At 45.1% G+C, this 476,339-nt stretch overlaps 1 protein-coding gene, 1 long non-coding RNA gene and 1 pseudogene across 3 annotated transcripts; 2 read left to right on the forward strand and 1 right to left on the reverse strand.

Moving 5' to 3' along the window:
• Window positions 1-25,614: 25,614 nt before the first annotated feature.
• On the reverse strand, window positions 25,615-277,453 carry MYO10 (myosin X). 2 transcript variants are annotated; one of them, XM_062212206.1, is made up of 41 exons: window positions 277,083-277,453; window positions 225,185-225,283; window positions 176,534-176,692; window positions 158,060-158,247; window positions 143,064-143,198; window positions 141,625-141,749; window positions 141,161-141,174; window positions 140,959-141,043; window positions 138,549-138,652; window positions 124,178-124,307; window positions 122,056-122,174; window positions 121,420-121,566; window positions 121,149-121,249; window positions 120,973-121,039; window positions 120,362-120,454; window positions 119,875-119,943; window positions 119,606-119,688; window positions 109,293-109,401; window positions 105,737-105,817; window positions 68,044-68,168; window positions 67,831-67,945; window positions 61,773-61,879; window positions 60,790-60,999; window positions 60,389-60,428; window positions 58,834-59,718; window positions 57,961-58,084; window positions 53,484-53,727; window positions 48,732-48,827; window positions 44,697-44,790; window positions 43,928-43,983; window positions 41,264-41,406; window positions 40,848-41,042; window positions 39,523-39,680; window positions 37,872-37,995; window positions 36,689-36,986; window positions 35,368-35,575; window positions 33,784-33,920; window positions 32,332-32,452; window positions 31,473-31,925; window positions 28,439-28,630; window positions 25,615-27,125 (listed from the first exon to the last, which is right to left on the reverse strand). In XM_062212206.1, the coding sequence occupies exons 1-41, from the start codon at window positions 277,101-277,103 to the stop codon at window positions 27,024-27,026; spliced, it is 6,156 nt and encodes a 2,051-aa protein (XP_062068190.1). In that variant the 5' UTR covers window positions 277,104-277,453; the 3' UTR covers window positions 25,615-27,023. The 2 variants fall into 2 exon arrangements, with proteins under 2 accessions (XP_062068190.1, XP_062068191.1); XM_062212207.1 differs by lacking the exons at window positions 158,060-158,247; window positions 225,185-225,283; window positions 277,083-277,453 and having other exon boundaries at window positions 176,534-176,615.
• On the forward strand, window positions 146,374-146,812 carry LOC133774575 (transcription factor BTF3-like; annotated as a pseudogene).
• Window positions 277,454-277,687: 234 nt separating the features above from the next.
• LOC133774348 (uncharacterized) lies at window positions 277,688-470,079 on the forward strand. The gene is made up of 5 exons (XR_009868059.1): window positions 277,688-278,161; window positions 280,451-280,570; window positions 413,310-413,428; window positions 466,591-466,785; window positions 468,118-470,079. It is a non-coding gene; the product is annotated as an uncharacterized LOC133774348 (long non-coding RNA).
• The last annotated feature ends 6,260 nt before the right edge of the window (window positions 470,080-476,339 follow it).

Consider the following 476,339-nt stretch of genomic DNA (forward strand, 5'->3'; position numbering starts at 1 on the left):
CCCTTAGCCTCAAGGGAGTCCCGGCCGCAGCGAAATAAACGGCGACATTTTCCTTTTATGTTCCTTTCCAGACCCGGGCCACCGCTCGCCCATTCTGCAGCCCCTGAGCGCACTCTCCGGGCGCCCCCTCCCCGGGGCAGCGCAATCCGCCTCTGAAACACCCCCCCCCCCAGCCGACCCCCCTGTGCCAGTGTGGGGACCGCCCGCACGAATGACCACAGCAGAGGTCTAGGGCTCCCGGGGAATAAAGCGCTGGTGCACGCGTGCTAGGCTGAGAAAGGAAAAAAATGTAATAAAAGAATGGGGTCGTTTAAGCAGTGCGGCGGCCTCTGCCTGCGGTCTGGTGGTCGGGCTCGGCCGTGCGCCGCGCCCGGGTGAGCGGAAGACTGGAGAGCTGCTGGGGCCTTTGCTCAGCTCCGGCAAGGTTCGCTGAGTTTGCGGTTCTTTCCGGCTTCAACAAGCAGGTGTGCTGAGACACCCCCCCCCCCCCCCCCCCGTGATTCCGGTCGAGTGTGAAGGCAAGGGGAAAGGCTGCTGGTTTAGGCCCAGTTTTCACTATTTGCATTTTAAATTTATCTCTTCCTTAATCCCCCCGTTCTTGTTTTAGTCTAAAGCGCCCCTCCCCCTAATGCTCAGAATTGCCAATACGAATCCAGACAGATCCTACCCTCTCCCAGGGCGCCACCAGCCTCCAGCCCCTCTCACGGAAAGGATGGGCGTCAGTCCCAAGCAATTACAGCCCTGTTGTGCTCACCTGGGTGGTCGTAATACAGGGGACCTTCAAGGAATTGGTGGGAAACTGGCACCCCATCTACTGTGTGTGTGTGTGCAGATCCATCGATCTCTGCTCCGCCGTTGCAGATGGGTGCACCGACCTGTACGTGTGCCATACTTCAAAGGGGTTTATTCCCCGAGTGTGTGCAAGCGTTCGGTGAGCACCTACTAGGTGCCCAGTGCATTGCCAACCTCTCTGATTAGAGCTTCCGTCAGCAGCTCACCATCCCAAAGGGAGACTGTGAGGATTGTGCTGATCTCCACGGACTGCTACGAGGTTCCTTACTCATCCTGTGGACCCAGTTAGGAGGGGAATGGAGGAATCAGGTTTCAAGGGACCTTGGGGATAGTGAGCATCTCCCTGAACTGCAGGCTGGGGTGGGTAGAGGAGAGGGCAGATGGGGAGGGGCAGTGATTTCTGTCGGGGTTTAGCGTGAGAAGGTTTGGAGTTGCAGGCAGTGGTGCCCAGTTCTCTGTGTCTATTTGCCAGTGGCCTTGGGTGACCGCTGATGCTACAGCACTGGATTCTGACAGGAAGGCAGTGCCGACCACCTGGCATGTCCAACTTGCCTTTCAGGAGTGTAACTGACTACCCCAAGGAGAGCAGCCTGGGAGGAAATGAAGCAATTCAGGTCTTTTCACCCCACAAAAGATGGTATTTTCCCTCCCCCGTTGACCCTTGCAGGGGAGCTTTGAAAAGATAAATGCAGCTTTCTTGTGTAATTTGGCCTTGGTATGGCACTTGATACAATCCAGGAGTTGCAATCATCTGAAATCCGCCACTTGACTGTGCTGTGCCACAGCCGGCACAGAGGTCAAAGGCCAAGGAGGTGAGGACCCGGGTGCCCTCATGTCCAAGGTTGCTTTGCTTCCAGAAATATGTTTGCAAAGTTCTTCACCTGAATTCCAATGACTCTGGTCCCGATCTGCTATTGAAAGCTGTTGGCAACTGAGACACAGAAGCTAAGCTCCTGTTGCTATGTGTGGTTTGCAACACTTATTATCTCTCTTTAATGATAACTCTCCCTACACACAGCCAAACATTGTGCAGCTTTTCCTTTCTGTCTTTTAAAATCACTATGAGAAAACGCTACCAGAAACTGTGCGTAAAAGGCTGGACTAATTGCTCTCATCTGTCTCTTTCACCTCTGACCTCTTAGAATTACTGACAAATTGTGTGGCAGAAGTGGACCCTGGCATAGACACACAGATGGGTGCCACTGGATGTTTTGTTCTGCGTCCAATTATCTTTGTGATGCTTTAGTAATTTATTCAGCACTAAGACTTCAATAAGATAATGCCAACCAGGGATGTAACAAAGCCTGTCACCTAATTTCAGGAACATGCCATGATTAAAACTCCTGTGGGTCGTTTAAGATTCTCTTCTGAGTCATGCATTGCTCCATGTTGGGAACAGAGTGATTAACACTAAAGGGCTACACAATTTGACAATACAGACTGAGAAAAACAAGCAAATTGGTACTGTGTCTGAGGAAAAAAGTTCAAAAAATGCAAATGTAATTGTAGCCACCAAATCAGATGGTTTTGAAAATAACACAGCTCTAGGCTGGCACTTGGTGCAGCAGCTAAGACACTGAAACACCTGTATCCTATACTGGAGTAGCTGATGCAGCTTCCTGCCAATGTACACCCTGTGTGGCAGCAGATAATGGCTCAAATAACGGGGTCCCTACTGCCCATATGAAAGATGAGTTCTAGGCTCTGGACTTCAGCCTGGCCCAGCTGGAGTATTTGGGGAGTGAACCAGAGGATAGGAGATTTCTTTCTGTATGTCTCTGTCTCTCTGCCCTATTTTTTTTTTTTTTCAAGATTTATTCATTGGAGAGGTAGAGTTTGAGAGAGAAGGAGAGACAGAGATCTTCCACCCGCTGGTTCAGTCCCCAAATGGTCTCAACAGCCAGGAATGGGCCAGGCCTAATTCAGGAGCTGGGAGCTTCTTCCAGGTCTCTCACATGGATGGCAGGGGCTCAAGGACTGGGGCCACCTTCTGCTGCTTTTCCCAGGTCATTGGCAGGGCGCTGGATTGGAAGTAGAACAGCCGGGACGGGAACCGGTGCCTGTATGGGATGCCAGCAGGTTTACCTGCTACGCCACAACGATGGCCCAGATGGGGTTCTTGTTGATAATTTTATTAAAGTAATTCTACTCTCCTTTTTCCATTATCCTTCATTCCTTATTCCTAACTTTCCGTCATTTTCTTGTCACTGAACAAGAGAACCTAGATCGTTCACTCTAAGCACAGATAAAGGAGCACACCACCCCGCAGCAGCCGTAAGAGAACAAAAGGAAGCGTAGCCTGTGTTGCAGCCTCAACTCAGTTTCCAAGATGTGGGCTCAAACAGTGACTGCAGAGGCCTAAGTCAGCCAGATTGCTGCCTGGGCCATAAAGACCCCGTGCAGTTAGTCTCCCCTCCATACCCCGTAACAGGATCTTTCGAGAAAACATCAGTCACAAGCAAGGAAACACCTACTATACCTTTTTGTGTGTGTGTGTGACAGGCAGAGTGGACAGTGAGAGAGACAGAGAGAAAGGTCTTCCTTTGCCATTGGTTCACCCTCCAATGGCCGGTGCGGCCGGCGCACCACACTGATCCGAAGCCAGGAGCCAGGTGCTTCTCCTGGTCTCCCATGCGGGTGCAGGGCCCACGGACTTGGGCCATCCTCCACTGCACTCCCGGGCCACAGCAGAGAGCTGGCCTGGAAGAGGGGCAACCGGGACAGAATCCGGCGCCCCAACTGGGACTAGAACCCGGAGTGCCGGCGCTGCAGGCGTAGGATTAGCCTATTGAGCCGCGGCACCGGCCAACACCTACTATACCTTTAAGAAGGAATGAGCTTTATGTCTCAGAGCCATTGCTGGAAAATTGATGGAGGACCCCATTGTTTGCCTCTCCCTGCATGTGACTGTATCCACATCAAGTGTGGGAATGTCATGAACCTCCTTAATCAGTAATCCAATCTGTTAATTGCCAGGTGACACCAATCTGTTCTTACCAGATGTACCTCGATTTTTCAGTTTGATTGATAACCACACATAAATCTGTATTGTTTAAACCTGACTCAATGCATGCACTCGCCTTGTTAAGAAAAATAGAATTTGTAACCTAACTGGGGCTTGCGGAACAGCCAACTCAGGCAGCTGGCTGATTGTTTTTAGTTTCCTTCAGTGGTTCTTTGACTAATGATAAAACTTATTCTCAAAGAAAGAAAAAGTATATTATCACAAAAATTAAAAAGAAAAATAAGAAAGGAATCAGGAGGAAGGGTGGGAGTGAGGAAGGGAGACAGGAGGATTTTTTTTAAAAAGATCAATTTTGTTTTATTTGAAAGAGTTACAGAGAGAGGTAGAGTCAGAGATCTTCCATCCGCTGGTTCACTCCCCAGATGGCCACATTGGCCGGAGCTGCGCTGATCCAAAGCCAGGAGCCAGGAGCTTATTCTGGGTCTCCCACATGGGTGCAGGCGCCCAAGGACTGCTATTGCAGGCCATAGCAGAGAGCTGGATCGCAAGAGGAGCAGCCGGGACTAGAATCGGTGCCCATATGGGATGCTGGTGCTTCAGGCCAGGGCTTTAACCTGCTGCACCACTGCGTTGGCCCCTGTCTTCATACTTTTTTTTTTTTTTAAAGATTTATTTATCTTATTTGAAAAGCAGAGCTACAAAGAGGCAGAGAGGGAGAGAAGTCTTCCGTTTGCTGGTTCACTCCTCAAGTGGCCACAACTGCCAGAGCTGAGCTGATCTGAAGCCAGGAGCCAGGAGCTTCCTGCGGGTCCCCCATGCAGGTGCAGGGGCCCAAACACCTGGACCATCCTCTGCCACCCTCCCAGGCACATTAGTAGAGAGCTGGATAGGAAGCGGAGCAGCAGGGACTTAAACAGGCGCCCATATGGGATGCCAGCACTGCAGGCAATGGCTTTACCCGCTATGCTATAGTGCCCGCCCGTTTCTAGTTTAAATAATCAATTTGACAAGCTGAACAAACTTTAACTTTGGTATTTCAACAAAACTCTGATTATTTCATTTAACAAAGGCCTAGCCTAGTGCCCAACTCAGAGGATGAATTCACTATTTCCATTTTGGCTGAATGTCCAGTGTGCATGTAAGAATTAGAATATTGAAACTAGATTTGATGCTATAACTAGTACTCAAACAGTATGTTTCACTTTGTGTTTCTATGTGGGTGCAAACTGTTGAAATCTTTATACTAAATTGATCTTCTGTATATAAAGAGAATTGAAAATGAATCTTGATGCGAATGGAAGGGGAGAGGGAGCGGGAGAGGGGAGGGTTGCGGGTGGGAGGGAAGTTATGGGAGGGGGAAGCCATTGTAATCCATAAGCTGTACACTGGAAATTTATATTCATTAAATAAAAGTTAAAAAAAAAAAAAGAAACTAGAGTAGTGTACATTTGACAAGCATCGTGTAATGGAGGTACTTACCAAGCATGAACAACTTCACACCAAGATGGTGGCCACCCAGACCCTGTTGGAATATCTGGTTTGGGTAGGCTGGGGTTGTTTTGTTTTGTTTTGTTTTGTTTTGTTTTGTTTTGTTTTGTTTTAAGACTGCAAAGTGGTTAGCTAAAAAGAATCATGGTCATACCCTGTATTAGTCTGTTTTCTGCTACTAGAACAGAGAGACTGGGTAATTTTTAAAGAACAGAGATTTATTTGGGCCATGGTTCTAGAGGCTGGGAAGTCCAAAGGGATGGTTCTGGCGCCTGGTGTGGGCCACCTTGTTGCGACAGCCCAGGGCAGAAGGCAGGAGGACAGGAAGGCACGCCAGGGAGAGGGAGTGTGGCAGCTTAGATCTCGCCTCCTCTCTCCAGAAGGCCACTAATCCCATTGTGGGGCTCCATCCACATGACCTCCTTAAGGCCCCACCCCCAAATCCATCAACATATGAATGTGGGGATTGAGTTTGCAATACATGAACTTGGATGGACACACTCAAACTACAGCACACTGCATTAGTGTATCCCCAGAGGATGCCCATCTGTTCATCCACAAGCACACACATCTGCTCAGCAAGGATGACTGCGATGCTTAGAGCCCATCAGTCACACCTGAGCCAGCAGACTAAACACTGCTCTAGTCTCTGCTTTCCCCATCATGGCCCTGGTTCTGCTTTATTACACTGTTGTGTCATTCATTCATCACTTCGTTATTCACTGATCATTAAACATTACATGCTGGTTAGGACTTATAGTAAAATGAACGGGGCTGCCTATTTCCCCTATAGTGCTTAGGGTATGGGCACAGAATAAAGAACCTGAAGAAGGAAGCCAGGTGACAGGAATGGGGGAGCATGGTGTGCGAGTCCTAGAGGCAGGAGAGAAGCCCTCTGGCCCTTGGAGGAATCCACGGTGAGTTCCAAGCAGGAGGACAGGGTGGGATGAGCAGGAGACCAGTCACAAAGGCCCTGCCCCCCAGCAGATGCTAGAAATGCCTGCTTTGTCCTGAGAGCAATGGGAAGCCATTAGTGGGCTTGCAGCCAGAAGCTGCAGGGACCAGGCTTGTGTTTTAGAAAGATATGTTCAGACCATGGATTAAAAAGAGCCTGGCAAAGGGAAAACACCTTAGGGGCTTTTTCCTTGTCATTTGCTAAGGTGGGAGGGAGTGAAGGTAGCCGATTTGGGAGGGAGGCCCTTTCACAAGGGATATTTTCAGAAATGTGAGGTAGGTAGGTAGATGCCAACACGTGGAGCTCAGAGGCCAGCAGGGATCCTGAACAAAAGACAGAGCAGGAAAATGGAAAAGCCAGGACTTATCAGAGAACTTATCAGAGAGCACAATCAGGGTAAGTTCCAAGTGCCCGCCAGCTCAGAGGCCGAGTGGTGCTGAGTACATGATAAGGCTCTTGGAGAACAGACAGAAAAGAGTTTTAAGGATCACAGAGGCTCAGACACAGCTGTGAGCTGGAGAGAGTTCCTGATGTTTATGGGTTTCTCTGATGCTTACAGTGGTGTCTTTTTTTTTCCAAGGTCCCAGGAACTCCAGCTTGACTTCCATTATCCAAGCAAGAGTGCCTTGTGATTGTCCCCAAATCCAGGTCTCCAAATCAGGCCTCCAGTCTCCAGGGGTGTTTTCTATGCTAAATTTAGATTACTGAGACATAGTGGAATGGCTACGAAAGTCACAACACAAATCCAGCCCTCCAAAGTATGTATTTGGTTTATCACCTGCTTTTAATACAGTTGAAATTAGACACGAAATCTGGTGTGCCTTTAGCCATGATCCTGGTGACAGGCCCTGAGGTCATAAGGTATCATTTATGTCCTGTTAGATGCAGAAATAGGTAAACCATGGTTACTACACAGCCAGTGGTGTTCACGGGGACCTATAAGAATTGCAAGACTCAAAGACATATTAAGATTATATTTCCCGGCACCGCGGCTCAATAGGGTAATCCTCTGCCTTGCGGCGCCGGCACACTGGGTTCTAGTCCCAGTCGGGGCGTGGGATTCTGTCCCGGTTGCCCCTCTTCCAGGCCAGCTCTCTGCTGTGGCCCTGGAGTGCAGTGAAGGGTGGCCCAAGTACTTGGGCCCTGCACCCCATGGGAGACCAGGATAAGCACCTATCTTCGGATCAGCGCGGTGCACCGGCCACAGCACGCCGGCCGCAACAGCCATTGGAGGGTGAACCAACGGCAAAGGGAAGACCTTTCTCTCTGTCTCTCTCTCTCTCTCTCTCACTGTCCACTCTGCCTGTCAAAAAAAAAATTATATTTATAGCCGGCGCCGCGGCTCAGTAGGCTAATCCTCCGCCTTGCGGCGCCGGCACACCGGGTTCTAGTCCCGGTCGGGGCACCGATCCTGTCCCGGTTGCCCCTCTTCCAGGCCAGCTCTCTGCTGTGGCCCGGGAAGGCAGTGGAGGATGGCCCAAGTGCTTGGGCCCTGCACCCCATGGGAGACCAGGAGAAGCACCTGGCTCCTGCCATCGGATCAGCGCGGTGTGCCGGCCGCAGCGCGCCAACCGCGGCGGCCATTGGAGGGTGAACCAACGGCAAAAAGGAAGACCTTTCTCTCTGTCTCTCTCTCTCACTGTCCACTCTGCCTGTCAAAAAAATAAAATAAAAAAATAAAAAATAAAAAAAATTATATTTATTATAGTTCACTTGTAGGTTGATTCTTTGAAAACTGATGATTTCTGTCTAGTGCTGAACCATTTTTACCACACATCTGACACTAACATGTGTTTTTTCCATAGCCATAATCTAGGAGTCCGACAGTTCAATACAATGCTGGCTCTAAACACCTAGAATTAGCATAAGACCCTACTGATTGTGGGCTGGGTCCCACAAGGTGCCAATTGCAAGTCCCAGGTCTCCCGTACTTGTGATTCACTGGTTATAAATCTGGTGCTCTCATGATCCCTTCTTAGGCTGGCTAGTTTGCTAGGGCAGCTCGCAAAACTCAGGGAAAACAGTTCACTTACCACTGCTACTTTATCACAGAAGATGCAAATGAACATCCAGAAGAGGTGCACAGGGCAAGATCCAGATGGTCTATAGGTGTTTCTGTCCCTTGGCAAGCTGGTGTGCACCATCTTTTTGGCATGGGGATGCATTTGCTCACCAACCCATCAGCTCCTTGAACCCCTACATTTAGAAGTTTTATAGATGTTCCATTATGTAGACATGACTGATCAACTCCTTGGCCACTGGTAACTGACTCAATGATCTGCCTCTCCAGAGATTTGGGTTCCTCTGGCCACCAGCCCACATCCTAAAGCTGTGTAGTGGTCCACAGAAGAATCGCTTCCTTAGCATAATGTCAGGTGTTACTGCAAAGGGCCTATTATGAATAACAAAGATGCTTCATTCACTCGCATCAGGACATTCCAGTAGGTCTGGTTAGTAGGTCTGTGCCAGAACTAGGGACAAAGATCAAATATGTATTTCTTATTATGCCACAAAATCATACTACCATGTATACCCTCATTCCTGCCCTGGGTTTAGAGTACTTAAACCAGGTACTGTGGTGTCCCAGGTAGAACGTTCCTCAACAAGGGTCATGGAAGGGGACCCTGGGCTGCTTGGTTGTAATCCTGCTATCCCAGGCTAGAAACAGCAGAGACATTGTGGTTCTGAATGATGCTTCATTTTTTGTCCTGGAGCAACCAAACATCCATCAGGTTTGTCCGCAGACCTGGTGGGTGCCTGCTGTTTGGTATGGTTATTAACAGTGCTTCCCTTTCTTTCTCAAAGACGTCCCAATGTGGATAATACGTGGTGGAGCCTCCCTATCTGTCTCCAACAATTGCTGAGGACCCTTCCTTTCAAATGCTCCCATCCCCATGCAGCCTCTGTTCTCCAGTCTCAGGGTCACCATCCCTGTTCCAGCTTCATTGCTTGGTGCTTATCTGAACTGCAGGAACCTGGTATCTCTTCTCCCAGTGCACCTTGTTCACTTCTCGAAAACACTGCTTTCAACATGCAACATGGTCTTCGCCCATTTTCTGTTGCTATAATTAAGTGTCACAAACTGAGTAATTTATAAAGAATTAAGGTTTATTTGGCGTACAGTTCTGAGAGCCAGGAAGTTCAAAATTGGGTGACTGTATCTGGTAAAGTCCTTCTTGCTGGTGAGGACTCTCTGGAAGCCATGATGAGACTGAATGTTCTAGCTCAGGTCTCTCCTCTTTCATTATTATTATTAGATAACATAATAATAATTGAAAGAGAGAAAAATTCACAAATAGAGCTCTTATTCACTGGTTCACCCTCCAGATGCCTTTGATGCCTAGAGCTAAGCCAAGAACTCTGTCCAGATCTACTACATGAATACAGAGACCCAACCACGTAAGGTATTGCCTGCTACCATTCAGGATCCACATTAGCAAGAGGATGGGATCAGGAGCTGAGACTTGTGCCTAGCGCGGCAGTGTGGGATATGGGCATTTTGACTGGTGTCCTATTCTCTAGGCCAAACACCCACCTCTCTCATCTTCTAATAAACCCACAACCCCACTGGATTTGGGTGCCCAGTGGCTTAATTTAACCTAATTACCTCCCAAAGGCTCTACCTCCAAATACTATAGTCAGACTCATATAAGTTCTCACTCTCTGAATACTTCAGAATGGGGATTGGATTTCAACATGAGTTTTGTTGGAGGCATTCAAACCACAGCAAACACCCACTCCATGCACATATAACGATCTCCACCCTTGTAAATGGCTAACCCTAAGTAATTAAGTGCTGTCTTCTAAAGCTCTGGCTTATTTGGCCAATCTCTTTCTCAAACCTGTATTTCTCACTGTTTCCTAATCTGAACACTTAGTTCTTCCCTGTGTCCACACACTCATGCAAACACATCCATGTTTGTGTTGATGTGCAAAACCTTTTCTTTTCTTTTAATGTCTTCAAACCCAACTCTCCTTCTATATGCAATTCAGCTTGCTTCTCTTCCATAAAAGCCCTTTTCTTTAAAGATTGATGGATTTGAAAGAGTTACATAAGAAGAGAGAGAGAGAGATCTCTTCCATCTGCTGGGTCACTCCCCAGATAGCCAGGAGTTTCATCTGGGTCTCCCATGTGGGTGGCAGGAGCCCAAGTTTTTGGGCCATCTCTGACTCTTTTTTCCCATGCCATTAACAGGGAGCTGGATGGAAAGTGGAATAACTGGGATATAAACCAGTGCCCATGTGGGATGCCAGCATCACCGCCTGTGGCTTTATCCACTATGCCACAATGCCAGCCCCTCTTCCATAAACTCTTGATCAAGTAGGAAGAGCAGGGGTTTCATAGTCATGAAGATCTGAACTTGATCCTGGATATACCACTAACATCACTGGGTTTTACTGATGTGAAGACATATTCTTATTCCATGTCTTAACTACTTGAACACAGAATATACCTTAAAGTCTTAAGCATCTTAGATTTAACCAAATATAGTAGCTCTGTAACAATGTTATAACATAGTCTCTCTTGAATCTTTATTTCGTTGCCTTTCAAACAAGAACAACACTTAACTCTCCAAGACTACTGTGAGAATTACTTGAAATAATTGCAGTCAAGGCTCATTGGGAGACTATCTCTACGGGAATCTGGATTCTGTATCCACCCATTCTGTAATGATTGCCATTGTCTCCTGAGAAGACCTGCATCACATGGAAAATGTGCTGCAACAGATACCAAGGTTTGCTTTGACAGCAGAATTTCACAAAAATTCTCTGCATTGTGAAAAGTCAGAGAGAGAAACCAATTTCACTCACAGTAGTTTAACCAGAACACCCTACAAAAATCTCTGTTCAGAGGAAATAGCTAAAGGAGACGTTTCTCCAGGGGCAATGAGTCAAAGAGATTTTCACTAGGAACATATCATCTGCATGGAGAAAGATGTAAGTTTTGTTCTGATTTTATTCTTTTTTTAAAGATTTATTTTATTTATTTGAAAGACAGAGTTACAGAGAGAGGTAGAGAGAGAGAGAGAGAGAGAGAGAGAGGTCTTCCATTTGTTGGTTCACTCCCCAGATGGCCACAATGATCAGGGCTGGGCCAGGCCAAAGCCAGGAGCCAGGAGCTTCTTCTGAGTCTCCCACATGGGTGCAGGGGCCCAAGGACTTGGGCCATCTTCTATTGCTATCCCAGGCCATAGTAGAGAGCTGGATCGGAAGTGGAGCAGCCCACATGGGATGCCAGCACTTCAGGCCAGGGCTTATAACCCGCTGCACCACAGCACTGGCCCCATCTTATTTTATTCTTTAGTGGTAAATCTTTAAACATTGATTTTATGTAAAAGGTCCACAGAGAGGTCTCATAAAAACTGAGTCCTAGGTGGAAGTTTGGGTGACATCCAATTGGATGACTGCCTGCCTTGTGAGAGTTTGCCCACTCCAAGAAGGCCTTGGCAGCCAGCTACATCAGAGCCAGTAAGCTCAGCCTCCCCAAAAAAATCTCAAACCCAGATTATTGAGGGCAGTGTTGACCTCTTGCTCTTGGAATTTATGAGGGTGTGTGTTCAGTAAAGGGGGAGTTGGAACGAGGTCTGGGGGAGGGGCAATAGAGACCCCTGTGGTGCTGGATTTGAATTGGAAGTATCAGTAAGCAGGAGAACATGAACTGATGTAGTCCAGTTCTGTCCACTTAGGAAACCTGGAATCAATGAGTCCCTGGCAACAAGAGTCAGGCATCTTTTTTTTTTTTTTTTTTGACAGGCAGAGTGGACAGTGAGAGAGACAGAGAGAAAGGTCTTCCTTTGCTGTTGGTTCACCCTCCAATGGCCCCCGCGGCCGGCACGCTGCGGCCGGCGCACCGCACTGATCCAAAGCCAGTAGCCAGGTGCTTCTCCTGGTCTCCCATGCAGGTGTAGGGCCCAAGCACTTGGGCCATCCTCCACTGCACTCCCAGGCCACAGCAGAGAGCTGGCCTGGAAGAGGGGCAACCAGGATAGAATCTGGCACCCCGACCGGGACTAGAACCCGGTGTTCCGGCGCCACAAGGCGGAGGATTAGTCTATTGAGCCGCAGCGCCGCCAAGAATCAGGCATCTTTAGAGAACTGTACAATAGTAATGCTGAGTGAGGAATGTATGGTGCACCAGAAAGCAAAAAGACACAGTCACGTGCTATTGACTAGGTCATGTCAGAAGGACACAGAATGCAGCTTGAAAGGTATCTTATTAACCAAGTCTGGAAAATTTTGAGGATCAAAAACAATAATCTTAGCCCATAACTACTGTTATGGAACTAGTAAAATCATATGACTCCACTGTGATGTTCAAAGGAGAAAGGAAATCTCTTTCCAAAAGATTATATCATAGGTGGATTAGATTTTAGATTTAGAAAAGCACCATTTTGTGACGCTCCTTGTAATTATTAATGAAGGCAATAATCATCAATGAATAATATGACTCTGGGAAAAGAGGCTCACCCAGTCCCACAGAAAACTTACTAATTACAAAGGCAAGGCTTCGTCCTTGCCCTAGAGAAGTCCGTGAGCCTCCACCATTTGCGCATCCCATCACGCTTGGCATTGCCAGTGGTGAAACAGTCTGAGCTCACAGGCTCCCTACTCCGATGCTAGAAGAGGAAAGCCACGTTGGAGACATTTGACCTGAGTCAAACCCTGACAAAGCAGAGGAGTGCAGGACGTGGGACATTCTGAAGGTCAACAGGCCAGGGTCTTCAGAGAGATGAGTGTCAGGAGCAGGGAGAGTCTGAGAGACTACAGAGCTGAAACAGCCAAATCACCATGTGAAATTTGGGCTTTTGGTTAAAAAAAAATATAGCCAACAAGGACATTGTGGAGGGTAGTTATAGAGAACGTCCTTGGTTTGAGTGATGCAGGATGCGACATTTAGGAGTCAAATGCCATGATGTCAGCCTCCTGTTTTCAGCAAAAGAGAAGTGTACGTGTGTTCGTGTCTATGTGTAGAGAAAAGAGAGAGAGAGAGAGGAAGAGGAAGCAGGTGTGGCTAGATGTTGGTGAATCTATATGAAGGGTATCCGGTTTGTTCATTGTATTATCCTTTCAACTTTTTTGTGGGTTTGAACATACTTAAAACAAAATTTTAAAAACCCTGTTTTTCAGAAGACTGTCAGAAAAGACAAGAAATAGAGATATTTCTTAGAATCTCCTCCTTTTTCTTCTTCCTTCGAGACTGTTACCCTCAGTGGCAATGAGTTCTTTCCAGAAACTCTTGCTTGATTTTAAACCATTGTGACACTGTTGAGCAGGGAGTCCAATGATGGCTGAAAGACCTGGTAGCCACAAGAAAGTGACACTTTAAAAAATGTAATCATAACCTCTACTCTACCACCAATGGCTCTGCTCCCAGCCTGTGTGTACTGATGGTCCTCTTCCCCACTTGCTGCTGTGTGATTGTTCAAACCTGGTAAATGGCACTCTTAGGATTGTTGGTTACTATCCTCACTCTGTCTTTTATGACCTTGTCTAAATATGATCAGAGTCGGCAGACTTGGAGGGCTTCCATGGCCTTGGCGGCTCATGGCGACAGCCTGGGGTGGTTGCTGGCGCCATAGACTAGAGTGTCGGTTTGTTGGGTCAACAGCGGGAGCCACTGTGCACTTGCTCCTCATGTCGGATCTCTGTCCTTAATGTGCTGTACATTTTGATTTAATGCTATAACTAGTACTCAAACAGTATGTTTCACTTTGTGTTTCTATGTGGGTGCAAACTGTTGAAATCTTTATACTAAATTGATCTTCTGTATATAAAGAGAATTGAAAATGAATCTTGATGTATATGGAAGGGGAGAGGGAGCAGGAGAGGGGAGAGTTGCGGGTAGGAGGGAAGTTGTGGGAGGGGGAAGCCATTGTAATCCATAGGCTGTACACTGGAAATTTATATTCATTAAATAAAAGTTAAAAATAAAAAAAAAAGAAAAAAAAATGTTTCCAGAGAACTGGAGGTTATCTCTTAAATTCAAACTTCTTATATTGAGCTTCAACTATGTACAAGGTCCTGTGAAGGGAGTGATAGTAAGATGAACAGCAATATAGTCTCTGCTTTCAAGGGGTATAAATTCTAATCCATAAAAACTGGCTTACTTTTCAGCAGTTATTAGGAGCTTTACAAAACACTAGCTTTAGGGATCTAATATGATTGAATAAGATACAGGGCCAATTGAAGAGTCTTTTGTCTTTTGGGAAAAATAGGCAAATACAATAATTCCAATATATTACATAATATTTATGGAAAGACCTTTATCATGCTCTAAAAAGTATGACTGAGCATCCAGGGACAGCTTCAGAACAAAGAGTATCTCTAAGCCATGGTTTGAAAAGTAGGTAAGAAGGTTTCCCAGACAAATTGGTAGGCGCATGAAGCCAAACACACAGATCATGCATGGCATATCTGGAAACTGACAACTAGTGAAATATGAGCGCAACATAGGATACCTGTAGAAGGACTACAAAGTTGGAGCTGGGAATTTAACTGGGACTTGTAAGCAAAGAGCTTTCATGCTATATGAGGAGTTCAAGCTATATCCTGTACTTGATGGGGAATAAACAAGAGTTCTTGGGGGGCTGGCGCTATGGCGCAGCGGGTTAAAGCCCTGGCCTGGGGCACCAGCATCCCATTTGGGCGCCGGTTCTAGTCCCGGCTACTCCACTTCCGATCCAGCTCTCTGCTGTGGCCTGAGATAGCAGTGGAAGATGGCCCAAGTCCTTGGGCTCCTGCACCCATGTGGGATACCTGGAGGAGGCTCCTGGCTCCTGGCTTTGGATCGGCGCAGCTCTGGCCATTTTGGCCATCTGGGGAGTGAACCAGTGGATGGAAGACCTCTCTCTCTCTCTGTCTCTACCTCTCTTTATAACTCTGTCTTTCAAGTAGATAAAATAAATCTTTAAAAAAAAAAAAAAAGAGTCCTTGGAGGTCAGGGACATGATCAGATGGTTTTCTTAGAAGGAAAACTTGGTGGTGGAGCATCAGGTTGTTTAGAAGATGAGGCAAGGAGATTGGTTAACAGATTTTGTAACAATCTTAGTGAGAGATGTTGAGCACCTTACCAAGATAAGAGAAAGAAGAGACACAGAATGGTGGGAATAGGACACACTTCGTAGACTGCAACAATACGGCAAGGTGACTGAATAAATGCCTGAGTGAGAGAGAGGTCTTGTCAGAGGTAACTCCTGTATTAGGATCCTTCAGAGAAGCAAGAAGCAATAGGCTGTGCGTGTGCGCATGAATGTGGAAACAGAGAGACAGAGGTTTATTAAGGAACTGGTTCACTCAGCTGTGGTTGTGAGTGGATCCAAAACCTGCAGAGTAGCTGTCAGGCTGGGAACTCAGCAGGAGTTGACATTTCAGCTTGAGTCCTAAGGCAATCTAGAGAATGACTTCCTTTCCTTTCAAGGGAGCTCAGTTTTTTTCTCTTAAGGCCTTCAACTGAGTGGATGAGGTTCACGCACATTACAGATGGTCATCTGCTTTACTCGAAGTCTACTGATTTAAATGTTAGCCACAACTCAATAATCCCTCCGTGATGCATTTGGGATTTTGAGAGGTGACCTCTGGGTTCGTCTGCAGACCCAGCGCACCTTCTCTCAACTGTATCTGGACCAGCCTCCATGTTTCACCACCCTGGTAATTCTTCAGAACAGGGCGCCCTGACGATGATTTTGTCATCAGCTATAATGTTACTAAAACCTTGCCCAGCTGTCACCAAAAAGCAAGTATTCCTCCAAGTTCAGTTACACAAGAAGGACTCTTTGACGAAGGCTTGGGAGAGGTAGGACTTCGAACACTTGCTGTGGTGTGGCAGAGTCCCACCCTCGAAGGACACGATCTTTTCTTCAGTCGGTGGGCCTGGGTCAAAACCATGGCTCTCTGCTGTGGAAACTGGATGAGGGATTGTGACTTTTTATTGGAGAGCTGACTCTTCACCTCCTGGTCATCCATCCTTGATTTAATTACACAGATTGAGCAATCTCTCCTCGGCTGCCTGGCCATTTGGCCCCTGGGGATGCAGTAACTCAACAGGATTTCAAGTTAACTCTCTGTTTTTTTTTTGTTTTTTTTTTTTTTTTTTTTTTTTTTTTCCTTTTTTGGCTGGGGAAAGCGTTTTCTAGTATTTGGGGAAAAGTCTTCATGAATATTTGTTGGCCAGAGGGGCAGACTGTGGCAGTGACAGCTGACTGTCCACCAAAACGTCATTCTCCACTTAGTATAGCGTTGTTACTGAACAGGCAGTTGCGCGCCAGGAGCTATACTGCCCAGCATCCCTTGCAAATAATGAATGCGGGGTGACCACTTCTTGCTAGTGAATGAGCAGGTGATGTCACTTTTAGGCCAAGGAGGTCCAGAAGTGTAGGTCCTTCTCCAGTCGACTGTTCTCTTTCTGCCAGTTGTTTGTTTACATCCAGAGAGGCCCTGGAAGCTAAGTACTGAAGCAGAGTGTCTGTCGGCCTAACCATCACCCCCACATTATACCAACGTTGTATTGATACTTAAGCAAGGTACTTAGGCAGTTGAAATGTAGGAGTTTGCTATGCAACTCGAGTTACCCTAAGACACACAATTTACAAATCCTATATAAAATCTAAATACATTTATTTCTGTCTGAATAGACTTTTACCAAACGTGAAAGGCATGTTTGTGAAGGTCTGCACCACAGTATAGATCACGTGACTTATATAAAATTCATTCTGAGGGCCCAGGACTTCCGCATTATTCTTCATACCCCAAAAAATAAAGTCCTCAGCTTGTGATATTTGACAATTATTGCCTTTAAACAATTTTTTAATGTATTTGAGGAGCAGAGAGACATAAAGCAGTCCTATCCACAAAACACCACAATGGCTTGGACTAGACTGGGCCAAAGCTGCAGCCAGGAATCAATCCAGGTTTTCCATGTAGGCGGCAAGGATTCAACCACTTAAGCCATCACTGCTGCTCTCCAGGGTTTGCATTAGCAACAAGCTGGAGTTGGGAGCTGGAGCTGAGTATTGAACATAGGTGTTCCGATACGAAACGAAGGTGCCTTCATCGGTATCTTGACCACTAAGGTTGATTTTTTGTCTTTATGGCGATACGAGTTCAGTAGAAACTGTAATTTGAATTGTGAATTTGGATATTTTCCCAAGCCAGGACGTGCTATGAATCCCATGGTTCTCTCGCGTGACACTGGGCTGCAGCAGGGAGTACAGCTCCAGTCACCGCTGTGGTCACCGGGGAAACCATCAACACTGCATGTGCCATGCTGCTCGGCTGAGGTATGGCGGGTTAGGAGTAGGAAATGCACTTTTGACTTACGATATTCTCAACTTTTGGCAGTTCATCAGGATGTAACCCCATCAGAAGTCAAGAAGTAAGTGTGTAATCAAAGACACTGTTGATATTAATCAACCCATACACGTCTTCTCTGTCCAGAGCTGCTTCATACAACAGCACATTGTATGAACTCCTCAGGTTTCCTTGGCTTTGTGTCTCCCAGGCTCTCAGCAGCTGGGGCTGCCTCAGCACTAAGATGTCCCAGAGCAGCCTTCGTTTCCATCCCATAATACTGCCCTGCTGTGTGCCTGAACCTCTGGATCCTCTGCCCCCGACTCAGAGGAAATGCTACCCCACACAAGCATTTTCCATTGCTGCTACAACTAAGCACCACAATACTGTGGTTTAAAACAACAGAAGTGTATTTTCTTTTTTTTTTAAAAAATTATTTATTTATTTGAGCAATAGAGTTACAGAGAGACAGATCTTCCATCCGATGGTTCACTCCCCAAATGGCCACATTGGCCAGAGCTGCACTGATCCAAAGCCAGGAGCCAGGAGCTTCTTACAGGTCTCCCATGTGGGTGCAGGGGCCCAAGGACTTGGGCCATCTTCTACTGCTTTCCCAAACCATAGCAGAGAGCTGGATCGGAAGAGGAGCAGCTGAGACTAGAACTGGCGCCCATATTGAATGCTGGCACCGCAGGTGGAGGATTAACCTACTGCACCACAGCGCCAGCCCCAGAAATGTATTTTCTTACAGCTTCGGAAGTCAAATATCTGACATGAGTGACAGAGGTCTAGAATCAATGCATCAGCAAGGCTGGGTCCTTCTGAGGGCTCTGACCCCTCCCAGCTTCAGGGCTGCTGGCACTCCTTGGCCTGTGCTCCCTGTCAGGCATCCCTACACCCTCCTGCCGAAGTCCTCACATCGCCTCCTGCCTCCCGCTTATAAAGGACACTTGAGATTACACAGACCCATTTGGATCATCTACAATAATTTCCCCATTTCTCATCTTAACTTGATCACACCTGTAAAGTCCATTTTGACAGATAACATTTGCAGGTTCTGGGGAACAGGGTGCAGATAGCTTGGGGTGGGGGTCATTGTCAGCTTATCAGAGGGTTGTATTGATTTCTGAAACGGCTTTTAAAAAAAGAAATTTGAAAGGCAGAGCAACAGGGAGAGAGAGAGAGAGACAGGGAGAGAGAATCTTCCTCTGTTGGTTCACTCTCCAGCCACAATGGCTAGGGCCGGGCCAGGCAGAAGCCAGGAACCTGGAACTCCATCTGGGTCTCCCACATGGGTGGCAGGGATCCACATTCTTGGGCCATCTTCTATGCTTTCTTGGACACATTAGCAAGGAGCTGGATCAAAAGCGCAAAGTAACCAGGACTCAAATCATGTATTCTGATATGGGATGCAGCCATCCCAAATGGCTGCCTAATCCACTGCACCATACCACCTGCCCCAAGGCAGTGAAATTCAATCAATAGAAAAACCAATGGGATTGAACCAGGAGGATAAATCTCTTTCTCCTTCCTTTGGAGGACTGCTCTGAGCTGGGGTTTCCCTGGGCAGCCTGAGCAGGGCCACTTCCGACGGCCACAGGTGCTCCTGCAGAGAGGCTGGCCAGGGCTCATCATGGCTCCTGGTGAAGCCGGGCCAGCATGGTTATGCATCAGCTTCCCTCCTTCACTCCCTGTGCCCCAGGACTGCTCTTTCCAAAGTGTCAGCCATGTGGAATTTCAGCTGGGGTGGCCCTAAATCCAAAGTCACAATTTCTCCTTTTGTTTAATTCAGAGATCCTTATTTAGGAACACAGTAGTGTTCAGACAAAGTTCTAGTTCACAAGGTGACAGTGATCTAAGAAAAGATTTCTGCTGTCACAGATCTTCCATTCTACCTGGGGAAGACCTGCGGTGAGCTAACAATGCTTCGTGGTAAGTGCTATTGGAAACAGAGGCGATAAAGACCAGCCAGCTTGTGTTTGGTGGTGAGGAAGGGCCCTTCTGTAGATAATATTGGGCTGAGGTCTGAATGACAGAAGCCATTTGTACAGCAGCAGCAGGGGAGGAAGAGGTGCTCCTAAAGGCAGGCCTCAATTCGCAAGCACTGTGCTTCTCACCTGGATGGTGCTTGGGAGACAGCGTGCTCTAGTTGATAGCAGCAGCCATTTACTTTTAAAAAATTCATGATTCTACCGGTAACAGGAGTTGCGTGAATACAAAATAAACATTTCCAGCAGAAGCTCTCTTTGAACAAGCAGATGGGACTCCCTCTTTGTCACGAGGGGATGTATTTTGTTTTGCTTTGGAAGTTGGATTGTGATTTTCAGCAAGTGTGGTAGATGAGAAAAATGGCCACATTCTCCAACCTCTCGTTGAACGACTGCAGAAACTCCCATCAAAGTATGGATCTACTTCCCCACCTCTGGAGTAGGTCTGGCCATATGTCTTGCTTTGGCCAATAATATGTGGCAGAATCCACAATGTGTCCATTTCAAATCCAAGAATCAAGAAACCTCACCTGACCATTTAAGTTTTCTTGAAACTTTGCCAAATGCCGTGGACACCAGGCAATGCTGGCTAACCAGGGGATGAGGACAACAGACGGCAGAACTGAGCTGTTTCATCGGTGACCCTAAACATGAGAAAGCCAAGGCAAGATCAACAGATTTGACCTATCTGAACTGCCAAGCCATGTGCTGTTTAGCGAGTCAGTTTCTGTGTAGGTGCTACGCAGCAGGGCAAATTATTACAGCAAGTTACAAAAACTGCTTCTACATCTCAGTATCCTGACTGTAAAACAGATTTGCTAGCACCTACGTGTGGCTACTGTGAAGACAAATGAGAGAATCGCGGTAATGTAGTTGGCACCGAATTTGAAACGTTGTGTGCCAAGCAAACGGTAACTAGTGCCACTGACCACACTGGAGAGAGAAGACCAAAAGAAGAACACAAAGAAAGGAGAGTGGAAGAGCGAGCTACTTTAGAAACATACATTCTGCTCCTTTGTCTCACACGTTTTTTTCATTCATGTTTTTTTTCATGTTCCACTTGGTATGGGATCAGGCAGGAAGCTAGATTGGAGTCAGGAGCTGGAAGCCACACCTTCCCTGCCCTATATAATCCTATCTGCCTGTCAGTCAAATAACCCCTTTCCCAGGATGTATCTCCCCTCACCAGAGACCTGGGGGAGGTGCCATGGAGCCACTCCCCTTCCAACCTCATAAGAAACTGGCACCTGGGAGGGGCTGGTTCTCTCTACACAGGCAAGACAGATGCCGAGGCACTGTCTGTACTTCCCTCCCCGGCCACTCTGTTCTTGAACAATGCCCACACACGTGTGTTTACCTCACCTTTCAAGTAAACTTTATCACTTTGTGTGGCCACAGGGATTTAGACCCCACCTCTCCCACAACACTCTGCTCTGTCTGTGCTCATGTTACTGCCAACTGAGCTCTAAGCAACTTAATACAGTTCTGTTTCTTTAGGAAGCCACACTGAGGTAGTTTTTATTTTGTCTTAAACCCAAACAGCAAGATATTATAAAATTAATAGGGGGGGGGGGCAGTGCTGTGGTGTAGCAGGTAAAGCTGCCGCCTACAGTACTGGCATCCCATATGGGCGCCGGTTTGGGTCCTGGCTGCTTCACTTCCAATCCAGCTCTCTGCTATGGCCCCTACACCCCTGTGGGAGGCCCAGAGGAAGCTCCTGACTTCAGATCAGCACTGTTGTGGCCAACTGGGGAGTGAACCAGCGGATGGAAGACCCCCCCCCCCCCCCCTTCCTCTCCTTCTCTATGTAACTTGACTTTCAGCTCCTGACTTCAGTTCCCTGCTCCTGCAGACCTGGGATTTAGCAGGTAATGGCTCAAGTAACTGGATTTACCCACATGGAGGATCGGGATTGAGTTTTTTCGCCCAGCTTTGGCCTGGCCCAGTCCTGACAAGTGGGGCATGAAACAGTGGAAGGGAGCTTTCTCTGAAATAAATAGAACTTTAAAGTTAACTCAGTTATGTTCTGATTAGTGTTGAGACTTAAGGTTATCTTATCTCTAACCAAGAACCTATTATGGTCCTCAATGCCAAGTCACTCAGTAACTGATAGAGAACCATTCTCCCAAGAGGTCAGATTTATAGGAACTACTGGTCGTCTTTTCGGGCACACCACCCGGGAACTGACGACAACTATAACCTAGCAGACAGTTCCCAACAGGTAGATGTCTGGATGCCTGTTTATGTCTCAAACTACTTATCAACTGCAATCCTGTTATTACTTGGAGGGAAAATAGAAGTCCCTGGGGAAAATGAAGACAGGAAGATTCCACACTTGGCAAACATCTTTACTCGTTTTTCCATGCAAAGTGCCTAAGAGTTTATAAGGGCCTCTTTCTATTTCATTCAGGTTTTTCTTCTGAACAAGCAAGTGCCAAGTTTCATGTGTATGTGCTGGAACAAAGGCCATCTCCCCTCCACTACGGGTCATGTCAGCAGCGGGCAGGCCTGGGCTCCACACCGTGCAGGAGCGTACCGTCGCATCTTGTTCCAGCCTGCATTCAGGGATGCCGCCCTACTGCTTGAAATTAGCCGTGGTGGAAATATTTACATCTCAAAAATCAGCAACGGGCACTGTGGCACAGCTGCTGCCTGTGATGCTGGCATCCCTAATGGGAGCCGGTTCCTGTCCCAGTTGTTCCGCTTCCAATCCAGCTCCCTGCTAATGCTCTGGGAAAAGCAGAAGAAGATGGCCCAAGAATTTGGGCCCCTGCCACCCATGTGGAAGACCCAGGTAAAGCTCCTGGCTCCTAGCTTCAGCTGGACCCAGCTCTGGCCATTGTGGCCATCTGGTGAGTGAACTAGTGGGTGAAAGATGTCTCTCCCTTTCTCTCTGTAACTCTGAATTTTGAATAAATAAATACATATTTTTAAAAAATCAGCAGATTCTGCAAGGCGAGGCTTTTCCCACTGGAAAGCCAGCTGCTAAGCATGAGCAGTTGTCTCTGCCAGTGCTCCAAGTGGTTAGGAATTACTCCTTGAGTACCTATTGAATTCGGGGCATTCCCTGGCAGCATCCGTCCCCTTCGTCACTACTGGGCAACACCATACTCCAAATTGGGACAGCACGGAAGCAGTGGGGCTGACATGAGTGGGGTGGAGAGTGACTGAGAATCAAGTTTGGAAAGATGAGCAGGGGGCAGAAAACTCAGGGCTGTAGCGTACAGATTCAGCTTTGGTGAAGGTATGGCTCTGTGTAGGACGGCATGTATTTCCATTTGCGGTGTCTTTCCCTGGCCATCCTTGTCCCCAGGATCTGTCTGCTTTGGGCATCTACCCTCCTGACTCTTGACCTCTGTGGTGCTACCTGCCTGGTTATTTAGCATCTTCCTGTGCATGGGTCTGACCTCCGTAGTGACCTTGTCACTGTTCACGGACAAACTGAGCCCTGACAATGTGTCAGGCAGGCAGAAGGCTGGGGTCCGCAGGGCATGTGGAGGAAGAGTCTGTCTGCTGATGGAACAAGCAGAAATGCGAGGGGAATCTGAGCCAGTTTGGCCAGAGGTAGCAACACAGGGAGGCAGGAAATTCACTCAAAAGAGTAGACGGGCCGGCTGGCACCGCAACTCAATAGGCTAATCCTCCGCCTGTGGCGCTGGCACCCCGGGTTCTAGTCCCAGTCGGGGCACTGGATTCTGTCCCGGTTGCTCCTCTTCCAGTCCAGCTTTCTGCTGTGGCCCGGGAGTGCAGAGGAGGATGGCCCAAGTCCTTGGGCCCTGCACCCGCATGGGAGACCAGGAGAAGCACCTGGCTCCTGGCTTTGGATCAACGCAGTGCACAGCCATTGGGGGGTAAACCAACGGAAAAAGGAAGACCTTTCTCTCTCTCTCTCTCTCACTGTCCACTCTGCCTATCAAAAACAAAAAGAGTAAACGGGGTAGGGAAGGGGGACTTGGAGCAACAATCCCCAAAGGGGAAAGAAAATCTTCACACACCGTGAATTAACATTCTAACCAGAGCTGGCAGTGGACTATAAAGGAAACCCTATACTTTTAAGTGCCTACAACAGGGGTCAGCAGATTCTTTCTGTAAAGGACCAGAGTAACTCCTTTTAGCTTTCTGAGAGGCCTCTGTTACAACAAATCAACTCTGCTGCTATAGGAAAAATGGCCCCCAAACAACGCACAGACACGTGGAGCTAACTCTGCTCTAAACAACTTGTGTTACAAAAAACAGGTGGCAGGTGGATTTGGGCTATGGGCTGTAGTTGGCCAACCCCTTTCCTAAAAGGATGAAAGTATGTACATACTTTGAAATCGGCAATGCCAGAGTTAGAATGTACAGCTCCCGTATTTCTATCTTGTCACCACATCGCTCTGTTCCTTTGCATGTTAACAGCAGTCAATGTACAGGGTACTTTTATGCATATTTATTTTGTCCTCTATTTCTTAAAAAAATATATATTTATTTGAAAGGCTGAGTTAGAGAAAGAGCATCAGAGACAGAGAAGCTTACATCTGCTGCTTTACTCCCCAAATGGCCGCAACGGCTGGGATTGGGCCAGGCCAAAGCCAGGAGCCAGGAGCTTCATCTGGGTCTTCCATGTGGATGCAGGGGCCCAGGCATTTGGGGCCATCTTCCATTGCTTTCTCACAGCAGGGAGCCAGATTAGATTAGTCCGTTATCCCTTATTACAGTGTAAGCTTTTGGGAGAAAGGGTTTCCATGGTCTCACAGGTACAAATACTTCTAGCATGTATCACAGATCTCAGTGTGACATACATATATATAACGCAGCTTTCACATGGGATATTCTGACCTAACAGTGCTATCTGAATAAAAAGCCTTAAAACTAAAAAAGATTAGTTTGTGTTCTTAGATTTCTAGATTATTTTTAAAGAAAATTAGGTGGCCTATATATATATTTTTCCCAACAAAGCTGCCCAGCATACTCTAAAATTGTTGAAAATAAGGCAAGTCTATAGGTAGTAATGTGGGATGGTAGCTAAAATACTATTTTCGGGGAAAAATGCAAGGTACACAACAGTTTGTGTTTTTTTTTTTTTTTTTTTAAAGGAACTGGGACAGGGAAAACATACATGAGTTGGTGCTTAGACTGTTTAAAATATTTCTGGAAGACCATTCAAGGAATTAGCAAAAATAACTGCTTCTGGGGAAGGAAAATGGGCAATTTGGGGGCTATGACTGAGAAGAAAAGTGACTTTTTATTTCTAGTCTTTGAATTTTTAAAAAATGTCCTATGTGTATTCTCTTGTTCCAAAAGAATTAAAACATGGCTAGATTATCAAAATTTGTGGTAGGGGCTGGAGATGTGGTGTAGCGGGTAACCCTGCTACCTGCTGTGCTGGCATCCCAAATGGGTGCTGGTTCTAGCTCAGGCTGCCCCACTTCCAATCCAGCTCTCTGCTATATCCTGGAAAAACAGCAGAAGATGGCCCAAGTCGTTGGGCCCCTGCACCCATGTGGGAGGACCCAGAGGAAGCTCCTGGCTTCAGATCGGTGCAGCTCCAGCTGTTGTGGCCAATTGGAGAGTGGACTAGCAGATGGAAGACCTCTCTCTTTCTGCCTCTCCTCTCTCTGTGTAACTATGACTTTCAAATAAATAAGTAAAATTTTTTAAAAAAAAGTTTGTGGTAATGCCATCTTTCACATTTTTATTTATTAGAAATGCAGAGATATAGAGACAACAGAGACAGAGAATCTTCTATCTACTGGTTCACTCCCCAAATGTCCACAATGACACAAGCTGGGCCAGGCTGAAGCCAGGAATTGGGAACTCCATCTGGATCTCACAAACAAGACACAAAGACCCAACTACTCGAGCCATAACTCGCTGTGTCTCAGTAATACAGTGTAACAACTGTGTATGTGGCATTTATACCGTATTAGGGATTATAAGTAAGCTAAAGATGATTTAACTTGTATGGGAGGACATACATAGGTTCGATGCAAACACTAGGCCATTTCCCCTAAAGGACTTGAGCACCTGTGGATTCTGATGTCTCTCTTGGGGGTCCTGGAACCAGTCCCTGTGGATACCATGGAAACACAAAGTGTAGGCACCCTGAAACTAAAGGCACCGAAAACCCAAAATAACTCTGGACCCAGTCACGTAGAGCCGCCTCGGACAGAAGCAATGCACAGCATGTAGCTAATATCTTTTATTGTCAGACTTGCTGTGAGCCAACAAACAACAAATATGCACAGTTGTCCACAGATATAAGGCAGATTTCTTTTTTTCTTGGTGGGTAGACTTAGTTGGCCCAAGTCTTTATAACTTTTCCATATAAAAATAAACGTCCAAGACCAGATTATTTTTCTTCTGGTCATAAATGCTGATTTATTTACAGGTGCCTTATTCAGATCACCAGTATAAACTTGGGATAAAATATGTGTGTATTTTATTAAAGCCTCAGCATTTAATGTCAGGGTCCACTGAAGATTCGCTCACGTTACCTCTTTCCGGAATGCAGCATGTGTCCCTTGCATTCATCACGGTTACAGCTGTCATCTATCCAGAGTGATATATGCTAACCTTTAAAGAAATACTTTTCTTTTTTAACTTAAATCTTTTAAAAATGAAGGAGTCCTAAATGACTTCATATCATTCTAAAAACAGCACTGGAGTCAGCGGTTTAAGAGTGGTTCATAAATACAGTTATCTTGCAGCCTGCAGACCTGTGTGTAATACAGCAGACACAGACTGCAGACTTTGCTACATGTAGAACAAAACTGAATCAAAACATGTTTTGTGGAATACAGCACAGACAGGGGAAATCCAGGATTCTGGGTTGTTAATAAAACCACCTTATAAAGTAACAACTGGAGACTAAGACTCTTAACTATTACAATATACAGACCGACTGTTTACACCATTGCACGTCCTTTTTCCCTTTGCTTTTAATGCTCATGAAACAGTGATTAAAGGGACTGAGTTTATGAACACATGCATGCACACGCAAGCGCATGCACTGAAAAGATGAGACAGAGAACAAAGGTAACACAAGTCCGTGAGGAAGGCTGCCAGCAGCACTCCAGCTACAACACACGTCCCCTTGCCTCTCCGCCCCGCTCCCCACTCCCTCACCTTTGCTCAGAGCCAGGGAAATCGGGCGGGGAGGTTAGTGCACAAGTGATGGATGAATGCCCCCACCCCCACCCCAGCTCTGTCTCTCTGAGGCGGGAGGGGGAGCCTTTCCCTTCAGTAGCACAGTTAAGGTCGATCAGGGTTGGTTCCACAAGTTAAGGCACTTCCGACTGCTTTGGCCGCAGCAAGAGAACTCCCTCCTCTTCTTTAAGGCATGTGTCGTCTACGAGTAGTAAAGCTTTGGAAATTGTGCAGACTGTTAAGGTGGACAGCTTAATACATGATCACTGCAGCTGGCAGGGCCACAGGACCCTCAGCGGAGGGGCTTCCAGAAAGGCCGGGCAGCTCTGCTGTGGGCTGGGCTCAGCACGCGCAGGAGCCAGCGGAGGCCGGAGGGCGGCACGGTCGTTCGAGTAGCAGACAGGTGGGCTCAGCGCTGTCCTCACCTGGAGCTGCCCTGGCTGCTCACGGAGCGTGTGGTGCTGTAGCGCTTCTTCACGATCATGCTGATGTACGCTTTCATGAGCTTGGCCACGTCCACCACCTGCCAGGGAGCAGAATCCACACACGGTCACGAGCCTCCCCTGGCTCAGGGCCCCCGCCCGGTCACATAGGCCGTCTCCGGCCCGCCCTCCCTGTGGGGGTCAGTGGCGGCACCCGATGCTGGTCTCTGCACAACGCTGAGCTGTTTTCAGCTCTTCCTAGTCATGGAGATGGGGAGCTGTGGCTGGCCCAGCAGGCACTGCCCTGGGGCGGCTCCTCGGAGAAATCACAATTCTATTGTTCAGATTTCACACTCCGGAATCGTTAGGGTGGGGATTACTGCGTCCATGTGTGAGGACAGCGCTCACAACCGTGGCCCTGAAGACTGGATGCTCTAGTTCTAGTCAGCCCCTCACCACGCAGCTGCACAATAAGGACTGTCAGGGCGGCCGGAGCTGCAGCCAGCTCCCAAGACTTCACAGTAGCCACCTCTGAGCCAGGACCTCCCCTCAGCTCCTTCCTGGGACAGGTTAACTGTCTCGCTCCATGGCCCAGGCCTCCTTAGAGCTGGCTAGGGTCTCTGCTGAACACACCCGCACTCGCTCCCATCCCCTTGATCTTTCTTCTCACTGTCAGGCCATCACACACACTCAAGATCGCACAGTGGTTTCCTGCTGTCTGTGGGACTGCACGAAACCCTGCAGCCTGGCGCTGAGCACCATCTTCCGCACCACATCCTTGGTCTGCTCCCTGCTCGCACCCTTCGTGCCGTCTCCTCCCCGCCTCTCCAGTGGGTGAGGGGCACCGCGCCATTCACCCCCACTTGCCACTCTCACTGCCAGCAGCTCCCTCTGCGGAAGCCTCAGCGGTTTCTTGCATTAGCACAGTTGTTAAACTTGAGAGCCGACAGCAACATCTCTTTTGAGGCTGTGTGTGGGGTTTTGTGACCCTGATTGGCTGCGTCTGGGACGGCCGTGCCCCTCGGTTCTCTCTGCTCTGTGTACGGCACCAGAGCCGAGTCTCCTGGCTGTGGTTCTCTGCCGTCACTGGACAGTCATTTCCACAGTGTTTATCGCCAAATCATATACTTCTTCTTGGCCCCCTGGATCACCTCCCTGTCTCTCCCTTCCTCCATGGGTGAGGCTCCAGATAACTGGAACCACATCTCTCTGCACCAAGGTGTATGGAAGGGATGAAGGTGGCACGTTTGGGCCTTCGAGAAATTGGCAGCTAGGGAGGAACCCCCATACTCTATATTCATATACTTTAAAGAGAAATGTTCAAGTAAAATGTCCTGCTCAAAGGCATCAGGAAATGGACATCTATCTTGTGAAGCCCACCCGTGGATACACTGCCTTGGTTTTGGCCTCTTACCTCGCTGGTTTCAAAGAGCAGCTCCCTCTCATCCACCACGATCTTGTAGGTATTTGCCAGTGGTGCTCCAAAGGAGAGGATGTGTTCATACTGGAAGACCTCCAGCGGCCTCCCCTCCCCACGCTTGTAGACAGAGACGGCGTCTGCACTCACTCCCAGCCAGAGTTCCTGGGGGAAGCCGCCTTCCTTGCACTGTGAACAGGAGTCAGCATTAGGGTCCAATCAAGAAGCAGTTAGAAACGCAAAGCCCAAGGGCCGGCGCTGTGGAGTCGCAGGTTAAGCCTTTGCCTGCAATGCCTGCGTCCCGGATGGGCGCCAGTTCAAGATCTGGCTGCTTCCACTTCTGACCCAGCTCCCTGCTAATGTGCCTGGGAAAGCAGCAGAAGATAGGAGACCCACAAGAAGCTCTGGGCTACTGATTTCAGCCTGGCTCATCTCCAGCCATTGTGGCCATTTGGAGAATGAACCAGCGATGGAAGATCGATCTCTCTCTCTCTCTCTCTATAACTCTGATTTCACATACATAAAAAAATTAATCTTTTTTTTTTTTTTTTGACAGGCAGAGTGGACAGTGAGAGAGAGAGAGAGAGAGAGAGAAAGGTCTTCTTTTTTCCATTGGTTCACCCCCCAATGGCTGCTGCAGCCGGCACGCTGTGGCCGGCACACCGTGCTGATCCGAAGCCAGGAGCCAGGTGCTTCTCCTGGTCTCCCAGGAGGGTGCAGGGCCCAAGGACTTGGGCCATCCTTCACTGCCTTCCCGGGCCACAGCAGAGAGCTGGACAGGAAGAGGAGCAACTGGGACAGAACCGGTGCCCCGACCGGGACTAGAACCTGGGGTGCCGGCACCACAGGCAGAGGATTAGCCAATTGAGCCGCGGTGCTGGCCAAAAAATTAATCTTTTTAAGAAACATAAAGCACAGAAGCTGTAGGGCAGCCTTTGAGTCTAGAACTCTGCACTGAATATTGACTATACTCAATGAGCTCCGGGGAACTGAAATTTGAGAAACGGTGCCTCTTTGCTATCTTAATGGGTTTTCAACTGGTTAAGCAATCTCCTGCGTTTGGGAAAATCTAATCAGTAAGGTCTAACATTTTGCTGTGACTTCTGCTTCTTGACATCATTTCTTTTTTTTTTTTTTTTTGACAGGCAGAGTGGATAGTGAGAGAGAGAGAGACAGAGAGAAAGGTCTTCCTTTTTGCCGTTGGTTCACCCTCCAATGGCCACTGCAGCCAGCGCATCACACTGATCTGAAGCCAGGAGCCAGGCGCTTCTCCTGGTCTCCCATGCGGGTGCAGGGCCCAAGTACTTGGGCCATCCTCCACTGCCTTCCCGGGCCATAGCAGAGAGCTGGCCTGTAAGAGGGGCAACCGGGATAGAATCCGGAGCCCCAACCGGGACTAGAACCCGGTGTGCTGGCGCCACAGGCGGAGGATTAGCCTGTTAAGCCACGGCGCCAGCCCTTGACATCATTTCTACTTATGACTTGAATTAGCTCCATGGAGCAGCTGGATAATGCCTGCACTGGCTGAAGAATGTGACAAGGATCTCCCAGCCACCCAAGATGCCCACATCAGGTCTGCTATTCTGTCTCTGGTTCTAGCTCCAATCCTGCCTGGGATGGTTATTCTTCAAACACAAAACCTAGAATCATGGAAGAAACGGCTCCCCATCACTCTTGGCTCCTTTTCCCAGGGACAGTGTGGCTTGTGTATGTACGGTGCAAACAGGGGTCTACGGGCTTAATCACAGGGCAATGGTAGAACACAGGTGCCTACGTGTAGGCGATAACAACACAGGAGGTGTGAGGGATACTGCTACATCCAACACACCTCACTCATATGAGACAAATGGAACTGAACCAACTCACCCCCCAAACAGCATCTACCAAAACAGCCATTTAGGGCTCTTAGAATAAATCTTTATATTTTTACAGAGCTACAGTTTTAAAATCATCACAGAACACACTGAATTACCATGATCCTAAGAAAACAGAAGCCTTTCCAGCCCAGGGGCTGTCAAACTTCTCTGTTAAGGGCCAGGGAGTAAATGTTTTAGGCTTTGCAGGTCATCTCGATCACTGTGCCACTTGTGCACATAAGCAGCCACAGAAAATACATGAAGGAATGAACGTGGCTATGTTCCCTTAAAAGTTTATTTACATAACGGCAGGGGGGTAGCACTTGACCCCCAGAGCCTACGGTTTGTCCAAGTGTCCTGTGGACCAATAGGAAGACTTCCCTTCAATAAATGTCTACTTTAAAGAGAGGAGGAAAAAGAGTCAAATGACTTCTGGGTTGATGTTAATGGCTAACTTCTGACTAGCAAGTAGAAATTCTTACCCTCACGGGAAAAAAAACAAAGTAAAATGCAAGTATGGCCAAAGATCCTAATTTGTGTGTATAGCTCTAAATTTTTTAAGAAATGTAGACTTTTTTTTTTTTTTTTTTTAATTTGACAGGTAGAGTTATAGACAGTGAGAGAGAGAGAGACAGAGAGAAAGGTCTTCCTTCCAGTTGGTTCACTCCCCAAATGGCTGTCATGGCCAGTGCTGTGCCGATCCAAAGTCAAGAGCCAGGTGCCTCCTCCTGGTCTCCTGTGCAGGTGCAGGGGCCCGTGCACTTGGGCCATCCTCCACTGCCTTCCCGGGCCACAGCAGAGAGCTGGACTGGAAGAGGAGCAACCGGGACTAGAACCGCAGGCATAGGATTAAACAAGTGAGGCACGGCGCCAGCCCCCAAGAAATGTAGACTTTTAACAGCATATTTTGATGACATCTATAGCTTCCATAAGAAAGGACAGAAGTTACTTACGAACAGATGCCCTCTAAATTTTGTCTTCATTTCTAATATGACAGAAGCATGTCCTGCAGAGGGGGAGGGAAGCTTTGGGGCAGGTGGGAGATATCAGTGCTACAAGAGCAGCATGTCCCGTCTCACCCCCAACAGGAACCTGGTCACGATGTGCGTTCCCAAATGCAGCCTGCCCCCAGGCAGCACCCTGCCTGCCCATAGCACACGGCGGCTCGTTCTCACCTCCACGTCGAACAGCGTGGACCCGTAGCCAGGCCACTCCTTGATCAGGGCCATGTACTTGGCCATGGCCTGTTCCTGGTTCATTCCCTGAAATTTCTTCCACTTGTCGAGGATGCTGGCGCGGGCGGAGCAGACTTCCTCTTCCACCCACATGTCCAGCATCTGCTCCTCCTCGGCCTTCTGCTTGACGACCGACCCCGTGCGGAAGCTCCGCCGCAGCGTCCCCTCCAGGAAGCTCGTCCGCCTCTTCTCCAGCCGCTCACACGGCGTGAAGCTTTTGGTGGACTGGCTGATGCGGGCCTTGAGTCTCTGTAGGGAATACACTTCCTCGAGAGGTGGGACGGTGGCATGCAGCGAATAATCCCCCTGCAGGTACTGGAGCCGCAGGGCAGCCAGGACCTGGAGGTTTTCTTCGGGGGCTGGATGGTGGCCATGGATGACCGCTTCATGGGCCTGCAAAGAAGTGGGCAGCAGATTCACGGCCAAGGCCCACACAGCTCTGCCCTCACTCCATCAGGAGCTCGCTCAAATGTCACCTCTCCTGACTGTCCTATTTCAAATTGTACCCCCCACCCCCACTACCACTGCTTTAAATTTCTCCCTAGCACGGATAGCATCTAAGTGATGCCATGGACTTTACGCCTCATGGTCTCTCTCTCTCCCTGTAGCTAGAACAGTTCCTGGCTAGACGCTCACATACAACGTGCACAAGTTCCACCCTGCAGCTGAAGGAGCTGCTGGCCTCGCCTGTGCCAGGAGATGCACTGTCATGCACACCAGCAGGCCTCTCACACGGTGGACTAGTGGGTTTCAGCCCTGCTTGCCGGCCAAGGAATCTGTTTCTGAAAGTTCCTTTTACCTGTTCAAACATAAATGCAAACTCCACGCTGTCTTTTGGCACGTTGTCTGTGTCCAAGAAGCAGTAAAGTTTGAAGTAAAACTTCCATGGCAGATCCCCTGCATCCGACGTGGCAGCCAGCCTAAGGACAAAAGTCACAGGAGACTCAGAAGACAGAACCAGAAGTGGGTGACCCACGGGGGCTACAGGGAGGGAGACGTTCTGTACAGGTGGGGAAGGCAGAGGCCCAGGACACGAAGAGGGAGGCATGTCAGAGTTCCTTAGCAATTTTACTTAACCAGAGGTAGAAAACACACTTCTACCCAGGTTTCACTTCAAGACAATGAGCATCCTTCAGTGACATCTGTGCTAACTATGGGGCCAGAAGGTTAAGCCTCTGCCTGCAGGGCCAGCATCCCATTTGGGCACTGGTTCGAGTCCTGGCTGCTCCACTTCCTATCCAGTTCCCTGCTGATGTGCCTGGGAAAGCAGAGGAGAATGGCCCAAGTGCTTGGGCTGCAGCCACATGGGAGACCTGGAAGAAGTTCCTGGCTTCAGCCTGGTCCAGCCCTGGCTGTTGTAGCCATTTGGGGAGGGAACCAGCAGATGGAAAATCTCTCTCTCTCTCTCTCTCTCAATCACTGCCTTTCAAATAAATAAATAAATCTTAAAAAAAAAAAAAAAAAACAAACTAGTATTTTCTGAGGGCTCTTAGTTAAGTATTACACTGAATCCACAGAAAGAAACAAAAGCTATTTCTTCATTTCCTTTACCAAGACTCAAACACATTACAATGCCTATAAAAACTGATATTAATATTCTTGCATTGGAGCTGTGTTTATACTGAACTCATCATGCTGGTTTGGGAGTACGAAATCTCCGATCAAGAATCATAGGTCTATTTTATAGTAGAGATAAAATGTAGTTGGGCAAAGTTTATAAGCTTGCTTAAGTCCATCAGCCCAATCTCAAAAGCCAATGACAAATGAGAATCTAAGAATCAGAGAACTCTAAGATCATGGGTACAACAGGGGCCTGATAAAAAGCCTGGGGAAGAGGACCACGGGCACGTCCATCACATTTGAGAAATCAAGAAACACAGTGAGTGTTTGGGCCTCTGCACCCACTTGGGAGACCTGGAAGAAGCTCCTGGCTCCTGGTCTGGCCTTGCCCAGCCCTGGCCATTGTGGCCATCTGGGAAGTGAATCAGTGAATGGAAAATCAATCTCTCTCTCTCTCTTTCTCCCCCTTTCTCTCTGTAACTCTGACTTTCAAATAAATAAGTAAATCTTAAAAACAAAAACAAAAAAACACAGCAAAGAGAGAGCTGAAACACCAATATGCTTCAATGCAGGTAAAATAAAACCGACAGCAACGCACCACAAAGCCACACACAGAGGGAATGCAAAGCCCCAGCTCTGCTCTTGGGTTTCTTTATGCCCCCTTCTGGCACTTCGGGGAGATGGAACTTACTTTTCAAACTTGGCTAAAACATCAGCCACGATGGTTCTGCTTTCAATGGCTTTGTCAACGTGGCCATTGTACTCAAACAGGGCAAACATGTTCCTGCTGTCTTCCATGGCCAGGCCTCGGATCAGCTTCTCCACCACCTGCAAGACACACACGAGGTCTTCAGCTGCACAGGTTGTTGTCCCCACATGCAGTTCCAAACCACATGCCTTCACCCAAACCTGGAAGGAAATGCTGAGGCAAGCGCAGTGGGTGTGTGTGTGTGTGTGTGTCCAGGCAGCCTCTTAAAACTGTCATGCTGGTTACCCCAGAGTTTCAAAGGTGCTGTTTTTCGCTTCTTTTAGAATTAACTGCATCTCTTCTTTGCCACAGACCACAGGGTATACTGCCCCTCAGGATGAGGCAGATGTTGGGCTGATTTCTTGCAAACCCATGCTACTGAATGGGGCTATATCTCAATGAACCACGTCTAAGTCAAAAATGCACAGTATCTACCTAAGCTGCTGGACATCCTAGCTTAGCACTGCAGCACTCTGGAGAGCATCATTTGTCTCTCCTCCTGATGACATGGCTGCCTGGTAGCTGCGGCTCCTGCCGCTGTCCAGTGTCACAGCAGAGGATGGGCCTGCACACCCCTAGCCTGAAAAAAGACCCAAAATTCACAATTTGAAGCATAGTAGCAACTAAATGCATCTCACTTTCGCTCCATCATAAAGGTTAAAAATCCCAAATAGAGGGGCCGGCACTGTGGTGCAGTGGGTTAATGCCCTGGCCTGAAGCGCCGGCATCCAATATGGGCGCTGGTTTGAGACCCGGCTGCTCCACTTCCAATCCAGCTCTGCTATGACTTGGGAAAGCAGTAGAAGATGGCCCAAGTCCTTGGGCCCCTGAACCCACGTGGGAGACCCAGAAGAAGTTCCTGGTTCCTAGCTTTGGATCGGCACAGCTCCGGCCATTGCAGCCAATTGGGGAGTGAACCATTGGATGAAGACCTCTCTCTCTTTCTCTGCCTCCCCTCTCGCTGTGTAACTCTGACTTTGAAATAAATAAATAAATAAATAAATGTCTTTTTAAAAAAAAAATCCCAAATAGAAACCCTTCATAGGAAAAGTGGATGAAACGCTTAAAGCCTATTGTTTATCTGATGAATTCAATCCCAAGAAACACAAGTGACTTCAAACAGCGTTTCTTCTACACAAGAAGCCTTGTGGGGTTTTATTGCGCTACTTCTTTGAGCCTGCTCGTTTCATAACACTAAGTTTAAATTTCCAAAAGCAAACACATCCACCTGACCCCACACAGCATGCTGTGACACCACACACCTCGGTCACAGTGGGCAGCCCCGAGAGTCCACCACACTCTCAGGTGCTTCTCCAATCAGAGGCTCAAGTTTAACTCAGTTCCCACTCATCTTTCACATCAGTTATTTTTGTCTCCAGATACATGTGGTTGGTTGTGGGTTCTCCCTTTATGTCCTTGTTTACCGAGAGCTGTGCACGAGAGCCAGTCTAGTTATGCACAACCTCCCTGCGTTCTGTGCACCAGTGGTCTGCACCAAACACAAGGGGAAGCGGCGGTCACCCTCACCTCCCCGGCCGTGGTGTGCGAGGTGATGGTGATCTTGCAGGAGCCTCCTCCATGGCAGTACACCGTGGACGTCATTTCCTGCCTGTGGATCAGGGCTTCGATTTCATCTCGGGAAGGCACAAACTCTCTGCATTTGGTTTTCTTAAGGGATTCGTAAATGAAGAGGGCGTATTTTTCCATTTCGGTTCCTGGAAACTGTTCCCGTATCCTAGGAGACAAACAGGGACTATTAATTGCTAGAGGGAGGCTGGTTGGCTGTTGGGAGCTGGGCTGGGGGTGGCAGGTTCTGCAGATGGAGGTGGTGAACGGCCCCCCAGTGGAGAACGGAGACTGCTGTCAAGGTTCAGTCTAAGCAGAAGCAGAGTCTGTCGGGAGCAATTCTGCCGGCTTACTTCCTTAAAGGAATCACATTGCCAATGAAGACGGTTTTGCCATAATCAGTCAACTAAAAATGAGTAGCTTTTAGCTGCTCATCACATATACAAAGCAACAGCGTGAGACAAGAGCTATGTTAATTTGCCTCACTGTAACAACCATTTTACTTGCTAAATATATCCCACAACGTCATGTTGTAAACCTCTGCTATGTACAATAAAATTTATTAAAAATACAAGCAAAACCTGAAACTTTTAAATATTAAAAACAATCTAAATCAGATTGTTTTCACCTATTCGATTTTTTTTTTTTTTTTTTTTTTTTGACAGGCAGAGTGGACAGTGGGAGAGAGACAGAGAGAAAGGTCTTCCTTTTTCCATTGGTTCACCCTCCAATGGCTGCTGTGGCTGGTGTGCTGTGGCTGGTGCACGGCGCTGATCTGAAGCCAGGAGCCAGGTGCTTCTCCTGGTCTCCCATGCAGGTGCAGGGCCCAAGCACTTGGGCCATCCTCCACTGCACTCCTGGGCCACAGTGGAGAGCAGGACTGGAAGAGGGGCAACTAACTGGGACAGAATCTGGTGCCCCGACCGGGACTAGAACCTGGGGTGCCGGCGCCACAGGCAGAGGATTAGCCTAGTGAGCCGCGGCGCTGGCCACCTATTCGATCTTCAACAAATATCCAAGTTGGGTCTTTTTTCAGTTTACACAGAGAAGTGGTAATTAAAATTACTGAATGTTGCACCCATTAGGACACTTTGCCAAAAAGGGACGTGGTCCATGAAACAGCGCATTGGCCCAAGGAGCAGCAGGAGGTCTGCGTTCTGCAGGCCTGGGCGAGGGACCTACATGAGAAGTCTGTTCAAGGTGCCCTGATCCCAGCGGGGCCCCAGGCACCTCCCTAGGGAACAGCTCTGCCCAGCTCCTCCCACGTGCCCCCTGGCTTCACCTCTTCAGATGGAACTTGAGATACTTGAGAATCCCTCGACTGGGCAGGAAGGTGCAGCTCAGGCAGGTCAGGATCTGCCAGCTGTACAGGTTGCCCACGCTGCTGGGATGGGGCACCTTGGTGGTCTGTTTGATGAGCTGGCAGTACAGCTCGTCTCGCAGGGGGCGGAGGTCATGCCCTGTCTGCAGGATGCCCTGGATGATCGGGATGGGGTCAGACATGGATTCCAGTTGCTGCAGGGAATTGAATATCTTGATGGCTTCATCCTGAAGGGTCGTGTAGCCTTTGTCTTTGAGTACTAGGAGAAGCAGAAAGTGGCTAAGTCACGAGAGGGGCTCAGAGCAGGTAAAATCTGAGCAGCAGGCAGGGGCAGTGCTCAGCACATCCCTATGCAGCTGAAGCAGCTAGACAATGCTGCAAAAACAGACGTGGGTCAGTGACAGTCTTGTTTATATAAGTGAATTTTTTAATATATAAAATGTTTACATAAAAGCTCCTTTGTTGCCAGTTTCCATACTTAGAACACAAAATTTTTAGGATCTAGTTCTTTGGCACAGGTGCTCTTTGACACGATAATGTTAAATCCAAGTAAACACAACAATAGGGTTAAATTCCAACAAACTCATTGCTGAGTTGAAAACATCTTAAGTTGAAGGTGCATTTGCTATTCTGACCATACCAGCCCAGCTTCAGCTGCCTTAAACATGCTCAGGACACTCACATTAGCTAGCCTACCACTGGGCAATGTCATCTAACACCAAGGCTCGTCTGTGATAAGGTGGTGAGCGTCTCCTGTCACTTATTGAGTACTACCCTGAAAGTGAAAAACGGAAAGGTTGCTTGGCTTCTCTTAGCTTCCACGTCACCAGGAGGCTGAGAACATCTACGTTACAGCCTTGGAAGCTGAGGACTGCCTGGGTACTGAAGGCCGCTCTGAGTTCATGGAGAGTACTGTCTCTGCTGCCTCCCTCTTACAACTCTTCATTTACAACAGTCCTTGCCATTTCTACGACCAAACTCGGAACCCTCAGTTTAGTAAGGAATCTGCACATTTCACCTTTTTTTCCCCCATTCATGACAAGTAAGAGGCTGAGCTAAAAGCAACACTGTTAGCTAAGAGCTAGAGTTAAAAGGCAGACCCAAGTCCCAGCCTCCGGGCCTGCAGGTGGAACTGTGGACTCACGGTTGAGGTTGATGTCCCCGTAGGGAAGGGGCAGCAGTGGGGAGTGCAGCGGGTGATGGGTGTATCGCAGGATGGGGTTGCGTTTGTAAATCTGCTCCACCACATCCGAGTTCAGGCAGTTCTCCTGGCATCACAAGAAAGAAAGAAACTCAGAAAACCAACTCTATTTCCCTACATATGAATAAGCTCGAAAAGCTTCAAACACCGCCAAGGGTAGTGAGGCCCATGGTGGTGGGAACCTTCTGCTGATGATTTAGAGCACAAAGTTCTGTGTCTGAAAGCCAATCACAAAAACACATTCTCCTTACACAGCTCATTCTCTTGGTTTCTTGTGCATATATTTTCTCTTGTTATTTAAACATCTCCCCCCAGCAGAGCATACATAAAGTATTAACTTAAATTTCTCTTGCAAACGAGGCAGTCATACCTCACATAGCCAAATCACATCATCTCTAATTCACTGTACAAATCCATGTTCCTGGTTCTGCAGCTTCTAAATTCATTCATTTTTATTTATTCGAATGCCAGAGTGACAGAGACAGAAAGAGAGATCATCCATCTGCTGGCTTACTCCCCAATTGCCCACAACAGCCAGGGCTAAGCCAGGTTGAAACCAAAGCCATGAACTTCACATGGGTGGCAGGGACTCAAGTACTTGGGCCATCTTCTGCTGCCTCTCAGGCACGTGATTAGGAAGCAGAGGCAAGTCTAGACCCCAGCTACTCTGAGATGCAGATGTCCCACGTGCTGGCTTACCTCACTGTCCCGTAATGCCGGCCCCCGTCCCTGCTATTTCGTACTCCCTCTACTCCTGAAAACTACCCAGTTACTTCGTTCCTGGAAGGACCCTTCCATGTGCCCACTTCCCCACCAGTGTGGAACAAAAGAAACCCTTGTCACAGAATTTCATGACAATGCTAATCTGAGATACAAAAAAGCCAGTAACGTTTAGAGATTCAGGTAAAAGGAAAAGCTGGAGGAGAGAAAAAGACTCCTTCGGTCACAGTCATTTCCTCTCCACTATAAAATGTTTTCAGCAACATCCAATATAAAGCCAGAAAAAAACAAACAAACAAAAAAAAACAACACTTAAAAATTACTTAAATCACTGTCTAGAGGCCGGCACTGTGGTGTAGCCCTTGCCTGCAGTGCCAGCATCCCATGTGGGTACCGGTTGGAGTCCCGGCTGCTCCACTTCCAATCCAGTTCTCTGCTAATGTGCCTTAAAGTTCATGTCAGAAACCCAGAAGAAACACTTAGCTCCTGCCTGCAGCCTGGCCCAGCCCCAGTTGTTTCTGCTTTTTATCTATCTATCTATCTATCTATCTATCTATCTATCTATCTATCTATCTATCTACTTGTTTGAAAAAGAGAGACATTAATGTGATCAGTGTTAGCCCAGAGACTGGGCTTTTGGACATCTGGAGGTACCTGATAGTGACCCCCTAAGTGTTGTAGGCCATCAGGGCTCTCTGTGAACCCACCTGTATGGTCTAGAACTCACACTTATGTTCCCTAAAAGCAGATGCACCTGAGCACAAAATTAACCAAGCGCTAGTTTTGATGATGGAAAACAAGCTGCTGTTGACTGATGCGGAGGTCCCGAGGTGCCAGGAGCAGACTCTGAGAGCTCCTCTCGGCTCCACCTTACCTTGATGTCTTGGATCAGCTGCTGGGTGGGGGTGTCGATTGGGGCCTTGGTGTCGGTGACGTTCTGAATGGCGCTGGACCACCGGGTGGCCTCGTTGAGCAGCTTGGTGTAGAGCCTGTAACAGTGCTTGCGTCCGTACACAGTGATGTTCCAGTAGCCTGCAATAGTGGCAGTGCATACAAGTCAACCTTACCCTCTGGGACCAAGGTGACGTGCCTGCACCAGAGTCCCAGAAACTCAGCACCTCTGACCTGAGCTCTTTTTAATTAATCAGTCATTTAATTCAATGAACACTTGATAAAGTCGTATGTGTCCTGGGTCCTGTACTAGCTATCCAGTGATGAACCAAAAATATATGGTCCTTGCACTGTGATATTTATACTTGGGAGGGGCAAACATTCCAATGATAAACTCATAATTAAATACGTAACTTGCAACATTTGCTCCTAAAGAAGGCATGGTTGTGTAAACTAGTGACTGTCTAGTGAAAACTCCCTTGGGGGCTTCTGACTCCTCACCTCCTGTTTCCTCCCTCTCTTTCCCGGGCCTCTCCCTTCAGAAGAAAACACTCATGCCAAGTGGTCTACATGCTCAGAGACAGGCTGTGTGCACCATCACCCAAATTTAACATGAATGGAGCAACTATGTTAAAATGAAGAAATCAAAATAACCAGTGTTGGAGAGGTGTCTGGCTTAACACTTAAAAGATGCTGCACATTCCACATCGGAGAGCCCAGGTGGGATATCCAGCTCTGGCTCCTGACTCCAGCTTCCTGCAGATGCACACCCTGGGAGCAGCGGTGACTGCTCAAGGGATTGGTCTCTGTCACTGACGCAGGAGACCTGGACCAAGCTCCCGGCTCCCAGCTCAAGCCCAGACCGGAGAGTGTGGGCAGTTGGAGAGTGAACAGGCACAAGGGAGCACTCTCTACTTACATCTAAAATAAGGTAAGCTAAATAATAAAAATAAACAGTCTTCTAGAAACGCTTTTAAAATACCAAAAGAGCCTCTCTGCTCCTGTTATCCGCTTTTCCTGCTACAAGGCCAAGTTCACTCATGGTCAGGCTCTATGTTTTGCAGGTTGCACATGACCCTCCTGGGGTAACGAGGAAACACGATCCTACCCACACACAGCTTCCCGCAGGACGATCTGCGCCTGTTCCCACTTTCTCGCCCTTGCTGAGAATCTCTCCCCATTACTGTAAATCAAGTCCCCTTTGTTAGAGGTTAAACACTCAGTATTCACACAGCTGACCACAGACAGCCCCGGAAGATGGACCCACGAGACACATCCACCCTTTGTTTGACGCGTCGGTGTGGCTACCTGTCTCTTTGAATATCTTCTCGTCCGGGGGCACGACCGAGCAGAGGCTCGTGAGGACCAGGGTGCCCAGCTTCAGGGCATTCTTTTCCGAGCTCTTGTAGTAGTCCAGCGAGTTGTGGGTGAGGACGAACCACCGCTTCTTCAGTTTCAGGGAACACATCTTCGGGCTGTTCTTGACCTCCTTGTGCAACCACCCTGGGGAGGGGGATGAAAGGGAACATGAAAAACCACGGAGAAACCCCAAACGCCACACCATCATCTACAGGATGCTACACTACCAACAGGTGGTGTTTCTACCTCTGTGTTAGAAAGTATTTTAAAAATGTGATCTTAAAAACAAAATCCCTCCAGAGTCAAAATGACTTGGAGCAAGGGCACGGGAAGAGGCTGGCGGGAGCGCGGGCGGCGGCGGTTACCTCGCACTATGAACTCCTGGCCCTCCACGCGGGTGTCGCCCTTGGATCTCTGCAGCAGCGTGATCCAGTGGTGCATCTCCTCGGGCGTGTCGGCGTTGCAGTGCAGCACCCGGTTGGCCGTGATGATCACGAACGAGTTGGGTCTAAGCGACAGGGCGGGAAGAAAGCAAACCTCTTAGCTCTGCTGGCGGCATCCCCTCTGTCTGCACCAAGAATATAAAGGCTTCTTCCTGGCTGGGGGTCACGGGGCTGCACGGGGCAATGAGATCTGCATTTTATGTTACGGCAAACTTTGTGCATTTCTGCAGGATTTAGTGCGTGCGTCATTAACCTTTAAACTTGGAGGAACACATTCACTTGGAGGCTCCTGGAGGGGAAAACATTTCTTCATGCAAAACTTTCCAGAAGAAACCCAGTTCCGGGAAGGCTAAATAAGGTGACTGTAGAGGAAAAATTTTTTTTGATGCCTCTCCAAAGTCAATTTCTTCCTGCCTCTGGATAGTGCCTTGCATAGTATCTCTGTGGGTCACGAATGACAGGCCAGACCCCAGTAAAAGGAGTGCAGGGGTCAACAGGTGCCAAGTGTGACATCTTATATGCTGGGTGATGCCTGGTACAAAAAAACAAAAACAAAAACAAAAAAAAAACAACCCACGAGGGTTTATGTTTTCAAAGCAATCTAACAAGGATGCATTTCCCAGTCACAGATAACACGATAATGGCCATTCACTGTTTCCCTCACTTCTTTTTGTCTGGCAACGCCCACAGTCAGGCCCCTGCTTGTACTAATTCCTCCATCTAAGCCAGCAAATGAGAACTGACTCTTGCAAGTCTTCAAATGCTCACTCTCATCAAATACTAGCAAAATTCAAGAAAAAGACTAACTGGACTGCAGCGTGCAAGGAAAGCTATGCAAAAAGGTTGCACTTGAGGTGCCTCTTAAAAAATTTAAAAAATAGGGGCCAGTGCTGTGGCGTAGCGGGTAAAGCTGCTGCCCACAGTGCCGGCATCCCATATGGGTGCCGGTTGGAGTCTCGGCTGCTCTGCTTCTGAACCAGCTCTCTGCTGTGGCCTGGGAAAGCAGCAGAAGATGGCCCAAGTCGTTGGGCCCCTGCCCCTGCGTGGGAGACCTGGAGGCAGCTCCTGGCTCTTCGCTTCGGATCAGCAGAGCTCTGGCCATTGCAGCCAACTGGGGAGTAAACCAGTGGATGGAAGACCTCTCTCTCTCTTTCTCTCTCTCTGCCTCATCTCTCTGTGTGTAACTCTGATTTTCAAACAAATAAATAAATCTTTTTTTTTTTTAATTTTTTTATTTTTGACAGGCAGAGTGGACAGTGAGAGAGACAGAGAGAAAGGTCTTCCTTTTGCTGTTGGTTCACTCTCCAATGGCCGCCGCGGTAGGCACGCTGCAGCCGGTGCACCGCGCCGATCCGATGGCAGGAGCCAGGTGCTTATCCTGGTCTCCCATGGGGTGCAGGGCCCAAGCACTTGGGCCATCCTCCACTGCACTCCCTGGCCACAGCAGAGAGCTGGCCTGGAAGAGGGGCAACCGGGACAGGATCGGTGCCCCGACCGAGACTAGAACCTGGTGTGCCGGAGCCTCAAGGTGGAGGATTAGCCTAGTGAGCCGCAGCGCCGGCCACAAATAAATAAATCTTTAAAAATTTAAAAAAAAAAAATCTTTCTGTAGGTGGGAAAGAAAACAGGTAGGCACTTGGGAAGACACTAACAGTGGAGCAAGGGTGCCAAGCTCTGAGCACAGATCTGGGCCTGCCCAGGCTGATGGACCGAAGGTGTTGGGAGGAAGAAAAAGCTACAGAGAAGGTAGAATGGGAACTCAAGCATCAGAATGAGAAACTCTTTTATTTCATTGCTGAAATAACGTGTTTTTGTTTGAGATCCCAAGCCAGTGTCAGATGGAGCAGCTGGATTACTGGAAAAAAACAAAACAAAATAAAACAAAACAAAACAGGATCCCTGGCTTGGAAAAGCCTTGGTCCATGGGCGGGCAATGGAGACCCCAGAACTAGAATTCTGCCCACTAAATACTATTCTTGTCATCAGTGTCAACATGTGTCTTCACTTTCTGGCTATCTGACTGAGGGCAGAAGTCACCTTTGTTTCCGATTCTACGGCAACTTTTCTTGGTTGGCTACAGGCCGGAAACAGAATTTACAAGCAGTAAAGAGACAGAGGTGACAAGGACACAGCTTGCTGGGTCCACAGAGCTCACAGATGATTTTGTCTTCAAAAAGAGCACCGGCGGGAAAGGGGCAATGTCAGGCCGAGTAGATGTCTGTGCTTTGCTTTAAGAACGCTCTGCAAGGCCAGTCTATCAAAATCCTTTTCAAGTTCACGTTCAGCTTAGAAGGGAACTGCATCCTCCCTAGGTTCCAACACTGTTTGCCCAAGCAGCTGTTTTCTTCCTGTGTGAATCCAAGCTGGTCCCTGCACCCCAATGAAGATTACTCCTCTCTGGCTTTCCTTTTGGATTGGCTGTCTGAAGCAGGTTTCCACATCTGCCCCAGTGATCTGAAGATAGCAGGGAAGACGCCAAGATGATGTCCGGGTATCAGGGAGGACGTAGCCCAGGGCGATTTCACAGGCCAAGGGAGAGGGGCATGGCCAGGAGGCTCAGCCACCTGGGGCCCTGTGTGAGCTTACCTATCAGGGCTGTCGGAAGCACACACGGAATCGATCAGCCCCACATCCAGCGTGCCCTGGGAAGGAAGAGAAGGCACAGCAGGTGAGAAACATTGTCCAGAGGGGTGCACGTGACAGTCAGAGCCCTGGATCCCAGCTCCCTGAGGCAGTCTGGATTGTGACAGAACTGCAAATTAACCGTTACCCAAGACAGAGTCCCTCCATGTGGTGGACAGAGACAGCTCTGAGACAGGGCAGAATCTAGCCACGGTTTAGTTAATGATTCACTCCTGTTCTCACAGTGTGTTCAGTGAAGGGCGCTCATGAACCTCTTTCAGATCGTACACATTCTCTGACTTCAACCGTGGTCTTTTATTAAGTTAAAACTTTAAAGTGTTTCTTATCTACAAATAAAATGATTTCTAACCTAGGATTCTGTGATTTTTGGATAAGTCTGGGATAGAGTGAAGACACAACACATAGAATTAGGATTTCACCAAGCCCTATGAAAGAAAAGTGCCATGTCTTCCACAACTTCATGCAGATGGGGCTCTGTTGTTGTTGTTCCTTTAAAGGTTTGAGGCAAGAGAATCTGCAGGCATTCCTATTACTATAGGTAACATAAGCTATACTTGTGTTGTGCATGATTTTTAACTCAAAAGGTCCTGTTTTTCTGTTTAATCATTATACTGTTACCTTAAAAAGAGAGAGAGAAATTGTCTGCAAAGTCCCAGTCCTGCCTTCTCCCCACTGCCCTGACTTCCTTCCCCGGCCTCTTTGGCCCACGTACCACGGCATTCTGTGGGTTGGCCTGCTCGTCGTGCATCTCCCGGATCTCCTGGTCGGTGGACGCGTGGACCTGACTCAGCACGCTGAACCACTGGCTGTGGGAAGAGAGCAAGAGTTACGGTGTGGTCAGCCTCTGCACCTGCCCAGGGGGGCGCCCCTTCCACGTTCCACCGCCTGTTTGAATCACCAAGGAGCAAAGCTAAGGAAAAAGCCAGAATGCTTTCAGTACCACATGTCCCACCTTAAGACAATGGTTCCCTCCAGGGCCCAGAGACCTCCACACACACTTGATGAAGAAATTGGCAGCCAATAAAGAAATCCTCCACTCAATTCAGAATACTTAAACCAAGGCTCTGTATTTAAGACATAATTTATAGATCTAGGGAACATATATAGGTGGCTTTTTAAATTTTATTTATCTTAAAGGGAAAGAGAGAGAGAGAGAGAGAGAGACTTCCATCTGCTGTTTCATTCCCCAAATGCCTGCAACAGCCAGAGCTGGGCAGGCTGAAGCCAGGACCAGGAACTCAATGTGGCTCAACTACCAAAGACTTCATCTACTACCCTCCAGGGGTGTGCATGACCAGGAAGCTGGAACTGGAAGCACAGCTGGGACTTGAACCAGGTACTCTTATGTGGGATGCAGGCGTCCAAAGTGCCATCTGAACCACTGCGCCGAACAACTGCTCCCTTTTTGTTTTTTAAAAATAAAAGTTCAGGGTGGGAGTTGAGCCTAGTGGTTAAGACATTCACATCCCGGGGCTGGCACTGTGGCATAGCGGATAAAGCCGCAGCCTGCAGTGCCAGCATCTCATATGGGTGCCGGTTCAAGTCCCAACTGCTCCACTTCTGATCCAGCTCTCTGCTATGGCCTAGGAAAGCAGTAGAAGATGGCCCACATCCTTGGGCCCCTGTACCTACATGGGAGACTTGGAAGAAGCTCCTGGATCCTGGCTGCAGATCGGCTCTAGCTGTTGCAGCCAACTGAGGAGTGAACCAGTGGATGGAAGATCTTTCTCTCTGCCTCTCCTTCTCTCTCTGTGTAACTTTGACTTTCAAGTAAATAAATAAATCTTTTTTTTTAAAAAAAAGACATTCACATCCCGTATCAGAGCACCTGGGCTCGATTCCCAGCTCCTGACTCCAGCTTCCTGCTAATGCAGATCCTGGGAGGCCACAGTGATGGCTCAAGTCATTCAGTTCCTGCCACTCACAAGAGAGACTTGGACTGAGTTCTTTGCTACCGGCTTTGGTCCCAGCCCAACTCACTGTGAGCGTGTGGGTAGTGAACCAGCGAATGGGTGTTCTCTGTCTCTCTCTGCCTCGGGCTTTTTGTTTTTGCAATTTCAAGGAAAGGCAACCAATACTACCAGTGTGCCACCCCCAAACAGCTACTCGATGTCTGTTTCTCTCTTCATTCCCGGAATGGGTTTCCAACCATCTGACAGGATTTCTCCCCAAGTAAAGAAAACCACAGGAGAGCTGGAAGTCAAAAGCAATTGCTTGAAACAGAAAGCAGACAATTACTTAGACTAGAAGACTCCTCTCCCTTCATTCCAAAGTAGTTTTCTTACTTCCAGCTTCATCAGGATCAGAAAATATGTCAATTCCAGCAAAATCAAGCAGAACAAGTCTGGATGTGACTTTGAACAACACAGGTGTGAGGAAAATGACCATGAAGAGCCGCCCATCCATCCACAGCGTTTATTCAGCAATCAGCAAACGAGAGAGAAGCAGGAGCATCCCTCACCTGTTGGGGGCTGATCACAACACAGATCTACACACCCCACTAAGTAACGCAGAGGAGGAAGTACTTGGTATGCAATGAGACATGTAAGTGAAAAAGTAATACCAGGGCATTCCAGAAAGCTTGTGGAAAGTGGAATTAAGAGCTTAGTTTACTTTAATGCAAAACGGAATTAAAAGTTTTAAGTTTATTTGGGCACGTGAAGTACCAATAGGAGAGCACTAAAACCTATCTCCTGGAATTTATGAAGGAGAAAAATGTGACTCAGAACTAGAAAACATTCAATTTAAGTAAATGCTTCGGGAAACCAATAGACCAAGGGGAACACTATCTGAATTGCTCCATGAACCCTGATCAGCCAAAAGGCAAAACTGCAGTCATTGCTTTACATAGCTCAAGAAATATCTGAAATCAGACAATGAAAAAATATGCATTCAAGATATGGGCCATGCAGAATCACATTCAAAGAAAAGCAAAATTTGCTGTAGTTTTGATCTCTATGGTTAACGCTTAAATTTTCAAATTTCTTTTCCTGAATCAAGTATAACTTAGGATATGAAAAGGACTTGGTAAAAATATGTTCCACTGGTTGGGGGAAAAGTTTTTGGCTAAAATATTCCGAATGTTAAATTTAGCAGGTCGTTTGGCATAAAACAGACAGGACAGCTGCCCAGCACTGGGTCTATAATTCATCTGAAAAGCTGTGGGCATTCCCTTGACCACACAAAACCGCCTGTGGTCACTAGGAGTCCCAGACGGAATGATGGGGCAGTAATTCTAGGTCTGCTTGTTTTTCCAGTGTGTGTTATAATTTATGGGTTCAAACAGGGTTTTAGTTTGTTCCCAGGGGAAGAGCTATTTTCTGATGTCTTTACCCCGAACACTGCTCCCATGGTGTCGTATCAACTCAGAAGCACTCAGAGGGCCAGGCGTAGCTAGAGGTCCTGAGAACTCAATAGAAGGTTCTAACCGAAGGATACGGGCACTGGATTTTACTCATAAACTGCAACAGGTTCTCTAGTGTTGCTGGGGGTAGAAGACAGGAACCTACGTCACACAGACTCATGGAGCAGCAGCGACCAGCAGGATGGAGGCTCCACAGTGTCACAGCCACTATGGGACCTGTGATGCGTCACACACCACACAGCGAATACCTCAGCTTTGTGTCCCATCGCCTCAGCACCTCAACATAGAAAGCCAAGGTCCAGAAAAGTCAGACAGCTTGCTCGGCTGACAAGGGACATCACTGTGTTCTGACCTCAGTCCAACACAAGCTCCCTAGGGAAGCTCAGGGCCCCTGCTGAAGGACTTGAGCGTGCCGTTGGCTCTATCCGTCTTCTGAAGCTCATTTTCCTACTCTACAAAGCATGGATCAATTCCACAGCACTGACATGAGAATTAAATGAATTAATGTATGTGAAACATTTAGAACAGCACAGGAAATACAGTTATGTTCTCTCTCTTCCACTGAATAATTTAATGCCAAGAGCTTCAAAACCCTCCAAGTGGCTGGCGCTGCGGTGTAATAAGTTAAGCCTCTGCCTGTGGCACTGGCATCCCATGGGACATCAGTTTGTATCCCAGCTGCTTGTCTGATCCAGCTCTCTGCTAATAGCCTGGGAAAGTAATAGAAGATGGCCCAAGTGCTTGGGACCCTACACCCACATGGGAGACTTGGAAAAAGCTCCTGGCTCCTGATCAGCCAAGCTTGGCCGTGGTAGCCATTTGGGGAGTAAACCAGCAGATGGAGGACCTGTCTACTCTGCTTCTCAAATAAATAAGTAAATCTTAAAACAAAACAAAACAAAAAACAAAAAAAAAAAACAACCTTTAAGTGCCATGACACTATCATTTATTTCAACAATCACCAGTTAATGCTCCCTGCTCTTCTGATCCCCATGCAAAACATAAGCTGTTCCCTTTCAAAGCTGTGAAGCCTCTAGAGGGTAGGCTTAGAGCTCTGAGTAGCAGTGCAGTTCACACACGCTGCTGGTGACAGTTATCAGCCGTGGCCCAGGTCACAAGGGGTCTCTCTAGTGACATCTGCGGTGAGAAATCCCGAACCCTGTGCTGGACATGAACACGTCCACCCTGGGAGAAACTCTTCAAGGGACAAAAACATAAACCTTTTATGACTCTCAGTTCTCCAACCACTGTAATGGAAAAACCCAACTGGAAGACCAATTAAAACCTTCCCAAAGGCAGCAGACAATGAAGGTTCTGTGCCGAGCTCATGAGCCTGCAGGAGGACGGATGTGGTTAGGACAAAGTCCGCAGCGCAGACCTCACCTGGCGTCCTCCGGGGACTCCGCGATCAGGTGGAAGGTCCTGTCGGCCATAATGATATCGATCCCGTTCTCCTTGCTGGTGTTGTCTATGATCTCCCTGTCAAGAAAGCGAACACAGCAAATGGACATCAGGGGTGCAGAATTCTGCACGAGAACTGAGAAAAGGAAGCTGACATCTGAGGTGGGAACCGGTCATGTTCTGTATGCACTTGTTCCCCTCATCCTTGGGGGATGTATTCCAAGATGCCTGAAAGCCGGATAACAATGAACTCTAGGTATGCTCTGTTGTCTTCCTGTACAGGTTGAGTACCTCCTATCTGAAATGCTTGAGAATGGAAGTGTCCTGGATTCTGAATTTTTTTTAATTTTGGAATATCTGAATATAGGCAATAAGGTAACATGGGGAAGGAATCCAAGTCTAGACATGAGCTTCATTTGTATTTAATAGACACCTTATATGCAGAGCCTGAAGATGACTTCATATGGTATTTCTGGTGTGGCTATGCTTGGACTGTGATCTGTCACATGAGGGCAAGTGTGGAATTTTCCAATTGTAGTATCATGTTTGTGCTCAAAAAGTTTGATTTGGGAGTACTTCAGATTTCAGATGGAATATATATATACTTATGTTATATACACATATATACTTATGATATATATACATATTTATATACTTATAAAATTCAACCTATAAATTAGGCATAGTAAAAGGTTAACAACATAAATAATAAAATAGAACAACTGTAACAATACACTGCAATAAAAGTTGTGTGAATGGAGTCTTTCTGTCTCACACACACACACAAACATGGAATTCTCTGTATTTTCAGCCTGTAGGGAACTAAAGCTGCAGAAAGTGAAATCACAGATCACAGAAGACTACAGCGCTTCCCTCAGTTTTTTTTTTTTTTTTTTTTAAATGATGGAAGCAGGGGCCAGTGCTGTGGTATAGTGGGTAAAGCCTCCACCCACAGTGCCAACATCCCATATGGGCACCAGTTCATGTCCCAGCTGCTCCAATTCCAATCCAGCTCCCTGCTAATGCACCTGGGAAAGCAGCAGAATTCGGCCCAAGTGCATGGGCCCCTGTACCCACGTGGGAGACCTGAAGAAACTCCTGGCTCTTGGTTTCAGACCACCCCAGCTCTAGCCATTGCGGCCACTGGGGGAGTGAATCAGTGGATGGAAGATCTCTCTGTAAATCTTTTTTTTTTTTTTAAAGAAAAAATAATGGAAGGGATAGGCTTCAGGATTAATGGTTAAGCTTCCAGTTGGGTTTGAGTCTCGGGTCCACTCCCAATTCCAGTTCCCTGCTAATGCAGGACCTGGAAGGCAGCAAGTGATGGCTCAAGTAGTTGGGCCCCTGCTACCCACATGGGAGACCTGAACTGAGTTCTCTGTTCCCAGCTTTGGCCTGCCCCAGCCATGGCTTTGCCTGCAATAAAGGATGAACCATTGGATTGGGGTTGTCCGTATCTCAAATAAAAATAAAAATGAGGGAAGACTGCTGTGACCTCCAGGGGGAGCCAGGCTCCTCTGTGCTTCTAAGACAGCGGAATGCTGGTGTGGCCAGAGGCAGGCTCTCCCTTGACTTCTCTAGGGAGGGACCTCTCATACTGCACATCTCCCCACCCCCTGCTCAGGCCCTGCAAACTCTGGGGCAGCAGCCCCTACTCCTGCATGCAACTTCCGTTAGTTCCTTCTCTGATGTACAATGGAGGCAACACAGTCTGGGGCGAGTTCTTTCCCAAATTTGTTTTAGCTGCTATGGTTCAATGTGTTCTCTTTCCCCTAGTCTCCCCAAGGTGGTGTGCTGCAAACTTAATCCCCAAAGCAACATGGTTTGGAAGGTAGTATCTGTAACAAGTGATTAGGTCCCCAGGGCTTTGAATGGATTGGTGCTGGTTAGAAAAGGACTTGAAGCTGCACCTCGCACTTCCGGCTCACTCTTGCCCTTCTGTCTCTGGATGACACGGAAAGAACGCCCTGGCCAGTTACATCCACATGATCTTGGACTTTCCTGTCTCTAGAACTACGAGCCAGAGAAAGTTCTGTTCATTGCAAATGACCAGCCTGAGTGTCCAGTGGCCTGGGCTGGTGTCTCTGCAGCGTGACTTCCATCAGGGCCTCACTGGGTGGGGCAGGCTTTGCTCTGTCAGGGCCTCAACACCACCCTGATCTCGCCCTCACACTGCTTACACCACCAGCGGAGGGGAGATCTCTGCCTGTCTCTCAGAAACATTTTTAAAAAACAGGGAGAAAAGAGAGAAATGGGCACCACTAATGAGAGCCTCTCATGGAGAAAGAAAACCTGAATGATCGTCCTTTTGCTCCAACTACCAACTCACAGGATGCAAATGAGGAGGAACAGGTTGAACAACGCACAGATAGGCAATCAGGGAATGCTGGGAACTACAGGGTAAATGCAGCTGATTCTTCAATTATAGACAGCAAGAGAAGATGGAGGGAAAATGTATAAATTAAGAGAGGCTTAGGTTTAGACAAAGTCTAGACCTTATGTGGATTCTGACTTGAAGAAAGAAACTTTAAGGCCAAACAAACCTATGTTAACAACTGGGGAAATCTGAACAATGCCTGGAGTTCGAATATCAAGGCGATAATATTGCTTTTTGCAAATGCTGTCATGGTATTGTGATAATGTACTCAAATGTATACTAAAATATTTACGGGAGAAATGATATGATGTCTGGGATTGGCTTTCACACAGTGTAATGGGGGACAGGTGTTGTGGCACAGCGCATTAAGCCACCACTTGGGATGCCTGTATCCCCTATCGGAGAGCCCGGGATCGATTCCTGCCTTACTTCTAATCCAGCTTTCTGCTAATACCCTTGGGAGGCGGCAGACGATGGCCTGAGTGTTTGGGGTCCTACCATCCAAGTCTGAGACTAAGATGGAGCTCCTGGCCTGGCCCCGGCTGTTGTGGCCATTTGGGGAGTGAACCAATGGAAGGAAGGTATCTGTCTCTCTCCCTCCCTCTCTCTGTTACTCTGCCTTTCAAACAAAGAAACTTAAATAAATAAGTAAGTAAGTAAATAAAAGAATGTAACTGGTCAGGGGGTGGGGGAGCAGGGTGGAGGAAGCTGCAGATGGAGGGCTCTTGGCCATGCAGGGTGGATACCACTGACAGTTGGGTAATGAGTACATGGGTAGCCTTTAGTCTTCTACTTTTCCGGTAGATGAGTAACAGATTTCAAAACATAAAATGAAAAAAAATCTGAATATGGTGAAACACTGACCATGCTCTCTAGACTGTGAGAGGTGTGCCTGCAGAGCTAACACTCAGTGTTAACTAATTCTGACAAAGCACCTGGAGAAGACAGCTTCATTAAGCAGCACAGAGCAAACTGCCACAGACACAGAGAGGTCCCCTTAGTATCTGCAGGATCACAGTTCTTAGTATCTGCAGGTGCACGTTAATCTCTTACACAAAGCATCATAGGATTTCTATTTAACCACATAACCTCCTTACACCCTCCTGTATATGTTAAATCATCTCCTGATGCTATAAATAAACACTTACCATAATGTAGGTGCTATATAAGCCGCTGTTTTGTAACCCTATTGGTTAGGGAACAAGGACACAAATAAAAAGTCTGCAACTGGCCACTGCAGACATGACTTTTTCTCCCACAGATTTCCTACCCGTGGAGGTGGAAGCCACGGAGAATGAGGGCTCACTGTACCTCAGTTTCCTCTGGTGAAATTCATCGCCACGCGATTCTCTCTCTCAGCCTCCTGGCATTTGTGCACCCATTCCATGGCATGAATAGAAGGCAGGGCTCAGAGAAGACAGTGGGAGATAACATAGCTGGGCCACACCTGTTGCTGCAGAATTCAGACTCAAATTCCCACAAACGTACTCTCCCTCCTAATGTACCCTACCAAGGCAACCTAGAAAAATCCAGGATTCTGCTATGGGCATTTCATGATCCATCCTTATAAAGTCAAGCACAAAAAAGCATTTTCTCTCCTCATTTAACTTTCCACTGAATAATTTTCCAAAGTTGCTGATGCTGCCTGATGAGAAACACTATTTTCTTTCCAAGTCGCATGACTTGGGGAGTTAATTTGATCTCTCAAAGCTTATTTCACCAGCCTTCTAAATATTTGTGGTTGTTCCATTTTGAGTGGAACATGGCTACAGGTTATCCCAAAATAAGTTTGTATGCTCATATCCAGTTACCCAAGAAAACCAGCTGTCTCTAACCTCAGCAATTTTCTGACAATACTTAAAACTTTTAAACAAAACTAATAGGCCCTGGATAGGCCAAAGCTTTGGCTCTATGTTGGGGTGGCATACCAGGGAGTTGTGTGGGACTCAAAGATGGGCTCTGTTCCCCTCGTTGCTGGGAACAGGATGGCTGGAGTAATCAACACAGGTGGAAGGCCAGTCAGTCTGCTCCCAATGTAGCTAATTTGTCCACAGCACTGAGGAAGAATCGAAAGTGCTACACAGGATTCCCCATCGATTGTTCTCTGTGCACATCCTCCTCTTGACACACACTATTACATTCCCAATGGGCTAGTCCATCCTCACAATAAGAGCCACATGTTGGAGCAAATTATTCACAGATCAATCCTGCTTCCCAGTTTCCTAATCATGCAATTCATTGAGGTGCATTCTTGGGACTCGCTGAATACCTCCTGCAGGCACTGCTGCAGGAAGCTGTGGAATCCAGCAGCCCAGACCACCACCCCGCAGGCCTGCGCCTGGGCTTTGTCAACGTACTTGGCCGTGCGGACGTCCACGGTTCCCTTGAGCTTCTCCTCGCTGTCGTTCTCGAAGTACATCAGCTTGGACTGGCGGAGGACAAACCAACGCTTCTTCCAGTTTCTCCGGGACAGGGTGGAGGAGCCTCCGCCCTTTTTGTGAAGCCAGCCTTGCTTGAGGGCCTCCTGCTTGGAGCGGAACCACAGGAACGTTTCATCCTTCAGGACGCACCAGCGGCGCTTCCACGAGTTCATTAAGCCACCTAGGGCGTAAGGAAAGCCACTGGAATCAGGTGCAACAGCATGTGTAACAGGTTTTTTTTTTTAAGGATTTGTTTATTTATTTATTTGAAGGCAGAGTTACAGAGAGAGCGGTCTTCCACCAGCTGGTTCATTCCTCAAATGGCTGCAACTGCTGGAGCTGGGGTGATCCAGGAGCCAGGAGCTTCTGGTACAGGGATCCAAGCACCTGGGTTACCTTTCACTGCTTTCCCAGGCCATAGGAGCTGTATTGGAAGTGGAGCAGCTGGGACTCAAACTGGCACCCAGTGCCAAAGGCGGAGGCTTAGCTTACTATGCCACAGCGCCACCCTGTAGCTGGTCTTAGGTTTCTCCTGTCTTTAACCCTGCCCAGCTGACATGCACTCAGAGGCCTTGGACAGAGACTACAACAGCTCAGCTGAACTGTCCAGGAGTGTCATCCCTTCCTTATCTTCAAAGCAACTCTTATTCAAAGAGCTGAGAACTCTCTAAGAGGAGCTCACAGAAAGGCCAGTAATAGGCTGACTCTCCAACCCCAGGAGCGAACCACTTCCACGTGGACAGGTCGTGTATAGCTCCAAGTGCCCCAGAGATGATATTATTTTAAAGTGGGGTCCTAAGCTTACACATTTATTTCCTCATTTGGTTAATGTTGGAACAAAATTGTCAGTGATTCCGGAGTTCAGTAATAAAACCCAACTTAGACAGGAAAAGAAAATATAGCTTTTTGGATAAACATATCTTTTCAAAGAAAAGCATCATCACCCAATTTTTTTTTGAATAGTCACAGTTGTCCCTCAGTATCTAGAGGGGATTGGTTCCAGGGCTTCTATGGATTAAAAAAAAAAATCCACAGAGGGGCAGGCATAGTGATGCAGTGGGTTAAGCCATCGCTTGGGACATTCTCAACCCATATCAGTGTTGGTTTGAGTCCCAGCTACTCCGCGTCCTATACAGCTTCTTTGTGATGTGTTTAGGATGGCAGCAGATGATGACCCAAGTACTTGGGCTCCTGCCACCCACATGGGAGACTCAGATGGGAGTTCCAGGATCCTGGCTTCAGCTGGCCCGACTCTGGTTGTTACAGGCATTTTGTGGAATGAATCAACGGATGGAAGATCTCTCTCTCTCTCTCTCTGTCACTCTGCCTTTCAAATAAATAAGTGAATAAGTAAATGAGTGAATGAGTAAATTTTTTTTTAATCTACAGAGGCTCAAGTCCCTAATATAAAATGGCATAATATTTGCAAATAAAAAATGCACATTTTTCTGTGTGCTTTATATCATCTCTAGATTACATGAGATACCCAATAGAAATGCTATGTAAACAGTTGTTATACTATATTGTCTAGGAAATAATGATAAGGAAATAAATCTATATATATTTAGCAAAGACACATTTTCTTCCTCAGGATTTCTGATGGTTGTTGGTTGAAGCCATGGAGGCAGAAGCAGTGGATACAGAAGCCACCACATAAAGCAACAGACTGAGACTACGAAAGAGACAGAGGAGCCCAACACAGAATCATTGGGCTTAAAAAGAAAGGACAGAACTTAACTATAATTCATCTAGTAGAAAACTGCTTTTGGTTGAGAGATATACATGTCAACTTTCATAGGTTAAAAAAATTTCTATATTCTCCAGAAACATATACCTTTGTATTCTAGATTCCCCAAGGAGACCCAAATCTGTTTCATTTAATACAGCAGAGAAAATACTCTGCTTTAATAGCTTCTTATAAAATTGTCCACATGGGTTTTTTTAATCAACCAATAATAAATATGGGGACATTTAAACATATCTCTAATAAATATAAATAATTTCTTTTTATAGATTGGAAAATAAATTTCAAATAGACCTTTTTTGGTAATTTCTTTAGTGACTGCATCACTGATTATAGACCTAAGCCTTAATTGGAAAAAATGAAGCAACGACACCTCTGGTTTGTGTTTAGCTTGCAGTGGATGGACGGTGCACCTGCTTTGTTCAACTTGATATTCTCATTTCTCGCATCTAACACACTCCTTGTTCACAGAGCTGAGACATCTTTTGTGAACAGGCCAAGCTCTGGAGCTTTTCCATAACAAACAGCCAATTCGCCAAGGACTACCAGAATGGAACACAGTTATTGGTTATTTTTCTAATTTGTGACTTTACACTGGGTTTCTCAAAACAAGCTCAGAGGAAAATTCTAGCACAAAGTTATTTCACTAATATATCATCTTTAAGTGATACAGCCTATTCCTATTTCAAAGATTAGAACAGAACTCACGGCCTGCTATTCTTTGGTTAATAACAGCACTCTCAGGCCTCTCTCTGAACTCTGGGTGGCTCTCTTAATACTTCTTAATTTTGAGAATTTGTTCAATGCCATTAATTTCCTAATTGCAAGCATCTTTAGTAGGCTATTAGGCTGGTAAAAACTCATTAATACTCCTAAAATATAAGCCAGTGATCGATTTTCTCTCTCTCTCTCTCTCTTTTTTTTTCCACTTTATTTGAAAGGCGGGGGGGGGGGGGGGGGGCGCATGAGCTCCAGAGATGTCTCCCAGAGATTTTCTGGTTCACTTCTCAACAGCCAGGGCTGGGCCAGGCCAAAGTCAGGGGCCAATAACTCCACCCAGGTCTCCCATATGGGTGGCAGAGGCCCAGCACCAAGGACTATCAGCCACTGCTTTCCCAGGCACAGTGACAGGGATTTGGACTGAAGGCAAGAGTAGTTTTCAGAACATCTGAACTGACACTCAGATACGGGATGCTGGTATCACAAGTGGCAGCTTAATCTGCCGTGCCACAATGCCATCCCTTACAGTTCTGACTTTTTATGACTGTTTTTCCCCTTTGACAAGTATTCCAATGCTGGCTATGTCACTTGGTAAGAATCCCTCAATCGTTTTTTATTGCAACACTCCTGTAAAAGTGTCTACCAACCAGTGACTTCAGGCTATAGAAGGGTTTCCCAAAACCAAAGCTACAGGACTTTTCATAAGCCCCTTGGGTACCTGAGGCAAGAATGGCAGAATTTGGGGCTTGGAGTTATGATGCAGGGGGTTAAGCCACTGCCTGTGATGGTTGTTAAGGGCAGTGGTTTGTGTTCCAGCTGCTCTACTTCCAATCTAACTCCCTGATAATGCACCTGGGAAAGCAGTGGAAGATGGTTCAAGTGCCTGGGCCCCTGCCACCCATGTGGGAGACCCATAGGAAGCTCTTAGCTCCTGGCTTCAGCCTGGCTCAGCCCTGGCAGTTACAGTCACTTAGGGAGTGAACCAGCAGATGGAAGATCTCTTTCTCTCTGTAATTCTTCCCTTCAAATAAATAAATAAAAATCTTTAAGAAGAAAAGAATGGCAGAATTTGAAAGGCGAATGTCTGGTGTTCTTACTAGACTCCTGTTTTAGAAGTGGAGGCAGATGGGGAAGATGACATCAAATGAAAAGAAAAATGTAAGCGCAGAACCAAAAAAAATTAGGAAAGACGAAAAGACAAGAAAAAAGAAGGATGCTAACAAAAGAAGAGAGAAGTCAAGTGAAATCAGCACACAGCCAGCTCCAGAGGAAGCAGGGAAAAAGAACAGGGAAAAATGTCTCAAGGAGAGAAGGAGAGGAAAAGAAAAAGGGAATGCAGAAAGGTGACACTGGAGAAGAAAGTGGAGGGCAGGGTCAGTGACGAAAGACGGCTGGAAGATGAGGAATACGGGAGGGGGAGTGGGGAGACAGGATGGGGAAAGGGCTGTCAGGGGAGATGCCAGTCCCTGCTAACCCACCCCCGCCTCCTGCTCTGGACTCTCTCCCCAACCAGTCTAGAGCCAGGATGGTTCTCTTTTTGACGATCTGCCTAAAAAACCTCCACACAAGCGCTGGTGACGGTTACAGCTGCTCATTATCCTTGTCACTGACTTAGGGTGAGAAAGCTGCTGTGTACCATCCGAATGGGCGCCTCCTCCTGCCCACAGAGCAGCACACGCAGGGTCATTTGAGCGAGAAAGAGAAGACAGAAAGCATGAGACAGGGATGAGCAGGAGGGGGGCAACAGAGTAGACAGAGGGGCTTTGTGCTGCCACTTGCACCAGTGCAGGGGGGGTCATGCCACCCACTGGGCCTGGTGTCCTCTGCTCACCCACAAGGCCCTCCACCAGTTCAGGGATGGGCAGAGTGACCTTCTCAGTCCCCGCCAATTAGCTCAGGGGAAACAGTGTTCCATGGCTGGACCCCTCGCCCAGGCCCTGCAGGCCATACCTTTCATGTAGAGAAAGCTGTGGAAGTACGGTAGGGTGACACAGCTGTACACAGAGTCCCGCCGGTATGAGAGCTCGTCGTCCGTGTCAAACCTGGAGTCGAAATCCTCCTCGCTATCTTCAAACTGGACAAGGACAGAAAGCAGTGAAGACGCCGGCACCATCAACACTGGACACAGGAAGCGACGCTCCCCATCCACAACATCACAGGGGAACGTGGCAATCACGAGAAGTCAGAACTACAAAAGGCTAACTCTTGATACCTAAACCTGAGACATACCTTAATCTGAAGGTTATTTTACCATCCTGAAAGGGTGCAATTTTAATCAAACCACGCACGCAAGAGTTAATCCCCCTTCAATTACTATGCTAAAAATATTTTCAAGTTTCAGCAAGTCAACAGAGCATTTAATGCAGGACCAAAATGAGGAAAACCCACAAATAACCAGAAGGAGTATGGTGTTTAAACCCTAAGGATTCTTCCTCCTCACACTCAGTACAAGAAATAACACCATGTGGTGCGGATTATGAAGCTACTGTAAGGAAAGTTCTCCAGCATGCTGCAGGAAACCTCGTTCCAGAGTAGGGAGTGTCTCATTTCCCAGCACAAAGCAAAGCAACCCTAAAGGCCCCATTGAAATGCCACTTCTCCCAACCAGAGGCCAAAGTCTGGGTTTTGTGTTCCATGTGCCACAGGCACATCAGAGTTCCATCTGCTAATGCAAACCAGAACTAGGAAGGGGCTGAGACCGTTTTGAGGTCATGACTGGACAACTGTGTCAGCCGTGGAGGGTTACGCCTCAGTTCCATGATGACGCAACAGCACTTCCACTGCACGGTGGACACAGCCCAGGCAGGTGGTGCAGGTACTCACCGAGGACTGCGCCCCCTCAGAGCTGAACCGGTAGGCACCGGAGCTGTTGTAGGTCCCCACGGAGCAGCGGTAGTCTGGGGACCACTGGCTGCCGCAGGAGTTTGAGAAGGTCACGCTGCTGCCGGAGGTGATGGCGCCGTCCTCGTAGTCGTCCTGGTCGTAGTCGTAGTCGCCGTCTGGGGAGGGCAGGTCCCCCGCGTTCTGGGGCATGCAGTAGGTGGACTCGCCACTGGAGGAGTTGTGCAGGCTGACCGAGTCCTGCACGGACGGGGCGAGCAGCACCGTGCTGTCCGCGCTGGGGCTGGTGGGGACCACTGTGTCGTTCATGTAGGGGTCCTCCTCGGACGAGTCGTCGCTGGTGCGGATGCCGCTGGTGCGCTGGTCAGAGTGGCCGTGCTCGCTGGGGTTAGGGGAGTCCTTGAAGGCGTCGTCGTCGGCCTCAAAGCCCTCGTCGACCTCCTCCTCCGGGTAGGGCTGGCTGAAGTTGAAGCTGGGCTTCTCGCCGCTCGCGCTCTCGGCCAGCTCACTGAGCTCGCCCGAGAACTCGCTGCCCACGGACAGGGAGCGCTCGATGTTGCGGACACACTCGTCGATCTCGTCGAAGTTGAGGGACTCGAGGAACTCCTGGGCCGCGCGGCAGGCCTCGTCCTCCAGCCTCCGGAGCTCCTCGTCCCGCAACTGCTGCAGCTTCTGCAGGGAGGCCTCGGTCAGCGACAGCTCCTGCTGCTCCTTCATGCGCTGCAGGTCCTCGATCTCCTTCTCCAGGCGCAGGATCTCCTCCACCTGCTTGTTTTCCTTCTGCTTCTCCAGCTCCTGGCTCAGCTCTGCTTCCTTCTGGCTCTGCTGCAAGGCCGCCAGCTCTTGCTGCTCCCTTGCTTCCTCCTCCTGCACGTGAGGGGAGAAGGGAGTCAGGATGACTGCAGGAGGCACAACACCGCTCGCTCTGCAGCCACAATGAAATGGGTTTCTCACAGGCTTGGGTGCGTCCCCCCTGAAACTCAGCCCCAAGACCTAAGGATGCCACTGTATTTGAAGACAGGATTGTTAAAGAAGTTATTAAATTAAGAAGAGGCTGTTAGGGCAGGTCCCACCTGATCCCATCTCACTGGTGTCCGCATTAAAAAAAGGATCAGGATGGAGAGGGACGACCGTGTGGGCACACAGTGAGAAGCTGGCCATCGGCAAGCCAAGAGAGCCCTTGGAGGAGGCCAAACCTACTAATAACCCTGATCTTGGACAGCAGCCTCCAGAACTATGGGGAAAAGCAAGCTCCGCTGTTCAATCCACCAGGCCTGGTACTGTCTCAGCAGCCCCAAGCAAACGAACGCAGCGGTTACACTGGTTTAGAGGAATCACACTTCTGTGATTCCCACTAAAGCCCTAAGACACCCACTAATCTTCACCCCACTGTAATGGGTTAGAAATTACACCATAAACGTTTCCTCCCAAGTTGTCCTTCTGGGATTTTTAGATTTGAAACCTGGAGTCACAGCTCTTAAAGGTTGGGAAAGAAGTGGACAAATGAGGGGGGCAAGCCGTCTGCTACGCGAGTCACCTGCTGGGCGCGGAGCTCTGCTTCTCGTCGTGCTCTTTCTCTAAAAACAGAAGAGAAACAGAAATGTAAAAATTGACAGCAATAAACCAAGAGCCACTTTTTGGTGAGATTTAACTTAAAAAAAAAAAAAAAAGCTTTGCTAAAGGCAACTTAGAAATCACAGAGGACAGAGCCTCTTCCTTGGGCAATCCACTTATTTCGTGCAGGAATAAAAATACACACAGAACTGGGTCTGCAGCGCTGCCAGGGAATTTCATATTCCCGCGGCCAAGAAGTCTCCATTTGTTTCCAACAGGAGGCTGTGCAGCGCCCGCTGGGAGTTCCTGCTGCACGCGCAGATGCGGAGCACAAAACCCAGAATGGATTCCTTTGTTTCACGCAGGCAAGGCAGGCCCCCATACCTCTCCTCTGCCTCCCGCCTCCTCTTTTCTTCTTGCTCCCGCTTGGCGGCCAGCAGCTGTCGGTAAACTCGACGGGCGCTCCGGCCTCGGAACTGCTTCTGGAAGACGATGGCTGCGTGCCTCAGGTGCAGGAAGCGCCTCCTCAGCAGGCAGGCTCTGCAGTTCTTCTGGATGGTCACGACGCAGTCGAGGACCTTTCTGTACTGCTTTCTGCCAAGGGGAGGAGAGGAGGGAAGAGCCTCAGCCCCCAGCCGCCCAGCTCCCCGGCCTGGGGCTATTCAAATGAGTCTGCTTGGAGGGACCGGACAAAGGCACAGGGCCCAGTTCTGGAATGACTCTCATTATGGAGACTTAAGGGAACAAGGGGGCCCCTTGGGTCAAAACAAAACACAAGAAAAACAAAAGAATAGCAACAAACCAGAGGGCAGTAAGACCCTATCACTATCCTGGCTAAGCAAACAATCCAGATGCAGACTTTGAACACTTGTGGCAGCAAGTGTTGGGTAAACAGGACCCCAAGGGATCTGATATAGTCCCCTGTTCATATGAAACAGCCGCCACCCCATCCCAGCAGGCCGGCTTTGTGCTGCAGAACGCGGTATAATGTGTGGAGTTTGAATTAAAATGCACATGAAAAGCAGCTGCCTCCCTCCGCAAACAGGAGCAGAATGGGCCTGGGGGCACAAAATGAGAACCCCAGAATAAACAGCTGGGAGCTGAGGAGGCTACAAGTGGACAATCTGAATTCCTCGGTAGGGCCCTTGACTGTCACTGCTCTGATGGAGACCTCCAAGCAGGAGGAACACCCTCCTCCCACTTCGCCCAGGTCAAGCTAGGGCTGGGCTTCCACACAGCGACTTGGAATGCCTGACCCCGGACTGCTGTTCATAGCAGCTCTGGCTACCTCCCTGCAGACACGAAGTCAGTCGGTGGGGGGAGCACTCCTCTGGGAGCTCCAGGCCTCTGCCCCTCAGGCTTCTTACCGTGCCAAGTAGCCCAAGATGTGGGCCCGGATCACCACGGCTGCGTGAGTAACTTCCTCCTCCCGCTGTCTCTCCAGTTTCTGCTCCAAGGATTCTCGAAGGAACACCTGCCCAGGAGGAGGAGGACATCTCTATGTCAGATCTTTTGGGAGTAAGGTTCTTCCCCCTCTCCTTTTGTTCGCTCCAAAGTCACATGGCCATGCTTTCCAGAACAGTCCGGCCTGTTAAGGACTAATATGTTCATTAAATCCAATAAAGACACAGGACAAAAAGGAAAAGCAACAAAAAGGATATATAAGAAACAAGTCTCGTGGTTGTTGTTAGATTCAACAGGCAAAAAATGACTGCCAAATTGCTATCAAAGTGTCTAAACACTGATCTCATGTAGACTGGGACAAACAGCACTGGTCCTCCATTGATACAGAAAAGACAAAGAAGGGAGGCAGAGGTGGGAGGGCACTCAGGAAATTTCTAGAATGTTCTTTTGCTATCATGTGGAAACTTCTCTTCATATCTACCAGGTGATTGAGATCAGAACATTCTGGCTTCAAAGATGTAACTGCACATAAACATGCTGACGTTAAGATGTAGTTCTGGAGCCAGCGCTGTGGCAAAGCCAGCGCCTGCAGTGCTGGCATCCCATATGGGTGCCGGTTCAAGTCCCACCTGTTCCACTTCTGATCCAGCTCTCTGCTATGGTCTGGGAAAGCAGTAGAAGATGACCCGACTCCTTGGGTTCCCGCACGCACATGGGAGACCTGGAAGAATACCTGGCTCCTGGCTTTGTGTGGGTCAGCTCCAGCCATAGCGGCCATGTGGGGAGTGAACCAGTGGATGGAAGACCTCTCTCTCTCTCTCTCTCTCTCTCTCTGCCTCTCTGTAACTCTGCCTTTCAAATAAATAAATAAATATTTTTTTTTAAAAAGACAAAAATAGCCAGCGCCACGGCGCCGGATTCTGTCCCGGTTGCCTCTCTTCCAGGCCAGCTCTCTGCTTTGGCCCAGGAGTGCAGTGGAGGATGGCCCAAGTCCTTGGGCCTTGCACCCCATGGGAGACCAGGAGAAGCACCTGGCTCCTGGCTTCAGATCAGCGTGGTGCGCTGGCCGCTGCGGCCATTGGAGGGTGAACCAACGGCAAAGGAAGACCTTTCTCTCTGTCTCTCTCTCACTGTCCACTCTGCCTGTCAAAAAATAAAATAATAATAATAATATATATATATATGTAATTCTGAAAACTGAGTTTGAACTGAGAATTAATTTATGTCAGCTGCCTCTCAGTTTGGCTATCTCAAGCATACCAAAATTGGGACTAAACAAATTGCAGCAACTTGCTGGCCTGTAACTGAGAAAGAACCTGAATTCTACACTTGTCAGCTAAGGTAGGTATCTGTGATTGGCTCTATGAATCAGAATTCCTAAGTTTTTAAAAGATATGAAAATATGAGGACCCTCCTTATATCAAGACAGCTTCTTTTTTTTTTTTTTTTTTTTTTGGCGGTTTTCTTTCTCCTTTTATTTTATTGATTTGAAAGGTGGTTACAGAGAGAGAGAGAGAGAGAGAGAGAGAGGCCGTCCATCTGCTGGTTCACTCCCCAGATGGCCACAACGACTAGGGCCGAGCCAGGTCCGAAGCCAGGAGCCTCTCCCGGTCTCCCACGCAGGTGCAGGGGCCCAAGGACTTGGGCCATCCTCTGATCAAGACAGCTTCTAATGTTGCCATTTCAGATTTGATACGTGCATACGTTTAATTAGTCCCTATTTAAAAATATCAAATAGTTTTATGCTTTTCCACTAATGGTCAAGATGGGGCATTTTGGTTCTTCCACGATTTTTTATTTAATTCTCCTGAGTCATCCTGGCCTATAGTGATGCACTGTGCTCTCCCATCATCCATCTTTCCAGACTATTTCCCCTGTCTCCTTCCTGACACTGGGAAAAAAAAAAAAAAAAAAGCAAATAAAGAGTCTGACCACCTTGTGACTCACGGGAGCCACACCTCTTCCTGACCTGGGCTTTTCAACATCTGTGGGACACTGAGAACCTTCCATACGATCTTCTCCCTATCGTCCCAATGACTGCTCTGCTGCCGCGTGGAGAGATGTGTCTTCAGCACACACACAGAATGTTAACGCAAAAGACGGATGCTGTCAGTATCAGGGTTGTTTGCGGGCGGGGAACGGTTACAGCTGTTCAGAAACACGGACTCTGCGCTCGCCCAAATCGTCTAGCAGAGGCACTGCTCGTCAAGCTTGGGCTTTAAGAAGTATTCAGAGAGTCCTCCTTGGTTTCTTTTTCAGCATTGAAGATGCTAATCATTTGCTTCTGCTCTTGTCAGTGTTTGTAAGGAAGAATGTGGTGGTGACATTAATGGAACCAGGGTCAAGCCCAATGAGCGGTGCACCTATTAACCAATGAGCAGAAACACGTCTCTTCCAGCACCAGAAACCTACAGAACGTGGCTGGAGCTGGAATCAGAGAAATGCCTGCTGTCGTCTGTGCCCGTCTGCTCAGCCTGCTGAATTCCTCTCCTGCGTCCTTACCCACATTCTCCTTCACTAACAAAAGGGCAAATGAATCGAGCACAATGCTTTCAGAGACCTGACCTAACTTCTTCAGGAACATCCACCCTGAATTCAAGCAACAACATGGTGGGTTCCGGGAGCCCTGTGTCACCCTGCCATGCTTCCAGGGCTAGCCCAGGATCAAGTCAGCCTGACCCAGCGACAAGGAACAGAGGTATCACCGAGTCTGTCGCTGCCAGGCTCCACAGGCAGCTGAGGACAGGGCAGAGCCCAACCAGGTGAACACATCCATGGGGCTCTTTGTCACCTTTCTCTTTGATCCTATAGTATGATGTCTCAATAAAAATAGAAATATGTCCTACAGGCTTGTTAGTCACAAAATAGAGCAAGAAAGGTCTGGCAGTGTAGTCCCAGGGGTCAAGAGAGGGAAACGGGGGCAGGTGCTGTGGTACAGAGGGCTCGACTGCTGCTCAGGACACCCACGTCCTATGGTAGAGAGACGGTTCAGGCCCTGACTACTCCACTGCCAATCCAGCTTCCCGACAATGGGCCTTGGAAGGTAGTCAATGCTGGTCCAAGTGTTTGAGTCCCTGTCACTCACTTGGGAGACTCAACTGGGGTTCCAGGCTTCTGGTTTTGGCCTGATCCAATCTGACTGTTTCAGGAATGAACCACCAGATGGAAGATCTCTTTAGAAACTTAAAAAAAAAAAAAAAAAAAAAAAAACGTGCAAAGGCCTTCTTTCTGGTGGCAACACTCACAGAAACAAATCCTAGTGAATAATTAAATCAAACCTTGGTAAAGGTCAAAGCTGTCTAGAGGACACCCATTCAAATGCTTTAATGTTCACAACTTACTTCCTAATGTTTCTGCCAACTGATAAGCTCCCCATCCAATGTCCACTTCCAACTTTCCACCAATTAAAATTTAACTCCACTTGGGAGCAGGTGGTTGGCACAGTGGTTAAGACACCCACAGTGCGCATGAAGCCTCCAGTCCTGCCTCCAGCTCCTGGCTAACGTATACTCTGGGGAGCAATGACTAAACAGTGGGGTTTCTGACACCCAGGAGGGACACCTGGAGAAGTTCCTGCCTCTTGGCTTTAGTTGTCTGGCTGCTGCAGGCATTTGGGGAGTGCATCAGTAGATGGGAACTTTCTGTGTCTGCCTGTGTTTTTCAAATAAATAAAGGCCTAAATTCTTTTTTAAATTTAGCTCCTCCCCATAAGGATCACCTTTTCTTGAATATTTCCCTGATCACTTCTTTTTAAAATTAAATTTATTTTCTTATTTGAAAGGCAGAACATCATAGAGACGGAGATCTTCTATCTGCTGGTTCACTCCCAAAGTGGCCACAACAGCGAGGGCTGGGCCAAGCTGAAGCCGGAAACTCTATCCCGGTCTCCCACGTGGATGGCAGGGGCCCAAGCACTTGGTTCATCATCCACTGCTTTCCAGGGGCATTAGCAGAGTGACCAGGACTCCCATATAGGATGTGGCTACTGCAAGTGACGGCTTTACTCACTGTGCCACTAAGCCTGTCCTTCCTTGATCACTTCAATCCACAGGGATCTCCCTACTGGAGAGGCTAGAGCATTACTCATCAAAGAGATGATGTCAGATGATTTAATTCTTCAGTTGCATGTGGGTGTCTTGTCTTCCAGCACCAGAATAAACTGAGGATGAAGCCCTCTTCTCTGTATCCCTCACGCTACAGTATCCCCAGCCCTCCTGTGCCTGGTTTTCGTAACGTAAACTGATGGTGAGGTTGGAATGGTACTTTGGAGCTCAGAAAAGACTGCCAATGGCTGAGTGAGTCACAGTAATATTTGCATGAGGCCTTGAGATAGATAGAAGCGGGTATTTGTTTATACAGAATACAATTCCTTTTTGATTGAATGAAAAAAACAAACAGGGCAAACTACATTGCACTCCTATAAGCTCCACTTGAGCCATTTTTTTTTTTGCAGAAAGCTTCCCTTGAGTGAATAAAAGGAGGACGTGCGTGTGCGACCTCTTACAGTTTCTCAGCACTAATGGGTCCTGGCTGAGGCACCTCTGCCCAGGTGCACTGTGTGGTACATGCTTCCTCCTGACTGTGGATGGAACCTGTGACTTCTAGCAAGGGATGGGACTGCCCCCCGCTGAGGGGATGTCCCTGCTGTGATGATACTCTGTCCGACTCCCACTGGGCAGGGAAGTGAGCTGCAAGGTGTGAGGGATCAGAGAATCTGGCAAGAAACTCTGGGAGCCTCCGGGAACAGGCCTTGGCTGACACTAGGAAAGAAAACGGGAACCTCGTTCCTACAAACACAAGGAGCTGAAGCCTGTGAACAAGCAAGTAAGCTCGGGAAAGTGTATGAGGTCCCAAAATGAATGAAGCTCCAGGAGGAAGGGACTGCAGGCTGGGAAACCCCAATCCAAGGGCCCAGCCAAGCCACACTCCTTATGATGCAGCGAGATAATGAATATTGCTGGCCCACGAAGTCTGCAGTAATGTAACACAGCTAACCCGATACCCTGTCCATTGTCCTGCCCTGTGAGTAGTGATCTCTCAAACTCTCGCCAGTTAACCCCTCCTCTGGGGTCAGCCGGTCATGTCTGTTTCTAGCAAAGTGGCCTTAAGGGCATCGATCAGCCACAATGGAAGAAGTACTCACTCTTGATCTTGCTCTTTCTCTCTACCCTCCCCCTTTCTTTCTCCCTTCCTTCTACCCTCTCTCTTTTTTAAGAAGACAGAAATTCCTTTTAAAAACACATTAGGGAACTTCAAACTCCTTCTGTGGCATCACACTGCTAAGTGCGGGGCAAGAAGATAAGGCATGGTGACTGGTCCCCATTTTGGAAAACACATAGGTTCTCAAAGGCCAGCCCCCACTCCGCCTCTGCTCCCCAGTCACTCTGTGATGGGACAGTGACAGTGCAGGCAGGTGCAGAACCAGTGGAAAGCTGAATGAGCTCTCTGGCAGCCCCCCAACATGGAAATGCCTTAGAATGCGTGTCACGGCTCATGTTTGGTGTGCAGGCCATCTGCCCGCTGCTCGGCTCCTGTCTGGAATAAATAGTGAAGAGGCTTCTGCCATAGTTGCAGAGTCAATGGGGGAATTTTATTCCTTGCTCCCTGGGCTCAGTTTTGGGGACCTCACAGCATTTCAGACTGGCTTCCGGTCTCCTACACAATGGCCGATGCCGATGCACAGATAACCCACAGAATGTGAACTGTTGCAAGCTGGAGGAGTCTGGGGGCTCACTTCTTAGAGGCTGGGGCTGCCTCATTCTTCAACACTAGGTCATTCAAAACACACACACCCAACACACACCCACACATGCAAGCAATGAGGATGTCCCTCAATGAAACATTAATTCTTGCCCAAGCCGAGGATGTCACATTAAACAGTAACTGCTTGGAAGAAAAAGATGATGGTAGGCATGATGACACAAGTTTGCTGAAAAAACAAGTGATTCCTGGAGCACAACTCCTGGCGAGCGCCATCCGCCGCCTCTGCAGGTGGGTGGCAGGTGTTCCCTGTCACGGTACCTTGGTCTTCCCCAGCTGCCACTCGCTGTTGGAGGCGTCATAGCACTGCAGGAGAGCTGTGCACTTCCCTCGGACATCCTCGGGCAGAGCCAGGTTCCGCATCAGAACTTTATACCTGCATCACACAGACACATGGCATCACCTTTTGCTGCGGGTCCTTGCTTACCCCAACCCCTTGGGAAAGAAAGTAGATCTATTTCAGCCTCCTCTTGCCTTTTGTAAAAATCCTGGAAGGGTCTTCGGACCGCATACCCAGCTTTGCGGATCCTCACTGTCTCCAGCATCCCCGAGTAACGCAGCTGGTTCAGCACCACGGCCTGGTCAAACTGGTCTGGCATCTGAAACATGGACGTGTTGGAGAAGGCCAGTTGGGCTGGGAGAGCCAGAGAAGGCAGCCCTAGGAAGGCCTCCTTCACCGCTCTCTTAGCCGGTAGGCACACAAACGCTCACGCAGGTACCCACAAGAACTTTATGAGAACTCAGACGGAAGGAGCCCCTGTGGACCCTCACCTACCTCTCCATCAACCACGGGGCTATTATGCTAGACCCACCAGGCTCTTACTGCCTCCTTTTACGTGCTTTGAAGAAAGACCCCGATGTCACATTACCTCATTCATAAATAGCTCAGTATATCCCATATTTTAATGCTAAAACACCATGACAACTTAAAAGATACCAACTATTCATTAACATTAATTACCACATTTCAAATATCTGGTCGTCTCATAAATATCACAAACGTACCTTTGCTTTAAAATCCGTTTGCTTCCTAAACAACCTACATTGTCACACAGGTGTCATTTTATTATACTTTTTAAATTGCAATTTTAGGGCATTTAAAGACACTTTTAAATTATAGGAAGGAGTGACCAGCGAGGGTCAACAAACAACACACACATGGCACAGGAGGGGAGAGGAAGGAAGAGACAAAAATGAAAAAGAATTTAAAATTGTTCAATTCCTAGTCAAATACCCCAGAACACACAAGTGAAGAGACAAAGGCAATCATACCAGGACTCAGCACTCTGCAGAGTCCTCTCGTCTGTTCAGCTGCCAGCCGCCCTGCTGACAGGACAGTTTTTCAGTGCAGAGCAGAAAAGTGGGTCATTTCCATTTACGGCTTTCTGGACCCTGAGTCTTTTTCTCAACCCAACGACCCATACGCTTTAATTAATTTGTATTTTGTGTCCTACACAAGTGTGAATAAAAGGACCAAAAAACCGTGCCATAAGATGTAATTGTTAAAAAGTAAAAAAGAAAAAAAATGCAGAGTGGTTTAATTTGTGACCCTTAAAAATGTAGTCAGTCATTAACACAAAATTAGGCTTAATGCCATGTTATCCTGCACACTTTCAAAACAAGTAAAAAATCAATGCCAATTTCCCTTACAGCTCTTGATGAAGTCACTGCCACTCTAATTTCTCTTATATTTAATTTGCCATACAAAAACTTTGGTTAAACTGTCTTTATTGAGATGGTATTTTAAGTGAGGACAGATAACAAATTGGAGCAAACACTCAAAGCACAGTGGGTCTCTGGTTTTCAACCTTGATTATTTAAACTATCCTAAAGAAGAGTAAGAAAAGCACAGAAACCTGAGAACAGAATTGGGCTTGGTGGCTCTTACACTGTATATCTCTGGATTTAAAACAGGGGATGGGGAGGGGGTGACTGTTCTGAAGCCGGCTGGCTGCAAAGCTTCTGTTCTGTTGATTCAGGAATATAATCTGACCAGCGGCAACCCGCAAAGAGTGTGGAGCAAACATAAACGAACACAGAACATTCAACTTCGCTCAATTCACCGCATCACAGAAAGCTTCTCAATGTAATATTTAATCATCTGAGGCTCCAAGACTAGAAACCAAAACACTTCTCAAGCCTTGCTGACTGTCACTCCTCCCCCCTTGCTTCTCTTCTTGAATCTCTGTTTACAAAGTCTGCACAGCTCCTCAGTCTGGCACCCAAGTTAGGAAAACATTCTCCCGAGATTTTACCAAAACGCCCCCCGCCCCCCGCCTCACAAAGTGCAGGCACACTCACCATCTTCCCGTCTTCCTCTCCCGAAGGGCCATTCCACCTTTAGCGGGGGCTCCCGGGGCAAAAATGCATATGGAAAACGACTGTCATACTGGCCTCTTCCCCACAGCTCAAGACACGGAACAATAATGAACACCATTCCTGTGCTTTAAAAAGTGCCCGGTCACCATGACAACCCTTCCACTCTCCGGCTAATGAGTGTGGTGTGGCTGTAGGATTTGATACAGCCCAGGGAGGGAGGGGGAAGGGAGGAGGGCAGCTGGGAGCGGCCGCTGCTTGCAAACTCCCATTGCCATTGTGTTCCTACCCCTTCCCAGTAATTTAACCAGGGTGCGGGATCTATAGGCTGACTGTCGCCCTGGGCAACCCACCCTGCAATCACATCAGGATCACCAGGGGCTGCCGCTGGGTTTCCATGGGTGCTTTCTCTTTTCGGGGCAACTTCCTTTTCTGGTGAATTTAACTTTCAAAGATGTCACAGCTGGAAGCTGGACAAGGAATGACTTAAAGGTATTTTGCCTTTCAAAACGTCCCTAATGCACTCCCGGCTCCACTGGCAGCTCATTTTCCAGAACTTACTTCTGCCCAACAAAGACTGCCTGCAGGGTACTAACAGGGCAAGTTTTTTTGCAGACAACTAAATTGGACTTTGGAAGGAACAGCCTATAAGCCAGGTGAGGTATAGACAGACATCTGGGCTTGACTCATTTACTGAACATTCACTGAACACCTACTATGTGCAAGGCTTTTCGATTCATGATTTTGTTTCTAAGGATCTAGAAATTAAAGCAGGTGACAAGCATGCTAAACAGTACTACCTCGGCAGGGAAGAGCCTAGTATTAAACCATATTAAAGTTAAAAAAAATATTAAAGTTAGGTTCCTTAGGAACACAAGAGAAAAGAAAACATTGAGGGAGCATGGAAGTGTATGGATTCAAAGCAGAGTTTGGGTTCCTAAAACACTGCAAGGGTGGGTGGCAGGGTGGGTATTCTGGGAAGAATTACTATGTTCCTAATATTGTATTTATGAGATGCATTAAAAAAAAAACACACACTGCAAGGGAAGGAGCCACCCATGCAGCAAAAATAGCACCAACAAAGGCCTGAGGTGGGAAATGAACCTGGCACGTTCCATGCTAGTCTGGGACAGAGCAGGGGAGGTGGGCCGCGCCTGGACTAAAGTTGGGTGGCCACCACGTTCTAGACAGGGGGCTCTGCAGACGGCCCAGGTCAGCCCTGGGCTGTAAAAGCACCTCCTTGGCGCAAGAGCACAGCAAGCAAGACCATCACCAAGGGGATGAAGGGATCATTTTGACACCAAGCATCCCTGGAAATATTGTGCAGCCACTTAAAAATAAGATCAAATGAAAGCGCACGATTGCCTTTTGGGCCTTTTTTCTCACTGAGGGAGAAAAGCGAGCCACAGAACAAGTATACTTTTACAAAGGAGACAATGGAAGCAATGACCCTCTCCCCCCAAACCCTGCTCTGTGGACATGCACACGAATATATCCGCCAGCTACAGAGAACTGGGATAGGCATACCCCAGGGAGCTATGGGGCAGACAGAAATCATCACACAGACGAAAGGAAAACTGTCTACACGGTTACACGTTTTTGAAGACACTGATAAATAATATTTTTGCATGTAAAAGAAATCAGACACAGAATGAATTCTGTGGATCCTAAATTGGAAGATGGTGAAAGAGGGAGAGATGAACAGAGAGGCCAGGAGAGACGCTGCTGTGGGGGAACCTACAGTGGCAACCAACTGACAGATGCATAAACAAATGTACACAGTTGCTCCTGAGTATCTTGGAGGATTGCTCTCAGGATTTTCTGAGGCTTCTCCTCTGATGCTCCAGTGTCTCACATGAAATAATCTACCTAGGGCAGGAGTCGTGGGGCAGAGGGTTAATCTGCTGCCTGGGATGCCTGCATCCCATATCAGAGTACCTGGTTCCAATCCAGCTTCTCTGTGCTTCTGATCCAGCTTCCTGCTACTGCGCCTGGGAAGCAGTGGATGACAGCCCAAGTACTTGGGTTCCTGCCACCCACATACAACACTCCAATGGAGTCCTGGCTCCTGGCTTCAGCCTGGCCTGATGCTGGCTCTTCTGGGCATTTCAGGGAGTGAGCCAGCAAAGGGAAAGTCTCACTCTCCCTCACTCCCTGCCTTCCAAATAAATAAATCTTTAAAAAATAAAATGGTGTAGTGTTGGTATATAACCCAGGAACACTCTCCTCTATACTTTAAACAATCTTTAGGTTACTTGAAATACCTAATACAATGTTATTATGTGATATATGCTGTTGGTTATACTATATTGTTCCAGGAACAATGACAAGGGAAAAAAGTCTGTGTATGTTAAACAACATTTTTTTCCCTTGAATACTTTCAATCCCCAGTTGGTTGAATCCAAGGATGCAGAACCCACAGGGCCAGCTATACAATAAGGAATGGAGTAAAGATACATGCTATAATATGGCCAAGCCTTGACATTACAGCAAGTGAAAGAAGCGAGTTATCAAGGACTATATATTTCATGATCCCATTCATATGAAATGTTCAGGTTACAGAAATCTAAAGAAACAAAATAGGTCAGTGGTTGCTTAGGGCTGATCCAAGTAATGGAGGGAAATGGAGGGTTGGGGAGGGGTGGGTAGAGGAAAGTGGCCTGGAAAGCTAAAGAGTAAGAGTTTTTTGAGATGATGAAAATCTTCTACAATTCACTGTGGTGATGGATACACACATGTGTGACTGTTGACAAAAACCTCATTGGTTCAGGTGGGGGGGCAGGTTAAGCCACCCCTTGGGATACCCACATCTCCTACTGCTACTCTGTCCTTCCAACCCAGCATCCCACCATTGCATCCCAGGAATCAACAGATGATGATGCAGATTTTTGAGTCCCTGCCACCCCTGTGGGAAGCCCCGATGGAGTTGTGGGCTCCTGGCTTCAGCCTGGATTGTCAAAAGGCCCAGCTGTTGTGGGCATTTGGGGAGTGAACCAGCTGATGGAAGACCAATCTCTCTCTCTCTCTCTCTCTGCCTTTCAAGGAGATGAAAATAGATGTTCTTTTAAAAACCCATTGAACGGTGCATTTTTAAATTACTCAATTTCATTTTATGTGAATTATATATCAAAACAGGTGTTTCAAAAGAGCACATTAAACACCAAGCTGATACTGAGGCATGTCAGAAGGACAAGAAGAGGTGAATCCCAGAAGAAGTTTGTGTCCTGGAGATGAGATGAGATATATTTAGCTTGAAAGTATAGCTTGGGCAGTTTAATCCTGCCAAAATAAAACGGAAAACCTTTGTCTACAGTCTGAAGCAGTGAGTTGTCAGAACATCCAGATGAAAACAAATGATTGTCAAAAGAGCCTGCTTTACTTTCCACAAAAATCAGCTGCCTGCAAAAATCTCACCTCCTGCATATTACAATTTAAATAAAGGCCAAGAGAGGTGCTGACAATCAGGGACACAAAGCCCAGGGAGGTGCTTCACTGGGACAAGGCAGAAACACTCGCATTCATGCACTGCTTGCCCTACAGTTACCAGGCCTTCCCAATGCATCAGCACTGCAGCAGGACAACGACAGAAGCAAAGTGACACCTGCCAACAGCAAGAGGACACTAACTCTGTGCTAATTTAATTGCAGAAAACAATGAGTTAGTTTTCTGTGCACCATTGTAGTTCAAATGCTTTTTAGCATTTCTGAGGATTGCCCAAAAACCACCCTAGGAAGCCTGCTAAGAACTCAGGCCAAGGTAAGAATTGGCCTGCTCAGCCAGGCCACAAAATGGTGGCCAAGGCCAGCCAGGGCTTTAGGGAGAAGGTGCTGTCTCTTCTGCTCTCCGCAGACAGAAGTCACACTCCACGGGAGAAACTGTCAGGTGGAGCCCAAAGCCCGGCACCATGCTAAGGTGTGACCCTCTCCATACCCTGGTGTCTCCTGGAGAGAACAGTGCGCGCTCAGGAGGTGGGGCTGTCCCACCACTGACTCACATTTCCCTCTGCCTTCACTTGTCTTACATGAGTGCAGGGGCCCCAGGACTTGGGTCACCTTCCACTGCTTTCCCAGGTGCACTAGCAGGGAGCTGGATTGGAAGTGAAGCAGCTGGAACATGAACTGGCACTCATTTGGGATACCAGCAGCATCGTGGGCAGTGGCTTAACCCGTTGTGCCACAGTGCTGGCCCCAAAGAGCAATTTTTTTTTTTTTTTTGACAGGCAGAGTGGACAGTGAGAGAGAGAGACAGAGAGACAGAGAGAAAGGTCTTCCTTTGCTGTTGGTTCACCCTCCAATGGCTGCTGCGGCTGGCGCGCTGCGGCCGGCGCACCACGCTGATCCGAAGGCAGGAGCCAGGCGCTTATCCTGGTCTCCCGTGGGGTGCAGGGCCCAAGCACTTGGGCCATCCTCCACTGCACTCCCTGGCCACAGCAGAGAGCTGGCCTGGAACAGGGGCAACCCGGACAGAATCTGGCGCCCCTACTGGGACTAGAACCCAGTGTGCCGGCGCCGCTAGGTGGAGGATTAGCCTGTTGAGCCACGACGCCAGCAGACCAATTTTTTTTAAAACTTAGTTTGAAGGGGGAAAATAACTCTCTCTAGAAGTGCCATGCTGTGTCAAACTATAAATTTGCAGATCAACAACTACATAACTCACTGTAACATGCTTATCCCCCACCTCTGCCAAAGAGGAATCAAGGCAAGATAAAATGCACTGAAAATAAACAGTGAGTAAAAGAGAAAAGAGTAGTTGTACTGCCCCTTTTGTGTTGGCTGGCAGGAAGCTCAAAGCTAAATGTCATTCTCAACAACAATAATAGTCATTTACCACGTACTGTATTTTGTTTTAATGCTTGAATGACTTTTCTTAGAGTTAGGCATTTGTTTAAATGCCTCGATTCATTTAAGAAGCACATGTTATTTTTCAGTCTAAAATAATACCCAGAAAATGTTTTCAAATATTGGTAATTTCTTTAAAATGAAGAATTCTGGTGAAGCAATTTCAAATCCTTGCCTAGCGGGATTAAAGGTTGCTCTGTTGTTGATGTGCGTGAGGCACCCACAGTGGTTCTTCTAGACACACAGCATTTTAACACAGAAGCTCTAAGGAGAAGCTTAGATGGGTGATATTATTCCATTTTGCACATGAGTTAACCGACAGTGGGGCAAGGTGGAATTCCTTATCCAGATAGGTTCTAATATTTGCTTAAATCAACCAGGAAAGTAAGGCTCAAAGAGCTTTGTGTTCTTGAAAATTTGTACCTCTCATATATACGACAAATTCATTTTCTCAGTGACATGTGATGAAACTGGGGAATATTCCCACAGGGTATAACTCTCCAAGAAATAAAAGCTTCTCTAGTGAAAAGATTAAGACAATTCAGGCAGACATATGCTCCATACTGTGGAGTTCTCAGTGGTACTTTATTGTCTGGTCACACGGATATTTTCTGAAGAATTTTAGCCCTAGGAGGGGTCTTAGGGACCACCCTGTTGGGCTGACTTGGTCTAATATGGGTGATTTAAAAATCACAATTTTAGGGGCTGACATTGTGGTGTAGTGGTTTAGGCCACCATCTGCAACACTGGCATCCCATATGAGCACCAGTTCAAGCCCTAGCTGCTCCAGCAGGTGTCAACACCCAACAGTGGACAGAGGGACACACTAGCAGTGTGCTGAGACCCACCCACATGTGGCAACATATTTAATAATGCCTGCTTTTGCTTTAAAATAAATACCACAATACAGCTGGACAGTTCATCTAGGTGCTTCTGAAAACAGGTTATAATTTATTGGTAGTCTGGATCCTTTTGACAGAGGATAGGTAGGAAGCTAGTGAACAAGGGAGCTGAGAGGTTACCAGCAGTCCCCTTACTCTTCTCACACTGCCAAAATCCCACCCCCTTCCATGCCAATCTAACGTGGTGCAGGCTTGGCACACCTACTTCCTGTGATGCACCCACCTGTCACGCAGGAGATGCCATGATGATCACGTGTACACAGCCACATAAGGAGATGCCATGAAACCTTCCAGAGATCATCAGGTGCGCCCTACCCAAACTCTACCCTATTTCTATATTTAATTAGGGACTCACCCCCTGCCCATAAAGGGGAGGGCCCACCTGACCTGGGAGGGGAGGGTACAGCAGCAGCAGGTGCCCTCTCTCCTCACAGAGGAAGGCTGCCTGCATTAACTCCTGAATGTGTGCTGTCTCTTCACTCTCTACATAAATCCTGCTCTCACTTGTATATTTCTGCTTTGAGTTCATCTCTCAGGCTGGGACAAGAACCTGGAATGAATCCAGCTGGGGACCCCTGGACACCCTGTCTCTCACAACATTTTCCTCCTTCTGTGGAGGTAATTTTATTCAAAGTCTAAAGATTGTAGATGATCACGATATACTGGAGATTATTTTAATCAATGAAAATATGAATTAAAAACCTTGCAGAGACTGAGCAGCCATGGGGGAAACTGCATGGAACACACCAGAGCCCGGGCCCACAGCTGCAAGCTCCCCTGAGGTCCCACCTGCCTAGGATGCAGAATGGCACGGAGCTGAGCCCTGGAGTGGGCCACCCCGGAGGTCCTCAGAGCAGACAATCGGCTACAGAAAGCCAAACAAAGCCCTGTGCGCGTTACACCAACCGTCGTTTCACTGCCCTAGTTTAGTAGCTTCTTCTCAAAACACTTTTCCTATCTTGTAAGACTTAACCAGCCCATTCCAGCACCCACACATCGGTAGCCTGTTGCTCCCAGTGAGTGCTGTGACATTCAAAAATCAAGTAAAGAGTTATGGTTTGCAGTGAATCTTGTCCTACTTTACATGCAATACTTTAAACGTTACATACATGGAGTCTGCAGCCTGAGGACTTAAGACGTAGCCCGTGGCATAGGGGGGATTAGCCCCCAGCAGCATAAGAAATATAAAAAAGTTGCCATTTATTAAAAAGAGCCACTAAAGATCGTTCATTTTGATTAAAAACATATAATAGAGGCAGTGGGGAACAGGACATCTAATCTCACACAAAGGGTTTATTACATTCGGCATCCTTGCGTTTGCATAACTGTTACGGAATATACTTCTACTCTGTTCAACTTTGAACACAAACAAACCTTACCTTTTGATAATCCCTCCCCAAACTTGAAGAAGTTAGAGATTCTGTAGGAGTTCACCAAAAATCAGTTACCTTGTACTAATAAATTATTATTCGCAGCCTGACACTGATAGTAAATCTTACCCAAGTTTCCCAATCCTGCCTCTGACTCATTCACAAAGAGGACTCTGCAAACCATCTCAATCTTGATTTGCTCTCTTTGCTACATCACTCTCAAGAGCAGTGAATGGATAAATGCCATTCGAGAAGAAGTTTACCAGGCTTGGAACAGGGTTCAAAAGCATGGTTACTAAAGCAGCAACACAGTTTCCTTGCAGGCAATCAACACACTGCCAATTAAACTAGTAACAAAGACTCTTTGTACTTACAGCAGTCATTTCACTCCAGGCTGTTAAGAATTTTACACAGTTGGTGCCACTTGCTAATCATCACATTTTGAGAAGAGAGGCAGAAACGAATTTCCCCTGGAGGAGAGGCACCCCCACAGGTGAGGCGCAGGGTACATGACTTGCAGAAGTGGAGCTGTGAGTCAGGACTGGAGGTCAGATTACACAGCGTGGACATTTCTCACCAAGTACAGCCTTCAGGCCACACCTCTCTGGGGCTGAGTACAGTTACCACCCCAAGCCAGGAAACCCCGACTGTCACGCTGGGACGCGCTGTGCTCACTGCAGAAACCCACAAATGTGATGGGGAAGGATAAGCATGAGCACACACATACACACACACGCACGTGCACACACTCACAAAACCCCTCCAAGGCACAGCTTAGATCACATCATACCCCAGCTTGCAAATCTGCGGCAGACGCCAGACTGAAGGCTCCCACAACAGGGACCCAATCCACCTTCCCAGGCAATACACTCCAACACAAACCCTACATTTTCATCCAATTACAGATAATTCCAGTTGTTTCTTGACTAAAATACTCATTTCCTGTCTTCACCTCAGCTGAAGCCAGGTTCTTCCCCTCCAATGTTGCGTCTGAGCAACCTTTCAGTGTTTCTTCCAGGCTCTGGCCTCCACCACATTGCCACTGCCTGTGATCACCCAGAGCCCTCTGTAAACTGCATACCCACCCCACCTTCCTGCTCTATGCTGGGCAGTGTTTTTTGTTGCTTAAAAATCATTTCAATCTACACAACTGTAATCAACTGGTTTGTGACAAATGAGCCAATGAGGCCGGAGTAACTGGACAATGAAGTAAATCAGTCCACAATGATAAAATTGTGTGGTAGAAGACAAAGAGAAGCAACAACCTGGAAAACGCTATTGGCTGAAATTTGCGCAGCATTTTACAGTTCCAATGTATTTCTTTTGTTGTTGTTGTTGTTTTTTGACAGGCAGAGTGGACAGTGAGAGAGAGAGACAGAGAGAAAGGTCTTTCTTTGCCATTGGTTCACCCTCCAATGGCCGCCGTGGCCGGCGCACTGCGGCCGGTGCATCGCGCTGATCCGAAGGCAGGAGCCAGGTGCTTCTCCTGGTCTCCCATGGGGTGCAGGGCCCAAGCACTTGGGCCATCCTCCACTGCACTCCCGGGCCATAGCAGAGAGCTGGCCTGGAAGAGGGGCAACCGGGCCAGAATCCGCCGCCCCGACCGGGACTAGAACCTGGTGTGTCGGCGCCGCTAGGCGGAGGATTAGCCTGTTGAGCCACGGCACCGGCCACAGTTCCAATGTACTTCACATACAAGATGCCATCTGCTTATTTCTACCACCTAAAGGGTGGGCAGGGTGAGGTTAGTATTCATCATATAGACCAAAAGAATTGGGCCGGCGCCGTGGCTTAACAGGCTAATCCTCCGCCTTGTGGTGCCGGCACACCGGGTTCTAGTCCCGGTCGGGGCGCCGGATTCTGGCCCGGTTGCCCCTCTTCCAGGCCAGCTCTCTGCTATGGCCAGGGAGTGCAGTGGAGGATGGCCCAAGTCCTTGGGCCCTGCACCCCATGTGAGACCAGGAGAAGCACCTGGCTCCTGGCTTCGGATCAGCGCGATGCGCCGGCCGCAGCGGCCATTGAAGGGTGAACCAACGGCAAAAAGGAAGACCTGTCTCTCTGTCTCTCTCTCACTATCCACTCTGCCTGTCAAAAAAAATAAATAAATAAAAATAAAATAAAAATAGACCAAAAGAATGTGGGTGATCTGAGAATGGTAACAAAGCACTCAAAAAAGTCAGAGGAGCAACAGGCTCCGGAGCCAAGGCTTTTCTTGTAGAATCCCTGCAGATCCTGCTAAGACTCCCCTAGGACACAGGAGTGCTTCTCCTTATGGATAAGTCCAAGTCTAAAGTGACACCACGTGAGTGGCTGCCAACAACACCTGTGGATGGCAGATCGAGTTGAATCATGTCTTCTCCAGTGCATGCAACAGCAGTGGGAACACTACCAGTGGTGAAGGTACAAAGCAACACTGACAGCATCAGCGTTAGCAGCAGTAAATGAGCTCCAACACGCACTTACCGTGTGCCAGGCACTCTGCTAGCTTTTATTGAATGCTAGCAGCTCTATGAGGCAGGTATGATTACCAGGTGCACCATCTGAACCACAGAAAGGTTAATTAAAATGAAGGTCACAAAGCTCATGCCGGAGGGAGGCAGGACTGGAAACCAGACGGGGAGATGGCCAAGTCAGCACTTCTAACCACTAAGGACACTGCTCTTCCTGCAAGGTGCACATAATGGAGTTGCAGAGAGTTCCTGCCTCTCCCAAGCATTCACTGCTTAACAATGGCGTTTATTTCCTCTACATATTTCCTCTGCAATCCTGAATGAAGTTCATCACAATAGCTACCTTGGTTGCAGACCAAAATAGAAATCTCCTTCTGAGGATTAAAACCCAAAGGAGATAATACAGTTAAGTTACAGCAGGGACTGGCAAACTGTAGCCTGTGCACCACATCCGGCTTGCCACCTGTTTTTGTAAATAAAGTTTTATTGGAACAAAGCCACACATTGTCTCTGACCCTTTCACGCTACATTGGCAAAGCCTAAACTATTTACTATCTTGCTACTTACAGAAAAAAGTTTGCTGATTCCTGAGTTAGCGAACAAAAGCCCGGAAAACAGGGCACTGAACCAGGGCAAACAGAGCTGTGTTCTAAAGGTAATTACATTTCCGATTGCAAACACTCAGTGTGAAAAAAAAAAAAATGTGAAACGTCTCATTAATAATTTTGAAACTGACTACTTGAAATGATAATGTTGTGGATATTCTGGGTTAAAACTATATACATAGTATTAAACTGGCTTTGTGGAATTGACTTGTTTACTCTTTTAAATACAGCCACTGGAAAACTGAATTACAGACCTGGCTCACACTGTATTGTTACTAGTGCTTCTCTCCTTGAGGCTTTGAAAAGCCGAAGAATGAGGCTAAGATTAGAATTTACTTGTATTTGCTTGACACCCAGAGGTGTTTTATATAAACTATCAGACCACTTTAATGAAAGGCTTATATATTTAGAGACTAAAACATTATTTCTCACAAAACATCATTTCTTATTCAAAGACGGAAAACAATGCTCATGCAAAGGATGAGAAACAAGACAGCCCATGAACAGTTCTCCTGTGGCTAATGACTCTGAACAAATCAAGTGAACATGAAGAATGACCATTAATTTTAAATAAATTATGAAACATCTTTCAAGGTCAAGATAGTGATTCTCCAGTAACATATATGAATTTTATTTTTCCTTATTTATAAATTCCAGAGATTCCTAGGACATTAAGTTTGCTTTTTGGTTTTTGTTTTTTAAACAAATTGTTGAAGGCAGCATCTTCAGGACCTATGATAATGATGGAAAAACAAGCCATACTGGGGCAATATGTGATAAAGATAGACTGAATGGGCTAAAATGGGGGTGCATGCATTCTGACTTCTTCCCCCAAAACTGGTAAATAAACGCTTGGAAAGGTCACATCTAACAACTCTGGTTACATCTGCTAACAGACCTTTCTCTTGGTGTCCCTGGGACATTTACTCATTTGAATCTTAGCTGCCATTGTGCCTGTCACATACTTGTTTCCAGAACCCACAAATGGTCTGCAAAACCACACGTACTGAACATTTGGCTGAATGCTCCCTTGAGTTCTAAGAATAGAAGCCTGCCCTACTCCACAGCTTCTTTCTTCCATTCTTATTTCTTTCCTGTTTCCTGCCTCCCACACCCCCTGCACCTGCTGCTGAGACTTCCCTACCCCCCTCACAATGGCCCTGTGCTTAGGACGCTGCCCACCGCTGGGCTCCCTTCTCCCTTGTCTTGCACACTGGCTGCAAACTCCCTCACTCTGATCCTTCTGGGCAGGGCATTCTCAGAGACCCTCGGGCAGGCGGGTCCCAGGCTCCTCATCTCACAGTCCAACTCCCTCTGGAGATGAAGCATCTGTGGTGTTGGCACCTGCCGTCTGTGTGGGAAGAGACAAAGCACTGTGTTCCTAAAACAGGGAACCCGGCATCTCAGAAAGGGGAGCTGGCATTGCTCTTCAATGCTGAAAGGAAAGCTATGGTCTCCTTCCCCAGTTAAAATGAAACCAAAAATAACGGGACTACATATTTAAATATGGATTACCACGGACCAGGAATTTTCATTAGCTTAATCAAATCTCAAAGACCTCTTTTAAGGCCAACTGGAAAGATGGATGTTCTATTAAATCTGTGAAGACAAGGATACGAGAGGACCGTTTGCCAGTGAGCACCTGGACCTGTGCCCAGGTTCTGTGATTTTCTTTCCGGTAGGAAAACCCCACCTGAAACAGGTGTCAGTCCAGAATCAGACCCCAAAAGTGAAAACAAGCATTTAGGAATCTGTAATGCCTCCCTCATTTTTACTGTAGTCCACAACAAATTGGCAATATAAAACCAAAACCCTGCTTTTTTGTAAGTTTATAATACAGTTTCAGAAGCATTATTCTAGAAGGTACTGATGTTAACTTTGAGGAATGTTTGTATTACAATATTATTAACTCTGCATAAATCATTGGACTTCTTTCTTTTTTCTACCTATTATTTTTTATTTGACAGGCAGACAGAGAGAGCTCCTGCCTGCTGATCCACTCCCCAAATGTCTGCAATGGCCAGGGTTGGGCTGGACCAAAGCAAGGAATCAGGAACTCAATCCAGGACTCCCACATGGATGGCAGGGACCCAATTGCTTGTCTATCAGCTGCTGCCTTCCAGGGCTTACGAAAGCTGAACTAAGGAGTAGAGACGGGACTTTAACTCAGGCACTCTGATGAGTCATGGGCATCTTAACTGCTAAGCCAAATGTGTGCCCCAGAACTTTTTTCTCTATTGTTTAACATCAAATCTTGCTTGATAGATAAGGAAATTGTATTTGTTTAAATCCTTCCTCAAAACTGTCCCGAGCACAAAACGTCTATTCAGAAAAGCAGTGCCTACTGAAAGCTTTCCAAATGGTACACAAGACAAAATACAAACAGGTATGGATTTTTATCTTTCCACCTTATCCTCTCCACTCTTCATCTATACATTGATTCTCTAGTAGGCTCTGCCAGCCCCCCTGGTTAAAGGAACCAACTATATTCAGGCAGCTCTCCTGGGGATGGTATCATTCCTCCTCACCTTGAGAACATATTCACCTTGCCTAGACATTCACTACCCTAGCTTCCTGTAGAGCAGGGCTCAGCCACAGCAGGACCAGGGTGGTGTGGGACAAACCCGCAGCCGGGCTCCTCGGGCCTCGGAAGTATTTTCATTCCGAATAAAAGGAGGCGAGTCCTCTGGGCTCAGCCCCAATGCTTTTGAAGATTAATGTTTATTTGATGAGGACAAGCTCTTCAGAGATACATCCCATGGGCAAAAGAGATATTCAAACAAAAATGTGTGGAAGAAAACTGAGAGACAATGTTCTGTGAGGATGTGAGGGTTGCCATCTCCCAGCTATTTTGCAATCCTAAAGAAGAACCAAGAGACTCCCAGATGCCCCTGATGCAAAACTCCAGCACCGTGGAGCCTCTAAAGCAAATACTTTTTCTTAAATGCAATACGTATACACATGAATTAGCTACAATGCTGTTAGTGGAGTTTTTCTGTCTTATAACAGAGAGTGGTCTGCCCAGAGGTAGATGGCAGCAGGTGACATCCCTGGTACAGTCTATGGATGGAAGCGGGCTCCTGGAGGAAGGGAGGAGCTACCCCAGGGAAAGAGGGATCCGCTGAGGAAGGGGTTTGCTTTTAGTAAGACCATGGTCCCTGAAGATTCTTTGAAGTTGGTGTATGCTTTAAAGCTCCATTGCCGTTAACACTGTGAGCCTCAAAAAGGCCCAGAAAGCAAATCAGTGTAGGGCAGGGGAGGCAGTACCCACATGAACTGGTGCAGGATACCAAAGCTAGGTGGATATCACAGGGCAGGGGTCGAGTGCAAACCCAGCTCAGACCAGTCTGATGCAGAAGAAGCAGGGACCCAGGCTCCCCAGGCATGCCGAGAGTCATGAGGCAGGGTCTTCCTCTGCAGCAGGCATTTGCCCAGGCAACTTGGGATGGGGAGGGGTCTTGGGAATGTGGCATTGAAAATGCAGTGAGCACCCGAGAAAGGGAGAAAGATGGAGGGAAGCTAACTGTGGAGGGGGCGGCTGGGGCGGCTAACACAGAGGCCCCCAGTGCTTTGGGGGAATCACCCAGTGAGGTTTTGTGCCAGCATGGGATGGCTGATGTCAGGCTCAGAGCAGGGGTTGTGCAGAGCGAGGAGGCAGCCTCTGGGGCTGGCGCCTCGTGTGGATTAGAATCAATCAGGGCACGTCTCCTGCTACTGCCCTTCCACCCTTCAGAACGTGAGACACACAGGAGTGCATGCACCTGGGCATCATGTGGGACAAGGCTGGCAGCCTGCAGGGTTGCGGCGTTTCACAGAGGTCACAGCTGATGGCTGGTGGCTGCCCTGGCCCTGCCCCCCATTCCCGCAACCTGCACTGCTGGTCTATGCCTGTGTTCACTGGCGACCACACCAAGCTGAACAAGAGTGATTTGAGCACTCACACTCTTATGTGCATGCTATGCTGCAATTAGGGGAAAAAAAATTAAGGCTCACCAATGAACCAAGGTGAGGAAATGAGGAACTTGGAACTTCTAAAGGGAGTTCAAGGGGACTGGGGTCTACGTGTTTGAATTGGAACAAGTTCGTGCTCATGCTGAAGGATGAGAGGGAGGGCTGCAGAAGCAAAGCTTAAATTTGAACAAGTCACATAAATTTAAAATTAGGGGTTTACTGAATCAAGATGTTAAAAACACTGTGAAAGTCAATTGTAAAATATGTTGAGGGCCAGTGCCGCGGCTCAACAGGCTAATCCTCCGCCTTGCGGCGCTGGCACACCGGGTTCTAGTCCTGGTCGGGGCGCCGGATTCTGTCCTGGTCGCCCCTCTTCCAGGCCAGCTCTCTGCTATAGCCTGGGAGTGCAGTGGAGGATGGCCCAATTCCTTGGGCCCTGCACCCCATGGGAGACCAGGAGAAGCACCTGGCTCCTGCCATCGGATCAGCGCGGTGCGCCGGCCGCGGCGGCCATTGGAGGGTGAACCAACGGCAAAGGAAGACCTTTCTAGTTCTGTCTCTCTGTCTCTCTCTCTCACTGTCCACTCTGCCTGTCAAAAAAAAAAAAAAAAAAAAAAAAGGTGAAAGAGACTCTTGGAGAAGCCCAGAGAAAGAGGAGAGGAGAAAGTGGGCGGGCAAAGGAGGGAAACGGAAGGAGAGACTAACGATTTGTTCCAAATCAGACCAAAAGCCCTGGTGAAGATGAAGAAGGTTCAACCCTTCGCAGAAATCCCAGCTGTCAATCCTGTTTCAGGCAGGATCTGCTGCGCTGTATCTCATGGAGCACGCGCAGTGTTTTATCTCACTAAAACTAAACCTCAGCTGAGCTGTATTCCTCACTATTCTATTTGTCTGTCCACCCTGTCAAACAGGTCACAGTCCTCTATTCAGAACTGCTCGGAAAAATCATGCTGAGAAATACAAATTAGGAGGGCAGCTGCTTCTCTCCGAAGATGTTGGCAAGGAGGCCTGAATCACTCATTGAAATGCTAAGGGAGCTGTGAAACTCACTGAGTCACTTACACAGTCCCTATGGCGATGTCCCTGCTCCCTGCAAGCGGGATGCTGTGCGGGAGAAAGGCAGGCAGGAACTGAGGTGTGAGAGGTGGGGGACCTGCAGCTGCAGCTGTCCCACAGCGTCCAAAGCCAGGAAGGCAGATTTGTCACCCTGGGACCTGGGGTGTTCAGCCAGGCGGACATTTTTGTGCCGCCAGGTGGGCTGCACTGTAAGACCTAACACCAAGGCGGGCACTGATTGGCAAAGATAAAAAGGAGGGGGATGAGCGCCACAATCTTGGCTTCAAGGGGTTTGCAGAACAGCAACAACCACCACCTCAGTGCCCTGGAGCACGGACGTCATTCACCGCACTTAGTTTTTAAATAAATGTTTTTTAAGTTCAGATATAGAGAAAAAAAATAGAGACAAATAAACAAAGCCTTGAATTAGGTTTGAGGAATCTGAGCTGTCATAGAAAGTATGAAAACAGCAATTCAGAAAAGCTTGAGCCGAACACCAGCTCATCAAACAAACATCAAGTATCAGATGGAGTGCGGTATCATTAGATCCGCGTCAGAGCTGGAAGAGGCTGGAGACCCCAGCCCCATCCCATTGCACCACAGACACAGGGAGAAACAGGGAGGAAGGACTCCTCCACGTTACATGAAAACACACGGGAAGGCTTCAAAAACTCACAGAACAAAGAAGCAAAAAGATAACGCAAATTTCCCATGAACTTTCTGAAGCCCTGCCTATAGTTAAGAAGAGAGTTCCTGTTTTGATGACGGATATTTAGCTGATTTATGATTGTTCACGAGTAAATAGTGAGTTACCAGAAAGAAAGAAAACAAAGACAAATGAAGAATTTGACCTGCAAACTGCTCCACGCTGTCTGCTGTAAGTGGTAACGCATAGGCAACTCCTTAGCAAATTCTACTTTCCAGAAGGAACTGGGGCCTGGTGCGAAGAGATCCCGGGGAGCTCAAGTCCTAGGAGCCCTTGCTCTTGCTTAGTCATGTACTAAAGGGGTTGCCTGTAATTCATAACGGGAAATTAGCCAGCCGGAGAGCACAGCCAGTATCTGTTAAGTATAAATTCGAAACTCCACAGCATATTGCACTGACCAGCTGGAGTTGCTAGGAGACAAGAGGTCAGGTTATTTCCATCTTTGGGGCTCCTGCCGGACTCAGTGCCACAAGCACGCAGTGAATCTAGGCTGCAGCCTGGACGGCCCCTCCCAGCCTCAGAGCCAGGGGTGCACGCATGAGGCTTGCAGCACCCTGGCATCGTCCTGAGAATGAGTGTGGAATAGAACTCTGCGTGGAAGACTCCCTCGGCCTCAAAAATAGAAGGGAGAGAGAGGGGACACTTGCTCCTCATCCTGAGACACAGGAAACAAAGACTATATGGGGACTGCTGGTCCCACCCCTCACCTGTCCTTAGAATAACCTAATGGGTCCACATCCTTTACCCATCCACTTCACCTCCCCATCCTCCGATTTTTAAGGAACAGTTCTTAGGGTACAAACTTTCTTTCCACAATCTTTTCCTGCATGTACCCAAAATAAAGGCACAACCTTCACAAACTGCACTTGGGGATGTGCCCTTCAGTAAATGAGTTCAGATTAGAAATCTTGAGAGGAAACAAACCCCTGTTGCTGTTCTAGCCCTAGTCAGCATCCAATTCTCTACCAAAGCTCCATGGCACTTGTTTCCACTGTGATGCATACAGCAACCATCACATATTAGCCACCAAGACCACCAGTGCTGACTGGGTGCCAGGGTCCGAGTGAGAAGTGTTACAGACATGCTGACAGTTAGTCCTTGTATCCATTTGGCCTAGTGGTCCAGACTGGAGTGCCTGGGTTTGAGTCTCAGCTCCACTCCTGATTCCGGCTTCCTGCTAATGTGCATTCTGGGAAGGTGGTAGTGATGTCTCAAGTACTTGGGTCCCCGCCACCCATGGGGGAGATCTGGATGGAGTTACAGCCCTGGATTGGGCCTGGCCCAGCCCTGGCTGTTGCAGGCATTTGGGGAGTGAATCAGTGGATGGGAGATTCCTTCCTTCCTTCCTTCCTTCCTTCCTTCCTTCCTTCCTTTCCTTCCTTCCTTCCTTCTTTCCTCCTTCCCTCCCTCCCTCCTTTCCTTTCTTTCTTTCCTCTTTCTCTTTCTCTCCCCCCATTCACTTTTTCAAATAAATAAAATAAAAATTAAAAAAAAAAAAAAACTGTTTTAAATGAGTGACTTCACACAGAGCATGTGATGATCCTAGGGTGGCCAGGAAGCAGGGAAACTCGGGCCCTAAAACCAACTCTGTCATAGAGCAGCCTTCCAAGGGCACACTCCCAGTGGCAGAAGGACCTCCCCAAGGCCTGCCTACTAAACCCCATAAGCGGCTTCAGTCTCTACCCTTTCAGCACCATCAATTTATGACTTTGCGGTTTAAACATTTGCGTGAGTTTGGGAGCCAAATCATGTTCAAACTACACAGCAGTCACTAATCACTGCACTCCAGAAACATTTAAAGAGTAACTTGCTTTATCAACCCGTTAACGATTTATTGTCTAAGGACAGTTGCTTTATTCACTGGGCAAACAGCAGCAAAATCAAGTTGTTCTTTGGGAATTATGAAAGCCCTGGGCCATCAGCCCTGGAATAAGTGGAAAACAGGCCCAGGTTAATGAATTACTAGGGGTGTAAGTATAGGATAGAGCTTTAATTCTGCGAATTACAAGTCAAAACCGGGAGAGCAGGCCACAGAGGTGACTTGTTCAGAAACACTAGGATGACATCTCCCATGCTGTGAAGTCTCCCAGGTCTCTGCATTTTTACCCAAAAACGTTTGGGCTTCATGAACTATGACACGAGATCTATGGGAACAGAAAAGACTTACACGTCACCTGGTCATCTCTTCATTCCTTCCTATACTTTTGTACCCAGCCTCTCAATATATGGAGTCTAGGGGCCAGCGTTGTGGTGTAGCAGGTAAAGCCCCCGCCTGCAATGCTGGCATCTCACAGGGGTGCCAGTTGGTGTCCTGGCTGTTCCACTTCTGATCCAGTTGCCTGCTTTTGGCCTGGGAAAAGCAGCAGAAGATGGCCGAGGTTCCTGGGCCCTTGCTATCCACATGGGAGACTACGATGAAGCTCCTGGCTTTTGGCTTTGGCCTGGCCCAGCACTGGCCATTGGAGCTATCTGGGACCCAGCAGATGGAAGATCTTTCTTCCTATCTCTCCTTCTCTGTAACTCTGACTCTCAAAATAAATAAATCATATTTTAAAAAAATATGGAGTCTTTACTCATCCATTCCCATAGATAAGGGTCCCCTCTGAGGTTTTGCATTCCTGGGCAGCTTCTAGTTCTCATACCAGCCAGTAGAGCACAATCTTTTGTTTTTTAAAAACAGATTTACTTATTTATTTAAAAGGAATGGTTACAGAGAGAGGGAGAAAGAGAAACAGAGATCTTCCATCAGCTGGTTTACTCTCCAGGTCGTTGGGGCTGGGTCAGGCCAAAGCCAAGAGTCTGAAGCTGCATTCAGGTCTCCCAAATGGGCGGTAGGAGCCTGGGACTTGAGACACCCTCCACTTCCTTCCCAGGCACATTAGCAAGGAGCTGGATCGAAAGTGGAGCTGCAGGGACATGAAACTGAGCCCATATGGGATGCCGGTAAGATAAGTGGTGGCTTTAATCGCTATGCCACAATGCTGGACCCTTACAATCTGTTTTAGGTATGCGACTTCATGAAAACATTCACCAAAATGACCAGGACAAAGAACAAAAAAAAAACCTGTGCACCCAGCCAGTTGCTGAAGGCTCATTATCTTCCAAGCAGCCTTCTAAATCATTTCAATACTTTATAGCAACGTGTTGTAACAAGCAGAGTGGCTGCATTATGAGCAGGCCAGGTGAGTAATGGAGAACAAGTGGCAATTGTGTTGTAGTTAACTTTTTTTAATTGAGCATGAGAAGGGAAGGCTTTAACTCTAAATGCTGGCAGAGCCCTGAGCTTGTGTCAACCAAGATGTGCGTCTAGCACACCCCAGATAGCACCAGCGACTGAGTCAAAGTGGCCCATTTGCTGATGCAAAAGGGCTGCAAGCAACGGCTAGGTTAAGAGATGGTCAGTTACACAGGGTTTTACATCTTTTCCACCTTTTGCTTCCTTAGAGAGCTGGCCCTGACTACTGACAGGCTGGGTGAGAGCCCTGGAAATCAAAGTGGGATGACGTCATGACCAGGTCCAACCTGTCCTTCCACCTCCACAGAGGACCTCATTTCCCTAATTTGCAAGGTGCCTCTGATTAAAAGCCTGCAAGGACTGCAAGTGTGTGCACCTGTGGTCCAATGTAAACCGCCCAGCCCAAGCTTTACTGGAATCGATGTCATGCAATCAGTGGATCAAATATGCAGGCCAGCATTTCAGAGTCAATGCCAAAGAAAGGACAGAAAAAGAGGAAAGAAAAAAGAAAAGGTTGGCTGGCAATTTGTCAAGCCATAATTAACATAGTAGGGATGCCTGTTTTGGCTGAGATAATCCCATGGGATATGCTCCTTTAGCTTTGGACCCAGCAAAATTTGTCTTGGTCCTCTACTTACTATGTAATAACCTTCGTTAAACTTACGTTGTCCCATAAGAAAACAATGCCAGGGTATGCCTAAAAGATTTTGTATTTAAACCATGCTTATCAGATTAAAAGCTGAAATCTCAGTTACCAAAATTTACCATGCATATTCACACCCCATTTTCCTGATTATCTAAAGAGATCTTTTCAAAGGACTCACTACCTGCTCTCGGAAAGATGTGTTTACCACTGAATTTTGCACCACTATAAACATGGGAGAAAGGGCAAAGTGCTCTACTATGTTTAACAAGGCCACTTTAATTTCACAGAGGCAAACTTTGAGCATACCATAATATAATTCTGAAGCTAAACGGCCTTTCCTTTTACTGAAATGCTGACAAACGAAGCATCGGGAACACTTTGATGAGCCGCTTTATCCTTCTGGAGTGGCAGAAACTAGGGCAGCCATTCTTTTGAGAAAGTAGAGCACGGGACAGCCACACCACGGATGCCCGGGGTCCTGCTGCCCTTCCCCCAATTTTCTTTTCTTTTTTTTTTAGGGAAAGGGTTTATTGGGGAACACCCTACAGACCAGAGTCTTCCCCCTCATTTTCAACTCTTTAACACCACTTAGGAGGGAAGGGATCGACTGAGGAGGTACTTAACTCACGGACTCAGTCCATCTGGGAAGTGTTCAGTGATACACTATTTTCTGGTTTCATCATATGCTTTCTGATAAAACACAAAGTTAAAAGTGAAAGCTGCATACATAACTAATGTGCATGCTGATGCTGTTTTAAATGAGAGCCACTGAAAAATAAGAATAAAAACCAACACATAATCAGCATGGGCACTTCAACTCGGGACATTTTGGAAATTTCTGAAGACATTTTGGGGCTGAGGACTGGTACCGGCATCCAACAGGGTTCTGGTAAGCATCCTGCAGTGCACAAGACACAGCCCAGTAACAACTGTCCAGTCCAAAATGTCAGTCGTGCCCTTGATGAGAAACCCTTGCCTTCACCTGGCAAAAAAGAAAATGGTTCTGTTTGAAAAGTGGTGGCAGCAGCAGGGAGAGGAGGGGCAATGAAGTGGCGGACATACCAGACAGGTGAAACGGACCAACACAGAGCCAGGAAATCTAGAAACGCAGGGTAGAAAAAGCAGGTTCCCAAATCAAGGCGGCCAGAGCTTAAGGGAAGAGCTTCACCATGAGAGGTACTTACCCGACCGGAGCACAGGGCGCAGAACGTGAGAAGTGCGCCCTTGTGTAGGAGCCAGGCGGGTGAGGAGGTGAGGGCAGTGCCTGAGGCCATGCCTACCTCCAGAGGAGCCAGTCAGGAGCACGGTGTGGGGGTGGGGAGGCTTGGTCCCAGAGGTGCCAGGAAGGAGGGGTGGTTAGCGGAGTCCGGCCCTGGGAGAGGGGCGGGGAGGAGGAGGGCAGGGCAAGGAGAGACTGCAGCCTCAAGACAGTCACAGATAGAAGCCCAGTCAGGTTCCTATTCACCCCCCTTTCCTCTCCCTTTTTAATATGTGTCTCAGAGTGTATATCTGTATTTAGAGAGTTAAGAAAAAGTTTAAAAAACAGGATTAAACTTCCTCTCAGCAAAGACTGCAGCAGTCAGAACTTGCAGCAGAACTGCACAAGAATGTCAGTTTCTTCAAACAGTCACACAGCTTGGGACGTGTCATTAAATAGCAACACAAAAAGTAAAAGTAAAACCAACCAAACAAAAATCAGTCCTCACACTGACAGAATTATCTCACTACTTTGTTTTCCTTCTTTGTACTCCTGAGATCATCACGTTAATTTGAAATTGCATTTTACCTTTTGCAAATTTCTTGTTTATAGTTGTTTTCATTTTTCTTGATTTCAAGTCACTCTTTATATATTAAGGCCACACACCCTCATTTTGTACACTACAAAATTTCCCCTGTTTGTTGCTAGCCTCAGGAAAGGGCCATTTGCCTTATGTATATGCATACACCAAAGTCTTGACAAAGTGCATACTCCGACTTAGCAAATAAACTTAACAGTTACTATAAAGAAACAGCATCTGTACATACGAATAATATAGCAGCATTTCTAAATGAATAATAGAAAATCTGACTTTAAAGCATAGCCACCGACAGAATTCTATAGCCGTGAAAGCAGGCATAGGAATATTTCAAGATAAGTTGAAAAAGAAAGTACGTGCCCAAATTAGGAAACACTATGATCTTGATTTGGGGGGGGTGGGGGAGGCGCAACACAGATGCTGCTTGCAATACCTGCATCCCATTTCAATGCCAGTGCAAGACCCGGCTTCACCTCGTCCAATCCAGCCCCCTGCTGGACTGCCTGGGAAAGCAGCAGAAGATGGCCCAAGTGCTTGGGCGCCTGCCACCCATGTGGGAGATCAGGATGGAGTTCCTGGCTCCTGGCTTCAAGCTGGCCTAGATCAACCTGTTGTGGCCATATGGGGAATCAAACAGCAGGTACAACAGGTACAAGTTCTCTCTCCACCTCCCCCCCACACCTCTCACCTCCAGTTGCTCTGCCTTTCAAGAAATAACTAAATAAATCATTTTTAAAAATGTGCGTGTGGTGTGTGTATATACATTACAAAACGTAAAGAAGACTGTCCCTGGGTGAGGATATTGTGATTAATAGTAATTTTAAAAATATTTCATGTATTTTCAAAATGCTTTATAATCAATTATCTTGGCTTCATACTGGGGAGGGGTGGAGGCAAAAGCCAGTTGGCCATTGTGATGGGATTTTCATCCTTGTCACTATTCTTTGCAGAATGTTTTCTAGTGTCAAGGAAAGGGCTAGTGTGAGAAAGGAACAAGGAAACTCTGCCCAGGGTGGGAAAAGGGAGGACCTTCAGTGCAGCTCAGAGAAAACCTGGCAGACCCAAGAGTGCAGAATTCTGGGGGCTAGCCTGCAATCCCCACCCTAGACCCCATTCTCTGGTTTCTAGCCTCAAACCCAGCCCTATGCTCCAAAGTCATCCAGGGGGCTGGACAGCTGGGAAGCTGCTGGGGATCTGGGAAGGGGTTCTTTGTACAGCTGCTGGGTGAGCAGCCTGAATTTTAGATCAAAGTCACGAACAGGAATCACTTGTTGAGGGGCTGCCTGGGGAAATGCTAATGCAGGGTTACCCCTGCTAGGGGACAAAAACAATCTGTCTGCATGTGCTAGACAGACAGCTGGTGCTGGGAGGGGCTCAGACGCGGCAGCGGGGCTCCCACTCTGATTGGTGGAACCAGAGTGGAAACGCAGAGTTGGAGGGTCGCCCTGGGGTCCCCCCACCCCCTCCACGGACCCAGTGTTGGCAGCTGGCACCTCCCAGGTGGGAAGAAAGCAGGGCAGACTGGGGTCGCTCCAATTGCATCATCTTCCCACACGTATCCTTTAACAGCCACGGCTTTTGTCTGAAAGATGAAGTTTGGGTGTTTCTGGGTCCTGCCACTGGAGCCTTAGTTCTGCAGCTGGTGGGGGAGGTCCGCATATTTAAAGCAAACAGGAAGAGTCAGAAAACCTTGTCCTGTCCTCACAAGCACAGCTACCTTCCGTTATCAGATCCATTATTTTTAAAAAGAGATGCCCAAACCCAAGCATTCCAATATTTGGTTTCCACTTAGCCACCTTACCTATTTCAACAAAAACCAGCTCAGCCCAGCCACATTATTATTCATTTCTTTTAAATGTAAGTCAATTTAATATGAAAGGCCACCTTCAGGCCAAAAACACAGACACCCTTCAAGGCCAAGTTTAGCAACTGAATAGACACCCCCCTCCCCTCACTGCAATTCCTGTGAATCCTCTGTCTGCCAGGCAGAGATTAGCATTTCAGGCACTTTTCTTTAGCTCTTCCATGGGGGACCTCTCCTTCGGGGAACGAGAGAATCCCAACCAAGTGTGCCTCCTCAGGTTTCTCCAGACTGATTGCAAAATGCCCACATGGGTGTGCTTGTGTGAAACAAGCACATAATAGTCAACAGCTGGCCACTCAACGCCTACGCACTGCCATACTAGTGTACAAACCAGTTCACAATGCCATCTACAAAGAGAGTATTCTTGAGCAAATTTTTTTAAAAGTTCCTATAAAACACAAAGCAGAGAAAAGTTGTATGAGTACAGTGTACAAGCTTTGAAACAGGTAATCTGAGATAAGAAATCCAAACAAAAGACAGCACGCCACTCATTTCCGCTTCCCACTTATTATAACAAATTCTTTCATAGGAAGGCAAATGCTGTATCAGAAACACACAGCCTAGTCAATGCTTTATCTGATGAGTGGATCCCCTTCCTCATTTCCAGGAAGCATTAGTAGCTTATCCTCGCGCACACGCGTGAGCTCAAGATCAGCACTCGCCCATTTGCTGCAAACTAAAAACTGGGTGCTCGGAGAAACAGCACGCTCTGCTCAGCTCTGGTGTGATCTCTGCAGAATTTTAAACCATTGCAAGGCACACAGACGAGACAAAAACCGTACCTTGGGTTTCTCGTCCCCCTTCACTTTTTGTCCACCGTAAATGGCTGCATCTTTAGCAGTCCGCGCTAGGAGCTTCTAAGCTGACAGACACAAAAACAGGCTTTCTTTGGCTTGCTGGTGTTCCCGGCCTTTTATGTGGTGTCTTGGGCTGTGCCTGCTTAATTCATTCCTGATTCTACTCAAAGGAAGGCCAGCCTGGCCTGGTAATTGCTGAGGATACTTCTGACTGCAGGAGCAAACTAACTTGCATGCACCAACAGACACGGAAATGCATTTGAAGGCCCAAAGATTCTTGATTTTTAAAGACGATCTATTTTTTTTTTTTTTTAAATAATGCTCCAGGGCCAAATTGAGCAACTTAGTTGTGGCCTTGGAAAATCCATCCTGGGAACAGCACTCTTCACTCTTGCTGAGCCTCATCTATGGCTTTTTATTCTGGTCTTTCAGGCAGCACGGCTGAATGGTTACTGTGACAACCTGGTAAACAGGACTGAAGTGACCACGGAGGGGTGTGCTGTGATTGTTCCCTCTCTGGGGAAGAGTGGCTGCCTCCATGCTTCCTTGACTAACAGTGCATCCAAAGGTAAAACTGCCCTTTTGCAGGTCTCCTGCGTGAGATATTTTCCAGAGAGGAAAGAAGAGACTGCATTGCGAGCTGCAGGTGCACAGGTGCACAGGTGCAGGAGAGGCCAAAGCCCAGGACAGGAAGGATGGGCGCAGGTCACTGAGTGCTGCATGGGCACTGTCCAGTAAGACTGCACCGGGGATGGGACCAACCCCCAGGCTGTGAGACTCAGCGCAGTGAAGAACTGGCTATGCGGACAACTCTACAGAGTCCAGGCTCCCTGGCTGATGCCCCTGCCCTCCCATGCTTTCCTTTAGTATCTGCTGTATAAAACAGTGTCTTGGGCCAAGCAGACCTGAAACCAACGAGGGTTTACAGGTCACTAGTTACCAACTGAGAGTCTTGGGCAAGTTTGGTGTTGTGGTGCAGTAGATTCAGCCGCCATCTGCAACACCAGCATCCCACGTCGGTGCTGGTTGGTGTCGGGCTCTTCCACTTAGATTCAGCTCCCTGCTAATGAGCCTGGGAAAGCAGCTGAAGGTAGCCCAAATGCTTGGACCCCTGTGACCCACATGGGAGACCCACAGGAAGCTCCTAGCTCCTAGCTCTGGCCATTGCAGTCATTTGAAGGTGAAATCAGTAGACAGAAGAGTTCTCTCTGTCGCTTTCTCTGTAACTGTGCCTTTCAAATAAATGAATACATCTTTTAAAAAAAATTTCTAAAACAACAGTCTATTAATTTTTTCCCCATCTGAAAGGCAGACATATACACACAGTGATTTTTTTTTTTTTTTTTTTGACAGGCAGAGTGGAAAGAGAGAGAGAGACAGAGAGAAAGGTCTTCCTTTGCCGTTGGTTCACCCTCCAATGGCCACTCTGGCGGCACGCTGCGGCCGGCACACCACACTGATCTGAAGCCAGGAGCCAGGTGTTTCTTCTGGTCTCCCATGCGGTTGCAGGGCCCAAGGACTTGGGCCATCCTCCACTGCACTCCCTGGCCACGGCAGAGAGCTGGACTGGAAGAGTAGCAACTGGGACAGAATCTGGCGCCCTGACCGGGACTAGAACCCGGGGTGCTGGTGCTGCAGGCGGAGGATTAGCCTAGTGAGCCGCAGCGCTGGCCTCAGTGATCTTTCATCTGATGGTTCACTCCCCAAATGCCTGCAATAGCAAGGGGTGGGCCGGGCCAAAGTCCAGGACTCCATCTGCGCCTCTTCAATGGGTCTCAGAGATCCAAATATGTGGGCCATCATCTGCTGCCTCCAAGGCTATGCATGCGGGGGTTGCAAATGGCAAGTTAAGTATTGTGCCAAAACTTAGCCACTATTAATTTTTTAAAAGATTTATTTATTTGTTTGAAAGGCAGAGTTACAGAGAGAGAGAAGGAGACCCACAGAGAGAGATCTTCCATCTGCTGGCTCATTCCCCAAATGGCCACAATAGCAGGGGCTGAGCCAGGCCAAAGCCAGGAGCTACTGCTGGATCTCCCACGTGGGTGTAAGGGCCCAAGGACTCAGGCCATCTTCTGCTGCTTTCCCAGGCACATTAGCAGGGAGCTGGATCAGAAGAGGAGCAGCTGGGACTTGAACCGGTGCCCATATAGTATCCTGGTACTGCAGATGGCGACTTAACATGCTGTGCCACCGTGCCGGCCCCCACTGTTAATTTTTTTTTTTTTGACAGGCAGAATGGACAGTGAGAGAGAGACAGAGAGAAAGGTCTTCCTTTTGCTGTTGGTTCACCCTCCAATGGCCGCCGCGGTAGGTGCGCTGCGGCCGGCGCACCGCGCTGATCCGATGGCAGGAGCCAGGTGCTTCTCCTGGTCTCCCATGGGGTGCAGGGCCCAAGGAATTGGGCCATCCTCCACTGCACTCCCTGGCCACAGCAGAGAGCTGGCCTGGAAGAGGGGCAACCAGGACAGGATCGGTACCCCGACCGGGACTAGAACCCGGTGTGCCAGCGCCGCAAGGCGGAGGATTAGCCTAGTGAGCCACGGCGCCGGCCCTCCCCACTGTTAATTTTAAGAATTAGGGTCAACATTGTGGTGCAGCAGGTTAGGCCATCACCTGTAACGTCAACATCCCTTCTGGCTGCTCTAGTTCTGAGCTGCTCTGATTCTGAGTTTTGGCCTAGCCCAGCCTGGACTGTTGTGCCCGTCTGGGGAGTTAACTGATAGGAGATCTTTCCCTCTGTAACTGCATTTCAAATAAATGGATCCATCTATAAAGAAAAGAACTGATATAGGTATGTTCATTCTGTAACAATAACAAAGACAAAAAGGATGGGGAGCGTATCTATCACCAGCCAGCCAGGTACAGGAGCCCAGGAGGCAATGGGAGGAAATAGAAACAAGTCACAGGGCACACCCTGGGCTTCTCTCTTGCCTCCATTATTTCATGCAATAATACGTACATGACTTTATTTAATACTCATACTGGAGGTACTGTCAGTACACATGCTTCAAAGACAGGGGAATAATCCCCAGGTCATACAACAGCCTTGATGTGGTACAGCATCGTGTACTGACATTTGAATGAAAATTCTGGGACAGGCAGGTGTTACGGTGCAGCAGATTGGGCCACCACTCGGGAAAGCCATCTACCATTATCAAGCTGCTGCTTTGAGACCCACATACTTGACTTCTGATCCGGCTCTCTGCTACTGTGCCTGGGAGGCAATGGATGACGGCTCAAGTCCTTGAGTCCCTGCTACCCACATGGGAGACCCAGGATGGAATTTCTGGATCCTGGCTTCCCACCTGGCCCAGCTCTGGCTGTTGTGGGCATTTCAGGAGAGTGAAGCAGCAAATGGAGATGCTCTCTCTCTCTCTCTCTCACTCTGCCTTTCAAGTAGATTAAAACAATAAACACTAAAACAAAGAAAAAAGAAAATTTTGATAAAATTACACTGAGGTAGCTGCCTACTGAGGAACAAAATATATTTTCATGAGGACATTATTAATATTTGACATACTCACAGAAATGAGTATTTGATATTTTGATTTCAACCCGGAATGGATGCAGACCAGTGAGTGAAAGATGTGAAAATGCAGCTACCATTGAGTACAGATAAAACCTTTCCCATAAACAGTAAGGGCCTAAAAAAGAAAAAGCAACAGGCTGCCTCAGGTGCAGTCAGGAGTGAATTTTCCCTCTCCAAGGGTTACTTAGCAACAAGGAGCATGATCCCTTTGTGTGACATTGAAAGGGGATAAACTGGACGCATTTCATTGGCTCTTAAGGTAAATATGTTCCCATCTGGACAGGCCCGTAACTGCGATGTGCCTCAGACTTGCTGTGGTCCAAGGAGCCATCTCAACACAAGCTGATGCCTGCATGCAGGCAAATTTCATCACTGCTTTCCCTACCGTCTGCGCAAATTACGGACACTATGCGAAGTACTTCGTCCGTCGGTCCTGTCCCTGAGGTTACAACACTACACTTAACACATCTGTCCCTGAGACGGGAAAGCTGCAGCATCTGAAGAAAGGCCTGGAAACAAAGTGGCCAAGGGTGCATTTACGGTGGCGAAAGGTCTCAGTTTCACACTTTCTGTCAAATAACCAAGAGCTGCGTGATAAGAAACACTTTGGCCCAGAACAGCAGCTGCTGCGTGTGCTCCCCCAGGGACAGACACACAGTGGTACATTCTACTCTGCTGGAGTGGACTCAGCACAACAGGGCATCCTCCAAATGAAAGCTCTGTACTTCCAGGGAGTTATTCAAGATTTATTTATTTGTTTGAAAATTAGAGTGAAAGAGATTGATCTTCCATCTGCCAGTTCACCCCTCAAGTGACTGCATCCTGACAGCCAGCAGGATCAGGATAAAGGAGCCAAGAACTCTATCTGGGTCTCCCACAAGGATGGCAAAGACCCAAATACCTGAGCCATCGTCATCATCTACTGCATTTCCAAGTGCATTAAGCAGGACCTAGACCAAAGCGGAGCATCAGGGACTTGAACCGGCACACTGATATGGCATATGGGCATCCCAAGTGGCAGCTTACCTAATACCACAACACTGCACCCTAACTTCAGGAAGTTTGATCAGAATGTTAAAACCCAACGTTTAACCTGTCAGTTTAAACCTTTGTTATGTGGCGCATCCTGGCCTAATCACGGCAGATCACAAAGTCCCTAGGGGGAAACACCTCATTTAGAGATCTGAGTATTTGAGGATGAAGCATCAGCCCCAGAGGAAGCAAAGTTTGTGATTGAGTCTCTGCTGAGCAGTTCCAAAAGGCCTTGAACCTGAGGGGTCCTTGTCTGAGAAAGGTCAGCCAAGGGAGACAGGCAGAGTAGAGTACCAAGTTATCCTGGGAAGGCTGGTGCGTAGCCAGGATATTACAACAAAATTTAGCTACTACTACTATATCTCCAGAGTAACTTCCAACAATACAAATCAAGGATGAGCAAAAAGGAAAACTATGTCCAAAATAAAATAAATTAACTGGGATGAAACCTGTTGCAATAAAGGTCAAAGATGGTACATGAGTTGTTATTGTAGACAAGGTGAATACTCACTACCACAAGCATCTCTGTAATGGGCCTTTCTGGGCAATTCAACATTTACCAAGCACATATAACAGCCTGGACACTGAGCTATCAGCTGGGTCAAAAATGGGTAAGATTCCCCCTGTAGAGTAGGACTATACTACTGTAGAGTAGCTCTATACTTTTATTCACAAGAGAGGATTAGAGAGCAAAAGCTCAAAAAGAAACATAAAAGGTTGCTGGAAAAAAAAATATCTCAAGAAGACTAATGAGAAATGAGATGCATAAAAGGAGGCAAAAAGGACATGAGAGAAATATAATAGGGCCAAATTTTTTTTAAAAATTTTTTTCTTTTTCTTTCTTTCTTTTTTATTTATTTATTTTTGACAGGCAGAGTGGATAGTGAGAGAGAGAGAGCCGTTGGTTCACCCTCCAATGGCCGCTGCGGCCGGCACATCGCGCTGATCTGAAGGCAGGAGCCAGGTGCTTCTCCTGGTCTCCCATGCGGGTGCAGGGCCCAAGGACTTGAGCCATCCTCCACTGCCTTCCAGCGCCATGGCAGAGAGCTGGCTTGGAAGAGGGGCAACTGGGATAGAATCCGGCGCCCCAACCGGGACTAGAACCCGGTGTGCTGGCGTCGCAGGGCGGAGGATTAGCCTGTTAAGCCACCGCGCCGGCCGGGCCAAATTTTTTAAAAAGATTTTACTGCCGACACCGCAGCTCACATGGCTAATCCTCCGTCTGCGGCGCCGGCACACCGGGTTCTAGTCCCGGTCGGGGCGCCGGATTCTATCCCGGTTGCTTCTCTTCCAGTCCAGCTCTCTGCTGTGGCTCGGGAGTGCAGTGGAGGATGGCCCAAGTCCTTGGGCCCTGCACCCGCATGGGAGACCAGGAGGAAGCACCTGGCTCCTGGCTTCGGATTGGCACAGTGTGCCGGCTGCAGCGAGCCAGTCATAGCGGTCATTTGGGGGGATGAACCAACGGAAAAAGGAAGACCTTTCTCTCTGTCTCTCTCTCTTACTAACTCTGCCTGTCAACAACAACAAAAAAGATTTTATTTATTTTATTTGAAAGACAGTTACAGAGAGGGGGGAGAGAGACAGAAAGACGGACAGACAGAGAAAGAGTATCTTCCATTCACTGGTTCACTCCCCAAATGGCTACAATGGCTAGGGCTGGGCTGGGCCAAAGCCTGGTACCTAGAACTTGGGTCTCTCAGATGGGTGGCAGAGACCCAAGCTTTGGCTGCTTTCCCACTTTCTTAGCAGAGTAGCCGGGACTCTGGCTGGTACACACACGGGACACCACAGGCTGCTGTTTATTAACCCGCTGTACTACGCTACTGACCTCAGGACCAAAATTTAAAGTGAAAATGTGCTACATTACTATCAAAATTTCTCTTTTTTAAAAACAAATGTTTGATGTGTGTTTGAAAAAAAGGGGGTAGGAGGGAAAGAGAATGGCTGCTAGCCCCTAGATTACACCAAGCTGAATCCCTGGACTAAAAGTTTCACATCCATTAAGTCCATCCATCAAATTATCATGCCTGTAGAAACCAAAGGCTCCTGTTTCCACAGTGTCTCCTGGAGTTCTCACTTCCTGTGTGGTCCTGGCCAGGAAGGTGTCATCATGAGGGAGTCAGCATGATATGAAAGCAGCACATGAAAGATAGGGACACAGGTCACCTCCAGAGTCCTTGAAGTAGCCCTTTGTATGGCAAAGTTTAGGTGTCCTTGTGCCTCAAGGCAGGAGACAGATGGTGACTCAAAACCTTCTACCCCCAACTGGTCTTGGCTAACCCTGTCTCTCTAGGGTCATCCTCTCTCTTCAGATCTTACCTTCCAGAAAATACGACTGGACTGCAAGTCCAATAGAGCCTCAGTCTCCCCGCCCCTGGCCTCCTTCAGTGCAGACAACCCTGCCCATCACTCCTCTCCTTTTGCTTTAGATGAACCTTACTCCAAGAGGCCACCCCTGCTAAGTGACTTCCCTATCAGCCCCCACCCACAGAGAAACTAGGAGACCTGAGTCTTCGCCTTTTTGGAGGAGACCTGACAGAATCTTTCAGGGCAGTGTTATGTCAAGGCTCAAATGTGAAGCCGGGCGGGCTTTCAGGGCTGCGGTAAGCACCACTGAGGCACCTGCATCCGGTACCACGGCCCCTGTGTTCGAGTCCTGGCCCTGCTCTGCATTCCAGCTTCTTGCTGATGCACACCCTGGGAGACACAGGAATGGCTCAAGGTTTTGGGTCCCTGTATCCCACACAGGAGACCTGGATTGAGTTCCTTGTTCCTGACTTTGGCCTGGCAGCCCCTGCTGCTGCGGGCACTTGGGGAATGGACTCGAAGATGGGAACTCTCTCTCTCTCTGCCTTTCAAATAAATGAAAAATAAACCATACACTTAACAAAGGTAAGGCTGCTGCTGGAATTCCTAACACTTCCCTACTCAAACCCAGGTCCTCCCACACCCACAGTACATGTGGTGGGGAGCCAGCCAGGCTCTCCTGGATAGGTGGCCTGGACGGATTCTGCAGGAAGCGGCCCTGGCCTCTGCAGACAAGGAGTTCTCACACTAGGAGGAGCCTGCTGATATTTATCAGTCTGTTCCCTCCTGAAATCTGTCCTGAACCTCCTGAGGGCTTTTCTGAGGAATGTTAATGAGAGACTTTTCGGACTAGAATTTATTTGCTAAAATACCAGGCAGGGAGAGATCACAGGCTGTGGGCGCCCTTGGGGGGAGATTCTGATGTGGCCAAGCAGGTTTTTTCTGATGCAGAAATTCTCTGTTGCTTGGCTGGGGCACTCTGGGTCAGCTACTGCTACTGCCTAAGCAAATCACAACAGAAAAGAGCTAAAAGGCCATGTCGCCGGAGTAAAAACCGTCTAACAGAGAAGCCTGCCCTTTGTGAACTCTGAAAATCCGAAACGCGGTGGAAGATTCCCTCCAGAGCTCACGGAGGCCAGGGCGGGTGCTTTTTTATGGGCTTCATAACTTAGCACCAAGAGGAGTCCTCAAGGAGCTAGTGAAGTGCCTTCCACACAACACCCAAGCTTGGTAAAAGGCCATTTATAAAACAGAAAACAAGTCCATGCATTGTTAGAGTTGCACTGACATGTGTGGTCCTGCATTTATAACAGTCTCCCTCTGCACCTGCTTTTCAAAATGAAACACAAAATTCCCAAATAACAGCAACAACAACAACAAAAAGTAAAACAAACCCCAAATTAACAAGTAACTCATAAAACAAAGACACGCAAAGAATTTCTAGATTCTTTAGGGCCCAGCAGCCGATGGTGGGATGCAAACACTTGGAGGACAGCCTGTCCTGCAGGCCGTGGTGGGGGGCTAGAGCTTGGGGGACCCTCTGTGAAAATCTTGCCTTTGCTGCTAAAAGCACAAAAGCAGCTACTTTGATTTTTCTACAGTTCTCCAGGCCACAGATTTCATGGCTGCCGTTCTCAACTCTGGTCAGAAAACCTGCCCTCCCCACTTCCTTCCCCCAATTCTCTGGAGTCTGCCCAAATCCATGATCCTTGTGCTTAAATGATGCACAAAATACACACACGCCCACACTTAAAATGCAACCTCCCAAGCTCTCCTGATAAACAGAACGGAGAAGAAAATGTGGTGATAACAGAGACCCGTCTCCCCTGCTCCAGACACACTCATCTCTGGGGAGAGGGAAGGCAAGATTTTTCCCTGTGAAATTTCTAGAAGAATCTATCCTGGAACTACAGACATGTGTGAGAAGCTCCAAATAAGGGTTGCTTACATAAATTTCATAGAACATAATCAGCAGTAACAGTCTGGGTATTTTCAGTGGAACGACAGGCACACTACTGGAGCAACCCTAAGTTGCTCGTCTGTTCCCATCAGCATTTTGACACACGTTACACCGACACCTTTACTCTCAGACAAGTTGGCTCCAGTGTCTGAGCCTTCACTTCTGGAGGCCTTTAACAGGACCAGGACGTTTTCTCTGCCTCCCATGGCCCATCTTTAGTGTGTTGGTAATTATCATGTCTCCAGTCAGGAGATGTCAGGGGCCAGGAGCCAAGACACATGGGAACAGAAGGGGGAGTAGGCGCATTTTTTTAAATGCAGAAACCAAAACAATTAGGTACAACAAAATCTCAGCATGGAAATACAAACATGAAAATACGTAATTTCTTCAGTATTCTGGCGGCTCAAGTATTTTCAAGCAGGCCGAACTTCAAAAACTGTGAGTATTTGGCCGGCGCTGTGGCGCCAGCACACCAGTTTCTAGTCCCAGTTGCTCCTCTTCCAGTCCAGCTCTCTGTTATGGCCCGGGAGGGCAGTGGAGGATGGCCCAAGTGCTTGGGCCCTGCACCCACATGGGAGACCAGGAGGAAGCACCTGGATCCTGGCTTCGGATTGGCGTATTTCCGGCCGTAGCGGCCATTTGGGGGATGAACCAAAGGAAGGAAGACCTTTCTTTCTGTCTCTCTCTCTCACTGTCTAACTCTGCCTGTCAAAAAAAAGACAAAAACAAAAACAAACAAACAAACAAACAAACAAACAAAAAACTGTGAGTATTGGAAGGAAAAAAACTCCAGGCCATTCAAGAAAGCAAACAAGAACAGCAGGAGTGGGAGTTTCTGTCCTCACCCAACACTGCCAGGGCAGGTTCCGTGTCTTAGACTCTTAAGTCACTAATCATTGTTGAAGTGCATGCTTTTGCTTCACAGCATGAAATAAGGAAAAATCTTCCTTAAAGCATGGCTTACCAGGAGCTATATGATGCATCTGCGCACCCCAGACTGCAAATGCAGAAAAATACACTCGTGTGTTTGCAGGTGGAAAGACAGGATATATTACTCCTCTTGTGGCCAAAATTGGGAGGAATGCTGATGGAGCTCACATGTGTGTGCACCACAGCCATCACGGCCATCTGTATCGTCATGGGAACACTGCCCACTGGGGTCACAAAGCATGACAAGTGGAATATAAACTTGCTTACAAGAAATCTTACTATGCAGAAAGATGTTCTTTTTTCTTTTTTTTTTTTTTTTGGACAGGCAGGGTTAGACAGTGAGAGAGAGACAGAGAGAAAGGTCCGTTGGTTCAACCCCAAGTGGTCGCTACTGCCCGTGTGTTGCACCAATCCGAAGCCAGGAGCCAGGTGCTTCTCCTGGTCTCCCATGTGGGTGAGGGCCCAAGCACTTGGGCCATCCTCCACTGCACTCCTGAGCCACAGCAGAGAGCTGGACTGGAAAGAGGAGCAACCGGGACAGAATCCAGCGCCCCAAACGGGACTAGAATCTGGGGTGCTGGTGCCACAGGCGGAGGATAATCTAGTGAGCTGCGACGCCGGCCCAGAAAGATGTTCTAACTACTAATATCCGATACTGCTTATCACCATGTATTATTTATGTTGCCATTTTCTGAAACATTTGAATAAAAATTTGAAAGATGAGGAAAGGAGTTGCTTTTCCAACTGCCAGAACAGTGCACATAAAGTCATCATAGAGCCTCTACCTAAGACCCAGCCACTTTATGTGATATAAATGCCAACTTCCTACCATCACACTTCACTGTCAGGTAACAAACTGAACAGTTTACTCTTAGAGATACCTGATTTTGCTCCTACGAAAGACAGAGAACTCCATATTGTGGTTCTTACAAGTATACATCTTTAAACTATAAACAAGGAATCAGAGTACTTACTATGAAGCCAAAGGCAACTGGTCAATAGTATAAAAAAATAACATGCGGCACCAGCAAAGCTATCAAGATAGAATGTAAACCTACTGAGAAGCAGTTCAGATCAGGTTTCCCAGCTACACCCACGTGAGGATGGCATCTACCTACTTGACAGGAGGGAGCTCTCGAAATTACTAATGAGTGGGGATTTTCTCTACAGGATTGCTCCAGAGAGGCTGGTCTGCCACATCAAAATAACTTAATTTCATTAAAAACACTTCAAAAGGTAACAGCACATTTAGCTTTGGATTCAGCAACTGCTTGTATTTAATAGTACAACATTTTCTTTGTTACAGGGAGCATCTCCTTTTAAAATTCACATTATTTCTGATCACGTAACAACATTTACAAGCTAAAATCACATAGCCAAGACATTAGAACTTAGGACGATCTTTGCGGTGTCTTCTCATGAGTTAGGATCAACCAGCTGAAGGATATAAAACCCAGTGCTACAGTCTCTGCATGATGTTCAATGATGCAGCGAAAGAGTAGAAAGCTCAAAGAAATCAACCACAGCAAAAAACCCACACCAACTATTTTTTCGAAACACAGTGGGTCACATTGGAGCCAGCCTCAAGAATCTGAAACCAAAGGTTAAAAGAAAAAAAGAAAATACAAAAAAGGAAGGCTTCCCAAGGTTTCCTTTACGATCTTGAAAGCCGAACGGCATCATTCAAAAGCAGACTGAGGTTCAAGGGGCAAAGGGGGTTTTTCATTTATGGACTGGTTATACCAGCGTCTTGTCCACTTCTAACCATTTACGACAGCACTTTGGAGACCCCACATCTGTACAGAGCCACCCCAGGAGGCTGCTCCTTGGAAGACTCAATCGAGATTTCAGCCTGGGACTGTCATAAATCTTACCTTCTGCATGTTTGGCTTGATACAGCGAACAAAGAAAGGATTAGAAGAGCTTAGCGTTGCCATTAAGGAATGCAGTGAGTCCTATTAGGGAGGAAAAAGTACATGTTGATTTAGTCTTAGTGTGTCACTCTTTAAATTTCTCAGCATCAAAAGTACTTATCAGAAATAAGAATAAAAAGCAAAACAATATAAGTCAGGAATAGTAAAGAGCTTTTTCACTTTTAATTGTCAACCTAATATAAAACTGCAAGAGACATTATAATTCATTGTAACTGAGATTATTTCATAGTATAAAAACTCATTTTTATCTTCCTTTGAAATAGTGCCATTTCAAAAAATGTTTGGTCAACAAAGCAAAAGGAACCCTAGGATATCTCAATGCTTTGTACAGAAAAACTGTGAAGTATCTGATTTTCTATTGTAATTATTTTCCCTAATTCATTATTTCTGTCAAAATAGCCAATACCAATGCTCATGTCCTTTGAGCCACAATATCTCACTCTTGTCTTCTAATCACCAGGTTATAAACATCAGATCAATCTATACCACTATTTTCCTTAAAATTTTTTGTTATGAAGGATTTTTTAAAAATTATTATTATTATTCACCAAAGCAGATAATATATTTAATGAGTCTATATCACCAGCTTCAGCTCAAAGCTATTGCATTCCGCCTGATCTCTGTCTCTATACATACTACTTCTATCTCTCACTGAAATCCAAATCCAGGGCCAGTGCTGTGGCATAATGGGTAAAGCCATTGCCTGCTGCGCCAGCATCCCATATGGGCGGCAGTTTGAGTCCTGGCTGCTCCTCATCTGATCCAGCTCTCTGCTATGGCTTGGGAAAGCAGTAAAAGTTGGCCCAAGTGCCTGGGCCCCTGTACTCATGTGGTTGACCTATAAGAAGCTCCTGGCTCCTGGCTCCTGGCTTCGGATCGGCTCAGCTCTGGCAGTTGTGGCCATCTGGGGAGTGAACCAGCAGATGGAAGACCTCTCCCTCTCTCACTGCCTCTGCCTCTCTATAACTCTGCCTTTCAAATAAATAAATAAATATTAAAAAAAAAAGCCAAATCCCAGATACCATATTATCTTATCCATCAATATTCCAGCATGTATTATTAAAGGTCAAATACTTTAAATATTATGTAATTAGAATGTACAAGAATCTCACATTTCATGTTAAAATGTTCAACTCCCCCAGATTTCATAATTCAAAAACAGGAGAGGAAGGACAGGAGGCAAGGGGAGAGAAGGGGGGGGCGGAGAGAAGAGGAAAGGAGAGGAGAAAGGAGGGGAGGGGAGAGGAGAGGAGAAAGGAGGGGAGGAGAGTGGAGAGGAGGTAAGGGGAGAGAAGAGGATGAGGGAGGGAGATGAGAAAGGATAAGAGGGGCCAAGAGGGGCCGGGGAGGGGAGGGGAGAGGATAAGGGAGGAGAGGGGGGGAGGGGAAGGGAAGGGAGGGGAAGGGATGGAAAGGGAGAAGAGAGGAGACAGGACAGAGGAGAGAAGAGGAGAAGAGGGGGAGAGGAGAGGGAAGAAGGAAATATGGGCAGAAAGAGCTCCCAGTGACTGGCTCATTTCCCAAATGCCTACAATGGCCACACTGGGTCAGTTGAAGCCAGCAGCTGGGAACTCAATCCAAGTCTCCCACATGGGAAGCAGAAACCCAACTACTTAAGCCATTACCTGGTACCGCCCCAGGACGCGCATTAGCAGGAAGCTGGACTCAGAAGCAGAGCTGGGACTCAAACCCAGTTACTACAATGTAGGATGCAGGCATTCCAACTGGGGTCTTAATCACTAGGCCACACGCTCACCCTAGATTTCATAATTTTTAAGCATTTTGTTTTTCTGCATCAGAATCCAAGTGTGGTTTAATTATTGTAGTTGGTTGACATACATGTCTCTTAATCTACTTGTGTTCCCTCTATTTCTGTCTGCCTCGGTTTTCTTACAGTTTTGATGCTAAAGACAACTAGATTGTCTACAACACTACAACTCTCTGCTCAGAAATCTTGAGGATTTCTCAGTGGACAAAGCCTCTTCACATTGTCTGCCCTTCATATTCTGATAACAAACTAAATTCTCGGCTGGTGTCCTGTCCAGAAGACCCTTATCTGCTGATGCCTCCAGAGGAAGGTCTCACATCTCTGACTCTGGAATGCCCTCTGGATGTCCTTCTCCTGCTCTCATTCTACCTGGAAGTCCACCTGGCCCTTCCTGTTTCCTCCACTCCTTGTCCAAGTCAGGTCTCACTTATGCACACAACCTTCCCAGGCAGCTCCAGGAAAAACTGACCTAGAAAAAGAAAACTGAGCACCTTAGCTGGAAGACTAAGAGCACAGGTTTCAGAGACAGGGACCCCAGTTTCAAGTAAAATCCCTGAGTCAGTCCTCTGAGGGACTAAGCAATCTCCACTTCGCTACACTTCACTTTTCTTCTCTCTAAAGCAGGGACGTCATATGTACTTGTAGGGTTACGTGTAAAGAATGAACAAGACAACATGTGTGAAGTGTGATTAGCCTAATGACTGGCACATGGGAGGTACGCAGTAAACGGTGGCTATGAATATCATATCCCACAGGAGTCAAACCTGCCCTTTGCACGGCAGTGCCCAGTGTTGCTGTCGTGTTGGTCGTGTCCTGACTCATCTCCCCTGTCTTGTACTCATACAACAGGTGTCACACAGAACCCAGCCCTGTGCAGATGTAATCAACGTGCTGAACTGCATGCTGCCATTTCCTCTTCATGTTAACATTTTCCACTTGAGAGTAAAACAATTAAGTTGGGGAAATGGTCTTCGTTTGTCCTACCTCCAAACCCCATAAAATGCTTACATCTTAAAATGCAAATAGGAACATTCTTATGGTTGTATTTAAATATGCAAATGGTCATTATTCCTATTTGGGAAAAATACAGAAATACACCCCGCTTTCACATGAGCCTTGAAATACAAACCGGAGTAATCAAAAATAGGCAAAGAGACCTTCTTAAGAAGAACTTTTATTTCAAATGCTTGGAAAAATTAGCTATTTCACATTTAATAAAGAAAAGAATCTACATGTTTTCATATGAGAAACATATTTATAAAGTGCTATTTTAAAAGCATGATATAAAGGAAAATAAAATTAAATAGTCTCATGGAACTCATATATACCCAACACCTCTTTTCAATTTTTTTTTTTTTAAAGATTTTACTTATTTGAAAGGCAGAAATACAGGGAGAGAAGGAGAGAGAGAGAAAAATCTTCCATCAACTGGTTCACTCCCTAAGTGGTCACAATGGTCTGGGCTGGGCCAGGCCAAAGCAAGGAGCTGGGCGTTTCTTCTAGGTCTATCAATGTGGGTGCAGGGGCCCAAGCACTTGGGCCATTCTGCATTGCTTTCCCAGGCACTCTAGCAGGGAGCTGGATCAGAAGTGGGGCAACTGGGGACTTGAACCAGTGCCCACATGAGATGCCAGCACTGCAAGCAGAGGCTTAACCACAGCCCCAGCCCCCTCAATTCTTAAAACCACAGTAACAACCAACTCATCACAGCCAGCGGTGGAGACTGACCTTGAACTGGGAGCTGACTGTGGGCCGCCGATGTTTGCTTCCACATTTCAAGGTGTCCTGATTGTTGCGGCTTGAAACGTGTTCAAATAGGTCATAGATGAAGTCGAATCTGTGTGAAGGAACAGCAGGGAGATCGTGAGGCTCACATACCTGATTATTACGTGCTGGGTTACTGTAATTATGGAGCATTTTCCCACTGATAATTAGAAGTATTACACCAAGACCTGGCAGGGCTAAGACAGCTTCCAATTTCAACCCAACCACTGCCAAAGAGCTTTAGGCACTGAAAAAAATGAGCCAGCCTTCAGAGCACCGAGTCTTGCAGAGAAGAATGGGGTTGGCAGTGATCCAAGGGTGGCACCCCACTGAGGAACGCCACATTTTCTGGGGTGCCACCCGATCCCCTGGAGCTGCAGCTTCCTTGCGTGTAGAAGTGAGATACCTCTTTCACCCATTTCCCGAGGTTGCAAAGATCCAACCAATTAACCTACAGAAGGGAACTACTGAGGGACACCACCCTGGAGTAAGGCAGACCAGGGTCCAAAATCTGCCTCCACCATCTCCCAGCTGCATCCCTAGGGTGAGACGCTTCACCTCTTATTAGGCTCCAGTTTCTTTCATCTGGAAAATGGGGACAACTTTAGAAGTATTCCCTGATGCTCTGATGAGATGGACATGAGAAAATGTATGCAAGAGGCTGAGCTCAGGGTGTCTGGCACATTTTACGTGCTGCTGTTAGTTCTTATGAAAGAGTTCTATGACACTCATCACCAGTGTTACTAGAGAAAAGGCTTCCCAGTAACTTCTTATCTCCCATGCACGGAAGGTGTTACGGGCTATAAAGCAGGGCGGTTGGGTGGCTTCACTGTCACTAGGAAGGGCAGGGAGGCTGTTCTGGTATCTGCACTCCCAAGGCGACAGCACCAGTGCTTCTCCTGGGGGCTTCTCACTTTGTTCCAACCCTTTTTCATTTTGGTTCTTGGGTGCTTGTCAATGTTCACTCTTTGAAGCTCTCTAAAGGTGCTTTGAGCTCTCTCTCGGGAAAAGTTCTGGTTGCACTAACAAGTCACAGATGTCAACGGTGAAAGGGAAGGGAGCGACCAAACAGCCCGAGTCCCTGGGTCTGCAGAGGGAAACCTGGGGCAGAAAGGCCCAGTTCCTCACTCCCATCCTAGACCGCTTACCACAAGAACAGAGGCACCCAGCACACCCACCTTGCTTTTTTCACTAGAACAGACTCCCACTGAAGAGCCACACATCAACTTAAACTTAATAACTATACAACTGCTCCAACAGGCAATGTGCTATGTTACATTTAAAACATCCCTCATTTGAGGCTGGCACTGTGGTGTAGCGGGCTAAGCCTCCTCCTGCAGCACCAGAACCAGTATGGGTGCTAGTTTGGGTTCTGGCTGCTCCTCTTCCCATCCAGTTCTCTGCTATGGCCTGGGAAAGCAGCAGAAGATGGCCCAAGTACTTGGGCCCCTGCACCTGCGTGGGAGACCCAGATGAAGCTCCTTGCTCCTAATCGGCCCAACTCCAGCTGTTGCAGCCATTTGGGTAGTGAACCAGCAGATGGAAGACCTTTCTGTCTTTTCCTCTGTACTCTACTTCTCAAATAAATAAATCTTTCTTTAAAAAATAAACATCCCTGATTTTCAAAGGCCTGAAAATTGACCTAAATATAAAATGAGCTAACAATGTTGTAAACAGTAAATCTTCACACAGGAGCGTTAGAGCAACAAAGACCACACACATCAACTGCTGAGCTTCTACACTGACACTTCTGATTGGCTCCTATTTGTCCCAATTCCAAGTGACAGACTGGCCACTTGATATTTACATTTCTAAAAATATTACAGCTTTTTAACAGTTGTACTACTTCCTTCTTTAGATAATATTTGTGTTACAGATTCATATTGGACACAGGTATTTGAAAACTCTCAGATAAGCATTTTTTTCCAAACACTTTCTCACAAATTCTCCTAAAAACAGGAATGTTCCCGACATCTTCTACAAAAATAGTTAAACTAATCATTTGAAAAGTTTCTGCATGTTTTAGCTATTCATTTAATGGTGTGAATTTACAATTCATGACTGTGCAATAAATTTATAGTTCTGGCTAAATTAACACTTATTTTTTGACACCCCTTATATTTACTAGAGATATGTGGCTCCTATAACACCAAGGCAGAAATTAATTCAGCATATGGCTCCAGGCTTGCCATGAAGAAGCAGGTCAGCTGAGTAATAGCCTGATATCTTAGGCCAAGCAGACTTGATACCAACTAGGCTCTACAGGTCACTGGTTACCAACTGAGGGTCTCGGGCAAGTCACTTAGCCACACCAAACCTCAGTTTCCTCATCTTTATAATGTGGTCAATAATAGTACCGAACTCTTGGCTCTGGGTCACTTTAGTCCTTCATTAAGAGTCAGTCAATGCTGCTACCATTATTCTGAAGGACTTCTGAAAATTTACCTGCTAAAAAACTAGGATCTAGGGAACTCTAGTAAAACAGTTCCTGGAAATTGGGCCGAAACTATGAGTCGAGGGCAGGCAGCTGCAGTTCGAGATAAGGCGCCAGATAAAGGCATGGGAAGCACCCCAACCGCCCCTTATCTGTAGGTCCCGGCAGACAGCAAAAGTATGCAGGGTATTTACTGCACGCCCCCGCCCTGCTTGCTTGGGAAACTGCCCGAACTGCCCCCTTCCTTAGCCCCTTACCCAGTAACCATTAACATATCCAATGAAATTGTAACACGACTAAATATGCTAATGTTGTGGTTTAAAGCTTTAAATACCCTGGAAAACTGATGTTCGGGGCTGCTCTCTCTGCACTACACTAGAGGGTGCTATTGAGACAGCCCATTTGCAAATGAAATAAACTTCCTCTTGTTATTACAGCGGTTGTTGAAGTGGAGGTCGTGTTTCTGGGGTCCGGTCAATTTGTGGGACGCCTGCTTAAGGGGTCTTACATTTCTTGGGGGCTCGTCCGGGATTTGGAACCCCAGATCCACCCTCCATCTCCCAACCGGAGGTAAGTCTTTTCTGTTCCGTGTATTTTTGTGTGTTTTATTGTTTGTCTGTACGGGCGATAGAGCGTCCGGGCGATAGAGCGCCGAAAGAGTGGGAAGCTGGTAGTAGGCAAGGACAGACGTGTCCGGACCCCTGGCTTCAGCCGTGGGGGGACGCCCCCAACGGTGTATTGGGGGGAAGGGAAGGACTTTGTCTCCCTCCTCCCCCGGGAAAGGCTGATAGAGCGGCCGACCCCATCTGAAGTCTTGTTTCAGTTTTGTTTTGTCTGGGAAAGGCTGATAGAGCGGCCGACCCCATCTGCAGTTTTGTTTCGTCTGGGAAAGGCTGATAGAGCGGCCGACCCCATCTGAAGTCTTGTTTCAGTTTTGTTTCGTCTGGGAAAGGCTGATAGAGCGGCCGACCCCATCTGAAGTCTTGTTTCAGTTTTGTTTCGTCTGGGAAAGGCTGATAGAGCGGCCGACCCCATCTGCAGTTTTGTTTCGTCTGGGAAAGGCTGATAGAGCGGCCGACCCCATCTGAAGTCTTGTTTCAGTTTTGTTTCGTCTGGGAAAGGCTGATAGAGCGGCCGACCCCATCTGCAGTTTTGTTTCGTCTGGGAAAGGCTGATAGAGCGGCCGACCCCATCTGAAGTTTTGTTTCAGTTTTGTTTCGTCTGGGAAAGGCTGATAGAGCGGCCGACCCCATCTGAAGTTTTTGTTTCAGTTTTGTTCTGTTCTGTTGTCGCGCGCAGCGTCTCTGTTTATCTTGTGATTGTGTTCTGTGTTACGGTTTACTTGCCTTTTGCCATTAACATGGGACAGGGACTAACTTTGAGCCTTGGCTGGACTGCGCACTCAGCTCTCTGCGTCTTTGCTGGGCCGCCCGCCTGGCCTGGTCGGGTGTGGCCTCTCCGCTCGAGCCTCCCTCCTTCCTCCTCCCCCGAGTCTCTCAGGCTCTGTCTGGAGAGGTGCCCATCCATCCTTACAGATGTCCCTTCCTAATAAACCTTGCTGTTTTGCCTCCCGCTGCTCTCTGTCTCACGCCTGAATTCTTTCTTGCGCGAAGACAAGAACCCTGCAACTTTGAGAAGACATCGGAGGTCAGTATTCCTTCCCTCAAGCGGGACCGGATCTGTGGAAGTGACCGTTGAGTGTCCGGCACCCCACAGCTCTCCGAGAACGCGGAGTCCCCCCGGCCACGGCTTAGCTACGGCCGAAACTCCAGAGGGATTGTAAGGAACGGGAGGGCGATTAGGAAGGCTTTTGGTAGCTTTGGTACATCTTAAAGTTTTTGTGAGCTATTACTGTTGCTAGGCTTTGATTGTCTGAGGACTGAATCTGGAAAGGAGCTCAAGTTAACTATCTGTTTTAATTGACTGTTTGCAGTAGTCCTAATTGATCTGGCTTTGGCTAAATTATAGGAGGTTCCCAGCACTCTTGGTGAAATGGCGCACCTACCCAACCCCACGGCCAGTCCTGCCAGGCCCCGGTGTGCGCAGTTTTCCCTGTAAATGGGGGACCACAGCCTTTCTCTGCACTCTATTCCAGTCCACGTGGCCTGCTGCACCCAGGCAGGCATAGCCAGATATCCCTATGGAAAGCGCCCCCCCCCAGGGCTGCTTTTTTTTCCTCTCCTGGAGGAATTTCCAACTCAATACTACTGCTGGCCTCACCTAAGGGAGCCAGAGCCTTAAGCCATTAACCCTTTCCAACCTGATGGGTTTTTCTCTTTGCAGTTAATGGAAGCCTAAGCAATGGTTCATATGCTGATGTCTAGTTCTTTTCTGTGCTGCTGTCCCTGACTTATCTGATGAGATAAGTGCCTTGAAGGTTTCACGTTTTTCTATTGCCATTATGAGTCTTGATTGGGAAAACTGCAACGCAAAGTTGTTTATGTTGTTTATCTGTTTTCAGTGTTTGAGTGATTACCCAACTGATCAGAAGTGTACTAATTGTTGGCTAAACCGCTTGACTCTGACAGCTTAAATTCTAAACCGAGTCTTCCAACTTTGGGCTTCCAGTCGGATCCCTGGAACTCTCAAAGGATGAGACTCTAAAATTTGTTAAAGTAACAGCTGCTTGAGTCAATTCAAATTATGTAAAATGTATTAAAGTGTTGTAAATGGTGTCAGACCTATGCTGTATTCATGTTTTTGCTTTCCAGCTAGAGTGGTCTTATGAAAATAAGAGTAAATTCTGTGTATACAAGCCTTTATGTTGTTAACATTGGTTCAGAGAATCAAGTTAATGCCAAAGCCCTTTGGTTTGCTTGGTAGCTCACTTGCTCGGTTTTACATGTCTTTGATATGCTTTAAACATGTTTCTCTTAACGATGAAGATCTTTTCAAAAGTTGTGTCCATGTTTGCTGTCCAGGAGGAGTTATTCTTATGTTACTTAAAAGCATGGAAATGTAATTTTGACTTTTAATTCAGATAATGGTGTGGTATTCATTAATAACTCAGTGTCTTAAGCCATCTAGGCATCAATGCTAAGCAAAATGTGGAAAAAATGTATTGTACTTTTCACATCTTAAATTCGATAAGAGAGACTGTTTAAGTTTGTTAACATGTATTCTCATAGATTGTCTATACATAACAATTCAAGACTATGTAAAAGTAACTACAGGTGTAAAATTTCAGAAGGTGTGAGCAAGTCATGAAAAATTTTAAAAGGTTTACAACTTTAAAATTGTTTACGGAGTTTTCTTTGAGTGCTAATGCCAAAATTACATTTACCTAAAGTTAAAGTCTAATCTTCTGTTACAACAATGAGGTTTTTTAAAAAAAAATTGTGCACTAATGTTAGTAAATATTGGGAAATGGTCTAAGTCGTAAATCTTGGAATCTGTTTTTGCAAAAACTGTAATGTCTATTTTAACAGTGTCTGCTTAATCGGTTGCTCTGCCATTTCTAGAGTTAGGTCCTGTAAGCTCTTTTTGACTCTGTTAAATAGTTCTAAATTATGTGAACCCTTATGTTTAAGGTTTTATTTCTGGTTTATTCGACAAACAAGAAACATAGAATTCATGTTCTGCCAAAGTAATCTATTGTGTACTCTACTGTCTCTGTTAAGTTCAGATTAATGAAAAGTATTGTTAAGCATCATGATCAGATCTGGTTTAAAAGTGTAAAAATCACCCTGACTAATGAATGGCTATCATTTCAGGATGTTAAGGAATTTTATTTTGACCAGGTACTCTTAAGTTCTCTTGGCACCTTTAACAGACTTTCTGAAAATCAGAGTTCTAAATTATCCGGACTTTTGACATCCCCAGAGGGCCCCTGGACATGTCAAAAGAGATATCTCTCATCTTGCAGAGATAATAACCAATCGGCTGTTTAGATTAAAAGTGGTGCCAAAATGTGAAATGATGCTAAACTTCAGCTATAAATGTGTTTCTTTCTAGCTGCTCCAGTCTCTGGCTCAGAAGCCAGATCCTTTAAAGAGGGACTGATGAAGTCTCCGTCCAGCTAATGCTGAACAACCAGGCATTACTAGTTCAAATGTATTACTAGTTTAAATGTGGATCAAATGGGAGGTCTAGCCAAAAGGGAGAGAGTGTTCCAAAAGAGACTTGGAGACGATGGGAGATGGTTATGCGGCAGGTGCTAGAGAACCAGATTCCAGGAGTCCAAGAAAACTCTAGTGTCCACAGGCTACACGGTGAAAGCCCGGAAGCCCAGGAAGTCAGTCTGGAGACCCGACTCAGCTGCCTCACTTCTCCTCTTTTCTCTTCCAGAAGGGAAGTTACTACAGTTCTGCAGGACTCTCCACTGTGATGTACGGTTTGATCCCCTGACCTTATGTAAGGAATGGTTGACCTTTTCTGTAATAATGCCTGGCCACAGTATGGAGGACCAAACAGCATAGCCAAAATAAGAGGTTAAACTATGAAATAATGTGACAGCTAGATCGATTTTTTGATGTATGCGGTAAATGGGCAGGACTCCCCTTTTAGACCAAATTGAGGGATGAATAAAAAGTTGTACTGATGACCTTAAAGTATGCAAGCAGGTCACCACAGTTGATCTTACCTAAAAGGTCATAGTTCTCCTCATGGGCACGGTCTTAACTCGCAGGAAAATACTAAGTGTCAGAATTTGCCCATGACCATAGTTTTTTAGCTCACCCTAATATTAAAAAAATCAGGGTTGGGTTGAGCACCCCCTTGACTGACATAGAGGCTGCCTCCTTGGTCTATTTCATTAGAGACCAGGAGAACGAGGAGCAAGCTAGCAGCAGGAGCGATATAAGAATAGGCAACAGGCTAATCTATGGCTTTCTGCACGGTGATCTGCCGTCAAGGAGACCCAGCAAGGCCAGTGCACCCCAAACAGCACCTGTTGCTGATATAAGGAGCCAGGGCATTGGGCAAGCAGCTGTTGAGACAGAAACTGTCTTCTGTCAGCTCTGCCAAGAACACAGCCACTGGACACGGAACTGCCCTGGGTGTCGAAGGACTCCTGGTTCAGAACCGCAGACCTTGTGGCCCCGAGCTAAAAAGCCTTTAGCTCTGCCCAGCCTCTGCCTAGATTCTAGCTCCAGCCACTGCTATTGAGGGGATGGCCTAGGGTCAGTGAAACGCAAGTTGCCTATTTGTACCAGCCTCCTATTAAAGCTCTCCTCCTAGTCCAGCCAGGTAATGCAAGTCAACAGGGTGCCTCCCTTAAAGGAAATTCGCATCACCCCTGTATAGGTCTGGGCCTCATGCACCCAGCCAGGCCTTAAACATCTATCCAATAGTATTAAGCTTAGAGAAAGTCCTCCCTGCCAGTTCCTAAAAACAGGACTTTCGGTAACAGCTAACTCAGTCCTGCACCTATTCGGACAGGTCCTCACTGAGGACTTAAAGGGACTATCTCTTGAGGGGGGTGCACAATAATCCATAATGTAGATGATTAAATGTAAATAATTTGTAGTCTGTCTCCTTTCCCAGTCTGAGACTCTAGTCTAGAGTCTTAACTTCCTAGCAAAACTAGCTACTAGGTATCTGGAGGAAAACAAAGCATTGGTAGTCCATTAAAGTGTTAAATATTTAACCCTTATTCTCTCCCCTGGGGAGAAAAAGCCAGCCCCAGAGAGGATATGGGCCATGCAGCAAATTCATGCCAGTTCCAGGGGAAAGTGGTCCCCTCCACTCCTGTACTGAGGCTATAGACTTGATCTGTGCCAACAGAAGGGACCTAAAAGACAGCCCCCTGACTAATGCAAATAAAGTTTGGTTCATAGATGGAAGCAGCTTTGTCAGACAGGACCTGCTTCTCAGGGTATGCAACAGTTACAGCATGGCACGTTATTGGAACGTGCTCTGCCCCCAGGAACTTTTGCTCAGCTAGCAGAACTGATTGCCTTAACCAGAGCTCTAGATCACACAAGGGATTTTTAAGGCATCTTCACTCTGCATGGAGACCTTAGTCTTCTGGTAAGGTAAGAAGGGCCAACCAGGCTCTATGGAAAACATCAAGTACAGAAATGTGTGCTTGGTAAGAAAGGCTTAGAAGGAAAGAGTGTTGTTGGTAAGAAGGGTTTAAAAAAAAAAAGGAAAGGACATGGTTTGTAAGAATGACTTTATCCTGATGGCTAGTTTACTCTAGACTGGAATGGAAATGGTGAAATGTTTAAAGTAAGTTGAAGAGGGTGTGTGAAAGTCACAAAAGGTTATAAGAAAAAGTGTTAAACATACTAACTACTGCTCCAGGGGGTATCTGTGCCATGCTCCAGGAAAAATGTTGTCTCTGAGTCAATCAGACTGGACAGGTACAAACCCAAATTTGTACTTTTCCTGGACAATTCCAAACAGCTCCAGGACCAGGCCAAGCAGGGCTGGGATTTCTGGCCTAACATCTGGTCATGGAAATCTTGGCTATTTCCTCTCCTTGGCCCAATAACTTCTGTGATCTTGCTGCTTCTCTTCAGACTGTGTGTTTTTAATGCCCTTGTTCGTTTTGTCTCTAGCAGACTAAGAGCTGTTAAACTCCAAATTGTCGTCAGATAAGGCTTCCAGCCCATCCCACTGGACGACCTGAGCAGCCCCCTGGACCGAGCAGCACAGCCTTTCTAAGGCTACTGTCACATACCATAAGACAGATAGCAAGGGGAAATACCCAAATCTCCCTCGACGCCCACATGCCAGCTTTGAAGAAGTTACAGAAGACAGAACTCCATCCATAATCCCAAAAATTTTGGGTATTCCTCTTGAGGGGAAATGTTAGGTAGGAAGTCAGTCATGAGCTTATGTGTGTGTGACAGGCCTAAAGAGAAGACAACTATATGCATCTGCATCTCAAACACCCCGCTCCCTTCCTTTGTTTCAGACCTTCAACAGAGGATATAACAGAGACAGGGGTTAAGGGGGATCCCTAAAATTTTAAGATTAAAATTGGCCAAAAACAAAAAGGGGGGAATGAAGGACTTCTGAAAATTTACCTGCTAAAAAACTAGGATCTAGGGAACTCTAGTAAAACAGTTCCTGGAAATTGGGCCGAAACTATGAGTCGAGGGCAGGCAGCTGCAGTTCGAGATAAGGCGCCAGATAAAGGCATGGGAAGCACCCCAACCGCCCCTTATCTGTAGGTCCCGGCAGACAGCAAAAGTATGCAGGGTATTTACTGCACGCCCCCGCCCTGCTTGCTTGGGAAACTGCCCGAACTGCCCCCTTCCTTAGCCCCTTACCCAGTAACCATTAACATATCCAATGAAATTGTAACACGACTAAATATGCTAATGTTGTGGTTTAAAGCTTTAAATACCCTGGAAAACTGATGTTCGGGGCTGCTCTCTCTGCACTACACTAGAGGGTGCTATTGAGACAGCCCATTTGCAAATGAAATAAACTTCCTCTTGTTATTACAGCGGTTGTTGAAGTGGAGGTCGTGTTTCTGGGGTCCGGTCAATTTGTGGGACGCCTGCTTAAGGGGTCTTACAATTCTATATCTCGAGTCACTGTACTGGCAAAATATTGTCTGGGAAGAAGATACTACATCAAGGTGCTTCCAGAATAGTAATTTGTTTTAATAATTATAATACATTTGTACAAATTTCATTTATTTTAATTTTTATCCACTTTTCATTTGAAAGGCAGAGAGAGAGAGGAAAAGAGACAAAAAGATCTTTCATCCCCACTGGTTCACTCCCCAGAAACAGTCCAGGCGAAAAGCCAGGAGCTGAGAACTCAATCTGAGTCTCTCATATGGGTAGCAGAGACCCAACTACTTGAGCCATCACCTGCTACCTCCTAGGGTAATTGCATAAATTTTGTTTGTTACTGACTTTGTGGAGGAAAATGATGTACGTACCGGCTTTCTCTTAGCAAGTTGAGAAGGTCATCTCTAAAGGTATCTCTGTTCTTCTCCAAGATGCCTCGGACATCATACTGCACCTAGTTATGAAAAAAATAAGACCAGACTGATCAAAAGAATAACTTCAGGTCATAAGCATTTCCATTCATGTTAGACTCACAAAGATAAATCATTTCAATAGAGGCATGATTAGTTTCTGAATCTATGATTTCCTCTATATATATACCAAGTGGGGAGATGTTGTGAGTAACTTAGTAAGAAGTTACCTCTCCAGCATAGTGTTTCACTCCAAAATTGTTGACCGCAACTCTGGGCTTCACATAAAAGTGGTTATTCTATTAAAAAAAAAAAAGTAATGCCTTATTTCACCCAGTGATTCCTTCTGACTTCCAAAGAATATTAAATACTGGTGGTGGAACCAATATCAAATCTTGCCACGTGTCAGAGTTGTAGGGCACGACATAAGATATACTTTGTCAAAACCATGCAACTCATGACTGTGTCATTAAGAGTAGGCTAACAATTTTCAGTTCTGTATCCACAAAACACTTGGACATATTCTGACAAGTAGCCCCAAACCCAATCCTGATTTATTTCAACTTGGCTCCACTAAGAGAAGAATTTCAAGTAGAGAGGAGAAAAAAGTTAAATGTAGGAAAAGTTGAGCCAACAGTGCTGAGACATCTTGTACGTAATCTTAATTCACAGATCTGCTATTCAGACATAATTAAGAACAGGCAGATTTTGACATACAGCATGCTGATTGTGTAACTTCTCCAATAAGGTGCTGTCTGTGGCTTGAGGAAAATGGCTTTCTTCATTGATAAGAGCTAGGAGGCCAAGTTTCTAGAAGAGGAAAGAAAAGGGTCAAATGATTAAGAGGTGAATGTGTATCTCTCAAACTATCTGAGAATTCTTTCCCCTTTCTATCAGTCAGTGGTTAATATAAAAATGATAGGGTGATTTCTTAGAGAATTTCATATTCCTACACTGTAAAGAAAACCAATTAATTTGAACTCTAAGAAAATACTCTGAAAAATGGAGCCCACTACAATTTTGTGGATAAAACTTTTAGAACTGGCACATCTACTATTGATGTTGGCAAGGCTTTCCTGCTTCCAAGTGAAGCCAATTCACACACTGTTGATTCTCAAATACTGAGTTCTATGAGACAATAGTTTTAAGGCAGCCAAGTATTTAAATTCCACCTTGCACATTTACATTTACATTTCCAAATGGCCCATTGTGTTCTAAACATTCACATCTTTGATGTGCGTGTTCGCACAAGATTCTTTGTTCTTGTAAATATGAATCAACCCAGCTGGACACCCTAGGGACTATAGCCATTCTTCAACATCCATTACCTTCTCAATCAAGTCCAGGCATTCTCCATTGTCTATCCAGTCAATATCTTCCCACACTAATCCCTCTCTGGAAAAAGATTTAAAAGGGCCGAGTTAAATAAAAATATTCCTTCAAAGTGATCTAATGTAGTTGATTTTTAAAAACATTTTTGTAGAAGGATCTTGTGAGTGCTTACCTGCTATATTCTAGTTGTTCTAAAGAAAAGATATGCTTGTTGAAATATTCCTGAAGCTTCTCATTTGCATAGTTAATATTGAACTGCTCGAAGTGATTAACCTAAGGGGGAAAGCCATTCAACAAGCATCATTAGCATCCTTACTATTCCCCATAAAGGTGAAGAAAAATCGGCACAGAAAAACACCAGTGTGTGTTTGAAGAGACTTGTTGAAGAGCACCCAGTAAATGGATAGAAAAGAATTCATGTGTCCCAGTCTTTGGCAGCCTACCTCAAAGTTTTCAAATCCAAAGATGTCAAGGATGCCAATTGATTTGAAGTCATCTTTGCCTTTGATCCTGCTATTGATCTTCTTGATCACCCACTCGAAGCAGCGCGCATAAAGTGCCATGGCCAAGGAGTCTCTGCTATCGACTGCCTGTGGGGGAGACCACAGCTCTAGGTGACGCAGGCCCCCCAGGTCCCCAGTGTTAAGCAAATCAATACTGTCTAGGAAGATACAGATATTTAGAGAAGGAATAACCTGGAGCTCACTTGACTTTATGGATTTTACAGTGGGATATACCAGAGTTCCTTTAAATAATGGGCTTCCAAGCTCAACTTTGTATGTTGAGTTGTAAGTTACAAGAATGCAATGAATGGGGTATGAGAATTATTCTTACAGAGGGAAAAACTGAGGCACAGTGACTAAATTTCCCAAGAACAGACAGTGTTAAGTGGAAAGTGTCAAGACTCAAACTCAGGCAGTCTGCCTTAGACCTCTTCTCAAAACACTATGCTACTTCTGTTTCCTAGGAGACAGTTCAATAGCTTTGTCTGCACCCAACCCTTCTGTTATCATTACACTCTGAACAGGTCACTACGGATACTTGTTGGAATCAAAGCCATGGATCTGAAAAGTACCTACCTGCTGAACACTGAGAGGCGTGAGGATCTCCTCTCCCCTGAGGAACATGGATCTCTGGGTCAGAGCATCTGTGAGCTGCGTTGGGTCCAGCCCGAGTAACTCTGCAGACCTGCCCAAAGCTGAAAGCCAACAAGAAGACAAAGGTGGATCCTGACAACAACCAAGTCACTGGACCCCAAATGGGTTCTGAGTCCATGGATGCACTGCCACACCCTACAGCGAAGAACACTCCTGAACCTCCCAGGCAGACTTTACAGAACACACATTACATGGTCACATTACTCACTCCCTTCATGAAGCTTAGATTAGCAGCACAGAAGAATCTAGCGCCCAGCAAAGTGTGGTTTCGAAATCCTGTAAGGTCCCAGAGACCCTGTCAGAGGTTCGTGACTGCTTTCCTTAGTAATATAGGTTGTGCATTCCTATCCAAAATGCTTGACACCAAATGTGTTTCAGATTTTGGATACTGGCATATGAATAATGGGTTTTCTTAGGGATGAGACCCTCTAAACCTGAAATTCATTTAAGGCTCATACACACATTATACTAACAGCCTGAAAGTAATTTTATTCAATATTTTTCTCATGCCTGCATTTTTAAAAAAAGACTATTTATTTATTTGAAAGGCAGAGTAACAGAGAGAGAGACAGAGAGAGAGAGCAATCTTCCATCACAGGTTCACTCCCCAAATGGCTGCAATAGGCAGGACTGGGCCAGGCCAAAGCCAGGAACCAGGAACTCCATCTGGGTCTCCAACAAGGGTGGCAGGGCCCAAGCACTTTGGCCATCCTATGCTGCCTTCCCAGGTACATTAGCAGGAGTTGGATCCTAAGCAGAACAGCTGGGATTTAAACCATGGCAAGCAATAGCTTAACCTGCTGTACCACAATGCTGGCCCCTGTGCCTGTCTTTTGACTGTGACAAGTCACATGAGGTCAGATGAGTAATTTTCTGCTTGTGGTATTACTGACAGCACAGAACAAAATGGAAATTTTGGTGCATTCTGGATTTTTGCATTAGGGATGCTTAACCTTTACTAAGATGTTCTTTGGTTTTCTACTCTGATTTTTCACCAGTAGACAAGAGAGTTTTCCAAAGGCTACATAACACGAGGCATTTAAACAATGAAATTAAATGCAGAAGCAGGTAAAAGAATCCAGTTGTCATTTATTACGCCAAATGCTAAAGAAATTTGAAAAAATGTAGGACAGTGTAAGAGTTCTGACTTTCTTATGTTTTGGAAAACAGTCTTTTAAATAAAATAAGATGTTTATTCTAACATGCAATGAGTTCCTTATTGTTGTTTTCAAATAAATTAATAAATATTTTGAAAGGCTTGGTTTTAATTTCTAATGCAGTAAACATGAACAGATAGAACCCACATGAACAAAAGCTCTTTGAGGTTCAATGACTTTTGAGAATAGTAAGAGGAGTGGGGTGGGACCAAATGCTTGGGAACTACTTGCCTACAGAACTCAGTTAATTTGAACTTGAACTCATCCCATTCTCAGCTTCCAGGAACTCATTTATTGCTTCCACCAGAATATGTTTAAAAATACAATACATAAATCCCTCCCAGAAAATGACAACTGACATAGCTCTATGTCTATCAGACCATTTTAACTTCACAACAAATTTCTGAGGTTCTGCACAGAATGGAAGCCGCTAAAGTTAAAGGGACAAATAACAGAGGAACCTGCAGGTTACAGCTGGCTACAAGCCTATGAGCCTAGCACTGTGAATGGAAAAACTAACGGTCTTGGCCATTAGCACCGGGCCACCCCTGCAGAACTACAAGAAGCACTGCACCACCTGACTCATGGCACTTCTCCCTACCTCAAATCCTCACTGCTTCTATTTCCACGTCTTTGACGCATCTTCCTTCTTTCTTAGTAAGAATGAGGCCACAGGTGTCATCCCGGTGAGCAACAAGTTTTCACACTCACTGACCCCTTGTTAACTGACACCCCGACATCGGATACAGTTAAAGTTCCATGGCCCTCCATTCTATTAAGAAAGGCTTTTTTTTTTTTGTAAAAAGGCCAGGCAGTCGGTATTTCAGGTGTGAGTTTCCTCTGAGAAGAACAGCAAGGAGGGGGAAGGGAGGGCAGGCACCCCTCACCTGTTTTGAAGGAGACCTGCGCGCCGCCCGCAGTGATGAACTCGATGTTCCCGAGGTGCAGTATCCCTGCCAGCAGCCGCAGCACCTCCCGGACCTCCTCCTTGCTGAACTGCATCACTGCCATCGCCGTCTGCAAGGAAGTCAACGCCATGAGGTGGGTGTTGCTTTGTCACACGGAGGAAAAGGGAAGACGTTCCTAACAATGAAATTACTAGACGTGGGGCCGGGCATCCCATGGCCATGAACCGGTTCAAGTTGTAGTTGCTCCATTTTCCATCCAGATCCCTGCTAATGTGCCTGGGGAAGCAGCGGAAGATGGCCCAGGTCTCTGGGCCCCTGCCACCCACGTGAGAAACCCTGATGGAGTTCCTGGCTCCTGGCTGTGGCCTGGTCCAGCCCTCTCTGGTGTGGCCACTTGGTGGGTGAACCAGCAGAGAGAGGACACCTCTCTCTCTAGCATTCTGCCTTTTGAATAGATAAATAAATCTTTTTTAAAAAGTTATTGGATGCTATTATTTAAAAAAAACTTATTTATTTGAAAGGCAGAGATAGAGAGAGAGAGAGAGAGAGATCAATCTTCCATAGCTGGTTCACTCCCCAAATGGCTGTAATGGCTGGGGCTGGGCCAGGCCAAAGCCAGGAGCAAGGAGCTTCTTCCAGGTCTCCTACATGGATGCAGGGGCCCAAGCACTTGAGCTGTCCTCTGTTGCTTTCCCAGGAGCATTAACAGGGAGATGGATTGGAAGCAGAGAAGCTGCTACTCAACCAGTATCCATCCAAGATACCGGCACTGCAGAGGGCAGCTTAACCGGCTGTGCCACAGCACTAGCCCCAGGTGTTATTCTAAATGCAAAGAAATAAGACATAAATGCATAATAAATCATTTTTGAAGTATCCATCCATCCATTCATATTTTTTTTCAAAGGCAGAGAGAGTGATAATCTTCTATTTCCTGGCTCACTCCTCAAATACAACAGCTGAGGCTGGGCCAGGCCAAAGCCAGGAGCCAAGAGCCAAGAGCCAAGAACTCAATCTGGGTCTCCCACGTGGGTGGCAGGAACCCAAGTTCTTGGGCCACTATTTGCTGCCTCCCACATGCATTAGCAAAAACCTGGATCAGAATGGAGGCAGTCCTCAATCCTAGGTACTGTGATATGGGATGCAGGTGTTGCAAGTGGTTGGCTTAATCCACTACACCACAAGGCTCACTCCACTGCTCATTTGTAAAGTGATGCAACCTTTACACAGGTACACATAAAAGAAGAGATAAAGGAAAAACTCATACAATGGTCACAGGTAACTTAATTAACTTAATCAATGTAATAAAAATAAATACCTGCCTTATAATATAGCCTTGTCTTCATGCTACAAAGATTATCTTAGGGAGTCACCTTAACAATAGTGATAAAGAAAGAGTTTCTTTTCTATACAACCAAAGCATAATGGAACACCTGTCATTCTCTTTATAAATAACAGAGGGAGAGGGCAGCTTTGAGGAAGGGAGAAGGATGAGACTTCAGGAGATCTGTTCAGTGTAAACTTTGGGGCCCTGTCTTAATGGTCTAACACAATGGGGACCCCAAGAGGTGGAATAAAATTGTGCACCAGGAGCTCAGTTACTTTCACAATCAATATTGATGGAAAACATGCATAGATTCAGATCTTTCATCCCAAGACAGTCATCCCCCCTTTCAGTTTCTCAAAGGGATTCTGAAGGTCTGTGTTGGCCTCAGGATATTACGTGGCAGCTACCATAATGCTGTGCTAGGGAAAATAAAGCTAAACAGGCACTTACAGGGCTTTCTTACTGACAAATATCTAAGCAAGTTAAACCAGGTGTTTTTGGAATCATATCTGAAATTCATTCATTTTCGATTGTGATTTAGAAGCCACATCCTTGTGAGGGAAAAAACTACTTAAGAGGAAAAAGAAAACCATACACACCCCAGGACAGAACTGCGTGTGGGCAACACTGATGAAAATAACCTACAAAAGGACCTGGACCCACGCAATGACCACCAGAGACGGAGGTAGAGGAAACCACGCACCCCCTGGAAGCAACAGAAATGGCAAGCGGAAACAACTGCATTATGAAACGTGAAAAGTTTAATTTCTTTACAAGGAAAAAGCAGTAATACCAGAAAGAAAGGCCAACAATAGAGAAGGAAACTCACAGAAGAGCTCCACTGAATGCTACATGTGTAACAAAAACAAAACATACACTGCTCATAGGAGTAACGTTTTCCTTCCAAGAAATCAAACTTATGGAAATTAAAGCTGAGATCATTTCTATTAAACTAGCAGATAAAAAGGTCCATGAGAGTCTCACAGGCATGGAAAGCCATGACACGGTGGCAAAATCAATCTAAATGAAAGATCCTGGTGAACAAGACCCCAGCAGAAGGAACAGGCCATCAAGGAGGGAGGGGCCTTTCTCTGAAGGGAGGAAGGAACCTCCACTGTGACACGGCCTTGACTAAACAAGTTCAGAGTCGGTGAACTCAAGGGGCTTCCATAGCCTAGACAGCTCATAGCAAGAGTCTCAGGTGATTGCTGACGTCATAAATAAGAGTGCCAATTGTTAAATCAACAATGGGAGTCACTGGGTACATGCTCCTCACGTAGGATCTCTGTCCTTAATGTGTTTTACTATGAAACTTAAAGACACTACTAGTCGAACAATACCCTATACCTTGTGCGGTTGTGTGAGTGCAGCCTGTTGAAACCCTTACTTAGTATATACTAAGTTGATCTTCAGTATATGAAGGTAATTGAAAATGAAACTCAATGAAGGGCGGGATGGGAGAGGGAGAGGGGAGAGGGGAGGGCCGTGGGAGGGAGGGAGGTTGTGTGGGGGGAAGCCACAACAATACAAAAGTTGCACTTTGTAAATTCACATTTATTAAATAAAAAAAAACTACATAACAAACAAACAAAAAAGAACTTAATACTTTACCCTTTTAGTATTTTTTATGTTCTACTTAAAACTATTGGTTGAACTCTGTAATGAATACACAATTATTCTTAGGTGTTTAATTAATGCTATAACTAGTACTCATAGTATTTTACACTTTGTGTATCTGTGTGGGTGCAAACTGTTGAAATCTTTACTTAATATATGCTAAATTGATCTTCTGTATATAAAGATAATTGAAAATTAATCTCGATGTGAATGGAAGGGGAGAGGGAGTGGGAGAGGGGAGTGTTGTGGGTGGGAGGGAAGTTATGGGGGGGGGGGAAGCTATTGTAATCCATAAGCTGTACTTTGGAAATTTATGTTCATTAAATAAAATTAAAAAAAAAAAAAAAACCTAGCAGGCAAAAATTCTGAGTGATAAGAAACATTGGTGACACAGGGACATTTATACATTTGATTGTTGGTACTCTAAGTCAGTATGATTCTTGTGGCAAACAACACAATTATGTGGCAGCATTGTGCTAGGTCACATATGTACATAATATTATCATTTTAATATATGGAGAAGAACCAACAGTTGTTTCTAGAAGGTAAAGAACTTTCTCTGGGATGCCCAACCAAGATTCAGAGTCATGTTCAACTAACACAAAGTCTAGGAGCTCATTATTATCCACCCAATTCTTACTTTCTAATGACATTTTTTTTTAAAAGAAATCTATGTAATCTCCAACAATTCAATACTGGAAATTTGTTCCAAGGAAAATATCAATGGCAGAAAAGTTTTATAAAATACTCACCAGCATTAACACATTCACAGAAAAAAAATATTCTAACAATACTACACTTGAACAAGTTAAATTCAGTAAACAAACTTTTAAGAATATGATATAGATGTTAAAGGAATTTATAAATATAATATAGAAACAATTATATTTTAATAGCTTTATAGAAATAAAACATGACTTTTTTTTAACCTATAATTATTTTTAAAAAATCAGCCTGGGAAGAAAGTTTATAAAATTGAAAAGAGTTGCAGCAGTTACCAAATAGGTTAACATTTAGTTAAGAAAGTAACAGGCTCAAGAACCTTACCTTCTAGCATGTCTTTTAATATTACTGGCAATATTCTTACAATAGAAAAACAAGACTATTATGGGTAACTGGATAAGCAAATCACTGTCTATTCGGTGGAATACCAGAAAAAAGGAAACAATAGATGCATGTGAAGTAGAGGACTGGAGAAAGGTAGAAACAGATGAATGCACATTGTATCATTTCTCTTACCTGAATCTCTAAAAATCAGTGTCTATGAGAGTGACTGAAATCAGATCAGTAGTGACCTAGGGCCAGGGGTGGGTGGTTGGGATTGCTTGGAAATTGTTCACGGTCTTAATCATGGTTGCGGGTACATGGCATGTAGACTGAAATGTATACTTTCAGTGGGAGCACTTTATTACGTGTATAAACATCAATAAAGTTGCGTATGAAAAGAATTGGGAGACCATGAATTACTTAATCAGAAACAGGAACACTATCCATTCATGAGCATGAGGAAAAAAATGACACGACGCGTAAGAATTATTGCTGAGTGCTTATCAGTTTTAAGAAAGCATATGTGAAAATACTTTAAAAACTGGGGAAAAGGGTGGTCATTGTGGCAGAGAGCTGATGTGCCACTTGCAACACCTGCATCCCATACCTGAGTGCCTGGGAACAAGTCCCACCTCTGCTTCCTATCCAGTTTCCTACTAATGTGCACCCAGGGAAGCTGCAGATGATGGCCTGGGGCTTAGGTTTCTGCCACCCACATAGGAAACCACACAGAGTTCCTGACTCCTAACTTCTTTTTATAAAGATTTACTTATTTATTTGAAAGGCAGAGTTACAGAGAGGCAGAGGCAGAGGCAGAGGCAGAGGCAGAGAGAGAGAGAGAGAGAGAGAAAGAGAGTCTTCTATTCACTGGTTCATTCCTCCAAGTGGCTGCAACAGCTGGAACTGAGCAGACCCGAAGCCAGGAGCCAGGAGCTTCTTCCAGGTCTCCCATTGTGGGTGCAGGGGCCTAAGGACTTGGGCCATCTTCTACTGCTTTCCCAGGCCATAGCAGAGAACTGGATCAGAAGTGGAGCAGCCGGGGCTCGAACTGGCACCCATATGGGATTCTGGAACTGCAAGTGGCAGCTCTACCGGTTATGCCACGGTGCCGGCCTCATGAGTCCTAACTTCTACCTGGTCTAGCCCAGGCTATTGCAGGCACTGGGGAGTGAGTCAGAGATGTCTCTCCCTCTCTGCTTTTTAAATAAAAATAAAAAAATTAAAAAGTCCTAAAATAATCTAATTTAAAATAAAAAATATAAATACAAAGGTAATTGAGATATGAAAATAAAAGAATAAAAATGCTTACTATATGAATAAATTTGTGACTTCCTTGCTTTCAACTCTGACTCCAAGTGATTAACCAGTTAGGTTGTGGTGATAATAGTAATTGCACTAATCATACCATGGGATAATTTAACGACTACAAATAATTATCACCAGCGTGGGTGTGTGCTAAAGCTGCTAGCAAAAGCCTCCTCCTCTTATTTTTCCTTGCTGTCCTATTACAATCTTTTCAGTAGGCAATCTCCACCCCTTGGGCAAGAGTAGCCAGTTTAAGGCTTATTATTATTTTATTACCTCAACAATATGGCTCAAGAGTGAGAAAAACCCTGGGAAACTCAGGATGGCTCAGACATGCCAAAACTAGTTATAAAACCAGCACAGGCCGGCACCGTGGCTCAACAGGCTAATCCTCCGCCTTGTGGCGCCGGCACACCGGGTTCTAGTCCCGGTCGGGGTGCTGGATTCTGTCCCAGTTGCCCCTCTTCCAGGCCAGCTCTCTGCTGTGGCCCGGGAGTGCAGAGGAGGATGGCCCAAGTGCTTGGGCCCTGCACCCGCATGGGAGACCAGGAGAAGCACCTGGCTCCTGCCTTCGGATCCTTCGGATCAGCACGGTGCGCTGGCCGCAGCACGCTGGCCGCGGCGGCCATTGGAGGGTGAACCAACGGCAAAGGAAGACCTTTCCCTCTGTCTCTCTCTCTCTCTCACTGTCCACTCTGCCTGTCAAAAATTAAAAACAAAAAAACCAAAAAACCAGCACAAAGTTATATTGAACAGTTTCAAGAGAAGTCTTTTATTAAGTAATAAAAATTGGATGCTTATGAATCTGTACGTACGGGGAGAGGTGACCAATACGTGGCACAGTCCCAACCATCAGACACTGCAGGAAGCTAGCTCAGCACACTAGAAACAGAGACTGAGTGTGTGGTGCAGTGGGTTAAGCCACCACTTTCGACACTTGCATCCCGTCTCAGAGCGCCAGCTGGAATCCTGGCCTCTTCAATTCCCATTCAGTTTCCAGATAATGTGCCTGCACAGGCGGTGGATGATGGCCCCAGTGCTTGGGTCCCTGCCACCCACACGGGAGACATAGCTCCTGGCTTCGGCAGAGCCGGGTCCCAGTTGCTGCGTCCATCTGGGGAGTGAACCAGCATATGGGAGAGTCTCTCTCCCTCTGTCACTGCGTCTTTCTGATAAGCAAATTAATAAATCTTAAGAAAGACAACAAAAAAAAAGAAATGGAGAGGAGGTGATAAAGCTCAGAGACCTCAAAGGACCACGGAGAAATGATGGTGACTGAGATGAGGCAAGGCAACAGAAAGGCTGTTGTGTGCATTGTGAATTACTAGTAACTTGATGATACTTTATTCATAATGCAATGTTGTATTTTATTATGTAATACTGTCATGTTAAAAAAACATGTGTTTCTCTGGCAAAAAAAAAAAAATACCTAAATGAAAGATCTCTGTGAGTGAGATCCCAGTGGAAAGAATGGGCCATCAAAGAAGGAGGTACCTTTCTCTGAAGGGAGGAGAGAACTTCCACTTTGACTATGACCTTGTCTAAATAAGATCAGAGTTGGGGAACTCAAAAGGCTTCCATAGCCTTGGCAACTCATGACAAGAGCCTAGGGTGATTACTGATGCCATAAACAAGAGTGTCAATTTGTTAAGTCAACAACAGGAGTCACTCTGCACTTACTCCTCATGTAGGATCTCTGTCCTTAATGTGTTGTGCATTGTGAATTAATGCTGTAACTAGTACTCAAACAGTATTTTTACACTTTATGTTCTGTGTGGGTGCAACCTGATGAAATCTTTACTTAATATGTACTAAATCGATCTTCTGTAGATAAAGAGAATTGCAAATGAATCTTGATGTGAATGGAATGGGAGAGGGAGCCGGAGATGGGTGGGTTGTGGGTGGGAGGGAAGTTGGGGGGGGAGGGGAAGCCATTGTAATCCATAAACTGTACTTTGGAAATTTATATTTACTAAATAAAAGTTAAAAAAACAAAACAGAAAAATGTGTGTTGAAGGCCGGCGCTATGGCTCACTAGGCTAATCCTCCACCTGTGGCGCCGGCACACCAGGGTTCTAGACCTGGTTGGGGCGCCGGTTCTGTCCCGGTTGCTTCTCTTCCAGTCCAGCTCTCTGCTGTGGCTCGGGAAGGCAGTGGAGGATGGCCCAAGTGCTTGGGCCCTGTACCCGCATAGAAGACCAGGAGGAAGCGCCTGGCTCCTGGCTTTGGATTGGCACAGTGCGCTGGCCATAGTGGCCATTTGGGGAGTGAACCAATGGAAGGAAGACCTTTCTCTCTGTCTCTCTCTCTAACTCTGCCTGTCAAAAACAAACAAACAAACAAACAAACAAAAAACACAAAAAAAGTGTGTTTTAAAAAATATAAAACATACATTATAAAATATAACTTACTTTTATTCTGTGAAAACTGTCAGAATTAAAATGGAGTCACTTGGTTCAAACTCTAACAAAACGAAGAAAGCAGGTCCAGATGTCATAAAGGAGGGGGGTCTCTGGGCTTCATATAAAATGGTTGTTCTATTATAAAAAATAATGTCTAGCCATTGTGGCCATTTGGGGAGTGAACCAGCGGATGTAGGACTTCTCTCTCTCTCTACCTCTTTCCCTCTCGTAACTGGCTTTCAAATAAATAAGTAAATCTTTGAAAAAAGTTCATGAAAAGTGGAACTAATAGATTTTTATTTTGGTGCAAACATTTTTACAATATATTCATAGCTTTTTCATAACGCACTGCATTTTCCTCTGACTCTCTGAAAGCCTGGGGTACATGGCCACATTCCATTAGAAACACATGGATATCCCAGCCGTGGTCCATAGTCAAGCATGTTGTAAAATATATGCTATTTGTGGAGTGAGAATGAATGGATGATGGCACAGACTCCGGATATCTGACACACATTTCATCAGTCACCATCCTGGTAGGTCAAATGCAGGCAATAAAATAAATCAGTTGTTACTACTGACTTGAAATGGCCTTTCATCCAGACTAAACGATTTACTGTGCAATTTGGAAGTCTATAAAAAATGGCTATGAAATTGAGCATGAGTTCACTGCTTATGCCCAGGAAAAACCAAGCCTCTAAAACTGTGCCAAGGAAGATTTTTAAAAATACAAAAAAAAAAAAAAATCCTCAAAGTTCTTTTGTTTTTAGAATTTACTTTTTATTTGCTTGAGAGGTAGAGAGAGATACACAGACAGAACAAGCTCCCACCTGCTCCTAACTCCCTGAATGCCCACAAGGGTCAAGGATGGACCCAGCTGCAGCTGGGAGCCAGGAACTCAGTCCGGGTCTCCCATATGGGTGGAAGCGACCCAAGTACCTGACCACTACTTGAGTCATCACCTGCTGCTTCCCAGGGTCTGCACTGACAGGAAGCTGGAACCAGGAGCCAGAGCCAGGAATCGACATAGGATGCAGGCATCCTCACCAGCATCCTAACTGCTAGGCTAAACATGTGCTCCAAAAGCCAGTGTGCAAAAGGTCCCCCTACCAGGGTACATTCACTGACATTAAAATTGATAGGAAGTAATTTTTTAGTAGCTAAAAATGAAAATGTCACCAGAAGTGACATTTTCAAACATTAATTCACAGAAGTGACTTCTCTCACTATCAACATATTCCGCAAATTATCCTTGAGCCTTGGCAGAACGTGGTCCCCTTCTTTGTTCCCACCCAGTTTGGGAAAGGAATTTCAAGGGATCAAAGCATGAAGCTTTACGTTTAAATGGTGTTTGACACTGGAAGGAAATATTGAGACAAACTGCATGAACCCCGACAGCATAATCTGTTGTGATCCTATCCACCTCTCCAGCAGAAGACGGGTTTTGTTCACTGCAGGCTCCCTGGTGCCTAAGGCAGTGCCTGGCACACAGATGTTGAACACACAGAAATCCACTTGAGCAGGATTAGTGACTTCTGTGAATGGTGCCTGTCACTCTTAGCAGCAGAGTGCTGTGTGAGGCAGTAGATGTGCCGCCGCTCGTTCTGATGCTTACTCGCCTACAGAGCGACCCCCTGGTATCCTCTGGAGATGAGTTTCAAGATCCCTCATAGGAACTGGTGCTGTGAAGCAGTGGGTAAAGCTGTCACCTGCAGTGCTGGCATCCCACATGGGCACCAGTTGAAGTCCTGGCTGCTCCACTTCCACTCCAGCTGTTATGGCCTGGGAAAGCAGAAGGTGGTCCAAGTCTTTGGGCCCCTGTACCCATATGGGAGACTTGGAAGAAGCTTCTGGCTCCTGGCTTCAGATTGGCATGGCTCTGGTCATTGTGGCCATCAGGGGAATGAAGCAGCAGATGAAAGACCTCTCTCTCTGCCTCTGCCTCTCTGTAAATCTGCCTTTCAAATAAATAAATAATTTTTTTAAAAAAGACCCCTCATAGATTCAAACATCTATAGATATTCAATGTAAAATGGAGTACATTAGCCTATATCCCATGCATATCCTCCCATCTAATACTTTAAGCCATCTCTAGATGACGCAGAACACCAATGCGATGTCAATACTCTGTAAATCATTGACACATGGTATTGTTCAGGGGATAATGACAAGGAAAATGTCTGCACATGCTCAGTGCTGGCACAACCTTTGCAGACCTGACTATGTTTTTGGTCTGTAGTTGTTTGTATCAATACCATAGACGTGGAGCCTACAGGCACCAAAGGCCAGCTGTTATCACAGAAAGTAAGATTTCAGGAAATAATCACATAATTATCATCAAATAATCATAAGAAGTTACTAGGTTTGTTGTAAAAATGTAACACGGATGGGGCCAGCATTCTGGCACAGCTGGTTAAGCAGCTACCTGCTATGCCTGCGTCCCATGAGAGCTGGTTCAAGACCCAGCTGCTTCCCCGACAATCTTGCCCCCTGCTTACATGCTTGGGAAAGCCGCAGAAGATGGCCCAAGTACCTGGGCCGCTGCACCCACGTGGGAGAACAGATGGAGCTCTAGGTTCCTGACTTTGGCCTGACCTAGCCCCAACCATTGCAGCCATCCGGGGAGTGAACCAGCAGATAGATATCTCTCTCTGTCTCCTCCTCTCTCTCTGTAACACTGCCTTTGAAATAAATAAAATAAAAACATTTTCAAAACATGTTATGACACAGAGAATGTTACAGAATAAAAGAAAATCCTAGAATTGTGTTCATGCAACAATTTAACACAATAACATTTGTGGCATACATATTTTCTGCACATAGAATTGCTTTACGTGCAGGATACATAAGATGTGTAGTATTTATTTATTTTAAAATGTTTTTATTTATTTTATTTGAGAAGTAGATGCTCTCATCCACTGATTCCCTTTCCACAAGTCCATAACAGCTGAGGTTATCCTGGGGTGATGTCAGGAACCTAAAGAGCAATCCAGGTATCCCAAATGGGCGGCAGGAATCCACCTCGTTAACCTATCCCTGCTGCCTCCTTGAGTCTGCATTAGCAGGGAACTGGAATCAGGATTCAGGAACTAGAGGGGGTACTGAACTCAGGCACTCTGTGATGAGACATAGTGTTTCATCACCAGGACAAATGTCAGCCCCCAAATTTTTATTTTTTAAATAAACTGCCTCCTGCCTTCATTTCTGATAAGCAAAAATTTCCAAATTATTTGATATACTTGAGCATGTGGTTTGTTTGCTGCATTGGATTTATGGATATAAAAATTATATAAACTATTCCCAAATTCTCAATGTTTTAAAAAAAATTTATTTATTTATTTGAAAGTCAGAGTTACAGAAAGAGAGGAAGAGACAGAGACAGGGAGATAGAGAGAGAGAGAGAGAGACCTTCCATCTGTTGGTTCCCTCCCTAGAAGGCTGCAATGGTCAGGGCTGGGCCAGGCTGAAGGAACCAGGAGCTTCATCTGGGTGACAGGGGCTCAAACACTTGGGCTATCTTTTGTTGCTTTCCCAGGCTATTAGCAGTGAGCAGAATGGGAACTGGAGCAGCCAGGACACAAACCATTACCCACATGGGATGCTGGAGTTGCAGGTGGCAGCTTAAACTGCTGTGCCACAATACAAGCCCCACCAAATTCTTGATTCTCACAGGTTTTATTGTTTATAGAAAGGAATATTTTTCTCCTTCTGTTCCAAAAGTTGGGTATTTATTTTTGTTTCTTTTTGCTGCTCCACTGCTTGTAACTTCCAGAACAAAGTTATACAATAACAGTGAAAATGTCATGCTTATGATCTTCATAACCACCAATTAGGTTTCCATCAATACTTAGGGTGGGACAACACTAGAAAGCAATTTTAAGATTATTATTTAATCTCCATAAACATACTTTGCAAACAGACTATGTAACAAGAATATGTTATTATATCAATTATGAATATAAATTTTTCTCCCTCTCTCAAGATACATCCTTTCATCCCAAGACCAAATTTCAATGCCAAGGGTTTCTTACTTCAATTCAACAATAAAGCCTGGCAATCACAAGAACAAGGGAAACTCCACAAGTTTGCTCACAGCCAATGAAAAGAGTGCATAGTTAGGAATGGGAAAATGATAGCCCAAGAGGAGGCAGAGTAACAGCATCCTCAGGGTGATTCCTCCAGGGAATCCCATACGGCAGGTGCACCCTAGTGGCCAGAGAGCTCAGTGCTGCTGGGAGTCAGTGAGATCAGACTCAATGCTCTTTTATCACAGATTACTGTTCGACAGCCTCAACAAAGAACCAGAAACGTGGAAAAAAAACCCTCCTTCTCATCAAAACTGAGAATTTATTCTAGCATGATCTTCCCAGGAAAGATCCAAATAGATGAATCATGATGAATGTCTGAGTAGTGAGAGAAGACTAGGAGATAAAGATAGAATTGGGAAAGATAATTTAAAACACAGCATTTATTGGTATCTGTCAGGGATCTGGGAAGCCCTGTGAATCAAAATCTTCAGGTGCTCAAGTCTCTTATAAAATGGTGTGTGTTTGCACAGAACCCACCCACACCCTCCAGCAGACTTTAAGCCACTTCTAGACTACCTGTGATACCTACACAGTGTACATGTAGTTGTCCCACTATATTGTTTAGGGAACAATGACTAGGAAACAGTCTATACACGTTCAGTACTGATGCAATTTGTTTTTCAAGTATTTCTGATACGAAGATGATTGAGTCTGAAGAGGTGAAACCCACTGATACAGAAGCCCAAAAGTCCTTAGAAAAAGACGACATAAAAACCAATTTGTAGAGCAGATCCTACACCTCCTAGGGTCTACAATGAGCGTGCTATCTGCAGGAGACTTGTTAATGAGTTAAATAAAGGAAGGAGCATTCTGAGACAAAGCAGCCCATATTATAAATGGAGGGGAACAGGATCATGGTGTTATGGCCTAGCTTGTCATTTCCAAATCTGGGATACACACGAGACATGGAGAAATGATGCATGATTTATATCTGTTTGAAATGATTTTTTATTTCATTCCACAGGCTTGAGCAATCTAAGAGGACATCAAGAGGGTATGGAACAGAGCATGTGGCACCCGCCTTGTGCTTTCCAGGCTGGGACTTGAAGTTAGGTGTGTTTGGATACTGGCTTTGCTAGGTACTCAGTGAGGTTAGGCCAGTCACCTATGCCCCTGGTTCTCAGAATGCAGACAACCAAGCTTCCTACTCTCACAGGGATGTTGAGAGCAGACAGAGTTTAAAACAGTAAATGTTAGCCCAACAGTAAATGTTGATAAATGTTAGCCCTATTTAAACAATTATAGTCGGCCTTCCACATCCATGGATTTAACCAAGTGCAGCTCAAAAATCTTTTAAAAAATTGTCTGAAATGAATATGCAGAAATTGTTTATCTTTTTTTTGGTAAGGTTTATTTATTTGAAAGGCAAAGTTATCAGGACAGAGAGAGAGAGAGAGAGAGAGAGGCAGACAGACAGACACAGAGAACCATATGCTGGTTCACTCCCCAGATGGCTGCAACATCTGGGGCTGGGCCAGGCTGAAGCCAAAGCCTGAACCTCTATACAGGTCTCCCACTTGGGGCACAGGGGCTCAAGCACTTGGGCCATCTTCCACTGCTTTCCCAGGTACATCAGCAGGGAGCTGGATCAGAAGAACTGGAGCAGTCAGGACTCAAACTGATGCTCATATGGAATGCCAGCCCTGTACCAACTTCTTTCCTTACCATTATTTCCAACACCACAGAGTATAACAGCTCTTTCCATAGCATTGGCATTGTGGCAGGCATTTTAAGTAAGCTACAGATGATTTACAGCATATAGGAGGATGTGTGTGGCTTAAACGCAAATATTATGCAGAATTTAAGGGACTTGAGCACTGGTGGATTTTGATATCTGAAAGGGTGCAAACAATCGATTCCTGCAGATGCCTGAGGACAGCTGTATGATGATGAGGAATCAGCTCCAGATGCCTTCTATCCACCTATTCTAGGACGGACTCTGGGAAAGACTTTACCCGGATGAGATCTCTTGACCATTCTTGGTCACATGGGTTACAGCAATGCTTGATGAAAAGGCTTCTTGGATACAGTCACCTCCTAAGCAAGTCCTTGTGATATTCAACAAGCTCATGTGACTGACTCAGAGGGTATTCATGGAGTCAGAAGTGGCTGTCACAATTAGGCTACGAGAACCGGATGACATCCCAGTGCAGTCACCTGGACCAACAGCTGACAGATCTGTTTTTGGGTGCGGATCTCATTTTTCAAAAGCATACGTGAAAAGCTCAAAAATAAGGGATCCTTCTTGCTCCAGTGTAATGCTCAGGAATTTTTTTTGTCTTTTGCTTTTCTGGATGGAGGGTCCACATTCTGAATGCTCTGTCCCCAGTAAGCTGCCCCTGTATCCTGAGTGACACAAAGACTCTCCCATCTTCTAAAGAAAAGGGATTCCTAGAATTCCTTCCAGTCAGAAAACAGCCTTTATTACAGAGAGTAAGAAGCACTGTTACCTATTCTCACACACTGCTCCAAATATAATTGCTTCCATTGTGATTTGAAACATTTTTTTTTTGAAATAGAAAATGAAATCTGTCATTCATAATAGGAGAAATTGAAAAATAACTTACGATAACTTCCCTAAAGGATTCCTGGTCACTGATTGTCTTGTCTTCTATGCATCCAGATTGATTCAAGTAGTGGTAGTTCTCAGGCACAGATAAATAAAATTCTTCTGTAGAAAGATAAGGAAAAACACAGGGATACTCAGCTGTCCAGGAAAATGCAAAATCCCAGTCTGTACTGTGTTACTTCTGTAACATTTCCCTAATTAAGATAATACAGTTCCCTTATGGTCATCATTTATAGAAAAAATTTAATTAAACTAAATGGGATCAGAAAATGTTACTAGAAACTGGATCTTGTTTTATATTTTGAATGGGAAGCAGGATACACAGCAGACTCATAGAATGGCAGATGTCCTAAACAGCACTCTGGCCTCAGAATCAGCCCTTAAGGCATTCGAATATGGCTGAAGAGCCCATGAGAGTATTTGAGGCATGGAAAGCCAAGATACTCTGGCAAAAAAAAAAAAAAAAAAGACTTAAATGAAAGATCTCTGCGAGTGAGATCCCAGTAGAAAGAATGGGCCATCAAAGAAGGAGGTACCTTTCTCTGAAGGGAGGAGAGAACTTCCACTTTGACTATGACCTTGTCTAAATAAGATCAGAGTTGGGGAACTCAAAAGGCTTCCATAGCCTTGGCAACTCATGACAAGAGCCTAGGGAGATTACTGATGCCATAAACAAGAGTGTCAATTTGTTAAGTCAACAACAGGAGTCACTCTGCACTTACTCCTCATGTGGGATCTCTGTCCTTAATGTGTTGTGCATTGTGAATTAATGCTATAGCTAGTACTGAAACAGTATTTTTACACTTTATGTTCTGTGTGTGTGCAACCTGATGAAATTTTTACGTAATATATACTAAATTGATCTTCTGTATATAAAGAGAATTGCAAATGAATCTTGATGTGAATGGAATGGGAGAGGGAACGGGAGATGGGTGGGTTGTGGGTGGGAGGGAAGTTATGGGGGGGAAAAAGCCATTGTAATCCATAAACTGTACTTTGGAAATTTATATTTACTAAATAAAAGTTTAAAAAAAAAAAAAAAGAAAATCAAACACGAGGGCAGGCATCTGCCTCGTGGTTAAGAGACCCATCTCCCTCATCAGAGTGCCTACATTCAAGTCCTTGTCCTTGTTATACTTTTGATCCCACCTCCCACCAATGCACACCCTGAGAGGCAGTGGTTGATGGCCCAAGTACTGGGTTTGCTGCCACCATTGTGGGAGACCCCAGACTGAGTTCCTGGGTGGAATTCTGGCCTCCTGGCTTTTGCTTGGTCTAGCCCCAGCTACTGCAGACACTGAGGAAGTGAACCAATGGTTGGATCATCTCTCCCTTTCTGTCATCTCTCTTTCTCTGTCACCCTCGGAATCAACCAATGGACAGAAGATCTCTGTTTCTCCTCTCTATGGCTCCATGCTTCAAAATTAAAAAAAATAAAAAACAAAAAAACCCAAACATTTAAGAATTAGTTTTATTTGGGTGAGATATAAAATAAAACTAGCTTCTTTTGCATAAATTTCTTTTACATTTGGGGCCAGTGTTGTGGCATAGTGGGTAAAGCTGTTACCTGCAACGCCAGCATCCCATATGGGTGCCAGTTCATGTCCCGGCTGCTTCAATTCTGATACAGCTCCCTGCTAATGGCCTAGGAAAGGCAGCAAAGCATGGCCCAAGTGTCTGGGCTTCTGCTACCCATGTGGGAGACCAGATGAATCTCCTGGCTTTGGCCTGGCCAAACCCTTGTTATTAAGGCCATCTGGGGAGTGAATCAGTGGATGAAAGGGTGTTTTCCTGTCTCTTTATCTTTCTCTGTAACTCTGTCTTTTGAATAAATTAATAAATCTTAAAAAAAAAAAAGTAAAAATAGCGGGCCATCATGTGGCATAGCAGGTAAAGCTGCCATCTACAGTGCTGGCATCCCATATGGGCATGGGTTTGAGTCCCGGCTGCTCCATTTCAGATCCAGCTCTCTACCATGGCCTGAGAAAGCAGTAGAAGATGGCCCAAATCCTTGGGCCCCTGGACCCACATGGGATAACTAGAAGAAGCTCCAGGCTTCTGGCTTCGGATAGGCCCAGCTCTAGCTGTTGTGGCCATTTGGGGAGTGAACCAGTGGATGGAAAAGCTCTTCCTATAATAAGTAAATAAATCTCTTAAAAATAAAAATATAGCAAAACTCCAAAGTAAACAAAAGAAAAATTCAGGAAATCTGTATAATTTTCTCCCTACAATGCTACAATGTTTGGCTCAAAAATGAATTCAGCAACTGTTGGTACTGTCATGACACACATTTTGTTGTAGTTGGCAGGATGCCAGCTGCATCAAAACAGGTGTCTTCTCACTTCCTAATGTGCTGTGCGTGGGACTGAGTTGTGTGTCCCCGTATCTCTGCTGCCTCATTCACTCACCTCTCTCTTCATGTTCCAGCCCTGCCAGCAGCGCATAGAATATGTGATAATTCCTCTCCCCGGGATTCTGCCTTACTACTCGGTTCTGCGGAGATAAAGCAGGCGTACATTCAGTGATGCTTCCTCTCCTCAACTCACATACCAGTGATTTCTGCAAACGGTTATTTTGGAGGAGAATGTGAATTAAATCAGGTTTACTTACTTTTTCTAATAAATCTTCATGTAAAAAGCAATGGTAAGTCAAGGAACAAAAGAAGGATATGACACACTCCACCAGCCTTTAACTTTCCTTTCTTACCCAAAGAATCACAGCTCCTGTTTCTTTTGACACTGACACTTCCAGTGCCCACAGACAAGCAAAGCAAGCACACACTATTTCGCCTGAATCCAATTCCAAACATGACAAAGAATCAGGTACCTGATTCTTTGACAAAATCCATTGCAAACAGATTTCTGATGTCTCATGATGCATTCTATCAAAGGAAAGTGGTTCTTTATCTCACAGAATAATGAACAGGTCAACAATGCTATGACTATAACCCGGTATAACCCGGTGGAACCAGAGAAGGTCTTATTCCATGCCTTTTGACTCCTCATTCTAAGCGAAATGAGCTTCCTCTGATTGAAACAGACACTGCAGACAAAACCAGAACAGAAGCAGGATACAATCTACAATTCTCCCGCCCTGAATATTGCCCTTCTCACAGATGTTCAGCTGCACAAACTTCCCAAAGCGACTGGAGTTGTTGTTGTACACTGTCTTCGCGTTGCCGAAGGCTTCCATGATGGGGCTGTGGGAGAGCAGAGGGCAGCACAGAGGATTAAAAGGGCAGATCTGAAAATGCCAAGAGCATTGCTCACAAATGTCACCAAAGATGTATGGCTGCAGGGAACGTCTGAAACCAGGAGGAGCTGGGGTGACTGTTTACTCCCAGAAGCACCAGATTTCCCAAACACTTACTGCCCTGGGCTTTCCCCGCACATCCACTTCGAATGGGGAGTAGAGGCCTTGCAGCTGGCGGTGCTGGCAAAAAAGGTTACACACTTAGGGAGACTACAGGGGCCCATCCCTTGTACAGGTGAGCCTGGGCTTCCCCTAACAACTACTCAGAAAAAGCCTCCTGTTGAATCCTAGACACTGAGCATTTTCACCCATTTGTTGCAGACTATTCAGGGATCAGCACCCAGTTTCTGCACAGGACCCCCAGGCTTTGCAGACCTGTGTCACAGCTCCTCAGCACTGCTGCTGTATTTGAAAGCAGCCGTGAACAATGCAAATGAGTGTGGCAGGGTCCCTCTAAAAACGTCCATGAGGATAGGCTGCAGGGAGGAGGTGAAGCGGTTCTGGAGAGGGAGGGTGCTGACGGCTGTCCAATGACGTGAATGTCTGAACACCACTGAGCTGCACACCTTGTAACATGGGGGATTTGATGGTGTGCATATTTCACCTCAATGAAAAATCAACGTTTAGATGCAGAAATAAAATAAAAAAGCCAAAAACTTGTCACAACTGCAGGACCTGGGCAGCAAACTGGACGAAATCTCTTAACAACAGGATCAGTAATGCCCCTGTTGGTTCTAAAATCTGATGAGGCATAAATCAGACTTCAGGCGATTATGTATTTACATAGCTCAGATGATGCCTGGCCACACAGCCCCTCTTTCGGAGTTCTGAGGCTCCCTGCCATGTAACATATCACTGCTCCCCTGCTAAAGGAGAAGCTACAAATACGCCCTCTGCTCACACTGAGTCTCCCAGGGGCTGAATGCGGAGCAGAGCCCTGTTGATCTCTAGGCCGAGCCTCACACAGTGGCTGGGGGTCAAAGCTTGTGCTTCGGTAAGGCCTCCAGAAAGCTGGGCAACTGCTTCCCTTCCATAGACTCCAGTCCTACTGCCCCACTGGACGCGGGTGCTTCCAACACACATGAGGCTGGATCAGGGGCCCTGCAGCTGGAAGGAGGCTGCACACTGGTGGATGCAGGTCCAGAGCTTTCTTAAGGAACTGCAGGAAAAAGTCTAGAAACAGAGGTGGACCAAGCTGCTTTAACTTTCCCACTCCCTAAGGAAAGTGCGTTCGGAGTTGGGAACAAGGGTAGAGAAGTACCTGCTTTCCAGAATGGCTTGTTCCACGCTGGATGTCTTCTCCTTCAAGGACAGCTCTGAAGACTGCTGGCTGATGACCGACAGGAACTTGAGTATCAACTTTGTGCTCTCGGTTTTGCCAGCCCCACTTTCACCACTGAAAGACAAAACACAGACATCTGTGCTTCCAAGTACCTAAGATTTAAATAAAACAAAAATAAAACAAAGCAACTGAGCTCGGCCAATGTCATTACAATTCCTCAACAGAACAACAGCTAGAACTAGGGAAAAGGGAGCTAAAAATGCCTAAGAAAGCCTCATTATGGGGAAAAAGAAGTCCTTTCTCCCGCAGGTCACTCTGTATCTGATCTCACATAGGTCTCTTCTAACATAGGAGGTAAACAGATCTTTTATCTTTTTAAGAGGCACAGAGAGAGAAAGCACAAGGATTCTCATCCACCGGTTTATTCCTGAAAGGTCTGCAACAGCCAGGGCTAGGCCAGGGGTCTCCGACATGGGAAGCTGGAATCCAACTACTTGAGCTGGCACGGCTGCCTCCCAGGAGCCACATAAGCAGGAATGTGGAATCAGGAGCTAGAGCCAGGAATCTAACAAAGAAACTTCGATGAGGGATGCGTGTCTGAAACACTAGGCTAAACACCTGCTCCCAGAACCACCTTTTTGTGAAAAGTAAGCTCTACAAGAGAAGGTGTCTTCATTTTGTTCACTAGTGTAGCTGTTTTGCTCAGGGCAGGTGTCAGGTGAATGTTAGATAAACGGGTACATTAACAGTGTTTTTCCGGGGAAGTTAAAACAGGAAGATGTGCATGGAAATGCAATCATTCATAAGTTTTTTTTTTTTTAAGATTTTATTTATTTATTTGAGAGGTAGAGGCATAGACAGAGAGAGGTAGAGGCAGAGAGAAAGATCTTTCGTCTGCTGGTTCACTTCCCAAATGGCTGCAACAGCCAGAGCTGAGCCAATCTGAAGCCAGGAGCCAGGCAGGCCATTTTCCACTGTGTACCCAGGCCATCGCAGAGAGCTGGCTTGGAAGAGGAGCAGCCGGGACTAGAACTGACGCCAAAATGGGATGCCGGCACCGCAAAGGCTTTAGCCCACTATGCCACAGTGCCGGCTCATAAGTGTTAATAAGGTGGCGAGGCAATAAACCTGCAGGTACATGACCCACACTAAGTTACTTTATTCTCACAGTAATTCTAGGAGGGGAGGCAGTGCCTGAGTGCTCACATCAGAACCAAACACCAGGTCTGTCTGAGGTCACAAATTAGTGATCGTTAAGGAAAAACAAACAAAGCAACTCAGCGGGAGGACTACGAGAGAAGTGGAATGGGTGAGTTAAGCCTGCATAGTCCAACAATCATCAGGCAGGCAAAGAGGAAAGACGAACTCTGGGAGAGATGAGAACGCGAGGGAAATCACAAAAGCCAGGTCAGCCTGGACAGATCCTGAAGGGAGAATGGGGTCTATGACTGCTGGTCTGGGACACGGAGGCAGAGAGAAAAAGGCTGGGATTGAGTCTGGTGGTTCAGAGCCGAGCGCAGAACAGAAAGCGAAGAATGGCCCATCAGGGTCACTCGGGAGGACCTCAGCTCTGAGGTAACACTCGGAGCAGTGTTGGGCTGAAGAAGCGTTCCGCAGGGGCACGGGCGTGTGATGGCCAGGCCCTGGGTATGCAGAGTTGAGCTACAGAGGGAGAGGAAGGTCTAGGGATGAGATTTGGAAGGAGAAACACACTCAGTGCTGCGTCAGGCACCACACTCAGCACAGAGGGGAGGACAGAGCCAGCAAACAGGTTGGGAGATCAGAAATGAAACAAAGGGATACGTGACTGCAGGGCCAGGCACCACCAGGAGGCAGCACGTCCACAACGGCCTCACAACAAGAATGGGCGGATAAACAGATGAGCCAATCTGAGTTCCAAAGAGAAGTTCTAAGGAGTGCGGAGACCTGGAGGTAATCAGGAGAGAGGAATTTTGCTGGAAACATGGTGAATGATTAAGCCCTTACAATTCAAGAGAGGAAATGACTCAGAGATGACACCATCAGGGCCAACCTGGGTGCTGCGGGCCCATGGGAACTCTCCACCGGTCCATTGCCCCAGTCCTTCCATGCACTCTGTAAGTGCCAGGGCTGGGCTGGGCCTTGTCTCCACCAGAGACATAAAGTCAAGGGTGATGAGGGCTCCAGGGGAGGTTTGCATACACACAAGAGAGACCAGACAGTCTCTGTTCTTGTCTACCCCCACTTCCTGGAGAAAATAAATACCTGAGAATCCACACCTATCTTGAGATCACAATGCAAAGCCAAGAACATCAGAGACAAGCTCTGTAGGAGTGGTGGAGTGGCAGAATCTACAGCCTTGAAACTGCCCGGCCCCCTGCTGTTTGAGATAATAAATAGCCAGGGTTAAGTTGGGCCAACTTTGGTTGGGGTTTCTTTTATCGCAACCAGAATCTTCCTGGTACAGGGCTTAGGGGTTATCTTGGCATAACTGGTGCTAGCCCAGCCTGGTGCCTGGCACACAAAGGGAAAGCCCTCAGCAACAGTGGGCTGAGTAATTAACATAGAAACTGACAGGGCGTGCAAGGAAGGATTTAAGTGGTTCTCCATATTAAAAAACAAACAAAAAACCCCACAAAACAAAACAAAACAAAAAAACAGCTTTCTAACTAGCAGCTGATAGAGACAGAATTACTGAAAACAAAAACAATGGAGCAAGTTCTAGTTACAGTGGTGAGGCAGGAACAATGCTGTAGTGTGCCCCAAACCTGGACGACACTCCCTTGTGATAGGTACAGCAGTCAGCTGGTAACAAGGGGCCTGAACGTGGCCAGCTACGCAAGATGGCAAGAGGGATACTTGCTCTTTCCGTGCCTGGTAGCTACAGACCCTCTTTGTGGTCCTCTGCGCTCTCCACCTTGCACCTGCCACCTGGGTACACTTCAGGTACCATCTCCAAAACAGATGAGGTGGACAAAGCCGGGTCTCTCACCGACCCATGAGCAAGAAATAAACCATCCCTGTGTGGAGCCCTCGGCATGTGGGGGTGTTTGTGACAACAGTTGGCCCATCTTGGCTAACAGAATACAGCAGAAACACAACCACGGAGAGAACAATGCTCAAACTCCACAGCGCGGACTTGCTCAAGGGAAAGAAAACCCAGGATTCTCACTGCCCTGAGCGTTCGTTGTGCTTAAGACGTACTTGCCTCTAGCTGCCACTCTGCACCCCCGCCTGTGTGCCCTTACTCTCAGCAGAGTCTGCCAGAGAACCATGGAGCACCAGCTCTAGTCCCCTACTCGTGGACACGATGAGAGAAACTCTCAAGAACCGGGAAAAACTCGCCAGACTGCAGGCCCAAGTGCGCACTGGTGGGAAAGGAACTACTCACAGAAAGAAGGTGGTTTCCTAGAACAGTGACAGCAGATATGAAAACCTTCAGCTCTCCTTAAAGGAATTAGAGGCAAAAGGTATCTCTCGTGTTGAAGAGGCGAACGTGTTTACAAACCAAGGAAAGTGACCCACAGTAACAACCCCGAAATCCAGACTTCACCATCACAGGCTGTGCTGGGACAAGCAGCCAGCAGAAATGCTCCCCAGCATCTGAAACCAGCGCAGTGCACACAGCCTGACTGGGTTGAGGAGGCTGGCCGACGCTCTGCCCAAGCAACCATGGAGAGGACCATGATGATGAAGTTCCAGATCTCATGGAGAATTCTGACGAGGCTTCTGAGAATCATGCAAACTGAATGGAGTCAGTTTTTGAAGAAGAAGTTGAAGAAGTTACTGGGAGCTGCTATTTTATATTATGACTGCTTTTTAAAATCGTTTTGTTTATGATTTGAATAAATCTAGAACTCTAATATTTTTAAGATCTTTTCAGTTTTTGCTTATACCCAATTCATTCTTTACAGCTAATTAAGCTGAAAAGCCTGGGAATAAAGTTTGAAACAAAGGTTAATAAACCTCTTTGCTAAGTTAAAAAAAAAAAAAAAAAAGGACTTGGGACTGGCACTGTGGCAATGAAGGTTAAGCCTCCCTCTGCCGTGCCAGCATCCCTTATGGGCACTGGTTCAAGTCCTGGCTGCTCTGCTTCCAATCCAGCTCCCTGCTAATGTGCCTAGGAAAGCAATGGAATATGGCCCAAGTCCCTGGACCCTGCACCCACATGGGAGACCTGGAAGAAGCTCCTGGTTCCTGGCTTCTGCCTGGCCAAACCCCGACCATTGCAGTCATTTGGAAAGTGAACCAGTGGATGGAAGATTGATCTCTCTTCCTCCCTCCCCTCACCACCTTTCAAATAAACATTTTTTTTTTTTTAAGTACTTGGAAGAAGATAACAGCATGGTAAGAATACCTACGGCTGGAGATTGAGAGTCACAGATATCAATATCTACTGATCTCTAAGGCATGTTTTTTCTCATTGTACCTTACCTTCTTCAAGCATCTTTTTTTTAAAAAAAGATTTATTTATTTATTTGAAAGGCAGAGTTACAGAGAGGCAGTGGCATAAAGAGAAAGACAATGTGTGGGGGGGTGTCTACCACCCGCTGGTTTACTCCCCAAATGGCTGCAATGGCCAGAGCTGAGCTGAACCAAAGCAAGGAGCCAGGAACTTCTTCCAGGTCTCCCACACAGGTGCAGGGGCTCAAGGACTTGGGGCATCTTCTACTGTTTTCCCAGGCCATAGCAGAGAGCTGGATCAGAAGTAGAGCAGTCAGGATTCAAACTGGCACCCATATGGGATGCCGGCACTGCGGGTGGTGGCTTTACCTGCTATGCCACAGTGCCAGCCCCTCCTTCAAACATCTTAAGGGCATCTCTTTCTGCCATGTAGGTGAACCACGAAACAAAAACAAAACTCAGATGTGTACAGCACTCTACAAGAGTGCTTCTCAAACTTGGCAGCACATCCAAATCACCCAGTATGTTTGTCATCCACACCTGGCGGGGGCAGAACTCAGTCATCAGCATTCTTTACAGTTTTCTGGACAATTCTACCATGAAGCCAGGTTGAAGAACTACTGATCTGGAAAGCAGTCCCACATAATTCAGACAGAACTGTGCTAGGATATAAGTGGTGACTACTCATATATTGGCTATGGAAATGTTCCATAAACAAGGCAAAAAATGAAAATAAGTAAATTGCTCATAGAATAAACCAGAAGGTTCTGGACATTAACGTGAAGGTAGCAGGATCTCTGCAGCTGGGACACTTTGATCCAGACCCCTCACCACTTGCTCCCCTGCCTGAGCTCTCCTTGGCTCTCCTTGGCTCACGGCAGCCATCGTCCTCTGCTGTGGTTCAATGGGGCTGTACACACACACACACACACACAGAAGGGCTTTAGGGAAACCATTTCCATTCTGATGAATCAAAATGAGATCTTGGTATTAAAGCACAAATCACCTTTGTAACAATGAGAACAAAACAAAAAAGAGAAAGAAAGAAAAAGAAAACCCCAAATGCTAATGTGGGACCTCACAGGCCAGGTTAAAAAACTTTAGAATTTTTAGTAGTCACAATGCAAATTCAAAAGGCAGTTTTTAGGCAGGAGTGTCCTGACCAAGGTGAAGGTTTTCAAGAATCACTCTGACTCCCAGGTGGAGGACAGAAAGGAGGGAAGTGAGAGGGAAAGCAGGACCACAGATGTTAGGGCAGAAGTCGCATGAGAGGGATGGGGGGCAGCAGGAAGACAGGGGAGAACCCCAAGGAAGACTGACACACAGGGAGGCTGCGGGGCCTGGCTGGGGGTGTCGGGGCGGGGTGTGGGAGTGGATGAGAGACACAGTAAGCACCAGGAACAGGGAACGACTCCTGAGACCCAGGAGCCTGCTAGGTTATGACCCGAGTGTTGGTAATATAACTTAGTACGTTTGTCAAAACTCCTCATATTGCACACTTTGCTGTATTTTACTTCAGTTTGGAGAAAAAAAAAAAAAGACCAAAGAAACAAAAATCTAACTTCTAGATCAAAGAATCACTTCCAGGAACTGAGGCAGGATGGAGAGGCCACTGGCTGAGAACAGGAAACACAAGGGCAGGAGCACGTTTCTGGGACACAGTGATGAGTTTAGTGCACGTCGCCAGGAGGCACCTCAGTGATGACACCTCAGGGGCACTTGGACGTAAATCTGCAACTCCGAGGAGGCGGCAGGGGCGCGTGGAAGTTTGCAGGGGTCATGCGTGCTCAGAGAGGAAGACGCAGGTTGGGTTAGAAGAGGAGGGTGTGAAAAATGACAGAGGAGCTGAGATGTGGCCAGAGAACTTGGGAGAGAGCCAGAACACGGAGCCCTGTGGACAGGAGCAGGCCAGCTCACTGAGGCACATGGGCTGGTTAAGGAGGGCAAATCTTCTCCCGAGATGTAACATTCTAGAAATTTAAGGCCAGTGACCCAGTACAGGAGGAGAGGGCAAGGAATCAGCGGCCTTGAGGTCAAAGGTGGAACAAAGTCATTAATTAGGAAAGCAGGGAGGAAATCTCCAGAGCATGCCTGCACACAGCGCCCGTCACCCACTGACAGGCTGATCACCTAGTCTTCCACGGGCAGCGCGGGTGCCAACAAACTACTGTTTTTATAAATAAAGGTTTATTGGAGCACAGTCTGGCCCACCTTTGCTTACCCTTTTGCATTCATGATGAAGCTCAGAGCTCAGCAGCTGCTACATAATAGGTGGTCTCACTCAGAAAGGATAAAATACAAACTCTTTGACCCCATATGGAGTTTGAGGAAGGTTGACCATAGTGACTCCATTTTGTTTTTTTGTTTTTTGACAGGCAGAGTGGACAGTGAGAGAGAGAAACAGAGAGAAAGGTCTTCCTTTGCCATTGGTTCACCCCCCAATGGCCGCTGTGGCCGGCACACCGTGCTGATCTGAAGCCACGAACCAGGTGCCCCTCCTGGTCTCCCATGCGGGTGCAGGGCCCAAGGATCTGGGCCATCCTCCACTGTACTCCCGGGCCACAGCAGAGAGCTGGACTGGAAGAGGAGCAACTGGGACAGAATCCGGTACCCCAACCGGGACTAGAACCCGGTGTGCCGGCGCCGCAGGCGGAGGATTAGCCTATTGAGCCGCGGTGCTGGCCAACTTCCTTTTGCAATAGGAAATGGAGCAGCTCTGGCTGAGCCCAGTGACATGAATGAAGGGCTTACCCACCAAACACACGGAACCAGTGCTCAGTTCCAAGATGACACAAGAACTCTTTTAAGGACAGGGAGACAACTCTCCCCAAAATGGCCTAGAAGACAAGGAACTTTGGCTCTGCACCCCAGGCAATGCTGCCCTCCTGGTGTTGCAGGGATCTCCACTTTTAACAACTCCCAGCTGCCGCAAAGTGACTCTGCAAGCAAGTCAGTCCGAAGAAACAGCAACCTCAGTGAACTTGATGTCCGCCTGCCTGGTGACCGGAGCCTTCCACTCCAGGGACTCCACTCCACTATCCCTTTCTCTCCTCCTTGGAGGGAGTGATGCCCATTACTCGCTAACCTTGCAGGTTTGCTATGGCTGACTTGTTTGTCTGTGTTTGACAGACAGATCTGACATTGTGGAAAGACAAACATGTTGGGGCCGGTGTTGTGGCATAGTGGGTAAAGTCTCCGTCTGCAATGCTGGCATCCCAAATAGGTGCCAGTTCGAGACCCAGCTGTTCTATCTGATCTAGCTCCCTGCTAAAGAGCCTAAGAAAGTAGTGGAAGATGGCCCTGGTGCTTCGGCCCCTACACACACGTGGAAGACCTAGAAGAAGCTCTTGGCTCCTGGCTTTGGATCTGCCCAGTTCTGGCCATAGCAACCATTTTGGGGGTGAACCAGTGGATGCAAGATCTCTCTCTCTTCTCCTCATTCTCTAACTCTGCTTTTATAATAAAATAAATAAATTGGGGCTGGCGCTGTGGCGCAACAGGTTAATGCCCTGGCCCGAAGCGCCAGCATTCCATATGGGAGCCGGTTCAAGACCCAGCTGCTCCACTTCCAGTCCAGCTCTCTGCTATACCATGGGAAAGCAGCAGACCCGGAAGAAGCTCCTGGCTCCTGATCAGCGCAGCTCGGGCCACTGCGGCCAACTGGGGAGTGAACCAGCGAATGGAAGATCTCTGTCTCTCTCTCTGCCTCTCCTCTCTCTGTATAACTCTGACTTTCAAATAAATAAATCTTTTAAAAAAATCTTAAAAAAAAAAAAAAAGACAATTGTGTGGTGGTCTCCTCGTAGAGGACTCTTCCTGGAATGCACACATGGTTGTGTTCAACACCAACCCTTCCCACAGCACTTTCTACTGGTCCCCAGCAATACAACATTCCCCTCCCTGTGAATCAAATGCCCCTGAGTCACACAACTGTCTGAAAATACAAATCGGATCATGTCCTCCCTTGCTAGCACAATTAGGAAACTTTTCTACGATCTGAAGGATTAAGTCTAAAGGCCTTAGGAAGCCAAACAAAGCCCTTAAGGTATGAACTAGTACCAGGAGGCGGGATCCTGTTCAGTCAAAGGGACTGAAGTTCAAATCTTGTGTTTATTGCGAAAAGCTCAAGTCTCTTTCGCAAGTCATTCCCTCCACAGTGCCCAGCCTCAGTTTCCCAGCAGAAAGTGCCATCGGGACACCTCTGACCCCATACAAATTAAGTCTTCTCAGTGGACGGCAGTTCCCTCTCTCTGCCTTCCCAACCCCATCTCCTTCATCTGCTGTGTGACATGAATAAGAGCCCTGTCCCAAGTCTTATTCTGAGCGGTGCCTTACCAATGCAAGACACAAGTTTTGTGCAGCATTCTAACACCGTCATCTCGAAAACTATTTCCAGAAATAGAAAAACACGAAACAGTTCAGCAGCATTCCAGTATACAAAAGACATACGAGAAGAAAAACCAGAACAAGCAAAGCTAGTGGAGACCCTGAACCAACGGGACGTCTGTATCACTCAGCACTTGCTGGGCAGCTGTTGAATGCCGCGATGAGCTGGATTACAGAGCTGCAAATTCAAATCAGCCACGGGCCTGCCTACCCTGTGTTAGAGCACTTCCAAAGGTTTGGGAAAAACAGGCACGTTTATTTTGGAGCAAGAAATCTGTGTACAGTTTTTTTTTTTAAAGATTTATTTATTTGTTTGAAAGTAAGAGTTACACAGAGAGAAGGAGGGGCAGAGAGAGAGAGAGAAAGAGAGAGAGGTCTTCCGTCTGCTGCTTCACTCCCTAATTGGCTGCAAAGGCCAGAGCTGTGCCGATCCAAACCCGGAAGCCAGGAGCTTCCTCCGGGTCTCCGACAAAGGTGCAGAGGGAGGCCCAAGCACTTGGGCCATCCTCCACTGCTTTCCTGGGCCACAGCAGAGAGCTGGACTGGAAGAGGAGCAACCGGGATAAAATCCAGCGCCCAAACCGGGACTAGAACCTGGGGTGCCAGCGCCGCAGGCAGAGGATTAGCCAAGTGAGCTGCGGTGCTGGCCCCCGCACAGTTTTTTAATATGCATATTTCATGAACTTTTTAAAGATGCCTCATTGCCTTAAAAGGTACTGAAAAGATTATAAAAAAACTGAACTCTGGCTGCCCTTCACACAAAATAGGAGAAACTGGGGCCGGCACTGTGGCGCAGCAGGTTAACGCCCTGGCCTGAAGCGCTGGCATTCCATATGGGCGCTGGTTCGAGACCCGGCTGCTCTTCTTTCCATCCAGCTCTCAGCTAAGGCCTGGGAAAGCAGCAGTAGACAATGGCCCAGACTTGGGCCCCTGCACCCACATGGGAGACCCGGAGGAAGCTCCTGGCTCCTGGCTTGGGATCGACGCAGCTCAGCCTTTGCGGCCAATTGGCGAGTGAACCATTGGATGGAAGACCTCTCTCTCTATTATATATCTCTGCCTCTCCTCTCTCTGTGTAACTCTTTCAAATAAATAAATAAATAAATCTTAAAGAAAAGTAGGAGAAACTAAAGTCGAGGTAAAGTGTGCTAGATCAGTTGAGGTCAAATCAGTTTGATGAAAAAAATTAGTTAAGGCTGGCGCCGTGGCTTAACAGGCTAATCCTCTGCCTTGCGGCGCTGGCACACCGGGTTCTAGTCCCGGTTGGGGTGCCGGATTCTATCCCGGTTGCCCCTCTTCCAGGCCAGCTCTCTGCTATGGCCTGGGAAGGCAGTGGAGGATGGCCCAAGTCCTTGGGCCCAGCACCCGCATGGGAGACCAGGAGAAGCACCTGGCTCCTGGCTTTGGATCAGCGCGATGCGCCAGCCGCAGCGGCCATTGGAGGGTGAACCTATGGCAAAAAGGAAGACCTTTCTCTCTGTCTCTCTCTCACTATCCACTCTGCCTGTCCAAAAAAAAAAGAAAAAAATCAGTTAAGTAAGGTTTAAATTCATACATACTGTCACGTGATTCACAGTTGACATCTTGCTCAAGAAAGGATTTTCCGTGAGATTATAAAGGAGGGGCTGGTAAAGCCACCACCCGCAGTGACAGCATCCTATGTAGGCGCCGGTTCGAGTCCTGGCTGCTCACTTCCAATCCAGCTCTCTGCTATGGCCTGGGAAAGCAGTAGAAGATGGCCCAAGTCCTTGGCGCCCTGCACACACAAGGGAGACTCGAAAGAGCTTCGGATCAGTGCATCTCTGGCCGTTGCAGCCAACTGGGGAGTGAACCAGAGGATGGAAGAACATCTTTCTCTCTGTCTCAGCTTCTCTGTAGCTCTTTCAAGTAAAATAAATAAATTAAAAAAAAAAAAGATTACAAAGGAGCTGAAAAGTTCCAATAGCCTAGTGACATCACAACATCACATCACAACACACTGCTAGGTGTTGATGGTGATGCTGGTTGTTTAAAAGTAAGGGTACACAGAATTATGTACAGTACATGAAATAAACCACTATGTTACTGCTTTATGTATTATTTATCCTATACTGTTATTAATCTTTTAGCATGTACTCCTGCTACTTCTAAGAACAAGCCTGCTGTAAAATACATGTGTCGCATGGAGAGCAGTCTTACAATCTCCTGTTGTCTGCTCTGAGACCACATGGAGTGACCTCACAGGCACACTGTGATGTCTGAAGGAAATCATCTGGCAATGCATTTCTCGGAATGGATCCTGTCACTGAGCAACTCACAACTGTGTTTATACTGTGATGTGTTTTTATTTATATCATCATAGGCTGCCATTTAAATGTGCAAAAAAGGATGAAATAAAACTCTAAAGTTTAAGAGAGGCAATAACTTTGAAAATGAGATCCAAGAAAGAGGCTTGGATTAGAAGCCCAGGTACCTGGCACTACCACCAAGCAGCTGGAGAGCTTGGTCAGTGATGTGTGTTAAGGGAAATGAGAGAAAAACTGTTCTAAGAAATCCTGGTGAGTTCCAATTATGCTTATTTTGCGATTTTTAAAGGCATTAGCATGACGATGTTTTGAAAGTAGTAGAACACATCTCATCCACCAGGGGGCAGATTATACCCAAGGAAACCAGACGGGATCCTGTGCTCAGCAAGTCCTCAAGTTTCTCCTAATTCCCATAGCCCCATTCCCCACTTAAAAAAAAAAAAAAAAAAAAAAAAAAAAAAAAAAAGCTGCTGGAGAGATCTATTAAAACCCAAACACATTTTAATGAGAAATCTATTCTTCAAGTGTATTTCCTGAGTATTAATTTAGATAAATACGGTTACTCTTCTCACATAGGCAATACATAAAGGCCGCTTTCTCTTTGGGACTCACCCCACCCCCAGCCCCCCTTATTTTTAAATACCACAGTCTTTGGCATGAAAATGCCAACCCCTTTCCGTTTTATTACACACACACACACACACACATACACTCACACACAATGGTCTCATTTGATTTTTCACTTTCTTCTTAAGCTGCTCTGTGTAGCAAGTGATACATTAGTCATGCTCTCATTTTTTCCACGGAAAGTAATAAACACAAGTAATTATCAGTGGCAAATATTTAGTATCTAATATGGCTAACAATTAGATCTTAAAATAGATTGGGTCGTCTTTCTGTTAGTCTTACTAAATTACATAATGCATGCTAAAGTCATGGACTTAAATTCTAATTTCTGAACTTTCAAAAGCTCTGTTGGTACACTAAGCAAGGGCTTCATTCTGACACCTGCGAGAGTGTTGGGATAATCCCAATTTGCTTAACTGAATACACTGACAGCCCCACTACCCAAGTTGTTTCCACTGCCAGTACATTATGTTCACATACATGTAAATCCCACTTGTTTGAAAATGCAAACAATTCTTGGGGCCAGTGCTGTGGCACAATGGGTTAAGCCACTGCCTGTGACTCCAGCATCCCACACTAGTGCCAGTTTGAGTCTTGGTTGCCCCAGTTTCAATCCAGCTCCCTGCTAATGCACCTGGGAAAGCAGCAGAGGACAGCCTGAGTGCTTGGCCCCTGTTTCCCATGTGGGAGACTCAGATGGAATTACATGTTCCTGGGTTTGGCCTGGCTAAGCACCTCCCATTGCGGCCATTTAGGGAGTGAACCAGTGGAAGATCCGTGTATCCCGCCCAACTTTATCTTTCAAATAAATAAATAAGTAAATAAATATATAAAAGATTAATGTTTTATTTATTGTTAATAAGTACTTATTAATAAATAATTTATTTTATTTCTAAATCAGAGTTACACAGAAGGACAGGCAGAGACAGAGAGAGTGCTTCCATCTGCTGGTTCACTCCCCAAATGGCTGCAATGGCCAGGGTGGGGCCAGACTGAAACCAGAAGCCACAGGCTTTTTCCAGGTCTCTTACATGGGTGCAGGGGCCCAAGCAGTTGGGTCCATCCTCTGCTACTTTCCCAGGCACATTAGTAGGGAGCTGGACTGGAAGTGGAGCAACTGGGACTCAAACCAGTGCCCATATGGAATGCTGGCATTCCAGGTAGTGGCTTTACCTGCTATGCCACAGTGCTGGCCCCATTAAATAAATTTTCAAGCAATAAATAAAAGTGCAAAGAATCCAAGAAGGATACCAGGTAAACATTGCCAGGAAGAAGCACACGCCCCCAAAAGTGGTTTCCTGTGTGGCGCCTGGGGGCACCACTGTGGAGCAGCCACATAAAGGCTGTCAGAGGGTTTTAATGCGCTGACACTGGGAGATAGCTTTGCATGGTACCCAACACACCATAACCCTTCAAAAACTGTCAGCAGCTTTTTCACACTCGTCTTCAATCTGCTGTTCCACAGGCCAGCGTGAGCACGTCTTACCCGTCCTTGGGAGTGGGGGCGCTCTCCTCTTCCCTCTCCTGGCATCTCTAGGAGGGGCCCACCCCACCCCCGGGCATACCTGCACTCCCTGTGGCATCAGAGTGGGGTCTGGATTAGGTGAACTGGGGAGAAACTGAGCATGCACCCCCTTGGCCCTTTCTGGCGTGCAGCCACCTGTCACCTGGCTATAGCCCTGACCAGGTGGGTCTGTCACATGCAGTTCTGGGAAGCCCAAGGGAGCTGGAGCTCAAGGCTGAGGCAGGGCTTGCCGCCTGTCTCAAGTCTCCCTTCCACTGAATGGAAACACAAAGGGTGAGAGAGGTCTCTCAGATCCTCCCCTTTCCTCTGGAGTAATTACTTTACTCTAAGCAGGGACTAAAAGGCGTTTAAGAGATGGCAAAGTCTTGCTCCCCACTAGCAGCCCTGCAGAGGAGCCAGGAATGAAGAAGCCTGGAAGGCTGAATGAAGGGCACCTGGACACCCAGAGGAACCAGAGGAGCGACACTCATGGCGTCTGCTTTGGGTATCACTCAAGGGCGCCATCCAGCCAGGACAGGATTCCGACAGAAATCCGTAACGAATGAGAACATCCAACAGGAGGTCACTAGCATGCACAAGATGTTTTGGAAGACTTCACAGAAAACACACATTGTGAGAAACTATGCACGGGTTTCAACATTTTTTTCTTGCATCAAATTTACCTTTTAATTCCATATTTTTTCACAAGAATTTTGAAGTACTCTCATATGTGTAAGGTCAATTTTAATTCACAAATAAACATTAAAAGATTTTTAAAAGAAGATATATCAGGATATATTATACAAGTTCTTAAGACAATTTCTAATGATAAAGGTTTTGACAGGGGGCTTTATTCCAAAAAAAGTAAGTCTTAGCTAAAATAGGAATGCCAGCTCCTTCCTCCTCCATCGAACTAAACGTGCTCTTATACCATTCTCTTAATAAATACATTGTTAGGCCCCTTTTACAGCCAATTCAAGCATCAACTTTAAGAGCACTCAATTCTTAACATTTCTTAAATTTGGGAAATTGTATCTAGAGAAAATTTATCATACTGGAGAAAAAAAGAGACACTGTTCAGATATACAAGCATTCTGACTAGTGTTGTGGAATACGTGGAACATTTTTAAAGTGAAAGAATTATGCGACATTTTCTTAAACAGAAGAATCACGTCTAAACAAAAGAATAGGGGCAGGCACTTGACACACAAAGGCACCACTTGGGCCCCTGCACCCTGTGTCACAGTGCCTGGTTTCAGTCATAGCCCTGTTTCTGACTCCAGCTTCCTGCTGATGTGCACCTGGGAGGCAGCAGTGATGGCTCAAGTACTTGAGTCTCTGTCTGCCACCCGTGTGGGAGACCAGACTGGTTCTGAGGCTCCTGTCTTCAGCCTGCACCACCCCAGGCTGTTGTGGGTACTTTCGGGAGTGAATTAATGGGTGGGAAATTTGTCTTTCAAAGAAATAAAAAATAAATATTAAAAAAAAAAATCCTAAAGAGCAATTAAGGAAAATAAAGCTTTTTTTTAAAAAAAAAAACAAAAACAAAAACAAAAAAACAGGAGTGGAATGGAATAATGACTGAGGACAAGAGCAGGCCAATGTGGTCCACGTGCCCTGCAAGGGGAACCCTCGTGCCTTCTGCAAGCTGTAGCTATGGATCTGTTCCCACGGAAAACTCCACAGGCAACTATAAAAGCTCTTCTGGGCTAAGCAGGCCAGTGTGCCTGGAGCTGGTGCTGGAGTGCTGTGGGCAGGGCCTGGGACTCCCACTCCCCCGCCAGGGTTACCTGATGAGGACACACTGGTTGTCGTGGCGCTTCCACAGGCAGCGGTAGCACTCGTTGGCAATGGCGAAGATGTGTGGTGGGAGCTCCCCCAGGTGGTGCCTGCTGTAGCGCTCCATGGTGGCGCCTTCATACAGGCCGGTGATGGGCTGGTAGGGGTTCACGGAGGCGATGATGGAGCCAATGTAGGTCTGCAAGCACACGGGTGGGACATGGGCTCGTTACATGGGCGGGGGCCTGGAGATATAAGCCGTCGCCACCAGGGGACCTCCTCCCTCCATGGTGCACTGCTGGCTGCCTGCCCAGTGGGCTCATCACACACAAGTCCACTGCTGTGCGGGCACAGAGGGACACAGCATCTGGCTTCCCACCGTTTGCCTGCTCCCCGTGTCTTTCCGGTGCAAACTCGTGCCACTCTGTACAAATGAATGGAGTGGAGAAGGAAGAGAAGCAGCCCAGGCCCAAATCCCTGTTCCCCAGTAGCCTTCCTATCCCGATGCCTTCCTCCTAAGAAGAGCTGTCCAGTACGGTCTCCCTCCTCCTCCACTGGCTGTTAGCAGCAGCAATGTTAAAGTCACAGGAAAAGCAGAAAACGGACTGCAGGTAACTAGGGGCTGGGAAAAGGGGCAGAGTTTTGCTGAATGGACACAGGGTTTTCAAACATTTGGGGGTGGGAAGGGTCCCGGTGGGGTTAGTAGCTGTCATGCACCGCCCTGTGAATGTACTTCATGTCACTAAACTGGACACGTGAACAGAGTCCGCATGGCCAGGTTTATGCGCTGCGCAGTCAGCCACAGCTTTTCCAAGGACCCACGACTGCTTTGGAAATGCTCGCTATTCTTTCTTTAATTGCAGCGCCTCATGAAGTCACACATAATCTATCCGGACCTCAGATAACTGACAGGCTTACCCTTCTGACGTAACCTCCAGGGCAGAAATTCAGCAAACACCTTCAGAGAATCCAGACTCCTCTTACTTAGGCAGCAGATTGCTGGCCACAGTGTTATCAACGCTTGAAGCTTTGTGCTTAAGGCCCTGCCATAGGAACATAGCTGTTCACTGGCTCCGTGGTTTCAGGCACAGACACAAGTAAATCGCATGCAGGGGGAAGCAGCATCCTGCGACCACCGCCTGCTGCGCCTTTCATGGAGTGCAGGCATGGGTGCCAAGGGCTTTACTGGGTGTCAAGAGCAATTTCTGTCCCCTCCTGCATTTGTGTGTTGCCGTTCTGACCCCATTTACCCCGGATGTGACCCCATTTGGGGACAGGGCCTTTGAACGGACAACTAAGTCAAAATGAGGCCAAGAAAGGGGCCTGGATCTATTCTGATGACCAGTATAGGACAAGAAAATGTAGACATGAAAAAGTCACCAGGACACACACGCACAGAGCGAAGGACACACGCAGCACAAGAACAAGGCAGTCATTCAGAAGCCGAAGAAGAAACCAAGCCGACACTCTGATCTTGGGCTCCCATTCTCCAGCTCTGGAGAATCAGTGTCTGATGTTTAACCCTCCTCATCCATGTATTCTGTGATACAGCCCTAGCAGGTGAATCCACAGGGCCTGAACCCTTTCCCCTCTCAGGGACTCGGAAAGTCTGTAGGTTTACTGCACTTGGTGCTCGGTTTTTATTTATTTATTTTTTTTTCAAGTAAGGAAACTGAGGCATGGAGGGGAGGCTGCAAACAGCACCTCATATTCAATCAGTTGCAGAGATAAGATTTCCATCCAGGCAAACTCATTCTAGAGGCATCTCCTATCACATCCATTGCTAAGGTGCAGCAATTCAACCAAGAAAAAAAAAAAAAACAAACGAACTAGACAAAAGGTCCAAACATCCTGCGAGCATCTGCCCCATATTACAGCAATTTGTAGTCATTTATATTCATGGTGACTGCCAGGAACATCACACACACTTTTCTAATGTAAGGAAGTCTATGTTTTGGAGATAATTTGAACCAAAAAAAAGTTACAGACATAAGAGATATCACGATAGAAATTCTAGTCCTAAGAATATATCAAAGGGAACTGAAAGCAGATACTCAAGTGCTTGTGCATGCATGTTCAGAGCAGCCCTATTACTGCAGCCAAAAGGCGGAACGCACTGACTGCCCATCATCAGGCCAATGGAGTGACAGGACGTGGCAGACCCACAGGATGGACTCAACAGCCACACGACGGAACAAAGCTCTGACACAGGAAGCCACCATGTGGATGAGAACGTCACACGAAGTTCAAGAATCCAGACTCAGAAGTTTACATATCCAGACACAGAGACACCGGTGGTTGCTAGGGGCAGGGGCAGAAAGGGGCGGGGGAGTGATGGCCTAACACACGCAGAGTCTCCATTTGGAAAGACGAAGATCTTTTGGAACAACATAGGTGTTTGTTGTATAATACTGGGAATGTACTACCCACCATTAGGTTGTACACTTTAAAGGGGTTAATATTTTGAAATATATGTTTATTTGATGGAGCCAGCACCGTGGCGCAGTAGGTTAATCCTCCGCCTGCAGCACCAGAAACCCATATAGGCTCTGGTTCTAGTCCCAGCTGCCCCCTTCCAGTCTAGCTCTCTGTTATGGTCTGGGAAAGCAGTAGAAGATGGCCCAAGTCCTTGGGCCCCTGCACCCACGTGGGAGACCCGGAGGAAGCTCCTGGCTCCTGGCTTTGGATCAGTGCAGCTTTGGTCGTTGCGGCCATTTGGGGAATAAACCCAAGGACGGCAGACCATTCTCTCTGTCTCTCCCTCTCACTATTTGTAACTCTACCTCTTAAATAAATAAATAAATAAAATCTTTTTAAAAAAAGAAGAGATACTTAAGTCATTATATGAAAAACAAAATAAAATAAAATGTTTCCAGTCGACAATGAGGTGGCCAGGCAGTTACAGGCCACACACACAACCCAGGCATCAAGGTCCAGGTGGCACCGTCCCCACAGACAGCAGCACTTCTTCAGGGGACAGGAAGCTGGGTACTTGCAGCAGATGTCCCACATGAATGCTGCCTGTGGGATCTGCAAATACGGGGCCCACCTCCCAGGGGGTCATACAAGCAGGACCTCAGAAGCAGCATCACAAGGCTTCTCCCAACTGAGTTGGTTGGTGTCACCGCACCTGTGACCTGAAGCCCTCCTAGTCTTGCTGGCTCAGAAAAACAACTGGAGCCCATCTGAGGACTGTCCTGTTACTGAGTCACCACCCTTTTCACTGAGAAACTGAACGCTTTCACCAACGGCCTCAAGAAACACAGTTTGAGGATGAAAACCAAAACCAGCAAAGCTGGTTTAGTCAAAGGGAGACGTTACTCATGGCCAACAACCACAACTCTGGAGGTTCTGTGCTTTCCATAAAAATCACACCGAACTTCAGACTTCAGGTCTGGCTCTTAGAACCAGGGGGTGAACATGCACTCCCCACTTGTCAATCAGATTAGGGAGTTACCACGTAGAAAACATGGTCCTGCAGTGTTGTATGTTCCAAAGAAGCGAGAAGTCTCATGCAAATATTGCTCATGACTGATTCTTACTGCTTTGTGAAAGAAAACCTGGAGTTTTCCCATTTTGATGGAAAACTTCTGAAGGGTACAACGTATGCCCTTGTGTTACTAAGTCCATGAAGCTGGTTCAATATTTTCTTGAGGAGTTTTGGTCTTATTCATGCTTTCAGCCCATATAGTCAATGTCTGTAGCACAAGAGACAGATGCAATCTTCCCATCTACTCTAAAACCAGTCCAGCTCCTGAGCATCCACTTTCTGCCATTTGCTTCCAAGGTTCCTTCTCCACTCAGCATGTATTGGAGTACAAGGCCACAAGTTTCTCCTCCTGGGGCCTGCCGTGTTGGAAAGATGGCTGAACGGACTGAAAACTAGACAAATGAGTTTGTCATAGACTATGTCACCAGAAGATACCAAACCAGAATTTTACTTCATTTTGGACACCATAATCAGGGCTGGCACTGTGGCGCAGTGGGTTAACGCCCTGGCTTAAAGCGCCGGCATCCCATACAGGCACCCATTCGAGTCCCAGCTGCTCCACTTCCCATCCAGCTCTCTGCTATGGCCTGGGAAAGCAGTGGAAGATGGCCCAAGTCCTTGGGCCCCTGCACCCAAGTGGGAGACCCAGAGGAAGCTCCTGGCTCCTGGCTTCGGGTCTGCTCAGTTCCAGCTGTTGCAGCCACTTGGGGGAATGAACCAGTGAATAGAAGACTCTCTTTCTCTCTCTCTCTCTCTCTCTCTGCCTCTGCCTCTGCCTCTCTGTAACTCTGCCTTTAAAATAAATAAGTAAATCTTTATAAAAAGAAGTTAGGAGTCAGGATCTCTGTCTGGTTTGGATCAGCACAGTCCGGCCATTGCGGCCATCTGTGGAGTGAACCATCGGATGGAAGACCTCCCTCTCTCTCTGCCTCTCCTTTCTCTGTGTAACTCTGACTTTCAAATAAATAAATCTTTAAAAAAAATCAAAACAATATTTCCCAAAGTTCTTGGTAATGTAACAAGCTTAAAAGCTTCACTTTTTAAAAGATGAGAGACAGAGTTCCCATCTGTTGGTTCACCATCCAAATGCCTGCAATGGCCAGGGCCGGGCCAGGCCAAAGTCAGAAGCTGGGAACTCGATCTAGGTCTCTGACGTGGGTGGCAATGGCCCAAGTCCTTCAGTTATCAGCTGCCGCCTCCCAGGGTGCACTCCAGCAGGAAGCTGGGACTGAGAACAGAGCCTGGGACTTGAAGCCAGGTACTCCAATATGGGATGCAAGCGGCCCAATTAGTGGTTTAACTGCTAGTCAAATACCTCTCCCCAAAGTTAAAAATTAACTCAGGAGCCCCTTAGAAGCTGCCTGTACTGAAGTGCATGACAATTCTTCATGTTTCACAATCCACTTTTCTAGCTTTAAGTCAGACCACCCACGAGTTGAATTCTCCCATCCCATTTAAAATGCTCAGGACACTTCTCCATGGGCAAAGAGAGATCACTTAAATATCAAATAAACAGCTACACCTGATTTTTAAGGCTTAATGGTATGTGGCTATATTCCAACATGACTTTTTCTAAGAAGGTAGGAGCTAGTATTACGATCCTTTCTGTTTTGTGGTTAGGAGTTCCAACATAGATTTAAAATATTCTAAGTATAGAGTTTAGAACAGATAGAATATAAAGGTTCTTCAAAAGGCTGTGGAAAATGGAATTAAAGGGCCAGTGCTGTGGCACAGTAGGTTAAGCCTCCACCTGAGGCACAAGCATTCCATGTGGGTGTCAGTTCATGTTCCCGCTGCTCCTCTTCTGATCCAGCTCTCTGCTTATGGCCTGGGAAATCAGGGGAGGATGGACCAAGTGTTTGGGGCCCTGTACCTATGTGGAGACCCAGAAGAAGCTCCTGGCTCCTGGCTGTTGAGGCCATTTGGGGAGTGAATCAGTGGAATAACTTTCTCTCTGTCTCTCCCTCTCTGTAACTCAGTCTCTCAAATAAAATAAATAATCTTTTTTTAAAAAATGTAGTTAAAACACAAATTTTGGTGCAAAATATTTGAAATCCATGCATCCTAGGGTTCTTCTACAAGTTTCTGGAAAGTTTGTATACTATTGAAACATTTCAAAATATTTGAACCAAAATAATCTTATATTTGAATCCCATTTTCCATGAATTTTTGAGCTAACACATACATTCATAACACATCCCAAATTTGTTCTTCTTAAGGATTTCCTTAAATCTGTTCTCCAAGCACTTTATTTTTCTCTCTTGTACATTTCCAGAGTCAAGTGGTTTTCCAAGCTTCTTATGCAGTGTATAAAAAATATTAAGTATACAGAGGACAAAAGGTAGAAGCAACTCAAGTGTCCATTCATTCATGAAGGGATACACAAAATGTGTTATTATCCATATAACAGAGTTATTTAATCTTAAAAAGAAAGGACTTTTGAGCACATACTACAATATGGAATGAGCCCTGAAGACATAAGGACACAGCCTGTACAATTCCACTTGTATGATCTAGAACAGTGCTGTCCACAGGAGAGAAAGCAGAAAAATAGCTGGTAGAGGCTGGGAGTGGGAAAGAGGGAGCTGTTTAATTGGTAGGGTAGAGTTTTTGTTTGTGTCTTTTTAAGATTTTTTTATTTGAAAGGCACAGTTATAGGGAGGGAGATGCACAGAGAGAGAAGTCTTCCATCCGCTGGTTCATTCCCAAAATGGCTGCAACGGCTAGGATTAGACCAGGCTGAAGCCAGGAGCTTCATCCTGGTCTCCCACAAAGTACAGCGGCCCAAGGACTTGGGTCACTCTCTGCTGCTTTCCCAGGTGCATCAGCAGAGAGCTGGATTGGAAGTGGAGCAGCCGAGATTTGAACCTGCACTGGGATGCCAGCACTGCAGGCGACAGCTTAACCCACTAAGCCACAGCACTGGCCCCGACAGGTAAAGTTTAAATAGTGTGCAGGATGAAAAGATTTCTGGAGACTGACGTACAACAATGTGAATACCCTTAATGCTACCAAACTGTACACCTGAAAACACGTGGATGGTAAATTTCATTCTATGTACATTTTATCACAATTTTTAAAATTTTGATTAAGAAAGTTATACTGTTATATTGAGAATTTGGGGGTTGGATAGAATACATGAATCTGTTTTTCTAAGTGCAGAGAGAAAATTGGAAAAAACAACATAGAGAACAGGGAAAATGAAGAATTATGTTCCACTACTTTAATAAAAAGTTTTAGAGTATGTCCCTTCAAAGTTTAGCTCAAACGAGAATTCTCTAGTGACAAATTGTAGATCATTTAGTAAGGGAGAGAACAGAAGGCGTTCAGATTTTGATGGAGGAAATAATCTCATTAGAGCCAGAATAATGAATAAATACATGATGGCATGACTAATGGTAAATTCAACAAACAGACTCTCATACCAACAGGAACATCCAACAACCAGGGTTAATTTGAGGTAAGACTCAATAATCTGAAATCTATTCCTAAAAAAAAAAAAAATTAAAGAATATGGAAAATGTATGTCTGGCTTGTACAAAGAATCTTACTTTTAGGGGCCGGCACTATGGCGTAGCAGGTTAAGCCTGCAGCTTCAAGACGCAGCTGTTCCACTTCTGATCCAGCTCTCTGCTATAGCCTGGGAAAATAGTAGAAGATGGCCCAAGTCCTTGGGCCCCTGCACCCACATGGGAGACCAGGAAGAAACTCCTGGCTCTTGGCTATTGCAGCCAACTGGGGAGTGAACCAACGGATGGAAGGCCCCCCTTTCTCTCTAACTCTTTCAAATAAATAAATATTTTTTTTTTCAAAAAGAAGATCTTACTTTAAAAAATTCTTAAACTTTGCCTCATTAATAATAAAAATGTCTTCTTCCAGGACCTGCACTCTGTACTGGGGTGAATGCAGCTCTTAAAACATGATTGCACAAGTTGCACTATTGCACCTTCTCACTGACGACTTGAGTCACTACTTAAAAGACTCCTAAGCTTTCAGAAATGTCTTACCTGTCACAGGATTCTAAATAACAATTAGGCCTACGTGCTTCCAACATAACGCTGACAGTTCATGGTCCCATGGCCAACAGGGCTGGGTGCATATCCTCAAGCGCCCTCATTTGCTCCTGCCTAATCCTGTGAAGTGGGTAGGTTAAGGTCACTGCTCCCACCTTTTCTGACGGATGACAGAATAGGCAAAGGGATGGTAAAATGCTATCCCTACAGTTGCGAGGGGAGAGCGAGCTTGAGAACCCAGGTTTTCCAACTGCATGCTGCTCAGTCACTGATCCTCCGTGACTGCCTTCACCACTCCCCCACGTTCAGAACCCTGTCTGGCCCAGTGTCTCCATGTCTGGCACACTCTGCTTTTGAGTTATGTCTAGAAACCATTCTCATTCCCTCTATGAGTGCTGCCCTGGTCTGCTTAGAACCTCACCTCGCTTTGACTCAATTCCACAGAGTCTCCTCCTTTTCCCATGATGTCTCCCATGGCCTTGTTCCCTCAATCCAATCTCCAAAAAGATAACAGAAGAGCTGAAGATCTGTTGGACTGCAGTCATGCCATGGTGGTCCTGTAAGATGACATCTCCTGGTGGCATCACAGTCAACCAAGTGCAATGCACTGATGGAACCACCTACGGCTGCATTCTTCAGAACACGTCCTCATGGTTAAGTGACACATGGTGGTATCCTCACCGCAGGTCCCCACCAAAGGGGCAGGAGGTCTCAGGCCACTGCTGGGTTAGGACTGGTATTTCCCCCATTTATGTGCCAAATGGCACCTCTGATTCTGCTCAGGGGTGTAAGGGAGAATGGCAACCGTGTTAATAGTTCCCAGTAGTTCATTCAAAGAAAGAGAAAGTATGTGAAATTCTAGAGGTTCATCAGCAAAAATAATGATAGTTAAACACAACCTTTCCCCACAACCTTAAGCAAACCGCCTTGCTCTTCACTGTGCCTGGACGATTCTGTCACTGGAAGGCTGTCTGTTTAAGAGGTTTGCTGAATAATCAGGAAAGCTGTTCACTGGAATAATATAGCAGAATGTAAGTCAAGACGGCAGCTGGGGGGTGGCGGGGGAACAGCTTAGCTGTGAGGTATCAAGTGAAGTGAGGATCAAGTGTCCTAAGAAATCCCAAGAGCTGTGAGACAACATTTGTTGCATGCCTCTATCATTCCTCACTCTATAAAAAGGTATTATTACTGCTCTAAAAATGGCCATGATGACTCCACACAGTCTAAAGACTATGGACACATGCCACTCTCAGACGGGGGGCGGGGCCAGGTACAGGTCCCCTCACAGTAGATTCCAAATGCTGTGAAGAATAAATAGCCTGGTCATTTTAACGGTTGTTCAGAAATAGAAATTGCATTCTATTTTAAGGCACATAAATTTTTTTCTAGTCAGAAAAGTTCCACATCACTCACCAAAAAGTACACTTTCTTGCCCACATTAATAATTTGGAACAGCTGCAGCACAAATTGCTTTAAAATGTTGGGAGAAACTCCCGGCATGTCTTCACTCTAAATTTACCAATTCCACGTTTTCAAAAAGGCAGGGATCATTTGATTTCACTGTGTACATGGAGTATCATGACATTATGTTGTATACCTTAAGTACAGACAATAAAATTCTTTTTAAAATCAAGTATAACGCAGAAAAGGGAAAGTGACCAAGTGACCTCAAATCCTTATGGAGTATGCTTACAGATATGGAAAGAGACAAATCTCAACCCAGGAATAACTAAATCAAAACAGCATTGTCACAAGATGCAAGATCCTGAACCTCAGAGCTACCTTCCTTGAAACATCTCCCACCCCCTTGGGGCCCAAGATGCTGTCAGTAATAATGTGGCATTCTCTGTTGCCTCACATGACAGCCAGATGGAAGTAGTACACAAATCAGAATTCATCACTGCTACTATGGCTAACAAAAATCAAACGACAAGTGCTTCACCTGACAGCAAAGCTGCATGAAGATCATGTGATCTGAAATACATGAGGGACATTGGTCATTTAAAGTCAGTGCCATGGCGCCGGCATTGTGGCACCACAGGTAAAGCCATCGCCTGTGACGCCAGCATCCCATATGGGCACCGGTTTGTGTCCCAGTGACTTCACTTCTGATTCAGCTTCCTGCTAATGGCCCCGGAAAAGTGGTAGAAGATGGCCCAAGTGTTTGGGCCTCTAACACTGATGTGGCTCCCACCTGGCCCACCTCTGGCCATTGCAGCCATCTGGGGAGTGAACCAGCACAAGGTCTCTGTTTCTCCCTCTCTCTCTAACTTTTTCATATACTTTAATATCTTTTATATATATAAAAGTATACATATATATATATTTAATAAATAAATAGTCAGTACCATGGCATACTTTCCTAAAGGGAGGGAATTGTTCTGAAGTGGGAGTTGTTATCCAGATTTATTTCCCAAACACTATTCCTCTCTCTTCTTCTGTCTCAGTCATCTCAGCTAAATAGGCTACGACTTCCTTTCTGCAGGAGGCAACTTCAGCTTTCAGACCCCTATATTCAAGGGTCCCTTGGGCATCTTCCTTGGATGCTTTATAGATGGCTCAAAGTCAACACGACAAGCCTAATCTCTCTAAAACACCTGTTTCTTCTCACACAGTCACATCCTGACAAGTGGCAGCACAGTCTACCCAACTGGGTAATCCAATCATCCTACGGAAATTCAGCCTACTTGTCCCCAAAACAGTTAAACAGATTCTACCTCTTAGAATCTTTACTCCAGCTCCCCTGATTGGTAACTATCTAGTTTCTAGCCACCTCTCCTCCCAACCCCCAGCCTATGGCCACAAGTTGTTGTCCCCTACAGCTTTCACAAGCCAATTCGGGCCCTTGCTCACCTGCTCTTGATGGCCCTGACAGGCAGCGGCATGCAACATTCACTCCAATGTCTCCAATTTACCACATCCAATAAATCTAAATCCATCACGTTATTTTGTATCTCTACACTGGGTGATCTCCTGCGAGGAGACCAAATTCCCCCAAAAAATGCTCAAACATCAGTGCAACTAATAACTTTGTGGGAATTATTTTTCTGACCCTCTCCTCACCTCATTTTTTATTTTTTAAAAACGATTTATTTATTTGAAAGGCAGAGACAGACAGAGGCGGAGGGGGGCCTTCCCTCTGCTGGTTCACTCCCCAGATGGCCTCAATGGCTGGAGCTGCGCTGATCTGAAGCCAGGAGCCAAGAGCTTCTTCTGGGTCTCCCTCACAAGTGCAGGGGCCCAAAGACTTGGGCCATCTTCAATGCTTTCCTAGGCCATAGCAGAGAGCTGGATTGGAAGTGGAGCAGCCGAGACTCAAAATGGCACCTATACGGGATGCTGGCACTGCAGGAGGCAGCTTTACCCGCTATGCCATGGTGCTGGCCCCTTACCTCATTCTGATGCTCATTCTTTGTGCTCCAGGTAAATAATTTTATCACTCATTGTTGTGCTGCACTGTTACCAATGGTTTGCTTGTTGTCTATCTTCACAAATCAATGAAGTATCTTTCATTTGTTCACTCTTTCAACAAACAATGACTGTGATAAAGTAACTCTGCATCCTTGGAGTGCACAGCTAATTCAACAAGATACTTTGGGTGCGTGTAGTCTTACCACTAATCCACCAAAGAAATTCATGTTCTGTGTTCTACTGCTCTATGCCCATGGTCTTCCACATAACAAAACTGTTTGCCAGGGCCAGCAGTGTGGTGTAGCAGGTAAGGCTGCTGCCTACAGTGCCGGCATCCCATATGGGCGCCGGTTTGAGTCTCGGCTGCTCCACTTCCAATCCAGCTCTCTGCTATGGCCTGGGAAAGCAGTGGAAGATGGCCCAAGTCCTTGGGCGCTTGTACCCGTGTGGGAGACCTGGAGGAAGCTCTTAGCTCCTGGCTCCTGGCTTTGGATCGGCGCAGCTTCGGCCATTGTGGCCAACTGGGGAGTGACCCAGCGGATGGAGGACCTACCTCTCTCTCTCTCTGCCTCTCCTTCTCTCTCTGTGTAACTCTGACTTTCAAGTAAATAAATAAATCTCAAAAAAAATTGTTTGCCACAGTCCAATGAAACACATTTTTAAACAATTTTGAAAAATGCCAAGCATTCAATTTTGCTGCAAAGAAAACTAGATCACAACAGATAACTCCTCCAGTTGAATTTCTGATTCAAATTCTCTCCTTGTTGAAAGTAACAGGAACCAATGGAGAGTCAGGAAAGAAAAATCATAAAAACAAAGCCCCTAACTGCCACTATCATGTGCTGATGTGGAAGTGGTCACTCAAGAGCATGAACAGTTGGTAAAGTTTTAAAAATACATATAGTCAGACAGATGGTTACAATCATCTTTTGGCAACATGAGTCTTGATTTCTTCCTTTTTTAAAAAAAAAAAAAAAAAAAAGCCAACAAACAAGGAACCTCTGACAATCCACACTGTACTCAGCTGTTCCCAGCCAGGGTCACATGCCAAGACTGTGCTACCCATCCAGACTTCAGGCCATCCCAAATCCATGAGAGCCAGGCACTGTTACTTGACACTGGCCTTGGAAAGAGAGGGAAATGAAAGAAAGAAAGAAAAAAGCTCCTCTGGGAAACCTCAAGTCAAGAAACTGAAACACAGACTTCAATTTGCCTGTCCCCAAACAGGACCCACACAGCAGGGGCTGCCCGGTTACCACACTGCAGGTGGCTATGCCTTCCTGGCAGGTGAACTCGGGCTCAGGGCCTCTGGCAATCACTAGCTCCTTCACTGGCTGGGGCTTGCTAAACAGAAGCCGGCTTCAAAGTTAATTCAGGAACAACAGCAAACACATTTACAGATTGGGGCTGGAATGTCACCCAACCAGAGGAGGCTATTTTTGAAGAGCCTAAAAATACGTTAGCTGTGAAGCATCTTCTGTACCTTCTGAAGCATGTATCTTTAGACACAACCTCATTGCTTAAAATGAGCTTGTTTGATTCTGATCCCTTTACTGCTTGTTCCGCAAGACCAACAAATTAGCCCTGGGGCTGGGTGGACATGGGAGGGCTTCCTCTGGAGCCAGCCTCCATGCCACAATTGCAGGCGAGCTCTGAATTTGCTGTGCCTCTCCCATCATGTGGTCTGCGGCCGTTCCTGGAGGCTGGGAAAGGAGTCTCCGTGCAGCTGACCCAGAGCCTGACAAAACCCCTACGGTGGAGCGGATGGGCTTCTCTTCAGTTCAGCACAGAACTAAACCGCCACACCCGAGTCCAGCAGTCCCGGAGGCAGGCATGTAGCTTGACCCCCAGCACAGCAGAAACCTCAGCAGCTCTCGCCGGCACTGGGCTTAGTGTCTGGGGGTAGACCAATCTGAGCTGATGCAGGCCAGGGAGCACAGCCAGACAGGCATCCCAAACTCTATGCATCTTCCCACTTTGCTCAAGGAGCTGCCAGGTGTGTCAGTGTGGGTCTTCACAGACAAGAGACTTGACAAACCTCCCTCCCTCACCTGTCTCCCACGCTCCTCTTATTTGTCCCCTCCCTCACTGCCTTCTTTCCCACTCTAAAACCTTCAGGCCGGTGCCGTGGCTCACTTGGTTAATCCTCCGCCTGCGGCAGTGGCATCCCATATGGGTGCCAGGTTCTAGTCCCGGTTGCTCCTCTTCCAGTCCAGCTCTCTGCTGTGACCTGGGAAGGCAGTGGAGGATGGCCCAAGTGCTTGGGCACCTGCACCCGCATAGGAGACCAGGAGAAAGCACCTGGCTCCTGGCTCTGGATCAGCGCAGCGCTGTCCGTAGCGGCCATTTGGGGAGTGAACCAATGGAGGGAAGACCTTTCTCTCTGTCTCTCTCTCTCACTGTCTATGACTCTACCTGTCAAAAAAAAAAAAAAAAAAAAAGAAAACAAAACAAACCTTCATGTCATCACCACTAACTTCTGGCAAGTCCCCTCCCCGCTCCCTAGCACTTCCTAGCAAATTTTCCAATATTTCTCTCTTCACAGAGATTCAGCCATGACACTGCTGACATCTTGGGCTGTAAATTCTTTCTTGGGGGGACTGTCCTGAGCACCAGGTGGTGTTGCGCAGTAGCCCTGGCCTGCTCACTGGACATCATGAGTCCCCTGCCCCTAACTAAGACAACCTCCTGCTACTGCCAACTGTCACCTGGGGGCAGAGTCATCCTGATTGAGAACAAATGCTGGAGGATTTCCTGAGCCCGACCTGTCCATTCGTTCTGAAGTTGCCTTCCCCAACACTTCTGCCAGAAGCCATTTAGCAAGGCCTGCCAGCAAACTCACTCTCATCTCTCTGTCTTCCTGTGCAGTGCCCACCAGTTTTTCCTTCTAACTCGTATCCCTCCTCTGCAGGGTCATTCTCGACACCCCCTCCACAGCCAACTCAGGTTTCCTGACCCACCTATAGGTTCCTCCTCTCTATCTCTTATCTCTTGGCACCACAACATACCCGCACTTCCTCTTCTTAAGGCTTTAGAAGCTTGCAGGTGAGGAGGGTATTTGAGGTGTCCTTCCCCACCCCCATCCACTGCAGCAGGAAGTACACAGCCAACAGGTTTAGGACAGAAGCCTGAGTTTCTGGTTGGGAGCTGGGAGCTGGGAGCTGGGATGCTGAGCAGGGCTGTAGTCTGGGAAGCCAGCAGAGGATGGCAAAAGTTCAGACAGCAAGAGCCTGGAGCTCCAAGAAGGCAATCCAGCAGCAAGGCATCGCACAGGCAATTATGGAGAGAGGAATACAGGCCTAATCAGGGTACTGGACTCAAACAGGACCAGCAGCAAGGCTAGAGCCATATAGACCCAGAGACACTGCCATGAAGTCTGTACTTCTGCCCCTCAAGGGCATGCATGGGGCAGGGATTCAGCCACAGAACAGGCAAGGGGCCTAAGGTAAGGCTCAGGAGTGAAACCCAAACTGAGCCATCCCCACACAAGCTGGAACTCTTAAGAAACTCCCAGTGGTTCAAGGCTCCATGCAGTGAGCTGGCCATGATTTTTTTTTTCCCTATGAGTTTCCCCATGGCCAAAGTGCAAGCTTCCAGGCTCAAGAAGATGCTGTAAACCACTTCCAAATGCCCCTCAATATGGCACCAAGTCAAACGCAGAAGCTTTTGAATAAGCGTGTGTGTGTGTGTGTGTGTGCGGGGGGTATGAGATGAACAAAGTGGATAGAAAGATGCAAAGGGCTGAAGTTTCTAACGTTTTCACATGTTTGGAAGCAGCCCTGCCCTGCCAGGTAAGGGGATTGTGCTGACCTGAAAAAGCATACATTAAAAACCTGACACTCGGCCGGCGCCGCAGCTCACTAGGCTAATCCTCCGCCTTGCGGCACCGGCACACCGGGTTCTAGTCCTGGTCGGGGCACCGATCCTGTCCCGGTTGTCCCTCTTCCAGGCCAGCTCTCTGCTGTGGCCAGGGAGTGCAGTGGAGGATGGCCCAAGTCCTTGGGTCCTGTACCCCATGGGAGACCAGGAGAAGCACCTGGCTCCTGCCATCGGATCAGTGCGGTGCGGTAGGCCCCAGGGAGTAAAAGCCAAGAGCCCTCAGCAAAGGCCTATAGCCATTGCTGCCTGGAAACCAGTCCTGTGGCCACTCAGGGCAGAAAACAATCAAAAGGCAACAAATAAATGGGTAGCCCAGGCTCTAGCAGCGGCTGGGGGTGGAGTGGTGGTGGTGGGGGCAAATGCCTGGATTCCCAATGACGTGACTCAAAGGAGGGCACTAATGAAGGAACAGCAATGGCTCCTACCCAAAATGCCCACAATTGTCCCCAGAACCTGGGATGGGATGAAGCATGTGGCAAAGAGCTTCTGCAGAGGAGACACAAAGATAAGCCAGGGGAGCCCCATCTAATCACGAGTCCCTAAGAGCTGAAAAGGAAGAGAAAAGATCTGAAGCCACAAGAGGGACTTGATCCACAGCAACCTGCTTCAAAGACGAAGGGAGGGGGTCACAAACCATGGAACCAGTGAATGCGGGTGGTCTCCGGACACTGGGATCAGCCCTCAGCTGACAGCCGGCAAGCAGTAAGGACTTCAGCGCTACAGCTGCAAGCAACTGAACAGTGCCACGTAAGCACACGAGACTCCAGGGAGGGAGGCAGGCCGGCTGCCCCATGGATACCTGGTTCTTGGCACTGTGAGGACCTGTCAGACTTCTGCCCTACAAAACAGTGGGAAACTGAACTTCTTGTGAGTTGGTGCAGTTAAGGGACTTGGTGACACCAGAAACAGAAAACGAATACAACACCTCTGGTACTCTACAAGTGTCTTTTTGTTTTCCGAACACACGCACAGGCATCGCTCAGAGCTGCTGCACAAAGTAGCCAACACCACAGCTGTTCTGACAGTGGCCTGTTGGGTATGAGCAGAGACTGAAAGGTACTGGCCTCCCCAGAAAACAGCTTCCGTGATAATAAGAAAATCATGGTGGCCACTTTAGAGATGAACACACAATTACTCAAGTCTCAAAAGGAAAGCACAGAAAGGCTTAATTAACTCAATTGAACTGCCAATCGGATGCACAAGAGTCCTGTTTTTCCTTCAAAAGGGAGAAAAAAAGGCCTTCATTCCAGGAAACAAGACCAAGATCCTATTCACAGGATTTATTGGGCAATTTAGCTATCAGGTTTAACATCATTACCATGAAAAGAGGAAAAGAAAAAAATGTTTGCAGGGGCTCTGCACAGTTTTATCCTTCTAATTTACTTACTTTTTTATTGTCTATTGAAAATGTGTAGTAACGACTTGTGTTTCTGCTTTAAAGACAGCAAAGTATGAGTTCAAAAATACTGACCTACAAGAGTCATACACCAATAAAAAAATTCCAAATTCCAGCTTCAGGTTTCATTATCAACTTCTGGCTATCTGGAACATGTATGGCATTTATTTTACAAACATTTATTGCACAACTACCAGGCGCCTGGCAGAGTGTCCTTGGTTCAAAGAAGACAAAATAAGACCTTGACAAACCCAGGGAGGAAAAGCGCTACGTGAACACCAGTTACAGGAGGGTGTTGGGTACTTCACAGGGCAAGTGCGGGCACGAGACAGTGGAGATACAGACACCTACGGAAGGAAGCAGGCAGTTCACCGTTGTCCACAAGAAGAGCTGTGCTATGGGAAACGAAGGGGTAACGCTCATGCTGCTGGCACATGCAAAACACAGAACTTACAGCACTTTTTGCATAGACACATATAAGCATTACCTTTTCTGACTCACATATGGAAAGCATTCTAATCCAAAGACTTAAGGGGAGAAAGCTCAGCACATCAGAAGGCTACAACACGATTGAATTTCCCTAGACAGGGCTCTCTGCAACATTTGGCAAACATTAGCTCAATCTGGCAAAAATGACACTTTCACAATGAAAAAAATAAGGCAAATAAACAATTTTGTTTAGGCTGAGAAAAATTAAACATGAAATCCACAGATATCTAATTTCTCATCTTTCTCTACACCACTTCTTCCCCAGTCTAAGAGTAGATGGACCGGAAAGAAGAAAGCCTGAACCTGGTGTCACTTGCAGGAAAGAAGACAAGATTCTACTCCCAAGATTTATCAGGCAATTAGTACCTTCAAAGTCTGATATTAGTCACCAGAATCACAGAAATACTGGCTAGTTAAATCTAACTCCTGGGGCTGGGGCTGGGGTGTAGTGGGCGGAAGCCTCCGCCTCTGCTGCCAGCATCCCATATGGACGCCAATTTGAGTCCCAGCTGCTCCGCTTTACGTCCAACTCTGTTTTGCCTGGGAAAGCAGAAGAATGCCCCTGCACCCACGTGGGAGACCCAGAAGAAGCTCCTGGCTCCTGGTTTCAGATCAGCCCAGCTTGGGTCGCTGCAGCCATTAGGGGAGTGAACCAGCGAATGGAAGACCTCTCTATCTCTCCCTCTGTCTGTAACTCTACTTCTCAAAATAAATAAATAAGATATTAAAAAAAATCTAACTCCTACAGAACAAAAATTACTAAAAGATCACGAGTTTTTAAAAGTAGTAGAATTTTGGCTATATCTTAAAATCTATTTGAATTTCAACTTGACATGAAAGATAAGGATGTATAAGTAGTTTCCTTTGGAGACTCTTTAAACAGGAAGGTGGAAAAGAAATAAAATACACAAATCAATCTTGACAGCTAATGTCATATCTGCACAAAGGATTTTTAAATATTACTTTATAATATGAACATATTCAGATTTCATAAAAATTGAGCAAAAAATCTGCATGACTGCTTTATATGGTCATTTCGCCACTCAAAGTAGCAAACAGCAATATCACAACTTAGAAATACGGATTTCCAAGGGGCTGGCATTGTGACAGCAGGTTAAGCCACCATGTGTGATACTGGCATGAAAGAGTGCTGGTTTGAGTTCCAGCTGCTCTACTTCTGATCCAGTTTCCTGTTAATGTGCCTGGAAGGCAGCAGCACCACCGACGTGAAAAATCAGGACAGAGTTCCTAACTCCTGGCTCTGAACTGGCCCAGAGTTAGCTGTTGAAGCCATTTGGGGGGTGAACCAGGGAATAGAAGATCTACTTTTCTGTCACCACTGCCCCTCTGCCTTTGGAATAAATAAATAAACCTTAAAAAAGAAAAGAAAGGTGGGATCTCCTCAAATATTCTTCCAGGATGGGCAACAGAGCCAGAAAAATAAAAATCCATTGAAAGAGGAAAATCAAGAAAAACTGAAAGAAGCTAGGCACATGAATTCACCCTGTAAGTCCAGGCCTTCCCCGAGCCTTCACTGAGGAAGTCAAACAATTCTGGTAACTTCTTCCTGTCCAAGAACTCTGACAGAACTCCCGAGAGAGGTCAAATCACCCAAATGCACGAAGATGCTTCCACAGAGAGCAAAGCACCAGGAGAAGATTTCCTGAACCAACTGTCTCGTAGCAAAACCCTTGAAAGCGGCTTGACTTCCATTAACTAGAGGTTCTCAAAAGGCAGGAAAACAAAAATCAGCATTTGCTTTAAGTTGAGGGGTTTTCTTGTGGAAGCGAAAATAGGTGGAACTTACATATATTTGGTTCCTCTTGTATCGCTGGAATAGGTTGTACATGATGGAGCCTCCGTGCAGCTCCGTCAGGGAGGCCATATCATCCACGCCCTCCTCGTCCCTGGGGTGCATGGGGACCACCTTCTGGCGGGTAATTGTGCTCTGCTTGTATGTGAACACCTGAGGGGTGGAAGGAGTTCAGCTGTTTAGTGATTCACAGAAAACGATTCCCACCAAAGCTTCTGAAACTGACAATACAACCTCAACACAATCTCTGCCAAGAGATCCTGACCTGGCCCATAACAAGCACAACACAAAGAACTACTTCATTTTCTTTATGTCACCTATGTATTTCCATAGGAAGCAATGACTTTGGCATTGGTTATTAGATATCCGAAAAGACTACCCATGCTTTGGGAATCACAAAAATTATAGTTCATTTCTCTGATATGAGAGATCTTCAAAAACAACTTGAAAATGTGGATTTTTTTAAAAAGATTTTATTATATTTACTTGAAAGGCAGAGTTACAGAGAGAGAGAGAGAGATCTTCCAAGATCTTCCACCCACTGGTTCATTCCCTAATTGGTCTCAAAGGCTAGGATGGGGCCAGGCAGAAGCCAGGAGCCTGGATCTCCATCCTGGTCTCCCAATGTGGTGGCAGGGGCCCAAGTACTTGAGCCTCCTTCCTTCTTCCGCTGCTTTCCCAGGTCATTAGCAAGGAGCTGGATTGGAAGTAGAGCAGCTGGGACTTGAACTGGCACTGTTGTGTCATAACACTGGCTCCAAAAACGTGGAATATTTTAAAAACTCTGCATGGATTTAAAAATAATTTTGCACCAGAGTAAGCTTCATCCTTTAATTCCATTTTTTAATGAACTTTTCAAAATACGTATTTCTCCAAGTGACATAAATTAGTAAAAGTTAAGAAGCTGGCCAAGTTTTTGCTTTCCCTACAGTGTTTTTGCTGGATCACACAATAATTTCAAAGTTTCCTAATAAATTCTTCAATTTAGGTATTACCTAATTTAAGTACTAATGTAAGTAGTTTAAGTATTAGAAAAGCTCCTATTTATTACACAAATAGTCCAAATACGTCTGTTCAAGGACTGGAGCACACCATCCTAGGTGTGTTTAGAAAACATCCCCGGGCAAGGAACCCTCCTGAAACGGCAATCACGTAACCTTCAGCCAAAGCAAACCCACCTCATGTTTAAAGTAAAAAACGTGGTTTCTTTGTTGGCTTCTCAGCCTGTCTTCCTCAAAATTTCAAGTAAGGGCAATAAATGCTACACCTAGGGGTAAGAGGTCTGGTAAGCGGTTCTCACTGAGGGGCTGACCACTGAACTTATTTAGCATGTGTTTCCAGATGTCCACTCTGCTCTTTTATCATAACTGATTTGGTACAGGATCAACCATGTCAACTTAGGATCCATCAGGTGACCAAAGTTTAACCAGCTTATGTGTGGTAAATCATTTGATTATGGAGTTCTGCCCTGTGTTACTCATTTACTACTTGACGGTTTTTATTCTATTTGTACTGCAATAATGATTTAAGTAAAATAAAATGCCAAGAGGTTAAAAAAAAGCAAGGATGTAGATAACATGAAAAACCTAAAACTTTCACACGCATATACTTGCATGTATATTCACACATACCTAATAATTTTGTGGAATTATATTTACAGGTCTTTTTGACTGGGAATTTGATTTTTATACATCAACCAGCTGCCTACATGGCAAAAAATGGTATGTTATTGCAAAAGAGAATGATACACTAAGAAATGTAAAAGTACCAATCCAATGGTTCTCATAAGGCTTGACAAATGGCAAGTTTTATTTTTCTAGAAAACAATGGAAATTTCAGCATCGGCATTTGTGCCACATGAACCACAAGAGTTGGTCAAAACTAGTCCTGAGAAACTGCCTGAGGCCAGTGCAGGGACACACCCATCTCTTCTAAGGAAGAGCCACTTGCCCCAGCTGCTCCTTGGGCTCAGCCACCCACAGGGGAGGAGACAGCCCCGGTGGCCACATCTCTTGGCAAGAGGGCCAACTCTGCCATGTGGGCAGGGCTGGGCAGAGGTAGAGGGCCACCAGGAAGTACAGGGTGGGGTGTCCCACAACCATAATAACAAGGTATTAGAGAAAAAGGTACTAGGCATTCAGGAATGAAGAAGCATGTAGGTCCAAAGAAATTTAAAGAAATAGAGACTTAAGCCAAGAAGACTCAGAGTGATAGCTTTGAGGCAACCTAAAAAATAAAATAATAATAAAAAAAGGTCCCCAAAGTGAAACAGCTGGAACCCTCTGCTCTTTCTCAGTTTGCCACATTCCTCTGGTGCTAATCCAGGTAAATTTTCCACAAAGACTACAATGGGGCAGGGCACTTAGGTCTTCCATACAAAGTGATGACAAGGGTGGCACAGAGGCAGAACTTGTCTGGTCCCATCAACTGCTGGCCAGTTAAGAATTGGGAAGAAGAGCCTCCATCCCTCCCAACCCCCAACCTACACTGGAGTGGGGGTTTACCTTATCTGCTCCTCACAGCTCCCAACAACACCACTTAAGTCCCCTCCCAAAGTTTCCCCCAGGAAAGAATGTAGAACACCAAAGCCAACACAATTATCTCCTGCACATCCACCCTCAGCAAGCTCTTCCCAACAGCAAAACAAACGAACCACTTTTTTTTTTTAAACCACCTGTCACTCTGAGTAGACTGAGAAATTCAGAATTTGGACATGAAGATTTAGAATATTACAATTCTAGTCTGTTTTATTGACTGTGCTTTCGGGAAATAGGTGTACATACCCTAAAACACCAAACACTAATGTGAGTGTATAGATATTCATGTATGCATGCGGCAGCAGTCCCTCTGCCCCCCATCCACAGCTTCTCTTCGACTGAGGTACAAAAGTACTACCGCACATTTCCAGGAATTACTCTTCGCAAGTTTTAAGCAGCTGTTCTGAGTAGTATGAGGAACACTCTCCCAGAACCAGCAGGATATGACTGCAGTCTTTGTCCAATGCATCCATTCTGTGTACCCTAGCCCAAACCCCAGGCCCAACCATGGCAGCTAAGACACACTATAGTCACATAACTCTTATTACAGTTCACTGGTATGTAATTTATAACTTAAAACTTTATCATGGGAAAATACGTACAGGAAAAAAACAAAGTATATATGGGGTTTGGTAAGACTGGCAATTTTGAGCACAGACTGAGGGTCTTGGAACAAAACACCCATAGGTAAGGGGAGACTGCTGTACACATGTATGTATGTGCACAAGAGAGGTCTTCAAAAAGTTCCTGGAAAATGTGTGCTATGAAAAAATGAGGCATGGATTTCAAAGTTTCTTTAACACCAAAATAAACTGGCTTTAGTCTGGCCCAGCCCTGGCTGTTGTAAACATTAGGGAGTGAACCAAGAGATGGTACATCTCTCTCTGTTTCTGGGCCTTTCAAATAAATAAAGTGAATAAATTTTAGAACAGTGTCTGGAACATGGAAGTGATGAAAAAATTTAGAAATTTAGCAAGTCCATTCATTGAAGCAAGTAATTGTTGCCGGAGTGCTCTGGACCCTATGGCTAGAGCTTACATTGCAGTTCTGGGGAAGTAAGAAACATGCATACAGGTAAATATGTAGATCACTGTTGGGGATGAGTGTGTATGAAGATATATTCACAACAGTTGGTGGGATCAAAGGAAAACCAATAGGGGCTCCTTCCTATCAGGTTTTCAGGTTCAGGCTCACTGACAGTTTAATACCAAAGGAGAAACACTACAGAGGTGAGGGGCAGATTCAGGCCCCTGACTTCTTAATGTGTTATTAGTTGAATGAACAACTGATTTAATGTGCAATGATTTCAAAGGACTAACAAGACCCAAGGTCTTATTCAGGAAATTTTATAAAGAGCCTCTTAAAACTGTATTACATCATTTCTATGTGCAACAGTTAACAGGGCATTAGTTATGCAAGGTTATTCCCAAGCAGCAGGAGAGAAAATTCCAAGTGTAAAGAATGGAATTCTTTTTTTCAAAAGAAACACTGGCCATTTGAAAAGATGTCGTTCTAAACCCCCAATTCAGAATAAAGCAAGTCATTTCAAAGGAGCACCTGCCAGGATATAGTTAAGAAGAGAGCAGAGGGCTGGCGCCATGGCTCACTTGGTTAACCCTCCACCTGCGGTGCTGGCATCCCATATAGGCACCGGGTTCTAGTTCCAGTTGCTCCTCTTCCAGTCCAGCTCTCTGCTGTGGCCTGGGAGGGCAGTGGAGGATGGCCCAAGTGTTTGGGCCCCTGCACCTGCACAGGAGACCAGGAAGAAGCACCTGGCTCCTGGCTTCAGATTGGTGCAGCAAACTGGCCATAGCGGCCATTTGGGGAGTGAACCAACGGAAGGAAGACCTTTCTCTCTGTCTCTTTCTCACTGTCCTTAACTCTACCTGTCAAATAAAAAAAAAAGAAGAGAGCAGAATATGGAAGACCAACAGATAGGAAATCAACTTGGAGAAAATAGAGCCTCACAGCAAACAGTTCCTGTTATAGAAAGAATCTGCATCAACCTCATGAAAAATGGCCCAGGGACGGACTGCCTGCCACCAAGCCCACTTGTGCAGGAGAAACGAAGATACAAGAAGTCTACTAATTAGATAAAAGAGATCCGAGTCTTCATCAACTCTTATTTTTACCCTTAGGAGAGTACAGATACTGAAAGGAAACCCTGAAGAGTTTATGTGATGGTTTCTATGGTACAGAGTGTTACATACAAATTTCCTTTATTAAAGTCATTAGCAATTCCCAGTTATAAAACCTGACTTTTTCTTAAGATTTATTTATTCATTTGAAAGGCAGAATTACAGAGATAGATAGGACCGCTGGGTCACTCCCTAAATGGCCACAACAGCTGGTGTTGGGACAGTCCAAAGCCAGGAGCCTCTTCTGAGTCTCCCACATAGGTGCAAGGGCCCAGGGACTAGGGCCATTCTCTGCTGCTTTCCCAGGCACACAGGAGGGATCTGGATGGGAAGCGGAGAAGCTGGGTTTTGAACTGGCCCCCATATGGGACACAGGCACTATAGGCGGCAACTACACCCGCTATGCCACAGCACCAGCTCCCAAACCTGACTTTTTCAATTAAAGATAATTAAAAATGAAAAAAACCCTAACATGAAGGACAGATGGGGTGGAGTGTGTTCTCAGTCATGTCAACTTCATCTCATGTTGGGCTGGAGTTTCCTCTGGGGCAATGGCTCTTGGTTTTGCCTCTCTCCCACCTCCCAACCCCAACACATGGCAATGCCTAAAGACAATTTTGGCTGGTACAATGTGGGGAAGAGAAGGGCACTACTAGCCCCAAGTGGACAGAAGCCAGGAATGCTACTAAACATGAATTACGACCCAGCCTAAAGGGTCTGCGTTGCCAAGGCTGAGATGCCTGGTCTAGAAATGCCCTGACATGCCCAGCAGCCAGCTGTCTATGCACATACTGGGGGAAAAATGGTGACAACAGCAAAACTTTTCATAAAAGACAGAAACAAGTCCTTTAAAAACAGAGAAACAAAACCAGTGAAAAGAGGAAAATCAGAATCAGCAGGGTGATATTAATGTATTGAGTTCTTGATTCTTCTTCACTAGAGCAGAGGGTGATAATGACGATGATGATGAGGAGGAGGATTTCCATGGCCACACAACAGTGTCTGTAATCTTCCTGCCCCTGAGAAAGGCCCCCAGCCCCTTCCTGGCCTGGGCTCTGGCACTGTGTCCTGTGCCCGGACCAGTGCCTTCCCACTCTCTTCCTTGACACCTCAGTCCAAATGCTGTCCTCTCAGAAGACACCAGTGCCCTCCCGACCCTTACGCGAGCATGTGTGCAGTCTCCATAGGTCCTTCTGAGTTTGTAATCGCTTATCCATTATCTTTGTTTTTTTTTTTTTTTTGACTGGCAGAGTGGACAGTGAGATAGAGACAGAGAGAAAGGTCTTCCTTTTGCCGTTGGTTCACCCTCCAATGGTCACCGCGGCCAGTGCGCTGTGGCCGGCGCATCACGCTGATCCGAAGCCAGGAGCCAGGTGCTTCTCCTGGTCTCCCATGCGGGTGCAGGGCCCAAGGACTTGGACCATCCTCCACTGCACTCCTGGGCCATAGCAGAGAGCTGGCCTGGAAGAGGGGCAACCGGGACAGAATCCGGCGCCCCAACCGGGACTAGAACCCGGTGTGCCGGCGCCGCAGGCAGAGGATTAGCCTGTTGAGCGGCGGCGCCGGCCCCATTATCTTGTTCTAAGAACCACTGCAGCCCACGCTGGAACGTCTGCATTCTGATCTCACCCCACAGGGAGACAGGTTTTCCACTGTGAACTGTATGGCTTCTTTTCTTTTCCTTTTTTAAAAAAGGATTTTATTTATTTATTTATTTGAGAGGTAGAGTTACAGACAATGAGGAGGAGAGCCAGAGAGAAAGGTCTTCCATCCACTGGTTCACTCTCCAAATGGCTGCAACAGCTGAGCTGAAGCAGGAGCCAGGAGCTTCTTCCAGGCTCCCACGTGGGTGCAGGGGCCCAAGCACTTGGGTCTCTTCTACCACTTTCCCAGCCTATAACAGAGAGCTGGATCAGAAGAGGAGCAGCTGGGACTAGAACCAGTGCCCGTATTGGATGCCAGCACTGCAGGCAGAGACTTAACCCATTCCACCACAGCACCAGCCCCTACTGTACGGTTTTATAGGTCATCGCCACTGCAACTGCTATGGTTTGAATGTGTCTCCCAAAAGTTCAGGTGTTGGAAATGAGACACGAAGCTCACATTAATGGTATATGGAGGTGAGGCCTTTGGGAGATTATTAAGATTAGATGAGGTCATGATGGTAGGCCCTCAAGATAGCCTTAGTGGCTTTATAAGGAAGGGAGGCAGCATTGTGGCAGAGCAGGTAAAGCTGCCACCTGCAGTGCCGACATCCCATATAGGCACCCGTTTGTGTTCTGGCTGCTGCACTTCCAATCCAGCTTCCTGCTAATGGCCTGGGAAAAGCAGAAGAGGATTAAAAAAGGGTTTGAGCGCCTGCAACCCATATGGTAGACCCAGATGAAGCTCCTGGCTTTGGCCTGACCCAGCCTTGACCTCTGCAGCTATCTGGGGAGTGAACCAGTGGATAGAAGATTCTCTCTCCCTCTCTCTCTCTCCTTTCCTTTCCTCCCTCCCTTTCCCTCTCTCTGTAACTCTTTGAAAATAAATGAATGATCTTTTTAAAAAAGAAAAAGAAGAGAGAGAGGAGCGTGGGCTGGCAGCTGGCTCTGTGTGCCCACATGATGCAGCAAGGAGGCCCTCAGCAGAAGCCGAGTGGATGGTACACCTTGCTCTGGATTTCCCAGCCTCCAGAACTGTGAGCCAAACAAAGCTGTATTTGCTACAAACTACCCAGCCTCAAGCATTTCATTATAGCAAAAGAAAATGGACTAAGACGACCATGTTTGATGCACCCCGTGTTTTCTATTCTGCTCCATTTCTTTCCAGTGCTGGCTGTGAGCTCTGTTATGATTTCACACTTCACTACCACAATGGCAGAATCATGCTTATGTTGTCCTTTTGTGCCCAGCTCAGGCCTACTCCACAGACTCGATAAATGCTGAATAAAGGTCCCTAAGAGAGTTATAATACATAGGGAGAGGCAGAGTGAGGTAAAACCCCAACATGGGCTTAGGATCTTATCCAGCAGGATCCATTTCTCCAGGCCTATGCAACCTGCAAGGACAATGAACAGGACATTTCACGTCCCTGGCCCATGACTGTCCCCATCTGTAAAAAGAGGATGAAGGCAGTAGTAATACTCAACTCCTGAATTACTGTGAAGACTAAAGAAAATAATAGAAGTAAAAGTCCCAGCTGCTGACACTCAAAAAGAGCTCAGCAGAAGGCAGGTACCCCCAGGTGGGGCAGAAGTGCACCACATGTGCACTTGAGGGTACCACTGAGTTACAGAGAAGGCTAAAGTAGAAGAGACAGAGCACCTGGTCTGGATCCTTGTCCCCCTCTGCCATAATCCTGTCACTCATCCTTCTTGGTTTGAGCCTCATCTAAACTGAGGCCAGAAGAGGGCGGGAGTGACCAAGACCTGGCTGAGGTCAAAGACTGGGCATGGAGTGCAGAGGAAAGAACTCGAATGGCCTTTGAAGACGAGAGCAGGGAGGAGAAGGCAAAGAGGCAAACTCACTGGCGGCTCCTTCCCAGTGTACTATGCTGAATCACACTCACCTGCTCCATTATTTTTCATACATTTTTCTCTCTTGTTCCCTCAGACATTTGGCCAGCTGTGAGCTGGACACTGGGAACATGGTAATGAGGGACGTGGCCTCTCCTTTCATAGAGCCCACAGCCCACTCGGGGGCCTGTGTAGTAAACAGGGAGCCACAAGGGGAGGATGGGGAGGATGGGGCAGGAGGTGCTGTAACAGAGCAAATGGCCAAGGCATGAAGGGAGCCAGCCACATGGGGCAGAAAGCAGCCGGGATAGCATCAGTTACCTGCACAAGGTGGTCCAGGGCATCCCTACAGCAGAGAGGTGGCTGGTCCATGTGGATGACATCATAAGGACAGGAGGCTACCAGCAGATATGTCACTGGACAGGAAATCTTAACCATGGATCTTGAACCTCTCTGATGATGCTATAAGGTTTGCAGGCAAGCAGATAGGATTAGGAACTCTGAGAGATCTGAGGCACTGAGGAAGCTAATCTGGGAGCAACACGCCTGCTGATGGAGACACACAGGACCCTATGGGCAGTGCCAAGTGCAATAAATTTACCTACAAGGCATCTTCTCATGGGCCAGAAGGGCCTTTGCAACCTCTGTGTCCCTCACTGGCTGAGCAATCTTAACGTGTTGCAGTCGCATTGCTCTCCTAGACTGTTTCTCATCTGTGACGTAAGATGGCCAAAATACCTATGCTTCAGTGTAAGCCTGCCATAAGATCACACACCTGACAGTCTCAGCACAGCTCCTAGTACCGAGGAAGCAACCAAAACACTTCAGTGCATTGTGCGGCTGTGATCTGCCACACTCTCTGCTCTCACCCAGGCTGAAACCCTACCCCGCGTTGTTCCCAATCGCTCCCAGGAAGAGGTATGGATTCCTCACGTGGGTTTTCCCCTACACCCTTCCTGGGGGTCCTGCTGCCTCTCCTGCCAAGCTGACTGCAGCCCCACAGACTGACTCAGCGTCCCTCTGAGAGTTAACTCTCCTGGAATCTGTCCTTGGCTGACCACGTCCCCCTGGTCACTCCTCTTCCACATCTTATCCACAGGGTCCAGTCAGAGCCACGTGTCCGCCTCCTCACACAGCACCTTGGACAGAAACCTCTGGTGTCGCTTACCCCTGATACTGCAATGGTGCCTTTCTTTTCTCTGCCTAGTAGTTGGGAACGGCAAAACTACTAGCTCAGATGTCAAACTGGCTGATTTCCGGGAGCACCCTGAGCACCTGGAGCTGCCCGAGGACCACACCAAATCACAAAGTCCACAACGGTCGGGGTTGTGGAAACCGCCTCTCAATTCCCTTCCTTGCACCAGACCAGTTTGCAGCAGGCCAATCGAGGAACCGTGGTCGTGGAGCAGCCAGTAAAGCCTCCACCCGAGACGCCAGCAACCCGTAAGGGTACCTGTTCGTGTTTTTGCTGCTCCACTCCCAATTCCGCTCCCTGCTGATGGCCTTGAAAAGCAACAGAAGATGGCTGAAGTGTCTGGGTCCCTGTCACCCACATGGGAGACCTAGCTGAAGCTCCTGACTCCTGGCTTCAGCCTGGCTGTTTGTTGCAGCCATCTGGGGAGTGAATAAGAGGATGGAAGACCTACCTCTCTCTTCCTCTCCCTGTCTGTAACTATGACTTTCAAATAAATAAATAAATCTTTAAAAAAATAAAAATAAATCGTAAATCTGAGCCAAATATGCACCCGTCTCTAAGAGGACGAACCAATTCAATGAATCCCAGCTTCAAGCATTAAATCTTTACCATGCTACTCATGTCAGAAAAATGCATTTGTAAGTGTCAAGTAAGAACTGCAAGAGATGGCACAATGTAATTATTAAGCTAGTGCACCAAAATAGCACTGGAATGATCCCAGATTTCAGACTGAAACCAAAAGTCATTTTTGGCTCTTTGGTAAAACATGTACAGAGAGGGCAAAAAGTCAGCTTGGCTCCAACTTGTTGTAATAAGCCAAGAGAAAACACATCATCCGGAAGATAATTAGAGAGGTCAGAATCAAAGCACAGCAGCTTGGAATGCGAAATCATCATCTCCCCACACTTCCCTTGTATGCTAGCCTCATCCCCATCATCAAGGAAATGTGCAGAAATGCCACGAAAACACTACTTCAACTACTGGCAGGATTAGGAAGAAGGCAGAAGGTCACTGGAAAGAGAAAAGGATAGGAAGAAAAAAGGTAGGTTACCAAGTAAGAAGGGCAAAGGTCTTTTTTAAAAAGAGGCATTTTAATAACAGAGAAAAATTCCACCAACTGAGATGGTTTTTCTTTATTTTTTATTTTTTATTTTTATTTTATTTTATTTTATTTTTGACAGGCAGAGTTAGACAGTGAGAGAGTGAGAGAGAGAGAGAGAGAGAGAGAGATCTTCCTTTTCCGTTGGTTCACCCCCCAAATGGTCGCTACGGCTGGCGTGTTGCAGCCCGCGCGCTGTGCCGATCCGAAGGCAGGAGCCAGGTGCCTCCTCCTGGTCTCCCATGAGGGTGCACAGCCCAAGCACTTGGGCCATCCTCCACTGCCTTCCCGGGCCACAGCAGAGAGCTGGACTGGAAGCAGAGCAACCGGGACAGAATCCGGCGCCCCAACTGGGACTAGAACCTGGGGTGCCAGCGCTGTAGGCAGAGGATTAGCCCAGTGAGCCGCGGCGCCAGCATTACTTTTTATTTTTTAAAGATTTATTTTTTATTTGGAAGTCAGAGTTACACAGAGAGAGGAGAGGCAGAGAGAGAAAGAGAGAGAGGTCTTCCATCCGATGGTTCACTCCCCAATTGGCTGCAACGGCCGGAGCTGTGCCAATCCGCAGCCAGGAGCCAGGAGCCTCCTCAGGGTCTCCCACGTGGGTGCAGGGGCCCAAGGACCTGGGGCATCCTCCACTGCCTTCCCAGGCCATGGCAGAGAGCTGGATTGGAAGTGGAGCAGCTTGGTCTCGAACTGGCGCCCATATGAAATGCCGGCACTGCAGGCCAGGGCATTAACCCACTGCACCACAGCGCCGGCTCCGAGATGGTTTTCTAATGTATGGACAATGAACAAAACTTGAGGGCTAAAAAGAACACTGCTGGTGCTTTCCCTTCTCTCCCCGAAAGCATCAACCAGGAACTGTCATTTATCTGTCAATGTCTACAAAGGCAAGGAGGTGATGCACGAAATCTGCTCCAAACACTCAAGAGTCAGATTACTTGAGGGTTAGAGAAACTAATGGGAAACTGGTTGAAACCTTCTCAAAGGCAAAGATTGTGAGACATAAACCATGCACAACAAAGGATCTTCAAAAAGTTCATTAGGTGCTTTCTATGAAAAAAACTCTGAGTAGATTTCTTTGCTTGTTAATATCAGCATTAGTCCTATCAGCCAAAAACTTTCCTGGCCCTACATTGCACAGGCACAGCAAAGCCACACAGGAAATGAGAGGGCACAATGGGACAGGCTGTTGGGGTGGTGGTGGTGACAGTATCCCAGGAAAGCTTGGAGAAATGACATCTGTTTCATCCTCACACTGAGGATGTATCTGAGCAGCAGACTCCACACTACATTTCAGCACATTAGTCGTTGTGATTTATAAGCAAAATCAGCAGTGCGACCTAGCTTGGTGAATAGGCTTCCTAATTTCACCAACCCCCTAGTTAGAGTCAGGTGTAAGAAAGGATTTGAGGTCAGAGTGTAAGACCCACGACAGAGGCCAGGTTGGAGCTAGAAACGGGGTGGATGGTTCCAGTTCTGTGGTCAAAGAACCCCAGTGAACCTGTAGACAGTGTTGGACACCTTCCTCAGAGATTCTGACTTGGTAAAGGTTTAAGGCAGAGCCAATAAATTGGGTTTTTGCAAGGAGCTCAGATGACAAAATTGTAGATGATATATGGACACATTGAAGAGTTCTGACGCAAGATCTGGAATCTCACTGCTCATGCATGAAAGGACACTGGAGATCACTGAGCACCAGTTCACAGGACAATGAGATAAAACAGTCCAGACAAAGAAAGCCAAAATTAACAAATGGGATTACATCAGATTAAGAAGTTTCTGTACTGTAAAATAAACACTCAGTAAAGTGAAGAGGCAACTGACAGAATGGGAGAAAATATTTGCAAACTACACAACTGATAAAGGATTAATAACCAGAATATATAAAGAAATCAAGAAACTCCACAACAAAACAAACAACACAGTTAGGAAATGGGCAAAGGATTAAACAGACATTTTTCAAAAGAGGAAATCCAAATGGCCAACAGGCACATGAAAAATGCTCAGGATCACTAGCCTTCAGGGAACTGCAAATCAAAACCACAATGAGGTTTCCCTCACCCCAGTTAGAATGACTTTCCTATAGAAATCAACAGACAACAAATGCTACAGAGGATGTGGGAAAAAAGGTACCCTACTCCACTGTTGGTGGGAATGTAAACTGGTAAAACCACTATGAAAATCAGTTTGGAGATACCCCAGAAACCTGAATATAATCCTACCATATGATCCAGCCATCCCACTCCTGGGAATTTACCCAATGGAAATGAAATTGGTAAATAAAAGAGTTATCTGCCCTGCCCCCATGTTTATTGCAGCTCAATTCACAATAGCTAAGACATGGAATCAACCTAAATGCCCATTAACTGAAGACTGGATAAAGAAATTATGGGATATGTACACTATGGAATACTACACAGCAGTAAAAACTACACAGTCATTTGCAACAAAATGATGAATCTGGAAAACTTCATACTTAGTGAAATAAGCAAGTCCCAAAGGGACAAATACCGTATGCTCTCTCTGACCTGTGATAAAATAGAGCACCTAAAAGGCAATCTGTAGAAGTGAAATTGACACCCTGAGAAGCAATGACTTGAACAGCCCTTGTCCTGTCGAGGAACAAGTTTTTTTTTTCTTAATACTATTGGTTTAACTCTTTACTTAGCACAGAGTTAATCATATGTGTATAAACTCAACTGAAAATAGATCTCAGTAAAAAATAAGAGTGGGAATAAGAGAGGGAGGAAGAGGTTTGTAACTATAAAGCTGTATGGTTCTGCATACATTCCTATGGGACTTACTTCTAATGGTAAACTTTAAAAACTTGTCATGGGGCCGGCGCCGCAGCTCACTTGGCTAATCCTCCGCTTGTAGCGCCGGCACCCCGGGTTCTTGTCCCGCTTGGGGCACCGGATTCTGTCCTGGTTGCTCCTCTTCCAGTCCAGCTCTCTGCTGTGGCCTGGGAAGGCAGTGGAGGATGGCCCAAGTGTTTGGGCTCTGCATCCGCTTGGGAGACCAGGAGGAAGCACCTGGCTCCTGGCTTCGGAACAGCACAGCGCGCTGGCCATAGTGGCCATTTGGCCATTTGGGAGGTGAACCAGGGGAAAGGGAAGACCTTTCTCTCTCTCTCTCACTAACTCTGCCTGTCAAAAACAAAAACAAAAAACTTACCATGGGACCCCAAATACCATTAAGCTAGGTGGTAAAAATGCCATCTTAAGTGTTAAGGTGATCATATTAAGTGTTAAATTGATCATATAGATAGTATTAAGTGTTAAAGGGATCATATAAATAAGATCAAATGTCTGGTAATAATAATAGATACAATTAAAAAAGGAATGTTCTAACCTAGGAAGAAGTTCACACAGCAGACTCATAGAATGACAATTGCTTTAAATAGCACTCTGACCTCAGAATCAGCTCTTAAGGCTTCCTAGTCTGGCTGAAAGCCTGTGAGAGCATTTCAGGCATGGAAAGCCAAGACCCTGAGGCAAAAAATGTTCTACATGAAGGATCTCCGTGAGTGGAAACCCCAGTGGCCAAAGGATGTACCTTTCTCTAAAGGGAGGAGAGAACATCCACTTTGCTTATAGCCTTGTCTAAATACTGATGGAGACTGAGGAATCAAAAAGCTTCCAAAGCCTAGGCAGCTCATGTCATGACATCATACATAAGAGTGTTAATTGTTAAATCAACAACAGGAGTCACTGCATTTACTGCCTTTGCAGGACCTCTGTCCTCAATGAGTTGTACTATGAGAATTAACTATAAAACTTGTTCTCAAACACTGTGTGTGTGCGCGTGCGCGTGCAAATTGTTGAAATCTTTACTTAGTACAGAGTTGACCTGTGTATAAAGTTAATTGAAAATGAGTCTTAACAGAGAATAAGACTGGAATGGAAGAGGGAGGAGGAATTGGGGTGGGAGTGGGGGTGGGAGGGTAGGTATGGTGGGAAGAGTCACTAAATTCCTAAAGTTGTACTTATGAAATTTGTATTTATTAAATAAAATATTTCTTTGGAAAAAAAATAGTGCTGAGTGTGGGGCGGTGGCCCACTGTGCTCCACAGATGCTGGCCTTAGCATCATTACTGCTGCTGTGCTCAGCCTGGTGAGATTGGATGGGGAAAGAGAAGCAAGAGGAGGTCAGGAAACAGTGGGCTTGGGCAGCTAAAGGCAGAGTCTGCAGTATGGTAACCAACCAAATACACAGAAGAAGAGGGTTTCAGGGTTGATGTCCTTGAGTACCTTAGTAGTAAATTTGCAGGAAATAAGGAAATTGGGAGAAAAAGGTCTGAGTGTGATAGCAATTCTGTGCCCACATGGCTAAAAAATAAAACTTAGGAGCCAGCACTGTGGTGGCATAGGTTAAGCCTCCACCTGCAGCACCGACATCCCATATGGGCACTGGTTTGCTCATCTTCTGATCCAGCTCTCTACTATGGCCTGGGAAAGTAGTGGAAGATGGCCCAAATCTTTGGGTCCCTGTACCTGTGTGTGAGACCCGGAATAAGTTCCCGGCTCCTGGCTTCGGATCAGCTCAGCTCTGGCCATTGCGGTCATTTGGGGAGTGAACCAGTGGATAGCAGACCTCTTTCTCTATCTGGCTCTAACTCTCTCTGTAACTCTGTCTTTCAAATAAATAAAAAATAAATCTTTTAAAAAAACCAAAAACCAAAAAAAAAAAACTATGCATGGATTTCAGATTCTTTTTTTTCCATTAAGATAAACTTATCTTTTAGTTTCATTTCTCCATAAACTTTTCAAAGTACTCTGGTACCATATTTCTAGCATTTAGGGCTATCAGGAAAAGAGAAAAGGCTGCAGACTGAATCAAATATATATAAATCAAATATATAAAAGCAAATGTGCCATCAGAGTAGATGTTTTAATTGTCAACAGAGAATACAAAATAGGCTGTTAGCCCATAAAATGACTACTTCTGTGGTGGCCACTGTGGTGCAGTGAGTTAAGCTGCCACTCAGAACACCTGTGTCCCAACATCAGTGTGCTAAGGACGAAGTCCTGCCTCTGCTTGTGATCCAGCACCCTGTTGATGCATCTGGGAAGCAACAGGTAATGGCCCAAATTCTTGGGCCTGTGCCACCCATGTGGGAGACCCAGATGGAGTTGCAGGCTCCCAGCTTCAGCCTGACCCAGACCTAGCTTTTATAGCCATTTGGGGAGTGAACCAGGGGATGCAAGATCTCTCTCGTCTGTCTTTCTGTCCCTCCCTGTCACTCTGCCTTTCAAATAAATAAAAGAAACTTTAAAACCTTTTAGACCTTATAAGAGATGGCTAACATTTTTCTGTAATAGCATAGCCAAAATAAGAGCTTAAATAATAATCTCATAGCTAGATTCACATCGCCATCAGCGAAGTATACAGTAAGTAGAAAAAAAAAAAACCTCCCTTTCAGACCAAAGGGAAAGAAAGTTTTAAAGTGAGAATATAATTTTCCTCATGGGCATTGTCTACCTTAGAAAAACTACTACAGAACATGCCTGTGACTATAGACTTGTAGTTCAGGCCACCAAGATTAGAGATGGGACATGGGCACTCCCTTGACTTGCATCCTCTGGTCTGCTTTAACACAAACCAGGAGGAAAAGAAAGCTAGGCATCAGAAGCAATGGGTGGCAGGCCTATTAATGGCTGATCTGTACGGTGATCTGCCCTCAAGGAGACCCAACAGGCCAGTCCACTGCAGTGGCTTTCAATGTGGTAAGCCTGGGCTTCAGCAGAAGTCAGCTTGTGAAGAGCCCTGGCAGCTCTGCCAAGAGTTGGGTCACTGGAAATGGACCTGCCCTGGAGTCGAAGGATGCCCAGGTCAGAGCCACAGATCTTATTGGCTCCAAGCTGAAAAGCCCTTCACTCAGCCCAACTTCCAAAGTGACCACTGCAGCTGAGGGTATGGTCAAGTAGGGTCAGCAACATTGCAGGCAGAACTGTAAATTTCTTGTTAGAGATGCCACCTGCCTTTACCTGGCCAGCTCTCCTCCCAGGCCAGCCAAGTAATGAAAGTCAACAGAGTGCATTCCCCTAGGAGGTTCACACCTCCCTTAGGATATACCCCATGTGAAGAGATAGATAGGTCTGGGCCTCTTAACTTACAAGGCCTAAAGCCCACCAGATTATTATCAAGCCCCTTCTATCAGGTTCTATTTGCCTCTCAATCAGAAAACTTAATTGTAGCTTAGACAGCACCTTTCTTAGCTCCTCTAATAATGACTCTGTCCTTTGTACTAGACCCTGTCTAGTGCACTTGGGCCTCATTCCTTTGTAATCATAACCTCTACTCTACCACCAATGGCTCTACTCCCAACCTGTGTGTACTGATGGTCCTCTTCCCCACTTAATGCTGTATAATTGTTCAGACCTGGTAAATGCCACTCTTAGGACCATTGGTTACTATCCTCAACCTGTCTTTTATGACCTTGTCTAAATATGATCAGAGTCGGGGAACTTGGAAGGCTTCCATAGCCTTGGCAACTCATGACGACAGCCTAGGGTGGTTACTGGTGCCATAAACTAGAGTGTCAATTTGTTGGGTCAACAACAGGAGCCACTGTGCGCTTGCTCCTGATGTGGGATCTCTGTCCTTAATGTACTGTACATTTTGATTTAATGCTATAACTAGTACTCAAACAGTATGTTTCACTTTGTGTTTCTATGTGGGTGCAAACTGTTGAAATCTTTACTTAATGTATACTAAATTGATCTTCTGTATATAAAGAGAATTGAAAATGAATCTTAATGTGAATGGAAGGGGAGAGGGAGCGGGAGAGGGGAGGGTTGCGGGTGGGAGGGAAATTATGGGAAGGGGAAGCCATTGTAATCCATAAGCTGTATACTGGAAATTTATATTCATTAAATAAAAGTTAAAAAAAAAAACAAAACAAAAAAACTGCAGTACCTGGGGCCAGTGTTGTGGTTTTGGCAGATAAAGCTGCCACCCGCAATGCTGGCATCCCATATGGGTGCTGGTTCCCACCTCGGATGCTCCACTTCCAATCCAGCTCCTTGCTAATGGCCTTGGAAAAGCAGTGGAATAAGGACCAAGTGTTTGGGTTCCTGTGGCCCATGTAGGAGATGTAGATGAAGCTCCTGGCTCCTGGCTTCAGCCCAACTCCAGTTGTTGTAGCCATATGGGGAGCGAAGCAGTGAAAGGAAGACTATCTTGGCTGGCGCCGTGGCTTAACAGGCTAATCCTCTGCCTTGCGGCGCCGGCACACCAGGTTCTAGTCCTGGTAGGGGCGCCGGATTCTATCCCGGTTGCTCCTCTTCCAGGCCAGCTCTCTGCTATGGCCCAGGAGTGCAGTGGAGGATGGCCCAAGTGCTTGGGCCCAGCACCCGCATGGGAGACCAGGAGAAGTACCTGGCTCCTGGCTTTGGATCAGCGAGATGCGCCGGCCGCAGCGGCCATTGGAGGGTGAACCAACGGCAAAAAGGAAGACCTTTCTCTCTGTCTCTCTCTCACTATCCACTCTGCCTGTCAAAAAAAAAAAAAAAAAAAAAAAGAAAGGAAGACTATCTTTCACTGTCCCTCTCTCCCTCTGTAACTCTTGACTTTCAAAATAAATAATTAAAAAAAATTGCAGTACCAAAAATTTGTTTCTAAAAAAAAAAAAGACTAGTTCCTGAAAATAAAGTTAAAATCAATATATGAAAGGTGGAAAAAAACAAATTCAACATGGGGATTTTGAATGTTTGAAAGCTGCTTATATAGTCCTAAAGACAGACTCAGAAAAAAAAAATTCAGAAATAATATACATTTGCAAATGAATTCAGTTTAAAGTTAAGGTCTCCTCACTGTAGGTTAGAAGAGCTTAGATATGAAGGATATTAGTTTTCTGAGTTGTGCTCAGCCTGTTAAAAGGGAAACACTATTTCCCTTTTAACAAAAGGTCAGAACAAATTACTACCAACTCTTTTTTAAAAAGATTTATTTATTTATTTGAAAGGCAGAGTTACAGAGAGAGAGCTTCTATTCACTGGTTCACTCGCCAGATGGCCACAATAGCCAGAGCTGGACCAAGTCGAAGTCAAGAGCCAGGAGCTTCATCTGGGTCTCCCATGTAGGTCCAAGAGTCCAAGGACTTGGGCCATTTTCTGCTACTTTCTCAGGCACATCAGCAGAGAGATGGATGGGAAGTAGAGTAGCTGGGGCTTAAACCTGCACCAATCCTGACACCATATTTGTTTTTCTGAATCGTATACCCTTTTAATTATGCATGAGCAGGCATGAAATTAATTTTCACTTGAAAATTTTCAGTCTATACCATTTCTCTGAGACAGAAGGGATGTTTCGGCAAGCCCCACAGGCCATTTAGACGCAGAGGCCTCGGAGGGTGGAGTGGCTAAGGACTAATCCAGACTCCCCTTCTTCAAAGCCAAGTCCTATCTGAACTCAATCAACGGAAGCTGACTTCCATGCCAACCCTCCCTACACACTGTTTCTCATCAGCAAGCTTTTCTGTTAGTGTGTCTAACGGTAAAGCCCACGATCTCTTTGTCCTAGCCTCATTATTCCGACCAGGTAGGGCTCAGGAACCTGGTGTTCGTGTTAACTTACTGGCTTCCATTCCCCATGCCCTGGCACAGCCATAACATTTCCTGCTGAGATTAGCACAGTATCTGATGACCAAAGAGGACTCAATCATGGGAGGCATGAGACTAACCTTTTTGGTTTTGGCAGGGGTAGGGGGTTAATGTTGCAAGGAGTGGAGGTAGTGTTACACAATAAGCAGAAAAGCAGGTGGCAAGTATGTTCTGGGTTCCACAGTACAATTAAATCCTCAGAAAACAGCATCTTATAGAAACCCTTTTATGTGTGTACACACAGCTTAGGTAAGCTGTCCCCAGGCACATCAAAGTTTAAGTGTAATTCTGACTCCTGTGATGAGAAGTAAAATGTCTGCTCACTTGCCTTCTTCTAAAAGTCCTTTTGTCCAAAGTGTATTGATCCTGGGGATCAAGAAGCTGAAGAAATAAATGAGGAACAGCGCCATGGGCAGGGGGTGGGGTGGGGAGAACAGGGAGGATTCCTGAAAGGGCCCTAAGAAGGCACTGCAACCCAAGCTCAGTGGCTGTGGGATGGAGGGAGACCCCGGTGTCAGGGAAGTCGCTCCTCCTGAGCCCAGGGCTCCAGTCACAGTGCTGTCATCACGGGCACGCGGCCTGGCACGTGTCATTCCACTTCTCAGAAACTTCCCTTCCTTATTCTGTGCAAAGGCAGACAGAAGTCCTCCCTCCCAAGCTCACGAGGCTGCTGTCAGCACCTGACAAGTGGCTGCACACAGGGGTCAAGGGACTTGGAAGTGCAGGCCCCTGTTGAGATAGGACGCCTGCTCCTTCCTGACAGCTGGCCCACTGGTTTGACGGTGAGACGGTCCTTGGAAAGCTTGCCCTTGTCTGGCTCTGCTGGCCCTGCTTTACGCTGTTGCCCTTGTCCTGTGAGCCCCTGGCCACACATCCAGCAGCCTAGTCCCTGCCAGGCCCTTCAGACAGGCAAAACCACACCCGGCTAGCCCTGCTCCGCACTGACCTCCACACATCACTGAACCTGCCACGAGCTCCAGCTTAGAGTGTGCATCCCACCTGCTCTCACCGTCTTTCTACAGCAATGACCCACGCTGAAACTAGGAGCCAGGAACTTCATCCAGGTCTTCCATATGGATGGCAGGAACCCAAGTCCTTGGGTCACCTTGTGTTGACTTCTAGGGGCCTTAGCAGGGAGCTGGACCAGCAGCGTGGAGTAGCCAGGGCTCAAATGGGCACTCCAGTTTAAGATGCGGCATCCCAAGCTGCGGCCTCATAACACCTGCTCTAGGACAACATTTCAAATGGAAGAACTTAAACTTATGAAGAACTCTTCGTTGTCTTATAATTCCCATTTGGCTACTGAAAATCAGTTTAAGTTAAGGGTTTGGAAATTCAGCAGACAATTCAGGAGAAAATCTACTGCACATCCCTGCCACAACAGCTCTGAGTCTGGGTCTTCAGCTGGCGCTTCACTCTCATTCTCTTTACTTAAAGAAAGGTTTTTGAAGACTTTAACATGTCAAGCTCAGACATCAATTATTTGATAATAATTTAATTCAGTCATATCTGAAAAAGGAGAGAGGAAATACACATACACATATATGACTCCTTTGTTCAAATACGATTTTCATGGAGAATTTATAAAACTTACAGGTAATATAAAGAGGGGGTGCACAGAAATTTCCACTGCGGTCTTTGTGAAACTTAAAGAATTCCATAGATGCTGATTTTAAAAATACTGAGAGTAGTCAACAGCACTTGCTCCTCTGTTCCTGAAACTTTCACCTAACTTCCTATGTGTATTTATACAGCTTTAAGGACAAAAACTTGTGCACAAGGTGGAACTTAGAACTAGTGGTAGAGCACTGATTAGTTACTAGAATCCTGCCGATGCTGGTTTTGCGTTGAAATTTGCTCCAAGGCCGGCTTTGTTTTTTGAACAAAGCTTTTTGAAAAAACAGGGGCCAGTGCTATATCATAGCAGGTAAACCCACTACCTGCATTGCTGGCATCCCATATGGGCACTGATTGGTGTCCCAGCTACTCCACTTCTGATCCAGCTCCATGCTAAGGTGCCTGGGAAAGCAGTGGAAGATGGCCCAACATAGGAGACCTGGAAGAAGCTCCTCCAGGCTCCAGGCTTTGGATAGGCTCAGCTCTAGCTGTTGCAGCCATTTGGGGAGTGAACCAGTGGATGGAAGATCTCTCTCTCTGCCTCTGCCTCTCTGAACTCTACCTTTTCAAATAAATAAATATTAAAAACAAACAAACAAACAAACAACAATGAAACTTTAAGTTCTGGCAGATACATGTCTCCAGTGAGAAGTTAAATTCAGTTTTCCTGCTTTGTTTTTTAATAGTCCTTATTTCTTTTCATAATTACTTTCATAATTACATATTCCCCTTTTTGTATGGAGAATTTTTAAACAAGAGAAGGGCCAATTCTTGGAGAAAGTGTATTGGGTAAATCTTTAAGTCACTGGAAATGATCTTTATTTTCAAGCACCATTGTTCTCTGTTCCACCTACTTCTCTAAGGTGCTCTGAAAATTAAAAACATTACATGAGGCTAAAGGTCCAATGCTAATGTGTGCTGTGGAACTACGTAACAGTGAAACGGATTTTTCGTTTGTGATTTATGTAAAATCTTCATAGCCTGATTGGTCAGCCTGGAGCTGGATAAAGAATTAATTATTCAAAGAAAACAAAAAGAAGTGAATAAAACTTATTTTGGAAAAAAAATTTCCTAGTGTTATGATTTGAGAGGTTCAGTCTAGGATGCTTGGGGAGCAATGGAAACATGGAATCAGTTTCTCCGGGTTGGGAGGAGTGCAAAGACTGTGATTTGTCACCAGCCAGCACCTGGGATGCTGAGTGACTGAGGACTCAAACTTTGCTTGCTTCCCTGTTTCCTCATTTATGGGCCAGTCTCTGTGTTCACTGGGATAAATTATAATGAAGTAACAGGAGCTAAGTGTTTGAAGTTCTTATGTAACCATGTAATTATTATTGATTGGCACCCAAACTTAAACTTCCCAGGGTAACTTGTGCAAACCAGCTTTGGTGCATTAATGAACTTCAGAAGACCTACAAGCTTTCTGGTTAAATGTTAACTTTCCATTTCCCCATGTCTGTTTCTCTCTTTAAAATACATCTGGGGGCAGGCACTGGCAGAGTGGCTAAGAGAGCAAATTCTATAGTGTAGAGCCTGGGTTTGAGTCTGGGATGCAGCTCCTGATGCCAGCTCTTGTGCATGTTGAGAGGCAGCAAGTGATGGCTCAAGTAGCTGGATCCCTACCACCAATGGGGGAGATCCAGGTTGAGTTCACCATTCTTACCTTTTAGGGATGGGTATTTGGCTTGGAGGTTAAGAGACCAGTTAAGATAGCCACATCCCACACAGGGATCCTGAGTCTGGTTCTCAGCTCTAGCTCCTGATTCCAGCTTATTACTAATTGGACCCTGGGAGGCAGTGGTGATGGCTCAAATGGGTGGGTTCCTGATACTCTCATGGGAGACCTAGACTGAGCTTCCAGGCTCCTGGCTTCAACTCAGCCCAGCCCTAGCAGTTTTGGGTATTTGTGGAGTAAGTCAGCAGGTGAGAGATCTTTCTCTTTGCTTCTCAAATGAATATATATACATATATATTTCCAATTGTCTCTTCAAAAATTTTAAATGACAGCAAAAGTTATTAAATGCCCTTACCCAACACAACAGAAGACGGGACACGCATATGCTGGTCTCCTAGAGTTTCTGGATGCAGCAAGCCGAAGACCTGGGAATCTCTGGGCTCCAGAACCCAGGTACTGAGAAACATCAAATACTTATTCACCTTGGCAAACTGTTTTCATAGGATGGATACTGATTTTATTTCTGAAGTGATATGAAGCTACACAGAAAAACCAGCTACCAGTAGGCTAACTATCGTATGACTGCCTCTAGAAGACGAAACAGGATCTGGAGGAAGTGTCCTCCACACCAAGTGTTCTAGAACATTAAAAACCACCTTGAAGTCATTCAAGGATGACTGTCATTTCTGGGTGTGACACAAAGTAGAATGGACCTGCCAAGCAGTCTTCTTCCTTCCCACACCCAAGCTCAGAAGCTAGCACCTGGCTCCACGGAGTCTACTATTATAAAAAAGAAATCCTTCTAAATTTTGGTTATCATGAAAGAGCACACTTCACTGACAAACTTTCAACATCTATACAGAGGAACTTCGAGAAGTTTGTGGAAAATGGAATCAAAAGTTTATTTTTTTTTTAATTTTTTTATTTTTTGAAAGGCAGAGTTGACAGTGAGAGAGAGAGACAGAGAGAGAAAGGTCTTCCTTTTCCATTGGTTCACCCCTCAATGGCCGCTGTGGCTGGCGCACCACGTTGATCTGAAGCCAGGAGCAAGGTGCTTCTCCTGGTCTCCCATGCGGGTGCAGGGCCCAAGGACCTGGGCCATCCTCCACTGCATTCCCGGGCCACAGCAGAGAGCTGGACTGGAAGAGGGGCAACCGGGACAGAATCTGGCGCCCCAACCGGGACTAGAACCCGGGGTGCCAGCGCCGCAGGCGGAGGATTAGCCTAGTGAGCCGCAGTGCCGGCCCAAAAGTTTATTCTAATGCAAAAAAATGAAATCCATGCACAACTTCACCATAACACACATTTCCCACAAACTTTTAAAAAACACCTCTCTGAATTAATTTAAAGCATTTTTGTACCGAAATAAACTTAAAAAAAAAAAGATTTATTTATTTGAAAGGCAGATTTACAGAGAGGCAGAGGCAGAGAGAGAGAGAGAAAGAAGTCTTCCATCTGCTGGTTCACTCCCCAAATGGCTGTGATGGCTGGCGCTGAGTCGATCCACAGTCAGGAGCCAGGAGCTTCTTCCAGGTCTCCCAGGCGGGTGCAGGAGCCCAAGCACTTGAGTCAACTTCCATTGCTTTCCCAGGCCATAGGATAGGATAGGAAAAGGAACAGCCAGGACAGTATCTGGTGCCCATATGAGATGCTGGCACTATAGACAGCAGCTTCACCCACTACGTGACAGTGCTGGCCCCCAAACTTATCCTTTTAATTTTTTCACAAACTTTTAAAAGTAGTTTGTAAACCTCTAAAGTGCTATTCCATCATTTTGGCTCTTTCCTGTCAAAAGTGGCTGACTCAGGGATCCTAGCAGATAAGACACTGGATCCTACATTGGAGTACAGGGGTTCAACTCTCAGCTCCCTCTTTTAACTCCAGCTTCCTGGCAATGCAGACCCTAGGAGGCAACAGTGATAGCTTAAGTAATTGGGTTCCTGCCAATGTCTCATAAGAAAACTGAACTGAGTTTTTGACTCTTGGCTTTGGCCTTGGCCCAGCTCTGGCCATCGTCAGCATTTGGAATGAAATAGCATATGGAAGCTCTATCTATTTTTCTCTCTTTCTCTACCTCTCAAATAAATTTTTCTTCCTTCCTGCCTACCTTAGTAGCTAAAGCAAGCTGAAGAGAAGCTGGGTGGCTGGCCACAAACAGCTCCGTAATGAGCAGACTTGGAACTAGAACATGAGGAAGGTCATCGTCACCTCTGGGATGACAGTCGAAACTCATGACACAGGTGTTACATATCCACAACAACCGGCACATCCCTAAGTGCTCTCATTATTCCTGAAAGTAACTCGACAGGTACTGCCACCACCACTTAGCAAATGAGAAAACAGAGAATCAAAAGTCACTTAAAAACAGTGGAGCATTTGAGTAACTCCCATATAGGACTCAAATCCCAGAGAAGACAATGTTGGTAACAGCTGATTAACAAAGATAATAAGAACCCACAGAAAGTCAGCAACCACAAAAAAGGAAGCATCGTGTAGCCCAGGCTTCTCAAAGGGAACACGTGTTACTGTGCATCAGTTTTGTGAAGAGCTTCTTGCTGTTTGGGAGGCACAATGAAGCAAAAGACTGAACAGACTTCTTTACTGCAGAAAGATTAAGGTGGGGAGACAGGAAGCAGGAGCCTATCACTCTGTTAGGCATCTTGGGACACCTGCATCCATATCAGAGCGCCTGGATTGGAGTCAGGGGTTTGCCTCTGATTCCAGCTTTCTGCTAAGGTACACCCTGGAAGGTAGCAGGTGACGGCAGAAATATCTGCATCCTTACCATCCACATGGGAGACCTAAACTGAGTTCTGGCTCCTGGCTTTGGCCTGGCCCCGCTCTGGCTGTTACGGGCATTTGGGAAGAGAACCAGTAGGGTGGAAGATCTCCCTGGCTGTCTGGCTTTGAAATACATAAATCATTAAAAAAAAAAAAAAACTAAACACAGTTCCTTCTTTAAATATATTGATATCTATTTATATCTATGTCTATACCTAGCAGCCTTTCTCAAACTTAACCCATTGCACACCTACTTCTGCTAACACCATTTAGGACTTGTGTTTACAAGTGACAACTTTGGAAAACACTAATGGCAAAGGCTGCCATCAGTGAAAACGCTAGCTTGTACTCGCTGCCACCAGCTCCAGACACAAGCACCGGTCTTTCTGCCTGGCAATCTGGAAGCTGCTGTGTACACATGTACGTCCCCAACACTGCTGCTCAAAGTTACCATAACTGGCGATGCTGCCTTTAGGGTCAGTTAGAAGAGTGGAAACCATGGCCCTTCTTCAGTTCTACAAAGGGGATCAGCATAGCTTGAGGGCATGTATGTTTTATTCAATCACATTTGGAAATAATGACCATTAACTCAGGAAGGCTACAGCAACTGCAAAAAAAAGCAGCAAAAACAATTTTGATTTGAATTATTTTTAAAGTATTCTTCCCTCCCACTTTGATAACTGTAAAAGAGCTCCAGTCAATCACCTGCACAGCTCACGCATTTACTGACTGGGCCACCTAAGCCACAGAGGGACCACGTCACAGATTCAATCCCTGTCCCCTGCCCCTGTAGCATGATGGCTTTTCTGCAGGTAACTAAACATAAATTCAAAAGCCAGCTTCTGGGCATGGGCTTGAAACTAACAGATTCCTAGGAAAGTCATTTCTGACTGAATGTTTATAGATAAGTCTTTCTATGCCACCAAAATAAAGTATGTACCTATAAGAACATGAGTTAGCCAAGAAAGGTAAGGAAGAATTATGAAGATACATTTAGAAATTGTTGCAGGCTGTTGTGGTTGGAACAGGAAGCTTTATTCTACAACATTTCCCACATATTACATTAACCTATACCAAAATATTTCACAATCTGACATTCTGTTCTGGTATATGCTGAAACCAAATCCAAGTTGCATGAATCAGACATAAGTTAAACATCTGGCCAAATAAGTGGATTAACAACAAATCTGGAGAAACATCCCAATGGTGTTAAATAAATGTACTTATTTCAGAGGATTCTTGTTCACAAAATATTTGAACTAGTAAACTCAGTCATGAAAAAAAAAACATCAATTTATTTTCTTCTTTCCCAACTTGGTTTGAAATCTTTTCAACATTTCAGAGCAGCTAAAATATATGCCAACCCATACAAAAGAAATTACGATGGCAGGCTGCATACATCTGCTGTGACCCCAAAACAAAACTGTTTTGCTCTGTCTTTGGAGCCAGCATAATAGAAGCACAGGAAGCCCAGATGGCTTATATTTTCTTTGCACAAAGTAACTGAGAAGACTGACATCTGAACTATTTATTCAGCGACTCCGATCCTAATGGCAACTTTAGACCTGGAATTTCTAAAAGACAAAAAGGAATGCTTTTAGGCAAGTAAAAAATTAATTGGTCTTCACTAACCTCCCTCTGTGCATTAGTCCATTCTGCCCAGCCCAGCAAGAACAGGGAAAATGTCTTCACCCAAGTACACCAGAAAGTCATTCAGTTATTTCTTATTTATATTGCATTGATGTATTAAATCTGACATTCCAAACTCTAGCTGCTTATATCCTTTTAAAAGAATTTTCTTTTTAAAAAATTTATTTATTTCCCTTACTGAGAGGTAGGGCGTGAAACACAGAAAGAAACAGGGAGAGAGAGAACCTATCCATGGGTTCACTACTTCTTATTTCTTTTTTTATTTTTTAAAGACTTATTATATTTATTTGAAAGGCAGAAAGAGACAGACAGAGTGAGCTCTTCCATCCACTGGTTCATTCCACAAGGGCCGTGTCTGGGTCAGACCAAAGCCAGGAGCTTCATCTGGGTGTCTCACACAGTGCAGGGTCCCAAAGGCTTGGGCCACCTTCCACTGCTTTCCCAGGTGCATTAACAGGGATCTGATCAAAGAAATGGGGTAGCTAGGTCTCTAACTGGCACCCACGAGATGCCAGCATTGCAGGAGGTGGCTTAATCTGTTACATGACAATGCTGGTCCCTGGTTTACTTCTTAGTTGCCTGCAACAGACAGGGCTGGGTCATGCCTAAGCTAGGAACTAAGTACTCAATCCAGGTTTCCCAAGTGAGTGGCAGGGACCCAACAACTTTAGCCATCATCTGCTGCCTCCAGGGTATGCAATATAAAGAAGCTGGAATTGGGAGCAGAGCCGATATTCAGTAGGCACTACACTATGGGATGTGGGTATTCCAACATCAAATGCCCATCCCTCAAATTTTTTTTTTTTGAGAGGAAAACAAATTCCTAATTAAACAGGATAGGAACAGATATGGACATCTGCAGAGAGAATGAGATGGGGAAAAGACCATGTACGGGTAAGCTCAACCTAATGCAATCCTGATGGCTTAGGTGACAAATGTCTCTGAAGGGCATGGGGGCAGGGTCAGAGAGGAGTGTGAGTAGTTTACTCTGGGTTTTCCTGTCCAGTAAAATGGCTTTTAATTTAAACAGCAGGTAGCATAAAAACCTGATTTCCACCTGGGGTCACATATACTTTTTTTTTTTTTGAAGATTTATTTGAAAGGCAGTTATTTATATATAGGAGATATATATACTACACACACACACACACACACGAGAGAGAGAGAGAGAGAGAGAGAGAGATCTTCTAGCTGCTGGTTCACTTCCCAAATGTTCACAACAGCTGGAGCTGGGTCAATCCAAAGCCAGGATCCAGGAGCTTCCTCTGGGTCTCCCAAGTAGATGCAGGGGCTCAAGCATTTGGGCCATCTTCCACTGCTTTTCCAGATGCATTAGCAGAGAGCCAGCTAGAAATGGAGCAGCCAGGACTCAAACCTGCACCCATATGGGATGCCAGTGCTGCAGATGGCGGCTTAACCCGCTGCACCACGGCACCGGCCTCTACATACACATTTCTGAAATTGAAGCCTTTCAGGAAGAGAATGAAAGTGTAGCCATAGTGTTCTGATGATCCGTGCTGTTGGTGTCCCCCCTGCACGATTTCACATTTTTAAGAATGAGTTACACTTAATCCCAGGGAAGTGGCCTCAGGTACCACCTGGCTCCCTAGATCTAACTACTCAGATATGTTCTATACTAGAATGCACATCCTTGCTACCGACAGATCCTGAATTCTGTCTCTGCAACAGAGAACAGAAGTTAGCAGATGTTTATAAACAACAGGTTAAAATTCAGAAACTTGCATCACATGGTTGTTATAAGGATCAAAACATGATTAATCAAATGAAACTATTTTGTGAACTGCAGAGAATTCTACAAATGTCAGGTTTACCAGTCACTTCTACACCAAGGATCTCATTTCAGGGCTCAAAGTAATAACCTGGGATCGATCAGTGAGCACTCAAGACTGTTCAGATCTGCAAAATTCTGAGGAGGATTTGTATTTGCCACACTGGTCCTCTGGAAGGATGAAACCAAACAGAGCAAACTTAAAATAAAAATAGTACCAATTAATACACAACATTTAGCTGAAGAAAGGAAAGATAGCTGGTCACCGGTGAGGATGCACAGATGAACACGCAGGATGGGTAGATAGCTGTAGATACACTGAACAAGCCCAACACAAGCAAAGTTCTCCTTAAAAGAAAAAAAAATTCTATTTACTTGAAAGTCAGAGTGAGACAAGAGGAGAGACAGAAAGGTCTTCCATCCGCTGGTTCACTCTCCAGGTGGCCTCAACAGCTAGGGCTGGGCCAGGCCGAAGCCAGGAGCCAGGAGCTTCTTCCAAGTCTCCCATATGGGTAGCAGGGACCCAAACACTTGGGCCATCTTCTGCTGCGTTTCCAGGCTATTAGCAGGGAGGTGGATGGGAAGTAGAGCAGCCAGGACATGAACTGGTACCCATATGGGATGCCAGCGTCACAGGTGGCAGCTTCACCCTTTACAGCATGACACTGGCCCCCAAAACCAAAATTCTTACATGACCTGAAATGCACATCAAAAGAGCAATACAGAGATTATAGGTGCAGGTTCAAAAAGGTCATAAAGTAACAAAAAGTATCATCTCCAGGTCACTTGGGACATTGATTTATTGCCATTCACTGCTGTCAATGAATGATGAGACACATTGGCTTAATCATGGATGTACAGAGAATGTCCTTCTTTTCATCCCTATGTAAATGAACTCATTCATTAGTTAGGTCTTCAGTTATATCCTAAATGTGTTCATTCACAAGAGCTTATTGGGCAGCAGGTACAACAAAATTAACTCAATTTTTTGCCTCTGGCTTTTGGCCACTGGATGACATTCCACAACAGTGTTGTGAACTCCTCTCCTGATTCCCTAGTTTGGTTTGTATCACTTTCCAGCCTGGGATTAGCTGGAGCTCATTACTCTGCAGGGAGAAGACTGCCTGCAAAGTGGAACGATGCCTGCCCATAAAGGAGAGGCTCTACTTCCTCCTCGCTCTTGTTTTCTCTCTCGTGTTGCCTTCATCAAAGCTCCTAGGTCCACGGCTGCTCACCCGGAGATTGACACAGCAAAACCAAAGTGTCTGGACAGTCCTTTCCTTTCCCTTACAACTACTCAGTCAAAGCTGGAATGCCACTGGCCCATGGAAGCCTCCTGGGAGTTTCTCCTCCAGCAATTCGTCCACAGCCTTCACCAGGCAGCCACATAGGAGCTGGGTAGTAACAACAGGAAAGTGCACATGCAGGAACCAGTGAGGGTAGAGATGGAAATGGAATGGGAACCATGCTTGCCAGAGACCTCACGAAAGTCAACAGAAGACACCATTTAAAAAGGGAGCCTCATGATTAGACGTCACGGCATTTCTCTCTCTTTTTTTTAAGATTTATTTATTTATTTTTACAGAAGATTTATTTATTTATTTATTTTTAAGTCAGATTTACATAGAGAGAGGAGGGGGGGGAGGGAGAGAGAGAGAGAAAGAGAGAGAGAGAGAAAGGTCTTCCATCCAATGGTTCACTTCCCAATTGGCCTCAATGGCCAGTGCTGCGCCAATCCGAAGCCAGGAGCCTCTTCCAGGTCTCCCACACAGGTACAGGGACCCAAGGACTTGGGCCATCCTCCACTGCTTTCCCAGGCCATAGCAGAGAGCTAGATCAGAAGTGGAGCAGCCAGGTCTCGAACTGGCGCCCAGATGTGATGCCGGTGCAAAGTTTCTCTTAGGAAAGGATAATAAGAACCCAAAGAAAGACAGCAACCGGGGCCGGTACAGTGGCTCACTTGGTTAATCCTCCGCCTGTGGTGCTGGCATCCCATAAGGGCGCCGGGTTCTAGTTCCGGCTGCTCCTCTTCCAGTCCAGCTCTCTGCTGTGGCCCGGGAAGGCAGTGGAGGATGGCCCAAGTGCTTGGGCCCTGCACCCGCATGGGAGACCAGGAAGAAGCACCTGGCTCCTGGCTTCAGATCAGCGCAGCACTGGCCGTAGTGGCCATTTGGGAGTGAACCAATGGAAGGAAGACCTTTCTCTCTGTTTCTCTGTCTCTCACTGTCTGTAGCTCTACCTGTCAAATGATAATAATAATAATAATAAAAAGCAAACAAACAAAAAAGAAAGACAGCAACCACAAAAAAGGAAGCATCGTGTAGCCCAGGCTTCTCAAAGGGAACACGTGTTACTGTGCATCAGTTTTGTGAAGAGCTTCTTGCGGTTTGGGAGGCACAATGAAGCAAAGGACTGAACAGACTTCTTTACTGCAGAAAGATTAAGGTGGGGAGACAGGAAGCAGGAGCCTATCACTCTGTTATGCATCTTGGGACACCTGCATCCATATCAGAGCGCCTGGACTGGAGTCAGGGCTCTGCCTCTGACTGTATCCTGGAAGCTAGCAGGTGATGGCGGAAATACTTGAGTCCTTGTCACCCACATGGGAGACCTGGATTGGGTTCTGGCTTCTCACTTCAACCTAGCCCAGCCCCTGACCTTGCAGTCTTTAACGGAGTGGACCAGTGGAAAGATGATCTCTGTCTCTCTTTCTGTCTCTCCTTCTCTCTCTGTAACTCTAACTTTCAAATAAACAAGTAAATATATTTTTAAAGTATCAAATATGGATTTTTAAAAACAAAAAAGAAACTATTCATTTCAGACCACAGTTCTCTAATCAAATCCTAGGTATTAAAAGTGGCTGTAGCATCTTTTGCTCTTCTAGCTAAAAGCGACATCTGCAAACTATTTTAAAATGTCTATCGGAGTGGGCGATGTGGCATAGTGGGTAAAGCCCCATGTGCAGTGCTGGCATCCCAAATGGCCGCCGGTTCGAGACCTGGCTGCTCCACTTCCAATCCAGCTCTCTGCTATGTACTGGGAAAGCAGTAAAAGATGGCCCAAGTCCTTGGGCCCCTGCACCTGTGTGGGAGACTTGGAAGAAGCTCCTGGCTACTGGCTTCAGATTGGCACAGCTCTGGCCGTTGCGGCCAATTGAGTGAACCAGCCGATGGAAAACTTCTCTGTCTCTGCCTCTTCTTCTCTCTGTGTAACTCTGACTTTCAAATAAACAAATAAATCTTTAAAAAAGTCTATCAAAGATATCCACGAGCCAATAATGGATACAAAAAGAATGACTTTCTTCAAAAGATAGGAGTTATTTCTCTGTGGTACTGACATCATCCATTGCAGAGAATATTCCAAACAAGGTCATTGAAGGTAGCATGGGGACTTGGATGCTGACATCTGTGCTCACCAGCGCTACTCCAGCAAAAGTCTAGGAGACCCACATACCTTTTTCCAAATTGAGTTTATGCCTTTTAGGAGGAAAACAAAGTGGAATAAGTATTCTTGTATGAGCTACCTAAAAAAAGTTAATGATAAATATGTTTTACAACAAAAACAATAAATACTAATGTTGCAAGAGCTGCAACTTTAACCTCCCTGATCTATTACTGCTTGGGGGAAGGAAATTAGGTTAATTGGACAGGATTTGCCCTTTACAAAGCCATGCTGGCAACACTCCCCAGAGGCCTGGTCTCTTTTGAGTCCTTTGTTAAAAAAAGCTTCCTGAAACTGGGGACAGCATATGCTGCAGCACATTGTCCCAGGAGTGACTGCCTCTTAGCCCAGCCAGTGAACATCTGTCATTAGCTCTGTTTGCAAGAGCAAAAGCAGATGCTTGCAGTAAGACAGCCTGAACTCCGACACGGCAGGAAGATGGATCCAGTTCAGAACAGAAGATCATTCCAGGGGACTGAAATACTCACTGAGTTCTCAGAGCTAAGTACCCTGCTACCTCATTGGAAGACTCAGGAATATAATAATTATTTACTCCAAGAAACATTTGGAACACACAAACAGCAGCCAGATTAAAGACTGACTTTAACCTCTGAAACAAAGCCACTCCATTTGGAGCTTCTAACACAGGCCATGTGCTGAATTTACAAATGTTAATATAGTTTTACGTGCATGCGGCTGCTGTAGCATCTTTGTCTAGGAAACCCTCTAAGCATATTTTTCCCCCTCAAAAACTCACTGGACTAATCAAATCCGTCTTACTGCACATCTCGGCATGAACTGTAACAAGTTCGTTTGAAACAAGTTCACAAAAATGTACCGACATGACATCCAAACACAAATATGAAAGAAAGACCTGTTCAAAAGGACTCGCCCCTCGCAATTTTTGTAAAGCATCAATGCATCACTCAAGCCAAACAAGTGAAACAGGGGAATTTTCAACAGATGGGATCACTTGTCCTGGGGGGAGTGTTGCCCTAGCTCCATTCTGGGGTTGTGCACGACCCTGCGTGGAATTATTTAAATTCTCTACCTTGGAGCTCATGTCTTTCTGGTTACCAGTCCAGTGTCCTTTAACACCAGGTAGTAAGGACAATGGAATAAGAGAGCCTGGGAGCTCTAACAGGACCTTCTGAACATGGAATTGACCTCAGAGCACAGGAATACATCTGAAGTACTCAAAAAATTCATAGAAAACGGAATTCAAACATGAGTTTATTTTGGTGCAAAACATTTTGAAATCCATGCATAGTTTTTTCATAATATTAATTTTCCATGAATTTCTTTAATTACCTTTGTATCTCCCTCACGTGGCAAAGGGCAGGTTAACAATTTAACTGCTCTTTCATATGAAAAATAAGTACTAGGGGCTGATGTCATTGTACACCAGGTTAAGCGGCCATCTGCGACACCAGCATCCCTTATTAGAGTGTTGGTTGGAAACCTGGATACTGAACTATCGATCCAGCTCCCTGCTAATGTGCCTGGGAAGGCAGTAGAAGATGGCCCCAAGTACTTGGGTCCTGCCACTCACTTGGGAGATCAAAGCAAGTTCCTGGGTCCTGGCTTCTGCCTGGCCCAGAATTGGCTGTTACAGCCATTTGGGGAGTGAACCAGGGCTGGAAAGCCTCCCTCTGCCCTTTCTCTTTTTTACTCTCAGTATGTGTCCCTCTACCTTTCAAATAAATAAGCCTTTTTAGAAAATAATCATTAGCACCAAGATTTAATGCAGCAGCTTCTGAAAGCATTTAAACACAATCAACTTGATCTCTGAAACACTTCAAGGAGTGGACCTTCTTTGGAAATGTGCTGGACTGGAATCAACATACAACACATAGGCTGCTCCCGTTTTCACTGTGTCAGGGAGCAGTTCGCCATTAAGCCAAACCAGAAAGCAAAACAAAACAAAACACCAAGTTACAGACTAAACCACTGACAGGTGTTAGCATTTAAAACTAAGCTCTCCAGACAAAGTCTTATTTCTGACCCAGCTCTGTTTGAGAATGGCTCCTTTATGGCCACAGACATCCAAAAAGCTACTTGGATGGTGTGAGTGACCATCTGTGTTTTTAAAGAACATGCTTTTGGCGGTGAGGGAGGGAAGGGGATAAGACAGTGCATCAGATGCTCTTATGTAGAACACGGATTCAAAGAAAACACACACACACACACACACACCATGCCAAGCCCAAATGCCTTTTCCATGTGTGACTTCCAGACCAGCAGCACCTGGGAGCTTGTGAGAAATGCAAATAGCCAAGCTCCCTCCACCTGGGACTAGCTGATTCGGAGGCAAGGACTCAGCAGTTTAACAAGCCTTCTGGGTGATTCTGAAGCCTGATGAGCTGTGAGAACCACTGCCCCCCAGGCAGTAAGAAACAAGAGTTTGGCCAGAGATCACCTTACTCCCTGTTGGGCAAGACACTCTCCACTTCTGGGGAAAACAGAATGATGGGGCTCAACAAGGAAGGACTCTCCCCGCAGTCGGCAGGGTTCACAGTACAGGCTCGTGCTGGCTGGCTGCAAACACTCCCGGGCTCATCTCCAGGGACGCTGCACCATCTGGCCTGGCGCAGTGGCCCTGGAATCTCATTGAGTGGCTTTTCAAGGGATTCCACTGTCCAGCCAGGCCTGGGAAGCACCGGAAGCCTTCTGCAGAACTAAATGTCCCTATCTGCAGTACTTGGGAATGGGCTCCTGTGGATCAGGCTTGGCAAACCAACTCCAGGCTTCACAACCCTCCAACCAACCTGCTGTAGCTCCAACACCGTCAAAGACAACAGACCGATGAATGGGCATGGCTGGATTCCAATACAAATCCAATAAATCTAAATGTTATATAATTTTCATGAGTCACAAAATATTCTTCTTTTGAGTTTTTCTAAACATTTAAAAATGCAAAAAGCATTCATGTCGGCCATACATAAACAGGCTGCAGGTGCAGGACATGGTTTGCTGCTCCTGATCAGTTCAACCCTGGAGCAATTCCATCAGCTTTGAGTTCTCTAACAGTGCCACTGTGACTTCTGCAATGCAAACGGCTGCCTTCAAAAAGCTAGTTGTTACTTTTCCTAAAATTGGAGGTTACACTGGCATACAATGAGATACACAGCCTTGATAAACCACATAGGACAATATACCTAGTATCTCTGTTACCTTGGGTGCTACCTTAGCACCCAAGAAGCTTCTCCGAGAAGCAACCATTTGGTTTGATTTTCTTAGCTGCCTGTTACCTTTTAAATGGCAGCACAACCATGATAAGAGCCAGAATCTCATAGAATATGGCACTACGTAACATATACTCCTTTTTTTTTTTTTTACAGGCAGAGTGGACAGTGAGAGAGAGAGAGTCAGAGAGAGAAAGGTCTTCCTTTGCCGTTGGTTCACCCTCCAATGGCCGCCACGGCCGGCACACCGCGCTGATCCGATGGCAGAAGCCAGGTGCTTCTCCTGGTCTCCCATGGGGTGCAGGGCCCAAGGACTTGGGCCATCCTCCACTGCTCTCCCTGCCCACAGCAGAGAGCTGGCCTGGAAGAGGGACAACCGGGACAGAATCCGGCGCCCCGACTGGGACTAGAACCTGGTGTGCCGGTGCTGCAAGGCGGAGGATTAGCCTATTGAGCCACGGCGCCGGCCCAACATATACTCCTTAAACAGAAGTTACCAGATGGGCCTCTAATGGCTTAAGCTCCTTTTTTTTTTTTTTAAGATTTATTTCTTTATTAGAAAGGTATAGCAATGAGCCCGGGTGAGGAGGGAGAGACAGATTTTCCATCCACTTCCATCCACCCGTTCACTCCCCCAGTGGCCACAACAGCTGTCATCCTCCAATGCCTTCCCAGGCACATTAGCAGGGAGCTGGATCAGAAACAGAGCAGCCAGGACTCAAACTGGTGCTCTGATATGGGATGCCAGTATGGTAAGCAGAGGCTTCACCCACTGAGCCACAACACCAGCCCCATGTGCACAGGACATTTAACCCAAGCGTCCTGCTTGGAGGAGGCGGAGAAGACAGACAACAGGAAGACCAGGAGCAGGTAGAGGCTGTGACGAGGCTTACTCAGATGGACTCCAGAGCCCAGTGATGGGGGAGGGAAGGATGGCAGACGGCTGGATGGACAGCAAATGGGCACAGGAAAGAGCTGTACTCACGAAGATAATGAGGGAACACAAGACAGCTCACAGAATCAGCTACAAAAAGATGTCTAGAAAAGCAGCTACCTGGGGTGAGCCTTTGGCACAGTGATAGGATGCTGCTTGTGGGGCTGGTGTTAGGGCAGTGTTTCAAGCCACCGCCTTCAATGCCAGCATCCCATATGCATACAGGTTCATGTCCTGGATGCTCCACTTCTGATCCAGCTCCCTGCTAATGCGCCTGGGAAAGCAGAGGAGGATGGCCCAAATGATGGGGCCCCTGCCACCCACATGGGAGACCCAAATGGAGTTACAGGCTCCTGGCCTTGGCCTAGCCCAGCCCTGGCTGTTGTGACCATCTGGGGAGTGAACAGTGGATCGAAGATCTCTCTCTCTCTCTCTCTGTCTTTCACTCACTCTCTCTGTAACTCTGCCTTTCTAATAAAAATAACTAAATCTTTAAAAAGAAAAAAAGATGCTGCTTGTGATGTCCATACCCCCGGTTAGAGTGCCTGGATTTGAGTCCAGGCTCTACTCCCTGTTCCAACTTCCTGGTAATGCACACTTCTGGGGGGGCAGCAGTGGTGGCCCCTGCCACCCTTGTAGCAGACCCAGATGGAGTTCCTGGCTCTTGGCTTGGGACTGCCACAGGCCCAGACATTGCAGGCATCTGGAAGTCAGTCAGTGGATGGGAGGTCTCTGTATGTTTGTCTCTCTACCTTTCAAACTAATTAGGCAGATTTAAAGAAAGGAAGAAAAGGAGCTATGTGGGTAAAATCAAGGCCTACCTATTGAATGACCATGAATAATAACATTAGTGCTTTCTGAGCCCAGCTGGCCAAAGTGGGGCTTTTTCAGCGACTTTCCAGGAAGTGGTTTGATTCAAGGGTCATTTAGTCTACAAAATACTTCAGAGGGGCCGGAGTTGTGCCACGGGTTAAACCATCATCTGAGACATCCACATCCCTGTCGGAGTGCCAGGGACTAAGTCCCACCTCTGCTTCTGATCCAGCTTCCTGAGGCAGCAGGCAATGGCTCAGGCACTTGGGTCCCTGCCGTCCATGTAGGAGAACTGGATGGAGTTCCTGGTTCGAGGCTTCAGCCTGGCCCAGCCCCAGCTCTTGTGAGCATTTGGAGAATGAACCAGTAGGTAGAAGACTATCTCCCCACCCTTTTTTTCTCTCGTCACTTTGCCTTTCAAATAAATTTAAAAAAAAACCAAAACTTTAAAACAATGAAGTGAAAGAAATACATTAAAAAAAGAAACAGTTCTAAACCTGGCTACTCATTACACAGCACCCATAAAGCTTTGTAAACACACTCCATGGCCTTGGCCAGCGCAACGGCTCAATAGGCTAATCCTCCACCTGCAGTGCCGGCACAGGGTTCTAGTCCTGGTAGGGGCGCCAGATTCTGTCCCGGTTGCTCCTCTTCCAGTCCAGCTCTCTGCTGTGGCCTGGGAGTGCAGTGGAGGATGGCCCAAGTCCTTGGGCCCTGCACCTGCATGGGAGACCAGGAGAGGCACCTGGCTCCTGGCTTCGGATCAGCGCAGTGCACCGGCTGCAGCGGCCACTGGGGAGTGAACCAACAGAAAAAGGAAGACCTTTCTGTCTCTCTCTCTCTCTCTCTCACTGTCCACTCTGCCTGTCAAAAAAACCAAAAAAACACACCATGGCCTGAGTCTCCCTTGAGATTTTGATGTCACTGGGGCAGGGCCAGGGCTCTGGGTAAAGGCTTCTTGATAAATTACAACGTGCAGCCACGACACAGAACTGCTTTTTCAGAAGGAGCACAGGAGCAAGATTGCGAACGCAAGACTATGAAACTTTTTTTTAAAGTGACTTTTCTGTTTCCCTAAAGCAATAAAACAAATTAAAAAACCACAGCAAGGCAGAGGAAGCAGGGAGGTGGCATAAGAACCTGCCACTCTGGAACAGTTTTAACTCTGGAGTAAGCATAAACATCAAGACAAGAAAGAAAAGGATGAGCACAGTAAATCCCCGGTATCCACAGAAAGACAAGAAATGAACAAAGCAAAGCAGTTAAATAGCCAACAGCTCCCAGCCCAAAAACTCGGCCTCTCTCACTGCACATTCCTTCTTAGGACCTAACAGGTCAAGGTCAGCTCTGAATGCAAACCCAGCTCTATCCCAACCACCAACACTAGACAAGTGTGGACTCTTGGACGTACTATCACACAAGCTGCCACACTTGATTTCCATATCATTAAAATGTGGACTTCCTCATAGGGTAGTGGTGAGAACTGCACAGGACAAACAGATTGAAACTCACTGGCAAGGTGCCTAGCAGAGATGTCACCCGGCAAGACCATCATTTGCCTATTGCTCATGTGCAATGGCAGCCATGATGAGACGTCCTCATCCTCATTAACCATAAGGAAGACAAGGCTTAGAACTGGGCTGTGCCTTTTCCTATTGCTCACCAGGGAGGAGCTCACAGGAAGAGTGGGGTTCTCTCATGTCACCCCTGTGCCATCCTGGACTGAAACGCTGAACAGGTTTAAAGTTGGAATACAGGGATACAGAACTTTGGCATCCTCCCTAGTCTCAGTGCACTGTGGATGTCCCTGGACATGGGCTGGAAAATCAATACACCATGTGTATCTTTGAGTCTTGGGAAGGACTTGTTCCAAATAAGAGGCCTATCAGTGAACTTCAGGAATGGAATGCACAAACACAACTGCCTTTTTCAATGAAATTCACCCAGCATTACATGATGCCATGACTGATTCCCACAGATAGTTTCTGAACTGCTTTTATTTCCAAACAAGTTCTTTGCATCCATTTTTGCACAAAAAATGTTATTTGTAACAAGGGTACAGAGTTTAAGCATTCAAAATGAAAAAACTAAGTAGGATTTAATCAGTTTCCTATTTCAACTCTTTCAGCCATAAATTACTGCCTGGTCTGAGCTTGGCAGTGAGAATTTATTGGCTAATTATTTTCAGTATTCATAGGTGCCAAGAATGCAAGATAATAGCCATTACCCCTACCCCAGCACTAACTATCAAATATGAGCAATTTAATCTGCTAAGCTAACCACAGAATCAAAAGCAACACTGGGTGCCAATGGTACCTTGAGTCCTTCTCTTTGTACCCAAGCAAGAAAACTGCAAGACCATGAGTTTTGCTGGTTGCAGGGAGGATCTGGAAATGGCTCAGGCTTACATGGAACAAGCAGGAATGAGACAAATATGCAGGTTAGAGGCATGCCTGAGTCCAGATAAACAGACCAGCCTCAGGGAGAGAAGATGTGGTGTATTCAATGGTCCCAGGAGGAAAAGGAGACCAAAGTCCAGGAAAACCCACTGGGGAAGAAGTCAACAAATGGACCCAAGGGAGGACAGGAAGCCAAGGAAAGTCATGGCCCTTTGCCCTCTCTTCCGTGTGTGTACTCAGTGGGGCTGGTACACACTGCTCACTGGGATCCCATCCCTCAGCACCAACCCATCCACTCCCTGGGGAGGCTGCACAGGGAGGGGCCCAGCTGTTCAGTCCAAAGGGGCTGAGGTGGGAGGCAAAAGCCATGTTCTGGAAAAAAGGGTCAGGAGTGGGCCAGGCTTCAAATCCACTTCAGCTGGATTCACTTAAAGGCGCAGCAAAGCAGCCTCAGAAACCAGGGAGGTCTCACCAGTGGATTCTGCAATGGCCTTGGAATACAGTAACAAGACAGAAATGGGGTGCCCTTGGCCAGCTAGGGTCCACAACACCTCAGAGCATAAACAAACAATAGATCACAGTGTATGTCCCAGAGAAAGGTGCCTTGCTTCTACATGGCTCTGAAAGTCCGAGGAAGAAAAACGATCTCTTGGGTTTTGAAATGGCAAGTTTCAGGAAAAGAAACTGAGGCAAACTCAACACCCTCCTGCCACACCCTACCCCAAGAATGAACATGCAATTTATATGTTTCTGGAGTCTCTCAAGTGCAATCATCCATGGTCCATGCTGGGTAGTACACTACCACAGCAGAAACAACGTGGTTCAAGTGCTCCCGTGGCTCTGACCGCATGTAGCCCTTCTTTTTTTGTCATTCGTGGTCCTTTAGCATTTGTAACTTCTTTAGTAAAATGTCACATGATAAGAGTCTTAACAGAGCATGCAGCACCCTAATGGCACATTTGGCTTCTTGCCGATTACAAATGAAGCTTCTTTGTTCTTTATTGGGTGCCTCTCTGTGCACACTCTGCTCCCAGGTACAATGACAACTCCCCCATCCTCAAGGCCTTGGTGAAGAGAGGGAGACAAAAAAGAAAAATCAAATAAAGCGTGCGAAACAACGAGGATACAATGCAGAGGAGGTGGCTCTTTTGGATGGAGAGATCCAGGCCTCTCTGAGTAGGTCCTGTGGTGCTCCCCTCCCTGAATGCAGCCAGCGGCAGTGAGGTGCATCTCTGCAGGAAGCAGGTCTCCAGTGGGCAACGAGCAAGGGCTTGGCCTGACTGAGTGAGAGTTTCCTTCCAGATTACAAGAATTGAGCTTGTCATGCAGAGCTACACAGCTTTGCAAACAAGCACATGTTTTTCCTGGAGCTCAGTGTACTAATGAATGAGCAGGGCTTTCTTCTTCTTCTTCTTCTGTAGTCCCACAGTGAAAATTAATGGAAATATTCAACTTTCCATCTCTGAGCCACAAGATGCCAAACCCAATTCTTGGAAGAGGTCTACAGGCTCCCAACCACAGGCTTTCTGAGCTTGCAAACATGCCTCAAACTCAGTACCAAGAAGATTGGACAAGTTGTGCTTTACTGTATCTTCTAGAAGGCCAGATTGGAAGTGCCAGGATGCTGGGTCCCTGGAGTACAGACCTCTGGGCTGGTACTGAATGTTCACATCACGGATGGGTATTTCCAGGATGCAACAGCAAAATGTGGGGAAAGCACAGACCTTGTGAAAGTTCCCCAGCTCAATGCCATTTTTTTAATACAGCTGTACTGTTTTGATTGAAGTGAAGTCCAAGAATAACAACTAGAGCCCTACTAACGTTTCAATAAAAGGAACCAAATGCATTCAGCTTTTTAAAATTATCTGTCACCTGTCACCAGAGTGTGTATGCAGCCCGCCTTCCTGGTGACATGGTGTCTTCACCCCTCCCCCAACCAGACATGGCCACAGCTGAGAGGTGTGTGGTGCTCAGCACATCTAAGAGCTGGGCCCTCAGATTCTACATCCTAAGAATCCAGAGTGAGTCTAAAGTGATCTTTCTTGACGTTGTCCATTCCTTGAGAAAAGACACTATTTGAAAGGTAGAGAGAGACAGAGAGTCTACATCTGCTGGCGCACTCCTCAAATGCCTGCAACAACCAGGCTGGGCCAGGTGAAAGCCAGGAGCCCGGAGCTCCACCCTTGTCTCCCACATCAAACCCAGGCCCTGTAAGTGGCTGTAGGTGTCCCAAGTGGTATCTTAACTGCTGTACCAAATACTTACCACCCTTGCTATTCTTTCTAGAAGTGGTATAAGAAAAGGTATCCAAGAAGAAAAATAGTTTCAGAATAAATTGCAAAGGGTGTGGCTACTAACTGGGCTCAGAGATTTTGTTTGGGATAATGAGAAAGTTTTGGGAGTAGACAGTGGTAATATTCTGAATGCAATTAATACCAGTGAATTGTACACTTGAAAATAGTAATTTTACGTAATACTGATCTATCAGGATGAAGACACACAGAAAAAAAAAAGATATTTAAGAAGCCCAAGTCCAAAAGCATAAATTATATATTTTTTCATTCATGTTGGTTTCAACTCAAATATCTGCAGAGAAGACTAATTATGGCTGATCCTCTAGATACCCATCACAAAGAGTGAAACACCCATAAGAAATGTCACAGCTGTTAACAAAGGCATGTACACAGCACCAGACCTAATGCTGGAGATGGCACCCCAAAAGCCAGACCTCTATACAGCACATTGGGCACAGGCTTTGCCTCTCAACTGGGCTGTAAACAAAAGTCTGTTCTATTTGAATTTACCATAAGCCATCAGAAAAATCCTACCTTTAAATCGTAAACATATCAAGGATAAGTTAACACACAAAATTAAAATAGAATGCCATTCACATGCTATTAGCCTGAACCACATGAAAATGCCAATACTCAACTGTTTCTGACTGCCAGAAATGGCAATTTCATATGGTTCAACTGAACCCGTAAGTTAATTAGCTGGAAGCAGCAAACGTCGTGCAAGGGATCTCTGAGACATGCAAGGCTACAGTCAGCCAAAATGCAATCTTGTTTATTTCCTATTGAGGAAGAAAAAAATGGGTATGATGTTCCCATTAAAGAAAAATGTTTTCCTTTACACTCACAAAAATGAGATTAAAAAGCCTGGGAAGAGGTTAGAACAGTCACAAACAACAACATAAAAGGAAGAGAATTATGACCAGGCCAGCTGACCAGAAAGAATTTGCCTTGGCCAATGGCACAGCAGGTTAAGCTGTTGCCTGCAACACTGACATCTCATAGGAGCACCAGTTCAACTTCCAGCTGCTCCATTTCCAATCCGAATCCCTACTAATGGCCTGGGAAAGTGGTAGAAGATGTTTTGGGTCCCTGCCACAGGGAGACCTCAATGGAGTTCCAAGCTCCTGCCTTTAGCCCTACCCAGCCCCAGCAGTTGAGGCCATTTGGGGAATGAACCAGTAAATGTAAGATCTCTCTAACTCTGCCTTTAAAATAAATAAATCTAAGAAAGAAAGGAAAGAATCTGCCTTTTTTGTCCCTGAGTGTGACTCTGAGTGTCTCTTTGTGCCAGTGACACTAATTTTTGCTTTATCAATGTTGACCCCAAATTCCTTCTCCTCCATCAGATTTAGTTGTCTCTGTGCTGGTCTCCCCTGTCCCCCAACAATTCACAGTCCAGTAGCTCTTCCCAGGGCAGGAGCCTCCTGGGGACCCCATGACAGGCCACTCCTGCTACTCACTCACAAAGCTTATGCCATGCAAAAGAAGTTGGTGGATGAGACCACGCTTCCTCCTGCACTGCCTCTTTACCCAGGCAGCTGCTCAGCCGACAGCTGGCTTGGCCTGAGAAGCCTGGGATGCAGCTACCCAGGCTGAAAAGTGCAGGCATTCCTGGGCTCTCAGAAATATCTAGGATCCATCACTACCCCTGCAGTTAGAGCCAGCCTCTCTCTGCCCAAGGGAAGGTGAAATCACCAAGTTCGAGTCATCCAACAGCCGATGATTCACAGGGTCTGTTCTGAACTAGGACACGTGCTGGGCTGCACACTGTCCATTCTCCAGCATCCAACAGGCCAGAGGGAGGTTTCTCCAAGGGACCAGAGTGTGCACAGACAGTGTACTGAGGAGGCTGTGAAGAGATCTAAAGGCTGTCCCCATCCACATGACATCCAATGAGGGCGAAGAAAAAGAAAAAAGGCAGAAGAAAAGCAGCCAGACAGGACAGGAAGTGTGAAAGTGAGCAAAAAATGTGATGAAAAGTCACCATGCTAATTAACCCACTATCAATCAGGTTTCACCAAATCGGGCCTGCAGCACTAACTCCAGTAAGTCAAAATCAGAAGGTTAAACCAAAAAGGCTAGAGCTGGGGCTATAGGCGAGATGTGATCACAAGTAAATAGTTCCTTGTTTCCTCTGTGGCTTCAAGTCCTGACTTTCTCAGCCAGTGGGGACAACTTGAAAATACCAGGCAACGTAATGGCCATTTTGCAGATTAATAAAACACAAAGAATAACTTTTAAAACCAAGTCTAATTATACTTGTTGCAAATTAAAGAGCAGGGCATGGAGGCGGGTGTCTACTTGTAGATGTGGGTAATTAAATCTCCAGCCAGTAAATATTTTGGGAGACCCCATGTAGAGCCAACTTATCGTTGCATCTTGTAATCCCCTTGATTAAGTTTACTGGGTAAATTAAATAACTACCCCTCAAAATACAATTAGGCAAATTGATATCACTCTAAACTATGTCAGAGCAATCAAATTAGACTCCAGAAAAAGGCAATAAAATAGTTCAAATTCTCAATGTGAAATCTAATTTAGAAGTTACTACTCAATTCTACAATGCTCCTAAAGAGTGCTCCAGTGATTGTTCACACAGCTCCTGAATCTACAGAGAAGACAAATGGTTACTGCTGTCTTCCAGTGTACCCTTTAACAGAAGTCAAGCTTTTAGCTGTATTTGCATTCTACAGAACCATGGTGCTTTTTAATATCTGCTCTTTTCAAAACTTAGTCCAGAGCATGTTGTCCAAGAAGACAGCTCATTTCTCTCTTCTAGGACATGTGCTTACCTACCTGTGTCGTGGGCTCTGGAGGCCACAGCTACAATGTTTTTCAACAAAGTATATGCACACATCACATACTCATTTCTTTTTCTAACCACAGGTACCTCGCACTGAGGATCACATAGGCTATGGTCAAATGGGAAGGAACACTTTGGTCCTCTGTATTTCTAGAACCAACCTACAGTAGTTTAAATTTCAGAGTGCGATGGAATTTCACATTAACATTAAAACCATCTCTCTGCCAAAAAGAACAGCTGAAGAACACACAAAATTCTCACAGAGACAGAATGACGGAAGACAGCGTGACTCTTCATGATCTCACACAGAAACAGTCAACTTTTATCTCCCAACCTCCCAGTGCCCTTGACGTCCCACTTTAGGGTTCCATCTGAGAATTATTATGACATAGTCAGCCCAAGCCCTGGTCGCACTCGAAGTGAAATGATGAGGACAGGGGAATGGAGAACAGAACAGCTCCGAAGAGCTAGAGCAACAGCTCCCGACCTTCCCAAAAGCCCTCCTCCTCATCTTCACCTCTGCCTCCTCCAACAGTTGCACTCATGGGATAGAGAGAGAGAGTTTGAGAGCCCCTCTGGCACTTGGTCTAGGTAACCATGACCCCAAGGTACCTGCAGGAAAATCTTCCAAATCCTCCCCACTCTCCAGCTGCAGCAATTGCCCCATCCCCTGCCTGACAGGATCTGCTACTTTCCAAGATCCCCAGCTGACTCATCGGCTTTAATAGTTTCAGATGCATGGCTCCAGTCAAAAGAAAATTATACCAATAGCTTTGTTAACTGCTAATGGATTCTAAGAGGCCATATTTGAGAAACATAAAAATTTCAGTGGGATTGTTTTCAAAGATGCTAATATATGGGCCAGTGCTGTGGCACAATGGGTTAAAGACCCTGCCTGCAGTGCCAGCAGGGTGCCCATATGGGTGCCGGTTCAAGTCTTGGCTGCTCCACTTCCAATCCAGCTCCCTGCTGATGTGTCTGGGAAGGCAGTGGAAAATGGCCCCAAGTCCTTGGGTCCCTATACCCACGTGGGAGACCAGGAAGAAGTTCCTGGCTCCTGGCTTTGGATCAGCTCAGCTCTGGCCATTGCAGTGAGTGAACCAGTCGATAGAAGACCTCTCTCTACCTCTCTCTGTAACTCTTTCAATTAATAAAAGAAATCTTAAAAAAAAAAATGCCAATATCCATTTGAAAATTTTTCCAGTTTCCATTTCACCTCAAGCATGTGTGTATGTATGTATGTGTGTGTGTGTGTGTGTGTAGTGGAAAAATGTACACACTAACATTAAACTGATCATTTCAAACATTTCTAGTGCACACTGCAATGACATTACGCACATCCACAATATTGTGTATCCACTGGTAACATCCATCTTCAGAATTTTTTCATCTTCCAAAACTCTGGTACCCAGTAAACACTAACTTCTCATTAAGACCAATTCTTAACACTGTTTAAAAATATACCAAATTGGGTTGAAATTAACAGATAAGTTTAAAAGCTACCATAAAGGGGCATGATCAGGACAGGTCTACACCTGTGATCCTCATTCCTTCAAGAATCTAAACCCTGTTTAGATAAGGGTAAGTGCACTGTCCAGGGCACCAGTTAAAAGCTTCTCTTAATCATTGGTGACTATTCCCGTATGTCCAGTGAATCTGTGATACAAGCAGGGGAAGAGTAAGCAGGTCAGCAGAGAAAGAAATTGGTCTTTTGGCCATTGTCAGTTATTTTTGAAATTTTATTTATTTATTTATTTATTTATTTATTTTAGGCAGAGTGACACAGACAGATGGAAAGACACAGAGAAATCCTCCATCCATTGGTTCACTCCCCAGATACCCATACAACCAGGGCTGGGCCAGGCCACAGCCAGGAGCCCAGAATGCCATCAGCACCTCCCCACGTGGATGGTACAAATTCAAGATCTTGTGACATCATGCCTGCCTTCCTAGGCATATTAGAAGGAAGTTGGATCAGAGGAGGAGTAGCTGGGACTCCAACTAACACTCCGATATGGGATGGGGGCATCCAAACACTGGCTTATCCACTGCACCACAATGTGGGCCTTTCACTGCCAATTTTTGATGCAAACTTAAACCCACCTCTTTATCTCTCATCTCACTTTTCTCACATTATAAACCCTGGAGTTTCCTAATGAATCACTGAGCATCACTTGGAAATGATGGCACAGAAAACATTAAGCCGAGTATTTGAAGATTGAAGATTTGAAATCAAAATTAATTGCTGTCTTAAGTATATGTTGTTCTGGTTAGTTCTCCATAAACCCAAAATCTGTAAGTCCTGTCAAAACATGAGTAGAACTCAGGTCCAGCATTGTGGCAGGTTAAGCTGCTTTCTGCTACACAGGTATCTCATAACAGTGCAGGTTCGAGTCCCAGCTGCTCCAGTTCCAATCCAGCTCCCTGCTAATGGCCTGGGAAAGCAGCAGAAGATGGTCCAAGTGTCTGGGCCCCTACCACCCATTTGAGAAACCCAAATGAAGCTCCTGGTTCCTGGCTTTGGCCTGGCCCAGCCCTAACTGTTGTGGCCATTTGGGGAGTTAACCAACAGATGGAAAATCTGTGTGTGTGAGTGTGTCTCCCTCTCACTATAACTCTGCCTTTCAAATAAGTAAGTGTTTTTTTTTTTTTTTTTTTAAAAGCAGAAGTACTAATTAACCTGACTGTCCATTCCACTGCCCACTAATTGAGAGCTGTCCATTGGTGGGAGCCGGCAACCTGGCACAGGTGCTGACTCCGAGGTAAAGTTAGGAGTACTAAGTAACTGAGTAGCTGTCATGTTAGGAGCCTCTGCCAAGCCTGGCATAGTTAGACAAGAACATACAGCATTACTGGAGTATTGAGGTCACTGAGCTAAGAGAAATAAGCTCCTCACAACTGTCGAAATATAATCAAGTGAGTAATATTTATTTTCATTGACAGCACTTCTCATTCACCTTACATTAAAGAATGGGAAAACCAGAGCAGCACTGTCTCATGTACAGGAGAAACATCCTCAGCTGCCTAACTAGGTTCATAAATAAGCCTAGGTTAAGTAGTTTCATCAGCCCTCTTGGAGTGACGAGGACTCCCCACTACCCTCAAATCTCACTGGTCCCCAGCCAGTGCGTCTGCCTCTCCCCACTCAGATGTTGAAATCCTTTCTTCCATAGCATCGGTATTCAGCGGTGTCACCTCAGGGAAGCAATCGGGTCAGGAGAGTGAAGTCCTCGTCAGTGGGACTGACGCCTTTACGAAAGAGACATCAGAGAGCTGCCTTTCTCCCTTGGCACGGGAGGGCACAGCAAGAAGTCAGCCAGCTGTGAAGCAGGGGCAGCTGTCCCTGGACACAGGACGTCACCATGTTTCCTCTTGGACTCCCCAGCCTCCAGAACTGGGACCAAATCAATTCTTGTCTGTAGACATCACCTAGCCTGTGCTACTCTGTTATAGCAGCCAGAATGGACTAAGACACTATGAGAGGGGCCGGTGCTGTGGCGCAACAGGTTAACATCATGGCCTGAAGCTCCGGCATCCCATATGGGCACTGGTTCTAGTCCCAGCTGCTCCATTTCCAATCCAGCTCTCTGCTGTGGCCTGGGAAAGCAGAAGATGGCCCAAGTCCTTGGGCCCCTGCACCCTCTTGGGAGACCTGGAAGAAGCTCCTGGCTCCTGGCTTTGGATCAGCACAGCTCTGGCTGTTGTGGCCAATTGGGGAGTGAACCACTGGATGGAAGGACCTTTCTCTCTCTGCCTTTCCTCTCTCTGTGTAACTCTGACTTTCAAATAGAAATAAATAAATCTTTTTTTTTTTTTTTTTTTTTTTTAAGGACACTGTGAGAGTTAAGAATTTTAAGAGACAGTAGTAAGGGCACCACTAGGCAAGCGTTCATGTATTTCAACTTCTCAAGTTGCTTGCACTTCTGATTCCTAGAGATGGTCACAGAAGGGGAAAGAGCCAACTGCTCTGTCCTCTGGCCCAGCCTGGCTGGAGCACCTGCTGAATTGCACTTGAGAGAATCATACTGCACCTACCACACACACAAGGTATACACTAGACATCCCCACTGGCTTTTTGTTGCTTAGAAAAAACACGTCAGGAGTGTTCACAGACTGAAGCACGCATGCCCGTGGGGACCATCTACGAGGCAGAACAGGGATGTCGGCAAGCCGCAGGGGCGGTTTCTCACCTGACCATAGTCTGTCCGGAAGACGACGACGCCTTCTGCACAGGAATTTACAGTGCTGGGAAAATGCTGGCCACTTTCTCTCAGCCAGACTCGTGTTCCCTGTAAACAAAGCAAACAGGATTTAACCATGATTGTGGATTGCATTTTGCGGTAAAACATCACTCACATTCCTTTCTGAGAAATCTCTTTGAAAAGTAAACGCATTTCTCAAATAAGCAAAGAACGAAACCTTCCGGACACATCATCCACAGCTTGTACTATCCCTGATTCTGATCCACAGTCCGTCCCACTCATCAGAGAAAGCAAAGAAAATAGCTGCCCTTGAATTCCTACCATGCAACCAACTTAGCTGGATGATCTCATTTGACCCACAAGTACCCAGTGAGGCGAGCACTGCTGTCAGTCCCATTTTACAGGTGGAGCAGCAGAGAGAACAAGAGCTTATACAGCTGGGCTGCGGGCACCCAAGTATAGCTACGTCATCTCTTAACGAACCGTAGGGGACTCCGGCTCCTTCCAGACAAAGCCCCGCACATCTACCCACTTGAAGGACATCAGACCATTCCACGAAGTCTTACTTGTACCAGAATCAACTGTAGTGTGCAAACGAGGGACTAACGTTCCTAATAAATATCAGATCTCAGGCTGATAGCGTGAAATTTGCCAGGACTCCACCAAACCCCTCATGCACCTAAAAACTCACAATGTAGCCCAAAGACAGCAACTTCCAGATGCTATTGCTTCAACCCTGGGCATATTTTTTGGCATTATCCAATTTTCATTTTTATTTTCCTCACTAGTTAAACAACTGGCAACCCAGACAGTTCTCAAATCAAGTCTCTTCCATTCCTAACACCATGCTATCTGTTTATATCACTCCAATTATGTTTGTCTCTTGAAATAATTCATAAATATACTAAAATGCATTCACAAATCTGTCAACAATTCAATATTTAAAATATAAATGTTGAAAAATTAAACATAAATACCAATTCAACAATTAAAATGTTAACGGGGTGGGATTTAGTCAAACAGTAGGACACTGGCCAAGACACCCATGTTCCTTCCACATCAGAGTACCTGGGTTCGATGCCTGGCTCTGGCTCCTGACTCCAGCTCCCTGCCAGTACAAACCCTGGGAGGCAGCAGGTGATGGTTCAAGTACTTGCGTTCTTACCACCCATGTGGGAGACCTGAATTGAGTTCCAGCAGCCAGGCTTTGGCCTGGCTCAGCCCCAGTCATTGTGGGCACTGGGGAGTGAATCAGCCAATGGGAGCTCCTGTCTCAACAGAAAACCTAACAACAAAGATATCTCTTTGCATAGCAAGTTATCACACATATCTATATGTACTCTCATCCTCCCAAAAATAAAAATTTAGATATAACAGTTGCTTTCTCAGTGCCAGTCATGATCCTGTTTAGAGTCCACACAGCAGGACCTAAAACTTTTCTCTAACCACTGCCAACTACGACAGGTGGGGGTACCAGTTCATGTCGAACAGGCTCCTTTCCCCCACTACCTGACCCACACTAACTTCCCTGGCAGCTCTGCGACTCTCCTAGCATCCCCTCTAACAACTCCGTACCAGGCTCCACCCCGCCACATGCAGCCATTTCACCGTGGATGGGGATTTCCATTGTTCACCCACCACGGTTCTTCCACTGTCTTCCTACAGAGGGGCTGGCAGCCTCCTCTGTAAAGGCAGAAAACAGTGTCAGAAGTATGAGGTGTTCCCACACCAATCCTGAAGCTGGGGCTGGCACTGTGGCGTAGCAGGTTAAGTTACCACCTGCGACACTGGCATCCTATATGGGCGATGGTTCGAGTCCCGGCCGCTCAGCTTTCAATTCAGCTTCCTGCTAATGTGCCTGGGATGCCCAAATACTTGGGCCTCTGCACCCACATGGATGAAGCTCCTGGCATCAGACTAGCCCAGCCCAATGCAAGATCACTCTGTCTCTCTGTAACTCTTTCAAATAAATAAATACACCTTAAATTAAAAAAAAAAAATCCTGAAGCCCACCTGTTTAAAGAACACATTAATAACATCAACAAGGGCCAAGTTCCTGTTCCCATCTAACTGGTCACATCCTTCCGATTTCAGCTTCAGGCTGAGACACTGGGAACACAGTGAAAGGGGGACCCTCAGAACTGCCTTGTGGTCTTGCCTTCTTTAGTAGCAAACGGCTGCTTGCAAAATGCACATTAACTTCAGGCATCTGCTAAGACCGTTCTCTCAAATATCATCCCCTATCCAAACCACATTATCTGGAATATTCTAGAAAAAGATTTCCAAGTGCCCGAGCGATTTTTTTTTTATCCCCTTTTTAATTCACACCATTTGAAAGGTTTGAAAAACCTCCAGATACATGCATACACCCACACCAATGGAAATTTCCACAGCCATATATGGTGAGAACTTTCACTTGCTAGGTTAAACTCAAAATCCAAAGAATTCCGTGTGCTATGGTCATTAGTGCACTGCCTTCATGAGAAAATATTTCATGTACCTGCTTCCCCACTGATTAAAACTGCCTATCTATTAAGACTGAAATGAAGATTTTACTATGCAACATTACCAAATCAACAATATTGTTATGAGGGTTAATGTAACTCTCCTGACTTCCAGGGGCCACACAGAACCTATTTTCACTGACATGCAGCTTCTTTGACTTGAACTTGGAGCTGCTGTGTTCTCTTTGCCTTCTTGTTTGCAAGCACTAAAAAGCTCTTTGTGGACACAGCCATGTATGATCAAACACACAGCTCAGCTTCTGTAGTCCAAAGGTCTTTCTCAACAGGTGTGAAGAGCTGCTGATAAGCACGTTTCACAAAATCCAGACCAGATTTCAAATCTAGAGCCCAGTGGCCCGTCCCCTTAGATCTACAGTCAACAGCTGTCTTGCACAGGTAGGGAGGGAAACGTGATTAAAACACTCCCTTTGTTCTCCAAAAAAGTGGAACTGACAATTTTCATAGAATCAGAACTGTCAAGTAAAACCGCTGAAATGGGTATTTCTACACAGATTGTTCTAGCTGGTTTCTCTGAGCCCCCAATCTTCCTACTACCATTCTATTAGAATAGAACACATATGCCCAGGTCTCAGAGAGGCCACCCACAAGCATTTGAAAACGGACTCGACGGGCAGACATTTACCAGAACATCCAAGTTTGAGTGGGAAGAAAACTCTGCCCACCATATGCAAACCATTATATTCTGTTATTGTTAAATAACATTTAATATCCAATACAGCAACCTAGCATATGGAGAAGGCTTACAATTTGGGCAAAAACTGCTTTTATTAGCAAGTGGAACAAGTTTGATCCTAACATACAGGTTTTATTAAAACCTGAGCATGTTTTCATCTTAATCTCTGAGCTGGATATGGGAGTGTTAAACTTCGCAGCTGAGAACTTTTCTGCACATAATCACCAGTAACATTTTTGCAATAGAAAGCAATTGCACATAAATTGCTCATCTCTTTTGATCTTTGGAGCAATCCTGTAAGACAGAAAGGCAAGTAATACCATCCCATCTTCAAAAGTGAGGTTCACAAGGGGCCCCATTTTCTGTTGCCAACAAATGATTTCCTGACTATAATAAAAAAGACTGCGTCTTCCAAATGCTGGTGAGGCTGCAGAGAAACCAATGGGAATGTAAAATGATACATCCACTTTAGAAAAGAGTTCACCAATTTCTTTAAAAGCCATATACATTCTTATCATGTGTCCTGTCAATTCAACTCCTAAATATTTACCTTCTCAAAAGACAATTTTTACAAAGTTTTGTATGCAAGTATTCACAGCAGTGTTACCCATAATAGCCAAATGCTGGAAGCAATTCAAATCCCTGTGAAATGCTACAAACAAAATGTAGTAAATGCATGCAGTGGAACTGCAGTAATAACAAAAAGATCACCGATAGGTTCGCCAACAAGGATGAACCTCAAAACCATCATGGTGAATCAAAGAAGTTAGACACAATTACATATTGTTGGCTCTCATTTGTACGAAATTTCTGGGCCAGGTGAATCTATACATACACCAAGTAGAAGAAAGGCTACCCAGAGCTGAGTGTGGAAGGGACACAAAGTGAATAGGGAGAAAGGAACTTTTAAGGGTGACAAGAACTGCTGTAAAAGCAGACTGTAGCGACGGTTACACAACTGTATACATGAACCAAAAGCCATTCAATTGTGCACCATTAATTGGCGAACTATTCTGGATAGAATTATACCTCGATAATTTCAAGTTCTTATAAGTTTTTTAAATAAATTGATTTCTCAGCCTATATACATCAACTTAACCATTTAATAGTAGGATAAGCCCAACTGTGTTTCTATCACTGGGTGATAACAGTGTCAAAAACCATTAAAATAAAAAGCCATAAAAAAGCCAGATGATTAAGCATAAAGGTCAACCCCTGATGATCCATGCTGAATTAAGTCTCCGCTCTCTATTAACACAGGCTAGGGGGCTAGAGGACCACAAAGAGACTTGCTCAGCTTCATTGAAGGACAGGGTTGTGGCAGACTGTAACACAGTGTTACTGTGTTCAATGATCCTGCTCCCTGGAGGTAATCAGAAATCCTGGTCAACTACCTCCTGACGAAGCCTGGACCATTCTTTGCTGTCTGGGGCTCCTTCTCCTTCCAGTGGCCGAGTGAGGGAGGTCCCAAAGCTTACAGTACTGACCTGCAAGTCCATGATACAAAAGGTTTCTGATCCTGGCTTATAGGTAAAGAGGACAGTACTGCCTGCACAGATTTCGGTTGCTCTATCAAGTATCAAATATTGGTGCTTCCACTGTGGCATAGCAGGTTAATCCTCCACCTGCAGTGCCAGCATCCCATACAGGCATCTGTTCAAGTCCTGGCTGTTTCACTTACTATCCAGCTCTTTGCTATGGCATGGGAAGCAGTGGAAGATGGCTCAAGTGCTTGGACCCCTGCACCCATGAGGGAGACCCAGAAAAAGCTCCTGGCTCCTGGCTTCAGATCAGCCCAGCTCTGGCCATTGCTGTTATTCGGGGAGTGAATCAGAAGATAGAAAACCTTTCTCTCTGTCTCTCCCTCTCTCTATAACTCTGCGCTCAAATAAATAAATCTTTTAAAAATGCTATTATATTTCTCTACTGATTTAAATTTTTCCCCTAAAAGTGAAAAAATAAGGTAGAGAAAAATCCAAAAGAAGAGATGAAGGACCGGCGCTGTGGCTCAACAGGCTAATCCTCCGCCTTGCGGCGCCGGCACATCGGGTTCTAGTCCCAGTCAGGGTACCGAATTCTGTCCCGGTTGCCCCTCTTCCAGGCCAGCTCTCTGCTGTGGCCAGGGAGTGCAGTGGAGGATGGCCCAAGTGCTTGGGCCCTGCACCCTATGGGAGACCAGGAGAAGCACCTGGCTCCTGCCTTCGGATCAGCGTGGTGTGCCAGCCGCAGCGCGCTGGCCGCGGCGGCCATTGGAGGGTGAGCCAACGGCAAAGGAAGACCTTTCTCTCTGTCTCTCTCTCTCACTGTCCACTCTGCCTGTCAAAAATAATAATAATAATAAAAAAAGAGGAGATGAAGAATGGCTTTTAAGACCAGCCTGTGTGCAATGTTGTAACTAGATTTACCAAAAAGAGAACATTCTGGAGCCCAGAGCCCAGAATACAACTTGGTTTCAGACCCATGACAGGACACCAAATCTGCTAGTCTCACCTCTGACCACCCACATGACAAAGTGACAATTTGTCTCTGAAATGTAATCTGCTTTAAGAGTCAGAGATCAAATAATTCAATCATGGGTAAGATAAATTAATATGGCTATGTGAATCTGCAAACATTCAGTAGACAAGAAGTTTTCCTACTTTTGCCTGTGATGTCTTAGCAAAGCAGCACCTCGCTTAGAAGACGTGCGATGCAGAAGTCCCAGGGGTGGGAGGGAGTCACTGTTCTGATGAATTCCAGATATTGCCAAGTGAGTAATATATTAGCGTACCCAAGACTTAGATGGCACTTTTCTTCCCGTGTTATAGTCTTTTTTGTTGTTGCTGAAAGTAGGAGATTCCTTTCCAACTTATCAGATGCTACATTTTCTAATTCTTATGACTCAAACACACCTCAAAGGATTCATGGCTTTTCTAACACAGGTTTCTCAACCTCAGTGCTGCTGGCATTCTGGACTATTTAATTCTTTGCTGGAGGCTGGGAGGTCTTCCCAGTTGATCTACTATGTGTGCGACACAAAGTTCTAGAATCTTGGTCAGTTTGAAGACATCTTAAAATCATTCGCTGTGGTAGACCTAATAATTGAAAACAGACTCCACTGTCCAAATTCTGTGAATTTCAACAACTCCACAGAGTTTGATCAGTGCAGATAAAGTACACCTGGGCGGATCTAATTTCCGGTATCATTAAAGCACATGGAATGGAGGGCGTGGCCGCGGCAGCACAATTCAAAGCAGCTGACAAAGAAGGGCAAAGGGTGCCAAGGCTGATGGTCTGAGAGTGGCGCCAAACCTCTGCCTGCTGTGTTTTTTTTTTTTTTTTAAATAGAACTGATTTTTAATGTTTGCATGCAGGCGACTGAGCTACACAAACAAGACCTATCCACTATGCACTCCTTCAACCCTGATGACAAAATTTGTTGGAAACCTTGTACACAAAGCAGGCAGGAACAGGGAAAGGAACAAGGTGAAGGGCAGTGCACAATGGGTACAGGAATCACAGTGCTAACCAAAGGACAGGGGGACAGGGGAGCCCTGGGGGCTGGAGACTGCACCAGGGGATTCAGAAATGAAAGAAAGGATGTAACCTAATACTTCTCCCCTGCAGGGATGGCCACCCTCAGCAGCGGACCTGGGAATACAATGAACCAGTGAGGGCAGCCCTCTCCCCAAAGTTCCCGTGGCCTACATCAGCTGGTGGGCTCTAAAGACCCTTGCCGTGGATTACACAGAGCTCCTCTGCCTCAGTTCCTCGTCTCAAGGCTACAGGGTTTTAGACTCCCTTAGGAACAACCATATCAGATCCAAAGAGAAAGCTTCAACATGGTTCATGGCTGCTCTGATGGGTGCACAGGTGGTTTCAGGCTCAGGTCTGAATTAGGTGATGAAGCCAAAGCTGTGCTCTGCTCCAGCTAGGGAGGATGGCAAGGTCAAGAGTCGCTTTGGGAGCAGATAGCTGGGAATATTGGAAATATGTGGCTCAAGGGTCCCAAATTTGTAGCGTTGTTCTGTTGCCTTCGGAACAATGATAGGTGTTTGTTTTCTATACAGGTGGCCCAAAACAACTGTCCATGCCCACTAGAGCTGATGCGACTGAAATTCCTGTGGGAATGTGTTGTTGCCATCCAACTTCAGAATTCCCTCAACTAATATCCCCTCAGAGACCACACCAGAGTGCTGGGGAGCTCCCCACGGGGGCCTACAGGAGTAGTTGGTGGTATCACTAACATACCATACATTTTCATAGTAAATGTACTTCAGCAATTTGTAGCTTTCAGGTACATTATCATCATCATTCCCATTTCTTGGTCTTCACTATGGTTTTTTTTATTATTATTCTTTTATTTATTTATTTATTTTAATTTGACAGGTAGAGTTATAGACAGTGAGAGAGACAGAGAGAAAGGTCTTCCTTCCATTGGTTCACCCCCCAAATGGCCGCTACGGCCGGCACTGTGCCGATCCAAAGCCAGGAGCCAGGTGCCTCTTCCTGGTCTCCAATGCGGGTGCAGGGGCCCAAGCATGTGGGCCATCTTCCACTGCCTTCCCGGGCCACAGCAGAGAGTTGGACTGGAAGAGGAGCAACCGGCACTAGAATCCAGTGCCCATATGGGATGCTGGCGCCACAGGTGGAGGATTAACCAAGTGAGCCATGGAGCCGGCCTCCACTATTGTTTTAAGAATCATTTATAACATGACTGCCATAGAGGACAGAGGGTTCTAAACAACTCACAAACATTGACCTATCACACATAGTGTGGTGTAAACCGGGGCCTCATTGCACTTATTACCATAAAGACTTGCCCCAGGTCTTTGGTCTGTCCCCATTGTCCAGTGCAACCAGTGTGAACTATTATCCAGTGCAACCATTGTCCAGTGCAACCAGTATGAACCATTATCCTGCCAATACCATCAGTTATCAGGAAAAGAACCTTCCATACACACAGGACGTGGCAGCAGGTGAAAGACGAGAGGAAAAGGAAAGAAAACAGGAAAAGGTTGTCTTTTATTACCAATAAAAACTACACTTTGTTCAACATTCCCCAGGTAAAGACACAAAGATTAATGGGCCTCCCACGCTCTCAATCAAAATCACAACCCAAAGAAGCTATGCTAAATGGTATGAGGTCCAAATTACGCCCATCTACTTCCGTAAAGAGTTCACTCCTCGGTGTGGAGCTCCAGCAGGCAAACGGATCAGTCATGATTTTTAAGCTCTGATTTTCCCTATCAGAATTCCTCCAAACACCTTTCCAGATACTTTTTAAGATGAGAGCAACTAGAAATACTCCCAAAAGAAATGTAACATTGAAAGAAACAAGACCTATCCACTGTCTCAAACACTGTAGGAATGTCACAAAATGAGGGACAAAAATCAAATTATCCCATTAGTTAACTAATCATCTTACAACCAACATGTATTTGTTTAAAAGAACACAGGAAATGGACCTAAAGTATCAGCCAACATACCTAAAACTCAGTCATCCATCTGCAAATTGTTCCACCCATCCATCAAGCCTTCTTTGGCTCCCTCCCTCCCACAAGGCCATCCGCCCAAGAAACAGCTTTTGACCCCACTCCTATGTCCCACGCACTAGGGGAGATTGAACAGTAAATAAAGCTGTCCGACTCTAAAGTGCACAGAAGTAAAGGAGCTCATTCCGATACCTTCCCTGTCCAGTCTCCTTGTCCCAGAGGGAAAAAATTATGTAACCCAAGGAACAGAATAAGAAAAGGAAGTAGGGAAATAGGGTAGTACAGGCAGATTTTATAGAATGTATAAAAGCTGTTCTGATTCTAAGAATGCTCAGAAACTGGGAAATCTCTGATGGACACAAAACAGCTGGTATGAGAGCTGCATTCCTATTCCCCTCTTCCTTTTAGTGGAAACAGTAGGAGGTATAAAACAGAAAGGGCAACAAAAGACCACCACAAGAGGCTGGCACGCTGAAATGTAACTGCACACGGCCTCTACCTAGTCTTTCTGAGAGCTTACTGTCCTCTCCTACAGCTGACAAGGGCCATTTTTTTCCATGGGGGGAAAAAAACTACAAATAAACAAAACTGATAAGATTATCTTAATGAGATCCTGGTTGTGTTCTGGCTACCATCTGTTTTTAGAAAAAATACACAAACTTATTCAGAACAGGAGCTTACTGTGACTTCATAAAAACAAATGACCCAAGAACACAGGAGGGGGTGAATACACTTAAAACAGCTATTTCTCATTTCTGTTCACAGATATTAATTTATTTGCAAAATTCTACTAACTTTTTAAAATAGTTAATACTGTTCATAAAATGATCCTGAATTTAGTCTGATCAAAAAACCTGTTGGTGAGAATGTGGACAAACCAGAACCTTCTTATCTGCCGATGAAAATGTGGATGGTACTCCTGCTGCGGAAATCAGGCTCGGCAGTCCCTCAAGAAATGACTCTGTGACCCCGGAATTTCATTCCTAGGCATATAGCAAAGAGAAATGAAAACACACATCTCCAAAACTTGTACACAAGGCTCACAGCACCTTATTCACAACAGCCTGAAAGTGGAAACAACACGGATCGCCATCAACTGGTGAACAGATTTTGTTTAAAAAGACGCCACCTGAGACAGCCACATCCCGTATCAGTGTGCCTGGTCTGACTGCGGACTTCACTGTCAAGTCCAGCTTCCTGCTAATGAGCACCCTGGGAGGCAGCAGGAACGGCTCAAGCAGCCCCCAGTCCCACGTCGGTGCCCTGCTGAGTGCCCAGAAAACCAACGCAGCAACCACAGTGAGAAGCAGGGCCCCAGGGAGATTCCAGGGTGAGGCTGGAGAAGTGGCACTGGATACTCCCACACAGGATATGGGCTCAAATGCCAGCTCTCCTACTAGGAGCCCAGGACCATTCCTCATTACTTGAGACAACTATGAACAAAATGAAAGGACAGGGGCCAGTGCTGTGGCACAGCGGGTTAAAGCCCTGGCCTGAAGTGCCAGCATCCCATGTGGTCACTGGTTCTAGTCTCGGTTGCTCCTCTTCTGATCCAGCTCTCTGCTACGGCCTGGGAAAGCAGTAGAAGATGCCCCAGGTCCTTGGTCCCCTGCACCCGCATGGGAGATCTGGAGGAAGCTCCTGGTTCCTGGCTCCAGATCGGCACAGCTCCAGCTGTCGCGGCCACCTGGGGAGTGAACCAGGGGATGGAAGACCTCTCTCTCTGTTTCTACTTCTCACTGTAACTCTTTCAAATAAATAAAATAAATCTTTGAAAAAAAAAACAAAACACGAAGGGACACTAAGCTTGTGTGAGATACAAATGCGAGATCACAGGAATCTGCTTACCAAGCGCTCCAATGCTGTAAGGATTTCCACTCAGTGCAGGCTATCTACTGGGGTGACACCTGATGACTTTCAGCCTTCCTATAGCTTTCATTTAAAGTTCCTCTGAATGCCGTTACCCAGTGTAAGAATGTACAGCTTCACTTAATTCAGCACATGCACAACCTCTCCTCCATTCTACCAAAACCACACTTTGCACTGCTTTCTAGTTTCAAAGCACTTTCTGTGAACTTTCTGAAGACTGTTCATAGACATGGGTTTCAATATTTTTTTTTTGCACCAAAATGAACTGAATGGACAGGTGCTGAAGTCTGAGGCGAATCTTCTCCAGGACTCGGGGCTTCTCCATCAGCAGGTGCTTCTCTGGCAGCCAGCATGGGTGCACACAGATCCTCAGTGTACAAGACAGTGGGGCAGGGGAGGACAGTGGGGCTGGTGGGTAGGCTTGCTGTTGCTGACTTCTAAGGAAAGTCACATTTCAGAGAGTCTGAATGCTCACAGAAGTCACAAAGATAACGCAGGGAAGTCCTGGTACGTCCCTTCCCAGCTTCCTTGCTGTCAACATCTTATGTGACCGCAGCTTGTTGATCACCTACAGAACCAGAGGAACACTGCTGTGAACGCAACACCATGTTTCACATGTGTTTCAGCAGTTTTCCCCTTTGTCTTTTTCTGTCCCAGCACACTGTGTCTGGCTGTCATGCCTTCTTTGATCTCCTCTGATCCATGACAATTCCTTGGCTTTTTGTCGTTGCATGGCCTTGACAATTCTGAGACACACTGGTCAGGTGCTTTGTAGACAGTCCCTTGGGTTGGGCTTGGTTGGGGAGTTTCTCCTGTGTCGACTGAAGGGGAGCTGCCATGTCCCCAAGGAAGCAGTGGTGGCAAATGGAACCTCTGGGAGGGGACTGGGTCACAACAGCTTTGCCCTCATAAACTGATTAATCCGTTCACGTTCACGTGTGGCTTGGTTCTAACACTGGGCCTCCTCTGGTACACCTGCCATGCTATGGAGAAGCAAGGAGGCCCTCACCAGGCACTGGCGCTGCACTCTTGGACTTTGCAGCCTCCAGAACCAGGAGCTAAATAAGCCTCTACTCCTTGTAAGTTACCTTGCCTCAGATATTTTGTCATAGCAACTGACAACAGACTAAGCTAGTTGTGGTTTTCAATGACTCACTCCAAGGGGTCAAAATGCCTAACAAGTCTTTTCTAGACCTGGACTGTGGAGCCTTGGACAAATTAACCTGCATGACCCTGGTTTTCGGTATCAGCAGAAGGAGAAAAATAAGTGCAGTCTGTCTCCCAGCAGTGCGGGGACCCAGCAGGCTAACTCTGAGAATGCAGGCGAGAGGATAAGCAGAGAGCAAGGGTGGCCCGCGGAGTCATTTAACAACCAGGTGCTGTGCTGTGACAAGAAGACAAGGACAGTAACAACTCGGCCTCGCTTCCCAGAGCCTGCAGTCCAATGGATGATGGGCTGATGGAGATGAAGTTGAAATCAATCATTTACACTTGAAGGGCAAGACTGATGCGGGGATACACACAGAGCACCAGACCCCAGGAGTGCCGGCACAGGAAGCAAGGTTAAGAGAGATCCATGAAATGGATCCCAGTCAGAGGAGGGTTCCAAGGGATTCATAAGATGGACCCCCAAGCCAGACAGAAGCTTCAGGTTGAAAGGTCTAATATTCTGCAAATTAGGCAAGGGCCAGCATAGACCAAGACGCACTGTAAATTGGTTTACACAGCTCCATCTGTCACCATCCTTAACTATTAACAGCTCCACACAACTAAACAATGAAGGCATTCACCTTTGTCCAGCCCAAGAAAACCCAGCCTCAGCTGCCTGGTGCTCTAAGAAGCACCAAGGACTGAACTCGCCTCTCCCTCACCATTAAAACGCAGGCAAAGTTACTGCATTTTGCCATCAACACATGTTTTTCAAATTACTCTCTCTCTCTCTCTCAGAGCAGTTAAGGCACTTTAATTCACCCTCAGTTCGGAAAACCCTCAAACTGGGAAATTTCCAAGATATCCTTCAGAAGAACAGAAGGCTGCGAGGAAGTAGGAACCAGGGGCTGCAGCGAGGACCCCAGGGTGTGGAGCACAGAGAATGCGCTCGCCCAGGTGGGTTTTCACAGCCATAGAGCCAGGTCCCTCCCTCCTGGGGCAGGTCACGACAAGCTCTGAGTCCTGGGCGAAGGAGACAGAGTGCTTCCCAGCTCCTACTGGCTCCTTGCCGGGGTGTCCCCCACTGGACATCAGGGCCCCTGGTCTGGAATGAGGACTCCCCCTCCTCCGGCCTGCTTTCCTTTCTCGTGCCCAGGAGCAGGGGTAAAAGTGGGCTCAACCCAGCAAGGAAGCAGCTTTCCCAGGGAGATACTGGGAACCCTGAGAGATCTCCTAGGGATGGATTCCAGCACCCCAGCCCTTCCTCTCATGCCACAGAACCTTCCCAAATCACTCCAGACACAATTTAAGCTACCCCAGCATACACACACACACACACACAGTGAAAAGCCCAACTCCGCTCTGTAGGCAAGGGCATGCATGCAATCAACCTGTCCTTAACATACAGAGAAGGGCTCCTCCCACACCAGGGCTGGGGCAGAGAGGGAGGTCAGGGAGCCAAGATGTAGCTGCTGAGCCAGGCAGGGTCACAATCCCAGCTCCTGGCCTCTGCGCCCTCCATGCTCCTCTCCTGGATGCTTCTCTCTAAAACTCTGAAAAATGGAGCCCTTCTTTCCTGCGCAGGCTGACCACAGTAGGCTAAGCTCATGACTGACAGGACTCAACCAGGCCAGGTCAACCTCTGATAAATGCTCCTGGACAGAAGCCATCTTGGAGGGAGGCCTGCGGCCCTGTCTTCACTGCAGAGCCCTCAAAAGTCAATAGTGCCCAGGGACCAATGGCCGGTGCACAGCACTGGAATGACAGGGGCTGGCGTCTATGATTCTAGGCCCGACTGGGGGTAGGGACCATGTACGCCTTCCCTGATCCAGTGTACAGCAGGATGGGGCAGGGGTCTTCCAGTGGCTACCCAGATAAACCCAGCCACTCAGTGCTGCTGCTGCTTCTTCTTCTTCTTCTTCTTTTTTTTTTTTTTTTTTTTTTGACAGGCAGAGTTAGACAGTGAGAGAAAGAGAGAGACAGAGAGAAAGGTCTTCCTTTTCCATTGGTTCACCCCCCAAATGGCTGCTACAGCCGGTGTGCTGCACTGATCCGAAGCCAGGAGCCAGGAGCTTCCTCCTGGTCTCCCATGCAGGTGAAGGGCCCAAGCACCTGGGCCATCCTCCACTGCCTTCCCAGGCCACAGCAGAGAGCTGGACTGGAAGAGGAGTAACCAGGACAGAATCCAGTACCCCAACTGGGACTAGAACCCAGGTGTTGGCGCTGCAGGAGGGGGATTAGCCTAGTGAGCCGCAGCATCGGCCCACTCAGTGCTTCTTAAATCTGATCTGATTCAAAACAACCCTACATGAAGGAAACATCAGCTTAAACACACAGCATTGGATTTCAAACCAATGATCTGAACAACTGGGAAAGCATTAGCTCCAAACAAAGCTGGGGAAGGAGGAAGGGAGAGAGGGAGATAAGGCTTCCCCCTTCCCTTTCTCTCTCTCCCTCACTCCCACTCACATACATAACTTTCTGCAGAACCCAGCCTCTGGCTCCTGAGGAACTGGCTACAAAACGTTGATATTGACTTCTGTAGTTATCATCTACTCTGATAGTTAACATTCACTGCGATCCCTGCACTGTATTTACTTGGAAACTGTTTAGTTGAAAGGCCAGTCATTTTGAAACATTATCATTTAGAAATTATTTTAGAAATTCCAAAAAAAATATGCCTGTGACAAACCTGGTCTGCTCAATGCTATGGTTTGAACTTTTGGTACCCCAGAGTTCATGTGTTGGAAACAATCCCCAATCCAACAGTATTGACTGATGGTAGCTTTAAGAGATAATGAGGTCACAAGTACCCTGCCTCCATGAATGAACAGCCCCCTTTTTGTTAAGTCGTTCACTTGTACACTCTCTTGCCTTTCTGCCTTCCACCATGAGATGACACAGCAAAAACACCCTTGCCAAACGCAAGCCCCTTGACCTTGGACTTGCCGGCCTCCAGAAATGTAAGAAATAAATCTCTATTCTTCATAAATTACCCCACGGCCACACAAAACTAAGACACTGAACATTAACTATCATTTACCCTTTGTAAGAAAATGTCCTCTATTAGCCTGATTTAGGGACCCTGCACGGTCACCACAGATAACCCAATAATACAGAGCATCTTACTTGAAGACAAGCAAAGTGCTCTCCCCCTGGATGGGCCCATGTCAACGTGTATGAAACCCTAGACTCGACTCTGCCAGTGGAAGCCAGGACACCCCTCCCCCTCAAGACTTGCCTGGGATGCACAGGTTCCACTTTCTCACCAACAGCAGCAAACTGGAAGCTTCTCAAAGTCACTCAATACCAACTTCCCCATCCTCTCTACAAATGCCACAGGGGTTTGTCCACAGGCCCTGGAAACCCACAGAAACAATCACTGGTCTCCATGCTATGGGGACACTGTTCTCTGGGGACCGTCTGCCACAGACTACGGGATCTAGCATCATTCAAGAAGGACAGAGCTTGGGACAGGGGCTGTGGTGTAGTGGGTTAAGCCTCTGCCTGCAGCGCCAGCATCCCGTATGGGTGCCAGTTCATGTCCTGGCTGCTTCTCTTCTCATCCAGCTCTCTGCTATAGCCTGAGAAAGCAGAAGACGGCCCAAGTGCTTGAGCCCCTGCACCTGCGTGGGATACCCAGAAGAAGCTCCTGGCTTCGGACTGGCCCAGCTCTATCTGTTGCGGCCATTTGGGGAGTGAACCAGCGGTTGAAAGACCTTTTTCTCGGTCTCTCCCTCTCTGTCTGTAACTGTACCTCTCAAATAAATCTTTTTTTTTTAAAAGAAAATATGCAATAAAATTTTTAAAAAGGACAGAACCAAGAGGATTTGAATCCCTGAGCTGACCAAAGAGTCAAAGCCCCTCACACAGGTTTGTTTGAAAGGCAAGTGTTAACAGGAAAACCAGTAACAAATACAATGGTGTTTCCAAAAGTTCATGGATAATGGGAACTAAAAAGTAAGTTTAGTGTGGTGCAAAGGTTTTTTAAATCCAAGCACAATTTTTCCATAATTCGCATTTTCCACAAACTTGTTGATGACCTTCTGTATGCATGGTTCTCACAATTTTTAAAATAAACCTCAATTTTCTGTGCATTTTTGCAAGACCACTTGTATAACTGTTCTGCAGTATGTATGAGGTCCACCTCCAAACTGAAAATACTTTTTAAAAAAACTGTCTGCACTGAACATATACTGCCTTTTCCTCTTGTAAGCATCCCCTAAACAATACTGTACAAAAGCCAATACTGGCTGGCGCCGTGGCTCAATAGGCTAATCCTCCGCCTAGCGGCGCCGGCACACCGGGTTCTAGTCCCAGTTGGGGTGCCGGATTCTGTCCCGGTTGCTCCTCTTCCAGGCCAGCTCTCTGCTGTGGCCCGGGAGTGCAGTGGAGGATGGCCCAAGTGCTTGGGCCCTGCACCCCATGGGAGACCAGGAGAAGCACCTGGCTCCTGCCTTCGGATCAGCGCGGTGCGCCAGCCGCAGCGCACCGGCCGTGGCGGCCATTGGAGGGTGAACCAACGGCAAAGGAAGACCTTTCTCTCTGTCTGTCTCTCTCTCTCACTGTCCACTCTGCCTGTCAAAAAAAAAAAAAAAAAAAGCCAATACTATAACCATTCCATGGAAGGGAATGGAGCAGCCACAGATTGTTGTGTCACAGGGGCTCTTGGTGTCCCCTGTAGTTACCGAGGAACTAGGGATGAGTGACAGCTGCACTGCTCAGTGGCTGACACAGAGCTCAGCTGCAGTCATCATCCACCCAACAGACGCTTTCGCTCACTCGAAGAGTGTTATTAAAACTCTGCAGACCCTACCAATCTCAAGAACTCCTTGAACTTGTTTTGTTCTGAGAAGCTGACCTACAGGCCAGCGAGCCCTCTCTGCTGTCATCAATCACAGGCTGGGAGATAAGCAGAATTCCTCCAAGAAGCACCACTGGCAGCGGGGGAGGCGAGGTCGTGAGGGAAGCCGCTCAGCAGTTTTCCCCAGGGGAGCGGCAGCAGAAACTGTGAGCAGAGACAGGGCCTCAGGAGCTCCCTGCTGGGTGGGCCTGGTTCTGTGGGAGCCATTCCTGTCTGCCTGCAAGAAGATGCACACACCAGGCACACGGGGCACTTTACATTTTCCAGCAGTCACACTTTAAAAAAAAAAAAAAAACTACAAAGAAACAGGTCTTTTATTTTATCTGCCTTAAAGCATTTATCCCTTTAATAGTATCTTTTATTTAACCTAAAAATCCCGATGACTTAAGCATGTCGTCGATGTAAGAACGTCTTAGTAAGATATCTGACCTCCTTGTTTCCATACCCATTCTCATGACCTGGTGTATTTGTCGCATTCACTGCACACCTCAGTTCAGCATGGCCACATGGAGCTGCTGATTAAAGCTCTAGACAGCACAGCTGTGGACTCCAGAATCCAGAGAACGAATCTTGTGATCAAAGACAATGTCTTCTAAATGTCTGCTATTCCCCATTTTAGGGAACAGATGAGGGGGTCTTCAAACAATCCATGGAAAATGTGTATTATGAAAAATCTATGCACAAGTTTAAACATTTTTATGCATGAAAATAAAGTTATCTTTAAATTCCATTTTCTACTTTCTGAACTTGTTGAAGTATCCTTGTATGTACAAGATTCCCGGGACAAGCAGCCAAGTGTGTAGGACGTACCCAGCACCTCGCCTGCCCCACCCTGAACTGCCACAGTCCAATACCCACTCAAACTTCTTCTCCACCTCCACCCGAAGTTAATGCGGTGAAACAGCATTGCTCCAAGAATATAAATTCTGCATGTTCAGTGTATGTGATGATTTAAGCTGCTCTAGGAACCCAGTACATAAATCGCCCTGAAGCAAGAAAGAAAAACTTGTTTACTGCAGAACGGAACTCACTGCAATGCTTTCTACATTCTTGAACCCCTCACTGCACGCGTCGGCTCATGGTCTGCCTGGTCTGAGTTACTGATGGTTCGGAGTGAAAACAAATACAACCACACCAAGAACTACAGAGCAAGCAGCAGAAGGTGCGTGCTCTCACCTCAAAACTGCCCCTTCTGCTTCATAACCGCGCTCAGAAATGTTTAACGTAACAAAAGAAAAAGAAAAGTGGCTTGCAAAGTGAATTACAGTGATCCCAGGCAAATGTGCTTTGAACTGGAGTTCCCATGGGCTGCAAGTGAGACACTGAAATTTGCCCGAGCAACAGAAAAAAAAGCTTCCCTGGAGCCTGCAGGGATGCATCTCCAGTGACTGTGGCAGCCGGCATTGTGGTGGTGGGTGAAGCCGCTCCCTGTGACTCCAGTATCACACACTGAAGGTCAGGTTTTTGAGTCCTGGCTGCTCTGCTTCTGACCCAGCTCTTTGCTAATGCATTAGGGAAAGCAGGAAAAGACGGTCCAAGTGACTGAGCCACTACCACCCACGTGGGAGACCCGGATGAGGCTTTGCGATCCTGGCTTCAGCCTGGCCCAGTACCAGCCATGGCAGCCATTTAGGGTTTGAATCAACAGATGGAAGATCTCGATCTCCCCTCTTCTGTTACTCAGTCTTAAAAAAAAAAAGTGACAGCATGATCCCCGAAACCTAAACACCTGGGGGCCTACAGCCATGCACCATTTATTCCTGCCTACTGCTCCATCCTCCCCTGGGATGCTGCTCAGGTCTCACCCAGGGTGAGCTAGGCCTCTGCCCACTGCTTTGCCCACAGCACAGGTTCTTCAGCCCCCCTGGAAGGCCCTTGTTCCCTGCTCAGCTCCCCGCTTATTGCGCCTCCACCGGATAGAGAAGTCCAAATGTAAACAAGACAGCTCACTGCATGCCAGCCTCCGTGCTAAATCACCTCTGCGTGTTCTTCCCTCCACCTCGGCACACACTGCAGTGCCTGCCACTCAGAAGGAAGAGAGGGATGGAGGGGGGGTTTGTGACAACATCCAAGGAACACACTGGCTTCAGCGCAAACTGCACCCAGCTGGACACTTTGCCAGGAGAGTGTTTGCAGTTTACCGGCCCTGCCCTATTGACAATGACCTTGACATTTCTGTGTCCAACTCACTTTCCCAAGCTGAGCTCTACACATTTAAACAGACGTCGTGAAGACTCATACAGCAGATTCTAAGGCTCACATCTGACGAGTAACAATGATAGTGACAAACAAGTAGTATACCACGCCCTGAATTTTCTCCTAACACCCACTGTCTTTTACAGCTTCCTACACTGAGTGACCAGGGAACCCAGGCACTGATGCACACGCAGCCCCACCTCCTGTATTACCCCCAGGGCAGACCAGACTTCCATGTTCTGCAGGCAGCAAGGGTACCAGGAATCCTCACAACCCCTTCCTGGCTCCCTGGCATATTCTAGAGCCAGACCATCATGAAGCCCTATTTCCCATGTGGCGTGAGTTGCTTTAACATCACAGGTATGAGAACCTGTTGGCTTTTTCAGCCCAGGCCAAGGTAGGCAAAAATATTTCCAGAACTTTATCCTGATATTCTACATCTTTCATGCATCACAAGGTATTTTCCTACCTTTCAACACATTCATTTTACCTGGAGAGCCACCCCAGCCAGAATTCCAAATGCATGCATTCACTGTACAAATATTTCCTTATCCCTTGTGGCTGTGGCACTGTGCCAGGGCCACAAAGGATGCAGAATTCCATGGTGAGGACATCAGGTCCTGATCCCTCCCTGCTGCACAGCCTAGCAGAGTAACAGCAACAGCAATCAACCCCGTGCCAGCCACTGTCCTGAGACACCACATGCACTAACCTGCTTAATTCTCCCCATGCCCTATGAGCGACGATCTAACAATGATGCCATTTCACTGAGGGAAATGAGGCACAGAATGGGTTTCCAAAACTTGCCTCAGGTCCCAGAACTAACAGGTGGTGGAAAAGGTTTGGTTTTTCTTTTTCTTTTTTTTAATTAATTAATTTGAGAGACAGAAAGTACAAGACAGGAAACTTCCATCTGTTGCTTCACTCCCCAAATGGCTGCAACAGCCAAGGCCACACCAGGTTGAAGCTAGGAATCTGGCACTCAATCTGGATCTCCCAGGTGGGTGGCAGGGACCCAGGTACTTGTGCCAACACCTGCTGCCTCCTCAGATGCGCACGAATAGGAAGCTGGAATCCAAAGCAGAGCAGAGACTCAAATCCAAGCACGTCTGTATGAGATGTGGCATTCCAAGTGGCATCTGAACTGCTGCAACAAATACCTGACCTAGTTTTTCTTCTTTTTTTTTTTTAATATCAGTTTTATTGGTATATAGCTTACACATACCAGAAAATTAACTGATCTCAGGCAAGTCCATCCTCACAGACGTGCACAGTTCCACCTCTCCCATCCCTCAGATCTCTGAAGCCATCACTTACTATTTACCAAGCGCAGATGGCAAGCATCAGTCCCCAGAGCGGTCAAGGGCTTAACTGCGGTAATGAATGGTAGTAAAATAGTACAGCCAGACGCTTAGCACAAAGAACTGATCAACTGCCTAAAATATGAATAAAAGCTGGTCTGCTCTAAAAGAGTTTAGTATAGCCAGAAATAACACTTATAAATACAGAAATAACCATAAGAAGAGCACACTTCAAAAAGTTCAAGCGAGAGGCTGGTGTTGTGGCAGAGCAGGTAAAGAAGTTGCCTGCAAGGCTGGCGCTTCTCATATGAGCACCAGTTCGAGCCCTGCCTGCTCTACTTCTGACCAAGCTTCCTGCTAATGTACCTGTGAAGGCAGCAGAAGATGGCCCAAGCACTTGGGTCCTTTCCACCCAACTGGGAGACCCAGACGAAGTTCCAGGCTCCTGGCTTCAACATGGCCCAGCCCCAGCCATTGCAGACATTTGGGAAGTGAACAAGCAGATGGAAAACTGACTGATCTCTCTCTCGGGGCCCCAACTCTACCTTTCAAATAAACAAATCTTCTTTTTAAAAAATTTAAGGGGAAATGGCATTAAAAGATAAGTTTAGGGGTGGATTTTGTGGCACAGTGGATTAAACCACCACTTGGGGATACCTGTATCCCATATAGGAGTGTCATGTTCGAGTATCAGCTCCTCTGTGCTTCTGATCCAGCTTCCTGCTAATGCCTCTGGAGGCCAAGAATGATAGCCCAAATACTTGGGTGCCTGCCACGCATGTGAGACCTGGATGGAGTTCCTAGCTGTTGGCTTCAGCCTGACCTAGCTCTGGTTGTTGCAGGCACATCTGTAGAGTGAACCAGAGGATGGGAGATATATCTCTCTGTGTCTCTCCCTCTCTTTGTTCCTTTTTTTTTTTTTTTTAAAGATTATTTATTGGAAAGGCAGAGCTAGAGAGAGAGAGAGGGAGAAACAGAGAAAGAGAGAGGTCTTTTATCTGCTGGTTAATTTCCCCCAAAAGCTGCAATGACCAGGGCTGGGCCAGGCTGAAGCCAGGAGCCAGGAGCTTCTTACAGGTCTCCCACATGGGTGCAGGGGCCCAAGTACTTGGGCCACCTTCTGCTTCTTTCCCAGGTGCATTAGCAGGGAACTGGATGGGAAGTGAAGCAACCAGGACTCAAACAGGTATCCATATGGATGCCATGTTATCAGGCAGTGGCTTAACCCACTACACCACAACGCAGGCTCCATCTCTCTATTACTGCCTTGCAAACAAATAAATAAATCAACCTTTAAAAAAAAAGCTTAAGATACTTTAAAAAAAAAAAAAGATATGCTGGGATTGGCACTGTGGCACAACGGGTAAAGCCACCACCTGCAGTGCCAGCATCCCATATAGGCACTGATTTGAGTCCCGGCTGCTTCGCTTCTGATCCAGCTCTCTGCTATGGCCTGGGAAAGCAGTAGAAGATGGCCTAAGTCCTTGAGCCCCTGCACCTGCGTGGGAGACCTGGCAGAAGCTCCTGGCTCCTGGCTTTGGATTGGTGCAGCTCTGGCCATTGCGGCTAACTGGGGAGTGAACCAGCGGATGGAAGACCTCTCTCTCTCACTCTGCCTCTTCTATTCACTCTGTGTAACTTTCAAATAAATAAGTCTTCAAAAAAAATAAAAAAGATATGTTTACTTTGGCAAAAAAATACACTGAAATTCACACATGTGAGAGAGTGGGAACAATGAAACCGTAAGTGCAGATCAAATACAAAGGGGAATTGTGTGTTTACATGGGAGTGGGGACCTGTATTCCCTGAGCCCGAGTGTTTAAAATGAGAGGCTGGATGAGAATGCTGGGCTGAACACTGGGCTCAATCACTGACAGCACCAAGTGCGGCAGAACGGCGCAGGCCTCTATTGATACGACTCTTGCCTATTTGACTCAACACAAGGCAAGAGATCTTGCTGGTGTGCAGAGCACTCTAAATCCATGCTTCCGGAGCCTGACTCTTGAGCACACCTACACGCACCTGCTTTCAGACGCCGAGAAGGAAGCGCCTCCAAGAGGGCTCCCAGCCTCCCACACTTGTCTGCTCTCATTCTGCTAAGCTTCCGGTGTGTCCAGAGAACAACCATCTCCCTTCCTGACCTGGATGTCCTCTGCTCACAAACGCTTCCTATTGTCTGAGCCTGTCCTGGGAACCAGACCCTCCTGCTCTCAGTAGGAGAGAGGGCAGGAGGGGGCTGGAGTGAAGAAGCAACCAAAGGACACCAGCTCCGCCCTAAAGCCAGCAGCTCACCCTGGAGTGAGCTGCCTCACTGAAAGCCAGCCCTCCCCTCAGCGCAGGAACAGTCCCTAGCCAGTCAGGGCCAGGGGCCCACTTCAGACCTCCCCTGATTGGCACATGCCGCAAATCTGGCAAGTTCCATTCCAGGTCTGCCAAAGAAAAAGATGGTCTCCTTGGACGCAACCCACTTTCAAATATAGTTTATGGCTCTCAAGAACCCAAAGGCACCAAGTGACCCTCCTTTGTTTGCTTTACAGAATAAACTCTCCGCTGCCCGTGGAGCTGAGAAGTTTAACCCCTGATTCCAAAGCTGCTGGCCAGTCAGGCAGAGCCTTTGCCCTGTGCAAAGCAGGGAGCTCAGCAGCATTCCTGGCCTGTGCTCACTGGATAAGCAGACCACCCATGTGACAAGGAAAAATATCTGTACACATTGCCACATGTCCCCCAGGGTAGGGGGCAAAAATCATCCCCTTGGGCACTACCGGTCTGCTGCTTCTGACAAGCACTGGAAGGAGTCTTAAGTCATTAACTGCCCAGGGCTGAGTGCCAGCAGCCAGCATGGCCAACTCCACCATATCATCAACCTCCCTAAACTTCCTCTACCCCAGCCTGGTCTCTGCCATCACGAGGCCAGTCAAGCTAGGGGACATTCTTATCACTGCCATGCCCCACACTGTTCCTCTGTCAGTCCCTCTGTCAGTCCCTCTGTGTCCCCGAACCACCGCCTCTCCTCCCAGGCCCCTTGGCCAACGTGAAGAAGAAAAATCATCCATACTCCAGAACTCAGATGGACACCACCACTCCCGATACCACTTCAACATTTTTATTTCCTCCTTCTGTTTGTTATTTGCCTCTCTGGAATTTTATTTATTGAGTGGAGGAGCTGGAATTCAAAGCAGCAACAAGTCTAGGGCACACACTCTGGTAATTAACACCATCCAGCCTCTCAAAGAAGGGAATCCAGGGGAAATGGGAAGGAACAGTGTAGATGTAAAACCAAGAAGACCAAGAAAAACCTCAGACTCCGAAGGAGAAAGCCACTGAGAGCACCAGAGACCACCAATCACCACCTCTAAGGACCCAGGGTCACTGGACTCTCATGTAGAGCGACTCAGTGAAAAGAACAAAAATCCAAAACCAAAAAGCTTACAGAGGGACAATTGCATTCATCCCTAAAGGAGCCCCAAGTACTGCCACATCCAACAGGATGAGGAAGACGCTGTTTAAAAATACCCTATGACGTAACACTGAAATAAGGAGACCTACACTTCCTCTTCAAAAACTACCCGCAGGACACACAGCTTCAGTGTGGAAAAAGCAAGCAAAGCGCGCTCATGGTTTGGCTTTTGAACGTAACTACTATGGAAAAAATGGGAAAGCTATGCTCCGGGCATTTCCAGATCTCAGGGCTGAGAAGGCGATGAGGATGAGTAACGCACACGTCCACGTGACTTCCTCTTTCTGCGCTCCAGATTTTACTTTAAAATGCCATGTAAAACTGTACCGCTCCTTTATTAAAAGAGCAAAACTCTCATAATCACTTATTAAAAAAAACTCCAGCAAAAAAAAATCACCTCTGAATCTTCTTTAAGCAACAAGATCTGCGTCTCCTTACAACTGGCACATACTTAAGGTGAATGAGGAAATCCACGTAAAAACACGTGAAGATCATGCAAAGTCACATACGTGAGCGTGCCACTAGGCTGGCCGTGGGGAGACGAGCCCTGCGCGCCTGTGAGTGGCATGACCATTACATTTCTCAAGACAAGTCATTGAAGCCTTTGGCCGCTTTTACTGGCGGTGTATTTTCGGGTGAACAGACTATTTTAAAAACCTTTTTAGGTAAACCAATGGAAAAAAGAAATACAAAGTGGACCTCTGGAAAAGGTACCGTGACAGTAAAAACCAGACCTACTTCAGTCTCTCAAGGCGAGCCAGACAGACATCAGTGCAGTGTAAACACAGAAATACATACATTACAGATACAAAATAGAAGTAGGTATATAAACAGACATTGTTTTACAATGTGTCTTACACACACATATGCAGGGTCTTCAAAAAAATTCATGAAAATGTGGACTAGGAATAAACTATATGGATCTCATTTTTTTTGCATCAAAAGAAACCTACCTTTTATTTTTCCATCAATTTTTAAACTCCATTCATAAAAATACAAGCCAAGAGCCAGCGTGGTGGTATATAGTGGGTAAAGACATAGCCTGCAATGTCAGCATACGGGTACTGGGTTTGTGTCCTGGTTGCTCCACTTCTGATCCAGCTCCCTGCTAACTGCCTGGAAAAGCAGCGGAAGATGGTCTAAGCATTTGGACCCCTATCACCCATGTGGGAGATCCAGATGAAGCTCCTAGCTCCTGGCTTCAGCCTGGTCCAGCCATGGCTGTTGTAGCCATCTGGGAAGTGAACCAGCAGATGGAAAATCTGTGTGTGTCTCTCCCTCTCTCCAGAACTCAGCCTTTCAAATAAATGAATAAATCTCTCAAAAAAATTCAAGCCAATTCTGGAATATTATTCAACCACAAAAAAGAATGAAGAACCCATGCATGCTACAACGTAGATGAACCTCAGCAATACTGAGGTGAGTGACAGACAGCAGATTTAAAGGTCACTTATTGTATGATTCCCTTTATGTGAAATATCTAGAATAGCAAGTCCACAGGGACAGAAAGCAAACTGATGGTTGCCAGGGGCTGGAAGTAGGAATGGGGAATGACTGCTTGTTGGCTGTGGGCTTTTATTTTGGGGGAGGGGAATGAAAATATTTTCAAATTAGAAGTAGGAGCTGTACAATGTAAACGAACAGTTATATTATGTGAATCTTACCTCAAAAAGCAAAATTTTTAAAAATCAGAATGAACAGAATCCTTAGAGATGGCCCAGTCCAGTGCTTGCATTTACACAGAGGAGATCGGGCTGGATCCTAGAAGACTGACTGTAACTGGTCCAAGTTCGCACAGCTGGAAAACACCAGGTCAGAGCCCCACCAAGGTCTGCTGCCCCCCACACATCCCTGCTCCCATGGACGCTTCTGTGACATCTGTAAAATGCAAACAGTGTCCTATTCTTCACACAATTGCCATAAGGATCACATGAAAATATCTATATCAAGATTATCTCATATGGACTCAAATATTTTATTGGATTATTCGTCTTTTTTTTTTTGACCGATAGAGTTAAACAGTGAGAGAGACAGAGAGAAGGGTCTTCCTTCCGTTGGTTTACTCCCCAAATGGCTGCTACGGCTAGTGCTGCGCCGATCTGAAGCCAGGAGCCAGGTGCTTCCTCCTGGTCTCCAATGCGGGTGCAAGGGCCCAAGCACTTGGGCCATCCTCCACTGCCTTCCAGGGCCACAGCAGAGAGCTGGACTGTAAGAGGAGTAACCGGGACTAGAACCCAGCACCCATATGGGATGCCAGTGCTGCAGGCAGAGAATTAATCAAGTGAGCCATGGCGCTGGCCCCTGAATTATTAGTCTTAATAACAGTAACAATAATATCTAATACTTTTTCACTGCCCAGTATAAGTCCATCACTCCTCTTAACACTTTAATCACACTCTGCATTTCATTCTCTTATTAACCCTGTGGGATGGGGACAGTCAACAGCAAAGCTATTTTACAAACGAGAGTGTGAGGCCCAGGTCAGATATCCAGCAGGCATCAGGGCAGCAGCATTTGAACCCAGGCCCCATGCTTCTAGAACTTTCCAAATGAGGTGGTCTTTGAGGAGGCACTCAGTCACTGCTGCACGAATGCTAAATCATAACAAGAGATAGGACAGAATCTTAGTGTGGCATTCAGTTCTCCAAGCCTTACACAAATGCAAGAAAGGAAAGTGAGTAAACCTCTAAAATAGGAAAACAACTTCCCACATCCCCCATTCTAAGTACAAGATTTTCCAGTTTCTGTCTCTGGATTGTCCAAGTAAAACATAAAGAATGAGCTGAAAGACCACATAATAGGGGGATCTACTCCCAAAATGCAGAAGTGTAACCCAGATGCCACCCTCTTAAGTACATTTTTTTTTTGGAAGCAAAAACAACCTAAGGAAAGTATCAGCCACTCCATCCCTTTCTTTGCTCCCAGTTAAGAAGCATCACTTTTTCACTGTCTAAAGGATACAAGTCTCAACCAAATTTTTAAACTAGAAGTTTTAAAATACTGACCCCTAATTCTCCCAAATCTGTGAGTCCCAGTTAGCCACAGTCCCCACCACTCCCTATTGCCTAGCCTGTCTCGTTTGTCTTCCTTACCTACCTGCTCTAGGGGATAGCATTCCTGACTTCCTTTTCACACAATGCCGCATGACTTTTGTTTCTCAGTGCAGGCTTTACCATATGCATTACTTTGTACATAATGCCTCCATTCAGGAGAAGCTTTTGAAGGGAAGTGTTTCCATTACTTAATGGGCTTGTCAAGCAGTGCTCTTAATTAAATTTGGCTCCAATCAAAAGGAAAATGAGTATGTTTTTAGGCTAGTCTTGGACATAATATACTGAATCAGACCTTAATTCTAACCAAATGGTAGAATAAAATCCTTTGTAAATGTCTGTGTTTTAGCCACCCAAGTGAGCAAGTGTTCTATTTATAGTTGCCAAGGGTTAAGGCTTCCAGACATGCTTCACCTACACCCTGTCCTCCCTCCCACCAGCACCACACGCACGCACATCAGGTCCCCTCCCTGATACTGAATTCCAGCCTCCAGAGAGGCCAACTTTTTCCGTTAGTTTGGTTTGGGATGATTCCTGAGCTTCAGGCACGCTTTCTGGAGCCCTGCCAACTGAACACCAGAACGCAAGGAAATTCTGTTGATTCTTCAAAAAGCAAGAAAGATTCTCTTTTCCCGTTGGTCTTATTCAAGTTCATCCAAAGGGAGCTTCACAGTTCTCACAGTGCTGCCCTTCTGTTGTGATCAGCATCACACACACATGCATCGTTTCTTTCTCCCTCATTATCAGAACATACCACTTCCACACCTGGCATTTAAAGGTGCTAAGAACTCATCAAATCAAAAAGGTGCAATCAATATTCTCTTCTTACTTTTGCCAATGAGCTTTTGGAACTCAAATTCTGAGTGCTTGCCAAGACATCTCTGAGTTGCCATAAAGCAGGGAGGTGCCCGCCTGGCAACTCTGGAAGGAATCCAGGCCTCTAGGACATGAATTGCTTGGGAATATCTCACAGGGCAATTTTCTGCTTCTCCCCGTCTGGCCGTCTCAAACTCAAGACCGACTGATTTCAAGTTTCACTCCAGTATCAGAGTCTCCCCTCCTTTACCGGTTTGTGAATGAAGGAGCCTTGTGTAAAACTGCATCTGCGGGGCGAATACCCCAGCTGAAGAAGCGTGCCAGGAGGATCTCTCAGCCCTTGGATCCTGATCCTGGGACAGCGACAAGTCCCAGTCTGTAGGGGTGGCCAGCGCTGAGCATGCCAGCAAGGCCAGCAGGGGGACTGTGCAGCACAGCGGAGGGATCAATCACAGGCACGCCCATGGCTGGAGCAGGGTGATGGTGTTCTGGGTGTGGCCCAGGGACTACAGCATCTTGAGTCAGAACAAGAGAGTTAGAATTACGATACATAGGCACATATTCAAGTTCATTAGTATGGCCAGCAAAAACCAGGGCTCCAGATGCAATAAGCAAAGGCCTACAGCAGGGATGAGTGAGTGGCATGTTAGGATATAGTTGCTGAACAGGCACTAAAAGACAAGAAAGAAGCCAGGAGGCACCAGAAGAAATGACCTTGACCACATGGCTTTCAGTTAAGGCAAGAAATAACACCACACACACACTACAGACCCGGGCTGCTCCCTGGAACAGGCACTGGGGACAGTGACCTCCATGGCCAGGAGTGTCAGGGAAGGCAAAGGAACATGAGCAACTCTGATCCTAACATCCTGATGAAGACCTGGATAATGCAGAGTGGTACTGCAAGCCGGGCCGCAAGTCTCTTGGAAGAGACACCATGGGAAGCTCGGCGGAGATCAGGGTGTTTTACCAGAAAAGCAGCGTGGGCCGCTGGGCTGAGTCCACGGCCAGAATTCTGCTGGTTGCACTGCCTTCCTTCATTGCCACTCTCTGTGACTTCAGCCTCTGACAGCTTTCCCAGGGACTTCCACGACCTTCTGCTGAAATGCCCTTTGAAGCCCAAAGGGCCCATTTGTAGGAGAACCTGACACCCCTCAGGGCGCTATGCCAGCAAGAGTGTAAGTCAGTTTAACCATCACCTCACTGGAATCAGTAATGTCTAAAACCCACAAGGCCCATCTATGTCACTTTAATTCTGTAGACCTGTTCTCTTCCCATTCTACTAGTTTTGATTTGCCTATTTGTAAATATTGAGTGTGCAGCCCTAGATACGTCCTACAGTTGAGGGAGTCCTAGACAAAACACAGCCTTCATTGGGTACCCAAGCGGTGAAAACAACCTTCCAAGACAATCACTACTTAGCGTGGGATCCTACAGCACTAGAAAGGGCCGACATATTTGATAAAGCACCGCCAGTTCTCAGGACTGCCAACCCACCTGGCCGTGAGAACTGCAATATGCCCTAGAAATAACAACTTAGAAGAAATGAACACACAAGATTCTGGAGTAGCCACAAGACTTAGAATCCCACCTAGCTGTGTGACCTGACAAGGCCCTTAACCTGGATCTCACAGCAGGTGAGGCCAACTCAAGGTCACCAGCACAAACAGTTCGCTTTGATTCCATCAATAGCGGCCTTTAACAAGTAGTGATCTCTGAAGCACCCACTCAACATACTCACTTTTCTTATCATTATTCTGAATTAACAGGGCGGGTGAATGAATACATGGACATGTCCTATACCAGTTGAGTCATTTAGTCCCCCTGTGCTTTAAGTCTTAACCACAGTGAAGATATCACCTGTTGTGAAGCCTCATCATCTCCCGGGACCTTAGTTCTGCAGCAGGATCAGCTCATGCTCAACAAATTATCTACTTAGAAAATCCATTTTACATCAACAGAGAGGTGACACAGATTCTTTTTCTAACAAATTAAATATTCCATTTGGAATCACAAAAGCCTTTAATTATTCCCAATCAATAAACAAAGTATGCAAGACACTAAGCTCATCTAGAAGGATGCCTCATTTATAGCTTCAAACATCAAAACAGTGAAGTCCTTAAAAATTGGATTAAATGACTTTCTTTATTTCTCTCCCCTTGCTAGGAGGAGAAGGCAGGCGGGGAGAAGCAGGAAAGAACTCACTTCTAAGCCATAGGTTAAGATTTAAGATGACACAACTTGGATTCCCTCCTGCCTGAAAAGTTGATGACAGCATTAAGAGCAGGAACTTATAAGCAGTCTCCATTTATTTTCAGCCAGTAAGAGTTCTGCCTCTGGATTCAACTGCTCTTACCAAGCTTTCAGAGTGATTCATTACTGTGACTGGTGAGCAAACAACACGCGCGGTGAAAATTAAGCAGAAACAGTCCTATGTACTCATCAGGAGTAGGAAAGAAGGGAGGGCAGAGGTTCTCTTGGCCCACGGAAAGAGCCTGCCTCTGGTTTTATCAGGGTCTGTAACGTGAGTGTTGGGTAATTAACTAAAACAATCAAGGGACAGGAAAGAGCTTCAGAGAGAAGAGCACAGGCTGCTAATGCTTCTCTTTCTTCCACCTCAGACATACACATAGTGCCCTGTGCCCTAACTTGTTCTATTGTTGATGCCAGGAGTAGACAACCTCTTTTTCTGCCAAGGGTCATTTGGATAGTTATAAGATCATTTATGGGCCATACAAAATTATCAACTTAAAAATTAGCCTACTATAGATTTATGGAATTTTGAGTCCTGCCTGCGGTTGCCTTGGCAGGGCCAGAGCAAATGATTCTGCAGGCCAAATGTTCCCCATCTCTGGCTCTATGCCTTCATTTGTCAGGGCTAAGTGGAAGTTTAGTCAAAAAGCTCTAAAAGAATGAAGAATAGGGCTGGCGCTATGGTGTAATGGGCTAAGCACTCCACCTGCAGCACCGCCATCCCATATGGGCACTGGTTCAAGGCCTGGCTGCTCCTCTTCTGATCCAGCTCTCTGCTATGACCTGGGAAAGCAGTAGAAGATGCCCCAAGTGCTTGGGCCCCTGCATTGTATGGGAGACCCAGAAGAAGCTCCTGGCTCCTGGCTCAGCTCCAGCTGTGATGGCCATCTGGGGAGTGAACCAGCGGATGGAAGACTTTTCTGTTTCTCCCTCTCTCTGTAACTCTACTTCTCAAAATATAAATAAAATCTTAAAAAAAAAAAGACATTTAATAATAGCAACTTTGAAGAGTTCAAAGCTTCTCAATACAAAGAAATGATAAACGGCTAAGGTAAGGGAATTGCTCATCACCCTGATTTGATCATTATGTATTATACACATGTGCCAAATTAATCACACTATACCCCACAAATATGTACAATCATTATGTGTCAATTAAAATTTTTTTAAAAGATAGAAAAACTTGGGGCTGGCGCTGTGGTGTAGCGGGTAAAAGTCACTGCCTGCAGTGCCAGCATTCCATATGGGCACCGGTTCGAGACCTGGCTGCTCCACTTCCAATCCAGCTCTCTGCTATGGCCTGGGAAAGCAGCAGCAGATGGCCCAAATCCTTGGGCCCCTGTACCCACATGGGAGACCCAGAAGAAGCTCCTGGCTTCAGATTAGCGCAGCTCCGGCCATTGCGGCCAACTGGGGAGTGAACCAGCAGATGAAAGACCTCTCTTTCTCTCTGCCTCTCCTCTCTGTGTAACTCTTTCAATTAAATAAATAAATCTTAAGAAAAAAAATTAAATTAAATTAAAAAATAAAAAATCTTAATAACCCAATTGTTCACCAATGCCACAGAAATCAATGTTGGAATAAACAGAAATAGCTAACACAACCAAATACGAGGAAAATATTAAAATTAGTACATCATTCACATCCATCCCAAAAGACACAAGAAATTACTTTAGCAGTGATGATTTTTACTCATAAAATAAAAAACTAAAGTAACAAAATCTTTCAGAAACAAGCCAGTCTTCTGGTTTCAGGGCTTCCTGACCTCAACACTGCTGACATTCTGGACCAGGTCAATCCCTGTCACAGGAGCTGCCCTGCGTGATTTGGGATGTTGAATAGCATCTGTGATTCCCACTCACTTGAGATCAGTCATAGTGTCCCCACATCAGTGGTAACAACCAGTCTCCAGACATTGGTCAACGTCCCCAGGGAGGCAAAACTGCCCCCAGTTAAGAACTACTACCCTACATAAAACACAATTCTCAGCCATTCCCTTCTCTGATGATGCCCCCCCCCCCCCCCTTTAGCAACATCCTGGCTGCACATGTCAAGGACATATCTGCTGATCAAACTGTGCTGGCCAACTTCCAATTAAACTACAAAATCTGTATTCTTTAGGAATGAAAAGCAAGAAAAGCATTAGCAATACCAAGTATCAGCCGGCGCCGTGGCTTAACAGGCTAATCCTCCGCCTTGCGGCGCCGGCACACCGGCTTCTAGTCCCGGTTGGGGAGCCGGATTCTATCCCGGTTGCCCCTCTTCCAGGCCAGCTCTCTTCTATGGCCCGGGAAGGCAGTGGAGGATGGCCCAAGTCCTTGGGCCCTGCACCTGCATGGGAGACTGGGAGAAGCGCCTGGCTCCTGGCTTCGGATCAGCGAGATGCACCGGCCGCAGCGGCCATTGGAGGGTGAACCAACGGCAAAAGGAAGACCTTTCTCTCTGTCTCTCTCTCTCACTATCCATTCTGCCTGTCAAAAATAAAAAAAATAAATAAAATAAAAAAATACCAAGTATCACCACCTAACTGAACTACGACTCTGCAAAGTTGATTTAAGTAACAACCCTGCATTATCTTTTAAAATCTCATATTGGCAGAATGAAGGTCAATTTCCTAAACGGTTTCTTAAAATTTCTTGAATGCAGCAGTCAATTGATCCAGTTCTGGTGAGGAAGATGTGAACAATGCAAAAGCCAAAAGCTGCAACCAGACAGTGGTGTGTCACTCACATCTGCAAGGCAGACAGATGCATTAGCTCAGGGGAAACTTATCAACTGCACACTGATTCCCAAGCAAACTCGCCTCTCAACAGGATCTAGAGTTTACCAGAAACAGACAAAAGTCCAGAAAAATTACTAAAAAACCAGTGTCACCTTAACATCCTATAGGGATGCTCCCTAGAAATATACCAAAATTTCACTAAAATCATCCTTTTGGGGCCAGCATTTGGTGTTAACAGTTAAGATGTCACACAAGAGCGTCTGTGTTTGAGTCCCAGTTCTGCTATGGATTCCAGCTTCCTGCTAATGCATACCCGGAGGGGAAGCAGGTGATGGCTCAAGTACTTGGGTTCCTGCCACCTCTGTGAGAAACCTGGATTGAGTTCCAGGCTCCTGCCTTCAGCCTGATCCAGCCTTAGCTGTTGGGAGCAGTTGGGGAGTATACCAGAAGACGGAAGATCGATCTCTTTCTCCCTCTCCTCTCTCTCTCTGCCTTTCAAATAAGTAAGTAAAAATTTAAAAACAAACTCCTGTTTGGATTTTTTCCCTGAACAGAACTCCCATTTAAGTCCATTACTCACAATGAGTGTTCTGTTGTTGCCATCACAAAAAGAAGCAGAAGGCTTGTGTTTGGCTTGGTTTGACTGTGGGAAAATTCCTATTTCTTGTTCCACTTGTTGGCAAGAACAGGTCATTCTTCCTGAGCTTGTATTACCTGATTTTGGGGGTGTACTGCATGGAGAAGAAAACACCCATTCCTGAGGATTTCCACACCGATTCTGTCTCCACCTCTTTTCCCAAATCTACACCAGCTACTGCCATCACCTCCGAATGAATTCAAGCTCCACAGAGCTAAACCCCTTTGGGTTCAAGGTTCTACTGCTTCTCAGCTGTGTGAAGTTGGGCAAATTAATCCTCTGAGACAGTGCTTGCCTATGAGAAGTGGAATAGAAAATAACACCAACCACACAACCGTTGGGAAGATGGAACGAAATACCACACAAAGAATTCAGCACCATGATAAAAGTGCAATGAATTTTCACAAGTTAAAAAACCCAAGAAAAAGAAAATGCTGATGCTCTGAAACTGCATGGACGGCACAAGGGTTGCACCACAATAGAATTTTGCGTATTCAAATTATTCCCCCAAATTCTGCACTGTATCAATTCAAAAATACAGCATATTTTTTTCGTTGACAAGTATAAATGGTAATTTGGTCTTAAGCTGGGTTATGCTAAAGACAGCAAATACCAACTTCTTAAACAGACTTCCAAAGTTCTGCTTTTCATGAGGGAATAGCTACTCAGCTTCATCAAACATTTCACAACCAGGCTCACAAGGGCCTTTCACTCTTCTGAGGATATCCTATTTCACTGTTTCACAGGCACAGGCCAACTACAAAGAGTCACATGGAGGGTTCTGGGGGGCCTTTAAGAGCCAACAGGGATGTTTTAGAGACTCAGAGGACAAACCCTGAGTGATTCATCTGACCATGATCTGACAGCAGCTCATGGGTAAAGTAGCATGGTTCTCGGTGCCCTAGGGGAAAAGGAATCTACTTGAAATCCTAAAGATAACAAGAGAATAAAGATAAAGCCACACTCCTGTTGCTCTGAACCCAGTGAAAGAGACTTTTTCAATTTCAGAAGCACATGTTCTTAGCAGTACACACAACACACAATCCAGAAGCCAAACGCAGCCAAGTCAGAATAGGTCTGCTCTTAGACCTGATGACTTCATGTTTTAAATTATGGAAAATAATAACTATGAAGAAAAGACGGCTGCATAATTACCCTTCACAACATATGCAGAGTCTTGATTTGTTTATTCTTCAAAATATTGCATGGCAGAACCCAGCCCTTTTAATTTCATAACCAAGGCCGGCGCCATGGCTCAATAGGCTAATCCTCCGCCTGCGGCGCCGGCACCCCGGGTTCTAGTCCCGGTCTGGGTGCCGGATTCTGTCCCAGTTGCTCCTCTTCCAGGCCAGCTCTCTGCGTGGCCCGGGAGTGCAGTGGAGGATGGTCCAAGTGCTTGGGCCCTGCACCCACATGGGAGACCAGGAGGAAGTACCTGGCTCCTGGCTTCGGATCAGCATGGTGCATCGGCCACAGTGCGCTGGCCACAGTGGCTATTGGAGGGTGAACCAACGGCAAAGGAAGACCTTTCTCTCTGTCTCTCTCTCACTGTCCATTCTGCCTGTCCAAAAAAAGAAAAAAAAGTATAATAAAAAAATTTCATAACCAAAAGCTCGTTTTATCAGATATTTTCTTACTGATGTCTGAAAATGCAGTATTCAGATGCTCCCACTGTAACCAGGCAAGGGTGTGTGAAAAGGTGGGAAAGGGCCGGCACTGAGGCCCCGGATGCTCCACTTCCCATCCAACTCCCTGCTACTGTGCCTGGGAGAGCAGCAGAAGATGGCCCTGTACCCATGTGGGAAGCTGCTGGCTCCTGACTTCTGTCTGGCCCAGCTCCAGCAGTTGCAGCCATCTGAGGAATGAACCAGTAGGTGGAAGATCTCCCTCTCTGATTATGCCTTTCAAATAAATAAAAGTTGTTAGTTGTTTGTTTGTTTTAAAGAAAAGGTAAGGAGGCTGCTTCCGACTTTATCTTCCTAGAAAACTGAAAGCAGCTCAAACACTGCCTAGTGACCTACTGATGATAACTCTACTTGTTTACAGCAAATGAATGTCTAAATGGTGTGGGCAAAGGCCCTTGGGCTCCTGGACTTGGTAAGAGACTTCATTTCCCATTCAACATGGGGGACTGCCCCAGCCAGGAGCCAGGAAAACAGGATGCCAAATATCATACACAGACGCTCCTTGATTTACCACAGGGCTATGTCCCAGCCAACTCATAGTGGGTGAAAATACCATATCCGAAATGGATCTGATCCACCTAACTTATGGACCACAGCTTGGCAACAAAGCCCACTCTGGAGCATCGGTGGCCTCCCTTCCTGCTCCTGAGCTGACCTGGAACTGTGGCCACTGCTGCTGCCCTGTGTTGCCAGAGAGGGAGGAACACACACTGCCAGCCAGGGAAAACTCCAAATTCAAGACTCAAAGTCTGCTGAATGCATGTTCTCTCACAACAACCAGAAAAATCCTAAGTAGACACACAGTGAGTTGGAGACTATGTGTATATGCGCACATATCCAACTATATGAAACTAATAACAGCAAAAGTTATCTCTTTCATACTTGAGAGACAACAGCTCACCGACCTGTCAGTGAAACACTAGACACACTTTACATGCTTTGTGCAAAAAAACAAGAACAAGTAGACTTTTTTTTTTTTTTTTGGCAGGCAGAGTGGATAGTGAGGGAGAGAGAGACAGAGAGAAAGGTCTTCCTTTTTGCCGTTGGTTCACCCTCCAATGGCCGCTGCGGCCAGCTCATCGCGCTGATCCGAAGCCAGGAGCCAGGAGCTTCTCCTGGTCTCCCATGCGGGTGCAGGGCCCAAGGACTTGGGCCATCCTCCACTGCCTTCCCTGGCCATAGCAGAGAGCTGGCCTGGAAGAGGGGCAACCGGGATAGAATCCGGCGCCCCAACCGGGACTAGAACCCGGTGTGCCGGCGCCGCAAGGCGGAGGATTAGCCTGTTAATCCACGGCGCCGGCCACAAGTAGACATTTTTCACACAAGACAGTAGTCATCAAGGGAAAAGTTCTTCAACTTAACGTTGACATACAACCCAGGAGGAGAGAGTAGAAACAGTATTCTGCTTAGGGCTCGGAATCCATCTCAGTTCAGATTTTAATAGAGACCGAGACATGGAGTCTTGAGCAGAGATTGAATGCAGGAGGAGGTCAGCCTTGTGGCACAGAGGGCGGAGCAGCTGCCACCCCACAGGAGCACCAGCTCGTGTCCCAGCTGCTCCACTTCCAACCCAGCTCCCCAGTAATGTGCCTAGGAAAGCAGTGGGTAATGGCTCAAGTACTAGGGCCCTTGCCACTCATCTGGGAGTCCCTGACAAAATCACAGGCTCCTGACTTTGGAAGGTCCAGCTCTGGCTGTTGCAGACATTTTAGAAGTGAATCACCAGAAGGAGTGTGTGTGTGTGTGTGTGAGACTCAGATAAATAAATAAATCTTTACAATAAATAAATAAATAATCTTTGAAAAAAACTGGCATAACAGCAGGGGAAGAATAGAGTTCTGGCACAAGAAGAGTTGACATCAGTCCAATCCCTGCCTGATCAAGCAGCCTTCACCTGGGGAAGTACAAAAGTAAAACAGAGTTCCAGATCACGGGATTTGTCTCTCCTTCCCCCCCCCCTTTTTTTAATTTATTTTATTTTATTTTTGCCCAGTGCCAAATACACCTATCTTTTTTTCAAAGTATGGGGCCAGAAGCAGTAAGAAACAAGTAGGGAAATACTCCCCTGGCTGCCACTCTGGGCTCCTCTTCACTGGGCATTACTCCCAAACAGGAAAGCCCCAGGACCAGAGAGCCAGAGAGAACCCCAGGAAGGCCCTCCACCTCCCAGCTGCCACAGCATCTTGTTCATGTGCTCAGCGCAGGCACCCGCCAGAGAATGTTCTTGGAACCTAAGAACTGCTTCCTGCAAGCCTTTGGATGGATAGCGTGCCTGGCCTTCTCTGGTTTTTCTTGTCACATTTTTTTTTAAATATTTATTTGAGAGGCAATGTATTTATATTTTAATTTTTATTTATGTTATATTATATATTTTCTTTCTTATTTATTTGAAAGGCATTATATTTATTTGAGTGAGAAATTTAAATGTACTTGGTCTGACCAAGTCTACCTCACACTAGTTGAGAAAGACAGACATAGAAAAACTCTCTGAGGATAACAATAGCACTTGTTCACAAGGTATAAATAAGGAGAGCTGTGAGAATGGTCTTCTCAGCCATGGGACAAAGTAATGACCAATTCTGCAAGCAACCGTCAGTCTCAGACTGATAGTGGATGTGGCCAATAGGTATTCAAAGTGTTATCTGAGGGACAGGCATTTGGCCTAGCAGTTGAGCTGCTTCTTGAGAGGCCACCTCCCATAAGGGAGTTGCCTGTGTTTGAATCCTGGCTACACTCCCGATTTCAGCTTCCTGTTAACACGTACCCTGCGAGGCAGCAGGTGATGGCTCAAGCAGTTGGGTCCCTGCCACCCATGTGAAAGACCTGGATTGAGTTCCCAGTTCTCAGCTGTGGCCTGGTTTAGCCCCAGCTGTTGTAGACATTTGAGGAGTAAAGCAGCAGATGGAAAATCTCTCTGTTTCTCTCTCTCCTTCTGAAATAAGTAAGTAAGCAAGATTAAAAGTACCTGGACAATGGAATAATATTCAACAATAAATTGGGGCTAATTATGGACACATGCAACAATATGACTGGCCTAAGTGAAAAAAGCCAGTCTCAAAGGTCAGTTACTGATTCTATTTATAAAACACTCTCAAGTGATACAATGATTGAGGAGAATGGATAAGTCACCTTTGGGGGTTAGAGGAGGGAGGGTGGGATTCTACAGTGGTAGCACGAGGGACTGTCATGGAACAGTTCTGCATGATGACTCTGACAGTGCTAACACAACCCTACATTTTATGACAACACTGCTTCAGGGGCCAGCTCTGTGGTGTAGTGGGTAAAGCCACCACCTGCAGTCCCAGCATCACATATGGGCACCAGTTCATGTCCCACTTTCAATCCCACTCTTTGCTATGGCCTGGGAAAACAGTAGAGGATGGCCCAAGTGCTTGGGCCCCTGTACCCACATGGGAACCTGGAAGAAGCTCCTTGCTCCTGGCTTCCAAGTAGCCCAGCTCCTGCCGATGTGACCATTTGGGGAGTAAAGCAGCAGATGGAAGACCTTTCTCTCTCTCTCTGCCTTTCTGTAACTCTGCCTTCAAAATAAATCCTTAAAAAACAAAACACTGCTTACAACTATTCACAGTGGTGTACAAAAAATGAGTGTATGTAAATCTGAATAAGATCTGTAGACTGTGCCAATATCAGTTTCCTGGTTTTGATATGGTACTGTTGTTACATAAGTTATCACCACCAGATGAGCTGGTGGTATCAGGAAAAGTCTCTCTGTACTATTTGGGCAATGTTTTAGTATTAAAAAGAATACAGAACAAAACCACACAAAATATATAGGGAAGAGAGACAGCACTCATGTTGTCAAAACTTCATGAGACAACACGGACTCTCCTGTTCCTAGTGGAGAACAACTGTTGGTTTAATGACTCAGTATAATCAACATTTCCTTATTGCTCTAAGGATAGGCTCTAAAGAGCCCTTGGGGATGAGGGTTCCAGAAGAAAGACCAACAGAAGCCTTGGGCAGAAGGACCAGCTGGCCAGGAATCATCTAACTGGACTTAACAATTTAACACATGACTTCTGAGTTAAAAAGTGACTGTAAATGCCCAAAACTCTCTGGGAAAATCTGGATACCAAACAGAATAAAACTTCAACACTGATACATGTGAGGTCCTCACCATCCAGGGAGACGAACAGCAATGAAGGAGGAGGAGAAGTACTATCAGCACCCAGGTTGAATCTGTGGCTGCAGGAGTGTAACACAGTGGTTTTCAACCGGGGGCGACTATGCCCACCAGGGGACACTCCATGATGTCGACAGACATTTGGCTGCCACAGTGGAGGTGGAGAAGAATGCTACTGGTATCTAGTGATTAGCATCAAGGGAAACTGCTCAAAATCCTCTACCACAAGAGCAGGCATTCAGCCTAGCAGTTACGATGCCTTCATCCCACATCACAGTGTCTAGATTCCATTCCTGACTCCAGCTTCCTGCTGACTGACACTCTTGGGGACAGTAGCAATGGCTCAAGTAATTAAGTCCCTGTCATCCACAACAGAAGATCTGGCTTGAGTGCTCAGATCTGGTACCAGCCCCAGCCCGATGCTGGGCATTATAAGCATTTGTAGAGTGGATCAGTGGATGGTAGCTCACTCTCCCTCCCCCTCCCCCTCTGCCTTGTCTGTCTATCTCTAGTAACACAAACAAGAATCCTACGACATACAGGACAGGTCCATGCAACAAAGACTGAGCCAGTTGACAATATCAAGGGTTCCAAGGTTGAGAGAGGCAGAAGAGTGGGCATACTTGCCCACATTTGGAAATCTGAGGTTGAGAACTTCCAGAGAGCTGCCACCTTGCCCCTTAGATGTGGCCTCCTGTAGTCCTGTAGTAATCAGATCATCAGATATCAAGTGAACCTAGCCTGTCACAGCCAAGGTCAATGACCCTCCATGGTTTTGTTTTTATTTCTGAGAATAGCCCAGCCACCTGCACAGGTATGTTTTGAGAACCTGTGCTCGCTTCTGCAACAGTAAATTGGCCATTTTCAACGTGAGTCTAGTTTCTTCAGCCTTCACATTGCTAAATCTCCTATGGTCTTTTCAACAAATAAATAAAATGTGGGCAGAAATAAACAAACAAATCTTACTAATGACAATGTTGTACACCTCGTCAAACCATAGTGTTATTTTCACTTCGCACTAAACATTTTTATTTCAAAGTCCATGGACAGATTTCCTGGGTTAATAAATAGTAAGCTTTAAACATACCCACACACCTACATAAACATACACACACATACTCATGCAAACATTGTTGTAAGTCACTTAAATCTCCACAGGTAGCACAGCCTCCACATTCAAAATATATACATAGTTACCCAGAGTTAACTCACAATGCAAAGGAATAAAACTAAAAGAAATGTTCATATACACAATTTCTCCAAAATGAATGCCCACTGGCTCCACAGGCAATGTACAGCCAGTTCCCTGAGTGTGCTTTGGTCTCAAATCAATGCTAGTGGCCATGCTGGGATTAGCAAGAAAATGGTGTATGAATCGACAATCTTGCTTGTTGACTGAGGCTCACAGAAGAGCCTCAAAATGGAAGCATAAATCTAGGATTTTCACTTTCCCTGCTAAACACTGCACTTCAGGGGCCAGTGTTGTGGTTTAGCAGGTTAAGCCTCTGATGCCAGCATCCCGTATGGGTGCCGGTTGGTGTCCTGGCTGCTCTACTTCTGATCCAGCTTCCTGCTAATGCGCCTGGGAAAGCAGTGGATCATGGCCCAAGTACTTGGGCCCCTGCCACAGATGTGGGAGACACAGATGGAGTACTGGGCTTCTGGCTTCGGCCTGGCACAGCCCCATTGACGTTGTGGCCATTTGGGGAATGAACTGGCGAATGGAAGATCTATCCTCCCCCAACCCCGCCCCGTAACTCTGCCTTTCAAGTAAAACATTGGCTGCCGAATAACCCAAGTAAAAATATGCAAACCTTCTGATCAAACACCTCAACTGCTGGACAATTTTATTCACCAGAAGTAATCAGATAAGCATGCAATGATCTAGGTGTGAAAATGTTCATGTGCTATTTTCTAAAAAAGCAAACAACTAGAAACAACCTAAAATGGTCATACAGTTCATGGTGCACCCCTAGGAAGAATGAGCAGAGTTAGTCTTAGAACTGGACACCTGGGCTGCAAACTTCAGAGTACAATGCACATCACAAATACAGCAAATTAAGTATGCAGAAATTCTTCAAAGTGCAAATCATGGTCTTGGGTGGAAGGTAATATGATTAAGTTTGAATTTGCATTAGCTGCAGTCATTTGTTATGAACTATTTCTTATTATTAAGAAAAACAGCAAAATCTTCCAAAAACCCCAAGCAAAATTAGTTCGGTCATTTCACTGCAAAAATATGTTATTAATGATTTTAGACAAAATTTTATCTCTATTGAAAAGGAACTATGTGTGAAACACCATAAAAGTGAAAAATCATTTGCATGGCTAAGAAGGAAAGGATTCATACAGATATAATCTCCAAATATATTTTACATACACTACTTTCTAGGCAATATGGATTAAGCTATAGTCTTATCAGAAAATAGATTTTTTTTTTTTTTGACAGGCAGAGTGGACAGTGAGAGATAGAGACAGAGAGAAAGGTCTTTCTTTTTTGCCGTTGGTTCACCCTCCAATGGCTGCCGCGGTAGGCGCGCTGCGGCCGGCGCACCGCGCCGATCCGATGGCAGGAGCCAGGTACTTATCCTGGTCTCCCATGCGGGTGCAGGGCCCAAGGACTTGGGCCATCCTCCACTGCCTTCCCGGGCCACAGCAGAGAGCTGGCCTGGAAGAGGGGCAACCGGGACAGAATCCAGTGCCCCGACCGGGACTAGAACCCGGTGTGCCGGCGCCGCAAGGCGGAAGATTAGCCTAGTGAGCCACGGCGCCGGCCCAGAAAATAGATTTTTAATAAGTTAACTTCTGCTTTCAGTTTTCTTTGTAATACTAGAAAATATAAAAAATTGTTTTTCATTTATTTTATCTGAAACACAGAGCAACAGAGAGGGAGAGGCGGGGGGAAGAGAGAGGGAGAGAAGGAGAGGTATCTTTCATTCACTTGTCTCACTCCCCAAATGTCCAACAACAACTGGGCTGGGCCAGGCTGAAACCTGCAGCCAGGAATTCATCTGGTCTCCTATGCAGGCGGCAGGGACCCAAGTACTGGGGCTATCAGCTGCTGCCTCCCAGAATGCACACTAACAGGAAGCTGTACCACAAGCAGAGGTGGGACTGAACCTCAGGTACTCTGATATGGGATGCAGGCTTCACCAGCTTTTTCACAGCACCTGCCCCACAAGGAACAATTAAGAAATATTTGTTGTACAAAGCAGCAAACATTTGAGCAGCAGACCTGGCTGCTCCACTTCTGATCCAGTGAAAGATGGTCCAAATCCTTAGGCCCCTGCATCCACATAGGAGACCTGGAAAAAGCTCCTGGCTCCTCCTGGCTTTGGCCTGGCCCAGCCCTGGTTGCTGCGGCCATTTGGGGAGTGAACCAGCAGATGGAAGATCTCTCTCTGCCTCTGCCTTTCCTTCTCTGGAACTCCTTCAAATAAATAAATAAATCTTAAATAGTAAAAACTCACAGTACAAATGATGGTGACTTTGTAATGGAATCAGAATATTCTGCAGTATTTCATAAAATGTATCTGTCACCCACAATCCCATTCTTTTTTTTTTAAAAAAAGAATTATTTTATTTATTTGAAAGAGTTACAGAGAGAGGCAGAGCCAGAGAGGGGGGTCTTCCATTCCACTGGTTTACTCCTCAAATGAATGCAATGGCCACAGCTGAGCTGATCTGATGCCAGGAGCCAGGAGCTTCTTCCGGGTCTCCCATGTGGGTGCAGGGGCCCAAGGAGTTGGGCTGTCTACTACTGCTTTACAGGCAGTAGCAGAGAGAGCTGGATCAGAAGAGGAGCAGCAGGGACTCAAACCGGCACCCATCAGGCACTGCAGGCTGGGGCTTTAACCCGCTGTATCACAGCACGGACCCTCCCCCATACCTTTTTAATTTAAATTATTGTATGAAGTTACTTTTTATGTTTATATATTTATTTTCACTATATTTGATAGGCAAAGAGATAGAAGATGACAGAGAGAAAGAGAGAGAGATCTCCCACCCACTGGCTCACTCTCCAAATGCCTGTAACAGCCAGGGCATGCCAGGGACATGCTGAAGACAGAAGCTGGGAACTAAACGTGGTCTCCCAGGTAGGCTGCAGGGACCCAAGTACTTGAGCCATCACCTGCTGCCCCCCAGGATCACATTATCAAGAAACAGGACCAGAAGCAGGGGAACCACAGCTCTAACCAGACACGCCAATGTGGGATCTAGGCATCCCACGTGGCAAACTGACCGTCATGCCAAATGCCTTACTGTGTGACTTTTATTGATGATGTCAGAAACTACTACCCTGCTTCAGTGAAGTGGGCCTTCTCCAAACTGAGAGCAATGAAAGAACAATCTAAGACCCATGGTGACTCCAGAAAGCTTTTCTACTTAAGTATTATTGTCCATAAAACATTAATTATTGTGAAAATTTTTGACTATTACCCTATAATTAGTGATTCTGTTAAAATATGGGCAAGAAAAGTAGATTTATGGAAAACATATTATGGAGTATACATCTTTATTACTCATGCAAACATCACTTGCTCATCAACAGAACCCCAGACAGGTGCAATCATAATTAAATTCATTCCCCCTTGATATTCTGATGACTTTCAGCAATAAAAACCATGGCTTTAAAGATATTTTTCAATTCTGCCCAATGAAGGTAGAATGGAAGACATTTTATTCAGCAGTCTAAAAACTTGATTTATAACTTTGAAGTATTCAGAGAACGTGACATGGGGCCTCTATCTGTCCTCTTGCTCCTGATCCTGCAAAGGAGGGGCTGCCTGTCCATGCTCAAGTGTCTCGATATTTAAAGCTTGCCTCAATCAACCCGTAAGTGCAAAGCATCACAGAAGTGTTTTAATAGAAACATATACATGGGCACAGGGAAAAAGTCTCAAAGCACAAAGCACAAAACATGGAGAGTGGGATCAAAGGAGATTCTTTTTTTTCTTTTCTTTTTTTTAAAGATTAATTAATTTATTTGAAAAGCAGAGTTACAGAGAAAGGGAGAGAAAGAGACAGAGGTCTTCCATCCACTGGTTCACTCCCCCAAATGGCACAATGGCTGGAGTTGAGCTGATCCAAAGCTAGGAGTCAGGAGCTTCCTCCAGGTCTCCCATGTGGGTACAGGGGCCCAAGCACTTGGGCCATCTTCTATTGCTTTCCCAGGCCATAGCAGAGAGCTGGATCAGAAGAGGAGCAGCCAGGCCTTGAACTGGCACCCATATGGGATTCAGGTGCCATAGGTGGAGGCTTAGCCTACCACACCACTGTCCCTGCCCCTCTTTTTGTCTTTTGATTATGGTATTGTCTACATTTTCTAAAGTTAGTTCATATTCTTTGCAAGAATAAGGAAAAAAAAAAAAAAAAAGAGAAAGCACACACACACACAAAAAAGAAACAAATTAAGTTAAGGGTGATATGAGAAAGTATAGTAAATCTACTCAACAAAAGTTGCTTTCAGCAAGAACAATCCTAATTCTAAACATGTTCCCAGTAACTATCCTAAGTAACTATGAAGACAACAGAAATCAAGGATTTATCAGTGGTAGCACAGAAGTAAGAATGTAGTATCTTGGATGACCTTCTCTTATAGAGAATTTTAATACACACAATAATTTTTTTTTTTTTGACAGGCAGAGTGGACAGTGAGAGAGAGAGAGAGAGAGAGAGAGAAAGGTCTTCCTTTTGCCGCTGGTTCACCCTCCAATGGCCACCGCGGCCGGTGCACCACACTGATCCGAAGCCAGGAGCCAGGTGCTTCTCCTGGTCTCCCATGCGGGTGCAGGACCCAAGCACTTGGACCATCCTCCACTGCCTTCCCGGGCCACAGCAGAGAGCTGGCCTAGAAGAGGGGCAACCGGCACAGAATCCGGTGCCCTGACCAGGACTAGAACCCGGTGTGCTGGTGCCGCAAGGCAGAGGTTAGCCTATTGAGCCACAGGGCCAGAGACCTAAGTACACCTTCCCCACGATGGGTATCATTGTCAGTGGATACTACTCACATACTGACTGACCCCCAACCCTAAATAACAAACAAAAAGCATTTAAAAGAATTAGTGGGGATCGAACATTTAGTCTAGCAGTTAAACCTCCTTTCCCCCTTTTTACAATGACATCTGACTGCTCCACTTTGGGCTTTGACTCCTAACTCCAGTTCTGTGCTAATGCAGACCCAGGGAGGTAGCAGGGATGGCTCACAGAGTTCTTGCCACCCACAAGGGAGACCTGGAGTGAGTTCTGGTTTTTGACTTCAACTCAGCCCAGTCCAGCCATTGATGACATGTGGTAATGAACCAGAGAACAGTAGTTCTCTGTGTGTGTATCTCAAAAAAAAAAAAAAAAAAAAAATTTAGGATGCAGTGTTGGTAAGTCAAATAAAAACTTCCATCTCAACCCAACATCCACCAATCTTATTTGATCTTGTCTCTAAAATCATCAACAGGTAGGAAAGGTAAGCAATCCAATTCTAAAGCACAGCCGTTCACCTGTTCCCACCTTTTCTCTTCTAACACAAACATCTCATTGGTTTTCATTGCCAAAACTTAAAATGCTTTAAAATTTAATTTTATTTATTTGAAAGGGATAGTTACAGAGAGACAGAGAGAGAGACAGGCAGAGAGATCTTCCATCCAAAGCCAGGAGCTAGGAGATTCCATCCAAAGCCAGGAGCTAGGAGATTCATCTGGTTTCCCATGTGGGTAGCAGAGGCAGGAAAACTTGGGCCGCTCTATCCCACGCACATTAGCAGGGAGCTAGATCAGAAGTGGAGCAGCCAGGACAAGAACCAGTGCCCACACTGGATGCCGGCAGGGCAGGCAGAAGCTTAAGTCTGTATGCCACAATGCCAGCTCCTTAAATGTCTTCATACTGGGGCAATCTTAATCCTGAAGAGCAGATAGCAAAGGTGTGGTGAAGGTGGAGCTATAGACTGTAAAGCTCCCATATGCTACCAACCCCACCTGTGTTTCAATAACTGTACTGTGGCTTTGCCACAAGAACTCTTACCGCCTTTTCCTGTAACTGGCAGAGTCAGACGGCATGATGTCATGTGACATGAGATGCCAGATTTAAACTGTGGACTCATATTTCTTACGTTAGGCCAGTGGACACATTTTCCAAATAGCTCTCAGGAAGGCGGTGAAATGTTTTATTCAAGGAATGCTCTTTGAGAAATGATCCAACCTGCTGTCAGGGATCACTCCTCTGGTGCTAATAAGCTAACAAGTGAAAGAGAACCGACACGGAGAAGCAGAAGTGCTGGGGAAGCAGTCAGAACATCTCACTGAAGAACACTGCAGAGACAAATGAGTTCTCCTCTTCTCTTTTAATACAATAAGCACTTCTCAGAAATCTAATTTCCTAAGTGCCTTATTATGCGAATCTTCCCACTATCTTTTATGAGTTTGGGGCCAGTAGCTTTAAAAGTCACATTTTATAAGGGAACAGAAGGTACCTGTCTTTCCTAGGTAAAAAGCAAACCAAATGAAAATTCAAAAGCTGATTAGCGTTTTTCCTGCTGGGCTTTCCAGGTTCCTGGGGGTGTGGCCCATTTATTTTCTCAAACTCCCATGCAGTTGGTTTCCAACTTAAAAATCATTTACTAGTTACCTATGGTATAATGCGTCTTATCAAGGAGTCTAGAAAAGATGATGCCAGGAAACAAAAGCACAGGGTTCTCCAAGGCTCTGTCTGGGTTCAAATCCTGCCAGTCACTTTCTAGCGGGATGATGCTGGGCCAGTGCCTAACCCCTCTGTGACTCACTTTATGGAGTACCTGTATTTACAGAGTCTCATTCACAGGGTCAGTAACTGAATTAAATCAGTTACTGAATGTAAAGTGCTCAACAAATACCAGGCACACATATCCAGAAACACAAGCATATCTATCATTCTCATCAAAGAGCTGTGGGATGTTTTGTAACTGAGACAAAAGTTAGAAACATGTCCCCTCTCATCATTTAAAAAAAAAGAAGCATACAGGGGCTGGTGCTGTGGCATAGCAGGTAAAGCTGCCACTGGCAGTGTGAGCATCCCATATGGTCCCAGCTGCTCCTCTTCTGATCCAGCTCTCTGCTAATATGCATGGGAAAGCAGTGGAAGATGGCCCTACTGCCTGGGCCCTTGCACCCACGTGGGAGACCCGGAAGAAGCTCCTGATCGTCCCAGCTCTGGCAGTTGTGGCCACTTGAGGAGTGAACCAGCAGACAGAAGTTCTCTCTTTCTCTCTCAATCTGTAACTTCCTTTCAAATAAAATACATAAATATTAAAAAAAAAAAGTGTACATTGAAGGAAAGTAACTTCTATGTGTACAAGAATCAAATCTCAGCCTTGCGAACTTTTTGTGTAAACAAGATGACAGATTTTATTTCTAAAGTGGATACTAGGCTGTTGAGGGGCTGCTCACTCAGAAAGGAGAGGACGAGAGACATGAAGGATGCAAGGCCTCTAACAAAGTGAATTCCTCCTAACACGAGCCCAGGATAGAAAGAGCAGCCCTGTCAGAGACAGCTTCAAAAAGCGGCTGGGCAGGTAGGATATCCGATCAGCAGACAGGGGCATGGGGACAAAGGTATGGAGGAGGACTGGGTAACAGATCCTTCCAAAGAGAACTCACGGGAGGGGAAGGGGTGGGGGGGAGATACAAGATCAGAAAGCTTTGAAAACCAAACCAAGAAATGTGAACTTGAGTTTATAAAGCATGCAGGACATGCTTCAGACAGAACTCTGTAAATACAAAATCCATCAGAAAAGGGAGAAAATAAACCCAGCTCAGCAGAGGAAACACTGGTGTTGGGAACCCCAGCTCCAGGGCCGAGATTTCTCTGCACCCAGTGCTGGTGTGACAGCCAGCAGCAAAGGGCACACTTTTGTAATTTCTAAGCCCGGTTACTATAACTAACCTTTCACTACTACTCACCTGCTGTGTGCCAAGTGCTTTGTAAATCTTATCTGGAATTTGCCTAATAACCATGCAAGGCAGACACTATTATGCCCACTTACTGCCAGACAGTAAAAAAGCCCAAGAAGTCCAGATAACCGGGCTGAGCGCCCACAGGTGGGAGGAGTGGGACTGGGCTGCCACTGCCGTGAACTGGGTGCTTTTCTCTGTGCCCAGGGGCGTTTAGAAAAGGGGAACTGGTGCCAAGCTGGATGCAGGCTTCACCGGGGCTCATTCCTGAAAGTTCCTCGCGAATTAGACACAAATGATGGTATCAGTTACTCTGAATCCAAAATTCTGAAGCCCGTGAGTAATGAGATATCTTGTGTCCTACCAAGCACAACAGAAGAGGGGGTGCGAGGCCCATGCTCTCAAAGGGGAACCCCACTCAAAGCCAGCGGAGCTGGAAAAGCAAACACTCTGCTCCACCCCCCCACACACCCCCCAACCCCCCCACCCCCCCGTCCTGGTTAAATTGTGAAGTTGGTTGATTCTGTGGGAGGTGAGAGGGAGAAAGTGAGAAGGGCAGGCCACATGATACGGGGGGAGCTGGCGCCCCAGGCCTGCTCATGGCTCCCTGCTAGCAGCAACTGTCTGGCTTCCGGCTTGCAGCTGCTCCGCAGGCTTTGCTGTCCCCAACATAGCAGGGGGGCAAAAATGAGTACTGGACAATAGAATCTCCTGGGATTCCACAGAAAGGGCAAGGCACCATAAATCCACCATGAGAAAAGGCAAAAGGGAGTCAGCGAATGTGCTGATACGAGATGACCGTGGCCTTCGGAACTGATAGGGCACATGAGGCCTCGGCTCTCCCCCTTTTCACACTGAGAGAGGACTGGGGAGAGTGGCCTCAAATCACAATGTCTCCCTTTTTTTCTAAGAAAAGGATAGCAAGAGATCACAAATAATAAGCATGTTACAGGAGCACAGAAAGATAGGCTTGGGGACTCTCTTTCCAGCTTCACAAGCTTTCTAAACAACTCCAGGTAACAACCAAAACCATGTGCCTTCTCAAGTTAAGTGCAAGAGGCGGCTGTTTCCACTGGACATCTTCAGAGCTGAGTCTGTTCCAACGCAGAGTGAGCTGGCTCGAAGAAACAGTCCATCGGGCACATTTTCCACTAACCATTTATCCCTTAAGGCATTAATACCTGCTTTCTATATTTGTATTTATGACTGTCTAACTTGTGTACATTTTGTGCGGAAAACCAAAGTGCTCATTTATGGCTCAAAAGATCTTGTGCTTGAGCAGCCACTATGCCACACCTACGCCTAAAACGGAAAACAGCAGAGTCAAGTTCAAGTTCATCCGGTACTTACCGGCCCCCACTGTATTCTGGGCACTGTACTCTTGGCCCTGGGACATAGAAACAGGACCACGTGAAAGCATCAACAAGTGTGCACAGTAGTCTTGCCACTCTGCTGGCTAAGCCTTTTCTGTTTGCTTTTTTTTTAAATTTTATTCCTTCTGCTTACAGACAAACCTAAACTTAGTTTCGGGCTGAAGTAAACTTTTTAACAACTTACCTACAAAATGCTGAAAAAACAAGCCTCTCCCCTGAAGTGCATACACAACTAGCACAGGAGAAGCCATAAAAATCTAATGAAGGCCATGCAGAAACTGAAACCGGATTGGGGAGTCCGACGTGCCATCTCTCCAATCCTGGAGCACATTTTGAATCAGCAGCCGCTGCTGACTGGCACACACTGCGCCAGCGCCCGGCCAGCGGCAGCAAGACGCCTGATCCCGCCTCAGGAAGGCATGCACTGACAAGAAGGCCGCGTCTCGTGCAGGAATGAACACAGGCAGCAACTGCTTCGTGGGTCTCACCCACCAGTGACTCTGCTCCGGTGGTTCGTTCAGCAACCTCGCTGGGTTGTCATGCTTGGGGGAGGGAGCTGGGGTTACGGTCATCTGGTGAGTACTGGCCAGCAGGGCTGCTCAAAACCCTACAGTGCACAGGGCAGCCACCAAAACAATTACCTGGCCCAAAATGTCAGTGGCATCTGGTTTGAGAAACACTGGTCTAGCTCTGAACAGCAGCCGGGAATCCCAAATACCTGCATTTCCTTATCACTTGGCTACTCATGCATGCAGCATCTCACTCAGTATGACTTTTTTCAATTCTCAGGAGCAGCTGCAAGGGGCTGTCCAACAAGCAACAAGTTGTCATGCCTTACCCACAATGGGAAAAGTTAACAATGAACCTCAGGTCACTGCTTAGCACAAGAAAGCCACACAAGCAAGCTGTCCTTGGCAATATGTCACTTGCACACTTACTGTATCCACTTGAACAGTACATTTTCTGCACTGGGCAAGTTAACAAAAGATGCTCTGCCATGAGACAGAGAGAGAAGGAGAGAGAGAGGGAGATAGGACCTATGTTAGGATGCATCTCCAATTAACACACCACTGTTTAGCCTCTCAGACTGCTCCTGTTTCCTTTCTATTCAAAGTGACCATGTCCAGGGGTAGAACTGAGAAGGCAGATGGGAAAATTAACGTGGTAATACCAAGACATCACCAGATTAAAATCCAACCTTGAATGAATGAAAACTTCTGAGAAATTCCAAAGCCACCAGCAGCCAAGGAAAAGGGCTCTGATTCTGTAACAAGCTCTCAATCTCGGGCATGTGTCTTAACAGCTTTAAGATTCTTCATCCAAAAAACCGAAGAGCAATGGAGCACATGATGCTTAAAGGACAACTTCAACATTATGTTAATCACTGAAATAAAATCCAACAGCCAAGTCTCCTTACCCTGAACCACACTAAGTGCAAAAACTAGAGTACTTCAAGGTCCCACAGGGGAATGAAAGTGAGGTCGGATGGACTGTGCAAAGGCAACCGTAGCCCTCAAGTTCCCCCCACTTGCACTAGGGGGCAGAGCTCTTCCCCAGGGCAGCCACAGACCCCAGAGGTCCCCAGGCTTCCAGTGGACTGGAACCCCAACACTCTGTATATAAACTCTGTGTTCTCATCGGATTTTCTAAGGGACCAGGAACATTAAAAGAGCCAGCACGGCCACCCTAGAGGCAGAACCTCAGCTTCCTTAGAGATGAAAACAAACATGAGAGCCTGAGGGTTTTTACAAGTGGACAACGTCCATCTCCCAAAAAGTCCAGTGCCTTCTTACATGCGTGGAAACAGAGACCCATGGACTACAAATGCTAGCAGCTCACAGTTACATGCACTTCCCTGAAGAAAGTAAGGATAGGCACTGATGGAGGCATGTTTCCCAATCAACGCTGGGTACCTTGTCGGAGGCACCACTTTGAAAAATGAAACATCACTACTGCACGAGAACATTCTGATGACATTGGCCACCATAAGCAGTTGTCTGAGAATGTCATGAAAGCAGAATGACTTGAAATATTATCTCCAACGAAGTCAAATAAAGCAGGTCCACACCGAGGCAAACCCTCAACAACCGACCGGCTGGAAGATTCCAAGGCTGTGCTGGATGCACGGAGCACCCCCTGACTTTCCATGAAAATCCATCCGTCTCCCTCAAGTCAACTAAGTTTACTTTGAGCCACTTCAAACCTCAAACTTAAACAGAATTTATTAAATAAACACAACCAAGAAAGGAAAGGGAGCCAAGAAACCAGAGCAACTCTGGATCCCAGGATTAAAAAAAAAAAAAAAAAAAAAAAAAAAAAAAAAAAACTTCCCAAGTGAACTTTCAAATAACTGTGGGATCCCGCCCTCGGCCACCCTAAAAGGGACATCAGCGTCATCTTCTACAAAAACCACCGCGTGCCCTAAAGGAAAATTCGGACTCCGATTCTGCCAAGGGCCGGCAGCACACACCCTAGAGCCGGGGGCCCATCCTCTGGAGTCACCCCGATCCCCGGCAAGAGCCCTCGCCGGTGAGCGCAGGATCCGGACCGCAAGCACCGAGCCGGCTCCTCGCAGCGCTCCGCACCCGCACAGGAAGCCGGCACGTTCCGCAGAGGAAATGCCAGAGCGGACCTTTCCCGGAGACAGGCACGTCCCCGCGGAGCACTCCCGGGGGCCAAGCCTGCCCGACCCGGGCCCCCGAGGGCCGAGCCGAAACCTGCCCCGCTTACTCGGGGGTGCGTGCTGGGGAGAGGCTCCCAGGCCGGCCGGGCGCACTCACCTCGGGGAAGAAGTTGTCCATCGTGGCGGGCACTCCACGCTCGCCCGCGCCGCGGCAGGTCCGGGCACACCGTGCGTGTCACGGCGCGGCCGCCAGCCACGCCAGAGCGCGGGGCTGCCCCGCAGCCATGGCCGGACCCCCGTCCTCCAAGTCCTGCCCCTTTTGTTCGCCCAGACCCAAGTCCCTAACTCATCCGTCTCCACCGCAGCCTTTTGTCTCTGCTTCCTCCGAGTTTCTCACTTCTGGACGGAGCGCTCGCGGGCCGGGAACAGCTGGTGGCACATTCCTTCCGCCCCCCGCCCCGAACTGGGGGAGGGCGTCCGGGGGGGCTGGCGAGCGCGCCCCCTCCCCGGGCGCTCCGGCCGGCCACAAAGCGAGCCCGAGGCCGTCTCCCCGCGCGGGCGCGCCGCGGTGAGCAGTCGGGCGCCGGGCTCAGGCGGCTCACGCCCGCACCGAGACTCGCGGACGGCAGCGCGGCCCCGCCCACGCGCCAGGCCCCGCCCCTCCAGGAGCCCGGGCCTTCAGCCAACCGCGCCCCGCGCTTCTCCTCGGCCGGCCCCGCCTCCCGCTCAGGCCCCGCCCACCCGGCTCCTCCGGCCCTCAAGGCTGGGCGGCTGCCGGGGGGGCCCCCTCGCACCTCTCCACCTGGCCGTGGGTGGGGGTTGCTCTGCTGTGGTGGAGGCCCGGACGGTCACCTCGCCGGGGCTGGGGTGGGGTCCGCAGACCCCGGGAGCGATGAGCGCGCACCTCGGGTAACTCGGCTCGGGACGCCGGAGGCTCCCGTGCAGGGCAGCGCGCGCCGCGGCGTCGCCGGCGCCTGAGGAGAACGCGCCTGAGGAGAGTTGCCGGAAGCCGCCTTCCCGTGCGGAGTTTTCTGTCTCCTGCACGTAGGTTCGCAGCCCCTTTGCATAATGCGAGGAAGTGTGGTTTTGTGAACTGGAAGAGGACGTGGCCAGGAGCAGCACCCCTAAAAGAGCAGCCCTTGTTCCGGACCTAAAGGAAACAGATGGGGAGGTGAACGAGCCGACCGCCTGGCGCCGCGTCCGGAGCTCACCTGGGCTGCGGGGGAGCCCGGCAAGGTGGGCCCTGATGGCGCCTGGCCCGAGGCGGAGCTAGAGCCCGTGGGTGACGAGTGAGGAGAAGGGGTGACGTGGCCGGGCCGCGGGTACGAGGCGGCCCAGGTGTGGTCACCCGCGCACCTGGCACGCAGCACTGGTACCCGGCGCACTGGGGACGAAGGTGACCGGGTCTTCCCCACGAAGGGGCCTGGGAAGCTGCCTCTAGGGAACCTGCCAGCGGCCGCTCAACCTTTAAAACAGCTCGGAAACCCGAGCCGCTCCCCTCACCCCATTCCAAGCCTTCTTAATGCACCCGCGCCACCACCCCGCTGGGTGCCCGCTTTGGGGGGGTTTATTCTGAAGACGCTGGAGGAGAATGCAGTGTGTTGTCTTCTCCGTCGGGAGCATAGAAGCTCATTGCTGATTTAAAGTGTGCATCCTCAGCCTGTGTCAGAATGGGTGAAACATCCTTCTGTAACCCTGGCCTGAGCATTCAAGCGTCCTCGTAGCTCATCCCAGAGCAATTCTGTCGCAGCCCCCGGTTGCCTTTGGAAAGAGGCAGAGTGTGAGCTAGTTCACGCTGTTATCGTGCTGGGCCCTCGCTCGCTCTGTTTCACAGGTTTACACACTTAAGGCTCGAAGCCACTAGAGGTGGTGTCCCGGGCTGTCAGGAAAGTTAAGTTGGGACCGAGGTAGACAGCAGCAATCCCAGGCGCCAACCGAAGTGCTTAGTCAAATGAGTCCCGTGGCCACTTGGGTTGAGATACTGGAGCAGAACAATTATAGTCATTATGGTATTAATCTGCACACGTCTCTGCGGGAGAGATTACCAGGGAGTTTGTTTAGGAGAGCGTGTGGCTTTGTTCCCAGCATCAGACGAGCCACCGATGTGTTGGGCAATCCTGGCCATGTCATTTGAAGTCACTTTCCGGTGTATTGGCTCATCAGTTGTAACGAATGTGCCAAATTTACTCAATGTGTTAGTAATATGGGACATGGGGGAGGGGTGGCAGGATACATGGATACTGTACTTTCCCTGTCAGTTTTCTGTAAACCTAAAACTGCACCCTCCCCCCCCCCAAAAAAATAAGGCCTTAATTTTTTATGTCACTTAAGTCGATAGCATTAATAATTTCCCCCAATTTGACTCACATAAAGAATTACAAGCATAGGGTGAGTGTTTGACTCAGCAGTTAAAAGACACCGCTTGGAAAGCCTGCATCCTATGTCATTGTGCCTGGTTCAAGTTGTGGCTTCCTATCCAGCTTCCTGTCAATGCACACCCTAGGAGGCAGCGGGTGATGGTCCAAGTACATAGGTGTCTGCCACCCATACGGGAGAACCCAGCTGGGTTCTGGGCTCCTGGCTTCAGCCTGGTGCAGCACCACCTGTTGCTGGCATTTGAAGAGTGAATTAGCACATGGAAGATCTCAATTCTTTCTGTCTCTCCCTCTCTGCCTTTCAAGCACTTGGAAAATAAATGTTTAAAAAGAATTATGAGCCTGAGGCAGGTGTTTGAGGTAGGGCATTTGACCTAGCAGTTAAGACACCTGAGTCCGAGATCAGACAACCTGGGTTTGATCAATGCTTGTCTTGGGCCCCTGATTCCAGTTTCTACTAGTGCAGACCTTGGAGATCAGTGGAGGAGGGCTCAGAATGTTTACTGGTTTCTCGCCACCCACAAGGGAGACATGGCTCAGCCCCAGCCTCTTCTGTTGCTTCAGGAGTGAACCAATGGGTGCAGGAGTTTCTCTCCCCACTCCCAACCACACAAAAACAAGAATTATGAGCGAGGTCCAGTATATAAGGTTGAATTTTACTAAATCATTTTTAGAGTTCACAGCAGTGTTAAAAAGAGAAAAAAAGATTCCTAGACCAGCTTATCAAAGTCCCCAGGGGCAGTGAAAAACAAACACACACACACACAAAAAAAACCCTACCTTTGACTCTGGGGCAGGTTGAGTGCTTACGAATCTGCATTTTAATAAACACACAGGGAGACAATTCAGAGTTTAAGAATCACCACTTTGGAGTGTCAGAATTAATCAGATTTTCTGTATAGGAGCCTGTTCTCAAAAAAGTGTAAAGATAAACTGTAGCATAAAGACTATTTGCTTAACAAACAGCAAAGTGCATGTTATTTTAAGCATTCTGAGTAGGATACCTAACCCTCAAGTATTTGGGGCTGCATCAGTTGTTACAAAGGACTGTGCCACATTTACGAGGGCTTTGACAAGATTGGACAGAGAAAGGCAAGCTTTTAAAATCAATAGATTTCTAAGAATACCCACTCTTGTTGCTATTCTTTAGAAGTTAAGTGCTTCCTCTTGGCGAACTGTGCGTCCCAATGGACAAAGCAGCTAAGGCGAAAATGACTGATTCTCGAACCTGAGAGATGACCAAGGCAGGAGAACATTAGTGCCACAGTGGGTAAGTTTCTCTGGGACAAACTCTCCTGCTTGTTTTCAGAAATACCAAGCATTTTCGAAAGAAAACAACCAGAAAGCTCAATTGAAGATCTGTTTTTACGTGGCATAAATTAACCAACAATTGACAAAATTTTATTTTATTATTGAGTGGACCATCTCCCTATTTTATGGGACAATTATGTATATGCTTACACAAGTAGTAATCCGATCTTCCTCTGTTTTTGTCTTCCCCAGTGTGTGTGTGTGTAGTTGCAATGGGTTCTCAGAAATTCCTATGTGAATTCAAATTGTCTCTTGTTGCTGCTACTGCTGCTGTTGCTGCTCCTAATCTTGATGTGTGTTCAGGTGTAGAGTCTTCTTCCATTATCTTTATTTTTATTAAATACTCATCACTTAATTGCTCCAGAGTAATGGTTTAATTACTAGTTACAGAAAGGGAAAGTTCTGGAAGATTCTTTCACACAAATTAGAAGTTAATAACTGACACAATTCTCAAATCCTTTCATGCTTCACTAACTAGATGTTTGTCCTTTTTGTTCACATATGGTCTTGGGGGTTTAAAAATGCAAGGGTTTTGCTTTTTTGAACTAACAACAATTAAGGAAATTTTTTTTTTTCAAAAATACTTAGATTAGCATTTCTTTGACTTCTAACTTACAATTCAAAAATCTTCGAGGGATTTTTTTTTCCTGTGAAATTGAAAACAATTGTGAATGACTTCTAAATAAAGAGTACAATTTTGGGGGAAAATACCTGAAATGTTTGACATTGTAAGAAAATAAATCAAGTGCTGAAAACTAAACACAAAAATAAAACAGGGGTAAGACCCTCAAAGGGTTCATTTTGCCAGCAGTCATTTTTCTCAACAACAAGAGCAAGGACAAGAACATAATTTACTCTATCAGAGAGCATTTGATGGACAGTTAATTCCAACTAAATCCCTGCACTTTGAGCTATAACAAGAATGCCTTCTAAAGTGATATCCCATACAAATATGGAGCGTAGTTTTTGTAAATTAATCCATTTCCATGCTTGGACCTGGTCCTGTTGAGTGCAATAAATAAATAGTAAGAAATCCTTGAAAGCTTGAAAACCTCGGTGTTGAGGACTAAGCCCTCTTGGAGCTGTGCATGACGTCTCCCATTCTGTGGTGATTTCTTTGTATTTTCAAGCCCCTTCCTCTGTCTTCCATCGCCCCTGGGAGGCTCAGAGGCTAACTTCCCACAGGTCATCCTCCCACCCTTGTGTTATTGATCACAGCAAGCCCTGAGGCCTTCCTTATTCCCCTTTCTTGCATCTTCAGTCTTTCTAGCTCCTTATCTAAGCCCACAAATGTGATTGCACCTACTCTACTCATATCTAAAAACAGCTGATCCAAGGAACTGACATTTGGCCTTAGTAGTTAAGATGCCACTTTGCACCCTTGCATCCCATATCAGAGTACCTGGGTTCCAAGTGCCTAGCAAGTAGTAATTGAAGTAGTTGGGTCCCTGCCACCTGTGTGGGAGACCTGAATTCAGCTCCCAGCTCCTAGCTTCAATCTGGTCCAGCCCTGGCCTTTGTGTGCATTTGAGGAGTAAACCAGCAGATGGAAACATTTGCAAGCTCGCTCGCTCTCGCTCTCTCTCTCTCTTTCTCTCTCAAATAAATATATTATTAAAAAACAAAACAAAACAAAAAAAACAAAAAAACCCTTCAGTCCCAACCTAATTGCTCCCTGAACTGTTTAGCCATCTCCTTAAACCCATGTGGTTTGTGCATACCCGAGCATTTATCCCCAATGTAGCAGTATCAAAGGTGGGAGTTTGAAAAAGTAAGGTCTAATGGAAGGTAATTAGCTCATGGGATACCACCCTCAGAAAGAATTGATGTCTGTCTCTTGGGAATGACTGAGGTCTCTAGGCCTGGATTAGTTACTCTAGAGCAGATTGTTATAAAGTGAAGCTCCTCCAAGTGCTTTGTCTCTGGTACATGCCTGCTTCCCCTTCTACTTCTCTGCCACGTGGTGATGCAGCTAGAGGACCTTTTCCAGACACCAGAATCATAAACCAAATAAACCTCTTTTTTTCACACATGACCAGCCTCAGGTATTCTGGAAATAACGACACAAGACAGATTAGGACACTCCTCATTCTTTACTGTCTATACTTTGTCCGTCCCCCAGGCAATCAACTTCAGTGCCTTCTGATCTGATTTCTGTCCCCAGCCTCACTCTCCTGAAGTTCACTATGACCTTAGAATAATCACAGCATCATTCAACAGAGTGTCCTCCAAACTCACCCTGCTTGGCCTGCCCCCTTCAAAAGCTCTCTGATGTCTTAGCCTAAGGATCAGCTTCATAGACATGCAGCCCCTAGAACTGCACAGAACTGATCTCCTCCCACTTGGCATAATACTCTGTTGTTGTTATCTTGACATTCTTATGGATTTGAACAAAGAACCTTGCATTTTCATTCTGCACTGGGCCCCACCAATTATGGAGCCAGTCCTTAGCTTTTGTAACTCCGAGTTTGCCTGATTCTCCGTCTCAACCAGCTGTTTCTCTCTTTGGTAGGCTCCTCTTTCTCCAACCTGTGGTCAATCCCAAGTATGCACTTTCCCCTCCATTCTTACATTCTTCCTGTATTCTTGGTGCTTCAACTATCATCTCTTCATAAATGATTCCAGGTCCTTAATTCAAGTCTAAGACATCCAAGCCTACATTTCTTTAACTGTTACTTTTTTCCTACTGTAGTTCTTCTCACACATCACATTCTCAAACTAAACCTTCACTCACCCCTCTCCAGCTTCTCCCAACTTCCCTATATTTATTTATTTAAATTATTAATCATATTTCAGTTACCTTGATGAGAAGGTTATCTATCTTCAGAGCTGCCCTAAATCTTGGGAAGATCTTATTCACATGTTAAGAGGACCATCCCTACATTGACAATCCCTCCAATCCATTGACAACTTCCCCAAAGTCCCTTGCCTTAAATGTATGGCTTTGATTCTACTGATCAGTGCACTCAGTCAAGGTTTAATCTAGAGGACAAGCAATTGGAGGAAACAAGAAAGGCTCTGAGCATGAATTTTGGTAGCACAGATGGTAATAAAAGGCAATGGGGCCATGTGAGAAATCACATGGGGTCATCCATGAAAGTTGTAATATATTTTTAAATTAAATTATGTGTGTCTACAGGGGTCTCACACACCCCAAGGGAAGCCTTGAAAAATAGTACAAAAGAAGAGCATAAGGCTCACCAAGTGAGAAACTTGAGGGATGACTCATGGGCTGCATCACAGGATCAATTTTGCACAAACTCTCTTCATCAGCCTGGCAAGGCCTTGCTTTCTCCCATTGAAAGTTGCCTGAGACACCACTATTGATTTTGCTTCTGTGTCAAGACTATGTTTGGAGTTTAGTTCCCTAAAGCGTCCATTAAATGCAAGTGAGCCACAGCTGAGAGTCAGAGAGGATGAATCCGACAAGTGTGCAGATTTGTTTATATGAGATTGCCCAGGGAAAAATTGTCTAGAACAGTTAAAAACCTGGACAGCACCTAAATGCCATTCAGAAGGAGATTGGTTAAGTAAACTATGTGTATAAAAAAACAGGCTCTTTGTGTTAGTTATCTGTTTCTGCATATAAAATCACTTAAAATTAAGTGGCTTAAGACAAAGATAACTCTTATTATTTCCCACAATTCTGTGGCTTTGACCAGGTTGGCCACCACTGCTGTCACCTGAGTGCACTCAGGTAGCTGCAGTCATGTTGCTATTGCTGCTGGGCTGTGTCTAGTGATCTAGCACCTCACTCACCAGGCAGCCTCTCATACTAGGTAGTAGTCCCACTGGGGTAGCTGGTTCACTCTCTACGCATGGCCTTTCTTCACACTGTAGTGGTCTCAGGATTCCCTTAGTGTGACAGAAGAAGCTGCAAGACCTTTAGAGAACTTGAACACAAGTCACATGATGTTGCTGGGCTGCAGTTGATTGGTCTAACCATGAACTAAGGCCAACTCAGTCTCTCTTAAAGGGAGAAGCTGCAAAGAATCCGTGGCTGTTTTTCTCAGTGGAGGAGGTAAAATTCACCCAACTCAAAATTCACCATTCTAAACCCTAGAGCTCAGGAGCAGATAGCATTTGGGTGGTGAACCAATGGAAGGAAGACCTTTGTCTCTCTCTCTCACTATCTAACTCTGTCAAATAAATTTTAAAAAAAGAAAGAAAAAGAAAATAGATTTCCTGTGTAAGGGAAGGCCTTCATTAGTTTACTCTTCCTTTTCAATCTACTGTGTTTTTTTTTTTTCTAGCTTATGATGTCAAGCATTAAACAATATAAAGATGCCTAAAACTGGGACTCTACCATAAAGGAAATCAATAGACCAGTGGCAAAGGGAGAAAGAAAGAGACACTAAAAGATCATTTTACAATGACTGCAAATTTCTGCAACAGAAAAATGCACAAGGTTATAATAAGTGATGCCTGGTGGAGAGTTAAGAGCTAAGTTGTGCTTCCCAAAATTCCTTTGTTAAATCCATCACACCCACTACCTCAGTCTGTGACTGTACTTGGAGATAAAATCTTTAAAGGTTATTCACTTAAAATAAGGTTGTGAGGGTCAGAGCAGGCTCCAGCCGTATGTGATTGGTATCCTTATCAGAAGGGATTTGGATACACAAGGTGACCATCAGTGATATGAGCACACAGAGGAAAGGCCAGGTAGAAGACACAAGAGGAAGGTGGCATATGCAAGCCAAGGAGAGAGGCCTCCGCAGATACCAACCCTGTCAACACTGACCATGGAATTCCAGCATCCAGAACTATGAGATGATACATTTCTGCTCTGTGAGCCCCCAGTCTATGCTCCTTTATGAGGGCAGCACCGCAAAACTAGTGCAGGGAGTCAGGAGAAGATTCCCTGCCCTTGAATCAGGCTCAGTGGATGAGAGGCACCTACTAGATGCAGAAGAGAGGAAAACACATTCTAGGCAGAGAGCATATGGAAAGACCCTAGTTATAAAGATGGTTTTCAACCAAGGATGCAAGTTCAGAATGGTTAGGGCAGTATGTGTGAATGTGTGTGTGTTTAGTTCTGGCACATAAAACCCGGACAGGTTGGTTCTTTAATTTAGCTTCCTTTATTTTCGTTTACTATTAATAGCATCCTGAAGAGTGTTTGATATCTGACTTTTTGGAGAGAACACTGACTTAGAGATTTGCCAGTATCTGTTGGGTACATTCTCTCACCATTACTGACTTCAAGCTACCAGTATGGTTAATTAAAGACAGAGTTAGGAAGAGATGCACAAGCTCATGAAGGATTTCCACCAGAATCGATCCAATAGACAAAATCATCTCAAGTGTGTAGATAATAGTAAAATGTACTAGAAGAATTTGGGAGCAGTGATCTTTGAGGATTTGTTGCCTTGATTCTCATTGAACTTATTTAATTGTAAGTTTGTATGACTTAATTTTCAGTGATGATTGTGTTTGATGACTGGCTTACAAAATTACAAAAAATTTAACAATCTGCTCTCATGAGTTGGGATGAGCACACCCTTGTGGCATCTACTATTTCATGAGTTATTGTGCTTGCCCTTGGCAGCTTAGGACTCAGAAAATAATGTAATCGATAGCAAATTTTATCATCTGGTTGAGGAGATCATGCGTACACATTAAAAAAGGAACTTGAGGTCACTACTGAAGAAAGTGAAATGCTATGGGTATCAGAGGATGGGCACTCTCCATGGCTCAGGTGATATTTCAACCATTACCAAAAAGAAGGTCAACTTGAGCCTTTGAGAAGAGAGGTAAGGGTAAACTATGGAACACATGAGGAAGATAAGAAAGATGTAGAGCTCCAAAGATGTAGGGGGAGAGGGATTATGAGATGGAGAGGAGGATCGATGAGGAGTTGTCTCACTGAATGTCCTACAGGGTCTCAACTTCCTAGAGAACTAGAAATTAAGGTGATTTATACTTTTTTCTTCTTTTTTAAAATTAGCTAGAAAGGCAAAGAGAGAGAGAGATCTTCCATCTGCTGGTTCATTCCCAAATTGCCTGCAACCGCCAGGTCTGTGCCAGGCAGAAGTCAGGAGCCAGGAACTCTATCCTGGTCTCCAACATGAGTGACTCAGACCCAAGTTCTCAATCCATCACATGTTACCTTGCAGAGTATGCATTATCAGAAAGCTGTAATCTAAATCATAGCCAGGACTCAAACCTAGGCACTCTGATACAGTTCAGTGACATCGTAGTCACTAGGCAAAATGCCAGCCGCTTTGAGAACATTCTGATCAGCAGACAGAGTGCTCCAGTAGCTCCCTTTTTAAACCACTTAGGTAGACCCTTTAGCTGCCACCCCATAGTCTTACAGAAAAACATATCCAAAGCATTATTCCTTTTGGGCATCTGTGAGGCTTTTTTCTTCTTCAGTTCTCTCCTTTCCACTGTCCATGTCAACAGTGATTTCTCTGTTCCACAACAGTGTTAAGGGTAAGCTTTTAAAATGTGAGCTGACAATACTTTACTGCTATACTTAACCCTTCCCAAGAACTTACACTTAGCATATCTACCATCTTCTTTTGAGGCTGATAATGCCCTACAAGACTGGCCTCCTGCCTTTCTTCCTCCCATTCTTTGCTCTGCACACAGGCCTCTCTGTGTCTACAGCACACTAGCCATGGAGTTTGATCCTACACCAGAGTTTTTGCACTTGAGTTTCCTTCATCTACAATGCTGCTTTGCTGACAACTCACCTGTGTTCTGCATGGTTGCCTCATCTCCTGGATCAAGATTCTGCTCAGTTGTTATCTGATTAACTCTCCTAATTCTGACACACTGTTTATATTATATCACATTATTTCTCCTGATTTCCTTTACAGCATGTATCAGTCAGTGAAATGATCTTATATACTCTTTGTTTTCTTCTGTACTCAGTAACTGTGGCCTGTAGGCCAAACCTGGCATAAACCCAAGCAAAATAATGAATTTTCAGTGTATATAGTAGGCAGAGGCCTTTTACAGCAAATCCTCTGGGGAAGAATTCACCCTTAGCAGAATTCCCAGAGATGAAGATTAGCCATATGTGAGCACAAGTATTTGGAGTTTCAGTATATAGAAGCTTATTTTTTTTTTTTTCTCTCATTGAAATAAAGAGGTAAGTGGTCATCTAGGGATTGTGTAGGGGCTCTAGGCTGTTGAAGCCTTCCAGGTCTTTTCCACTAAGCTGATTCAAGCAGATGTAAGACACACTAGAAGAAAACCAATGACACTGAGTGCAGAATGCTGGTGCTTTTGTTATAAAGAGAAGCAGAGAACTGTGGACACTGATGGGAATGGACCAGTTGAAGGGGGAAGTGAATTGATCAAGGGGAGACAGGCAGAGGAGGAGGGATACCTTTGAGTTGATCAGAGGGGTGGAGGATTGGTACTTGTTGTGTGGTGTATGTCTGCCTAGGAAGTATGGCCTCAGGATTGCAAAAAGAACCCTAACTTTGGAGGTGGGGCTTAAGGACCTCTCTCTGATTCAGTGGCTTCCAAGGCCTTGGAGGGGACTTAGTGATGCATTCCTATGACTTTGTAAATCTTTGATGTTTGCACTGTAATTGATTCACCTTTAGACTACTGGATCTTTCCACTGGAGTCCACTCTATTATAGTCTTGTATTCTGAGGGCATTAGAGTGGATGGTGGGAGGTTAGGGGTCCTGAGAAATGGGAAATTTAGTATTGGAGTTTTCTAGAGAAACAAAACCTTAGAGGAGAAGGAGGAAGAGACAGATTTGTTTGAAGGAATTGGCTCATATGATTGCAGAGGCCTAGTTAGTCCAAAATCTGCAGAGTGAACCAGCAGGCTGGAGACCCAGGGAGGAGCTATCTGGTGGCAGCATTCCTTCTTGCTCAGGGGAGGTCTGCCTTTGTTCTATTAAGGCCTCTTGATTGGAGGAGCCCACACCCATTTGGAAAGGCAATCTGCCTTACCAAAGTCCACCAACTTAAATGTAAATCCCAACCAAAAGCACCCTCCCAGAAGCATCCAGAATGATGTTTGACTGCTGCCCAACACCAGGGGCAGAGCTAGGTTAGAGATAAACAAAGCAAGTCCTTGGAAATCTGACAGCTCATGTGTACAAGAAATTTAAATGAAGTCTGCCCATATTTGACAACAACCTTAAAAGCATACAAACCATGGCCGTTTGTTCTTTTTTAAATAGAGAGAAGTTCCTCTATGTTATCAACAATAGAAAGTAGATTTCCATTCTTCTTGCTAAAGACTGGAATACCATTCATTTCTCTCTATAGAAAGTGTTATTACAAAACAAGCTATCATTTGAAAAAGTGATTAAGGAGTATGCAGTCAAGAAACACAGGGAAACATTATTGTACTTGAGTGTTCATGAATAATAGGCTTTCTGTAATTTGCAATTTGTGGTGATTTCTTTATTCATTCCATGTAATGCTCACTTGCAGCCTACTTTTGTACTTGTGATTGGGAACTATTTTTCATAAAGAGACCCCCAATTTGCACAGGGGGACTATGGGACCCACAAAATCAGGATCCTCCTCCCCATGCCCTCACTTGGTAGAAAGCTCTAGTGAGGGAAGAGGGGTGAGAAAAAGGGTAGACATTAGCAGGACTCCTGGAAGAGATGGAAATATTTTGAGTGACATCTCTGTCTGTAGGGAATGCTCTGGAACTCTGTCGTGATGGCTTTTAGATCCACTGTGTTCAAAGATAGTACTGTCAAAACCCCATGTCTACTCATCAGATACTTTCAGGCAGCCGGCACCACAGCTCACTTAGCTAATCCTCTGCCTGTGGCACCGGCACCCTGGGTTCTAGTCCTGGTAGCTCCTCTTCCAGTCCAACTCTCTGCTGTGGCCCGGGAGGGAAGGCAGTGGAGGATGGCCCAAGTGCTTGGGCCCTGCACCCGCATGGGAGACCAAGAGGAAACACCTGGCTCCTGCCTTCGGATTGGCGCAGCGCGCCGGCCGTAGCAGCCATTTGGGGGGTGAACCAACGGAAAAGGAAGACCTTTCTGTCTCTCTCTCTCTCACTGTCTAACTGTGCCTGTCAAAAAAAAAAAACAAAAAAAAACAAAAACAAAAACAAAACTTTCAGGCAAGTGTAAACAATTCTACCTCATGAAAACTTAAGAATTTATATGTGGCCAATCTGCACAGAGTCAGAGTTACTAGATTTGACAAATAAAAATTAAGTATGTTTAGTTAAATTTGAATTTTAGATATGCAATGAATACTTTTTAGTAAAAATCTGTATTATACATCTTATCTATCAATAATATCCAGGGAGGTTTTTTTTTTTTTTTTTTTAGAAAAAAGTTTTATTTGTTTATTCAAAAGGCAGAGTAACAGAGGGGGAGAGAGAGAGGAAGATCTTCTATCTACTGATTCACTCACCAAATTCCCACAACAGCTAGGGCTGAGCAAGGAGCCAGGAGCCAGGAATGCCATATGGTGTGCCACAGAGGTAGCAGAGACCAGAGAGTCTGGCTTTATCTACTGCTTTCCCAGGAATATCAGCAGAGAGCTGGATCAGAACAGAGCATCTGGGACTCAAGTTGGTGCTCCATTACAAGAAGTGGCCTAATACAATGCACCACAACAATGACCCCCTAGGAAGCTTCTTAAAAATACATTCAAGGGCTGATGCTGTGGCATAGTGGGTAAAGCCACTGCCTGCTATGCCAGCATCCCATATGGGCACCGAGTCCTGGCTGTTCCACCTCCAATCCAGCTCTCTGCTATGGCCTGGGAAAGCAGTAGAAGATGGCCCAAGTCCTTGGGCCCCTGATACCCACGTGGGAGACCTGGAAGAATCTCTTGGCTCCTGGCTTTGGATTGGCTCCACTCTGGCTATCTGGGGAGTATACCAGTGGATGGGAGATCTCTTGAGATCTCTCTCTCTTTCTGCCTCTGTGTAACTCTGCTTTTGAAATAAATAAATAAGTCTTTAAAAAAATATATTCAGCAAGTTACTTGATTGTGTGCTAAAATAGGTGAACTTGTTCTAGATTTGAGAAAGTGTTATTTTAGGCACTTAAGTCACTGTTCAAAAAGAATCCTATGAACTATGAAAATCTGTCTCTCCAACTTCCACTTTGATTATGGCCTTGTCTGAATAAGGTTGGAGTTTGTGAACTCAAGAGGCTTCCATAGCCTTGGCAGCTCATGACAAGAGCCTCGGGTGATTACTGACGTCATAAATAAGAGTGTCAGTTGTTAAATCAACAACGGGAATCACTATGCACTTACTTTCCATGTAGGATCTCGGTCCTTAATATGTTGTACTATGCAAATTAACAGTAAAACTAGAACTCAAGTGTATCTGTGTGGGTGCAAACTGTTGAAATCTTTACTTAGTATATACTAAGTTGATCTTCTGTATATAAAGATAATTGAAAATGAATCTTGGTGAAGAATGGAATGGGAGAGGGAGTGGGAGATGGGATGGTTGCAGGTAGGAGGGAGGTTATGGGGGTGGGGGAGCTGCTATAATCCGAAAGTTGTACTTTCGAAATTTATATTTATTAAATAAAAGTTAAAAAATACTAAAAAAAGAAAATTAAAAAAAAAAAACCTGTCTCTCCAAATTCTTTTCCAACCCATGTCCACAATATTGTTGCATACACTTTATGCCTGGGACAATGAGATGTTTAACTCTTGGATCCGTTTGCCTACTAAACAGGATTAGAAGAAGTCACAGAAGAGCCTCTGTAGTGAAGTGTGACTAACAGTCTTTGGCCCAACAAGATGGGTGTTGTTTCTCTCTCTCTCTCTCTTTTTTTTTTTACAGTCAAGGTGAGGTGGTCATGAGGTCCTATGTGAATAACCACCAATTGCCAACACAATAGGATCCAGAGCCAGTGTCTTGGGGATGTGCCCTGTGGATGTGCACAGAACTGCAGCTTATCAGAGTCCCATTTTTGGTTTGGTTCTCTGTTGCCACCCTCTTGACAGGCTTCATAATTCTTATCTTTGAACTTGTATTTCCTGGTGAAGTCTAATGGAGCAGGTGAGCGGAGAAGCAAAACACAACATGCACGTTTACAGGTGACCCCTGCTGCCTTGTGGGTGGACAGCATTCTTGGTGCTGATGAGCACGGAATTCCTGAGGACCTGGATGCATGGAGTTCAGGGAGGCTCAAAGTGAGTACAAGCGAAGTGGGTTATGTCTGAGCCTGAAATGTTGGGAGGTGGGTGGGTGAGGGGTGTCTGCTGACTGCTCTAAGAGGCCACACTGTTGTTCAAACCACTCACATGGGAGACCTGGATGGAGTTCCTGGCTTCTGGCTTCAGCCTGGCCCAGCCTTAGCTATTGTGGGAATTTGGGGGATTGAATCAGTAGATGTGAGATGTCTCTCTGAGTCTCTCTCTCTCTCTCTCTGCCTTTCATATGAACAAAGTTTTTAAAAAAGAATACAAAGTTGAGAATTCACTAAAAAAGTGGCACTGTCCAACATAAGGATGAACAGCAAAACTCCAGCTACTAATTTAAATTTTACAAAATTTTTACTTAAAAAGACATTATATAGCAAGTTTAAAACACCATACCGAGTCAAGGGAGAGGATGCAGAAGACTGGAAAGAATTTTCTATTTTGGTACCACTAGTTGTAGTTTTTTTCCCCCTGCATTTTGAACAAAGGGTCCCATAAATTATGTCGCCAGCCCTGACAGCACCCTTCTCCCAGATGCTACCACACAGGAGTTTCATGTGCAGTCAGGGTGGTGGGGGAGGGCGAGGTAGAGCTTGAAGTGCCCTGGTGTTATTTTAGGAAGGGCAGAGCTGACCATGATTTCGTGAAGGAATGCACTTCAGAAAATAAGCGCAAAGATGAAAGAGGCCCAAGAGCCAGGCTTTCATTATGTGCGGCCCCAGCATAATGAAGAGCCCGCGCGCAGGGCACACATCCCAGGCACAAAGTAGAAGGAGGAGAGAAGGGAGGGACAAGGTCACACAGGTTCCCTTGTTCAATCATTGTAAAGTAGAACACAAATGTAGTTAAAGAAGAAAAGTAAAATCGACAGGCTGTATGTCGTTGATGTTGTTCGATAGGAAAATTATATACACACATACATATTTTTTCACCCCAGTCAACCTAAAGTTCAGTTTGAAGGGAATGTAAGAGGACTTTATGTTGATTAACTGATCAATAAAATGCAGATAAACTCAATTATGCCATATCCTTATAGATTTTTTGCTATGAATATTTTATGGAAATTAATTAATGTACAAAATATCAGAAATAATAGTCCTGCTCCCCTTTGATAAAGTCTGTTTTCTGTAAAAGCACTCTGAAAGTAACATCAGAATGTCTTGGATTAGTGACTTTGGCGGATTTTTTCCTTCTCTTCCTTTCTGGAGTCCTAAGAACGCTGTTACACAGGGAAACTGGATTCTTAGAGACAGAAATGACAAGAAAGGGTGAGAGTCCCTGGGTTTCTCTGATGATCTGCTGGTCTTAACCAACTCAACTAGGAAAAGCAAGCGACAGTAAAGAAAGTAATCAAAATGTGTCCAGCCTTTGCAGCCTAAGTCAAGTTGAGTCCATGCCATTTGTCAGGGAGAAAGAATTATAAAGGCACGCAGCCTCACATTTGAAAGGAATTTGTAGCCAAATTCCACAAGCACCAGGCAACATCTGGACTGTACTTAACTCTTCGTTATTTCATTTATTTCATGTAACAGTTTGGCATAAAGAAAAGGTGGTCCTTTTTTTTATATACTACTGACCAGCAAATTAATTTATCGATTCTTTGTCTCTATGCTCTGCTGTACAATGGGAAATCTTACACAACTTTTAAAAGCACTTGGTAAGCACTTACTTCTTTTTGTGCAATTTACCTCCATTATGTACTTTAATACTCCCAGTAACACTGCAAGGTGAGTCCTATTATTATCCTGCTTTATAGATGCGAAAACTAAGAATTAAAAGTTGAGCAGTTTATCTGAATTCCTGAAATTTGTGAGTGATGAAGACAGAATTCAAACTCTGCTGCTTTGATTCTAGAGTCCCCTGAACTTAACCACTCTTGCCACATCTGTGTCTCAGAGAATCTACTAAAATAGCACTGTTCCTTAACTGCTGTATAGAGATTAAGAGTTTAAGAATGGAGGCCAGCCTTGTGGTGCAATGAGTTAAACCACTAGTGATGACACTGCCATCCCATATCAGAGTGCCTGGCTCTTTTGAACATTTGGGGAGTGAACCAGCAAATAAAAATCTCTCTTCGACATGCTCCCTTTCAAATAAATAGTTTTTCAAAAGATTATATGGGGTGTCTTTTGCATGAATCTCTCCTCCTCTTTACAAAGGTGACTATGTTCAGTGAACCTGGGATGTTTAATTCTGAAAGGCAGTATGACAGAAGGGAACAGTATTAAGAAATGGCAAATCCAGTGTCTTTTGCTTCTGTTCAGGAATTTTGAACTCAAATTAAAACCACTCATAGGAAATAGAAGGGGACACAATTTCCTCTGCTATTTTAAGTCTCAAGAAATGGTCTAGAGGGACCAGCACTGTGGTGTAGCAGGTAAAGCCTCTGCCTGCAGTGCTGGCATTCCATTCCATATGGCGCTGGTTCGAGTCCCAGATGCTTTACTTCCAATCCAGCTCTCTGCTACGTCCTAGGAAAGCAGTAGAAGATGGCCCAAGTCTTTGGGTCCCTACAACTGCACAGGAGACCCAGAAGAAGCTCCTTGCTCCTGGCTTCAGATTGGTCCAGCTCCTGCCATTGCAGCCATCTGGGAAGTGAACCAGTAGATGGAATACCTCTCTCTCTCTCTCTCTCTCTGCCTCTGCCTCTGCCTTTGCCTTTGCCTTTGCCTCTCTGTAACTCTGCCTTTCAAATAAATAAATAAATCTTAAAAAAAAAAAAAGAAATACCTGGTGTTTCAGGGAGTCTCAGAAAACGCAAGTTAGTTGTTAAACTTCTTATTTTGTGAAACATTGAGTCTTTTTGCTGTAATATAATTTTAATATAATTCTTAGAATTGTACCTATAAGTCACATTGAATCTGTTAAAAACTATTTAAAATTTTAAATAAAAGTAACAAAAAACTTACATGGAAAATACAAGTTAGTGACATTTACATAAAACCTTTTATTTTAGAACTCTTATTATAAAGAATGTAGGTATCACTATAAATTGGCCTGGATTCTTAAAAACTGAAGTTTACATGCTAACTAAGTTTTTAAAAAGCTACTAGAATAATAATGATATATTCTTGCTAAACTTGACTAAGCATTTCGAAAATCCTGTGACTTACGGCTAAGTTGAAAGAACATGGGTTGAATGAAGGTACATCAAGAGGTTTATTTTTGGATTAATGTCAATCTAGAGAAAGTTTTCAAATAGTAGGCCAAAGGTTGATGCACTTGACTTTGCCCTAATAAAAAATTTTTCAACTCAGTAATTTTGATCACAATACAAGAAAATGTTTATCAGATTTTTTTTTTTTTTTTTTTTGACAGGCAGAGTGGATAGTGAGAGAGAGAGACAGAGAGGAAGGTCTTCCTTTTTGCCGTTGGTTCACCCTCCAATGGCCGCTGTGGCCGGTGCATTGTGCTGATCCGAAGCCAGGAGCCAGGTGCTTCTCCTGGTCTCCCTTGCGGGTGCAGGGCCCAAGGACTTGGGCCATCCTCCACTGCCTTCCCGGGCCATAGCAGAGAGCTGGCTTGGAAGAGAGGCAACCAGGATAGAGTCCGGCGCCCCAACCAGGACTAGAAGCCGGTGTGCCGGCGCCACAAGGCGGAGGATTAGCCTGTTAAGCCACGGCGCTGGCCCACTATTTAAATTTTTAAAAGTTGACTCACTTATAGAGTTTGTATCAGTCAGGATAGGCTAGAGTATACATGGTAACAAATAATCTCCTAAATTCCAGTGACTTCAGCGGTGAAGTTTTAGTTCTTATTTACCTGCCCCTCCCACAGTGGTTCATTCAGGACCCTTGCTCCATGTTTTCCTCACTCTGGCATCTCTGCTGATAGATTTTGGCTGATGGAAGCGGTTATCCGAACACTGCTGCTCACAGTGACAGAGGGAATAGTCACATGGCAAATACGGCATTAGCTCTTAAAGCTTCCAGCAAAATAATACATTTCATCTCCTGTCATGCTCCTTAGCGGAGCAAGTCACATAACCACACCTAACTCTAGATGGGCTGGGGAAGCACAAATGGTTCCTGACTTATTGTGGAAGACTTAGAACATTTTTGCTTTACAATGGTACAAAAGTCACACTCATTCAGTAGGAACCACACTTTTGAATTTGGGTCTTTTCCTGGGTTATTGATATGTAGTGTGATCTTCTCTTTGGATGCTGCATAGTGGCAGTGAGACCCAGCTCCCAATCAACCCTGCTAGCACCAGGGACAGCTGCTGGTACTCTGCAGGGAATTGTGTTGCTGAGCTGTGATGCCCAGTGGGTTAGGATAGGTGTATTCACTGCATTTTCAACTTAGGATATTTTCAGCTTTGGATATTTTCAACTTCCATGTGTCTATCAGGAACTAACCCCACTGTAAGTCAGGGAGCCTCTGAATATTCCTATTATGTGCCTGGGAGAGGTAACTGCCCTCATGACCATCACAGTTAAGACCTGGCTCAACTGCTATTCACATGAAAGATGATGTAATGGCAAAACCACATAGGCTAAGAAAGACTTGGCTGATGAAAAAGTTAATGCAGTTTTATGCATTCACTGAGGTATCTGTGGGAGGCTGGATTTAATTCCTAATCCCCTGGAATCTGCATGTATTACCTTCTGTGGCAAAAAGGACTTTGCATCCTGAATGATTTTGACATGGAAGGGTTATCCTGGTTTATCTGGGTGGGGCTTCAATGTAATCACAACTATCCTTAAACAAGAGGGAGACAATGGGAAACTGGAAAGATGTGCTTTGAAGATGAAGGAAGGAGCCGCTCTACTGACACCTTGATTTTGGCTCTGTAAGACTTCCTTCACACTTAAAACCTCTAGAACTGGAAGCTTGTGAACTGGCAAGGCTGTGCCAAATCAGGGTGCATTATCGGTCCATTGGTTAGCAAAGGTGCCTATTGTGACCCACTACATTTGTGTAGTTTGTTATAGGAAACTAATGTTATAGGAAACTAAAACAGTATCAGAAGCAAGAGGTTTTTTGTTTCTAAACAAAACAAGCAGAGTCATACAGAGGCTGAATATCACATCATATTTGGGACCACAGACGCTAACAGGGATGTTTAACCTGGGAAAGAGAAGTCAACGGGGTCTTTCCCATGTGAGGGATTTCTTGTGGACATAGGTAAGGCTCTTTCTATGTGTGGACACTGCAGCCATACCTTGGTCAATGAGTGGCATTGTTGTAGGGGTTGATTCACAAAAAGAGTGCCTGGAATTGAACAGGTTGTGTTGCTGGGTGAACCCCAGGCAAGGACATTGTCAGAGAGACTCCTGTATTGCGTAGAAATTTGGATGCACAACTTTTCAGGGCTCTTTCAAGATTTTTCCTCCAAGATCTTGTCCTTCTAGTATCTTTGATAAGGGATCCACAGGATGGCTCAGAGCTGTGGGATGGCAGAGCTGTGCCAAAGGAGGGTGCATTATTGGTCTATGGGTTGGTAAAGTACCTCTGAAATCAAACAGGTGCAGTTGAAACCAATGCAAAGGCCTGGAGATAGGAAGGTGCCAGTCAGGGATTCAGGAAAAAACTGCATTTGTACAGAGCACTTTCCCCCCTTGTCACGATTCTCAAAACAATTCAGGATAACAGCTATTCACATAGCATTTACATTGCATTATGTAGTGTAAGTAGCAATGATTCATAGTATATGGGAGGATGTGTGCAGGTTCTATGCAAACACTATGCCATTTTGTGCAAGGGACTTGAGAATCCGTGATCCTAGGACCGATCCTACATGGATACTGATGGACTAATGAGGGACTTCTATGCTCACATGGATTTGTGAAAGTAAAGGATGTTTGGGAAAGCACTAGAGATTTCATATTGTCATAGTTGTGTTTCAGTTTCTTTTTTAACTCCAGAGGGAGCTGGAGTGAGGAATCATTGCCCATTAAGAATTCCTTGTGGTTCCTCCGCCTTGCGGCGCCGGCACACTGGGTTCTAGTCCCGGTCGGGGCACAGATCCTGTCCCGGTTGCCCCTCTTCCAGGCCAGCTCTCTGCTGTGGCCAGGGAGTGCAGTGGAGGATGGCCCAAGTCCTTGGGCCCTGCACCCGCATGGGAGACCAGGAGAAGCACCTGGCTCCTGGCTTCGGATCAGCACAATGTACCGGCCACAGCGGCCATTGGAGGGTGAACCAAAGGCAAAAGGAAGACCTTTCTCTCTGTCTCTCACTGTCCACTCTGCCTGTCAAAAATTTAAAAAAAAAAAAAAAAAAAAAGAATTCCTTGTGGGAGTTTCACCCTGTCCCTTCCCATGCCCTGGAGCCTCAGCTGGTCTTCCGTCCATCCAGTCTCTTATATCACCTTTCTGCCTGGGAGTCAGTAAGAGTCCAGGCATCAGAATATTGCAAGACATGAATTTGATTCTGTTTGCATGGGGCACAATAACAACATTTACATAGGAGAAAATGCTAATGTGCCTGTTTAAATCATGTAAATCAGTAACACACCCATAACATTCTAGGAGTTAAGATGAATATTCCTTTTTTAAAAGATTTATTTATTTATTTGAAAGAGTTACAGAGACAAAGGGAGAGACAGAGAGATTTTCCATACACTAGTTCACTCCCCAAATGACTACAATGGTCAGGGCTGGGTCAGGCTGAAGCCAGGAGCCAGAGCTTCCTCCAAGTCTCCCACGTGGGTGCAGGAGCCCAAGCACTAAGGCCATCCTCCGCTGCCTTCCCAAGCACTTTAGCAGGCAGCTGGATCAGAAGTGGATCAGCCAGGACTTGACGCCCATGTAGAATGCTAGCATTGCAGGCAGCGGCTTAACCTGCTACTGCATAACACTGGCCTCAAGATGAACATTCTTTATATTTGCTTTACTTTCCAAAATTTGGGAAATGGACATGTATTATTTATATATCCATCAAGAAAATATACAATTTAAGCTAAATCAGAGGGGCTGGTGCTTTGGTATAGTGGATTAAGCTGCTGCCTGCAATGCCAGCATCCCATATGAGCAACAATTTGAGTCCCAGCTACTCCACTTCCAATCCAGCTCCCTGCTAATGTGCCTGGGAAAGCAGCAGAAGATGACCCAAGTACTTGGGCCCTGTACTCAAGTGGGAGACCCGGAAGAAGCTGCTGGCTCCTGGGTTTAACCTGGCCCAACTCTGGTTGCTGTGGCCATCTGGGGAGTGACCAGCAAGTGGAAGATACCTCTCTGTCTCTCCCCGCCACCTCCTGCAACTCTGCCTTTCAAATAAATAAATCTTTTTAAAAAAGAAAAAAAAAATCAGAGATTTTGCAAAGGTTTTAAAAAATATATTCCTGGGAGCCCCCCAACACACAGTGAAACCACAAACAGTTGAATTAATGTCTCCTTTAAAAGTTATTGTCTTAAGAGGGACTGTTTGGCCAGTGCCACTGCTTACTAGGCTAATCCTCCGCCTGCAACGCTGGCACCCTGGGTTCTAGTCCCGGTCGGGACGCCAGATTCTGTCCCGGTTGCCCCTCTTCCAGTCCAGCTCTCTGCTGTGGCCCGGGAGTGCAGTGGAGGATGGCCCAGGTCCTTGGGCCCTGCACCCCATGGGAGACCAGGAGAAGCTCCTGGCTCCTGGCTTCGGATCGGCGCAGCGTTGGCCATAGCGGCCATTTGGGGGGGGGGGGGAGGGTCTAAACCAACAGAAGGAAGACCTTTCTCTCTCTCTCTCTCTCTCTCACTGTCTAACTCTGCCTGTCAAAAAAAAAAAAAAAGGGGGGGGGCTGTTTATGAAAGAAACTTAGAGCAAATCAAAGGAAACAACTTGTTTGTGCAGCTTGTGGTCATTGGGAGAAACTTGCTGTCACAGAAGGTCAAAGGGTCAAACACATTTCTTGGATGGCTTGCAAGGCCAGTGAAGTGAAGCCCTCTGCAGGTAGTGGTGGCAGAGGCAGGGGATACTCGCCTTGGGTGGTGGCAGGAGCTGCCCCAGGCAACAGCCATGGAGGGAACAAGATGTCCAGTTTTATAGTATGGAAAAGTTTCAGGTTAGAGTGGTAACAGGGACATGATCTTTTTTTCTATTTTCTTCTTCTTCTTCTTTTATTTTTTAAGACTTATCTGTTTATTTGAAAGGCAGAATTATACACTGAGAGATGGAGAGACAGAAAGGGAGAGAGAGAGAGAGAGAGAGAGAACGAGAGAAGGAGAGAGAGGTCTTCCATTCACTGATTCATTCCCCAAAAGGCCACAATGGCCAGAGCTGGGCCTTTTGGAAGCCAGGAGTTTCCACCAGGTCTCCCATGTAGCTTCAGGGCCCCAAGGACTTGGGCCATCTTCTGCTTTCTCAGGCCATACTAGAGAGCTGGATCTGAAGTGGAGCAGCCAGGTCAGAAACTGGCGCCCATATGGGATGCTGGCACTACAGGTGGTGGCTTTACCCACTGTGCCACTTTGCCATCCCCAGGAACATGCTCTTGACCTTGATTTAGAGCCAAAACCTACTGAGAAATTACTCATTAAAACTGAAAGTACTTTCCGGCCGGTGCCGCGGCTCACTAGGCTAATCCTCTGCATGCAGTGCCAGTACTCCAGGTTCTAGTCCTGGTTGGGGCGCCAAATTCTGTCCCGGTTGTCCCTCTTCCAGGCCAGCTCTCTGCTGTGGCCCGGGAAGGCAGTGGAGGATGGCCCAAGTACTTGGGCCCTGCATCCTCATGGGAGACCAGGAGGAAGCACCTGGCTCCTGGCTTTGGATTGGCACAGGGCACCGGCAGCAGCCCGCCAGCCGTAGCAGCCATTTGAGGGGGTGAACCAACAGAAGGAAGACCTTTCTCTCTGTCTCTCTGTCTCTCTCACTGTCTAACTCTGCCTGTGGGGGGAAAAAAAACTGAAAATACTTTCCTTTTTATTGCCACACTTGACCTTTGGTCTGTCCAGTGGTCTCACACTGATCGTCCATGTGGTGGTCATTGTTATTCATGTAGGCACTCAGGCATTTATTGTGTGGCAGGCACTGAGCCAGGCACTGGCAACACAAAAGAGAAGAGCCTACCAAGGAAAACAGATATATAAAAAAATTAGGTAGAGGGCAACCATTAATACTAGGATACAAATGAGGATAAAGGGCTACAAGAACAGAGAAGCAATTCATTCTTCTGAATTAAAGACCAGGACATGTATTTTCCCAGATTTTCTCAAAGTAAGAGTCATCCTGAACACTTGCTGGAAGAAAAAAAAAAATCCCTTTGCTCCAACCCAGATCTACTGAAGGAGAAGATGCTGGGGAAGGAATGAAACCTGTACCCTTAACATGCATCCTCGGGGACCGTGACCCTTAGAACCATGTGGGAAACCTGAGTAGGTAGGAGTTTGTCACATGAAATAAGGGACAGGGTACCCAGGATAAAGAAGTGCTTGTCAGCTTCCATGTGTGTATAACCCTGGGATGTGTTAAAATGCAGATCTGGATTCAGTGGGTTTGAGGGTGATGCAGGATTCCATTTATTTTCTTTCTTCTTCTTTTTTAATTTATTTGAAAGGCAGAGCTACAAAGAGGCAGAGAGAAAGAGAGACAGAGACAGAGCCTGTCTATCGCTGGTTCACTCCCCAGATGGCCACAACAGCTGGAGCTGAGCCCATTCGAAGCTAGGAGCCAAGAGCTTCCTCCAGGTCTCCCATGTGGGTTCAGGGCCCCAAGGACTTTGGCCATCTTCTACTGCTTTCCCAGGTCATAGTGCAGTGCTAGATCAGAAGTGGAGCTGCCAGGACTCAAACCAGAGCTCATATGGGATGCTGGCACTTCAGGCGGTGGCTTTCCCTGCTGCACCATAGCGCTGGCCCCCAGGATTTCATTTCTAACCAGCTCCCAGTTGTGACAAAAGTGCTGGCTGGACAGCCACACTGAGTGGCAGGTTTGTGCCTTGATGGGATGTCTCATTGTTCTTGTTGTAAAGTCCAAGATCCTTGGTGACACAGCCTTGCCCACCCTGTCATGTTCTGACAAACTCAGAAATGTTTTGTGTTTTTGAATAGTTACACATCCCACTCCTCTTTGCTCAGCAAGCTCTGGTTCCAGATTCAGATTGCTGTGGCATTCTTTAAGGCCCCAATATAACTGGGATTTCCTCCAGGAAACATTTCCCTGACCCCAAATCCAGGTTAGGCGCCCTTCCTGAGTTTTCTGATAGCACCTTCAACTCTCGCTGCTACACCGAGGTGGTATTTGCAGGTTTGTTTTTCTAACTGTTCCTCTGCCCACCCCTCACCCCTCCACTCCAAGGACACACAGCCTGGCTGTGTGGAGCTACTTTATAAATAGTTGTTCATGAATTGAATTGGATCAAATTGAAGGTTCCCGTCAAACAGCTTGCAAAGTGTGTGCAAAGATTCAGAGACAATGGCCAGCGCCGCGGCTCACTAGGTTAATCCTCCGCCTTACGGCGCTGGCACACCGGGTTCTAGTCCCGGTCGGGGCACCGATCCTGTCCCGGTTGCCCCTCTTCCAGGCCAGCTCTCTGCTGTGGCCAGGGAGTGCAGTGGAGGATGGCCCAAGTCCTTGGGCTCTGCACCCCATGGGAGACCAGGAGAAGCACCTGGCTCCTGCCATCGGATCAGCGCGGTGCGCCGGCCGCAGCGCGCCTACCGCGGCGGCGGCCATTGGAGGGTGAACCAACGGCAAAAGGAAGACCTTTCTCTCTGTCTCTCTCTCACTGTCCACTCCGCCTGTCCAAAAAAAAAAAAAAAAAGATTCAGAGACAAGAAAATTCTGAAAGGTGTTTTGGGCACCCAGGTTAATGATGCAGTGTGAGTGATGCCTGTAACAGGGAGAAGAAATGGAAAATGCAGCAGGGTGTGAGGATCCTTGTCTGCCCCAGACTTAACCCTGCAGGCCTGAGCCAGGAGTGGAACATCCCAGATCTCAGGTGTAACCTTGGAGTCATCGACTCTTTGACTCTGATGAGAGCTATGGGTCCTGCTACTGAAACACCCCCATGCCAACCATAAAACCTGTGAGCATAAATGAGCCTGGTAGATGGTTTTTGGACTGGGTGGCTGGAGATCCCATGAAGGCTTTGGACCCCTGGACCTCAGAGGAGATCTCTAGGGGGTGCACCTGTGTGCAGTAGAGGGTGGATTGACTCAGCTGTTCCTTAAATAGACTTGCTAAAACACAGCCATGCCTGTTCATTTATGTTCTGTCCACAGTTGCCCTTGAACTGCACATGCAGAGTTGAATAGTGTGCAGGCCAGCAGAGCCTTAAGTGTCTCTTCACTGTCCGTTAGGGAAAAGGCTCACTGAGCCCTGGTTCATGTGTAGCAGCACGAACACAGTTGGCTCAGGGCCTTTGCAGCTCTGGTAGGTTTTCTATCTAGATATTTTTGCTGTCAGCCTTTTTTAGAAAAGGAAAGAAAACAAATAAATGAGTGAAGGACTTCACACATTATACATTGTTTTTCCTTTTCCAGATTAAAACAGATACAAACATAAAGCAAACCAACACAAGGAAAGCCTAGTAGCTATTGGCCGAGATAATTTTATATGTTAAATACCCAACATTTTAAATTATCTTCATGTTTTAGCTGGGTTACTTTGAGTTGGATTGGAAGACTGAAGATGGAGGGGCCAGCCTTTTGCCCCCATTTTAGCAAAGAATGAGTGGGCAGCAGCAGGGGAAAGCTCAGGGTGCGTCAGGTGCAGCGGGGAAGCAGCTTGTTTGATGCTAGGTCAGGTGTTGTGCTGCTCACTGCCTCCCTTTCCACTTGTTTTAGCATTCACTAGGAGATACTCATTAACCTTCTCCGGGGCTGTCATAGGATTAAATGCTATAACGCAGGCCTGGGAGACGATTCTTGAGAAATGCTTGTTACTGACAATGCTGGGGTCTGTTCCTGGCATGGGTTTCATTCAGCCTAGGTCTCCAGAAAAAGAACTTTGCAGTGTGATTCTGGGATTGGAGTAAATCCTTTCCATAGCACAAGCGTGACTAATGTGGGGTTCTGTAGCAGGGTTCATTTAATGATTAGACAAAGTGCTGATGCTGTGGCTTAGTGAGTTAAGCTGCCTCCTACAGCACCAGCATCTCATGTGGGTGCTGGTTCGAGTCCCTGCTGCTCCACTTCTGATCCAGCTCCCTGCTAGCATGCCTGGGAAACCAGTGGAAGATGGTTCAAGTCCTTGGGATCTTGCACCCATGTGGGAGACCTGGAGGAAGCTCCTAGCTTCAGATTGGCCCAGCTCTGGCCGTTGCAGCCATTTGGGGAGTGAACCAGCAGATGGAAGAGCGCCGTCTGTTTAACTCTACCTTTCAAATAAATAAATATTTTAAAAAATGACTAAATGAATGATGCATGGTGAGAGCTTTTTTTATACTTCAAAAGGTGGAGATGTCTTTTGATAACTTATATGAGGATTCCATTTTCATACCCTTAAAAATATAATGCATAGAACTTGGAGGTGAACAAAATGCAAGCGGCTCTGACCTAGGTTATATTGAGGTGAGAAACTAATTATGCAAAGGATAATTAACTTCCCAGGGATTAAATAAAAATGGGGGAAAAAAACCTCAGGGAAAGGGTGGGCTGGCTATGGCCCAGAAGGAACTTCGCTATTTCCACTTACCTGACATCCTGCCCTTTTACATCCTCCTCCCCCTCCTGAGCCATAATTCATTTCATTCCCATCAGAAATATTTAAAGAACCCTTTGTAACAACTCCAGAGTTGCAGAACCGAATACAATATATCTCTTAAATCCCTCATAGGGCCCTTTTGTTTCCTGCCTGCTCATAATCTCTCAGCATGAATGTTGAAACAATTTATGGGATGTGCTCGCACTTCCTCTTTTCTTCTTTCTCTTAGACCCTTTATCCAAGCTTCCCAGGCACTTAACATATTAACTCTACTTAGAGCATTTTTTTTAATGACGCTAAAATATGGAGAGAATAAATGGGAGTATTTGGGGACAGGGATAGGGGAAAGAGAAAGTATTGGAGGACAATTGATCTATTCTTCAAAAGATTCTCTCCCTCCTCCCTGAGGGACACATAGCGTATAGTTGGGGGATGGGAGTAGCTTTCAAATTTAACACAAGAAAATACAGAATTTGCCAGCATTGCAGTGAGAAGAAAGGCCCAGAATGTTGAAATGTACACTGAGATTGGAACAATTAAATAAAGGACTGAGTTCCAGTAGGTCTGGGAGTCCAAGGTCTCTAAGACTCCCACCACCAGCCAGAGTGGTTCTCTGGGAAAATCTCTGGGTCATCCTTGTCCACGCACTGAGAAGCTGTGGGCCAGGGTGGCTTAATTCCTACCTGCTTTCCAACGTCGCTGCATTCTGGAGCTGTCACCTCTGCTCTTACCACTAAAAACAAAGAAGAAAGAACGGAGGAGAAAAACATTTGCCCTTCCTTAAGCAAGTGTGATTTTTTTTTTTTATCTTCCAAAAAAGATTTGAGAGGTTTAGTTTGCTCATCTCTGTAAAGCATTTTGATATTTTGAGAAGGATAATGACCTACAAGTGGGCTTAATTTGGCCTAGAATGGAGTTACCTAAATTAATGTCACAGTAGTGTGAGATTAACACCTTGGTTTCTCTTTGGTGACACAGCTTTTTAGAAGTTATTAGTTAACCACCAACTGCAGCGCAGACTTTCCTGTGGAGACTATTCAACTTTCTCTTCAGATGTACCCTAGAAGCTGAGGATGAGTAAAGATGTGGAATAGAGAGCCAGGTAGTGATAGAAGTGTATTCCTTTCATGAAAGCTTGGTGTCTGCAAGTTATTGTCAGCACGGGAAAACCTGTGAAGCTGACCTGAGATTTAATAAAACCAACAGCTGTCAATTTCATATGCTGCCTGGAAGAAAAACATTTGAGGAATTATGTGGAGTCCATTTTCTAAGTCTTTTGGATATTATAGAGAAGTAAATAAAAAGGGAGGGACTATGCCATAGGGTTACCTGATTTGTCACATTTATTTGCCAAGACAAAATTTATATTAATGAACTTCAACAAAAGTTTTTTAAATTTATTTGACAGATAGAGTTAGACAGTGAGAGAGTGAGACAGAGAAAAAGGTCTTCCTTCCGTTGGTTCACCCCACAAATGGCAACTATGGCTGGAACTACACCCAACCGAAGCCAGGAGCCAGGTGCTTCTTCCTGGTCTCCCATGTGGGTGCAGGGGCCCAAGCACTTGGGCCATCCTCCACTGCCTTCCTGGGCCACAGCAGAGAGCTAGACTGGAAGAGGAGCAACCGGACTAGAACCCGGCGCCTATATTGGATGCTGGTGCCACAGGCAAAGGATTAACCGAGTGAACCATGGCACCGGCCCCCCAAAAATATTTTTACATATTTGTTTTTCATTTGCTTCTTCATTAAAAAAAAAAAAAAAGACATGGGGACACATGACACTTCTTTTTCCATTTACTCTTCACTTTTCCATCTTTCCCTCTAACCTCATCCCTAATGCCTCCTATATGGGCCATGTTTTATATGGATGTAGGGTAGGATATTAGAGCCAGAAGTAGCAACAATAAGGGGAGGGAATCGGATCTCCTGGAGTGGATTTTGCTGTCAGTATCTGTGTAAACTGGTGCTTTGTTGATCTTTCCAATTTGGGATGTGGTATGGAGACACAGAGAGGACGGGCAGAAATAACCGCTGAACCTTTGATATTGTCCACTTGTGCCATTGCTCAGGACACAAAGATAAAGTGAGTTGCCTTGCAATGAGATAACTAAAAGGAACAGATTTTCCTCCTTGGACAGTGCATGCTTCTCACTATCGAATACGCTATGTGTTTTTTTTATTTTATTTTATTTTTTTAAACAAGGATGTCCACTTTTTTTTTTTTTTTTTAATTTATTTGACAGACAGAGAGTCAGAGAGAAAGGTCTTCCTTCCGTTGGTTCACCCCCCAAATGGCTGCTACAGCTGGAGCTATGCCGATCTGAAGCCAGGAGCTGGGTGCTTCCTCCTGGTCTCCCATGCGGATGCGGGGCCCAAGTACTTGGGCCATCCTCCACTGCCCTCCTGGGCCACAGCAGAGAGCTGGAGTGGAAGAGGAGCAACCGGGACAGAATCTGGCACCCATATGGGATGCCGGCGCCGCAGGCGGAGGAGTAACCAAGTGAGCCACAGCGCCGGCTCCTACGCTCTGTGTTCTATGTGGGTGTATACAGGAGGACCTGTGTGCTGGCGGCCTCCTGGCTGTGTGTGGTCCTTCTCTTTTCAGTTGTGCCATTTCACATTGGTCCTGTCTTTTGTCTGGCCACAGGGGCACAGGTTCTACACGGGAGGTTCTTGTCTCTTCAGGAGATGAACACCACTGTGTTCCAATCCATAAATGAGTTTTTCCTGTAGAACTGGTAACTTCGGTTTGCAATAAGCCCTTTTTTGGGTCATTTTTGAGGACTTTTTGTTATTTGCATGCTCATTTCTTGCAGCTGGGCATGACTCGTCAGTTATTTCAGTGAGCCAGGCTCCTCTGCTCTCCTTCCTCGAGAACAGGGCAGAGGGACTTGGCCAGCCTCCACTCCCTGCTGAGCTCTATTTTTCTTCTGACAGAATGCCACTTCTTGTCCAAGAGATTTCTGTGTTTCTTTTTCCTTTCCGTGACTCTCCTCCTGGCTCTTCTGCCTTGTGTCTCGGGAGCAGCCCCAGGTTGTCTGAATGGATGGCAGGTTCACTCACTCATCCATTCCTTCAATAAGTATCTGCTGCTTCTCCTATAACAAGTGAAATGTCTTGAAAGCCTAAGCTGTGAAATAGAAACTGGAAGAAAAAGGGAAGAGAGAAGTTGAAGTGAACAGGAAGGACGGAAAACAGGAGACAAGAGCTGTGATATCGGAGGAACAAGCAAGGAAGAAAAAAGGGAAGAAAAGGGAAAGGGCTAAGTTGGTTTAGAGTGATGGGCAAATGTTTTGCCAGTAGAGACCGCAGAGAGGTTCTGTTCTCTATCCTTCAAGGAATTAAAATGAAGAACAGAAATCAGACGAAAAACATGAGCAAATATGTCTTTGGTTAACCCAGCTTCCCAGAGATAAAACACACGAAGAGAGTAGTGAAAAGCAGTCAGCGTTTTTACTTCTCAAAGTGCTTCAGGAGAGCGGAATAACTTAAACATTGAAAGCGTTTAAAGTGTTGCTTTGCACCTGATACATCACCATTCAGTCTTGCAGCTCAGGCTGGGGGCTTTGTGACGATGCCCACGTGCCCAGGGCTGGGGGACAATTATTGGGCGAGGTCCCTGCTCTCCCAGCGCAAGTCCGAAGCAGGCAGTCAGAGAGCTGGGCGGGACAAAGCACAGATTTTTTCCTCTCTTCCAATGCTCCTCGTGTTGTATTCTCCAATAACCCATCTTTAACAACTGAACTCTGGGTGGTGAATCAGACACTCATTACATCCTGCTGAGCAAGACACTTAACCGTGCAGAATTTCTTCTCCAATGACCTCCCTCCTCTCCTCTCAGTGGGCAGTCACCCCGAAGCACCAGGCTGCTGTTAGCCAGATCACTGGCTCACAGCCTGCAGCAGCATGCACAGTAGTTGGAGAGGGCAGGCAGGAGGGTCGTTTCTCCATGAAAGGCCTCAGGGTGGCCGGTGCCATGGCTTAACAGGCTAATCCTCCGCCTTGTGGCGCCGGCACACGGGGTTCTAGTCCTGGTTGGGGTGCCGGATTCTATCCCGGTTGCCCCTCTTCCAGGCCAGCTCTCTGCCATGGCCCGGGAAGGCATTGGAGGATGGACCAGGTTCTTGGGCCCTGCACCCACATGGGAGACCAGGAGAAGCACCTGGCTCCTGGCTTCGGATCAGCACGATGCGCTGATCGCAGCGGCCGTTGCAGAGTGAACCTATGGCAAAAAGGAAGACCTTTCTCTCTGTCTCTCTCTCTTACTGTCCACTCTGCCTGTCAAAAGAAAAAAAAAAGAAAGGCCTCAGGGTGCTTTGTTGTGTGGCCGGCAGTGGTGTGCAGCTCCTTCCAGTATGACGGAAAGTCAGAGAAAGGAAGCTTGCCCAGGAGGTGCTGGTGATGTTTTGAGTTTCTCACTACCTGCACTGCCTGTTTGTGTCTAAGTTGATGTTTACAGGACTTGAAAGAGAATAGCTACTAAATTGGGATGTGATGAATTTCTCAGCTGGAGCTAACAGAGAAACAACATTTGGGATTTGAGCTGTTGTGTTCCCTTTGTGGTTACATTTTGATGCTAGGATAAGGAAGAAAAAAAAAATCCCAGAAGGCAGAAACAGCTTTTCTGGGCTCAGTCCAAGATGTTTGAAGTGAGCTTAACAGTGGTTTTGCCTGAACAGATGAAGCGCTCCAAGTTTGGTTGACTTCACCATCTTACCCTTGTGTAGTTTTAGCTTGATTGGTGAGTGTCTTCTCAAGATTCTGCTATATTTCAGCAAGTGTTTGGTGATTCTGGCTAACATGAGGATACCTCAACAAGTTCAGGGAATTGGAATGAAAGATATGTTTATTTTGGTACCCCAAAAAACTTTGAAATCCATGCATGTGGAGGGCAGAGATCATCAAAATGTTCACGATAAATGTATTTTTTTTAAAAAATTTTTTTGACAGGCAGAGTTAGACAGTGAGAGAGACAGAGAGAAAGGTCTTCCTTCCGTTGGTTCACCCCCCAATGGCTGCTATGGCCGGCACACTGCACCGATCCAAAGCCAGGAGCCAGGTGCTTCCTCCTGGTCTCTCATGAGGATGCAGGGCCCAAGCACTTGGGCCATCCTCCACTGCCTTCCCGGGCCACAGCAGAGAGCTGGACTGGAAGAGGAGCAACCGGGACAGAATCCGGTGCCCAGACTGGGACTAGAACCTGGAATGCCAGTGCTGCAGGCAGAGGATTAGCCTAGTGAGCTACGGCACCAGCCATGATAAATGTATTTTATGAAAGAAATTATACCTAGGTGTCAATTATTCTTTACCTGTTTATTTACTATAAAACTGTGTGCAGTAGTTAAGAGACTGCTTGGGACATCCACATCCCATATTGGAGTGCCTGAGTTCAAGTCCTGGCTCCATGTAGATTCCACTGCTAGTATTCTCCCTGGGAGTAGGCAACTCAAGTAGTTGAGTCCCTGCTAGCCATGTGGAGATCTGGGTTGACTTCTGGTTGTTGACTTGGCCTGGCCCAGACCGGATGTTCTGAGAATTTGAGGAGCGAACCAGTGGATGGAAGATCTGTCTGTCTCTGTGTCTCTTTGCCTGTCAAACACAACCAGGAAACAAACAGTTGGGGATTTTAGCCATTCTCAAGATCAATGAAATTTGTGGAATTGTCACTGGAAAGGAGTTTTAAGGCTCCACACAATCTCCTCTACTCTGTTTCTGGGTTTCAGAGCCCTGAGCAATCCAGTATGAAATAGTTCAGGCCTGGGCTGGAAGGAAAGGTGACTGCTTTCCTCAGAGAGAGGTAGTGGAGGTCTGGATGGAGGGACCTCGGGGCAGACCCCATTCCCTGAGAGGATAATTACTGCAGAGAGGTAAGCAGGGGTGGTTGTTTTAGAAAGTCCCTTGTAATTACCCCACCAGGAGAGTGCTCAGGACATCTCTCCCTCTTTATTACAGGGCTTGCGGGACAACTGAATGATCAATGTTTGGCATCTTATCTTAAGGAGGACTTCACCAAGGCCATATTTTGCCTAACAAGAGAATAACATCCAATATGCTGTGGATCACTTGCTAATTCACTTTTTAGTTCTCTTCATGTACTTCCACCCACACACCATGTATAATGTATGCATTCTTTTTTTTCCCCCCCAAAGATTTATTTATTCACTTGAAAGTCAGAGTTACACAGAGAGAGAAGGAGAGGCAGAGAGTGAGAGAAAGGTCCTCTATCCACTGGTTCACTCCCCAGTTGGTCACAACAGCCGGAGCTAAGCTGATCTGAAGCCAGGAACCAAGAGCTTCCTCCAATCTCCCTTGCGGGTGCAGGGCCTCAAGGACTTGGGCCATGTTCCACTGCTTTCCCACGCCATGACAGAGAGCTGGATCGGAAGTGGAGCAGCTGGGACCCGAACCAGAGCCCAAATGAGATGCCGGCACTGCGCTTTACCCTTTTTGTCACAGTGCCGGCCTCAGTGTATGCATTCTATTTAATGTGTTATATAGATTCCATAAAATGTATAGGATATTTGTTCAAAGATCTTAAATGTGTGTATGGTTGTCCCAGTGAAATTTGAGGATGAAAGAAATATTTTGGAACAATTCACCAATGATGCTAAAAGGTGTTTTATTCAATCAGTTTCTTTGGAACTCATTGTTGGGCCATATCACATTGCCCACTAAATCCAGGTGATCCTCTCCCCTCCCATTCCATTCCCTTCCCTTCGAAATCATTACTTTATTAGAGTGTCGGAAGGTTGGGAATAGGGGTATGTTTTACCCCTGTTTCTGTGAGATGCAGAAAAGGACTCTTTCTTGTGAAATTTGATCCAGGGCCCCAAGTCACTGTTGTTCAACTCTGCTACCTCCTCCTTCCCCCACTGGAACTCCAGGACCTGCGTCCATGCCCCGCTGATTTGCTGGGCCTCTTCCTGCTGCACTTTGCCCTCTGCCCTCTTAGCTTTGAAAACAGAGGAGTCTTTTCTGCCTTGCCATTTGCCCCCAGGTGCTATGAAGTACTTAATCCTCTCTAGTTGTTCCCTTCTGAGGGTTACCATCTTGCCTGTTTTCTGACCTGCCAGCCTGAAGACATCAGAGAAAGGAAAACTTCTTCATTTAAAAACATGATCAGGGGCCAGCGTTGTGGCGAGCAGGTTAAGCCCTTGGGCCCCTGCCACACACATGGGAGACCCAGATGGAGTTCCTAGCTCCTGGCCTCAGCCTGGCCCAGCCCCAAATGTTGCAATGGATGGAAGATTCTTTCTCTTTGTCTCTCTGTCTCTCTCTCCCCTTCTCCCTCCCCTCCCCCCATAATGCTGCCTTTCAAATAAGTAAAATAAATCTTCAAAACCAAACATGATTTACAGAAAATCAGTTGACTACCTCAAAAGTTCTTAATTATCCATGATTGACCTTGCCCATAAACAGAGATGCCACTGAAATACATAGAATTGCAAACCAATGGTGCAACTTATTTCTCCAGCACACTCTAAATTTATCTTTAATTAGACCCCCTTTTTTACCCAATACTTGATTATATTAATGACCACAAAAATGTACTGAAGGAAATGTAGTGAGCAAGTGGATTTACATGGTCAAGAGTAAGGTTCATTTACAAGTTTAATAATCAAAAGTTTAACAATGATAATTAAGAACACAAAGACAGAGACCTCCTTGTTTCAGCAACCCACTGCCCTTATAATAATTATCACATTTATTGGAACCATTCAAACAGCAAAGGACAAATTCATGGAGACAGGAAATAGAATGGAGGTTTCGAGGAACTGGGGGTGGAGGAGGGGTTGGTGTTTAATGGGCACAAGTTTCAGTTTGGGAAGATGAAAACGTTCTGGAGACGATGGTGGCAACAGATGCACAGCAATGGGAATGTACATGATGCCACTGAACTGCAAAATTGAAAATGGCTAAAATGCTGTGGATGTATTTATACTATAATGAAAAATGTAAAACAGAGGAAAAGAATAAAAAGAATAGGATTAGGATAGACTGCAAGATGCTGCTAATTGAGTTAACCAGAAAGCTTGTTGTGGAGTAGATGTGTGCCACAGCAGTTAAGTCACTGCTTGCCATGCCCACATCCCATATGAGTGTGTGTGGTTTGCGTCCTAGCTCCTCTGCTTTCAATTCAGGTTCCTGCTAATGTATATCCTGGGTGGGAGCAAATGGCTCAAGTACTAGGGTTCCTGCTACCCACTTAGGAGACCTGGATTGAATTCTGGGCTCTTGGCTTTGGTTTGGCCCAGTCCTAGCTGTTGTGGGCATTTGGGGAGTAAATTGGCAGGTGGAAGATCTCTCTGTGTCTCTCAAAATCAAATGAAAATAAATAAGTGAGTAGATAAAGAAAAAATGTTAAAGTTTGTTGTTTGAATGCTAGTAGGAAACAAGCAAGAGTCCTCTTGCAATAACGGATGGGGCAGGAAGAAATGGGGAAAAAAAATCACAATAGCTTAGCATTCATGGGGTATACAGTTGGGAGTAAAAAACATGTGAAAAATATCATAATACATGGCTTTTATTTAAAGTGTGGTTGAAGGCCACTGACTCACTGGATAACTGGAGTATTTGTGGCTTGAGTAATGGCCTAGCCAAGAATACTGGAGTCAATCAGCCTCTTTCTTCCTTGAAAAAAAAAAAAGGGGGGAGTGAGTGGGGTTTAAGAAATTTCTATCCAATTATATCTTGGATTTTTTTTTCAACAATTATTTTGACCAGCTCCACATTCCTAAAACAAAGGAAGAATGCTCAGTGTTTTGTAACCTTGATTAGCCGTGATGATTCCAAACAGGGAGAACCCACGTGGTGGCAAGAGGCAGCAAGAGGAAAGAGCTGAACTGGGAATGCGAGTTTGTTCCCAGTTGGATGATGGATGTCTTATGCGTGGGGTCAATGCCACATCTGATCTCATCCTGAGAAATGGCACTTGTTAACCAGCTGGGCAACATAGCTAGACTTACATGGGAAGCAACTCAATGGGCTCAACTAAACATCTGAAGAACGTCTTAAATTGTTCTGATGTTGTATACCAATTATTCATCTTCCAAAGGTTGTGCTTATTTCTGAATTTATTTTGATTGAGACAAAGTCACCATTTATGTATCAGGTGCTTGGAACCACGAAGACCGAGACTTGACATTTTTTGTGAAGTTCACGGCAACTAGGCTGGCAGGAATCTAGTTATCTCCAAGGCTGTTGACCCTGGTCTAGCAAGAATGTTCTGGAGCCAGACCTCTTGGACATGAGTCCCAGGTCTGCTCCTTATAAGGTGAGACCGTGGACATTTGCCCACGTATCTGTGCCTCAGATCATCTAAAATGAGATGATCATACTAGATATTGCATCATAAAGATGTGAAGATAGGATTTAAAAGACATAAAATGCCCATAACAGTGCCAGGTATATAGGAAGTGGGCTATAAAGGTTAGCTATTATAACTATTAATTTTTGTGTCTTTGGAGGAAGACATAGCCAAAACAGCAAGGATGAAAGCTGGCACGGTAATTCTGTAGCTTGTGAATCAGACACTACTTAGTATTTTCATTGGAGAGTTCAAAACTTTTGGCAGCAGTAAACATATATAGCTAAAAATAAGATATTAATTTAATGAATCAGCCCTGAATTCACTCATTCGTTGATTCACTCTGTGTCAGGCATTAGAGAAAACAAGTCAATAATGGCATCATTGTTAAACTTATGGTGCTCAGTCTAGTAGTAACACTCACATTAAAAGATTAATGGGGCTGGTGCCGTGGCTCACTTGGCTAATCCTCTGCCTGCGGCACCGGCATCCCGGGTTCTAGTCCCGGTTGGGGTGCCGGGTACTAGTCCCGGTTGCTCCTCTTCCAGTCCAGCTCTCTGCTCTGGCCCGGGAGGGCAGTGGAGGATGGCCCAAGTGCTTGGATCCCTGCACCCGCATGGGAGACTGGGAGGAAGCACCCAGCTCCTGGCTTCGGATCGGCGCAGCGCCAGCCATAGCGGCCAGGCCATTAGGGGAGTAAGCCAACGGAAGGAAGACCTTTCTCTCTGTCTCTCTCTCACTGTCTATAACTCTCTCTCTGTCTCTCTCTCTCACTGTCTAACTCTGTCTAACTCTGCCTGTCAAAAAATTAAAAAAAAAAAAAGATTGAGCAATATATAGGTGTAAAGATAGAGATATGTACAAGGTATCATTGAGACATGATGAGGGGGTAGGGTAGAGGGTGGGAAGAATGGCATTCCAGGATCAAATAATCTCAGAAAGTACCTGCTCTGTCAAATAAAAATGAATCTTAAGGGGCTGGTGCTGTGGTGTAGCAGGTAAAGCCAATGCCTGTAGGGCCAGCATCTCATATGGGAGCCGGTTGGAGTCTTGACTGCTCCACTTCCAATCCAGCTCTCTGCTAGTGCGCCTGGGAAAGCAGTGGAAGATGGCCCAGGTCTTTGTGTTCCTGCACCCATGCGGGAGACCTGCACGAAGCTCCTGGTTCCTGGCTTTGGCCTAGCTTGGCCTTGGCTGTTGTGGCCATCTGGGGAGTAAACCAGCAGATCGAAGACTTCTCTTTCTCTCTGCCTCTGCCTCTCTATCTGTAACTCTGACTTTCAAATAAATAAATCAATCTAAAAAAAAGAAAAAAGAAAAAAAGAATCTTAAAAATCTGTAAATGCTTGTCTTTGTTTCTGAAGACAGGGATTCTCTCTCTGTTAACATAGCCAAAATACTGTTCTTAATACCAAAAGAAGTAACAATGTTTACTTAGCTATGATAAAATGTCCAGTCATCTTCCAGCTGTCTCAGACAAGTATATGTCACATTATTTTTTGGTTGGTTTGTTTGAGTCAGGATACCTCTAAGAACATACCTTGTGATGAATATCTCTCTTAACTGTCTCTTAAGCTATGTAATATACCCTTCATATTTTTTAATGCTTTGTAATTTATTTGCTGAATAAACTGGGTTATCATGTAGTTTTCCATAAATAGAATTTGCTGATTGGATCTCCGTGGTGTCACATAACATCCCTCTATTCTTTATAAATCTATAGTTAGATCTAAAGTCTTGCTCAGATTCCAATTCAACTTTTTTTCTTAAAGATTTATTTGAGGGCCGGTGCTGTAGCACAGTGGGTTAACGCCCTGGCCTGAGTGCCAGCATCCCATATGGGCGCCGGTTCTAGTCCCGGCTGCTCCTCTTCCAATCCAGCTCTCTGCTGTGACCTGGGAAAGCAGTAGAAGATGGCTCAAGTCCTTGGGCCCCTGCACCTGTGTGGGAGACCATGAAGAAGCTCCTGGCTCCTGGCTGCAGATCCGCGCAGCTCCAGCCATTGCAGCCATCTGGGGAGAGAACCATCAGATGGAAGACCACTCTCTCTGTCTCTCCTCTTTCTGTGTAACTCTGACTTTCGAATAAATAAATAAATCTTTAAAAAAAAAGATTTATTTGAAAGACAGAGTTACAGATACAGAGGGAGAGATAGAGATAGAGTGAGAGATTTTCCATCTGCTGGTTTACTCCCTAGATGGCCACATTGGCCAGGGCTGGGCCACAATGAAGACAAGAGCTTTATCTGGGTCTCCCACATGGGTGGTAGGGGCCCAAGCACTAGGGCCATCTTCGGCTGCTTTCCCAGGCGCATTAGCAGGGAGCTGGATCAGAAGTGAAGCAGCCAGGACACAAACTGGCATCTATATGGGATGCCGGCGTTGCCGGCAACAGCTTAACCTGCTGCGTCACAATGCCAGGCCCAGTTCAGTGTTTGAGAGGGAGTGCAGCAAGATTGTTGAATAAGTGATGTGGTGCATTTCCTTTGGGAAGATGATCTGGTTGTGTTTTCTTTTGAAATGCCCAGGGGCTGGCCCCTTTATTCATAGGTGGTCCTGTTCTAGCTGTATCATTCCCTCTTCAGCTGAAATTCTGTAGAGAATTCTGTTCTCTCTCTACAGAATTCACTTCTCATTCACTATTTGCTTGCTTGGTGAGACAGCACTTTTAGCAGTGGCTTGTGAATCCTGATAGAAAATCCATATTAGCAGAGGCATTATGGTGTAACTTTTAGTCAAGAGTCTTTACAGTGTACAGTTTTACTATAGTAGGAAGGTGAACTGATGCAGTTTTACAAATAGTACTTGTCATGAGAGGAAGAATTTTCTGCTTGTAACATGGCTTTAAAAACTAACATTCCCCCAAGCTTTTAGTGAAAATGGTTGCATTTTTTTTAATAGCAATTACAAAAGATAATCTTGCTAAACTGAAATCCTAGACTATATCTGATATCATTTTAGTTTCCAGTGACCTACTTACTACATGGTATGATTTACAGTTGAGGTTTATTGCTTTAGCAAAATAATGTTTTGGTTGTTCACTTAAAAAGAAAAAAAAATACCTCTCCATTTTATTCTGTAGTGTGGAGTAAAGCCTTTAACAGTCACAATTATCTAAAGGTTAAAACAACTTTGTAGCTAGGTCTAATATGAACATTAGACATGATGCATACAGGGCTTGTGTTTGCTAAAAGGCATAGGAAGAACACAAAGAATCTTCAACAAGTTCATAGGAAATATACATTATGCATATTGTGTATGGGTGTCAAAAACTTTTTGCATCAACATTAACTTCTCTTTTGATTCTGTTTTCTCGTAAACTTTGTGAAGTCCTTTGGTATATCCTAACTATAGGATGCAGGATGAGTCAGCCATAAATGCACACATAAAGCTTAATGTAAAATGAAACTTTTTTTTTTTAGACAGGCTGAGTTAGACTGTGAGAGAGAGAGAGACAGAGAGAAAGGTCTTCCTTCCGTTGGTTCACCCCCCAAATGGCCGCCACGGCCGGCACGCTGCACCGATCCGAAGCCAGGAGCCAGGTGCTTCCTCCTGGTCTCCCATGTGGGTGCAGGGCCCAAGGACCTGGGCCATCCTCCACTGCCTTCCCAGGCCACAGCAGAGAGCTGGACTGGAAGAGGAGTGACTGGGACAGAGCTGGCGTCCCAACTGGGACTAGAACCCAGTGTGCCGGCGCCACAGGCGGAGGATTAGTTTAGTGAGCTGTGACGCCGGCCCAGAATGAAACATTTAAGAAGCATTGCATTTTAGGAATTTTGTAGAAGTCCCTTTTAAATGTAGTCACACATGAAATCTGCTGTTTCCTTCTGGTTGGTGGAATAAACCATTAAGAGTAGTAGAACCAAAAGTAATGTCCGAGCTGTGGGGTGGTCTCCTGGATGCCCTGGGGTTCCCCATGTGCCATTTCATCCATCCAATAGGACACCAGTTTCCCCAAGACTTAACCAACTTTCCTCTTGCCCCCTCCTCTACATCACTTACACCCTTTGTCTCTAACTACATTACATCCATTCAGTGTTCTTCTTAATGCCTCCACAATTTCTTAATATCTACAAAGGGTGGATTGATTCCTACCCCCAGAGTATGCCAGCAGGAAGCAGCGGGGTGTACATATTGGACTGGTCCCAATTTGGGACACAAACCAACAAGGGGAATATTGTTTTTCCTTTCATTCTTTCTTTGATTTTTTTTTCAAAGCATTTTTCTTTCTTATCCAGATTTGTCTGACCTCAGCACCAGACAGCTATATATTACTCTAAACGGCCAACCTGAGTGTCGCCTGGGTTGCATTGGTGGTTTTCCACAAATGTAATACGATAATCCCAGTGGAGCCACTTCAGACACGGATGACTCTTACCATCATAGAAACGCTTTGTCAGCTCTATTATGACGTCTTCTATTTGGAACCCAGCTGAAAATTGAGGCGTTGCAGGGCTAAGCAATATTAATGAGGGAACTCTCTGCTTTCTATGGCAAGGTATCCTCCTCATAGCAGACTGGCATAAAAGTATTTTGCTTCGTTTTCCCCTCAACAGAAATATCTTCATGAGGCTTTCAAGTAAGACTTTCAAGAATAGCTCATGTGACACGTAACGCATAAAAAATGGAAAAACTTTGACGTATAAATTCAGCTTTCTAGTATCACCTGCAATAGAGTTACAAAACAAGATGCCAAGTAATGTGCACACTCGGATGACTTAAAATGAAGCTGTGATCTTTACTGGTTTAAGAATCCTGAGAGTTAACAGCTAATCTAATCCTTTCCTTGCCGTTGGTTCACACTCCAATGGCCGCCGCGGCCGGCGCATCGTGCTGATCCGAAGCCAGGAGCCAGGTGCTTCTCTTGGTCTCCCATGCGGGTGCAGGGCCCAAGGACTTGGGCCATCCTCCACTGCCTTCCTGGGCCATAGCAGAGAGCTGGCCTGGAAGAGGGGCAACTGGGATAGAGTTCAGCACCCCAACCGGGACTAGAACTCGGTGTGCCAGCGCTGCAAGGCAGAGGATTAGCCTGTTAAGCCACGGCGCCGGCCCAGAGTTTCTTTCAAGTGGTAGACCTTTGGAAATATTTGCCTTCAGCACTGGTTGGTTGCCCTGAATCCAACCTACATTATTTCTTTTCTTTTCTTTCTTTCTTTCTTTCTTTTTTTTTTTTATTTGACAGATAGAGTTAGACAGTGAGAGAGAAAGAGACAGAGAAAAAGGTCTTCCTTCCATTGGTTTACCCTCCAAATGGCCGCTGTGGCAGGAGCTATACTGATCCAAAGCCAGTAGCCAGGTGCTTCCTCCTGGTCTCCCATGCGGGTGCAGGGGCCCAAGCACTTGGGCCACCCTCCACTGCCTTCCTGGGCCACAGCAGAGAGCTAGACTGGAAGAGGAGCAACCAGAACTAGAACCCGGTGCCCATATGGGATGCCGGCACCGCAGGCGGAGGACTAACCAAGTGAGCCACTGCGCTGGCCCCTCAACCTACATTATTAATGGACTATCTGTAACCCATTGCAGTGTTTCTTTATTAATAGACAGAAATGAATTTGCAATCTTAATGCCTGTTCTTTTTCTTTTCTTTTCTTTTCTTTTTTTTGTCAGGCAGAGTGGACAGTGAGAGAGAGAGACAGAGAGAAAGGTCTTCCTTTTCCGTTGGTTCACCCCTCAGTGGCTGCTGCGGCCAGCACGCTGCGGCCGGTGCACCACGCTGATCCGAAGCCAGGAGCCAGGTGCTTCTCCTGGTCTCCCATGTGGGTGCAGGGCCCAAGGACCTGGGCCATCCTCCACTGCACTCCCTGGCCACAGCAGAGAGCTGGCCTGGAAGAGGGGCAACCAGGACAGAATCCAGTGCCCCGACCGGGACTAGAACCTGGGGTGCCAGTGCTGCAGGCAGAGGATTAGCCTAGTGAGCCATGGCCATTTAGTTCTAACTAAATAAATTATGCCAAAACCCCGAGTGGGTGTTTAAAGCAGATAGGTCTCTTCCTTCCAAAGAACATGATTTACAATCGTGTTTTACCTCTAGGCATGGTCCTGTAGTGATGATTTGTGAGTTGGGCACAGGAATTATGAGCAGGAGTCACCTGGAGTCTCAGTCATTTGGAGGAGTCACCTGGGGACTTCCTAACCTGAGAGGTTAGTATTTCAACTGAGGAATTTGAAGGGGACATGAACATTCAGACCACAGCACCAGACAAATGATTTCTTCTAGTGTGATTCATGAGAACAAAGGGAGAGATGTCTTCCCCTGTTGAAATCATCCTGTGGCGTCATATGAGACTCCACCCAGATCGGTCTGCATGTCGGTTTTGATGACACACAGTGCCAAGAGGAAACGAAAAGGTGCGCTATGCACATGCTGAGGCTTTCTGGAGAGAGCAGGGCAGGCACCCAAACAGGTCCAAAGTTGGCTTTAGGAAGCATAAAATGACTCACTTGGCTTTTATTAAGTTGGGGAGGTAGCCAGGAGTGAGTGAGGGCTTCCATGTGTGTGCCTCACTCATGTGGTTTGAACTTCACTGGTGTTAAAGAAGGGAACATCTGGGCTTTTCTTATCAGCTTGCCCAGATACGGGGCTGAAGGGGTAAGGGGGTGTGGTAGGACTTCGAAATTGTCAGCAGTCAAACATCAAACTGGGATCAGAGTCTTTATTATGCTTCATTTTTAATTGAAGACCTAAAATGCTCTGAAAAGTGGAACATTTGATTTTTAGACTAATGCCAAATATTACTTGAGAAGTGAGAGTTTTGAAATATTCCTTGGATAGCTTTTAAAAATTTGCTGTCTATTTCTTTCTTGGGCTTTTAGGGGCAAACAAGGTATATAGTTATTTTCTGATAGATGAAGGCATTTGGCCTAGTTAAGTAAGATATTGAAACACCCGTGTACTATATCAGAGTGACTAGGTTTCATGTCCGGCTCTGGCCAGCTCCTGACTTCAGCTTGATGCCAAAGCAGAATCTGGGAAGCAGTAGTAATGGCTTAGGTAGTTGGGTACCTGCCATTCATGTAGGAGACCTGGGTAGAGTTCCTGGCTCCCAGCTTCAACCAGCCCAGTCTCAGACGTTGTAAGTATTTATGGAGTAAAACAATGGATGGGAGCTCTCTCTGTTTTTCTCTTTCCCTATCCCTTTGCTACTCAAACAAATAAACAAGTTTTTTTTTTTTAAAATTCCATTAAAAACCATACAGTTCTACATTATTAATAAAGATTCCAGAAAATTGGCCCATGCAGGCCAATCAGTGCTTACTGTTGATAGATTGGTTTCTACTTTGTAACCCAAATCCTTTGCATACCTACTCAAAATATTTCTTGAGTTTTCACACTGCATTGACTGGAATGAAAGACAAGTTGAAAGTCAAAGGATATTAGAGATTATTCAAGATTATTTTGCTCATTATTTGAATAGAGAAACTTAGGGCCCAGAAGTGTCTAGTGATTTGGCAAATATCATACAAAGTAGAATCCAAGCTTGGAGCTTTTTAAAATTTACCTCAACTAGTTTAGCTTAGAAAATTTGGTATTGCCTTACAGTCTCCTAGGTTCTTTTTTTTTTTTTTTTTTTTTTTTTTTTTTTTTTGACAGGCAGAGTGGATAGTGAGAGAGAGAGAGAGAGAAAGGTCTTCCCTTTTGCCGTTGGTTCACACTCCAATGGCCACTGCAGCCGGCGCATCTCGCTGATCCGAATCCAGGAGCCAGGTGCTTTTCCTGGTCTCCCATGCGGGTGCAGGGCCCAAGGACTTGGGCCATCCTCCACTGCACTCCCGGGCCAAGCAGAGAGCTGGACTGGAAGAGGGGCAACCGGGATAGAATCCGGCACCCCAACTGGGACTAGAACCTGGTGTGCCAGTGCCTCAAGGCGGAGGATTAGCCTGTTAAGCCACGGCGCCAGCCATCTCCTAGGTTCTTGATGACAAACTCTCATTGAAGAATGGTTTTAAAATCCTAACCCAAAGAACAACAGAAATTTTGTATGCATGTAATTTTCCCATAATCTTTTAAGTCTGAGTATACTGAAAAATTTTTGTGATTCTGAAATGAGGAGAACCTATTTTTATTATTATAAATGTTAAATTATATCCTAGCATTGGCTAAGGCACCCACAACAGATCTGCCCTATTGTTAGTTCAATGTGATGTATTAATTTTTTGAATAATGTTAAATATTGTCCTTGATTTTTTCCTTCTCTGTACTACATTCTGTGATTTTTTAAATAGAAATGTTTTAAGTTTTAAAATGGCTTTAGATTTACTTGAATGTTTTGAAGATAGTACCACAAGTTTACAAATACTCCATACCGAATTTCCCTTGTTAATTATATCTTTTATTATTTTTATGTATTTACTAATTTATTTATGTGATATTTATGTGAAAAGTGGAGAGACAGAGAAAGAGATATTGGGGGTAAGGAGTGAGGGAGAGGGAGATGGAGAGAGAGAGAGAGAGGTGTATCTCTCATCCATTTGTTCATTCTCCAGATGCTGACAACAACCAGTGCCAGGGCAGTCTGAATTCAGGAGCCTGGAACTCTATCCAAGTCTATCTAATGGGTGATAGGAACCTAGGTACTTGAGCCACCATCTGCTGCCTCCTAGAATTTTCATTAGCAGGAAGCTGAAATCAGAAGCACAGCTAGAACTAAACCCAGGCACTTGGAAATGGGCTGTGGGCCTCCCAAGGAGCATCTTAACCACTGAATCAAATGCCAACCCCCTCTAATTAATTGTATCTTACTTTGTAATGGAATGTTGGTCAAAATTAGTTAACTAATACTGATACATTATCATTAACTAAAGTCTGTATTCACAGTTTTTTCTTTTTTACCTAATATCTCATTTTTGTCCCTGAATGCTGTATTACATTTAGTCTTCATGTCACCATACACTTCTCTGGGCTGGGACTGCTTCTCAGACTTTCTTTATATCTTTTTTTTTTTTAAGTCCTTAAATTTTCTATGAGTTCCAATTAAGTGTTATGTAGAATGTTCCATGATTGAAATTTGCCTGATGTTTTTCTCATGATTAGACTTACAGTTATAGGTTTGGAGGAAGAAGACAGCAGAGGTAATTCTACCATTCTCATTGCATTGTATCAGGCAAGTCTGTCAACATGCCATCTCACGTTGATGTTAACTTGAACCATCTAGCCGAGGTAGTGTTTATCAGCCTAAGGCATTTTACGGCAAAATTGTCTGGAGGTATGAAGATGACTAGACAGGAAAGGCAGAAAGTTTACTATCTATGATTTCTACACAGGAAAAGTGACACTCTTTGAAAGGAAGTGACCATGTACAACCCTAACCTAAGGAGTGAGGAGTCAAGCTCTACCTTTCTTAGAAGTGGAATACATACATAAATTACTTAGAATTCCTCTGTGCTGGAGACATTATTCTCTCCCTCTCTCCTTCCCCCTCCCCCTCCCCTTCCCTCTCCCTCTCTCTCCCTCTCCCTCTCTCTTTCTCCCTCTCCACTACCCCTCATCCTCATGGGTATTTATATTTTGGATTATAACCCACAGCTACTTTACTCTGTTGCTTAGATGCTTTAGCTTTGGCCTTTGGGAGCTGCTTCTGTTGACTTATTTGCCCCTTTGACATGCTCATATGGTGTGTGAATATTTTGTGCTGTTTGTGCACTACCTGATTTCTGGCATTGGAAGATGCCCCCAATTTCATTTTGTACATTTCCTGCACCAGTCCAAGAATCAGTGATTTCTCTAAGGCCCTATCTCTTTTATTTAAGAATGATTCTAAAAACCAAGATGTGGATGGTGAGGCATGCTTTTTGTTGCTGGGGTATCATTGCTTCTCTTCTAGGTGGTTCTCTCAGCCAACAAAGCATGGAAATATATGTTGACATACTAACCCTTGTGTATTCACACCCAGAAATATGCATCTATAAATATTTCTATATGTATCTATCTTAGAATTGAGCTAAACATGCTTTTACATTGATGTCTTCATCATCATGGTCACCCCACAGGAGAAGAACTGCTGTAAGAAAAACATTTGCCTAACAAGCCAGTAAGCAAATCCACACAAGTACCAACCTTTCTACTTTGAGGAAACAATACCCAGATTTACAAAGGTCAAAATACTGTAATGTTCTCCATTTTAAAAAAGATCATAACTCACTAAATTGATTCTACAACTTAGTAGTGTTTCATGACCAAAGCTTGAAGAAATTTAGTTCTAAAAGTCTTCATGGTCTGGTCTCTACTTGTCTCTCCAACCTGAAATTTCTTTACCACTCTTTGACAAGCATCTTGTCATGTCTACACATTTGAAAATCCCTAGCAGTGGCATGACCTCCTCGTGACTGCGTACTTTGCTTGGGTTGTCACTTTGCCTGGTGAGCCCTCTTTTCTCTTCTGCCTGCTATCTTTTCCATGTCCTGCAGATTCAGTTCAGAAGTTATGCATCTCAGAAGGCTTTCTTGATCTTCTCTTCTTTCCTATTCCCCACTCATTCCTGCCAAGAGGAATTTTATTTCATTGGTTCTCTTTTTCTTTGTTTCCACACAATGAATGCATATGTCAATATTGTATTTTTTGGAAAATGTTATTTTCATTTATTAGAAAGGAAAAGAGACAGAAACAGAGATAGAGATAAAGGACATCCATCTACTGGTTCATTCTTCAAGTACCTTCAACAGCCAGGGCTGGCCAGGCTGAAGCCAGGAGATGGAAACTCAGTTGGGTCTCCCACATGGGTGGCAGGGACCTAAGAACTTTTACCATTACCTGCTGCCTCGCAGGGTGCATGTTAGCAGGAAGCTGGAATTGGAAGTGGAGTTGACACTCTGATATGGGATGTGAGTGTCCCAAGTGATATCTTAATTTATGTGCCAATTATCTACCCTCCAATATCGCATTTCTTTTTTCTTTTTCTTTTCTTTTCTTTTCTTTTTTTTTTTGACAGGCAGAGTGGACAGTGAGAGAGAGACAGAGAGAAAGGTCTTCCTTTGCCGTTGGTTCACCCTCCAATGGCTGCCACGGCTGGTGCACTGCAGCCGGCGCACCGCGCTGATCCAAAGGCAAGAGCCAGGTGCTTCTCTTGGTCTCCCATGGGGTGCAGGGCCCAAGCATTTGGGCCATCCTCCACTACACTTCCTGGCCACAGCAGAGAGCTGGCCTGGAAGAGGGGCAACCAGGACAGAATCCGGCGCCCCAACTGGGACCAGAACCCGGTGTGCCAGCGCCGCAGGTGGAGGATTAGCCTATTGAGCCGCGGCGCCGGCCTCAATATCGCATTTAATACACACATGCATACATACATATGCATACTCATACATATATTAATATAACCACTGGTTTCATACCTGTGTCTCCCAAGAGACCATATATTCAGACAAGAGACTGTTTTGTACCTTGTCCTTCTTTGTCCTTGGGGTCCTGATCAGACCAGGACTCAGATAGGAATCAGAAACTGGTAACATACCTCTGACCTCCATTTACAAGACCTTCTGTGTGCTTTCTTGGGGCAGGCAGAGTAGATCCATCTTGACTCAGAAAATTATTCAATAAACCCTACTTTAAACCCACATAAACAACTCCATGAGTTTAGACCTTAGACCTGTTTAGAGCAGTACTGATACCAAGGAGGGCAACAGTTGTGTTACACTACATTCATTTTTTTTTTTTTTTGACAGGCAGAGTTGGACAGTGAGAGAGAGAGAGAGAGAGAGACAGAGAGAAAGGTCTTCCTTTTTCCATTGGTTCACCCCCCCAAATGGCCACTATGACCAGCTCTCTGCGCCAATCCGAAGCCAGGAGCCAGGTGCTTCCTCCTGGTCTCCCATGTGGGCACAGGGCCCAAGCACTTGCGCCATCCTCCATTGCCTTCCAGGGCCACAGCAGAGAGCTGGACTGGAAGAGGAGCAACCGGGACAGAATCCAGTGCCCCGACCGGGACTAGAACCCAGTGTGCCGGTGCCGCAGGCGGAGGATTAGCTTAGTGAGCCGCAGCGCTGGCTGTTACACTACATTCAGCACAGGAAACAGCAAGCTGTCGATGTGGATCTCCAGGTCTGTGTCCAGAAAAATAGCTGTCCTGGGACTCTGAGCCAGATTTCCTTCCCACATGGAAACAAGAATGAGATGCTACTCTTGACCTGTGGTCATCTGGATAAAGCACTCTGCCTAGTAGTGTAGAAAGAGAGGATTGGAGAAAGAGAACAGAAATGCTTTTCCAATACTCATTCATCCTAGATCAGAACTCTCTTTCCTCTGCAGAGACCTGTGGCTCAGGGTATCAAGTGTCTCAATATGATATTTCTGTGCTAAGCATGTAATAAAATAGCCTTTGGGGTGTGTGATCATCTCAGAATATATGACTGGAAGAGTAGATGTGGATGGCAACATTAGAGTGAAATACTAGAATTCGTTATAGTGAAACAGTATGTTCAATACAAGACAAAGGAGGAAAGGAAGAAGGCAGGGAATATTAGCATATTGTATCTTGGTAATCAACAGATTTGAGTGATAGCCTGCCTCACTGGGTATCTTGAATAGAGATGAAAGTTTATTAAAGAGGAAACTGAGGAATTGTGAGACTGTGTTAAGAGTATCACTAGCGTATTATTAGGAGTATGAGAAGATGATTGTAGAGCATTGAATGAAGATCAATAGTAAGTCATGTGCTGAAATAACTTGAGGGAGGTAGGTGTTTGGCTTAGCCATTAGGGTGCCTACAACTCACGATTGTTTGGGTTTCATTTCCAGCTCAAGGCTCCCAGTTCCAACTTCTTGCTAATGTAAACCCTGACAGGCATCAGTGATGGCTCAAGTGGTTGGGTCCCTGTCACCCACATGGGAGACCTGGATTGAGTTCTGGGTTCCTGGCTTCAGCTCAGCCAGGCTGTTGTAGACATTTGGGGAGTGAAGTGGTAGATGTGAACTGTCTATTTCTCTCTCTCTCTCTTTCTCTGCCTCTGGAATAAAAATAAATAAAATAATATTGAGAGTCAGCAACAGAATGTTCTGGAGGCATAAAATTGATAGGAAGGTCAGAGATGTTTTTTGTTAAAAATAAATGCTCCATTATTAAAAAGACATTTTCAGTTAACAGATAACATTGTCCTCTTGTACTGTTTGTTTTTAGGATCAGAAATTAAGCTCATACCATTAAGGACAGTTATGTACTTTGGCTTAAAATAAGAGCGATTTTTTTTAGGAAGGATAATGCTAGCTGCTGGAAAACAAACTGGAAAATGTGCTCCAGCTCAATCACAACAGAAATTTATTTCTCTGGGACCAGTGCCGTGGTGCACTAGGCTAATCCTTCACCTGTGGCGCCGGCACCCCATATAGGTGCCAGTTCTAGTCCCAGCTGCTCCTCTTCCAGTCCAGCTCTCTGCTGTGGCCTAGGAAAGCAGTGGAGGATGGCCCAGGTGCTTGGGCCCCTGCACCCACGTGGGAGACCAGGAAGAAGCACCTGGCTCCTGGCTTCGGATCAGTGTAGCTCCATCTGTTGCAGCCATTTGGGGAGTGAACCAAAGGAAAAAGGAAGACCTTTCTCTTTGTCTCTCTCTCTCTCACTGTCTGCAATTCTACCTGTCAAAGAAATAAATAAAAATCTAAAAAAAAAGTTTATTTCTCACTCAGGTAAAGTCTAACATGGACATTCCTGTTGGGTGAGTGGCTTCCTCCAAGCTGTCAGGGAACCGAGCGCCTTACATCTTGCAGCTCTGTCACATTTATCACATGGCTTCCCAGGGCCCTGTGCTCAGCTGTATCACATGGGCATCCTGACACAGAGCAGGGGAAAGGCTCACTCACTGCTTCTTACTAACTTGATGTGGAAATGGTGTGTATCACCACCACTGCCCTTATCGGTGTGCTCTGTCGAGAAGCTGACAGGGAAGCTGGGAATCTAGTCTCTGCCAACTGCTTCCCACCCACGAAGTCAAAACATGGCAGAGAGGTCAAGTTTGAGCAATTAGTCTTTCTCCAAATGAATATTTGATGATGAATACTTGGGAATTTTATATATGCAACTGATTTCTCAAAATAATTTTCAATATTGCCGTATTAAATATTGCCTAAGATTTTAAACCATAGAGGAAGATATATAAAAGAATAATCACTTTCAGTAGAATTTTTTTTCCCAAATAAATATTGAGAAAATGTATATTTGGTGGAGAAAGGCTCAAGACTAGTTCTGGGCTGAAGTCTGGTGTTGTTGATCTGTGGCCAATCTCCTGTCCAGAGGCTGGTGGTTTGGATACTGTCATTCAACCGGGTTCCAATTGTACTTTGATGGTTCATGCCAGAAAAAATTATAAAATTTTAATTCAAATAAGCAGGGCTAATGGTGCATGCTACCTGACTCCTGAAAGCATTGCGATAAGGCATCATTCAAGTGATGAATGGCTGAGGACAAGAGAGAGCCCTGAAGGGCTGATACTGGGTTACTTGTTACTACCCCAGCCAAGAGAGCAAGCTGTGGGCTGCTGAATTCAGCTCTTCCCATGATTAGCATTTTCTCGCTCTCTCTTTTTTTTCCCACAGTATCACAGAGGCATTTTATTGGAATGTAAAGATTCTTTCTGGTACTGTTTTTATCTATTAATTACCAAGGTATAAAGTGTAAAGAGGGGCTTTACAGGAAATATGTCATCAGATTTGAAGGAAGCCCTCCATTTAAAGGAGAGAAAGGGGGGTTTGAAGGCAAAAGTGATGTAGCTAGTTTTCCCCTGTATTGTTTTGAATAGATTAATGAATGTAAATATTCTGCAGTTGCATCTAATTACTTAAACAGATCCTGTGGGTGAAAGGGCCTACTTCTTACCTTAGACGTTCTTGTGTCTTTACCTTTCACCCAATTGATATTAAATTGTGGTATTGCGGTTGTATACAGGAGGAGTTGTGTACAGCAGAACACTTTTGTCATTGGGCTGTGGTTGTACATGGATCCACTGAATGATTTTCTTATTTATTTACTTATTTATTTGTGTGCATTTCATAAATGCAGCATTAGGAACATAGTGATTCTTCCCACCGTACCCACCCTCTCACTCTCCCACCCTTCCTCCTCCATTCCCTGTCCTATTTTTCACTAAGATCTATTTTCATTTAACTTTATATACAAAGTATTAACTCTATTCCAGGTAAAGAGTTCAACACTTCAGCCTAACATTTACTTCAATGTTTTAAGGGCTAGCTGAATAACATTTTTTAATGATTAATTGCATTCATGGTGTCATGTTATTTTTGAATATTCCCAGCACTTCAGAAGTATGAATCTATTAACTAGGCTGAATGAACATAAAAGGAGGAGTTTGGAAAACTTGAAGGAAACCTACGGTGTTAATTTAGGATCTGTTTGGATCTGATTCTTCAAAATTGGAAATCAGATGGGGGAAGATCATGGAAGAAGAAACAGAACCAAATACCTAAGAAAGCAGGGAAGTAAGGAAGAGGATGAATATTACCGCTTCTGTAGTAAATAAGAACTTTCCAGAATGTTTGAGACTTCCATTTTCAAGCACTGTGCTAGCTTTTGGGACTACAAAGAGGTGTTAGAGAGTCATGGGCTTAGTGATGGATATTTAATGGCATGTGTGCAACTGTTTCTTTTTTTTTATTTTATATTATTTTTTACAGGCAGAGTGGACAGTAGAGAGAGAGACAGAGAGAAAGGTCTTCCTTTTTGCCATTGGTTCACCCTCCAATGGCCGCCGTGGTAGGTGCGCTGCGGCCAGCGCACCGCGCTGATCCGATGGCAGGAGCCAGGTGCTTCCTCCTGGTCTCCCATGGGGTGCAGGGCCCAAGGACTTGGGCCATCCTCCACTGCACTCCCTGGCCACAGCAGAGAGCTGGCCTGGAAGAGGGGCAACCGGGACAGGATCGGTGCCCCGACCAGGACTAAAACCCAGGGTGCTGGCGCCACAGGCGGAGGATTAGCCTATTGAGCCGCGGCGCCAGCTAACTGTTTTCTTTTTTTATTTTAAAGGTTTATTTATTTATTTGAAAGGCAGAGTTACAGAGAGATAGGAGAGAGAGAGAGATCTTCCATCCACTGGTTCACTCCCCAAATGGCTACAATGACTGAGGCTGGGCCAAGCTGAAGCCAGGAGCCAGGACCTTCTGCAAGGTCTCCCATGCAAGTGCAGGGGCCCAAGCACTTGGACCATCCTCCACTGTTTTCCCAGGCACATTAGCAGGGAGCTGGATCAGAAGTGGAGCAGCCAGGACTAAACCGGTATCCACATAGGATGCTGGTGCGGAGGCCTGTGGCTTAACCCACTGCAACACAGCGCCGGCCCTACTGTTGTATTTTAAAACACAGGAAGTTAAGAAAGTCTTGCCAGAAATAAAAAGAGAGCATCTAATTCTGGCCACAGGATTTGTTGAAGGCATTCAGGGAGAGATTGCTCTTGGGTCTTGGAGGGTGAGTACATTTTTACCAGATAAGGAAGATGGGGGAAGGCACCCCAGTCTTATGGCGTGGACTGCTCCGTGAGTTGACATGCCACGGTTGAGCAGTTGTCTGGTTTACCGGGAATGGGGTCATGTGGTTGAACGTTTCCTCTTTATTTTCTTCTCCTAAGGGAACTTAGAACATGAGACAACTCTCTCCAGCCTAGATATATTCAGCCCCATGGGACTAGAAGTCTATGGGACTAGAAGTCTATGAATGCCAAAACTATGTAGGTCAATGAAGATGCTCTAAGTAGGCATGCCTTGCATTGAGAATTCAAAAATGTCCTGCAAGAATATGATCTTTCGGGGCTCAATGTCAACTGATATCATCTGATAATATTTGTAGAAGTAAGTTTGTAGGATTAAAGTTACGCAGGAACAAAGCACTGACAATTTGGGGGCTATTTTCATAACGTAAGTGTTGATTTGCTGAGTTGTTCTTGGAATCTAACACCCATGCTCTCCCTGTAAGTATCCATGTCTTTTTTTGCTCAATATTGCACAACCAGTTACAGAGTTTCCTCACTATGGACTGTGATCAGTTTGAGCACTTGGAATTTATTAATGGGCAATGATTTGTTCAGTTGAAAATGCAAAGCAGCTGCAAGTTCATTCCATTCTGTAGAGTGAGTAATAGCCAAATTCCTGTTTGGACTGTGGCCTTTGAGCTGTAGGTAGTTAGCAATACTTAGGATGATGACAATTATAATAGTTAATCTTTGTTAATTACGGCCTGAATCAAGTCACTTTATATCAATTAAATTATTGTATTAATTTTACAGATAGGTAAACAGACTTAGTAGGTTTTAAATCTTGATTAAATATATATACCTGGTTTGCTGCTAAAATGCTAGATTATATTCACCTGTTTTTACTAATGTTAATAGTGATCCTGAACTACTTGCAGCCTAAGGTAGATTTCTAGACATCTATGTTATCCCTTGTTTCCATATACACTAAATCAGTCAGATACTGCTTGACAAGTTTTCAAAAGAACTCCTTTGTGTGGGGAACACAGGGTCATTTCTCAAGGGGTTTATGGCTAAATCTTGGGTGAAGTCTGTTCCTCAAAGAATAAGGAGCTGGTATCTCCACTGATTGTGTTACCCATATGCTGCTTTGTAGAAAAAACTAGTACGTTCTTCAGAGGGATAAGAAACATAGTAACAGGGCAGAGGACAGGGAGCTAGCCTCTGCTGCAACAGTGCCATGTGCTGACTGTGTGCATAGAGCTCCAATCCACTTTAAGTTTTTTTAAAGATTTATTTATTTATTTATTTGAAAGAGTTACACAGAGAGAGAAGGAGAAGCAGAGAGAGAGAGGTCTTCCATCTACTGATTCATTCCCCAATTGGCCACAATGGTCGGAACTGTGCTGGTCCAAAGCCAGGAGCCAGGAACTTCTTCCAAGTCTCCCACACAGGTGCAGGGGCCCAAGGACTTGGGCCATCTTCTACTGCTTTCCTAGGCCATAGCAGAAAGCTGGATCAGAAATGGAGCAGCCAAGTCTCGAACTGGCACCCATATAGGATTCCGGCACTGCAGGCAACGACTTTTACCCGCTACGCCACAGCACCGGCCCCATTCCACTTTAATTTTTAGCTTTAGACCATTTATAGGATTTCTCTAACCTGGTTATAGCTAGGAATGGGATCCAGTGAAACATCCCTTATCACAAGGGAAGGTAATCACGTGGTCACACTGAGCTGTAACAAACTCACAGGCCACGAAAGAAAATCCCCACCCTGGAGGAAGCGTGGGGGCCATAACATCCTGCAGGCACCCTGGGAGGCGTAGGTCCTGCTGGCTCCCAGACACACAGCCTTCATGCTGATGTGGTAGGCAGGAAGGAACCCTTTGGCTCACTTGCCTCTATTCATGAGCCCACAGGCCTTTTGAAGGACAAAGAAAATAAAACACACCAGACCGACTTAAGACAAGTATTCATATTGAATGTGATGATTCTTTTGGATGCGTTTTCAGCATCAACTGTCATAGCTCCCAGTGGGGAAATAATGTTTCTGAATACTTTGGGAGAAGATAAGGGAGGCATGAAGCACAATTCAAAGGTGGAGGGTAAAGCTCCCAGCACTGTCAAATCTTTGGTTGAAATTGATTCATTGATTCTTCACTCACTCTTCCAACCAATAATGATTAAGCTAATACTAAAATCTCCCTCCTGGGGACACATTCAAAAGATAGAGAAGTTAAAGGACAATTGTGGAAAAACTGGAACCAAGATTTAAGTCCAGAATCCACTTTATGACCCTGAAAAGGGAAAAAAGGAATAGCAGGGAAGAGTGGAAGAGAGCAGAAATTCTTTTGTTTTTATGTTAATGGATTTATTTTTTATTTATTTGAAGTGCAGAGCAACACACACACACAAACACATCAGGAGGAGGTTGAGGGGAGATCCTCCATTCACTGGTTCACTCTCCAGATGCACACAACCACCAGGGTTGGGTCAGGCTGAAGCTAGGAACCCATAACTCCATCCCTCTCTGCCATGTGAGTGGCAGAGTTTCAAACACCTGAACCACCATCTGTCACCCTCCAGAGTGCACACCAGCAGGAAGCTGGATGGGAAGTGTAAGCAGCTGGGCCGTGAACCAGGCACTCCAATATGGGACGTGGCCTAATGCACTGTGGTAGGAAACCTGCCTTCCTGGTGGGCATTCTTAATCTCAAGCAGTATTCACTGTCTTCTCTCAGGATGCATTTCTGGATAATCAGTCCGATTACGTGGAAAGTCTGTAACTGGAGTGTGGGAATCTCACAGCTAATGCTGTAAGCCACTGTCTTTGGCTGGTTTGTGTTGTTTGTCACAAACAACAGAAACCTTTTCCTTACAGTTCTGGAAGCCAGAAGTCTGAGCTGAGAGTGCTGGCATGGGCAGTTTCTGGAAAGGGCCCTCTTCCTGGCCTGCAGATGGCCACCTTCTTGCTTTGTCATACCCTGAAGGAGAACAGAAAGAGAAGCAGGTTCTCCTTTGTCTCTTTCTATCCCTCATGACCTAATCACTCTCCAAAGGCCTCAACTCCAAGTACCACCACTCTGGGGAGGGAGTAGGGTTTCAATGTGTGAATTTGGGGGGGGGGGCAGGACATAAATCTGCAGTTCACAACAGCTACCCACCCGAAACTCCTTACCTCCAACAGAGTCCTGTCTTGAATGTAGTGTCCCTAAGGCAGTCTTGTTTTAAATCTTTTTTATAGAAAGCTCTTATTTAATAAATATAAATTTCATAGGTACAACTTTTAGATTATAGTAGTTCTTCCCCTCATAACCACCCTCCCACCCCCAAACCATCCCATCTCCTACTCCCTCTCCCATCCCATTCTTCATTAAGATTCGTTTTTAATTATCTTTATATACACAAGATAAACTCTATACTGACTAAACATTTCAACAGTTTGCACCCACACAGACACACAAAGTATAAAGTACTGTTTGAAGACTAGTTTTACTGTTAATTCTCATAGTACAACATATTAAGGACAGAGGTCCTACATGGGGAGCAAGTGCACAGTGACTCCTGTTGTTGATTTAACTATTGACACTCTTATTTATGACATCAGTGATCACCTGAGGCTCTTGTCATGAGCTGCCAAAGCTATGGAAGCCTTTAAAAAATTTTTTTTTTATTTGACAGATAGAATTAGACAGAGAGAGAGAGACAGAGAGAAAGGTCTTCCTTTTTCCGATGGTTCACCCCTCAAATGGCCACTATGACTGGAGCTACACCAATCCGAAGCCAGGAGCCAGGTGCTTCCTCCTGGTCTCCCATGTGGGTGCAGGGCCCAAGCACTTGGCCCATCCTCCACTGCCCTCCCAGGCCACAGCAGAGAGCTGGACTGGAAGGGGAGCAAGATGGACTAGAACCCAGCACCCATATGGGATGCTGGCACCACAGGTGGAGAATTAACCAAGTGTGCCACGGTGCCAGCCCATATGGAAGCCTTTTGAGTCCAAAAACTCTGACATTATTTAGACAGGGCGATAATGAAAGTGGAAGTTCTCTGCCTTCAGAGAAAGGTACCTCCTTTTCTAATGGCCTCTTCTTTCCACTGGGATCTCACTCACAGAAATCTTTCATTTAGGTCATTTTTTCCTAAGGCATTCTTTTAGGGCTATTTCCCTCCTTCAAGATTGACTTTGATGTGTATTGAGTATGATAGCTAATGGGTGGGGTGGGGGTGTGGTGATCATCCACGATGTTGGTGGAAGCAGGTGGCAGAATCACAGCCCTGATGATGGATGGGGCCTCATCACTGACCGATGGGTGTGGAAACTCAGTGCAGCTCTTACCACACCTGCACTTGTAGCTTCTAGGGGAAGAGGCTTCTCTTATGTCTTCCTACACAGGATATCTGGCCTCCACCAAACAAAGCGTGAAATACCTGACACTCTTTATCACATCAGGGATATCCAAGAGCTTCATTTTTCCATAGAGTAAGGGCTGAATGGGTATGGGAGTTTTGCCCAGTGCATACAGGGCCTCTTGGGAGGATCTAACCCAGCCAGCCAGATGGTATTCTGGTCCCACTATCATTTACCCTAAAAACATTCACCTCTGCTTGGATTGGGGTGATGAAATCCAAAAGAAAATTCCAAGAAGCAGTGTTGCTCTTAGCTGTGTTCAAGCAGTGATACCCTCAAATAGTTCCTAACTTTTTTGGTTTGTAAGCCCTTTTGAAGACTCTTTTTTTTTTTTTTTTTTTTTTTTGACAGGCAGAGTGGATAGTGAGAGAGAGAGACAGAGAGAAAGGTATTCTTTTTTGCCGTTGGTTCACCCTCCAATGGCCGCTGCAGCCGGTGCATCGCGCTGATCCGAAGCCAGGAGCCAGGTGCTTCTCCTGGTCTCTCATGCGGGTGCAGGGCCCAAGCACTTGGGCCATCCTCCACTGCCTTCCCGGGCCATAGCAGAGAGCTGGCCTGGAAGAGGGGCAACCGGGATAGAATCCGGCGCCCCAACCGGGACTAGAACTTGGTGTGCCGGCGCCGCAAGGCAGAGGATTAACCCGTTGAGCCACGGCGCCAGCCATAAAGACTCTCTTGAAAACTAGAAAATGATACCATGCACAAAACTTTGCACTTAATTTTGTGGAACATAATCCCAGCTGTTTTTTCTTTTTTCTTTTTCTTTTTTTTCCCCACATTTTGCTATAAGTGAATAAGGAAGCCTGGATAAGTTGTTGAGCATCTCTCAAAGGAAAGAATTCTTCCTGGTTACTGGAAACTCAAACTGGGACCTAGATGAGGTAGAAATAATTGATCAATCACTCAATCAAATGATTAAGCTAAGTGTTGATCTTTGTTATACTTGATTTGGAAGTTGAAGAGCTGTTCTATGGGGATGAAATTTCAATTAATGCTTTAACACAACCTTCAGGTTTTAAACATGCTGGAGGACATACTGGGGAACAGCAGAGAAAAAGATATTCTTTAATGGCATGCTAATATTATACCTCACTTCTCGTGAGAACAATAGTGAGATACTTTACAATCTTCTCAATTGCTAAACTTGTAAGAATTTAAGGACTAAAAATGAAATAAAATGTCTAGAGGTTTAGTCCCAGTTCCTGCAGTTAAGTTTTAACACTAAAGGGAAAGGAAAGAGCGGGTCTATTAACCTTTGCTCTTACCATGGTTCCAAAACAGCCATAGCCTTGATAGCCGGGAACATGGACAGCCCAAAAAAGGTCAGCCTAGAGCGGTAGCCAATGTTGTATATTTTAATTGAAATCCTTAATTTGCTGCAGCCTGAGGCCGTACATCCTCGTGAATTGCTGTTGAGTGAGAGCCAGGCCTGTGAAGTCCAGGCCTTTTAGGGGCAGCGTGGAGTGTCTGTGGGGTGGTGCTTGGGAGATAATAGTCCTCTCTTCAGAGCACTCATAAAGCACCAGCTAAACCCCATTGATGTGATTCTGCGAGTCCAGAAGAATTAGATCGTTCCCATGCATAGGAGTGTCTGGATGGCTCTTTAAGCATTTGTAGACCTCAGTTTTTCTTTGAAAAAAATATTGAATGAAAATGTGCATTACATTTTTCTTCGTGCATTACATTTTGCGGTGAGATATGGTATGCTGGATCTGTGTGTGTGTGTGTGTGTGTGACAATTCTTCAACTCAGAGCTGGCACTCAAATTGCAGAGAAGGCTGTTAAAATAAATGGGGGAGTTCAAGAGCAGTCTGTATAGGCTACCAAAGAAAGAGAAGTCTTGGTAAACTCTCTATAGGGTCCTTCCCCCTGCCCCACTAATCTGTTAGATAAGCAAGCCTGGCAAACAGTTGAGAAATAGATACTAACTGTAGACCCCTTGGGTCATCCACATGGTCTGGTGTGTTTTCAGAAGGACGTTATTTAATGTCCTTGTGGACAATCAGAGACTGACTTTGCTTTTGACAACAAGCAAATATTCAGTCATTTACTTTTTTTTTTTTTTCGTCATTTCCCAGTAAAAGGGATTAAAATCATTGTGTGCAGCTCAAGTTGAGGCCGAGCCCTGTGGTCTCAGCCGAGTAGGCCTGGGAATGATCCTGAGATTCTACCTCTGTCCCCTAGAAGCCATTGGTTGCTAACAAACTAAAGTTAATTACCCTAGATGTAAAATTGGTATCTTCTTAAAGTTAGCAGAACTGAATGATTTTTGTTACTAGCACTTTTTTTTAACAGTTTGGTATTGGAAGTAATTCACATACCATCCAATTCACTTACTTGAAGTACAATGTAATGCTTTTGAGTATATTCATAGGTTTGCGCAACCATCACCATGATCCACTTCTGGAACATTTTTGTCCCTCCCATTGGAAATCCTGTGCTTCTAATAGTCCCTGCCCATTCATTACCTTGGGCTACTCCATTTTAGTAAATATTTCCCTTGAATATTTGAATTTTTAAACTTGTTTTTATTGAGCAATAAACAGTATACACAGCATACTGTAAACAGTATGCACAGTACCAAACAAGGATGGTTCTGTGCTAAATAATATACACAGATTATTTGAGAAATATACAGGTGCTTCAAAAAATTCATGGAAAAGTGAAATTAAAAGATAACTGGGATGGACGTTTGGCACAGTGGTTAAGATGCCGCTTGAGATGCCTGCATCCAATGTTGGAGTCTTTGCTTTGAATCCTGGCTCCTCTGTCTGTGATTCAGCAGGAACCTGCTAATGTGCACTGTGGGAGGTAGCAGATGATGGCTCAAGTACTTGGGTCCCTACCACCCATGTGGAAGATCCGTATTGAGTTCCTAACTCCTGGCTTCAGCCTGAACCAGCTCTAGCATCTGGGGAGTGAATTGGTAGATGTAGGATCTTCCTTTGTCTCTGCCATATTTTGTTGCAAAAAATTTTTAAATCCATATGTAGTTTTTTTCATAATATGCATTTTCATGAGCTTTTGGAAGACCCCTTTGCATTAATGGAATGACTGTTATAAGCAAGACATTGTTTTGAGGGTTTGTATATATTGTGGAAAAAATAGATACAAATCGCCATCCTTGTGGAGCATAACATTCTAGCAGGAGGGGACTACTAATAAGCAAGATAGATATAAAACCTTGTAAGAGATAACATGGAGACAGGTGCTATAGAAAACCATTAAGTAGGGAAATGGAATGAGAAGTGCTATCATTGTATGATTGACTGGTATGGGATATTTATTTGAAAAAACAAAAACAAAAAACCTGTGTTTGAGCTGTTCAAAGGGTGATATTTAGCCAGCGCCGTGGCTCAACAGGCTAATCCTCCGCCTTGCAGCGCCGGCACACCGGGTTCTAGTCCCGGTTGGGGTGAAGATTCTGTCCCAGTTGCCCCTCTTCCAGACCAGCTCTCTGCTATGGCCCAGGAGTGCAGTGGAGGATGGCCCAAGTGCTTGGGCCCTGCACCCCATGGGAGACCAAGAGAAGCACCTGGCTCCTGCCATCGGATCAGCGCGGTGCGCTGGCCGTGGCGGCCATTGGAGGGTGAACCAATGGTATAAGGAAGACCTTTCTCTCTGTCTCTCTCTCTCTCACTGTCCACTCTGCCTGTAAAAAAAAAAAAAAAAAAAAAAAAAGGTGATATTTAAACGGCCTCACAGGCCGGCCAAGGATTAGCTCACTTGGCTAATCCTCCATCTGCGGCGCTGGCACCCTGGGTTCTAGTCCCGGTTGGGGCCCCGGGTACTAGTCCTGGTTGTTCCTCTTCCAGTCCAGTTCTCTGCTGTGGCCAGGGAAGGCAGTGGAGGATGGCCCAAGTGCTTGGGTCCCTGCACCTGCATTGGAGACCAGGAGGAAGCACCCAGCTCCTGGCTTCGGATCGGTGCAGTGCTTGCCATAGCGGCCATTTGGGGAGTGAACCAACGGAAGAAAGACCTTTTCTCTCTGTCTCTCTCACTGTCTATAACTCTACCTGTCAAAAAAAAAAAAGGTCCTCACAAAATGGTGACTTGACCTGGAAATGAGAACATCTAAATTCAGTCACCTATTTGTTGTAAGGTGCTGGAAGGCAGTGTATATGCAGAGAATAAACAAGGAAGCGCAAAACTGGAAAATGCTTCATTGCTCACTGGGGTTTGGCTGTCATCCTTGGTGCCCCCCTGTCTGGGGATTAGGTGGACCTCAAGGGACGCATCTTTTAATCTGAGTGTACTCAGAAGGCCTAGAATGTGAGCCCCTCAATGTATTCTCTGCTCACATTCTTGGGCCAAACCCCAGTCCTTTGCCTTGGCTGACTTGAAGAGAGGTAGTCAAATCTGAAAGCTGAAAAGGGAGCAGAGAGGGAACCAGAGAACTTTATGCCTAGACTTTCTGTCCTTGGCCTTCTTATTTTATTCATTCAACAAATATTTATTCAGTACCTACCAGCAGTCATCCTTGTGATGGCTTTGGAAGCCCAGGGTGGGACAAGAAATCAAGATGCCCTCATGGAAATGACAGTCTGTTGGGGGACATCCTATATATAATTTCAATAAAGTGTAATGACTTTCGGTATGGAATGATGGTTAGGCTCCCATGCTGGAAAACTGAGTGATCTGAGTCTGAATTTCAACTCTGGGATTTTGGGAAATTCGACCTCTTTAGGCCACAATTTCCTCATTGGTAAATGGAAATGATAATTAAGGTGTCTCTTCCCACCGTGGTAGAACACCCTATAGAATGAGTGCTTAATAAATTCTACAGATGTTTTCTCCAGTTAAAGAAAAGGAGATGGCCAAGTTGGCTTAAAAGATGTGGCCACTGTGACTTCAGGAAGGGAAGAACACAGCAACTGCTATGGTCACCTGTCCCATCTGAAGGGTTCCAGCTCTAGGAAGTGGGCCAATAGGATTTCCTAGAATTAGACCCATCCTTATCAGCATTAATGTATTTGCCTTTTTCCAATCCAACTAAGCAGAGGAGGGAGTTCAGGTGAGGAAGGAAGCAGAGAGAACCTTGATTGTCTTCTCCCAAAGGTTGGCATCCTCATGCTGTTGGTTCTTCTTTCCAGTAACTCAACAGGTTTGATGTCAGGCCTGTGAGATCAGTGCAATGTCAGGTGAATATGTTGCACAGCTCCTGCCATCCTCTAGCTGCCCAAGGTTTCTGGCTGAGAACAAAGAGATTAGGTGGTTCTGCCCCCTGACCCGGTGATGGCTTTCAGCAATGCCCCTCTGATGCTTTCTTCAGAAACTTCTGCAACAGGACAGGTCAGGGCTCCGAGTTCCATCCAAGGCTAGCCTTGATTGTCAATGAGGAATTAGCTTCCCACACTGTTTCACAGTTCAAATTGCCTTTATTTAATCTGTCCCGCCTAACCACAAGACAAAATTAAATGGCAAACACTGACTTACTGAGTAACTCCAAGTTGTACAGCACCGGCCATGAAAAACAGTGAAGTATGTGGATTATCTCCCATTTTCTTTTTTTTTTAAGATTTTATTTATTTATTTGACAGGTAGAGTTACAGACAGTGAGAGAGAGAGAGAGAGAGGCAGAGAGGGAGAGAGACAGAGAAAAAAGGTCTTCCCTCCATTGATTCACTCCCCAAATGGCTGCAACAGCCGGAGCTGTGCCAATCTGAAGCCAGGACCAGGTGCTTCCTCCTGGTCTCCCATGTGGGTGCAGGGGCTCAAGCACCTGGGCCATCTTCCACTGCTATCCCAGGCCACAGCAGAGAGCTGGACTAGAAGAGGAGCAACTGACCAGAACCGGTGCCCATATGGGATGCTGGTGCTGCAGGTGGAGGATTAATCTAGTGCGCCATAGCGCCAGCCCCTTATCTCCCATTTTCCAGTGGATCTTTTCTTACCCTGGAGAAACTGAAGAATACAAAGTAAATATGCTTTTGTCTTGTTGCCACAGAGACATGTGAAGTCAAAGGAAAGAGAAGCAAGCAAGGGGGCAGACATTTGGCCTAGCAGCTGAGTGCATGGATTCAAGTCCAGCTCTGCTTGTGACTCCAGCCAGGTTGCTGGTAACGCACACTCTAGGAGGCAGCAGGTGATGGCTCAAGTACTTGGGTTCATGCCACTAAAGTGGGAGACCCAAATTGAATTTCTGTCTGCTGGCTTTGGCCTGGCGTATATCCAGCCTTTGTGGGCATTTGGCAAGTGAACCAGTAGATGGGAGCTCTGTCTCTCTCTCTAAATATATGTCAGTCAAAAGAGAAAACAGAGAGAGAGAGGTTTTTTCCCCATATACAAATTAAATATTAAGCCCCTCATTGTTTTTTTTTAAGATTTATTTTTATTTATTTGAAAGGCAGAGTTACTGAGAGAGGCAGAGGCAGAGAGAGAGACAGAGAGACAGAGAGACAGAGAGACAGAGAGAGAGAAGTCTTCCATCCGCTGGCTCACTCCCCATGTGGCCACAACAGTTGGAGCTGAGCCTATCCGAAGCCAGGAGCCAGGAGCTTCTTCTGGGTCTCCCACATGGGTGCGGAGGCCCAAGGACTTGGGCCATATTCTACTGCTTTCCCAGGCCATAGCAGAAGTGGAGCAGCCAGGACTCTAACTGGTGCCCGTATGGGATGCCCATACTGCAGGCAGTGGCTTTGCCTGCTACACCACAGTGCCCACCCAATTTGGTTTTAAATTTGCAGTTTCCTGAGCCCCATTTTAAGATTGTGTACATGGAGTTTTGGAGACTTCACACCCCTCAGGCTCCCAGGGCCACTCTCCAGAGATTTTTCTCAGTGTGTGCTCTGGCTGGCCCCTCCCACCCCAGGAAGTAGCTTACTGCCTCCTGGTCACTTTCAGTGCAGCTACAGGGCCCAGCCATGTGCAAGTGTAGGACGGGTAACTCTCCCTCGAGCGGATGAAAACCAAGGTTCAGTGCACATCGCTCCCCATTAGCTGCTTAATCATAAATCATCATGGATGAACAGCAGAGACATTGAACTGTTCTTCAGTTTGTTCTGCCTGGGGCTTACAAACAAGAATCAACACCTATTTTATTAGCACAGATGTGTGTTACAGTTTCAGATTTATAACAACAACTTTAAGCAAAAATAGCAAATAATGTAACGAGACCACTTTGCTGCAACAAATGGGAAACTGGGCATCGTAGTGATGTTTGCAGGCCTTGTCAGTCTTAGCACCCTACTTACTCTTTTGCCTTGTTTTGGTTGCACGGTATAGAGACAGACCCATTACTGGCAACATACTAAACTAGGAACAACTTCAGAATACCTCATCTTGTAATCTCAAGAAGATGCTCCAATTAAACTTCATGCTGATGCTTGGAATGGGAGCAGAAGGAGCTGCTTCTTTCAAAGTGAAATCCTATTATTCTCTTTTTGATTTGTTGTTGATTGACTCACTGTGAGTATTACACTGTGACCAGGATTGTGTGACCAACAAGCCTGGACATCTGGACGTGGAGGAGGTGTGCTATGAGGTGCACGCCCTGGGGCAGCTCTACAGGAATGGACAGGGAAGGCTGAGTTTGAGTATTTTTTAACCATCTGAACCATTTTTCCACGTACAATCCTAACAGCGATCAGCACATTCCCAATGTTGTGTAATCATCACTCCTTGCCCAGACTTTGGTTTTAAAAGCTCTAAGTGTCTGTGTCTCACAGCTTTGAAAGGGGCACGTGTGTAGCAATAGTTCCATTGACGTTGCCACGTATTCATTCCATTGCCTACTTATCAATACTTCAGTTCACATCAACTCCAGCATTGATTACACTCTTCAGTCTCACCCTCACTTCTTTTTCCCTCCAGGTCAGAATTTTTCTAGATCATCCCTCCCACCCCTGCCCCACCAGAAGTGTTTCCAGAAGATTCCGAACCCCAGGGATGCAGAGTTGGAATTTGCAGATGTGGCCTGCTCTCTAAGTAGTGTCTTCAAGACTTTAATTAGCCTTTTACCCTAATTTCTTTAGTTAGTATCTTGTTCCCTGAGCTAATCCCAGTGACCTGAAATCTCATCAAGTTCTGTCTGAGGAAAACGAGAACATTCACTCACTGCTATGACAACCTTCTGTTCTGTTTCTTTTCTTTTCTTTCTTTCTTTTTTTTTGGTCAAAATAGAGAAAGGATCCACTCTTTTTCCCCAGACACAATAGCTGTTGATAAAAAGGCCTCTCTTTTACTAGAAAGACCTTCAGAACAGCCCTTTAAGGACACTGTCATCGCCTGCCTTTACAGATGATGAAATGGACATACCTGCTCCAGGTCACACAGGGAGGTGAGCACTGAGCTGGGACTTACATCCACCCCCTGAGGGATGGTGCCTTTACACCAAGGACCCCGTTCATCTGCCCACTTATCCCCAGAACTCCAGTTCCACTAAAATATACATACTGCAGACAAGAAAGAGGGAAGTGGGCTCGGACCTGGAGGCATGGGTTTGGGTCTAGCACATTTGTAATCTCCCTATGTGATTAGGACATGTCCTGTAGCTTTTCTTCACCCTCCTTCCATTCTTATTTCATAAAAACAATACACAGAGAGGGATTGGCACAAAGAATCCAACGAACATTCGGACTAGTGATTTGGAGACAAAGAGAACTGGCTGCCACTTTGTACTATTGTAGAATTCACTTGGCTTCTCTAAAGGGAAATACTTATGTTGTCCGAACTTTCCAGGGTGACTGGTAGGGTGCTCAGGGCATTGTCTGAGAGAGAACACAACTTGAATAAATAGCAGTCTTCAAAAACACCAGCTATTACACAAAGTCCCGAGTTGTCAATACAACCAACTTCTTATAAAGAGCTTGTTTCTTCCACTGAACAGTGGATAAAATGAGGACCTAAGGCCCCTTGCCTTCCATCTAGTCCCCAGAGGACAGCTCACCCTGAGCCCATAAGCCAGTGGTGAGCTAGGGCTAGCAGGCTGCACTAAGCTTCTTTGAACAGCTTATTCACCACAAACCTTCTGAACACATCCCATACCTAACGTGCCTGTAATCATTTGCTTGAAAACCATTCAGAGCAGTAAGTAGAAAAGCAAACAATACAATGAAACAAAACCCCACCCCTGACATCTGGCTAGCTTGTGGGCTGAAGCTAGGAAGGGAGGTGCAGAACTTGTGGGCAGCCCGTGTGGACACCATGGGTACACACATCTGCCTCCACTCCCAGAGGGATCTCTGTTAAGGTTGTTCAGGTTGGAGAAAGGGGATGGCTGGGGTGCTGCGTACATAAGAACCTTGAAATCTGACAGTCATACCTAAGACATGTAAAGTTGAAAATCCAGTGTTGGATCCTACTTCAGTCCAAAGTTATTACAAAAATAGTAATCCAAAGAAATACTAAGAATGAAATAAGACAGTGTCCAGGGCAGTGAGAAAATGAGGGATCTTTGGAAAATAGAGATTGTGAAAAAACTGTGTGTGGGTTTCAAAATGTTTTTGCACCACAGTAAGCTTCTCTCTTAATTATTTTTCTGCAGACTTTTTGAAGTACCCTTACAGTATAGTGAGTCAGGGGAAAAAAACCCAAAACAACAACCTCGATTAAGATTATTTTTCTTTGTTGGGTGATGTGATTTTCAAACAATGTCCCTCACATCCTGCTTACACCAACTGTTAAAAATAGCATTTGGGGTTTTTGTTTTTGCGTCTCTTGGGCATAGGCTATGATACCAGTCACCTTTGTACACAGAGCAACTTCATCCTAAGAAAAGGGAAGTTGGGAATTTCAGAGTGTGGCAAAATAGTACAGAAACATGAAGACTCAGCTTTGACTCTTGTGAGCAACGTTGATTTATCCCACTGGGTCTCTCTCCCTCCCTCCAGCTCTGCCTCCCTTCATCCCTCCACATGGATTTCCTGTACCTCACTGTGTTCTAGGCACGAAATAGAGGGAGAAGAGAGAACACAGCATCTTGGGAGACTGGATTGCTCCCTTGCTTGCTCTGTAATCACAAGCATCTTGTGGAATGGCTCTGTTTGCTGATGCTAGAGGTAGAGTGACTGCTACCAGGAGGCAGCAAAAGAACCAAGAGTAACCTTGAACCCTGACAATAAATGTCAGTTAGAACGTAATGCTCCTGTGATCAATGTGATCAGTGTTCTCGAAATTTCATTGCAGTCCAAGTGTAGGTTGTAAAGTTTTTATTGCAGTATGTTTAGTAAACCTAGACAGGATGGTTGAGCAAAGCACAGGACCGGGAAAGCAATGTGTTGACAGCTCTCCATTTCATTTTAACAGATGATGCATGACTGATGCCAAAATGGTACTTTTTCATAGCTGGTTCAGAAGAGTCCCAATTCTCAGATACCTTCTTGGGTCTGAGATCCACTGAGCTGCGACTCTTGGGGTGGGGCCCAGGAGCCTGTATTAGGACTGCCTGCAGGGGGTTCTGATTGGTACTGAAGGACATTTTCCATCATTTCAAACTTTTTAGTTAGTGTCATTCTAATGACTCTTGGTTCTACATAAAACTTGGTAAAAAGTCTTGGAATCAACTTTCCCTTATATCAGTTGAGCTTCAGGTGTAACTTCTGCAGTTGGGACTCCTTATCACAATAGTTCTTTACCTTGACTGCCTTGTAAGTGATTTTCCTGATAGCATCTTAAAAAGGTTGCATTTCTTACAATGAGGGTTATCACTGAGAACAAAGTATCACCAAATTGCCTGCAGGCAGGCTGACAGGCGGCCACCACAGTCATTCCCTAGTGGGGCTTAGAGAATAAAGCATGTACAACTGACAGTCTCAGGGGACCAAAAATCATGTATAGCAACATGCCTTTTCCAGGATGGTGCAGTCATGTCAGTGTCACAGGATGTCTGTCATGACACTTGGCTTTTAGGGGCCCTGCCATTTGGCAGACTTGGAGTTTTGGCTTGGATAGAGGGAGCATGGATGACAACTGTCTTCCCAATTCCCTTACATTCTGGAATGAGCCTTTTCTATGTTTTCCTCCCTGTATATCTGTATTGTTACCAGAACCAACTTCATGGTTGTGTGACCTGCAGGATTACAGGGGTCCCATGCCCTGAAGGGTTTCTTCTTGGTTTAATGCCCTGCAGTATTTAACTTGAAATTCTGAACTCATTTTGTCTTTGAATCTGTGCTTTGCAGCCTAAGCCTCAGACTGGTGTAACCAAGGAGCAGAAGGGATGTGGGCAATATTCACATTCATAGTCATCCTTGGCTGTCCTATTTGCATGTATCTCTTGAAAACTCCATGGGCACAGAACCCATGGGTCTTCAGAGAAGCTCAGAGCAAGTGCAGGTTCAGCACTGTATATTTTCAAATTAGTAAGCAGAGTCTTGGACCACCCTGAGAAACCATGCTTTTCTCTTTGGAAACAGAACTGTCTTTGGCTACAGAAATAAGTGGTGATATTCTAAGAAATGTAAATGACCAAGAGGCCATTTGGCATTCTTGCTTACTCAGATCACTTCCTTATGTTGTCCAACCACGTGTACTGAAAATGATGACATTGGGAAAAAGGAATGGCAGCGTCACTCATAGATCACTTCCCTCTCAATCTTTACTTAGTCTCCAGGATGGCAAAAGTGTAGTGTGTATTAGTAGAATGTGAGCATATCAAGATATGAAAAGACATCTGAATTAGTTTATACATGTTTCCACTGTATTAGTAATAATGAAAGACATATCTGTGTACAAGCTTTGAAATATACATTGTGTGATTTTAGTAATCCACACAGGAGTTAAATGCTCTTATATTTGCATTTTAAATGGACATTGACCCAGAAGAAAAATCATATGATTATCTCAATAGATGCAGAGAAAGCATTCGATAAAATTCAACACCCTTTCATGATGAAAACTCTAAGCAAACTGGGTATAGAGGGAACATTCCTCAATACAATCAAAGCAATTTATGAAAAACCCACGGCCAACATCCTATTGAATGGGGAAAAGTTGGAAGCATTTCCACGGAGATCTGGTACCAGACAGGGATGCCCACTCTCACCACTGCTATTCAACATAGTTCTTGAAGTTTTAGCCAGAGCCATCAGGCAAGAAAAAGAAATTAAAGGAATACAAATTGGGAAGGAAGAAGTCAAATTATCCCTCTTTGCAGACGATATGATTCTTTATTTAGGGGATCCAAAGAACTCTACTAAGAGACTATTGGAACTCATAGAAGAGTTTGGCAAAGTAGCAGGATATAAAATCAATGCACAAAAATCAACAGCCTTTGTATACACAGGCAATGCCATGGCTGAGAAAGAACTGCTAAGAAAAATCCCATTCACAATAGCTACAAAAACAATCAAATACCTTGGAATAAACTTAACCATGTTAGAGATGTTAAAGATCTCTACAGTGAGAATTACAAAATCTTAAAGAAAGAAATAGAAGAGGATACCAAAAAATGGAAAAATCTTCCATGCTCATGGATTGGAAGAATCAACATCATCAAAATGTCCATTCTCCCAAAAGCAATTTATAGATTCAATGCGATACCAATCAAGATACCAAAGACATTCTTCTCAGATCTAGAAAAAATAATGCTGAAATTCATATGGAGACACAGGAGACCTCGAATAGCTAAAGCAATTTTGTACAACAAAAATAAAGCTGGAGGCATCACAATACCAGATTTCAGGACATGCTACAGGGCAGTTGTTATCAAAACAGCATGGTACTGGTACAGAAACAGATGTGCCAGTGCCATGGCTCAACAGGCTAATCCTCCGCCTTGCGGCACTGGCACACCGGGTTCTAGTCCTGGTCAGGGCATCGGATTCTGTCCTGGTTGCCCCTCTTCCAGGCCAGCTCTCTGCTATGGCTCGGGAATGCAGTGGAGGATGGCCCAAGTGCTTGGGCCCTGCACCCCATGGGGAGACGAGGATAAGCACCTGGCTCCTGCCTTCGGATCAGCGCGGTGCGCTGGCCACAGCGCTCTGGCCATGGCGACCATTGGAGGGTGAATCAACGGCAAAAGGAAGACCTTTCTCTCTGTCTCTCTCTCTCTCTCTCACTGTCCACTCTGCCTGTCAAAACAAACAAACAAACAAACAAAAAACAGATGGATAGACCAATGAAACAGAATAGAAACACCGGAAATCAACCCAAACATCTATAGCCAACTTATATTTGATCAAGGATCTAAAACCAATTCCTGGAGCAAGGACAGTTTACTCAATAAATGGTGCTGGGAAAACTGGATTTCCACGTGCAGAAGCATGAAGCAAGACCCCTACCTTACACCTTACACAAAAATCCACTCAACATGGATTAAACAACACTCTGGCCTCAGAATCAGCCCTCAAGGCATTCAGATCTGGCTGAAGAGCCCATGAGAGTATAGCAGGCATGGAAAGCCAAGATATCATGGAAAAAAAAAAAAAGACCTAAATGAATGATCTCTGTGAGTGAGATCCCAGTGGAAAGAACGGGGCCATTAAAGAAGGAGGTACCCTTCTCCGAAGGGAGGAGAGAACTTCCACTTTGACTATGACCCTATCGGAATAAGATCAAAGTCAGCGAACTCTAAAGGCTTCCATAGCCCTGGCAACTCATGACTAGAGCCTAGGGAGATTACTGACGCCATGAACAGGAGTGTCAAATTGTTAAATCAGCAACAGGAGTCACTGTGTACTTACACCCCATGTGGGATCTGTCCCTAATGTGTCGTCTAAAGCCAAGTGATGCTATAACTAGTACTGAAACAGTATTTTTATACTTTGCGTTTCTGTGTGGGCACAAACTGATGAGGTCTTTACTAATTATATACTGAAGTGATCTTCTGTATATAAAGAGAATTGGAAATGAAAAAAAAAACATGGTGTTAAAATGGAAATGGCATAGAAAATTAATTAATTTGAAAAAAAAATTATGTAGGATCTCTGTCTTTAATGTGCTGTACATTGCTATTTAATGCTATAATTAGTAATCCAATGGTAGTTTTTTCACTTTATGTTGCTGTATGGGCAAAATGTTGAAATCTTTACCTAATATATACTAAACTGATCTTCTGTATACAAAGAGAATTGAAAATGAATCTTTACATGAATGGAAGGGGAAAGGGAGCGGGAAAGGGGAGGGTTGCGGATGGGAGGGAAGTTATGGGAGGGGGGAAGCCATTGTAACCCATAAGCTATACTTTGGAAATTTATATTCATTAAATAAAAGTTTAAAAAAAAAAAAGACCTAAATCTACGACCCGACACCATCAAATTATTAGAGAACATTGGAGAGACCCTGCAACATGTTGGCACCGGCAAAGACTTCCTGGAAAAGACCCCGGAGGCACAGTCAAAGCCAAAATTAACTATTGGGATTGCATCAAATTGAGAAGTTTCTGTACTGCAAAAGAGACAGTGAGGAAAGTGAAGAGGCAACCGACAGAATGGGAAAAAATATTTGCAAACTATGTTACAGATAAAGGATTAATAACCAGAATCTACAAAGAGATCAAGAAACTCCACAACATCAAAACAAACAACCCACTTAAGAGATGGGCCAAGGACCTCAATAGACATTTTTCAAAAGAGGAAATCCAAATGGCCATCAGGCACATGAAAAAATGTTCAAGATCACTAGACATCAGGGAAATGCAAATCAAAACCACAATGAGGTTTCACCTTACCCCAGTGAGAATGGCTCACATTCAGAAATCTACCAACAACAGATGCTGGCGAGGATGTGGGAAAAAGGGACACTAACCCACTGTTGGTGGGAATGCAAACTGGTTAAGCCACTATGGAAGTCAGTCTGGAGATTCCTCAGAAACCTGAATATAACCCTACCATTCAACCCAGCCATCCCACTCCTTGGAATTTACCCAAAGGAAATTAAATTGGCAAACAAAAAAGCGGTCTGCACATTAATGTTTATTGCAGCTCAATTCACAATAGCTAAGACCTGGAATCAACCTAAATGCCCATCAACAGTAGACTGGATAAAGAAATTATGGGACATATACTCTATGGAATACTATACAGCAGTCAAAAACAATGAAACCCGGTCATTTGCAACAAAATGGAGGAATCTGGAAAGCATTATGCTGAGTGAAATAAGCCAGTCCCAAAGGGACAAATATCTTCTCCCTGATCGGTGACAACTAACCGAGCACCAAAGGGGAAACCTGTTGAAGTGAAATGAACACTATGAGAAACAGTGACTTGATCAGCCATTGCCCTGACCTTTGATGAACAACTTAATACTTTATCCTTCTTAGTATTTTTTTTTTGTTTGTTCTACTTAATACTATTGGTTTAATTCTGTAATTAACACAGTTATTCTTAAGTGTTGAAACTTAACTGAAAAGTGATTCCTGTTAAATATGAGTGGGAATAAGAGAGGGAAGAGATGTACAATTTGGGACATGCTCAAGCTGACTTGACCCAAACGGTAGAGTTAGAAACATACCAGGGGATTCCAATTCAATCCCATCAAGGTGCATGTACCAATGCCATCTCACTAGTCCAAGTGATAGGAAAAAAAAAAAAAAAAAGAACATTGAGTAATACATAGAAAACAGCAAAAATCATGTTATACTCTAAATTTTAAATTTTAATTTACTTAGAATAACATTAAATGGCAAATAAAAGACACTATGATCAGTGGGGAGAGCGCAGCAGAACAGAGAAAACTTCATATGTTTGTACTCCATACTTTTAACGGCCATTTTGTCTTTTCCTTGTGATAAGGGCTGGCATATTTTCATCTTATGCTGGGCTATACAAACCATACACCTGGCCCTGGTTGTCATTATTGAACCTACTTTGAAAGTTTTTGGTCTTAGTCCAATCAGCAGTTTTCTCTCCTACATCAAACACTGCATTTTACCCCTTTCAAATGCTCTTTCTTCCACTTGTCACTGTTATGGACAGATGTTCATGTCTGCCAAAATTCTCCTGTTAGAGTTCTCACCCCAATGGGATGGTATTTGGAAATAGGGTTGTTGAGTGGTGATTAGGTTTAGGTGAGGGCATGTGGGTGAGACCTCCCTTTACAGAGAGTATTCTGGTAAGAAGAAGAGAGACCAGAACACATAACTTTCTCTCTCTCTCTCTCTCTCTCTCCCATTCCTATCCTGGGATCCTATGTGAAGATACAGCAAGAGGTAGCCATTTGTATCCCAGGAATCCAGTCTGCTCCAGGAACCAAACCTGCCAGCAATTTGACCTTGGACATGTAGCTTCTAGCCCTATGAGAAATAAATTTCTGTTGGCCAGACCTCCCTGTTTATGTTATTTTGTTATGGCAGCTAGAGCTGAATAAGCCCAGTGCAAATCAATTCATGTGATCTTTAACTTTTTTCTCAAGCAGAGCTGTTTTTTTTGCAATTCTTTTTGTGCATGTATCTTCACATTTTCACATATTATGTACATTCCCCTACTGCTCTGGGTCATTTGTGTTTTATTTCCTCTGGGATTGCAGCTGCATCTGTCCTACAAGATTTAAAGGTAATTTGTATTTGGTGGCCCTGCAATAAATTCTTCGAATGAGTATAATGTCATTAGTAACATTAGCATGTGGCTAAAATTGCACGTTTGTCTAGACAGGTGTTCCATCTGCATATCAGGAAAGACTTCTGTATCTAATTTTTGGATTTGAGCTAATCTTAGGAGATTTCCAGGGAGAATTTTAGGTCTTGTGTAACATTCTTCAACTGAGTAGACCATTATTTAGGAAGGCATCCGGCTAAATAACAAAGAGAAGTTAATGAGACCTTTAAAATGACTCTCCTTTTCCTACCACCAAGTACCTAACCTAATATAGAAAGATACACTCACTTCCTTGTTCCAAAGTTGCTTTTCTTCCTTTTTTTATTTTTATTTTCAAAACACTTTGAGCATTGTTCTACAGCTGAAACTTACAACAAAATAATAAATATAAGATGTGACAGTGTTCATGAAGTTGAAGTCATAGAGCAGTGAAAAAGGTAAAAATTGAATTTTGAAAAAAGAGCAATGCTTTTAGATTTGTAATAGTGCAAACATTGCAGATAAATGAAAATGTCTAAAAGATTATCCAGTGATAATTTGGAGTAAATCAAATACCTAATGCTTTCCTCTGATATAGGAAACATGATATCTCTTTGTTGTCTATATATGTAGATTCGTGACGTTAAAGTCCTAAGTGGGGTTGTAATTAATCAATTTTCAAACATATTTTGCTTGTTTGTGCTTATAATGAGTTCAAAGGTTAACATTTTTGTCAATTGGATTTTTTCACTATGTGACAATATTAACCTGTCTCATAATTAGGAAAAATGGACTGCTTTTCAGTCATCCTAAATTCCTGTTTTAATTTCTTACAAAGCTGAGGGGGTTAGAATTGTCTTTTCAACTCTGACATTCTAGCTTATGACTCACAAACATTCCTCTTACTGTCAAGGCCAAAGAAAAAAATTTCTAGAACACTTAAAAACATTTTGGACACTGGTAAGGATTTGACTATTTATTATATTAGTATAAATTCCTGATAATATGACTATGAATTGAGAGGTGTAACAGTATTGGTGTTGGAAAAGTCGAAAATCTATTTGTGAATATAATTCATTTTAGAAATATCTAATTTTATGCATAGACTTAAAGAATTCTTAACTTAATAACCCAAAATGTAAGAAGAATGCTTTTATTTTTCCTGTTAATATGGGCTTTTCCAAATGGTGGCAGATAAACACAAGTGTCGATGTCACCATATCCAGGGAATACTTGGGCAGAAGTCGATGACTGGTAAATCTGCCTTACAGCAATTTCAAAGTGGGCTCACTGGTAGTTCCACTGAGGGTCTGACCCCTGCTTCAGCTTTAACTCAGTTCATGAGGTAGATAACTCTGCAACTCCACATGAAAGCTAAGCACTTCTTACTTATTGGGTGTGTTAGGAGAGGAAGATAGCTTATTGTCTCCGGTGCAAGCATATTAGGATTAAGGACAATGGATTTGAAGAAGTCAATGGATTTTAGTAAAGCGGGATGATCAGACCATCCAGAGTATCACCTAGCAGTGTTATGAGGTCCACAGCCCTGACAGAGACAGTTGGTGTTGCAGGTGATATGTTGGCACCCTGTGCAAAATCCAGTGCTTTTCAGCTTGATTAGGGCTGCTTGGAATATAGCAGGAATATCTGGAGTGAAATAACTAGGCAATGATTAAATACAATTCAAGTACATCACTTGAAGTGTTGACCCCAATACTAATGGAGAGCCCATGGGAGAAAGGAAGGTAGATTTTTGTAATGATTATTTGGGAAATTTCTTCCACCTTGGAAAATTACACTCCCATCTACAAGTTTCTCAGAATGAATAAGGTTGTGCTAGGTTTTGAGTATCTGTCCCCCAGAACACAGGAGTTAGGTTTCTCAAGTCTTATGCTAATGGTATTAAGAGGGTAGAAACTTAATCCAGTGATGGTGTTTAGAGATGGGGCCTGTAGGGTGTGATTAGATTGCATTGACTCACTAGAGCCCAGTGATTGAATTGTGGTGGGTTTATGCAAAGACATAGACCAGCCCATTCCTTCTGGTTATGTGATGCTCTGTGCTGCCCCAGGACCCAGCCAGAAACAGCACCTCACCAGAGGCCTAAACAACGGAGCCTCCTAACCTTGGACTGTGAAACTCCAGAATCACAAGCAAGAATAAACCTCTTTTCTTGATAAAGCTAGATTTCCTTAGGTATTTTGTTACAATGACAAAAAGCTGAGTAAGACAAGTGTTATTATCCTATTATATCTTTCTTTTTCTCTCATACTCATCATCCATCAACCACTTAATCCCATCCATTCTACCATCTAAATATTGCCCTGGGACAGTTTAACTGAGTAGACAACTAAGGGATCAATCACTACTTTTTAAATTTTTTTTTCCAAATTGAAAATCTGTGGCTGGTGCCGTGGCTCAACAGGCTAATTCTCCGCCTTGTGGCGCTGGCACACCGGGTTCTAGCCCCGGTTGGGGCATCGGAGTCTGTTCCGGTTGCCCCTCTTCCAGGCTAGCTCTCTGCTGTGGCCTGGGAGTGCAGTGGAGGATGGCCCAAGTGTTTGGGCCCTGCACCCCATGGGAGACCAGGAGAAGCACCTGGCTCCTGGCTTCGGATCAGCGTAATGCGCCAGCCGCAGCGCACCAGCCGCCGCGGCCATTGGAGGGTGAACCAACGGCAAAGGAAGACCTTTCTCTCTGTCTCTCTCTCTCACTGTCCGCTCTGCCTGTCAAAAAAAAAAAAAAAAAAAAAAAAAAAAAAAAAAAAAAAAGAAAGAAAGAAAGAAAGAAAGAAAATCTTTTGGTGAATGGGGATATTAAGTTGGTTACTGTGACACACACCAGAACATAAAAATTTGTAAATTTTCATCTAAGTTCACATAGTTCATATAGAATATCTAGAAGATCTGAAAATTAAGCATCATGACTCCACCCCTCCCCCATTAATTGTATTTTTCTAGATACATTGCTCAAGTCAAAGCAGCACAAAGAGGTGGCTCTGGAGCTGAAGAGTCTGGTTTGAATCCTGGTGTCAAATACATTACTGCTTTTCCAAATCTGTGGCTCCTACTGTTGTGTGGAATACTACAATTATCTTCAAAATGCTCTCTCTATCTTCTATTTGAGCTTCCCTCCATTCCATTAGAGTAATCTACTTAAAAGTATAGCATTGGTGCACCGGCCGTAGCGTGCTGGCCGCAGTGGCCATTGGCGGGTGAACCAACGGAAAAAGGAAGACCTTTCTCTCTCTCTCTCTCTTACTGTCCACTCTGCCTGTCAAAAAAAAAAAAAGTATAGCATTGATCACTTCAACCATAAATGTTTTTATATGTTTGCATATATGATATATATGTGTGAATATGTACATGCATTTTTTAAAGATGTATTTATTTATTTGAAAGGCAGAATTACAGAGAAGCCAAAGCAGAGAGAGAGAAAGAGAGAAGTCTTCCATCTACTGGTTCACTCCTCAGATGGCTGCAACAGCTGGAGCTGGGCCGAATCAAAGGCAGGAGCCAAGATCTTCTTCCAGGTCTCCCATGTGGGTGCAGGGGCCTAGAATTTGGGCCATCTTCCACTGCTTTCCCAGGCCATAGCAGAGAGCTCAATCAGAAGTGGAGCAGCTGGGACTCAAACCAGCGCCCATATGGGATGCTGGCACTGCAGGTTGTGGCTTTTACCCACTATGCCACAGTGCCGGCCATTGTACATGCATTTTTGATTAGTATAACTAAAAAATGTGAAAGATAAAAAGGTAGATGGCAATGCAACAGTCATTCCCATTCTCCAAGAGCTTACAAATCGATGGCTAGATTTAAATAACTTACTTGAGTGAAAAAATACAAATTTTTAAAAACTCTATTTTGTTGACAATTGGACAATGCAGGATACAAATTCCTACTTGCTGAAGTAAACACTGCCAACAATAGCATGACCTCACATAGCAGGTTCACATTATCCACATGGATGCCAAGTTTTGTTTAAAAGCTTTTGCATTCTTGTGGCAACTTGTACAACAATACAACTGAAAACAAGTCAGTCTCAGTGATGTGGGAAAGCCCGGCACCGCTGATCAGATTGCCAAGGCCATAGATGAGAACACTTTACCAGCAGGAGGGGATGCAAACATAAACCTCTTACATTTGTGTGAAATAGTGTTTGTTCTTCAAAGAAGCTTTGAATGTACAAAGTGCTGGGAACCTTTTTCTCTAGTACTTGACAAGTTTTGTTACCATTTGATATTTGACTATGACTGTCAATATTGCTGTCAGGCTCAGAACACTTACACTATAAATATTAATGCAGTACAATATTCATCTGAAGATGCAGTGGATAATAATGAAATTGTTTTTCACCAGGATATTTGTGTGTTGTTCAGTGAACTTTACTACATGTGCTTATTAGCTATAGTTGACACACAGTAGGAGTTGTGTGATTTAGGCTGACATTCTTTCAATTTTTGGAATTTCATAAACTTTGAACAGATTTGTACTTTGTGTGAAATACATGCTTTATGTTCTTATGTTGCACATCTAAAAAACAAAGTGCAGAGTTGAACAACGTATTTAACTAGGATAGCCTGCCGCTGTAAATTAAGGCTATCCCCAATCCCCATCCCCTCTGAACCCCCATCTCTACCCTTAAATAACAAAGCCTTAGGTAAAGTGATTTGATTGCACTCTGGGCCAGCTCAGAGAATATAAAGACTTAAGAAGTTGTCATCTATAAAGACCTAAATCTATGACCAGATACCATCAATTATTAGAGAACATTGAGGGGACCCTGCAAGACATTGTCATAGGCAAAGAGTTCTTGGAAAAACCCAAGAGGCACAGGCAATCAAAGATGAAATGGCCAAATGGGATTACATCAAATTGAGAAGCTTCTGTACTGCAAAATAAACACTCAGCAAAGTAAAGAGGCAAGTGACAGAATGGGAGAAATTATTTTCAAACTATTCAGCTGATAAAGGATTAATAACCAGAATATACAAAGAGATCAAGAAACGCAACAACAGTAAAACAAATAAACCAGTTAAGAAATGGGCAAAGGACTTAAATAGGCATTTTTCTTTCTTTTTAAAAGATTTATTTATTTATTTGAAAGTCAGAGTTACACAGAGAGAAGAGAGGCAGAGAGAGGTCTTCTATCTGCTGGTCCACTCCCCAGATAGCCACAATGGACAGAGCCACGCTGATCTGAATCCAGGAGCCAGGAACTTCTTCCGGTCTCCCACATGGGTGCAGGGGCCCAAGGACTTGGGCCATCTTCTACTGCTTTCCCAGGCCATAGCAGAGAGCTGGATTGGAAGTGGAGCAGCCGGGACTAGAATTGGCGCCCATATGGGATGTCGGCGCTTAAGGCCAGGGGGTTAACCTGCTGAACCACAGCGCCGGCCCCTAAACAGGCATTTTTTCAAAAGAGGAATTCCAAATGGCCCACAGACACATGAAAAATGCTCAGGATCACTAGCTGTCATGGAAATACCTCCATGTTTATTGCAGCTCAATTCACAATAGCTAAAGTTTGGAATCAACCCAAATGCCCATCAACTGAAGACTGGATAAAGAAATTATGGGGAATGTGCACCATGGAACACAACACAGGGTTTAAAAAAACCCTGAAATTTGGTCATTTGCAACAAAATGGATGAATCTGGAAAATATCAAACTTACTGAAATAAGCCAATCCCAAAGGGACAAATACTATATGTTCTCCCTCACCTGTGATAACAAATAGAGCACCAAAAAGGCAATCTGTAGAAGTGGAATTGACACTTTGAGAATCAATGATTGAATAGCCCTTGTTTCAACTTTTGAGGAACAGTTTTATTTTCATACTATTTCTTGAATGCTTTACTTAACGTAGAGTTAATTATATGTGTATAAAGTTAATTGACAATAGATCTTTGTAAAAAAATAAGAGTGGACATTGGAGCGGGAGGAGAAAGAGAGGCGAAAGAGGGGGTGGGAGGGTTGGTACAGTGGGAAGAATTACCATGTTCCTAAAGTTGTAATTATGAAATGTGTGAAGCTTGTATTCCTTAAATAAAAGGCTTCTGGGGAAAAAATAAGTTATTCAAATTTAAGATTGAATCTGTATGAAGATGGAGTAGGATTACAGGCCAAGGAGGCTCAATAACCTTGGCTGCTAATACGCAGCATGATACAAGATAACTATAGACAAGGACGTATAATACTGATTTGTGTATCCTTAGGATCCAGGATGTAACCTTAAGAAGAGGAAGTAAAGCGAACAAAGATGTGTGATCAAAGAGTATTCCTGTTTTCTGTGTTTGAGGTGCTTTATTCAGTGAAAGAAACTCAACTGCAAGAGAATGGTTAAGTTGAAATGCACTTCATTGATTTCCTCCTCACCTTTTAGGTTTGTGTTTTATTATAATCCCTAATGTGTTCATTATTCTAATATTTGTAAAAACTATTTTAAGGGCTAGTGCTGTGGCGTAGCGGGTAAAGCTGCTGCCTCCAGTGCTGGCATCCCATACGGATGCTGGTTCAAGTCCCGGCTGCTATACTTCTGATCCAGCTCTCTGCTATGGCCTGGGAAAGCAGTAGAAGATGGCCCAAGTGCATGGGCTCCTGCACCTGCGTTGGAGACCTGGAAGAAGCTCCTGGCTCCTGGCTTCGGATCGGCCCAGTTCCAGCTGTTGCGGCCATTTGGAGAGTGAAACAGCGGGTGGAAGATCTCTCTCTCTCTCTCTCTCTCTCTCTGCCTCTGTCTCTGCCTCTCTGTAATTCTGCCTTTCAAATAAATAAAGAAATCTTTTAAAAATTTTATATTTTTCTACATAATGATAATATTAGTAGCAGTTTGGTTGGTTTAAGTGTTAGTGAATAAAATATCCATTTTACTTTAAACAAAACATTGAGGATCGAGCATTTATTGCAGCAGTTAATCAGAGTGCCTGAGTTCAAGTCCTAGTTCCACTTTTGATCCAAGTTTCTTCCTGAAGTGCACCATGGGGAGTAGCAGGTAATGATTTAAATACTTGGTTCCAGCACACCTACATTGGAGACCCAGATGAAATTCTGGGTTCCCTGCTTTGGTTTGGTGCAGCCCAGGAAGTTGCAGGCATTAGGAAGTCAATCAGTGGGTGGAAGATCTCTGTCTCTTGTTTCTATGCCACTCAAGAAAAAGGCAGTGTTTTGAGGTGCCTCCAGTGCTGGCTTGCCTGGTCTGACATTCACACCCTCAGAGTTTGGTCCAATCCCTTTAACACCATTTGTCTCAGTTTGGTCATCTGTGAAATAGGGGTGGTATTGTCAGTTCTTACCTCATGGCTCATACTGAGGATTAAACTGTATGGTACAGGCAAAGTGCTTTGACTGGAGTCTGACATAACTTGACTCATTAGAAACTTTTCTATATACTGCTCTTTGATAATGGACTTAACCACAGACTTTTAGAGAACACTGTGGGATTCTGCCTTGGCATCAGATGAATACGGATGATATACAAGAATACAAGGACAGTGATGGACAGATAGCTTCTTGATTCCCAAATAGAACTGATCTGTCTTGAATCCGTCTTCTTTGAGAGACCCCACTGTCAGGATCCCTGTTTAGAATCTTCTATTGTTTTGTGCCCATACAAAGATAGGAAATCTAAATATTTGCCTCAGTGGAATTTAACTTCATTGTTCTATCTTAGTTTCCCTGAGAGCTGCTTAGATATATTTTCTCTTATGGGTTAGATAGAAAATAACTGATTAAAAATTTTTATGCGCAGGCTTTATTGAGGGATTTTTCTTATATTCCAAAAGATGACATGTTACCTGGATATACCTATGCCCAAACCTTGGGACTTCAGCTGTGCTTCTGTCATGCTTGTCTTCACAGAATTATTAGGAGTAGTATTTGGAGTCTTCCTAGGTGTCAGCTACAGCCTTCCTGCTCCTGCAAGTGTCAACGTTAATTGGGTGAAGAGCTTATGCTTTGGGACCCCAAACAAGTAGACTCTGGCATCCTGCAACTGTTCCCAGTGGTCATGTTAGGGCAAAGGAAGGTCAACCAGGAAGTCATGTTTGTCTCCCACATTGGTGTGATTCCCGCCCTGCACCACACCTACAGAATTTCTTAAAGAGCATCACCGTGAAAACCTCGCTGTCTTCGATTCCTTTACTGATACTTTGTCAGGTAAAGAGCAAGCCATTTTTGGCATCCTCCTCCTGAAATCCAAATCCACCTCTTGCTTCATGTGTTAACTATTAGACAGTAACTTCATGGCTTTCCTAGAATTCTAAGCTTCTGTCCCTCACCCTTAAGGACAGGAGCTCATTAAGAGTCTCTGTGTGTGCTGGGCTTTAAAAAATACAAAATAATGCTGTTAATATTAAAATGTTGTAGAGTGAGAATCTGTAAGTAGTAGGATAAGTGGAAAGAACTTATCTCCCTTATATAAGTTATTAAAATGAAGTTACAAATGCAGTATTTAAATATTCAACTATATATCAGTCATGACTAGCAATAGCCCTAAGAAATTAAAAAATGTAACAAAAAAAAAAAAAAGAAAATTTCCCCATTGTGTCTGCAATTCTGAAACATAGAAGTAAAATTATGAGCAGAAAAAAACTGGGGAAATGTATAATTTTAGAGTATTAAAATGAAAATGTTTCTCTTGCATAGCTTGGATGCTATTAGTCAGTCATTGCTTAGGGTTTAATTTAATTAAGTTTATTAGGAACCTCCAGCTAACCCCAGCAGACGAAGGAGTAAAAATGTTCACATTCACCAACATCCTGATGAATTTCGTCATGTTTTACCTTGGCCTATAGGCCGTTCTTAGATTGTGCCAGAGAAAAGCGACTAATCAAAGCACACAAGTGACAGATGTGTTTAAGAACTTGCAAGTCATCCAATGCCGTTTTGCTCATCTCCGGTAGCCTTGCCTGTTACTCATAGTCTCTACTTATGCAGGAAACATCCCAGGAAGAGAAAAAGACTCCCTGATCAGCTGAACCTGGAACAGCCCCAGGGTCCCAGAAGGGAAAAAAAAAAACAACCAAACTTGCTAAACTGGTTGCCAGATGACTTTGATGTTTGATTTGAAGGAGACTGCACTCAGCAGTGCAAGCAGTGGGGTGGGGGTTGTGTGTGGTGAGCTTCTCCTGGCATTTCAGCAGCAGGGAAACAGAGCAGCTAAGTGACAAAATGAAGCCCCACTAGGGGAGTGACTCCAGGCAACTTCCCAAGAGTGGGAAATACAAACAGATAAATTCTGTGTGGCAGAAAGTCTCTTCTACCTCAAGAAAATGGAAATTTGAGAGACACCCACACAATTATGCACAAAGAACAGTTCTCTTAAAAATTTTTGTTTATTATTTATTTGAAAGGCAAAGTGACAGAGATAGGGGAAGAGAGAGAGAGATCTTTTACCCTCCCCAAATGGCCCCAGTGGCCAGGGCAGGACGAGGCTCAGAACTTCATCCCAAGGCCCAAACACTTGGGCCATCACCGGCTGCCTTCCCAGGCACTTTGGCAGGGGACTTGATAGGAAACAGAGCAGTCTGGACTTGAACCAGCGCTCTGATACAGGATGTTGGTGTTACAAGTGGAGGCTTGACCCACTGTGCCAGAATGCCAGCCCCAGGCCAATTCTTTATGGGCGACAAAGGAGAGAGTGGCAAAGAGCCAGAGGCTAGGTCTTCTTAGTCGTTTCCGTTGCCTGAGAGTGCAGCCAGATGCCAGGAGTTCAGGGGCCTGGAGGCAGAGCTCCTCTGTTCTTTCTCAACTGTGCTGCAGAAGGCACACTTCAGAAACAACAAAAGACAGCATCTGAGTGTGCAGAAGGCACTGCATGCAGAAAGCACTCAGGGAGCGTTTTCTTGGAAATAATCCCTTCCTGGCCAGAGTCCCAGCTTTGGCAGTTTATGGGAATTCCCCTAATAATGGTGGGATGACGCTTGTGCCCAAATACAGTTTGAACCTTGTCTTGGATCAAGTTCCACTACGATTTTTTTCATATTATCCTTAAAGGTTGAGTTCAACTAAGTGATCAAATAATTCTCCAATGAATTCTTTGCTACACATTTTTTTTTTTTAAAGCCCAGTTTCTGGAGACTTTTTGGATTTACTGATTCTTAGGGAAAACTCTACTTGTTATCTCCCTTTCCCAAGAAGGTTGAGGCGCCAAAAGGTGGCTATGGCTGTCTAGCCACATAGAACCATGAATGAAATCTCTCTCTGGCTTCTAGGCCAGAATTATACATTTTGCCCTCTTGGCTTCTTGCATCAATGATTAAAAACGTTTCTGACCGTGAAATCCTTCATTTAACATGAGTTCTCACATGGCTGTCTTCCTAGGCACATTTTGTAGGAGAAGGTACTCCATTTATTTATTTGGTTATTTATTACACAAATATTTGTTAAACATTTATGTGTCCTGGTAAATTTTCTGGGTGCTAAAGAGACAGCTGTGAGCAAACATTGCTGCCATCACCAATTTATTCTCTGGTGCAAAGAGAGACTATAAATGAGGCAGACAAGGGAAATATATGGCACGTGAGAAGTGATAACAGGGCAGGAGGAAGGAGTGGAGTGGGAGGTGGTGTGAGATTTTAGAAAGAGCCATCTCAAACCTGAAAGAAGAGAAGAGAGGGAGGAAGCCATGAGGGTGGTGAGAAGGCTGGAGAAAGAAGGGAAAGGAAACATTTTGATGAGAGAAGGAGGTGATCATCTGACTTATGTCTGAACCAAAATCACTGCATCTTCAGGGCTGAAAAACAAAGTATTGGGTGACAAAGCTGGGGCCAGGGAAGCCAGTCAGGGGACTGACTAGTTGGTGACTTGGGCCAGGCTGAGTTTAAGATGTGTTGACAGGTTAGATGTGGGTATAGGAGAGTCAAGAATGACTCAGTAAATGGAGTTGCCATTTACTGAGACTGACCAAAGCTCAGGAAGGAGCTGGTTGATTGGAGGAGAGGGTGTTACAAGCAGCTCAGTTTCATAGGCAGTAATTTTGAGACAATAGTTAGACATCCCACTAGAATCATAAATATATATGTAATAATATATATGTGTATATGTATATATGTGTGTATATATATATACATACACAGGATATATGAATTGAAAGTTCAAGGGTGAGGTGTGAGTTGTAAGGGACCTGAATTTGGGAATCATAAGCATTCTTGATGATATTTAAGTCCAAGAGACTAGATGAGCTAACCAAGGAAGTGAGTGTAACCTTAGAATTAGAAAGGTTTGAGTCTGGATTTTAATCTTAACACTTGGGACTGTGTAACTACTTCATAGAGACTCTACTTCTTTTTCTATAAAATGGCTATGATAACACAAGGATACTTAAAATGTTTGTGGGAAGATAGAATTTAAAAATAAGTTTACTTTGGTGCAAAAAAATTAAAATCCATGCAGGTCAGGGGTCTTCAAAGAGTTCATGGAAAATGCATGTTATGAAAAAAGACATGCAGGGATTTCATTTTCCCCCAAATAAAAAAGATATATTTTATTTATTTGAAAGAGTTAGAGAGAAAGAGAGGTCTTCCATCTGCTGGTTCACTTCCCAAATGACTGCAACGGTCACAGTTGAGCTGATCCGAAGCCAGGATCCAGGAGCTTCTTCTGGGTCTCCCAAGTGGGTACAGGGGCCCAAGGTCTTGGGCCATCTTCTACTGCTTTTCCAGGTCACAGCAGAGAGCTAGAATAGGAAGAGGGACTCAAACCGGCGCCCATATGGGATGCTGGCACTGCAGGCCAGGGCTTTAACCTGCTGCACTGCAGTGCCAGCCCCCATAAATGTATTTTTTTTTAATTTCATTTTTCCATGAAACTTTTAAAATAGCCTTTATAATATTAGTATCACAGTGTTTCCCTCAGAGCGGGCCTAAAGTGGTACCCACTACTCAATCAATATTGATGGAATATTGTCAATGAATATGTAGAATTTCTTTTAACCAAATGAGAATGTATCTTTTACTTAACTGACTCTTCATTTTGACATTCATTCCTTCCCTATCTGGGATTCTCCTTATCTGTGAGGAGCAAGGTAGGATGGGAGGGCAGGAATTCTGTTGTATTTGGACAGAGTATTTACCAGGTGCTTACAGCTGTCATATCTTCCTGTACATTATCTCATTTTATTCTCAGAAGAATCCTAGGAGTTAGGATCCAGTTTCACAGATAAGAACAGGTTATGTACCCAAGGTCATGGCTAAAAAAAAAAAAATCATAACTTGTTGTTGGGACTAAGCTCCAACTGACTCCAAAGCTTAATCATTATTGACACTCCCTGACTTGCTGTCGGGGTCTCTTACTTTCCTCACTAACGCTTTTCTGCCTTTACTTGGCTCTTCTCTCACTCCTGTCTTTTCTTCCTTGGCTCAAGTTACATAGCTGCTAGGTAAGTGATGGATTCCAATTTCAGTTCCTATTCCCATCTTCCTTCCAGGCCATGAGGGCTCCATGCTCTGTGTCCCAGCATCATATGGGGTTGCAGTAAGATGCCCCTGTGTTCCCTCATCCTTTCATCAAATTAGACATAAATAAACATCTGGAGTGACGGCAAGTCTCTGGAGTGTGACTGCCTTTGATCTTCCTGAGTTTTCACTTAGCCGCTTTTTGAGCCTAGTCATGTTTTAAGAAAACACATGGGGATCTTCCATGATTACAAGTCCTGAACCCCTACTGTAGACCAGCTCATTCAGAGGCCAGGGTGATGAGGCCAGGACAGTGGTACTTAAAACCAAACAACCAACTAACCAACCACCAAGTCCTATGTGGGCCATTCTAATGAGCAGACAGGCCTGAGCACCATGGATCTAAGATAGAACAGAGTTGATACAGGTGAAAATCTTGGCCGTTTAGGCCAACAAGAATGGAGCTGAAAGTCACATGCAAATACTATAGTTCTAATTCCTTTTCTGTACCCAGACACTCAATTGGAAGGATAGAGCCCCTCCCCCTGGTAGGCATTTGTAGTGGGTTATTCCTAATTGTATATGTCCCTCAAATGAGCCTGACTGATGGAGATGGAAGGTTATGTCCTATTCCCACCAGATGCCTTTTTCCTGAGAATCCAGAGTTGAACAAAAGTAAGCCAGATTCAGGTTGATTTGAACATTTTGTGCAAGACCTGTATGTTGTGAATCCTTGTGGGATAGCCAATCCAGGATGGCTAACCTTTTGGGGACTGCAGATGCAACTACCTTCTGCAACACAGGCTTAGAGAAGACACTTTAATTTTATTAAAAAATCGGGGCCGGCACCGTGGCTCACTTGGTTAATCCTCCGCCTGTGGCACCGGCATCCCATATGGGCGCTGGGTTCTAGTTCCAGTTGCCCCTCTTCCAGGCCAGCTCTCTGCTGTGGCCCAGGAGGGCAGCGGAGGATGGCCCAAGTGCTTGGGCCCTGCACCCGCATGGGACACCAGGAGGAACACCTGGCTCCTGGCTTCGGCCTGGCTTCTGGCTTTGGATTGACGTACCACCGGCTGTGGCGGCCATTTGGGGAGTGAACCAATGGAAGGAAGACCTTTCTCTCTGTCTCTCTTTCTCACTGTCTACAACTCTACCTGTCAAATAAAAAAAATTTTTTTTTCTTAAAAAAATTAAAGTCCATGCAATAGCTCTTGTTTCGCTTACCTTTTCTAATATATCCTTTCTTGGAAATAAGTTACCATGGCAAAGTTTAAAAATGTTTGTTGTTCTTGTTCCTTCAGAGAATAACTGTTAAGTAAAAACATCATCTGTTGCAGAGAAGGAACCTGAATAAATGAGACATAAACAGGTGTAGTTGCTGCTGTCTTTAGAAGTGACTACCAGGGCCGGCGCCGTGGCTCACTTGGCTAATCCTCCGCTTGTGGCGCTGGCACCCCGGGTTCTAGTCCTGGTTGGGGCTCTGGGTACTAGTCCTGGTTGCCCCTCTTCCAGTCCAGCTCTCTGCTGTGGCCGGGAGGGCAGTGGAGGATGGCCCAAGTGCTTGGGCCCTGCACCCACATGGGAGACTGGGAGGAAGTACCTGGCTCCTGGCTTCGGATCAGCACAGCGCCAGCTGTGGTGGCAGCCATTAGGGGAGTGAACCAATGGAAGGAAGACCTTTCTCTCTGTCTCTCTCTCTCTCACTGTCTATAACTCTCTCTCTCTGTCTCTCTCTCTCCCTCTGTATAACTCTGTCAAAAAAAAAAGTGACTACCATTGACACTTTTTTTTTTTAGGGAAAGGGTTTATTGGGAGAAACACGACAGACTGGAGGGAAGGGGTGAAGAAGGAAAAGAGGGAGAAGGAGAGCATAAGAGAGATCAAGAGAGAGAAAGAGAGAGATGGAGAGACAGAGAGTGAAAGAGATCAAGAGAGCCACGTGTTTAGGAACAGGTCCTCCTAAACCTTTGTGAGGGGGCAGCCAGTGAAGTAAGAGCAACGAATCCCGTTAGGGTGGGTGGAGCTGACACCAGTGGTTGGGCCATGTGGCCACCTGGCTTCCAGCCATGGAGGCGGGGGCTAGAGCCTCTTGCAGAGGTTGATGTCCAGGGTGTAGGTTGCTCCATAAATAAGTCTGCCATTTTACTAACATTCCCCCTTTTTGCTTTTTAAAAAGCAAGAGTTGTATGGGGTTACATTAGCCCCAAAAGTTCAGGAAGAGTAGAGAGATGATGATCTGTCTTTAGAGCTACTTCCTGCTGACATGGGGTGATGAGGTACTCCTTGCTGGCATGGGGTGATGTCTCAAGCCACTGTCTCCTGGATGGGGAACTGAGTATATCCCTGTAGCAGCATTTGGTTGACTGCCTAGCTGGTGAAGGCCTTGGTTCGTTCCATTATCAACTCCTGTAAACATTTAAACAGACACAATAGTATAAAAGATAGGGTGAGAATAGCAACCAATGAGCCTAATAGTAGCATTAACCAAGTAATGAAAGGATATTATAAAGGAGAGGAAATGAGGGGGGGGGTCACTGGACCCTTGTGAAGACTGTTTGATGGATGTAGTTTAAAGCTGATCTCAACCAACACTGGGAGAAAGGCCACTCATCTTTTGTGGGTAGTGGGGTTTGTCTGTAGAGAAGATGCTCTGAAGCTGTCTGCCGAGTCCTCTAGAGGGAGAGTGAGGGTCGCTGGTTGGTGATAACCATCCCTTCCTTCCACACTCATGGCTCTTCTACATGCACTGTGGGTATGTAGAAGATGGTGGGCACTTACGGATAGCCCAGCCCACTGAGTGCACTGGTAACTGCTGGGCCAGAGTTCCTTTTAGGCCCCTGTCCAGGCAGGTGTCTAGAGGAATGATTTATGATCATGATGAGTAGGCAGATGGCAGCTATTTCCATTATCATTTGCCCAAGGGTCTAGGACGGTCTTCGTCATCTTTGGGAGTTTTTGATGTCCAAGAATAAAGATTTAATAAATGGAGGTATTGGGCCTCTGTGCATCTTCCACCAGCTTCTCTGACTTGCTCTGCTTGGGGGTGGTCTGATTGGGCCATCAGCCAGATGAGGGATGAGGTGAGAGGCTTGTGCTTGCTCCCTGGGAGCCCTCCGAGGTTCCAGGAATCCTCTGTCTCAAATATCTTTCCAACTCTAAAACTCCTGGCTGACAAGAAAATCTATATATTTTAAGTAGAGTTGAATTTCAGATTCCAGCTACTGCTGGCTCTGTTATAGACCAGTAAGGCAGAATAATATGTACATTAAATGATAGAGGCCTATGGAAAACTCTCCCATCTGGCAAAATGTGGAGCTGTTATTTACTTGTAAAGCAAACAAACAGATGTGAAAATGCATAGGTATAGATGAAACATCAAAATAAATGAACAGCTCTTCAACCACCATCCATGCCAAGAAATGGAATATCAGCAGTGTCCCAGTAGTTTCCTATGTGCTCCACCCAGACTGCACATCCTTCCCCATCTCCCGCAAAACCACTGTTTTGAATTTTATATTAATCGTATCCTTGCTTTTGTGTGTTTGTGTGTATTGGTAAATTGTGTATATGCATTAGTGTATGAGGGTAATTCAAAAAGTTCATTGAAAGCAGATTAAAAAATTTTATTTTGGTACAGAAAATTTTGAAATCTGAGCAAGAAAGGTCTTCAAAAAGTTCATAAAATGCATTTTATGAAATCACTTGTATGGATTTAAACATTTTTTTGCACTTTGGGGTAAGTATTGTGATACAGGGGGTTAAACCACTGCTTGGAATGCCTGCATCCCATATCAGAGTGTTGGTTCCAGTCCTGGTTGCTCCATTTCCCAACCAACTTCCTGCTGATGCATCCTAGGAGGCAGGAGATGGTGGGTCAAGTATTTAGGCCCCTACCACCCACGTGGCAGACTCAGATGGAGTTCTGGGTTCCTGACTTTGACCTGGTCCAGCTCTGGCTCTTATGGACATTTGGAGAGTGAACCAGTAGAAAGAAAATCTCTCTCTCTAACTCTCTATCCCTTTCTCTTTATCTTTCCTCCTCCCTTTCTCCCTCCCTCCCTCTCTCCCTCTTTCCCTCTTCCTCCCTCCCCCTTCCTTCTCCTCCCTTTAAAGTAATGAAAATAAATAAACATTAAAAATTTATCTTTTAGTTCCATTTTCCTTGAATTTTTAGAAGTGCTCTCACATTTAGCTTTGGCTATTTTAGAACTCTATATGAAATCATTCCATGTGATTTATTTTTTTTGGTTCAACTTTGCTTTTGAAATTCAGTCACATTGGTGTGTTTGCATGGTTCATTTATTCTCACTACCACGTAATAGTCCATGGTGTGGAAAATTAGTACCTTTTAATCACTGTACTGTTGATGGGTACTTATGGATAGCACTGATAATAATATTGATGAACATTTTTCCAGTTGCACACGTGCACAATTAGAGGAATTTTTATCAGACTCTTTTTATTTAGGAATCATCAGCAAATTAGAAAAAGATCTTAAGATTTAAACTACCAAACATTTAAACTATTTTCAAGAAGTGAAAACAGAATCTGGGGTCTATTGACCATTTGACATGATGAGGAATCCTGGCAAAATTCTAAAACAGAAAATGTGATATAATTTGCTTCAGAGTATCACAAAAGAAAGGGAGGTCCTCAGGACTTAGAAGAATGTCACTAAAAATAACCCATGATGAATTATTGTAATCAGTCATTTTGGTGGGATCACTATACTGGTAGAAATGCTACATTTAATTTATTTTCCTGTGAACATTCTATGAGGTTCTCTGTAGAGTCTCCATTATTTGACTATTTACAGGGGCTATCCCTGTCCATTTCTTTGCATTTCTGCTGTTATGGATCACTAACTCTAGTGGGTAGGGGCCTACCATATGTGTCTGACAAAGTTCTTGACTCCAACACATCCTCCCCAGGAGTTTCTTGGGTGAATTTTCTCCCTAGAGACAAGATTAGGAACATAATCAACACTGGTACAGGCCAGAGGGCTAGAAACATCATAGCAGTTTTAGAAATATTATATTTAATGATTATTGATTAGCTGATGAACATCTATTCTTAGGCTCCTACTTAAGCCTTTGCCTCACTTAGTATATTTTTTAAGGATTCCAGTGAGTTTGTTTACTATGACAACTTTGTTGAGATATAATTCATATACTATACAAATTCACTCATCTAAATAGTGTAAGTCAGTAATTTTTAGAATAGAAACCATCACTTCAATCAATTTTAGAACACTTTTATCACTCTAAAAAGAAACTCCATATCCACTAACAGTTACTCCCCATAGCCTCCCAATCCCTCTCCCCTCTGTCCCACCTCAGTCCGAGAAGACCATGAATCTACCTTCAGTCTCTATAGATTTGTCTGTTCTGTATATTTCACACACAAAGAATCATATAATATGTGGTCTTTTGTTACTGGTTCCTTTTACTCACATAATGACTTCTAGGTTTAGCATACAACAGCGCTTCACTCCTTTTTAGTGCATGGACTGATAGTCCATGCTGTGTATGGCACATTTTTCTGATCTTCCCATCAGTTGATGAATATTAGGTTGTTTCCTCTTATTGGCTATTTTGAAGAATGATGGTATGAACACTCTCATACACCTTGTGTATATGTATTTTTTTAATTTATTTTTATTTTTTTGACAGGCAGAGTGGATAGTGAGAGAGACAGAGACAGAGAGAAAGGTCTTCCTTTTTGCCGTTGGTTCACCCTCCAATGGCCGCTGCAGCCGGCGCATTGCGCTGATCCGAAGCCAGGAGCCAGGTGCTTATCCTGGTCTCCCATGCGGGTGCAGGGCCCAAGCACTTGGGCCATCCTCCACTGCACTCCCAGGCCATAGCAGAGAGCTGGCCTGGAAGAGGGGCAACCGGGATAGAATCTGGAGCCCCAACCGGTACTAGAACCCGGTGTGCCGGCGCCGCAAGGAGGAAGATTAGCCTGTTAAGCCACAGCGCCGGTCGTGTATACGTATGTTATCATTTCTCTCTGAAATGTTTGTGTTTCATTTTGCTTCTCTTGGGTACATACCTTAAAGTAGGATTGCTGGATAAGCTAATAACTTTAAGTTAACCTTTTGAGGAATTTGTCTTAGTCAATATTTTTCTAAGTAATTTAGGTGAAGACAAAACTGTAATGATCAAATGTATGAATGGTTGAAATCTACAAGGAATTAGTGCTCCAGAGTGATGTGGCTCAATGTGGTAGTCACGTCCACACATGACTTGCCAGCACTTGAATTAGTTCAAATTAAGATGAGCAATAAATGTCAAATACACGCTTGATTTTGGGGTGGGTACTTGGCACAGCAGCTGATGCACCATCTGGGACACTGGCATCCCATGCCGGAGTGCCTGGGTTCAAGTTCTGGTTCCACTTAAAATTCCAGAGGCAGCAGGTAGTGGCTCAAGAACCAGGATCCCTGCTATCCACATGGGAGACCCAGATTGGATACTGAGCTCCTGTCTTTGCCCTGCCCCAGCTTTGTCTGTTGCAGGCATTTAGGGGAGTGAAGCAGCAGATGGAAAATATCTCCGTCTCTCTCTTGTTGACTCTGTCTTTCACGTAAAAAATGAAATATATATATTTCAAAGCCTTACTGTGAAAAAATGAATATTGGGTGGGTGTTGTGGTACAGCAGGTTAAGCCACAGCTTGTGCTCTGGCATCCCATATCAGAGTCCTGGTTTGAATCCTGGCTACTCTGCTTTTGATCCAGCTCCCTGCTAATGTGGTTAGAAAGCTGTGGATGATAAAAAAGAAAAAAGCTGTGGATAATGACTCAAATACTTGGGCTCCTATCTACCATGTGGGAGACCCAGATAAAATTCCTGGCTCCTGGCTTCAGCCTGGCCCAGCCCTGGCTCTTGTGGCCATTTAGTGGGGGTAAATCAGTGGCTGGAAGATTTCTCTCTCTCTCTCTCTCCCTCCCCCCCTTTCTCATTCTGCCTTTCAAATAGATAAATCTTTAAAAAAAAAAGAAAAAAGGTAAAAATGTCTTAAAGATTTTTATGCCATTTAATTACACATTGAAAAGATATGGATTTGGATGCATTGGAATACATAAAATATAGTATTAAAATAAGTTTGACCAGCTTAGTTTTACTTTTTAAAACGGGACCACAAGAAAATTTATGATTACATAGATGCCTCCCATTCTACTTCTGTTGAGCAATGCTACTCTGTTTCCTTTATATCCATTTCTTCCCTCAACCACTGGATGGGTGTTAACTGGACAGAGGGTGGGTGGATGGGTCAAACCTGGATTCAAAATCAGGTTCTTAGCCATAAAGCTGTAGACAACTTACTTAATATCTCTAAGTCTTAATTCTCTTAACCGTAGAAATTAAAAAATAATAATCATTGTATCAAAATGTCACAAGAATTCAATACAAAAAGTTATGTAAGAACTTAGCTGAATATAGGTACATAGAAAGAGCTAAATGAATGTTAATTCTCTTCTTTCCTCATTTCCATTCTGCTTAATGATGGTTAATTAACCTTGACAATTCAGTTTGGGTGTAACATGTGCCACCTCCATGTGACTTTGTGTGCATTAATTTTAATAAGGGACCTAATGTTACTCTGATAGAATAACTTCAGTGATTGCATTTTTGGGATAGGCAAGGTCTCATAAATAAAATGAATAGGAACCTTCTTCTCTTGTGTGATCAGAGCAGAATTTAACTCTGCTTCTTTGCAATGCAATGTATTCCAAGTTTTAACATCATTCTGAGATGGTGAACTTTATTCAATGCTGAAGATTTGCTGAAATTGAAATGGTCCCCATGTGTTTCAGGATGTCGTTCGAACCATTCAGAACCCATTCAGTATGGAAAACTCAGTGAGCTCTTCTCAAGGGAACTTGTTCTCTGTCCAGAGGTCACCGGAATTTCCTGTTTCTGTTTGGACTGATAATATCACATGAAGTTCCACTTTCTCTGAACACATTGGATCCTGACTTGACCCATGAAGGCCAAGTCGAATTTAAATAAAACACATACACATCACGGACCCTTCACCACTTCCCCGAGTCCCGAGACACATGTGGTCAATCAGAAGCTGTTTCTTACCAACAACATTGATCATAGATTGCAGTCTATTCATCCCTGCTGCAGAAATGTATCTCTTTCCACAGACTCAGCAATTATTCCCCATTTTTTATTATGGTAAAACACATATAACATAAAATTTACCAATTATTGTTCAGAGTACAGTTCAGTGTCATTAAACTGTGTTTAATAATAGCAACACCCTTATCCATCTCCATATCTCTTTTCATGTCTTGTTAAAGAGATGTTTTTGTTTCTTTATTTGAAAAGCGAAAAGACAGAGATATCCTCCATGCACTGGTTCACTTCCCAAATGCCTACAACAGCTTGGAGCTTGGAACTCATCTGGGGCTCCCACAGGGATGACAGGGACCCAAGCACTTGTCCACACAGCTGCCTCCTAGGGTGCATGCTAGCTGGACGCCTGCTCCAAGCCTGAAACTATACCACTTAAATAATAACTCTCATTCTCCACTTCTCCCAGCCTTGTCCACTACTAGTCTACCTACTGTTTCTATGGGCTTGACTCTTCTGGGTGTCTCATAGTATTTGTTTGTGATTGCCTTGCTTCTCTTAGCTTAATATCCTCAAGGTTCTTCTGAGTAGTGGCATATATCAGAATTCCCTTCCCTTTTCAGGCTGAGTGGTATTTCATTGCACAATTTGCTGATCCATTTATCTATTGACACTTGGTTTACTTCCACCCTTTGACTGTTCTGAACAATGCTTCTGTAAGCACATGGGTGTACAAATGATAGTTTTGTACTTTTGGAAGCAGATTGAGCATCAAATATAGAGAAAAATTGATGGGAAGGAGTTGATAGGTATTTTTACTTGAGAGAAATATTTGACTTTTTTTTTAAATAAAGATTTATTGTATTTATTTGAAAGAGCTACAGAGAGAAGTAGAGCCAGAGAGAGAGAGAGAGAGAAAGGTCCTCCATCCACTGTTCATTCCCCAAATGACCAAAACGGCCAGAGCTGAGCTGATCCGAAGCTAGGAGCCAGGAGCTTTTTCTGGGTCTCCTACGTGGATGCAGGGGCCCAAGCACTTGGGCCGTCTTCTATTGCTTTCCCAGGTCATAGCAGAGAGCTAGATCAGAAGCAGAGTAGCCGGGACTTGACCTGGCACCCATATGAGATGCTGACACTGTGGGCCAGGGCTCACACTCGTAGCACCACAGCACCGGCCCCTTGCCTTTCTTTTAAAAATAAGATTCATTTATTTGAGAGGTGGAGTTACAGAGTGAGAGAGAGTGAGAGCGGGTTTCTATCTGCTGGTTCACTCCCCAAATGGCTGCAACAGCAGGAGCTGGGCCGAACCAAAACCAGGAGCCAGGAGCTTCTTCAGGGTCTTCCACATGGTTGCAGGGGCCCAAGCACTTGGGCCATGTTCCACTGCTTTCCTAGGCCATTAGCAGGGAGGTGGATCAGAAGTGGAGCAGCCAGGACTTGAATGTTCAGTTGGGATGCCGGCATCACAAGCTGAGGCTTAATCTACTACACTACAGCCTCGGCCCTGGTTTTTGCCTTTAAAAGCTGAAGTTTCATGTACTCAGATGAGACCTCCTGATGTACTGAGGATCTCTGAAAGTTCTTCCGTTGCTACATACAGGTCTAGATATGTAAAATTATATCACTGCTTCAGCATAAATTACTTGCCTTACTGTGTGTCGCCCCACTACCCCCTCACCTGATTTATATCTAAAACATTCCTATTTGGTAGGCAGTTAAAAAAAAAAAGCTGTTTCTCTTTTTTGGAGAAATGTTGAGTGGTAGTGCCTTCTGCCTTCTCTCTGACCATCCTGTTTCCCTTTGCTTGATTAAGGATTAAACATCTTTCAGCCAAGTGTGAACTTGGCACCTTTGAGATTCCTGCTAAAAGTTGCAATTCCTTTGACATCCCACTGCACCTTCTAGAGAATTTTCTAAAGACTTCCTTCCAGCTGTCACAAAAATGATAAAGGACCATTTACTGACAGAATGGCTTTGAATGCTTCTGCCTAAATATACAATGGGTAGAGATGCGTACAGCGCCATTTCTAGGGCACTGGAGTACTGGAAATAGTGTACTAACTTTTCTAGGGTCTTGGCCTGAAGGAGGGAGGAGGACATGACTATCTGCTGACAACATTCCTCTGACCCACTTCTGCTGCTCAGGAGAGTGGCCGATTTTCCAGTTTCTCAGAAAGTCAAGCAGCGTTGACTTCCCAGGATCCTCTGAAAGAACTCCTTGCAGCCTCCAGTATTATAAAGTCTTTCTCGATTTCCCATTTCGAATACTTACAAAAAGGCTGAGTTTGTGCCAATCTTTTTGGACCTAAAGTCAAGCTGTTCTCTTAAGACAAAAGAAGTCATTAAGAAGACACCAAAGAATTAAATGTGTGGCTTCTTTCTCTACCTCATTTAAAGTGATGACTCCTCACCTTCTGAAAAACAATACAGCTGACTAGATATGTGGCTCCAAATGAAATTAATGATTGCCCAGAGGCAGTGGCCAGACACACCTTCCTTGTTTTCCAAGCTAACTTGTTTGATGAGGAACAGCTGGTAAGGAAGGGCCAGGGGACAGTAGGCAAGTTTTTTCTTACTCTGTTCCTCCCAATATTGACTAGAAAAAAGCAGAAGTCATTCATTTAATTCATTTAATTTTAAAATCATTTCAGCTTATCACACAAGGATAATCAGAATGAAAAACAGATTTAAAGAATAATAATTTACTATTAATTATCATTATATTACCAATTCTTTATACAGGTTTTGTTCATAATGATTCAGAGAAGATATTGTTCTTTCTACATTTGATAGAAATTACGTTTGAAAGAAATGGTTTAAAGTCAGATGAGCGTCAATGAAAGCATGCATATATAATATGTATATATAAGGTATCCTGTATATAATGTGACAAAGAATAATGTTACTTTATTATAAAACATATACATCACAAGAATTTATTATAGTCATGTGCTCTTGTGGAAAAACAATACAAAAGCTGGATATATAAAATGAAACTCATAGATATGTGAAGAGAACTTGAAAATGAAAAATTGTTCTGGGAGGCTTAATATACATCTTTCAAAATTTAATAAACCAAGTGGATAAAAATAACAAAGAATAAGTTTAGAAGCATATAATAATCACTCCCAGTAGGACCTATATGTAGGAGTTCATGTCCTGTGGAAAAAAATGTTCTTTTATGACTGTGGGTATTTACCTAATCCAATCATGTAGTTGGCCACAAAGCAAACATTAACAGACTCCAAAAAGTGGAAATTTTAGAGGCTGTATTTTTTTCTCATAAGCTAATAAACTTGGTAATCAGTAATATACATCTCAATACACTGTGTGACCCAAGCTCTGCCTAACATACTAGAGCCTAATTTATTGGTAGAGAATAATAAATGGCATAGTTCTTACCCTAATTTAGAACTTGTGAATACAGATACAAACAATGGCAGTAGGTTACTGAGAAATTTTATTGGTGGTATTCCAGGCTCCTCGGGGTACCTCAGGCAGCCATCAGCCCTTGGTAAGAAGTGAACTTTTGGGGGCCGGCACTGTGGTGTAGTAGGTAAAGTTGCGCCTGCAGTGCTGGCATCATCCCATATGAGCGCTGGTTCAAGTCCTGGCTGCTCCACTTCTGATCCAGCTCTCTGCTATGGCTTGGAAAGCAGTAGAAGATGACCCAACTCCTTGGGCCCCTGCACCCATGTGGGAGACCTGGAGGAGTCACCAGGCTCCTGGATTTGGATTGGCCCAGCCCCTGCTTTTGTGGCCATTTGGGGAGTGAACCAGCTGATGGAAGACTCTCTCTCTCCCTCTCTCCCTCTGTAACTCTGCTTTTCAAATAAATAAATAAAATCTTTAAAAAAAAAAAGAGGTGAACTCTTGAATCCAGTCAGCTGACAAGCTAGAATGAGCTTTAAATGTTATTTCTTTTCCTTTTCAGCATTAAGGAAATGAGGAACACTGAACAATGGAGATTTTCCCGGGTCATGATAAGATCTTCCTTCCGTGTCTGGAGCTGCACCCTAAAGTGCTAGACTCTTAATCAGCAGAGAGAGGAAACCAAGGTTTCCTTCCCAGTTCAGCCTGGCTTTCAAATTTCTCTGGGTGCTGTCAGCTCAAGATATACTCTTTGTTTAACTCCCCTTGGCATTAGACTAACTAAATACAGGACTAAGCTCCCATTTTAACATTTGATTCTTTGTGAGAAATTCTTCCCTATTTTTCTTTCAAAGATTTATTTATTTATTTGAAAGAGTTACATACACACACATACCCACACACACAGGGAGAGAGGGTGAGAGAAAGAGAAAGGGAAGAAGGGAGAGGGAGAGAAAGAGAGAATGACTCCTTTATCTGCTGGTTCACTCCCCAGATGGCCCCAACATCCAAGGCTGGGCAAGGCCAAAGCTAGGATCCAGGAGCTTCATCCGGGTCTTCCTCATGGTTGTAGGGGCCCAATGCCTCAGGCCATCCTCCACTGCTTTCCCAGGCACATTAGTAGGGAGTTGGGGTGGAAGTGGAGCAATTGGGACTTGAACCAACACCCATATAGGATGCCAGCATTGCAGGTGGTGGCTTAACCAGCTGCACCACAATGCCAGCTCCAGTTCTTCCCTATTTCACAAAGATAAAATGTTCTGGGTTATGCTTATTTGGCATATTGTATCAGTAACATTAAATTAAAAAATCTATTTCATCAGGTAAATGTGGATTTCATAAGGTAAAAAAAAAATGGGACAGGGGTTGTTTTTGATGGAAGGAAACTTTTGAGAGACATACCCCTGCCTAGGTTGTAAGGACATTTTGTTTCATCCGTTCAATAGAAGTCAGAATGAGGCAAGCTCTAAAGACATGAGAAGAGTATAGATAGAGGAATATGGGGCTCTTCTTGGATTCTGATGTGCAAAGAAGCCATCTGAACCCTTTCCATGTTTCATATCCCTATTTGCGAAATGAATCCAATTAAGAAAATGAATGTCAGATGGTATTCGCTGAGAGTGAGTCATCCCCTGGTAAAGCCTGAGGCTTCTAGAAGATGCCACACTGCAGAAGTCTTCTAACAGCAAGCACTGAACTATCAAGGGAGAATTCTAGCTTTGTTTTAAAGCAAAACGTTTGTCTCAGAAGGCTGACAAAACTTAAATCCTCAGGCCTGCGAACTCTTGTTTGCATTTTGCAGGCTTCAACACGTGGAATTTTATTGCAACATTGGTGTTGACAACGCTAGCATTTTTCATTAAAACAAGAAGCCCAAGATAATAATTACTACCTTATGAGGGCCTCACATGTTTTTCTCCTGATTACCTTTCTTTCCTTTTGCAGCTTCCTTGTCCTAATTGTTCCTGAACCCAGCACCTCCTCCTCTTGGGGGTCTGTGCCTTTTGGGAGTGGTGGTTGCTGGGGAGGCGGTTGATGTGTTCATGAGCATTCATGGCTCTCAGCTTGGATCCTGGAGTCTGTTTCTCCTCACCACTGGCCTGTCCAGGCCCTGGTGTTCAAAAGATCAGACACCCAGGAGGCAGCAGCAGAGGGGAGAGCCAATTCCAGCTTTGCCATTGTTCTCTGCACCCTTGGTCCAGCACTGTGAGTACACATCCTGTGAGAAGTGGACTTGCCTGCCACCTCCTTTGGCACAAAGCAGAGCAAAGTTTATTTATATGCCTATTGGGAAGAAATCTGGTTTGGAAATTTGTGGAGTTGGTTGCTAAAGAATAAAAATATGCCCACAAGCCAGAGTTGTGTTTCCCACTCAGTGTTTGCTTAAACTCTAAAAGTAGAGTATTTGCCAAACATGTACCAGTTGAGAATAGAGGTGCACATGCACATGAGAATTTTTGAGCTTCTTGAAAAGTGATTATTCTCATCTCTAAAGTCACAGAAATGTCAGTAGTTTGCATACATTATTACATGATTTGATTGGAAAAATCAAAGAAAAATGAGAACCAATAGCATCCTAGTGAAAGAGGAAAAGTACAGCGTTTATTTTGGAATGAGCGGATAGTTGAAGCCAAGCTGTCTCTTCCACTGTACTGTAGCATTTACAATAAATCTTCTTTATGCTCAAAACTTTTAGCCAAATTCACATGAAGTTGACTGAGCACAGATGAGGCAGTTAGTCTCAGAAATTAGTTAGAATCCAATCAGCAAACTAGTTTGCATCTCTCAGGTGTGCTCGCTTTCAGCCTATTAGGAGGTCACACATTTAGGGCCAGTTAATACAGGGTATGCATAATTGACAATTTCGCTCAGCAGGAACTCTGGATATATACTTGATAAGAGCAAGCACTTTAGGATGCTGTTAACTCATCCAAACCCAGGTTTTACCTAAGGACTGAGATAGTGAAATTAATCCCTTCCTCACAAGCGCCTGGGGTACCCAATCAGCCCCCTTGGAGAGAGGGTCAATGTTCCTCAAATTGGCTTACTTACTCTCACTAAATCTTGTGACCTTGGTAAATGCTAGGGCCAGAGGTATCTGGAGTAGAGATGATAGGAAGCAGTATTTATTGTTTAGCTTTAAAATTCCTTTATTTGGGAGGCAGAGAGAGACAGATTCTCTCTGCTGGTTCACTTCCCAAATGCCCACAGCAACTCTGACTGGGCTGCGTAAACGCTGGGCACTCAAGCCACTTCTCTCACCTGGGTGGCAGGGAACCAACTACTTGAGCCATCATCTCTTGCCTCCCTGGGTGCATATTTCCAGGAAGCTGGGAGCACAGCTGGGGCTTGAACCAGGCACTCCAATCAACGTAGACTGAGCCAAATGCCCACCCCAGCGGCAGTATTTAAAGGCAACTGCCAAGATTGGTGGGGCGAATCCTCGTTACTCCACAGTAAGTCAAAGGGAAAGGAAAAGAACCCTTTTCTTGTTACCCACAGGAAGCTATCCACAGGAAGGCCATCCGCTGAAAGACATCCTGGGTTGAAACTTTGTGATTATGTCCTTCCCTTTTGACTACCAGTGTGAGTGCTGTGTAAGACATTGTTCTATCTTTTCCTGGAGTTTAACCTAATATTGATCTGCTCAGCTTGTATTTGCTTTACGTTGGATTTAGACATTATCTCTCATTGGTCTGGCTTTTTCCACGAGGGTTTTAGAGAGGATTTCTCAGGAGTAAGCGGAAGAAAGAAGTTTCTTAAATCCTTTGAGTGCCACGAGCCAGGAAGCTGTGAGCTAGCAGTGTGTTTACGTTCACAGTGGTTTTCAAGCTGGGTTGTATTTAAGAATGGCTTGGAGAATGAGTTAAAAGATACTGATCTGATGCTGAGATCTTTAGGGGAGGTATATTGATGTCTGTGATCTACTTGGAAATATGTCCAAAAAACAAGATGGATCAAGGGATAGGCAAGTGATAAAGCAAATCTTGAAAGATATTAGTGACAGAATTTAGGTTGGGAGTATAGGTGAGTTCACTGTAAAATTAAAGACAACATTTCTGCATGTTTGTACCTCTCATAATAATAGGAAAAAGAAATATCAGTAAATACATAATATTGCAATGAAAGAAGAGACATGATGGAATATCTATAGAATTAATGGTTTTGTAAATTGTAAAGTTGTATTTAGAAACCTTCTCCTCATCCCAAAAGAAGAAAACCAAGTGGGGCCAGCATTTTGACATAGTGGGTAAATCTGCCAGAGGTGATGCTGGCATCACATACGGGCACCAGTTTGAGACCTGGATGCTCCATTTCTCATCCAGCTCCCTGCTAATGCACTTGGGAAAACAGTGGAAGATGGCCCAAATCTTTGGGTCCCTGCACCCACTTAGGAGACCCAGGAGACTCCAGGCTCGTGACTTTGGCTTGCTCCAGCCCTGGCCGTTGCGGCTGTTCTGGAGGGGTGAACCAGTAGATGGAAGATTTCTCTTTCTCTCCTCTATGTAACTCTGCCTTTCAAATGAATATATCTTTCAAAAAGAAGCCAACAAACAAATCAAGTAGGAAAGAACAAAGAATTATAAAAAATTATGAGGTTTGTGGACTGATTATAAGTATGAAGAATCCCAGAAAGGTAAAAAAATGAGGAAAGATATATATATTTTTTTTGACAGGCAGAGTGGACAGTGAGAGAGAGAGACAGAGAGAAAGGTCTTCCTTTACTGTTGGTTCACCCCCCAATGGCCGCTGCGGCTGGCGCGCTGCTGCCGGTGCACTGCGCTGATCCGAAGCCAGGAGCCAGGTACTTCTCCTGGTCTCCCATGCAGGTGCAGGGCCCAAGCACTTGGGACATCCTCCACTGCACTCCTGGGCCACAGCAGAGAGCTGGACTGGAAGAGGAGCAACCGGGACAGAATCTGGCACCCCGACCGGGACTAGAACCCAGGGTGCCGGAGCAGCAGGTGGAGGATTAGCCAAGTGAGCTGCAGCACCGGCCAAAAGAGATTTTTTTTTAAAGATTTATTTATTTATTGGAAAGTCAGAGTTACACAGAGAGGAAAGGCAGAGAGAGAGAGAGGTCTTCCATCTGCTGATTCCCTCCCCATTTGGCCGCAAGCCGGAGCTGCGCCGATCTGAAGCCAGGAGCCAGGAGCTTCTTCCTGGTCTCTCATGTGGATGCAGGGGCCCAAGGACTTGGGGCCATCTTCTACTACTTTCCCAGGCCACAGCAGAGAGCTGGATTGGAAATGGAGCAGCCGGGTCTCGAACTGGCGTCCATATGGGATGCCGGCGCTTCAGGCCAAGGTGTTAACCTGCTGCACCACAGCGCCGGCCCCGGAAAGAGATTTTTGAAAGAAAAAAAAATAAAGAATTAAAAAACACACATGTCAAGTAAAATAACAATGGAAAGACTAGTTTTCAAAACTTGAGGAATGAAAGGTGTACTCTGGGGGAGATGTGCTTTGGTGGATTTAGAGCACCTTCACAGAGGCAACAGGTGTGAGTTTATAAATGTTAAATGAGGAAGGTTACGTAAGTGGTTTTGGAACAATTGTCCGTGCCTACAAGGGTTAATCACGAGGGCGGTGTCCACCCAGGGCTGTTGCTGGGCAGATATTCTCAAAGAAGTGTTCTTTGTCAAGGCTGCAGTGGCATTTGTTCAAGGTTGAGTCCTTGTGATAGTTACCATGGGTGTGTGTGCTCGTGAGAGCTTTCCCCTCAAGGCTACTGCCTCCATTTTATTAGGGTTCCGCATAGAGGCCTCTATTTTGATGCTGACAGTGTTCACTGTGGTTTACCGGGCCTTACCAATGGAGTTACCCCTCCCTTACCAATGGAGTCTGAACTTCCAGGGATGGGCTTGACATTGCTGCTTTTTAAAGCTCCTAAGTTGACTTCATTGGCTTCTGAGTACTGCTCAGAAGGTGTATTGGAGACTCACATGCTTGGAAAAACCCGACAGGGGGTGGACATTTGGCACAGTGCTTAAAATGTTGCTTAGAATTCCGCATGTCATATCAGAGCACCTGTGTTCAAGTCTTGGCTCCTGTTCTGATTCCAGTGCCCTGCTAATACACGTGCTGGGAGACAGCATGGGTCCACCCAAGAACTTGGATCTCTGCCACCCATATGGGAGACCATAGCACTCTCTCTCTGTTTGTTTCTGTCTCTCTGACTTTGAAATAAAAAAAATAAATCTTAAAAATGGTTAAGATTATTTAGTGCTGAGTACCAAACATTATACCAAGCACTTTCTTGTAGTGTCTCATTTAATTCTCATAGCAATTCTCTGAAGTAGACACTATAATCTTTTCCTTTTTACAGATGAGAAAATAGGCACAGAGACATTAAGTCACTGGACCAGAGTCCCACAGTAACTGGCAGTTCCACTCTTAGATTTGTCTGTATGGTTTCCTGAAATATTTAAGTGTCTTTTGTTGAAAAAGGCATATATACAGGTGCTGTATTTTCTGGGTTCTTGCATGTCTAAGGATGTGCTTTTCTACTTTAAGGACAGTTCAGCTGGACCCAAGATTCCAGAGACACTTTTCCACATAATTCTGTAAACATGAAACAAGAGCTTCTGGTATTGACTGTAGAGAAGCCTGAGGCTGAAGTAATTTTTTTTTCTCAAGTAAATTAAATTTCTTATTGAACCTAAACGCCTGAAGAATTATTTCTCTATTTCTTAAACTTCCATGGGTTTTCCATCATAAGATATAGTAATAAATAGGTCTGTGTAAGTTTTCACAGGGACATGTGTACCTTCTTCATCTGCACGTCTGAGGTTAAACTCCAGTATTACTACTTTTATGTTCCATTTGTTGTATTCTCTTCAAGATATCAATTATGTATTATTGGATACCCTTTCCCTATTTTCTATATTGCTAATGTTCTTTCTAAGTATTCTTTTTTATTTTTTTAAAGATTTATTTGATTTATTTGAAAGACAAAATTAGAGAGAGAGGTAAAGACAGAGAGCGTGGTCTTCTATCCTCTGGTTCACTCCCCAGATGGCTGCAATGGCCAGAGCTGTGCTGAACTGAAGCCAGGAGCCTGGAGTTTCTTCTGGGTCTCCCATGCTGGTGCAGGGGCCCAAGGATTTTGGTCATATTCCACTGCTTTCCAAGGCCATAGCAGAGAGCTGGATCGGAAGAGGAGCAGCCAGGACTAGAACCGGCGCCCATATGGAATGCCGGTGCTTCAGGCCAGGGCTTTAACCTGCCGTGCCACAGGGTTGGCCCCTCTTTCTAACTATCTACATCACTGTTCTTTTCCTTTATGAGGTGTGTAATTTATTCAAACTTTTCCCTCCATGTCCACGATTGTCTTAACTTTTATGTATTCTCTCTGTTTTGTTGTTTTTTGCTTCTCATTTGCCTTTTATCTCTGTCATGATTTCATTTTCTCTTGCATTTCTTTCTCACACATGGCCAACTTACTGCAGTCTTACCACCCTCATTTCAAATTTTTGTCAATTTTGGATGACCTCTCTTTACAAAGTATTCATATCATGTTTAATTGCTTTGAGATTCTGAAAAGCAATTTGGGATTGTGTTTGCCCTATTTCCATTACTATAACAACATACCCGAGGCTCCATGCTTTGTAAAGATAAGAAGATTATTAATTCTGGAGGGTCAATGGCACTGCACCAGCACTGGCTTGGTTTTGGTGAGGACCTCATGGTAAATGGTATCATGATGGTGGGTGCTCATGAGGAAGGGGTCACTTGGTGAAACAGGAAGCCAGAGAGAAGGTAGGGGCATGGCTCACTCTTTTATAGCAGCTCTCTAGAGAACTAATCAGGGTTCTAGCAGAACTACCTCAACCGCTTCCTAGGGCGATGCCTCCTATACCCTAATGATCTCCCACTGGAGCTCACCTGTAGAAGTTCCCACCACCTGTTAACCTGGTCACACCTAGGATCGAGCTTCCAACACAAGAATCCTTGGAGGAAAAACTCCAACCATATCCAAACTGTACTAGGGACATTTTCCCTTATTTTCTTTCTTTCTTTTTTTTTTTTAATTTATTTATTTGAGAGGTAGAGTTACAGACTATGGGAGGAAGAGACAGAGAGAAAGGTCTTCTTTCTGTTGGTTCACTCCCCAAATGGCCGCAAGCTGGACCTGTGCCGATCCGAAGCCAGAAGTCAGGTGCTTCTTCCCGGTCTCCCATGCGGTTGCAGGGGCCCAAGCACTTGGGCCATCCTCTACTGCTTTCTCAGGCCATAGCAGAGAGCTGGATTGGAAGAGGAGCAGCTGGGACTAGAACCAGTGCCCATATGGGATGACGGTGCCACAGGCAGAGGATTAACCTACTGCGCCATGATGTCAGCCCCATTTTCCCTTATTTTCTTGGGCTAATTCCTCTTCTTAAATATGTTCCTTATAATTTTTTTTGGCCTGGATTTCTATGTTTTTGTCTTCTATTTTTCATATATCAACAGATAAATCCTAAGCTAAGAGCCTTTATACGTATGACCTATCTTTAGAGGCAGTTTAACGTGAGTTTTCTCTTTGCTAAAGAATCAGATGTGGTGGGGCTGGTGCTGTGGCGTAGTGGACGCGTGCAGTGCTGGCATCCCACATGGGCACCAGTTCCAGTCCCAGCTGCTCCACTTCCAATCCAGCTTTCTGCTACGGCCTGAGAAAGCAGTTGGAAGAAGGCCCAAGTGCTTCAGATTGGTGCTGCTCTGACCCTTGCAGCCAACTGGGGAGTGAACCAGCAGATGGAAGACCTCTCTCTCTCTCTCTCTCTCTCTCTCTTTCTCTCTCTCTCTCCCCCTCTGCCTCTGCCTCTGCCTCTCTGTAACTCTGCCTTTCAAATACATAAATAAATCTTAAAAAAAAAAAATCATCTGTGGGCTGGCGCCACAGCTCACTCAGCTAATCCTCTGCCTGCGGTGCCGGCACCCCAGACCCTAGTCCTGGTTGGGGTGCTGGTCCTGTCCCAGTTGCTCCTCTTCCAGTCCAGCTCTTTGCTGTGGCCCGGGAGTGCAGTGGAGGATGGCCCAGGTCCTTGGGCCCTGTACCCACATGGGAGACCAGGAGAAAGCACCTGGCACCTGGCTTTGGATCAGCGCAGCGCGCCGGCCACAACACACCAGCCGTGGTGGCCACTTGTGGGGGTTGAAGCAACAGAAAAGGAAGACCTTTCTCTCTGTCTCTCTCTCTCTCTCTTTCTCACTGTCTAACTCTGCTTGTAAAAAAAAAATTAATTAATGAAAAAAAATCATCTGTGGAGTGATGGAGACAGGGGAAGGGTGTGGAAGACTGAACTGTGCTTATTGTCACAGTCTGAAACTCATCCTGGCATTCCCCAAAATCCAGGTTTTGTTTAATTTTTATTTTTATTTTCATTTTTCTTTGAAAGAGAGAGAGAGAGGGAGGGGAAGAGAGAGGTATCTTCCACCCACTGGTTCAGTCCCTAAACACCCACACAGGACTGCATCAGGCTGAAGCCAAGAACCTATAACTCCATGCAGGTCTCTCAGGTGCGTGGCAGAGACTCAGGTACTTGAGCCATCATCTGCTGTCTCCCATGGTGTGTATTAACAGGAAGATGGATCAGAAGTGGAGGAGCCAGGATTGGGAGCCAGGCACTCCAATATAGGATGTGGGTGTCCCAAGTGGTAACTTAACTGCTGTATAAAATGCCTGCCCACCGGTTAGGTTTTTAAAAATTTGTGTACATTAAACTTTATTCTTTCTGATTGGCAGTTTCATGAGTTTTGGCCAATGCATAGAGTCATGTGTCCATCAACATCATAGTGTAAAGAATAGTTTCATCACTCAAAGAATGTCTCCGTGTGATCTCCTTGTAGCCAGTCAACCAGTTCCCTTGTCCTATTCCTCAAAAATTATAATAACTCTCCCACTGCTGTCTTATTTCAATACATTTTAACATTTTCAGCAGCTGTTCTTCATAATTTTTAATTTGAGGAAGAGGCCTTTATTTCATTTTACATGGAATTTCCTCACTCTTTGGTCTTTTTGTTGTTTTGATTGATTTCAGCAAATGCATTAGGGTCCACATGACTTTCTTCTGTCATCTGTAATCACTTAAAGAATTAGAGTGACAAACAGTTATATTTTCATTTTCACATTAGTAAATTCAGAGAAGGAATTTATTTAAGAACAAAGGATTCATGATGAAATTGAGAGCTGATATGATATCATAAGTTTCTGTCATGCCTGTAGTTTAAATTCAACTAAACATTTATTAAAGATTTATTTATTTACTTGAGAGGTAGAGTTACAGATAGACAGAGGGAGAGACAGAGAGGTCTTCCATTCTCTGGTTCACTCCCCAGATGGCCACAACAGCCAGAACTGGGCTGATCTGGAGCCAGGAGCCAGGAGCTTCATTCTGGTCTCTCATGTGGATGCAGGGGCCCAAGCACTTGGGCCATCTTCTACTGCTTTCACAGGCCAGGTCAATTAAACATTTATTTTTATTTTTATTTTTTATCTTTTATTTAATGAATATAAATTTCCAAAGTACAGCTTATGGATTACAATGGCTCCCCGCCCCCATAACTTCCCTCCCACCCGCAACCCTCCCCTTTCCTGCTCGCTCTCCCCTTCCATTCACATCAAGATTCATTTTCAATTCTCTTTATATACAGAAAATCAGATTAGTATATATAAAGATCTCAACAGTTTGCCCTCACATAGCCACACAAAGTGAAAAAAATACTGTTGGAGTACTAGTTATAGCATTAAATAACAGTGTATAGCACATTAATGACAGAGATCCTACATGATATTTTTAAAAAAAATTGATTTTCTATGTAATTTCCAATTTAACACCAGGTTTTTTTTTTTTCATTTTCAATTTTCTTTATATACAGAAGATCGATTCAGTATATACTAAGTAAAGATTTCATCAGTTTGCACCCACACGTAAACACAAAGTGTTAAAAATACTGTTTCAGTACTAGCTATATCATTACTTCACACTGGACAACCCATTAAGGACAGATCCCACATGGGACGTAAGTACACAGTGACTCTTGATGTTGATCTAACAATTTAACACTCTTGTTTATGGCATCAGTAATCTCCCTAGGCTCTAGTCATGGGTTGCCGAGGCTATGGAAGCCTTTAGGGTTCACCGACTTCGATCTTATTCCGACAGGGTCCCAAAGAGACAATTAAACATTTATAAAAACACTGTTGTCCGGCCAGCGCCACAGCTCACTTGGCTAATCCTCTGCCTGTGGCACCGGCAACCTGGGTTCTAGTCCTGGTTGGGGCACTAGATTCTGTCCCAGTTGCTCCTCTTCCAGTCCAGCTCTCTGTTGTGGCCCGGGAAGGCAGTGGAGGATGGCCCAAGTCTTTGGGCCCTGCACCCGCATGGGAGAACAGGGGAGGCACCTGGCTCCTGGCTTCGGATCAGCGTGGTGCGCCGGCCACAGCGGCCATTGGGGGGTGAACCAATGGTAAAGGAAGACCTTTCTCTCTGTCTCTCTCACTGTCCACTCTGCCTGTCAAAAAAAAAAAAAAAAAAAAAGGATTAAAACAAAACAAAACAAAAACAATGTTGTCCAAGCCACGGACTAAGTGTGGGACCTTGCATTCTCCTCTCTCAAGGAAATCATCATAGCTGCTTTGCGGAACATAGAGGCATAGAAATGTAGTTACAATCCAGAGTGGTACGTTCAACACCAGGAACAGGATTGGATAGAGTCATAGGAGTCTGGGCTCCCTATTCTAGAGGAGTCATTCTATACTGCTTAGCACCCACCAAATTAAAGACCAGATTTATCATCACACAAGCTGATTTTGAGGCTACATGGGCCACAGTTGATCTTAGTCACTATTTTTCTTCTATCTCTTTCTAAATAATCCTTATCTCATGGACCATACAAAAATGGGCTACAAGCTGGAGCTGGCTAACCCTATTCTATCCTGGGGCATATCTTAAATCTTTCTTCTCTGCTCTCTAAATCTTGAGACTACCATTAAAATACCAAAAAATTAGGAAACAGGAATTTGATTCAAAGTTAACCAAAATTGAAAATGTGGTGGATTGTGGTGTTCTCTTTCACCAGGCTGCCCCTGGTGCAAGGATTATATGAACCTGTTCCCACTATGTGGCTTGCCCTGTCCTCTCTCCCCGACTCTCTCTGATTGATAAATTTACTTCCCCATACTCTGATGTCAGGCTTGAGCACATGCCTTGGTTTTTTTGTTTGTTTGCTTTTTAAGATTTATTTATTTGAGGCCAGAGTGTTGTTTAGGACATCTGCCACCCTATGAGTCTGCTGTGTATCCCACTTCCCATGTTGGATCTTTCTCTCCCTTTTTGATTCTATCAGTTAGTATTAGCAGATACTTGTCTTGTTTGTGTGATCTCTTTGACTCTTAGACCTATCAGAGCTATCAATTGTGAGCTGAAATTGATCACTTGGACTAGTGCGATGGCATTGGTACATGCCATCTTGATGGGATTGTGTTGGAATCCCCTGGCACATTTCTAACTCCACCATTTGCGGCCAGTCCGATTGAGCATGTTCCAAATTGTTCATCTCCTCCCTCTCTTTTTCCACTCTTAGATTTAACAGGGATCACTTTTCAGTTAAAATTTAAACACCTAAGAATAATTGTGTGTTAATTACTGAGTTCAACCAATAGTACTAGAACAACAACAACAACAACAACAACAAATACTAAAAAGGATAAAGTATTACATTGTACATCTAAAGTCAGGACAGGAGCTGATCAGTTCGTTGTTGCTTATAGTGTCCATTTCACTTCCACAGGTTTCCCCTTTGGCGCTCAGTTGTCACCGATCAGGGAAAACAAATGATATTTTTCTCTTTGGGACTGGCTTAATTCACTCAGCATGATGTTTTCCAGATTGCTCCATCTTGTTGCAAATGACTGGGTTTCGTTGTTTCTTACTGCTGTATAGTATTCTATGGAGTACATGTCCCATAATTTCTTTATCCAGTCTACTGTTGATGGGCATTTGGGTTGGTTCCAGGTCTTAGCTATTGTGAATTGAGCTGCAATAAACATTAATGTGCAGATGGCTTTTTTATTTGCCAAATTAATTTCCTTTGGGTAAATTCCAAGGAGTGGGATGGCTGGGTTGTATGGTAGGGTTATGTTCAGGTTTCTGAGGAATCTCCAGACAGACTTCCATAGTGGCTTAACCAGTTTGCATTCCCACCAACAGTGGGTTAGTGTCCCTTTTTCCCCACATCCTCTCCAGCATCTGTTGTTGGTAGATTTCTGAATGTGAGCCATTCTCACCGGGGTGAGATGGAACCTCATTGTGGTTTTGATTTGCATTTCTCTGATTGCTAGTGATCTTGAACATTTTTTCATGTGTCTGTTGGCCATTTGGATTTCCTCTTTCGAAAAATGTCTATTGAGGTCCTTGGCCCATCTCTTAAGTGGGTTGTTTGTTTTGTTGTTGTGGAGTTTCTTGATTTCTTTGTAGATTCTGGTTATCAATCCTTTATCTGTAGTATAGTTTGCGAATATTTTTTCCCATTCTGTTGGTTGCCTCTTCACTTTCCTGACTGTTTCTTTTGAAGTACAGAAACTTCTCAATTTGATGCAATCCCAAATGTTAATTTTGGTTTTGACTGCCTGTGCTGTTGGAGTATTTTCCAGGAAGTCTTTGCCTGTGCCTATATCTTGCAGGGTTTCTCCAATGCTCTCTAATAATTTGATGGTTTCGGGTTGTAGATTTAAGTCTTTAATCCATGTTGAGTGAATTTTTGTGTAAGGTGATAGGTATGGGTCTTGCTTCAAGCTTCTGCATGTGGAAATCCAATTTTCCCAGCACCATTTATTGAATAGACTGTCCTTATTCCAGGGATTAGATTTGGATCTTTGGTCAAATATAAGTTGGCTGTAGATGTTTGGATTGATTTCTGGTGTTTCTATTCTGTTCCATTGGTCTATCCATCTGTTTCTGTACCAGTACCATGCTGTTTTGATAACAACTGCCCTGTAGTATGTCCTAAAATCACTCTGGCCTCAGAATCAGCCCTCAAGGCATTCAGATCTGGCTGAAGAGCCCATGAGAGTATAGCAGGCATGGAAAGCCAAGATATCATGGAAAAAAAAAAAAGACCTAAATGAATGATCTCTGTGAGTGAGATCCCAGTGGAAAGAACGGGGCCATCAAAGAAGGAGGTACCCTTCTCCGAAGGGAGGAGAGAACTTCCACTTTGACTATGACCCTATCGGAATAAGATCAAAGTCAGCGAACTCTAAAGGCTTCCATAGCCCTGGCAACTCATGACTAGAGCCTAGGGAGATTACTGACGCCATGAACAGGAGTGTCAAATTGTTAAGTCAGCAACAGGAGTCACTGTGTACTTACACCCCATGTGGGATCTGTCCCTAATGTGTCGTCTAAAGCCAAGTGATGCTATGACTGGTGCTGAAACAGTATTTTTATACTTTGCGTTTCTGTGTGGGCGCAGACTGATGAGGTCTTTGCTAATTATATACTGAAGTGATCTTCTGTATATAAAGAGAATTGGAAATGAAAAAAAAAAAAAAACAACCTGGTGTTAAAATGGAAATGGCATAGAAAATTAATTAATTTGAAAAAAAAATTATGTAGGATCTCTGTCTTTAATGTGCTGTACATTGCTATTTAATGCTATAATTAGTAATCCAATGGTAGTTTTTTCACTTTATGTTGCTATATGGGCAAAATGTTGAAATCTTTACCTAATATATACTAAACTGATCTTCTGTATACAAAGAGAATTGAAAATGAATCTTTACATGAATGGAAGGGGAAAGGGAGCGGGAAAGGGAGGGAAGGGTTGCGGGCGGGAGGGAAGTTATGGGAGGGGGGAAGCCATTGTAACCCATAAGCTATACTTTGGAAATTTATATTCATTAAATAAAAGTTTAATAAAAAAAAAGATTTATTTATTTGAAGGACAGAGTTAGAGAGATCTTCCATCTTCTGGTTCACTCTCCAAATGACTAAAACAGCCACGGTTGGGCTAGCCAAAGCCAGGAGCCAGGAGCCAGGAGCTCCATCCAGGTCTCCCAAATGGGTAGCAGGGGCTCAAGAGAGCTGGGTTGGAAGTGGAGCAGCCAGGATATGAACTGGCACCCAGTGGAATGCCAGCATTGAAGGTGACAGATTAATTTGCTACTTTTAAAAAAATTAGAGTTATCTATTTGAAAGGCAGAGTTAGAAAGGGGGAGACGCACACGTGCACATGTGCATGGGTGCACACAGAAAACATGGCTTGCTTTTATGAAACAGTAGGACTATGATGTGTCCCTTCCTGGTAGAAACTGAAGAACCATTGTATGGTTGCATTGTTGCATTGTTCTGTCATTGCATGGATCTGCCATGGCATGAATCATTGTGTGGATCAACCATTGTATAGATCCACCATTGGAGGGATCTGGCTTTGTTTTCTCCTTCCTCAAGATAAACACGATCCAGACAGGTTTGATCCTAGAATAAAGACACTCAGAGCAGAGTCACAACCAACTCTTTTTATAGTTGACCTATAAAGGCAGCAAGAACTAAACTTTTTGTTCTTGGAGATTCATGAGATTTGTTTGTTTGCTTGTTTCTACTGCATAATATAAGAGAGTTGATGAGCACATAAAGTTAGCTGTGTACCTACAGATGCTATTTCAGGCTGGTCCCACACTTCTGAACCAAACAGGCGTGAGTCAAAATCACGGACTATGTTTTAACTTGTGGATAAACTTCAAAGTATAGTTCTAAATTTTTTATTTTATCTATAAAGTTCATTTTCAAGAGGAGGTAAAGCTTATTTCATACTTCTAAGCCAGGAAAGTTAGTAAAGCAGAATAAAGAAGCATGTATAGCAAGATAATGTGGTCACAATAGCTGATTCTCTAGGAAATGCAGGGAATGATGAACTCCACAAAACAAACACAATGAAAATAATTTCTACTTTTGAGTAATGTATATCCAAAACTGAAATAGCAACACTGCAACTATTTTTTTAAAAAAACGCTGTATAAATGTCATGCATAGTTTTAAACTATGTTTAAAATCTATCCACAGTGCTGAGCCCAGTTGGGGACCATTTCAGAGCATCCTTGGCTCATAAATTACTGCCTTCAAGTGCTAAGTTCTGCATCTTCAGATACCAGTGTCAACTTACATGTTTGTCCTTGCCAGTCAACCAACATAGAAGAGAAACTTTTTAACAGTCAAGTAAGCATTTTTTGCAAGAGCATACAATAAGATGTATACATATCCTGAATACTTATTTTTATATTTTCTTATCCAAGTTATCTCCCTCTGTGCCTCTCATGTGCATGCTGCCCTGTGACAAGATTAACTTTTAATATTAGGTATTCTTTTGCAATGGCTCCTTTGGTGAGAGCTAAACACATTTACTGCTACTAATAATAGCTGACACCTACCAAATACTCTACAAGTGCTGTCAGGTGTTGTGTTCAATGCTGCATGTGGCCTCTTAAAATCAAGGGCTCCTTGGACTCCAGAACAACCCTGTGAAGTAGCTAACATCATTTTCTCCAGCTTAACATGAAGAAGCTGAGGCTAACAGATGTGAAATGATAAACTCAATGCCGCACAGCTAATAAATAGTGGAGCCAGGATTTGAATTCATTTCAGTGTGATCCCGGAGCCGCCCCTATGACCTGGGGGATATAGCTTCCTCATGTCTAGTTCTCTGTGCTGCCAGGAGGCCACAGGATCTTGTAAACGCCCAGGGAGATCACATCTGGGAGTCCTTTGATGTTGTGCACTGTGCAGACGCAAGCTCTCCTGGTGAACACTTCTACCACCCAAGTTTGTCCACCCACCACAGTAGGGGGTTCAGGTGAGGGAACTATCTATGTGCACTGTGGGGTCTGTCCTTGGTGTGAGTAGGTGATGGGAAGGCCATCTTATCCAAAAAGCAGGGGCTGGGACCAAATCCCAACTGAACTTACAATGGAGACCTTGCCCTCTGCCCTCACGTCTACTCCCAGGGTACATCTGTTAGCATAGGAGCTCACATTTTCTGGAGTAGGCATACTATTTGACCTGAAAACCATCCCCTGGAGACCAGTTCCTTTGGCTCTCTACACCTGATTTTTTGGACCCAATGTTTAGCATTTCAGGCTGATCTCAAAAATGGAAACAAGTCAGGTGGCAGTAGGTACCTCTGGGATCTGAAACTGGTTTTTGTCCTCTTTTCACACAGGAACAAAGTCAGGAGGCTTGTATTTAAATCACTCCAGTGAAAACACTGTAACGGATGGTGCTAAGGTTTGAGGTCAAAGGTGAGAAGCAAGTGCATGGGGTATGTTCTGGCATCTCACACTGACAGTCTGTGTTCAGAAGAGCTTGCCGCATGTTTCATTCACTAGTGGGGCCCCCCCAAACCTTGACTTGGCCCAGAACATGGCTCTGATTTTTTTTTGTGTGTGGTTGGACAATATGTGACTTTTTCAGGCCCTGGCCTTTAACTGGCATGTTTAATAATGACAGAAGGTTTAAGGTGAGAAGTTGGAGAGGTGGGTTAGGAAAAGAGGGAGGGGAAAATGAATGAGAGAGGGGCCAGCATTGTGGTCCTGTGGGTTGCACTGGCATCTCACATTGGGGCACTGATTCCATTCGGGGCTACTCAGCTTCCAATCCAGTGCTCTGCTAATGTGTCTGGGAAAGAAAGCAGTGGAAAATAGCCCAAGTTCTTGGGTCCCTGCCACTCATATGGGAGATTCAGAAGGAGTTCCTGGCTTCTGGCTTCAGCCTGGCTCAGATCTGGCTCTTGTGGCCATCTAGGGAGGGAATCAGCAGATGGAAGATCTCTCTGTGTCTCTTCCTCTCTTGTAACCCTTCCTTTCAAACAAATAAATAAATCTTAAATAAAAAACAATGAAGGAGAGAAGGTAGGGTGAAGTTTAGGATTTAGATGGGTGAAGAATGTGTCGCTCCAATCACCAGGGAGGAAAAAACTAAATACAGAAACTAGGGAATCTAGGTTGGATTGTGAACAGTATTTGTTCTTTCACATAAGATCCCTGAATTTGAATTTTCCACTTCAAGTTATGGATACAGGTTTACATGAGTCATATCACTGCAAGGCTGACAGCACCCGTTAGCAAAAGTTACGGTGGCCGGTGCTGTGGTGCAGCAGGTTAAGCTGCTGCCTGCAGTGCTGGCGTCCCATAGGGCACCAGTTCATGTCCTGGCTACTCCACTTCTGATCCCCTTCCCTATTATTGTGCCTAGGAAAGCAGTAGAAGATGGCCAAAGTGCTTGGGTACCTGTGACCCATGTGAGAGACCAGGATGAAGCCCTTGGCTTGTTCCTTCAGCCTGATCCAGCCCTGACCACTGGGGCCATTTGGGGAGTATAGCAGCAGATGAAAGATCTCTTTCTCTCTCTGTCTCTCTCTGCCTCTCTCTTTCTCTCACTCTCTCTGTCTCTTCCTTGCTCTCTCTATAACTCTTCCTTTCAAATAAAGAACAAAGCTTAAAAAAAAGGTTACTGGACCTCATTCAGAAGAGGATCCGTGATTTCTCCATAGCCATTGATCAATGGGGACATAGAACAACTCACAGGCAATAGCTTATTTCTCTTAGGAGTGACTATCACTGAATATATAATGCTCACAAGCACTTAAAAACATTAGGTCCTTATCTTTCTTTTGACTTTCAGTGAGTCCATACTGTTACTCAATTTGACGTATAATAAATTCTAAAATTCCAAAGTCTTAAAGTGAACCCTCCTTCTGATTTAACACCAACTCTCCTAATCCTGGATTCTTTCATTGTCTTCATTAAAAACACATTCATGATTGAGTTGCTGCACATAATGTGCCTCCCCTGAAGTTAGAGGTATTTTTTTCTTTCATGCTGTCTTCTGGTTGCTAATCTTCTCAAGAAAGCAGGCGTGCTTTCAGCACCAGGATTGTTCCTGTTCTCTGATGACTGTAACAGGGTATTCTGACCCTGCTGCTCAAGTTCACCAAACTTGGGAGGGGACACAAACATCCTATTCCAGGGAAAAGGCAGAGCTGGAGGCTGTGATGGCTTTCAGAGTTTGGGCTCTTGAGGCTGTATCAAAAGACAAGAGTTGGCTTTAAATAGAAAAATTACACTCACTGCCGCGACAGAAATGCTGCATACATTACTTCTACCACCCACGCTTCTGAAACTTGGCAACAGAGAGAAACTTGACCCATTCTCTAGAACCATGCAATAGACGGAGAGGAAGTTGATCCTCTAATTGTGGGAGGAAAAGGCTGAGTAAGTGACAAACTGCATAAATCCAACACAGAGTGAGTCTGCACCCTGGGTGGCTGTGAGACAGGGAGGAAGAGAGATGGAACACAGCACGTGTGTTCTCATTCTCGTGTACTCCGTACCTGAACATGGGCTGGGTGAGCGTGATATGGCAGATCTGTGTTGATCCCTGGTGCTTTGAGTGAACAAAAATGAAACTCACCTTTGCTGTGTCAGGCCGAGCCTTGAGAACTTAGTTGGGGGAATGACATGGGGATTCCCATATCCCATTTTTGATGGCGATTTGGACCACAGTGGAATCCGGCCAAGGGTCCTCCTCTCGGGCCTCCCAGACTTGTGGCCTACGTGCAAATGCATTGCTGACATTCCCTGGCTGCTCATGTGCTTCCTCAAATCCCACTAAGACTCTCAACAAATGTGATAAATAGAGCCGAGCTAAATGTGAAAACCTGTGAAGTGAAATTCGAGCTTTTTCCAGGATAGTGTTCTTCACTGCCTCAAGATTTAATCCAAACAACTGACTGGAAGGCAGCGTTTCTCCAACAGCAGAGGAGGGCAAGCCAGTGAGGGGAATCACACTTTTCTGTAATCCAACACCCAAAGTAATCGCACACGGTGGGGTGGGGGTGGGGGGACAGGCTGAGTACAACCTTGGTGGCTATGAGGGATGGTGTTTGTGGAGGATCAGGCCATCTGTTCCTAGGGCTGCACTGCATTTTGGATGTCAGTGTGCGTGGAAGACAGGCCATGTGGGCTCAGGTGATACCTGAGCATCTCTCCCTCCCCCATCTGCCCTGAAGGCCACCTCTTCATCATGAAAGAGGGCACTGGCGCATGACTGGTGGTTCATCTGAGGCCGTGGTACATCTCTTTTACTCCACTTCCCCCCCCAGTGCTCATGCTGGGGAAATTCCTCTGGTGCAGAGCTTCAAGGTGGGTAAGCCAGCTGCAGCAGTGAGAAGGGAGTCAGGGACTGGCCTCTGCTCCTTTTTCAGGAGGAAACCGCATCTGAAACCTGAGCCAGGAAGTGCCTGTCATGCACTGCTGCAGCTGGGAGAGTGACTGCTAGAACTGGAGTGACAAGGAAAGCAACAGAGAGGGAGGGGTGTGTGTGCATGGGGGCGGGGGGACCCTTGTTGTCAGTGTTGGGTGAATAGCAGTGAATCTGGCCACATCCAGCCATGTTCCCTTTCTGAGAGGGTCACAGTGCTGGACTCTGAAAACCATCCAAATGATCCCAGAGCAAATCTAGGAAAATATATAAAAGGCAGTGCTGCTCAGTGGAAATTTCTGGAATGAAGGAAATGTTCTCTGCCCATGCTGTTCCAATGGTAGTTACTAGTCACATGGAACTTAGTGAAAGGTGGCTAGTGTGTTTGGGGAGCAGAATTCTTGGTTTCAGTTATTTAATTTAAAGGGCACACTGTGGGTAGTGGCTGCCCTATTGGACCCGCACAGGGTGATGGAACTTTCTGCAATGCTGGATTCTCTATCTGCGCTGACCCAGATGGCAGCTGCTTGCCACACGTGACCATGCAGCCCTTGCCGCGCAGCTAGTGAGCCTGAGGAACATTCGTTTTAGTTTTGTTTGCTGTGAATGACTGTAAATTTAATTTTGCAAAGCCACACAGCATCGGGCAGCAGAGTTTAAAGGCTTTGCAGCTCTGGGAAGATTTGCAATGCTCTCCTGGGGACGGTGGCCCCCCACTCTCTAGGTTGAACAAGAACTATGCTGGAAGCATTTGTATTCCCCATCACCTTCCCCTCCCTCCAGCCCCAGACTGCTTGGTGCAAAGTGATTCAGGCTGTGCCCTTTACCCAGGAATGCTCTCTCTCTGGCCCCACATGCTTGAGACCCAGCTTCCTAAACAGCTGCACACGGGGGCTGCTCCCTTGTCTGTCCATGTGATTTATTTCAATGAATGCACTGAAGTTTATTTTCTGAATTCCAGCATCTCCAGGCTCCTGCCTCCTTTCTGTGTCTACTTCAGGCACCATTTTCAATTGGCAGATAGTAATTTTACATATTTATGGGATCATGTGACGTTGCAAGACATGCATACAACATGTAATGATCCCATCAAGATAACTGGCACATCTGTCCCTTCAGATGTCTGTCATTTCTTTGTGGTGGGAACATGCACAATCCTCTCTACCAGCTGCTTTGAAATACACAGTTGAGTGCTGTCAGCCCTGGTGATCCTACTGTGCCTGGAACAGAAGTGATTCCTCCCATCCAGCTGCACCCCTGCATCTGTGAAGCATCATCTCTCCTTGCCCCCCATACCTTTCCCTGGGCTCTTGGTAACTGCTGCCCCCTCTCTACTTCCACAAGATCAGCTTTTAAACTTCAGCCCATGAATGGGAACTTGTGGCGTTTCTCTTTCTGTGCCTTCAGGCATTCTTTCACCTTAAGTGCTGTAAATTTAATTGTGGTCAGACAGCTTGAAGGAGCTGCGTGCTTCAGGAAGATCTGTGCTGTTTCTGTGACAGTGATGACTAGCCCTGGAAATTTCACATGGAAGAATACCGCAACCATCCTGAAGTTGCTCATCATCCCTGGGTTTTACCTGCCTCAATCAGTGATGGTTAGAAATCATGAGAATCCAGCTCTCTGCTGTGGCCTGGGAAAGCAGTAGGAGATGACCCAAGTCCTTAGGTCCCTGCATCTGCATAGGAGACCTGGAAGAAGCTCCTGGCTCCTGGCTTCAGATTGGCACAGCTCTGGCTGTTGTGGTCGTTTGGGGAGTGAACCAGTGGATGGGAGCCCTCCCTCCCTCCCTCTCTCTCTCTGCCTCTCCTTCTCTCTGTGTAACTCTGACTTTCAAATAAATAAATAAATCTTAAAAAAAAAAGAAATGAGAAAAAAAAAAGCAGAAAGACACAGAGCACTTCGGAGCTTTGTAGCTGCGTTTTCTGGGTGAGAAAGCTGAGGCCTGCGGGATGAAAATGTTCTTCCCAAGGTCATACAGGACACAACAGAACCAGGACTGGAACCAGATTCTTCTGACTCCTAAATTAGTGCTTTAGTTGTTGTTGTTGTTAAGAAAAAAAAAATTCTACGGCCGGCGCTGCGGCTCAATAGGCTAATCCTCCGCCTGGCGGCACCAGCACACCGGGTTCTAGTCCTGGTTGGGGTGCCGGATTCTGTCCCGGTTGCCCCTCTTTCAGGCCAGCTCTCTGCTGTGGCCCGGGAGTACAGAGGAGGATGGCCCAAGTCCTTGGGCCCTACACCCCATGGGAGACCAGGATAAGCACCTGGCTCCTACCTTCAGATCAGCGCGGTGTGCCGGTTGCAGCGTGCCAGCCATGGTGGCCATTGGAGGGTGAACCAACGGCACAAGGAAGACCTTTTTCTGTCTCTCTCACTGTCCGCTCTGCCTGTCAAAAAAAAAAAAAAAAATCCTCTCACACTGTGATTCCCAGAGATGCCAGATTCCAGAAGGATGAAGCTTACCCTCCGTTTTATACAACTGCAGGACAGTGTAATAATGCCCTTCAAAGTGCTGCAGGATTTCAGGTCGTCAAATTCTTACAGTTTCCTCCTGTGTGCGCCGCTCCTTCTGCCCCTGCTCAGCCTGTTTTGTTCTCCCACAAACCCAGCCACATCATCTGTGGCTGCTTTTATGTTATAGTAGCAGGTTGTATGGCTTCTTGGCCCACAAAACCTAAAATATATACTGTCCAGCCCTTTACAGAACATGTTTGCCCACTCTTGATGTAAATCAAAATGTATCAATGAGTACTGTTCATTTCTCATTGCTGTTGTAACACACTTAGTGGCTTAAAACAAGCGAATGTGTTAACTTCTGGTTCTAGGACAAGGAGTTGGAAGATGCTTCTTCCTGCCCAGTTCCCATTAGCAGCGTTGCTTCTGGCTCCTGTAGGGGGCATCTGATCCCTTGGATTTGCCCCCTTCTAGGGTCTTGGAATTCTGTGGTGGATGGCCTCATCCTCCGTCTTCCAAGGCAACAGTGCAGCATCCTTAAATCTGTCTGCTTCCATCACCACATCTCCTCCTGCAATTCTGGCCCTCCTGCTGCCTCTTTCCCTTGTAGAGACCTTGGGGGTGCATGGGCCCATGCGCATAGTCACATTTATTTTTATATTTTTTAAATATTTATTTATTTATTTGAAAGTCAGAGTTACACAGAGAGAGAAGGAAAGGCAGAGAGAGAGAGAGAGGTCTTCCATGCGCTGATTCACTCCCTAGTTGGCTGCAACGGCCAGAACTGCACTGATCCAAAGCCAGGAGCCAGGAGCTTCCTCTGGATCTTCCCATGCAGGTGCAGGGGCCCAAGGACTTGGGTAATCTTCTACTGCTTTCCTAAGCCATAGCAGAGAGCTGAATCAGAAGTGTTATAGCTGGGACTCAAACTGGCACCCATATGGGATGCTGGCACTGTAGGCGGTGGTTTTACCCACTATACCACAGCGGACATTGCCTGGATTTGCTTGCTTCTTCATCCCCAGTGGTAGTGGGAACCTAGTTGTATGGTACTGGATTATTCTTGTGATATAACCCTTCACGCAGGCCAGCGCCGTGGCTTAACAGGCTAATCCTCCGCCTTCCGGCACCGGCACACCGGGTTCTAGTCCCAGTTTGGGCGCTGGATTCTATCCCGGTTGCCCCTCTTGCGGGCCAGCTCTCTGCTATGGCCCGGGAAGGCAGTGGAGGATGGCCCAAGTCCTTGGGCCCTGCACCCACATGGAGACCAGGATAAGCACCTGGCTCCTGGCTTCGGATCAGCATGGTGCGCCGGCCGCAGTGCGCCGGCCATGGCGGCCACTGGAGGGTGAACCAACGGCAAAAGGAAGACCTTTCTCTCTGTCTCTCTCTCTCACTATCCACTCTGACTGTCAAAAAAAAATAATAAATAAATAAATAAACCCTTCACGCACTCTGCATTTTGCAGTAATCTCTGCAGTCTTGTTTAGGATTTGTACAAGTACATCATCTTGTTCTGTGACAGAGCTAGAGTGACACTGGCTGTGCAGGTGTTTGCCATGGCTGTCACTTCTGTGGCCACCTGGACTGGAGGCCATCAGCATCTGCAGGTGCAGGGGCTGGCCCTGACCTTCTGCTCTTTCAGGAACAAAAGCTGCATCCCCTCCCCACACCCCACCTGCAGTATTCCCTTGTCTTGTTCATTCTACTCAGGGCCAACTGGCTCAGGGGAAAAATATGATGGAGGAACTGAGCCCGGATTTCCTCTGCTGCACAGTTTCTTTCCAGAAGTTTGTGTCTTGTCTTTATGTGTAAGGTCCTTGGTAGCCGCAACTGTATTAGGGTGTTACAACCGAATCTTAGCTGCACATACTATGTGGGGAGAAAAAAAAATTTAACCAGGAAGTCAACTTGAGAAACATCCTCAGGTTTTGCCACTGTCAATACCGACTGTCAGAATTCTAAGTAGTGTGCCACCCTGCACAGAAACCTGACCTGGGGGAGGACAGGTTGGCCCTGGTAAGTTGGTTGCGATGGGCAGAGGAATTCCAGGGAGCATTGCCACCATGAATCCTCAGAGAAGTTGGTGGCTCTCCCTCTGGGTTAGGGCTGCAGAACTGGAGTTAGAGGAGAGAATTCTTTAGTTCCTTTAAAGCCAATACTGATACCAAGTTATTGACTTTGAGTTTATGAGAAAAAAGTGGAGAAATTCCTAAGTGGCTGGGAATGCCAGCTGCCATTTATGGACTACTTTTGGCACGTGGAGCATTGTTCTAAGTGCTTTGTGTTTGCTCACTCACATCCTTCTGAGAAGTGGATGATGCTGCTGGTAGGAGGGCTGTCTGACGACAGATCAGCAGCTTTCCTGGGAGGCACGGCTGCTGGGTGGTGGAGTCAGGTATTGAAGCCAGTCAGGGAGCCCCAGCACCAAAGGTACGGAGCCCCTGGACTGAAGAATTAACGTCTTTCTCTTTTTTTAACCTGTTCCTCAGGGCATAGGTAGTTCTAGAAAGGCAAGGCAATCTTGGCAAAAGAAAGAGTAGAAGACACAGGGAAATGGGGAGCTGACAGAGAATTCTCTAGCATGTTCATGAAGTAAGATCATAAAATCAAAGTTAATTCTCTGTTGTTTCCTTTCTTCCAGATTCCCCTGTTCTCTTTGGCATTCTTACTGATAAATGTTATCATTGTTTGAAAGTATTCTAAGGGCCACTTTCTCTTGTTCGGTATTCTTCCCCTTAACACAGGAACTTTGTTGATGATTCCATCTTGTTCCCTCCATATCTCTGTCATAGAAATTTAAATTCTGGAAGAGCCCCTGCTTTCTGCTTTGTCAGTGCTTTTCAGTAGGAACAGGAAAGCAAGACAGAACTCAAACATCCAGCCTCCTGGCTTCACACCAGCATGTTTATCATATGTGCACAGATATTGCATCTTGCTACAAGCACATCTTACCCCTAGTGCCAGAGCATCATCAAAACACAGAGGCCAAGTCCAAAGTCAGACTGGATTACCACTTATGGGGGCCCAGATTCTTCCAGAGGATATACACCTATGGCTACCAAGAGGGGTGGTTGTGAAACTCCATGAGGAAGGGGCCCTGTGCTAAGTTTAATGGAGAAGTATTCTTTTCCGTTAAGCTCAACTTTGTACATATTGATATATGGTAGCATTTCTGAAGCCTGATGCTGTGTTGTGTTCTTTGTTAAACAATGTTCTATAGATTTTTGTGAAAAACAGCGTGAGTAGATAGTGACAAAGAATCACAGAATATTGGTGAGAAGGGGAAGCTGGAGTCATGGATGAGAAGCACAGAAGAAAATCTTAGGAAATATTAGGAAGTTAAGGAAGTTAATAAAATAATGAAAAGGATATTAGCAATGTGCCAATTTGGTAGGTAAATCTGCAGACACACCAAGAGGCCTAATTGATGCCAAATCCCGTAGAGGTCTGTTCCTTCAACATTCAATAAATATTTATTGAACCCCTGTTAAGGACCTTCAGGGGGGTAGATGCTGGTGTTACAGTGGACTACAAAGCAAAGGCCAATAAATCTATAAACAAATACAATAAGTAAGACACCGATGCTTGTAGAGTAGGGAGATAAAGAGCATGAGAAGAGTCCTGTTTTTATGGAGGATGAGTGACATTTGAATTGGGGCTAGAAGTCACCTGTGTAGTTTCTGGGACAAAGAGCTTTCATGAAGAGGGAATACCAGTGCAAAGACCCTGAGGCAGGAGCATAATTGGAGTTTCAAAGGTTAGTAAGGAAGCAAGGGGTGGGGGAATGGAAGAAGAGGTTGTGGAAGTAAGTGGGGACTGTGCAGTACCTTGTGAGCCATCTGAGGACATTGGCTTCCACTCTGAGATGAAGGCAGTTTGTGGTTTGAAGCAGTGCAGTGACTTGAGCTGGCTTAGATGTTGGAAGGATCACTTTGCTCTATGTAGACTCCGGCTGTGAAGCTATAAAACTCCCTTCCAGATCTACAAAATGAAGGCAAGAATAACTGCCCTCAGATATTCATAAGAAAGACTTTTCCCAGATAAAAGAAACAGGGATTTTGGCATGATCTTTAAACGACCCAAGGGGAAGAAAGTTTTGGGCAAATACAAACAACACTGTATCCAAGAGGTGAGGTTGAGATACGCTTTCAGTCTGGCCCCTGTAACAGCCAAGTCATCACAGCACAATCAAAGCCAGCTGGGACCACGGAAGATGACTCCATATCCTGTTGCTGATCTGCTTGGCACAGCGTGGGCAGGAGCCAGTGAGGAGGGAGGATGGAGGCGGTAAGAGAGCTGCCAGCATTGGTTCTGAGCGGCGGAAACTTGTGATTCCAACGTTTTCTCTGCCGCTAGGAAGCGAAAGGGGCCTCTTATGTCCCACTGGAGTGATTTCTATCTTTTTTAAAAATTGGAAAATTTTTATGCTTATAATAGTAGCTAACACTTATTCAGCGTTTATCTTTATTTTTTAAAGATTTATTTATTTTTAAAGTCAGAGTTACAGAGATAGAGAGAGAGAGTCTTCCATTTACTGGTTCACTCCCCAGATGGCTAACACAGCCAGCTCTGTGCCAGGCCACAGCCAGAATCTGGGTCTTCCATATGGGTAGTAGGGGCTCAAGTACTTGGGCCATCTTCTGCTGCTTTTCTCAGGCAATTTGCAGGGAACTGGATCAGAAGAGGACTCCAACCGGTATGGGATGCTGGTGTCACAGGCTGTGTCTTAACCCACTAGGCTGTAATGCTGGCCCCAGCATTCATTATCTTACTAACTTAAGTCTTCACCCAGACTGGGTAGAAGGAGTTATATTATTGTCCCTATTTGACATGAGTAGGATCTGAAGTTTAGAGACTTCATCCCAGTTGGTAGTAGAACTGGGGTTCAAAGCCAGACCATCCAAATCAGTGTGCATTTCAACAACACACTTGTCTCTGTACTTGGCAGTGTCTACCCGGGGAGTTACCCGGAGTGGGGCAGAGCTTATTCTTACTTGCTTTCCCTTTAATAGGTGTTGGTAGACATTTTGCCTTCCCATGTCTGCTCTGTCCCAGTACAGGAAATAAACAGTAATGGATGTTATACTGATGTGAGAAAATGCTATAACTAATATGCAAACCCTACTTTAAGCAAACCTAGTAACATGAAACAGTAGACTCATAAAACAGGCATTTGAAGGATGTTTTCACTTCAGAAATTTTTATTGCTTTTCCAAAGGGTTTGTCAGAGAATTCCTTGAAGCATTGGGTTCAAAAATGCACTGGTGTATGAAGTACCTTTATCCAAGGATATAGTGGTGGGGCTGGCACTGTGGTATAGCAGGTTAAGCTGCCACTTACGATGTTAGCATCCCATATCAGAGTGCTGGTTTGAGTCCCAGCTGCTCCCCTTCTGATCAAGCTTATTGTTAAGTTTCATGGGAAGTACTTGGGTCCCTGCCACCCACGTGGGAGACTTGGATATGGAGTTCTTGGCTCCAGGCTTTGGCCTGGCCCAGACCTGGCTTTTGTGGCCATTTAGGAAGTTAACCAGCAAATGGAAGATTCCCTCTCTCTCTCTCTCTCTCTCTCTGTCTTTCCTTTTCTTTCTGTTGCTCAGCCTTTAAAATAAATAAATAAATAAATAAATAAATCTTTAAAAAAACAAAGACGCAATGGTTATGACAAAGGTAGCTGCATGACTATAAGCATGGACAGTCAATGAGCCCTGATGTAAAGTTCATCTGTGATAAAGAACCAATGAGTCTATTGTTTACAATCAAGCCGTCAATGTCAACATAGAGGTTTCCTGTGGGGACACTTGTACAAGTTGGTAATGTTTTACCATAGCTCTGTGCCTGCTGTGGTCTAGCAAAGATGTCATTAGTGATCACATGTGTTTTTTATTTTTTTATAAATATTTATTTATTTGTTTGAAAGGCAGAGTTACAGAGAGAGAGAGAGAGAGAGAGAATCTTCCATCTACTGACTCACTCACCAAATGTTTGCAATCCAGCTGAAGCCAGGAGTCAGAAGCAAGATCCCAAGCACTTGGACCATCTTCCACTGCTTTCCCAGGCCATTACCAGTTGGCTGGATTGGAAGTGGAGTAGCTGGGAATCTAACTGGTGCCCATATGAGATGCTGGCATCACAGACAGTGGCCTTATCCACTACACCACCACACCAGCCCCATGATCACATTTATAATGTTACTTTTACAATCTGGAGACTGTTTTCCTAGTGTTTCAGTTCATAAAAATGGTTAGCTATTCTAGTGGTCAATTTTCTGTAGCTGATAATTGATATAAAATGGTAGGAGAAAATAAGAGATGGAAACTGAAGGATGGAACTTTGTTCTTTAATCCTAATCACACAGTTCAATCCATCCATAATCTGGGGCCAAAGTGTAGACTGATGATGAAAATGAGGGAGACCGTGAGGCAGGTGGTTACTTCTTGCTCCAAAGTTGGAGAGTGGAAGATATCCCACCCAAGGATCCGAGTTCTGTTCAACCTATGTGGACTAACCAAGGGAAACAACCTAAGGGGATGTCAATCAGAAGGAGGGAAGTGCATCCGGAATTCACAGCCAAGGACCAGCATAGGGAACTGTGGAACTGGCAAAATGTCCTGTGCCATAAGGCACAGGAGAGAGCTCAGTGGACATCTTAGAACCCATTTCTAGAAGACGATCACATATCCACTGAATTCTGAATGTAGTCTATAATCCACGTTTAGACAGAACCCATTGTTTGCAATGTGCTTTGGTATTCATTCTAGCACCAAACATGACTCCCTGGCCCTGCTCATTACTGAGGATCTGATATTGGCTCCTTGGTATTTATGGTGAACTCTGTTTTCACATTTTTCTCTTCTGGAACTCTCTAATCACTTGCTCAATATTTTTTCCTTAATGGAAGTAGAACGTTGAGATCCTTTCCAGAGAGGCTTTCCCTTAGATAACTGAATTCTTTCTGTCCCCTTTTCTGTAATTACTCCCCTCCCCATAATAGTAGATTTTTACTATTCATAACCATTTCCTCAAATATTTCAAAGGATTTTTAAAAATAAAGCTAGTTAGTATATACTAAGTTGATCTTCAGTATATGAAGGTAATTGAAAATGAAACTCGATAAAGGGCAGGATGGGAGAGGGAGAAGGGAGGGCCACGGGAGGGAGGGAGGTTGTGAGGGGGGAAGCCACAACAATACAAAAGTTGCACTTTGTAAATTCACATTTATGAAATAAAATTTAAAAAAAAAATAAAGCTAGTACTCCCCTCCCACCATGCCTTTAAGTGTTTTTGACTTAAAAGCTTCTATAACTTAAAGGAAGAGAACCTTTTATTTATATTTTAATGATGTAAGTCACTAATGTTTAATTCTAATTTTAAAAATTCATTCTAATTATCTCTTTATGGAAAAACAATTATATTCTGTGCTAAATAACTATCCAAGTTATTACAAAGACACACAATTCCTTCAGGTTCTTTTGGAAGTTTATAGTTTGGCCAAAAGGAAAAAAATCTTTGGTCTGTAAACTGGAAGAGTGGATTTTAAAAATTAAAGCAATAGAAAAAAGAAAAAAAACGGAAGCATTTCCCTAGAAATCAGATCTGCCAGTGGAGGTGGTTTGGGCCCTGCTGTTCCTTGCCCTCACTTTCCCTTTTCCTCACCATCCGATCAGGCTTTCTTGTTAATACTGAGAGATGCGGTTTTGCTTTAGTGCGTGCTGTAGTGCAGGTCTTGGTGCCCGAGCCTATTAATTAAATTCATGAGTCTGTACAAACTCTGCAGCCCTGAAGCAGAAATATGCACGTGATTTTGTAGCCACCAAGAACATACCACACACAGATGTAACATGCCATGAAGATACTCTGTAGTTTCTAATCATTCGCACGTGTCCTTTCCTGGACAGAGGTCTGTATTATGATCACTCCATTCATAAATCAAACTGTCCATTTAAAAGAGATTATATGGAGGAAAAATTATTTCAAGCTTCGTTTACCAATGGTTTTACGTATGCTAGTTCCCAAACCTCATGAATAAATAGGGTTATTTGCAAGCAAACTGTTTAACTCATCAGTACATGCAATGTGTCTTGTATGGAAGTTAGATCCTGCCTATAGTAAGTTTTCAGACATTTATTTCTACTAGGGAACACAAGGCTAAGTTATAAGACATTCTAACAGCATAGTTTTCCTTTCCATAGCAAACATTACTGTAGTGAATGCTCAAATACATAATGGCACTGTGTGCAGATGTGCAAGACTCTCTCCAGAAGTTTCTGTGACAACAAGAGTGGAGACTGAATGAAGCATGGGAGACACTAGATCAGCTTCCTGGGAGATTGTGTTAACAAACAGCAATGGGAACAGTTTGAACTGAACTGAGTGTGCAAATGAAAAAAACAAGAATTATTTTCAGCCTATATTTGTGTGCATTTGCCTATTGGCAACACAGTATGTAGGAAAACAAGCCGTTGCTCTCAAGCACATTACTCAAGTCTGTAAATCTAAACTACTGTGGCCCCATCACATGTTATCACATGCTGATAGTGATGAATTACTAACACATTATTTTGATTTTATCCCCGAAACTCAGTCTCCAGAGTCTTAAAGGAGCTGCTGTAATCTCTATTTTTTTATAGCAAATCCATTGAAATCAATGTGTTGAGGGAGGCAGGATAAGTCAGTCATGATTCTTGCCCAGAAATGTAACAGATGTCATGAGTATATGTTATGGTAATATGAAGGTACTGAAAAAGTTCATGGAATTAAAATATAAGTTTGAGATGGACATGGGATACAGTATTTAAGTCACTGCTGAGTTCACCTGCATCCCACGTTGGAGTGCCTGACTTAAGTCCTGGCTACTCTGCTTTCAATCCCAATTCAAGCTAATGCACAACCCGGGAGGTGGCAGTGATGACACAAGTACTGGGTCCCTGCTGCCCATGTGGGAGATCCAGATTGAGTTTCAGGCTCCTGGCTTTGGTCTGGGCCAGCCCCAACTGTTGCAGGCATTTGGGAAGTGAAACAGACGACAGAAGGTCTCTCTCCGTGTGTTTCTCTGCCTTTCAAACAGAATGAAAATAAGATTTTTTTAAATAAAAAATGAAATTTAAGTTTATTTTGAAAACATTTGGAAATCCATGCATACATTTTTCAAAAGATTTATTTATTTATTTATTTGAGAAGTAGAATGAAGGTGGGAGAGAGAGCGCACATGAATGAGCATGAGTGAATTGCAACAGCCAGGGCTCTGCAAGGCTGAAGCCAGGGGCCAGGAACTCCATCCAGGTCTCCCATGTTGGAGGCAAGAACTCAAGTACTTGAGCCATCATCTGCTGCTTTCCCAGGCACTTTACCAGAAAGCTGGATCAGAAGCTGAGTAGCCAAGATTCAAACTGGCAATCTGCTATGGGACATGAGCATCCCAGATGGTGGCTTAACCCTCTATACCACAATGCTTCCTGCCACAGATTTTTAGAATATACATTTCCAGGAGCTTTTTGAAGATTTCTCATGTACATGAATTTCAAAAATTTTTGTGCCAAAATAAACTTATCTTTTAATTCCACTCTGTGAACTTTCTGGAATCCTCTCTTTATGAAAAAACCATTAGTTCTATAAAATGAGATGTGAGATTCTATTCTGTGATTTTTGGAATGTTTACATTGCCATTAAGATATTTATTTCTTTGTGTGTAAGTAGATGTACCGTGAAGTTGAATCCCATGTAAGGAGGCAACAACCCAGCAGTTGGCTCTGGCGAGCAGGGGATGAAAACGAAAACATCAAGTGGGGTCGGCTGAGGGGAGCAGTGGCTTCCTCCTCTGACAAAATCAGCGTCAAGGGTTCAGGAATCCTGGGAATTTTCTCCAGCTTCTTGGCTGCTTTGAGGAAGTACTTTGACCTTTGCGTCTTGGGCAGTTTCGGAAATCAGATTCTAGCCCGGTGACTCCCCACACGCTAAGGCTGTGAATATTTTGCTCCAGATCTGTTTCTATATTCCTTCTGCTGAAGAAGCATGATCTGGAGACCTTTACAAACAAACCATGGACGAGTTTTTTAGTCTGTAAGATATAAGGGAATTGGAGCTGTATAATGTCGTTCAACAATTACTATTGTTTTCGTTTCCATCAGCGAACTAATATTGATCCTAATATTGCAGTTCAAGTCCCAAATAGTCATTATCCTAAAAATTAATTTGCCATCCATATTATGAATGAGTTTCAAAAATTGCTTGAATAATTTACCAAATTGTTCTGCAAAAGGGGCCTTCAAAAAGATCACGGAAAACTACGCATGGAGTTTAAAATGTTTGGCACCAGAATAAACTGATCTTTCAATTCCGTTTTCCAAAAACTCTTTGAAGTGCCCTCGTATTTCCCTTAATTTGTAATTCATTGGTTAAAATGAAACTACATATCCCAAATAATTCTCAGAGTGTAAAGTCCAAATTCTTGTGGCATTAAATACTGATGTTTTATATTAATTATCCAAATAGGTATCTTTACATCATTGTGACTTGCAACATGTCAGAGGATGAGAACTGTGACTGGCATGTTCTTCCCAGTTCTGTTTGTATTTCCTAGACCTTGGTGAGGCTTAGCGAGGGTTTGGTAATAATTCACTGTGAGGGATTCAATATAAACCTAAGACACTCGGATTCACTTTAAAAAAAAAAAAGATTTATTTATTATTTGAAAGGCAGAGTTACAGAGAAGCAGAGGCAAAGAGAGAGAAGTCTTCGGCTGCTGGAGCTGGGCCGATCTGAAGGCAGGAGCCAGCAGCTTCTTCTGGATCTCCCACGCAGGTGCAGGGGCCCAATGACTTGGGCCATCTTCCACTGCTTTCTCAGGCTATAGTAGAGAGCTGGATTGGAAGTAGAGCAGACAGGACTCGAACCAGTTCCCATAAGGGATGCCAGCGCTCCAGGTGTCGGCTTTACCCACTATGCCATAGTGCCGGCCCCTGGACTCACTTTTCATCCCTGTGTCGACCACCGCAGAATTTATTAAATGGGATTAAGAAACTAAGAAAACATTTTAACATTAATATTGTACATTTAGCATTAACATTATTATATTTAATACTTAACATTTTCTATTTAGTATTAATAGTATATCAAACATTACAATTACTAACAAATCCATGCCAGGTCAGTATTAGTATACTTAATTTGCATAGGGGTCAACAGAATCAAATTATTTTATTTGTATGAAGCAACTTAGGATTGGCCACCTCTGCCACCAGACATCCTTATGGCTGTGTCTGTAAGGGCAGCAGCTTGTCTTGGGGTATGAGACAGAGAAAAGTAAGGGCACACAGAGTAGGGACCAATCATCGGGATGATACATCTCTCTCTAGAGGTTTGCTTTCTTTCTTTTTTTTAAGATTTATTTTTTACTTGAGTGTCAGAGTTACACAGAGAGAGGAGAGGTAGCGAGAGAGAGAGAGAGAGAGAGAGAGGTCTTCCATCCGATGGTTCACTCCCCAATTGGCTGCAATGGCCGGAACTGCGCCGATCTGAAGCCAGGAGACAGGAGCTTCTTCTGGGCCTCCCACTCGGGTGCAGGGGCCCAAGGACTTGGGCCATCTTCTACTGCTTTCTCAGGCCATAGCGGAGAGCTGGAACGGAAGTGGAGCAGCCGGGGCTAGAACTGGTGCCCATATGGGATGTCGGCGCTTCAGGCCAGGGCGTTAACCCACTGTGCCACAGTGCCGGCCCTGAGGTTTGCTTTCTTAATGTCACACAAACATCTTCCTAAAGGTTTGTTTTCTGCACTTACATGATTTATACATATAGCCTCCTAGATGTTTGTTTTCTTCAGTTATATGACTCAAGGAAAATTGAGCCTAAGCTCATATGCTCTTGGAGAATCTTGGAAAATCAATTCACATTCTTTTACTCTCAACTTGACCAACAACTGTGTGATTCTAAATTCCCATGAGATGTTGGGTTTTTGACATTCTTGGACTCAGCCTGTAGTCTGGAATAAGTTGGTTTCTTTATTTGATAAACTCCCCAGCTAAAGTTTCAGCAAGACTGGTGACATTCTCAAGGAAATGCTATTTCTTTATCTTAAGGAAAGCTTTTTGTACAAAATTTTCAGTGTTCTGAAGGTTGATCCAAAACACTAGTGATGGAAATGCACCCTGTCAGCAAGTCCCTTCCTCTGTTGGTGGGAAAGAGAAATCATCTAATAGAACCATGAGAAGGATCGCAGAGATTTTCTGTTCCCAAACCCCTTCATTTTTCAGGTGAGCAAACCAAGGCCCAAAAGTTAACTAAAATAATCCTTAGTGCACTGCTTTAGGGTGAAAATGGTGCCCTTAGGGATCCTAGCGTGTTTTTGTTTTTTTTTTTTAGAATGAAATGGGATTCCTCAAACATCCTTGCCTGGTTATAAATTGCCCTTTAAGACGCTGATTACGTGAGAGCCTGTGAGCTTGGCTAAGTGTTGCAGTTCACAAGTGTATCTTTTTACTTCAGGATTAGAGATTGTGTGCTGACTTAGTACAGGTGAGCTTTGATCTTGCCCAAGGTCAATGTGGAAAATGGCGTCTTTTATAAAAGAGGAACAGGAAAATCCAGTATGAGATTTCACTTATGTATTTATTCTCCTGATAAGCTTCCTATTTCCTAATGGTGCAGGTTTTGCATCCCATTAATGCGAGTCTACCTTTCCTTTGTTATTTGGGTTTCTCTGAAATGGTATAAAGAAATAGTCTAAGTCAATCTTGACCTTACTCAGTCAATAGATATTTGACTCTTGTCTGTATTATCCATTTGCTGTTTAACATATAACTCTTTGTTGGTTATTTCTTCCTAATGAATTTCATTCCACCCCTCAATGAAAGCTTTTTAGAGGCAACAGACCCAGCTTTGTGTCTTTCACATCATTAGTTCTAAGTAACATTCCTGAAGCTGCTTAAAAACCAGAATTTTATATGGTTTATAATTATGGCAAGGCATTCATTTATTGTATTGGCAAAGACTAAGTTCTACTCCAGAACTGAGCTATAGAACTCCCACAGTCACAGAAATTCATCTTTCCCTGAGATTTCTGTGTTCAGATTCAAACCTCTACACACAGTTGTCGAGAGAGAAGATTATAGGAATTTTAGCTTAAGATCTAATTGGCTTTTACTTGTGATTCTAGAATCAGGCAACACCTCCTTCTGTAAAATAGTGTAAGTGTACTGATGAGCTGAGGAGATTGGCTTCCTAGGCAGAAAAGGACTGAAAAAAGCAGAACCAGGGACTAAAACGAGGATTGGGCATTTCAAGGTTAGTTTCCTGTGAGATGAAAACATAGGAGACTTCCTTGTCATTGGTGCTCAGGTAACTTAGGTCCCTTTTGACTGGGACTCTCTTGCTTTTTGGAAAACTGGTCATTTCAGTTTGGTTACATGGAGATCAGTGTGAGTGAGTCTAGACTCTTGCCCGATCTGCTGGGGCCCAGTACATTGCTCAGTCCCAACAGCGGCCTCCCATAACTGTTTAGCACAGTTTATTGCTCCTTTCATGGTCCCCTTACTTCAAGAAGTAATTGTTTGAATTACTAGGTGTTGACCTCCTCCAAGCAGGGCTCTGCCTTAGCCATTTCTAGTTCATGAAAATCAAGGGCATGTGTAGTCTCAAAACAAGTGACCTTGAGTTGGCCAGTGCGTCATCATATGTGTCCTCTAAAAACCATTTATATTTATTTACAGATGAGGGGCCTTTACTTTTTTTTTTTTTTTTAAGTTTTATTTATTTGAAAGAGTTGCATACAGAGAGGAGAGGCACAAAGACAGAGGTCTTCCATCCTCTGGTTCATTCCCCAGTTGGACACAACAGTTGGAGCTGTGCCAATCCGAAGCCAGGAGCCAGGAGCTTCCTCGGGGTCTTCCCTTGCGGGTGCAGGAGCCCAAGAATGTGGGCCATCTTCTACTGCTTTCCCAGGCCATAGCAGAAAGCTGGATCGGAAGTAGAGCAACCAGGACTCTAACAGATGCCCAAAAGGGGTTCTAGCACTGCAGGCAGCGGCTTTACCCATTCTGCCACAGCGTAGGCCCCAAGGGCCTTTACTTTTAAAATGTTTGTTTATTTATATGAACAGCATAGAAAGAGAGAGATATTGATTCCATCTGCTGGTTTACTTCCAAAATGACAGTAACAGTAGGGGCTGGGCCAAAGCCAAACCCAGTAGATGGGAACTCAAGCCAGGTCTCCCATATGGTTGGTAGGGGCTCCATTACTTCAGGCATAATAGCTGTTTACCCGGGGTGTGCATTAGCAGGCAGTTGCAATCAATAGCCATAGGTGATATTGAATGCAGGTGCTGTGATATGCAGGAGTCTTAACTGCTATGCCTAATGATGATGGATCTTAATGAAAGGGAAACACTGCCCTTGGCCTGCCTCTGTCCAGCCTATATGTTTTTTTATTTTTTAATTTTTAAAATTTTTTTTTGACAGGCAGAATGGATAGTGAGAGAGAGAGACAGAGAGAAAGGTCTTCCTTTTCCGTTGGTTCACCCCCTCCATGGCTGCTCTGGCAGCACGCTGCGGCTGGCGCACTGCGCTGATCCGAAGCCAGGAGCCAGGTGCTTCCTCCTGGTCTCCCATGCAGGTGCAGGGCCCAAGGACTTGGGCCATCCTTCACTGCACTCCTGGGCCACAGCAGAGAGCTGGACTGGAAGAGGAGCAACCGGGACAGAATCCGGTGCCCCGACCGGGACTAAAACCCAGGGTGCTGGCGCCGCAGGCGGAGGATTAGCCTAGTGAGCCGTGGCGCCAGCCTGTCCAGCCTATATGATATTGCTTGGCCACCAGGCCTATGCCCAGAGATGATTTTCCCTCTGTGGACTGTGTTTAAGACCTACAACTAGAAGACTAAGCCACCAGGCACCCCAGGACGAGGGTAACATCTTTGTTGTGCTTCTGTTGACACCTCTGTTCAAGGTTAATTACACACTTTGTTAATTGGTTTAATTAGTTAATTGGTTTGCTGAGTCTGCCTTCTTGGTGAGAATTCAAATGGAAATTCACACATGGATGCGCCCTTTCATTGCTAGTCACCTATAACTGAGATAACACACTGCTTATTTTAACAGTTTGTTTTGGAGAATATACTACCTGTTCTCTGAAGCAAGATTTTTTCTTTTTGTTTTGTTTTTAAATTATAGGACACAAGTAGAACAAATGCCAGTTTAGTGCCAGTTCCGCTAAAGTCAACTTCTGCAGCAGGGGAGGAGATGGGAATGGCAGGTCCTGCAGCAGATGTGGGTGCAGAGCTGATGGTTGGGGGTGAAGGTCTCTGAAGGTCTGGTCTGACACTTGCAGAGCCCGGTAGGGCCAGAACTGACCATAGCAATGCAAGATAAGAAGTCATTCCAAAATGTAGAGTGTGTTCTCTTCCTCAGCAGAGGAAACAGAGAAAGAAATAGGCTATAGAAGTGGGCATTTAGTCTAGGGTTTATAACACTTGCATCCCACATCAGAGTATTTTGGGTCAGTTTCCAGCTCTGGCTCTGACTTTAGCTTCCTGCCAGTGTGCATCCTGGGAGACAATAGGTGATAGCTCAAATACTTGGGTCCCTGTCACCCATACGGGAGACCTGGATTGAAATATTGTTCCTAGGCATTTGGGGAATGAGCCAAATGCTCAGTGGAAGAGACCTCTCTCCCTCCCTCCCCTCTCATATCTGCCTTTCAAAAAAAGAAGAAGGAGAAGAAGAAGAAGAAATAGGATTCTGAATGCTAATATTAAGCATAAGCAATGAAAATCACTTTGTTCTAGATTGCTGGTGGAATAAAAGAAAGCAGAAGAGTTCAACCATAGAGGGCTTTATAGTTCTGGACTAACTTGTCATTTCTAGTCCTTTTTATTTACAATGTGCCTAAAATTTTATTTTTCACAGATGACTTAATTGATGGTGAGCATATTATTAATATCTCTTGTTTGGCATTGTGGGAATCGAAGCTCAGAGAAGAAACGCACCGGTTTCCTTTCTGCTTGATAAGATACACTCACAGGAGGGTGAGTCACAGCGGGCCTCGTCACACGTGTTCACTCATTGGGTTTTGAGCACCTGGAAAGAACATGGCTAATGATTTAAATGCTGGTTGTAGATCGTTTTAACCAGAAGATGGAACTTGCCCATTGTTGGGGTGATGCTGTTTTGTCCTGTCTCTAATTGTTGGGTTTCTCCTTTCAGTCTGCAGTGTATGTAACCTCCTTTGGCAGTCTTGCCTGAGATTCGTCTACCGTTTCCTCATAATTAGAGAGCTTTTGTAATCTTTAATCAAACTCTTCTTTGAACTAGCTTAATTCTATCTCATGGCAGCTTCATTGACCAGTGTGGCTAATCGATCTTCTTTCTTCCATCATATAATATAATATAATGTGCTTTAAAAGCAATTATAGCTTTTTTTTTTTCATTTCCACCTTCTCTATTGCCAAAATGCTCCTTTTAGAAATTATAATTTATTTTAAAAATTGCAGAAGCCATGTAACCATTGTACCATTTGGCTGTTGCTTTTCCTTCCAAATCAGCCTTTCTGTTGTTCCCTACTAATCCTACCACCAGGGAAGCCGTTCTTTGGATTTGGGGTTTGACAAACCAAACATGGGGTCGGCATCCTCTAACCAGAGCGGAAGTCCGTGGCAGAAGTTCTCATGCTTTGTATGGTGTGTGGAACTCTTGTTCATATATCCCAGTGTCAGAGGCCATTTCCTCTTTTTCTTCAGGGAGGCTTGGGGAGAAAGGGGGTGGCAACAGTGTCTCATTGATGACTCATGTTCCTGTCTGTGGGCAGCAGGGGAATGGCAGAAGCCGCTGGAACAATGTCCTCAGGTTATGCAGCCTTGTGTGGTGGGATCTGATTCCTCTTGCCTTTTTATGGCTCTGTGTCGGTACAGCATCATAGCCTGAGTGCTGAAATGGAAAATGAGATCCACTCAAGCAGATAGACCAAACTTGGTAAACAAAACAAAACAGAAACCAAGCGGGGGGGGGGGGGGGGGCGCGAGAGGGAGAAAAGCAAAAACAGAAGAAGAAAAGGTGATTAAACGCAGAAATGAGATGCATAGAAATAGCAACAGGGGAAAACGGGAAGTGTGGGGAACCGCATTTAAAAGGTCATTCTTATTGTGGTGATTTCTGCCTTGGCTTTGATGGAGGGGAAATGATCTGGTGTCCAGCACTCCACCTATGGACGCATGGGCCCAAACTTGCTCCCTGTGGAGGGTGCATTAATCACCTGCTGTTTCTGGCATCGTGTAGAGGTTATCTCAGAGGTTCTTGCTGTGGAGTGGGTTGTGTAGAAGAGGAGGAGGGAGGGAGGACAGAGCCACAGGCGGAGAGGTGACTGTGGGCGGTCTCCCCTCCAGCAGAGCCAGCAGCTGGGTGAGTCAGCGGAGCCCTGCCTCAGGTCCCGGTGGATGGGATATGGAAGGAGGAAGCCTCAGGTCCTTGTGGGTGGGTTCTGGAAGGAGGAAGTGCACAGAGAGCTGGGGCAGTGATGGAGGAGACTGATGAGGTAGTCACAGGAAAGATGCAGTTACGTAGCTCAGTTCCCCATGGCTGTACTTTCTTTAGCCCACAGCTACAAGTGGCAAGTGAGAATCTCATAAAATTAGCAAATATCACCCTGTGGGTTATTTTTTCTTTCTTACCTTGTGAAATTAATATCAGGTGAATCTATCATGGTTGGCTCTAACCTAATTACTTCTTCCGATGAGAGGATGTTTTCTTAACTTTAATATTAATGTACTCTGTTAGTGTCAACTATAAACTCACTTTAAATATTTACCTTGGAGGCCAGTAAAGTCAGAGATTAAGACCGAAACTGGGATCACATGTTCTCCTGGTTTCACCAACTGCAGAGATATCAAGAGAAATAATAGTGATATTAATCCAAACTGGCTGCCAGCCACTTCTAGAAGCTTCCGCTTTTCTCACCTTATGTGCCCAGCACTCCTGTAGTGGACATGGCTGCTATCCTTGCTATGTCCACAAGCAATAGGACTAACAACAGCCTACCCTCATGCATGCTCACTAGTCTCCAAATTGTATTATGTTTTTAAAAGCCTTTATTTGTCAGACAGAGAGACAGGAAGAGGGAGAAAGGGGGAGACAGAAGGAGAAAGAGCAAGCTCCCGTCTGCTGGTTCATTCCCCAAATACCCACAATGGCTGGGACTGACCTGGGCTGCCGCTGAGAGCTGAGAGCTCAACCCAGGCGGGAACCTGAATGTTTGAGCCGTCACAGCTGCCTCCCAGGGTTTGCATTAACAGGAAGCTAGAATCAGAAGCTGGAGCCAGAAGTGAGCCCAGACACTTGACTGAGATGTTGGAAACTTAAATGGTGTCTTAACTGCCAGGCTAAATGCCCATCCCACACCAAACAATAGTCTAAGTGTTAGGTAGCAAGTCAGAAATTTAGCCTATGTGTGTGTGGAGACAGGCATGAAGACCAGCACCTACTGCAGAAGCTCTAGAAGCCTAGCATTTTGCACTTCAAAGTCCTGCTCAGACCCTGTTAACTTTCCAGATGGTCCCAGCCCTTCCCCCAAGGAAAGCTCCCCGGAGAATTCTCTCTCCTCAGGACCAAAAGGGTTACCTGATAACATGGGGCAATCAAACCTTCACAGACACCCTAAGGGAAGCCACTGTGCTCTGCCCTGCACCAGCAAATCTGGGGAGGAATTTGCTAATTTTCATCCAACAAACCCTTCTCCTAGGACTCTCCATCCTTTGTCCTGGAGGAGAGGGCAGGAACTGGGTAAACAGACTCCCTTAAAAACCTAGGGAGTCTAGGCCGGCGCCACGGGCTCACTAGGCTAATCCTCCGCCTTGCGGCGCCGGCACACAGGGTTCTAGTCCCGGTCGGGGCACCGATCCTGTCCCGGTTGCCCCCCTTCCAGGCCAGCTCTCTGCTGTGGCCAGGGAGTGCAGTGGAGGATGGCCCAAGTGCTTGGGCCCTGCACCCCATGGGAGACCAGGATAAGCATCTGGCAGGATCAGCGCGGTGCGCCGGCCGCAGCGCGCTACCGCGGCGGCCATTGGAGGGTGAACCAACGGCAAAAGGAAGACCTTTCTCTCTGTCTCTCTCACTGTCCACTCTGCCTGTCAAAAAAAAAAAAAAAAAAAAAAAAAAAACCTAGGGAGTCCAAACAGAGGGCATGCTCAGCCCTCTGCCTCTCTGCTGAGCCGCCCACCTGGCCTGCCCAGGTGTATTCTCTCCATTCAACCATGTAACCTCACTCTCCCCCAGTCCAAGCAACTGGGCACTCTCTCTATGTCCCTTCGGTTCTGACAGATACCCTGTCCCCAAGAAAGCCTTATCACTCCACTCTCTGTCTCATGCCTGAATTCTTTCTTGTGTGAAGACAAGAACCCCACGGCTTCCATGGTCTTTCCTCGGGTGACGTAAGTATCACATTTGTATTAAATCATTAAACCCTCCAAACTATCAGATACCTTGTGTTGTATCATTTGGATTTTACAAGTACACTGAGATGCAGAAAGATTACAGGTTAAAATGGACCAGTGTCACCCAGTATTAAGTAGTAGAACAGAGATGCAAAGTTGCGGGAGTAATGAGTAACATGACAGATTCAGTCTTTGCCTGCACAGAGTTGATAATCCAGTATCAGAGACAGCATTAAATAACTAATTACAACTAAGTGTGGTGGATGACTATATTAGTCTGTTTTGCATTACCATTACAAAATATCTGCTTCTGAGTAATTTTATAAAGAAAAGTGGTTTATTTATTTCACTCTTGTGGAGGTTAAAGGGCCCACATCTGGTGCTGGCCTTCTTGCTGCAGAGTTGCCCATAGCATATGGCATCACGTGGCAAGAGACAGGGCAGGAGTGTGTGAGTGTGTGTGTGTGTTCCCTCTTGTCTCTCTTCTTAAACCATAAAAATCATTCTTAAATCATAAAAACCATAATAATCTTATCTAATCTTAATAAAGTCCCAAAACCTTAAACACTATAGTAGAATTAGGCCTCCACTCCCTGAATACTACACAAAACAGGAACCCTTGAGAACACACTAAAACCACATCCAAGTCATAGCAGTGAGAGAGCAAAGAGACCCAAAGCAGAGACAGCAACTAGGTGCAGAGGTCAGGCAAGGATGTCCAGAGAAAATAATGGACACAAGTTACTTCCAAAAATTGGTAGAAAATGGAATTAAACATTTATTTGATGCAAAATTTTTTTGAAATCCTTGCATGCTCCTTTGTCATATGCATTTTCTATGAACTTTTGGAAGACTCCTCATATGCATGGATTTCAGTTTTTTTTTTTTTTGGCACCAAAAATAAACATCTTTTCATTCAGCTTTGCATGAACTTTTTGAAGTACCCTGTGTGAGCTGCATTTGATGGCCTGGGAGTAGGGGGCAGGTGTTGGCAGAGCAAGGGACTTTGAACAAAAAGATGTTGTAAATCCAAGTACAAAGTCCTGAATGTGGTTGGGATACTAAGAGTGAGGTAGTGGCAGTGATGGTAGTAGGTGTTCAGGTAGGAGGCAGGAACCATACTGGGGAAGGCCCCATGAGTCACACTAGAGAGCAGACTATTTCAACAACAATAGGAGGCCATCCTAGGGTATTGGATGTGGGAGTGAACTGGCCGCAATGTGAGACTCAACTGAATGGACTTCACCTAGAAGCAAAGAGATCTGAGAAGCATGTCTCCACTTGCTTCAAGCACCCCACTTCCCAGGAGCGAGAAATGCTGGATTCCTGGACTGATGCAGTGGCAGTGACCCTGGAGGGATGATGGATTTGAAAACAAATAAAGCAGCAGGGCTAATAGATTGAGGGATTGGTAGGCAGTGACTAAGGCTGGGGAAATTGGGTTGGGAGCAGGAGGGATCTGGCCTGCTTCTTCCCTCAGCCAGTGGCACTCTGTGGTCTAGAAGTGTGGAATGCACTGAGGACTGAGGACACCCTGTATGGCAGGTGACGTAGCTTTGCAGAAGCCTCCTCTGCAGGTTGTCATCCCCAGTGGCTTGCACACGTCTGACCCTCTCTGGAAAATCTCTTGATGCACAGGAGCACCCTGCCTGGAGATGTCTGGGCAGAATCTCCCCAACCCTCCCCTTCCCCCTCATCACATGTCCACGGGGATAGAGGTGGGGAGGGGGCTGCCAGTGAACTAATGAGAACAGGGTTAGCAAGACTCAGCCTTTTTCCTTCAGGATAGGACAACACTGTGGTTTGATGGATGGTGTAGAACCCACCCTCACCTCTACCCCACAGACCAGGCTAAGACTGAGTCTGTTGGAGAACACATTCTGCCACTCTTCTTCCTTCATTCTTAACCCCTTCTCTCAGTCTCTGTCATGGGCTAAATTGTTTTTATTCCCAAATCCACATGTTAGAGACCTGACCTTTATCTTGTGCCTGTGTTTGGAGATAGGGTCCTTACAGACTGGGTCATCAAGACCAGGGGAGGCTGTAGGGGTGAGTCCTGGTCCCACTTGATGGGTGTGCTCACAAGAAAAGGGCAGTAGGACCCAGGCAGACTCCAGGGATAGGTGACACAGAGGGAAGGTCATGTGGAGATACAGTGAGACCTGCCATCTGCAAGCCATGCACAGAGACCTCAGAAAGAGCCAAACCTACCAGCACCCCATCGCTGACTCGCGGCCTCGAGAATGGTGAGAAAACTCATTGCTGCTGTCTTAGGCCCCATGCAGGGTGCTTTGTTATGGCAGCACTAGCAGATGAAGGCTCTGGGACATGCTTTTCCTGCAGAGCCGTCCCTCCATATACCACAAGCACCAGGATGTTGGTCTCAGACCTGCTGGCTTCTGGAGAACTTGACCAAAGACACTAAAGCACAAAAGAAACCATGTTTGGATTCTCTTCCAGATGTGCTGGCCTTTTGTTGGTTATCTCATTACCTGGTTAACCACGAGTAAGCAGGCTAGGGGGTCCCAAGGACGGTCTGTTCTGCAGCCACCCTGGTTTCATCTGGAACTTGAGTCTCTCTCTTTTTTCCCAGTTGTTCAGCCTGCTCTTCTCCAAGAAATCTTAGTTCAAGTAAACTCTAGTGTATGTGTAAATTATTTCTAGTTAAAGTCAGAAAGAAATTCAGTCACTCTACAAAAACTAACTGCAACCTATTAGAACATAAACATTTACATTTTTTCCTGAGGCTGGGTGTTCTCCATTTGGTGTTTCCCTATGGCTATGCCCACGGCAGAGAAGGGAAGGGACAAAGTGGATGAGAAAATATTCAGGACTGGGAATAGAGAGACTCAGCATCAGGTTCTGGCTCAAACCAGCTCTGTGGTTTTACACTCTTTGCTATACTTGGTTTTAGGTCTTTTTAAACAAAACAAACAGAAAATGCTCCCCCAGACAAAAATGAAAATAAAACAGAAAAAAGAAGTCCCCAAACTCTTTAAGTCTCATCTCCCTCAGAGATTTTAATTATCCCGACAAACTGTTCCAGTCCAGGCGCTGCTCCAGAGTCTCAGGTGTTGTGACAGCCTCACCTCCTTGCCATGTTGCATGTGGGTCACAACCCACCCCCGGGTGTCAGTTTTATTCCTGAATTTAAACTCCCTTCACCCTTCTGTCCTCAATTCTCCCAGCAGGCTCTGCATGTCAAATAAACCTCCCCAAACAGACTTGGAGTCTGGCTCGGTAGCATTTATTGAAAACCCATTATGTCCTGTTTACTTATTCTGCAATCAGAGCCTGCACACTTCTGATACACTAATGGGAAAGTTTTGGCCAAGGAGGACTCGATTGTTCTGGCCCTGTCCTGTCCCATGATCTTTAACATTCATCTATGGAAAACGGCTGAAACTTATTGTCCTACAGTGGCTTACCTTGAGGAAGGGAGGGTCAGGGCGAGCAAGAGAATGTATGTGTATTGGGAGGGGCGGGTGTTGATTTTATTGGCTTGAGACACTTTATGTTGTGTTTTCAAGGAACTGTATAAATCCCCAAAGTACACCTACTTATATGTGGTTTATTTTCTTAAGTCTCTGCTAACAGTGAACTGACCAAGACTGCAAAGTGCCTGAAATATTGCAGGAAAGAAAAATCATTCTGCCTTTGCCTTGCAGTGCTGGTTTCCTACCTCTTTCAAAGCTGCCCGGTGACTCCCATCCAAAGCAGCTTGAGACGTGACTCATGAAAATGGATCAAAGTGTGGGTTAGCTGGAAAAGATTCGCTGGATTTTTGTTTCCTGTGCATAACACTGGAGAAAGCAGATAGATTTTTTTTTAAAGCAGAGACTTCTTGCCAGAGATCAATAACTCCTAAAAAGCAAACTGCTAGAGGTAGCATTCGTGCTTCATTTATTTTTGTCTTGTCCCAGTACTGAACTGGGAGAAGTGCACAGTAGGTCGTGAATAAATGGTGGGATAAGTAATGAAACGTGGCTCCGAGACTCAAATTCTGGTCCATGGTCCAGCCAATAGAGCAATATTAATCCTGCCTCTGGCAACTGTCTCCCCATCTGGAATGTGAGCCCCAGAGGACATAATTTCAGTGGACCTTGTTTATAACCAGCACCTGCACAGTCCTGGGCACATAAATGGATAATCATAGGTTTCTGTTGAATGAGTGAATGTAGAAGATATAATGGTATCACCCAAATAACTACTTTTGAGGAAGTAATATGCATCATATTGGTAAACCCTGTAAAAGAACCAGATCCTCCTTTCAAGGAATTTATATGCTTCTTGGGGAGAAGCAGCACATACCAACACTCCATCTGGCACTCACTCTGCTGCCTGATGGGCCTTGAGCCTTTGACTCCCAAGTCAATGGGAAAATAACTCACTGTCCGCCTTCTGTAACCATGTAACTTTGAAGATGGGATTCCAGATACATGTTCTAGAGTGAATGAAACCAGTCCATGACTACTGAAATCACAATGCCTTCTTGGGGTGGAGGGCATTAACAGTGACTGGAAAGGAACATGAGAGAATTTTCTATAGCATTTTTAGCTTGATTGGAATGGTAGTTAACACAGATGAATGTGATGGTCACAGCCCATTGAATCAGGTGTCTACGTACTTCATGATTATTAAATGATGCTTCAATTAATTAGTAGACAATGCCTGAGATAAGCGTCATAAAGCTGATTTCTATCCCAACACACTCACTCCCCTTTATATCTTTTTAAAAAAAGATTTATTTATTTATTTATTAGTGAGGTAGAGTTACGGACAGAGAGAGGGACAGAGAGAGAGAGAAATTTTCCATCTGCTGGTTCACTCCCCAACTGGCCACAATGGCTGGAGCTGGGTCTGCTGCGTGGGTGCAGGGGCCCAAGCACTTGGGTCATTTACCACTGCTTTCCCAAGCCATTAGGAGGGAGATGGATCAGAAGTGAGCTGGGACTCAAACCAGCAGCCATATGTGCCAGCACCACAGGCAGAGGCATAACCTATTACACCACTACACCATCCATTCCCATCCCTATTGTATCCTTTATTAAAAAATGGATAAACAAGTTTTTTTGTTTTCACAAATTGAATATGATATAGCCATTTAAAATGAATTAATTATATCTACATGCATTAACATGAAAGGATTTTTTTTATAGTTACAAACTTCATACATTTCATAATTACAACTTTAGAACATGATGATTCTTCCCACTCATACTCCCACCCTTCCTCCTCCTCCCTCTCTTATTTTCACTCTTATTTTTTTTTTTAAAGATTTATTTATTCGAAAGTCAGAGTTACACAGAAAGAGGAGAGGTAGGGAGAGAGAGAGACAGAGACAGACAGAGGTCTTCCATCTGCTGGTTCACTCCCCAATTAGTCGCAATGGCCAGAGCTGCGCCGATCTGAAGCCAGGAGCCAGGAGCTTCTTCTGGGTCTCCCATGTGGTTTCAGGGGCCCAGGGACTTGGGCTGTCTTCTACTTTCCTAGGCCAGTAGAGAGCTGGATTGAAAGTGGAGCAGCTGAGACTTGAACCAGTGCCCATATGGGATGCCAGCACTGCAGGCAGCGGCTTTACCTGCTCTGCCACAGCACTGCCCCTTCACTCTTATTTTTTAATGAGATCTATTTTCAATTGACTTTGTACACATATGTTTAACCTACGTTAAGTAAAGAGTTCACAAATACTATGGAAAAAGAAAATCTGTTCCTCAACAGTCAAGACGAGGGCTGTTCAAGTCACTGCTTCTCAAAGTGTCAATTTCACTTCTACAGATTGCCTGTTATGTGCTCTATTTGTTATCACAGGTCAGGGAGAACATATGGTATTTGTCCCTTTGGGACTGGCTTATTTCACTAAGTATGATGTTTTCCAGATTCATTCATTTTGTTACAAATGACTGGATTTCATTTTTTTTTTTTACTGCTGTGTAGTATTCCATGGTGTACATATCCCATACTTTCTTTATCCAGTCTTCAATTGATGGGCATTTAGGTTGATTTCATGTCTTAGCTATTGTGAATTGAGCTGCAATAAACATGGGGGTGCAGGTAACTCTTTTATTTACTGATTTCATTTCCCTTGTGTAAATTCCCAAGAGAGGGATGGCTGGGGCATATGGTAGGTCTATATTCAGATTTGTGAGGTATCTCCATACTGTCTTCCAAAGTGGCTTTACAAGTTTACATTCCCACCAACAATGGATCAGGGTACCTTTTCCCCCACATCCTCGCCAGCATTTGTTGTTTGTTGATTCCTGTAGGAAAGCCATTCTAACTGGGCTGAGGTGAAACCTCATTGTGGTTTTGGTTTGCATTTCCCTGAGGGCCAGTGATCCTGAGCATTTTTTTCATGTGTCTGTGGCCATTTGGATTTCCTCTTTTGAAAAATGTCTGTTTAAGTCCTTTGCCCATCTCTTAACTAGGTTGTTTGTTTTGTTGTTGTTGAGTTTCTTGATCTCTTTATATATTCTGGTTATTAACTCCAGAGGCACAAGCAATCAAAGCCAAAATTAACAAATGGGATTACATCAAATTGAGAAGCTTTTGTACTGCAAAAGAAACACTCAGGAAAGTGAAGAGACGACTGACAGAATAGAAGAAATTATCTGTAAACTCTGCAACTAGTAAAGGATCAATAACCCATGATATCTTAATTTACCCCTGAGCCAATCCCTGTGCCCAGTGGGCTCACGTCCATGTCAGCATTGACAAGGAAGGATGACAGGGTCCTAGCTTGGTTTCGGTTAACTGTGTGAACAGAATAAATGCTATTTCTTCCAAAGAAGCAGTGCATTTGCACCTCGCTTGACCTTTATCCCTCAGGAATCTGAGGCCCAGATTAAAACAAAGCATTTTCCCCAAGGTTATAGTCACCCAGTAGCAGAGCTGGGTCTAAAATTCAGACCAGCTCCCTCACAGCCTCCTCATGTCTGAGCCCAGTTTTCTTCCCAGCACAGAATGTGAAGCAGGAAAGTTTTTGCTGGGATCCACCTAGCTCCCCATCCTGGATCTATCATGTTGCTACCTGAAAGAGCCCACAGGGGTTTATGTACTGTTACCATTTTTATTTCCACATCTGTGATGTGGAGACACAATGTTCACTGTGGCTGAAATTAAGAAAATCCTACATCTGTCAACACTGAATGTATAGTAACGGCCAGCCCCTGCTCCCTCCTATCCTTTTCATTACTAATTCTCCATGCTTCCTCCCCATACTCAGACCCTTGGTATGTTTAGCCACAAGGCTGTAACATAATGAATCAGCTCTTTAAATAAATACTTCTCTTTGTGAGAATTAATAACCCTAACCATTGAAGTAGAGTTTAAAAAATTCCCTGTCTCTTTCTTTCCCTATTCACATCAAAGTCTTTGTCCAATAAGAATATAAATCTCAGGAAGATGACAAACTATAGCATATTGCAAAGAAACAGGATCCTTTTGTTTTTTTATTTATTTTATTTAATGAATATAAATTTCCAGTGTACAGCTTATAGATTACAATGACTTCCCTCTCCCATAACTTCCCTCCCACCCGCAACCCTCCCCTCTCCCGCTCCCTCTCCCCTTCCATTTGCATCAAGATTCCTTTTCAATTCTCTTTATATACAGAAAATCAGTTTAGTATAAAGATTTCAACAGTTTGCACCCACATAGAAACACAAAGTGAAACATACTGTTGGAGTACTAGTTATAGCATTAAATCAAAATGTACAGCACATTAAGGACAGAGATTCCACATGAGGAGCAAGTGCACAGTGGCTCCTGTTGTTGACCCAACAAATTGACACTCTAGTTTATGGTGCCAGTAACCACCCTAGGTTGTCGTCATGAGTTGCCAAGGCTATGGAAGCCTTCCAAATTTGCCGACTCTGATCATATTTAGACAAGGTCATAAAAGACAGAGTGAGGATAGTAACCAATGCTCCTAAGAGTGGCATTTACCAGGTTTGAACAATTATACAGCATTAAGTGGGGAAGAGGACCATCAGTACACACAGGTTGGGAGTAGAGCCATTGGTGGTAGAGGTTATGATTATGAAGGAATGAGGCCCAAGTACGCTAGACAGGGTCTAGAACAAAGGACAGAGTCATTATTAGAGGAGCTAAGAAAGGTGCTGTCTAAGTTACAATTAAGTTTTCTGACTGAGAGGCAAATAGAACCTCACAGAAGGGGCTTGATAATAATCTGGTGGGCTTTAGGCCTTGTAAGTTAAGAGGCCCAGACCTATCTATCTCTTCACATGGGGTATATCCTAAGGGAGGTGTGAACCTCCTAGGCGAAGGCACTCTGTTGACTTTCATTACTTGGCTGGCCTGGGAGGAGAGCTGGCCAGGTAAAGGCAGGGGGCATCTCTAACAAGAAATTTACAGTTCTGCCTGCAATGGTGCTGACCCTACTTGGCTGTCCCCTCAGCTGCAGTGGTCACTTTGGAAGTTGGGCTGAGTGAAGGGCTTTTCAGCTTAGAGCCAATAAGATCTGTGGCTCTGACCTGGGCATCCTTCGACTCCAGGGCAGGTCCATTTCCAGTGATCCAACTCTTGGCAGAGCTGCCAGGGCTCTTCACAAGCTGACTTCTGCTGAAGCCCAGGCTTACCACATTGAAAGCCACTGCAGTGGACTGGCCTGTTGGGTCTCCTTGAGGACAGATCACTGTACAGATCAGCCATTAATAGGCCTGCCACCCATTGCTTCTGATGCCGAGCTTTCTTTTCCTCCTGGTTTGTGTTAAAGCAGACCAGAGGATGCAAGTCAAGGGAGTGCCCGTGTCCCATCTCTAATCTTTGGTGGCCTGAACTACAAGTCTATAGTCACAGGCATGTTCTGTAGTAGTTTTTCTAAGGTAGACAATGCCCATGAGGAAAATTATATTCTCACTTTAAAACTTTCTTTCCCTTTGGTCTGAAAGGGAGGTTTTTTCTACTTACTGTATACTTTGCTGATGGCGAAGTGAATCTAGCTATGAGATTATTATTTAAGCCCTTATTTTGGCTATGCTATTACAGAAAAATGTTAGCCATCTCTTGTATAAGGTCTAAAGATTAAATTGTGCATCCTACAGATTCCTTCATAATAGAATTAGTTTCCTAGCTTGAAGAGAATAGAGAAATGAAAGAACAAGTTGGGCTTAGAATAGAGAAATGAGGGAGCAAGTCCTAGATCGCTTGCTGACAATAGCAATATCACATGAATACTTAGCAAACCGTTTGAACCATTAGATAACAACTTAAGAAAACATTTACCAGAAGGTCCAATGCCTTCTAGAAATTTTAAGAATCATGTATTTGAAAACACCTCTTAAATATCTAACATGGTGTAGTTTGAAACAGGATCCTTTTGTAAAAACGAAATATATGCAGAGGCAAAACACACTTCAATTTCTATCTTGTTGGGCAAATCATGTTGCTTTCCTGTACATGTTTAAGAAACCCTCAAAATAAAACCAAAATGACAGTTTCTCTTTCAAAGCTAAGATCTCTCTGGGGAAAATAACGATTACTTTTTGTATCTAAATACCTTTTGGGAAAATTTTGAGATCTTGGTCTGAGCGTGTCATCTGGTCCCTGTGAGGACCTTAAGGGTGTTCCAGGACAAGCCCTGTTATTTAAAGGGATCACAGGGGAACCGTACTGCTCAGACCAGCAATGCGTTCATTTTGTGGCCTGCCCCATCAGAAGCTGCCCCTCTTTTGTCGCACATGCATCCCTGTGTTCTTGCTTTCTTCCCATCAGTTTCAACCCTGGTAACAGTTTCTGAGAGTGTTGACCAGGCAACTATAAGCACCAGATGGCCAAAAAGAAAAAAATCTCCAAACACAAAAAAATCCCAAATAAAAACTCTTGTTGACTCTAGGGGAGAAAAGCAAACAGTCCGGAATAGAGTGATTGATGTCTCCACTGCCCTTGCTTCCCACCAGGCGAGGCTCAGGCCTTGCCAAGAAGGACCCGGTCATAATCAAAGCCAGTAAGGACTACTGCCGGTGAAGAAAGCACACAGAGTGGCGATCACCAGCAGCCTCACGGTGTTTGGGCAGCCTTCGGTGCTACCCACACTGACTGAAGTGATGCAAAAGACGTGGCATGTGGCAATTGCAGCTTTCCTGCCGCAGGTGCATACATGGCTGCTGCTTTTGCCTATGCTACAGAGCCAATGGGCTCTCAGAAAGTGCACCCTGCACAGGGAACGCACAAAGCAAACACACTCATCAAATCTCCACTGAAGTCAGGCCAAGCCGAAAAACATACCCTGACCCTTGTCACCCAGACGGGACTGACCTTGACCGTGACACTTGAATGAAAATTTCCTTGGAAATATCAAACATCAAAACTCGGCCCTTTCTGGGCCTGTGTCTTCAACTGTGTACCTCCAAGTAGGACCCTGTGGATTATGCCATCACATACCTATACTTAAAAAAAAATCACATCCAGCACATTCTAGCTAGGACTCTCAGTTTTGGCTTTAGAACAAACTATTCTTTTTAATCTCATGGGAAGAGATTTTTGGCTAAAGGGCTCTGTTTTCCCAGAAAGACCCAATACTTGTTAGGCTGTCCATAGCACAAACTAAGTCTTAGGTGGAAGGTAGAGCTGAGATTAGTTTTAGCAATTATACACCCAACATAATTTTACATTTTTGTTTTATTTCATGTAGCAGGGAAATGGTGTTTGGGGAGGAGCTCAGTTCACAGAACCACATGAAAGTGACCAGGGCCTCAAAGCCGGAGTTCAAGTTTCCCACTTTGGTGCCCTCTGCCCAGACCAAAGACTTAGTGTTTTTAGAAGTCATACTTTTTAATCTGACCATGCGTCCCCAGAGTACATCTTGGTCATACTTTCTAGAAGCCCATCTGACTGCTCTAACTCACAGACAATGAAGTGGGGGCAAGTACTGGAAGCAAACCAGTGAGTTCCTGCTCAGCACCATCCTTCAGTGCCCATTCTTCTGCCTTTTCCTCTCCTGGGACAGGAGGTAAGGCAAGGACAGACACTGCAGGCACTAGTCACTGCTTCTTTCTCGCAAAGAAGAACATGGGCAAGCATGGTTAATCCTAGTTCTCTTCTAGCAATGACATAGGTTGGGAATATTCATTGATTTGGTTCTCAGTTGATTTTCTAGATTAAAAAATAAAGAATTCCATGAAAACAACCTTCCTTAGATGACTAGCAAATTAATAGTTCCTCTTGGTTTAATTTGCATAGGTTTTGCAAAAACTTTAATAGAATTTAGAAAATTCTGCAAATTGGACAATGAATCAAAAAACTAATGACATCTTCTGCTTGGTGTAGTGTTTTGTTTTAGCTCCAGTAACTCCCATAGATAGTCAAATAATAGAGGAATGGGACCTAAATATAAGAAGTGGCAGATATAGAGTTGGGGGAACCCTAGGCAGGGGTTGAGCACAAAGGAAGCAAACCCTGACAAGAAGAGGCTGCTGCAGTTGGCGTGCCCTTAATCTCCTCTTCCTGCTTCCAAGGAAGTCATCCTGACTTCTGAAACTTCTCTTTAAACTCAGGGTTACATCTGAGCAGGAATATGAGCTTCTCAACATGCGCTTTACAGTCAAATGAACTGAAAGCTATAAATAGTGGTGGGTACAAGTGTTAGGATATACTTTGGGAATTTCTTTTTCCAGTGTGGCAGAATTATCTCAACAAATGAATAAGGATCCCTTCACTATCCCTTGAGCTTTCACTGAGCCACAGTCATATGCTGAACTAGAGATATTAATAACAAAAGCAACAGAATAAAGATGGCACTTGGCCCTACTTGATCCACCAACTGGCAGTGAACTCAGGACCAGGCTTGAGAAGCAGTTGGCTGGTTATCACCAGGTAGAATACCAGGTTTAAAAAACAGGAAATAGAGCTTTGAAGCAGATATTACAGAGTTTCATCAATAACAGTCAAGTTTTACAAAACTGTGCTGTCAAATATTGGTGTTTACAGGGGTCCTTAGTTTTCAACTCTTTCCCCCTTGTAAGATGCTGGCAAGTTGCATGTTCAAGGGGATGCTGCTAGTTTTCAACACAGAGCATGCAAGAAGCCCTCTTGTGGTCAGATCAGAAAATGCAAACTGCTTTACTTAAAGTTTCAGGAGTTTATAAGACTGACATTTTAAGCTTCAAAACCATTTTCCATCAATGTTATACCACTGAGAAAAGGATAACACACACTAGAAAAACCATATTTTAACATCTGAAAGAGTTGAGTTCCTACAAAGAAATAGATTAATTTTAAGCTGTGGGTTTTTTTTTTTTTTCTTTTTAAAGATTTACTTATTTATTTGAAAGTCAGAGTTACATAGAGAGAAGGAGAGACAGAGAGAGAGAAGTCTTCCAGCTGCTGGTTCACTCCCCAACTGGCCTCAATGGCCGGAGCTGCACCAATCCAAAGCCAGGACCCATGAGCTTCTTCCAGGTCTCCCATGTGGGTGTAGGGGCCCAAGGACTTGGACCATCTTCCACTTCTTTCCCGGGCCATAGCAGAGAGCTGGATCGGAAGCAGAGCATCCAGGACTTGAACCAGTGCCCATATGGGATGCTGGCACTGCAGGTGGCGGCTTTACCCACTACGCCTCAGCGCTGGCCCCTAAGCTGTAGTTTTAATGAAAGTCAAAGAACAATCACATTGTTTAAGTTTTATTATTGTTTCTCTCTCTGCCCTGACTTAACTGTTGGTTTGTACAATTAGATGTTGTGTCATAATGTGAAGGTAAGTGTATGATTGGGCTCTTTAGGAACGTAAGACCTACATTGTGGATTTGGAAGGGAAGAAACTCCTGTAACTGGAGCAGAGGGTCTGGGATTGGAATTGGTTTGGTTTGGTTTGCACCAAATTGGTTATTTTTCTCCTTGTGCCCTTGCATTTATTTCTGGATTTAAGAAGTGGATGTTGTGTTACCATCTCCTTTCTCACTGGGCTTCTGAGAAGCCCGTTTTTGGGTTTTCTTCTAGAGATAATGGCTGTAGGGTCTGGCTTTGCTAAACAGCTTTTTTATTTTCCTAAAGGTTATGTACATTTTAAAATTGAAATTAATATAGGTTCATGGGAAGTTATATTTAAAAATATGGACAGTGATCCCCTGTGCCTTTATCCTACGTTCCTCAGTGGTCATGTACATTGTGGTTACTTTAACCACAGTCCATTATAAAACCAGGAATTGATGCTGATACAATCCATGGAAATTTGTTCAGCTTTCCTCAGTTGTACAGGCACTTATTTGTGTGTGGTAAATTCTGTGCAATTTTATCATATGCATACATTCATGTAACTACAACCACAATCAAGATACAGAATTGTATCATTACCACAAGTCTTTTTCATGCTACCTCTTTATATCCACATCCAACTTCTCCTGTGTCAACCCCTACCTTGTGGCAGTCACTAATCAGTTTTTCATCTCTGATTTGGTTATTTTGGAAATGTTGTATGCATGGAATCGTAATCACTCAACACAGTTCCTTTGAGGTCAATCCAAATTGTCAACAGTTCATTCCTTTTCATTGATGAGTTGTGTTCCATAGTGCTGTGGTTGGGATGTGATTTGTTCTCCAACGGTTCCTGTGTCGGAATCTTGGTCCTCAGTGTGGCAATGTTAGGAGGTGATGGGACCTTTGGAGAGGAGCCTAGTGGGAGGTCCTTGGAAGGAGTTAATGCAGCTCCTGTGGGGCCCTGGTTAGTTCTCACGTGAGGATGGTTATAAAAGAGGAGGCCTGGCTCCTCCCCAGTCTCTTGGCTTCTGTTCTTGCCTGGTGACCTCTTGCACTCACACACACTCCCGATACTGTGATGCCAGCAGCCACGAGGCCCTCAGTGGAGCAGAGCAAAAGCTGCTGCCGTGCTCTTGAGCCTTCAAACCTGAGAGCCAAATAAATCTCTTTTCTTTGTGTATTACTCGGCCTCAGGTATTTTGTGAAAGCAATAGACAGTGGACTCACACACATGCGATGGATATACCTCAGACTGCTTAGGCATTCCTTGACTGGAAGACATTTGGTGGGTTTCCCATGTTTGGCTGTTGTGAGCAAGAGCTGCAGTGGATATTCTTGGGCATGCGTTTACTAAATTACAAAATACTGATCAGAGGAAGAAGTCTTAACAAACTTTGTTTCTGTTTTTCTTTTTTTGCTTCAAATACAGTGTTTTGTCAAACTTTGTTTTAAACCTTTTCAAACAAATTAAGAATGGTATACCACTCTCTATATTTTTTTAAAGGTTTATTTATTTGAAAGGCAGAGTTACAGAGAGGCAGAGGCAGAGAGAGAGAGGTCTTCCATCTACTGATTCACTCCCCAGATGGCCTCAACGGCTGGAGCTGCACCGATCTGAAGCCAGGAGCCAGGAGTCAGGAGCCTCCTCCAGGTTTCCCACCTGGGAGCAGAGGCCCAAGGGGTTGGGCTATCTTCCACTGCCTTCCCAGGCCATAGCAGAGAGCAGGATGGGAAGTGGAACAGCCAGGACTCGAACCAGTGCCTACATGGGATGCATTCACCACAGGCGGTGGCCTTACCCACTATGCCATAGTGCTGGCCCCATATACCACTATATTTTTAATGATCTCTGACTATCTTACAACTTGCTGTACATGAATGAAATTAGTATCTTTTTATTTGACTATTGTTTATAGCTCTTGGTTATATTCCTGCTAAACCATGGTCTTTTTACTTTTTATTTGTTGAACTCTTCATTTAGTGGAGCATTAAGCCTTTGACTATAACATAAATTGAATATGTTATCTCAAAAGTTAAAAGAATTTTAAAAAATTTAAAAATTAAAAATTAAAAGAAAAAGGAGAACCAACTCAATTTCTGCAGCTACAAATCCCATTTGTTAATTTAACAACCAGATTCCCAGTGCTTCTTGGTAGAAGCCTCTTCTTGAAAGAAGTGTGCCTGATCTTAAATCCTTACCATGTTATTGTGTGGCAAGATCCGTTATTATTTACTGATGTGATTTAAATCTTCATGTGTGGACCAATTATGTTTATATTCAACCTTGCCAATGACCTCATCCTTAAGATATGGCTTTAGAATCAGTGGTATTCTGAAAGCTAAGTGTGTTCTTGACCAACACAGTCCAATATGGAAACTGCTACCTCATTTGCCTATTGAGCAGCATTCTTGAGATTACTCTGAGTATAAAATAAACACCAAGTTTGACATCTTACTACAAAATAATACATTGGAAGAAAGAATGGAAAATATCTTGATATATTCATTGATTCTTTGTGAAATAACCTTTGGGTTAAATAAAATACATTTTTACAATTATTTACTTCTATTTTCTTTCTTTAATGTGACTAGTAGAATTTTTTTTTTATTCATTTACATGAAAGGCAGAGATACAGAGAGAGAGAGAGAGAGAGAGAAAGAGGTTTTCCATCTTCTGGTTCACTCCCCAAATGGCAACAACAGCTGGGGCTGGGCCAGGTTGAAACCAGGAGTCAGGAGTTTCTTTTGGTCTCCCATGTGGGTGTGGGGGTCCAAGGACTTGGGTCATCCTCCACTACTTTCTCAGGCGCATTAACAGGGAACGGGAGTGGAAATGAAGTAGCTGGGACTCGAACCGGCACCCATATGGGGTGCCAGCACTGCAGGCGGAGGCTTAACCTTCTATGCCACAGTGCCAGCCTCCTGAATTTAAAATTATATATTGTAGCTCATGTTAGTTTTCTATGAGGTGGGGATGTGCGGCGAGGAAATGAATGAACAGGGAGTGAAGCAACTTACCTGAAGCCACAATGTAAACCCTGTCTGATTCTGTCTGCCTGTGCTTGTTTTCATTCCGATGATTACCGACTGGCTGTTTATCACAATTCTGCGTTAAACTTGTGAAACCAGGAAACAGTGCCTAGCGTTTCTCTTGATGGAACAGTTGGGTGCTGTCCCAACACTTTGGAAATGTTGAGTTCCATTCCCAGGCACCATCAAGGCTTGCCTTGGGTACCGGCCTACAACACTGTCAGGGACACAGTGTTAGTTCTGACTGCTGGCAACATTCGTAATTTAAAGTTTAAACTTGTAATCTTTCCTATTAGGAATGAAGATAATGGAAATGCTGCAACTTGCAGCTTTTATTTAATTAGTTGGAATTGCTAGAACCAGTATAAATCTGGCAAGTACAGAAAGAAACACTGTTAAAGACTTTCTCCTCCTCCTCCCTTCTTCTCCCTTCTTTCTCCTTCTTCCTCCTTCTTCCTCTTCCCCCTTCATCTCCTCCCCCTCTCCCTCCTCCTCCCCTCATCTCCTTTCCCTCCCCCTCCTTCTCCTCCTCCCCCAACTCCTCCTCCTCCTTCTCCTCCTCTTTCTCCTTCTTTTTAAAGATTTATTTATTTATTTGAAGGAGTTATGGGTTGGGGGTCAGGGAAGAGAGAGAGATCTATCTTCGATCTGTTGGTTCACTCCTCAGATGCCCGTAATGACCAGTTCAGGGCCAGTCCTAAACTGGGAGCCAAGAGCTTCTGCTAGGTCTCCTAAGTGGGTGTCAGGAGCCCAAGTACTTGGACCATCTACTGCAGTTTTCCCAGGCCGCTAGCTGGGAGCTAGATCAGAAGTGGAGCAGCCAGGTCTCAAACCAGTGCCCATAGGGGATGTTGGCATCGCAGTGGAAGCTTTACCCACTATACCACAGTGCCAGCCCCAATTTGTGCCCTTTTAAGAGGAGAAACAAGAATGATTGCTTACTGTCTCTGCTCTTAGCCACTTGAGGATCCAGCAAGAAGGTGGCTGTCTTCAAGCCAGAGAGACCTCACCAGACATCAGATCTGCCAGTACCTTGTCCTTGGCCTCCCCAGCCTCCGGGCGGTAACCAACCCATCTCTGTTGTTTCAGCTTCCCAGGTTATGGTATTTTTATTGTAACAGCTTGAGTTATGACAAAATTGCAACCCTCGGATAGACACTGAGAAGAATGCAATGTAGCACTCCCGAGTGAACCCAGAGACCCAGCTGTGGCTTACAGTCCTGGCTTCACGGCTCTTAGATGGGATGCTCTGAGGCAACATTCCTCAAGCTCTGCAAGCCCACATCCTCTGCTGCAGGGTGCAGATAATGATAGGACAACCGTGTGGGGCGGGTGTTATAGAGCAACAAAGTTGGATGCTGCCATTACTGTTGCCACTTTGAGATTATGACAAGGTACAAGTAGAGGGACAGAAGGACCTGCATTGGGGGGGACCTGGTTTACAGGATGAACATTTCTCAGACACGTTCTTCTGTGGGGAAAAGCCAGCAAGACACGGAGGTGCCAGAAGTGCGCGGGGAATGACCTCCTTTGTGTGTTCCCTTTGAGCTGTCACCTGGGTTCATGCTTTGTTTGTTTCTATTGTGAGAAAACAGTGTGAAGCAACCAGAGGTGCACACATTTTACAGCTTGGTGGTTAGGTCTGTGTGAACAGGTTCAAGGGTTTGGGGTTGTTTGTGGGACAAAAGCAGGTGGAACGAGGTTGAATGATGACCTTTAGGAAAATGAAAGGCTTTAATGTGGGGAACCTGCACTAATTTTCCATTGGCTTTGTGTGTGTGTGTGTGTGTGTGTGAGAGAGAGAGAGAGAGAGAGAGAGAGAGAGAGAGAGAGAGAGAGAGAGAGAGAGATAGAGAGAGAGAGAGAAAGAGAGGAATTAGTGGGCATGGACTTAAAGAGCAGGGATTTCTCATCCATAGCAAGTTCTCAAAAGTCATAGTGAAACATTCTTACAAGAGGCTGCCAAGAAAAGGAGTTGTCATCAGAGGATTGAAAAAAACCACAAACAAAAGGATGTCATTCAGATACTTCTTCTAGGGGCTGGCACTGCTGCATAGCGGGTAGAGCCGCTGCCGGTGCTGGCATCCCCTATGGCCACTACTTCAAGTCCTGGCTGCTCCATTTCTGATCCAGCTCTCTGCTATGCCCTGGGAAAGCAGTGGAAGATGGCTCAGGTCCTGGGGCCCCTGCACCTGCGTGGGAGGTCCCGAGGAAGCTCCTGGGTCCTGGCTTCGGATCAACGCAGCTCTGGCCATTGTGGCTATCTAGGGAGTGAATCAGCGGATGGAAGACCTCTCTCTCTCTCCCTCTCTCTCTCTCTCCCTCTTTCCCATCTCCCTCTATCTCTCTGCCTCTGCCTCTCTGTAACTCTCCCTTTCAAATAAGTAAATAAATCTTTTTTTTTTTAAAAAGATATTTCTTCTAAAATTTCTTCTGGGTCAATGATAAGTTATTCTTTGGGTCTGTTTCTAGGGAAAGAATGTGAAAGCAAGGCTGAAAAAGTCACACAAATTTCTGATTTCCAGTGTTACCAAGCACAGTGGTCTGTGGAACCTGGATGTTTATCAGGTTCTCTTTCTGGGGCTGCCTTCCCTGGCCTCCAGCTCCTCTGGTTTTGCTGCAGGACCCAGCTTCTTAACTAGTAAGTCTGGTCCTAGATGTTTACAACACCAGGCTTATCTTCATCTGAGCTCTCTTTGCTCTGGTGATGACTCCTCCAGGCTTCACTCATGGCCGCCTGGCTCTCTGCCATTCTTGAAATTCTCTAAGCTGCCTGGATTTGTTTCCTCCTTTATTACTCCTATTTACAGGACATGGACACAAGAGAGGCCTTTGCCTCATGTGTGTTCCTCTGCTGCCATTTACAGCTCTGATTCCTAACAGGGTGGACACTTTTTACGTTTGGTCATCTATAGGCACACATGACTGAGAAGCACTTCCAAGGTCTATGGAAATGCACCTGTTCAATGCTTTGTTAAAATATTTATATAAAAATATAAATTCTCAAATTATAACACTTAGCATTTTTAAAAAATGTATCTATTATTTTGTTTATTTGAAAGTCAGAGAATCAGAGAGAGAGAGAGAGAGAGAGAGAGAGAGAAAGATCTTCCATCCAATGATTCACTCCCCAAATGCCAATAAGAGCTGGGACCAGGCCAGGCTGAAACCAGGTACTCAGAACTTAATCCAGGTCTCCTGTATGGGTGATAGGGACCCAACTACTTGAGTCATCTCCTGTTGGCTCTCAGGGTGTGATTAGCAGGAAGCTGGACATTGGGAGCGGAGCCAGATCTCAAACTTGGAATTCTGATATGAATTGGGGTGTCTGAAGCATTGTTTCAATCACAACACCACAACCTGCACCACTCTCCCCAAAATTATAAAAGTTTTAAACATAGAATTATATGGTAGGTGATGGACTATGCAAGGGTTTGGCAAACCACCTCCCATGGGTTAAATCTGGCCATTTATGTATGGTTTATGGGTTAAGCATGACTTTTTCATTTTTAAATATTTGGGAAACACTAGGTAAGAAGCAGCACTTTCAGTTGGTACCTTCAGTTCTCCTACTTCTTCAAGTTGTGAGAGAATGAAACCATGTGCAGAAAATCAGAGAAAAACATGCAAAGAGGAGGAAGGAGAAAAGCCTTGCCTCATTTTTGACAAGAAAGTAATAAGTTTAGAAACAGAAGCTGAATTTAGAAGACTTAGGCAATCTTCACACTAAGTGTTCATTGAATTGATAAATGCTCCCCTAAGACCCACATTCTCTGTTGTGTGCATATTTGCATGTATATGTTATGATAAATGATGCATAAGCATCTGCAGGGAACTACATGCTACATCAGGCGTCAAGACATCAAGGTTACAATCTCTTCTCTCATCCTGTTCATTAGTCTGTCACACAGCAGTCTATATCCAGGTAATAGTTTTGTCGAATTTAACCCATATTTCTTGAGCACCCCTTAGGTGCAGAGAAGAGTGACTCGTAGTCCCTGACTTTTAGCAGATTTCAGTTGAGTGAACAAGTGGACAGTGAGCACCTCTGAAACTTACTTTCTGCTATAGAAACTGTTGGCATATGGTCTAGCAATTCCACTTTAGGTACATAACCCAAAATGTAGGCCTCCTATCTGAGCCACCCTCTTCAACTCCAGGCTCCCACAAATTCCTGGGATATAGCTCAAATGGATGATGCTTAAAACACATTTCTAGACTTCCCCAAGATCTGCTTTACCCACAGTCCTCCTTGTCTCAGTTGAGGGCAATATCAGCCTTCTGGGAGCTCAGGCTACAAAGCTTGGCCTCATCCGGAACTCCTCTCTCTCACGTACCCATGCAATCTGTAGGGAAGGCCTTTGCATGCATTCAGCCAAAGAAGGGTGCGATTTTCTGCCCACAAAGACTGTGCCTGCTTAGCTGCACAGAGGATTTGGACGTTTGTGTAGAAGCCATAAAAGCTAGCAGCTGGACTGCTTCTACTTAGAGAAATTAAAGCAGTAATGGATTTGTTGACTTGCCTAAAGTCAAGTTTGCCATTTGATAGTTTTAACTGTAGCTACTAAGCAGTCTAGGCCCTGATGCTTGTTTTTGTTTTCAAACAAGCAATTTGACACTTTGCTAGATTGTAAAAAATGGCCATGAATTCTGTGCTTCCTTGCATCCTCCCCCGTGCAAGATGACAGAGAGGCTCTTCCATTAATAGATGGCATCTGTTTGTATTTCCTGAACCTGGGATCTGTGTCATTGCTGAGCCCAAGACCCAAGAGACCCTGCAACCTATGTGATCTTCCTCCCTCCCTCTCTCTCCCTTCATCCCTCCATCCATCCCTTTCTTTCTCTTCCTGTGCCAGCCTGGGCTAGCCAGCTGCAAGATGAGAGAGATGCTGTGCAGACAAAAACTCAAGTCCTCCAGGCCATAGCCAGCCACCTGCTAGGCTTGTGAATGAGACCCATCAGTCAGCCTCTGAAGGACCCACTAGTTGACCACATAGCTAGCAGCTGATCAGGCACACAGGACTGACTGGAGCAGAATCGCTTAGCTAGGTCCAACCCAAATTATTTAGCTGCACTATTGTGAACTAAATAAAGAATTATGGTTTGATGCTGCTATGACCTAAGTAGGCAGTTAAAGTTTAAGTGAGCTGGAAGTTTTGTACCCCTGCAATGTAACCCGATCTCTTTAACTGTCCATTTGATACACCCACTTTCCCAGGATGCACTTGTCATACTGGGGACCAGAGCTCATGCTAAGACCCCGCCCATTTTGTACATCTGATTGGGGTATGACCCCTTTCCTTATAAAAAGAGTTGGGAGGTGAGAAATATCACTCGCGTTTTCTCTTTTCCACTGTGGAACACTTTCAGACTCTAGCTTGTGCTCCTTTCCACTACAAACCTTTCTTGGATGGATCTCTCCCGATAAGGTACTTTTTTTTTTTTTTTAAGATTATTTATTTATTTGATGGCCAGCGCCATGGCTCAATAGGCTAATCCTCCGCCTTGTGGCGCTGGCACACTGGGTTCCAGTCCTGGTCAGGGCGCCGGATTCTGTCCCGGTTGCCCCTCTTCCAGGCCAGCTCTCTGCTATGGCCCGGGAGTGTAGAGGAGGATGGCCCAAGTGCTTGGGCCCTGCACCCCATGGGAGACCAGGAGAAGCACCTGGCTCCTGCCTTGGGATCAACACGGTGTGCCGGCTGCAGCGGCCATTGGAGGGTGAACCAACGGCAAAGGAAGACCTTTCTCTCTGTCTCTCTCTCTCACTGTCCACTCTGCCTGTCAAAAAAAAAAAAAAGATTATTTATTTATTTGAAAGAGTTACAGAGAGATAGAGGAAGAAAGAGAGAGAGAGAGAGAAAGAGAGTCTTCTATCTGCTGGTTCACTCCCGAATTGGTCACAACGGCCAGAGCTGTGCTAATCTGAAGCCAGGAGCCAGGAGCTTATTCCAGATCTCCCCTGTAGATGCAGGGGCCCAAGCACTTGGGCCATCTTCCACTGCTTTCCCAGGCCATAGCAGAGAGCTGGATTGGAAGTGCAGCAGCCTAGACTTGAACTGACGCCCATATGGGATACTGGCAATATAGGTGATGGCTTAACCCGCTATGCCACAGCACCCGTCCCTAAGGAACTGTTTTTTGTTTTGTTTTGTTTTGTTTTGTTTTTCTCTATTTTTTGGGCAACTCTTTGGTCTGCTCATGTTGGGTACTTCTCAGCATGGGGCAGCCCATACCTGTGTGTGAATGTATATTGATTCCTCACTGTGAAATAAACTCTGTTCCCATTTGCACACAATACCAGTTGCCGTGTAGCATTTTGTCTCTGTGGAAGACAAGAACCTGGATTAAAAATTAATATAGCCATTACCCACATCAATGCCACTATGCATTGAAATAATTTGCTATGCAGCAAAAACCAGTGAGAAAGACTTACTTTTGATCTACTTCTCTTTACCTTATTTGCCTAATTAGGTTAAACATCTTTGAATGCAGTTGAGTAAATTATCATATTTTATAATTTGAATTTGAAGCTGTTTAACTTTCATTAATATGGCAACTCCTGAATCTCAGAGATAGAGGCAGGTTTTGTTGTTACTTTGCTGCATTAATCTTAGGAAACATATCTGTTTTCAGCAAAGCTTTATTTTCAAGAGCTGAAACAAAAGAACTAAAAAAGCAAACCCTTGGTGTTTCAAATCCTTGAATAGGTACCGTGAGGCTGATTCCTGGGGGCTGTCATCTCAATGCGTGTCCAGTGTGGAGCAAAACTGAGAGCCACAGCAGAAAACACTTCAGCCCATGAGGCCTCAGTTTTTTTTTTTTTTAAAGATTTATTTACTTATTTGAAAGAGTTACAGAGAGGGAGAGGGAGAGGGGAAGAGAGAGAGAGAGAGAAAGAGAGAGAGAGAGAGAGAGAGAGAGAGAGAGAGAGAGAGAGAGAGAGAGTCTTCAATCTGCTGGTTCACTCCCCAGATGGCCACAACGGCCAGAGCTGCGCCAATCCAAAACCAGGATCCAGGAGCTTCTTGTGGGTCTCCCAGGTGGGTGCAGGGGCCCAGGATTTGGTCCATCTTCTACTGCTTTCCCAGGTTATAGCAGAGAGCTGGATCGGAAGTGGAGCAGCCAAGTCTCGAACCAGTGGCCATAGTGCCACTTATTCCCTGTCCAAACACATCACCTTAGAAAGTGGTTAAGTAGGTTAAAATTTCAAGCAGTTCTCTCTCATTCATCCAGAGAGATTATTCTAACCATCGTCAGTGCTCTAGGGGACAGTGGTGAGAAGGGGGGACTTTGGGGTGCTGCTCCTCTGCCAGGACTTGAAGGGTGGAGTCCTCTTTCCATCAGGTGGTGATGATGGATGTGAGAGCCTCGTGTACTTTACAAAAGCTGTAATAAGTGAATTAACCGGGAAATCAGAGGTACATTTTCCAAACACCGTGGACAAAAGCCACTCAGTGCCAGGAAAAAAATTTTTTGGTAACAAAATTCTTTCAGAAAAAAACAAAACAAACAGAAAACAGCTGTTTTTAAACATCTAACGTGCAGAAAAAGTAATTCCATCCTAACCACAGTTCACGAAGTACTAAATGCTTTCCATGGGTTCTCTGTGTTGCAAATGCCCCTTGCCCTGTGAAATCATGATTATATAAGGTTTGATTTTTATTCTCATTAAACCTGGAAACAAAAATGAAATATATACTACCCTTTTGCTTTAAAATGTAAAGCAATTGAATTTGGGCAGTTTAGAGAGTATTTGCATATTACTACTTTCATTGCCTCATCATAAAAAACATCATGAAATGAAATGTATTTTGGAATGTCAACCCAAAACCCAGTTTCACAAGAAACACATGAAATACTCATGCTAATCTCTTTTTGGATTAATATTAAGGACAACACTACAACACTAAACATCTGTGTGTTTGTGTGTGTATGTGTGTGTGTGTGTGTGACTTTAAAATGTATATATACCAGAGCCTTCCATTGGCATGTTTGTGCCATCATATAAATAAGAGAATTAAACAGAATTTTAGAGTGGATTAGGGATAGAGTCACTGAAACCAATCGCTGGGTGTTGTGTCAAAATAGTAAACTAATGGATGAGATTTGTGTCATTCCTCGTTTTTGTTCGTGAGGTGAATGTTCCAATCTGTTTTTTAATGTTGTCTTTTCTTTTGAATGTGTGAGTGCTGAGTGATTACTTACTATGAAACCCGAGACTCTGGGAGCATAATGACTTTAACAAACAACTATGACAACCGTGTGGATTATACATGTGAGTGGAAATAATATGGGAATTACTTGTAGTCTATGCATGTTAGTGCCCTTTTGGCTAATGGCTGCTTGACAAATGCCCATGGTCAGAGTATTTGCAAAATGCTGCTTATTCAAAGCAGTGAGCCCCATTCTTGGCCTTAGTATTGATTTCTCTCAGCTTGGAGAAATTAACAAAGCTGACAATGATAAGCCTGTCACAAACTCTGTGTCATGACCTAGTGACCTTGCCACACGCTTTCCTTAATGGACAGCTCCCCCAGTTCATCATAAGAACCGATGCCTTCTGCTTTGAGGGAAAAGCCCCCTGAGCACAGACTCAAAGGCCTCACCCTAGTAAGACCCACAGGGGCTGCAAGTCTCTCTGGGAATCCACTGTGGGTACCAGAATCTTCTGTTTGAGGCTTTGAGGGATAAACTAGGTGACTTTAGCAGGCAGATCTTTGGAAGAGTGAATTATGTGGGGTTGGTGCTGCTGATTTCATTACTTCTTTGGGAATGTCCTTCACCCAGATTTCCCCTGAGCTTCTGGGATGACCACAGCCATTTGAGGACTTCCTTTTGGCGAGCAGACAGGAAGCACAGGATTTACTGATTTACTGATCTGACCCTGGTTTTCTGTCTGGTTTTCCCTCAGTTTAGTCTGTGTGGTACCTGTTCACAGATCATATAAACGTCTGTGAAGACATCTATGGCTGCAGGTCCAAGAAGGCGGTACAGTCATCCTTTGGAGTCTTTGGGGCATTGGTTCCAGGACTTCCTGCAAGTTCAAATTCCTGGTAGAATACAGCTTATTCAAAGTAGTGAGTGCTAAACCTGAGGACATGGAGGACCAATTGAATGAAGTCTTATTCATTTGGGAAAACACATTTATAGCATGCCTACTCTGTGGAAAATGTTGTCCTGGGCCCTGAATGTAAATGCTGGGCTCGCATTCCCTGTAGCAAGCCCAGCCCCCCAGAGACACTTGCTCATATACACAGACCAGTGCCCAGGGACCTCTATCCTTTCAGCCTGACTCCAAGTAAATCCACTGCTGGCCTACAGTCCACAACATTGCCACTCTGAGTTGCAAAGGCACCAATTGAGGATGCAAATGATAGTTTAGGGATATCCTTATTGCAAATATATTCAGACTCAATATTCTAGACATGAGACAAAGTGACCGTGTGTGTGTGTGTGTGTGTGGGGGGTCAGTTCATCCACTAAGCTATCACTGCTTCCAAGAAAGGTAACCCCTCTTCAGACTCAGCCTGTTAAGCTGCTCCAGTTTACAGTGATGCACTTGCTAGAGTGAAGCGAGGGTGGAGAGGCTATGTTTGAGCCAGTTGAATAGTTATTCTCTACTTTTCTCTTTTGCTTTCTTAGTTGAACCGTCAGAGTAGATGCAACGTAAGCAGGGTAATAAGTGATTGTACTGGGATTCTTGTGACTTAAGGTTGATTTCTCACTCTAGCAGTCTTCTTTCAGAATTTTGGGTAGGTAAAAAATTTCTTGAGCCCCAACTTTTCTGGAGGAAAAGCACAGATTTTCTTCTTACCTGTATTTCAAAACAGGGCCATGACCAGCCCTCCACAATCAAGTCTAACTGTTGGTGCTTAGCTGACAGCCACACAGGCAGTAGAGATGGGAGTGGCAGGGGCAGTTGTAGCAGATTTCGACCCTCATCTGCCCCCATGTGAACAAGAACCCTTGTTTCTTAATTCTAAGCACCCTCAAATTTGTTGAGCTAGGTTCTTTCCTGAATTAGTCTCAGAACTTCTTTAGCAGTGGTGATCAATTGTCTTAACTTGCTCAAAATGTCATGATTTTAACACTGGAAGTTCTTACCGCCACCCTTCCCCCTACCCTTTCCCAGAAATGCCCCTAGCCTGTGGAAAATGAGCATGGCTGCTCATCCTGCCTTTAGCACTGAGAGAAACTGAGCACTAAATTGTTCTGTGGTCAAAGAAGCTTATAAACTGCTTCCTGTTGTTTTTGCCTTTTAAAAAATTATGGTAAAAAACATACAACTTAGAATTTATCATTTGTACTGCTTCTTTCTTAAAAAAAATTTGAAGAGTTCATTTGAAAAGTAGACACATGGGACCAGTGCTGTGGTGTAGTGGAATAAACTGCTGCAGCATAGCATCCCATATGGGTGCTGGTTCAAATCCTGGCTGCTCCACTTCCAATCCAGCTCCCTGCTAATGTGCCTGGAAAGGCAACAAAAGACAGCCTAGCCCTGGCCATTGTGGTCATTTGGATAGTGAATTAGTGAATTGAAGGTTCTTCTCTTTCTTCTTCTTTCTTTCTCTCTCTGTCTCCCTCTCTCTCTCTCTGTAATTCTGACTTTCAAATAAATAAGTAAATCTGAGAAGAGAGAGAGAGAGAAAGCGAGAGAGAGCGAGAGCGCTTCTATCTATTGATTCACTCCCCAAATACCCACAATGGCTGGGACTAGACAAGCCTGAAGCCAGGATCCAGGAACTCAGTCCAGGTCTCCCACAAGAATGGCAGGGAGCCAGCTACCTGAGCCATCATTTGCTGTCTCCCAGGTTGTGTATCAGCTGGAAGCTGGAATCAGAAGCAGAGCCAGGCCTCACACCCAGGCATTCTGATAGGGATGTGAGCCCACCAAGCAGCATTTTAACTGCTGCCTCAGATGCTGCTTTCATCTTAACTCCTTCTGGGTGCACAGTTCAGCTCTGTTAAGGACTTTTGTGTTACAAAGTTTTCACATTTTAGAGATATAAAAGGTGTAATAACATATTGAGGCATTTAATGAATTCTTCAGCAAAGAAATCCATTAAAATTGACTAGTTCTTAAATTTCTTTGGTCATGGAACCCTTGGGTAGGATCTCTGAGAAACAGAAATAGAAAACTATTCTTATGATTACTTTGTAAAAATCTTGTATGGTGATCAATGTATTGGACAGTTGTTTCTCTCTCTCTCTCTCTCTCTCTCTTTTTAATGATTTACTTATTTGAAAGAGCAACAGAGAGAGAGAAAGAGTGACAGAGAGACTGAGATCTTCTATCCACTAATTTATTCCCAAATGGCCACAACAGCCAGATCTGATCCAGACCAGAACTAAGAGCCAGAGCCCCATCCACCTGGGTGGCAGGGGCCCAAGTTCTTGGAACATCTGCTTTTCAGACACATTAGCCAGAAGCTAGATCTGAAAGCAGAGCAGTCGGGACTCCAATCAACACTGTGATATGAGATGCCAGTGTCACAAGTGGGGGCTTAACACACTGTATCGCAACACCCACTCTGGACAATGTTTTCTAATAAGCAAGTTTCCGCTTGCTGAAAGCATCTATTATTTCCCTGGATAAGTGAGATTTTCATTAATATAATGAAAAGCCTGAGATAGGATAATTTATAAAGAAAAGAGATTTATATTGGCTCACAGTTCTGTAGAATTGAAGTTCTTTTTTTTTTTTTTTATTTGATAGAGTTACACAGCAAGAGAGAGAGAGAGAGAGAGAGAGAGAGAGAAAGGTCTTCCTTCCATTCATTCACTCCCCAAATGGCTGCCACGGCTGGCGCTGTGTCGATCCGAAGCTGGGAACCAGGCCAAAGCCAGGAGCCAGGTGCTTCCTCCTGGTCTCCCACGTGGGTGCAGGGGCCCAAGCACTTGGACCATCCTCCACTGCCTTCCTGGGCCACAGCAGAGAGCTGGACTGGAAGAGGGGCAACCGGGACAGAATCCAGTGCTCCAACCGGGACTAGAACCCAGGGTGCCAGCGCCACAGGCGGAGGATTAGCCTATTGAGCCACAGCGCCGGCCGGGAAGCTCTTTTCAGTCCTCATAGGGGGCAGGCTCGTGGAGGTGTGGGCCCGAAGCAGTGTAGCAGGAAACCTTTGTGACTGAGGTGGAATCTGTGTGGAGCATCCCAGGGCCATCTTTCCTCCACTCTGACTTCCTTCCGTTCAGGACATTATCCCACCAATCTTTTCTAAGCTAAATTCTATGATGCCTTAACAAACACAGACTGAACCATGTTCAGAAGTTGCTGCACAGCGGATTCATTTTTGAAGTGAGCCCTGGACAGATAATAGTTCTTTTAATGTTGGCCTACTGGATGTTAATTCTATTTGTTTTGAGAGAAATCAGCGGTAAAAATAGAGGCCTGGATTTAGAAGGAAAAACCCCACACTGTTGCCAGAGTCACTATTATTTTGTATCTTTCCACACATTTGTGTGCTGTGCACCACCTTTGCTGAATTTAAGGGTTGCATGATATAAAGTCAGATCCTGGCCTTGGGAGGCTCCTCTCAGCCCTTCGCCCCAGAGGCAGCATGGAGTGGTGGTTCGGTGTCTCCAGTTTGACCCACACGGGTTGGGTGCACATAGACCTCAGCATCCCTGGGGTCATACCAGAAGCTGCCTCAGGAGGTGGTTGGAGATTTTCTCTCAGAGATACTGTTCAAAACTCAGAAAGCTCTAGTTGATAACTCTCCCCTTGACTCACACTCTTCTCTCTGTCACCCTCTTTGTGCATCTGAGTCCTGTGCTTTCATTTTAAAGATCTTTCCCCCCACCCCCCTTTTAACACACCATAGACTGATCTGATGTCTTCCCACAGGGACATTGCTTTTTCTTGAATGAGAAAAATTCCTCTGCAGCCTGCATATGCTAAATATGAGCAAGGCAGTCAGCATTTCCTTAATTGATTTTTCTGTGCCTAGCCAATACTGCACTTGCCTGTGAGAAATTCTTTGTTTTGGCTTAGGCAGTCCACCTAGTCTACCTTACATTCCCGTGGATCACTGTTTCCTAATGACTTTCTGATCTTTCTGCCACTAGTTGAAACCCTTGGTACTTGTTTCACCATCAATGACCTCTAGAGTCAATTTGACATCAGTGTAGATGATGTAGATAATCCCAAACACGGTAGCTTCTAAATCTTTATCTCAGAATCAATAACGTTTCTCTCCACTGACTTTCAACATCCCGCTCCCTTTATCATTGCAAATAGATTCACCTTTGAAAGCTTCAACCACAGTAGCCCAGTGTCTTGATTTGAGCCCCACAAGAAGCAGAAATTAAAGAAGCATTTCCATACAGGTAGTTTCTGTGGTAGCTAATCGCAGCAGGGGAAGGTGGGACTGAGACAAAGAAGGAAAAGATGAGAGGCGGCAAGATGGCGGAATAGGCAGGAAGCACACTTAGTCCGGGGGGAGAGAAAGTTCAATATAAGTGGAGATACTGCAGGGTCAAGGAAGAGTAGCGGATGAAACAGCAGAGGAAACTCTTCCGGAACTAGTGATTCACAGTGGACCTGCGTGGAGAGCGTGGGAGCCCAAGTTCGGGACACCAGCGGCAGACTCAACGCACCAGCGCTGGAACGCGAGGTGAGCCGAACCTCCATAGCCCGAGATACCAGCAGGCAAGCGGAAAGAGGAGGCTAGAGGGAACGAGGCTTGAAACTCCGTGGGGAAAAGTTCACCAGGCTAACTAGAAGAGAGAGAAAAAAAAAAATAAAAAAAGTGACTGATACGGACACAAGTTTCTCTCTCTCCGCTCACCTCTCAAAGGCGAGCAAGACAGAGCAGGCGCCATTTTGGACATACGTCATAAGCAGGGCGACCTCAGGTCTGCACCAGCCCTGAGCCTAGCAGAAAAACCTGACTCTGTGGGGAGGGGTGAAATAACAGGAGATTAGCATCTAACTTGGCAACCCAGTGGGAGACTGCAGGAGAATTGGAGCCCACACTGAGGGCAAAAGAGATTCCCTGTGTGTCCCTCGGGAAAGAGCTTCCGATCTCTGGCTCCTGTGGGTATATCATTTGCCTGCTAACTACCTCCAATTACGTTCAGCTGTGCGGAATTACTTCCCTTTTAAATCAAAAAAAGAAAGAGAGATTTACCACACCTAACCTGGGAGTGTCATCCTTGACACACCCTCAACCCTGAGGAACCAAACACAGCTCTCAGTCCACACTCATCTCAAGCCTCTAAGGCTCCACTGAAAGCAGACAGTCCACTTAATATAGAGCCATAGTGTAACAAGAAAAAACACCACAGTGAAGAAACCAAATATCTCCAACATGCCAAACAACAAACGCAAAAACCAAGCTAACAAGAACAAGGAAGAAACTATGACGCCCCCAAATGAAAAAGACACCCCAATTCAAGATTATGAAGATGATGAGATCGAAGAAATGCAAGAAGCGGATCTCAAAAAATTGATAAGAACATTAAGAAGTTCTCAAAAACAAATTCTTGAACTACAGAAATCCTTCATGGACAAGATAGAAAATCTCTCTCGTGAAAGTGAAATATTAAGGAGGAATCAAAATGAAATGAAACAACTACTGGAACAAGAAACTCTGATAGTGACTAGAAATCATAATGAAATGAAGAGTTCAATAGATCAAATGACAAACACATTAGAGAGCCTTAAAAACAGAATGGGCGAAGCAGAAGAGAGAATATCAGACTTAGAAGACAGAGAACAGGAAAGGAAACAGGCAAACCAAAGAAAAGAAGAAGAAATTAGAAATCTAAAAAATATTGTCGGGAATCTACAGGATACTATTAAAAAACCCAACATTCGGGTTCTAGGAGTTCCTGAAGGCATGGAGAAGGAGAAAGGATTAGAAGGCATTTTCAGTGAGATACTAGCAGAAAATTTCCCAGGTTTGGAGAAGGACAGAGGCATCTTAGTACAGGAAGCTTATAGAACCCCTAATAAACATGACCAAAAGAGATCCTCACCACGACATGTTGTAATCAAACTCACCACAGTGAAACATAAAGAAAAGATCCTAAAAGGTGCAAGAGAGAAACGTCAGATCACTCTTAGAGGATCTCCAATTAGACTCACAGCAGACTTCTCATCAGAAACCCTACAAGCTAGAAGGGAATGGCGAGACATAGCCCAGGTACTAAGAGAGAAAAACTGCCAGCCCAGAATACTATATCCTGCAAAGCTCTCATTTGTGAATGAAGGTGAAATTAAGACTTTTCATAGCAAACAGAAACTGAAAGAATTTGTTGCCACTCATCCTGCCCTGCAAAAGATGCTTAAAGATGTCTTACACACAGAAACACAGAAACATGGTCACCAATATGAAAGAAGGTAAAGGAAGGAAACCTCACAGCAAAAGATCACAGGAAGCTCAATTTCTCTTTGACATAGAATTAAACTCTGATGCTCTGTTAAAGCAATGTGTTAAAGTAATCTATTATGTTCTCTTGATGTCTGTTAAATTCTAATTGTTCAAAAACAGCTGAATTTTTATTAAGAGCTATGGGTTATTTAAATATGTGCTTTTTTCAAAAATTTGAATAATCACCTTGTAACAATGATCAAATTTGGTCTATATTATGTCATGATTTTAAGAAATCTTATTTCAACCAGATATTTTGGATTTTGAGCCTTCTTGGCATTCTTGACAGGCATTCAAAAAATCAAAGTTTCAAACAATCTGGTCTCTAAAATTTCCAGTAAATCCTGGACTTTGGTTTTTCCAGTTTGGGCCCAACTGAAAAAATCGAAGGACCTATGTCTCTCATCTTATAGAGACACCAACTAATCAGTCTATTTGGAGTATATTAGAAGGACTGTCAAGATGTGATGTGGTACCAGACTTTAAGTTTCTATAATGGAAAATGCTATTAATACAAATGTTTGAGAATTAAAAAGTCTAATGATCTTGTGTTACTAGACATGATAGTTATCTTAATGAGAAAGCCCCAGAGGCTTAAAGGGTTAAATACTTGTAAAATCCTACAGGTGCTTTCAAAAATACTGTGAAGTAAGCAAGTGCCTCTTGTTCGTTGATGAGTTTATAATTTTAAACATGGCGACTTAAAGTCTTTTGTCATCCACAGTTATATATGATCTGCTGCTCATAAAACTAAAGCGTTGTTGGTTCTGTGTTTAGCTGTCCTCCTATAGGTTCCTATGGACTTTTTCCAGCCACTTTTATTGTATTCAGTACTTTGGGATGGCTCTATAAACAGATGAAGCCAATAATGTATTAACAGTACCAACTGAGAGAAAGTATGGTTAACTGCGGTTACTAAAAAGAAAAAGCAATTCAAATCAATTGGCAATCTACAAAAAGAGTTAAAGATTTTAAAAGCTATTATTAAAATTGCTATATTGGTCTATTATGCTATATTATATGTGTGTACATATTGTATGTCCACATGGGAAAATTTTATTAAGAGTTTTATTTTAAATGGCTTATAGATAAGATTGTCCATAAATTTAAGCTGCTAAAATCAATCAAAGATACATTTTAATTTGTGGGACCTGAATCTGTGTATCATATGTTTTAGACTTGTTGGTAGAAAGAAACTAAAAACATTTTAGATGGTTGTGCTTAAGTTTACTGGCTAAACAAACTACACCATGTTAGATATTTAAGAGGTGTTTTCAAATACATGATTCTTAAAATTTATAGAAGGCATTGGACCTTCTGGTAAATGTTTTCTTAAGTTGTTATCTAATGGTTGAAACGGTTTGCTAAGTATTCATGTGATATTGCTATTGTCAGCAAGCGATCTAGGACTTGCTCCCTCATTTCTCTATTCTAAGCCCAACTTGTTCTTTCATTTCTCTATTCTCTTCAAGGTAGGAAACTAATTCTATTATGAAGGAATCTGTAGGATGCACAATTTAATCTTTAGACCTTATAAAAGAGATGGCTAACATTTTTCTGCAATAGCATAGCCAAAATAAGAACTCAAATAATAATCTCATAGCTAGATTCACTTCGCCATCAGCGAAGTATACAGTAAGTAGAAAAAACCTCCCTTTCAGACCAAAGGGAAAGAAAGTTTTAAAGTGAGAATATAATTTTCCTCATGGGCATTGTCTACCTTAGAAAAACTACTACAGAACATGCCTGTGACTATAGACTTGTAGTTCAGGCCACCGAAGATTAGAGATGGGAAACGGGCACTCCCTTGACTTGCATCCTCTGGTCTGCTTTAACACAAACCAGGAGGAAAGGAAAGCTCGGCATCAGAAGCAATGGGTGGCAGGCCTATTAATGGCTGATCTGTACAGTGATCTGCCCTCAAGGAGACCCAACAGGCCAGTCCACTGCAGTGGCTTTCAATGTGGTAAGCCTGGGCTTCAGCAGAAGTCAGCTTGTGAAGAGCCCTGGCAGCTCTGCCAAGAGTTGGATCACTGGAAATGGACCTGCCCTGGAGTCGAAGGATGCCCAGGTCAGAGCCACAGATCTTATTGGCTCTAAGCTGAAAAGCCCTTCACTCAGCCCAACTTCCAAAGTGACCACTGCAGCTGAGGGGATGGTCAAGTAGGGTCAGCAACATTGCAGGCAGAACTGTAAATTTCTTGTTAGAGATGCCCCCTGCCTTTACCTGGCCAGCTCTCCTCCCAGGCCAGCCAAGTAATGAAAGTCAACAGAGTGCCTTCCCCTAGGAGGTTCACACCTCCCTTAGGATATACCCCATGTGAAGAGATAGATAGGTCTGGGCCTCTGAATTTACAAGGCCTAAAGCCCACCAGATTATTATCAAGCCCCTTCTGTCAGGTTCTATTTGCCTCTCAATCAGAAAACTTAATTGTAGCTTAGACAGCACCTTTCTTAGCTCCTCTAATAATGACTCTGTCCTTTGTTCTAGGCCCTGTCTAGTGCACTTGGGCCTCATTCCTTTGTAATCATAACCTCTACTCTACCACCAATGGCTCTACTCCCAACATGTGTGTACTGATGGTCCTCTTCCCCCACTTAATGCTGTATAATTGTTCAAACCTGGTAAATGCCACTCTTAGGATCATTGGTTACTATCCTCACTCTGTCTTTTATGACCTTGTCTAAATATGATCAGAGTCGGAAAACTTGGAAGGCTTCCATAGCCTTGGCAACTCATGACGACAGCCTAAGATGGTTACTGGCGCCATAAACTAGAGTGTCAATTTGTTGGGTCAACAACAGGAGCCACTGTGCACTTGCTCCTCATGTGGGATCTCTGTCCTTAATGTGCTGTACATTTTGATTTAATGCTATAACTAGTACTCAAACAGTATGTTTCACTTTGTGTTTCTATGTGGGTGCAAACTGTTGGAATCTTTATACTAAATTGATCTTCTGTATATAAAGAGAATTGAAAATGAATCTTGATGCAAATGGAAGGGGAGAGGGAGCGGGAGGGGGGAGGGTTGCGGGTGGGAGGGAAGTTATGGGGGGGGGGAAGCCATTGTAATCCATAAGCTGTACACTGGAAATTTATATTCATTAAATAAAAGTTAAAAAAAAAAAAAAAGAAGGAAAAGATGCTAATAAAGAATACAGTGCCAGGGAAGTTTCCACTATGGACAACTGGAGCTTCTCACTGGGAAGCTCTGGAAGGTGGGGTAGAACAACGTCAGATTTAGCTCACATGGGGGAAGGTCAAGGGCTGGATACCCATGGATTCCTATCAGTCATGTGGTGAAAGTTACTTTTAGGGGACATTAACTTCCTAGCACTTCTGACATGAAAAAGAGCTGCAGCAAAAACAAGTCTCAATCTGTTCAGAGAAGGGAGCCTAAGAACAGGGACTGTTGTGGGATACTGGAGCACGTTCACAATATTTGCTTCACTTACCATTTCGGCTTTCTTGACCCTGTTCTGGTAACGTGTTTTTCATCTTTGTTGAGGTCTCTAATCTCTTGGTTCATGCATTTTCAGCTCATGATTGGCTCCATGGAGACCACAATTCCTTCCATATGGAGCCTGGATCCCAAGGACAAATGATTCTTCTTTCTCTCAAGCTGCTCATCTTCATTGTCTTCTTGTGTTTTTTGTTGTTGTGTTGTTTCTCCTTTTCTTTTTTAGCCATAATTTGGTATTCCCCAACTAAACTGAGACAATGACGACTAAAAAGAATTGCCCAACAAGGCAATCTGGTGCCACTACAAATTAAGGAGAGTTCTTATCCTGAATTTATTTATTTATTTTTCTTTTGTCTTGGTCAGCTCTCTGGCTAATAATTCTCAGCCACTTGTCTACATTTCCCCCTGTCTCCTCAAGACCCCTTGCAAGCCCTTGGATCGTTTCATTCACAGTTGACCACTCAGCCAGAGTGCTGGATAGGATTGTTTGTGCTTACTGCTTCCATTTTCTCTTCTCCTACTCAGTCTTCAGCCAATCCCAGTGTGAACTCTGGTGCCATCCCTCTTGCTTGAACTTAATGGCAACCAATGGACACTTCTCTCCTTTTTTTCCCTAGTGACAGTCTTGGTCACCTCCTGGTTTAAGAGCTTTTTCACTCCTTATTTTCTGTGTCATAAAACTGTCTTAGTATTTTTCTTACATTTCTGGCTACTTCTTCTTTCTCTTTGCAGTTGCATTGTCTTCTGTGTCATTACTGAATCTTTGAGCATCCCAAGATTCTATCTTGGGCCCTTTCTTTCTGCAAATTCTGTCCAAACAACGATTCTATCCTGTCTAAGCCTACTCTTTATGTCTACATTTTTTCACTTTTATTTTGAGACCCAGGCCCATGTGGCCAACAATCCACTTGAAATCTACTCTTGAATGTCTCAAATACACATTAAAAATCAATAGATCCATAAGTAAAGGAATGAACTCTTCTAAATCCAGCCTACTCCCAGTAATCCATCCACCTTGGTGCGGATCCAAAATTTAGAAGCTAGCCTCGACAGTTCTTCACCTTATACTTACTGAAGTTCACCTGTTAAATGTCTTTTGAAATCACCTTCTCTTTCGGTTTCCATCATTGCCACCTTTTCTGAGCTATAGTTGTCTCTTCTCAGGCTTACAGAATAAGCATTCATGATGTATCTTGTTCCCTCTGGGCTTCACTAATTCTTTCTACAGGCTATAGCTGCAATCAACTCTATGAAAATTTATGAAATACAAATGTGATCTTGTGAGCCTAGCTTGCTACCCCCCTTTGAACTCTTCCATGTCTAGCTGGTGATTTAGGGATTCATATAAACCTTTATGGCATGCCTTGTAAGATCCTGACTGGCCTGGTTTCCAGGTTCATCTTTTACCACACTTCTCCTCACTCTTTCTGATTCAGCCACACCATCTTACGTTGCTGGGACTTCTAACACTCTGCACTCCACAAGGCTTTCGCACATGCTGAGCCCTTCTTCCTTTCCCCTCTAGTTGACTCCTACTTGTGGATTGGTATTGCATCCCTTTATCAAGTGACATATTCTACTTGTGTCACTGAAAGTTTTACCTGTATTCAGTAAGAGTATCCTGAAAGAAGAATTGACCAACTCAATACACATGGTTTTGTTGACACTGGAATAAGTAAATTTATTTTACTATAAACTCTCATTGAACTGTATAATTCCTCATAGCAGCTATCACAGTTGTAGTTTTGCATTTATTTGTGCAGTTTGATTAATGTCTGCCACTCTACTAGATTTTATGCTTCAAAAGGACAAAGATTATTTCTATTATACCAGGTATTTAGCAGATACAGACAAAATAATGAGTAAGAGAATGCTTTAATTAATGAGTGATTTATTTCATATTCCCTAGGAGAAAACAGAGTTGTAGGTGTGACTGCCATCTTTTTTCCAGCCTAGCCCCTAACGGGCTTACAGTGTCAGGGGCTTTTGTTCCTGATGTAGCCTCTCAGCCTTGCTTTTAGCCAAATGCTTTCTCTGAGATGGTTCTGATGATTCCTCCTTTCTCATTTGTCACTGTCTTCCTCTTGCCTTTTGCTTTTTTTGCATTGATCTGTGTGTTGTCTCTTTTTCTTTATAAACTATTCCAGATCAATAGCCCTTGCTATCTCCATGTTCATTTTAGGTGTGCTCTTATCTACTCTTGTGACTTCCACCTTAAGAGAAACTCATGTTCTTAACTCCAGGTCTACATAACAAGTGCTTCTGAGATGTATTTATCTGCAAGGCTCAAGTGGTCCTATAACTCAACCATTGTCTTCCTTTCAAGCCTGCTTCTCTATGTACTCCTTCGGAACTCTTAAAAAGTGTTGTCCTTGACCAGGTATGATACTAGGGCTCTAATACTTGACCGACTCTCCATTACTTTCCCCATCCCAATTAGGCACTTTGTCTTGACTATTATGTAAATGTCACTGTGATCTCTGCATTATCCAGTGCAGAAATTTCCCTTTAGTTCTTAGACTATGGTTAGAGCTTCCTAGTGGTCTCCCAGGTAATCCTAGCCCCACTTTAGCCTGGTATACACTTGGCTTATGTGATTTTTCCAAAGCACAAATCTAACCATGTACAATCCATGCCTTGTAGGCCTTACATATCTCACAGGCTCCTTCTATTCTCCAGTGTACTGGCAAAGTGTGCAAGTTTCCACAGGGTTGTAGTTTTGGTTTCACCTCTACCTGCTCTTCCCTTATCCACTCTGATCCAGATGACCCAATCAATGCTTTTAACTGAAAAGTGATTCCCTGTTAAATATAAGAGTAGGAATAAGAGAGGGAGGAGATGTACAATTTGGGACATGCTCTATCGGACTTGCCCCAAATGGTGGAGTTAGAAACGTGCCAGGGGATTCCAATACAATCCCATCAAGGTGGCATGTACCAATGCCATCTCACTAGTCCAAGTGATCAATTTCAGTTCACAATTGACCATAATGATAGGTCTAAGTCAAAGGGATCACACAAACAAGACTAGTGTCTGCTAATACTAACTGATAGAATCAAAAGGGGAGAGAACGATCCATCATGGGAAGCAGGATACACAACAGACTCATAGAATGGCAGATGTCCTAAATAGCACTCTGGCCTCAGAATCAGCCCTTAAGGCATTCGGATCTGGCTGAAGAGCCCATGAGAGTATTATAGGCATGGAAAGCCAAGACATTCTGACAAAACAAAAACAAAAACAAAAATAAAAACAAACAAACCTAAATGAAAGATCTCTGCAAGTGAGATCCCAGTGCAAAGAACAGGGCCATCAAAGAAGGAGGTACTTTTCTCTGAAGGGAGGAGAGAACTTCCACTTTAACTATGACCCTGTCAGAATAAGATCAGAGTCGGTGAACTCAAAAGGCTTCCATAGCCTTGGCAACTCATGATAAGAGCCTAGGGAGATTAACTGACGCCATAAACAAGAGTGTCAAATTGTTAAGTCAACAACAGGAGTCACTGTGTACTTACTTCTCATGTGGGATCTCTGTCCTTAATGTGTTGTCCAATGTGAAGTAATTCTATAACTAGTACTGAAACAGTATTTTTATACTTTGTGTTTCGGTGTGGGTGCAAACTGATGAAATTTTTACTTAATATATACTAAATCGATCTTCTGTATATAAAGATAATTGAAAATGAATCTTGATGTGAATGGAATGGGAGAGGGAGCGGGAGATGGGAGGGGTGTGAGTGGGAGGGAAATTATTGGTGTGGGGGGAAGCCATTGTAATCCATAAGCTGTACTTTGGAAATTTATATTTACTAAATAAAAAAAAAGAAAAGTAACAACTTTGTCTTGCCATTTTTCCAAAAATCTTCCTATTTTTTACTTTCAGTTTCCTTTGTACTTTTATGGGGAGATTTTCTTTCTTTACCTTCTTCTGTAGTGATGACCATGTTTCTGTGTTTCTGTGTACAGCATATCCTTAAGCATCTTTTGTAGGTCTGGACGGGTGGTGACAAATTCTTTCAATTTCAGTTTGTTATGGAAGGTCTTTATTTCACCTTCATTCATAAACGAGAGCTTTTCAGGGTACAGTATTCTGGGTTGACAGTTTTTTTCTCTTGAGACTTGGAATATATCTCATCATTCTCTCCTACCTGTAGGGTTTCTGATGAGAAGTCTGCTGGGAGTTTAATTGGAGATCTTCTGAAAGTAATCTGGTGTTTCTCTTGTGCACTTTTTAGAATCTTTTCTTTATGTTTTACTGTGGAGTGTTTGACTACAAAATGTTGTGGTGAGATCTTTTCTGGTCATATCTGTTAGGAGTTCTATGTGCTTCCTCTACTTGGATGGCCCTTTCTTTCTCCAAATTAGGGAAGTTTTCTGTTATTATATCACTAAAAAGTCCTTCTAATCCATTCTCTCTTTCCATGCCTTCAGGAACTCCTAGAACCCACATGTTGGGTTGTTTCATAGTATCCTGTAGATTACTAGCATTATAATTTAGTTTTCTAATTTCCTCATCTTATCTTTGGTTTGACTGTATAATTTCCTGTGCTTTATTTTCTAAGTTGGATATTATTTCTTCTGCTTCACCTATTCTTTTGTTAAGGTTTTCCACTGCATTTTTCATTTGTTATTTGAATTCTTCATCCCATTTTATTTTCTCTTTAAAATCTCAATTTCTTGGGAGAAATTTTCTTTCATGTCATGTATGGATTCAGTAGTTCATGCATTTGTTTCTGATTACATCTATATAACCTTATAATCAGTTTTTTGAACTCTATTTCTGACATTTCTTCAATGTCATCATCTTCACAATCTGGTGTTGAAGTGTTGTGTTCTTTTGGCAGCATCATATTGTTTTCCTTATTCTTGTTTCTTGAATTTGTGTATTTGTTATTTGGCATTTGTGGAGATACTCATTGGTTTCTCCTTTTTTCACTGTGGTGGTTTTTTTTTTCTTTTTAAGATTTATTTATTTTATTTGAAAGAGTTACACAGAGGGAGAAGGAGAAGCAGAGAGAGAGAGTGGTCTTCTATCTGCTGGTTCACTCCCTAATTGACTGCAACAGCCAGAGCTGCACTGATCTGAAGCCAGGAGCCAGGAGCTTCTTCCGGTCTCCCGTGTGTATGCAGGGGCCCAAGGACTTGGAACATCCTCCACTGCTGAAGCCATAGCAGAGAGCTAGGTTAGAAGTTGAGCAGCTAGGGCTCAAACCAGTACCCATATGGGATACTGGCATTGCAGGTGGCAGCTTCAACCACTATGCTGCAGTGCTGGTCCCTGTGGTGGCTTTTATCTTTTTTTTTTTTTTAAAGATTTATTTATTTATTTGAAAGAGTTAACACAGTGAGAGAAGGAGAGGCAGAGAGAGAGAGAGAGAGAGAGAGAGAGGGAGAGAGACATCCTCCATCTGCTCGTTCACTCCCCAATTGGCCGCAATGGCCAGAACTGCACTAATCTGAAGTCAGAAGCCAGAAACCCCCTCCAGGTCTCTCACGAGGGTGCAGGGGCCCAAGGACTTGGGCCATCTTCTACTGCTTTCCCAGGCCATAGCAGAGAGCTGGATCGGAAGTAGAGCAGCCGGGACTCGAACTGGTGCCCATATGGGATGCCAGAACTACAGGCGGCAACTCCACCAGCTATGCCACAGTGCTGGCCTGGCTTTTATCTTTGTACTATTCCTCTGCAGATAAGTGGAGTGTCTGCTTTCAGTAAATATTTAGAGGCGTGTGGTGGGTGTGGCCAGGGAGCTCTTTTCAGTTCTCCAGGATGAAGGGCATATCTAAGGTGACACACCCAGGTTTGGCACAGTAAATCTCTCTCTCTCTGAGGGAGGTTTATCCTGCTCAGCTGGTCTCCTCTTCTCAAAGGAGACTAGTGCCTGAGCGCTTGCCCCAGTGGGTATAATATTTGTCCACTCTGCTCCAAGGACCACACAGAGGATCTGTGCAGTCCTCAGTTGGGCTCAGATTCCCCACCAGTGTCCCTTACCAGGTAACCAGCAAGCCCTGAGCATGTGCAGACTCCCACAGTGACTGCCCAAAGTCCCAGTCACACTGTGAGTCCTCCCACACAGCCTGTTTTTTGTTTTGTTTTGTTTTTTTTTTTTTTCAGTCCTGGCAAACAAGCCTCTTACAATCATGAGCACCCTGCCCACTGCTAGCTCTCCCCACCAGAGTCAGGAGTCTCCACTCAGCTGGTTGCTGGTCGCAGACATGAGCTGGCACAGCTGTTACATATATCCAAAATGGCACCCACTCTATTGGTTTGTTACAAGATGCTGTTGTAAGGTGATCAAGGAAAGAGAAACATTTTCCTCCTTTTTGTTTTCTCCTCTGGTTTGTCAGGTACATTATCCCCCGTGGGGCTCCAAGCCGGGTTCCCTCCATGCTCTTCCTGCAGCTTTATTGCAGTTGCTTGGGCTGCTGCCGCCTGGTCTTACCTCACTTTCCAATGATGATACGTAGGCTCTTGGCTACTGGGTCTTGAGTTGTGGGCATCTACGCCCTCCACATAGGTTCACTGTGTCCCTCTAATTTGCATAGCATTTTCTCGGCCATTTTCTCCCTAACTCTTCCCTGAGACTGCACTCTCTCCACTTTTTAAGAACTGTCTTCTAGACTGGAGCAATAAGCTCCCTCCCTACTCCGCTATCTTGGAAGCACTCTGTATGTATCTTTTAATTGGGGAATTTAGTCCATTTACATTCAAGGTCATTATTAATAAGTAAAGACTTGCGCCTGTCTTTTTATTAATTTCTTCTGTTCATTTTGAACCTTTTTGGTATTGTTTCTGGAGAGATAAGGCCAAGAGCTACCTTTCTGTATTTGAGAATACCTGGTTGTGTCTGGGTAACACTTTTTGAAATTTTTGTATGAGATTTTCCCTCTTCATTGGTTCAAGGCAAGTTGATGTAATTTATTTTTCCCTAGCAATGTCTTTCATTACTCCTTGCATTTATTTATTTTTAAAGCTTCATTTATTTATTTGAAAGGCAGAGTTAGAGAGAGAGGCAGAAATGGAGAGGTCTTTCATCCACTGGTTCACTCCTCAAATGGCTGCAAACACTAGAGATGGGCTGATCTGAAGCCAGAAGCCAGGAGTTTCAGCAGGGTCTCCCACGTGTGTGGTGGGGCCCATGCACTTGGGCCATCCCCTACTGCTTTCCCAGGCTAATGAGCAGAGAGCTGGGTTGGAAGTGGAGCAGCCAGGACTTGAACTGGTACCATGTGGGACACTGGCACTGCAGTCGGTGGTTTTACTTGCTACGCCACAGTGCCGGTCCCTTAAACAGTGTCTTAAACACTGAGTCAGATGCCTGCCCCACATTAGGCAATTTCATAATTTGGTTCCACTTTGTCATCTTACCCCAGAGTGAATACGCATATTTCTTCCACAAGCAGCTGTAGTTTAATTTTCCCTTTTTATTTCACTGAACTTTTCAGACCTGGAAAGAATAGAAATGCAGAGAGGTAATGGAAAGGTCTGGAATCTGATGTTTTCACACCTGGCTTGCATTTGATGGAGATTCCACATGCTTCATCATTTTCTTTAAATTCCCATTGGGCTTTTCAACATATATATTAACATTTTTTCTGTGGTGTGTATTAATAAGAGCTTTGATTTTTATTCTAGCTCTGAGGGATAAAACAGGCATTGTGTTTAATACATACCAAATCAACAAATCTGTGGCCAGATTCTAGTTCATTTGTTGATTAAGATCTTAAAGGATGTTTAGTTTAAAATAATTCCTTTCCACCTGCACCCCCTGGGTGTTTTCTAATTCTGTATTTGGTTGTTCGAAGACTCTATGAATCCTTTCGTTGCTGTTTTTCTCACCGGATTTATCTTCTCAAAATCATGCAGGATTCTTAAATTTCTTCTTTTTCTAAAAATAAAAGAGCATGTCCTCATAATAACTTAGCCTACACTTATATGTTAAGGATGAAAAGTCTATGGATTTCTGTCCTTGATTCTTTGGTTTGGTTTTTAAATGGCCTCAAAATGATGCACGATGGTAAAAACTTTGATTCCACAACTGAGCCATGGTGTATTTCCAGTGGTGGTAATGGGACTTCCTTTCCTAAGATTTTGTAAAGAGCTGAATACAAGTATTTTTCTAGGATTAAGTAAACTCCTATGTGGAAGTAAGGCTGTGGATTAACTGCAGATTGGGTATGGCTGCGTTTCAAATATGGGGTGTTCTGGTCGACCGATTCTAAATAATTTCTACTTGACAGGTCATATGTCCTAATTTTTAGTTTGGAAAGCATGGTCCCTGTGTGAGACTTCTAGGGTTGCCATAAAAAAGTACCACATTCCAAGTGATTAAACAATAGAAATCAATTTTCTCCCAATTCTGAAGGCTTAAAGTCCAAAATAAAGGTTTCAGCAGGTTTGTTGCTTCTGAGGCCTCTCTGTTTGACTTGTGGATCTTCAAAAGTTCTCTGTGTGTCTGTGTCCTCATATCCTCTTCTTTTAAAAAAAATTTGAAAAGCATAGTTACTGAGAGAAATATAGAGAGACAGAGACAGCTCTTCCATCCACTGGTTCATTCCATAATTGGCCACAATGACTGGAGCTGAGCTAATCCAAAGCCTAGAGCCAGGAGCTTCTTCCGGGTCTCCCATGTGGGTGCAGGGACCCAAGGACTTAGATCATCTTTCACTACTTTCCCAGGCCATTAGCAGGGAGCTGGATTGGAAGTGGAGCATCCGGGTCTTGAACCAGCACCCATATGGAATGCTAGCATCACAGGTGATGGCTTTACCTGTTATACCACAATGCCGGCCCCCTTAATAGCCTCTTATGAGGATGCCAATCAAAATAGGTAGGGCTCTACTTAAGGCTTCATTTTACCTTAATTATTTCTTTAAAAGTCTTTTCCCCAGAGCCTGGTGTGGTGGTGCAGCAGGTTAAGCCACCACTTATGATGCCAAGTTCTCTTCCCAGCTGCTCCACTCCCGATCCAGTTCCCTGGTTATGCACCTAGGAAAACAGTAGAGGATGGCCCAAGTCCTTGGGCCTCTGCCATCCATGTGAGAGATCCAGAAGGAGTTCCAGGCTCTTGGCTTTGGCCTGGCCCAGTCTCAGCCATTGAGGCCATTTGGGGAGTGAACCAGCAGATGGAAGAGCTCTCTGTCTTTCTCCCTCTCTCTGTAACTCTGCCTTTCAAGAAAAAAGGAAACGATAAAAAAAGATCCTAACCCAATACAGTTATAGTCCGAGGTACTAGTGGTTAAGACTTCAGTACATGAATTGTGGGGAGACATAATTCATCCCCTTAAAGTCCATATAGGATGTTCTTAGTTGGTAGGTACTTAGAACCTGACTTTCTTCAGGTCATCATGACTCGATTCATTCTGGCTCACTAATTCACTGAAAAAAAAAAAAAGATAACCTCAAGGGATTGACAAATTATTTGATACCCTCAAAGAAACAGGAGGGTGAGCATTTGGTCTAGGGGCTAAACTGTTGTTAGGATGACACCTCCCTCTTCAGAATGCCCGGATTCAAATCCCAACTCTAGTTCCTGATTCCAGCTTTCTACCAGTGCAGACCCCGGGAAGCAGCAGTGATGGCTGCTGTTTTCCTGTTGTCCATGTGGGAAACCTAGATTGAGTTCCTGACTCTTGGATTCAGCTCCCTGGACCAGTCCCGAGTACTGCAAATGTTTGGAGCTCTCTGTTTATTTGTTTCTCTAGCTCACTACCTCTCAAATTAATTGATTAAGAAAACAGAATGTTTTAATACCAAAAATAACTATAATAATATAAAATAATTTTTCATTACCATATAATAAACAGAAGAACCTTGAGTACCTTTAGATAATAATAGCTCAGACTAACGCTGCAGAATATTAGGCTGCCAACTGTAATTAAATGATAGATCAGCAATTATTAATTGGGATTTGTAAAGTGAAGCAATAATATTTTTTCATCATCTATTATGAGGTAAAATCTTTGCTTGGCTGGGTGAAAAAATTAAATTATGGCTCTCATCCTTGAGCTCCTAGTGCAGGGTCTCCACTGGGTTGAGATCCAGCCACAGTGGGGTCAGCTATAGGAGTGAACCAGATCTCAGCTGGGCTGCCTGCTGCCTGCTCTGAGATCTAGAAGAAACCTCAAATTCTCTGTCCACCAGCAAGCCCAAGGTCAAAACTTGTGTGTAAATTTCTATGCATTCCCACCCCACTGCCTATCACCTCTGCTTTCAACTTTGGCCAAATTTTTTGTTCTCCACTCTGTCTTGCAGCTGTTCTTTTATTTTTTCCCTGGAGTCAACCCAGCCACAGCTATAGCCTTTGATTATTTGTTCCTTCTGTTAAAATAAAAAGCACATAAAGCAGTTGTATGTGGTGGAGTTTTGCTGGCAATCTGATGATAAGGAAGGCTATATTGCAAAACTATAGAGCAATCGATCTGAAACCAAATCTTCAGTGTTTTCAACCACTGTTTTCTATTTTTTTTTTAAAGATTATTTATTTATTTGAAAGACAGGGTTAGAGAGAGAGACAGAGAGAAAAGAGACACAGAGAAAGATCCTTCACCCACTGGTTCACTCCCCAGATGGTTGCAACAGCTGTAGCTTGGCTGATCTGAAGCCAGGAGCCAGGAGCTTCCTTCATTACTGGTACCTGCCCTCTCCCACATGGTGGCAGGGAGAGGTACCTGCCCTCTCCCACATGGGTGGCAGGGGCCCAAGCACTTGAGCCATCTTTGGCTGCTTTCCCATGTGCATTGCCAGGGAGCTGGATTGGAAGTGGAGCAGCCAGGTCTCTAATAGGTTACCTGCTACACCAGAGCGCCGGCCCCTTCGACCCACTATTAAATTCACTCTCCCACTACTTCCAGAACTGTTTCTGTGCTCTCTCTTCTTTCTCCTTTTTTGCTCTCCTCCTCTTTTCTCCCTTCTTACCCATTCCATCCAATTCTCTCATTAATTAGGCAGAGCAGCTTAACTGTCTTTTGGTAGTTTTCTTCAAAATTAAACACTGAGAGACTCAGATTCTACCCCTTATAACAATGTAGTTTCATTTACAGAGGGAAACACTAGCACTTACTGGAAATAATGAGTTTTCTTAACTTGATACTCATGAAAAGAGATTAAATGTCAAACACCCTGCTCCCTCCCACACCACAGTGTTTTCACAGTCCCAGCACACAAGGCTCCCACAGTCATGAGCACCCAGCCCCCTGCCAATCTCAGCCAGACTCAGGCATCTCCCCTTGGCTGGTTACCGGGCGTGCAGACACAAGCTGGCTCAGCTGTTATGGGTGTCCATAGTGGTACCTGCCCTCTCTTAGTTACAGCATGCTGGTGCCAGGTAGTCGGGGAGAGAGAAATGTGTCCCTCCTTTTTTCCCCTCTAGGTTGGCAGATCTACCGTCTCCCACATGGTTCCAAGCCAGTCTCATGCCAGGATCTCCCTGCAGCTTTGTCACCAGTGGTTTGGGCTGCTGCAGTCTGGTCTCACTTCACTCCAAGGCTGGTGCTGAGGCTCTAGGCTGCTGGGGTCCTGAGTTGTGTGTGTTCACACTCTCCACGTCGATCCACAGTATCCCTCTAATTAGCGTGGAGTTTCCTCTGCTATTTTCTCCCTATCTCTTCCCTCTGCATAGAGTCTTACAATAATCAAGGACATAGAAGAGTTTCATAATTTCAAAATAATGACACAAGAGATCATGATGCCATAGTTTTGAAACCTTTATTAACACACACATACACACACACACACACGGATTTAGCAGGAGGGAGGGAAGTGGGAGGAAGAGAGAGAGAGAGAGAGAGAGAGAGAGAGAGAGAGAGAGAATTTTCATCTGCCGGTTTATTCCCAAAATGCTCACCACAACCATGACCAGGCTGTTTAGAAGCTATGGTTAAAACTCAATCTGACTTGCCCCAAATGATAGAGTTAGAAACGTGCCAGGGGATTCCAATATAATCCCATCAAGGTGGCATGTACCAATGCCATCTCATGAGTCCAAGTGATCAATTTCTGTTCACAATTGACCATAATGATAGGTCTAAGAGTCAAAGGGATCACATAAACAAGACTAGTGTCCGCTAATACTAACTGATAGAATTAAAAAAGGGAGAGAACGATCCAATATGGGAAGCAGGATACACAACAGACTCATAGAATGGCAGATGTCCTAAACAACACTCTGGTCTCAGAGTCAGCCCTTAAGGCATTCAGATCTGGCTGAAGAGCCCATGAGAGTATTTTAGGCATGGAAAGCCAAGACACTCTGGAAAAAAAAAAAAAAAAAACTAAATGAAAGATCTCTGCAAGTGGGATCCCAGTGGAAAGAACGGGCCATCAAAGAAGGAGGTACTTTTCTCTGAAGGGAGGAGAGAACTTCCACTTTGACTATGACCTTCTCTAAATAAGATTGGAGTTGGCAAACTCAAAAGGCTTCCATAGCCTTGGCAACTCATGATAAGAGCCTAGGGAGATTAACTGGCGCCATAAACAAGAGTGTCAATTTGTTAAGTCAACAAGAGGAGTCACTGTGCACTTACTCCTCAGGTAGGATCTCTGTCCTTAATGTGCTGTACAATGTGAATTAATGCTATAACTAGTACTGAAACAGTATTTTACACTTTGTGTTTCGGTGTGGGTGCAAACTGTTGAAATCTTTACTTAATATATTCTAAATTGATCTTCTGTATATAAAGAGAATTGAAAATGAATCTTGATGTGAATGGAATGGGAGAGGGAGTGGGAGATGGGAGGGTTGCGGTTGGGAGGGAAGTTATGGGGCGGGGGGAAGCCATTGTAATCCAAAAGCTGTACTTTGGAAATTTATATTTATTAAATAAAAGTTTTAAAAAAACTATATGGGGGAGGGGACAGTGCTGTGGTGCATTGGGTTAACGCCCTGGCCTGAAGCGCCGGCATCCCATATGGGTGCTGGTTTGAGACCCGGCTGCTCCACTTCTGATCCAGCTCTCTGCTATGGCCTGGGAAAGCAGTAGAAGATGGCCCAAGTCCTTGGGCCCCTGCATCCAAGTGGAAGACCCAGAAGAAGCTCCTGGCTCCTGGCTTCGGATTGGCGCAGTTCCAGCTGTTGGGGCCAATTGGGGAGTGAACCAGCGGATGGAAGACCCCTCCCTCCCTCCCTCCCTCTCCTCCTCCTCCTCCTCCTCCTCCTCCTCCTCCTCCTTCTTCTTCTTCTTCTTCTTCTTCTTCTCTCTCTCTCTCTCTCTCTCCCTCTCCCTCTCCCTCTCCCTCTCCCTCTCCCTCTCCCTCTCCTCTCTGTGTAACTCTGACTTTCAAATAAATAAATAAATAAATCTTTTTAAAAAAACTATATTGGGTACATATTGGGATACTTTTTAAATTGGTAATGGTTGGTAGTTCTAGCCAGTGGAAGGCTGTTAAATGATGCACAGGCCCAATGCCCAATGCATTCTTCAAGCTCCTGGGAATTTGCTTTAAAAGGGATACTTCTTCATCCTCTTGAGAAACAGTTCAGACCTTTGGCCAGTTAAACCTATAGAGGTGCTCTTAACTGGAAAACAACTTGGCATGGAATAGTCAAGTATTGGTGTTAGGAGACAGTGTATGTTCTGTGTTAACTCCTTCATTGCTGAAGGCCAGAGCAGAGCAAAGGGCTGGGGACAAGGAGGATGACGGTGAGGATGGGCCTGTCTGAGCAGATACCTGCTTATCTTTGTAGCCAGGTTTGAGGCGATTTTGAGCAAACAAGGAATCTGGAAGGGCCTTAGGTTTACTGTAAAGTGAAAGCTAAAGATCATAAATGCTGACCTTTGGACAGGGTCCTAATTACTGTCTCAGGGACTTTACCTTGATGACTGTTTGGGGCAGTGGTCTCCCAAGTTGTGGAGGAGGCCTTTTCCCCAAAAAGTATGCAAGAAAATATTAGAGGAAAATTGGATGCAGGAATATTCTTTAATCTGAAAATGAGTAAGAAACACAATAAGCTTTACTGATATTTAATGCATGACTTGAGCGTAAGTGGTATATGCATGCAGCTTGTCAATAAATGACATATTGGGGATGCCTGCTCAGAAATATTTACTGATAGCCACACATGATCTGACACGTTTGGACTTTATTGGAGTATTAGAAGGATAGGGCTGGTGCCGTGGCTCACTTGGTTAATCCTCCACCTGCAGTGCCAGCATTCCATAAGGGCACTGGGTTCTAGTCCTGGTTGCTCCTCTTCCAGTCCAGCTCTCTGCTGTGGCCCAGGAAGGCAGTGGAGGATGGCCCAAGTGCTTGGGCCCTGCACCTACATGGGAGACCAGGAGGAAGTACCTGGCTCCTGGCTTTGGATCGGTGCAGTGCGCCAGCCGTGGTGGCCATTTAGGGGGTGAACCAACAGAAGGAAGACCTTTCTCTCTGTCTCTCTCTCTCTCTCACTGTCTAACTCTATCTGTAAAATAAAATAAAAAAAAAGGATGGGAAGTAAGCCGGCAAGGTGGAGGCAGACAGTTTTTTTCAGTAATGATCTTGTGAGGGATACAGAAGAGGGGAAAGATAAAGCAGTCTGGATAAAGAGGAAAAGGCAGATGGGAATGGTATTTAGAAGATGGGTTCCATAGAGGGGAAGGCATTGTGACACAGAGGGTTAAGCTGCCACCTGCAAGGCCTGCATCCCATGTCAGAGTGCCTGTTTGGGACCCCACTCCTCTGTTTCTGACCCAGCTTCCTGCTAATACATCTGGGAGGTAGTAGAAGATGGCCCAATGCTTGGGCTGCTGCCACCCTTGTGAGAGACCTGGATGCAATTCTAGGCTTGTGACTTTGGCCAGGCTCAGCCCTAGCTAATGAGTGCATTTGTGGAGTGAGCCAGTAGATAGAAGATGGATCTCTTGTCTTTCAAGTAGATGGAAATAGACACATACATACATACATACATATTTTTAAAATTACCTAAAAAGTAGGCTCTATAGAATTTGGTGACTGGTGGATTGTGAGTGAATCTGTGATAAAATCCTCACTGCTCCATGAAGAACTAACTGTCTTTCTAGTGCTTCCACTGAACGGCCGTCATTACTGTTGAGGCCAAGTTTCCCAAGTCATTCCTCATCAGTGTTTTTTCTCTGTATCCTCAGTAATTTGGTTTGCCTACATGGGTGGTATGATGTGATGACTACATTAAATGTTTTAATAGCTCAAAAATGAGAGACATGCTTTTGCCTCATTGTAGGTACTCTTAAGTTTTTGCATCAAGAAGGAAGCAACAGTGCCTGTGCCATGCTATGGAAGCAAGATTTTTAAGACCAGCCTTAGGATTCTGCATCATAATTTGGAAATTACTGCGGCCAGACACTTGCAGACGACTGCTGTTTGAAATTCATATGATGATTAAAAACAGCTATTAAATACTCATCTTTTACAAAGGGTAAGTACCAGAGTCAAAATTAACCATAAAAATTATTTTCTCTGTACAAAAATATGAGTGCAAATTAGCCATCAAAGTTATTTTCAAAGCATTTCCTTTTGGACAAGTAAGGAATGCTGACTATTTAACACACAGTAGTTACCTAAAGAAGATTTTTGGTCTCATGATCTGGCTGAAGCTTTGCACAAACAGCTGCTTATCTCATGAATGGAATTTCCTGTTAATATTCTTGCAGGCTAATTGTTCATCAAAAGTTTAACAAATGTCAACAAACATCATCAATGTGTTACATCTTAATATTTAAGAGACAGCAGAAATAGTTCAGATGTTTAACTTGGTTATGCTTAAAAGGCAGCTTTTTGCCACAAACTACTTGTGATAGGATTAATGCTATTCAGAGGAACTGTTGGGTTTAAATGCCCCCTTCCTTTTTAATTTACAACATATGGCTGAAGATAAGATAGGCTAAGAGAAGAGACAGAACTGTAACTTCAAACAGTGTGGTTTGAAACACCTTTGTTTCCTTGGGTTTTATGGACTTTTCATCCCACTTGCATACAAATAAATTTCCTTATTTTTCCAATGTACTCTTATATTCCTTGGCAGCAACCACAAAGACCTCTCTTTTTTGATGTGCATGTGAGTTGCTGAGGGTGGAGGCCCCAACAGGAGGAAGTAGCATCACCAGGACACCAGGGTTTGGGTCAGAAGTGGAAATGGAGTATCTGTGGAACCTTCCTGAAACACAGCCACAGATCTTTTAAAAGCACGTCCAGTTTGTGTTTTCTCTTGTACATTTAGCATTTTGCACTAAGGTGTAAGTTCAGAAAAAGTGCTCAGGGAAGACATTGTAGTGCAATGTGGTTCTTCTTCATAGAGTTAATCCTGCTGTTTCCTTAGCCCTGCCAAATTTGGAAAGCCATAGAAACCAGCCACAGGTCTTTTTCTGTTCTCTTGCAGATGGTATCAATCTCCATTTCTCGGCCGGTGCCGTGGCTCAATGGGCTAATCCTCCGCCTGCGGCGCCGGCACACCAGGTTCTAGTCCCGGTTGGGGCGCCAGATTCTGTCCCGGTTGCTCCTCTTCCTGTCCAGTTCTCTGCTGTGGCCCGGGATTTCAGTGGAGGATGGCCCAAGTCCTTGGGCCCTGTACCCACATGGGAGACCAGGAGAAGCACCTGGCTCCTGGCTTGGGATCAGCGCAGTGCGCCAGCCACAGCGGCCATTGGGGGTGAACAAACAGAAAAGGAAGACCTTTCTCTCTGTCTCTCTCTCTCACTGTCCACTCTGCCTGTCAAAAAAAAAAAAAAAAAAATCTCCATTTCTCTTTCAGACATGGATGAACACGGAGTCGGACTTCTGGAAGCCAGAGCTCTCCGCTTTCCTTGTTAGTGACTTCTCCTGGCCTAATCTCAAAATCTGAAAATCTGAAATGCTTTAAAATCTAAAACTTTTTGGATGCTGCAAGTGGAAAATTCCCCTCTGACACATTGTAGTCCAAATTCTGGTAACACTAAATATCCATGAAATTACCCTCCAGCTACGTGTACAAGGTGTATAGGAAACATCAATAAAGGCCCTATTTGGACTTGGGTAACATCCCCAGATTATCTCGTTATGTATATGCCAAATTTCCAAAATCCAAACAAATCTGAAACACTTCTTATGCCAAGTATCTCGGGTAAGAACTCAACTTGTACTTTTATAAGAGGTAGGAGCTATTTTCTAGGTCATAGGAGGGGAGTTTCATTACTCCTACCTCTGCTTCTATACATTTGTAGCTGTGACCTCTCACCTGGGCACTTGTGTTGAATCTCAAGAGTTCTCAAGTGTGTGGTGATCAGCTGCCACACCTCCTGGCATCCTCTTCTGTCCCCTGAACAAAGGCTAAGTGAGCAATTGCACACACAGGTTGGAATTACCCATAGGATGCTGTCTGTAACTCATGCTCTGTATGTATGCACAGTGTTTTGATAGTTTTATATAGCTCAATTTTCTGTAGTAATAAGAAAGTATTGAAAGTATTCCATAGAGCAATGGTATCATCTCATGAATTGAACAAGCACTTAGAAGGTGTCTTTTCCCAAGTGCTCAGCTCTAAATGGGGCATTCAGGGATGGGCAGAGATATTTTTCTGTCCCTAAGGTACTTAAAATAGAAGGATGACATAAGGTAGGCATTGTGACCCAAAGGCGCAGCTCAGGACACCAGCTGTTTTGCTAGGCTTGCAAGCTAAGAGTATAAGCAACTATAATACAGAAGAGTGTGGGACAGAGATGTATGTGGCCCCCAAGCTTGCACTATTTACTGTGTGGTTCTTTACAGTGAAAGTTCGCTAACCTTTGACACAAGGAATGCAAAGTAAGGTAGAATATTCTAAGATCCCTATCAAGAATGGTTAAGAAGCCATTGGAATCCAGAGGAGGGAAATGCCTCTCCTGACTCATGAGATCAAAGGAAGTTCTATGGGGGGAGGGAGGAAGCCATACAGAAGAGCCTGTGTTTCAGTGAGAAGGGGCAGATGAGAAGCCACTCCAGGGCAAGGGAAAGCAGAGAGCTTGTGTGTTTCTCACCTATGGGATGCACACAGGAGTACCCTGGGGAACTTCACAATTGTATTCAGACCGGAACCTAAAATTGAAAACAATGGAAACACACAGAATACATAACCAACACAGGGAAAGGATTATTTCAATGACTTTTGAACTCAGTAGTTTGACAGCATTCATTAAGGGGAAATGCAAGGAAAAAAAGAACTGCAAAGAAATCTTAAACTTCCCTTAACAGTTTTATTTGTAGCAGTAAGACTGGCATTTTAACTTTGAAATTATTTTAGCTGAATTAGGAGACAAAACAAGTTTGTAAATACATTGATTTTTATTAAGAATCAAAATTTCTGATATAAGAGAGAAGAGTACAAACAAAAACATTAAAGGCAGAAGTACGTTAGGGATCAGCATTGTAGCATAGAAGGTAAAGCTGCCTGTGATTCTGGCATCCCGTATGGGTTCCAGTTCCTGTCCTGGCTGTTCCACTTCCTGTCCAGCTTCCTGCTAATGGCCTGGGGAAAGCAACAGAATATGGTGTTTGGGCCACTGCCTCTCCTGTGAGAGATCTAGATGAAGCTCCTAGCTCCTGGCTTTGGCCTGCCCCAGTGCTGGCTGTTGCAGCCATCTGGGGAGTGAACCAGCAGATGAAAGATCTCTCTCTCTCTCTCTCTCTCTCTCTCTCTCTCTTTCTCTCTCTCTGTAACTCTAGCTTTCAAAATAAATAAATATTTTTTTTTAAAAAAAGAAGCACTGCAATTGGTTAACTTTGATTGGTATGAGTTCATGATTAAATGTATGAAGGTACTTAAAAACATTCATTGAAAACTGGAATTTAAAGATAAGTTTATTGTGGTACTAAAAGCTTTTGAAATTTGTACATGGTTTTTTATAATATTAATTTTCTGTGATTTTTAAGTCCCCCATATGTACATATATATCCTAGTTCTTGATTTAAAGTGTGTGTGTGTGTGTGTGTTTGTGCATTTCTACTGAAAGAACCTAGAAGTGATGACATTCCAGCCATGAAGTATCTGCTGCCCAGACATGGTTTCTAAATACCCTTAAAAGGAACCAAGCTTCTTAGAGCAACGCTGGTTCTAGGCTCAGTTCAGGACAGATTCAAGGTGGGAAGGGGAATCATTGTGCCAGAAAGCAAAAATGGGTCCAAAGCCAATGAAGTCACGTCAGAAAGTCAACAGCCAGCTTGCCTGTGCTCCTGCTAGTTAAATTTAGGACCATTTGAGGATCTAAAAATGATAACTACTATTGATTATAAAACATGGGATAAACAAAAATTCATAGATCTATAGTTATAAAAAGCAAAGAATGACAAAGCAAGCAATCTCTTGCTACCCCTGGAGATGACTACTATTCCCTTTCTTCTAGAAATTAGTAATGAAGTGGAAAGAATTAGTATTTACTCTGTTTTATAAACAGAACTGTAGTTCATCTTAAGATAATGAGGAAATGCTTTTCATTCTGGGAGAATGCCAAGCAAGAAATATAAAGGATGATATAATTTAGAAAGCAACTACTTAAATCTCATATGGTGGGGGTAGGATGTAAAATGGTACAACCATTGTGGAAAAGGATTTAGCAGTTTCTTATAAAGTTAAACACATACTTACTACATTCTTAGCAGTTTTACTTCCTTTTTACTTAACTTTATTTTTTTTTTTTTTATTTTTCATTTTATTTGAAAAGCAGAGCCATCCAGGCCTGGGACAGGTCATAGTGAGGAGCTTGGAACTCCTCCCAGTTCTCGCACAAGGGTGGCAGGGACCCAAGTACTTGGACCATCACCTGCTGCCTCCCTGGCCACATAATACCTGGAAGCTGGTTTAAAAGCAAAGCAGCTGGGACTTGATTCAGGCACCCTGGTAGTGGGTGTGTCACATGCCCAGCAATCCTGTTTCTAAGTATTTACCTAAATGAAGTGAAAACTATGTTCACATAAAGATATACATAAGAACTTTTATGGGCTTTATTATACTTTGTTGATGCATAATAATTTTCCCAAACAGCAAACAACCCAAGCATTCCTCAATTGTGAGACAGGTAAAGACAGTGTAATACACTCATGCAATGGAATACTAGTCAGCAGTGTAAAGGGAGAATTCATGATATAGGCAACGACATGGGTGCGTTTCAAATGCGTTTTGCTAAGTGAAAGAAGCCAGACTCAAAGGCTGCACAAAGTGTGATTCTAGGTATGTGACATTGTGGTGAAGGCAGATCTAAAGGGATAGAAAACAGAGAAAACAGATCAGTGGCTCCTAGGGGCCAGAGATGAGGGGTTAACTATAATGGGACCTGGGGAAATTGAGGAGACGTGATAAAACTATATTCTATATCTTAATGGTTGTGGTGATTGCTTAAATGCATATGTTTGTCATGACTAGCAAAATTGTAAAAAGGATGAATCTTCACTGTATATAAATTATATCTTAATAAAAAAGTAAAAGATGACCATTTTGCAATTCTAATTCAAATAATTCTTTCAGGCAGGGTCGTCAGTGTGTTGGGGAAACAGGATAATTATGTGCCAGAAAGATTATCACCTTACAGGTTCCTGGCTGATTGTAAGTAGAAAATTGTTTTTAATGGTGAGCTTGTAGTCACCCCTTTAAACAAGGGGACAAACTCAGGATCGCTAATAAAATGACAACCCAACAGTACGTACCACCTCATGTAACGTGAAGTACACATCTCCTGTGAAATACTCTGGACCCACATGCTTAATCTGAATATAGACTGTTTTGACTTAGGATTCAGTTTATATGACAAGTTAAGTGACACCATAAGGAGACAATAAGATCAGTGTAGACTGTAGGCTGCTATTGAAGACAGCCAGCCTGCTTGCTTTAAGAAATCAATGCAATGGGTAAATTCCAAGGAGTGGGATGGCTGGGTTGTATGGTAGGGTTATGTTCAGGTTTCTGAGGAATCTCCAGACAGACTTCCATAGTGGCTTAACCAGTTTGCATTCCCACCAACAGTGGGTTAGTGTCCCTTTTTCCCCACATCCTCTCCAGCATCTGTTGTTGGTAGATTTCTGAATGTGAGCTATTCTCACCGGGGTGAGATGGAACCTCATTGTGGTTTTGATTTGCATTTCTCTGATTGCTAGTGATCTTGAACATTTTTTCATGTGTCTGTTGGCCATTTGGATTTCCTCTTTCGAAAAATGTCTATTGAGGTCCTTGGCCCATCTCTTAAGTGGGTTGTTTGTTTTGTTGTTGTGGTTTTTCTTGATTTCTTTGTAGATTCTGGTTATCAATCCTTTATCTGTAGTATAGTTTGCGAATATTTTTTCCCATTCTGTTGGTTGCCTCTTCACTTTCCTGACTGTTTCTTTCGAGGTACAGAAGCTTCTCAATTTGATGCAATCCCAAATGTTAATTTTGGTTTTGACTGCCTGTGCTTTTGGAGTATTTTCCAGGAAGTCTTTGCCTGTGCCTATATCTTGCAGGGTTTCTCCAATGCTCTCTAATAATTTGATGGTTTCGGGTCGTAGATTTAAGTCTTTAATCCATGTTGAGTGAATTTTTGTGTAAGGTGATAGGTATGGGTCTTGCTTCAAGCTTCTGCATGTGGAAATCCAATTTTTCCAGCACCATTTATTGAATAGACTGTCCTTATTCCAGGGATTAGATTTGGATCTTTGGTCAAATATAAGTTGGCTATAGATGTTTGGATTGATTTCTGGTGTTTCTATTCTGTTCCATTGGTCTATCCATCTGTTTCTGTACCAGTACCATGCTGTTTTGATAACAACTGCCCTGTAGTATGTCCTAAAATCAGGTATTGTGATGCCTCCGGCTTTGTTTTTGTTGTACAGGATTGCTTTGGCTATTCGAGGTCTTCTGTGTCTCCATATGAATTTCAGCATCATTTTTTCTAGATCTGTGAAGAAGGAATTTAATTTGGCAAATAAAAAAGCCATCTGCACATTAATGTTTATTGCAGCTCAATTCACAATAGCTAAGACCTGGAACCAACCCAAATGCCCATCAACAGTAGACTGGATAAAGAAATTATGGGACATGTACTCCATAGAATACTATACAGCAGTAAGAAACAATGAAACCCAGTCATTTGCAACAAGATGGAGCAGTCTGGAAAACATCATGCTCAGTGAATTAAGCCAGTCCCAAAGAGAAAAATATCATTTGTTTTCCCTGATCGGTGACAACTAAGCGCCAAAGAGAAAACCTGTTAAGTGAAATGGACACTATAAGCAACAATGAACTGATCAGCTCCTGTCCTGACTTTAGATGTACAATGTAATACTCTATCCTTTTTAGTATTCGTTGTTGTTCTTGTTGTTCTAGTACTATTGGTTGAACTCAGTAATTAACACACAATTATTCTCAGGTGTTTAAATTTTAACTGAAAAGTGATCCCTGTTAAATCTAAGAGTGGAAAAAGAGAGGGAGGAGATGAACAATTTGGAACATGCTCAATCGGTCTGGCCGCAAAAGGTGGAGTTAGAAATGTGCAGGGGATTCCAACACAATTCCATCAAGATGGCATGTACCAATGCCATCGCACTAGTCCAAGTGATCAATTTCAGCTCACAATTGATAGCTCTGATAGGTCTGGGAGTCAAAGAGATCACACAAACAAGATAGGTATCTGCTAATACTGATAGAATCAAAAAGGGAGGGAAAGATCCAACATGGGAAGTGGGATACACAGCAGACTCATAGGATGGCAGATGTCCTAAACAACACTCCGGCCTCAGAATCAGCCCTCAGGGCATTCAGATCTGGCTGAAGAGCCCATGAGAGTATAGCAGGCATGGAAAGCCAAGATACCATGGGAAAAAAAAAAAAAAAGACCTAAGTGAATGATCTCTGTGAGTGAGATCCCAGTGGAAAGAACGGGGCCATCAAAGAAGGAGGTACCCTTCTCCGAAGGGAGGAGAGAACATCCACTTTGACTATGACCCTATCGGAATAAGATCAAAGTCAGCGAACCCTAAAGGCTTCCATAGCCCTTGCAACTCATGACTGGAGCCCAGGGAGATTACTGACGCCATGAACAGGAGTGTCAAATTGTTAAGTCAGCAACAGGAGTCACTGTGTACTTACACCCCATGCGGGATCTGTCCCCAATGTGTCGTCTAAAGCCAAGTGATGCTACGACTGGTACTGAAACAGTATTTTTATACTTTGCGTTTCTGTGTGGGCGCAGACTGATGAGGTCTTTGCTAATTATATACTGAAGTGATCTTCTGTGTATAAAGAGAATTGGAAATGAAAAAAAAAAAAAAAACAACAACCTGGTGTTAAAATGGAAAAGGCATAGAAAATTAATTATTTTGAAAAAAAAAATTATGTAGGATCTCTGTCTTTAATGTGCTGTACATTGCTATTTTATGCTATAATTAGTAATCCAATGGTAGTTTTTTCACTTGATGTTGCTATATGGGCAAAATGTTGAAATCTTTACCTAATATATACTAAACTGATCTTCTGTGTACAAAAAGAATTGAAAATGAATCTTTACACGAATGGAAGGGGAAAGGGAGCGGGAGGGGGGAGGGTTGCGGGCGGGAGGGAAGTTATGGGAGGGGGGAAGCCATTGTAACCCATAAGCTATACTTTGGAAATTTATATTCATTAAATAAAAGTTTAATAAAAAAAAAAAGAAATCAATGCAATGGAAACAAACACATGCAAGGGGGAATAACAGACTGGAGGTAGTGGATGACATGTGGTTGGGATATGGCTTTTTAAACACAGCTAAAAAAAGGAGATTTGGGGGAAAATTGAGGTGATTTGAATGTGCACTGAACATTAGGGAATTATTTTTTAGATGTAATAATGGTGTTGTAGTTTTGTAGGACAATACTCTTTTTATTGTTTGATGTTCAAATAAAGAGGGGTAAAGAAAAAGAGGGGTTAAATGTCTTGTCTGGAATCATTTTCAGATACTTTAGCTCTGTCTGGCTGATTGCTACATCATCTACTTGTCTATTTTTCATCTATGTGTCCATGTATCTGTGTTATTATAAATATTGTGTATTTAGATTTTCATCTATTATTTGTTTAACTCTTCTTGATACTTACAATTTTTATAACAAAAAGTAGGGGGGAATTAGTATGAGGTCCTACTCTAGACTAAATAAGTCTGCCTGTCAGGATAGAACCTAAGCGTCAGAGTTGAAAAACATGCTCCAGAAGTTTAAAAAAACACACATAAAATGACCATTTTATTGAGTTTCTAGATTCTGTTGGTTAGGAATTCAGACAGAACAAAGAGGGGAAGGATTTGTCTCAGTTCCATAATGTCTGGGACCTCAGCTCAGGCCTGAGGTCACTTGGATGTGTCTTCACACACATGGTTGGCAACTGAGTTCGGTCGCCCTGGGAACCTTGACTGGCAGTCAGACCAAACATCTCCATGTGGCCTCTCCACATGGTCTCTCTGAATGGCCTTCAGGTGATTCTATTGTGAAGTCAGCAGTTTTCCATACGTGAGCGTCATGAGAATGATGGTATGTCATTATGAAAAATCAGATTCTAAGTGGCTCTTTTCCTGGGTCTGGTTACATTATACCCAAGCAATTCTAATGGAAAGGAAAACTTGGAAGTCTAGACTTAGAGCATCAGCTCTGCTATTCTTGAAAATCTATCCACCTATCCAGGCACCAGGTACTAGATGCCACAGAGGAGGGGAGATGTCATATTCTGTTGCCCTGTTTCTGAAATGTTGTCCCTAACTATTCCTTTGATTTCTGGATGGTCTTGTTGCCTATGCCTGTTGTCTTCCCCTTGGCTTTGAATATGAGTCTCTTAAGGCTCTGTTTTTTGCTGCTTCAAAATTGCTGCTTTTCTAATTTCATTAAGCCCTTGGAACTTCCTTACTCAAGACATGATTAACTAAATTTAGAAATTAGAAAAATTTGAGATGAAGTGGGCGAGAGAAAATGAAGCTGGACTTTGTTAGTTCTCGAATGCCAGGAAAAGTATTTAGGCTTTAAGTTAGGGTTCAGTGG

This window comes from Lepus europaeus, chromosome 15 (genome assembly GCF_033115175.1).
Source record: "Lepus europaeus isolate LE1 chromosome 15, mLepTim1.pri, whole genome shotgun sequence".
NCBI classification, from domain to species: Eukaryota; Metazoa; Chordata; class Mammalia; order Lagomorpha; family Leporidae; genus Lepus; species Lepus europaeus.

What these genes read in the sequence shown, in the direction of transcription:
- MYO10 (XM_062212206.1), bottom strand. Translation starts at nt 277,103, where the DNA reads ATGGACAACTTCTTCCCCGAG. An exon ending in TCCGGACAGACTATGGTCAG is followed by an intron (nt 176,693 to 225,184) that starts GTGAGAAACCGC and finishes TCCACCCCTCAG; the next exon opens with GTGTTCACATACAAGCAGAG. An exon ending in AATCCTTTAGGGAAGTTATC is followed by an intron (nt 124,308 to 138,548) that starts GTAAGTTATTTT and finishes ACTTCCTTGCAG; the next exon opens with ACGGCGATGGCAGTGATGCA.